This window comes from Schistocerca piceifrons, chromosome 5 (assembly GCF_021461385.2).
Source record: "Schistocerca piceifrons isolate TAMUIC-IGC-003096 chromosome 5, iqSchPice1.1, whole genome shotgun sequence".
Classification (NCBI taxonomy): Eukaryota; Metazoa; Arthropoda; class Insecta; order Orthoptera; family Acrididae; genus Schistocerca; species Schistocerca piceifrons.
Genome location: NC_060142.1, coordinates 251,521,654 through 252,051,734, shown reverse-complemented (window position 1 = coordinate 252,051,734; position 530,081 = coordinate 251,521,654). Strand labels below are relative to the sequence as shown.

The 530,081-nt window shown below is 42.1% G+C and overlaps 2 protein-coding genes, 1 non-coding gene and 1 pseudogene across 3 annotated transcripts; all 4 read left to right on the top strand.

Moving 5' to 3' along the window:
* The first annotated feature begins 56,869 nt into the window (after positions 1-56,869).
* Positions 56,870-73,285, top strand: LOC124799278. Its single transcript, XM_047262855.1, has 5 exons — positions 56,870-56,945; positions 68,647-68,753; positions 69,903-69,986; positions 70,578-70,661; positions 72,957-73,285. Exons 1-5 carry the CDS (start codon positions 56,940-56,942, stop codon positions 73,021-73,023), a joined length of 348 nt encoding a protein of 115 aa, XP_047118811.1. The 5' UTR covers positions 56,870-56,939; the 3' UTR covers positions 73,024-73,285.
* Positions 73,286-234,377: 161,092 nt separating this feature from the next.
* LOC124798546 (pickpocket protein 28-like) lies at positions 234,378-510,819 on the top strand. Its single transcript, XM_047261997.1, has 11 exons — positions 234,378-234,469; positions 285,799-285,912; positions 296,321-296,557; positions 303,601-303,697; positions 312,967-313,115; positions 335,568-335,772; positions 409,016-409,286; positions 422,661-422,720; positions 466,530-466,680; positions 483,680-483,771; positions 510,636-510,819. The coding sequence occupies exons 1-11, from the start codon at positions 234,390-234,392 to the stop codon at positions 510,737-510,739; spliced, it is 1,560 nt and encodes a 519-aa protein (XP_047117953.1). The 5' UTR covers positions 234,378-234,389; the 3' UTR covers positions 510,740-510,819.
* On the top strand, positions 236,059-236,176 carry LOC124799330 (annotated as a pseudogene).
* Positions 248,352-248,426, top strand: Trnas-cga. Its single transcript has one exon. It is a non-coding gene; the product is annotated as a tRNA-Ser (tRNA).
* Positions 510,820-530,081: the final 19,262 nt, after the last annotated feature.

The following is a 530,081-nucleotide window of genomic DNA, read 5'->3' as shown; positions in this document are numbered from 1 at the left end:
ATTCCATACACATCACAAAACTTTAAAATCTCAGTCACACTCATCTCAGCTAAAATAGAGGGCAGATCCCCACCAATAATTGCTTCCGGTCTTGCATCACGATATAAAATGCACTCTGTTAAAATACGGTGGATAGAGACGTGCACGCCACAAGTATCACAAAACGGGGGATCTTCTCACTGTAGTAAAAAGCTATGCATGAGAGGGCAGAGGCCAATTCTAAGATGCGTGAGGGTTACTTCACCCCACCTGAGCAACTGCCAGGAGGAATGCTACGGTCAGGTTGTCGACTTCACCATCTGCAGCTTATTGGCCTTCACCGCCAGCCATTCTTCATCCCACAACTGCACGTACTTCTTTTGAGCAGTGCAGAAACGACAGCCTGCGAGGGAATAGGACACTGTGCCACATCCTGTCATCTACAGGCCTTCTTGGCAGCCTGATCAGCCTGTTCATTTCCCCATATCCCTACATGACCTGGCACCCAGCAGAATGAGACCCGTTTACCCTGCTGTTGGAGCAAGTACAGTTGATCATGCATCAGGCGGACCAACTCCTCGTACGGGTACAGGCTCTGTAACAATTGTAAGGCACTAACGGAATTTGAGGAAATAAGAAACCATTTCCCCCAACAGGATGCTTATGCTCCAGTGCCTTCAGGATCATGTCGAGCTCTGCTGAGAAAATGGTATACTCATCAGGAAGGCGAATCCTGGTGAAATGGTGGGGGAACACAACAGAGCAGCCAAGGGAATTTCCTTGCTTGGAGGCATCAGTGTAGACTATGGTGAAACCATGATGCATATCTAAAATGTTAAAAAACAGAGACTGAAATGTAAAATCTGACATGTGATCTTTCTTAAAATTCGTCGAGTCTAAACTAGGTCAGGGCCTCTGGAGAAGCCAAGGTGGAAATCTGTTCCCACCATAATGTAAAACATGAAGACCGATCACACCCATTTCTAGAAGACATAGGGCCTCGTTGCCTATTGCCGAGTACAAATAAGCTTTTCCAGTGGAGGCCGAGCAACATTATGGTAGATGGGTGTGTATGGGGTCTACAGTGTTTTATATGCCTGGTGCATGGTAAGTAGCTGTCACCTGACGTGAAGAGGCAGTTCACCAGCCTCTGCACGGAGGCTTGGTATGGTGCTTGTTCTAAAAGCCCCAGTAGCCAACCAAATTCCTTTATGGTGCACCACATCCAACAGCTTTAAATAAGAGGGTCTCGCAGGCCCATACACCGTGCACCCATAATCCAGCCGAGATCACACAAAAGCCATGTAAAACCAGAGCAGACAAGTCCTGTCTGCTCTCCATGTACCATAGCTAAGACATTTTAAAATACTTTATTGTTTTATCCTTACTTGTTTTGCTTTGGCATGTATACATGCAAGTACAGGTGTTGGTGGTGGATGGTTGTACACTGGAAGACGTCTGCGTTGAGGCGTCAACTTACGAACAGGCTTCTGCACCATGGAAGCATACAAAGTGGTAAAGATGGGAGGTTTAGTCACTTTATAGTCCTTTGTGGCTTCAGCACAGGGGATCTGTTCGGTGACTTATTTCCCGAATTTTTCGTTCCTCTGCAAAAAAGGGCAGTCTCAGCTCCAGACTGGGTGGCTCCCAGAGCAGTTAACACAGACTGCTGGAGATTAACAGTCAATCCCACCTCCGTGGGCTGCCTTTCCACATTTCCCACATGTCACTTCACCCCTGCAACTCAAGAGTTATGTGACCAAAACACTGGCATTTGTAGTAATGCATAGGGTTAGGTACATAAGGCCTAACCCTGAGTCAGAGGAAACCTGGCATGATGTAGTCAAGCGACGGAGAATTAAAGACCACAATGAAGGTGGCAGTCTTCTCAATTTCTCCATTATTTCTACGCATCCTTTGCTCTACATCCATTACCCCCCGTAATGCCCATTCCTTTTTAAGCTCGGCTATGTCGATATCCATGTCATGACATGTGACCACACCCTTACTCAAGTTAAGGGAGTTATGCAGTTCAAGAGTTACATCATATTAATCCAATTTTTCGGTCTTCGTAAGTAGTTCCACCAGCTTTGCCCTCTTAGTCTCAACCAGGAGGGAACCATTCCACACCCGCTTAATAGACTTCAAGCTTCCACCAAGTCCTTCCAAGCTTTTATGGATATAGAAGAGTGACACTTTTTCAAATGCCTCTCCTTCCTCTTAATGACCAAAAACACATTTTGATTTACAACTCCTGCTATCATAATTCAGCTGATGCAGGATACCAAGAGGGCTAGCCTCCCTCATTCGTTTGGAGGACTGGGTGTGAATACTTCCAGGTGGTACACCCTTCTCACTGGGAGGAGGAGAAGATGATTTCGAGGGTTTCATCTCGGTCCCACGAGGAGCTAGGGAAACAAGGGTCCACTCAGACAGAGTCCAATGTGCCTGAATAAGCCTATACAACTAAGGTTCGGCAGATTCCCCAGAGGTTGCCCGCTAACAACTGTTCCACCTCAACAGTAATGGATCTCATCAGCACGCAGCACACCTCGCAATCTGGGTGGTCATGCCAAAATCCACATTCCCTGCGATACACGATGTTCCACTGCCGCACCATACACTGGTCATTGAAGCATGCCCAGAGCTTATGGTAATAGGAGATTAGCGGCACTTACCAATGCCCAGCTACAGAACCCTGGGGTCGCAAAGCATGTACTCAGTGAACCAATGCCCCTGAGGGCAAAAATTTATGAAACCAGCTGGTGCTTCTAAACATATTTTCATCTTTTGTCGTATGTATGTGGAATTAGCATGGGACATTTTGTACAACATTCAGTTTCAATGATAAATCACGATCCAAATTCCAATTTTAAATTGTTGGTCAATAGACTGGCCTCAAGAGAGGAAGGTTCAATGTTTACTTCAATAATGTTTATTGACGTGACAGTCACCACTGCAAACACTGATTATCTTTTACATTCCAGTCATCTTCAATAATACTGTTTAACCTAATATGTGCCATTAATTTGAGGACAGTGTATTGATCAGGTACAAATTTAAAATTCAGATATTTTGTTGATTATGCAAAAGAAAGAATAATATTTCTCATGATATTGATAGTACAAAACACCACACAAGGAGTCTTTATTTGGGCTAACTTTGCCTACTCCTCCTCAAACTCCTACTATTCTACTTCTTCTTCTGCAGAACACTGAGTGGCAATTCACAATCAGATGTTTCTCCCAGCAAATAAAATGTTTGACAATGTATGGGAATGAAGCTGGGTGACATCTCTGACCAATGCCAATATTTCTACAGGTGCACAATGTGTCATTTTCAAGGAACAAATGCAATGAGAGTGCTGTACAAGGAAATTCAAAAATCCGTATGTGGGACATATGCTGAAACAAACAAACACACGCACTCACGCACAGAGAGAGAGAGAGAGAGAGAGAGAGAGAGAGAGAGAGAGAGAGAGAGAGAGAGAGAGAGAGAGACCACCACCACCACCACCACCACCACCACCACCACCACCACCACCACCCCCCCCAAGAAGAGAATTGATATCAGAAGCTACCAATAGTGAACAGTGAGTGAATTTCACCAATGAGTGAAACAGCATCAACTCTGTCCACTTGCCTGACCAGGAAGAGGCAGATTTCAAGCAGAATATAAGCAAACATTTTCATCCCTGCCACACTTTGGTTTTTTGAGTCTTAAAAATGACACAGAGTGCACCTTTTGAAATAGGAGTCTAAGACACCACCAGGCTGCATTCATGTATGATGTGACTTGGTTACTGCTGTAAGTGTAAAAGAACCTTGAGCTGAACTGAAGAAAGATGTCAAATGTATTCAGAAGAATTAAAATACTGTTAGAATTTAAATTTTTTTGTAAAATGACTGTCTTATTGTGGAAATATTATCAAGAAAAGCAAGGGAATTTAGGTTTTCAGAACTCTATTGAACGTTATCTTTCTACATCTACATCTACATCCATACTCCGCAAGCCACCTGACAGTGTGTGGCGGAGGGTACCTTGAGTACCTCTATCGGTTCTCCCTTCTATTCCAGTCTCGTATTGTTCGTGGAAAGAAAGATTGTCGGTATGCTTCTGTGTGGGCTCTAATCTCTCTGATTTTATCCTCATGGTCTCTTCGCGAGATATACATAGGAGGGAGCAATATACTGCTTGACTCTTCGGTGAAGGTATGTTCTCGAAACTTTAACAAAAGCCCGTACCGAGCTACTGAGCATCTCTCCTGCAGAGTCTTCCACTGGAGTTTATCTATCATCTCTGTAACGCTTTCGCGATTACTAAATGAGCCTGTAACGAAGCGCGCTGCTCTCCGTTTGATCTTCTCTATCTCTTCTATCAACCCTATCTGGTACGGATCCCACACTGCTGAGCAGTATTCAAGCAGTGGTTGAACAAGTTTACTGTAACCTACTTCCTTTGTTTTCGGATTGCATTTCCTTAGGATTCTTCCAATGAATCTCAGTCTGGCTTCTGCTTTACCGACGATCAACTTTATGTGATCATTCCATTTTAAATCACTCCTAATGCGTACTCCCAGATAATTTATGGAATTAACTGCTTCCAGTTGCTGACCTGCTATTTTGTAGCTAAATGATAAGGGATCTATCTTTCTATGTATTCGCAGCACATTACACTTGTCTACATTGAGATTCAATTGCCATTCCCTGCACCATGCGTCATTTTGCTGCAGATCCTCCTGCATTTCAGTACAATTTTCCATTGTTACAACCTCTCGATACACCACAGCATCATCTGCAAAAAGCCTCAGTGAACTTCCGATGTCATCCACCAGGTCCTTTACGTATATTGTGAATAGTAACAGTCCTATGACACTCCCCTGCGGCACACCTGAAATCACTCTTACTTCGGAAGACTTCTCTCCATTGAGAATGACATGCTGCGTTCTGTTATCTAGGACCTGTTCAATCCAATCACACAATTGGTCTGATAGTCCATATGCTCTTACTTTGTTCATTAAACGACTGTGGGGAACTGTATCGAACGCCTTGCGGAAGTCAAGAAATACGGCATCTACCTGTGAACCCGTGTCTATGGCCCTCTGAGTCTCGTGGACGAATAGCGCGAGCTGGGTTTCACACGACCGTCTTTTTCGAAACCCATGCTGATTCCTAAAGAGTAGATTTCTAGTCTCCAGAAAAGTCATTATACTCGAACATAATACGTGTTCCAAAATTCTACAACTGATCGACATTAAGATATAGGTCTATAGTTCTGCCCATCTGTTCAACGTCCCTTCTTGAAAACGGGGATGACCTGTGCCCTTTTCCAATCCTTTGGAACGCTACGCTCTTCTAGAGACCTACGGTACACCGCTGCTAGAAGGGGGGCAAGTTCCTTCGCGTACTCTGTGTAAAATCAAACTGGTATCCCATCAGGTCCAGCGGCATTTCCTCTTTTGAGCGATTTTACTTGTTTCTCTATCCCCCTATCGTCTATTTCGATATTACCATTTTGTCATCTGTGCAACAATCTAGAGAAGGAACTACAGTGCAGTCTTCCTCTGTGAAACAGCTTTGGAAAAAGACATTTAGTATTTCGGCCTTTAGTCTGTCATCCTCTGTTTCAGTACCATTTTGGTCACAGAGTGTCTGGACATTTTGTTTTGATCCACCTACCGCTTTGACATAAGACCAAAATTTCTTAGGATTTTCTGCCAAGTCAGTACATAGAACATTACTTTCGAATTCATTGAACACCTCTCGCATAGCCCTCCTCACACTACATTTCGCTTCGCGTAATTTTTGTTTGTCTGCAAGGCTTTGGCTATGTTTATGTTTGCTGTGAAGTTCCCTTTGCTTCCGCAGCAGTTTTCTAATTCGGTTGTTGTACCACGGTGGCTCTTTTCCATCTCTTACGATCTTGCTTGGCACATACTCATCTAATGCATGTTGTACGATGGTTTTGAACTTTGTCCACTGATCCTCAACACTATCTTTACTTGAGACAAAACTTTTGTGTTGAGCCGTCAGGTACTCTGTAATCTGCTTTTTGTCAGTTTTGACAAACAGAAAAATCTTCCTACCTTTTCTAATATTTCTATTTACGGATGAAATCATCGATGCAGTAACCGCTTTATGATCGCTGATTCCCTGTTCTGCGTTAACTGTTTCAAATAGTTCGGGTCTGTTTGTCACCAGAAGGTCTAATATGTTATCGCCACGAGTCGGTTCTCTGTTTAACTGCTCAAGGTAGTTTTCAGATAAAGCACTTAAAAAAATTTCACTGGATTCTTTGTCCCTGCCACCAGTTATGAACGTTTGAGTCTCCCAGTCTATATCCGGCAAATTAAAATCTCCACCCAGAACTATAACATGGTGGGGAAATCTACTCGAAATATTTTCCAAATTATCCTTCAGGTGCTCAGCCACAACAGCTGCTGAGCCCGGGGGCCTAAAGAGACATCCAATTACCATGTCTGAGCCTGCTTTAACCGTGACCTTCACCCAAATCATTTCACATTTCGGATCTCCGACAATTTCCTTTGATACTATTGCACTTCTTATTGCTATAAACATGCCTCCCCCTTCACTGTCCAGCCTGTCTCTGCGGTATACAATCCAATCTGAGTTTAGGATTTCATTACTGTTTACGTCTGGTTTCAGCCAACTTTCTGTCCCTAGTACTATATGGGCGTCGTGACCGTTTATTAATGAGAGCAATTCTGGGACCTTTCTATAGACGCTCCTGCAGTTTACTATTAGCACATTAATATTGCTATTCCCTGTTGCATTTTGCCTACTAATACCTTGCCGCGTCTCAGGAGGCGTCTTGTCGGGCCTAGGGAGGGAATTCTCTAACCTAAAAAACCCCCTGTGCACTCCACACGTACTCCGCTACCCTCGTAGCCGCTTCCGGCGTGTAGTGCACGCTTGACCTATTCAGGGGGACCCTACATTTCTCCACCCAGTAGCGGAGGTCAAGAAATTTACACCCCAGATCTCCGCAGAATCGTCTGAGCCTCTGGTTTAAGCCTTCCACTCGGCTCCAAACCAGAGGACCGCGATCTGTTCTGGGAACTATACTACAATTAGTTTGCTCTGCTTCCACCCCCCGAGCGAGGCTTTCCGCCTTCACCAATTCCGCCAACTGCCTGTACGAACTGAGGATGACCTCTGAACCCAGACGACAGGAGTCATTGGTGCCGACATGAGCAACAATTTGCAGTCGGGTGCACCCAGTGTTCTCTATCGCCACCGGTAGGGCCTCCTCCACATCTCGGATGAGACGCCCCGGCAAGCAGACAGAGTGAACACTGGCCTTCTTCCCCGACCTTTCCGCTATTTCCCTAAGGGGCTCCATCACCCGCCTAACGTTGGAGCTCCCAATAACTAATAAACCCCTCCCCCCGTGTGCCTGCTCGGACCTTGCTGAAGGAGCAGCCACATGTCCACTCACAGGCAGAGTAGACGATGCCACACGGCCAGCCTCCACATTTACCCTCCGCCTCGTGCGCCGCGAATGCCGCTGAACCCACCACTCCCCTTGGGGAGAGGGTGGCCCAACCGCACCCGGTACCCGCGAAGATGTCTCGACAGCAGGGACAGTGCGTGAAAATTTTTTTTTTTTTTTTTTTTATGGGGTTTAAGGGCGCTCAACAACTGAGGTCATTAGCGCCCAGTCACAGTTGTTAGAGCACATGGAATCTAGTAAAACTCAAGGGGAGGGGGGACACCAGAAAGTCCTGACAAAGATGCAGATAAAATAAGTAAAAAGTTAGATGGCTTTGGACAAGCCAGTCAAAGTTATAAAACGCAGAACACGAGCAGCTGCTCGAGCGTCATCAGCTAAAATATCCAGTAAAGTAGATGGCAGGGACAGGACAACACGAGATTGACTAAAGCGGGGACACGACAATAAAACATGGCGCACTGTTAATGCTTGACCACAAGGGCACTGCGGGGCTGGGTCACCGGAGAGCAGGTAGCGGTGGCTAAACCGGCAATGCCCAATCCGCAACCTGGTCAGAAGGACCTCTTCTCGCCGAAACGGTCGGGAGGAGGTTGTCCAAGTAGTTGGGAGCGGTTTTACTGCCCAGAGCTTGTTTCCTTGGAGGGATGACCAAGCATCCCACCACAACGACACAAGCCTCTTACAAACAACCCCACAAACGTCAGATGACGGGACACAATGGGAGGCTGGCCGAGGCAGGAGGACTGCAGCCTTGGCTGCAGCATCAGCAGCCTCATTCCCAGGCACTCCTACATGTCTGGGAACCCACAGAAAGCTGACAGGAGAACCATTATCAGTGAAAGAATGGAGGGCCTGCTGGATCCGTTGCACCAAGGGATGGGCTGGATAGGGAGCTCCAAGGCTCTGAAGAGCACTGAGGGAATCAGAGCAGAGTACATACGATGAATGGCGGTGGCGGCGGGCATACTGAACGGCCTGATGGAGAGCAAAAAGCTCGGCCGTAAAGCTGGAACATGGGTCGAGGAGCCAGTATTTAAAGGTGGCGGCCCCAACGACAAAGGCACAGCCGACACCATCGTCAGTTTTGGAGCCATCGGTGTAAATAAAGGTGTGACCGGCAAGTCTAGCACGAAGTTCGACAAACCGTGAGCAATACACTGCAGCCGGAGTACCCTCCTTCGGGAGTGAGCTGAGGTCGAGATAAATGTGAACCGGAGCCTGGAGCCAAGGTAGTGTCAGGCTCTCACCCTCTCTGAAGGTGGTAGGGAGGGCAAAATCCAATTGTCGAAACAGGCGACGGAAGCGGACTCCAGGGGGCAGCAGGGCAGACACATACAACCCGTACTGACGGTCGAGAGAATCGGCGAAGAAGGACTGATAAGAGGGGTGGTCGGGCATTGACAACAGCCGGCAGGCATACCGACACAGCAGTACGTCGCGCCGGTAGGTCAATGGTAATTCGGCAGCTTCAGCATAAAGACTCTCGACGGGACTAGTGTAGAAGGCTCCGGTCGCAAGACGTAACCCCCCGATGGTGGATGGAGTTGAGACGGCGTAAGAGGGATGGCCGAGCAGACGAGTAGACGAAGCTCCCATAATCCAGCTTCGATCGAACTATGGACCGATACAAGCGAAGCAGGACAGTGCGATCCGCTACCAAAGATGAACCACTAAGAACTCTGAGGACATTAAGGGAACGTGTACAACGGGACGCCAAATAAGAGGCGTGCGGAGACCAACAAAGTTTGCTGTCCAATGTGAGCCCTAGAAACTTAGTTGTTTCCACGAATGGAGAACAACGGGACCGAGATGTAAGGATGGCGGAAGGAACGCTTTATATCGCCAAAAGTTGATACAAACCGTCTTCTCTTTAGAGAACCGGAAGCCATTTGCCACGCTCCATGAGTATAGGCTGTCTAGACAACACTGAAAGCAGCGCTCCAGGAGGCATGTTCGCTGGGCACTGCAGTAGATCGCGAAGTCATCGACAAAGAGAGAGCCTGAGACATTAGGTGGAATGCAATCCATAATTGGATTGATCGCGATGGCAAAAAGGGCTACGCTCAAGACAGAGCCCTGAGGCACTCCGTTCTCCTGGAGGAAGACGTCGGACAATACGGAACCCACACGTACCCTAAACTTTCGATCCGTTAAAAAGGAATCAATAAAGAGGGGCAGGCGACCGCGTAGGCCCCACCTGTGCATAGTGCGGAGGATACCTCCTCTCCAACAGGTATCATAAGCCTTCTCCATATCGAAGAACACGGCTACCATTTGGAGCTTTCGCAGAAAGTTGTTCATGATGAATGTCGACAAGGACACAAGGTGGTCAACAGCAGAGCGGCGGCGACGAAAGCCGCATTGGACATTGGTAAGTAGCCGTCGAGATTCAAGAATCCAGACTAACCGAGCATTAACCATGTGCTCCATCACCTTACAGACACAGCTTGTAAGAGAAAGGGGGCGGTAACTAGAAGGAAGGTGTCTATCCTTCCTGGGTTTGGGTATAGGAACAACGACAGCATCACGCCAACGCATGGGGACCTGACCTTCGGTCCAGACGCGATTGTAGGTACGAAGAAGGAAGCTTTTGCCCGCCGGAGAAAGGTGTGCCAGCATCTGAACGTGAATGGCATCTGGCCCCGGAGCAGAGGACCGGGACAGTGCAAGCGCACGTTCGAGTTCCCGCATAGTAAAGGGGGCATTATAAGTTTCCAGATTCATCGAGTGGAAGGAAGGTCGCCGAGCCTCTTCTGCCTCTTTCCTGGGAAGGAAGGCAGGGTGGTAATGGGCGGAGCTTGAAACCTCCGCGAAAAACCGGTCGAAGGTGTTGGAGACAGCCAGAGGATCAACAAGGACCTCATTACCTGAGGACAGGCCAGGTACTGAGGAGTGGGCCTTAATGCCCGACAGCCAGCGCAGGCCACCCCAAACGACAGAAGAGGGTGTAAAACTGTTAAAGGAGCTAGTGAAAGAGGCCCAACAAGCTTTTTTGCTGTCTGATGATTTGCGCTCGGAGTCGTTTGTATCCAATACAATTCGCCAACGTAGAATGGCGGCGAAAGGTGCGTAAAGCACGTCGTCGAGCACAGATAGCGTCTCTACAAGCCTCATTCCACCAGGGGACGGAAACGCGACGTGAAGAAGAGGTAGTATGAGGAATGGAACGTTCGGCAGCATTGACGATAACAGCCGTGAGGTATTCGACCTGACTGTCACAACTGGGAAAATCGTGGTCCGGAAAGGTCGCCAGGGAGGAGTAAAGTCCCCAGTCAGCTTTCGGTATGTTCCAGCTCGAAGGACGTGGGGATGGGGTGTGGTGCAGGAGACGAACGACACAGGGGAAGTGGTCGCTTGAATAGGTGTCACAAAGGACGTACGACTCGAACTGACAGGCAAGAGTGGTAGAACAGATCGAAAGGTCCAAGTGGGAGTAGGTATGAGTAGAGTCTGAGAGGAAAGTCGGGGCGCCAGTATTGGGGCAGACATGATTGAGATGGTTGAAGACATCCGCCAAGAGTGAGCCTCTTTGACAGGATGCAGGAGAGCCTCAAAGGGGATGATGGGCATTGAAGTCACCAAACAATAAAAACGGCGGAGGAAGCTGAACAATCAGGTGCATCATGTCAGCCCGACTAACTGCGGATGACGATGGAGTGTAGATGGTACAAACTGAAAAAGTAAAAGCAGAAAGAGTAATATGAACAGCTATTGCTTGGAGTGGGGTGGTCAATGGGATGGGATGGTAATAGACATCGTCCCGAACGAGCAACATGACCCCACCATGAGCTGGGATACTGTCCACAGGGGTGAGGTCATACCGCTCCGAGGTATAGTGGGTAAAGGCAATACGGTCAGTTGGGCGGAACTTGGTTTCCTGGAGACCAAGGACGAGCAGACAGTGCAGGCGGAGGAGCAGTTGTAATTCCTCCCGATTAGATCGAATACCTCTTATGTTCCAATGTAACAAGGCCATCGCTAGTCAAAAAAGAGGGAACGAGACGGGGGAAGAGCTGGTCACCTCGACGGCCGCGGAGGGCCAGGTTTCGAGGGAACAACGCTACAACTGGCGGGAGGCGGATCCTGTTCCAACGAGTCATCGCCAGCTGCGGCCACTGTCCCGGGTTGTGTAGGAGGGGCAGCATCATTTGCCGACGAGAGGCCTGCTGAGCGCCTGGCAGCAGAGCATCCCGGCAAAACTGAGGACGGCTGGGAGCAGTGACTCACGGATGGAGTGTCAGATGAAACGTGCCGGGGTGGAGAAGGGGATAGAGACTTCTTCTTGGGGGCCTTCTTGGAAGTCCGAGGAGGCACAGGGATGGTGGGCTGGACCCGAAGAAGGTCCTCACGCGCGGGGTCCGTTTTGGAATGTCGGACCTCGGAAGCTGGGGTCCGGAACGTTTCCCTGATGGCCGCCTGAGAAGAGGATCGCTTCTCAGGTGGCAGGGGGGGACGAGGACGAAGGGAGGCCCCTGGGGCAGAGGGGGCGGGGGGCGGGGGCCGCGGGGAGGAGGATTTGGAAGGGAGGGATTTTGGAGGCGGAGGCATAGACCCCTGATGGGGGGAGGAGGTGGAGGGGGGACAGGATAGGGGTGAGGATACTGTGAAAGGAGTGGACACGACTGAGGCAAACGAAGTGGTCAACGTCACGGGATGGAGGCGGTCATGCTTCTTCCTGGCCTCAGAAGAAGAGAGACGATCCATAGTTTTGAGTTCTTGAATCTTCTTCTCCTTCTGATATGCGGGGCAGTTTAAGGATCTAGGCGAATGGATGCCAGGACAATTAACGCACCGAGGTGGTGGGGTGCATGTATGTTCCTCACGAAGAGGGCGTCCACAATCGCCACAAAGGGGCTCAGCCTCACACCGTGACGACATGTGCCCAAAGCGCAAACACCGAAAACAGCGCATAGGAGGCGGGACGTAAGGTCACACCGGTAGCACATCACCTTTACCTTCTCCGTGAGAATGTCCTCCTCGAAGGCGAGGATAAAGGCTCCGGTGTCGATGCGACGGTCTTTGGGGCCGCGCTGGACTCGCCGGACAAAATGCATGCCTCGGCGCTCCAGGTTGGTCCTGAGCTCCTCATCAGATTGCAGCAGGAGGTCCCGATGAAAAATAACCCCCTGCGTCCTATTCAGTGCCAGATGCAGGACAATGGACACTGGGATGTCCCCTAGTCGGTCGCACGCCTGGAGCGCCGCCGACTGTGTGGCGGAGGTGGTCTTTATAAGAACGGACCCCGAACGCATTTTACTGAGAGCCTCGATTTCCCCGAAGATGTCCTTGATGTGCTGAACAAAAAACATGGGCTTGGAGGTGGCGAACGTCCCCCCATCGGTTCGAGAACAGACCAAATAGCGGGGGAAGTACTTCGCCCCAAGCCAGCGGGCCTGTCCTTCCTCCCAGGGAGTGGCCAAGGGGGAAAGGGCAGGAGAACCAGAACCAGACAGTACCTTTCTTTTTAAAAGACTCGGCCGCAGAGCGACCTGATACATGTTGACGCTTCATCTGCGAAACGTCCGCCCCGATACCACCCACTCCGACCAGGGGCTCTCCCCACGGGCGCCACCCAGCCTCAGCAAGGGCCACCTGGCAGGATGACCGTTGCCGGGAGTCCTGATGCCCCAAGGAGACGGGCATCTACTCCTTGGCCGACGTGGGGAGGGTGCAGCTCAGCTATCAGCAGTACGATCCCTGTGTTGTCAGGGGGCTACAACCTAGAGGGTACATGACGACCCCACCACAACGAGCTGGCTACCGTGCTGGATTTCGGGTGCCATGGAAAGTCCATCATGATCGTAGGTGCAGATGGGGACGCACTATGGGCGTAACTTGTACAACCCCTCAGGCGTTTAGGCCCAATTTGAGGAATAGTGGGTATGGTTACAACGCTGTTACAATGCTGAGTGCCAAGGTCTTAGTGCACTGAGGACCAGTGGTACACCACGTAAGGCGTCCTTCCCCAAAAGGCTCGTACTTCTGTAGAATTTTGAAAAATGGAGGTCAAACCCCAAGGGTGACCATCACATGGAAGGCCAAAACGGTTGAAACTCCTTTTAGTCGCCTATTACGACAGGCAGGAATACCTCGGGCCTATTCTTACCCCGGACCCGCAGGGGGGACAGTGTGTGAAGCATGTAACACCTGGACTGTACCTTGCGACGCACCAGACTCCCAACTGCCACTACAATCCGAGACAGCAGCCTGAAGACGGCTGACCGCGGCCATCAACACGTTCAGCTGTTTGCGAACAGTGGCCAGCTCCTCCTGTGTCCGTACACAGCAGTCACACATCTTATCCATCCTAAGGAATCAATTTACTGAAGAGAGTTAATCAACTTTGAACTAGACTGCTAATTCACTAAAGGCGGCTGATTATTGACTAAACTGTGAGTGCTAGCCACTTCTTGTAGAAAACAATGAAAATAGCACTACCTGTCTCTGGACTGTATTGAAAACAAACACTAGCACTACTGGCACTATGGTTGACTAAAAGGACTCTCTCTGACTGTATTCAAAACAAACACGAAATCTATGGAACACTATTAATAGCACTCGACAATTAAAGCTTCCTAAGAGCAAAAACACACGGAAGAAGAAGTGACAAGTAAGAAAAATACAGTTAATACTTAAATTAAGGTAGCTCGCTGCACAGACACAAAGAGGACACTGGAGATGTCTCGTAATGTGATGCCCCTGATTAACAACCTCCTTTTTTTTTTAACACAGTATTGCTCTTGATCACCTGATCACTGATTTGCAGAAATGTATCCAGCACTCAGAGATCACAATTTGCACCATTCTAACTTAGGATGGTTCAAGAACATTAAGACTGATGAATACAGATATTGGGGCATCCTTTGCACAAATGTGTGGGAGGAAAGTAATTCTTGACTGTGTGAACTTGCAATTATGCCAGTAACAATGGCTTACTTATTCTTCTGCACTTTCATTTGCTAATGAGTTCTGGAATCACTTTTTGAAGAAACTTTACCTGCAAGAGTAGCATTCTCTGAATACAGAAGTTAGTTGCATGCATTATATCTGACATCAGTTCTAACATCCTGGAGTGACCTCTTAAAAACCTTGACATATTGAAAAGTACTTCGCAATAGATAGATTTATCAATGACCTTTGAAAATCAACAGTATTCCTCGGACACAAAAAAACTAGTGTGGATTATGGTTTTAACAGTAGGACCAGAACAACCTAAACAGAGACAAAACATTTAACTCTATGACAGAAAGAATACTCAGAAACCTTCTTGGTGATATTAAATATCCTGTGGATAATGTAGAGGATTAAAGAAGTTTTTTGGCAAATGTCACCTACTCCACTGAATGACAACTTCACAGGTTCTCTTAAAATTAATGTATTATGTTAAGTAATTAATATTATCACTGTAATAATTCAATACTTCATAAAGTTTAGAGTTGTGGATCGACTCAACGAAATCACCGAAGGGTCGACAAAAACATAGTTGTCTTGCTGGGGAAATCTCGTTCTTCGAAGGTCACCAGGGAGGAGTAAAGCTGCCATTTAGGCATGCGTGCAGATCGGGTAGGAGTCAGCAAATGGATAGCATATGGGAAATGGTCGCTTGGTTAGGTGTCAGAACGGACACTCAAGACGATGGGCAAGCTGGGCAGTGCAGAAGGATAGGTCCGAATGGGAACAGGTGTGCGAGGAGTTGGAAAGGCTGGTTGGTTTAAAAGAGGGAGGGAAGGGACCAAACAGCTAGGTCATCGGTCCCTTGTTCTGAATATAAAAAAGGCCACAAGGTTGAGAATAAAACAAGCAAAACTCACAACACAAAACGGAGAGAAAGGAAAAATCACAAGAACGACAGAAGGGTAACAAACACTTAAATGGAAAAAGGGAAGAAGAAAACCACAGAAACACAAAAAACAGGTAGAAGAGATTAGAACGACAAAAGAGATTACCATGGCTGGCTGACCACGAGAACAAACAGGAGAAGCCAGTCACTCTGCAATACATTTATACCTCCACCATAAGAGGACTAGGGCAGAGGACACAGAGGGACAAAGGACATGCGCTAAAACTTAGATCAAATGCTAAAACACACCCTCACGAATAAAACGTGAAACTAAATCAGCCGATGAGGCATTGTCAGATAAAATTAGTGGCAACGAGTTCAGTAACTGAAGATTTTGTCGCAGGGTAGTCAAAGTGGGACAGTGCACCAGAATATGGGCCACTGTCAACTGGGCGCCGCATCACCACTGAGGCGGGTCTTCACGGCATAGGAGGTAGACATGGGTCACCCAAGCGTGGCCAACGCGGAGCCGGCAGAGAACCATAGAGTCCCTGTGAGAAGCCCACATGGAGGATGGCCACACATTCATAGTCTCCCTAATGTCACACAGTTTGTTGCACGTGCTGAGGTTACGCCATTCCGTCTCCCAAAGTTGAAAAACCTGGTGACGTAAAAACACACACACAGGTCAGTTATTGAAATGCCGATCTCCATAAGCAGTTTCCGTGTAGCCTGCTTGGACAGCCTGTCAGCAAGTACGTTGTCTGGGATTCACACTAGCACCACTGAACGACCGGACCATTCCAGGGCACAGATGGACTCCTGGATGGTCACTACCAAATGATGACGAGGGTAGCGCTGGTGGATATCTTGTAGGCTGCTCAAGGAGTCAGTACACAGAAGAAACGACTCCCCACGGCATTAACGGGTGTGCTCAAGAGCACAAGTTACAGCCACCAGCTCTGTAGTGAAAACACCGCACCCATCGGACAAGGAATGCTGTTCAATATGTCCTCCATGGTACATACGCAAAGCAGATGTGATCATCAGCCATCGAGCCGTCTGTGTAAATCACTTCACTTCATGTCAATAATAGAGGTGAAGTGATAGCGGGGAGCCGCGGCATTAACCGAGTCCTTTGGGTCATGTGAAAGGTCCAGGCGAAGCCACAGCCTAGGTGTATACCATGGAGGTGTAAGCGATTGTACCTCGAGTATAGGTGATAAAGGCAAGGACTCCAGTTCAGATAGAAGGGATCAGATGCGAAATGCAATTGTAAGCCCTGATCTGGGCCGCCAATGAAGGAGACGAACCGCCGTGGGTGGGAAAAGGAGACAGTAATTTGGTCGTGCAGGAGAACCACGAACCCTGAACGTGTGCAATGTAACTGGCCAGCAGTTGTGTTGTGCACACCGGATCTGCAATTGAGGAAGTCCAGCCTCCGCAAGGATACTGGTCACCTGACTCATCCTAAAAGCTCGCATCGCTAGTCTAACGCCACAGTGGTGCACTGGGTCTAGTAAATGCAACACTGAGGGCGCCGCCGAACCATAAACCACACTCCCATATCCAAGGCGGGATTAACAAGGGCTCTGTATTGCTGCAACAGCGTAGAGCGATCTGCACCCCACTTGGTGTTGCTCAGGCAGCAAAGGGCATTGAGGTGCCGCCAGCACTTCCGCTTAAGCTGACAAAGGTGAGGAAGCCACATCAATCGAGCATCGGAAACCAGTCCTAAAAATCGATATGTCTCCACTACAGTGAGGGGATTGTCAATAACGTAAAGTTCTGGTTCTGGATGAACAGTACAATGCCAACAGAAGTGCAGGACACACGACTTCACGGCTGAAAACTGGAAGCCGTGTTCTAGAGTCCATGACTGCACCTTGTGGATGGCTCCCTGTAGGTGCCCCTCAGCAACACGAGTACTGGTGGACCAGTACTAAATGCAGAAGTCATCTGCACACAGAGAGGGTGAGACGGACGGCCCTATAGCTCCTGCTAGACCGTTAATGGCCACTAAAAATAGAGATACACTCAATACAGAGACCTGTGGGACCCCATTCTCCTGGATATGCGAGGAACTATGGCAGGAACCAACTTTGATACGGAAAGTACAAAGCGACAGGAAATTCTGGATAAATATCGGGAGCAGGCCTCACATACCCCATTCATATAAAGTACTAAGTATATGTTGTCGTCAGGTGGTGTCACACGCTTTCCGTCAATACAAAATGATGGCAACAAGGTGTTGGCGTCTGGAAAAGGCTCGAGGGACAAGACTATCAGCGGTAGAGCGACCCAGGCAGAAGCCGCCGTGGCATGGAGCCAGAAGGCCACATGACTCCGGGACAGGACCCAACCCAACTGCCAACACACCATACATTCCAGTAGCTTACAAAGAACATTGGTGAGGCTGATGGGCCGATAGCTATCCACATCAAGCAAGTTTTTACCGGGTGGAGCACTGGTAGGATGGTGCTCTCTTGTCACTGCAACGGAAAGATGTCATTGCACCAGATCCAGCTGAAGATCACAAGGTGGTGTTACTTGTAATCAGACGAGAGATGTTTAATCATCTGACTGTGGATCTGATCTGGCCCAGGAGCTGGGTTGGTGCAATGTGCAAGGGCACTGAGAAACTCCTACTGTGAATGGGGTGTCATAGGCTTCACTGTGGTGTGTAGTGAACGAGAGGACCCCCTTCGAGCCGCCGTTTGAGAGTGCGAAAGGCTGGGTGGTAATTCTACGACGCAAAGTGCTCGGCAAAGAGCTCGGCAAAGAGCCTCGGCAAAGAGCCTCGGCAAAGAGCCTCGGCAAAGAGCTCGGCAAAGAGCTCGGCAAAGAGCTCGGCAAAGAGCTCGGCAAAGAGCTCGGCAAAGAGCTCGGCAAAGAGCTCGGCAAAGAGCTCGGCAAAGAGCTCGGCAAAGAGCTCGACAAAGAGCTCGACAAAGAGCTCGACAAAGAGCTCGACAAAGAGCTCGAAAAAAAGAGCTCGACAATCGCATTTGCATCAGTAGATAATACGCCATTTATGTTAACACCAGTAACAACTGTTGAGGTCTGGTACCCAAAAACTCGTTTGATCTTTGTCCAGACTTGGGAAGGTGACGTATGGCACCAAATTGTCAACACCTACCTCTCCCAACACTCCTGTTTCCGCCTTTTGATAAGCTGCGAACACGGGCACGGAGCCTTTTAAAGGTGATCAGGTGCTCCAAGTAAGGGTCCGCTTATGCAACTGTAGACCTTGCGGACGTTCCCTAATTGCCTCAGTGACTTCCGGCAACCACCACGGGACTGTCTTTCGCTGGGGGCACCCCAAAGAACGAGGGATCGTGTTTTCCACTGCAGAAACAATTGTTGTGGTTACCTGCTCAACACCACATTGATGTTACCGTGTGGGGGAGATTCAACGGTGATAGCAGAGGTGAAAGTTTCCCAGTCCACCTTGTTTAAAGCCCATCTGGGCAGTTGTCCGTGGGCCTGATGCTAGGGAAGTGACAGGAAGATGGGAAAGTGGTCACTACCACTCAGGTCGTCGAGTGCTCTCCAGTGGATAGACGGTAGAAGGCCAGGTCTGCAAACCCAGAGATCAATGGCCAAATATGTGCCATGTGCCACACTTAAATGTGCAGTGCCCCCAGTATTTAAGAGGTAGAGGTTAAGTTGTGACAGTAAATTTTCGACATCTCTGCCATGACCAGTAAGAACTGTGCCACCCCACAAGAGGTTACGTGTGTTAAAATCTCCCGAAAGTAGGATAGGTATAGGGAGTTGATCAATCAGTGCAGCTAATACATTCAGAGGTACTGCACCATCAGGAGGAAGATATACAGTACATACAGTTATTTCCTGTGTTGTCCTTATTCGGACAGCAACAGCTTCAAGAGGGGTTCGAAGGGGCACAGTTTCGCTACAGACTGAGTTTAGGACAGACACAAACTCCACCAGACAGTCTATTATAGTTGCTACAGTATCCGTAATATCCCTTATAGCCACAGAGGGCAGGGGTCTGCATTGCCGGGAACCAGGTTTCCTGGAGGGCAATGCAGAAAGCAGGTGTAAAGCTTTACAGTTGCCATAGCTCAGCCAGATAGTGGGAAAAACCGCCACAGTTCCACTGGAGGATGACATTATCGTGAGGCTGGGAAGGCAGGAAACACACAAGGATGCAGGTTACGCCTGACGGTCACCTGCTACCTCCGACTGAGTATTTGTAGCCATTTCTATGGTGGATGAGGCCTCAGTGAGATCCAGGTCCATAGGGGACGCAAAGATTTCCACTGCATCCTCAGATGCAGAATTGATAGGGAGTGGTGGTGTTGGGGCCGTCAGAGGGTCCTGTTTCTTAGCAGAGTACTACTTAGTTTGCTCGCTCTCTTGCTTCTCTTCAGGGGCTTGAATGGAAGATTTCTCTGAAGCAGCTTCAGGCACAGAGGATGACTGCGAAGCTCTTCATCCAGCAGCTTTTGGCTCCTTGAGCCACTGGCGAGTGCCCGCCGTGGCATTAGTGGAGACCTTGGAAGAGAGGGCCCCAAGCGACCCCTTCCACATGAGAGGAGCCAGAGGAGGCTGTTGCTTCTCTGGCAGGGGGGGAGGTGACTGATGTCCCCTGCATTGGGGGGGGGGGGGGGGGCGCTTGCTCCCGAAGTAGGTGATTTGGGAGCAATGGAGGAAGATTTCCCCCCTACCACCAAGGGGGCAGATGTATTCTGGTGGCCCACTGTTCGTGGCACAGAGTGAGGAGCCACTGGCACTTGGGATGGCGATGGTGACGTAGCTGCAGCATATGTCAACATCAACTGAATGGGGTTTAATCTTTCGAATTTACATTTAGCCTCTGTGTAAGTCAACTGGTCCAGGGTCTTTTACTCCTTAACTTTCTGCTTGCTTTGGAGTACTGGGCAATCAGTGAGCAGGGGAAGTGGTGCTCTCCATAGTTGATGCAAGTGGGAGGTGGCGCACATGGAGAATCTGGGTGCAGTGGACGTCTGCAGTCTCGACATGTGGTGCTGGAAGTGCAGCGGGAAGACATGCGCCCGAACTTACAGCACTCAAAGCACCACATAGGGGGAGGGACGAATGGTTTAATGTCACAGGAGTAAACCATCACTTTGACCTGTTCAGGCAAGGCCCTCAAAGGCCAAGATGAAGGCACTGGTAGCAACCCTGTTGTCTTTGGGTCCCCTGTAAACGTGCCCGATGAAATGAACACCCCGCCATTCTAAATTGGCACGGAGCTCTTCATCAGACTGCAAGGGGAGGTCACGATGAAAAATAATCCCCTGGACCATGCTGAGGCTTTTATGGGGAGTGGTGGAAACAAGAATATCGCCCAGCTTGTCACAGGCTAGTAACGCTCGGGACTGGGCTGGGAATACTGTCTGAATCAAGACTGCATCGTTTCGCATCTTTGACAGCACTGTCACTTCTCCAAACTTACCCTCAAGAGATGTTCAACAAAAAACTGGTTCTGCTACATACTAAAAACCGAGGCGAGCATGGCTCTCTCTGTTCTGTAGCTCTATGTTCCTCCCTGGTGTAGCGAGTGAGGGAAACGATTTAGGGTCATACCTGTCGGCATTATATTCTCTCTTGCCCTTCTTTGAGACTGCTGGTGCCATATGGTCACCAGCAAGAGATGACTTAGTCCGCTTCATTGCGGAGTAGTTGGTTATACAATGCCACCCACCTGCTCTGACCTGTGACGTAGTTGTGCTGTGCTGCAATACGTTGAGTGACGTCATCGAGCCACGATGTGTGTTTTAGAGTGGAAGTGAAATGTTGTAGAGAGCTTGATGTAAGAAGAGGTGGTATGCTCTAGCAGTTTAATTGGGTGGTGACGGTGCGTTTGTGTGGTATGTTACTGAGTCATTCAGTGTGCTACAGTTGTCACGGTGTGAAGTGTATGAAATTATGCAATGGCACAATATTGTCATATAAATGAATAAGTCGTACAATTGAAACTTTACTCTTATGTGCCTGTGCAACAACTGAGTAAATCTGCCAATATTTAATTAAAAAACATTAATCTACTCATAATATTTATCAATAACAATTTTCTCATGGGTTCTGCCAACCTGTCCTACGTGCCTCCTCATCTGTCATGTTCACTTCGCAACTGCAATATGCAACAGAAAAGCTGCTGACACCTTAAGTGCATGTTTACTCTAGGTTTAAGCTATAAAAGTGAACTGGGGATCACGATGTCTGTTTTTGTAGCTGCGCAGGTGTTTATTGGTATCCTGGTCAGGGGTTGTGCTATAGAGATGAATTGGAGATTGGGATGTTATGGTGTGTCTTGAGCGATTTTTTGAAATTTTATTTTTTGGCAATTTTGAGTTGTTTGTTTTTGTAGTGTGTTGCTTGTGAGTTTTCCACATGGTGATGTCATTGGTCAAAACCAGTGGTATCCCAGTCTCCAGTAATCCTGTCTGTCACCATAACTAAGATTGCAGGGGGATGGGTGTCCAAATATGCAACTTTAGCTGAGAAAGTAAATGAAACCCTCAAGGATGTCTACAAGTGAGCCGTATGCAATAAATTAACACTGAACATAAAGGAAACAAACAGCATGCATTTCAGCACAAAGAGGAAAAATATCTATTGCATTGAGGACATGTGATTAACCTACAGATTGTTTAACAAACACATAGCTTATAGGAGCTTATAGGAATGAATATTGTCAGTCAACATGGAATGAACACACAAAGAGCGGCTGGCAAAAAGAATGTCAGCAGTAAGTTACTCTCTTAGGGTCCTATCAATGTGTAACGAGCAATGTCTTGCAGTGATATACTGCCACTACTACTAATACTACTACAAACACTCAGAGTTTACATATAGAATGCTTTTCTAAGGATCAAAGACACAAAACATTAACAGTTTTCGAGCTGTAGGAAATAGCTATAAGAATAATAATGACACGTAGTAAACAACCTCATTATAAGTAATTATTCAGAAATTTAGTATCCTTACTGCATCTACCAAATACAGCTATCAATCTGTTGTACCAATCAGGCAAAACATTAGTAATTATTTAACTATTATTTCAATCGCATAATCCCAGAACAAGGGCTAGTTTGGACTCCACATTTACCAAGGAAAACGAACTCAAAACAGCATTTTCCATTAGGGAATAAAATTGCATACTGCCTTCCCCAAATATATAAAAGAGACCACAAAATTATATCAGTTCATAAATGCAGCCAAAACATACTTCATAAGTAATGCTTACTACAGAATTAAAAATTAGCTTACTCAGAGAACTCTGTGTAGGGGTTAATAATGAAAGACAGCTACTACAACAGCCTGCCACAATTTAATGTGTTTTACAAGAAAATCATGTGTCCAAGATCTATTGCACACAATATTGTCATTCTTCTCTGCTCCACATCTTACTCATATGGGTTGATACTGACTCATTTCCCCAGATGGACTGAAGGGAGTACAGGGAGACGAGCATGGGCATAGCAACACACTGACGGTTCCATAGTCAGGTTTCAGAACAGACTGAAGGGACTGCCACAGGCTTAGCAGCATGTTTACAGTGGTTGTCCATAGAGTGAATAGTTGTGGTATAGACTTAGGGTGATGCAAAGACATATGCAACATTTTTCCTTGTAATTACTACCTTGCAAAATCTAACATTGATATTTCCATAAATGCTCACAAAACTTACAGAGCAATACTTCCCTTAATAAGTGACAACATATTACTAAAGAAAAAAAATCAGATTTCCATTCATATGGGAAGAAATACAGACTGCCTGAGAAGACTACCACAGACAGAAGTGTGAACAAAGGTCGTATTTTCATGTGTTCATGTGGTAAAGTGCCTACTTAAGAGTCTATGGGTGAGGGAGGGTGGGGATGGGGGGTCTAGTGTAGCAGGGGATACAACCCGTCGGCTTTGGACAATGACATCACAAGTCGCCAGAGAGCAGTTTACCATTTTCGCTTTTGCTGTTATGTTTCAGTTTCGTTTTTTTACTGATTGCTTAATAAAGTGGATCTGTTTATTCTATCTCGTGAGATTTTTTTTTTTTTCAAAAGCCAAAAAACACTTATCAGCCACTGAAGGGAGCTACAACACTAAGAAGAATCGCTTCTCGATTGGCCACTTGTGACGTCATTGTCCAAAGCCGACGGGTTGTATCCCCTGCTACACTAGTCCCGGGATGGGGGTGGGAGGCACAGTATTATAACACATTTATTAACTTCATAAGGATTATTTAGTGCAAATAGAATTTGAGAGTGCAGGAAAGTTTGTTGGTAAATAATGAATATTTTATTACTTGTATATTTGTACTGTAGTCATGTGTGTAAAGCTTAAGAAAAAAAAAAGGTATATTACGATCCAAACAAAAGTACACAGAAATAGAAATTATTGTACGTATAATTTCCGTAAGTCTACTCTGTAAATCCAAAACACAAATCCCGGGGCAAATATACACAATGTTACCTACCAATTTGTTCAAAATTGTAATAATTTATATAGGCTAAATATTTTTCGACACTGCTTAAGTTGCTTTATGCTATATTGCAACAAAAAAAATCTTTTACACACTGCAGACACTCGAACCAAATACAAATTCATACGTAAACCAATGCCTTCACCCGACTGCCACAGCTCGCGCAAATGTTACTTCAAGTTGGTACCGTTACATTGTGGCATTTTAGGAGTATTTTATTAAAAACGAAAATATAACAATACGGTACAGCATAAGCTTTATTCTAATGCAAAGTGCGCTACAGCTTGTCAGTTATTCGGTGACATGTGAAGCAGGCCTATCTCCCACAAATATATCTCGCATTATCGGTAAGGCATCTTAAATGGAGGTAATAAGAGAATTTAACACATGTTATAGTTGTGAAACCGACCACAATTAGGCGCCAAATAAGAAATAAAGAACGAATGTTACCACTCCCCCATGTACGAATCCAATGCGAACACCCAGATTTGGATAACAGAGCGGCAATCAATCATTCTTCTACGTTCTGTCACTAATAGAACCCAAGCAAACTTTTAACGCACTATAGCCTACGTCAAGAAGTGTTGCCTGTCAAGTACTTCACAGCTACATGTGTAGATAAACTTTTTAAAAGGCTAGCTGTAGCTGAAGCAAGAAGGTACAGTATAACTGGGCTTGCTACATTCATCATGCAGTACTAACCTCACACTCTTGTCTTCAATACTATCGTATAAAGCATATGCCAAATAAATATTCCTGGTATCTTCCATTTCACGGTGCAGCCACTGACAATTATAACATATTTTGATCGCATTTCTGTCTCCATGTTTCCCACGCGAAATTTGAATAGCAATGCTGCCAACTGAGGAAACTACCTGCTGATGTTGACAAGCACGAGAAGCAACACTCATACCTGTCTCACCTGAAGATCGATTAACACTGGGCGCCACGGAGTGGACCGAAAAGACGACTAGGTAAATTAGGGGTCAAAATATCGAGCGCAAAATGGAATCGTTAATTCGGAGGCAAATCAGATACCGCATCAATAGGTTTCCCATTAAAAGTCGATTCACACTAGACGTCAACGGAACGCCACCCTCAGAGGGTGGACTCATTGCCATCTGGCATACTCCCAAAACAGGATTTCGTGAATACCTGCACCTGTTACTGGGAGGGGGGGGGGGGGGGGGTTTCTTTGGGGAAGGAGACCAGACAGCGAGGTCATCGGTCCCATCGGATTAGGGAAGGATGGGGAAGGAAGTTGGCCGTGCCTTTTCAGAGGAACCATCCCGGCATTTGCCTGGAGTGATTTAGGGAAATCACGGAAAACCTAAGTCAGGATGGCCGGACGCAAGATTGAACCGTCGTCCTCCCGAATGCGAGTCCAGTGTCTAACCACTGCACGACCTCGCTCGGTTTTCATGAACAGATATCCCTATACCGCTTTTGGATAGTCATGAACACACTTCAAAATCGATTCTGGAAATCCGCTTCTGGTTGCCGGTCTCCTAATTCCGCAATCGATTTCGCTCCCATATAAACGCAATCGGTTTTGAAACGTGCTTTGGCTGTCAGGTTTCGTCTTGTTTCTAAAAATTTTCGGCTAATATGGATGAAGTGGCTTCTTTTATAGTGAAGGATATATAGAAATATTAGACTGAAGCTGTTTACACCTCGTCTAATAGAAGAGAGATAGCGTTTGTACTGAATAATTTATAAACTGTATCAGCAATGACGTTGTTTCCTGTGGCAGAAAAACTCACGATTGATAAGGTAAACAGGCTCTATGCATTTCCCTATAAATAGGGTTTTTATTTATATGTTTTTGTTTGTATGGTATTCCTTCCTTTCTTCCTTTTCCTTTTTTTTACCTTATGTCAGATGTACAAACATTTCACAATACTTTTTTAATTTTTTTGTCTCTCTCACATTATTTAGTTATATGCCATGTCATCTGTTATTAGGAACGTTGAAGATGATAACAATAAAGTACTTCTTTGATTCTTTGCGACCATGGTTCCTTTGTAGTAATAGCACACAGAAGACATAAAATAAGTTTTCAGATTATTGTACCATAAGTTAGTGTTTTTATTTTCCTTGGTTAATAGCATTATTCCGAGAAAATGAAGATGGCACTGAGTGTAAATTGCGAGTACGTTAATTCCCAGAATAAGTACAACAGGAATAAAAAAAGAGTGCTAATGTGTAACAATTTGATGTGTATCGTGTTCATGTGTGTATTGCGTGTTTTATTATCAAAAAAGTTTCAGAGAGAAGAAGTCCATAAACTGTAAAAATGTGGATCGTTTTACATGTGTAAATGTAAATCCAAAACGAAAGTAATGGTGCTGCAAAAGGTGTAATGTGTATTGGCAAAACAATAACGAAAGACTGCAAAGACGAAATCATTACCTTGCCGTTAGAAGAGATTAATGCTTTGAAATATAAATATGGCAATCTCAAGAAACTAAACAGTAAATCTGATGATAAAAGATATAGTGAACTATTATTAGCTACCGTTACTAGGAATTCGGGAACAAAAGTAATGGCATGTGTAAAAACTGACGGAAAACCGTTAAAGGCGGTATTGTATGTCCGAAGTGTGAGTCCAAATTTAGCTTTTCATGTGCAAGGGTAGACTCTTTATTGAAAGGAAACGAGAGCTTTACAAAAACATGGCAGTCCAATATGCATACTGATGTACTAAAAGGCCGCTGATTTTCAAGAACGATTTCAAGCGTTGTATATCGAAGCCACGACTATCGCGGAGCAATATATCGATTTTGTTTAAAGCGATGTGAACTACTACTACAAAAGACGAACGATGTGGATGTCGATTAGCATTGTCAAGGCAAAAACAATACATGAAAATAATCCAATGACGACATTAAATGTAATTTCACTTACCTTACACGTCATCGATATCTTCGTCCAGGACAATTCCGCATGATATGTATGCTGCGAGTAGAATTCCTTTTTTTCTATAGCCAAGATGCACTCTTGCAACACCCCTTAAGAAAACTGACGAAGTCTCACAGGGAAATTTTATGCCACGTAAGCTCAAATCGTGGAAGCAGATGTATTGAAAAATATACAGTTCATCTGAGTCTCCCGTTCGTCCTTCTCTTATGGTGGATGATTTCACGGATTTCCATAATCGCTCGATATTCTGTGTGTGCACAGATGGATCGTGAGAAGACACGAATTCGAGAAAATGGTTTAAAAACTCTTGGTGAAATCCCTCTTCCTCCAAGGTGTTGTACGACTACCATGCGTCTGTAACGACTTTGGTGCTGGACAAGATACAGTTCTTAATAAGAGGCACTAACGTTTATTTAGTCCTGCAATAGATCTTCGCAATGAAACATTTTCTTGAGTGTCTTTCCATGCCTCCGAATACCCTGATCAGTTCAGTTTCGTTCTTGAGAAGTCGTCCTTTCTCGTATTTTCGAGTGGTTCTATGTGACTCTTCTATTTACACAATGTTGTTGACTCCTCCTACTGGACCACTGTCAATAGTCACAATTAGGTACCAAACTTCTCTACGGAAACGATAATAGTCACAAACAGTATTAATCGACAGTCCTGTTTCCGACGCTGTGTTTTCCAGTACATAATCCCTAATCCAGCAGGAAACCAAGATGCTGTATTATCAGTTTAATCAAACCATGTGTGTTTTCCTTGTGCTTATTCTTTTCTGACATTTGCTACAATACAACTGCAATGGGCACTCTCAATCGCTACCAAGTTTGACGCAGTTCTCTCCATTACAATTCACACAATTTCTAGTATTGTAATTTGGCAGCATATGGTACTCCCAACATAAGTCTAAACAATTTTCAACTGTACTCAACCTGGAAATCAAATTACGCCACGTAAGACTAACACTACTGGGAAACTGTAACTGCTTCGGTCATCTCTACGAGACTACTGAAAATAAATGTTCTTTATCACTTATTGTGTGTGAATTCTGTCGCTCGAAGCGAAATTTTTTGCCACAGACTATCTCTCATTGCTGTAAACAAAGTCGATATATTGCGACAATGGTTATTTTGTAGGTCACACTGAACATATCTTAATGCCAAGTGTTCCAGTAACATCTCTCGAGAACAATGCTGTTTCTACATACCGACATGAAGATATAGAAATTCTGCATGTTGATGTTCCTCTCCCTGAAAACGGTGCCAACATGAGTCAGATTGTAAGTACCTGAGAAAGCTTGTGATTCTTGCTGGTAGTCACGGGTGGGACATGGCTTCTTGGGTAATTGAAGTGGCAGAAACTATGAAGGCAACAGGATTTAGCAAAGCCTGGGGTGCCCCTGTCTCAACGACCAAAGTATGTTCATTTGGGGGAAATCGGTAAGTTATTATCAAAGGACTTTGTTGTACTGTTTGGTGGCTCAAACGACACATACTGGAATTAAACTTCAGTGCCCTGCCAAGAACTAAAGGAGTGCTTGAGTTATCTGGGACATACAAATGTTATATATTAAACATTCCACACTGGTATGATTTACTACCCTGATCCCGTGTGAACAAAGATATCAGCACTGTAAGTGAACAGCTCTCGAACTGATACAGTCAGTTACAAATATTATCTAGATTTCAACAATATTCGCTGAAGCTTCCATATCATGCATGGTCTTCATTAGAGTAGCCTTGGGAAAAAGTTTATAACTTAAAAAAATTGCCTAAACAGATACATGTAATTTTCTCATGTCAGATACAAGAGAAGTTACAAAAAATGTATCTTCCACAACAAAAAAGAGAAGCAGTGATGGTTTGCCACTTCAGCATATTCCTGTCGAAGTTAACACTCAAAGAAAGCCTTTTTCAGACTAGAGGATAGGGAAAGTTATAGAGTAGATGTTGTACTCTTTAATAATAATTTAGCTCATATAAAGCCTAGCATTAAGAAACCTGTCAGAAGTACAGCAGATTATCAGAATAGCTTAAAAATAGTTCACCAAAATACAAGGAGCTTTTTTATTTTAAAAAAGGAGAGGAACTACTGCTTTCTCTTCAACAAATACAGGGTGTCCAGAAAACGGCTCCCTGATTTCAAAATTAAATATCTCGAAACCAAATATCGATAGAGGAATCCAGTAAACGGTATGTTTATTGTGAAAGCTGCGAGAAGTTTATACAGCAGTTTGAAATAATAGTTACAAAATCTGCTAACAGATGGCGCTGTATGCTGTACAGCTCATATCAGCATACATAAGTGAAATAATCGTATGAAAACAATCGTTGCAAACAGTCACATCACAATGTTTTCAAAATGTTCACCATTGGCACTACATAGGTGGCGCAAACGAAGAATGAAATTCGCCATCACATTTCGTAGTGTCTCAACCGAAATGGATTCACATGCCACAGAGATCGCCGATTCAAGCTCGTCCAGCGTGATGGGATGCTTCGGGTAGACCTTGTCTTTCACTGTGCCCCACAAAAAAGAGTCACAGGGAGTCAAATCCGGCGAATATGGAAGCCAATCCATGCCTGCACCAGTAAATTTGGGATATTCCAAAGCAATGACTCGATTCCCGAAGTATTACTCAAGAAAGCGAAACACTTGTTCGGTCCGATGTGGTCGGGCTCCATCTTGCATAAACCATTCAGTACCTGGTCGATCCTCTAACGCTTGCTGTGTGGCGACAAATTGTTCCAAAATTGCAATGTAACGTGCACCAGTGACCGTTTCTCGCATGAAAAAAGGGCCAATAATGCCTCTGCTGCATACTGCAGCCCACACAGTGACACCAATATGGCTTTTTGGAACCCCAGAATCGCCAGTTCTGCTTATTCACGTATCCATTCAGGTGGAAGTGTGCTTCATCTGTAAACCAGATGCAACCAACATCAAATCCTTCACTATCAATCATTGTGAGCATCCGATTAGCAAAAGCAACCCTTTGTTGCACAGCTTGTACGGGTATTTCCTGGTGCGTTTGAATTTTGAATGGAAACATGTGTAGGCTCTTTCTCAGTATTTTCTGCGTGCTAGAACGCTTCAAACCAGTCTCAGATGCAATTCTACGGACGGATGACATTGGATTTCGCTGAATAATTCCAGAAACTGTGGCGATATTTTCAGGCGTAACTGCGGTTTGCTTGCGGCCAGCATGCCCCACTAGATCATCAGTTACGCTGCCTGTTCCTTGAAATTTTGCGAAGAGTGTACGAATGGTTTTCGCATCGGGTCCTTTTGAAACATTAAATCGTGCTTGAAAACATCGCCTTGTTGCCGTAGGAGAGGGCTTCACAACATACGTGCTCGCGGAGCAAGCTGTGAGCAGCAAGGCGCGAGCACGGAGCAGCCCGAGCACGTTACCCCCACTACCGGACCAGAGCGGAGAGGGGGGAGAGTCACGTGGGGCACACAACAGTTGCCGCCAGTCAATGTAAATCTACGGCCACCTGCAGGGATATCACTCACGAATTATTACTGCGACAAATGAAACAAATAAAGGAGAATGTACACGTGCCACATAATTTTATTAGCTTAGTGTATGCCTCTACATTGGTATTAATTTGTGAACTGTTACACAATAAAAGGTGTCACTGAAGTGTGGGATTCTCGGTTATCTTGTACTTCTTGCCCTTTACAATTGCATCTACGTTCGGAGTAATTGTTCTTTTGCATTGTAGGCGCAGCGTGCGGTTTAAATTTCGATCAGACAATGCGTTTCTCAGGCGCGTCTCGTTACATTTCATTGCAGAGAACAGTTGTTCACAAACATACGTGGAACCGAACATTGATATAATTGTAGCCGCCAGTTTGTGCAAACGAGGAAATCTATCCTGAGGGAAGTGTCTGTAGAATTCCAAAATGTTTTACTTGTTTTGAAATTTGTCTCTGTATTCTCTGTCACACTGCAGGTCAATAATTTCTAGTTGCAGCTCAGGACAAATCTCTTCAATATTCGCCGAATATGGCGAGGAGAACAGTTAAAAATCACTGTCTAGTGTTGTCAGATCTTGAAAGCGTTGATCAAATTCTTCCTTAAGGGCAACTAAACTATGTGAATAACGTTCACAGTCTTTGTGAACATCTTGCATGGATAATAATTTGGGAAAATGAGCTAGATTTCCGGTTTCCAGCTGACTCAACCAAAGTGTCAATTTCATTTTAAAAGCTCGTATTCGATCTATGAAATGAGTAATTAGCAGATATTTACCTTGTAGTGAAATGTTCAAAGCATTCAGATGGCTAGTTAAATCTGCTAAGAACGCGAGATCACATTCCCATGAATGCTCTTTCAGTTCAGGAACACACATGTTATTTATTTCCATGAACATATTTATCTTATCTAATAGGAAAAAAAATCGATTTAATAATTCGCCATGACTAAGCCAGCGGACCTCTCTGTATTAAGGCAGGCTACCATACTGGCTTTCTACATCCTCAAGAAAGCTCTTAAATTGCCTGTGTTGTAGCCCATGCTTCCTTATATAATTGGTTGTACGAACAACAACACTCATCACATTTTTTGAGCGATACTCTTTGCACATAATATTTCCTGGTGGATCACACAGTGAACGCCCCTTATTTCATTTGGGACAGACAGTTTTTGCATTTTCTCCTTCAACCGCGCAACGAAACCTGATTTTTTCCCTGTCATCGCTGGTGCACCGTCTGTAGACACTGAAACTAAAGAATTCCACGACAATCCTATATTTTCAACACTTCCTTCAACACTACTTAAAATACCACCTCCGGTTGTAGTGTTCTTCATGGCTACTACATCGAGGAGCTCCTCCCTCACCTGAAGATCTCTATTAACACCTCTAATAAATATGGCAAACTGTGCTGTTCCAGTGATATAACCACTTTCGTCCAGAGCTAGAGAATACGCCATAAAATCTTTACAGATATTTGGAAGCTGGCTCTGGACGTCGTCTGGCATGTCCTGTATGCGACACATAATGGTCATGTTAGATAATGGCACAATTCGAAACTGTTCAACTTGAGATGGACACAAATGTTCCGCTGCAACTACCAAACATTCTTTTATTAAATCGCCATCAGTGAAGGGGCGCAGGGCCTTTGCTAAAAGCAAAGCAATTTTGTAACTCACCCTGAGAGCTGCCTTGGTTGATTTTTCTTCGTCGTCCAAATCTTCTTCGGATAGCTTCCTTTTAAGTTTAACAACTTCCTGTGCACGATCTGGTCCATCACATTTTCCACTTCCGTGGTCTTTCGTATGGTACGACATATAATGTCGCTGCAAATTAAATTTCCTAAAACAATTCAGCGTTTTGTGACATACTAAACATTTTGCAACACCATCTTTTCCTGTAAACCGATACAATTCCTCCAAATGGGGGTTGAACTGCGAACTGGTTGGGGTTACACAACGGCGACTTGACATGATTCTTAACCAGCGAAGTGTCTGTTATCTGAGCTGATCGTAGTACTTTAAACATTACACAGTCGGCGCGAATTCAAAAGTAACGCTGTGGCCCTATTCAAGTGTGCGCGCGCATTTCCCCTCCCTCCCCTCCCTCCCTACTCCGCGACCTTGCACCTGCTCGCGAGCACGTGCCTGAGCAGACGCGAGTACTCGTGCTCAAAACCGGCCAGTTGTTAAGCCCTGCCGTAGGGCCTCTTCCAACCTGTGGTACTCTAGCACCAGAAAAACGCGTTGTTCAATGGAATACATCGTTTTAATCTCTTCCTTCGGTACGCTAACCTCCTTTCACGTTTCAATAGTGGAACTGATCGCTCTGGGCTTCGGATCGCTATTTATACTAGGCATTACGTATCGGGATTACAGCGCTATCTGTTAGCAGCTTTTGTAACTACTATTTCAAACTGCTGTATAAACTTCTTACAGCTTTCACAATAAACATACCGTTTACTGCATTCCTCTATCGATCTTTATTTTCGAGATATTTAATTTTGAAATCAGGGAGTCCTTTTCTGGACACCCTGTAGCTTATAAAGATGAAACTGTTGCTGATACGCTCTGCCTAACTGAACATCATCTGGAAGCTCCAGAAATCTATCAAATACATTTCCACTTATTGGCCCATCTCTTTGCTGTCAGTGTTATCAGAGGTGTTTGAGAGATAAGAGTATGACAGGATTATGGCCAGATTACACAAAATGGCTTACTGACAGCTATACAGTTTGGCTAGCCTAAAAGATGAAACTCTAGGTGAATTACATCTTAGAAGGTATACAATAGAATCGTTTGTGACCTTCCTAAAGCTTTTTACCACGTAGCTCATAATACATTGGTAAAAAGCAACCACACTATGGCATCAAAGGCAAACCTTTGATGTGGCTATCATCTTATCTACACACCAGAAAGTAAACAGTTCTTTTAGTGGTGTAGCAGTAAACTCACATTGGGGAAACATAAAATACAGAGTCACCAGCGCTCGATCCTTGGGTCACTGATTTTCCTGATATAAATTAATGAACTAACCAGTTACTACTAATGACAGAGCAAAGATAGTCATATTTGCAGATTATACAAGTATTCTGATCATGGGTCCCAACTCTGCAATGCAGAGTACAGCCCTGACAGTCACTAATCAAGTAAACAAATAGTTCACAGCAAATAGGCTAAACCAAAATTTTTCAAAAATTAATATTATTCCGTTTCAGACAGAAAATAAAAGACTCCAAGTTCCTGAAATGGAGATCAGAAACCAAACAATTTATGAAAGCTTGCATACAAATTCCTGGCATCTAGACAGACAGACAGCTAAGAATGATAGAGGAAATTGATCGACAGGTCAAGAAACTTAGCATAGTGTATTTTGCCCTAAGAGCTCTTTCTCGTCTTGTTGACAGAGAAATATTTCTTTCATCACATTTTGCGTATTTCCATTCTGTACTCTCTACAGGACTATCTACTGGGGAAATGGTACAGGACTGAAAAAAACCTTCACACTACAAAAACGAGCAGTAAGGTTAATATGTGGGTTCTCTAACAGTACATCCTGTTCTCTTTAAGATTCTCAGAATATTTAATGTTACAAATCAATATATATACTCACTGATGTTTATAGCCGGCAGCAAGGAATTATTCCAGAAAAACTGTGACATTCACAAGCATAACACAAGATAAAGGAAAAATTTCCATCAAGGCTCTGTAACTGTTCATAAGGAATAACTGAGTCAGAAAGAAAAATATGCAACAAGCTCCTCATCACTAGAAAAAAGGAAAACAGAAAAAAATCAGAGCAATGGAAAGCTGACTTGATAGATCCACTCCACAACAAAGGTAATAACAAGATGTAAATAACTACAGAGGAATCTCTTTACTGCCAGTAGTGTACAAAGTATTCTCCAAGATTTTATTAAGCGGAGTAGAACCAACACAAGACAGTAATTTAGGTGAATATCAATGTGATTCTAGGAAGGGAAGGTCATGCTCAGAACGAATTCTTAATCTCAAGTCAGCAATTCGCCATAAATTACTTAATTAAAAGAACATTGTAGTTATGTCTCCAGATTTCAAAAATGCTTTTGATTCTGTTGACAGACAAACTGTAGATCAAATAATTCGAGAATTTGGCGTAAAGTCTGAACTGGCAAACCTAGTCCTTGAAACATTTACTGATACAGTCCGTAAAGTAAAATTTATGGGAGAAATTTTGCAGTCTTTCAAAATAAAAACAGGTGTACAATGAGGTGACAGCCAATATCCAATTCTTTTTAATACTGAGTTACAGAAAACAATGAGAATTTGGAACAAAAAACTTATTGAATGCAACATTTCACAGATAAGGAAGAAAAAGAAAAAAGATCAAACTCAACTGTCTTGCATTTGGAGACGATTTTTCTTTCTTTCTGAAAATGTGGCGTCTGCTATAACAGAAATAAATCTCCCGGAAGAAATAGCCAGAGGAACTGGCTTAACAATTTATCCAGAAGAACAAAATTTTTGACAAACATTAAGCATAATCCAAAATTCCTGACAGACAAACTGTAGATAAAAATAGAGGGTAAAAAATTCAAAGATCTAGGGGAGATAATAAAAAATGCTTTGCAAAAATCTGCAATATAGTAAATGTTGCATGAAATAGGGAGAGACCTCTACAATAAAAAGTGCCTATCCTAAAATGGAAAAATATGGCATTACAACACAATAGAGATGTCAGAACACCTATATGCAAGCGATTGATTGGTATTAAACTAGAATTTAGATATTTTAAAAGCACTAGAAAGGAGAATTATGAGGAAAATATTAAGACCACAAAATACAGCAGAACTTTGGAAGCTACAAAGTAATGCTGAAATGTACCAAAATATAGAAAGTATTTCAAACTTAATGAGAAAAAGAAGACTCATGATTTTTTTAACATTTATTTTGAATGCAAGACAGTAGATTAACTACTAACATTTTCTAATGTTGGTTGGGTAAAAAGTGCATAACAAACTGGGTCAACGAAGCGAAACAGGATTTAGAAAGAAACAATATAAAAAAAGAAGATGTAAACAACAGAAAGGACGTCATGACAAAGCATTGAAAATGGAAGAATCGCATCTCAGGGAAGAATTACAATGCAGGGTAGCTAAAAACACTTGTTCAAAATGGTCTGAAGACAGAAAGAAGAAACATAGTGAAGAGATGAAGACATACTGGAAGAAAAGAAAAGAACAAAGAATGAAGAACTGAAATTGGAACATGGCCATCAGATCACCTATTTGTAGTAAAAAAATATGAGTATTCAAAAGAAAACTAAAAACATTGCTCAGAGAATAATTTTTTTATAAAATGAGTGAACTCCTAGAGCAATAAGACATTCTTTTGAGTAAAAATGGATAAAACCTTTTAGATAAAATACTATTAAAAAGAAATCTTTAGTTATATCATGAAGACTAACATAAATTATAACAATAAAATCTAAATTTATTTATATCACAGGTTAAAATATGTACTACCATTTATTCTACACTATTAAGTATTCACTTGAACTTATTTATATCATGACGATAACAATTTTGTATTTTAATTTAACTGATAAAATGTAAATTTATTTATTTATGGAACTGGGATAAAAGTGTGCTTCCAGTCATTCTGCTACTTTAAGGGTTCACTTTTGCTCACACCACTAAAATGCTGGTTGTAATATTGTCTGCATCCAGCCAGGCATAGAAATTAAGTATTAGTATGATAAATAAAATGCTGACACAATTTTGTATTACTTCACATGACTTTTCCTATATTACTGTAGACCCTTTGTGCCATATGCAATCAACAGAGCCAAATAAAAAATAAAATTAAATAAAATCAAATCAGTTGTGCACCTGAATTAAATATGTTTCTTCTCTTACAGTAATGTTAAATATGCCACTGCTTGTATATGTATTCTTGTAACTGCAGTTATCTGACAATGGACCAGATAACAAAAGTTGTCTTATTACCTTCAATGACAAACTAGAACTAACTATTCTGGTAACATCCCCATCTTCGAAAAGAGAGTGACAAAAGAATGCCTGTAGCATAATATGAATCATTCTCCATTTTTATCACAGGTGGTAAAATCACAGTGACTTAAAATTTAAACTCATTGTATAATCTGTTTAATATTTAGATATCAAAACCCAAAACATTACTTTCACTTGTTTTGTTTCGAATCGAAAAAGTTTTATTATGAAAAAATATATCTCGCGTCGTTTATGGGTGTACAAGTCGATCTGATCGTCCTTTCCTGGAGAGGTTTCGTTGTATGTCTAAAATACAGATTTTCGAAAAGAAAACAAATGAAGATATTTGCCTGCAGCAATACACTTCAAACCCAATCCACACTGGCTATCACAGCACTGTGAAGCCCTGGTGTATTCAGGTTCTAAGATGGCCGCCGAGTAAGTGACGCCAGAAACTATATCCAGAAAGTTAAGTGATTTAGACAGGAATATAATTTAGTTTAACGCCGACAACAAATTAAATACGTGCATTAGTGTATCGTTTAGTCTTGCCGTTAAAGGTTTAACTTTTCTTTGCGTATTTTTTCAGAAAACACGAAAAGATCGTAACTTCCCGAAGTCGCGCTTAGGCTTAAATTTTGTAAACGTGTTTGTTTCTTGTTTCACGGTAATTTAACTAGTTTCTCGGTAACCAATAAGTAAACTACCGTAAATAGCGAACAACTTCATTGTTTTAATACAGATTTCAGAAAAACAGTGCAACTTTATATCATAAACTTGCTTATATACATTTGTTTATAGGCCTAATTCTCGTAACGTTTTTGGAGAATCAAACTTAAAGTATCTCGTTTAATTGTCCTTTTTTTTATTCCATCGAGTGAAATATATAATAAATAGCGTATACCTTCATTGTTTTAATACAAATCTCAGAAAAACAGCGGAGTTTTAAATCAGAAACTTGCTTATATACATTTGTGAATAGGCTTAATTCTTGTAACGTCTTTTTTGATTTTCGGTAATTTAATTGATTTATTCTAGCTAAAGTATTATTTTTGCCATGAGTGAGAAGTGCCTGACTTGCCGTAGAATTGTTAGTTCCGGGGTTTGGTGTGATGGATGCAGTAGTTTTTTTCACTGGGGGGACTGCAGTGGTGTGGGTGTTGGGAAAGTGGATCAGGCTCATCAGTGGTTATGTAGGATTTGCAGCAGAGATAGTGGAACAGGAGGGGAAAATTGCTGCCCTTCAGGCTGAGCTAGATCAGGCTAGGGAAGATCTGGACAGGTTAATGAGGGAGAAGGGCAAAGAGAGGTGGGAAGTGGCAACTGGTAACAGAAGGAACAGGCCTAGAACTAAGTCTGACAGTTTTGTGGCGAATGTCAAAAATAAGTTTGACCTGTTGCTTCAGTTAGAAACTGATGAACCTCAAGCAGAGCTAGGTGTAGGCAGGACACAACAAACTTTCAATAGGAAATTGAAAAAGAATGTAGGAAAGTCATCGAAAAGGAAGAAAGTTTTGTTGTTAGGCAGTTCTCATGCCAGAGGTGTGGGCCAACTTCTGCAGGAGGAATTAGGACCAGAATACCAGGTCACAAATTTTTTCAAACCAAGTGCTAGTCTGGATCAGGTGACAGAGGATTTAGGTTCACTCTGTAAAGAATTTATCAGGGAAGACACTGTGGTTATTGTGGGAGGGCCAGGGAACAGCATCACCAGAGATCCTGGGTACAGTATAGAATGTAACCTAGTAAAGATTGCGTCGGCATCGAGACACACCAATGTTGAATTTGTATCTGTCTTGAGACGCCATGACCGGCCTCATTTGAGCTCTTCTGTTGGGAGAGTTAATTTGGAGTTGGAACTGCTGCTTGGGTTGGGTGCGGGGGCTCATATTGGTGTGGTTCCTGTAGATTCTCTCAGTAGGTGGGACTATACCAGGCATGGCCTACATCTCAACAGGAAAGGGGAAACTGGCTGGGGTAATAGCAGGAAATTTAAAGGGGGGAGGCACTGCTATGAATGACAAAATACCAGTGGTTACAGGTGTTGGAGCAGCACCTTTTTTAGGATAGGTAAGACAGAAAGATGTCAAATTCTATGAGAGGTCAGGATTGAATCAAATCTTCAGTTTAGGAAAGAAATTAAACAGCACAATTCTAGCACGTTGGATCACCAATCACAGCTGTCAATTATAAATTTTCACCAATCACCAGAAATTTTATCTTCACCAAGTTGTATCTCAGTCCTAGGTAATTGCATTGATGAATTAAAGTCACCCAACCCAGTTGACATAATCTGTCTCTCTGAACACCATGTGACCACTGGTATAGGAACTAGGCCTAAGCACAATGGGAAACTCAGACAGGAAAGTACTGCAAATGTTAGAATAAGGAAAGGTTCTCATAAAAGTATAATTAAAAATAATGTAAGTATATTTCATCAAAATATTGGGAGTTTAAAGAATAAAATAGATGAGCTTCTCGTTTGTTTAGAAGATTTAGAAGCTGAGGATGAAATAGATATACTATGTCTGTCTGAGCATCACATTGTTACTGATATGGATAAGGTAAATGTAAGTGGATATAAGCCCTCTGTACATGTAATGAGAGAAAATATGGAGAAAGGAGGAGTTGCCATATATGTCAAAAGTTACCATTGTGCAAAAAGTATAGAAACAAAAAAGTTTTGTGTAGAGAAACATATAGAAGCATGTGCCTGTGAGCTTAAATTAAATAAAGGCACATTTATAATTGTAACTGTATATAGGTCCCCATCAGTAAATTTTCATCTATTTCTGAAAAATTTGGCCTCCTTGTTGTGCTATCTGCCAGACAGGGGGAAGCAAATTATTATTTGTGGGGACTTCAATGTAGATTCTCTTAAAGAGGGTAATAGGAAAAATGACCTTGAAGTATTACACGGTTCTTTCAATTTGACACCCGTGATTGATTTTCGTACTCGGGTGGTAAAGGATAGCAGCTCACTGATAGATAACTTCTTTATAGACCAAGATAAGTTTGACCAGATAAATGCTCAGCCTGTTGAGAATGGTCTTTCTGATCATTGTGCACAGCTAGTTATAATATATGACATAGCTCCATTCACCAATACTAAACAGTCCACCAAAATAGTACATCAGTCAACGATTTAACAATTGCAAATTTCAGGGAAAGCCTACAGCAGTTAGGCTGGGATGAGGTGTACCGTGAACCTGATGGCAATTTAAAATATAATTTATTTCATGACATTTTTGTAAATGCATTTGAAAACTGCTTCCCCAAGAAAATAGTTAAATATACTCGTAAGAAACCTTGCAACAAACCATGGCTTACTAAGGGTATAAAAATATCTTGTAACTGGAAAAGGGAAATGTATCTGACAGCAAGAAAGAGTAGTGACCCAGAAACTATCAAACATTATAAAAACTACTGTGTTATATTAAGAAAAGTTAATAAAAAATCCAGAAATATGTATATCATGTCTGAAATCAGTAACTCTGATAATAAAATTAAAACAATTTGGAATATTATTAAAAGAGAAACAGGTCAACCAAGAGCACAGAAAGACAGTATTACCATCAAACTGAATGAAAACTTTATGAACAAGAAGTCAGAAGTTGAAAATATTTTTAATAATCATTTTCTAAATGTTGTGGATATAGTAGGATCCAGGTGTTCATTAGAAGATGCTAGGCTGTTAATGGAAGAGGCCATACCTATGCAATTTGATACAATTGAAATCTCACCCACTTCTCCCTCTGAAATTAGGAAAATAATAAACTTGCTTAAAAGCAAGAACTCACATGGAATTGATGGCATTTCCAGCAAAATACTAAAAGCTTGTTCTCAACAGATAAGTAAGATTCTCAGCCACCTGTGTAATAGCTCCCTGGAACAGGGCATTTTCCCTGATAGACTGAAATATGCTATTGTTATACCTTTGCATAAAAAGGGGGATAGATCTGATGTCAACAATTACCGTCCAATCTCCCTTCTAACAGCTTTATCCAAAATTTTTGAGAAAGTAATGTATTCAAGAGTAGCTTCACATATCTGTAAAAATGAATTACTAACAAAATGTCAGTTTGGTTTCCAGAAAGGTTTTTCAACAGAAAATGCCATATATGCTTTCACCAATCAAATTTTGAATGATCTGAATAACCGAACACCACCCATTGGGATTTTTTGTGATCTCTCAAATGCTTTTGACTGTGTAAATCATGAAATTCTGCTAGACAAGCTCAAGTATTGTGGCATGAGTGGGACAGTGCACAAATGGTTTAATTTGTACCTAACTGGAAGAATGCAGAAAGTTGAAATAAGCAGTTCTCATAATATGCAAAGATCAGCACATTCCTCAAACTGGGGAACTATCAAGAATGGGGTTCCACAAGGGTCAGTCTTGGGTCCTTTGTTGTTCTTAATATATATTAATGACTTGCCATTCTATATTTATGAAGAGACAAAGTTAGTTCTCTTTGCTGATGATACAAGTATAGTAATCACACCTGACAAACAAGAATTAACTGATGAAATTGTCAATACTGTCTTTCAGAAAATTACTAAATGGTTCCTTGTAAACAGACCCTCACTGAATTTTGATAAGACACAGTACATACAGTTCTGTACAGTGAATGGTATGACACCATTAATAAATATATACCTTAATCAGAAGAATATAGCTAAGGTAGAATATTCCAAATTTTTAGGTGTGTCCATTGATGAGAGATTAAATTGGAAGAAACACATTGATGATCTGCTGAAACGTCTGAGTTCAGCTACTTACGCAATAAGGGTCATTGCAAATTTTGGTGATAAACATGTTAGTAAATTAGCTTACTACACCTATTTTCACTCATTGCTTTCATATGGCACCATATTTTGGGGTAATTCATCACTGAGGAATAAAGTATTTATTGCACAATAGCGTGTAATCAGAATAATAGCTGGAGTCCACCCAAGTTCATCCTGCAGACATTTATTTAAGGATCTAGGGATATTCACAGTAGCTTCTCAGTATATATACTCTCTTATGAAATTTGTTACTAACAACCAAACCCAATTCAAAAGCAATAGCAGTGTGCATTACTACAATACTAGGAGAAAGGAAGATCTTCACTATTCAAGATTAAATCTAACTTTGGCACAGAAAGGGTTGAATTATACTGCCACTAAAGTCTTTGGTCACTTACCAAATAGTATCAAAAGTCTGACAGATAATCAAGAAGTATTTAAGAAGAAATTAAGAGAATTTCTGAATGACAACTCCTTCTACTCCACAGAGGAATTTTTTGATATAAATTAAGGAAAAAATTATAAAAAATAAAGAAATAAATAAATAAATAAAAAACACAAAAAAATAAAAAAGTTGTTATATTAACTTAAGTATGTTGTTAAATTAACTTAATTATGTAATGTATTGGAAAATCTGACTCGTTCCACATCATTACGAAATATCGTATTCATGATCCATGGAACTAGTATTAATCTAATCTACACCACACCATGGCATGTGAAGTCAGTTTAAGTCACATGATCTCAACTTGCATGGCTGTCCTCAACTGTTTTTTCGCAGGAACTGCGCTCTTTGCAAGATGATTTTCAACTGTTTTTACACATGATAAGCATAACTACACATACACAACACGGTAGCTTATGTATAAGGATGCTGGAGTCCATCTTTGTACAAAAATGACATTATTGGGCTCTAATGGTTTGCTGGTAGGAGTGGTAGCTTGTGTATTAGAGAAGCAAGACAGAAGTGCAAAACAATGCAAAAAAGAGCACAGGTCGGAAAAATATTATCATGTGGTACAGACAGGAGATTTCATACTCTGTATAAGGAGCTCAAGGAAGAGAAATCGGCATTTTATAAATATTTTATAAAGTCGAAGTTCCAGTTCTTTCATTTGTTACATCAGATTACACCCAGAGTTACTAAAAGGAACACAGTGTTACGAGCTGTTATCACATCCTGTCAAAAATTGGTTTGTTTAAGGTAAAGTAATTTTTGTGTGACAGTTATATCTCCCTCAATACCTTACCCTTCAAGACTTATAGATTTTTTTGCGTCTTGTATTTGGCTTTTAATAGTTCAAGTTCCTTATTTGTACTGGGATTAGCTGGTGTAATCACATAAATATTCACTGATTCTTTCAAAATCGTTTCACACACAATCCAAATAGCTACTAACAATAAATAGGCCTGCCACAAACACATATTTAAACAAACAACTCTAATACATTACATGATGTATACTTAAGAAAAAAAAACATTTTGCCACAGTCACAGTGTCTGAAGGTTTCATCCCATTTCTTCATGAAACATTACAAATGCCTGACAATATACAAATAAATTCCACTTACTAATCAATCTGTTTCTACCCACAGTACTTTTTTCACTTCAAGTTGCAGCCATATTGCAATCCATTTCACAATAAAATAACAAATACGGTACTGGTGTGTATAAAAATCCACTTTATAAATGTAGTAGATGGCATATACTTTACTATGCTCGTGTCATGCAATTCAGACTACTGCCTCACTGCTTGAATTAATCTTTCGGCATTTATTATAAAGTTATAAATTTTAACATTATAAATAATGAAACAAAACATTTTATAACAAATAAATATAATGAACAACAAATAACTGATACCAACCATGAAACCACAATGAAATGAAATACGAAGATGTTGTAATAGGATGACCGGAGTAGGTGATGTGGTCGGGGTTGCAGGGTGTGGCTGGGTAGAAGAAGGTGGCTGTTTTTAGCAATCTTCCTCTTTATTGCTGGTTCTTCCAACACATTTTCCGGTAGCTCAGCCCCACTGCTCGTGTCGTGGTGGAGACATGCTGATGCACGCTGCCCGGGGAATGCGACGCTGTGCTTGGTCAGCAGCTGCGCGGGCGGTAGGAGGTTAGCAGCACGAGTTCCGGCCTAGCTCACCTCCTGCAGACGCTGCAGCTCGTGACGACGCCGGGACTCGCCGGTGCAGCAGTGGGCAACGCCCTCCGTTGGCCAGTCCTTGGGGCAGCGTCACTGATGACGATCGAATAACAGCGAGAGAACGCCCAATCGGTCGAACCGAGGCCGACGCCCACCACTGATGCCCTTAAATAGTGCAGACCGCTGCTGAATCCGCCGGTTACGCGGCGCCTTGTTTATTGGAATGTTCTCGATGAGGTGGCTAACGCAACTACGCCACACGCGGCCCGCGCCTGCATAATTCTGTTACTGCTACGTTCTGGTTGTTGATGGCTGCCACGTACGTACACACATAACGACGCTCGTTGCAAAACTGTGTCACCTGCAGAACGCGCCCACCTGCCTTCGTCCGCCCTCTGCCGTGAGGCTGGCGCATCGCACACTGAAACACACTAAATCACAATTCCACACCATATTTCCTAAAAATAACCCCTTGTCCTCTACAACGTGCTCATGGCCGTGTATCAGGAGGAAATGACATTGGGATCACATGATCAAGAATGGATGGGTGATGTCAGCTCTCAACACTTTCTTCTCAAGAAACCTCGGCAGTGCTATGACGTGACATGACATGATGGGGATGACCAGTGTGGATGCTATGATTTGAAATGCATTGCAGAATGTTTTGGCGTAAGCTCTCCAGTGCAGCACCAATTAAACGTGTGGCGGTATTTCTCACTGTAGACACTCGCCTACAAGTGTATCGATAAGACGTGTGACAGAAGACGCTTAAGAATGCTGCCAACAAACAATGTTTCAACTGTTTGAAAACTTTACGAGAATCGCCTTATCTAGAATCCTGTAGCTTATCAAAATTTCCAACATCTTCCAGAATCTTTCATATGGTCTTTAAAGTGTAACCATAAAGAGTTACTGTGTGCAACAAAAATGACAAAAAAATGGTTCAAATGGCTCTGAGCACTATGGGACTTAAACTGCTGTGGTCATCAGTCCCCTAGAACTTAGAACTACTTAAACCTAACTAACCTAAGGACATTACACACATCCATGCCCGAGGCAGGATTCGAACCTGCGACTGTAGCGGTCTCGCGGATCCAGACTGTAGCGCCTAGAACCACTCAGCCACCCTGGCCGTCCAAAAATTATATTTCTTTCGAAGCCGATATGCCAGCACCTGCTCTGTTCTCGTAGAGAAGAATCTTACGGGGCCACATAGCTTCATAGTTGTTACTGACATAAAATATTTATCACCATAATGGATTACACGATTCCAGATCTTATAGCTGAATTTCGGGGACTCGTCACGTGCACAAATTAAAAGTCTTATTTTACTATAAGTTGCTGTGCATCACTTGAGAAGTCAACAGTGATTCTTTCATCACTTCTATGAATCGGTCATGGTGGGGATCATGCGGTATGGAAAGTGGGGAGAGGAATAAGCGACCAATTGATTTGACAGTTGACAGAAATCTATTGGTGAAATGCAAGGACCCTTAGATTTAACTCTTTAGTTAGCGCATTTTTCTGACAATGGGAAGTCCAACTTAATGTGACTAAATTGTACCTAATGGGTACAACGATCAATGAAGCATGTGCCATAGGACAGTAAGGTGATTGCCCCCATCCTGCAACACACTACACGACCTTTTATTCTTTTTTTTTTTTTTACCTGGTCTGTAACTTACGTAAAAACCATAAGAAATAGTCAAATCAGAATAAATTAATACCCATTTGATAATGAAATGTGAATCAGTACAACAGCTAAATGAGAAGCCACTGGGGAAGCAAGGAGGATTCTACGGAGAATGAGGGAAGCGCGGCAGGGCCATAAACAGCAGAGAGTCAGTCCCTGATTCCCACTCGCAGAACAGCTGCCCACCGCCAAGGAAAGGGATCCGCAGACAGGTATAGTGTTGGATCAGGTTGTATTCCGAAAGGAGGCCAACCTGGCGCCAACCGTCCAACTTCATCCAATGCAGATTACATCTCTAGGGTGTGCGGGTACAACAGAGGACGTTTTAGTGAGCTGTATGGTCACGGAATGCATGGCACTAAGCATCGGATTCCCAGAAGAACTGCCATTGTGAATAGAAACAGCAGGCAGTCAAAATTCGTGAAGAACGCAGGCTGTTAACGTAACATCTTAGCAAGTGCAATGGAAACAAAAAATTAGAGCGCCTTTGAAGATCATGGCACACCGACACAAAACCAAATAGTTCAAGAAGTGTAAAAATGCCTACCATCGGTTCACGTACATAATTTAGAAGTGGGAATAAGGAGGGCGACTGTGCTTACCGAGGTTCTTCCAGGTTGGCCAGTGCACGAAAGTAATCATAGAGGAAGTAATCAGGATACCTTTTGGAGCACGAGACTAAAAAGTTTTGTAACAGGCTACCCACCTAAACCGCGAGTAAGGGAGGGAGACGAGCGTCTTGTAATATAACTTCTTACTGGTCGGCATTCACAAGAATTATTACTCAGCCAATCGCAAATTACGCGAAGACGAAAAACGCAGAGCGTCGAGTTTTCCCCGTCGGAAGCGTTCTGCAGACAGCCACTTCTTCCGCTGGGGTCTTGATGGGCAGACTTCTCTGGCAGGCTTCTCCACGGGCAGACTTCGCTTCTAGACGATTCTCCAGGCTCCTCTGAGATGAGAAGCTCTCATCTGGCCGAGTTGAACGTAGTCGCACACGGAGAGGAGTTGCTGTCAGAGAGCCAATGGCTGGTTTTGCAGCCACGTCTGCCGCCACTTGCGGATTATGAGTGTGCTGCGACAGCAAAGCGAACTGTAGCGGAAGAAAAATCATTTATAACGACGTTCAGTAATTTCAAGCTTCATTCTGTTGGCATTTAGACGTTCAAAATTCTTTCAGCTCTGACAGTAGATGCAGGCGCATATCATTCTATAGCTTTTTCCACCTCTATCCCCTAATTTTCGGCATTCTCAGTACGACTCCCGCATATGTAAATGTTTTTTCCAGATACGTATTCACTTGAATCACATTTCAGATCCGCTATCCACATTTCCAAGGGATTAGTCTACTGATTTAATGTTCTTTTTCCATTCGTACATTCTGAATTTAACTATGTACAGTAATGCTCAAAAGTCTCCGAACGACCTGATTGCATTTCGCCTGATTCGCATGCAACCCGCATAACGCAGCTGTCTAGCAGGTCCTCTAATCGCTCCTCGGTACAGTCGTTTGACTATTGAACATGGTTCCAACAAGTCACCACTAGGACACACTGCTCTGTATCGTAATAACTCGAGATGTAAAGTAATAGCACGATACTACAAATATCAGGGAACACCTTATCACGTAAGACCGTCCTTAAGGCTTGTAAGCTCACACTTATTACAATAAATCACATACCTGGAATGTTACCACTCTCATTATTACGTCAGATAGGTAATGCACTAGTAAGTTCGTCATATCCACGATTTCCTCTTCAAAGTAACATACCGTACTTATTATTTAACACAAAATGACATTAGAAATTTCAGTTATTCACGAGCAGCTAGTTCAGAATATGTATGAACTTCAAGTGACACGACGAACCATCTCGTTCTGAATATGGATTCAAACCCAGGTCATGTAGACTAAGCAAAAATTTCATGAGTGATGGAAACTAACAGTCATTCCTGACTAGGCATGCAGAGAGTGATAGACCTCGGTTACATAACGTAAACATTTTTAACGGACGCCAATTCCTACCCAGCATCTATTGTCCCTGTTAACGAACTAAGAGAGATGTTAAATATTGCTTCTTCACAGGTAACTTACTTGATATGCCTTGAGGAATAGCTTTGTGTTGGACAGGGATTCGAACCCAGAACCAAATCTGATTGTTATCGAAGCACAATTAGCTGTGACATACTGGATTTTCTCGGCAGTAGCTAGATGTTTTGACTGAAATGACGAGAGGAAACATTAATTTCTTCCTTCCCAGGACTCCAACCCGGCACCTATCGCTGTTATATTCTAGAGAAAACGAACGTTAAATATGGGTTTGTTACACCAGCAGCGACATGTGAGCATGTTTGAAATAGAAATAGTATGACGAAGAGTTCAGTGCTGACTGGGAATCGAACCATACTCATATCGTTGTTGACTACACACAGAGAGATGTCAGCTACCTAATTTTTCTCCACCAGCAGCTTGGAATAACATCCTTGAACTTCCAGTGATCTCGCAAATAGTTCTGTGTCTCACTGGGAGTCAAAAACGTCAGACATCATTAGTGTTGACAACGAATGAAAATACATTAAAAATCAAAATTATTGTCAACCAGCAGATAGATGTTCTCATGAAAGAGCTTGATAATACACAATTCGAACCCAGTCACGTGCAATATGTGGAGATGTTGGGGAATCTGCAATTTTGAACAAACAACAAATTGTAGTGGAGGTGTATTGTCACAAAGGGATCAAATTCCGCGTTAAGGGCGGTCTAAGTTGGATTCCCAGTTCAGAACCAATTTTATCGACATACAGAAGCCCAAATAAATGATGGAATAAGTGTCCTGTGAGCCTACATAGTGTTTCTTTCGTCACTAGAAATAAATAACTAGTATAAGAAAGGTTACTGGTGACAGTTTCTTCATGTCGCCACCCCTGACTTTATTAACATCTACTTGGTAGAGAAAGAATATCATGTTTAATATGGATTTCAGACCACAATGCCATTATACCTTCTTCACTTGGCGTAGCCGGAAGAGAACAGAATCTGTCTCTCTCTATCAAAAATCATCGGCAGAAGTCAGAATCGAACCCACACCATAAGTATAGGAACGTATCATCAAACAAACAGTCCAAATCCTCTTTTCTGTGATTCATTTTTCCATCGTAAAGCCGTTGCACCACACAGGGTGAGAATTCTGACACACAGGCTCCCTGTAGTGGTTTGCAACATGTTCAGTACGTTCATTTACTTGGTTGACCAAATAGCCATGAACTAACTGCCTCGGCTACCCACTGCATTCAGTCGACTCTACTTTTGTAATCACCGAAATAAAATCACGTAACTGCCACCTACACAGAACTGCCAACAGCGTAGGATGCAGAAATTTAAATAGGAAGTGTTCCTTTCCACTTCAGCTACTCTATTGCTTTATCTGTTTGTAGGGAACTTCGTGCAAAGCAAAAGAAAAGCTGTAACTGTTGCTTCTCATAAGTCTAGATTCGGCCATATGCATTATCTCAAAGCACTGTGGAATGCGGAAGTTCTGGAGGAACTGTTGTTGACTTCTGTAGCTGCATGTCAGCTAGTCGCATGTGGAAAAAGGGTTAACCTCTGCGACATTTTGTTCTTTTCAGATTTAATGGACAGCCACACTGCAGATGCATCTCGAAACTTTTGTATTATGTATGGGGAGAGCGCATCGTGCAAAAATACGTCAGAAAAGTATTTTCTACACTAGCTGTCGTGCGGTAGTGGCGTTTTATTCTTCTTCAAACCTTGTTTGACAGCTTTAACTCAGAACAAGTTTTCTACATGCATGTACTCAATAAACTGCATGTGGATTGTCAGACTCCTGCAGATAACATAAGAGAATTCCCATATATCGTTAACAACACTAAAAGGAACCTTACGAAAATGGTGCACTGTATTGTAAGAAATGAAATAAAACTACCCACGATAACCGTACGATGAAAGTCAATTTTGTTAAAACAAGAGCATCTGTACTCAAGCGCGCCTCTATCGGCACGAATTAGTAAAATACTACTCACATGTCGATTGGGTCTGTTTTTAATTGGTATACTGTGTCATGCTCAAGAGGTATGCAAATGTGGCATTTCATAAATTAAGTTATGTATTCCTAGAAACCCAAAATTTGCTTGTCAGCAGCGGAAAAAGGCCTTACCTGTTGTGCAGCACTGCAAGTTTTCCACCATTGCACTATAAGCCGAAAGTATTTTCCTGCGATTTCCTTATCGATGTTTGACCTGACTGCTTTTAGCTCTTTCACACAAGGGATAAAAATGTTGCAGACAGTGAAACCGGAACTGCGAACGATAACAGACACTATTACAGGTCAACACGTTACCACACAGCTAACAGAGAGGCATGTGTCTTGCCTTCCTCTTACGAGGCCAATAGCGGCTATAACTCGTAAACCGCTATTTAAAGGCGAGATTAGTTGAGATTTCCATGCGCAACGACTTTCCTGGCCTGTCAACCATAAACTTACAATATTTTATTACATCTCAAGCGATAATAACTCAGATTATTCAACGGAATTAACAGGAAAAATCAAGTGAACTTTGAAGCTTAATTCCGTGCACACCAGGAAGTAGCTCGTGGATAACAGAGTTGCCAAACATACCTTGCCTTGTTACAAAATCTCAGTTACAGTACCAGCAGGTAGAAGACGAACTGATGTGTTCCTACAGCGGACTGGGAAGCGACCACAGCTGGCATCTCAAACACGTGGCTGCCACGGCCTGGAATACGTAATGCTTCTGATTCGTATTTCCTTAACTAGGTTTAGTGACTGGAGCGTAGTTACTCATAACACTCAGAACTGACTGCAAACTAAGCATCATAAACCAGTTTTCCTCATAGTTGTTTTTATATATGTTTTGTAAGTGTACTCAAAACTCTGAAACCCATTCATGGACGTTTTTGGTCCTGGCCGATAGTCGAGCACAACAAACAAATAAAAATAAAAAAGAATGTGTGTGTGTGTGTGTGTGTGTGTGTGTGTGTGAGAGAGAGAGAGAGAGAGAGAGAGAGAGAGAGAGAGAGAGGGAGGGAGAGAGGGAGGGAGGGAAATAAAATATAATGAGATGTAGAGAGTAAAAAATTGTTGTAAAGAAATTGAATCATGATATGTAAAGAAAACTTTCATTAAAAAGACGCGTTCCACATCATTACGAAATGTCTTATTCGTGATCTATGGAACAAGTATTTATCTAATTAGATCTAATCCAATCTAATTATATTCCTGACTAGAAATGAAGAGTCACGAATTAGCGAAATTATCGCTAATATAAGTAACCAAATCTAACCTTGAAAATAAAAGACGACAGTTTTTGTAATAAACTGGGACTCCTATCAAGACCCTTTCGTCCCTGTTACCTAACCTCGAAAGATGTCTTGGCTCTGAGCACTATGGGACTCAACTGCTGAGGTCATTAGTCCCTTAGAACTTAGAACTAGTTAAACCTAACTAACCTAAGGACTTCACAAACATCCATGCCCGAGGCAGGATTCGAACCTGCGACCGTAGCGGTCTTGCGGTTCCAGACTGCAGCGCCTTTAACCGCACGGCCACTTCGGCCGGCAAAGATGTCTGATATACCTTCATTCAGAAGTAACAAAGTGTGCATGCATTTAAAGATGAAGTGCATGAAGTGAAGTTCTGTGACGGAGGTACGAATCCAACGCGTAATCGGATCGTTAACTAAGTAAAATCAAATGTTACGTATCGGTTTTTCTAACCAGCTGCTAGATGTTTCAATCTAAAATAAGGATACAAATTTTTGTGCCTGAGCGACAATCGAACGGCACACCCCCGAATAAGTATCAATTGTTTACTCACCAACAGTAAGATGTTTGTGAGTTTGACCAGAAATAACGACACCTATTGCGACTGTTGGCAACACATGAACAGACATTAAAAATGCGTGTTAATTTTCACTAGCAGGCCGGTGTGCACGTGATAGGGCTAGAAACGAAATTATGAATATTTTTGTACTGGAGCAGGATTCGGACCCACATATTTACCTTTGGAGGAGACCTAGAGAAGATTGCAGTCTTGGGGAAAAGGAACAAAATGGTTGAACTACTCTCTTCAGAGAGATTCAGATCCTCGAAAGAGGAGATACGAATTCGAATCACAGTCCAGCACCAAATTTTTCAACGTCTTTTCTTCAATCAAGTACAAGTAAAATAAGAGCCCTGTTCCTTTAAATGGCTATCGGTTCATCAAATAAACTAAAATTTTCAAATATAAGTAAATTTACTGGCGACAGTATTTCTATTTACCACGACTTCCGCCTATCATTTCCCGACGTAAACCGGCTCTGCTCAGGTGGAAATGAAGGAACATGATGTTTAATGCGGGTTCTGAATTTTAACGTCTCTCTTGAGGTTACTAGAGGTAAAGTAAATCTGTTTGTGCCTCTTAAATGTAAATGCCTGTACCAACGTATTGCATCTGTGATAGTTCGTTACAACAGACCATTGTGGCCACATTTCCCTGTCCCAGGAGTGTGCTGTAACGGATGATGTTCTTAGCTTACAAAATCACTCACGGTGGAAAAAATGCTAGTCTATTAAATAGTTAAGTAGAAGCAAGCTTCTGACACGGAGATTATGCTATTCTCATGTCAGCAGGATGTAAAGACTCTTGTAGGTATCATAGCCTCGATGCGAAGCCATTTTGAAATTTTCACTAATTTAGCAAATTTCTTAGTTCGAGAAAATCCCCTGTGAAGTGTGAAGTTACCGCATAATTCAATTATTACCGTCATTATTACTACCATTTTCTTCATACCACTGCTGGAACACATGTGCTTGAAGGTCAATTAATGCCTTTTGGTCATTATAGAAATAGTTGCCCAAGAACAGGTTCTTTTCCTGTCTACGGAATGCTTTCCATGTTAATATCAAACATCAGCGATTACTCGTAAATTAAATTAAAACTAAAGTAATTGATGAAGACTTTACTTGATAACAAAAACGCGCTGCCTTTCTTCATTTGCTTGCCCTTAGAAATGGCTGTCGAATACTGCCAAACCAAAAGCCAAGGGATCTCACTGCCTTCCGATATACGTCGCTGTCAGTTCTTCCATATGATATGGTCGACGCGACCTGTTTCAAGTTGTGTATGACAGAGAATGTTTTAGAAAATCTGTTGTTTTCCTTTGCAATAAACAGTAACATTTTCGTGCTAAGCTACCCAAGTTCAAAATTTTCGCAATATTAGTTCAAATTTAGTATTCGCTTCTATAATGTAGGAAAGTATTTCCCAAATGCAAAACCCGTATCTGACTCATTGACTTTCCACTTAGTCGCTGACCATAAATCCTTACTCAGAGTGACACCAGTTTAAGTAACTTGATGTAGCGACGAATATTCACCACTGCTCTTTCTCACTGGAAAATAAGCAGTTCACTCAATGGACTCCATAAGTATACTGTAACAGTAATTACTGTGTGTATACCATGTATACTGATAGTAGAATTTAGTGGTTCTCCTTCTTCCACTTCTGTATAAAATATGCCTGACCTAAACGTGTCCTTTATCATTACAGGCTCGAGAGAGTGCAACATCATTGATGTGATTGATCGATTTTAACAGGTGAGCTAAACAGCTTAGGTCTGACCCGCCACTGCCCGCATCGAAACCAGGTTTATTGTGCGGTATCGCTCCCTGTATATCTAGTAAAGCAAACCAGTGGCTTTAAACAGTGCAGGGAGTTCCTCTACCAGTTTTTGTTAGACACAATTTCTTCAGGTCTAGTTGTCCCAAAGATTCTGTATCTTTTACTCTCCAATGCCATGCATTCGAAGATTAGGTGTGATGAAGATTCATTTCCCTCATCACAGATCCTACACTTAGGGTCCTCTTCCGTTATACCAATTGTGTGTAGGTGTTTTTTGAAATTCCCATGGCCGGTTATTAGTGCAGTCATGAGTTTGATCTCTTTGCTGTTCAATCCCAGGATTACAGAGCTTCTTTTAAAACATGGCTTGGGTATCATTACCTTGCCATGTTTTTGTTTATGGACCTTGGTCCAATATCCTAAGTGCTGTTTCCTAAGCCAATTCCGTAGTTCTTATTTGATCATAGCCTTGGTGATTATCAGGACAGGTTCCGGTACAATAAATGGAGTTGTTGCCCCCATCCTAGCCAATCTATCGGCTTGTTCATTGCCAGAGATCCCTGAGTGGCCAGGAACCCACACTAGGTTCACCCTATTGCTTCCCCCTAGCTCCACCATAGCCCTGTGACAATCTGCAACAATCTTATATCTTTTTGCAGGAGCTGCCAATGATTTCAGGGCTGTCTGGCTGCCTGAATAGATGTAGATGCTACGGTCATTGTAGCAACTATGCATATTCTCCTCCACACATGCCCTGATTGCAGTAATTTCAGCTTGGAATACAGAGGCCCGTTGCCCTAGAGAGATGATGCTCTCCAGTCTTGGATGAACTCCATACAAACCTGCCCCAACGCATTGGTCTGTTATGACCCATCGGTGAACCAAACGATGTCCCCCTTACCGTGTCAAACTGTTTTTTCTCATTGCTCCCTACTTCCAATTATCATTTTGTAAAGCTTGTCGAAGCAGTTGGGAATTATTATATAGTCGGCAGGCATTTCTTCAGTCATTCCTATATTTACTTCACTTACTATGTCAGTGTGTGATTCTGGATATTCGAATTAGACCCAGTTTTTGCCAGTTTTAAGTCTGTGTGACCCAGCTGCTGCCTCCATCTTGACCCAAAGGTGAAGTGGAGGCATATCCAGCATGGCTTCCATTCCAGCTGTTGGTGTGGTGCTGATTCCGCCCGTTATGGCTAAGCAGGCCAATCTCCGCCCTTAGCAAGCTCCTTAGCAGCAACCCGCTGTTCTACTTTCTTCCATCACACTACGGCCCCATAGGAAATCCTAGGTCTAACCACTGTAGTGTATATCCAGTGCATACCCCTGGGGCTTAGGCCCCAGTTTTTGCCAAAAGCCTTCCTAGTACTGACTAAAGTACTTCTTGCCTTAGAGCAGATGCTCTTAATATGAGGGGTCCAAGCAGCTTCTCATCCAAGGTTACCCCTAAATATTTCACTATCCCCTTCATAGATAGTTTCATCGAAAAGCTTTATATTCCAACTAACATGCTGAATATGTCTCTTCGTAAATAGCGAGCTACATCCTGGTGTGCACGAAATTAAGCCTCAGAGTTCACTAGGTTTTTCCTGTCATTTCCATTGAATAATCTGGGTTATTATCGCTTGGAGATTGTAAATTTGCGGTTTTCAGCCCAGGAAACTTCCGCATTCCACAGTGCTGTAAGATAATGCATATGAGTGGATCTAGACTTATGAGAAGCAACAGTTCAGCTTTTCTTTTGCTTTGCAAGAAGTTCTCAACAAACAGATAAAGCAATAGAGTAGCTGAAGTGGAAAGGAACACTTCCTATTTAAATTTCTGCATCCTACACTGTTGGCAGTTCTGATTTTTTATCGGTGATTACAAAAGTAGAGTCGACTGTATGCAGTGGGTAGCCGAGGCAGCTAGTTCATCGCGACTGGGTCAACAAAGTAAATAAACGTACTGAACATGCTGCAAACCACTACAGGGAGCCTGTGTGTCAGAATTCTCACCCAGTATGGCGCAACGGCGTTACGATAGGAAAATGAGTCACAGAGAAGAGGATTTGGTGGTCTGTTGGAGTGATGATAGGTTCCTATACGTATGGTGTGGGTTCGATTCCGACTTCTGATGATGGTTTTTGATAGGGAGAGACAGATTCTGTTCTCTTCTGGCTACGCCAGATGAAGACGGTATAATGGCACTGTGGTCTGAAATTCACATTAAACATAATATTCCATCTCTACCAAGTAGAGATTAGGTTGAACCACAATAAAGTCAGAAGTGGCGAAATGTAGAAACTCTTATCACCAATAACCATTTTTATACTGGATATTAATTTCTAGTGACCAAACAAACGCTATGTAGTCTCACAGGACACTTATTCCATCATTTATTTGGGCTTCTGTATGTCGATAAAACTGGTTCTGAACTGGGAATCCAACTCACACCGCCCTTAACGCGGAATTTGAACCCTTCGTGACAATACACCTCCACTATAATTTGTTGTTTGTTCAACACTGCAGATTCCTCAACATCTCCACATATTGCGCGTGAATGGGTTCGAATCCCGGCCCGGCACTAACGTTTTCATTATGTATTATCAACCTCTAGCATGATAACACCTATCTGCTGGTGGACAATAACTTTGATTTTAATGTATTTTCATTCGTTGTCAACACTAACGATATCTGACGTTTTTGACTCCCAGTGAGACAGAACTATTTGCGAGATCACTGTAAGTTCAAGCTGCTGGTGGAGAAAAATTAAGTAGCTGACATCTCTTTGTGTGCAGTCAACAAAGATATGAGTGGGGTTCGATTCCCAGTCAGCACTGAACTCTTCGTCATATTATTTCTAGTTCAAACATGCTCACATGTCGCTGCTGGTGTAACAAACCCATATTTAACGTTCGTTTTCGCTAGAATATAACAGCGATAGGTGCCGGATTGGAGTCCTGGGAAGGAAGAAATTAATGTATCGTCTCGTCATTTCAGTTACAACATCTAGATACTGCCGAGAAAATCCAATATGTCACAGTTGATTTGCTTCGATAATAATCAGATTTGGTTCTGGGTTCGAATCCCTGTCCAACACAAAGCTTTACCTCAAGGCATATCAAGTAAGTTACTTGTGAAGAAGCAATATTTAACATCTCTCGTAGTTCGTTAACAGGGACAATAGATGCTGGGTAGAAATTCGCGTCCGTTAAAAATGTTTACGTTATGTAATTTAAAGTTGATATTTCCTAACTGATATTGTCTAAAATCGAGGTATATCACTCTCTGCATGCCTAGTCAGGAATGACTATTAGTTTCCGTCACTCATGAAATTTTTGCTTAGTCTACATTACCTAGGTTTGAATCAATATTCAGAACGAGACGGTTTGTCGTGTCATTTGAAGTTCATACATATTCTGAACTAGCTGCTCGTGAATAACTGAAATTTTTAATGTCATTTTGTGTTAAATAATAAGTACGGTATGTTACTTTGAAGAGGAAATCATGGATATGACGAACTTACTAGTGCATTACCTATCTGACGTAATAATGAGAGTGGTAACATTCCAGGTATGTGATTTACTGTAATTAATGTGAGGTTACAAGCCTTAAGGACAGTCTTATTTGATAAGGTGTTCCTTGATGTTTGTAGTAACGTGCTATTACTTTACATCTTGAGTTATTACGATACAGAGCAGTGTGTCCTAGTGGTGACTTGTTGGAACCATGTTCAATAGTCAAACGACTGTACCGAGGAGCGATTAGAGGACCTGCTAGACAGCTGCGTTATGCGGGTTGCATGCGAATCAGGCGAAATGCAATTCAGGTCGTTCGAATAGTTTTGCGCATGACTGTACATTCAGTGGTATATATGGATGCTCTTTGATAAATGTGTTGCAAATAGCCGATACTAAAGACATAATAAATTAAAATGACTTACCTGATGCTGATTTGTAAGAAAAAAATTCTTTATGCAGACTGTAGTGCATGCAGGGCGAGGAAAATTTTTCGTGATAACGTTATGAGAGTGCGACCCTCAGGAGTCGCAGGTCGAAAGGTCGACTACACATCTAACACCTCAAGAGATTCGTTTAATGGATGTTAACCACTTTCGTAACTGTGGGCTGGTGCATAACGAAGAAGAAGGAGACGAATGTATGTGGAGTAATTGTGCGTGATTTTCAACTTTTGAGGCAGTATTGAAAGACAATGAGTGTTTTGCTTGAGACGTCGGACGAGTTTGCCTTGCAAGGACGATTTGCGTGTTGTAGTTAATATTTGATGCTAGTAGTGAGATGCACTGATCGCTGAACCAATGTGGATTGTTAGTGTAAAATACAGCGATAGTGTGAGGCACCAACCTGCTGTGTAATAACTTGCCACCTCAAGTGAAGTTACGTGAGATCAAGAAAGTGAAGATGCGAAACTTGTTTCACTATTTTGTATCTACTGTTCACAGGGGATGCAACTGTCATCCGGTGGAGGCCCACCTTTGTGATGTTAAATGAGTTTTACAGCAATACGAATACCACCCTTGGATGCAACGTTTGGCGAGGAACACTATAATGTGAAAAATGAAGGTAACTTGAGCTCACAAATACGGGTACGGTAACTACAAAAAAATGGTTCAATGGCTCTGGGTACTATGGGACTTAACTTCTAAGGCCATCAGTCCTCTAGAACTTAGAACTACTTAAACCTAACCAACCTAAGGACATCACACATATCCATGCCCGAGGCAGGATTCGAACCTGCGACCGTAGCGGTCGCGCGGTTCCAGACTGAAGCGCCTAGAACCGCTCAGCTACTCCAGCCGGCCGGTAACTACAATATGGAAATATTTTGCAGTTGTAATGAATATTATGATAAAGCCTTATGCATTTTTATAGTATCAACGTTCTGCACATGTACCATTGTGTGTTTGAGAAAACTGGTACGAGATGCCGATTTAAGAGAATACTTTTACTCTAAGACAATAAACAAAAGAAAGCATCAGGAGAGAGAGAGAGAGAGAGAGAGACGGAGAGACAGAAAGAGGAAGGGCTATCATGATAAACAGGTAGTATGTAAATGCAAAGTACTACCTCACTGCTTAGCTGCATGGCGCGCCAGTAATTTATATGTCTTAAATGCACAAAATACGTGCACAAAATTCCGTTTACCATCCGTGGCTACCTCAGAAAGCTACCCTAATTTGTCATCTTCCTTCCAGTGAGCCTCATCAGTAAGGGTTGTATTAGTTTAATTAATATAGAGCCAGTATTATATTTTGCTCGTTAATGTTTTCTTTCATTTTTTAAGAGGTCCAGAAGGCTAAGGCTAGATGTTTCAATTTTAAAGGCTCTGAATTCCAGACACGTTTGTAAAGTAATGGACACTTCATTTTTCTTATTTTTGAATATGAGGCCAAAGGGCCATATTTGGTAGTCGCATTAAACAAGATAATTCTATGTAATGGTTTTACATAAATTTTATTTGTCAAATGTTCTCAAGTACTGCTGCTTCAGGGTTTTACAAGTAATATGAGGCACATGACCTGCACGCAAACATGACACAGGAGCGTAATATGTAAGAAACTGTCTACGCAACCTGCCACTGATGGTGCCTTGCAGAAAATAAAGGCGAAACGCGTATGGCACTAAAATTGTGTTTTATTCAGTTGCTGTCAGACGGTCCATAAGTGAAAATCATCAACATGACACAGATGTTCTGAACAGAGAAACACACACACACACACACACACACACACACACACACACACACGCTCGAGACCAGTAAAGTGATGCGACCTTGACAGACTGACATACCATGGAGGCTGCATCCTTTCTCCGTTCTCACCTCAGCTGGCTGGAGAGAGCCACGTATATGCCAGCTCATACCTGCTGCTACTTGAGGTGGCAGCTCACCCCTTTATGACTGGTTCCTTGCCACGAGTGGTAGCTCACTCCACTCGACTTGAGACCCCATTGCACTGCAGATGCTTATGGCTTGCTCGACCCATTTACGACAGCCTCGTTCCAACCATCTGTCAGACAACGAGGTTATACTTCAGAGGTCGTCCAACCTATGACTGTGGTTATAACTGAGTGAATGATATGCTATTGCTATATGATGACTGTGAATGGAGTAATTAATTGTAGATGGATTTGAGTATCTGTGGATTGTGACAACAAGCCACCCATGTGTGTGAGGCCATCAACGCACTGCCTTCATTCATGAGTATTCGCAGAACGTTCAGATTCTGTGTAATATTGTGCGCCTGGTGGTCGTCTTCTTATTATATGTATCCTGAAATAAATTTACCGGTTCACCAATACATAAAAACGAATGTGAGGAGGCTTGTAGACAAGTGCACTTGTGTATTTTCTTGTTGTTTACTTTGGAGCCAGCTTTACCCATATAATCCAAGGCATGATATTCATCAGACGATGAGTACGTGAAACGAAAAGCAAAAATGGTACCCATGTCCCAGTTAAAATGTCCTTGACGAACTTGTGCTACAGGTGAAGCTCAGCACAATTTGTCCGCAGCTCATGGTGCAGTGGTTAGCGTTGCTGCCTCTGGATCACGAATCCTGTATTGGATTCCCAGCCGGGTTGGGGATTTTCTCTGTCTGGGGACTGAGTGTTTGTGTTTTGCTCATCATTCCATCGTCACCATCATCATTCGTGACAGTGGCTGGCTTGGATTGTGTAGAAATTGGACTGTGTAAAAATTGGGACTTTGTAAGGGCGCTGATGACCTAGCAGCTGAGCGCCCCACAAACCAAACATCAAAATCATCAACACAATTTCATCAGCATCCATTTTATTCACAATGAGAAGGTGATGTTACACAGCAGTTTATCCCTAAACTCTTACGTAGCGTTTAATGTCACATACACATCCTCATGGTCAATGTAGTTGTCCCTTTAATGCTGTCTAATACCTGCAGATGATAGTTAGTATAGCCAGTGATGGACAGCTAATTTAACTCTTCTCTCACATTCCTTTTATAACAGTTAAGGCAGTCATTTTCTGCAGTAATGTCGAGGTTTTTGTAGGTAGCTCACAATAAGGGAGATTATGTGAAGGATCAAGCAGAGTAATAAATTCGTTCAGTGCTGAAAACTACCCTTGAAAGCAAGTAAAGAATGCAGAATTCGCTTGGTCCCAACTCCCGTCGACGGGCGACTGAGGGGCGGCTATCTGCGTAAAAGACAGTCTTGGTTGAGGCACTGGGAGGATTCCTTTCAGGAAAGATTGAAACCTGAGACAGCTCCAGCTATCAGAGAAGATAGACTGTCAGTACAACCGTTTGTCTCAGCAAACGTGCAAAGCAGGAATGTTAGTTTAAAACACTTGTAACCAATTTTCTGACTGGACAGCACGTTCTTTCTTGTGTGTACCTATGTGTAAGTCAATCAATTCGTCGGCTTCAGAAACCTGTCAGGGACTGGGAGAAGTTTTCTATCTTCCTCCCAACACCTTGGAGTTATTGATTAATGATAATAAAATCCGCAGGAGTAAGAGTTCGTTTAACTTATGCACGAAACCGTAACTTAACGGAAAAGCGATTTTCTAGTTGCAGGTGGTTAAAATAGATAACACTTATTGCTAGCAGAACGAAGAATAAATACTTGTGGACAGGCGGCTGAGAAGAAAATACTTGCTGCCAGATAACACTTGCACCCATATGGATGTTTCCATTGCAGCTCCGAGTGCAGAGGCCAAGCCAGACTCAACTGTTATCACCACTGACTACTGCATTCAGTCTGTATGAGAGTCGTAAGAATGAGCTTTCAATAGAATCACCAAGTTGATTGTAGTTAACTTCCATGAGGGCCTGACGGCACAATTTTACAATTTTAGCATTCATACATACAGTTGCTTGTTTCACGCACTTCAATGATTCTGCTGCTGTTCGTTCTTATTTTCGAGGTTTCTTGCTTTTAACCACATCCCATTCTGGCACTATCCAGGGCTTATTCTCGTGATTATACATTTACTGTGCTCACTCACCTGACACAAAGATAGATTTCAAGAATACAATCCTTCGTTCTTTCATTAAATGTTCACTTGCTTATCTCAGTGAAACATATGTTGATGCTTCATGATAATAAACTTTCAGTCTAACAGTGACGGCTCTGTCCTTTACGGATAAAAGTCCCCCTCTCAGTAATATGCGCATGTGTAGTGTGGTACCTATAGAAGCACAACAGTATTTTTTATTTACTTTCTTGATTAAATGAAATTTATTTCTATTTGGAAAAGAAATAATATGAAATATGTTATCTGGCTTTAAAATGTAAAATCATAAAAATGATACCAGTTAAAATGTAGCGGAATAGAGTGAAAAACGACCATCTTTGTCAAAATAATATTCGTGGTTTTACCGACATCCTTCACTCGTCACTTTCTTCTTCATCTTTCCTCCGTATTGTAAATGTATTGGTGCAGATAATTGTCTATTTTACACCAGTAATGAGTTTATTTTTATCATTTGTTAACGTTAATCTGTCTGTTGCATTATTAACTATTTAACAAATGGAAAAGTGGGTGAGTGTTGTATAAACTTCAGGACATGCAGTTAAATTTTCATATGTTTCTGTGGTATTATCTAATGCACAACCCAGTTATATTATTTTATCCGTATTTTCAGAAAATAAGGATATTTATTTAGTGTGATTTTATTCATTTACTCTGAGGGGTAAGGGTTGGTTGGTGGTAGTATATATTTCGTTTATCCCTCAAAAGTATTTAATAACGTTACCCAAGGATACAAAGGAAATCTATGTCATATACACATATAACGATAAAGCTGTTCAAAATGGTTCAAATGGCTCTGAGCACAGTGGGATTCAACATCAGAGGTCATCAGTCCCCTAGAACTTAGAACTACTTAAACCTAACTAACCTAAGGACAACACACACATCCATGCCCGAGGCAGGATTCGAACCTGCGACCGTAGCGGTCGCGCGGTTCCAGACTGTAGCCCCTAGAACCGCTTGGACACAGGCCGGCGATAAAGCTGTCATCAATCTGAAAAGTGGTTCGAAATCCAGAGTAATTTTCTAGCCATGGTCCCGTTGCTTTCTGCGACTTCTCAACTCATTTATCCAGTCTGTTGTGAGCGGCCCTGCAGTTTTACAGGGAATACGAATCATAATTCGACTTCGCGTTACTAAAATTAACAAGTAACTGTCGAAAGTGAAAGAACAGTTACGCCGACGAAGGTCGTATTGGCAATTGGTTCCCCTTGTTCGTAGTCAAATGGGTTACTACAAAAAGCGGAAAACTGTCACAACACGACCAACCATTTGAAATGACTAATCTTTCCTAAAAGTATGTTTGTTACATCTCTCAGTTTCTGGCGATTGCTATTGCTATTGGTATTGGTTGCTATTGGTCGGCCAATACACAGTCGGTTAATCCTGGTTGTGGAATGAGGCTTGAATTGTCGCCCGATGATGTCCCATACTTCTCGACTGGAAACAGATCTGGCTGGCCAAAGCAACATGTGGACATTTTGTAGAGCACTTTGGGTTACAGCAGCGGTATGTGGCAGAGCGTTATCGTGTTGGATAACACAGGCCGGAATGCTGTCCACGACTGGCGTACAGTATTGCAGTCAAGGTTCATGGGATGACCACAAGAGTGCTCGTACTGTCATACGAAATCGCACCCCAGACCACAATATCGCAGAAGGAACATCCAGCTTTTCGTACCCCTACTACACTGTCTCATTCTTACTGCTTGTAGAGCTGATAAAGGTCTCTTGACTAACATCAACTCACCTCGTTTAATCTCAAAGGTAACTATCGCTCACGAAATGTTCAGTGTTTATTTAAAACAAACGTGATTTGCATTCTCATAGTGGCGCTACTGGCTTGTTCAACTTTTTTCCGTCAGTGTATGCGGAATAAAAGTACCTGTTTCTCATGTGATCCGTCTCAGTAACAAATCTTCCATTTTCATGACGGAGAGATTCAGCGAAAGATATAGGAAGTTAATACACCAGAAAATTTGTTTGTGGTATTACACAAACGGACATAGAAAAAGGGTGAATTAGTTTTTGAGCGTGTGAAAACATTTAAACATATTACGTGAATGTGGGATCGAGGACACGAGCGTGCGACGTCCTTTCTAAGCGATGCTACAATCTGAAAAGCTGCAACAGATATTTAACTTATTCAAAGTTTTATTTCAGTGGTCGTTTAACCATTTCTATCGTCGTTCCTACAAAATTTTGTGCTCTGTTGCCTCTATGTTGGTCATAGGGTACGCTAACAACAATGCTATGTCACCTAAACCGTCGAGGACCGTTGCCTAGCAATTACGTCCGTATTCTCTCGAGTACTAGAAGTGCCTATCCGATTTCGCTGTTTGAGTTATTGAGTGATTGAAGCTTCAGCTTTGATTCAAGTGTTGTAGAGTGAATTTTGTGTTTCGAGAACAAACATCGAAACATTTTAAAGTTCTTGGGGAGCTATAGAAGCTTTGAGCGAAGCGAACACCCAGCTTCAGAACCGAGGTGCTTTGTACCTGCAAGAGGTATGAGCTATTCGCGTATCTGTCAATTATTTATTCACCTTCCTGAATCATCTGTAGTTAGAATATCGTAGAAGCTTTCAATTGTCTGTGTACTTGTGGAGAAATACTAGCAGATTGAAGCATGTGGTAGAGTGTGATGTGATTACAGAACCTGATGTTACTAACAGTATATCACGTGAAACACCATTTTGTTTCAATTTTTCATGGAGGTTCAAATATTAAGTGCTTGCTTTTTCAGACAGATTTCTATACTTTCTATTTGGTGTAGTTCATGCACTTTCATTTTGTGTTCTCAAACGAATTTCTTAGTTCCTCAATGGCAAACGTGTCAAGCGCATTGGCCTATTCCACCCGTTTACATTGAACCATGACATCTTATGTGACGTCATGACTTTATGTTGAATTGGATGTAAGCGGACTGTTATCAAAAGTTAGCCTGTGGTAGTGTTACTTACCAGTGTAATCTGTGATGTCTGTAAACTATGCTGTTATTCCAAATATGTCGTGACGTACGAGGGTTTTGGTTTGGGTGGAAACTGAGACCACAGATTAAACTGCTGAGGAGAGACCAGTAACGATTATATTTTTATTCCGTTTTCTGACAAATATTTGTCTGTTTCTTTCTGCATATCGCACGATTTCCTAGAGTAAGGGTGGGTGGGACCTTCAGAGCATAAGATAAATTTTTGTGAGTGATTATCATTTGATTCTTATAGTTATTTAGCTGTCTTTTTAATGTGGGAAGTTCGTCGAGAGTGAGGTTAGCCCTAACGAAATTGCATTCCTGGTGGTAATGTTAATGATAACGTTTTAATTTACAAATATTTGGCCGTTTCTCGTATGTGACTCTTTGAGACGCTGCTCTTATGAAACCCACTGTTCCGAAGAGGCTCAATTTGTTTTTACCGCTCGCTCACTCTCGCCCTGCATAATTTTTTTTGTGGTTTGTAGTGTTTATTTAGCTGAATTGGATCGATGTTTTGGTATTTATTGGTGAATTATTTGTTTTCGATTTTTGAGCTGTTTATTTCCGTTTGTAGGGTGATTCCAGTTTTTTGTACTTGTTTCCTTTCGGTTTATTCCAAAGAAAATTGTATATATAATTTTTCGATTCAGTTAATGTTATGTTTGTGTTGTTTTGTATCTCTCTCCTCAGTTTAGGAATAGAGTTAACACGAAATATCATAACAACTGTCCATGTGTATGTCTTTTTTTCTTGTTCGCTTTATTCCGGAGAAATTCATGTGCGACATCCTTGCATAATGAGATTTGTGTGTGTGTGTGTGTGTGTGTGTGTGTGTGTGTGTGTGAGTGAGTGTTTGGGGGGGCGAGGGTCTTGTTTGTATATACTGCGATGCCATTTGTGTGTTTTTTTATATTTTTAGGTTTATCACAGAAAAGTTCCTATGCGATAATTTTCAATTATGTCGTTTTGTGGAGCTGTGTGTGATATCGCTGTCTTCCTTTGAGCTACAGGTCAAGCGAAGAATTCGATTCCCGTTCTGCCATTTTAGCAGTTTTTTTTAATTTTTATGTTAGAGACATTTGTAGGGAATCCGTTATCGCTGTCTGTTAAAGCTATATAGGTACGGCGTACGCTGCGATTAGGCTTGTTTTTTATGTTTTCGTTTGTATCATTCCGAAGAATGTGTGTGTGTGTGTGTGTGTGTGTGTGTGTGTGTGTGTGTGCGCGCGTGCGTGCGCGCGCGCTATTTTCCAGTTATGTTGTTTTGTGGAGGTGTCCAGTACCACTATCTTCATTTCATCTGTATTGGTCAAGCGATTTATTCGATCCAATTTTGTGTTTACTATATATTTTCGTTCGGTTTATTCTAGAGTTCTTAAATGTTCTTAGGTTTAGTAACCTTTTTAGTATGTCCCCATCCACAACTCTCCCATTCCTCGATTGTCCCGATAATTTCATTTGATATGGTGATTCAAATAGTTCCCATGCGTTTTTATTTGTTAAGAAGTGCGTTATACAATACACAACGGTATATTTTAACAGAAACGATCGATTCCGGTCTAGGACCAGACCATCATCGTGTCCAAAAACCATCTCAGCTATCCGTCTGAGTAAATGGAATACCTGTTCATATGTACATTGTTCCGTGATTGATACTAGCTGTACATTCATAACATTACGTCCATTTAACCTCGACAACGTTTTTTCCCAGTATACCGTATATATAGATAATATCAATGATGGAGCTTTGTACATCTGCTAACTGCTGTTCCAATTAAACAAACGCATAGGAGAGATGGTTTTTGGACCCGATGATTTTCTGGTTCTAGACCGAAATCGATCGTCTGTAATAAAATACGCCATTACAGCTGTGTGCTGCATATGGCAGTTCTTAACATTCATTAAAGCTGTATAGCACCGCCTACACAAAATGTTCTATGTTTGTTTTTGATGGTAATGGTCTATATTGCTGTCGCCGTCTTGAAGAATGTCATCGGGCTCTTATTAAATGGTATCTGTGGTTGTCGTAGTATCTCGTGTAAACTATCAACTTTACTCCAAATACGAGTCGTGGGTCAGAGCAGACGGATAGAATTGTAGCATGCTCTGTTCCTTGCAGTTGCTGGATTCACTATGACAACGATGTTAGCGATATTTCTCGCTTGTCGATTACACATACATCGTGTCTGTAGTCATAACAGGGTCATGCTGCTGGAATTTTCATTCTCCTGTGAAAACGAACACATTTTGGAAACCGATGCCAACTGTTTTGTGTCATACTGAGCTAACCTTCCACCGTAACAAAGGAGTATAACTCTCTTATTGGTTAAAAAACTGAATTAAGAGCTTGGAGTATTTTTAATTGGTAAATTCTTTGTGAATTTATTAGTTATTCGAGCGTTTTCATCCTTCAGACACTGCTGTACATCTTTCAATTGCAAGGCATTATTATTTCGTCTGACTTATATCTAAATTACTAAAAATTTTACTGCAATACTTGTTTACCTATTGACATCGACGTTCCTATAAAAGAATGTGCTTTGTATTTGCTGGGATTGCTATTAGTGAGGGTGATATTTAATGTTGATCACAGGGTTTGCTAACAACAACGCTATGTCACCTAAACCGTCGAGGACCGTTGCCTAGCAATTACTTCCGTATTATCTCGAGTACTAGAAATGCCTATACGAATTCGTTCTGTGAGTTATTCAGTGAAAGAAGCTTCAGCTTTGATTCAAGTGCTGTAGCGTCGGAGTTTGTGGATCAAGAACAACTAAGGAAACTTTTTAAAGTTCTTGCGGAGCTTTGGAAGCTTTGAAGTAAGCTAACGCCCAGCTTCAGAAGCGAGGTGCATTGTACCCGCAAGAGCTATGAGCCATTCACTTAAATGTAACATATTTATTTACCATACAAAGCCATCTGCAGTTAGAATATCGTACAAGTATTTAAACGACTGCGAATTTAGTGGAGAAGCACTGGCAAGTTGAAGTTTTACGACGGACCGTGTTATGATTCCGGAACACGTAATTCGTAGAGTGTAACATGTGAAAGATCACTTTGTCTTAATTTTTCATATTTGTTCATCACTTTCCTGAGTTTCTGACGAAGTTCACTTACGTTTGTCATACCTTCACAGATTAATCACTTGGTTTCACAATGATAAGTGTCACCAATCTCCATGCCTCTCAACTGTACATGCATGTTGGCTGTGATCATTGCACAGTCGTGCCGCTGGACATTTCTTCCGTCTGTGAAGAAGTCGCTTTGGAAACTGATGGCAGCTGTGTAGAGTAACATTTAGTCGAGCTGGCTCTGTGACAATAGAGTTTTCATCTCCTGTTGCTTCAGGAAATTGAATTAATATCTTGGAATGTAGTTAGCAGTTAAATCCATTGGGAGTTGATTATCTATTCAGGTTTTTTCATTAGATACTGCTGGATCCCTCAAAGTCGCAAAATACCATTGTTTTGTGGTACATACAGTGATTTATTTAAAATTTACCCATTCCTATGGACGTTGCTAAACAGTGTAGAGCTCTGCAGCTACTGGCGTTGCTGTTTAATGTTGTTCACAGGATATGCTAACACCGATGCTATGTTACCTAAACCGTAGAGAACCGTTCCCTAGCAATTACTTGCGTATTCACCCGAGCACTTGAAATAACGATAAGAATTCGTCGTGTGAATTATTGAATTAAAAAGGCTCCATTTTTGAATCATATATTGTATTGTTACACTTTGTGTTTCGAGTTCAAATAACGAAACATTTTAAAGTTGTTGAGGACTTCTAGAAGCTTTGAACGAAGCTAACGCCCAGCTTCAGAAGCGAGGTGCAGTGTATCCGGGAGAGGAACGAACTACTGACGTAAGTGTCTACTGTTTACTTACCGTATAGAATCAGATGCAGTTTCAATATCGCATAAGCTTATAAATGATAGGATGTGTAGCGGCGAAGTGCTGGAACACTGAAACGTTACGACGTAGTGTGATGTGATTTCGCGGTATGTAAAATGGAAAAAGAAACAGTTCCATTCACATTCCAGCACATTGTTTCAATACGTCACGCAGCTACGAAGGTTACGAGAGAGCGTGGCTTATAGGGACAGATCTCTTTGCTGAGGTTTTCACTATTTTAGTTGTTGGAATCGTCTATTCTTTAACTTAATATTTAATTTGAGAACGAGAGCGACGTCACCTATCACGTTCACCATATCTGTTATATTCTACCTTCTGTGAAAATGAAGGCAATACATAGACAAGGTCCAGCTGCGTGCAGTCATAATGAGTTGACATGGCACCATACCAAATGTATTTTCTCTTTCTGTTACTCAAAGAAATTAAATTAATACCCTTAAACATCGTTAAATGTTAATTCCGTTGGGAGTTTATAAGGTGTACTGGCGTTTACTTAATTCAAATGTCGCTGGTTAAATTTCAATGGTAAATATGGTTGTCACGTCGTATATGTTGTTGAATAGTTTACATGGCGCTGAAGAGTGATTCTAGCTTTAGTGTTGAACTTAGGTTGTTGATGACTCTGCCAAAAAGAAGGAAAGGCGCAGCTTGGTGAGAATACGCTGACTCAGACAACGGGAATTTGTAAAATTCGTAATCTCCTCAGACACTGCGGAGAGATTTGGGATTTAAACCACCACGCTGTTCCATTGATTATTTACTAGTAACTTTCATATCACCAACAAGATGTTCCCTTAAGTACTCAGCAATTAAATTACCGATCCTGCCTCATGGTACCATATTGAACGAACGGATGGTAGTAACCAAATCGCGTCCTAATGTCTGTCCAAATGCGAAGTTTAAATAACTGTACTTGGTGTATATCTGAAACTAGTGTAGCGATGCGCTGACTTGCTAATAGTACTGTCTGTCTGTCTAATAGTGATAGCCTTAAACAACTGCTATCGAAACAAAATTATTCACTTCAGAATAAATGTACTTTCTAATGAACACACCTTTGGCTGTCATCGAAGAACTAGTGTTATTTTAATTCATCCGTTAGGAATTAGTAAAAGTGAATTAAAATAATGAATTTCTCACCAGTCATAAATGAATAATATTTTTCAAGTAAATCATGATATTTAATCGATCTGGATGTTACAGATACTTTGTAACACTGACAGCTCTTATTATTACAGAAATTAAATTTAAAGACATGACATCACGGTCTCAAGTTTTTCCTTGCGATACACTTGTGAGATATCAAAATAACATTTACTCGTGGACACGGTATGGTCGTATCTAACGTGCTGCCCGTTATCGTTGCAGCGATGTTCCGACGAATCAAGGCGTTTTTCTCCCGGTGTGTGGGAGGGGAGAAAGACGAAGGTCTGCGACTGGACAAGACCTTGGTCGCTGCTCGAGGTTGCTTTGAGGTGAGCCACGTCACGTTGCATTACTGATATCATAATAAGCAAAGCACTAAAGTTTTAGAGCTACTTCATTGTCGATAGGTTGGTCGGAAGGTATTACAGACTCACGATTTACTGTAAATGAATCTGCGGTTCGCTATAGACATCTCATGTGACAATTCATTATGAATAATACGTCTAAGGCAGGAACCTCTATTACACTATTGACTGACGGCTGTGTGTTGGTGTCCGTGCAAGAAAGCAGTACGTTTATGGGAAGAGTGAGGTTCAATGTGCTAAAACAGTAAAAACTCAACAAAGAATTTAAATGTAAACAATGTCTACAAACCTTACTTACACACGCGCACATACACACACACACACACACACACACACACACACACACACACACACACACACACATAATTACAAAAATTATATTTAATACCATTTCGATACCTGATAATAAATGTGATTGCGTTTTACTAGTTTAGTATAATGATCTAAAGTACCAATTAAAAAGCTTATTACGTCAGGACGAGCCTCTGAAGCCCCAACGGAACTGACCGACCGCCAAGTCACAATCAATAGATAGGCTGCACTGGCTGCAGATATGGAGGGATCATTGTCAGTTTTCGTGACCGTACCTAAAATACAGCCACAGATGAGCGTTACTTGCGAATGGATGGATTTCTTTATCACTTCAACAGAGAATAAAAAGGTCAATGGCGACGCTGTACCTTGGGTAATTCCTCTGTAGCCCTCTGTCTTTGGAGGCCGGAGTGGCCGTGCGTTTCTAGGCGCTACAGTATAAAGCCGAGCGACCGCTCCGGTCTCAGGTTCGAATCCTGCCTCGGGCGTGGATGTGTGTTATGTCCTTAGGTTAGTTAGGTTTAATTAGTTCTAAGTTCTAGGCGACTGATGACCTCAGAAGGTAAGTTGCATAGTGCACAGAGCCATTTGAACCAGCCTCTGTCGTTCCAGCTTACCAGTTCGTCCATAGCATAATGGTAGCTACAGCCAAACAGTGTATACTCACTATCGCTATGTACAGGCCCATACATTCTTAATAAGTGCTACACTTCGTAACTCCTGTACATATTAAGAAGTATCGCTATATCTGAATTATAAAAGTATTCTATATGATAAAACTAATATGTTCTTTTCCAACAGGAGCGTCAGTTTACACTTGACGCGTTCTTTCTCGAGCTACTGCAGAAACGGCTGCAGGAAGAAGAAGAAATCCGTGTTGCTCCGGTGAGTGTAAATTAGTTCAGTATAGGGAATAATGACATTAGACTTAAACGTGTACTATTCGTTTTATGTTCAGATCAATACTCTTACGAAGGCGACAGTAGTTAGTGCCTTGCTTCGGGTGTTTTGCCGAGTTGTCAGGATTTGTGCAAAATGCTTCGCTGACCGTGACTGGAGTGCAGCGAGCTTTGCCGTTATGTGCACTCGATCCCAGGGCTCCATCTAGTCAGGGAATGTCATACAACCTGAAGGACACAACTCGGTCGGTCGTTGAAATATTCTGCATACAACAGGAACAACAACTCGGCATAACTCCCAGAAGTACTTCAATAATCAATCGCGCAAACAAAAAACTAGTACATCATGGGACATTAGTATTTGTGTAGTATTATTAGTTGGTCAGACATGGACTGAGTAGTGATAATACTTGAATATTAAAATCGATCATTGTATAAATATTATCAATAAATGTAGCTAGCAAAATTATTGATAAATGTAGCACTCCGTAAGAAGCGGCCATGTTAGAATCTAGTACCTGCTCCGTATTACTCCACATGTTGGATATCAGAAAAGTAATAAGTTCTTTTCCAACAGGAGCGTCAGTTTACGCTTGACGCGTTTTTTGAGGAGCTACTGCAGAGACGTCTGCAGTGAGAAGAGGAAAGCTACACTGCTACGGTGAGTGAAACTTCGAACTGCAGATTTTAGTTTCTAAATGTATTCCTGGTTTCATGGCCACATCGCAACTCCCTTCAGAGCGGTAACCTGCGTTTGAGTTATTTTTCCGACCCTACAATTGTACGTTTTTAATATCACTGAATGCTGTCAGAGACTAGCCTACAAAATGCAAAAGCCTATGGTCGAACCGTAAATTCTGTTGTACTGAGCTGTGGGTGGTTATCACGATGCTTGCAGTACTATTCGTCTATAACGGTTTTGAATTGTGAGGGAATACGCAGCCTTTTTAGGCAGTCTATTATTTCGCCCTACTATTGCTAGGTTCGACGTAATCTTAAGAATGAACGACACAATAGGCTTTTCTACCCTTTCACAGTATAGAGGGGGTTTCAGAAACCATTCTTATCTCCTCCCGTCCAAGAAAGAGTTATCAAGTTTTTCACGTACAACTCTCTCGCGGATTGTAAAATTGTTGCTCTTTGGGTTATTTATTCTCTTTGTCACAACACATTTACGAAAACAGTTACGTGAAATACTTTTAGCAATGCTGTGCTTTGCTTTTCTTTATCATCATCACCTTTTAGCGGAATAAAATGTATATATGGAAGTCTTATTGTTCTGTATCTGGCCTACAATTTACGGAACGATTTTTCGTAACTGCAACTCATGCTAAGAATCAATATATCTTCCCTACTTCATAGTGATTAAAAGTTGAAATTACTTTGTTATGAACACTGATGTTACAGTTCGTGTGATCGTTCAAAAACACAAGTTCGCAGTGGATTTTATTTCTCGTTAAAATGCTATTTCATACCACGACTAGCCCAAGAACATGAGACTCTCATTAAAAAATACGTTGTCACTATAAAGTTTGCCAGATCAGAACGGAGCACAGCAAGATTCCTATCAGATTCTGAAGGTACATTAAATTATTTGCACTGTAAATTATATCCTATCAGCAGCCCGCGTCAATCTGCAACACATCATAAAATCTGCTGATCTTCACTGCCAGTCTGGGAGCTAAAAGAAATAATATTATTTTACTATTATTTTACCGCTTCCTTGCGGTATGCTCGACTATATTGTAAGTCGTTTAAATACGCCGCGGCAGCGGCTCTTCGTTCTCCACGCAGCTCAGCACCACAGATAATATTTATATAACTGAAAAATGTCTCAACAGGATGGGATAATATGCAAGCAAGCTTAACAATAAATAATACAAGTTTTCATTTAAACAACTCTATTAAAACCTTTAAATATCTCAGTGATTACAGACCTTTGTGAATTCACACGTAATGGCGTACATTGCTTAGTCTCGACAAAAGAATGCTACATTGGCGTTCTCTACGACAACAACAGGAGATCTTACTCGCACAACTTCCAAATTAAGACGACAAAGACATTCATATTCAACACGTATTATATACTAGTTCCTTTTTTAATCTCTGTTTAACATTTATCTTCTGTGTTGGTTTTATTACTCGCCGACGCAGACGTTTTCAGAAATAAATAATAAAAAAAAAATACATAATTTTATACAATGACACAATATGATACATCTAATTCTCTAATTACTACATAATATATTGTTTTTGTTTCTCTAGACGTTACAAGTTCTCAGTATAGTTTGGCGTTGATCAACGTATGCTCGTCTTTTGGTTCTGTTCTATTATACTGCATCAAGGTTTACTTTTCTGTCATATAATTATCCATGACACCCTCGGAATTTCTATTCAACATTTTGGGAACTTGTTTTAAGAAACTCTACGTTTCTGGCATAAGTGCATATACCCATAGTCTCAGTTGCCTTGGTTTCTTTATGCGTAGAACGTAGTTTAATTTAATGGTCAACAGAAGGACAGAAATATTCTCATACTTGTGACAGCCACCTGCCATCATGATACAATGGTCAGAAGGAACTGAAGTACTCCCTGAACAGGATAGAGGCAAACAGTCATTGCTGGTAGTTCTCACATTTAAAATCTTATTTATAATACTTAGCAATCTTGAGTTGATGAGTAAGGGAGAGAGAAACATCCCTTCACTATACCTCTATCTGGGACGCAAAACAATTTATGAAATATAATGTCATTCCACTGTTTTACTACACTTGTGCCAATAGTTATAAACTAGTAACTGCATTTCGTGTATATTTTACAGTCTCAACAATACCGATACAGAAATCGACCCTATATTAGCCTCGGATCCTACAATAATTTTGCATTTTTCTTTACATATATCACCCCACCATAATGTGATCACGTTTTTAATTCTGAAATTTAAATCTGTCGACAGGTCACTCCAGTGGCCTCCCTGCCAACCCACGGAGGCTCAACACTCCGCACCATGCAACTCTTCATAACAACCAAGAGTTATGCTGCCTGTTGGGGGCGCCGCCGTCAACTCGGCGCCTGGAGAAGAGTCACTCCAGTGGCCTCACAGCCAACCCACGGAGGCTCAACACTCCACACCATGCAGCTCTTCATAGCCACCAACAGTTATGCTGCCTGCTGGCGGCGCCGCCGTCAACTCGGCGCGTGGAGAAGGCCGTCTGGGTGCTAAACTATTCGACCACGATACCGTGGCCAATACCAGCTGAATCCAAAGTTCCCGATTCAATAAAATTTCGGCTTAATGGGATAATATAGTCTCGTTATTTTTTTTAGTTCTAGTGAGGTGGCATTATGGTAACACACGGGCCTCGCATTATATTGACAATCGTACAAGTCAATAATTCGTCAATCAACATCTATGATTTTGATGGTTTCTTTAAGTAGACTGCCGGCCGGAGTGGCCGAGCGGTTCTAGGCGCTACAGTCTGAAGCCACGCGGCTGCTACGGTCACAGGTTCGAATCCTGCCTCGGGCATGGATGTGTGTGATGTCCTTAGGTTAGTTAGGTTTAAGTAGTTCTAAGTTCTAGGGGACTGATTACCTCGGAAGTTAAGTCCCATAGTGCTCAGAGCCATTTGAACCATTTTTTAAGTAGAATAAGGAAACTGCAAGGATGTTTCCCTCGTAATTCGACTCGTACGATTTTCTCCACAATACGAGCTCCGTTTGTTACTATCTCTTCTTCGACGGACGTTAGGTCGGAATAATTCCTACATCTTTTCTTTATTGAGTAAGAGAATCATTTGAGCTATATTTTTTTAATAAAAAAGCTATTGCAATATTGGTGCACCAATACAAGCATTTAGAACCCACTTTACTTGCCTTTCGAAATTTGCTAAGTAAGTTCATCAGCAAATTCATTCTAACTAATAACTCTTAAAAGAAAAATGTGACTAAAAGATCTCTGGATCTATGGATAACAAGTCAGTGCCTGTCATCCCGACGGTTACTTCTTAACTCAGTGCGCCACATGTAATATAACCCTAAACTATGCAGAAACTACACCATAATCAACGTCTGACGTCGTCAGTATACATTGTTATCGGAACTCGGATAGTTTGTTTTCATTAATGACCCCATACTCGTTCCTACAAAAGTATATGGGTGCGAAATAGAAGGTACGTTGACACACCAAGCAACTGGTCATAAAAGTAGCATTTGCAATTAGGAAACATAAGTTAAAGCACTCATAGTGTAATCTGATGCTGCATTTCATTGTACTCCATCATGCGAACAATAATTGTTATCATAGTGATGCAACTACAAACAAATAAACAAAGCATTTGTGCTACAAACGCATGGCTCGGCCGTAAGAACTATACACATTACACAATACACAGAGCGTGCGTGACCATTACCGCTTATAGCGCGGACGTCGCTTCTTATTACGTACCCTTTCCCCTGTGATTTCAAATACTTTGCCTTTCACTTTGAGCACTGTATTAGCGTCAGAGAAGGAACGGCTGTAGCAGGAGGCTCATTTTTACTTTTTCTTTCCATTTCCCCGAAAGTAATGAGTTGCTGCACGTCTCACAGAAAACTGCAAATATCAAATGAGGTGGGGAAATGATTATGCAATCGATCTGCGCAAGCTCAGTGAATAAGTGGATCAATGTTAATCACAAGGGAGTTGCACGTTCGATTTACTAACATTGACCCACGTACCTTTTCCCATATTCTAATTAAAAATATTGATCAAAATACTTCATTCCATGATCCAAAAGAAAAAGAGAAAAGAAACAAAAACATTGATCTACACAGTTCCTCCCATGGCTTAATTAAAAAACATTTATCCACTTACTGAGTGTGCTCACACAGATCGATTGCGTAGCAATAGGAAGCACAGAAATATTTAACTACATTTTCTTGTGTATCATGAGTTGTGTCGCTGTCCTTGGTTTGCAGATACTAGCACAGTTTCAATAGCTACCACTCAAATAAGGAGCAAATAAATTTATAATCCACTTTTGCGGCAATGTTTCGCCCTGTCTTACGAAAGTATTACTTCGAAACACGTTGTCTGCCTGCTGGTCTCCCATTGGCTGTGTAACATGAACAGCTGACACGCCTTCTTTTGCTCTCGTAGTACATCACGCCAAGCACTGGCAACATTCCTGTTTGAAACACATAAGTACGGCACTGGCCCTATTCTAAACTTTTCCTGAAACATCAGTCGACGTATATAACTCAACTGAAAAACTGGTTACCAGTACAAAGAGCGGAAAGTGATACCAATACAGAAAGCCAAAAATTGATGGCAATACATGTGGCCAAAAGTCAATGAAATTGACGGAACGCGGTAACAAGAAAAACATTTGGGATTACCACACATTCCGATTCCACACGTCTACGTTGATCTATGACGTTATATCGGGGATATAAAGCGTACTTTATTTATTATGAGAACCACAGATTTAATAGCAGACTTCTGGCGTACTTCAAGATTACTACCACAAGATAGACCATTATGGTCGCAAACGAACATAAGAAAGATGCGAAATATTTCAGTCACTTAATGAAATGAAACTAATGAGACAACCATGGGAATTAAGGAGTTCTAGGCGGGACTAACTAAAAATACTACAATAAGACTAACATCGCCCCAAGAGAGTCACATAATCGAAAAATAGCTCTCACGAATTCCTCCAGAATAAACCCAACAAAAAAGAATAAGAAACAAGCAATTGGAATAGAATGTATTTCTAGACCTATATAGCTCAAACGAAGACAGTGTAACACCCCCGCCCCTCCCACCCCCGCCCATGCCAAAGAAGGAAATCCATTATGATCAGTACACACACAAACAAACACAAACCATTCTACAAACAACAAATTATTTAAACACAATTCGAAGACAAAACTCCACACAAACACACAACTTTCACTCTAGAAAACCAAACTGTAAACTAAATGCAACAGTTCAAAATCCAGAAACAATTAGAGAACCAGTAACTACTAAAGAATCGTTCTCATTCAACTGCACCTTTACTATAAACCGAATCACAAACCTAAACGTCCACCACAAAGATTCAGCAACCGCCTACAACACGTCTCTTACAAAAATAATCTATTTCGAATGTGCCGCGTCTGCACGACGTCACATTCGAAAAAGAAAATCTTTAATAATCAAGATTATAAATACGATCACTACTTGTTTCTCTCGTAACAATCTAAGCTGTGTTCCTAGGTTCGTACCTAACATCTCCGTCAACAAACGTGCCAGATTAAAAAAAGAACTAATTATTTGTGGGAAGCATGGTAAAAAAAAACATCACAAACCGTTTCTCTCGCAACAATTGAAGCCCTGTCCTTCGTTTCCTGCCTAGCCTTACTTTCGGAACTCGTGCCACATACGGAAAGAAACTGCCAGACATTTGGGGATTGCCGCATGGTCTGATTCCACCAGTCTGCATTGATCCATGACTTCTTCTTTGGAATAAACAGCGTATACAGTTTACACCAGTCACTAAGGCCAAACCGCTCACATCCTTCGCATCCTAAACTCAAGACGTCACACAGAACGTCACTGGTCTAAGCAATGGACAAAACGCGGTATCGAAAACATGGCTTCACCAACACAGCGCAATTTAAAACAGCAAAATCAATTAGAGGGGAGTTGCACGTCCTAATCTGGACTTGGAAATGGCGAATTACTTTATTCTATCGCTCTTTACCGTCTTATCAGCTGTCCAACACAGATAAGTCTGGTAAACCCTTATAGATCACTTTCAGTTATTGATGTCGCGTGTTTTACACTTACGTTAAAATAGCCAATTATTATTTAGAATTAAATTTCTGCAGACATACGCATTTCGTAATCATCGAAGTATCACTTTTCCTTATTTGAGTGGTATTATGATTAATGTTCATTAAATAAATTGAGAAGAATAAATTTCGACAGGAAGAGGCCTTTACAAGTAATTCCAAGTACACATATGTTGTTAATCATTGCTTACTCTCGTTACTAACATAATAATAATAAGATCAAAGATAAAGTTTAAGCTCTGGCTGATTGGGAGTGTAAGCAGAGGCACAGTCGAACATATATATACAGTCGCGCCACTCCACTTCTTTTCTGTTGCCAACCGCGATTGCAGCGCGCAAACCGGCCAGGAAGTTACACTGTAGAGTTCGCCGAGATTTTGTAAAAGCGAAAGTTACTCTTAAGTTTTTATATTGGTCTATAGAATGGTTTTTACAAACAGAAGCGTCTGCACCGCAATAAATTGCAGCGATAAGAAGAAGAAAGCAGTATATTTGCCATTTTTTTAGGTTTCTTATCAATCCTAGTAGGTGTGAATCGCTATGTCACAGAACTGTTTATTTACGACTTTCTGCTAACCTAAAGACATTTACTTGAGAATGTCGTGTTCCTTAAGAACCGAAAAAGTGCTAGTAAACAGCAGCAGACCTGAACTTTTGCAGGAAGGCGTCGTATATTTGCTCAAAAACGTAAGTTTTTTTCGCTACACTTCCAGTCAAATCAGTGAATATGGAACGAAGGGAACCAGTATGGAATGCAATACCTATATTATTTTATGTAGCGGACAAGGTAACACAACTGTAACTGGAGAAAAAACCCACACGAATGTGTTAATAAAAGAAAAATTAGCAATAAAACTATTTCCCAAAACAGAAGAAACCAATTGCACAATTGTTGCTGCATCTGAGACAAATGGCAAGAATCATCAACACATCCGCTTTTGCGACTAAAGTAATTACATTTACAAAGATATTTATGTGTTAAAAAGTCGATGAAGTGTAAGAATGTGCAAAACATTAGATTCCATAAAATATTGTTACGTGTCAAGGAAAGTGTCTGGCATATTACGAACAGAGAAAAAAAAAATATTATTCTCATGCATGAAATGTGTGTTTGTATGGTCTTGTTTTCAGTGGAGTAAGCTACAATTATACACATATTCGTAAGTATTTCTTTATAATTATGTTGTAGCTTATGTCGCTGAATCAACGAGATTCGGTCGTTTTTACATGTATCTCATAATCATAATAATTTAATAGTTATCTAGCCAATTAACCATAAAAATGATGTTAAAACGAACTGTAATTTTACCGTCGCTTTATTCCCTTTTGGGGCCCTGGAGTTGCACAAACATTCAGATGGTAACCAATTTTCTCAGCAATCAGTGTCTTGACTGTATATGTTAGACTGTGTCAGAGTGAAGTGTAAACTCATCATTTTCTGTTAACTAAACTTGTGGATTCAATAACGTGCCCATAACCTCAGAATTTGCAACGCTCTCTATGAACCCAAATAAAACTACAAGCATGGCATAAGCCGACACTACTAGCACGCCTAAACAAAACAAACCCTCGCTCCGCACACGTATATCATACGCCACGCCAGTACATCACAGCTCAAACCCGACGGGCGATATCGAAGTCTCAAGCTGAGCCAGTTACTATGCTCAAATATTGCCTGCATTCTATCTTTTCTACGGCAAATCACTGGACTAGTCAAGCTAAAGCGAAAATTCTGTAGCTCAGCACCGCAATGACTTTGATGACTGCTGCGTGTCGACGGAAGGTTCTGTCCTGAAACAACCCCTATTCTTTGCAGTTCACTCACTTTTTCCTTTCAGACCGTTGTAGACAGATATCTCCCCTGATTTTGATTGTTTGAAAATAAAGGGAAGCATGTGATGAGAACGATGTGTCCCTGTGCAATTCATAGGGCGGGCCGTACAATTTTGCCATTCCCGTACTTATCGCTTCGATCTACACGTTGCGGAAAGGCTCTGTACGAATAATTTTGTTTCTGAATTCAACGTACAACGCTTAACTCCGAATTTTTGAGCCTGTTTTGCATCATGTTGCTGCCTCTCACACCATTTCTAGTGTTACCAACTTACCAACAAGTAAAGAATTCGAGAAGCAGTAAACCAATTTAACTTTTCTAGTCTTATATAATGGCTCTGTTTCAATACAAGCTTACCCACTGGATCAATTTCTTACAACCGTGCAGGGCGGTGAGAATTTACATATCGGAAGGAACCAAGGGATATCTTTACGGCATGCGAATTTTTAATACTTCTAGAAAAGAAATCACACACGGGAATACATTCAGTCGACAAATTAGGTACAGACGATAGTTCCTCTTCTAACAGCAGCCTATCGCAGGTCGCTGGAGCAATGAAAGGTACTATTCGACTGAAAAAAGGGCAGGTCAATCTGGTTTTCTAGAAAACAGACATAAGCGTAGGCCTATTATCACTGATTTTATTTCGTCGTAGAATTGTGGGACATGTTTTACGGACACGCGTTACGTCCATCTTGTTCATCAAGAACCCCTTCTACAGAAATCGATATGGATTCCGTTAACATAGATGCAGCGACATTCATCTTGCTATGATAGTACGTGAGATCCAAAGAGCCGAAGAAGGCGGTGCCCAGGATTTACTACCTTCCGCGGTGAATAACTTCGAAAGACGAAATTAAATATTTCAGCCTTTCCTCTGTTATCTTCCGTTTCGGTACCAGTGTAGTCATTGAATGAATGAATACATGATTCTACGTACAACCAAAACCTCTTAGTATTTTTAGTCAGATGGGTTGACGAAGTTTTACTTTTAAAGTCACTGAACGCTTCTCTAATTGCTCTCCTTACGCTGGTTTTTTGTTTCATTCAGCTTTTGTTTTTCGGCTAGGTTTTTACTTTCTTCGAATATGAGATGAATCTCTTTGTTTGCGTAGCATTTTTCTAACACGGCTACTAAATAATGGCGGGTCCGTCTCACCTCTTAGGACCTTACTCGAAGCATACTGTCTAGGGCATATTGTAGGATGCCTTTGCATTTTTTCCATTTGCTCTCCACATCTCCATATTTATGAGCGAGTATTTTACCCTGACTGTTCTGGTTCTCTGAAATTTGTATTCTGTCTTTCTTGCTGAGCAAAAATATCTTCCTACCATCCGCCGAAATGAGCGGAGGATGCCCTCACCCCAAGGACAGTTTTGATAGAGAGTTCATCGAACCTAAAGAAGCTCCATGTGTAGCCAGCACGTACTCTGCTGGCCTAGTAGACCATTCCTGCATGTGGTACACCCCTAACCTATTAAGGGGAAGCCTACAATTCTGCGCCCAATAGCGGTGGTCGAGAAATTCGCATCTGATTCCGTCGCAGAGGCATGTGAACATAGGGGTTAGACCTTCCACTCTTTCTAAACCAAAGGATCATGAACATCCCTGGGTAAGATGCTACAGATAGACAGCGTAACCTACAACCTGTGTGGGACGCCAGCTGCCGTCTCCAAAACAGCCATCCGACGAAAGGAGTCGAGGATGTGCTCAGAACCCAAGCGGCAGGCGTCATTCATGCCGACACGTGCCACTACATGCAGCCGGTTGCACCCAGTGCGCTCGAAAGCTGCCGGCAGGACCTCCTTTAGATCTCCGTCGTTGGTCTCCAGCAAACATAACGAGTTCGAACTGACGTTCTATCCGACATTGCTTGCTATTTACCTGAGGGGCTCCACCACCCGCCTAACACTGGAGCTCCAAATCACAAGCAGAATTACCCAACTGGCCCAACATGAGAAGCATCCCGTGATGGTTCAGAGTTGTCATCAACACTGGGTAGCACCTCGTACCCATTGCTGAGGCGTTGGGAGCCAGCCACGCGACCTGCTCTGTCCTTCGCCTTCCGTCTAGCTAACGAAAAACCGTCTGCCAACCGCCCTCGAATGAGGACGGACTGGTCAGATACTGCGCATCAGAAGGTGCAGCGACACCCAGGTCAACAGGAGATTCGGGCAGCACCAAAGGTCTCGCAGGTCTCATCACCAGCGCTCCGATGTCGCCGCAACTTTGAGCATCAGCCAGAAGCATGACGACGGTAGTCAACGCAGCTTGCAGCTGTTTACGGACAGGAGCCAATTTTCCTTGTGTCCGCTCACAACAAGCACATTTACCAACCATACTGCAGTGTGTAAAAAATAGCTATAAGATCTCAAATGACGCTACTGAGTGTGGAATACATGTAAATAATAAAGAGGAGAATAAAGAACACTAGAAACTGCTCTGAAGATTTCTCGCTGCATCCTGAAACGGCAAGCACTTGAACAGAAAAAAATTTCTCTACTGAAGTGGACGCACCTACAGCTACCTGTTACTAGAAACTCTGCTTACTGATAAAGCTATTGCACGAAATACGTATGCTAACTAGAAAGCAATGATCGAAACTATTTTCCCTGTACCAGCACGAGATTTGAACTTAGGGGCGTGAAGTGGAGCTGGTGGCGGTGGGAAAATTACAGTATTATTCCTCGTTACACAGGGATATGCATCAAGATTTACACAAAAACGGAAACTTAGGTTAATTTGGAAATCACTAGTCCACACAGTAAAATACACAGGTATGGATAACTGCATTGCAGAAGCACGTGAAAAAAGAATAAATAAACTAAACCAAATTACTGTGTGTCAGGCAAATGCTGCTGCTGCCATCGCTACTGGGGCGTCCACTCGGCTCGGCGTCTGTCGTCGCGAAGTACTTCCAGACGATTCTGGTTGCTTCTCGCTTCGCACAACCATTTTTGTCGCTTCGCAGTGTGTTATATGTGTATCATATTTCTCTGTATTCTGTTCCCGTAAATACATTTGCATCAAGTGATTTATCCTTGAAGCACTTTAGCTAATAGGTCCCATATAGTATTTCATTCATTAAATTACATATCTCATTTATGTAATTCTATGTACGAGATTTCAGTGTCTTATCTTCACTCTGTCTGCCACTGGAACTGCAAAGAGCAGGGTGCAATTCTCGACTGCTGTCGTTAGTTACATGTAACATGCTTACAACCTGTATACCATCGATATAGACGTGTAGTAGTTTTGTAATTGACCGTGGTGAGATAGGATGGAATTTATTGGAAGATTAAAGTAAGGTAAAAGTAATAGGAGGCATTTCTAATTCGTACGAGAGCGTGCTGAAAAGCAGTGCTTGAGGATTTCTCATGGGAATATTCTTATATATTTTTAAGTAAAACGTTATTAATATTTTACATCTTTGTTCTTCATGTCCATTTATTTCTCAAATAGTCACCCTCATGATGAACACATTGCTCCCAAAGGGAGATCAGTTTTTTGATAGCGTTACTGTAGAATGTTTTGTCTGTTCACCAAGTCACATCACCTCTGCTTGCACCTCTTCGTCACTACACAAGTTGGGGATGTCGAAGGTTTTCTTTAAGTTATGGGAACAGATGAAAATCGGATGGGACCAATTGGGGACTGTATGCAGTATGATCGATGACAGGGAACCCAAGGCGTCAAATTGATGCAGAAGTCACAGCGGTTGCGTTTGGTATGGCATTTCCATGCTGAAAGAGAGGTTGCTCTTGTTTCGACGAACTCTTGGAATTCGAAGTTTGATTACAGCAGGCTATTTCTCAGCACGTCCTTGTATTTAGAAACCAGTGCTTCAATTCTTGTTCACCAACTATTGGCATTTTCTGATGCGGTTTTTTACGTATATGGAGTCGTTTTAAGCGTGTTATTCAACCAAGCAATTGCGAGAACTAGTAGTGAAGGACACTGCTGGGGTGTTTTATACTCTCGGACTTCTGTAATTGTTTTGCTACGAACTGAGACTGTAAAAGTAGTACGGTGTCATGTGTCTAATTATGTATCATTGAAATTAGTTAACTAACCAATACCGAGAATATACTAAGTTAATATAATTATTCTTATATATGTGACTTTTATCACCTGATTATTCACTCTACTTTTTATATTTTATACTACAGTTGAAGTATGGAAGATAATTTTGGACATCGCCAGGTAACATTCGTTAAACAAAACTACGTGCCAGTGGCGTTCTGAGCCCACGTCATCTGACCATTTGTCTGCTCTTTGGGTAACGTGGGAAATTCAAAGAAACTTGAACGAACCATGTACCGCTGTAAAAGTAGTACGGTGTCATGTGTCTAATTATGTATCATTGAAATTAGTTAACTAACCAATACCGAGAATATACTAAGTTAATATAATTATTCTTATATATGTGACTTTTATCACCTGATTATTCACTCTACTTTTTATATTTTATACTACAGTTGAAGTATGGAAGATAATTTTGGACATCGCCAGGTAACATTCGTTAAACAAAACTACGTGCCAGTGGCGTTCTGAGCCCACGTCATCTGACCATTTGTCTGCTCTTTGGGTAACGTGGGAAATTCAAAGAAACTTGAACGAACCATGTACCGCTACATCTATACTCTGTAAGCCACTTAATCGCGTGTGGCGGATGTTACTTTGTTCCATTCTCGAATGGTGCATGGGAAGAACGCCTTTCGGCAAACCTAATTACTCTAAATTTTTCGTATTTTTGTGACGCTTCTACCTAAAAAAATATATGGCGCACGACTATTCTTTGAATGTACGCTCTCAGAATTTCAACAGAAAACCTCTCTGTGACACACAACGACTCTTTTATAATGTCTGTCACTTCAGTTTGCTAAGTATTTCAGTTAGATCTCGCGCTTGCAAACAAAACACGCTGCTCTTCACTGCATCTTCTTTCTCTTTTCTAGCAACTGGTAGTGACTGAACATTGTTGGCCGGCCGCTGTAGTCGAGAGGTTCTAGGCGCTTCAGTCCGGAACCACGCGGCTGCGACGGTCGCAGGTTCGAATCCAGCATCGGGCATAGATGTCTGTGATGTCCGTAGGTTAGTTAGGTTTAAGTAGTTCTAAGTCTAGGAGACTGTTGACCTAAGATGTCAAGTCCCATAGTGCTTAGAGCCATTTCGAATACTGATGAGCGTCAAACAGGAAATGATCATTATAATGTTTTGAAAGCCACTTCTTTCACTGATGAGCTAACGTTCTCTTCAGGTTGCTCCAAAGACCTCAGCTTGTCATCTGCTCGCTGTTCTCAGGTGTTTTATTATTCCTTTATCCAGTAATTTACCGCCAGTTCTGCAATAGAAAAGTAATAGATATCTGGAATTACGCATTACATTTCTGTGTGATCAGAGTCAGTTACACCAATCTTCAATCCTTGGCTACGGTCGCAGGTTCGAATCCTGCCTCGGGCATGGGTGTGTGTGATGTCCTTAGGTTAGTTAGGTTTAAGTAGTTCTAAGTTCTAGGGGACTGATGACCACAGATGTTAAGTCCCATAGTGCTCAGAGCCATTTGAACCATTTTTTTTTCAATCCTTGGCAGGTCTTCCTGCATTAATCAAATTTTCCTGGTGTTGCAGCCTTTCCGTAGACAACCAGTGTCGTCTGCAAACAGACTCGTAGAACTTTCGTCATTTTCGATTACACCATTTATACGCAGGGTGTAACAGGTGTAAGTCCAGATAATTTTATACACTACTGACAATTAAAATTGCTACACCACGAAGATGACATGCAACAGACGCGAAATTTAACCGACAGGAAGAAGATGCTGTGATATGCAAATAATTAGCTTTTCAGAGCATTCACACAAGGTTGGCGACGGTGGCGACACGTACAACGTGCTGACATGAGGAAAGTTTCCAACTGATTTGTCATACACAAACAGCAGTTGACCGGCGTTGCCTAGTGAAACGTTGTTGTGATGCCTGGTATAAGGAGGAGAAATGCGTACCATTACGTTTCCGACTTTGATAAAGGTCGCATTGTAGCCTGTGGCGATTGCGGTTTATCGTATCGCGACATTGCTGCTCGCTTTGGTCGAGATCCAATGACTGTTAGCAGAATAAAGAATCGCTGGGTTCAGGAGAGTAATACGGAACGCCGTGCTGGATCCCAACGGCCTCGTATCGCTAGCAGTCGAGATGACAGGAATCTTATCCACATGGCTGTAACGGATCGTGCAGCCACGTCTCGGTCCCTGAGTCAACAGATGGGGACATTTGCAAGACAACAACCATCTGCACGAACAGTTGGACGACGTTTGCAGCAGCATGGACTATAAGCTCGGAGACCATGGCTGCGGTTACCCTTGACGCTGCATCACAGACAGGAGCGCCTGCGATGGTGTACTCAACGACGAACCTGGGTGCACGAATGGCAAAACGTCATTTTTTCGGATGAATCCAGGTTCTATTTACAGCATCAAGATGGTCGCATCCGTGTTTGACGACATCGCGGTGAACGCACATTGGAAGCGTGTATTCGTCATCGCCATACTGGCGCATCAACGGGCGTGATGGTATGGGGTGCCATTGGTTACACGTCACGGTCACCTTATAATGGATTATACTGTAAATGATGAAAGTATGTGAATGCAGCTTGCCGCTAACTTGGTGTAATGTCTCTCACACATAAACCTGTACAGTAAAGTAAGTGCCTCCTGTTTTATCTTTAGGCTGATCCGTGATAAGACAGGCAAACAATTATACTAATGGAGGATTCTGCGTATTTTCTCTAATTTCATTCGCTCTCTCTCTCTCTGTCCTTTATCTATATACAGTTTTAAATATAATATTTCATTACGTGAACTCAGCCCAATAGAATCTCTGGTGGAGCCCTTCGTCTTAATATTCAGCGGCTGGCTTGCTGTAAAAGATCTTTATATCTATTATTATTGTTAAGCGCTGCATTCAGTTGGGAAAATCGATCGTTTGAACAATTCGTTCATTTTACGACAGATTTAGAATTTCAGATGTGTCCGAAGCCTTTTTGGACGATTTTATAAAATCTCGGTGATTGCAGGCTCTCTTTGTCACAACTGAAACTTCCCCACTAATTACAGGTCCAAGACAATCATCAATGATTCAGACAGAGAACTCATTCGTCATTCACTCTAGAATAAAAGGGTCACAAACCTTATTTCTGAGGAAAATTGTATATTCAATCCATCTCCATTACATGTTCCGTTTTCTGTTGATTTCCAGTCTTACTTAATTTGCGTTTACAATTTTTCTCTCTCTTCAAATAACCCGCTAGTGGCACAAACGTTAATAGCTCGCTTTAGCGAGAAGAAGAGCAAATATGTCTCTTTTAGCAACCCGACAATCTTCCAACAGATACTCCCGAAGCTGTCCTAGTTATCCCCCTATAATAACCATGGAGAATACATATATGTATCTCTGTTATTCCAAAGAATAAACGTACTAGAAAAATACCTTGGCGTCGACGAGCTGTCGGCGCATATATTACTAGAAAATCCGATCAGATACTTTTCAAAAGTGAATAAATGTGGATGATTTGATTGACCATTATTAATTATTGCGTGGTAGAGGGTAATTTTCCGTGGGGAGATTACAATGCCCCTCGCAGCGAGCGAAGTTCGTGAGCTCAATTTTGATTTACCGAACATGCTTCGCGAGCTATCTATTAGTGTGGATAACCCGGAAGTGATGATTGTCAGTCCTCCGACTGAAAAAGAATATTATGTTTAAGACAGACGAAGAAAAGAAATGTTGAAAACAGAAGAAATGAAGAGACAGTTACCGCGGCTGTATTGCTTTTACGTGCATCTAGGTGTTATGTTTGCTGTGCACAACCAAGGAAGATGAACTTTCATGAAACTGTTATCAGGGTCTACCCATTCGGGAACTTCCTTAAGCAGGGAAACCTTGGAAAACCTCTTAAGCCTAGACCCCCAGCCTACGGTACATAGAAGATAGGAAAGCCTATAGAAGAAAAAAAAAAATTTGAAATAGATCTCTAAAGGAAAGACAGGGATCAATTTATATCACGATTTGGAGAAGAGTGATTTGTGCCTCTAGCAAAAAAAAACATTTTACAATAAATAACGTGAATTTTCGTTTAACAATCTTGTTCCTAGGACAATATCTTGAGGTGCTAAAACTCCCCCGGGTCTTGCATGTCCCCGACGTCCACATTTGTAGTCGGTCTTCTACGCGGCCCACTTTGTAGTCGGTCTTCTACGCGGTCCACAATGGGAAGAGTAGAAGGGACAGGGATACTCGAATTCACATGCAACATTTATTCCAAAAGAATTAGCAATGACCAAAAGGGAAACTCTTCCTGTAAGAGAACTGGTTAGGTTGCACCGTCCAAGATTCTCCTTTTTGAAAGCAAAATCCTTATGGCTTCATGGATCCTTTTTGTTACGACGTACGTCAAGGAATTTAGCCATTAACTAATGATGTTGCCAAAAGCATCATCATATTTACTCTCGTTTGAATACTCTTTTTCACTTTGCATCCCCACTTGTGCTTATAAGTCCAAAAGTTCTGACACATTTTCTATCACAGATTTGTTCTTCGTAATTTAAAGGATTCATGCAACTTACAATAGATTTTGGATTCAAATAATCGAATAATGGAAAGTGTAGTTCATTTTATACAAAGACATAATCCATCATTTCCTTGAAAGTCATATAATTTATCTATACTCAAAACTTTTTATCCTAAATACACATATTTCTCCAACTGATTGTTGTAATGTAAAAGTTATTAGCATTGAGGAATGCGGATTCACTTCTTTCATTTATTCTCTGATTCATACGGCGTTCACACAAGCACATATATGGAAATGGATTTTTTTTTTCAAACAAAAATTCCAAACGAACACGACCCATTAAATAACTATTAATTCTATGAATATTACTTTCTTTAAACATTCAATAATAAATTAAAAACTCTTAACTTCTAATTATAACACCTTTTCTTTTTAAAGTTTAACATGAATCAGTTTACCCTCGCGTTTGCTCAACGCCACCTAGGTTTGTTCCTAGGTGGCGTTGGTTTGCTGCGAGTCTCTTACAAAGCATATCTGTGTCGTCTATATCGATTCTACCTCTCGCGCCGACGTCAACTGTTTTGCGCGGGAAATTATCTTTGCGGCGTTAACCGTCACTCATGATTCACTGCCTCAACACATCCCTTCACACGTTTACACATCTAAGCGTGCACTTGAAATTATATATGAACCTTCACTCGGAACCTCTTTTGATTATTCAGCGTCATTTACGGGAAACATTTCATTGTTCTTGAAGGTCAGTTAGATCCTTTATACATCTTGATGACATTAGCAATGCTAAAGTTCCATGTTCACCCAAACATAGGTGAAGCCTATCTCCACTATCTTCTTTGCAACACTCGATAGTAATAGTTAGTCACTATTTCTACTGTCTATGTCACTGATTAATTATTTCAATTTAAAGTTTTCTAACACTACACACACAGTTTATCTCTGCCACTCGCAACACCATTCCTCCCTATCTTCTAATCTTCATTAAATTTCTTCAAGTCGTTATGGGAAAATAACCCTTTTATTTTGTTCCATCCCGGGTATGCTAATAAATAAGTCCCAGGATTCGGAATTTGTAGGATAATGTATGGGCCAGTATATAGTAACTCCCATTTCTTTATACTTTTCTTTATTAAGGATGATTTGGTATGTCTTTTGACTAATACCTTTTCTCCGACCCGGTATGTCTGTACCCTCTTGATTAATTTGTCAAATTGTTGTTTTCTCTGATCAGCTTTTCTCGTCATATTTATGATGGCTTGTCTTATTTTTTCTTCCCAAGGCATCTCAGTTTCCTGAGTTTTGGACATATGGTCAGTCCAGAAGTTTTCCTCTTTTGCTTCGAACATCAATTCACGAGGTGTATATCCAGTTGAGGAGTGGGGCATGTTATTGTATATCTCCTCAAACTCTGCCACATAATTTGCCCATGCAGTCTGCTTATTATGGCAATACGTCCTCATAAATCGATTGAAATCTCTAAAAATTCTCTCAACCAAATTGCCTTGTGGGTGGTAAAATGATGTTAGTATGTGTTTCACACCGACTTGAGACAAAGTCTGTTTCCATCGGAGTCCCGTGAATATTTTAGCATTGTCTGTTATGATCGCCTTAGGTATACCAACATGTGGAAGATAATCCCTTATCAATCTTAATACAATTACTTTGGCTGTAGCCGCCTTTATCGGGTATAGCTTTACGTATTTCGTACACACATCGAGAAATGCCAACACATATTTAACACCACCTCTTGAAATAGGTAACGGTCCACACAGATCGCACGAAATTAATTCTTTTGGTTCTTGGACTAATATAGAGCATAATGGGTGCTTAGTCCCTTTTGAATACGGCTTTGTTTTTTGACAGATTATGCATCTCTTTAAGACCTCATGCACTCTGCGCTTTATGTTGGGAAAATAACAGTACCCACTTATCTTGTCTGCACATTTTGTCGCACCGAAATGTCCCCAGGTTAAATGAGTGAACCATACAAGTTTCTCTATTTGCGCCTCAGGTATACAAACACACCAACGGACTTTGTTTTGCCTTCCACAGCGGAAAAATAATACGCCATTTACCAGTTTGTAATAATTTGCCATCTGATCCGAAGGTTGGTGTTGTAACCTTTGAATGACACTTCCCCATTGAGCATCTCTTTTCTGTAACTGTGCCATATGCGCACACAAATTGACGTAGTACGTCTTAAATGGATTTTCCTGCAGCAGCAATACAGGGAATTCAGAGTTATTATTTACTTCAATCTCTATAGTCAAACCCTGCGCTGACCTTGATAGAGCGTCAGCAATATTATTTTGCTGTCCTGAGACATGCACGATCTTAAATTGGTATTGTTGCAGAGCGAGAGTCCATCTAGCCAGTCTGGGGTTTAACAGTTTACACGTTTGTAAAAACGTTAATGATTGATGATCGCAATATACGATAGTCTTTGACCCATATAGATAAAATGAAATTTTTTTAAAACCCCAGACGACTGCAAGACCTCTAATTCTGTCGTCGTGTAAGTTCGTTCACAGTTGGACAAAACACGACTGGCAAACGCAATAGGACAGAAGGTGAGTTGTCCATTTATCTTGCGTACTTGGAAAAGGCACGCTCCAAGACCCACATTCGACGAATTTGTTGACAAGTAAAATTCTTCTTGCATGTCCGGATGGTACAAAAGCGGTGCATTTACTAATTGCTTCTTTATCTCCTCGAATGCTTCTTGACACTCTAATGTCCAGAGCCAGGGCACATCCTTCTTCAGCAAACTACACTCCTGGAAATTGAAATAAGAACACCGTGAATTCATTGTCCCAGGAAGGGGAAACTTTATTGACACATTCCTGGGGTCAGATACATCACATGATCACACTGACAGAACCACAGGCACATAGACACAGGCAACAGAGCATGCACAATGTCGGCACTAGTACAGTGTATATCCACCTTTCGCAGCAATGCGGGCTGCTATTCTCCCATGGAGACGATCGTAGAGATGCTGGATGTAGTCCTGTGGAACGGCTTGCCATGCCATTTCCACCTGGCGCCTCAGTTGGACCAGCGTTCGTGCTGGACGTGCAGACCGCGTGAGACGACGCTTCATCCAGTCACAAACATGCTCAATGGGGGACAGATCCGGAGATCTTGCTGGCCAGGGTAGTTGACTTACACCTTCTAGAGCACGTTGGGTGGCACGGGATACATGCGGACGTGAATTGTCCTGTTGGAACAGCAAGTTCCCTTGCCGGTCTAGGAATGGTAGAACGATGGGTTCGAAGACGGTTTGGATGTACCGTGCACTATTCAGTGTCCCCTCGACGATCACCAGTGGTGTACAGCCAGTGTAGGAGATCGCTCCCCACACCATGATGCCGGGTGTTGGCCCTGTGTGCCTCGGTCGTATGCAGTCCTGATTGTGGCGCTCACCTGGACGGCGCCAAACACGCATACGACCATCATTGGCACCAAGGCAGAAGCGACTCTCATCGCTGAAGACGACACGTCTCCATTCGTCCCTCCATTCACGCCTGTCGCGACACCACTGGAGGCGGGCTGCACGATGTTGGGGCGTGAGCGGAAGACGGCCTAACGGTGTGCGGGCCCGTAGCCCAGCTTCATGGAGACGGTTGCGAATGGTCCTCGCCGATACCCCAGGAGCAACAGTGTCCCTAATTTGCTGGGAAGTGGCGGTGCGGTCCCCTACGGCACTGCGTAGGATCCTACGGTCTTGGCGTGCATCCGCGCGTCGCTGCGGTCCGGTCCCAGGTCGACGGGCACGTGCACCTTCCGCCGACCACTGGCGACAACATCGATGTACCGTGGAGACCTCACGCCCCACGTATTGAGCAATTCGGCGGTACGTCCACCCGGCCTCCCGCATGCCCACTATACGCCTTCGCTCAAAGTCCGTCAACTGCACATATGGTTCACGTCCACGCTGTCGCGGCATGCTACCAGTGTTAAAGACTGCGATGGAGCTCCGTATGCCACGGCAAACTGGCTGACACTGACGGCGGCGGTGCACAAATGCTGCGCAGCTAGCGCCATTCGACGGCCAACACCGCGGTTCCTGGTGTGTCCGCTGTGCCGTGCGTGTGATCATTGCTTGTACAGCCCTCTCGCAGTGTCCGGAGCAAGTATGGTGGGTCTGACACACCGGTGTCAATGTGTTCTTTTTTCCATTTCCAGGAGTGTATTTAGAGCTGCTGCATTCATGGCCTGATTTGTTATAAATCTTCTAAAAAATGAGGCAAGACCCATAAACCCTTTTAATTGCCTCTTATTTCTGGGTGTTGGAAACTTACTAATCGCAATTAGCTTCTCCTTGGTTGGTAAAATTCCCTTTGCGTCAATTATATCCCCCAGGAACTTGATTCTGTTTACTGCAAAATGGGATTTCTGTAGGTTAGCAGTTATTCCCATGGTTTTGAACACGTCCAATACCCGTCTCAGTAAGGTAATATGGTCCTCCCAAGTCTTCGATGCAATAAGCAAATCATCAACAAACACTGTTATCCTGGTTCTTAGTTCTGGGCCTAGTGCATAATCTAGAGCTGCTATAAAGATTCCAGCACTAATGTTGAGTCCGAAAGGAACTACAGTAAATTGGTAACTTCTTCCGGAATAAATGAAAGCCGTATATTTCCTTGATGACTCATCCAGCTTGACTTGCCAATAAGAACTCCGCAAATCAATGCTTGTCAAATATTGGACATCCTGGAACCGTTGTATAAGTTCGTCTATGTTTTCCGGATGTGTTCTCACTGGAATTATGATTTTATTTATTTCTCTGGCGTCGAGTACCAGTCTCACAGTCCCATTTGCTTTTGGCACGACCAACAATGGGGAGCAGTATGGGCTTGTAGAGGGTTCGATCAAACCCCATTTCAACATGCGATCTATTTCTTTCTGAACTTGAGCCTTTAACCTCCAGGAAACAGGATAGAAAGTTCTACAATACGTTTCGTGCGGCTTAACGTAGAGATGGCATATGTATCCCTTAATAACTCCTTGCCTTTCATCAAACACGTTTTTATACGCTAATAATAATTCTTTGAGCTGCTTTTTCTGATCTTCGATAATGCAGTCGGATTCATTTAACTTTTCATACACTAATTGACCGAAATCTCCTTTGACTTGGAACTCACTAATTACATGCTGTTTAGAATTTTGTGCCGTCCTAATTACTTGCACACTGATCCCACTATTATATTTTCTGGTAAGGCTTTCTTTTTTCAACAAGTCCAACTCAATTTCTTGTTTATTTACATTTAACCAAATTTTTCCTGTTTTAAAATCTATTCTGCATCCGTATTGACTTAGGCTGTCGACTCCGATAATGCAGTCTACCACCAAATTTTTCACAACAAGGAATGTGCTTAATATTGCTACATTTCCGACTTCTACACTAAGTAGTGACTGCACTTTTACATTAGCCGATCTAGCCCCAACGGCGTCTATTATTCTGCAATTTTGAACTGGAAAAATTGGTACTCGTCTTATATTTCTGATCTTGTTGAATAGTGCCTCCGAAATAACATTTGTGGTTGCAGCTGTGTCTAAAACCGCCACTATAGGTACAGTCTCCAAAATGACTTGCACTTCGGCTACTGCCACCTGTTCCTTATCCCCATCCTGTGGTTCTAAGTCCTCGGTCAGTTCATCTGCCAGTAATCGTCCATCATTATACGTTAGCATGGGTACACATATCCTGTTGCCCCTCAACCAATTGTTGACCGCTCCTCCGGGGCACGAGTGGGTCCTTACAAGTTTGTTGGATTTTGACTTGCCTGCTGGTTGACATCATCCGTCACTTCGGTAATTACCGGTTGATTCGTAGATGTCCGTCCCCACTGATGTTGATTATTTGAATTCATTCCCCCCGGTTGATTCCACTTTCTATTACTGTTATTATTCCAGGCTTGGGGTCTGAAATTCCTTTCGTTCCCCCACACGGGATTGTATCTTTTCCCATTCCTGTTGTTCCTTGGATAGCCCCTCGCAAGACTATTGCCGGTATTACTATTGAGATTTTGAGGGGTTTCTCCGCTATTTAACGATCTCTGTCCATTCCCTTGCCTACCGTTGGGCGGAGGTTCTATCTCCCTATATTGGAATCTGTTATTACGGGCTTTCTGGTTGTTCTCTTCAATAATATCTATACGGTCTAACGTCGTGAGGAACGACTCCAAGTCTTTATCATTGCCGTAAATCAATTGATTCCGGATGCTAATTGGTAGTCTTGCCTTAAGTATGTTTATTATGTCTGGCAAGGGCATAGGTCTGTCCCAGTATCTAGTTTTATTTATATATTTTTCAAAATACTTCCTAAGGCTTCCTTTTGAAAAGGAGAAAGGCTCTGGGTAGAGCACCTCCTGCCTTAGGCGCTCCTGTAACCCTTCTGACCAGAACTTTGCTAAAAACGCCTTCTCAAAATCGTCATATGTCGAGCAAACAGAAGTCATGTCCGAGGCCCAAATCACCCCCGAACCTTGTATATATCCTGTAACGAAACTGATCTTCTGCCACTCCGACCAATTTCTGGGTAGCACTCCTCTGAAACTTCGAATAAAAACAATTGGATGGACCCCCCTTTTGTCAGTGTTAAAAATCTGGAATTGCCGATGCTTCATCATTTTTTCTTCGGCATGGCAAAGGCTTTCGTAATCTCCGTTAGATAAAAATTCACGCGAACAACTAGCTCGTGGCAATTTAATGCTTGAGTTACTTACACCAGTCGGTATCGTGTGCGAATGTGCAGTAACTGGCTCTATAGTCGCTGCCAACTTCTGCTGCTGGTCTGTATTCATTTGTTCTGAGCCTTGTTGTGAAACGCGTATCGACTCTTCTATCGTTTGTTTCCAATGCTCCAAATCAGCACCTAACTGCTGTCGCACTTCCTCAAGTCCTTTCGCAAACAAATTCTCTTCCTGTTTGCCAAATAGACTCTGGAATGCTGCCTTAACATTTTGCTCAACGTTTTCACACATTAGCCTTTTGTTTTCTAATGTGATTTCGGATAATTTACCCGTTAATACATTAATTTGGTGGTCTATAACATCTTGACGCTCTGTCAGATGTTCAACACTTTCCTTTAGGTTAGTCTGCGTACGTGCCAATTCAGGAAGTTGCGCAATTGCACATGACATGGCATCTTGCTTTTGTACTAATTGCGGAACCATTTCCACCTGTTCCCGTACGGTATCTATCTTAATAGCCACATACTCCTTCATTTCTACACGTACGCGGTGAGTAGATTCCTCACATTGAGCTTTCACCAATTCTATTTGTGCAGTTAATTTTCGTTCCGTCTCTTCGGCCTGATCTTTGAGTTCCTTGGTCTTCGTCTCTATCCGCTGCTCTAATTCGGAAAAACTGTCTTGTAACTGCTGCTTAATCTCAGTTTTCAAATTTTCCTGCCCTTCGGTAACTGAGGCTAATTTAGTATTCATATTATTCATGCTCTCGGTTATCATCTGCATCTGTCTCATTATAATGACCAATGGATCTAACCCATGTTGCGTACTTGCCGTTTCATCTCCAGCCGTGTCTACAGGGCGTTCTCTTGCGCTATGTGTAGCGATCAGTTCTACAACTCTTCTTACTACATCATTATTATCAGTGCTAACAGCTGAAGGCTGTTGCGTGCTGCTCTGCTCTGCTTGACTCATCTTAAACATTGCCCTAGTTAAAACCATATAAATGTTCTACCGTCAATATATATATCTCTCCCTTCTACTGTCACTATACGTAACTCCGTTCACACAAGAGTACTTCTGTGGCTAGTTTCTTACTGTACTTATACAAATAAATGCAACTGGGGCAAGTCAATCAAACTACATCTAGCATGAACACAATTAATAAATGTTCAAATATCCAATAATACTAAATAGAAAAGCGTATACTTCATCTATACTAGCAAGCTTTAATAATAAAATTATAGATCTGGCCTTTTCTCTGCGCCCAGCGTGTTGTTTTATGTTCTTATTCGTAGATCCACTTAATGTGACTGCGGGTATTTCTTCTCTTTTCCAAGCGTCAGTTAAGTTGGCTCGTCATAGTTCACATGAAACAGAGAACAAAATTATTTTAACAACGTCCAAAAACGTGTCCTGTCACGGTCGCCATTATAATGGATTATACTGTAAATGATGAAAGTATGTGAATGCAGCTTGCCGCTAACTTGGTGTAATGTCTCTCACACATAAACCTGTACAGTAAAGTAAGGGCCTCCTGTTTTATCTTTAGGCTGATCCGTGATAAGACAGGCAAACAATTATACTAATGGAGGATTCTGCGTATTTTCTCTAATTTCATTCGCTCTCTCTCTCTCTCTGTCCTTTATCTATATACAGTTTTAAATATAATATTTCATTACGTGAACTCAGCCCAATAGAATCTCTGGTGGAGCCCTTCGTCTTAATATTCAGCGGCTGGCTTGCTGTAAAAGATCTTTATATCTATTATTATTGTTAAGCGCTGCATTCAGTTGGGAAAATCGATCGTTTGAACAATTCGTTCATTTTACGACAGATTTAGAATTTCAGATGTGTCCGAAGCCTTTTTGGACGATTTTATAAAATCTCGGTGATTGCAGGCTCTCTTTGTCACAACTGAAACTTCCCCACTAATTACAGGTCCAAGACAATCATCAATGATTCAGACAGAGAACTCATTCGTCATTCACTCTAGAATAAAAGGGTCACAAACCTTATTTCTGAGGAAAATTGTATATTCAATCCATCTCCATTACATGTTCCGTTTTCTGTTGATTTCCAGTCTTACTTAATTTGCGTTTACAATTTTTCTCTCTCTTCAAATAACCCGCTAGTGGCACAAACGTTAATAGCTCGCTTTAGCGAGAAGAAGAGCAAATATGTCTCTTTTAGCAACCCGACAATCTTCCAACAGATACTCCCGAAGCTGTCCTAGTTATCCGCCTATAATAACCATGGAGAATACATATATGTATCTCTGTTATTCCAAAGAATAAACGTACTAGAAAAATACTTTGGCGTCGACGAGCTGTCGGCGCATATATTACTAGAAAATCCGATCAGATACTTTTCAAAAGTGAATAAATGTGGATGATTTGATTGACCATTATTAATTATTGCGTGGTAGAGGGTAATTTTTCGTGGGGAGATTACAACCTCTTGTTCGCATTGACGGCGCTTTGAACAGTGGACGTTACATTTCAGATGTGTCACGACCCGTGGCTCTACCCTTTATTCGATCCCTGCGAAACCCTACATTTCAGCAGGATAATTCACGACTGCATGTTGCAGGTCCTGTACGGGCCTTTCTGGATACAGAAAATGTTCGACTCCTGCCCTGGCCAGCACATTCTCCAGATCTCTCACCAATTGAAAACGTCTCAATGGTGGCCGAGCAACTGGCTCGTCACAATACGCCAGTCACTACTCTTGATGAACTGTGGTATCGTGTTGAAGCTGCATGGGCAGCTGTACCTGTGCACGCCATCCAAGCTCTGTTTGACTCAATGCCCAGGCGTATCAAGACCGTTTTTACGGCCAGAGGTCGTTGTTCTGGGTACTGATTTCTCAGGACCTATGCGCCCAAATTGCGTGAAAATGTAATCACATGTCAGTTCTAATATAATATATTTGTCCAATGAATACCTGTTTATCATCTGCATTTCTTCTTGGTGTTGCAATTTTAATGGCCAATAGTGTACATGATACCTTAATATGTCCACACATATTAAATTATTTGCACTGTAAATTATATCCTATCAGCAGCCCGCGTCAATCTGCAACACATCATAAAATCTGCTGATCTTCACTGCCAGTCTGGGAGCTAAAAGAAATAATATTATTTTACTGTTATTTTACCGCTTCCTTGCGGTATGCTCGACTATATTGTAAGTCGTTTAAATACGCCGCGGCAGCGGCTCTTCGTTCTCCACGCAGCTCAGCACCACAGATAATATTTATATAACTGAAAAATGTCTCAACAGGATGGGATAATATGCAAGCAAGCTTAACAATAAATAATACAAGTTTTCATTTAAACAACTCTATTAAAACCTTTAAATATCTCAGTGATTACAGACCTTTGTGAATTCACACGTAATGGCGTACATTGCTTAGTCTCGACAAAAGAATGCTACATTGGCGTTCTCTACGACAACAACAGGAGATCTTACTCGCACAACTTCCAAATTAAGACGACAAAGACATTCATATTCAACACGTATTATATACTAGTTCCTTTTTTAATCTCTGTTTAACATTTATCTTCTGTGTTGGTTTTATTACTCGCCGACGCAGACGTTTTCAGAAATAAATAATAAAAAAAAAATACATAATTTTATACAATGACACAATATGATACATCTAATTCTCTAATTACTACATAATATATTGTTTTTGTTTCTCTAGACGTTACAAGTTCTCAGTATAGTTTGGCGTTGATCAACGTATGCTCGTCTTTTGGTTCTGTTCTATTATACTGCATCAAGGTTTACTTTTCTGTCATATAATTATCCATGACACCCTCGGAATTTCTATTCAACATTTTGGGAACTTGTTTTAAGAAACTCTACGTTTCTGGCATAAGTGCATATACCCATAGTCTCAGTTGCCTTGGTTTCTTTATGCGTAGAACGTAGTTTAATTTAATGGTCAACAGAAGGACAGAAATATTCTCATACTTGTGACAGCCACCTGCCATCATGATACAATGGTCAGAAGGAACTGAAGTACTCCCTGAACAGGATAGAGGCAAACAGTCATTGCTGGTAGTTCTCACATTTAAAATCTTATTTATAATACTTAGCAATCTTGAGTTGATGAGTAAGGGAGAGAGAAACATCCCTTCACTATACCTCTATCTGGGACGCAAAACAATTTATGAAATATAATGTCATTCCACTGTTTTACTACACTTGTGCCAATAGTTATAAACTAGTAACTGCATTTCGTGTATATTTTACAGTCTCAACAATACCGATACAGAAATCGACCCTATATTAGCCTCGGATCCTACAATAATTTTGCATTTTTCTTTACATATATCACCCCACCATAATGTGATCACGTTTTTAATTCTGAAATTTAAATCTGTCGACAGGTCACTCCAGTGGCCTCCCTGCCAACCCACGGAGGCTCAACACTCCGCACCATGCAACTCTTCATAACAACCAAGAGTTATGCTGCCTGTTGGGGGCGCCGCCGTCAACTCGGCGCCTGGAGAAGAGTCACTCCAGTGGCCTCACAGCCAACCCACGGAGGCTCAACACTCCACACCATGCAGCTCTTCATAGCCACCAACAGTTATGCTGCCTGCTGGCGGCGCCGCCGTCAACTCGGCGCGTGGAGAAGGCCGTCTGGGTGCTAAACTATTCGACCACGATACCGTGGCCAATACCAGCTGAATCCAAAGTTCCCGATTCAATAAAATTTCGGCTTAATGGGATAATATAGTCTCGTTATTTTTTTTAGTTCTAGTGAGGTGGCATTATGGTAACACACGGGCCTCGCATTATATTGACAATCGTACAAGTCAATAATTCGTCAATCAACATCTATGATTTTGATGGTTTCTTTAAGTAGACTGCCGGCCGGAGTGGCCGAGCGGTTCTAGGCGCTACAGTCTGAAGCCACGCGGCTGCTACGGTCACAGGTTCGAATCCTGCCTCGGGCATGGATGTGTGTGATGTCCTTAGGTTAGTTAGGTTTAAGTAGTTCTAAGTTCTAGGGGACTGATTACCTCGGAAGTTAAGTCCCATAGTGCTCAGAGCCATTTGAACCATTTTTTAAGTAGAATAAGGAAACTGCAAGGATGTTTCCCTCGTAATTCGACTCGTACGATTTTCTCCACAATACGAGCTCCGTTTGTTACTATCTCTTCTTCGACGGACGTTAGGTCGGAATAATTCCTACATCTTTTCTTTATTGAGTAAGAGAATCATTTGAGCTATATTTTTTTAATAAAAAAGCTATTGCAATATTGGTGCACCAATACAAGCATTTAGAACCCACTTTACTTGCCTTTCGAAATTTGCTAAGTAAGTTCATCAGCAAATTCATTCTAACTAATAACTCTTAAAAGAAAAATGTGACTAAAAGATCTCTGGATCTATGGATAACAAGTCAGTGCCTGTCATCCCGACGGTTACTTCTTAACTCAGTGCGCCACATGTAATATAACCCTAAACTATGCAGAAACTACACCATAATCAACATCTGACGTCGTCAGTATACATTGTTATCGGAACTCGGTTAGTTTGTTTTCATTAATGACCCCATACTCGTTCCTACAAAAGTATATGGGTGCGAAATAGAAGGTACGTTGACACACCAAGCAACTGGTCATAAAAGTAGCATTTGCAATTAGGAAACATAAGTTAAAGCACTCATAGTGTAATCTGATGCTGCATTTCATTGTACTCCATCATGCGAACAATAATTGTTATCATAGTGATGCAACTACAAACAAATAAACAAAGCATTTGTGCTACAAACGCATGGCTCGGCCGTAAGAACTATACACATTACACAATACACAGAGCGTGCGTGACCATTACCGCTTATAGCGCGGACGTCGCTTCTTATTACGTACCCTTTCCCCTGTGATTTCAAATACTTTGCCTTTCACTTTGAGCACTGTATTAGCGTCAGAGAAGGAACGGCTGTAGCAGGAGGCTCATTTTTACTTTTTCTTTCCATTTCCCCGAAAGTAATGAGTTGCTGCACGTCTCACAGAAAACTGCAAATATCAAATGAGGTGGGGAAATGATTATGCAATCGATCTGCGCAAGCTCAGTGAATAAGTGGATCAATGTTAATCACAAGGGAGTTGCACGTTCGATTTACTAACATTGACCCACGTACCTTTTCCCATATTCTAATTAAAAATATTGATCAAAATACTTCATTCCATGATCCAAAAGAAAAAGAGAAAAGAAACAAAAACATTGATCTACACAGTTCCTCCCATGGCTTAATTAAAAAACATTTATCCACTTACTGAGTGTGCTCACACAGATCGATTGCGTAGCAATAGGAAGCACAGAAATATTTAACTACATTTTCTTGTGTATCATGAGTTGTGTCGCTGTCCTTGGTTTGCAGATACTAGCACAGTTTCAATAGCTACCACTCAAATAAGGAGCAAATAAATTTATAATCCACTTTTGCGGCAATGTTTCGCCCTGTCTTACGAAAGTATTACTTCGAAACACGTTGTCTGCCTGCTGGTCTCCCATTGGCTGTGTAACATGAACAGCTGACACGCCTTCTTTTGCTCTCGTAGTACATCACGCCAAGCACTGGCAACATTCCTGTTTGAAACACATAAGTACGGCACTGGCCCTATTCTAAACTTTTCCTGAAACATCAGTCGACGTATATAACTCAACTGAAAAACTGGTTACCAGTACAAAGAGCGGAAAGTGATACCAATACAGAAAGCCAAAAATTGATGGCAATACATGTGGCCAAAAGTCAATGAAATTGACGGAACGCGGTAACAAGAAAAACATTTGGGATTACCACACATTCCGATTCCACACGTCTACGTTGATCTATGACGTTATATCGGGGATATAAAGCGTACTTTATTTATTATGAGAACCACAGATTTAATAGCAGACTTCTGGCGTACTTCAAGATTACTACCACAAGATAGACCATTATGGTCGCAAACGAACATAAGAAAGATGCGAAATATTTCAGTCACTTAATGAAATGAAACTAATGAGACAACCATGGGAATTAAGGAGTTCTAGGCGGGACTAACTAAAAATACTACAATAAGACTAACATCGCCCCAAGAGAGTCACATAATCGAAAAATAGCTCTCACGAATTCCTCCAGAATAAACCCAACAAAAAAGAATAAGAAACAAGCAATTGGAATAGAATGTATTTCTAGACCTATATAGCTCAAACGAAGACAGTGTAACACCCCCGCCCCTCCCACCCCCGCCCATGCCAAAGAAGGAAATCCATTATGATCAGTACACACACAAACAAACACAAACCATTCTACAAACAACAAATTATTTAAACACAATTCGAAGACAAAACTCCACACAAACACACAACTTTCACTCTAGAAAACCAAACTGTAAACTAAATGCAACAGTTCAAAATCCAGAAACAATTAGAGAACCAGTAACTACTAAAGAATCGTTCTCATTCAACTGCACCTTTACTATAAACCGAATCACAAACCTAAACGTCCACCACAAAGATTCAGCAACCGCCTACAACACGTCTCTTACAAAAATAATCTATTTCGAATGTGCCGCGTCTGCACGACGTCACATTCGAAAAAGAAAATCTTTAATAATCAAGATTATAAATACGATCACTACTTGTTTCTCTCGTAACAATCTAAGCTGTGTTCCTAGGTTCGTACCTAACATCTCCGTCAACAAACGTGCCAGATTAAAAAAAGAACTAATTATTTGTGGGAAGCATGGTAAAAAAAAACATCACAAACCGTTTCTCTCGCAACAATTGAAGCCCTGTCCTTCGTTTCCTGCCTAGCCTTACTTTCGGAACTCGTGCCACATACGGAAAGAAACTGCCAGACATTTGGGGATTGCCGCATGGTCTGATTCCACCAGTCTGCATTGATCCATGACTTCTTCTTTGGAATAAACAGCGTATACAGTTTACACCAGTCACTAAGGCCAAACCGCTCACATCCTTCGCATCCTAAACTCAAGACGTCACACAGAACGTCACTGGTCTAAGCAATGGACAAAACGCGGTATCGAAAACATGGCTTCACCAACACAGCGCAATTTAAAACAGCAAAATCAATTAGAGGGGAGTTGCACGTCCTAATCTGGACTTGGAAATGGCGAATTACTTTATTCTATCGCTCTTTACCGTCTTATCAGCTGTCCAACACAGATAAGTCTGGTAAACCCTTATAGATCACTTTCAGTTATTGATGTCGCGTGTTTTACACTTACGTTAAAATAGCCAATTATTATTTAGAATTAAATTTCTGCAGACATACGCATTTCGTAATCATCGAAGTATCACTTTTCCTTATTTGAGTGGTATTATGATTAATGTTCATTAAATAAATTGAGAAGAATAAATTTCGACAGGAAGAGGCCTTTACAAGTAATTCCAAGTACACATATGTTGTTAATCATTGCTTACTCTCGTTACTAACATAATAATAATAAGATCAAAGATAAAGTTTAAGCTCTGGCTGATTGGGAGTGTAAGCAGAGGCACAGTCGAACATATATATACAGTCGCGCCACTCCACTTCTTTTCTGTTGCCAACCGCGATTGCAGCGCGCAAACCGGCCAGGAAGTTACACTGTAGAGTTCGCCGAGATTTTGTAAAAGCGAAAGTTACTCTTAAGTTTTTATATTGGTCTATAGAATGGTTTTTACAAACAGAAGCGTCTGCACCGCAATAAATTGCAGCGATAAGAAGAAGAAAGCAGTATATTTGCCATTTTTTTAGGTTTCTTATCAATCCTAGTAGGTGTGAATCGCTATGTCACAGAACTGTTTATTTACGACTTTCTGCTAACCTAAAGACATTTACTTGAGAATGTCGTGTTCCTTAAGAACCGAAAAAGTGCTAGTAAACAGCAGCAGACCTGAACTTTTGCAGGAAGGCGTCGTATATTTGCTCAAAAACGTAAGTTTTTTTCGCTACACTTCCAGTCAAATCAGTGAATATGGAACGAAGGGAACCAGTATGGAATGCAATACCTATATTATTTTATGTAGCGGACAAGGTAACACAACTGTAACTGGAGAAAAAACCCACACGAATGTGTTAATAAAAGAAAAATTAGCAATAAAACTATTTCCCAAAACAGAAGAAACCAATTGCACAATTGTTGCTGCATCTGAGACAAATGGCAAGAATCATCAACACATCCGCTTTTGCGACTAAAGTAATTACATTTACAAAGATATTTATGTGTTAAAAAGTCGATGAAGTGTAAGAATGTGCAAAACATTAGATTCCATAAAATATTGTTACGTGTCAAGGAAAGTGTCTGGCATATTACGAACAGAGAAAAAAAAATATTATTCTCATGCATGAAATGTGTGTTTGTATGGTCTTGTTTTCAGTGGAGTAAGCTACAATTATACACATATTCGTAAGTATTTCTTTATAATTATGTTGTAGCTTATGTCGCTGAATCAACGAGATTCGGTCGTTTTTACACGTTTCTCATAATCATAATAATTTAATAGTTATCTAGCCAATTAACCATAAAAATGATGTTAAAACGAACTGTAATTTTACCGTCGCTTTATTCCCTTTTGGGGCCCTGGAGTTGCACAAACATTCAGATGGTAACCAATTTTCTCAGCAATCAGTGTCTTGACTGTATATGTTAGACTGTGTCAGAGTGAAGTGTAAACTCATCATTTTCTGTTAACTAAACTTGTGGATTCAATAACGTGCCCATAACCTCAGAATTTGCAACGCTCTCTATGAACCCAAATAAAACTACAAGCATGGCATAAGCCGACACTACTAGCACGCCTAAACAAAACAAACCCTCGCTCCGCACACGTATATCATACGCCACGCCAGTACATCACAGCTCAAACCCGACGGGCGATATCGAAGTCTCAAGCTGAGCCAGTTACTATGCTCAAATATTGCCTGCATTCTATCTTTTCTACGGCAAATCACTGGACTAGTCAAGCTAAAGCGAAAATTCTGTAGCTCAGCACCGCAATGACTTTGATGACTGCTGCGTGTCGACGGAAGGTTCTGTCCTGAAACAACCCCTATTCTTTGCAGTTCACTCACTTTTTCCTTTCAGACCGTTGTAGACAGATATCTCCCCTGATTTTGATTGTTTGAAAATAAAGGGAAGCATGTGATGAGAACGATGTGTCCCTGTGCAATTCATAGGGCGGGCCGTACAATTTTGCCATTCCCGTACTTATCGCTTCGATCTACACGTTGCGGAAAGGCTCTGTACGAATAATTTTGTTTCTGAATTCAACGTACAACGCTTAACTCCGAATTTTTGAGCCTGTTTTGCATCATGTTGCTGCCTCTCACACCATTTCTAGTATTACCAACTTACCAACAAGTAAAGAATTCGAGAAGCAGTAAACCAATTTAACTTTTCTAGTCTTATATAATGGCTCTGTTTCAATACAAGCTTCCCCATTGGATCAATTTCTTACAACCGTGCAGGGCGGTGAGAATTTACATATCGGAAGGAACCAAGGGATATCTTTACGGCATGCGAATTTTTAATACTTCTAGAAAAGAAATCACACACGGGAATACATTCAGTCGACAAATTAGGTACAGACGATAGTTCCTCTTCTAACAGCAGCCTATCGCAGGTCGCTGGAGCAATGAAAGGTACTATTCGACTGAAAAAAGGGCAGGTCAATCTGGTTTTCTAGAAAACAGACATAAGCGTAGGCCTATTATCACTGATTTTATTTCGTCGTAGAATTGTGGGACATGTTTTACGGACACGCGTTACGTCCATCTTGTTCATCAAGAACCCCTTCTACAGAAATCGATATGGATTCCGTTAACATAGATGCAGCGACATTCATCTTGCTATGATAGTACGTGAGATCCAAAGAGCCGAAGAAGGCGGTGCCCAGGATTTACTACCTTCCGCGGTGAATAACTTCGAAAGACGAAATTAAATATTTCAGCCTTTCCTCTGTTATCTTCCGTTTCGGTACCAGTGTAGTCATTGAATGAATGAATACATGATTCTACGTACAACCAAAACCTCTTAGTATTTTTAGTCAGATGGGTTGACGAAGTTTTACTTTTAAAGTCACTGAACGCTTCTCTAATTGCTCTCCTTACGCTGGTTTTTTGTTTCATTCAGCTTTTGTTTTTCGGCTAGGTTTTTACTTTCTTCGAATATGAGATGAATCTCTTTGTTTGCGTAGCATTTTTCTAACACGGCTACTAAATAATGGCGGGTCCGTCTCACCTCTTAGGACCTTACTCGAAGCATACTGTCTAGGGCATATTGTAGGATGCCTTTGCATTTTTTCCATTTGCTCTCCACATCTCCATATTTATGAGCGAGTAATTTACCCTGACTGTTCTGGTTCTCTGAAATTTGTATTCTGTCTTTCTTGCTGAGCAAAAATATCTTCCTACCATCCGCCGAAATGAGCGGAGGATGCCCTCACCCCAAGGACAGTTTTGATAGAGAGTTCATCGAACCTAAAGAAGCTCCATGTGTAGCCAGCACGTACTCTGCTGGCCTAGTAGACCATTCCTGCATGTGGTACACCCCTAACCTATTAAGGGGAAGCCTACAATTCTGCGCCCAATAGCGGTGGTCGAGAAATTCGCATCTGATTCCGTCGCAGAGGCATGTGAACATAGGGGTTAGACCTTCCACTCTTTCTAAACCAAAGGATCATGAACATCCCTGGGTAAGATGCTACAGATAGACAGCGTAACCTACAACCTGTGTGGGACGCCAGCTGCCGTCTCCAAAACAGCCATCCGACGAAAGGAGTCGAGGATGTGCTCAGAACCCAAGCGGCAGGCGTCATTCATGCCGACACGTGCCACTACATGCAGCCGGTTGCACCCAGTGCGCTCGAAAGCTGCCGGCAGGACCTCCTTTAGATCTCCGTCGTTGGTCTCCAGCAAACATAACGAGTTCGAACTGACGTTCTATCCGACATTGCTTGCTATTTACCTGAGGGGCTCCACCACCCGCCTAACACTGGAGCTCCAAATCACAAGCAGAATTACCCAACTGGCCCAACATGAGAAGCATCCCGTGATGGTTCAGAGTTGTCATCAACACTGGGTAGCACCTCGTACCCATTGCTGAGGCGTTGGGAGCCAGCCACGCGACCTGCTCTGTCCTTCGCCTTCCGTCTAGCTAACGAAAAACCGTCTGCCAACCGCCCTCGAATGAGGACGGACTGGTCAGATACTGCGCATCAGAAGGTGCAGCGACACCCAGGTCAACAGGAGATTCGGGCAGCACCAAAGGTCTCGCAGGTCTCATCACCAGCGCTCCGATGTCGCCGCAACTTTGAGCATCAGCCAGAAGCATGACGACGGTAGTCAACGCAGCTTGCAGCTGTTTACGGACAGGAGCCAATTTTCCTTGTGTCCGCTCACAACAAGCACATTTACCAACCATACTGCAGTGTGTAAAAAATAGCTATAAGATCTCAAATGACGCTACTGAGTGTGGAATACATGTAAATAATAAAGAGGAGAATAAAGAACACTAGAAACTGCTCTGAAGATTTCTCGCTGCATCCTGAAACGGCAAGCACTTGAACAGAAAAAAATTTCTCTACTGAAGTGGACGCACCTACAGCTACCTGTTACTAGAAACTCTGCTTACTGATAAAGCTATTGCACGAAATACGTATGCTAACTAGAAAGCAATGATCGAAACTATTTTCCCTGTACCAGCACGAGATTTGAACTTAGGGGCGTGAAGTGGAGCTGGTGGCGGTGGGAAAATTACAGTATTATTCCTCGTTACACAGGGATATGCACCAAGATTTACACAAAAACAGAAACTTAGGTTAATTTGGAAATCACTAGTCCACACAGTAAAATACACAGGTATGGATAACTGCATTGCAGAAGCACGTGAAAAAAGAATAAATAAACTAAACCAAATTACTGTGTGTCAGGCAAATGCTGCTGCTGCCATCGCTACTGGGGCGTCCACTCGGCTCGGCGTCTGTCGTCGCGAAGTACTTCCAGACGATTCTGGTTGCTTCTCGCTTCGCACAACCATTTTTGTCGCTTCGGAGTGTGTTATATGTGTATCATATTTCTCTGTATTCTGTTCCCGTAAATACATTTGCATCAAGTGATTTATCCTTGAAGCACTTTAGCTAATAGGTCCCATATAGTATTTCATTCATTAAATTACATATCTCATTTATGTAATTCTATGTACGAGATTTCAGTGTCTTATCTTCACTCTGTCTGCCACTGGAACTGCAAAGAGCAGGGTGCAATTCTCGACTGCTGTCGTTAGTTACATGTAACATGCTTACAACCTGTATACCATCGATATAGACGTGTAGTAGTTTTGTAATTGACCGTGGTGAGATAGGATGGAATTTATTGGAAGATTAAAGTAAGGTAAAAGTAATAGGAGGCATTTCTAATTCGTACGAGAGCGTGCTGAAAAGCAGTGCTTGAGGATTTCTCATGGGAATATTCTTATATATTTTTAAGTAAAACGTTATTAATATTTTACATCTTTGTTCTTCATGTCCATTTATTTCTCAAATAGTCACCCTCATGATGAACACATTGCTCCCAAAGGGAGATCAGTTTTTTGATAGCGTTACTGTAGAATGTTTTGTCTGTTCACCAAGTCACATCACCTCTGCTTGCACCTCTTCGTCACTACACAAGTTGGGGATGTCGAAGGTTTTCTTTAAGTTATGGGAACAGATGAAAATCGGATGGGACCAATTGGGGACTGTATGCAGTATGATCGATGACAGGGAACCCAAGGCGTCAAATTGATGCAGAAGTCACAGCGGTTGCGTTTGGTATGGCATTTCCATGCTGAAAGAGAGGTTGCTCTTGTTTCGACGAACTCTTGGAATTCGAAGTTTGATTACAGCAGGCTATTTCTCAGCACGTCCTTGTATTTAGAAACCAGTGCTTCAATTCTTGTTCACCAACTATTGGCATTTTCTGATGCGGTTTTTTACGTATATGGAGTCGTTTTAAGCGTGTTATTCAACCAAGCAATTGCGAGAACTAGTAGTGAAGGACACTGCTGGGGTGTTTTATACTCTCGGACTTCTGTAATTGTTTTGCTACGAACTGAGACTGTAAAAGTAGTACGGTGTCATGTGTCTAATTATGTATCATTGAAATTAGTTAACTAACCAATACCGAGAATATACTAAGTTAATATAATTATTCTTATATATGTGACTTTTATCACCTGATTATTCACTCTACTTTTTATATTTTATACTACAGTTGAAGTATGGAAGATAATTTTGGACATCGCCAGGTAACATTCGTTAAACAAAACTACGTGCCAGTGGCGTTCTGAGCCCACGTCATCTGACCATTTGTCTGCTCTTTGGGTAACGTGGGAAATTCAAAGAAACTTGAACGAACCATGTACCGCTGTAAAAGTAGTACGGTGTCATGTGTCTAATTATGTATCATTGAAATTAGTTAACTAACCAATACCGAGAATATACTAAGTTAATATAATTATTCTTATATATGTGACTTTTATCACCTGATTATTCACTCTACTTTTTATATTTTATACTACAGTTGAAGTATGGAAGATAATTTTGGACATCGCCAGGTAACATTCGTTAAACAAAACTACGTGCCAGTGGCGTTCTGAGCCCACGTCATCTGACCATTTGTCTGCTCTTTGGGTAACGTGGGAAATTCAAAGAAACTTGAACGAACCATGTACCGCTACATCTATACTCTGTAAGCCACTTAATCGCGTGTGGCGGATGTTACTTTGTTCCATTCTCGAATGGTGCATGGGAAGAACGCCTTTCGGCAAACCTAATTACTCTAAATTTTTCGTATTTTTGTGACGCTTCTACCTAAAAAAATATATGGCGCACGACTATTCTTTGAATGTACGCTCTCAGAATTTCAACAGAAAACCTCTCTGTGACACACAACGACTCTTTTATAATGTCTGTCACTTCAGTTTGCTAAGTATTTCAGTTAGATCTCGCGCTTGCAAACAAAACACGCTGCTCTTCACTGCATCTTCTTTCTCTTTTCTAGCAACTGGTAGTGACTGAACATTGTTGGCCGGCCGCTGTAGTCGAGAGGTTCTAGGCGCTTCAGTCCGGAACCACGCGGCTGCGACGGTCGCAGGTTCGAATCCAGCATCGGGCATAGATGTCTGTGATGTCCGTAGGTTAGTTAGGTTTAAGTAGTTCTAAGTCTAGGAGACTGTTGACCTAAGATGTCAAGTCCCATAGTGCTTAGAGCCATTTCGAATACTGATGAGCGTCAAACAGGAAATGATCATTATAATGTTTTGAAAGCCACTTCTTTCACTGATGAGCTAACGTTCTCTTCAGGTTGCTCCAAAGACCTCAGCTTGTCATCTGCTCGCTGTTCTCAGGTGTTTTATTATTCCTTTATCCAGTAATTTACCGCCAGTTCTGCAATAGAAAAGTAATAGATATCTGGAATTACGCATTACATTTCTGTGTGATCAGAGTCAGTTACACCAATCTTCAATCCTTGGCTACGGTCGCAGGTTCGAATCCTGCCTCGGGCATGGGTGTGTGTGATGTCCTTAGGTTAGTTAGGTTTAAGTAGTTCTAAGTTCTAGGGGACTGATGACCACAGATGTTAAGTCCCATAGTGCTCAGAGCCATTTGAACCATTTTTTTTCAATCCTTGGCAGGTCTTCCTGCATTAATCAAATTTTCCTGGTGTTGCAGCCTTTCCGTAGACAACCAGTGTCGTCTGCAAACAGACTCGTAGAACTTTCGTCATTTTCGATTACACCATTTATACGCAGGGTGTAACAGGTGTAAGTCCAGATAATTTTATACACTACTGACAATTAAAATTGCTACACCACGAAGATGACATGCAACAGACGCGAAATTTAACCGACAGGAAGAAGATGCTGTGATATGCAAATAATTAGCTTTTCAGAGCATTCACACAAGGTTGGCGACGGTGGCGACACGTACAACGTGCTGACATGAGGAAAGTTTCCAACTGATTTGTCATACACAAACAGCAGTTGACCGGCGTTGCCTAGTGAAACGTTGTTGTGATGCCTGGTATAAGGAGGAGAAATGCGTACCATTACGTTTCCGACTTTGATAAAGGTCGCATTGTAGCCTGTGGCGATTGCGGTTTATCGTATCACGACATTGCTGCTCGCTTTGGTCGAGATCCAATGACTGTTAGCAGAATAAAGAATCGCTGGGTTCAGGAGAGTAATACGGAACGCCGTGCTGGATCCCAACGGCCTCGTATCGCTAGCAGTCGAGATGACAGGAATCTTATCCACATGGCTGTAACGGATCGTGCAGCCACGTCTCGGTCCCTGAGTCAACAGATGGGGACATTTGCAAGACAACAACCATCTGCACGAACAGTTGGACGACGTTTGCAGCAGCATGGACTATAAGCTCGGAGACCATGGCTGCGGTTACCCTTGACGCTGCATCACAGACAGGAGCGCCTGCGATGGTGTACTCAACGACGAACCTGGGTGCACGAATGGCAAAACGTCATTTTTTCGGATGAATCCAGGTTCTATTTACAGCATCAAGATGGTCGCATCCGTGTTTGACGACATCGCGGTGAACGCACATTGGAAGCGTGTATTCGTCATCGCCATACTGGCGCATCAACGGGCGTGATGGTATGGGGTGCCATTGGTTACACGTCACGGTCACCTTATAATGGATTATACTGTAAATGATGAAAGTATGTGAATGCAGCTTGCCGCTAACTTGGTGTAATGTCTCTCACACATAAACCTGTACAGTAAAGTAAGTGCCTCCTGTTTTATCTTTAGGCTGATCCGTGATAAGACAGGCAAACAATTATACTAATGGAGGATTCTGCGTATTTTCTCTAATTTCATTCGCTCTCTCTCTCTCTGTCCTTTATCTATATACAGTTTTAAATATAATATTTCATTACGTGAACTCAGCCCAATAGAATCTCTGGTGGAGCCCTTCGTCTTAATATTCAGCGGCTGGCTTGCTGTAAAAGATCTTTATATCTATTATTATTGTTAAGCGCTGCATTCAGTTGGGAAAATCGATCGTTTGAACAATTCGTTCATTTTACGACAGATTTAGAATTTCAGATGTGTCCGAAGCCTTTTTGGACGATTTTATAAAATCTCGGTGATTGCAGGCTCTCTTTGTCACAACTGAAACTTCCCCACTAATTACAGGTCCAAGACAATCATCAATGATTCAGACAGAGAACTCATTCGTCATTCACTCTAGAATAAAAGGGTCACAAACCTTATTTCTGAGGAAAATTGTATATTCAATCCATCTCCATTACATGTTCCGTTTTCTGTTGATTTCCAGTCTTACTTAATTTGCGTTTACAATTTTTCTCTCTCTTCAAATAACCCGCTAGTGGCACAAACGTTAATAGCTCGCTTTAGCGAGAAGAAGAGCAAATATGTCTCTTTTAGCAACCCGACAATCTTCCAACAGATACTCCCGAAGCTGTCCTAGTTATCCCCCTATAATAACCATGGAGAATACATATATGTATCTCTGTTATTCCAAAGAATAAACGTACTAGAAAAATACCTTGGCGTCGACGAGCTGTCGGCGCATATATTACTAGAAAATCCGATCAGATACTTTTCAAAAGTGAATAAATGTGGATGATTTGATTGACCATTATTAATTATTGCGTGGTAGAGGGTAATTTTCCGTGGGGAGATTACAATGCCCCTCGCAGCGAGCGAAGTTCGTGAGCTCAATTTTGATTTACCGAACATGCTTCGCGAGCTATCTATTAGTGTGGATAACCCGGAAGTGATGATTGTCAGTCCTCCGACTGAAAAAGAATATTATGTTTAAGACAGACGAAGAAAAGAAATGTTGAAAACAGAAGAAATGAAGAGACAGTTACCGCGGCTGTATTGCTTTTACGTGCATCTAGGTGTTATGTTTGCTGTGCACAACCAAGGAAGATGAACTTTCATGAAACTGTTATCAGGGTCTACCCATTCGGGAACTTCCTTAAGCAGGGAAACCTTGGAAAACCTCTTAAGCCTAGACCCCCAGCCTACGGTACATAGAAGATAGGAAAGCCTATAGAAGAAAAAAAAAATTTTGAAATAGATTTCTAAAGGAAAGACAGGGATCAATTTATATCACGATTTGGAGAAGAGTGATTTGTGCCTCTAGCAAAAAAAACATTTTACAATAAATAACGTGAATTTTCGTTTAACAATCTTGTTCCTAGGACAATATCTTGAGGTGCTAAAACTCCCCCGGGTCTTGCATGTCCCCGACGTCCACATTTGTAGTCGGTCTTCTACGCGGCCCACTTTGTAGTCGGTCTTCTACGCGGTCCACAATGGGAAGAGTAGAAGGGACAGGGATACTCGAATTCACATGCAACATTCATTCCAAAAGAATTAGCAATGACCAAAAGGGAAACTCTTCCTGTAAGAGAACTGGTTAGGTTGCACCGTCCAAGATTCTCCTTTTTGAAAGCAAAATCCTTATGGCTTCATGGATCCTTTTTGTTACGACGTACGTCAAGGAATTTAGCCATTAACTAATGATGTTGCCAAAAGCATCATCATATTTACTCTCGTTTGAATACTCTTTTTCACTTTGCATCCCCACTTGTGCTTATAAGTCCAAAAGTTCTGACACATTTTCTATCACAGATTTGTTCTTCGTAATTTAAAGGATTCATGCAACTTACAATAGATTTTGGATTCAAATAATCGAATAATGGAAAGTGTAGTTCATTTTATACAAAGACATAATCCATCATTTCCTTGAAAGTCATATAATTTATCTATACTCAAAACTTTTTATCCTAAATACACATATTTCTCCAACTGATTGTTGTAATGTAAAAGTTATTAGCATTGAGGAATGCGGATTCACTTCTTTCATTTATTCTCTGATTCATACGGCGTTCACACAAGCACATATATGGAAATGGATTTTTTTTTTCAAACAAAAATTCCAAACGAACACGACCCATTAAATAACTATTAATTCTATGAATATTACTTTCTTTAAACATTCAATAATAAATTAAAAACTCTTAACTTCTAATTATAACACCTTTTCTTTTTAAAGTTTAACATGAATCAGTTTACCCTCGCGTTTGCTCAACGCCACCTAGGTTTGTTCCTAGGTGGCGTTGGTTTGCTGCGAGTCTCTTACAAAGCATATCTGTGTCGTCTATATCGATTCTACCTCTCGCGCCGACGTCAACTGTTTTGCGCGGGAAATTATCTTTGCGGCGTTAACCGTCACTCATGATTCACTGCCTCAACACATCCCTTCACACGTTTACACATCTAAGCGTGCACTTGAAATTATATATGAACCTTCACTCGGAACCTCTTTTGATTATTCAGCGTCATTTACGGGAAACATTTCATTGTTCTTGAAGGTCAGTTAGATCCTTTATACATCTTGATGACATTAGCAATGCTAAAGTTCCATGTTCACCCAAACACAGGTGAAGCCTATCTCCACTATCTTCTTTGCAACACTCGATAGTAATAGTTAGTCACTATTTCTACTGTCTATGTCACTGATTAATTATTTCAATTTAAAGTTTTCTAACACTACACACACAGTTTATCTCTGCCACTCGCAACACCATTCCTCCCTATCTTCTAATCTTCATTAAATTTCTTCAAGTCGTTATGGGAAAATAACCCTTTTATTTTGTTCCATCCCGGGTATGCTAATAAATAAGTCCCAGGATTCGGAATTTGTAGGATAATGTATGGGCCAGTATATAGTAACTCCCATTTCTTTATACTTTTCTTTATTAAGGATGATTTGGTATGTCTTTTGACTAATACCTTTTCTCCGACCCGGTATGTCTGTATCCTCTTGATTAATTTGTCAAATTGTTGTTTTCTCTGATCAGCTTTTCTCGTCATATTTATGATGGCTTGTCTTATTTTTTCTTCCCAAGGCATCTCAGTTTCCTGAGTTTTGGACATATGGTCAGTCCAGAAGTTTTCCTCTTTTGCTTCGAACATCAATTCACGAGGTGTATATCCAGTTGAGGAGTGGGGCATGTTATTGTATATCTCCTCAAACTCTGCCACATAATTTGCCCATGCAGTCTGCTTATTATGGCAATACGTCCTCATAAATCGATTGAAATCTCTAAAAATTCTCTCAACCAAATTGCCTTGTGGGTGGTAAAATGATGTTAGTATGTGTTTCACACCGACTTGAGACAAAGTCTGTTTCCATCGGAGTCCCGTGAATATTTTAGCATTGTCTGTTATGATCGCCTTAGGTATACCAACATGTGGAAGATAATCCCTTATCAATCTTAATACAATTACTTTGGCTGTAGCCGCCTTTATCGGGTATAGCTTTACGTATTTCGTACACACATCGAGAAATGCCAACACATATTTAACACCACCTCTTGAAATAGGTAACGGTCCACACAGATCGCACGAAATTAATTCTTTTGGTTCTTGGACTAATATAGAGCATAATGGGTGCTTAGTCCCTTTTGAATACGGCTTTGTTTTTTGACAGATTATGCATCTCTTTAAGACCTCATGCACTCTGCGCTTTATGTTGGGAAAATAACAGTACCCACTTATCTTGTCTGCACATTTTGTCGCACCGAAATGTCCCCAGGTTAAATGAGTGAACCATACAAGTTTCTCTATTTGCGCCTCAGGTATACAAACACACCAACGGACTTTGTTTTGCCTTCCACAGCGGAAAAATAATACGCCATTTACCAGTTTGTAATAATTTGCCATCTGATCCGAAGGTTGGTGTTGTAACCTTTGAATGACACTTCCCCATTGAGCATCTCTTTTCTGTAACTGTGCCATATGCGCACACAAATTGACGTAGTACGTCTTAAATGGATTTTCCTGCAGCAGCAATACAGGGAATTCAGAGTTATTATTTACTTCAATCTCTATAGTCAAACCCTGCGCTGACCTTGATAGAGCGTCAGCAATATTATTTTGCTGTCCTGAGACATGCACGATCTTAAATTGGTATTGTTGCAGAGCGAGAGTCCATCTAGCCAGTCTGGGGTTTAACAGTTTACACGTTTGTAAAAACGTTAATGATTGATGATCGCAATATACGATAGTCTTTGACCCATATAGATAAAATGAAATTTTTTTAAAACCCCAGACGACTGCAAGACCTCTAATTCTGTCGTCGTGTAAGTTCGTTCACAGTTGGACAAAACACGACTGGCAAACGCAATAGGACAGAAGGTGAGTTGTCCATTTATCTTGCGTACTTGGAAAAGGCACGCTCCAAGACCCACATTCGACGAATTTGTTGACAAGTAAAATTCTTCTTGCATGTCCGGATGGTACAAAAGCGGTGCATTTACTAATTGCTTCTTTATCTCCTCGAATGCTTCTTGACACTCTAATGTCCAGAGCCAGGGCACATCCTTCTTCAGCAAACTACACTCCTGGAAATTGAAATAAGAACACCGTGAATTCATTGTCCCAGGAAGGGGAAACTTTATTGACACATTCCTGGGGTCAGATACATCACATGATCACACTGACAGAACCACAGGCACATAGACACAGGCAACAGAGCATGCACAATGTCGGCACTAGTACAGTGTATATCCACCTTTCGCAGCAATGCGGGCTGCTATTCTCCCATGGAGACGATCGTAGAGATGCTGGATGTAGTCCTGTGGAACGGCTTGCCATGCCATTTCCACCTGGCGCCTCAGTTGGACCAGCGTTCGTGCTGGACGTGCAGACCGCGTGAGACGACGCTTCATCCAGTCACAAACATGCTCAATGGGGGACAGATCCGGAGATCTTGCTGGCCAGGGTAGTTGACTTACACCTTCTAGAGCACGTTGGGTGGCACGGGATACATGCGGACGTGAATTGTCCTGTTGGAACAGCAAGTTCCCTTGCCGGTCTAGGAATGGTAGAACGATGGGTTCGAAGACGGTTTGGATGTACCGTGCACTATTCAGTGTCCCCTCGACGATCACCAGTGGTGTACAGCCAGTGTAGGAGATCGCTCCCCACACCATGATGCCGGGGTGTTGGCCCTGTGTGCCTCGGTCGTATGCAGTCCTGATTGTGGCGCTCACCTGGACGGCGCCAAACACGCATACGACCATCATTGGCACCAAGGCAGAAGCGACTCTCATCGCTGAAGACGACACGTCTCCATTCGTCCCTCCATTCACGCCTGTCGCGACACCACTGGAGGCGGGCTGCACGATGTTGGGGCGTGAGCGGAAGACGGCCTAACGGTGTGCGGGACCGTAGCCCAGCTTCATGGAGACGGTTGCGAATGGTCCTCGCCGATACCCCAGGAGCAACAGTGTCCCTAATTTGCTGGGAAGTGGCGGTGCGGTCCCCTACGGCACTGCGTAGGATCCTACGGTCTTGGCGTGCATCCGCGCGTCGCTGCGGTCCGGTCCCAGGTCGACGGGCACGTGCACCTTCCGCCGACCACTGGCGACAACATCGATGTACTGTGGAGACCTCACGCCCCACGTATTGAGCAATTCGGCGGTACGTCCACCCGGCCTCCCGCATGCCCACTATACGCCTTCGCTCAAAGTCCGTCAACTGCACATATGGTTCACGTCCACGCTGTCGCGGCATGCTACCAGTGTTAAAGACTGCGATGGAGCTCCGTATGCCACGGCAAACTGGCTGACACTGACGGCGGCGGTGCACAAATGCTGCGCAGCTAGCGCCATTCGACGGCCAACACCGCGGTTCCTGGTGTGTCCGCTGTGCCGTGCGTGTGATCATTGCTTGTACAGCCCTCTCGCAGTGTCCGGAGCAAGTATGGTGGGTCTGACACACCGGTGTCAATGTGTTCTTTTTTCCATTTCCAGGAGTGTATTTAGAGCTGCTGCATTCATGGCCTGATTTGTTATAAATCTTCTAAAAAATGAGGCAAGACCCATAAACCCTTTTAATTGCCTCTTATTTCTGGGTGTTGGAAACTTACTAATCGCAATTAGCTTCTCCTTGGTTGGTAAAATTCCCTTTGCGTCAATTATATCCCCCAGGAACTTGATTCTGTTTACTGCAAAATGGGATTTCTGTAGGTTAGCAGTTATTCCCATGGTTTTGAACACGTCCAATACCCGTCTCAGTAAGGTAATATGGTCCTCCCAAGTCTTCGATGCAATAAGCAAATCATCAACAAACACTGTTATCCTGGTTCTTAGTTCTGGGCCTAGTGCATAATCTAGAGCTGCTATAAAGATTCCAGCACTAATGTTGAGTCCGAAAGGAACTACAGTAAATTGGTAACTTCTTCCGGAATAAATGAAAGCCGTATATTTCCTTGATGACTCATCCAGCTTGACTTGCCAATAAGAACTCCGCAAATCAATGCTTGTCAAATATTGGACATCCTGGAACCGTTGTATAAGTTCGTCTATGTTTTCCGGATGTGTTCTCACTGGAATTATGATTTTATTTATTTCTCTGGCGTCGAGTACCAGTCTCACAGTCCCATTTGCTTTTGGCACGACCAACAATGGGGAGCAGTATGGGCTTGTAGAGGGTTCGATCAAACCCCATTTCAACATGCGATCTATTTCTTTCTGAACTTGAGCCTTTAACCTCCAGGAAACAGGATAGAAAGTTCTACAATACGTTTCGTGCGGCTTAACGTAGAGATGGCATATGTATCCCTTAATAACTCCTTGCCTTTCATCAAACACGTTTTTATACGCTAATAATAATTCTTTGAGCTGCTTTTTCTGATCTTCGATAATGCAGTCGGATTCATTTAACTTTTCATACACTAATTGACCGAAATCTCCTTTGACTTGGAACTCACTAATTACATGCTGTTTAGAATTTTGTGCCGTCCTAATTACTTGCACACTGATCCCACTATTATATTTTCTGGTAAGGCTTTCTTTTTTCAACAAGTCCAACTCAATTTCTTGTTTATTTACATTTAACCAAATTTTTCCTGTTTTAAAATCTATTCTGCATCCGTATTGACTTAGGCTGTCGACTCCGATAATGCAGTCTACCACCAAATTTTTCACAACAAGGAATGTGCTTAATATTGCTACATTTCCGACTTCTACACTAAGTAGTGACTGCACTTTTACATTAGCCGATCTAGCCCCAACGGCGTCTATTATTCTGCAATTTTGAACTGGAAAAATTGGTACTCGTCTTATATTTCTGATCTTGTTGAATAGTGCCTCCGAAATAACATTTGTGGTTGCAGCTGTGTCTAAAACCGCCACTATAGGTACAGTCTCCAAAATGACTTGCACTTCGGCTACTGCCACCTGTTCCTTATCCCCATCCTGTGGTTCTAAGTCCTCGGTCAGTTCATCTGCCAGTAATCGTCCATCATTATACGTTAGCATGGGTACACATATCCTGTTGCCCCTCAACCAATTGTTGACCGCTCCTCCGGGGCACGAGTGGGTCCTTACAAGTTTGTTGGATTTTGACTTGCCTGCTGGTTGACATCATCCGTCACTTCGGTAATTACCGGTTGATTCGTAGATGTCCGTCCCCACTGATGTTGATTATTTGAATTCATTCCCCCCGGTTGATTCCACTTTCTATTACTGTTATTATTCCAGGCTTGGGGTCTGAAATTCCTTTCGTTCCCCCACACGGGATTGTATCTTTTCCCATTCCTGTTGTTCCTTGGATAGCCCCTCGCAAGACTATTGCCGGTATTACTATTGAGATTTTGAGGGGTTTCTCCGCTATTTAACGATCTCTGTCCATTCCCTTGCCTACCGTTGGGCGGAGGTTCTATCTCCCTATATTGGAATCTGTTATTACGGGCTTTCTGGTTGTTCTCTTCAATAATATCTATACGGTCTAACGTCGTGAGGAACGACTCCAAGTCTTTATCATTGCCGTAAATCAATTGATTCCGGATGCTAATTGGTAGTCTTGCCTTAAGTATGTTTATTATGTCTGGCAAGGGCATAGGTCTGTCCCAGTATCTAGTTTTATTTATATATTTTTCAAAATACTTCCTAAGGCTTCCTTTTGAAAAGGAGAAAGGCTCTGGGTAGAGCACCTCCTGCCTTAGGCGTTCCTGTACCCCTTCTGACCAGAACTTTGCTAAAAACGCCTTCTCAAAATCGTCATATGTCGAGCAAACAGAAGTCATGTCCGAGGCCCAAATCACCCCCGAACCTTGTATATATCCTGTAACGAAACTGATCTTCTGCCACTCCGACCAATTTCTGGGTAGCACTCCTCTGAAACTTCGAATAAAAACAATTGGATGGACCCCCCTTTTGTCAGTGTTAAAAATCTGGAATTGCCGATGCTTCATCATTTTTTCTTCGGCATGGCAAAGGCTTTCGTAATCTCCGTTAGATAAAAATTCACGCGAACAACTAGCTCGTGGCAATTTAATGCTTGAGTTACTTACACCAGTCGGTATCGTGTGCGAATGTGCAGTAACTGGCTCTATAGTCGCTGCCAACTTCTGCTGCTGGTCTGTATTCATTTGTTCTGAGCCTTGTTGTGAAACGCGTATCGACTCTTCTATCGTTTGTTTCCAATGCTCCAAATCAGCACCTAACTGCTGTCGCACTTCCTCAAGTCCTTTCGCAAACAAATTCTCTTCCTGTTTGCCAAATAGACTCTGGAATGCTGCCTTAACATTTTGCTCAACGTTTTCACACATTAGCCTTTTGTTTTCTAATGTGATTTCGGATAATTTACCCGTTAATACATTAATTTGGTGGTCTATAACATCTTGACGCTCTGTCAGATGTTCAACACTTTCCTTTAGGTTAGTCTGCGTACGTGCCAATTCAGGAAGTTGCGCAATTGCACATGACATGGCATCTTGCTTTTGTACTAATTGCGGAACCATTTCCACCTGTTCCCGTACGGTATCTATCTTAATAGCCACATACTCCTTCATTTCTACACGTACGCGGTGAGTAGATTCCTCACATTGAGCTTTCACCAATTCTATTTGTGCAGTTAATTTTCGTTCCGTCTCTTCGGCCTGATCTTTGAGTTCCTTGGTCTTCGTCTCTATCCGCTGCTCTAATTCGGAAAAACTGTCTTGTACCTGCTGCTTAATCTCAGTTTTCAAATTTTCCTGCCCTTCGGTAACTGAGGCTAATTTAGTATTCATATTATTCATGCTCTCGGTTATCATCTGCATCTGTCTCATGATAATGACCAATGGATCTAACCCATGTTGCGTACTTGCCGTTTCATCTCCAGCCGTGTCTACAGGGCGTTCTCTTGCGCTATGTGTAGCGATCAGTTCTACAACTCTTCTTACTACATCATTATTATCAGTGCTAACAGCTGAAGGCTGTTGCGTGCTGCTCTGCTCTGCTTGACTCATCTTAAACATTGCCCTAGTTAAAACCATATAAATGTCCTACCGTCAATATATATATCTCTCCCTTCTACTGTCACTATACGTAACTCCGTTCACACAAGAGTACTTCTGTGGCTAGTTTCTTACTGTACTTATACAAATAAATGCAACTGGGGCAAGTCAATCAAACTACATCTAGCATGAACACAATTAATAAATGTTCAAATATCCAATAATACTAAATAGAAAAGCGTATACTTCATCTATACTAGCAAGCTTTAATAATAAAATTATAGATCTGGCCTTTTCTCTGCGCCCAGCGTGTTGTTTTATGTTCTTATTCGTAGATCCACTTAATGTGACTGCGGGTATTTCTTCTCTTTTCCAAGCGTCAGTTAAGTTGGCTCGTCATAGTTCACATGAAACAGAGAACAAAATTATTTTAACAACGTCCAAAAACGTGTCCTGTCACGGTCGCCATTATAATGGATTATACTGTAAATGATGAAAGTATGTGAATGCAGCTTGCCGCTAACTTGGTGTAATGTCTCTCACACATAAACCTGTACAGTAAAGTAAGGGCCTCCTGTTTTATCTTTAGGCTGATCCGTGATAAGACAGGCAAACAATTATACTAATGGAGGATTCTGCGTATTTTCTCTAATTTCATTCGCTCTCTCTCTCTCTCTGTCCTTTATCTATATACAGTTTTAAATATAATATTTCATTACGTGAACTCAGCCCAATAGAATCTCTGGTGGAGCCCTTCGTCTTAATATTCAGCGGCTGGCTTGCTGTAAAAGATCTTTATATCTATTATTATTGTTAAGCGCTGCATTCAGTTGGGAAAATCGATCGTTTGAACAATTCGTTCATTTTACGACAGATTTAGAATTTCAGATATGTCCGAAGCCTTTTTGGACGATTTTATAAAATCTCGGTGATTGCAGGCTCTCTTTGTCACAACTGAAACTTCCCCACTAATTACAGGTCCAAGACAATCATCAATGATTCAGACAGAGAACTCATTCGTCATTCACTCTAGAATAAAAGGGTCACAAACCTTATTTCTGAGGAAAATTGTATATTCAATCCATCTCCATTACATGTTCCGTTTTCTGTTGATTTCCAGTCTTACTTAATTTGCGTTTACAATTTTTCTCTCTCTTCAAATAACCCGCTAGTGGCACAAACGTTAATAGCTCGCTTTAGCGAGAAGAAGAGCAAATATGTCTCTTTTAGCAACCCGACAATCTTCCAACAGATACTCCCGAAGCTGTCCTAGTTATCCCCCTATAATAACCATGGAGAATACATATATGTATCTCTGTTATTCCAAAGAATAAACGTACTAGAAAAATACTTTGGCGTCGACGAGCTGTCGGCGCATATATTACTAGAAAATCCGATCAGATACTTTTCAAAAGTGAATAAATGTGGATGATTTGATTGACCATTATTAATTATTGCGTGGTAGAGGGTAATTTTTCGTGGGGAGATTACAACCTCTTGTTCGCATTGACGGCGCTTTGAACAGTGGACGTTACATTTCAGATGTGTCACGACCCGTGGCTCTACCCTTTATTCGATCCCTGCGAAACCCTACATTTCAGCAGGATAATTCACGACTGCATGTTGCAGGTCCTGTACGGGCCTTTCTGGATACAGAAAATGTTCGACTCCTGCCCTGGCCAGCACATTCTCCAGATCTCTCACCAATTGAAAACGTCTCAATGGTGGCCGAGCAACTGGCTCGTCACAATACGCCAGTCACTACTCTTGATGAACTGTGGTATCGTGTTGAAGCTGCATGGGCAGCTGTACCTGTGCACGCCATCCAAGCTCTGTTTGACTCAATGCCCAGGCGTATCAAGACCGTTTTTACGGCCAGAGGTCGTTGTTCTGGGTACTGATTTCTCAGGACCTATGCGCCCAAATTGCGTGAAAATGTAATCACATGTCAGTTCTAATATAATATATTTGTCCAATGAATACCTGTTTATCATCTGCATTTCTTCTTGGTGTTGCAATTTTAATGGCCAATAGTGTACATGATACCTTAATATGTCCACACATCAACTTGTGAGTTGTTTCCGGATCGAATGCAAGGAGATTCACCTGTGTTTCTCTCATAACGGTCAAGCAATTCTGCACAGATGGTCTTCATTGATCTTTATGGTTTTCTGTTTGGCAGTGAGGCAATTGGTGGCGCCACACCTTCGAGTATCCCAACTGGTGGATCAGAGTTTCTCTGCATCACACAGTCTTTCCACAAAGACGTAAAAAACTTTACAACCTGACGTTTTCTGCTTGCAGTAACTGCACCACCAAACGGACATCGCCAGCCGCATAGATAACTCGATTTGCGTCCATACGTCCACACTTTAACACCCGACCTGCTGCCCAGGGGGAAATAGACATTAATGGCTCGGTCTTGCCACCTATATTTGGCGGTACTAAGGAGCCTCGAAACAAACAACTTGTAATATCAACGAGGAGCGTTCAGCAAGCAATGCAACACCTTTTTTACAGCCGGTTTCCTTTGAAAAAAAATGCAGAATTTATTGTTGAACATTGTGGAATATTACCACTCCCGCCCCTATAGTTTAGTGTACTTCCTATAGGTCGCAGAGGTATAAGCAGCCATCAAAATAGTGGGCATAAAGTAGGTGCATTTCAAGCAGTAAACTGTCAGTGGGTTTCTTTTATTGGATGTCAGGGCATTGCTTACAGATGTCTATGGAGACCTGCCAGTGAACAAAAGCGTGGTGAGTCGTTGGGCGTGTCGGCTGTCATCATCGCAAAAATGCCCGATCTCCCACTAGCCGGCTAGAAGCACACAGCCGGGAGTCTTGCATTGCTGGCATGGGTGGACACTCTCATTCGAGGAGATTGACAGAGCACAATCAAAGATCTCGCTACACAACTGGACGCCTCAGATGGTAGTGCTGAAACTCTGATCCACCAGTTGGGATACTCGAAGGTGTGGCGCCACCAATTGCCTCACTGCCAAACAGAAAACCATTAAGATCAATGAAGACCATCTGTGCAGAATTGCTTGACCGTTATGAGAGAAACACAGGTGAATCTCCTTGCATTCGATCCGGAAACAAACCAGGAATCCATTGGGGGGGGGGGGGGGGGAGGGGGGGGGTTGGGGGTTGGGAGGGAGAGCGGTACATCACCTCTTCTCAGAAGAAAAAGTTCAAAGCAGCACCCGCAGTGGGTAAGGTCATGGCATCGGTCTTCTGGCACTCTGAAGCGGTTGTTCTGTTTGATGTTCTTCTTCATTTTGCAACGTTCAACTCTGAATTGTATTGTGCTACCATCAGGAAATTGAAGAAACAACATCAGAATGTTCATCGCCACTAAAATGCAAACGATATTCTCCTTCTCCGTAACAATACAAGGACTCAAAATGGCCGCCAATCAAGTAGAATTCACAACACCTTCATTGTTTCTCCTCATCGACCTCCAGCGCAGATCTTGTACCTTCCAAATTGCATCTGTTTGGCTCAATGTAGGATGCACTCTGGCACTCTGCGTGAAGCAGTATGTGGATGATGGGGGGTTACCGATGCAGGAAGACGTTGGCTGTGGTACCACGCCTGTATATAGGCCCTTCCAATGAGGCGGCGTGAGGCCACCATACTGAAAGAAATTATGTTGGACACTATGATTTTTGTAGCCAAAAGAGGGAAGAATAATATGGTGTGTTGAGATCAAGGATAGAAAATTTGTTTTCAGATAGAAAGTATTGCATTACTTATTAAATGTCCCTTCGATAGTTATTATATAATTGACGCATGTTTTTGGGGAGATCTGATTTTGTAATTTATAATATTGGAAGCTAGGATCGTTTGATTTAAAATAATTTATTTCAAGACCAGTTTTTGACAGCATCCATCCGTCATCCTCCGACCCTCAGATGTCCCAGAAACATAATTACAAATCGTGTCATCGATATACTGCGAAATTTCTCCAAGTCATCCTCCGATCCTCAGATGTCCCAGAAACATAATTACAAATCGTGTCATCGATATACTGCGACATTTCTCTAAATATAATAATAAAGCTATATATCAGTTTGTTTTATGTATTATACAAACAAATGCGGAACTGTTATTGTAATTGACCGTGTTCTCAGAACGTCGACTGAATCATGTATAATTACATTTCTGGGAGATCTGAGAATCTCAGGATGACAGCTACTTATTGTAGAGTCTGGTGATGAAATAAACTATTTCACATCGAGCGATCTTGCCTTTTACTATTATAAACTATAATTACTAGTCTGTAAATGATGTATGTACTGATGTAATGCCTTTCAGCACACCGTCCACAGTTACCAATAGAAATGTCTGGACTTCCACAACCATTACACCTAGTGTACAGCAAACAGTAACGGCCCTGTAGAGCTCCCTTGGACTTTAAGCTATGCGTTTGGAGCTTCATCTGCTAGCACTTGCTGCAACCAGACATCTGGTCCGCTACTCGACAAGCTCTACTTTCTTCACTAAAGTACAGCGCTGGGCTGTACCGAAGGCGAGGGACACGGCGTTCACCTGGGCACCGTCTTCTTCAGCGCTCTGCATCTCACGGACTATCATAGCGACATAAATGTCGCTGCATCTATGTTCGCGGAATCCATATTGGTTTCTATAGAACGGGTCCCTGATGCACAAGATGGATGTAACGCGTGACCGTAAAACGTGCCCCACAATTCTACGACGAAATAACGTCAGTGATAATAGGCCTACAGTTATGTCTGTTTTCTTGGAAACCAGATTAACCTGCCCTTTTTTCAGTCGAATAGTACCTTTCATTGTTCCAGTGACCTGGGATAGACTGCTGTTAGAAGAAGAACTATCGTCTGTACCTAACTTGTCGATTGAATGTGTTCCATATATATATATATATATATATATATATATATATATATATATATATATATATATATATCTGTGTGTGTGTGTGTGTGTGTGTGTGTGTGTAAATATGATTATTTATATTATTTTGGTTTCTTTTCTTTTATAATTTTTGTTGAACTGAATTGAGATGGATGGAAATATTTAAAAATCAGTGAATATATTTAAACCATGATAAGGTGGCATCAGACATATGCTTTGAGAATTTCGTCGCCGTAAGAAGGAGGTTCGTGGACCACGTTATTTCTGAGCTAAAATGAGATAAATACTGCAAACACAGTTTACATATAATGTTGAAATTTTGGTATCATGGATTAAACAAATAATGAAATCACAATAGCGTTAATCATAACTATAATTACTGAAGTGCACTATGCTACTTACATTGGGAATACAATATTAATCACTAGTGATATGTTGATTATCCGAACGTCGGTACCTCGTCCGTGCGCAGTGGAAATTTCCTTATATAATTACTAGTATGCGCGAGTATGCGCCCTGCAGTACGCAATGACTTTTTATAAAATTAAAGAGTTTAAATTAGAGCGGCCAGTCTAACGCGCGAGGCTCTCCCTCAACTCTATTCCAGAACAGATAACAGAAGAAGTAATTAACAAAAGACTAGACATCCTTTCTGTGTCTCACCAGCGATCACACGCGACCGCGCCCAAGATAACTTGCATTGGCTTTCATGCTTTATTAAACAGGGTTCTCTGATTAAGAAAAAATAGATTTACATGCTATGGCTAAAAATGTGCCTTTAAACCGCCCCCAGAGTTGCGAGGCAAAAGATCACATCTTTAAACAAGCAACTTTCCCAAGTGGGATGGCAAAAATAAAAAAAATAATAAATACTCATACAATTTCTTAAACATAACAACATATACAGATACATTATGATTGCATTTATTTACCTTTTGACAAATCAAGTTCTTAGCCGGTCTTTAAGTTGCCGGATTATGTACCTTTGTTGACCATAGTCTGTTATTGTAGTCCGCGCGCATGCGCTTCACTGTAGGTTGCTACCGCGCCGCCATCGTTGCTAGATACTCAGTCTCGCATAGTTGCCGGTTTGAGTCTCTGTTGCCGCGCGTACATTCTCGGATGTACCTCGTCGTGATAACGTTCATATGACTGCATACCAAAGTTCCTTGCAGGTAAGTACTTCATCACTTTGAAAAGAAAATATTTTCCATTGGTTTTCAATGTTCATTGTACTGGTATAGTTTATAATTTATTCATTTCTTGCATCCGTTAGGTTCTCGTGCCGTCAATTGACGTCAGCGGTCAAAGTCAATTTGTCGGTGTTATTGCAGATGTGATACATGTTTGTATTGTCCATTAACACAGTGCACCTTTTCCTCGCTTTTAACGAAGGAAAGGGTTCATTTTTGTCGTTTGATTGACTATTTTGTCGTTGTTCACAGATCCGGTCGTACGTAAGAATTGAAGTACGTAACTTCAGGTGTGCCACAAGTGTTTAGTCCCGGCGAAGGCATGGAAATCACTTCCGACGTTACAGTTTACTGATTTGGTTATCCAATGTTCCAAGGTTAGTGTTCGTCATACGTTGAATTATTAGCATTTTGAAGTGTTCCGTAAGTTCCTCCTCCGGTCGCTTGCATGGCATTACATAGTTAGTTTCTCATGTTGTTAGTGAGTGCGGGCGCACTCTGACGATAATTGTTCGCGACAGCTTGCGTTCGTCGTCAAACATAATTGGCATAATGTCTTTGTTCAGAGTCGTTTGGACTGCAAATTCACCGTATCTCGTCGTTGTCATTCTTCGCATTCACACACAAGACCTAACAACGCACTTCTTCATACACGCGAATAACTTCACACGTAAACACACTGATCACATTGTGTTTGACAAATGTTTCAATTTGTGGACATTTATATATTCCGGTCCTTTTCTACACTCTTGTCCTTATTTACAGGTATAGATCAATACTTTGACATGGAAACAAAATTAAGAATACAATTACAACTATATTTCTCACTCATTCATGTGAGGGTTTCATGTTAGACATGTACAATATTATTCACATTTCTCCTTCTGCTGTGATCTAGTTTTTACAACTAAATAACATAATGAAATAAGTATCCTTTGTCAGCAAGGTATGGAAAGAATTGTTTGCAAATCAAAAATTCAACAAATATATACAAGGTTAAATTCATCTAAAAGTAGAGAATATAAGACAAAGTACATCATAACTAGAGCACTGGGCCCTGAGGCGCTTATTAAACACAAATGTTACCGCGTGACGAAAAGGAAATTTATTCAGTAAATCATAACCTAAGGTAACCATGCAATTAATTGGCCACTGTGTTCGCGTCACTCAGTGTCGCGTGTTTTTGTCTCAAATCGCTGTGCTCAAGAATTTCTATTTGTTCCGCAGGCGTGCGTGTGAATCGGTGTCACAATCTACACATCATACTGCAAACTTCTTTAATAGATGTGCCTTACACAATCATATATACTTAATAACAAATAATATCACCTACCTTCTATCTTAATGACTGCAATATTCAGCATCAGCATTCTGCAATCATGTCTTATTTCTTCAGTCAGGTACATAAATATTACTTAATTAATATTAGTATCCTCTGCTTGTCATTATTCAGTGTATTCACTTAAAACTACTATTTACATGTAGCTATTCTGTGTTGTACTTTTTAATGTCTTTATGCGGATATAATCCTATAATTTTGTCATCTCTCCTGTTCTTTAGTAAGTACGCTCCTGGATGCGGTATCCCGTGGATTATGTATGGACCGTCGTAGACAAGTCTCCACTTAGCATTCCTATGCATCAGAGCTGAGGATTTCTGGTGAGTACGCAAAAGTACAAGTTCACCTTGCTTGTAGTTTAGTCTTTTCTTAGTTTGTTTACCATAGTGGCCTTTCCTTATCTTACTTTCCCTTTCCAATGTAATGTAGACTTCTCTTAGCTTGTCTTCTAGTGGGATTGCTTCGTGTTTCAACTTCGGTATTGGATTACTCCATTCTTTTCTTTCTGCTATGTTAAACATGATTTCCATAGGTGTATAGGTAGTGTCATATATGTTTAGATTATTGTGCACCTCCTCAAATGAGTTCAGTAGGCTTACCCATTTGGTTTGCTTATTTGGTATGTAAGTCCTGATAAACCGATTGAGTTCCCTTAATACTCTTTCTGCTGGGTTACCTTCTGGTGCAAATTTACTAATGTATATGGGTTGTATGTTGTTGTCGGATAAAAATTTCCTCCAATGAAATCCTGTATAGTATGTGGCATTGTCTGATAGGACTTTAACAGGTTTTCCTACATGTGGTATGTAATCGATCTTAAATCACCTGAAAATGGCATTTGCTGTTGCAGATTTCAGTGCAGATAAACCGATTGAGTTCCCTTAATACTCTTTCTGCTGGGTTACCTTCTGGTGCAAATTTACTAATGTATATGGGTTGTATGTTGTTGTCGGATAAAAATTTCCTCCAATGAAATCCTGTATAGTATGTGGCATTGTCTGATAGGACTTTAACAGGTTTTCCTACATGTGGTATGTAATCGATCTTAAATCGCCTGAAAATGGCATTTGCTGTTGCAGATTTCAGTGCAGATATTTTTACATGTTTGCTAAAAACATCATAAAATAAAAGTATATATTTTGATCCTCCAGAGCTTGTAGGATGAGATCCAGATATGTCAGTACTAATTATTTCCAATGGTTTGATAGGCAGTACTGAATGTAGTTCTGTTCTGTCTGACTGGTTACTTGCTTTTGCTTTCTGACATATGGTACAATTTTTATGTGTGTTATGCACTTTTCTTCTCATGTTCGTGAAGTAACAGTATGAGCTTAATTTAGAGAAACATTTCTTAGATCCATAATGACTAAAGAGAAAATGTGCATGCCAAATACTATATCCTTCATATACCAGTTTTTACTCAAAATGTGTCTTCTGTAAAATAATACTCCTCTATCTAGTTTATACCTACTACACAGTGTGTGCTGAGGCTGATCTGTGATAACTTTCCTAATTTTTGACCAGTGAGGGTCTGCCATCTGTAGTGTTTCCATGTTTGTACACAAGTCTTTGTAACACTGACTATAATTGTTATTCTGCATTACCAAAATTCTGTAATCATGGAGGTTCTCTGGTTCTGTTGTATCCGTACTTAATCCTTGTAGAAGTCGTGATAGTGTGTCTGCTATGATATTATCTGTACCTTTAACGTGAATTATTTCAGATGGGTATCCTTGAAGTGAAATCGCCCACCTGGCTAATCTGGGGTGTAATAATTTACATGATAGAAGAAATGTCAACGCATGGTGATCTGTATATACCCTTGTGTGGTTGCCAAATATATAATAGTTAAATTTCTTGAAGCCCCAGACTATGGCTAATGTTTCTGGTTCTGTAGTTGTGTAAGATCTTTCACATTCGGTCAAAGTTCTGCTAGCAAATCCTATAATTCTAACTTCTTCCTTACCATTTTTATTTACAACTTGGAAAAGACATGCTCCTAAACCATAGTTGGAAGCATCACAAGCAAAACAGAATTCTGAGCTAAAATCGGGGTGGCATAATATGTATGCATTCATTAGTGCATGTTGAATTTTCTCAAAGCCTTCCTGTCACTCTGGCACTCCTTACTCAAATGCCAAGTCTGGATTTTCTTAAGTAGTTTGAGTAGATGTGGGTTGTTTAGAAGTGGGTGAGGTAAAAATTTTCTAAAAATGAGAAGAACCCAATTAGTGACCTTAGTTGTTTCTTTGTTCTGGGTGCTGGGAGATTCTTCAGTGCATCCAGCTTCATGGGATCCGGCCTTATGCCTTGTGCATCTATTATATGCCCTAGAAATTTTATTTGTTCACAAGCAAACTTAGACTTAGATAGATTCACTGTAACATCACATTCCGTAAATCTGTTTAATAGCTTGTTAAGAATGTATGAATGTTCTTCCCATGTGTGGGTGGCTTTCTTCCCATGTGTGGGTGGCTATCAAAAGATCATCCACATAGTGTGTGACAGAATGTTTTAACTCTTCATTCAGTACCGCCTCTAAGGCTGAAATGAAAACACCAGAGCTGATATTCAAGCCAAAAGGCTGTACACAAAATTGATAACTCTTTCCATTAAACGAAAAAGTTGTGTATTTTCTACACTTGACCAAATCTAAGGAACTAAAATATCTTGCATCTAGACAGGTCCTCAGGCTTAGTTCTAACAGGTAGTATAATCTGGTTTATTGCCCTAGCATCTAACACAAGTGTAATGCTACCATTAGCTTTCCTTACAACTAATAGTGGGCTGCAATATGAAGATGTGCTGGGCCCAATAATATTCCACTCCAGCATCTGTTTTAACTCTTTACAAACTGCTGCTTTCTGTGAGTGTGGTGCACTATATGATTTGTGGTAGAATACTGTATGAGGCTTCACTTCAATGTTATAAGAATATGTGTTAATTACTCCTGGTCTATTTGAGAAAACACTGGCATATCTATGAAAGAGTTCTGCTAGTTCACCTCGTTCATCCTCAGATAAGGCCGATGATTGCTGTACCTTACTCTGTATAATTGTATCTGTCTCAAACATGTCTTGCTTAGGTACTGGTGTGCATGTCTCTGTATCATCATGTTCATGTATTATCTGTAACTTGTATCCTGGACAGTGTTTACCATGGGTTACTTCTCTAGTTTCTAAGTGTATGCTGTACTGATTTGTCAAAATCCTTAAAACTACATGTTTGTGCTGAAAAGTCAGTTATAGCGTCCTTTTCACACAAGAGGGTTGGGGTTGGGTTGTTTGGGGGAAGAGACCAAACAGCGAGGTCATCGGTCTCATCGGATTAGGGAAGGAAGTCGGCCGTGCCCTTTCAAAGGAACCATCCCGGCATTTGCCTGGAGCGATTTAGGGAAATCACGGAAAACCTAAATCAGGATGGCCGGACGCGGGTTTGAACCGTCGTCCTCCCGAATGCGAGTCCAGTGTGCTAACCACTGCGCCACCTCGCTCGGTTTCACACAAGAAATCCAGTCCCAGTATAGCATGACATATTAAATTACGTACAACTAAGAATGCCCAATTGATCGATCCATTCTCTACTTGAACTGGTATATAAACTTGCTTCTTAATACTAATAGGCTTGTTACCTACAGCAATCAGTATGTTGCATCCTTGCACTGGAAACACATCCACTTGTCCATGTTCTTGCATTAAATTGTAAAAATTCTCAGATAATACGCTTACAGCTGCACCAGTATCTAATGTGAGACTTGTAGTTATACCTCCTACTTTTGCTTTAGTGGAAGCAAGTACTACTATTTTGTGTGATGAACGGCAAATATTGTCATCATTTTCAGTGAGTTCATTTGATAAATTTTGACCATAATTATAACTTAAGAATAACACAGGTTTATGTTTGTAAATACTTCTTACTTTTTCTTGTTCAGTACTTACTGTGTCAGTCTTAAATAATTCTTGTAAATCAAAGTCGCCCCCATGGTATTCCTCAGCCACAACTTGGGGTCTAGTAATGGCTGTCATTAGTTTAAATGTCTGTCTTGTGTTCCGTCAGTCTGTCTTGGTGTAGGTGGGTTATTGTCTACCTCTATTATGTTTACATTCGGGTACTGTCTATTCCAGTCACCCGCATTCCTTCCTCGCTGCTGTGTAAAAGTTGCATTAGGTGTCTGTTGTGTTGTGTTCTGTACTGCATTGCTGTAATTCCTTTGCGGCGGTGGCTGTGATTGAGTTCAATGTTTCCATGCGCCGTTGTTTACATTCTGAGGCTGCGGATATGATGGATGTTGCATTCCGTAGTTTGGATTATTACTGTACCAAACCTGCCCCTGTTGGTTTTGGTTACCGTTGTAATTAAAATTTTGTCGGTTATTTTGCCAGTTTGGCCTTTTTCATAATTGCTGTTTTGTTTATTGTTCCGCCTGCGCTTGTAGCCATTGTCGCTAGGCGGCAATGTGGGGTTAGTGTTCAAGATGGGTGGTTGCATATTAGGTACACTGTTGCCAGCATAATTTGCATTCGCTGCAGGGCCAAATTGCGGCGCAACATATGCTACGGTAGGTGGTGTGTATTGATGAGGTTGGCTATACTGCTTGTTTTGGTTGGAATTACGACTGTCATATTGTTTGTTGTAATGTCGGCTGCTACGCTGATCTTCAAATAACAGATCAACAGTATCTAGAGACTGGAGAAAATATTCTATGTCGTAATCCGGGATATGTAAGAATTTCTCTTTGATATAGAACGGTAAGCGTGCTTTTAACGCACGGAGCAGATCTCTAGACGCGACAGGTTCTGACAAGAAATGCATCATATTTATACACTTCACAAAGTAACGTCTAAGATTTCCATACTTTGGATTAAATGGTTCGGGTTCTACGATCTGTCTCCTTATTCTTTCCTGCACGGTATGTGACCAGAATTTTGACAGGAAAGCATTTTCGAATTGCTGAAAAGTTTGGCATCTGTCTAACTCATTATAAGCCCAAATAGCTGCGTTTCCTTGTATATAAGATACTGCAAAATTAATTTTCCTCCGATCACTCCACGTGCGAGGAAATGTGTCTCTGAAAACTTTCATGAAAATTACAGGGTGAATGGTTTTCTTGTCTGAAGCAAAAGGTTGGAAGGTTCGGTGTTTTATAAAACTTTCTTGCTGTCTGTCAGATTGATCTATGTTTCCTCTTCTCGTCCTTCGTCTCTGATACATTTCAGGACAAGAAGACTGTGGGTCAGAATCATTTCCGAAATTTCGGGTTTGTTCCACTTTTCTGTATTTACATCTGTCTGAGTAGTCTGAATAAGTTTCTCTTTTATGTCTGTTACGTCTCGACATTTTATGTCGGTTGTGTGTTTGAATGTAACTATCACTGTAATCTGAATTGTCTGCACTGTCAACATCGTATACACGTTTGTTTGCACATATTCTTGTGTGTGCGGCATCAGGTACTTTGCTCGCTTTCGTTACAACATATTCATCTACAGTCTGTTTGACTACTGCCGGTAGGTTTGTCCTAATGGATTCGTCAAGATGTTTGTCTTTTCTGTCGATCCACTCGTGAGATTCTTCATTAATTTTAGAAAAACGTCTGTCTGTCTCTAATTTGGTTGTCTGATCAGTTGTCTTTGTCATGGTTTCTAAATCTGCCTCTACTTGTGTGACACGCTTCGTGATGTCATCATGAGCAGTGACGCACTTTTCTACTTTTGTCGTCACGGTGTCACACGTGCTACTTAACTGTTTGACATTGGTTTCAAGAACATTGATTTTGGTTTCATTATGTTTTGCTAAAACTGTTAGTTTTGAAAACTTCGTGACCATTTCATCGCTCCTTTTGTTTAAGTCAGTACCAATTTTGGTTAATTTAGCGTCATTACCGTCAAGTTTTTTGTTTATTTCCTGAAATTTTTCCGTAAACTGTTTGTCATTGTTCTGTAAACTTGTATTCATCTGCTGAAATTGTTGCATGACTGCATTGATAAATTACTTTGAACATTATCTGACCCCAGTAAATCGTGAGAATTTACTGCTTGTGATTCAGTTTCCATATCTTGCGACTATGTTACTGTCTGTTGCTACGGCTAGATTTCATTTACTGTTTCGCTTGTTTGAGCATTAGTGTTTTGAGCAAGCGTAATTTGATTTTGTGCTTCTTCATTGGATGCGGAACTTGCAGTAGGCAAACTGTTTATGTTATCCATTCAATATGCCATACTACGAGTCGTGACCATATCAATAGCAAAAATGTAATAAAACTTTTTGAAAATTCAGTAAAATAAATGTGTGAAATATTTTTAAACTCGTCTCTACAGCAAATGAGTATCTACAATGTTTAGCTTGTATGTAACTGTTATTCAAACTATGCATAGAGTTGATCTATTATTGACGGTGTATCTACACGCTATGTTGTCTCTACTAACCTGTGTATCGGCCATATTGCAATAATTATGGCGTACTTTGAAAATCTGAATAAAATTTTGAAAAAAAACTCACACTCAGTAGCAAAAATCACTTTTTTTTTAACTTTTGCAAAACTTCACCATATATATAGCGACTTAATGAAAGATTGCGCCAGAGTCAAATGCGACAGATACGATAAGTCTGTCCTACATTCTCTGTTGTGGTGATTGTTGTCACAGCCTGATCAGATTTTCCATTATGCTTTCAGGATTTAATATTCTTTCTATTCCTTCTTGGTGATTGCTCAGAGTAATGTTTGCGATGAAACATAAAACAAAAAAAAATTATTAGCTCACAAATAACGTCCTGGCCAACGTGTCTATATATATATATATATATATATATATATATATATATATATATATATATATATATATATATATATAGGGATGTAAATATTATTATTTATATTATTTTGGTTTCTTTTCTTTTATAATTTTTGTTGAACTGAATTGAGATGGATGGAAATATTTAAAGATCAGTGAATATATTTAAACCATGATAAGGTGGCATCAGACATATGCTTTGAGAATTTCGTCGCCGTAAGGAGGAGGTTCGTGGGCCACGTTATTTCTGAGCTAAAATGAGATAAATACTGCAAATACAGTTTACATATAATGTTGAAATTTTAGTATCATGGATTAAACAAATAAAGAAATCACAATAGTGGTAATCATAACTATAATTACTGAAGTGCACTATGCTACTTACATTGGGAATACAATATTAATCACTAGTGTTATGTTGATTATCCGCACGTCGGTATCTCGTCCGTGCGCAGTGGAAATTTCCTTATATTATTACTAGTATGCGCGAGTATGCGCCCTGCAGTACGCAGTGACTTTTTATAAAATTAAAGAGATTAAATTAGAGTGGCCAGTGTGACGCACGAGGATCCCCCAGATAACAGAAGAAGCAACTAACAAAAGACTAGACATCCTTTCTGTGTCTCACCAGCGATCACATGCGACCGCGCACAAGATAACTTGCATTGGCTTTCATGCCTTATTAAACAGGGTTCTCTGATTAAGAAAAAATAGATTTACATGCTATGGATAAAAATTTACATGCAGTCAACATATCCCTTGGTTCCTTCCGATATGTAAGTTCTCACCGCTCTGCGCCGTTGTAAGAAATTCATCCAGTGGGGAAGCTTATATTGAAACAGAGCGATTATATAAGACTAGAAAAGTTAAATTGGTTTACTACTTCTCGAATTCTTTACTTGTTGGTAAGTTGGTAACACTAGAAATGGTGTGAGAGGCAGCAACATGATGCAAAACAGGCTCAAAAATTCGGAGTTAAGCGTTGTACGTTGAATTCAGAAACAAAATTATTCGTACAGAGCCCTTCCGCAACATGTAGATCGAAGCGATAAGTACGGGAATGGCAAAATTGTACGCCCCGCCCTATGAATTTCACCGGGACACATTGTTCTCATCACATGATTCCCTTTATCTTCGCCGGCCGGAGTGGCAGAGCGGTTCTAGGCGCTACAGTCTGGAACCGCGCGACCGCTACGGTCGCAGGTTCGAATCATGCCTCGGGCATGGATGTGTGTGTTGTCCTTAGGTTAGTTAGGTTTACGTAGTTCTAAGTTCTAGGGGACTTATGATCTCAGACGTTAAGTCCCATAGTGCTCAGAGCCATTTTTAACCTTTATCTTCAATCAATCAAAAGCAAGGGAGATATCTGCCTACAACGGTCTGAAAGAAAAAAATGCGTGAACTGCAAAGAATAGGGTTGTTTCAGGACAGAACCTTCCGTCGACACGCAGCAGTCATCAAAGTCATTGCGGTGCTGAGCTACAGAATTTTCGCTTTAGCTTGACTAGTCCAATGATTTGCCGTAGAAAAGATAGAATGCAGGCAATATTTGAGCATAGTAACTAGCTCAGCTTGAGGCTTCGATATCGCCCGTCGGGTTTGAGCTGTGATGTACTGGCGTGGCGTATGATATGCGTGTGCGGAGCGAGGGTTTGTTTTGTTTAGGCGTGCTAGTAGTGTCGGCTTATGCCATGCTTGTAGTTGTATTTGGGTTCATAGAGAGCGTTGCAAGTTCTGAGGTTATGGGCACGTTATTGAATCCACAAGTTTAGTTAACAGAAGATGATGAGTTTACGCTTCACTCTGACGCAGTCTAACATATACAGTCACGACACTGATTGCTGAGAAAATTGGTTACCATCTGAATGTTTGTGCAACTCCAGGGCCCCAAGAGGAAATAAAGCAACGATAAAATTACAGTTCGTTTTAACATCATTTTTATGGTTAATTGGCTAGATAATTATTAAATTATTATGATTATGAGATACGTGTAAAAACGACCGAATCTCGTTGATTCAGTGACATAAGCTACAACAAAATTATAAAGAAATACTTACGAATATGTGTATAATTGTAGCTTACGCCACTGAAAACAAGACCATACAAACACACATTTCATGCATGAGAATAATATTTTTTTTTCTCTTTTCGTAATATGCCAGACACTTTCCTTGACACGTAACAATATTTTATGGAACCTAATGTTTTGCACAGTCTTACACTTCATCGACTTTTTAACACATAAATATCTTTGTAAATGTAATTACTTTAGTCGCAAAAGCGGATGTGTTGATGATTCTTGCCATTTGTCTCAGATGCAGCAACAATTGTGCAATTGGTTTCTTCCGTTTTGGGAAATAGTTTTATTGCTAATTTTTCTTTTATTAACACTTCCGTGTGGGTTTTTTCTCCAGTTACAGTTGTGTTAGCTTGTCCGCTACATAAAATAATATAGGTATATTCACTGATTCGACTGGAAGTGTGTCGGCAGCTCGTGTTCGTGCGGTAGCGTTCTCGCTTCCCACGCCCGGGTTCCCGGGTTTGATTCCCGGCGGAGTCGGGGATTTTATCTGCCTCCTGATGACTGGGTGTTGTGTGATGTCCTTTGGTTAGTCAGGTTTACGTAGTTCTAAGTTATAGGGGACTGATGACCATAGATGTTAAGTCCCATAATGCTCAGAGCCATTTGAACCATTTTGACTGGAAGTGTAGCGTAAAAAACTTACGTTTTTGAGCAAATATACGACGCCTTCCTGCAAAAGTTCAGGTCTGCTTCTGTTTACTAGCACTTTTTCGGTTCTTAAGGAACACCACATTCTCAAGTAAATACCTTTAGGCTGGCAGAAAGTCGTAAATAAACAGTTCTGTGACATAGCGATTCACACCTACTAGGGTTGTGTGGCAAATATACTGCTTTCTTCTTCTTATCGCTGCAATTTATTGCGGTGCAGACTCTTCTGTTTGTAAAAACCATTCTACAGACCAATATAAAAAGTTAAGATTAACTTCGCTTTTACAAAATCTCGGCGAACTCTACAGTGTAACTTCCTGGCCGGTTTGCGCGCTGCAATCGCGGTTGGCAACAGAAAAGAAGTGGAGTGGCGCGACTGTATATATATGTTCGACTGTGCCTCTGCTTACACTCCCAATCAGCCAGAGCTTAAACTTTATCTTTGATCTTATTATTATTATGTTAGTAACGAGAGTAAGCAATGATTAACAACATATGTGTACTTGGAATTACTTGTAAAGGCCTCTTCCTGTCGAAATTTATTCTTCTCAATTTATTTAATGAACATTAATCATAATACGACTCAAATAAGGAAAAGTGATACTTCGATGATTACGAAATGCGTTTGTCTGCAGAAATTTATTTCTAAATAATAATTGGCTATTTTAACGTAAGTGTAAAACACGTGACATCAATAACTGAAAGTGACCTATAAGGGTTTACCAGACTTATCTGTGTTGGACAGCTGATAAGACGGTAAAGAGCGATAGAATAAAGTAATTCGCCATTTCCAAGTCCAGATTAGGACGTGCAACTCCCCTCTAATTGATTTTGCTGTTTTAAATTGCGCTGTGTTGGTGAAGCCATGTTTTCGATACCGCGTTTTGTCCATTGCTTAGACCAGTGACGTTCTGTGTGACGTCTTGAGTTTAGGATGCGAAGGATGTGAGCGGTTTGGCCTTAGTGACTGGCGTAAACAGTATACGCTGTTTATCCCAAAGAAGAAGTCATGGATCAATGCAGACTGGTGGAATCAGACCATGCGGCAATCCCCAAATGTCTGGCAGTTTCTTTCCGTATGTGGCACGAGTTCCGAAAGTAAGGCTAGGCAGGAAACGAAGGACAGGGCTTAAATTGTTGCGAGAGAAACGATTTGTGATGTTTTTTTACCATGCTTCCCACAAATAATTAGTTCTTTTTTTAATCTGGCACGTTTGTTGACGGAGATGTTAGGTACGAACCTAGGAACACAGCTTAGATTGTCACGAGAGAAACAAGTAGTGATCGTATTTATAATCTTGATTATTAAAGATTTTCTTTTTCGAATGTGACGTCGTGCAGACGCGGCACATTCGAAATAGATTATTTTTGTAAGAGACGTGTTGTAGGCGGTTGCTGAATCTTTGTGGTGGACGTTTAGGTTTGTGATTCGGTTTATAGTATAGGTGCAGTTGAATGAGAACGATTCTTTAGTAGTTACTGGTTCTCTAATTGTTTCTGGATTTTAAACTGTTGCATTTAGTTTACAGTTTGGTTTTCTAGAGTGAAAGTTGTGTGTTTGTGTGGAGTTTTGCCTTCGAATTGTGTTTAAATAATTTGTTGTTTGTAGTATGGTTTGTGTTTGTTTGTGTGTGTACTGATCATAATGGATTTCCTTCTTTGGCGTGGGCGGTGGTGGGAGGGGCGGGGGTGTTACACTGTCTTCGTTTGAGCTATATAGGTCTAGAAATACGTTCTATTCCAATTGCTTGTTTCTTATTATTTTTTATTGGGTTTATTCTGGAGGAATTCGTGAGAGCTATTTTTCGATTATGTGACTCTCTTGGGGCGATGTTAGTCTTATTGTAGTATTTTTAGTTAGTCCCGCCTAGAACTCCTTAATTCCCATGGTTGTCTCATTAGTTTCATTTCATTAAGTGACTGAAATATTTCGCATCTTATGTTCGTTTGCAACCATAATGGTCTATCTTGTGGTAGTAATCTTGAAGTTCGCCAGAAGTCTGCTATTAAATCTGTGGTTGTCATAATAAATAAAGTACACTTTATAACCCCGATGTAACGTCATAGATTAACGTAGACGTGTGGTATCGGACTGTGTGGTAATCCCAAATGTTTTCTTGTTACCGCGTTCCGTCAATTTCATTGACTTTTGGCCACATGTATTGCCATCAATTTTTGGCTTTCTCTATTGGTATCACTTTCTGCTCTTTGTACTGGTAACCAGTTTTTCAGTTGAGTTATATACGTCGACTGATGTTTCAGGAAAAGTTTAGAATAGGGCCAGTGCCGTACTTATGTGTTTCAAACAGGAATGTTGCCAGTGCTTGGCGTGATGTACTATGAGAGCAAAAGAAGGCGTGTCAGCTGTTCATGTTACACAGCCAATGGGAGACCAGCAGGCAGACAACGTGTTTCGAAGTAATACTTTCGTAAGACAGGGCGAAACATTGCCGCAAAAGTGGATTATAAATTTATTTGCTCCTTATTTGGGTGGTAGCTATTGAAACTGTGCTAGTATCTGCAAACCAAGGACAGCGTCACAACTCATAATACACAAGAAAATGTAGTTAAATATTTCTGTGCTTCCTATTGCTACGCAATCGATCTGTGTGAGCACACTCAGTAAGTGGATAAATGTTTTTTAATTAAGTCATGGGAGGAACTGTGTAGATCAATGTTTTTGTTTCTTTTCTCTTTTTCTTTTGGATCATGGAATGAAATATTTTGATCAATATTTTTAATTAGAATATGGGGAAAGGTACGTGAGTCAATGTTAATAAATCGAACGTGCAACTCCCTTGTGATTAACATTGATCCACTTATTCACTGAGCTTGCGCAGATCGATTACATATTCATTTCCCCACCTCGTTTGATATTTGCAGTTTTCTGTGAGACGTGCACCAACTCATTACATTCGGGGAAATGGAAAGAAAAAGTAAAAATGAGTCTCCTGTTACAGACGTTCCTTCTCTGACGCTAATACAGTGCTCAAAGTGAAAGGCAAAGTATTTGAAATCACAGGGGAAAGGGTACGTAATAAGAAGCGACGTCTGCGCTATAAGCGGTAATGGTCACGCACGCTCTGTGTATTGTGTATTGTGTATAGGTCTTATGGCCGAGCCATGCGTTTGTAGCACAAATGCTTTGTTTATTTGTTTGTAGTTGCATCACTATGATAACAATTATTGTTCGCACGATTGAGTACAATGAAATGCAGCATCAGTTAGATTACACTAAGAGTGCTTTAACTTATGTTTCCTAGTTGCAAATGCTACTTTTATGACCAGTTGCTTGGTGTGTCAACGTACCTTCTATTTCGCACCCATATAGTTTTGTAGGAACGAGTATGGGGTCATTAATGAAAACAAACTAACCGAGTTCCGATAACAATGTATACTGACGACGTCAGATGTTGATTATGGTGTAGTTTCTGCATAGTTTAGGGTTATATTACATGTGGCGCACTGAGTTAATAAGTAATCGTCGGGATGACAGACACTGACTTGTTATCCATAGATCCAGAGATCTTTTAGTCACATTTTTCTTTTAAGAGTTATTAGTTAGAATGAATTTGCTGATGAACTTTCTTAGCAAATTTTGAAAGGCAAGTACAGTGGGTTCTAAATGCTTGTATTGGTGCATCAGTATTACAATAGCTTTTTCTAAAAAAAATATAGCTCAAATGATTCTCTTACTCAATAAAGAAAAGATATAGGAATTATTCCGACCTAACGTCCGTCGAAGAAGAGGTAATAACAAACGGAGCTCGTATTGTGGAGAAAATCGTACGAGTCGAATTACGAGGGAAACATCCTTGCGGTTTCCTTAATCTACATAAAAAATGGTTCAAATGGCTCTGAGCACTATGGGACTTAACTTCCGAGGTAATCAGTCCCCTAGAACTTTGAGCTACTTAAACCTACCTAACCTAAGGACATCACACACATCCATGCCCGAGGCAGGATTCGAACCTGCGACCGTAGCAGCCGCGTGGCTTCAGACTGTAGCGCCTAGAACCGCTCGGCCACTCCGGCCGGCAGTCTACTTAAAGAAACCACCAAAATCATAGATGTTGATTGACGAATTATTGATCTGTACCATTGTCAATATAATGCGAGGCCCGTGTGTTACCATAATGCCACCTCACTAGAACTAAAATAAATAACGAGACTATATTATCCCATTAAGCCGAAATTTTATTGAATCGGGAACTTTGGATTCAGCTGGTATTGGCCACGGTATCGTGGTCGAATAGTTTAGCACCCAGACGGCCTTTTCCACGCGCCGAGTTGACGGCGGCGCCGCCAGCAGGCAGCATAACTGTTGGTGGCTATGAAGAGCTGCATGGTGTGGAGTGTTGAGCCTCCGTGGGTTGGCTGTGAGGCCACTGGAGTGACTCTTCTCCAGGCGCCGAGTTGACGGCGGCGCCCCCAACAGGCAGCATAACTCTTGGTGGTTATGAAGAGTTGCATGGTGCGGAGTGTTGAGCCTCCGTGGGTTGGCAGGGAGGCCACTGGAGTGACCTGTCTACAGATTTAAATTTCAGAATTAAAAACGTGATCACATTATGGTGGGGTGATATATGTAAAGAAAACTGCAAAATTATTGTAGGATCCGAGGCTAATATAAGGTCGATTTCTGTATCGCTATTGTTGAGACTGTAAAATATACACGAAATGCAGTTACTAGTTTATAACTATTGGCACAAGTGTAGTAAAACAGTGGAATGACATTATATTTCATAAATTGTTTTGCGTCCCAGATAGAGGTATAGTGAAGGGATGTTTCTCTCTCCCTTACTCATCAACTCAAGATTGCTAAGTATTATAAATAAGAATTTAAATGTGAGAACTACCAGCAATGACTGTTTGCCTCTATCCTGTTCAGGGAGTACTACAGTTCCTTCTGATCATTGTATCATGATGGCAGGTGGCTGTCACAAGTATGAGAATATTTCTGTCCTTCTGTTGACCATTAAATTGAACTACGTTCTACGCATAAAGCAACCAGGGCAACTGAGACTGTGGGTGTATGCACTTATGCCAGAAACGTAGAGTTTCTTTAAACAAGTTCCCAAAATGTTGAATAGAAATTCCGAGCGTGTCATGGATAATTATATGACAGAAAAGTAAATCTTGATGCAGCATAATAGAACAGAACGAAAATACGTGAAACTATACTGAAAACGTGATAACTCTTTCATGGTCGGGAGGAGATAAGAATGGTTTCTGAAACTCCCTCCATAATGTGAAAGGGTAGGAAAGCCTATTGTGCCGTTCATTCTTAAGATTACGTAGAACCTAGCAATAGTAGGGCGAAATAATAGCCTGTCGAAAAAGGCTGCGTATCCGCGTACAATTCAAAACCGTTATAGGAGAATAGTATTGCAAGCATCGTGATACCAACCACAGCTCAGTACAACAGAATTTACGATTCGACCATAGACTTTTGCAGTTTGTAGGCTCGTCCCTGTACCTAAGCTAACAGCATTTCAGTGATATTAAAAACGTACAATTGTAGAGTCGGAAAAATAACTCAAACGCAGGTTACCGCTCTGAAGGGAGTTACAATGTGGCCATGAAACCAGGAATACACTTAGAAACTAAAATCTGCAGATCGAAGTTTCACTCACCGTAGCAGTGAGGCTTTCCTCTTCTCACTGCAGACGTCTCTGCAGTAGCTCCTCAAAAAACGCGTCAAGCGTAAACTGACGCCCCTGTTAGAAAAGAACTTATTACTTTTCTGATATCCAACATGTGGAGTAATACAGAACATGTGCTAGATTCTAACATGGCCGCTTTTTACGAAGTGCTACATTTATCAATAATTTTGCTAGCTACATTTATTGATAATATTTATACAATGATCGATTTTAATATAATAACACTACACAAATACTAATGTCCCATGATGTACAAGTTTTTGTTTGCGCGATTGGTTATTGAAGTACCTCTGGGAGTTATGCCGAGTTGTTGTTCCTGTTGTATGCAGAATATTTCAACGACCGATCGAGCTGTGTCCTTCAGGTCGTATGACATTCCCTGACTAGATGGAGTCCAGGGATCGAGTGCACATAACGGCAAAGCTCGCTGCACTCCAGTCACGGTCAGCGAAGAATTTTGCACAAATCCTAACAACTCGGCAAAACACCCGAAGCAAGGCACTAACTACTGTCACCTTCGTAAGAGAGTATTGATCTGAACATAAAACGAATAGTACACGTTGAAACCTAATGTCATTATTCCCTATACTGAACTAATTTACACTCACCGGAGCAACATGGATTTCTTCTTCCTGCAGCCGTTTCTGCAGCAGCTCGAGAAAGAACGCGTCAAGTGTAAACTGACGCTCCTGTTGGAAAAGAACATGTTAGTTTTATCATATAGAATACTTTTATAATTCAGCTATAGCGATACTTCTTAATATGTACGGGAGTTACGAAGCGTAGCACTTATTAAGAATGTATGGGCCTGTAGATAGCGATAATGAGTATACATTGTTTGGCTGTAATAGCTACCATTACGCTATGGACGAACTGTTAAGCTGGAACGACAGAGGCTGGTTCAAATGGCTCTGAGCACTATGCGACTTAACTTCTGAGGTCATCAGTCGCCTAGAACTTAGAACTAATTAAACCTAACTAACCTAAGGACATCACACACATCCATGCTCGAGGCAGGATTCGAACCTGCGACTGTAGCGCCTAGAACCGCACGGCCACTCCGGCCGGCAACCACAGAGGGCTACAGAGGAATTACTCAAGGTACAGCGTCACCATTGACCTTTTTATTCTCTGTTGAAGTGATAAAGAAATCCATCCATTCGCCAGTAACGTTCATCTGTGTTTGTATTTTAGATACGGTCACAAAAACTGACAATGATCCCTCCACATCTGCAGCGAGTGCTGTTGAGTGTGACTGGGCGGTCTGTCATCACTTTTATTATCAGGTATCGAAATGGTATTAAATATAATTTTTGCAATTGTGTGTGTGTGTGTGTGTGTGTGTGTGTGTGTGTGTGTGTGTGTGTGTAGTCGGGCGTGCTTGTGTGTGTGTGTGTGTGTGTGTGTGTGTGTGTGTGTGTGTGTGTGTGTGTGGGCGCGCGTGTGTAAGTAAGGTTTGTAAACATTTTTTTACATTTTAATTCTTTGTTGAGTTTTTACTGTTTTAGCACATTGAACCTCACTCTTCCCATAAACGTACTGCTTTCTTGCACGGACACCAACACACAGCCGTCAGTCAATAGTGTAATAGAGGTTCCCGCCTTAGACGTATTATTCATAATGAATTGTCACATGAGATGTTTATAGCGAACCGCAGATTCATTTACAGGAAATCGTGAGTCTGTAATACCTTTCGACCAACCTATCGACAATGAAGTAGCTCTAAAACTTTAGTGCTTTGATTATTATGATATCAGTAATGCAACGTGACGTGGCTCACCTCAAAGCTACCTCGAGCAGCGACCAAGGTCTTGTCCAGTCGCAGACCTTCGTCTTTCTCCCCTCCCACACACCGGGAGAAAAACGCCTTGATTCGTCGGAACATCGCTGCAACGATAACGGGCAGCACGTTAGATACGACCATACCGTGTCCACGAGTAAATCTTATTTTGATGTCCCACAAGTTTATCGCAAGGAAAAACTTGAGACCGTGATGTCATGTCTTTAAATGTAACTTCTGTAATAATAAGAGCTATCAGTGTTACAAAATATCTGTAACATCTAGATCGATTAAATATCAATGATTTACTTGAAAAATATTATCCATTTATGACTGGTGAGGAATTCATTATTTTAATTCCCTTTTACTAATTCCTAACGGATGAATTAAAATAACACTAGTTCTTCGATGACAGCCAAAGGTGTGATCATTAAGAGGTACATTTATTCTGCAATGAATAATTTTGTTTCGATAGCAGTTATTTAAGGCTATCACTATTAGACAGACAGACAGTACTATTAGCAAGTCAGCGCATCGCTACACTAGTTTCAGATATACACCAAGTACAGTTATTTAAACTTCGCATTTGGACAGACATTAGGACGCGATTTGGTTACTACCATCCGTTCGTTCAATATGGCACCGTGAGGCAGGATCGGTAATTTAATTAGTGAGTACTTAAGGGAACATCTTGTTGATGATATGAAGTTACTAGTAAATAATCTATGCAACAGTGTGGTGGTTTAAATCCCAAATCTCTCCGCAGTATCGGAGGAGATTACGATTTTTACAAATACCCCTTGTCTGAGTCAGTGTATTCTCACCAAGCTGCGCCTTTCCTTCATTTTGGCAGAGTCATCAACAACTTAAGTTCAACACTAAACCTAGAATCACTCTTCAGTGCCATGTAAACTATTCAACAATACGTACGACGTAACAACCATATTTACGATTGAAATTTAACCAGCGACATTTGAGTTAAGAAAACGCCAGTACACCTTATAAACTCCCAACGGAATTAACATTTAACGATGTTTAAGGGTATTAATTTAATTTCTTTGAGTAACAGAAAGAGAAAGTACATTTGATATGGTGCCATGTCAACACATTATGACTGCACGCAGCTGGAACTTGTTTACGTATTGCCTTCTTTTTCACAGAAGGTAGAATATAACAGATATGGTGACAGTGATAGGTGACGTCGCTCTCGTTCTCAAATTAAATAATCAGTAAAAGAATAGACGATTCCAGCAACTAAAATTGTGAAAACCTTAGCAAAGAGATCTGTTCCTATAAGCCACGCTCTCTCGTAACCTTCGTAGCTGCATGGCGTGTTGAAACAATGTGTTGAAATGTGAATGGAACCGTTTCTTTTTCCATTTTACATACCGCGAAATCGCATCACACTACGTCGTAACGTTTCAGTGTTCCAGTACTTCGCCGATACACACCCTGTCATTTATAAGCTTATGCGATATTGAAACTGCATCTGATTCTATATGGTAAGTAAACAGAAGACGCTTACGTCAGTAGTTCGTTCCTCTCCCGGATACACTGCACCTCGCTTCTGAAGCTGGGCGTTAGCTTCGTTCAAAGCTTCTAGAAGTCCTCAACAACTTTAAAATGTTTCGTTATTTGAACTCGAAACACAAAGTGTAACAGTACAATATATGATTCAAAAATGGAGCCTTTTTAATTCAATAATTCACACGACGAATTCTTATCGTTATTTCAAGTGCTCGGGTGAATACGCAAGTAATTGCTAGGGAACGGTTCTCTACGGTTTAGGTAACATAGCATCGGTGTTAGCATATCCTGTGAACATCATTAAACAGCAACGCCAGTAGCTGCAGAGCTCTGCACTGTTTAGCAACGTCCATAGGAATGGGTAAATTTTAAATAAATCATTGTATGTACCACAAAACAATGGTATTTTGATACTTTGAGGTATCCAGCGGTATCTAATGAAAAACCTGAATAGATAATCAACTCCCAATGGATTTAACTTCTAACTACATTCCAAGATATTAATTCAATTTCCTGAAGCAACAGGAGACGAAAACTCTATTGTCACAGAGCCAGCTCGACTAAATGTTACTCTACACAGCTGCCATCAGTTTCCAAAGCGTCTTCTTCTTCATCACAGACGGAAGAAATTTCCAGCGGCACGACTGTGCAATGATCACAGCCAACATGCATGTACAATTGAGAAGCACGGAGGTTGGTGACACTTATCATTGTGAAACTAAGTGACTAATCTGTGAAGGTATGACAAACGTAAGTGAACTTCGTCAGAAACTCAGTAAAGTGATGAACCTGTCCGAAAAATTAAGACAAAGTGATCTTTCACATGTTACACTGTACTAATTACGTGTTCCGGAATCATAACACGGTCCGTCGTAAAACTCCAACTTGTCAGTGCTTCTCCACTAAATTCGCAGTCGTTTAAATACTTGTACGATATCCTAACTGCAGATGTCTTTGTATGGTAAATAAATATGTTACATTTAAGTGAATGGCTCACACCTCTTGCAGGTACAATGCACTTCGCCTCTGAAGCTGGGCGTTAGCTTACTTCAAAGCTTCCAAAGCTCCGCAAGAACTTTAAAAAGTTACCTTAGTTGTTCCTGAAACACAAAGTTCGACGCTACAGCACTTGAATCAAATCTGAAGCTTCTTTCACTGAATAACTCACAGAACGAATTCGTATAGGCACTTTTAGTACTCAAGAGAATACGGAAGTAATTGCTAGGCAACGGTCCTCGACGGTTTAGGTGACATAGCATGTTGTTAGCATTCCCTGTGATCAACATTAAATATCACTCTCACTAATAGCAATCCCAGCAAATACAGAGCACATTCTTTTATAGGAACGTCGATATCAATAGGTAAACAAGCACTGCAGTAAAATGTTTAGTAATTTAGATATATGTCAGACGAAATAATAATGCCTTGCCATTGAAAGATATACAGCATTGTCTAAAGGATGAAAACGCCCGAATAACTAATAAATTCACAAAGAATTTACCAATAAAAAATACTCCAAGCTCTTAATTCAATTCTTTTAACCAAGAAGAGAGTTATACTCCTTTGTTACGGTGGAAGGTTAGCTCAGTATGACACCAAACAGTTGGCATCAGTTTCCAAAATGTGTTCGTTTTCACAGACGCAAGAAAATTCCAGACTACAGACACTATGTATGTGTAATCGACAAGCGAGAAATATCGCTAACATCGTTGTCGTAGTGAATCTCAGCAACTGCATGGAACAGAGCATGCTACAATTTTATGCGTTTGCTCTGACCCACAACTCATATTTGGAGTAAAGTTGATAGTTTACACGAGATACGAACAGCAGCAGAATCATTGAAGTGCGTGAAACAAGCAACTGTATGTATGAAGGTTAAAATTGTAAAATTGTGCAGTTAGGCCCTCATGGAAGTTAACTACAATCAACTTTTTGATTGTATTGAAAGCTCATTCTTACCACTCTCATACAGCCTGAATGCAGTAGTCAGCGGTGATAACAGTTGAGTCTGGCTTGACCTCTGCACTCGGAGCTACAATGGAAACATCCATTTGGGTGCAAGTGTCATCTGGCAGCAAGTATTTTCTTCTCAGCCGCCTGTCCACAAGTATTTATTCTTCGTTCTGCTGGCAATAAGTGTTATCTATTTTAACCTCCTGCAACTTGCCTGTTTGTACAAGTGTAGGAAAATCGCTGTTTTGTTAAGTTATGGTTTTGTAAATAAGTTAAGCGAACTCTTACTCCTGCGGATTTTATTATCATTAATCAATAATTCCAAGGTGTCGGGAGGAAGATAGAAAACTTCTCCCAGTCCCTGACAGGATTCTGAAGCTGACGAATTGATAGACTTACACCTAGGTACACACAAGAAAGAACGTGCTGTCCAGTCAGAAAATTGGTTACAAGTGTTTTAAACTAACATTCCTGCTTTGCACGTCTGCTGAGACAAACGGTTGTACTGACGGTCTATCTTCTCTGATAGCTGGAGCTGTCTCAGGTTTCAATCTTTCCTGAAAGGAATCCTCCCAGTGCCTCAACCAAGACTGTCTTTTACGCAGTTAAATTAGCTGTGCAGTCACTGGCTATACTAAATATCATCTGTAGTTATTAGGCAGCATTAAAGGGTCGACCACATTGACCTTGAGGATGTGCATATGACATTAAACGCTACGTAATAGTTTAGGGATAAACTGCTGTGTAACATCACCTTCTCATTGTGAATAAAATGGATGCTGATGAAATTGTGCTGATGATTTTGATGTTTGGTTTGTGGGGCGCTCAGCTGCTCGGTCATCAGCGCCCTTACAAAGTCCCAATTTTTACACAGTCCAATTTCTACACAATCCAAGCCAGCCACTGTCACGAATGATGATGGTGACGATGGAATGATGAGCAAAACACAAACACTCAGTCCCCAGACAGAGAAAACCCCCAATCTGAGTGGGAATCCAATCCGGGATTCGTGATCCAGAGGCAGCAACGCTAACCACTGCACCATGAGCTGCGGAGAAATTGTGCTGAGCTTCACCTGTAGCACAAGTTCGTCAAGGACATTTTAACTGGGACATGGGTACCATTTTTGCTTTTCGTTTCACGTACTCATCGTCTGATGAATATCATGCCTTGGATTATAAGGGTAAAGCTGGCTCCAAAGTAAACTACAAGAAAATACACAAGTACACTTGTCTACAAGCCTCCTCACATTCGTTTTTATGTATTGGTGAACCGGTAAATTTATTTCAGGATACATATAATAAGAAGAAGACCACCAGGCGCACAATATTACACAGAATCTGAACGTTCTGAGAATACTCACGAATGAAGGCAGTGCGTTGATGGTCTCACACACATGGGTGGCTTGTTGTCACAATCCACAGATACTCAAATCCATCTACAATTAATTACTCCATTCACAGTAATCATATAGGAACAGCAAATCATTCACTCAGTTATAATTACAGCCATATGTTGAACGACCACTGCAGCATAACCTCGTTGTCTGACAGATGGCTGGGATGAGGCTGTCGTAAATGGGTGGAGCAAGCTATATGCATTTGCGGTCCAATGGGGTCTCAAGTCGAGTGGAGTGAGCTGCCACTCGTGGCAAGGAACCAATCACAAAGGGGTGAGCTGCTACCTCAAGTAGCAGCAGGCAGAAGCCGACAGATACGTGGCTCTCTCCAGGCAGCGTAGGTGACAACGGCTGTGTTTACTGGACACTAGTCGCTCTGCAGGGTGCAGCCTCCATGGTATGTCAGTCTGTCAAGGTTGCATCACTTTACTGGTCTCGAGCGTGTGTGTGTGTGTGTGTGTGTGTGTGTTTCTCTGTTCAGAACATCTGTGTCACGAAACTTCCTGGCAGATTAAAACTGTGTGCCCGACCGAGACTCGAACTCGGGACCTTTGCCTTTCGCGGGCAAGTGCTCTACCATCTGAGCTACCGAAGCACGACTCACGCCCGGTACTCACAGCTTTACTTCTGCCAGTATCTCGTCTCCTACCTTCCAAGGTCCCGAGTTCGAGTCTCGGTCGGGCACACAGTTTTAATCTGCCAGGAAGTTTCATATCAGCGCACACTCCGCTGCAGAGTGAAAATCTCATTCTGGAAACATCCCCCAGGCTGTGGCTAAGCCATGTCTCCGCAATATCTTTTCTTTCAGGAGTGCTAGTTCTGCAAGGTTCGCAGGAGAGCTTCTGTAAAGTTTGGAAGGTAGGAGACGAGATACTGGCAGAAGTAAAGCTGTGAGTACCGGGCGTGAGTCGTGCTTCGGTAGCTCAGATGGTAGAGCACTTGCCCGCGAAAGGCAAAGGTCCCGAGTTCGAGTCTCGGTCGGGCACACAGTTTTAATCTGTCAGGAAGTTTCATATCAGCGCACACTCCGCTGCAGAGTGAAAATCTCATTCTGGAAACATCCCCCAGGCTGTGGCTAAGCCATGTCTCCGCAATATCCTTTCTTTCAGGAGTGCTAGTTCTGCAAGGTTCGCAGGAGAGCTTCTGTAAAGTTTGGAAGGTAGGAGACGAGATACTGGCAGAAGTAAAGCTGTGAGTACCGGGCGTGAGTCGTGCATCGGTAGCTCAGATGGTAGAGCACTTGCCCGCGAAAGGCAAAGGTCCCGAGTTCGAGTCTCGGTCGGGCACACAGTTTTAATCTGCCAGGAAGTTTCGTATCAGCGCACACTCCGCTGCAGAGTGAAAATCTCATTCTGGAAACATCTGTGTCATGTTTGCGAGCAGATCATGTGCCTCATATTACTTGTAAAACCCTGAAGCAGCAGTACTTGAGAACATTTGACAAATAAAATTTATGTAAAACCATTACATAGAATTATCTTGTTTAATGCGACTACCAAAAATGGCCCTTTGGCCTCATACTCAAAAATGAGAAAAATGAAGTGTCTGTTACTTTGCATACGTGACTGGAATTCAGGGCCTTTAAAATTGAAACGTCCAGCCTTAGCCTTCAGGACATCTTAAAAAATGAAAGAAAACATTTAACGAGCAAAATATAATACTGCCTTTATATTAATTAAACTGTTATAATTCTTCCCGATGAGGTCCATTGGAAGAAAGATGTCAAATTGGGTGAGCTTTCTGAGGCATCCACGAATGCTAAATGGAATGTCGTGCACGTGTTTTGTGCATTCAAGATATATAAGTTACTGGTGCGCCATACAGCTAAGCACTGAGATAGTAATTTGCATGTACATACTACCTGTTTTGATGGGCCTTCCTCTTTTACCTCTCCCTCTCCTACTCTCTTTCTCTCTCTCTCTTCTGATGTTTTCTTTTGTTTATTGTCTTTGAGTAAAAGCATTCTCTTAAATCGGCATCTCGTAACAGTTATCTGAAACACGCAAGGGTAAATTTGCAGAATGTTAATACTATAAAAATTCATAATGCTATTTTTCAAATTATAGTGTTCCTCGCCAAACCATTGCACCCAAGGTTGGTATTCGTATTGCTGTATAACTCTTTTAACATGACAAAGGTGGGCTGCCACCGGATGACTGTTGCATCCCCTGTGAACAGTAGATACAAAATAGTGAAACAAGTTTTGCGTCTTCAGTTTCTAGATCCCACATACCTTTACCTGAGGTGGCAAGTTATTACACAGCAGCTTGGTGCCTCACACTATCGCTGTATTTTACACTAACAATCCACATTGGTTCAGCGCTCAGTGCATCTCACTACTAGCATCAAATATTAACTACAACACGCAAATCGTCCTTGCAAGGCAAACTCACCGTCACAACCAATTCACTCATTGTCTTTTAATACTGCCTCAAAAGTAGAAAATCACGCACAAGTACTCCACATACATTCGTCTCCTTCTTCTTCGTTCTGCACCAGCCCAGTGTAACGAAAGTGGTTAACATCCATTAAATGAATCTCTTGAGGTGTTAGATGTGTAGTCGATCTTTCGATCTGCGACTCCTGAGGGTCGCACTCTCATAACGTTATTATGAAAAATTTTCCTCGCTCTGCATGCACTACAGTCCACATAAAGAATTTTTATCTTACAAACCAGCATCAGGTACGTCATTTTAATTTATTATGTCTTTATTATCGGCTATTTGCAACACATTTATCAAAGAGTATCCATATACACAGACACACACCACTAAACGTACAGTCGTGCGCAAAACTATTCGAACGACCTGAATTGCGTTTCGCCTGATTCGCATGCAACCCGCATAACGCAGCTTTCTAGCAGGTCCTCTAATCGCTCCTCGGTACAGTCGTTTGACTATTGAAAATGGTTCCAACAAGTCACCACTAGGAAACACTGCTCTGTATCATAATGACTCAAGATAAAAGTAATAGCACGATACTACAAACATCGGGGAACACCTTATCAAATAAGACTGTCCTTAAGGCTTGCAAACTCACATTTATTACAATAAATCACATACCTGGAATGTTACCACTCTCATTATTACGTCACATAGGTAATGCACTACTAAGTTCGTCATATCTATGACTTCCTCTTCAAAGTAACATACCGTACTTATTATTTAACACAAAATGACATTAGAAATTTAAGTTATTCACGAGCAGCTATTTCAGAATATGTATGAACTTCAAATGACACGACGAACTGTCTCGTTCTGAATATGGATTCAAACCCAGGTCATGTAGAATAAGCAAAAATTTCATGTGTGACGGAAGCTAGCAGTCATCCCTGACTAGGCATGCAGAGAGTGATATACCTCGATTTTAGACAGTAGCAGTTAGCAAATATCAACTTTAAGTTACATAACGTATACATTTTTAACGGACGCGAATTCCTACCCAGCATCTATTGTCCCTGTTAACGAACTACGAGAGATGTTAAATATTGCTTCTTCACAAGTGACTTACTTGATATGCCTTGAGGTAAAGCTTTGTGTTGGACAGGGATTCGAACCCAGAACCAAATCTGATTGTTATCGAAGCACAATCAACTGTGACATATTGGATTTTCTCGGCAGTATCTAGATGTTGTAACTGAAATGACGAGACGATACATTAATTTCTTCCTTCTCAGGACTCCAACCCGGCACCTATCGCTGTTTCTAGAGAAAACGAACGTTAAATATGGATTTGTTACAGCAGCAGCGACATGTGAGCATGTTTGAACTAGAAATAGTTTGACGAAGAGTTCAGTGCTGACTGGGAATCGAACCCCACTCATATCGTTGTTGACTGCACACAAAGAGACGTCAGCTACCTAATTTTTCTCCACCAGCAGCTTGGAATAACATCCTTGAACTTACAGCGATGTCGCAATTAGTTCTGTCTCACTGGGAGTCAAAAACACAGGTATCGTTAGTGTTGACAACGAATGAAAATACATTAAAATCAAAGTTATTGACCACCAGCAGATAGGTGTTATCACGCTAGAGCTTGATAATACATAATGAAAACTTTAGTGCCGGGCCAGGATTCGAACCCATTCACTCGCAATATGTGGAGATGTTGAGGAATCTGCAGTTTTGAACAAACAACAAATTGTAGTGGAGGTGTATTGTCACGAAGGGATCAAATTCCGCGTTAAGGGCGGTCTGAGTTACATTGCCAGTCCAGAACCAATTTTATCGACATGCAGAAGCCCAAATAAATGATGGAAAAAGTGTCCTGTGACACTACATAGCGTTTGTTTGGTCACTGGAAATTAATATCTAGTATAAGAATGGTTATTGGTGATAAGAGTTTCTACATTTCGCCACTTCTGACTTTATTGTGGTTCAACCTAATCTCTACTTGGTAGACATGGAATATTATGTTTAATGTGAATTTCAGACCACAGTGCCATTATACAGCCTTCATCTGGCGTAGCAAGAAGAGAACAGAATCTGTCTCTCCCTATCAAAAACCATTAGCGGAAGTCGGAGTCGAACCCACACCATAAGTATAGGAACCTATCATCACTCCAACAGATCACCAAATCCTCTTCTCTGTGACTCATTTTCCTATCGTTACGGCGTTGCGTCACACTGGGTGAGAATTCTGACACACAGGCTCCCTGTAGTGATTTGCAGCATGTTCAGTACATTTATTTACTTTGTTGACCGAGTCGCGATGAACTAGCTGCCTCGGCTACCCACTGCATACAGTCGACTCTACTTTTATAATCACCGATATAAAATCAGAACTGCCAACAGTGTAGGATGCAGAAATTTAAATAGGAAGTGTTCCTTTCCATTTCAGCTACTCTATTGCTTTATCTGTTTGTAGGGAACTTCGTGCAAAGCAAAAGAAAAGCTGTAACAGTTGCTTCTCATAAGTCTAGATCGAGCCATATGCATTATCTCACAGCACTGTGGAATGCGGAAGTTCTGGAGGAACTGTTGTTGACTTCCGTAGCCGTGTATCAGCTAGTCGCATGTGGAAAAAGGGTTAACTTCGGCGACATTTTGTTCTTTTCAGATTTAATGGACAGCCACACCACAGATGCATCTCGAAACTTTTGTATTATGTATGGGGAGAGCGCATCGTGCCAAAATACGTCAGGAAAGTAGATTATACATTAGCTGTCGTGCGGTAGTGGTATTGTATTCTTCTTCGAACCTTGTTTGACAGCTTTAACTCAGAACAAGTTTTCTACATGCATGTACTCAATAAACTGCATGTGCATTGTCACACTCCTGCAGATAACATAAGAGAATTCCCATATATCATTGACGATTAATTTCTCTCTCATGTTTTAACAACACTAAAAGAAACCTTTCGAGAATGGTGTACTGTATTGTAAGAAATTAAATAAAACTGAGTATCTGTACACAAGCGTGCCTCTATAGGCACGAATTAGTAAAATACTACTCACATTTCGATTGGGTCTGTTGTTAATTGGTATGCTGTGTCATGCTCAAGAGGTATGGAAATGTGGCATTTCATAAATAAAGTCATGTATTCCTAGAAACCCAAAATTTGCTTGTCAGCAGCGAAAAAAGGCTTTACCTGTTGTGCAGCACTGTAAGTTTTCCATCATTGCACAATTTTCTTGCGGTTTCCTTATGGATGTTTGACCTGACTGCTTTTAGCTCTTTCACAGAAGGGATAAAAATGTTGCAGTCAGCGAGACAGGAACCGCAAACCAGAACAGGCTCTTTTTACAGGTCAGCACGTTACCTCAGGGCTAGAAAAGTGATATGCATTTTGGGTTCCTCTTACGAGGCCAATAGTGGTTAGAACTCGTAAAGCGCTATTTAAAGGACGAGATTAGTTGCAGTTTCCACTTGCAACTACTTTCCTGGGCTGAAAACCGTACATTTACAATCTTTTGTTACACTCCAAGCGATAATAACTCAGATTATTCAATGGAAATGACAGGAAAAACCAAGTGAACTCTGAGGCTTAATTTCGTGCACACCAGGAAGTAGCTCGCCATTTACGAAGAGACATATTCAGCATGCAAGTTGGAATATAAAGCTTTTCGATGAAACTATCTATGAAGGGGCTAGTGAAATATCTAGGGATAACCTTGGATGAGAAGCTAACTTGGACCCCTCATATTAAGAGCATCTGCTCTAAGGCAAGAAGTACTTTAGTCAGTACTAGGAAGGCTTTTGGCAAAAACTGGGGCCTAAGCCCCAGGGGTATGCACTGGATATACACTACAGTGGTTAGACCTAGGATTTCCTATGGGGCCGTAGTGTGATGGAAGTAGGTAGAACAGCGGGTTGCTGCTAAGGAGCTTACTAAGGGCGGAGATTGGCCTGCTTAGCCATAACGGGTGGAATCAGCACCACACGAACAGCTGGAATGGAAGCCATGCTGGATATGCCTCCACTTCACCTTTGGGTCAAGATGGAGGCAACTGCTGGGGCACACATACTTAAAACTGGCAAAAACTAGGTCTGATTCGGATATTCAGAATCACACACTAAGTGAAGTAAATATAGGAATGACTGAAGAAATGCCTGCCGACTATCTAATAATTCCCAATTGCTTCGACAAGCTTTACGACATAATAATTGGAAGGGTAGAAATCGTAGAGGGAGACCAAGAGATCAATACACTAAGCAGATTCAGAAAGATGTAGGTTGCAGTAGGTACTGGGAGATGAAGAAGCTTGCACAGGATAGAGTAGCATGGAGAGCTGCATCAAACCAGTCTCAGGACTGAAGACCACAACAACGACAACAACAATTGGAAGTAGGGAGCAATGGGAAAAAACAGTTGACACGGTACGGGGGACATCGTTTGGTTCACCGATGGGTCATAACAGACCAATGCGTTGGGGCAGGGTTGTATGGAGTTCAGCCAAGACTGGAGAGCATCATCTCTCTAGGGCAACGGGCCTCTGTATTCCAAACTGAAATTACTGCAATCAGGTCATGTGTGGAGGAGAATATGCATAGTTGCTACAATGACCGTAGCATCTACATCTATTCAGGCAGCCAGACAGCCCTGAAATCATTGGCAGCTCCTGCAACAAGATCTAAGATTGTTGCAGATTGCCAAAGGACTATGGTGGAGCTAGGGGGAAGCAATAGGGTGAACCTAGTGTGGGTTCCTGGCCACTCAGGGATCTCTGGCAATGAACAAGCCGATAGATTGGCTAGGATGGGGGCAACAACTCCATTTATTGGACCGTAACCTGTCCTGTTAATCACGAAGGCTATGATCAAATAAGAACTACGGAACTTGCTTAGGAAACAGCACTTAGGATATTGGACCAAGGTCCATAAACAAAAACATGGCAAGGTAAAGATACCAGGATATTGGACCAAGGTCCATAAACAAAAACATGGCAAGGTAATGATACCCAAGCCATGTTTTAAAAGAAGCTCTGTAATCCTGGGATTGAATGGCAAAGAGATCAAACTCATGACTGGACTAACGACCGGCCATGGGAATTTCAAAAAACACCTACACACAATGGGTATAACTGAAGAGGACCATAAATGTAGGATCTGTGATGAGGGTGAAGAAACTTCATCACACCTAATCTTCGAATGCATGGCATTGGAGAGTAAAAGATACAGAATCTTTGGGACAACTAGACCTGAAGAACTTGTGTCTAACAAAAACTGGTAGAGGAACTCCTTGCTCTATTTAAAGCCACTGGTTTGCTTTACTAGATATACAGGAAGCGATACCACACAATAAACCTGGTTTCGGTGCGGGCGGTGGCGGGTCAGACCTAAGCTGTTTTAGCTCCCCTGTTAAAATCAATCAATCAAATCAATGATGTTGCACTGCCTCGCGCCTGTAATGGTAAGGGGCACGTTTAGGTATGGCATATTTTATACAAAAGTGGAAGAAAGATAACCACTGAATTCTACAATCAGTATACATGGTATACACACAGTAATTACTGTTACAGTATACTTATGGAGTCCAATGAGTGAACTGCTTATTTTTCGGTGAGAAAGAGCAGTGGCGAATAGTCGTCGCTACATCACGTTACTTAAACTGGTGTCACTCCGGGTAAGGATTTATGGTCAGCGACTAAGTGGAAAGTCAATGAGTCAGATACGGGTTTTGCAACTGGGAAATACTTTCCTACATTATAGAAGCGAATATTAAATTTGAACTAATATTGCGAAAACTTTGAACTTGGATAGCTTAGTATGAAAATGTTACTGTTTATTGCAAAGGAAAACAACAGATTTTCTAAAACATTCTCTGTCATACACAACTTGAAACAGGTCACGTCGACCAAATCATATGGAAGAACTGACAGCGACGTATATCGGAAGGCAGTAACATCCCTTGGCTTTTGGTTTGCCAGTATTCGACAGCCATTTCTAAGCGCAAGTAAATGAAGAAAGGCAGCGCGTTTTTGTTATCAAGTAAAGTCTTCATCAATTACTTTAGTTTTGAAGTAATCTACGAGTTATTGCTGATGTTTGATATTAACATGGAAAGCATTCCGTAGACAGGAAAAGAACCTGTTCTTGGGCAACTATTTCTATAATGACCAAAAGGCATTAACTGACCTTCAAGCACATGTGTTCCGGCAGTGGTATAAAGAAAATGATAGTAATAATGACGGTAATAATTGAATTATGCGGTAACTTCACACTTCACAGGGGATTTTCTCGAACTAAGAAATTTGCTAAATTAGTGAAAATTTCAAAATGGCTTCGCATCGAGGCTGTGATACCTAGAAGTGTCTTTACATCCTGCTGACATGAGAATGGCATAATCTCCGTGTCAGAAGCTTGCTTCTATTTAACTATTTAATAGACTAGCATTTTTTCCACCGTGACTGATTTTGTAAGCTAAGCACATCATCTGTTACAGCACACTCCTGCGACTGGGAAATGTGGCTACAATGGTCTGTTGGAGCGAACTATCACAATTGCATTTATCACAATACATTTAAGAGGCACAAACAGATTTACTTTACTTCTAGTATCCTCAAGAGAGACGTTAAAATTCAGAACCCGACATTAAACATCATGTTCCTTCATTTCCACCTGAGCAGAGCTGGTTTACGTTGGGAAATGATATAGGCGGAAGTCGTGGTAAATAGAAATACTGTCGCCAGTAAACTTACTTATATTAGAAAATTTCAGTTTATTCGATGAACCGATAGCCATTTAAAGGAACAGGGCTCTTATTTTACTTGTAGTTGATTGAAGAAAAGACGTTGAAAAATTTGGTGCTGGACTGTGATTCGAATTCGTATCTCCTCTTTCGAGGATCTGCATCTCTCAGAACAGTGTAGTTCAATCATTTTGTTCCTTTCCCCAAGACTGCAATCTTCTCCAGGGCTCCTCCAAAGGTAAGTATGTGGGTCCGAAACCTGCTCCAGTACAAAAATATTCATAATTTCATTTATAGACCTATCACGTGCACACCGGCCTGGTAGTGAAAATTAACATGCATTTTTAATGTCTGTTCATGTTGCCAACAATCGCAATAGGTGTCGTTATTTCTGGTCAAACTCACAAACATCTTACTGTTGGTAAGTAACCAATTGACACTTATTCGTGGATGATAAAGAAGGACTGTAGGTGTGCCATTCGATTGCCGCTCAGGCACAAAATTTTGAATCCTTATTTTAGATTCAAACATCTAGCGGTTGGTTAGAAAACCCGATACGTAACATTTGATTTTACTTAGTTAACAATCCGATTACGTGTTGGATTCGTACCTCCATCACAGAACTTCACTTCATCTTTAAATGCATGCACACTTTGTTACTTCTGAATGGAGTTGATAGGAGTACCAGTTTATTACAAAAACTGTCGTCTTCTATTTTCAAGTTTAGATTTGGTTACTTATATTGGCGATAATTTCGGCCACACACCGTCAGGTGGCTTGCGGAGTATGGATGTAGATGTAGATGTAGAATTCATGACTCTTCATGGCTAGTCAGGAACACACACACACACACACGTTCTTTTTTTATTTTTATTTGTTTGTTGTGCTCGACTATCGGCCAGGCACAAAAACGTCCGTGAATGAGTTTCAGAGTTTTGAGTACACTTACAAAATAGATATAAAAACAACTGGTTTACTGGTTTATGATGCTTAGTTTGCAGTCAGTTCTGAGTATTTTTAGTAACTACGCTCCAGTCACTAGACCTAGTTACAGAAATGCGAATCAGACGCATTACGTATTACAGGCCGTGGCAGCCACGTGTTTGAGACGCCAGCTACGGACACTTCCCAGTCCGCTGTAGGAACACATCAGTTCGTCTTCTTCCTGCTGGTACTGTAACTGAGATTTGGCAACAAGGCAAGGTATGTTTGGCAACTCTGTGATCCACGAGCTACTTCCTAATGTGCACAGAATTAAGCGTCAAAGTTCACTTGATTTTTCCTGTTATTTCCGTTGAATAATCTGAGTTATTATCGCTTGAGGTGTAATAAAAGATTGTAAGTTTATGGTTGACAGCCCAGGAAAGTCGTTGCGCATGGAAATCTCAACTAATCTCGTCCTTTAAATAGCGGTTTACGAGTTCTCGCCGCTATTGGCCTCGTAAGAAGAAGGCAAGACACATACCTCTCTGTTAGCTCTGTGGTAACTTGTTGACCTGTAATAGTGTCTGTTATCGTTCGCAGTTCCGGTTTCACTGTCTGCAACATTTTTATCCCTTGTGTGCAAGAGCTAAAAGCAGTTAGGTCAAACATCGATACGGAAATCGCAGGAAAATACTTTCGGCTCATAGTGCAATGGTGGAAAACTTACAGTGCTGCACAACAGGTAAAGCCTTTTTTCGCTGCTGACAAGCAAATTTTGGGTTTCTAGCAATACATAACTTTATTTATGAAATGCCACATTTGCATACCTCTTGAGCATGACACAGCATACCAACTAAAAACAGACCCAATCGAAATGTGAGTAGTATTTTACTAATTCGTGCCGATAGAGGTGCGGTTGAGTACAGATACTCAGTTTTATTTAATTTCTTACAATACAGTACACCATTTTCGAAAGGTTTCTTTCTCTGTTGCGACTGTGCAGGTGCACAATCACCATCGGAGAGTCTTGCGGACAATATAGCAAGTCCATAAACCACCACTTGTGCACTCACAAAGTTTTTGGAATTGTCCTTAGAAGCAGCAACGCTGTTAACCAGTCCCTTGCTGAATTATCAACACACGTGTAAACACTAACGGTTCCAACTTCCCACATATTGTCCATATACCATGACAAACAGAAACGTGCGCAGTGAAATGTGACTTACAAGTTAATAATATGATGAACTAGTGTCAATTACAATTTTATAACATAAGAATACAATTACAAAGGTACAAAATACATCATTAAAGAACATAACAATACAGATAACATTTGTAGTACAGGCTTTACAAAAGAATCGAAATAACATATACATCAGTGTTACAGGAATTATGACATGAGTACATACTTAAAAGATCAGAATAACTTTCGAAACATCAACTTCACACATGAGCATTAAAACAAAACAGAACAAATAATGTTTAAACATCTTTATAAAGTAAATAACATAGTATTAGAAAAATTCTACAACATAACAACATCAGCTAAACACATAAAGACAGGACAAACACAAATACACAAGGGAACACAAACACATAGTGGGATAACACAAGGAAAGGACAGGGTTTCTTTTACTGCAGTATTTTGCAAACAAAACTTTCTTTACTTCTCGGAGATCTCCCTTCGCTCTTCATTATTTCCAAAAAGTCCTATCTATACCTGCTTTCTGTACTTTTTTTGTATGACTTCTCAATGCATTTCTTCCAATTCATCGCAACTCATTCTCTTATATAGTCTACCCCCTCTTAAGCTAACTTAAATCTACTGAGCTCAGATGCTAAACTAAGGGACGAGGCAATGCAGCAGCACAGAACAATCAATACAAACAGCAATGACAAAAAAAAAAAATGGAAATTGGCAAAGCAAGCAGCAGCGAATGCAATAACTTATATCTAAACATGACAAAGCTCAAGCAGAAAAAATATTACAGTAAAAATGGCCATGTTTAATACCTATGTCACATCTTAACACTAGAGTGATGCATCATGAGAACTTACACTAGCAGATAAGTTACCAAATCGTAAAAAAATTATTTATGCAATTCCTGTGAAGGGAAATGTCTATTTATGTGCCCTCGTTTTCTTGGAAGTAGATCATAAATTTCTTATTGACTGGATCTGTAGGCATAAAATAACTATATTAGTACATCTATTAAATTTTATTTTAACCAATGCTGCAGCGCAGCTAGAAACTAGATATTAAACAAAATGAGTAAATAAATACATAAAGCAAGCCATATGGCATTTCTCTCAACTAGCAAGACAATAGCTGTGAAATGTTTCTCATCATTTCATTAGGCATTTTAGTAAATATCATAAATTAAGAGCTCCACAGTGTAATCATGTGTTCAAGTTTGAGCGTGTCGTATCTGCGATGCTTTCTACAAAGAAATGTCAATAGCGAGGATAATGGCCTCTTTTTTTTTCTCCACCTGTGCCTCTGAAAGGCACACACTAATGGCTTTTTTCCAGGCGACTGTTGCGCAGCTGGGTGCTTACAGTGACCTACCGAAATATTTACGACGTCAGTTTCCGCTACCGTGACAGTTGGATACAAATAAAATTCACAGGTCGAAATATTTGCGTTACAAATCTGTAGAAACAAAATCTTGTAAATATAACAGTGTCCAAAACATTTTCGTCGGCATTGTGGTACGTTCACGCATTTACACACATTTCATAACTCTTGAAGTACGATTCTTGGTTTCCAACATCCTTTTTCACAAACCAGAGTCCCTAACCACTGCTCATTATTCCTTACCTTATTACACATATACATATTCGTCAACACTTCAATATTTCATCATAATAAATACATAGCATAATCAAATTCCTCATATATCATCAGCTTATTGATCATAAACATACCTCAACAGCATAATACACATCGTCATCGTGAAAATAACATCATAACACCTCAGTCAAATCTTAAAAATGTCGTAGCTTTCTGCAATAATGTCAAAACCTAAAAAAAATTCTCTGCTCATTTCAATAGTGTCATCTACCTCAAACGTACTTTAAAATCATGCTCCCTTACCAAATACATAATTCAAAGCTCTCATAGTATCACAATGGTTCCGAAAAAATATGAACAGTTCACAAAGTACAGAAAAAATACAATTTCATAAGTGTGAAGTTACCCAACTGTGTAATTGCGTAAACATGTGTCACTGATGTAGTAAAAAAATGTTTATCTCTCAGTTAAATGATCATATAGCTGTGTAACTTGTGTGTTAGAGAAATATGGTACCGATGTGTAAAGTTGTATAAGCCAATACCATATCAGCTAGGGCTCCTTGTGCTTGCCAAACACATGGTACACAAAGTAAGCGTGTACCCCCCTGAGGATTAATGTAATTATACCCTCAGGTGTTACAGATTACAGCAATGGAATGAAATGTATCATGGAAAACCTTTGTATCATTGTACTTCAAGTATCTTTAAAAATAAATGATTTAAGCACAAAATTAATCACTCAAATACGTGTCCTGCAGCGCTAAATGTGCGTCTTGCTTTAAGATAATCTCTGTGGAAGTGTCGTATTATTGTCCTCCGAAAGCTAAGTTCTGCAGAAGTGAAATGCTTTGCGTATAGATATCTTAGTTATTACGCTTATTGCCGTGATGAAGAAAGTACTGTGCTGTGACGCATTGTTGTGCTACGGAAAAGGCAGTCTCGTTGTAGCTATACCACAAAAGTTACTACTAAAACATGTTTTACTTTCCAGAATAATTCAGAAAAACTGTGCAGATATGAAACAGAAACACCGCAAAAGCAACATTGTAAATTGTCACTCATTAGTAGCGTCGTGATACAATCGTGTAGCTGTCACATAAACTAACCACTGTGTCATCTGGTATCTCACAGAAAGTACTTTAAATCCAGAATGTATTTTCAAGTAAACCAAAAGGTTGAATTAAAATCTCATTATCAGTACCAGTATATGTTCGAAGTGTGTAAGCCTTATAGTCGTTACGTAATCGTGCAACTAACAAGCAAGAATGTACACACACAATAACACTGTGACGTCTGTTCACTATAACAACGCATTCGTAATTTCTGTTTAAATAAGTTGTCTTGGTTCTTCATTGGATATTTAACTTCAAGCATTGTTGCATGGTAACAGTTTCTAAGTCTGACAATGCATACTAGAAATGTGAAATGAAAAGTTTTATGGCAAAGACAAAGTTAAAAAGTAGATTATCTTTCAATAAACGGTTTTACATGTGAAATGTGGTGTAAACCTTTACTCTTCCTAGTACGCAGAGTTTCAACTTCAACGCAATTATCATGTGGTATACGTCGGATTCTGTAAGGTCCACTGTAAATTAGAAAGAAATTGTGACTCAAGTGTTTCTTCTTATGCGACAATGAATGAGCTTTAATGAGAACTTTCTGACCAATATATAATTTCTTTGCATTTGCTTTACCATGTAGTTTTCTCATTTTGTCTGCTGCAGGTTTTATATTTTTAAGAGCCAAATCAATTATGTCTTTGTGTCGAAGTTTACGTGTATTCGGGAAAGGTACAAGCGCTCTGATTCTGTTCGGTGGTTCTTGATTCTTCAGTACAAGAATAGGTGGTAAAGCAGTGGAATCATGAGGCATTTCATTCAGCACATTTTGAAATAAGTTTAATTATCTGTCCCAATGCTGATGCTTTCTGTGACAATAAAGCCTGCAAAGCTTATTGATTTCTTTCATAATCCGTTCAGACTGGTTACAATGTGGTGAGTACAATGAAATAAAAACAGGTTTGATTTTATGATTCCGAAGCATGCGTGACCAAACAGCGGATATGAATTGCGGTCCGTTATCTGAAATGACTTTACTAACATGTCCAACTTCACGTAAGAAATTTTTAACAAAGGCGTTGGACACAGACCGTCCAGTGGCTTTATGTAACGGTGTGAAAGAAACAAATTTTGAAGTAAGTTTAACAGCGACTAGAACGTACGAAAGTCCATTAGATGTTCTGACAAACGGTCCCAAGAGATCAACAGCAGCAAATTCTTTTAATTTAGAAGGAAAAATAGGAAACAATGCAGCACGATGTGAGGTAGTAGATGGTATCGCCTTTTGAAAAAGTTTACAAATAGACAAGACTCTTCGAATTCTCTTTTCCATATTGTTAAAATAACAAGTCGTTCGAAGAATATGATAACATTTTCGTGGACCAAAATGTGCGTAGCTGAAATGAATGTACCAAATGAGCTTATTAAAAAAATCGTCTGGAATGCAAAGTACCCATAGCTTGTCATCAACTGTGCAGCGTTTGAAGAGTATGTTGTTTCTAACCAGGTAATAATGCCGAATCTGAGTGTGTGTCTTTTCATGCCATTTACTTTTGATGTCTTTCCAAATCGGATCTTTATCTTGTTCATGAGCAATGTCCTTTAAAGATGTGGAGATGAAGTTTTCAAAGGCGACTTTCTGAATGTAAAGAATACTGAAATCTTGTTCATGAGCAATGTCCTTTAAAGATGTGGAGATGAAGTTTTCAAAGGCGACTTTCTGAATGTAAAGAATACTGAAATTTTTGTCGAGGTTGCCTTCTGTGTTACTTTTCTGAAGCCCAGCCGGTGCGCGTGACAGTGCGTCCGCAACAATGTTTTCCTTTCCGGGAATGTAGACTATTGTGAAGTGGAATTCTTGCAGAAATAATGCCCAACGTTTTAACCTGTCATGATTTAATTTTGAAGACATAAGGAATTGTAATGCACGATGATCACTGTATACTTTTACGTGCTTACCAGTAAGAAAGAAACGGAATTTGTTAAATGCCCAAACGATAGCTAAAGCTTCTAATTCAGTAACGGAATAATTTTTTTCAGATTTTGTTAGCACTCGGCTAGCATAAGCAATGGTTTTCTGAACGGGAGTGTCACTTTCTATGGCTTCTTGAAATAAATGGGCACCAAGACCGACTGTAGGAGAATCCGTACTAAGGCAGAAATCTTGTGACAGATCTGGATGAGCTAGTATTGGCGCGTTAAGTAGCGATTCTTTCAAAGAATTGAATTCCAACTGTACTTGTTCGTCCCAGTTCCAAATAGTATTTTTTCCAGTGAGAGAACAAAGTTTTAGTGTAACAAGAATTTGCATATTCAGAAAACGACGGTAAAAATTTACGAGACCTAGAAAACTGCGGACTTGTTTTTTTGTGGATGGAACTCGAATGGCTCTGATTGCTTTTAACTTTTCAGGGTCCGGCTGAATGCATTCAGAAGAAATAATATGTCCCAAAAACTTCAGCTTTGTCCTACCGAACTCAGATTTTTCGAAGTTAACTGTAATTCCAGATTCTGCAAAAATATGTAACACACTGTTGAGGATGCAATTATGTTGTTCCCATGAGGCTCTGCTATCATAATATCGTCCACATATAAGGTGATGTGACGTTTTAAGAACTCAGGTAATATGGAATTTAGCCCGCGAATGAATGCTGCCGAAGAAATGTTCAAACCAAAAGGAAGTTTCCGAAACTGATAACAAACGCCGAAACAAAGGAAAGCTGTGTATTTTCTACATTCTGGATGAAGTTCGATCTGATAAAAGCTGGATCTGAGATCAATAGAAGACAACACTTTTACGTCATTAAAATTTTGAACAAGTTCTTCCATCGTTTGCGGCCTGTCTGTTTCAGGAATGACGATAGTATTGATTTGTCTCGAATCTAAGACAAGTCTGATCGATCCATTTTTCTTCTCAACAACATGTAATGGATCGTTGTATGAGCTTACTGCAGGCTCAATAATGCCTTCGTCAAGCATAGATTGTATTTCTGTTCTAACACGGTCCCTATAATGTGCTGGAATTACGTATGGTCTAACACAAAATTTAGTATGGTCATGAACACGAAATTGGTATTGAAATCCCTTGATTGTTCCTGTTTTGTGAGTAAAAACTGTGGAATGTGCTTGTAAAATCTCAAAAAGGTCCTGCCTATCAATGTCATTACAGTTCTCAATTGTTTGAATTTTATTCTGAATTAACTCATCAGTATCAAATACGCCGTCGATATTATCCCTGTCAGTACTTGCAGAGTGATTGTTAGTGTCAAGTTTCGTCGAAAATTCCGAACTGTTGTCTAGCAGAAGGTAAAGCCGATTAATTTCCACGTCATGGTTTGAGAGCCAATCTTCAAATTTCAAACCAATTGACTTACCTTCTTTCTCTAAACTTATTTCAGCATCGTGAAAGTTTAAGATTGCTTTGTATTCATTCAAAAAGTCTACTCCCAATATAATTTCCGTCGACGATAATGGAACAATAAGAAAGTTCATAGAGAAGCTGTGGCTTTGATAAAAGAATTCTAAGTTGGTTTGTTGGCGTACATCTACACTTTTTCCAAAGATTGCACCTTGTAATGTAATCTTACGTAACGGAAGTGTGGGACAATCGTTCAATTTGTTGCATTTGCTAAAGGCTGTTTCACTAATTACTGCAATGGGACCGCCAGAGTCAAGTACTGCCGTAAATTTTACGTAATTTACTGAAATGTTATGTTTTACTGTACTGTTATGTTTTACGTCGTGCTCCTGGAGTAATATGTCCCTAATGTCTTCCATTTTTACGTAATTACTAGCTACGGCAGCTGCGTCGTCAGTTTCATAAGTACGTTTTGTGGCTGCCAGCGGTATGAGTCATTGCCTATTGTGTCTTTGTTGGCGCGCGTCGTTATTGGGATTTGGAGACCTAACTTCTACAAATTCACCTTGTCGAGAGGGCCCTGCTCTGTTTCAATCCCGCCAGTTCTGATGCAATTCAGCTCTGTCGTTACGATCATATCGTCTGTCGTCATGTCAGTAGATTCCATAGTTTCTTTCTTGTTGGTCACGTGGTGGAGAATTTCTTCCTGGACCGTTGGACCGTTGTGTCTAAAGTTATTGTGTCGCCCTTGATAATAATTATTTTGGTTCCCAAATTGTCTGTTTCCCTGATTGTCTCTGTGATAGTCACTACCGCGGAGAGGTGATCTTTCCCTGTAATTATTACTACTCTGCCAACGGTTGTCATACGGGTGGTGTCTGTTTTGGTCACGATTTGTGTTGTGAGAATAGCCTTGTCGTGTCCAGTTATTATTTCTTTCATCGCGGAATTGCGACGGATGTGACTTCTAATTGTTGTGTTCCTGTTTTCGCGTTCCGCGATTGTCAGTGTCAATTTCTAATTCCTGTAAGAGTCCCTGAAAAGCTTCAATGTCGTCTTTGCAACGTCCTGCCAAAATAATATGTCGCAAATGTTCAGGTAATTTGATTAAGCAAATGCGGATGAGGCCTGAGGGGCTGTATGGGTTTGACAGGTACTGATTCTTGTGCAACATGTCTTTAAAATATTTCACAAGACTGGAAAATTCAGATTGTTCGAAATGTTTCATCATTACGATGCTATGTTTTACTCGGTCTTGTGTAGCTTGAGACCAATATGCTGAGAGGAAGGCATGGTAAAATTCTCCTTCACTGTGACAATCGTGAATGACCGATCGCATTCTTACAGCTGGTTCATTCTCTAAATAGCCACACATAAATTCTAATCTGTGCTCTAATGACCAGTTGGGAGGAAAACAATGAGAGAATTGATGGAGCCACGCTTGTGGATGAATGTCGTTGCCAGAATTCTTAAATGTATTAAATTTACGTGTAGTAATGAACAGCTTATAGTCAAAATCATCATGTCGGCGAGTCACATATCGGTCATTGTTACGTTGTTTCGGCGGTTCCATTTCAAAATTCGGTACACCTTGCAATTTCTTTCATAATTTCCGAAATGCGCAGTGTTATTATTTTGTGGCTGTTCCGTATTTCTATGTCCCTCTTCCCGTATTGGGGCGCGAGTGTCCTCTGAAATACGTAATTCTTGTATTACCTGTGTCAGCTGATCTTGTACTTCCCGGATTTCTCTTTGGTGTTGCGTATTAATTTGATTCTGATTTTGTTTGAATTTCCTAATTTGTTCGCACTCTTCTGTGTCATTAAAGACTACCGGTTTTGTGTCATTCAGATTATCATCTACCTTCGTAGATACATTATTTAGCTGATCCGAAAGTTTAACTACTTTCTCTGATAATGAACTAATTTCCGCGATGTGTCTTTCTGAACCAATTTTCAGAGCATCTACTGTGTCCTTTTAAGTTTTTCTGAGTTTTTGCAAGTTGCGTAACCGAATCGGTAGATGAAACTGAGTCAATTTTAGCTTGCAAGGTCTCATGATTTTCATGAACAATAGTTTGTAGTTCTTTTATGGCTGCTCCGTGATTCTGTAATGCATTTTCATGACGCGAGAAAAAGGTTGGAAATGCTCACAAATTTGTGTTTTTACGTCATTACAGACTTTTTGACATTTCGATTCGATTTTATGTAACTCAGTAGTTAAATCTTCACGCGTTTCTTCAAGTGTGGTGTGAAGATTTTGTTCCATTGCGTCTAACTGTTGCTGTGTTTGTCTCTGGTGTTGTTCCATTGTGTCTAACGTTTGAAGATTTTGTCCCATTTGTTTCTGATTTTGTTCAAGCATTGTGTCTAACTTTCGTAGCCTTTGTCCCATTTGTTGCATTAACTGTAATAACAATGCACTGGTGTCTGAAACATGTTTCTCAGTGCTTTTCGGTAGTGAAGTTGCACCAGCAACATTCACATTTTGACAACCAGAAAATGTGTCTTGACTTATTTGATAAAACGGTGAGGACCCAAAACCTGAATCTACAGTATTTGCAAGATTGTGTCCTGTCATTTCGGATTCCTGAGGCGAACTGTTGCTGACCGATCGATTGATAATGCTTCCCTGTTCACTAATCGTTTCACTGTCTACACCATTATTTGCCGCCCGCTCCATTTCCCTATGCACAATTACCAAATTACTACTTTGAACATTAGTTAATTCATTACTCGGTGGCGCTAACACACTGCTTTTGTCTTCACTGTCACTTCTCAGTTTACTTTGGAGCCTAGTATTACGTTTTTCACACGCCATTATTGTCACAATAACACAGAAAAACACAATTGGAAGAGTAAAATAAGAAAACACATTAACATAGCACTGAAAATAATATCTAGTTAATTGCAAGCGCAGGTGCGAAATACTTGGTGCAAATCTACATACATGCCACAATAACAATGAAAGACTACAACTACAAAGGAGATTCTCTCTACAATTACGCGCTAGCAATAAACAATAGCTTCACTAATTACACAAACTACAAGAAAAAAAATCAGAAGATTCCAGTGAGGTATCCTCGGCTAAGGGTCGACATATGAAACGTCCCCTTAGAAAAATTATACATGACTGTGCTTAAACTGACATACAATATTTTTAGCGCAACGCAGTCTGACTTTCAAAAATCCCTACAAAAGAATGGCCCTGACTAACATTGACCTATATGTTTCACAAATCACTTACCTCACAAAAATCTTGGTTACTCGAACTACTGCAATACAGCGAGCGCCACTACTGCCAGCTAAATTAAAGATTCAAACTACGGAAGGCACTAACTACTGATAGGCATAGTTAGCAAATGAAAGATTTTAATAGAGAACAAACAATGTATTTACCTTAATAGTGTTGAAAAATCATAATATACATAGCAGTTCATGACATCCAGTCTTACAAATTTCAAAACTCCGCCATTTCTCTCCCCACATCCACCACTGCTGGCGGCTCACCTCCAACTGCGCAACGCTACGCGCTGTTCACATCCAGCTGCCCAACACTACAATGGCAGACAACAATGCAAACTAGCCACAGACTGCATACAGCACAGCCAGTGACTTTCATACAGAGCGCTACGTAACGTTGCCAATAAGAAAACATAAACAGCCTACTTACAACGGAAACGGTAGCAGGGACAGGTGACCCGTTGGCGAGAGTGTCCATACAATGGTTTGTTAGGGGGGGGGGGGGGGGAGGTGGCAACCTCCGAGAGGAGGGGGATGAAGTATTCTTAATAATCTGGAAGCCGAATGGCGGCTTGTAAGTAGCCGTAAAAAACTTTCGGTTCCGATCCTGTTCAAAACCTGCGTAATTCCGGCCTTTAAATAATTTTCTTGAAAGAAGACACACCCAGCTACACTATATACCGGGAGATCAAAAAGTCAGTATAAATTTGAAGACTGACTAAATCACGGAATAATGTAGATAGAGAGGTACAAATTGACACACATGCCTGGAATGACATGGGGTTTTATTAGAACCAAAGAAATACAAAAGTTCAAAAAAGTTCGTCACCAAACGACGCGCGCAAGAGATCTTTCACGCGTCTAGCAGTACGGGGTGGTTCTAATAAAACCCCATGTCATTCCAAGCATGTGTGTCAATTTTTACCTCTCTATCTACATTATGCCATGGTTTATTAAGTTTTCAAATTTATACTGACTTTTTGATCACTGGGTATGTTTTCCTTTCCCTGAGAGCCAGGTTGTGGTGGGGGTGAGGGAGGGGGGACGAGGCCCCCCCCCCCCTTTCCACCCGGGTATGGGCTCACTTGCCCGACGTCCATATCCTATTGGACCACTGGTTGCCACGACAGCGCCAAATGTCGTCTGGACCAAGTGGAAGTACAGATGTGGAGTATTGCGCTTATTCATTCATCGTGTTCTTTACGTTCGACCAAGAAAGAGAATGTTGTCGCGTCCCAGACTTACGTGTTGCTTGGGATCGTACGACAGGATTAGCTTTTTCTGTTGCATCCCAAAAGTGAGTGTTGCCTGAGACTGGGCGAAAGGATTCGGGAAGAAGGAAGATAGTGGTCTGGCCTGAGTGAGAGGGAGCCTTGACCTGACTACATTGGTAAAGTTCCCGTACTACAAAAGGTAAGGCTTGGAATAAGTTCTAAAATGACAAACACCATTAGATTTGGATACGCCTGCGCTTCAGCAACGATGCATGCAAGAGGTTCAGTGGATTAGTTGTAACAGCCACGCAGTTGCAAAACAGACGTTAATTAAACCTTGACCACGGTTTCGAAGGTTTTAAAACCGCCTTCTTCAGAATATACTGTACGTAAAATCACGTTATCTGTAGCCAGTGTGGGAGCCGTTGACTCTGTCTAGTACACATCATCCACATAATCACCGTTTAAAATACATTATATAAACGTAGTAGCCATCAACTGTTGGGGTTTGTCTTAAAACTTTTCTATAAAACTAAGTTTCCATTTGTTATTTTTCCAACTAACAAGACTTGGCCATTTCCCGTGGGTACTACAACGTTCAGGAATGTGGGATAAGCTTAGTAATTACAGTGGTCCAACAAATCAATCAGTCACAACTGAATATGAGTACAGAGTTCGTCATCAGTGTTTGTGCGATTCCCATCTTTGTGTTATTACAGGTGGCACGTAAGTGTCTCCATTTGTTCGAGTAGCAGCACTTGTAAGGAGCCTAGATTTGCCTTGCTGCATCGAAGCAGATCACAGAACTTCTGAAATGCCCACAAATCTGGCGTCTTCAAGTGACATCGTCTCAGCACATAAGGGCAGCATGTATACCTTGTGGCCACTGCTTTTAGTGTGAAGCCTTACTGCAACTACCAGGAAGCAGGCTACTGTTCTCTCTTACTGAAAAAACGAAATCAATAGTTTAAAGGGATGCCAGTTACTTTTTATTTGCTTTTTGTCTTCAGATAAAACAGCAAACTGAACAATAATGCTGTATGGTTATACGTACACCTATAGGAATCATTCTAATCACTCTTATTATTCAAACTGCAATTATTCTTCACTTTCCAACAGAAGAGCAAATATTATTAACATTTTACAAGCTAAATTACATTTTCCTAAATTCAGCTGCATTTTGCAGTGCTCACAGATGAGTTATCTTAGATGCGCGCTGCACTCTATCCAGCTTAACTGTTTGGCCCCGCAACCAACACTGAACTGTGAATTTATAATGAATGATGTTTTGATTATGCAGTGATAGCTCAGTACTAAGAGGTTCTCTGATACGCTGAAGCGCCAGAGAAACTGGTATAAGCAGATGCATTCAAATACAGAGATATGTAAACAGGCAGGATTCGGCGCTGCCGTTGGCAACGCCTATATAAGACAACAAGTGTCTGGCGCAGTTGTTAGATCGGTTACTGCTACTACAATGGCGGGCTATCAAGATTTAAGGGAGTTTGAACGTCCCGCACACGAGCGATGGGACACAGCGTCTCCCAGGTGGCGGTGAAGTGGGGATTTTCCAGTACGACCATTTCACGAGTGTACCGTGAATATCAGGAATCCGGTAAAACATCAAATCTCCCACATCGCTGCGGCCAGAAAAGATCCTGCAAGGATGGGACCAACGACGATTGAAGAAAATCGTTCAACGTGACAGAAGTGCAGCGCTTCAGCAAACAGCAGCAGATTTCAATTCTGGGCCATCAACAAGTGCAGTGAGCGAACCATTCAACGAAACATCATCGATATGGACTTTTGGAGCCGAAGGCCCACTAGTGTACTCTTGATGACTGCGTGACACAAAGCTTTACACATCGCCTGGGCCCGTCTACACTGACACTGGACTGTTGATGACTGGAAACACGTAGCCTGGTCGGACGAGTCTCGTTTCAGATTGTATCGAGCGGATTTATGGACAGCCCTGCTGCATTCGTTGTGTCAGTTCCCTCCAGCTTTGCTTCAGACCTTATGTGAGTCCAGGTCACGTCGTGTTGTGACACTTCTGCGTGCTCGTGGGGACCTTACACGACATTAGGCAGGCGTATCAGTTTCTTTGGCTCTTCAGTGTATTATTATGAACAAAATCTGAATTTTAATTTAGCAGTGATTAATAAACGAAAATATGAGTTTTGACGCGCAGGCCAAACGGTAATCCTTCCATCTTTTATTACAACAGCCAATCAGAAAACAAGATGATTCAATTGGCGCAATTTCCCGCGATAAGTCGAGCTGTGTAGCAGCATTTATCGTTCCTACCTCCCTCCATCCTACGACGTCATACGTCAACTTCTGTTTCTTCGCTCATTCAAGGTGTCATGTGAGGAAATAAAGCTTATAACTTCACAATCTGGCAGTGTCACAGTATACAAAAGACAATATGAATATACATTCAATGAAAAAAGTATGCTTACAGACCCAAAGATGAGACACTAGATGAGAATGATGAGGCATGTGTTGAGGGAGGTGTTGTATGTGCCTGAGACGATAACACTAGGAAGATATCGTGTACAATAATTAGAAGAAGAAAAAGAAAAATAGTGAGGAAATACTGAGCTCTAAAAGAGGCGACGAGAGATGAATGTGAGAACCCAGGGAAGGACTGTACTGGAGCGTGAGGATAATATCAGGAGACATAAGAGAAGGATTCTGGGTACATGTGGTTGGAATGAAGGAGCAGAATGACTAAATGAGTTCGGGAAACAAGAGGTGAACAAGAAAAAAGACAGGAACCAAGTGGGCTGTTGAATTCAGGAAGGACTGGTCCGAGCTGGGATCAAAGTGGAACTGAAAGAAAATCGGAGAAGCACGTAGTGTATGAGGATTCTGTACTGAACAAAACCTTTGTACTCCAGATTCCAGGAATGTGGGGCAAGTGCCCCCTCTTTCCCCACTTGTGGACGCCTACGGTCACCAGAAGAGCAGACAAGGGAAAATGATATAAAAGATCTCTGGGAAAGAGCGGGAGAAAGAAAAAGACACGATGAAGAGGATCTGGGAGGAGAAGAAGAAAATGCAGCTTCTGATACGATACCCATGGTTCTACAGAGATCGTAACGCAGAAGAAGAAGAAGAAGAAAAAGAAATAAGAGACAAGCAAGTCATAGAAACTCAATCTGCCTACCGTCTTAACAACAGACTGTCACTACACCGTAACACCATTCGTGCCCACACCTGTTAAAGACAACGTGGTAGATCACAACGATAACCGCTACTTAAAAAAGAAAACCCAAGCTGTTGCTTCCTCAATTATATTAAATAAAACATAACTAAAGTAGTAGCAGAAAAGTTATACACTGACGCGTCAAAGAAACTGGTATAGGCATGCGTATACAAATACAGAGATATGAAAACAGGCAGAATACGGCCAGGCAGAATACGGCGCTGCGGTCGGCAACGCTTGTATAAGACAACACGTGTCTGGCGCAGTTGTTAGATCAGTTACTGCTGCTAAAATGGCTGCTTATCAGGATTTAAGTAAGTTTGAATATGGTGGTATAGTCGGCGCACGAACGATGGACACAGCATCTCTGAGGTAACGATGAAGTGGGGATTTTCCGGTACGACCATTTCACGAGTTTACCGTGAATATCAGGAATCCGGAAAAACATCATATCTCCAACATCTCTGCGGCTGGAAAAAGATCCTACAAGAACGGGACCAACGACGACTGAAGAGAATCGTTCAACATAGCAGAAGTGCAATCCTTCCGCAAATTGCTACAGATTTCAGTGCTGGGCCGTCAACAAGTGTCAGCGTGCGAACCAGTCAACGAAACATTATCGATATGAGCTTTCGGAGCGGAAGGCCCACTTGTGTACCATTGATGACTGCGCGACACAAAGCTTTATTACGCCTCGCCTGGGACCGTCAACACCGACATTGGACTGTTGATGACTGGAAACATGTTGCCTGGTCGGACGAGTCTCGTTTCAAATTGTATCGAACGGATGGACGTGCACGGATATGGAGACAATCTCATGTCAGCAGGGGACTGTTCAAGCTTGTGGAGGCTCTGCAATGGTGTGGAGCGTGTGCAGTTGGAGTGATATGTGACCCCTGACACGTCTAGATACGACTCTGACAGGTGATACGTACGTAAGCATCCTGTCTGATCACCTGCATCCATTCATGTCCATTGTGCATTCCGAAGGACTCGCGCAATACCAGCAGGACAATGCGACATCCCACACGTCCAGAATTGCTACAGAGTGTCTCCAGGAACACTGTTCTGAGATTGGTTGGTTGGTTTTGAGGAAGGAGACCAGACAGCGCAGTCATCGGTCTCATCGGATTAGGGAAGGATTGGGAAAGAAGTCGGCCGTGCCCTTTCAGAGGAACCATCTTGGCATTTGCCTGGAGTGATTTAGGGAAATCACGGAAAACCTAAATCAGGATGGCCGGACGCGGGATTGAACCGTCGTCCTCCCGAATGCGAGTCCAGTGTCTAACCACTGCGCCACCCCGCTCGGTACTGTTCTGAGATCAAATACTCCCGCTGACCACCAAACTCCCCAGACATGAACATTATTGAGCATATCTGGGATGTCTTTGAATGTGCTTTTCAGACGAGATCTCTATCCCCTCGTACTCTTACGGATTTATGGACAGCCCTGCAGGATTCATAGTGTCAGTTCCCTCCAGCATTACTTCAGACATTAGTCGAGTCCATACCACGTCGTGTTGTGGCGCTTCTGCGTGCTCGCGGGAGCCCTATGCGATATCAAGCTCGTGTACCAGTTTCTCTGGCTCTTCAGTGTAACTGCTAATGTGCACGCCAAGGTTGTCAACGGTAAGTTTTTCAGTGGCTGAGTGTAAAACAAGTACAGATAGTGTAGTCTGACGTGAGGAAAGGAAGACTTGATGTTTATTCTAACGCTGCCATGTGCCAACGCCGCAATGGGAACACCAATGTCTTCGTTTTCTTCTGCCTTTCTTTCTTTTCATTCTTTATTTTTCTTTCATCAAATTATAATAAGTTGTATTTAGACCGAGTCATAGGAATATTTTTATTTTGTTAATTTTTCTAGTGATGTTTTAGTTAAGTAGTTTCTGTAACTGTAATTTTCCTATTGTAATTAAATTGGAGATAATTCATCAGTTGTAATAAATTTCATTTTAACTATAAATGAGGTACGTTATTGGACACTACGAGTTGGGCCTCATGATGTAAGGCAGTAAGTAAATGAATGAAACAATACATTCGACCGTCAGCTGTAAGCGGCAAGAATGGCTGGCAGGCAATGTAAACATCGAGTTTAAAAGAAGGATCTCTTGGGAATCCCATGCGCGTGGGCGTACTAATCATGTTAATGTGATAATAATCTGCTTCGTGTTAGACGCTAGCGGCTTATCAAACCTGTGTCATTCGCAGGACAACGAACAAATGGCATCTTTGAAACATAGCAACTCACTAAATTAATGTATGGCGTGATGATTCCGTCATCGACAAGATCGTATTATGCAATTCTGTGCGGCCATAGCGAGAAATATTCTCAGCGAAAATACTTTCCTTCGAGGATCTTGATTATTACGCGTCTACAGTAGACGTACACGACAATAATACTCAGAAATACTCATATTCAATGGACAGATGTAATAACTTCATCTTAGTAGCATTGGAACAGTGTTTACCCACTGGAAAATGAAACAATCTGAGAAACATCAGGTATGGAGATACATTCAGAAATTGACATTCACTTTTGAAGGGTCGGGTGTTCTGATAGGTGTAGAAGTCTATTTTGGATGCTCAGGAAACTTTCCACCTACAAAATCGCCTAGTCGTTACTGTGGAAATGCCTGCTGTGCGATGATTTCGTCATCGTAGAAAAAAGGAAGAAGTCACTGGGTGGCACATCAGGAGAATATTGTGGTGGGGTGGGGTGGGGGGGGGGAGGGGGGGCGTAGTTGAGTCAAAATCTGTTAGCCCAAAGCAGCAGAGTGTGGGAGTGTGACCTTCTTCAGAATGAGCTGGCACGTTTTCGTGGAGCAAAAACATCCCTTTGAAGAGATTCCCACAACGCTTAGTTTGTAATAGGCTATGGTAGCATGTGCCTGGGACAGTCTGCCTCTTACAAGAATAATTCCTTAACAACACACTATGGCAGTCCCAAAAACTCCCTTCCCCATGATGATTCAATTTCCAGCTTTTTCGGTTTTAGAGAACCCACGAGATTCTATTGCTTGACTTCATCCTTTGTGTTGGGATCGTAGTGATACGTGCAGCAGTCGTCTAAAGTGATTAGGCGACTAAAAAGGCCAACTGGGTTGGCTCGACAAAGCTGCAACATTTCTACTGTTGCCTCGGTTCGGAGGGCATTTTGAATCAGGGTGAATAGTCGTGAAACCAGTAGTGCGGCGACCTCTGCCATGTTCAAAATGTCGTGCAAGATGTTGAAATCTGATCTGTGGCTGATTTTCGAAATTTCCTACGTTCGCTTCAGTTGAGATAAGCTTGGCCTTCCATTCAACGCTGAGATGCCGTACCGTGCGGGCCATTGCAAAGAAGCAAATGGCGTGGCGATTCGCCGTCCAGTTGAGCCTGCTCTGCCGACAGTCCCATCCGGCCTCCTACCGACGACGGATCAGCAGGAAGACTCGGACCACAAGACAGCTACAGATATGCGATCGCAAAGTTGTTATGCAGACAGTTCTTTAGCAGCGGAAGCGAGTAGTGTGACGGATCACTGTTCAGCAGAGCTCTATACCAACAACAGACCGGCTCATGGATCTAGACAACATGAAGGGCGCCAGTAAGGGTTCAAGATGTCGTTATGCAGTAACAGACTTGGCTGTGGAAACAAGTGGTTCAGCAGATAGCTGTCTAGCAGGGTTATCCCTACTGGCGTTCCTACCCCTACTGGGGTAGCCTTTGGTCAACCGTAGTAACAAAACGGTGTACAAAATCAGCTGGATTTTTTATAAACTGTCCAAACATTAGTGAGAAAAAAGTTTGCTTTCGGTCATCATTCAACAAATTGGGCACCCATGTTCCGATACCATGTGTTATCTCTTCACACAAATTTTGCCATACTTTTTCTTCCGAAAAGCCTGTGCCGTCAGCTATTTTGTACATTTTTAATCACAGATGAACACAGGCTAACCTGGAAGCAGTAAATATGGACACTGGTCAGCCTAGTGCAGGTACTTGGAACATAGCCTTGGATGACTGTTATTTGTGTATCTATAGCCTAGAATAGCGACACACAAGATTCCGTAGCATGTTACCGGATGATGAGCCGGAAAGAAGAGGCCAGATCTGGTAAAGTGTGCTATGAGCGAGTCGTGTATATAAAGCTTCACATCATCTCCAAGCAAAGTTTTGTACACAATTCTACATGCATGGATCAGTACGTGATTTTCTGACCTGAATGTATAAGATGTAAAACTCTAATTACGTATGTGGAGCCTATCTTTGGCCAATTTCATGTTACCTGGGATAAGCCTTCTCTCCATACCCTAGGAATGTAATACAGTAGCCGGCCGCGGTGGTCTCGCGGTTCTAGGCGCGCAGTCCGGAACCGCGCGACTGCTACGGTCGCTGGTTCGAATCCTGCCTCGGGCATGGATGTGTGTGATGTCCTTAGGTTAGTTAGGTTTAAGTAGTTCTAAGTTCTAGGGGACTGATGACCACAGCTGTTAAGTCCCATAGTGCTCACAGCTATTTGAACCATTTTTTTGTAATACAGTGTTGTAAATTGATAAAGATAAAATACTATTTTGAAACAGGAAGTCAGTGTTCGAAATTAATTAGTGATTACTATTCACGAGATATTTTAATTCGGATGTCATCAAAGATCAGAAATTTAAGTTTCCCTAGTTAATCCTTCCAAGTTAGTATTACAATTTAAAATTCAAATATAATCAAAAGTTAAATCATCTTTTGTCAAGAATCTTCCGGTATTCAGCACGAAGCCGAACTCCGCCGAAAAAAAATCGGAGGTTGTTCAGGGTTATTTTCTGAGTGTTTTGGTGTAAGGGACCCCCGTGGTCTCCGGTGTCTTGTTATATAGTAATTGTATTTCTAGAATCTTTTAGCACGCTGGAGATGAAAAATAGGACCACAACTTGTTTTATACTTGAAATAAATGGTTGTAGCTTTGTCATAAGTTGCATTGAGAAATATCTTTGTTTATTTATTAATGGTGACTAGTTTCTGACACCTGTGTCCATTTTCAAACCATCCGTAAGTGTGACAAATACAAGAGATAGCCCATGTAAAAAAACGCCTCAGCAGTGATCCCAGCGGCATTATGACCGACGCAACAACTGTAAAACACACCACATGGGACGGACATCAGAGAACCTAATGTCCGTCCTATACTTTCCAATGTAACTTATGATGGAGCTACAACCATTTAATTCAATTTAATTGCATTTCGTTTGATTTATTACTCACTTTTATCTTTTTACAGGTTGTTGTTGTTGTGGTCTTCAGTCATGAGACTGGTTTGATGCAGCTCTCCATGCTACTCTATCCTGTGCAAGCTTCTTCATCTCCCAGTACCTACTGCAACCTACATCCTTCTAAATCTGCTTAGTGTATTCATCTCTTGGTCTCCCTCTACGATTTTTACCCTCCACGCTGTCCTCCAATGCTAAATTTGTGATCCCTTGATGCCTCAGAAGATGTCATACCAACCGATCCCTTCTAGTCAAGTTGTGCCACAAACTCCTCTTCTCTCCAATTCTATTCAATACCTCCTCATTAGTTATGTGATCTACCCGTCTAATCTTCAGCATTCTTCTGTAGCACCACATTTCGAAAGCTTCTATTCTCTTCTTGTCCAAACTATTTATCGTTCATGTTTCACTTCCATACATGGCTACACTCCATCGGTACGATAGTGAAAATATCTGAACAACAGTGCAAATGTTGGCAGACTGCTCTGTGTATCTTGTTTGGAAACAAACCTGTTCCATTCACTCACGGTGCTTGCTGTTGACAACAGTAACACCGACTTTATTCTTTGACTCAAGCTCTCATTTCGTTCTCCTCCGTTCTGCCTCAGATTGGTTTTTATGGCAGTGATAGTTTACATTAACAATGATAAACGCTATGCTTAGCTATTTCCACAGCGACGGCAACCACATGATGGAACTTTTGCAGGTGTAACTTTTGCAAGTTTTTACCAATAAACCGATCCACACTACAGTCTATTCTGGAACTGTATTTAAATAAATGTATTTTGTTTTATGTTAGTGCTCAGGTGTGTAGGTGCCTGCGTCGTGGCCGCGTTGTTCTAGCTCTGTTGCGAGTTATAAATTCAAAGTACTGTTAGGTACAGTATTGCCATGTTTTTAACGTTCTTTCAAGCAGTACTTGGAGCTATGACAATTTGGCTGAGTACATTTTCAGTATTAGTTCAAAACGGTCTGTTGGTCGTAAATCAGTAATGCGGACATTGTTTATATAATTCTGAAGGCTTCCACGGCCAAAGTATGTCAACGAAAAAGTTTTCTGCGCGCGGTACCGCGTAAAAATGTAGAAAACTATATTGGAGAAACCAAATTTTCGGCCATGGTTGCAGTGGCCTTTTTGTGGATCTAGATTGTGCTTCCTGTCTACATTGTTCTTTCTGTATAATCAAGTTTATTGGTAATAGTAAGCAGTCATTAGATTCACAATGAACTGGTGTAGTACTGAAGTAATGCTAGATCGTACATGCCACTTTTAACCATACTGTACGCTTAGTTCATCGTATTTATAACTGTACTGTACCACACAAGTTTTCACTAGGCAGTCACAAGTGAGGGAAACGTAATGTGACTTACTCTTTTCTCTCTCAAATAAAAAGAAGTTCGATTCCTTATTAGGTTTTTAGGTAGAGTTTTCGTGGTCAAATATGTGAATTAGTAATGAAACTGGAAAGGTAAAGGTCAATTTACTCACAGCCCTCGTCGCAGGATATGTTATAAAAGCACAGCACATGTCCCTCCGAAGCTTGGCTGATGACAGTTGTGATCCATTAACCTTGATCAACTAACATTCGTTAGCTCAATAATGAAGATTTATTGTATTTCAAAATTTAGTATCGCGCACAACTTTGTCTATGTTGTTGTTTTTGTGGTGGTCTTCAGTCTGAAAACTGATTTGACGCAGTTCTTCATAACAGTCTGTCCTGTGCATGCCTTTTCATCCCTGCATGACTATCGAAACTCACACCCATGTGAACCTGTTTATTATAGTTAAGTCTTCGTCTCGTTTTCTGGAACACTCAGGTCGGACATATCAAAACTCGCTCTTTCTGACTAAGTTCATCCACTAGCATTAACGCATGACTCTTCCCTTCATTAGAAATTAGCATTACCTCTCCCATTCTAATTTGTACGTTCTTCACCAAAGCCTCCCATTTCACCGGGTAGGGATGGATTGTAAAACATTCGTATAGTGCTTTGGTACTCACTACTGAAAATTGGACCAGCATAAAGCCAGACATAGTCTGCGTCAATTCCTACGATTGTGACAAGATAAAATACCGATAAGATTGTTTCGTCTGGTGCTGCAATGAGCTCCAAAGCAGCTGTCAGTTCTTTCTGCGCCTTTCGTAGACCAACCTGAAATTGTTTAGGAGGTAACAGCGTAGGGCTCAGCTGACCATGGGCTCCTGCAGCTCGGCTACTCGGGCAGCCACTATATTATGAACTATTGATGGCAAGAGTCTCGCTACAGCTGTCCTGGTGTCCAGCAAATCTCCCCATATCTGTACAATTTTTAGATCCCGATTCACGACACTGGTGACCATTTCATGTAACCTGTCAGTTCTGCAAATAGCTTTCGTAGTGTACCGTAACGGCCAAGGATACAAATGACCGCTACTGGTTCGTGGGAGTCATCTTGGTGTGTGTCAAGATAGACTCGACTGCCACCTGAAGCATCCTGGGTTCTTTTGACGGCTTGAGAGACGGATGTAACGTTGTGGGAAGCTGCAAACGAACAATTGGTGAACGTAAACAGTTCTTTATTAATCCATTAAACTTGACTAGTAATTCAGGTGCCCCTTCATCTCCTGTACGATTTGTGTCATCGTGTAATATTCTCGGTCGGTGCGGCATACACACACAATGCCCCCGAAGCGGCGCTCTGACTTGGTACAGCTGACGCGCCGAGTGCTGAGCAGAGACGGCACTCACCGCCCGACTTGATGCTGTGATGACTCCAACAGGCAGGGATGCTCCTTACATTGTGGCTCAGGATCGCAGTGATGAGAGAGTAGGCAGGGCCACCCAGGAACCCTGAGCTACTGCCTACGTTACTGTGTCAAGCGGCGGTGCTGGCCATCATCGGCACGTGTCGGTGTGTTACCCGTCCGTGTCCAGGCCATAAGATTGTGGCAGACACATTGGTGAGTGATCATGCAGAATTTTGGATCATGGCCCGGTGATAGCAGAGGCGGCGGCGGCATAATTATGACATTAACTCCAAGGTGTTCTTAGTACAACTCATGGCGACTTTGTCACATGGCAGGTGCTGTGCGTGCTATTGCCTTGTCAATCATTTACTCATCTTGGCCATGTGTTTAAATGAAGCTGTCCTGGACAGTTTTCTGAAGAAATTGCATTAATGTGTGACCACGGAAACGTCTGGAACAGATTCTGTTGACTGAGGTCCGTTTGTTTACAACGCACGGGGTTATAATGTTTATAAAACATCCTTACTTATTTCGTGCTTTCCAACTTTGGCTCTGTTTAAGTGCGAGAATAATGCCCCTAGTACCGTTTGCATCAATTTTGAATAATAATTTATGTTAATAAAAACTCTTATTCTCAATAAGTGGTTTACTACTTACGGAAATGATAATAAATTTAATTATGATATGCAATCAAATCTCAAATTTATTAATTAAAAACAGAATGAGCAATGTAACTAACCTAAGACATTACAGCACCAATAAAATTAGCTTCTTAAACTAACTACCCTATCACTGGCACAATGGAAACTATTCCTGATCGCGCCACTTTCCATAACTTACTCTCGTGGTCGTGCGGTAGCGTTCTCGCTTCCCACGCCCGGGTTCCCGGGTTCGATTCCCGGCGGGGTCAGGGATTTTCTCTGCCTCGTGATGGCTGGGTGTTGTGTGATGTCCTTAGGTTAGTTAGGTTTAAGTAGTTCTAAGTTCTAGGGGACTGATGACCATAGATGTTAAGTCCCATAGTGCTCAGAGCCATTTGAACCATTTTGAACCATAACTTACGTTGGTTGATACTGGTCGTGCAAGTCATTGTTCTTCTGAAGCTCCACCTAGACGGACACAGAATCAGAGAGCTCAAGCAAAGAGCTAGTGGAACACTTACTCATTTACAATTACAATGCCCTAGTTTGCCAGTTGTTTGCGCTAATTCAGTGTGGAGATCACGACAGTCGTCCCAGGCATCGGTGTGATGTCGTCTTTCCCCTAAGAAATCTTGACTTTATCTAAAAACGACTACGTGATTTCCGTCCTAAAACTCCTGACCGTAAGTTGTTCATTTACGGAGTCCGTCACGAGCCGATATCTAATCTACTTGCACAAATGCCAGGAGTAGTTGGTAGACTCAAGTGCGCAGCAAAGGAACACTGAATGTTGCTTTCGAACGCCACAAATTTGTTTTCTCTTCTCAGAGCAAGAGGTGATTCTGCTTTTGTGGAGATGTATGCACTAACTCTGAAAAATTGGACAGGGATCACTGATCGCAATGACAGCAATATCTCCAAACCTAACTATGTCTAGGCCTCCACTCGCAGACGAGACACCTCCGTGTCTGACCACCACTACACCAGACACCAGAGTCCTCCCCTTTTGTTGCCGCCAAACTTCCCAGTTCCTCTCACTTGTATCCCTTCGCGTTTTCGGTCAATCAGGAATCTGAAATTTCACGCGGTTCTTCCACATTTCATGGGCGCGCCGTATTTGTGTCCCGTTCCAACCGTTGTGTAGCCGCAGCGGCGAGAAGCAGTCTCTCTCTGTCTCGCATATACGCTCTCTCTCTCTCTCTCTCTCTCCTTCCATCTGTGTGGTCTCAGACTCGCCCGGTGCCCCTTGCGGCCACTGGTGACACTGTGCCAACAAAGAAGCCGCCGTGTGACGCTCGGGTCACCTCAATTGTTCTACAGCTCAAAGCAGCTCTTTCCTGTGTCCGTCTAAACCACCTTCCCAATGACAACATGCAAAGTTCTCAAAAATCTTAGTACCAGTATGAACCATGATTTTGCTGTTAGCATTATTCTGCCTAATGGCTGCACCTATCCGCTTTGTATTGGTCATTTACTTTCTGAATGAGTCTCATGTAAGGTACTAAAATCTGCCACCTTACATGTTGTCACTCAGTCATATCCATGATTCCGAATAATGCTTCCAACAGTCTATCTTCTGACTCCAACCACCCTCTCTTACTATGTCACAATGTACGCAGTGCCAAATCCAATGCTTAGCACAATTGTTCCCGCATGTTTGTAGGAGAGACTTAATGCATGATATTCTCCCTCCCCTCTTTGGAAGAATCGTTGTCTGTGATCCACACTGTCACTTATGAACAGTACTCTAGTTATGTTACCTGATACCATTTGCTGCCGTAACACTAGCAATACACTTAAAAAAACACGCCTTATTGTATTGCCCTAGATCCACAGTCTTAATGTGTATGGAATTTAACGATAGGTTTGAGTGAGTGCTTCCAATACCCTCTTCCTTCTACACTACTGGCCATTAAAATTGCTACACCAAGAAGAAATGCAGATGATAAACAGGTATTCATTAGACAAATATTTTATACCAGAACTGACATGTGATTAGATGCTGAGAAATCAGTATCCAGAACAACCACCTCTGGCCGTAATAACGGCCTTGATACGCCTGGGCATTGAGTCAAACGGAGCTTGGATGGCGTGTACAGGTACAGCTGCCCATGCAGCTTCAACGCGATACCACAGTTCATCAAGAGTAGTGACTGGCGTATTGTGACGAGCTAGTTGCTCGGCCACCATTGAGACGTTTTCAATTGGTGAGAGATCTGGAGAATGTTCTGTATCCAGAAAGGCCCGTACAGGACCTGCAACATGCAGTCGTGCATTATCCTGCTGAAATGTAGGGTTTCGCAGGGATCAAATAAAGGGTAGAGCCACGGGTCGTGACACATCTGAAATGTAACGTCCACTGTTCAAAGCGCCGTCATTGCGAACAAGAGGTGACCGAGACGTGTAACCAAGGGCACCCCATACCATCACGCCTGGTGATGCGCCAGTATGGCGAAGACGAATACACGCTTCCAATGTGCGTTCACCGCGATGTCGCCAAACACAGATGCGACCATCATGATGCTGTAAACAGAACCTAGATTCATCCGAAAAAATGACGTTTTGCCATTCGTGCACCCAGGTTCGTCGTTGAGTACGCAATCGCAAGCGCTCCTGTCTGTGATGCAGCGTCAAGGGTAACCGCAGCCATGGTCTCCGAGCTGATAGTCCATGCTGCTGCAAACGTCGCCGAACTGTTCGTGCAGATGACTGTTGTCCTGCAAACGTCCCCATCTGTTGACTCAGGGATCGAGACGTGGCTGCATGATCCGTTACAGCCATGCGGATAAGATGCCTGTCATCTCGACTGCTAGTGATACGAGGCGGTTGGGATCCAGCACGGCGTTCCGTATTACCCTCCCGAACCCACCGATTCCATATTCTGCTAACAGTCATTGGATCTTGACCAACGCGAGCAGCAATGTCGCGATACGATAAACCGCAATCGCGATAGGCTACAATCCGACCTTTATCAAAGTCGGAAACGTGATGGTACGCATTTCTCCTCCTTACACGAGGCATCACAACAACGTTTCACCAGGCAACGCCGGTCAACTGCTGTTTGTGTATGAGAAATCGGTTGGAAACTTTCCTAATGTCAGCACGTCGTAGGTGTCGCCACTGGCTCCAGCCTTGTGTGAATGCTCTGAAAAGCTAATCATTTGCATATCACAGCATCTTTTTCCTGTCGGTTAAATTTCGCATCTGTAGCACGTCATCTTCGTGGTGTAGCAATTTTAATGGCCAGTAGTGTACTTAGGGAGTGGTGTCATTACCTGTGGCAACAAATCCAGCACGCTTTTAAATGGACAAAGGTGCCTCATGTGCACAATAATATTAGGCATAGGTAACCATAACTGGACATACACCAGCCACGTAATTTCGACAACTTGGTGTGGACCATGGTACCAAGCGGCGAACTTTTTTCTCTTACCCTTCCAGGTGTACAAGCTCGACAATATCAGCCATTGACCTCTATGATATTCTGGTAATTTACTATTACTTTGTACTGTTCTTTCCTGCATTCAAGGGCTTTGGTGTTACATTTTTGCGCTCGCTTCTACACAATTTCGCCTTAGAGAAATTGCCCAAAGTTTGCCCACTTTCCCCAATTTCAGCTTGTTTATCTCAAACGACGAAGGCATTTTCCTTCCATAGACCACATTGTATGGCGTCATACCCATGCTATCATGAATTTTCCACACACAGTAAGTAACTATCAGAGTCATTATTATGGATGGCAATGTAATAGCTCAACATCCTACTAGCTATCCAATGAGAATTTTTCGTCATTCTCTGAATGGGCTCGTTCTCAGCTTGCAAATCTATAATATAAGACATAACTGCTTCATCAGGTCTGACAAGTGATTATTGTCTCTGGGACATCGAACGTCTGTAGCCAATTATTTATCATCCCATGTACTGCCATCTCCATATTTTAATTCGAAATAGCGATGACTCCCACAAAGAGGAAGAAAAGGTGCGTAGTAGTCAGAATTTAGCAGTTTCCCACTGGAGTCAGGCAAAAAGGTATTAACATATCCATCTTAAATATATGAAAAGTATTGTTGCTTCTGGCAACCTCTGTAAAAGCACCTGTTGATGACTTAAATCTTGCACTATGCACATAACACACAGTTTTTACATATTGATCTATGTCTTACTTCAAATTTTTTCACCAATAAGGCTCACTTACTCTCCGATTTGTGGTTCTATGACCTCTGTACCAAGATAATACACAGTTATGCACTTTCTTTAATACTTCCTCCCATAAAGCTGTAGGCACCGTTACTAGTGGACCAGATATTGTTGTTCTATGTAAAACACTATTGTGAATGACAAACTGCAACTGTATTGTGAATAACTTGCAGTCTGTAAAATCAACTTGTGTCCTTTGCCGTTCCTTGAGGCTATGACCCAGTGCCTGTGTTACACCAGTCTTTCTGCTAGGCCCATCTACATTGCCATGCTTCCTACTGGGTCGTGAAACACTTCAAACTCAATCTCACCTATGTTTAACGCTCATTGTGTAAGCCTACTTGATGGATCCTACAAACCTAACAACCACTTCCTTGCTGAATGATCTGTCAGTATCTTCAATTTTTTTTCCATAGTGATGCTATTGGAAGTATATGACAACTTACATAAAGATTAAAATTTCATTCTCAATGGTAAAGTGATCTCCTCAGCCTTATTCAGTTGATGTGAAGCATAATCACTGGGTGCTCATTGCCCTGCTCTTCTGGTCTGAGAACACAACTTATTGTATGGTTGCTAGCATCACAAGCTAGAGTAAATTCCTTCTCATAATCCGACTTCCAGTGGCTGCAGTGGTGTGGTAGGTAGGTACCAACATGATGCTCATTGTCCAGCAGTTTCACATAAAGGACAGTCAAATGAAAACGAGACTGGTGGAAGAAATGTAAGTAAATTGTTTATCATCTTAAAAGTAATCGCCGACACTGTTAACACATTTATCCCACTGTGAAACAAGATGGTCAATGTCTTCGTGGAAAAATGTTTACGGTTGCCTACAGGCTCATGATTGTTCCCAGGCCTTCTTTAGGCCTCCAAAAACATGGAAATCGCATGGGGAGAGGGTGGGGTTGTATGGAGGATGTCAAGGCCTTCCCAGCGGTACGTCTCCAGTGTACTTGAAACAGCATTGGCAACATGGCAGCAATTAGAAATATTTGGGAATTTTTCACAATAAATTTCCTATGCAGCTCACTGAAACTTTAACTACTGATGAACAATTTGTCCCCTTCAAAGGCATTTGCAAGTTTATTCAGTGTATTCCTAGCAAACGAGAGAAATATGGCATCAAAATATTTTTGCTTTATGGTTTTTTGACTTTATACGGCAGAGATTGTTTAGTTCATACAAGAAACGACCCTAATCAGACCAAATAGAGCAGTGTTACATTTACTACAGTAAAGATACTGACATCGACACTGGTAGAAACGTCAACAAATATTAAAATATATAAATTTTTCACGAGTGCACCGTTATTTGCTGAACTATTGCAGGAAAAGATTCCAGCATGGGAACTTTATGAGAAAGCCAAAAGGAAATTTCACAAGAAATGAAGGCTTCCAAGTTCAGAGAAGATTCATCCTCATCATTTAGTTTCAAAGACAATTTCACAGTTGTAAGTTAAGTGGCCAAAAAGGACAAAAGTGTCGTACTGTTACATTCTCTTGGACCAAAGTGCCACATAGATAAAGGAAATAATAAGAAGCCAGAGACAGTTTTATTCTCTAATCTACTAGACGGAGGGGGTCCGACAGCCGATCAGTTCCAGCCATTCCACCAGGAAGGAGGTACACGGCTCTTGTTGTCTGTAGTTCAACCATGCCTAGGCGGTCAATACCGCAGTTCGATCGCTTCCGCATTGTTACTTTGTGCCAGGAAGGGCTCTCAACAAGGGAAGTGTCCATGCGTCTTGCAGCGAACCAAAGTAAAGCACTTGCCCGCGAAAGGCAAAGGTCCCGAGTTCGGTCTCGGTCGGGCACACAGTTTTAATCTACCAGGAAGTTTCATATCAGCGCACACTCTGCTGCAGAGTGAAAATCTCATTCTGGAAACATCCCCCAGGCTGTGGCTAAGCCATGTCTCCGCAATATCCTTTCTTTCAGGAGTGCTAGTTCTGCAAGGTTCGCAGGAGAGCTTCTGTAAAGTTTGGAAGGTAGGAGACGAGGTACTGGCAGAAGTAAAGCTGTGAGTACCGGGCGTGAGTCGTGCTTCGGTAGCTCAGATGGTAGAGCACTTGCCCGCGAAAGGCAAAGGTCCCGAGTTGGAGTCTCGGTCGGGCACACAGTTTTAATCTGCCAGAAAGTTTCATATCAGCGCACACTTCGCTGCAGAGTGAAAATCTCATTCTCAAAGCGATGTTGTTCGGAAACGGGGGAGATACAGAGAGACAGGAACTGTCGATGACATGCCTCGCTCAGGCCGCCCAAGAGCTACTACTGCAGTGGATGACCGCTATCCAAGGATTATGGCTCGGAGGAACCTTGACAGCAAAGCCACCATGTTGAAAAATGCATTTCGAGCAGCCACAGGACGTCGTGTTACGACTCAGTGCGCAATAAGCTGCATGATGCGCAACTTCACTCCCGGCGTCCATGGCGAGATCCATCTTTGCAACCACGAGCCGGCCTGTGGTGTGGCCAAGCGGTTCTAGGCGCTTCAGTTTGGAACCGTGCGACCTCTACGGTCGCAGGTTCGAAGCCTGCCTCGGGCATGGATGTGTGAGATGTCCATAGGTTAGTTAGGTTTAAGTAGATCTAAGTTCTAGGGGACTGATGACCTCAGATGTTAAGTCCCATAGTGCTCAGAGCCATTTTTTTGCAACCACGACACCCTGCAGCGCGGTACAGATGGGCCCAACAACATGCCAAATGGACTGTTCTGTTCACCGATGAGTGTAGCATATGCCTTCAATCAGACAATCGTTGGAGACGTTTTTGGAGGCAAGCCGGTCAGCCACCTGTATAGAGGATGTGTAAGAGGATGTCTAAGGGCTTCCCAGCGAAACGTCTGCAGCGTTGTTGAAACAACCTTGACAACGCGTGGGCCCGCCCGGTCGTTTCTGGAGTAGCATCCCTTACCTCATGTAGATACATTTATCCTTCTCCACCATTCCTGGAAGTCTGTAACATCATCACGGAACCACCCTGTATTTCTAGATTCCTCGCTTAATATTGTTTCTTTAAAATTTGTAAGTACACTTTCTCGGAGCCGGCCGATATGGCCGAGCGCTTCAGTCTGGAACCGCGCTGCTGCTCTGGTCGCAGGTTCGAACCCCACCTCGGGCATGGATGTGTGTGATGTCCTTAGGTTAGTTAGGTTTAAGTAGTTCTAAGTCTAGGGGACTGATGACCTCAGATGTAAGTCTCAAAGTGCTTAAAGCCATTTCAATAATTTTGAACTTTCTCAGAATAGCCAACGTCAACCTTCAAGCGCCTGCCAATGCATGTTCTCAGCATCTCCGTTGGTCAAAAGAACCTGTGACCGTCATTCGTGCTGTCATTTTTTCTCTGTGTTCAATATCTGCTATGAGTCCTAGTGGTTAGGGATCCCACCCACACACTTTAGCAAGGTTCTAGGGATTGGTCGCCCAAGTGTTTTGTAAGCAATCTCTTTCACAAACTGACTACATTTTCTCAGCTTTCTGCCAAGGACATGAAATATGATGCTTGCTTCATCTGTGGCTGAGCCTATGTAATCATTCGATCTCATAGTCCCACAAAATGCTACAGTCAGATATTTGAATGAATTGTTTGATACTAAAAGTGACTCATAAATATCGTAGACATGGGATATTAGGTTGCTGCATTTTGTGAAATGCGTAGCTTTAGATTACTGGGAATATTCGTACCGCTTTCAAATCCTGTCAAAATCTGCCTGAATATGTGTAGGGTCTAGCTTTTCTTCATATCGTACTTTATTATACTGGGTACTCTAAAACGAACTTGTAGGACCTTTAGAGGGGACTGAATAGACAATATTTTGAATATCTGGAAACATACCGTTACGTGCTATAGCTGTTTAAAAACATGTTTGCTAGGTAGATATGCAGTAGGGTAGTCATGGTGGAAGTGTGCTCACGTGGGATCGGTTGAGGTCATTTAACTTCTGTCCCATCTCTCTGATCTGGTTCGAGCCTCATTAACGTGTCTGTGAGTGTTAGAGCAACATGGTTGAGAACACGTTTGCAGAATACACTGACATAAACTTCTGTATGGCGAGTCTCACGGTAATGGAAAAGAACTCGTAGCTTTTATTAAGATCGTTGTCCACAACGTCCGACTCCCTCGCATTTCCTCTTCGCCACAATTACTCAGTGGCTTCGAGAAAGGGCTACCTTCACTTTCATCAGACGCACACCCGCTATGGAAGAGGCCGCACTGGATCACGTTGAAGACAACGCGTCAACGAGTACACGAGCAACTACGCTTGCAATGAATGCGGCTCCCAGCACCGTTTGGTACGTTCCGCATGATCAACAACTATATCAACAACATCTCCAAATGACACAGTCACTAATGCTAGCCGATTTTGCACCATGCGGTTGAGTTCCGTAAGCGTGTCCTGCGCCGCTGGATCAACGAGTCTTTAGTATTCCACGGCGCATTCTCTTCACAGAAGAATATAAATTTACTAGGGACTCTCAATTCTCGAAACAGCCATGAATGGGCAGAGGAAAACCTACCTGCCACGCATGTCCAGGAATTCCAACACAGATTTAGTATCAATGTATGGGAAGGTATTCTGGATGGTTATGTGATTGTACTGTACATGCTTCCACCAATGCTCACAGGTCCCATATACTTGACGTTCCTACAGATATTGGGCGCATTGTTGGATACTGTGCCACTGAACGCCCCTCAATACATGTGATTTCAGCACGACGGAGCATACACTCACTTTTTACGTCATGTTCAGAAACAACGATTCAAATATAGATGGATAGGTCCATGTGGTCCAATCTCATGACTTCCACGATCACCGCTTATGATTGCATTGGGCTTATTGGTTCAAATGGCTCTGAGCACTATGGGACTCAACATCTTAGGTCATAAGTCCCCTAGAACTTAGAACGACTTAGACCTAACTAACCTAAGGACATAACACACCCATGCCCGAGGCAGGATTCGAACCTGCGACCGTAGCAGCCTCGCGGTTCCGGACTGCAGCGCCAGGCCCGCACGGCCACCGCGGCCGGCATTGGGCTTATTCCTCTGGGGTCGAATGAAGAGTTTGGGTTATGAGACTCCTGTGGAAACAGAAGAAGATTTGATGACACTAGTTGTGGTAGCTGCAGGACAGATTGCAAAGATACCAGGTGCGACAGAGCGTGTGTGCCACAGCAGCATTCGTATGTACAACGTGTGCAGCGAACTTGGTGGTCGCCACATCGAACCTTGCTTATAATTGATCAGAACGCTAACCCTACTTTGAAAAGGACAAAAACGGTTTAACTGTAAACAACAATTTTCGTGGAAATTGATTTCCTTCTTGGTTCTTTGGTTATTGATAGGTGGAGTTGTAAATTAAGTGACGTTTTGGGTCGTGCCTAATAAATTACTTTTAAAAGTGGCTATGCTACCGGCATGTTTTCAAATGGTTGTAGCAGAGAAACGGTGCGTTTCCAGACATGGGTTCCAATTCGAAATATTATCTCCTCAGTCCATCTACAAGGTCCTAGAAGTTTTTAAGAGGAATTATGGAGCTCCCTCTAGATAAATGCACCACGAGAGAAAAAAACAGAGGTTACTATTAACATTATCTGCCACATCATTGACATGTAACACCAACAGCAAGGGTGCCCATGCGCTTTCCTGAGGCTCCCCTGAATTTATTTCTACACCTCTCGATGACGCTCCAGCCGAGATGAAACTTTGTGTCTTGCCTACCAAGAAATCCTCATTCTAGTCACAAATATCACTGGTGTGGTACAGAGTAAAACGCTTTTCGGAGGATTTGCGAACATTAGAGGAAAGTCGTTTCCTTTCGTGGAAATTAACAGACAAGCAAAGAGACGCCTACTGCTGAAGTGCCGACTATGCGCAGTGGAAACGATCACAAAACGAGTTTCTCGCATGTATCCGTGCATTGCACCGTTGGTCATTGTGTCGTGACACGCACTCCACGGCACGCGAGAATTTTTTACTCGGGACGACACTTCACCCGTTCCGCAGCCTCCCTTAGCCGCAGTTCTCTCTTTTTTCTGTTGCACGGCGAAACTTTATAATTGTCACGAGAGTTCAGTAGTTGCTAGGAGTGTTGCCCCCAGCAGGTTCTAGCTTGGCAATGGAATTGTTATGAAAGACGAAATTCTTTATATTTATTAAACAGTTACGTCGACATTTCCCTGACATGCCGCTTGCTATAGCGTTTGCCTTTCGGCCAACTCTCTATTTGCTTTTAAGAGGTCATCACTGTATGACCGAGTGTGGTATGTTAAGTTTGGTAAAATCGTAGCAAATAACAATTTTTTTAGGGAATGAAAATTTATTTGCCTGCACAAACTATGCTGATTACAATACATTTCGTCCGATTAACATCACCTGTGTCCATCGAGATTATAATAGCCCCATTTTTTATATAACTCATTCTTTGATATTGAAAACATGTGATTCCCCAACAGCTAATATTGCCACGAAGTATATAAAACATATTGTATCTCAAACCATAAATAGGTATTCGTATAAAATTACCTTGATACTGTTGTGACTTGGCAAGACAGCCAAGCCACTAGGAGGTAGCCGAAAGGCACGCGTTTAAGCTCACGCAGGCTGGCGTGAGGTCTGGAACAATTAAAGGAGCTGAGTCTAGTAAAAAAAGTACGGAGCTTCTGGAATACTTAACTTTAATCCATAATTGGTGAACATCGGTCTGACGGTACATGCATCACAAGATAAATAGCAAATGATAATGGCGGCTTGCTAGGTCGTAGCAAATGACGTAGCTGAAGGCTATGCTAACTATCGTCTCGGCAAATGAGAGCGTAATTTGTCAGTGAACCATCGCTAGCAAAGTCGGCTGTACAACTGGAGCGAGTGCTAGGACGTCTCTCTAGACCTGCCGTGTGGCGGCGCTCGGTCTGCAATCACTGACAGTGGCGACACGCGGGTGCGACGTATACTAACGGACCGCGGCCGATTTAAAGGCTACCACCTAGCAAGTGTGGTGTCTGGCGGTGACACCACAGATACCGTAACGTAAACTATATTTCCGTAACATATGCAAAGTACCGTACAACTTCCTCTATTATTAATGTCAATATGGATGCTAGGTTTTTAATTCTACAATATAAAATTGTATTCCTGTATAATGAATCCATGGTATTCAACAAGTTATGAAAAATAGCTAAAATGTTATCCACATTTAAATAAATTTAGGTTGGCACTAAAAATTAACAATCTTAAATATAAAAAAGTCAGAATGTCTTAAAAAATCCTATTGGGTATCATAAAAAATAATCAAAAACTGCAACAATAATGTTCCTCGAAGTAGAGAAACAGAGAATATACTTTGAAAAAATACTTAGTCAACTTCGAAGAAATCTAAAACAGTTTGTTTTTAACTTCACATCCGGACGTGTTAAAGTCGAGCTTCGAAAGCTAGGTTAAATTATACCCCAGAACCTGTGTACTAGGAGATGAACGCTAAAAACCTCTCAAAACCACTCTCAAATAAGAGGATGGAATCCAGTGAGTGTCTTCTGGCTGCCAGCTGGGATCCCCAGTGCCACTGTGACGTCACGCAGTGGACGCGGTGCCAAGTCGGCAGTCACACACTGTACTCTGAATCTTTTAGTTGCCTTGAGTGCTATTACAAACGAATTTGGAGGCGTACTGTACTTTCATAAGGCAGTCTTTAGTTCGGGTTTATTTGCTAGTAGTGAACGCGGCAACGCTTTGCAATTGCTTTAAGTATGCATGCGAATTTGGTATACATCCTAAACTCCGTCTCCTCACCTCTCTTTCTCCATCCATCTGCTCCTTCCTCTTCTCTTCCTCCATCTCCTTTTCCATCTCCTTTTCTGGCCGTGCGGTTCTAGACGCTACAGTCTGGAGACGAGCGACGGCTACCGTCGCAGGTTCGAATCCTGCCTCGGGCATGGATGTGTGTGATGTCCTTAGGTTAGTTAGGTTTAATTAGTTCTAAGTTCTAGGCGACTGATGACCTCAGAAGTTAAGTCGCATAGTGCTCAGAGCCATTTGAACCATCTCCTTTTCCCCCTCTCTCTACCCATTTCCTCTTTCCCCTTTTTATGTTCATATCCTCCTCCCCCATCTGTAACTCCCCTCTTCCCCCTCTCTCTTATTGTTTATTGTTATTGAAGGTTCATATTCCCTAATAGTGTTCTAATCATAAGCTTATAGGGCATAAATAAACCTTCTGGACTCTATGAAACCGACAATGAGAAAGAAAATAAAACAGCACAGGGTTATGTATACAACTTTTATTTGAAAAACATGTATAATGGGAAAGAACATACACGAGAGAAACAATTTGTATAATGGTTTAAATGCCCTGGTATCATAGTTAAAACTAACTCTGAGAAAGAAAGAAAGCCGGCCGGGGTGGCCGAGCGGTTCTAGGCGCTACAGTCTGGAACCGCGCGACCGCAACGGTCGCAGGTTCGAATCCTGCTTCGGGCATGGATGTGTCTGATGTCCTTAGGTTAGTTAGGTTTAAGTAGTTCTAAGTTCTAGGGGACTGATGACCTCAGAAGTTAAGTCCCATAGTGCTCAGAGCCATTTTTTAAAGAAAGCAAAACGGTACATTTTCAGAGCAGAGCACAGAACAGCATTTTCTTTCTCTCTGTAGCGTATTGATCACTTTCGGTCAAAAAGTACACCAGAGCGGAAGTGTGATGCAACAGAGCCAGCCAGCCACCACAGAAGTGTTTAGAGTATGTGCCTTAAGCTCTAAATGAACATAGTCCTGGCGCGTATAAGTACTCAGCCATTTGTGTATTAAACTATTTCTCCTCAGTATCACAGCCAACACAATAAGGTTGTGACACCCGGAGTGACATCAAAGAACGCAGTACAGGATCCAATGTTCGACCAAGTGATGGGGCAGCCTGCTCTGAGTCATGAGAACAACCGCCACCATAGCAGACAGCAGCCCGCTTGCTGGAGGGATGTCATGGCCACCTCTGCGGTATCGTCAGCTGCACTGACACGCTGTCATCATGGTTGCGGCTGGAGACGTTGTTGACAGTGGCCTCTGAGTGACGCCACCCTCAGCCTCACTCTTTGCACTGTCATCAATGCAATGCAGTTGTTTGCATGAGAGCACATGGACACCTCCACCAAGCTGTTCCGGATGTGCTACGGCTGAGGGCCAGAATAAAGAACATAATTAAACAAATCCGCTCTCGTCTTGACACCTCATTTCACTCTCCTCAGGTGACAATCCACGGGTCATCTAACAATGGTGTCAGGTCACTGATGTCGCCTTCTTTTAGGAGCGTGTGAACCTACAGCCTATGGTATGGTAGGTTCAAAAAATTTGATTGTATTTTAGTCATGGAGAAAAATCTGATGGTCGTGTATTTTGTAAAGTACACTCATGCTCATAAATTAAGGATAATTGCAGAATGTGGTGCCACACAACGTGGCACAACACAAAACTGGCGGTAATAGCATAGGCACATAGGGAACACACACGACACAGATCTGTAAGTCCACGGTATTGTTGATAAGTTGAGAAAACCGTCCGCAAAACACATGTGTTACAAAACGCCACTGTTTCCTGCGTGTGTACCCCGACATCAATATGGGATATGATCACTGTGGTGTCGCCGCCAGACACCACACTTGCTAGGTGGTAGCCTTTAAATCGGCCGCGGTCCATTAGTATACGCCGGACCCGCGTCTCGCCACTGTCAGTGATTGCAGACCGAGCGCCGCCACACGGCAGGTCTAGAGAGACGTCCTAGCATTCGCCCCAGTTGTACAGACGACTTTGTTAGCGATGCTACACTGACAAATACGCTCTCATTTGCCGAGACGATAGTTAGCATAGCCTTCAGCTACGTCATTTGCTACGACCTAGCAAGGCGCCATTACCAGTTATATTGAGATTGTAATTATGTACCGTCAAGAGCGATGTACACCAATTATGGATTAAAGTTAAGTATTCAATCAACTACGTTCTCTTCTTCATAGGATAATTACTTTACCTTGTTCCAGACCTCACGCCAGTCTGCGTGAGTTTAAACGCGTGCATTTCGGCCTCCTCTAGCAACACGGTGTTGGCTCTTCTGCCAACACAACAATCACCATGCACAACGGGTTGGCATACTCTGGATCAGGTGATCGAGCAGCTGCTGGGGTATAGCCTCCCATTCTTGCACCAGTGCCTGTCGGAGCTCCTGAAGTGTCGCAGGGTTTGAAGACGTGCAGCGATACGTCGACCGAGAGCATCCCAGACGTGCTCGATGGGATTTAGGTCTGGAGAACAGGCAGGTCCCTCCAACCTGATATCTTCTGTTTCAAGGTACTCTTCCACGATGGCAGCTCGGTGGTGCGGTGCGTTATCATCCATCAGGAGGAAGGGGGGACCCACTGCACCCCTGAAAAGGCGGACATACTGGTGCAAAATGACGTCCTGATACACCTGACCTGTTACAGTTCCTCTGTCAAAGACATGCAAGGGTGTACGTGCACCAATCATAATCCCACCCCACACCATCAAACCACGACCTCCATACAGGTCCCTTTTAAGGACATTAAGGGGTTGATATCTGGTTCCTGGTTCACGCCAGATGAAAATCCGGCGAGAATCACTGTTCAGAAATACCTGGACTCGTCCATGAACATTATCTAGGACCACTGTGCAATGACGTTGTACTGTGTTCTTGACACCAGGCTTTACGGGCTCTCCTGTGACCAGGGGTAAGTGGAATGTACCTTGTAGGTCTCTGGGCGAATAAACCATGGTAGGTAGACTGTGTGTCTGCAGACAACTGTTCCAGTGGCTGCGATAAGGTCCTGACCAAGGCAACCAGCAGCACTCCGTGGCCGTCTGCGGGCACTGATGGTGAGATATCGGCCTTCTTGTGGTGTTTTACACTGTGGACGTCCCATACTGCAGCGCCTGGACACTTTTAATGTCTGCTGGAATAGTTGCCATAATCCTGAGATCACACTTTGTGGCACAGGGAGGGCCCGTGTTACGACCTGCTGTGTTTGACCAGCCTCCAGTCGCCCTAGTATTCTACCCCTCATAACTTCATCAATATGTTTTCTTTGAGCCATTTTCAACATGCAGTCACCATTAGGACGTCTGAAAACGTCTGCACACTTACTCGCTGCACCGTACTCTCACATGCACCAACACACCTCTGTGTGTGTCGACTGCTGCCAGCGTCACCGTGCGACGACCGGAGGCCAGACGCACCGCATGTTTATACCCCGTCGCGGTTTAAACCCGCAAACCGCCCACCAGAGCGTTGTTTCACCATGCATCAGCATTATCCTTAATTTATGAGCATGAGTGTAGATTTTATTGGGATTAGAGAACCTGTGGATTTGTCTAGTTTTGGATGTAATGAGAATCATAAATGATTAGTGCCTGTTAGATGTAGGCAGTGTAACCTTGAGAGTCACTCAGCGCCATGTACGAAATAGTTCCAGTAATATTTTATACGTGTATTCATTGGGGGCATATGGCTTGGCAATGCCGCCGGCCGGAGTGGCCGAGCGGTTCTAGGCGCTACAGTCTGGAACCGCGCGCTTGCTACGGTCGCAGGTTCGAATCCTGCCTCGGGCGTGGATGTGTCTGATGTCCTTAGGTTAGTTAGGTTTAAGTAGTTCTAAGTTCTAGGGGACTGATGACCTCAGAAGTTAAGTCCCATAGTGCTCAGAGCCATTTAAACCATTTTTAGGCAATGCCAGGAGTCAAGATGGCTCATGATTAGATGCTAGAATTAAGTTAATGTATTTTGTTTTCTTGTTTTGTAAATGTTGCTTCTCAAAATGAGTGTTGCCAAGGACAAGGCTTCGACAGAACGAGAGATGCAAGGTGTGTTAGAGCCGGAAGCAGTACTCACATTTTTAGAAAATGTAGCACAGTTAACAGCAAATAATAACAGAACTGCGTGATTGGTAGAATGTCGATCGTTTCAACGGGCTGTAGATTTGTCAGTTGCAAGTTTACCTGCACCTTTTTCTTGTAAGGCAACCGAAGATGTGCAGGCCTTTGTGGGGCATGTTGGAAATCTGGCTCAGGTGGAAGATTGGTCTGGTAAGGGGTTATTGAGTGTTGCAAAACTGAGACTATCGGGGGAAGTTAAAACTTATGTAGGGTATACGGAAGTTCTTAGGGGAGCCACAACATTCGAAGAATTCGCAGAAATGTTAATTCAGTGGTATATGAAACGAAACAGTCCCAGACACTGTAGGGAACAATTAGGTACAATAACTAAGAGAAGCTATGGTCGCAGGTTCGAATCCTGCCTCGGGCATGGGTGTGTGTGATGTCCTTAGGTCAGTTAGGTTTAAGTAGTTCTAAGTTCTAGGGGACTGATGACCGCAGATGTTAAGTCCCATAGCGCTCAGAGCCATTTAACTAAGACAGTGTAAGTACCTATGAATTAGGACAAGATGCTGCAGTCAATGAAATTATTTTATTTTATTTTTATACCAAATTACGAAGTGTATGGAGGGGATAAACCAGTTAAACACTGGCCGTCAAGTAAGATCACACTACAACATAAGAGGGAGAGCGCAGACCGATGGAGACGGCGAAATGGTGCCTCATATTTGCAACCATCTCTACTTTAATAAACATACGACACTAAATTTCGTCCATAGGTAGATGTTTTGGATATTCATTACGAGAGATTAATAGTATACTTCAGCAACCTGAGAGATCAATAGTATACGTCAGCAGCCTATAGAATTTAGCAGCGGCCGCCTATTAGAACACGCCAAGACATATACTACACCACAGACATGCGTTAAAAATCTGTATTGTCGCATCAGACACAAGTAGATAGAAATTGCAGTGATATAAATTGGTAGCAGGACGTAGAAAACATCGAATAATTCACTCAGATGTCGGTTATTTGCTGCAATGTCTGTGGCAAAATCTCATGCTCAAAAATCAGCAACACGTGGGCTTCACTTGAAAGCTCTGCATGATTTTTAGCATGGTGTGCCCTGCCATCCCAGGATCCAGACTGCGTTGCTCAAATAAATCTGCAAGGAGTGGTACGCCAGCGTCCTTTCTATTAAATTCATACATCAACTGCTGCACACGCTCACATTCCATATCCACTGTAGATTTACTCGGTACGCAGAATGTAGTATGATGTATGTGTGAACAAAATTTAAGGAGAACTAACCAAACAAATTAAGGTAACACATTTGCTACATTTTCTCAATTCAGTATGAGAAAGAAGGCAAAAACAATTATTTTTTAACATTTCAGTATTTTTTAATGGAGTTTCGTCCACACATGACTCGTACGACACATATCAATTACAGTATCCCGGGGATAAAATTTTTGACATCTTCAATACGTCTACGGAAACAGCTGCTATCACGTGCCATCTGTTTCCAATATATGCAGCACGATAGGCAAAAAATTTACGTTATTATTTTATGAACAACCTCACATTTTTCTACAAACCTCATTTTCTTAATTGATGAAACAAAGTGTGTGGGATATAGGAGAGATACTATTGGGGTTTACCTATTTTGAATAAATCTCTGCCAGTACGTTTCCTTGAGTCAGTTACCTTGAGCTGTAACAGCCACGTCTCCCATTAAAACCAGATACAATTGGGCGTGAACAGACTCTCTCACAAAACTGTGAGAACTCTTTTTAGATCGAAACAATTTCTGTTTATTTAATCAATTCAGAAATAAAAGTACATTTTCAAAGGAATATATGTCATTTATTTTCTTGTGCGCATTGCAAAAAACTACACTCCTGGAAATTGAAATAAGAACACCGTGAATTCATTGTCCCAGGAAGGGGAAACTTTATTGACACATTCCTGGGGTCAGATACATCACATGATCACACTGACAGAACCACAGGCACATAGACACAGGCAACAGAGCATGCACAATGTCGGCACTAGTACAGTGTATATCCACCTTTCGCAGCAATGCAGGCTGCTATTCTCCCATGGAGACGATCGTAGTGATGCTGGATGTAGTCCTGTGGAACGGCTTGCCATGCCATTTCCACCTGGCGCCTCAGTTGGACCAGCGTTCGTGCTGGACGTGCAGACCGCGTGAGACGACGCTTCATCCAGTCCCAAACATGCTCAATGGGGGACAGATCCGGAGATCTTGCTGGCCAGGGTAGTTGACTTACACCTTCTAGAGCACGTTGGGTGGCACGGGATACATGCGGACGTGCATTATCCTGTTGGAACAGCAAGTTCCCTTGCCGGTCTAGGAATGGTAGAACGATGGGTTCGATGACGGTTTGGATGTACCGTGCACTATTCAGTGTCCCCTCGACGATCACCAGTGGTGTACGGCCAGTGTAGGGGATCGCTCCCCACACCATGATGTCGGGTGTTGGCCCTGTGTGCCTCGGTCGTATGCAGTCCTCATTGTGGCGCTCACCTGCACGGCGCCAAACACGCATACGATCATCATTGGCACCAAGGCAGAAGCGACTCTCATCGCTGAAGACGACACGTCTCCATTCGTCCCTCCATTCACGCCTGTCGCGACACCACTAGAGGCGGGCTGCACGATGTTGGGGCGTGAGCGGAAGACGGCCTAACGGTGCGCGGGACCGTAGCCCAGCTTCATGGAGACGGTTGCGAATGGTCCTCGCCGATACCCCAGGAGCAACAGTGTCCCTAATTTGCTGGGAAGTGGCGGTTCGGTCCCCTACGGCACTGCGTAGGATCCTACGGTCTTGGCGTGTATCCGTGCGTCGCTGCGGTCCGGTCCCAGGTCGACGGGCACGTGCACCTTCCGCCGACCACTGGCGACAACATCGATGTACTGTGGAGACCTCACGCCCCACGTGTTGAGCAATTCGGCAGTACGTCCACCCGGACTCCCGCATGCCCACTATACGCCCTCGCTCAAAGTCCGTCAACTGCACATACGGTTCACGTCCACGCTGTCGCGGCATGCTACCAGTGTTAAAGACTGCGATGGAGCTCCGTATGCCACGGCAAACTGGCTGACACTGACGGCGGCGGTGCACAAATGCTGCGCAGCTAGCGCCATTCGACGGCCAACACCGCGGTTCCTGGTGTGTCCGCTGTGCCGTGCGTGTGATCATTGCTTGTACAGCCCTCTCGCAGTGTCCGGAGCAAGTATGGTGGGTCTGACACACCGGTGTCAGTGTGTTCTTTTTTCCATTTCCAGGAGTGTATTTTGTCTACAGACTTTTATTATAATTAGTCTACTGATGGACAATCTTACTCCTCAATATCGCAGACATTAGCTTCATGAAATAGTTGCCACAAGGCCAATTGACTTTCCGTAGTCCGTTGATAATTAAATCACATTCATCGCACACCCTTGTCACGACACTTCACATTGCTTAAAAGTCCATCCCCAATAGTTTTGATTCAAATTTACAATAATTATATGTTAATATTAAGGACCATTTCTTGTTTGAACTGTGTGCAGAGCTGAGATTGGAATTATTGATGAGATGATTGGGTTGAACTAGACTTCATCTAAATTTAGCACTGTCAATGCAATTTCTTTGATAAAGAAGACATTATATTCTAAATAATTACTATTAAAAACAGTCTTGATCACGATTTATTTTATAAGGTGACCGGTTTCGACCACTACTGTGGTCATCTTCAGACCATTGAGTGGAAACCCCTCCAACAGAAAGGGGTTTCCACTCAATGGTCTGAAGATGACCACAGTAGTGGTCGAAACCGGTCACCTTATAAAATAAATCGTGATCAAGACTGTTTTTAATAGTAATTATTTACAAGACATTGATCACTGCTGTTCCCATAATGCATTCAAAAGTAATTACATTATATTCTGTTTACATCTAAAAGGATGTTCATATATCTAGATTTCACGCTTAAATGCGTTCCAAAATCATTTAAGCACGTTTTTGTTATCTTCTCTCTGCAGGGGATATACGATCTTCCTGTAAATAAAACTGAGCAACATTAATTAACTGTATTATTGGTTCTTAGCAGAATTTTTATTGAATAATCGGAAGCTGTAAGTTCTGCCTATAAAGATAATTTCAATAATGATGCTTGCAAGACTAGTTGACAAGATGGTGTTATTACATGCAGCTACAAAACAAAAAAAAAGGTCACAGTGTGCAAACTGAAATAAACTTGTAGTTGCTTGGCAGCGGAGTCAGATCCAGGATTTTGGTATAGAGGGAGGGGGGGGGGGGGGGCGAGGCGGTTGAGCTCATAATAATTGTGTATCACTGTGTCATTTCCAAATTCTCTAGAGTGCACAAAGAGTTTTTTTAATCTATTATAATACCAACTACAATAGCAAGAAAATGTTCGAGACTGTAGAGGTTGAAAGCTATGCTGCAAAGATTTATTTTATTTTGCTTATTTTTTATTTTGTTTAGTTATTAATTTTTTAAATTAAGATGAAACAGGTGTAGTTCTGGGAGGGAGGGTGGGTGAGGGGAAGATGGGTTGGAGCTGAGCTGGATTACCTCCCATCCTCTACACTCACCCCTGCTTAGTAATTACATCTTTTGATACTAGAAACTGGTTTCTGTTTAAAAAAATAAACAAATTTAATATATTATGTGTTTTTATTTTAACATAGTAAAATTATCATCAACTTTTCAGGTGGTAATCACCCCAACTGAAGGTATTCACTTTGCCTGCAGAACATTCATGTGTTCATGAAATCTGCTGTTTCTAATCGTCCTAAATTCTCTAGGACAATTTTTTCCCAATGATCTGACAGTGCTGTGATCAGGCCCAGTGGAACGATTGAAAGATGTAAAAAACTATGGTCTCTACATTTTCGATACTGCCTATCTGAAGCCTTCACGATGGACCTGCTGTATGTTCGATTGGTGCCATGCTTGCCTTTGTACACTTGCACAGTAACATGGGAGACATTTCTGTCTATGTTTTTGTAGTTTCTTGCATATTCATTAATGTATAGCGAAACTGAAAGGATCACTTTCTTGTTATACTGGTGATTCTCAATTACTGGAACAGATTTGTACTGACATCCTGAATACATGCCAATGAGAAGACATTTTATATCACCACTTTTTAGATGCTGTGATATAGTAAACAGAAATACATCTTGCCAGCTGGTTTGCCATGAGCAGTATAGCACAACAACAGTTGATCAGAGGTTCCTGACCTGTACATTACATGTGCTGGTGCACATGACAGGGACAGGAGGAACTGAAAGTCTTTTGTGCAAGAGGATAATGCCTGCACCTGCACTCAAATGGAAATTATCTACATATAAATAACAAAAGAAGACACAAAACACCAACTGAGCCATTTTAACTTAGGACATGTGCCCTATTTCCACTATGTTGAATTTTTTAAGTCGTGCAAGAGGGCTATATCCGCCAAAATACGACACGACTGCATGAGGTGAAGACAAAGGGAATGGAGAGGAGGAGGAGGAGGAAATGGTGACTTCGAAGGGGGAAGGGTAGGAGGGAGAGGAGGAGGAGGGTGTGACCTTGAGATGGAGGGCGAGGGGATGGCTTTTGTCTGCCTTGGTCATTGCAATAACTCACTACAAAGGAGTTCTTCAGATGATGCCACGAAGGTTTTAATCTCGATTTTGAAATGGATTTCTTGTGCTATTTGTACTGGAGTACTCATCTCGCACTCAGTTATAATTTGTTTCATAAAGGGCCTGATCATATGATATATATATGTATGTATGTATGTATCAACTCAGTACAAAAATGTTTTGAGACGGGATTATTGAAAAATAGAGAAAAGTTAAGGTAACGGTTTTAATGCTTCTGCCGTTCTGCACGGTACCCCTAACTTTAGTAGGTATAATGAATTGTTGTTCAACTCGCACGCCACATTGGTTGAATGTCGGTCATGTCGCCAAAGCACTGACCCTCCTTGTGAATTTCTGCCTTTTTTGTTTTGTGGTAATTCATATTGATAACTCTTAAGTCCCGTCACCCTGAAGATTTTTCCCAGAAAAGAAGTTACAGTCAAGTCGCGAAAGGCGTCCACGATTGTTCACTCTTTCAACACACTTTTTTCTTCTTCAAAGCGTTCTAGAGAATGTCTTGAGCCCTTGATTTACAGATGTTGCTACATTGTGTTTTTGACACAACACCAGTGACACACTACGGCCGCATACCCACTGCTTAACACTGTCTGCTCACAACTGACAGGTCGACTGTACATCTGCGTTTACAGTTGCTAGTTTAACTTGTCACTGTATTATTGCGCTGACGTCGCTTATACGCCGGGTGTAAAATAGAGCCTTTTGGATGGACGGTTTGTATACGATGCGTTTTTCTAAGCAAAACAATGAAGAACACGTATCGGAAATAAAAACGAAAATAATGTCCGACTTCCGCTAGGTTTCATCTCACACCTCTCACTATAATCACAAGAAGTGAGAGAGTGCGTCATTATCAGTCGTTTCTCAGTACCTTCCGAGAGGCTGAGGCTTGACCAGCCTTAAACCTCTCCCATCCTATCATTTCTATAATTAAAGGAGTATGTGGGATAAAGTGACCGGGTCGAGAAAAGTGGTCATTCCTTTTTTTTGCTCTGAATAGTGCTGCTGCGTGCCGAGAAGTGGTTAAACTAGTTATAATGCACACCAAAAAATGCTTCAAATGGCTCTGAGCACTATGGGACTTAACTGCTGAGGTCATCAGTCCCCTAGAACTTAGAACTACTTAAACCTAACTAACCTAAGAACATCACACACATCCATTCCCGAGGCAGGATTCGAACCTGCGACCGTAGCGGTCGCGCGGCTCCAGACTCTAGCGCCTAGAACCGCTCGGCCACTCGGGCCTGCAATGCACACCATCAATACAGTCAGTGGGTTTAACAGAGGAAGCATGTTCCCTTATCTTTTAGTAAAATCTTTTTTGGTTTTCAGTTCTCTGTTGTAAGTAATTTATATTATTCTTCTTACCTCATTATACGCAGAGTTATACTTATTTTACGACATAAATGTTTAAGCGACATATTTTGGCCCATAAAGGTAACTCCTTGCAGTTTATTATTGTTTGGTTTTTTAATTTTTAGGGTTCCATACCACAGTCGGTAAAATCGTAACTTTTGTAGGATCACTATAGTGTACGTATTTTTTTTCATTCGTTATCCAACGGTCTGTCTCTCTGTCCGACTGCTAAAACCCTTTTTCTCATCATGGGCTGGACGTATCAAATTAAAACTAATGTCACGGTGCCATTTACGTCACGTATTTTGACACTCGCAAACTCACTCACCAAAACCTATCTACAATCGTGAAATTTAACAAGAAGCAAGGTTTCGCAATACAGGTAAAGGAGAAAAACCAGTAAATCGTTAATTTGTAATTATACCACATGATAAAATATTTCTTTTGTCATTTGTTATAAGACTTCAAACTTAAAATTAAAAATTCTCGGAAGAGTTGTAATCCCTGGGACCGATATCTTGCGAGTATCAATGACGATAACAGACAAAAAATCGTCGAAATTCTCGTCTCCCGGTTTGGATGAACTGTCTATATAAAAAATTAAGTCTGTAGGGAACCGGCAGTGTATGAGTCCCACTGGCACCTGGCCAATTTTCGAGCTATCGCGTCCAGTCGGGAAAAGTGGCCACACTATTTGTTGCGAAAAGTGGCCGAAGTGTTTAGCCCAGTACGAGTTACTCATCATCATCATCTTCCTCACTTCAAACAAAGGCCTTTTTCTTGCTTTGCGTGTTACGATACCCATCGGTCCCTTGGTCTTCCTTGACTTCTTTTTCCAACTAGCTTAAATCTTCTTATCTGGAGAGATAATCTTTCTCCACTTATTCTTTCCAGATAGTCACTCCAGTTTCTCCTATTTTTTCATATTTACTGAGGATGTTAAATATATTCTGCTCTTCCCTGATTTCTTAACTTCGAAATCTGTCAGCTCTTGCGCATCCCTTTACTCCTCTTAGAAACCGTATCGCTGTAGTTTTTGCGCGACTTTCATGACGTTTACTTACTGTATAACCCACGGTTCACTTCCGTAAACGTGCCTTGGAACTGCCATTGTGTTACAAAGTTTCAGTCTTGTTTCTTTCCTCGTTTTATCTTTTGGACATCTGTTTATTGGTCCACATAAATTCGCAGACTTCGTCTCTATGTCTTCCTCATATTCATATGTGACGTCGCAATCTAGACTGTTAAAATGTTGCACCTGTTCTACTGTTCTGTTGTGAATGACAATTTATGTCCGTAAAGGATGTTTTCCTTTAAAAGTCACTGATTTTGTCTCGCTTCATGAAGTCTTCAAATAGTACTCTTCACATATCTTAGGTAAAAAAACGTACTCTCCTTTGTAGGTCATTTTCATTATCCGCCAGCGATGTGGTGTCGTCTGCATACGAAAGGCAATTCGAACGAGAATTTCCTTCTGTCTTAACTAGCCCGTTAATAATCTCCTTCCATTTCCGAATTGCGGCAGCAACATAAATGTTAAAAAGTATCGGTGAAATGCTGCGTTCTTGTCTTACTATTTTGTTGCACCTAAAGCATCATTTATATCTATAATTACAATCGTGTGTTTCTACAGATATTTTAAAATGTTTATTAGGTGTTGTGGATATGCTGTTTAGTACATAGTTCTCCACAGTTTCTTTCGGTTGGCATTCTCGAATATCTTAATAAAATCAATGGCTCTGAGCACTATGGGACTTAACATCTATGGTCATCAGTCCCCTAGAACTTAGAACTACTTAAACTTAACTAACCTAAGGACATCACACAACACCCAGCCATCACGAGGCAGAGAAAATCCCTGACCCCGCCGGGAATCGAACCCGGGAATAAAATCAATGAATGCTGTTATACTTTATCTGTTTCTCGATTATTTCTTTAATTATAAATACTGCAGCTATTGTTGACCTGTCCATCTCTTCGTCGTCCAATAATTTCTCAGCTATAATCTTTAACCTCTTGTTCATTATTCTCGCATAAACTTGATATGCGGTGTCCAGTAGGCTGATTCCTTTATAGTTCTCGCATTTATGGCAGTCTCCCTTTTTGAACAGTTATATTACCTTTGCTTGTGACCATGCATTTGGAATAGTATAATTTCTCTAGCGCATCTCTACACATAAAAAAGAATATCTCAACTAATTGACTCTCTCATTGACTCATCATCGGTTGGCCCAAACCAATGAAAATAGAAACTTGAAATTTGCAGAGGTTGTTGATCCTATTGTGTAGGCATCGTTTACGAAGGGATTTTTCGAAATTCCACGTAAGGAGGAGATATAAGGGATGAAAGGTTATTTGAAAATCTGTCGCTATTAAGGCAATTTTAAACTAGATCTATGAGGGTGAAATGGTGGGCGAATTTTGTTTTTAATAAATCATTATTAAAGAACTAATCAAGTATTATTAAAATTGCCTTAACGTCTAATTATTTTCGAAAATTGCATACGACTTCTGGGTTACAAATAATAAAAAGACTATGGGTTGCAGGGGTTTTGAAAATTGAAGCCCTAAGAGGATGAAACAGGGGATGAAATGTTCTATGAAAACATTTCATTATGAAAGCATTTTTGAAGCTAAACCGATGAAAATTTGTATTTAGTTTCTCTGTTAGAAATAAAAAATTGGCATTACACTGTTTATCGAAAATCTGCCACTAAGGGGCTAACAGTGCGGGCAGTGCTTTATGAAAAATTTCATTTGAAACCTGACATTTGGCTTCTCAGTTAGAAAATAAAACATGTGTGCATGCGTGTTCCCCTTTTTTTGGAAACACAGTTTATAAGGGGTTGAAATAGGTTAAGACTGTTACACTGACTCATCATCGACCAGCCCAAACCACCAAGGATAGAAACTTGAAATTTGGAGAGGGCTTGGGTCTGTTACTGAAGGCGTAGTTTATGAAGTGATCGTCCGAAATTCAATTCCTAAGGCGACGAAGTGGGGGATTAAACGCGTTTCGAAAATAATTAGATGCTAAAGCAATTTTGAAGCTAGAACTACGAAAATTGGTATTTCATTTTTCGGTCAGAAATAAGAAAATCTGTGTTTCAGCATTGGTCGCTATTCAACCACTAGGGAGGTAAAACAGATGGTAAAATGGGTTTTTAAAAAGTAAATCAATATTAGTATACTGCTAAAACATTTTTTAATATCTATGAAATCTGATATTTGATTTCTCAGTTAGAAATAAAAAAGTACATGTTTCAATGGTTTTTTGGAAATGCAACTCCTAAGGGTGTGAATTAGCAAATGAAAAATTTTGTGTTAGGGGATGAAAGTTTCTATGGTAATATCACCACAAGAACTCAAAATTCAGCATTAACAAAGACCTCCAACTCCAGCTAATAGATCTGCTTTTTTGTCAGAAGTACATTCGGAAAGGAAATGAGCAGGATCTATGGCCTTAATTAGTGTGAAACGTTTAGATGATGTTCCAGTTAGTGAACAACGTAAAACATCGATTCCAAAAATACAAAACAGACCATGCAGTCTACACAAGCAAAGCAAGTGGCACTAATATATCCTCAGTCCTTAGTGACTGACTAATCATCATCGACCACCATCCCAGGCTGCTATAAGCGTAGTGAGACGCCCGCTAAACCCACTGGGAAGAACAGGTAATAGGATTGTGGGAAGGGCCAAGGGTTGAGGTCAATTTCTGCTTCTAATTGTCATTTATTGTAATTTAATAACCCTTACAACCAAAACGGCACATAGCCGAATCTTTACTCAATGCAACTCTTTCACGGCTGAAGGCCTCCAACAAGAAATCTTAACAAGATAAAAATCCAATTAAGATAGCAATAAAATAACTCAAAAAACCAACATACGCAAAGTGCAATATAAATGGCTGAGCGCCACAATGAAATTCCAAAATTTTAGAATATATTACCATAGACCTTTAAGGGCAGAAGGCCAACAAGAAATCTTAAAAATCCAAAATTCAGTTAAGATAGCAATAAAATAATTTAAAACTCAAAAGGCAACATATGCAAGGTGCAACACAAATGGCTGAGGGCCACAATTAAATATCGAAACTTCGGAATATATTACCATAGACCTTTAAAGACAGAAGACCAGCATGTTTAACAACAAGAAATCTTAAAAATCAACAAGATAAAAATCCAATTAAGATGGCCATAAAATAATTTAAACAAGCAACATATGCAAGGTGCAATACCAATGGATGAGGGCCACAATTAAGTTTCAAAATTTTAAAATATATTACCATAATCTTTAAAGGCAGAAGGCCACAGTGTTTAAGCTTGAAAGATAAATTTAAAATTAATTTTGCAAAATTTTAAGAAAACAACCAATAACCATAAGCCTAAAATTTAAAATAGCTGACAACAGATAATTAAACACCGGTGGCACTCAGAAGCCTCCAGGGAGGTCGGTCTGCTCTTGTTCAGTTAGGCGAGACAGGTGGTGAACCCAAACATACTTGATCTGTCGGAACCCAACCAGGGGACAGCCATGGACCGACTGACACAACGACTTGCTTCCCGTCAATCAGTACATGAGAAGTCAAACTGGAAATGGTTCAAACGTGATAATCCACAATGGAGTATGTATTAGCTGTCAAAATTACACACCATGTTGGACAGCAACAACAGGTGAGGAAAGGACGTTGCCTGAAATTACGTTAGTGGCCGGAGCAGGTAACCAGAACACTAACAGCCACAAGACAAGAAAATTCCACTGCTGCAGTCAAATTTTAGTCGACCAAAATACTTAATTGCATCGCATGGCGGCTAAATTTCAGCAGTAGAAACACTCGGTGTTGCTCACAGGAAAACCTCCCCAACAGCAGACCACCAAAACGAACCACCACAACATGAATCGATGTGGCTTGGGTAGTTGAAACCACTATTCAACTTTGACGAAGTTCGTAGTGATCGGACAGCTCCACACACGCTCTGACACTGTGCAGGGGCTGCCAGGGCCCCAGCCGACTGCACCACGCGGAGAATACTTCCCTCGTCCGCAACAACCGACCGACTGCCTGTTGGTCCGTCTGCGACTCCTGCTCCGTCGCGACTACACTGCGGGTGCGTCTCCCACTCACTTCCATACACACTACGGCGGAAATAGTGGCTCGGACCCAACCATGCAGAGGAAACACGCCCACTGGCTAAACAACATTCCTGCACCAGGAAAGGACCGGCCCAAGTCCACAAGATGGTAACTGAAGGGGGCCCAGAAGCGTTCAGAGAACCAACTGCACGTCGCCCGAAGAGACGACCGACCTCTTAGAGCCAGCTTGCCGACAACATTTAAAATAACTTCTCAAATGAAATCACGCCAACTACACACACAACCTGACAAACTTGTCATTCTGGAAACATCCGCCAGGCTGTGGCTAAGCCATGTCTCCACAATATCCTTTCTTCCAGGAGTGCTAGTTCTGCAAGGTATGCAGGAGACTTTCTGCGAAGTTTGGAAGGTAGGAGACGAGGTACTGGCGGAATTAAAGCTGTGAGGACGGACCGTGAGTCGTGCTTGGGTAGCTCAGTTGGTAGAGCACTTGCCTGCAAAAGGCAAAGGTCCTGAGTTCGAGTCTCGGTCCGGCACACAGTTTTAATCTGCCAAGAAGTTTCATATCAGCGCATACTCTGTTGCAGAGTGAAAATTTCATTCTTCAACAAAATATATGTTCCAGTGTTTGGAAATTCTACTCATATGTGGGTGAAATAGGAAATATTTGGTTATGGAAACATTTTTAAAGCTAAATCAATGAAAATTTATATTTGGCTTCTCTGTTAGAAATTAAAAAAAAAAAAAAAAGCATTTCATTCGGTTTGGAAATTCAGCCCCTAAGTGGATGAAATAGGGATAGTCTGATTCACTGACTCACCATTGCCCAACCCAAACTGTTAAGGATAGAAACTTGAAATTTGGAGAGTGTGTAGGTATCGTTTAAGAAAGGATTCTTCGAAATTCATTTCCAAAGGGGGTGAAATAAGGTATGAAAGGCTTTTTGAAAATATGGCGCTGTTAAGGCAATGTTGAAGAATAGGTTTCTCAGTCAGAAATGAAAAATATGTGCTACTGCATTTCTGGACATTCAACCATTAAGCGAGTAAAATATTGGGTTGAATCTTTTTAAAAATGAATGATTATTAAAGAACTAGCACACCATTTTTGAGGCAAAAAATGGTTCAAATTGCGCTGAGCACTATGGGACTTAACTTCTGAGGTCATCAGTCCCCTAGAACTTAGAACTGCTTAAACCTAACTAACCTACGGACATCACACACATCCACGCCCAAGGCAGGATTCGAACCTGCGACCGTAGCGGTCGCGCGGTTCTAGACTGTAGCGTCTAGAACCGCTCGGCCACTGCAGCCGGCTTTTTGAAGCAACTTCCTTAAAAACTATCATTTGACCCTTATTATAAATAAAAAATACATGTTTCAGTGTTTCTGATAATTCAACCCCTGATGAGATGAAACAGTATTGAAATGTTTTATGAAGTATTTCATTAGGAATACATTTTTAAAGCTAAATCAACAGAAATCTGAATTTGGCTTCTTGTTAGAAATAAAAAATATGAGGTTCATCGCTTTTGCAAATTCAACCCCTGTGGCAGTCAAATAGGAGATGAAAGCGTTTTTGGAAATATTTCATTAGGCAAGAAATTTTAGAGCTAAATCTATGAAATTTTGTATTTGGCTTTTCTGTTAGAAATAAAATTCCTGTTTTTGGAAAATCAAACCCTAAGAGATGAAATAGGCCATGAAATGTTTTATGAAAATGCTTCAGTTTGAAAACATTTTTCAAGCTAAATGTTTGAAAATTGGTATTTGTCTTCTTGGTCGGAAATGAAAACAATATTTAAAAATTTTTGTGGTCATATTTCATTAGATTAATTTTTTTTTAAATCTAGATCTACGAATATTGGTATTTCACTTCTCAGTTAGATATAAAGAATAAGGGATGGAAGTTAGTATGGAAATATCACTGCAAGAACACAAAAGGCATGATTATCAAAAATCTTGGACTTCAGCTACCAGAACCGCTTTTTGACCAGAAGTACATTCGAAAAAGACAATACTTTTATGGCCTTAATTAGACTAACAATGGTAGAAGGTGTTGCAGTTTTTGAACACAATAAAAATTAAATTAATGAAAACCAAAAATAAATCTGTGCAGACTGTACAGTCTATGTGAGCGAAGAAGCGGTCGCTAGGACAGTATTAAATAAATGTAGTAATCTCTTTTGTTGAAGAGAGCCTCCATACTTTAGCAATTCAGTGTTTATATCATTCATAGCAGTAATTTTTCTATTCTTTGCAGAGTTGAGAGCTTCTCTTAATTTATCAATACATTATTCGTCTTCACAACATATTTCAGTTTCATCCTCTCTATACGCTGTGGAGCATGTTTCGTCATACCACAAATTCTTGTAATGTTCTATCCACTTTGCTTGGCGGGAGTTATTTATTTGCGCAACTTCTTTTTCTGTTTTTCATTGTTTTATAATCTGCGATTTGCTTTCCATGAATATCATTTCTGTTGTGCTCATAAACGTATCTCAAGATTCTTGATGATTCGTTTGTAGATTTGGTGATTGGTTCATTGAGATACTTAAGGTAAGCGTCTTGATTTTACTTTATAATTTTATCCAACCCCGATGTCAAATTTTTAACCCTTTCTTCCTTCTAATCCTTTTCTCTTTTCCTAAGGCTTCTTTAGCTGCCTTTTTAACTGCAGTATCTATATTTTTGCCTTCCTTCTTTTTTACCGCTTCTTCTTTTTGCTCTAGTTCTTGGTTAAGTCTCCTCTGGTGCATATCGCGTGTACTACGTTGATATAGTAGATACACTTTGTAGGTTTCTTGCTTCACCTTTTCTATCGACTTTATTTTCTTTCTCCATTTTCAGTATATTTCTATTTCAGGCATCACAAAGAAATAATCAGAACTTCTATAATATCCACTGTTCACTCTTGCGTCTCTTACTTCGCATTTAAATTTTTGATCAGTGATAATGTAGTCAATATCAGGCTTAAATCCTCGAGCTGACGATGTGTTTTTATGGATATCTTCTTTGCAGAAAAAGGTATTTATTTTCTTCAGTTTTTTTACAAGAAACAATATCTCTAAGCAATCTTCCATCGTTATTTATGATGTTTTCACCCATCGTTCCCATAATCACTGAGAAAGATTTATTCCCTAGCCTTGCATTTAAATCTCATGTTAATGTTACTACATGCTTATTGTTACAATTGTCCAAAACTGTTTTCATTTTGTCATAGCAACCACAGACTCCTCTTTTTTTCCTCCTTAAGGTGAGTAAAGGGCAATGATAGCCAAGTTTTGTCTCTCCTGTTGCTACCTTAATTGTTAGCAATCCATTTAGTAGTAACTTTTCTAATCGCCGAGATCGTTATCGGTATACCTAATCTCGATCCGAGGCTGTTTTGGGTGCTAGTAGTAAGTGGGGAACTTCGGCTGGCCGTCTTGCGAGTGCAGCGCAGGTATAGTTGAACAGAAGGACTGCCATTTTGCGACTTTCCAACCTATCGTATTTTATTTTAAGGATTTACTTCCCTAGGGAGGCTGGCTTCAGTACACCTTAGAGCCCTCCCTACCTCTTACTTACCACTGGAGATGAAAAACGGATGTGGAAATGACAGGCCTAGAATAAAAGACCAATAGGCTGGTGTGGGACAAACTTCGTCTGGCTCCTTCCCTTCGACCTGTGCGACTTAGGAGACCCTTCTGGCAGCCAAGCTATCGCCAGAGTGAGTAGTCCACAGGATCCAGAACACGCAAACCTCCTCGCCCGCACGAACGGAGCTACGTCAAGGCGGTGTTCCCTGAGCGGGATAAGAGTTAGGTGCTTCCAAGTATCACGCATTATAAAGGGTGTCCATAAATTATCTTTACAGCCCAAGATCTTAATATCTTCAGAAATATACTAAATATCAACAAACAGCAAGATGGCTCACGAAGTTCTGTTTCCTATTTCATACACATCAGTTTGTGCGCCTTTGGTGAAGCGAATAATGTCTAGTTGGAAGTCCATTTTTCTCCACATACGATTCAAAATCTACTCGGTGACATGCTCAGATGCACTGTGAATGCGTACCTTCAAGTCCTGCAGGTCTCTAACCTTGGTTCAGTACACCAGATGCTTTACAAAACCCCACAAGAAGAAGTCTAGTGACGTGAGGTCAAGGAATCGTGGCGGTCATCGAATTGGACCATCTCGTGCAAGCCACCTACCCGGTAACTTTTCATCTAAAAATTAAGAGACATTTAGGAACAATTGGGATGTTGCCCCATCATGCTGAAATATGTCATCAGGTTGGAGGTGTTCCACTTTTGGCATAGTGAAGTCTTGTAACATGTCCAGTTAAACACCACTGTTGACGGCAGACTCGATGAAAAATAACTGAATCAGTCCATACCAAACACTGACCTTGGGACTGTGTCTTTCCATTTGATGTGTACCATGAAGATGCTGTGAATCCCATATATGAAAGTTATGACGATTCACTTTTCCCGGTACATGACACGTTGCTTCATCAGAAAAACAAATCTTTGCCACAAGTCACTGTTTGCGTCAATCTTGCCTAGCATATCCACTGCAAATTGTTTGGGCTGAGGTTTGCCCATAGACTTTTATGCCTGAAGTAGCTGTACCTTATAGGGATACAGCCGTAATCTTTTATGTAAGACGTTGTGCACTGTTGATCGTCTCATTGCTCTAGTTCTTGATTAAGTCTCCTGTGGTGCAGATCACTTATGGTATGTTGATTTAGTAGATAAACTTTTGTGGATTTCTTGCTTCATCTCTTCTTCTGTTGCCACTTTTCTTTCTCCATTTCCTGTTCAAATGGCTCTGAGCACTATGGGACTTAACTTCTGAGGTCATCAGTCCCGTAGAACTTAGAACTACTTAAACCTAACTAACCTAAGGACATCACACACATCCACGCCCGAGGCAGGATTCGAACCTGCGACCGTAGCGGTCGCGAGGTTCCAGACTGTAGCGCCTAGAACCGCTCGGCCACCGTGGCCGGCTCCATTTCCTGTACACTTATATTTCAGGTACCACAGAGAAATAGTAAGAACCTATGTAATATCCACTGTACACTCTTATGTCTCTTACTTTGCCTTTACAACTCAACCTATTTTGTAGAACTCCTTGCAGACGCCTACCGTACCCTGTCCAACTTGGTGTCTGGAACAGATGGAAGACCCGCCCCCTTTTTGTGGAGAACACTATTTCCTTAAACGGAGTATGACAAACCCCAACAGTTTGTTGGAATGGTGGTTGCCTTCCATACCGTGTTCGAAAGTTTCTTTGCACTTGAATATAGGACATCGTGTGTATGAACCAGGCCACGCACTGCGCTTTCTTCTGTGGCGTCCACACAGAATCATGTTTTCACATTCCATTTTGCGTCAAAATTGCTTCACCCGGAAGGTAAAAAAAACTTTTTGAGTTATCTTATCAAGCGCTGAAAATCATTTGTTAATATTTGGTCTATTTTTAAAGTTATTAAAGTCTTAAGTTGTAAAGATAATTTATGGACACCCTATACTTCTGATCAGATTTACTTCTAAACCCTTTTATGTATAGAGCTATCATCCATCACTCATTCCTTTCCGGACGATTTTGAATTAATTAATTTAACTATTTAAAACCACCTATATTCTGCCATCTGTGTTCTGTTATATTGGGCCTAATTCAAAAATTAACTCTGGCAATTTCACAGATGTGTTGCAGGCAAAGGGCGAATTACTGCTGGTCTCTAACTGAGAAAAGACTGTCCTGAACTGTCATCGAAGTGGCTAACGTTAATGTTGCTATCAAAGTGCCTGACACTGAAGCTGCTATCCGAGTGGCTGACGCTGACGCCGCTATCCAAGTGGAACGCTACCAGTCGGGCGCGGCGTTGAAAACTGCCTGCTGTAGCCGCTTGGTATTGTTTCAAACACAAGGGCATCAAGATGTTCAGAAAATATGTCGGGAAATCAGAGCAATAAACATGGGATCCTGATGCGGTAGCACTGGACACATTACCACCTTAGCTATGTAAGCCTTCATAAAAATGCATGTAGTTCTTGTACATAATTTTCTCTTTCACTCGAAAATAATTGATGTGATACCTTATAACACGTAGATTCAAAAGGTGTAGGCGGCAAGCTTCTATCAAAAGGTTTGGTGAAAAATTCAGTTTTGCTTACAGTGGCCACTTTACCTTACCTTCCCCTACATAAGAACATGTATTTAACAATACACTGCATTACACTTGTATGACCATCCACATGACGTGGATACACACAACATATTAGAAAGAGGAAATAAATACATCAGGTCTCTGGATCAGTCCCACCTCATTGGATCATAATCTGCTAATTGTAAGTATACAGTACAATGGGGTCAAATTATAGGAAAGACAATACACTGCATGCAGAGAGTCAGTACGTTTGAAAAATTTGATGAAAATCGTTAGATCCAGTAAAGGGAGTCAATTTTGGCAAATTGTACTGCACTTAAGAGGAGTTTTCAAACATCAGCTACTGTGTACAGTTTTCTTTTAAGCTATTGGCTAACAGTGTGTATGGGTATCAAGACAGTGTAAAAGTACGTATGCTGTTTATGAATCTTTCTCTGGTCTCGTGGGCTACACTTTTGTATGCTAGTAACTGCTTCTCTTTATAGAAAACTCTTTTGCTTCCTGCAGTCGTTGGTACAAAGTCTTTGTTGCATCTCATTTCTCTCTCTTTTACTTCTGAGACAGAAAAATTCGTCAGCCTCTTCAGGTTTCTCTTGTCAATACACAGCCCTGATTCATGCCCACATGTTACGCAAACCATTACTTCATTTTGTTTTTATTTAGGGTTGTTTTACAGCCATCAGCTTACAAGCGTTCCGTTTCATTAAGCATCCGACTCAGTTTTTGTTCACTCTCTTCACTCTCGATGATTACTGTCATCGGCAAACCGTATCATGATGATTTTCTGTCCGTGATAAATGACTCAAACCGAGACAGTCTTTTATTTTCCTCTCTGTCTTTTCAGTGTAGAGATTAAATATCAATAGTGAAAAAAAGCAACCCCACCTTCTTGTGTCAATCCGTCAGCGCAAAAGCATAATAAATAAATAATATGTCAGGCTCATATTTGTTTGACACTTGTTCTTTATTAAGTTCAATAAGTTTGTGCGAACAAAAATATCATGCAGTTGAATAACGAAGTTAGAAGCTTTTACCACACGTACATACCAGTAAGATATGAACAGTTCAGTCTGTCAAGCTCTATCATAGTTGTCAAGCATGTGTTGATGCTACCATTTCTTTTATTATGATAAGTATTATATCAAACTGAGTTCATTCAAAAGGTTCCCAACCATACCTGCTTAAAATCAAAGCATATCGCTTGTTACTTTTTTGACAAGTTCTCGGGATCGTAAGGTAGTTTCTTTTTTTCGTTTGAAAATGTTATGCGCTTCAACGGAGCCACAATAATGCAACAATGTTTGTCTTAAACTACACTCCTGGAAATGGAAAAAAGAACACATTGACACCGGTGTGTCAGACCCACCATACTTGCTCCGGACACTGCGAGAGGGCTGTACAAGCAATGATCACACGCACGGCACAGCGGACACACCAGGAACCGCGGTGTTGGCCGTCGAATGGCGCTAGCTGCGCAGCATTTGTGCACCGCCGCCGTCAGTGTCAGCCAGTTTGCCGTGGCATACGGAGCTCCATCGCAGTCTTTAACACTGGTAGCATGCCGCGACAGCGTGGACGTGAACCGTATGTGCAGTTGACGGACTTTGAGCGAGGGCGTATAGTGGGCATGCGGGAAGCTGGGTGGACGTACAGCCGAATTGCTCAACACGTGGGGCGTGAGGTCTCCACAGTACATCGATGTTGTCGCCAGTGGTCGGCGGAAGGTGCACGTGCCCGTCGACCTGGGACCGGACCGCAGCGACGCACGGATGCACGCCAAGACCGTAGGATCCTACGCAGTGCCGTAGGGGACCGAACCGCCACTTCCCAGCAAATTAGGGACACTGTTGCTCCTGGGGTATCGGCGAGGACCATTCGCAACCGTCTCCATGAAGCTGGGCTACGGTCCCGCACACCGTTAGGCCGTCTTCCGCTCACGCCCCAACATCGTGCAGCCCGCCTCCAGTGGTGTCGCGACAGGCGTGAATGGAGGGACGAATGGAGACGTGTCGTCTTCAGCGATGAGAGTCGCTTCTGCCTTGGTGCCAATGATGGTCGTATGCGTGTTTGGCACCGTGCAGGTGAGCGCTACAATCAGGACTGCATACGACCGAGGCACACAGAGCCAACATCCGGCATCATGGTGTGGGGAGCGATCTCCTACACTGGCCGTACACCACTGGTGATCGTCGAGGGGACACTGAATAGTGCACGGTACATCCAAACCGTCATCGAACCCATCGTTCTACCATTCCTAGACCGGCAAGGGAACTTGCTGTTCCAACAGGACAATGCACGTCCACATTTATCCCGTGCCACCCAACGTGCTCTAGAAGGTGTAAGTCAACTACCCTGGCCAGCAAGATCTCCGGATCTGTTCCCCATTGAGCATGTTTGGGACTGGATGAAGCGTCGTCTCACGCGGTCTGCACGTCCAGCACGAACGCTGGTCCAACTGAGGCGCCAGGTGGAAATGGCATGGCAAGCCGTTCCACAGGACTACATCCAGCATCTCTACGATCGTCTCCATGGGAGAATAGCAGCCTGCATTGCTGCGAAAGGTGGATATACACTGTACTAGTGCCGACATTGTGCATGCTTTGTTGCCTGTGTCTATGTGCCTGTGGTTCTGTCAGTGTGATCATGTGATGTAGCTGACCCCAGGAATGTGTCAATAAAGTTTCCCCTTCCTGGGACAATGAATTCACGGTGTTCTTATTTCAATTTCCAGGAGTGTATAATATTATTATTTGTTGTCCTGTCGTCCTCACGTGCATACAATATTACATTGATAATTATTAATTTAGATCCATCACAACTGAATAAAACATTGTTTTTCTTGCCATGCACATTTCGCCTTTTTTATTTTCAAGACATCTTCAACGGCCTCTAATGTATACATATTTGTGTTTAAAATATTTTGTTTACACATCCAGAATGCAGGAAAACTCATGCGCCACAAATACACACAACACACATATACAGTGGCAATATCACACAGAAACAAAGTACATCGTACGTCATGACTAGCACACATACACTACTGGCCATTAAAATTGCTACACCGAGAAGAAATGCAGATGATAAACGGGTATTCCTTGGACAGTTATATTATACTAGAAATGACATGTGACTACATTTTCACGCAATTTGGGTGAATAGATCATGAGAAATCAGTACCCAGAACAACCACCTTTGGCCGTACTAACGGCCTTGATACTCCTGGGCATAGAGTCAAACAGAGGTTGGATGGCGTGTACAGGTACAGCTGCCCATGCAGCTTCAACACCATACCACAGTTCATCAAGAGTAATGACTGGCGTATAGTCAGTTGCCCGGCCACCATTGACCAGCCGTTTTCAATTGATGAGAGATCTGGAGAATGTGCCGGCCAGGCCAGCAGTCGAACATTTTCTGTATCCAGAAGGGCCCGTACAGGACCTGTATCATGAGGTCGTGCAGTATCCTGCTGAAATGTAGGGTCTCGCATGGATCGAATGAAGGGTAGAGCCACGAGTCGTAACACATCTGAAATGTAACGTCCACTGTTCAAAGTGCCGTCATTGCGAACAAGAGGTGACGGAGACGTGTAACCAATGGCACCGCATACCATCAGTCATTGGATCTCGACCAACGCGAGCAGCAATGTCGCGATACGATAAACCGCAATCGCGATAGGTGACCCTTATCAAAGTCGGAAACGTGATGGTACGCATTTCTCCTCCTTACACGAGGCATCACAACAACGTTTCACCAAGCAACGCCGGTCAACTGCTGTTTGTGTATGAGAAATCGGTTGGAAACTTTCCTCATGTCAGCACGTTGTAGGTGTCGCCACCGGCGCCAACCTTGTGTGAATGCTCTGAAAAGCTAATAATTTGCATATCACAGCATCTTCTTCCTGTCGGTTAAATTTCGCGTCTGTAGAACGTCATCTTCGTTGTTAGAAATTTTAATGGCCAATAGTGTAAATTAACGCACAGTGTGGTAACCATATTGAAGAAACAGGACCTTCATATGGCATATAAAACTGTGTGAAGTCTCCAGATAGATTTAAACCACCCAACAATCTACATGGACAAATTCCAGGGATTAGGAATATACAAACTTGAATGTTGAAGTTGTGATTCAGTTTGCATAGGTGTCATATGCAGGAATTTTAACACACGGTACAAAGAATGTGTCAGGTATTGGAAATATGGTAACTCATGCCACATTTGCAGAAACACTATAACCATCGTTCTACAGTTACAGAACGTACAAATGCAGAAACACTATCACAACCAGAAAGCCATAAGAGAGAACGACGTGTGATAAAGAAACAAACACACATCAGATCAAACTCTCTGCTAAACTTAATAAAAGAAATGTAAAAGTAATTAAAAATCCTTTCATACATACAGCCATGTTAAAACAATATATACAGTGATGTTACAACAAGTATACACACACACACACACACACACACACACACACAGGGTACACCACTGATATCGCAAACCCACATTCAACAGTTGTGAATAACATTCAACAATTGGCAACACTAACCAAAACGCAACTTTAAGTAAACAAATGTTCGTTTCCTAATACTGTGAAAACTAAATTCATATGGCAGAAAGCAGAAAAAGAACATCTGTCAAACAGGAAAAAGAACACATTTAGTCCGGCATCTACTATATTTGTAAGCAGAAATTTATACTATCAGTAAATCATAGATTAGCAGAATATTCCAGAACTGTTTATAACCTCAATATAAAACGGTCAAAATGTAAAACAAAATAGTTTAAAACACAAATATGTATATATTCCAGACCATTGAAAATGCTTTGCAAAAAATAATGGAAAACATGTGTGACAAGAAAAAATTGTTTATTTATTTATGATAGACGGATATGAAGCAATAATTATAAACATAATATTTAATTTTTGGCTGGGAGATAATCTGCTGGCTTGCAGCTTATCGCAGTTGTTTAAGTTCTAATTACGGTAAAGACCCAGGGCGTGGCTTGTGTCACGTTATGTGACATTGATCCTCTTCTGCGAACGACTCATTCACGATGTGGAGCGACTGCAACTCGCAAGAGAGCCGTACTGCGCGCTCAGCTCTCATTATGCCAGTGACGGAAAATAGGCAATGAAACTGGAGGAAGCTACGTACAGTTTTAAAATCATTGCAAAACAACAAGCGCTGTTTTCTTACGCTCAAAATTTTCCACAAGTTTTTATCCACTTATTTTTTCTCCGCTGATTTTTATGTTATGAATTAATATATCAGTACCATTCACAAATTATTTAGACTAGCCGCATAAATGAAGACCAGTGTAGCGAAGAAAACTAACCTAGTTTTTCTGCAGTCTTATGCAACTCTGCTGTCGTCGCTGAAGATTCATTTGTTCCACTGGAACCGCCAATGTCTTCCACCGCCAATCGTGAACATTCTTTAACTGAATATCTTTCGTCCTGTATGGCCCACAATTCCGTCGAAGTATGCATACCCTAATAGGACTAAATCAGGTAAGTTCCTTATTGTATTGTTTAATTCACTCCTTTTTTAACAGTCAGACTGACATCGTCTGGACAGTACCGTACGTACAACAAAGTATTTGTAGCGTATTGAATGGGGTAGTGCAAAGAATTACATATTTTTAAAATACGTTTTTTTTGTGGCAGTTGACTCTGACGTTTCATTACTTCCTGCTCTTGTAGGTTTGCCTTTCTTTTTCCGATTTCCTTTTAATTTATTACCGAACTTTTATTACTTTCGAAAGGCACTTACAGTATATTACACATTGTTGGGCTACATCTACATCAGTACTCCACAAGCCTCCTTACAGCAGGTGGCGGAGGGTACTTCTGGAACCACTTCCCTGTTCCATCTGTGAACGGGCCGTAGGCAGAACAACCGCCGATAAACGACCATATGGATTCTAATTTCCGCTGTGGTCATTTAGCGAGACATACGTTGCCAGACCCTTCTCGGATTTCCAACGGTAATTTTCTCTGTGGAGCACAATGCTTCTCCTTTAGCGTCTGCGACTGAAGTTCCTTGAGCATCTGCGTAACCCGAGGAGTAGCTACAGTCTTGAGAGACTTGGTACAGGTACCTAAATTATGACTGCTTACCCATTTCCAGATCACCGAAATGTCGCCCAGACTTCGTCTCTCATAGCCAGGAGCTGCCCCACCCCTCCCTCCCTTCCCATACATCACCCAGGCACTCTCACAAAGTAGAACATCAACATGGGCGCTCTCCTTCAACTTGGGTCTAAAACTAAAACAAAGATGAAAGGCATTTCCCAATGACTCTTTATTTTGTGCTACAGTAAACTGAAACACAATCTTAACAAAGTTTTCCCTAATTTTTCAATACTTTATAAACTGGCTATTCCTTAAACAAGTACTGTACACTACTCGAAGCAATTGCGTACTACTTGTACTAGCTTGTAAAAAGAACGTTCAGCCCTATCAACAGTCACAGTTATTGATTGGTTTTCTGCGAATGGGCTTGCTATGAACTTCGAAAAAACACAGTACATCCAATTTTCTACTGCAACGAGTACAGTTCCTTCAATAAATATAACAGATCAACAGCAGTCAGTAGCCAGGGTAGAGCATCCTAAGTTTTTGGATGTATGTATAGATGAGAATCTTAATTGGAAAATTCATATTTTGGATCTCCTAAAGCGACTAGCTTCAGCAACTTTTGCAATCAGGGTAACTGCTAATTTTAAGGCTACAGAAATTATTAGGCTAACATACTTTGCATACTTTCACTCTCTGATGTCATAAAAGCACTCCGTCTTCAGGCCACAAGTGGTCCACCGGGACCATCCGACTGCCGTGTCATCCTCAGCTGAGGATGCGGATAGGAGGGGCGTGTGGTCAGCACACCTCTCTCCCGGTCGTTATGATGGTTTTCTGACCGGAGCCGCTACTATTCGGTCGAGTTGCTCCTCAAGAGGCTGAGTGCACCCCGTAAAATGGCAACAGCACATTGCGGCGCCGATGGTCACCCATCCAAGTGCCGGCCACACCCGACAACGCTTAGCTTCAGTGATCTGACAGGAACCGCTGTGGCAAGGCCGTTCCCTCTGATGTCATACGGAATAAAATTTTTGGGTAACTCAACACTTAGACCAGAAGTATTAACCGCTCAAAAGAATATGTGGGGCTCATAGTCGCACATCTTGTAGGCACCTGTTTAAAAGGTTAGGAATTCTTACTACAGCTACACAGTACATTTATTCAGTAATGGAATCTGTTCTCAATAACATGGACCATTTTAAAAGCTACAGTGACATTCATGATTACAATCGCAAAAGAAAGAAAGACTTACACTATCCTCTACTTAATCTACCTTTGGCACAGAAAGGGGTAAAATATGCTGCTCTAAAACTTTTCGATAAACTACCAGATGAAATGAACTGTCTGATAGACAGCAGTAATAGTTTCAAAAATAAACTTAAATCATATCTTCTTTACAACTACTTCTATATCATAGATGAATTCTTCAATAGGAATAACTAAATCTACAGGTATAATAAGTGCATTTTGTGCCATTTAAGGGAATGGGGTAGGTAACACAAATTTTAAGCTTTTTTTTTTTAAAAAAAAGAAAATCTTGATTCATGTGAGCATTTGTTATGCACTTGGCACGTTCCGCATCATAACGGATTCCGTGAGATTGGTCAATGGAACAAGTAACTAACATCAGGACGCCTAGGTAGCTTGATAACAGTGAGCTATCTTTTACTAATAAACAGCTCTGCTAAGAGACGTACTGCAACCAATGTCGATATTTACGCTTTATTTTACGCTCTTATCAGCGGAACGTGTTATAATGAAACTATGTGCCTCATTTGTAAGGTCTTCTTTGCAAGTAGCAGATATAAACGAAAGTTGTATTCCTCTTTACACGTCTATAATTTCCATGACACTGCCTTATACGTTGTGAATGAAAAAATGTCGCTCCAAATCTAGGTAGTTGTTCCATCAGCTTCTAGTCCTATACCATTCCAAGTGCTTCATTACTGTTTTCATTTATTCTTTAGGGAATTTATACTCAGTGCCCCACTTCACAGCTGTTGAAAACTTCGGTAAGAGATTTTGGTATGATTATTTAATGTAGCTATTTCAGATAGTGCCTTTCCTAACAGGTTCAATGCAGCTATTAAGTCCATTTCCTTAACTCTCTTAAACTGCAAGAGTTTAGATGCTAGGGTGACATTTCTTTAAGACGTTGCAAGGGATTACTAAAGGCTTTACTAAAGCGTGGGATTCAGTTGTCTTTTTAGGAATTTCTGCAATTATTTCACTACAGTTCTTAATCTCGAAAAATATTAGCGGCAGGTAAATGAAAATTGAACACCCGCCACAACGGGACCATGGAATGGTTCCATTCAAAAGTAATGACCACATGCGTTGAGACATTTGTCCCATAGGGAGACGAGGTGATCAATTCCTTTCTCGTAGAGCGTGGTCGGCCGCTGACAGCTCCGCAACAATACCCACTATTGCACTGCCTCGTGTGACTGAAACCGGCGTCTACGCATATCTTTCTCCAGGTCGCCAATGATGTGAATATCACACGGCGAAAGGTCCACTACACAGAGGATGTTTCAGTGTTTGCCAACCAAATCGTTGGAGCGTAGCCTTCGTCCGATTGGGAGTCTGGGGGCGGGCATTATCGTTAAACAGGACGATTCCGTCCGATAACTTTCCTGGGCGTTTTGACTTTGTGGCGTGTCGCAGTTTTTGCAGTGTCTTCATAGCGCTGCGCCCTGACTTGTTTCACGCCTGGCGAACTGGAAGAGCAGAGCTCCCCTGCAGTCGGAGAAGAAGGTCATCATGACCTTACCGGAACTAGTGTCAACAGCTTTTAATTTCTTTGTGGGAGAGATGTGTGATGTTTCCGCTGTTGACTTTGCCGTTTGTCCCCATGCTGTCGGAAAGCTGTTGGATGGAATCATTCCGTACACGATAAGGTCCGAACCCACGCTGCCAATAGGACGAATACCACGCTTCAGCGATTTGTTTGACAAACACTGCAACATCCTCTGTGCAGTGGCCCTTTCGCCGTGTGATTATCACATATTTGGCAACCTGACCAAAGACATGTATGGACGTCGGTTTCAGTCGGACGAGGAAGCGCAAGAGCGGGTGCGGTTGTGGAACCGTTAGCAGTCGATCGCTTTCTGCGAAAAAGGAGTTGATCGACTCGTCTCGAAATTTAATGTGGTTTAATGCTTTACTCGGCAACATTTTCGGGAGAAGTTGGGGGATTTCGAGTTTTCAGAAGCCCACCACCCTGCCCCCACCCTTATCCTGCCGGTCAGGATTTTTAGTATGTTGTTTGTAGCGCTTCCTCCTACCACGGTACAAAACTTCTCGACTGCACTAATTTTTCCGCTGCTTGACCTCTTATGGCTTTTTGTTGATGGGCTTCCATCGAATATTGCCTTTATGTTCCTCGATTCGTTCTTTCACCGTTCTTTTCTTAACTTGTGTGTTCGGTACGGGTAAAGGACGCTCGCCAATCGATAGAAGCAGCTTATTGTAAATGAAATACTTTTCAACACAGCAGGTGTAAGGTATTATTTTTGCGCCAAGGGGGCCCTTGTCCTCATGGGTCCGAGGAAACTGCCTAAGATGCCCCAGCCTACGTACACCCCAACCAGTAACGCTCTCGCGCTGACTAACCAATCCCGCGACGAAGCGCGTCGCTCTACGTTGGATGTACATACATACACACACACCCACACACACACACACACACACACACACACACACACACATACGGCACAGTGGTTAGAACATTGGACTCGCATTCGGTAGGACGACGGTTCAAACCCGCGTCCGACCATCCTCATTTGGATTTCCTAAATCGTTTCAGGCAAATGCTGGGACGGTTGCTTTGAAAGGGAACAGCCGACTTCCTTCCCCACCCTTCCCTAATTCAATGGGACCGATGACCTCACTGTTTGGTCCCCTCCGCAAAATCAACCAACCACCCTCTCTCTCTCTCTCTTCTGTTAATCCAACATTGTAGGGGTCCCACATTGATGAGCAATACTCAACGATCAGTCGAACCAGGGTTTTATAGGCCACTTTTTCGCACATGAATAACATTTCCTTAACATTCTTTCATTAAATCTCAGCCTGACATCAGCTATAATTGTTTTCTGTGGTAACTGCACTTTAGATAGAGTCAAATCCGGTATCTGCACCAAACATTGGTTCTCCGCACGTCCTATGTTTTGCTCCAGTCTTCTGGCGTTGCAGGTTACCTACAGACAACAGGCTAAATTTACAAATGGCTCTGAGTACTATGGGACTTAACATCTGTGGTCATCAGTCCCCTAGAACTTAGAACTACTTAAACAAGGACATCACACACATCCATGCCCGAGGCAGGATTCGAACCTGCGACCGTAGCAGTCGCGCGGTTCCGGGCTGAACGCCTAGAACCGCTCGGCCAGCGCGGCCGGCGCTAAATTTAGAGCAACTTGTCGTGACAGAGTAAATAACAGACCAAATAATGTAGTCGATTTAACATTTTCCACGTTACCCACCTCTCTTTGCACTTCTCAAGTTGTCCCAGGGAATATTCACAAAATTAATATGATCGTACATAACGGCGTCTGCCCTCGTTTTAAATATGGAGTATTTCAGATAATGACATAGGTTGCTTTCTTCTTCGTCTTCAACGACAAATGAAACTCATGCGGTAGCCAAGATATTGGTAGTTAAGCGAGTTGCTAATCGAACACGAAACAGACAAAAAGCAACACAAACCGTACGCTGAATGGCGTAACTAAACTAATTAATTTAGTCTTCAAAGAGGAAATGTGCAATATGATGATATTCAATGTTGGAATGATGAATGGTTGGTAATATAATGAAAATCTTCGTGTACATTATGGAGGTGATGCTGATAATTGTTCAAATGGTGGCCTCGAGGAAGTACAAGACTCAATGTCGGTGATTGAGGCTGGGTGAAGTAATTAGAGATGGTGAAATATCGGTATTGGTGTAAGTGAGAAGAGGATGAATGTAAAAATGGCGTGAGGGTTGAAAGAAAAAAATTCATGAGTTTGGGATCGCATCACGTATAGGTTTGGACGACGAGGATTTTGCTACGAGCTAATGAAACCAGTACCGAAAGAGGAAATTTATTACAATGGCACCATCATGGGTTTACTAAGGACATGGAGATCGGTAATGTGTTTAACTTTTTGTGTTGATGATGGTGCCGAACGGAATTTGAAACCTTTGACGTGTTGCGATTAATGATCTGGATGTCTGAAGATTTTCGTTTTTGATGAGCAAAACTAGAGAAATATTTAACAAGCGATCTGTGCATTTCCTCTACAAATTACTACCTAGGTTTCTGCACCATACAAGAGAACACTACAGACCCGGAGCGGCTCGTCGTTTCCGGACCGGGGAAGACTGGGACATCTCCATTTACTTTAATAACCAACTAAGTAATAACATTAAACATGATTTCCAAGATAAGATCTATAATTATCATATTTAGCCGCCGACCTCACATTTCCCGACACATTATCACAACGAACCGTGCTAAAAATGACGCGTTTTGGAGAGTTACTCAATGCGGTGTTTCACGGACTCTTTGCATGCTCAATGTTTTTCGTGTTTTCATTCTGAACTTAAAGTTTTTCGTGTGTGTTCAATCCGCGGTGTTTATGAGGTTGCGTGACGGAATAATGAGGTTCCGTGCAGTCACGGGCCCTGTGCTGTGAGTAGCTGACAGAAGCAGAGCGAACAGCCCCGATATTCATTTAAGTGTTTGCTAAGCTAACATGCCATGATTGTTGGTTTTCGTATTTGTACATGCGAATTACGAAAACATGCAGTTTGAGTTATATACCGCGTTAAAGATCTCTCCGAAACGCATCATTTCTCGTGCGGAAGCAGGCATAGGCAACCTTTGACGACCTGCGGACATGATTCATATACTTAAGCTCGCGGGGCGGTTCGTCACGTAACGTGACAGCAGAGCTCCTAAAGTCAAAACTGTAGCGCCCATGACGGTAATGTTTGTGGGGTAACGCACCGATACGAATGACACCCATTTCCCGGCACGCAACGACAACAAATCGGGCCTCAAGACACGTGTTTTTGAGACAACAATCATTCTATTTTCATCCTGTCTTCAGATACATTTATTGACGCGTTTTGGACATCGTTTCTTTTATTATGATGTTTTACAATAGCTGTTTTAAACACATTTGTTGCAAAACTCTGCAACACCGTTAGTGAAAAAACAATGTTAATGACGCGTAAATAAATGTAAACATCGTAAACAAATGCAAACACTTGAAGATGGGATGCCAGGCATCATGAAATGTCATTTTGAATTACTTTCAGTCTCAACAGTTACGGTACTCTAATACGTCCACAATCAAGGGGAGTCCATGCGATTGTTTGTGTGGGGGGAGGGAGGGCCTAGACGTGGGGGTATGAAGTATTAGACGAATGACGACTTATAAGTAGCCGTAAAAAAGTTCCAGTTCCGACCTAGTTAAAAACCTGTATGATACCGACTTTTACATCATTTTCTTGAAAGATAACGCCTGACTACATAATATTTTTCTTTGCCCTGAGTGCTAGGGGGAGGGGTTCGGCCCCCACTCCTGACCCGCGTATGGGCGCCCATGGTTCACAATGAACAAGAATTATTTACTAATGCTAATACGAGAAAGAATAGAAATAGAAAATAGAGCAATGAGACTGGCAGTTCCAGTCCCCATGCAACTAGGAGTAATGTGGCGATTTTTTTTCCACAGGCAGGTCATTAGGACGTTTGAAATTTAGTGTGTTAATATTCACAAACACTATTAGCAAACAGTTTTTAAAAGTATTTGTCCAAAATGACTTATCTCATAGGCAGGGGTTGTCCCTGTAACACTAAATATATGAAACCATAATTTCTTTCTTCATTTTAAAGTTTAAAAGTCTAAATCGCTTGAACTTAGCGTACTTTGGCTGTATTACACAGAAGCTATATTAGAATAATGCAAACAACAGAATGGCAAACATCCGGAAATGCGTCATGGGGGAAATACAATGCGAGCGCCTCTCACTCTCCCCAACGAATTTTTTCTGCAGGTCTGTTTGAAGCCGATCGCGGGCGGAATCCGGACCGGGGGGCGTCGATTGTCTACCTCTGTACTTGAGTGTCAGGAAATATGATGTCCATGACTAAACATACTGCTATACAGGTATGTTGCTCCACTGAAATTATAATTCACTCTTGATTAGATTTGTACTGTTTTTGTTCTTAATTGATGCTTAGTTTGGGTCTGGGTGCACCAGATTCCTTCACTTACACCTAAAGCACAAGTTCCAAATTTTTTATTAATAAATTGCTGACTGAATTCATATTGTGATGTTTTCAGACTCGCGGTATGCTACGTTTATTCATAAGAAAATAAAACACACAAGAAGTCAGGCACAATACACTCACAAAAGCCGGCCGAAGTGGCCGAGCGGTTCTAGGCGCTTCAGTCTGGAACCGCGCGACCGCTACTGTCGCAGGTTCGAATCCAGCCTCGGGCATGGATGTGTGTGATGTCCTTAGGTTAGTTAGGATTAAGTAGTTCTAAGTTCTAGGGGACTGATGACCTCAGATGTTAAGTTCCATAGTGCTCAGAGCCATTTGAACCATTTTGAACACTCACAAAAACATATTCGCTAATAACGCTCTTTATCCCGCAAACGCCGTCAGCAAGCACGAATATTTGTAGAAACTAAACGTAACAGGACATGTTTCGCGCGCTTATTTGTTCTAATCATGCGTGAAACCCTCGTTACGTGGTGCCACTTATGTTAGCGCATTGTAGTGCACTCCACCGATACATTTACAAACTTAGCATGCCTTTCCTGTAGCGGATAGAAGAGCCAATGTTAGAAATAAAAAAAAAATCTAATGTAGTATTGTCAAAATATCAATATTAAACGTCGATTAATGACACATCAATGCATAAGCATCATTCCATGTCAACTCACTAGGCTTCAAAGCCCGACCCTCACGGGTTTCGATGAAATTTTCTCTGAAAATTCGCCCATGTACCCAATGAACACTGGTGAATTTTGTCAGTCGAACAATACTGGACGAGCTATAGTCACTTGTCTGACTCCATGCGCGACTTTGCGCAGAGCGAGCGTGAATTTGTAGCGACTTTGAGCTGTTATATCTCGGGCAATATTTTGTTGGAAGAAATGAAATTTGACCATCTTGTACAATTGTATGCGTTCTCTTATAAATAATAATGAAAAGAATTTTACGAGCTATATTCAACCAGAAAATTTTGGACGAAACCTTGAGATGTTTGCTGTCTGCTTACAAGTCCGTTTGCTAAGTACCGCGTCTCCGATTCTCAAATCTGTAAGAGTATCTCGCATAGGGGCCAAGCGAAAAAAAATTTTGATTTTGATTTTCAACTTTTCAACATTGCAACATTATTGAGATATCAACGGAACAATGCTGTTATTATCAGACAGGTATCACTATAAGGTTTTGGAACTTAAATTAAGAAATAAAATTACAGACTTTGGAACATGGATGGAGAACACCACTGCACAGCTATCGGATGTGACCCTTATGGGAATAGGGTTGCCGGTTCTTGTAGCGGTAGTGCCAACGTCACCATACGCCATTGCAATTTAATGAGGTATTACATGTCACTTTTAAAAATACAAACCACGAACCACATGTAATGAAACATGGACAACGGGTTGCTGTAATGTAGTCTGTTGCCATCGTCCTTTCCCTCAATTCCATCAATTTCGGGTATTGTTAGCACACACTAGAAAATCGAACGTGATCTTCTGATTGTTTGAAAATATGCCCTTTCCAACTGCGATTAGTTTGAAGTCAGTTATGGGTAACAAATTTTGTAAAAGCAATTGAATGTGATATATTTTTGTAATTTTTACGAAAGAGGCAGAGTCTGAACAGATTTCGTAGAAATTAAGAAAGCAGTACGTTAATGATATTTTGTATTTAAAACCCACCTGTTGCTAAGTTGTGGTTTACCAAGTTTCATGTTCATCATGCCTTTAATCAACCAACCACTATTGAGGGGAGTGGGGCTTATAACACTTTGCTTCGAATGAGAGTTGTTTATGAAGCTTTAATAGAAAACGGCATTTGTAAAAGAAGTGACAAATATGGTCTACTTTCACCTTTTCACAAAAATCGTCATTTTTATTGAAAAGTAGTAGGTGACTGAATTTTGTATTCCACATCCTTTTGCTACCGAGTTATTTCACATTTGCATGTTCAGCAAGCGGTTACTTTAAGAGATATAAGAACTCGTAATTTACATATTTTTCGTTCTGCGATTTTCGCGCCCAACTTTGAATCAAATTATCTAGCATTGTTAGCCCGGGATGGATGATCAAATACATTTTAACGGCTAAAATCATGGTCTTTCTAATGAGTCCCGTTTGCAAAGTTTTATAGAACACAGCTTTTTTTTTTTTTTTTTTTTTTTTTTTTTTTTTTTTTTTTTTTTTTTTTTTTTTTTTTTTTTTTGCAAAATCAGCTCGACAGTACCCGCAAATATGCAAGTATGATCATTTTACAAAAATCAAAAATCCAAGTTTTGCACTCCATTTATTAAATATTGGAAATGTATTCAGTATTCATTATTCAGCATTGGGGATGAAACTTTGTATCTGTTTACTTTGTTTTGTTAGGTTACTACATGCCATCTTTTTCACGCCCATATGCATTTAATTTTTGGATGAATTCGTCCAAAATTTTGTGGTTGAAAATGGCTTGTAAATTTCTTTTCATTATTATTATTATTAAGATATTGCATAAAGTAGTACAAGATAGCCCAATTTCAAAAAATATTGCCCCAGATATAACAACTAAAATTCGCCAGGAATTCACGCTAGCTCCGCGCGAAGTCGCGTATGGAGTCAAAGTGACTGTATCTCGGCCAGTATTGTTTCATTGGGAACATGGGCGGACGTTCACATAAAATTCCGTCGAAATCCGTGATGGTCGAGCAGTAAAATATTCTGAAATCAGACGATTTGACGTGGAATGACCGATAATATATACAGAGACAAGGATTCGATAGTGCAGTTCAGGCAATCCGTTGTTTCCCTCTCGTTGTAAGCAACAAAACGTGAAAATTGATGGTAGGCTGAACGAATCGTTGTTTCGGGAGGCCCGTAAATGCTGCACTCGGCAGAAGCCACGGCGCCAAACATCTGCTATACGTAGAGCCAACCAGCATTTCAAGATGCAGGCTATGACTACATCTACAAGTTAGCTAGCTACTACACACTCGACAAAAATCACTCGATGTCCACTGTTCCAAAATAGTTATTTGTTGTTATTAAATTCATCTGTGGACTGTTCAAAATGCGTCCTGATAATTTAAATTCTGTAATTCATTATTAAGAAATATTTTTTAATATGTATTTTTGAGGCGGCTTCACTTCAGGACTTTTGACTATGAGCTGTACCTGCTCCAGACAAATCATTTTTATCAATCGTTTCTTGCAGAGAGATTAATAATGCCGGAAAATATCCTCCTGCTCTCTACATATCCTAGTTTTTGCAGAATACTGAAGTAACTAGACAAGAAGAATGAGCTCTTATATGATGATTCAAAAGATGGAATAGACACCGTCATTCCTCATTCTAGTTTATATTAAACAATATATTACTAATAATAATAACTTATAATTACTACAGCCGTACTGCGGGAGACGTCATTTTTTAATCGCGCATCCGGGGCCACCATTTACGACACGCAGCTGACAACGGCCTCTTGAGGGAGCTGTGTGGCCGTGTGGGGTTAGCCGCCCACGCGCAGTAGCAACGCCAATGCCATCTGGCGGCTGGCGTAGTACTGCCGCCGGCAGAGGCGGTGGAGAAGCAGAAGGCTTCGGATGGACGCTCGCAGTAATGGCCTGGGCCCGATGGAGCCTGTCTACGCCGCCGTCGATAGGGACCCAACCGCCACAGATCGGTGAGTCAGAGAACATTTTCCGCACTACACAGTGCTTTCAAACTGTAAAAAAGAAATTGCTCCAGTAAGCTAAATTCATATGACGAGTAGATATCTTATAAATTTACAAACAAAAGTTATGTTTAGGTAAATTGATGTAGGAGTCAGGCTTGTTATTCTACAACGGGAAACACGGATAGATTTCGCATATGCACATTACAGTGCCTTAGATGTGAGTGGAATAAACTGAATATAACGATTTTGTTAACTAAGCGCAGTTACCTTCCACTACTTGCGAATTCCCATGCTTTATTTTATTGTTTATGCAGTGTTTCAACGTTAAACTGTTGAGTTACGTGCTTCACCAGATCCCTATTTTTCAGCCAAACCTGTTAATATGTTCCTTAAATATCGCTATTATATATCACGTGTGCTAGATAAAAATACCGATCACGTTCTGTAATAATAGTTCTAATTGGTTAGTAACAGCAACTTATCGCAATAATCGCGTTTTATGACCGATTTTAGAAGATAATCTGTTGTCGTCGGACGGAAAGGTACTTCTCATGGGCTGTTGCTTACCCTGTCACAAGGGATATGTTTGAAATGAATTAAATGCACTAAAATGAAAAGAGCTTACCCTATCACATGCGGTATGGATGAAATGAATTAAATGCACTGAAATGAATAGAATGAATCAGTGGGGGATGAAATGAATGAAGATGCAATGACATGAAATGGTGCCGGTGTAAACCATTCAGATGTGCTGAATTTGTAGTGCAATGAATACATTGTGACACTCTTTCACATACAGCGAGACTCGCGTAAAGTATAACACCTTTTCACTTTGTGAACGGTTCATGGTATCAAAAAGAGATCTTTCGCGAATATCACAGGGGGACACACAATTTTGTTGCTTGTTTAATCCACTAAACTCTCGTATGGGCTGATATACTGATGGGCGTACTTTTTTTTAAGCCGAAAGATGTAGTTTTGGAGGCCATTCAAAAACTCTTGTACAGACAAGTACATTTAACATTGATGTTAAAAATTTTAGCTAAAATATTCTAGAAATACGTTAAAACTGAAAGTCAGAGTGTCCGGAATTCGCTGTTGTGGTGTATCCACCGCCAAGTGGGATTATCGTGTCAGCCTCAGTCGCTGCATCAAGCCTTTGGACTTTTTCTTGTTTCCACAGACATTTAAACATGAGTACATACACAAAGCGGTTCGTGCACGACAGTGCACAGCACCAGTATGTTGCAAAACGCCGCGTGCGAAAATACGGAGGAATCAAGTGTTTTGCATAGCCCCTGGCTTAGCGATCAGAACAACGGGCACATAGCACCTATCCTACAGTATAGAGTCAAAATTTAAACATTAACATTCCTCAAGCCCAGCGAAATTGAGTAAATCCGTTGGTTCTTTTGCATGAGGTGGATAGACCTTAGGCGGCTTCTAAAAGCACCATTGGTTCACGGGAGGTTCCTGAGAAAATCCAGAAAAACCATGATTTCTGTGTACCAAAAATACCAGTTATGTGGACAGCCACTTCTGTAATTGCTATTCACGGCAGATTGTCAAAATTCTTTCCGTATGTTCTTAAGATGGCCAACGGCCTTGCCGCAGAGGTAACACCGGTCCCCGTCAGATCACCGAAGTTAAGCTCTGTCGCGCTGGGCTAGCACTTGGATGGGTGACCATCCGGTCTGCCGAGCGCTGTTGACAAGCGGGGTGCACTCAGCCCTTGTGAAGCAAACCGAGGAGCTACTTGATTGAGAAGTAGCGGCTCCGGTCTCGGAAACTGACATACGGCCGGAAGAGCGGTTTGTTGACCACATGCCTCTCCATATGAACATCCGCTGACGCCTCTGGACTGAGGATAACACGGTGGCCTGTTGGTACCGTTGGGCCTTCATGGGCTGGTCGGGGGGGGGGGGGGAGTTTAGTTTTTTATGTTCTTAAGACGGTATTCTCCGGGAACCTTAAAACTGTTTTCAGTATCTCTGCTCGTTACCGAGATCCGGCGGTTCGAAGTCACTATACTTAAGCACATAAAATACACTGGTGTCCAAAATTAAAGCAAGAAAAGGAAATTTTGAAAGGTTGTGTTTATTTTGCACAAAACAGTATAAACAGATGACAGTAAAGTAGAAACAATGTAAAGAATACACAACGTAAATATTTGCAATATGCATAACGGCAGACAAAAATATCCTTCGTTTTCTCCAACTGAACGGATTTGCACACGTATTCCGACAACTGGTTAATGTGCTCAATATGGGGTGTGACCACCTCCGGCAGCAATACAGGCCTGACAACGACGGGGCATGCTGTGAATATCATCAATCTCATGGTGAGGCAATTACGCCTATTCTTCCTGGAGAGGTGCTCGCAAGTCTTGGAGAGTGGCAGGTGGATGCTGAAGTGATGCAGTCCGCCTTCTAGTGTAGACCAGACATTCTCTATGGGATTCAAATCGAGAAAGCGAGCAGGCCACGCCATACGTGCTATATCTCCCGTTTCCAAGAAAACATCAATCGCTCTTGCTCTATGTCGTCGATCATTATCGTCCATCAATACGAAGTCTTGTCCTCATCACCTAGCAACAGCCGCACATGAGTTCCCAAGATCTCGTCACTATACCTGACAGCAGTTAAACCTTGCCGATTTACCCATACAGTTTCATGAAGAGGTGTTCATGTGGTCAACATAATACCCGACCACAGCATTCGGAATCCTCCTCGATATAGGCCTCTTTCCATAATGTTTGGGTCCCGAAATCATGTTCCACGTTTCTTCCTGATGCGAATGCGCCGACAACCACTTTCCAGACATATGGACTCATCTGTGAAAAGAACATTTGCTCACTGTTCAACTGACCAGGTGGCATGTTAACGACTCCCCTTTAGACGTTCCATTTTGTGAAGACGCGTCAAAGGTACACATACAGCAAGTCTCCAACAACAAAGGCTACTCTGCCGAAGCTTTCTGGACAACGCTTATCTCGATACGACAAGTCCAGTGGATGCTGCGAGGTCAGATGCCAGTTGCCGTGCAGTGATAAGACGATACCATCGTGCTCTTACATCCAAATAACGATCCTCTCTTTCTGATATCACACGTCAAACGTGGTCGGCCTTGCCCTGGTCTTTGGGGTACTGTTTCGGTCTATATAAATTGTTGCCACAACCGAGAAACAACAGAACGATTCACATTAAACCATCGGCCCTCATCAGTTTGCGACTGTCCTGCTTCCATTCTTCTTATGGTCCTCCACTGCAGAGAGTCTGGTAGACGTCTTCTTCGTGCCATGCTGCACCGTCGGTGATTGTGTACACAGCGAGTGTGATTGTGGGACTACCCGCAAACACTACCCCGTCTGATAGGTGCTGGGTTGGGTTGTTTGGGGAAGGAGACCAGACAGCGAGGTCATCGGTTTCAACGGATTAGGGAAGAACGGGGAAGGAAATCGGCCGTGCCCTTTAAAAGGAACCATCCCGGCATTTGCCTGGAGCGATTTAGGGAAATCGCTTGATAGGTGCCCCGACGTCAGGTTGACATGGTTGTCCGTTGACTGGAATGCCACTTTCCGTGCAGAAGACGATTGTACGGACATTTGTTGACAGTTCGTATGATTACACAGTGAATTAGACACAACACGGGGAAATAGCGGTTCGTTGCTGTAGCTTTGGACGCCGGTGTAAGTATGTAGTCTCCAGTCTGAGGCGTAAATGTAGTTTTAACTGACGCAGTGAACTCATGGAAAGGGTTTTAGGATAATCGCAAAGGTTCTGAGATTTTCAAACTATGTTTTTAGTTAGCCTTTTTTTACCAATAAAACTATGTGCCATGCTGCCTCTGTATAATGGGCACTTCACGTCTATACAAATATGCCCGAAGTGGTACTGTAGTGACAAAAGTGGGCTAGAACAGGTCAACATGCGTGGAAAGAACTCAAAATGACTACCAAAAATTATTTGAAACTGGGAAGACGGCAGATTCGGTACAATATTTCTAATAAGATTTTTACTCTGTGAAGATCGCGGGCGTTTCCGATCCATTGCGATCGAAGAACGAAATATCCACCAAATTTTAAAGCAAAAGATTATACGTTAACCTATATTGTGCATACTTATTTGTTTTCATACGTGTCAAAGTACATAAATGTGTCGAAAAATATAAATAAACTGTCAAAACTTTGTCTTGCACAGTTAGGTCAAGCAACACATCCAGCTGTGGCAGGGAAAAGAAGGGAAACGATCACATAATCCTTGACACTAATGCCGCCTTGCAGAGTAACCACGAGGATCATGGAATACCACTCTATGACTGCCCAGATCATCACCAAACCCCTGGCATGTTTCACTCTTGCTACGTAAACTCAGTTATAAGTTGCAAACAAACAAGACTCCGTCCAAATGACATTTTTCCATTGCTCTATAGTCTGGGATTTACGGCTGGAGCTCCATTCGTTTTGTTTTGGTGCTCACAGGGCTCGCGAGTGCGACATTCAGTTCTGCAGTGACTTTTGCAGCTGCTTCTCATTTATCGGCCGAACCTTCTTCAATGATAGCTCAACATACATTTTCGTGCACATTGTGACGTAGCAGATGATGTTTTTCAGCTTCCCCTGTATGCTGTAATTTCCATGCGGTACCTCTTGAAACACCAAACACTTCATGTTTCTTCGTTACGGAAGCACCCACCACAAGAGCACCAGCAATTTGGCCAAGGTCGAATTCACTCATCTCGACATAATGCACTCACGACTACATAGAACACTGTTCTGACCACGACTGACACCAGCAACGTGTTGAGGACACTGCAGAGATCAGATAGAACAGTGCTACCTGCACGGTTGACTAGCATCTGCATTTATATACAAGCATGCATTTCTCGCGGTGTTCCATATTTTTGCCCAACCCCTGCATCCGGAATGAAGTGGGGTGCGCAGCTCCACGTACACAAATCACTCGATCGTAATTACGGAAGTTGCGCGTCCTATACGTAGTAGAGATCAGAAATGAGCTCGCTTTAAACTCGCCAGCGAGCCCTATGACGTCATCTTCGAACTCACCGTCTCCGTGTACTCGTAAACTTGACTTCGTGTGCTTCCGCCGCTGCCCACTCGTCACCTCATTTGGTTATCGGGTACAACTGCACTCGACTCGCTTTAAAAGAAGATCGGGTACACGAATTCACAAGTATAACTGCAGATTCGTGGCATTCTCGCTACATACGCAGCAGTTTTTAAAGAAATTTCCGCCATTATACTGTAAATTACTGTTATTTATTTGACACAATCACGATTTCGGCTCTATAGTCGTTCTCAAGTGCAAATTGAAATGACACAAAACTCCATACTTTTTAAGTGACAGAAGCAAGTTACACATGAATATAACGATCTACCGATTAGCAGTGAATGCTGTTGTGCTTATGGGCTTACATACATTTATATACGAGGGCATTTCGAAAAGTTAAGATACAATGGCTCGCAGTCCTTAAATAGAACATTTATTTAGAAAACGTCAGTTACATCTTATTAACTGGATTATTTGTTATTTTACGACATAATCACCCCCGTTATCCAAACATTTGTTAAGTCGGTGCACAAGCTTTTGTATCCCACAGTCATAGAAGGTTGCCGCCTGTTGTTGGACCCACATTTCAACTTCATCTATGATCTCTTTATCATCGTGGAATGATTTTCCACCAAGATGTGACTTCAGGTAACGGAAAACATGGAAGACGATGGGCGCAAGATCCGGGCAGTATGGCGGATGGTCCAATACGTCCCATTTGAATTGTTTGAGTACTGCTTTGGTTACGAGCGCTGTGTGAGGCAGAGCGTTGTCATGAAGCAAGCGGACTCCACTTGTCAGCATTCCCCTGCGTTTGTTTTGAATTGCTCTTTGAAGACGTTTCAAAGTCTCGCAATATGCAGCAGCATTAACTGTAGTTCCAGGAGGCATAAATTCTAACAGAAGGATGTCTTGTCTGTCCCAAAAAAACGGAAGCCATAATTTTCTACGCTGAAATCGACGTTTTGCATTTCTTGGCTTTTGGTGAATTCGAATGGTGCCATTGCATTGATTGTTGCTTGGATTCAGGTGTATAGTGATAAACCCACGTCTCGTCACCTGTCAAAATGTGATCAAGAAACTCATCACCTGCTTCAGCATAGCGTGTGAGGAAGTCGAGTGCAAAGCCCATCCTTTTCTTTTTGTGTTCTTCCGTTAACAGTTTTGGAACCCAGCGCGCGCACAATTTCCTGTACCCTAACTTGACAATCACAACATTGTAGAATTGTCCAGTATGATCTGATGCAATTCATTCAATGTGTCTATTCGCACGAATTGCTTCCTCCGTTCTCCGAAGAAGGGTATCAGAGATCTCAGATGGCCGACCTGTTCTTTGTTCGTCATGAACATCACTCCTACCTTCAGAGAAATGACGACACCATTTCGTTACATTTTGTCGATTCTTAATGTTCCTATAAACAGAAACAATTTCTTTGTGAATATCCGCTGGTCGTTGACCGTTTGCATGAGGGAAACGTATGACGGAGCGCACTTCGCATTTGGCGGGATTCTGAATCGGCGCAGACATTTTAAGCATGATCTGCTCCAACCAGAAGCAACGTTCAACTGCCGAACGACCTCGAGGAGAAAGATAACGGTTCAAGGTTAACACCAGTGTTGCCAACTTGCTCGCCAAAACTCGTCTGTTCCTCTGGTGTACGGTGTATCTTTACTTTCCGAAATTCCGTCGTAGATAACACGTTTTGAGAGACTACTGTAAATTTATTTTAATAATTATTATCCATTCAGAGAGTGTCTAACAATGACGTTGACATATACACATTTTCAAGCCATTACCAATTCTCAAAACATAAAATGAGGATGAAGTGCAGTCTCTAAATGGTGAGTAATTATAAAAATAAACTGTAAAATGAAGGGTAGGCCGAATGTAGGAAGTGAGAAGGAGCAGGAAAAGGTGAAATGCTTCTGTACTGCGTTTAAATTTAAATCACCTTTACTGTAGGAATAATTAGGGTTACATTAGGCTTACATAATTTGGCTAAGATGAGCACGTAGGAGCCAAGCTGCACATCAATCAAACATCGGCTAGAAGGTACACAGGCAAAAATCTGTAGTGGCTCGCCCACTATGAAATAGAAACGATGTTGCTTGCTCATCTACTCGGAATCAAATGGGTAGAATCTGGAGCGGCGTTTGTAGAGCTGCACAACCCCAGCTAGAGGGCGCTGTTCTGTGTCGGTGTCGTGGTGCCAACCTAGCAGAGCGCACCTATGTTGTGGCATCGTAGCTATCGATACCACATAAACGTAAGTTGCCATGACCAAATGAATACAGAAACCGCGCGTCTTTCTGTCACAGGGATGTAACAGTGACGTTGCCTAGTTCTCAGTTTTTCTTCTCATTGTGGATGCGGAATGAACAAGAATCCAACCATTTTACTTGCACTGGACGAAATTTGTGTTTTACTTCTGAAGCGTGAACTGTATCGTAAAACTTATTTCAGATATCACTCCTCCTCTAACCACATTTAGGATAGTATCTTTAGACTAATTAATTTTCATATTATAGCGGCCACAGTTTCTCAAAACATAGCGTCGTTAAAGAACATCCTGATCCCGTCAACGCTAATTTCGCCTTGTCAGTGCTACTTTAAGCAGCAAGCTCGTGTATTCATCTCCGTACTAACAATAAGTCGCAACCAGCCCAACAAAAATGGTTCAAATGGCTCTGAGCACTATGGGACTTAACATCTGAGGTCATCAGTCCCCTAGAACTTAGAACTACTTATACTTAACTAATCTAAGGACATCACACACATCCATGCCCGAGGCAGGATTCGAACCTGCGACCGTAGCGGTCGCGCGGTTCCCGACTGAGGCGCCTAGAACCGCTTGGTCACAACAGCCGTCAGCCCAACAACACTCTCCATGCTTCAGTAAGAAGGAACGACTGCAGCGCCACAGTTCTCAGACTCGTCATAATCGTCGATACTACAGCGGGAACTAGGGAAGCGCTTTAGCATTGATGGAACAGCGGCGATTTCATGCCTGAAGTGCGCATCCCGCAACATTAGACTAGTACTGGTTTCGTTTCTGATCTCCTATAGCGCTCCAAAGGTGGACCAACACGCTACTAAGTAGGTGGTCATAGTGATTTATCTCATCAGTGCAGTCCTCCTAGGGCATCTTTGACACACTAGAAATTAGTACATATTTCATTTTACAACAATCACAGCTGACGATGCATTTATATTTTACAAGGGCCAAGAGGAAATGTTTTTTGCCTTAGTGGCAAAGGCCTATCTTCTTGCTACCTATAGCTATGGAGTCTAGCACTAGAGTCCCACTTACCAGTGTTTGCACTGGAGTGACCAAATTATGCAGCCATACCTCTCAATTTTTGGAAAGCTTTTTGTTGCAAAATGTTTAAGAGCTGGCATTAACAAGCGTTATATCAGAGCATTCATTTTTTCAGAACTTTTGAATGTCGTCGGATATTATGGTATATTGATAATTTTTACTTTTTGGACTGTCTAACTACAACTGAATGAAACACAATTTTCGTGCCACACGTGTTTCGCCTTTATTTTTTGCAAGGCATATTCAGTGACAGGTTGCGTGGACGATTTTCTACATATTACGTTTCTGTTCCATTTATAGTGACGTTCCTCTTCTTATGATGGCCACTTGGGGATTTTTCCGCATTTCACAGCACTAGGAACTGGACACTTGTTTTGATGCAATTCCTAGTGCTGTGAAATGTGGAAGAAACCCTAAGTGGCAATTATAAGTACAGGAACGCCACCAAAAATGGAACAGAAACGTAATATGTAGAAAATCGGAATATGTAGAAAATCGTCCGTGCAACCTGGCACTAAAGATGACTTGCAAAAAATAAAGGCGAAACGTGTATGGCACGAAAATTGTGTTTCATTCAATTGTAGTCGGACGGTCCAAAAAGTAAAAATTATCAATATAGCGTATTATTGTATGCAACTGAGGAAGACAGGAATACAAAAGTTGAAGATGCCATCAGATGTGTATACTATTTAAAATTAAAAAAACCATAGTTGTTTCAATACATCGGTTGATAAAATATATAAGAGTATCAACCATAGAAGAAAATTACGTACCCCTCTACCTGCTATCGTTTTCCGGAAACTTCGGTTCGATATCATGAAGTGTTCACTAAATATAAGTGATATTACGTTGTACGCCACTCACCTTGTACATTAAATGATCAGAAGTACTCGGATACCGTAAGTAATAGGCAGTTGGCCACTAGATGCCAAGAAAAGCGGACACACCCGTATAAAAGGAGGCGGGGAGTACTGTGTGGAAGTAGCGAGAGCAGTGTGGCTCGGTCAGCACAGGTGAGTGACTTCGAACGTGGACTAGCCATTGCATGTCACTTGAGTAACAAATCCATCCGCGACATTTCAACTTCCTGCAGCTAAATTCGACTGCCGGTGACGAGAGTGTGACGTGAAAATGCGAAGCAACGACCACAGTTAAACCGAGACTAGCCAGTCTTTACATACTGATGGACAGGGACTGGCAATTTTTGCGAAGGATGGTTGTAAAAAAATCACATGAAATCAATGGAAGGAATCACTCATCGGTTCTAAAGTGCGACTAGCAGTCCAGCAGGCAAAATAACTGTGTGAGTTTAAACGAATGAGGTACCATAGTCGACAACTCATACCACACATAATGTCTGTGATCAGTACTAATAGATGCTAGAGACGCTGTTAATAGTAACGCCACTGGACAGTGAATGACTAGAAATGAGTGATCTGCAGTGATGAATGACGCTTTACCCTGTGGTAATCTGATGGAAGTGTTTGGGTTTGACGAACACCTGGGGAGCGTTAGCTGCCATCATGGGTAGTGCCAATAGTGAAGTACGCAGGAGGTGGTGTTACCGTATGGCGTGTTTTTCGTGTTTGCGGTGTGGTCCCCGTATTGTGCCTCGGGAAAGGCTAAATGCGGAAGAATATGAAACACATCTTAGAGCATAGTTTGTTGTGTACAGTGTAAGAACAATTCGGAAACTTTTGATCAGATTTTATACATTGTGGCAGGGCAAGGTACGATCTTCACACACACCATGTGGGAGAACCTATGATGCCAGTGTTCGGAAATCGTAGGTGGAATCATCAATGACATTGGCAGTTTGAACTACACATAGAGGCGTGACTAGTCTAATACTTAAGGCTATAAGTCGGGAATCCAGGTGCAGGTTCTGCTCTGGCACAGACTTACAATTTTATTACTCATTCTTTACATTACAGGCTAAGTGTATCTGTAAAGTTCGCACAGATATCATGTCATCGTTATAGTCCGTTCTTTTCATTTCAGTAGATTTTATTTCTTTTGTAGTCATCTATCAGCGTACAAAAGGCACAAACAAATTCAAAAGTCGCTCAGTTTTCCATCAGGTGCTCTACAGCGCGAATGTGCAGATACTGTCGGCGTCTACCATTGCCGTTCCGTGCTTAAAGGTCATTGTGATGCGTGATAAACCTACTTGAAGTTTCGCGTAAAATAAATGCAGCCAGTCACGAAACTAAAATTACTTTTATGAAGCCATTGAGTTGCTTCAAACATTGGAAGATTGCTAAACGGAAAGGTCACATACCAGTCACATTTTACTTCGGTACCTGAGGAGAAATTGTTCCATGCTTGCACATTTACCCCACGTGATTGTACAAAGTTCGTTCACAACTTCACTTGCGACTGAAATTAAATTATCTTAGCCATCGGCCGTTCTTTAGATTGTCGACTTAAGTGAGGAGGTGAGTATATTTTAGTATTACTTTACTGGTGCGTCATTTCTGTGAAAGTTTAACATCTTTCATTGTTTTCATTTTTAGTAAGCTACTAAAATAAAAAGCTGACAGTTCCAAATGTTTAAATGTGTGCGAAATCTTATGAGACTTACCTGCTAAGGTCATCAGTCCCTAAGCTTACACACTACTTAACCTAAATTATCCTAAGGACAAACACACACACCCATGCCCGAGGGACGACTCGAACCTTCGCCGGGACCAGCCGCACAGTCCATGACTGCAGCGCCTAAGACCGCTCGGCTAATCCCGCGCGGCAAAAAGTTGAGAGTGGTTAAATTAATAAAATGATGCGAAAAAGGGATAAGCGGTAAGAAATATGTATGCAATGAATCAGTACTGAAGCGAAATGATATGAGCGTCGGCACGCACTGGCGCGCAATGCAAGCACACACACACACACACACACACACACACACACACACACACAAAGACACACACACACACGCACACTCAATTCAATAAGATAATCACTATGCATCTGTAACCAAGTACTGTAAAACCAAAAAATTACAGTTAAGAGAGCGCAGATCATATTGCTGCGCTATAGATGTGCAGAAGTTGCACACTTCGTAGCACTCACACATATGATATTGTTAATAATATAGATACTGGTTCTAACAAACTCGTTTGCGCAGTAGGAGTTGACAACGAAAAAATTCTTAAGTTGCATCTTGAACAGCACTTAATTAGAAATTGAATTTTTGGAGATTTCCGGCAAGTTTTCGAAAGCGTATGTTCCTAGATAATGGACACCGTTCGCGACTGTAGTGAGTGACTTACACGGAAATGACAAAAGTCATGGAATGACGATGATGTCAAAAAAAAAAAAGTGTGTGAATTCTAATGGGACTTAACTGCTAAGGTCATCAGTCCCTAAGCTTAAACACTACTTAGCCTAAATTATCTTAAGGACAAACACACACACCCATGCCCGAGGGAGGACTCGAACCTCCGCCGGGACCAGCCACACAGTCCATGACTGCAGCGCCTAAGACCGCTCGGCTAATCCCGCGCGGCGGCGATGTTCTCACATACACATGGCGGTAGTATTGCGTACACAAGGTATAAAAGGGCAGTGCATTGGTGGAGCTGTCATTTGTACTCAGGTGATTCATGTGAAAAGGTTTCCGATGTGACTGTAGCCGCACGACGGGAGTAAGACTTTGAAAGCGGAGTGCTAGTTGGAGCTAGACGCATTCCATTTCGGCAATTGTTAGGAAATTCAATATTCCGAGATCCTCATTGTCAAGAGTGTGCCGAGAATAACGAATTTCAGGCATTGCCTCTCACCGCGGACAACGCAGTGACCGACCGCCTTCACTTAACGACACACACCATCTGGGTTTGTGTTGCTTTGTCAATGTTAACAGACAAGAAAGACCGCCTGAAATAACCACAGAAATCGCTGTGTAACGTGTGACTAATGTGTCCGGTAGGACAGTGCGGAAAAATTTGTCATTAATGGGCTGTGGCAGCAAAGGACCGCCACGAGTGACTTTGCTAACGGCAAGGCATTGCTTGCAGTGCTGGGTTCAAATGGCTCTGAGCACTATGGGACTTAACATCTTAGGTCATCAGTCCCCTAAACCTAACTAACCTAAGGACACCACACACATCCATGCCCGAGGCAGGATTCGAACCTGCGACCGTAGCAGTCCTGCGGTTCCGGACTGAAGCGCCTAGAACCGCACGGCCACCGCGGACGGCCTCTTGCAATGCTCTCCTGGGCACCAGACCATATCGGTTGGACTCTAGACGAAAGAAAACCGTGGCCTGGTCAGATGAGTCCCGATTTCACTTGGTAAGAGCTGATGATAGGGTGTGGGTGTAGCGCAGACCCCACGAAACCATGGACCCAACTTGTCAACAAGGCACTGTGCAAACTGGTGGTTGCTCCATAATGGTTTGGGCTGTGTTTACAAGGAATTGACTGGATCCTCTGGTCCAACTGAACTGATTGTTGGTTGGAAATGGTTATATTCGGATACTTGGAGACCATTTGCAGACATTCAAGGACTTCATGTTCCCAAACAACGAAGGAATGACAATGCGCCATGTCTCCGGGTGACAACTGTTCGCGATTGATTTGAAGAACATTCTGGAGAATTCGAGCGAGTGATTCGGCCACCCAGATCGCCCGGCATGAATCCCGTCGAATATTTATGGGAAATAACAGAGAGTTCGTTCCGTGCACAAAATCCTGCACCGGCAATACTTTCGTAGTTGTGGACGGCGGTATAGGCAGTACAGCTCAATATTTTTGCAAGGGACTTCCAACGACTTGTTGAGTCCATGCCACGTCAAGCTGCTGCACCACGCCAAGCAAAAGGAGGCATCCCATGATTTTGTCAGCTTAATGTAAAGTTAAGTGGTTTTGTAGATTGTTCTTATTCTTACAACTGACCCCGTAAACTTAGTTGTTGTTAACTTCCTGGCAGATCAAAACTGTGTGCCTGACCGAGAATTGAACTCGGGACCTTCGCCTTTCGCGGGCAAGTGCTCTACCAACTGAGCTACCCAAGCACGACTCACACCCCGTCCTCACAGCTTTACGTCTGCCAGTACCTCGTCTCCTATCTTCCAAACTTTACAGAAGCTCTTCCGCGAACCTTGCAGAACTAGCACTCTTGGAAGAAAGGATATTGCGGAGACATGGCTTAGCCACAGCCTGGGGGATGTTTCCAGAATGAGAGTTTCACTCTGCAGCGGCGTGTGTGCTGATATGAATCTTCCTGGCAGATCAAAACAGTGTGTGGGACCGAGACTCGAACTCGGGACCTTTGCCTTTCGCGGGCAAGTGCTCTACCAACTGAGCTACCCAAGCACGACTCACACCCCGTCCTCACAGCTTTACGTCTGCCAGTACCTCGTCTCCTATCTTCCAAACTTTACAGAAGCTCTTCTGCGAACCTTGCAGAACTAGCACTCCTGAAAGAAAGGATATTGCGGAGACAGAGCGTAGCCACAGCCTGGGGGATGTTTCCAGAATGAGACGGGGATTGAGTCGTGCTTGGGTAGCTCAGTTGGTAGAGCACTTGCCCCCGAAAGGCAAAGGTCCCGAGTTCGAGTCTCGGTCCGGCACACAGTTTTGATCTGCCAGGAAGTTTCATATCAGCGCACACGCCACTGCAGAGTGAAAATCTCATTCTGGAAACACACCCCCGGTTGTGGCTAAGCCATGTAAAGAAATCGCGTTAGTATTTTGCTGCTGTGACTTATTAAACTGATAGTTCGGTAATTTTCACATCTGTCAACACCTGCTTTCTTTGGGATTGGAATTACCACATTCTTCTTGAAGTCTGAGGGTATTCGCCTGTCTCATACATCCTGCTCACCAGATGGTAGAGTTTTGTTAGGCCTGGCTCTCCCAAGGCTGTCAGTAGTTCTAAAGGAATGTTGTCTACTCTCGGGGCCTTGTTTCGACTTAGGTCTTTCAGAGCTCTGTCAAACTCTTCACGCAGTATCGTATCTCCCATTTCATCTTCATCTACATCCTCTTCCATTTCCATAATACTGTCCTCAAGTAAATTGCCCTTGTATAGACCCTCTATATACTCCTTCCACCTTTCTGCTTTCCCTTCTTTCCTTAGAACTGGGTTTCCATCTGAGCTCTTGATATTCATACAAGTGGCTCTCTTTTCTCCAAAGGTCTCTTTAATTTTCCTGTAGGCAGTATCTATCTTACCCCTCTTTAGATAAGCCTCTACATCCTTACATTTGCCCTCTAGCCATCCCTGCTTAGCCATTTTGCACTTCCTGTTGATCTCATGTTTGAGTCGTTTGTATTCCTTTTTGCATGTTTCACTTACTGCATTTTTGTATTTTCTCCTTCAATCAAGTAAATTCAGTATCTCTTCTGTTACCGAAGGATTTCTACTAGCCCTCGTCTTTTTACCTACTTGATCCTCTGCTGCCTTCACTATTTCATTCCTCAAAGCTACCCATTCTTCTTCTACTGTATTTCTTTCCCCCATTCCTGTCAATTCTTACCTTATGCTCTCCCTGAAACTCTATACAACCTCTGGTTCTTTCAGTTTATCCAGGTCCCATCTCCTTAAATTCCCACCTTTTTGCAGTTTCTTTAGTTTTAATCTACAGTCCATAACCAATAGATTGTGGTCAGAGTCCACATCTGCCCCTGGAAATGTCTTACAATTTAAAATCTGGTTCCTAAATCTCTGTCTTACCATTATATAATCTATCTGAAACCTTTTAGAATCTCCAGGGTTCTTCCACGTATAAAACCTTCTTTCATGATTCTTGAACCAAGTGTTAGCAATGATTAAGTTATGCTCTGTACAAAATTCTACCAGACGGCTTCCTCTTTCGTTTCTCACCCCCAATCCATATTCACCCACTATATTTCCTTCTCGCCATTTTCCTACTCTCGAATTCCAGTCACCCATGACTATTAAATTTTCGTCTCCCTTCACTACCTGAATAATTTCTTTTATCTCATCATACATTTTCTCAATTTCTTCATCATCTGCAGAGCTAGTTGGCATATAAACTTGTACTACTGTAGTAGGCGTGGGCTTCGTGTCTATCTTGGCCACAATAATGCGTTCAGTATGCTGTTTGAAGTAGCTTTCCCGCACTCGCCAGAAGACTGAAAACTAAAAATATGGAATCAATTTTACATCCCCTGTCGATAGTATTCATTACTTCATGAGTATAAAGAGCTAGTTGTGTTTCACAAGAACGATATTTTCTGAATCCGTGCTGACTATATGTCAATAAATCTTTTTGTTCGAGGTACTTCATAATGTTCGAATACAGTATATGTTCCAAAACCATACTGCAAATCAACGTTAGTGATATTGGCCTGTAATTCAACGGATTACTCCTATTTCCCTTTTTGGCTGTTGGTGTGACTTGAGCAATTTTCCAGTCTTTAGGTACGGATCTTTCTATAAGCGAGGGGTAGTATATAATTGCTAAATATGGAGCTATTGTATCAGCATACTCCGAAATGGACCTGACTGGTATACAGTTTGGACCGGACGCCTTGCCTTTATTAAGTGATTTAAGCTTCTTTGCTACACCGAGGATATCTACTTCTACGTTTCTCGGCAGCTGTTCTGGACTGGAATTCAGGAACCTTATTTTCCCAATATCCCTCGTACCTCTTTTTATTAGGAGTCAATTTTTCTTATTCAACAGTTAAGAACGGGATGCTTCATAGCGAACATGGCTGTACTTCTCTGGAGATGATTCACGTGCAATGATGCCCCAAAACTCTGAACACGAATGAGAACATTGCAAAAGTGCGCAATTAGTATTCTCTCTAGGGTCGATCGTTGACGCAGTCCCACAGAAGTGGGTGACTACGTCAGGAACATATTCTGGTAACAACTTTGTACGCTGGTGGGTTCAGCGCCAGAAGACTGTCGGGTCGCCGTCGACGTCAGAATCTCGGCGATGCAGCTTTCCGCGAGGATTGCGTCCGCTAGTGCCCGTCGCAGTAAGAGAACGTAATGCGGACCTTTTCTTTCAATGAGAGAGGTGACATTTTTGTAGCAGTTGTTGTCGATGTTACGGAGCAGTGTTTTTCCAGAACTAACGTGTTGCCACCAGGGCATTATCTGAAAGGGCTCGCTTCTAATAAGCGAAAATAGTGAAACAAATCAAATAATAGGCAACCTTCGCAGATTTATTAATTTCAGCGGTCACTGTGTACCCCGTGTGCGTTTGCTAAAAACAGTTTTTTTGTTGTTCCTCTTTTTTGCGAAGCGGCAAGTTTTACATTTACGATATTTATTTCTTTATTCCCAGTTCATTGACGCAGACAGAAAACATACAATACCATCCAAAATTACTGTGTGGCGTGACTGTTGATCCCTTGGATCTCTTACAGGTACAGATGTCAGCAGTTTGCCACGGCCTTCTAAAGCTGTAACCGAATAGCACCATCTGTTTGCGAAATACTTAACATACCCTAAAACATAACACATCGATCACACCTTAACGGATGAAGTAGATGAGGCGTAACTTATGGATTGCCTCGGTAGTTGACAAGGAGAAAGTGTAAGACGAGCTGCAACACACAAGCAGGTTAGCTGACAGGTCGATATCAGAGAACTCGAGCCAACCAGTTTTGGGCCTCTCCGACGCTGGCAACACTGCTGGCACGTGTCATATATATACTTTCTGATACAGGTTTCCACAAAGCAAGAAACGATCACACAATAACCAGCCCATCTTTCTCATCTTTCACAATACCAATTTTCGTAACTTCTATCCTATTCCAGGTATGACCCAACGATCTGTCCTCTCTCTCCTTTCCTTGTATATCATATGCTCTCGAGCCGCCTAAAGCATGCCCTCCTATTCGCTTACCGCTTTCCTAAAACCTGTACCCTACACTTCATAAGTTCAAGTATCCCCTCAACTTCCTTTAAACAATTTATGTCCTGATGTCACCACTGACTCCTCAAGATACACCTTCACAAAAAAACGCAGTCATCTTTGACCATCCTATCCCATAAACTTAACACATTAGTATACCTCGGACTTAGCTTACATTGTAAACTACACAAAAAAAATCGCAACTCGAAATAGGAGTTGTGCACCTAAACTAAAGATGATAGACATGTTTCTACGTCTGAAAGATGATGCCCCTTCCAATTTCGTGCCAGTCGAATAAAAGAGCCGCTAATAGTGCCACTATGAGGATGCAAATAAGATTTGCTTTAAATTTACGCTTTAACGGTCGTGGGCTTTAGTTACCTTTGAGTTCGGACGTGGTGAGTTGATGGTAGTCAAAAATGCCTTTAAGGCGACAAAGACGCCATTATCAGCATCCCACTGAGTTTGAACAAGGCCGTGTAATAGGGCTACGAGACGCTGTAAGTTCCTTCTGCGATATTGGAGAAGGGCCTAGCAGGAATGTAGCCACTGTACATGACGCCTGGCAACAGTGGTCAGGGAATGTACAGTCGCAAGAAGACTGGTCTCCGGACGACCACATGGCACTACCACGATGGATGCCCGTCGTGTTTGGCACATGATTCTGGCTCATCATTTTGCATCTGCAGCAGCAATTTTCGCAGCCCCTGGAACCACAGTGACACAACGACCTGTTACAAACCGGTTGCTTCAAGGAGGTTACTTCAAGCTCCGACCCAGAGGTCCTGTAGCGTGCGTACCACTGACCACAAACCAAAGCCATTTGCGACTTCAGTGGTGCCAAGCGGAGCTCAGTGGAGAGCAGGGTGGAGATTCGTTGTGTTTTCTGATGAAAGCTGGTTCTGCCTCGGTGCTAGTGATGTCCTTGTGTTGGTTAGGAGGAGACCAGTTTAGGCTCTGCAACCCTCCTGTCTGTGACCTAGAGATACTGGGCCTACACCTGGTGCTGTGGTCTGGGGTGCGATTTCGTATGACAACAGCCGGCCGGTGTGGCCGTGCGGTTCTAAGCGCGTCAGTTTGGAACCGCGTGACCGCTACGGTCGCAGGTTCGAATCCTGCCTCGGGCATGGATGTGTGTGATGTCCTTAGGTTAGTTAGGTCTAAGTAGTTCTAAGTTATAGGGGACTGATGACCTCAGTAGTTAAGTTCCATAGTGCTCAGAGCCATTTGAACCATTTTTCGTATGACAACAGGAGAACCCTGACTGCAAATTTGTGCGTCAATCTGGTAATTCGATCTGTTGAGTTACCATTGATTCCAGGAGATGTTTTCCAATAGGATAACGCTCGCCCACATACGGCTGCTGTAACCCAACATGCTGTTACAGCCCCCCGAGCTCAGGGATTGTACACTACTGGCATTTAAATTGCTACACCACGAAGATGACGTTCTACAGACGCGAAATTTAACCGACAGGAAGAAGATGCTGTGATATGCAAATTATTAGCTTTTCAGAGCATTCACACAAGGTTGGCGCCAGTGCCGACACCTTCAACGTGCTGACATGAGGAAAGTTTCCAACCGATTTCTCATACACAAACAGCAGTTGACCAGCGTTGCCTGGATGAAACGATATTGTGATGCCTCGTGTAAGGAGGAGAAATGCGCACCATCACGTTTCCGACTTTGATGCAGATCTGATTGTAACCTATCGCGATTGCGGTTTATCGTATCGCGACACTACTGCTGGCGTTGGTCGAGATCCAATGACTGTTAGCAGAATATGGAATCGGTGAGTTCAGGAGGGTAATACGGAACGCCGTGCTGGATCCCAACGGCCTCGTATCACTAGCAGTCGAGATGACAGGCATCATATCCGCATGGCTGTAACGGATCGTGCAGCCACGTCTCGATCCCTGAGTCAACAGATGGGGACGTTTGCAAGACAACAATCATCTGCACGAACTGTTCGACGTTTGCAGCAGCATGGACTATCAGCTCGGAGACCATGGTTGCGGTTACCCTTGACGCTCCATCACAACACGAGCGCCTGCGATGGCGTACTAAACGACGAACCTGGGTGCACGAATGGCAAAACATCATTTTTTCGGATGAATCCAAGTTCTGCTTACAGCATCATGATGGTCGCATCCGTGTTTGGCGACATCGCGGTGAACGCACATTTGAAGCGTTTATTCGTCATCGCCATACTGGCGTATCACCCGGCGTGATGGTATGAGGTGCGATTGATTACACGTCTCGGTCACCTCATGCTCGCATTGACGTCACTTTGAACAGTAGACGTTACACTTTAGATGTGTTACGACCCGTGTCTCTACCGTTCATTCGATCCCTGCGAAACCCTACATTTCAGCTGGATAATGCACGACCGCACGTTGCAGGTCCTGTACGGGCCTTTCTGGATACAGAAAATGTTCGACTGCTGCCCTGGCCAGCACATTCTCCAGATCTCTCACCAACTGAAAACGTCTCAACTGGCTCGTCACAATACGCCAGTCACTACTCTTGATGAACTGTGGTATCGTGTAGAAGCTGCATGGGCAGCTGTACCTGTACACGCCATCCAAGCTCTGTTTGAGTCAATGCCGAGGCGTATCAAGCCGGTTATTTCAGCCAGAGGTGGTTGTTCTGGGTACTGATTTCTCAGGATCTATGCACCCAAATTACGTGAAAATGTAATCGCATGTCAGTTCTAGTATAATATATTCCTCCAATGAATACCCGTTTATCATCTGCATTTTTCTTGGTGTAGCATTTTTAATGGCCAGTAGTGTAATATGTCAGAACGATAGAGAGGTATGGGTTGGGAGAGAGGGGTGACTCACGCGAAGCGTACAGAGAAACACCGGCAAGTGTGTCAGTGACTTTATTGTATCGAAGGTACATGGCGGGGCTTCCGCTGGTCCCGGCGATGGCCTAGTGTGGCGTGCGTGAGCCAGCGCCAATTCCAGTGCCGGGATCTGCTGCTTTGGCGTCCGGCCGCCCAGCCTTGCAGTCGTAGCGCTCCTGATCACGCCATAGTTAAGCGGTCGCCCTGCGTCTTGGCTGCGCTGGTAGACAACACGGCTGGGCCGTGCCTGATTAGCCGAGCGGTCTAAGGCGCTGCAGTCAGGGACTGTGCGGCTGGTCCCGGCGGAGGTTCGAGTCCTCCCTCGGGCATGGGTGTGTGTGTTTGTCCTTAGGATAATTTAGGTTAAGTAGTGTGTAAGCTTAGGGACTGATGACTTTAGCAGTTAAGTCCCATAAGATTTCACACACATTTTTAACACGGCTGGCTGCTCCCTCAAGCACAACACGTGGACCCCACGCAGAGCGCCGAAGGGAAACAGCCAACCACCATTGTTGCAGTGAGCCTTAGCAGCTCCAGCCGGCCGCCCAGGGCAGCTCGTTCAGTGACCACAGGCAGCTCTGCACCCAGGAGGTCGCGAGTTAGCGGCCCGGTCCCACCCTTGCAGGCGGCAGCTTGCAGTCCGCGAACGATGTCGCCCAGAGAACGGAGGCTAACAGCCCTCTCGCTCCTCACTGCCGCTGCATCTCAAAGGTGTTCCGCTACTCCGCAGCTATGGCGCGTTCGGGCACCGGAGGTTGGTGGTAGGTTCAGCTGGCCGTTTAACCGCCGACGCGTGTCACCAGGAGGACGTCGTAGTTCAACTTAAACAATCGTCATTCTCTCCTGTCCTAGACGCGGACAGAATATCAACACGACTGCCACCATTTGAGCCTCTGAATTCGCTTATTTATACGTCTTGTCCGTATGTCTTTGATGTAGATCCTCTGGAGCAGACAGTGGAATGCTCTTTAATAATTATCACGTCAACTTTCCTCAGCCAGCTTCGGCCCCAGCAAGCAGGTCACTAGGAGCTGTTGTAACTGCAATGTATGGGTTATTCTCAGCACGTCAGTGCCCTGTGCTGCCCCGATTATTTCACACTTGTGTACAGTGCGCGTCAGGCTGTGGCTTCTCGCCTGTGAGTGATGTTGTACACCTGCCTCGCAGAATCATTTGCTAAATACACTCCTGGAAATTGAAATAAGAACACCGTGAATTCATTGTCCCAGGAAGGGGAAACTTTATTGACACATTCCTGGGGTCAGATACATCACATGATCACACTGACAGAACCACAGGCACATAGACACAGGCAACAGAGCATGCACAATGTCGGCACTAGTACAGTGTATATCCACCTTTCGCAGCAATGCAAACTGCTATTCTCCCATGGAGACGATCGTAGAGATGCTGGATGTAGTCCTGTGGAACGGCTTGCCATGCCATTTCCACCTGGCGCCTCAGTTGGACCAGCGTTCGTGCTGGACGTGCAGACCGCGTGAGATGACGCTTCATCCAGTGCCAAACATGCTCAATGGGGGACAGATCCGGAGATCTTGCTGGCCAGGGTAGTTGACTTACACCTTCTACAGCACGTTGGGTGGCACGGGATACATGCGGACGTGCATTGTCCTGTTGGAACAGCAAGTTCCCTTGCCGGTCTAGGAATGGTAGAACGATGGGTTCGATGACGGTTTGGATGTACCGTGCACTATTCAGTGTCCCCTCGACGATCACCAGTGGTGTACGGCCAGTGTAGGAGATCGCTCCCCACACCATGATGCCGGGTGTTGGCCCTGTGTGCCTCGGTCGTATGCAGTCCTGATTGTGGCGCTCACCTGCACGGCGCCAAACACGCATACGACCATCATTGGCACCAAGGCAGAAGCGACTCTCATCGCTGAAGACGACACGTCTCCATTCGTCCCTCCATTCACGCCTGTCGCGACACCACTGGAGGCGGGCTGCACGATGTTGGGGCGTGAGCGGAAGACGGCCTAACGGTGTGCGGGACCGTAGCCCAGCTTCATGGAGACGGTTGCGAATGGTCCTCGCCGATACCCCAGGAGCAACAGTGTCCCTAATTTGCTGGGAAGTGGCGGTGCGATCCCCTACGGCACTGCGTAGGATCCTACGGTCTTGGCGTGCATCCGTGCGTCGCTGCGGTCCGGTCCCAGGTCGACGGGCACGTGCACCTTCCGCCGACCACTGGCGACAACATCGATGTACTGTGGAGACCTCACGCCCCACGTGTTGAGCAATTCGGCGGTACGTCCACCCGGCCTCCCGCATGCCCACTATACGCCCTCGCTCAAAGTCCGTCAACTGCACATACGGTTCACGTCCACGCTGTCGCGGCATGCTACCAGTGTTAAAGACTGCGATGGAGCTCCGTATGCCACGGCAAACTGGCTGACACTGACGGCGGCGGTGCACAAATGCTGCGCAGCTAGCGCCATTCGACGGCCAACACCGCGGTTCCTGGTGTGTCCGCTGTGCCGTGCATGTGATCATTGCTTGTACAGCCCTCTCGCAGTGTCCGGAGCAAGTATGGTGGGTCTGACACACCGGTGTCAATGTGTTCTTTTTTCCATTTCCAAGAGTGTATCAACATTACCCACGCCGGCCATCCGATGCGACACTCGGTCCCTTAGCTACTACCTTGGAGCCATAGTTGCACGAAATTTGCAAGAATACCCCAAATCCACCCCTGTACTTATTCGTGGTGCAGTAATGCTCTAAAGAGTGTCGACATGTTGCTTCGGCCAGCTCGATCACCAGATCTGTCTCCAATCGAGCACATATGGGACATCATTGGACTACAACTCCAGAGTCATCCACAAACAGCATTAACCGTCCCTGTATTGACTGAATGCTTGCATTCAACATTGTGGCGGTTACACCGTTTATAAATGCACCAGCATTTCACATTTGCAATGGCTTATCTCGTGCTTATTTTAACCTGTGATCTTTCAGTGATAACTACTTAAATATGTTAGCCTGAGAAATGTATTCCAGAAATTTTATTACTCTACGTTAATTATTTTGTGGTGTTGCGATTTTTTCCGTCGCTGTATTACAGAAATCCCATACACTAATCATCAGACAGTAAAGTCACAATAGACTCAAACTACTAACTGGCCGAACATGGAACTTGCATCCCTCCACCACTCTCCACGCCGACAAAGCCTTGATTGCACTCATCGTTTTCTATGGCAGTGTCACCTGGATATCCGCTCCACCCAGCTTCTATCAGTACCTCGAAATCCTCGAATGGCGTGCAAAAGGTTTTGCTTACCACATTAACATAATCTTCCCTTCAAGAATTTTTCCTCTTCAGCTACGTTTTACTTTACAACTACACAATAAAAAAATTAAAGCTAACAATATACGGTTTCCCCCTTCTTAGCAATTATGGCATGCTGCCGAGCCTGTACTTATACATCCCATCGATCCCAAAATGACATACCCATCATCTCCTATTTAAACACGGATTCTACAGCCTCCCCCTTCCAGACTACAAAAACCGATCTCACATTTATCCATCCTATCAGATCAAACCCATTCTTCCCTATCCTTACCCTCCTATTTTCAGCACTATTTTCCCACTCTATTCTCTTTTCCCTCTCTGTATCTTATGGCCTGGCCTGCACACTACTGTTTTCTGCTACCCACTCTCCCATACTATATATTCACACATACCAACTAGATTACCCCACCGCACAGTCCTGAAAGCATCGCATAACCCTCGTACTCGTAACTCACCTTTTCTCAGTTCTGGTCATAAAGTTCAGTGCAGTTGAATGAAGTGGATAGATTTTACTGTCTTCCTATAAATCACGAACACCTTTTTATCATCGTCAATGTATAATTGTCGTTATTAATAATTAAATACATGTAAATAATTTATTATTTTAATACTTTATATTAATATTAGTATACCACAAGAATTTAAAAAAATTAGTTATCATCTTCGCACTTTCAAGTATAAGCTGGAGAGCTTCCTCATGACTCGTTCCACACCAATAGAGCAGACATGCTCCTCAATTTGGTCCTACGAAACTAGAAGTGAAAAAAATTACAAATATTGATAAATAAAATAAATATGGAATAACGATAAAGAAAAAAATGCAACTCAAACTATTTCTCGTCGAATGTGAAGAATCTTACGCGAATACTCTTCTGCAGCATTGCTTCCCGTATGGGATCCTTATCAGTTTGACGGCAGACATCGAACTAATTCAAAGAAGAGCAACTTGTTTTCCGTTATCGCGAGATATGGGACAGGGGATCACGGATATGATACACGAATCAAAATAAAGACGTTTATCGTTGTAGTGAGATCTTTTCATAAAAATTCAATCACCAACTTCCCCCTCTGAATGCCAAAATATTTTGTTGAATCCAATCTACATAGGGATAACTGACGTTTGTAATGAAATAAGAGAAATCACAGGTCGGAGAGGAAGAATGACGTATTCATTTCTCCTATGGGCTATTCCAGAGCGGTACGGTCGAGAAATGGTCCGAAAGTGGTTCTGTGAAACCTCTGTCAAACATTTTAGTGCGAATTACGAAGTATTCATTTAGATGAAGTGGAGCAACGTGACACAGCATATCATTTATGAAAACACAGTTTCTGGCAAAGAATTTAAGTATTAATTTACATCATGTCTCAATGAACAAAATGCATGTTGGTTTGATGGAAATGAGATGCTATTTATTAGATGTGGAAGTATTTTTGCCGGCCGCGGTGGCCGAGCGGTTTTAGGCGCTTCAGTCCGGAACCGCGCTGCTGCTACGGCCGCAGGTTCGAATACTGCCTCGGGCATGGATGTGTGTGATGTCGGTTGGGTAGTTAGGTTTAAGTAGTTCTAAGTCTAGGGGAGTGAAGAACTCAGATCTTAAGTCCCATAGTGGTTAGAGCCATTTAAACCATTTTTTGAAGTATTTTTGAGTGATTTGGTGATGTAACTTCTTTCAGTTCACAATTATTATTGTGTTGGTAATTAGCACTTTGGCTTCGTCCAGTTGCAACGGAGTGGAACAAGTTTCTCGTGCTGTACGGGTTTCGCCTTTACTATTTGAAAGGGACCATCAGTGGCCTAAAATCTATACATATCTGTGTTTACACAGTTTGTTTTACTTAGCGGACATTGTAGACTGAGGTTATAAACAGTTCTGTTCAGTGTGTGATTTTTTATGACATAATAGTAGTGATAATTTTTACGTACAAATTTCGTGTTAAACGAACCCAAAACGAAAATTTTTAACATAATATTCTACACAACTAAGGACGACAGATAGCGAAAGTTAAAGACATTATAATTTCTATTTTTCACGAAGATGAAGTTGACCGTTTTTTATTTTAGTTCTTTTATTATAAATGGAGGACGACACCATGAGAAGAGCGATACATTTTCTGGGCGGTAGTTGGCAGTTAAGACTACCCAGGTAATGGCATTCCGATAGATCTGGGGAGTTTCCTCAGTACTCACTTGCAGAAGGGGGTCTAGGTATGCGTAGCTGTAGGATCTAGTGCTCTTTTCTTGCTGGGACCAAATCTTTATGTAGGGCCTTGTCGGATCATCCTGCTTCATTTTCATCAGTTTCTTGGAGAAGCAGAAAGAAACATATGCATCTGGTAGCGAGCGTCTAACACAACGGATCTTGTGTTGGGCGCAATGTTTGTTTAAATCTTGTCCTCAGAGATCACATACATATAGGATTAGTAGGAGCCTCTAATATAAATCGTGACGTTTACCGTCGCTGAATTATGAATAATTAGAGCGATTTGCAGCTGAAGCTTCTGTCCGCAGAGTGCAGCTAGATTTGTTCTTGCTGCCGTCCACGCCCTGCGGCCTACCGGGTCGCTTCTCACTGCCCGCAATAATTCTCTCTCTCTCTCTCTCGCTCGTCTCATTGTCATACGTTCTTTGCACATATCAGAAGATACTCGTTTTATAACCTTGTCTAGAACGGTGTCTTTAGCTGGAGATACCCAGTGATCACTTCTAGCATACTTTTTCCTCTTAGCTCACTGCAAAACATTTGTCAGTTGTGCTAAAGTAAAAGCACATTTCCGATGCACAATGAATTTCACGTGTCGAGTCAAATTTGGGCTCTTCCTGTTATTATGATTGTGATACTGCTCTTCTTGTTTATTCATATCTTCATGACTAACCGTGATTAATCAATATAAAGATTCGCTACTTGGTTCACCATTCCAAGTAGTATCGAGTACGATACTTTCGAGAGTACGCGGAACGGAATCATTTGTTAAATAAACCGGTGGGTAGGGTAGATGTGATACCAGAGTAAGTAACACGACAATTATACGGCAGATAATGCCTCCTATTTCTTTATGTTAAATTGATAGCTTGAACCATAGTATGTTGGTATAATACTAACTGAAGACCTCAGCCGTAATCTGTATTAGTTGATAGTTCCACAATAAAACGAGAAATGGCAGTTCTCACTAACGGTAACTTTGCCAGGATGCGTAAACTAAATACTGGTAAGTGGCAAAACGCAGTTGCCGGGATTAGTAACGCGTGCGCTGTTCGAGACAAGAAAATTTTTGTCAGCGGTGATTTCTACGAATCTAAAGATGACGATAACTACGACTCAGATAAAGATCCTGAATAAATTCCTGAACGTAAATGTGCTTCAAAAGCTGTTGCTAATCGGATAAATATGAATATTTAGTTGAGCAAGTAAACAATATCAAGTTGTTTTTCTTGCTATAGTTTGCGTGAACTTATATGACAGAGAGATGCTAGAAATCTTAAGGGCCGTTATTAACGTTGTTTACGTGCTGTATGAAGATGCTTGTTAAAATTAATTCTATATGTGCTTAATCATAGATTGATTTTTGATATTGTTGTACTTTATTATTGGAAAAATTGTCACTACAGATCTTAATTACAAAACTGAAACAATTCAGAACTTTCAAATTTGTGTTTTTGAGAGCTTTCGCGCCGCATGGGATTAGCCGAGCGGTCTAGGGCGCTGCAGTCATGGACTGTGCGGCTGGCCCCGGGCGGAGTTTTGAGTCCTCCCTCGGGCATGGGTGTGTGTGTTTGTCCTTAGGATAATTTAGGTTAAGTAGTGTGTAAGCTTAGGGACTGATGACCTTTGCAGTTAAGTCCTATAAGATTTCACACACATTTGAACACATTTTTGAAGAGCTTTCGCGGTAGTGTTTCGTTCAAGTGACCAGTAAGTAAACAGTGATAAGTCTGTGCTAACCCGTTTTAAGAGCACTTAATTTGCAAATAAAAAAACAATTTTAGAAACCCATTGTCGAATTTTCAAAAATAAAATTTTGTATAGAATTTACTTTTTTTAAAATATGTCCTTGCGGTGAATATACACTGCCGGAAAAATAATTAGTACACATGAAAAGGCGACGTCGATTTTTATCCGATGACGGCATATGCCGCCTAACGCTATTAGATGTATTGATAATGGTTTCAACGTTGTTCGCCAACAGATAGCGCAGTGGGAATACTTATAGCCAAAAAGCTCAGTGTGGTGCAAACGTGTGAAGCAAGTAGTCAACTATTCCACGGAGCCACACTCGTGCTTCCTACAGCCAGATGAACGAATTTGAAAGGGGTCAAATTGTGGCTTTCCGAGTTCAAAAATGGTTTAAATGGCTCTGAGCTATGGGACTTAACATCTGAGGTCTTAGAACTACTTAAACCTAACTAACCTAAGGACATCACACACATCCATGCCCGAGGCAGGATTCGAACCTGCTACCGTAGCGGTCGCGCGGTTCCAGACTTTTTCCGAGTGGCGGAACGGTGCTTTCAGATAATTGCCACACAAGTTGGACGTGCTGCGTCAACTGTGCAACGATGCTTGTATCAGTGATCACGTGAACATTCTCACACCCTTAGACGATGTTCTGGACCTCCACGCAACACAGACGCGCGACAGGATCGTCTTACTGTAAGGGTAACTGTGGCAGGTGTTACAGCTATCACAGCACAGATAAGAGGGCTTGCGATCCCAGACTTGTCAACACGAATGTTGTGAACAGGTTATTAGCAGTAGGACTACAGACACACACACACCTCTAGCCCCTCTTCCACTCACTCCATAGCATCGACGTACACGGCTCGACTGATGCTGTCGGAAGTTCACTTGGAAGGCGGAAAGGCGCACCGTAGTCTTCAACGATGAAAGCTGGTTCTGTCCGCACGCAAGTGAGGGTCGTTTTCGCATACGATGTAGATCTGATGAGCGCTGTCTGTAGAGTGTATTCGTCCAAGACACACTGTCCGCATCCCTGGTCTTATGGTCTGGCGTGTGCACTGTGCCGGAATTGCTGCCTACGAGTGTTCACGTATTTAGCCTTGATAAAATGTTCAGACGTCACCCCAACCCAGTACAAGGGAAATGAGAAAAAACTTAAATACAGATGCAATAAATTGCTAATAATTTTTGGAGAAGTACGATAGATCTCAATCTAACAGATTCTTGAAAACACTGTATGAGCAATTAAGAAAATAATTAGCATTCCTGTACCTGCTCGAATTGGTAAGTAAGCTTTCCAACATAATGAGCCCACGGATCTTTTTTGATTTAAGCTCATAAATAATTATAGAGAGTATCAACACAAAACCAACGTGAGTACCGTCCAAATTACTATTAATGAAAATTATACGGGACAGTCGTAGTCTGCCACGTAGCATTGATACCGCTTAAATTGTTACTCAGATAATAACAACGTTGTACTTGGCATTAAATAATTTATTTAATTAATCCTACTTCTTAATTACAACACTTATGCATTCCAAAATGTATAAAGGCTTCTGCAGTTATTTATTTTATAGGACACTTGTCGTCTCAGGCCAAAGATATATTGTTTACTATGGAAACAAAAGTTATTAACATCCTCTAATTGTCGATACCTCTGCTAATAAAGTTTAAATATAATCTTTTGTATTAAATCAGAATTCTCTCGTAAGTAAATCTTTGCCTATTTGTTTATAATTGGGAATATTTTTTAACTGTAACTCCAATGTTATGTCTCGAGACTTTACGTAAATAGTAAACACTGCGTCGTTAAACTCTGATAAAATACTTCTCTACTTTCTTTACAAAGACTCCTCATTCACTTATTTATATTATATCGCTGACTTGAGCGTGTTTCCTGTACTTGTTATACATCAGATCACTAAACTTTCAACCTTTGTTCTTTTCAAAGTTCAAAATTAGATTTCATTTTATTTAGAATAGTGGGTAAAATGATAATTAGGGGACTTAGTTTTAATTTTAACTAATCAGAGTTTATTTAAAATGTATCAGATATTTCCATCGGCAAACACTGATGTGTGCGAATGACCACAAATCTAATCATCACATCGAACTAGACTGAAACAAAAAAATAAACATAAAACCTACACGCCACCATCACTTTCAAGCTCAACTTAAAATCAAATTTTCAGAACTCAACCACTTCAAGTGTCGGCTGCTCGCGTACCTACTAGAAATTTAATTGAATGTCACTCGTCTTACTACTCGAATAATGATAGTATTTGGATTTTCCGTCTTCAAATGGTTCATCTATGGCAAGGGAATATCTACAATTGCGTCACTAACAATCGGTACCGGCTAAATGCTCTGGTGATCAGAATTCACTTTCGGTCTGTTTGTTCCTGTACTTGATCCTACGATCCAGAAAAACTCGAGAATGACGCTCGATTATTAAATGATCCACAGTATACAACTAGTTACTACTTCGTAGTACACAATCTACACAAATAGTTAACACTCAGCTACCTTGGAGTGTGCTTATCCCAAAATCTTCAAACTATACGCGAGTGCAACAAACTGTTACAACCAACAAAACCGGACTTCGTCAGACACAATGGCTGACATAAAAACTTTTATTTACGGCCGTACGCACGACCACAGATCAAGTGAAATACAAAATTATGAGGAGCTACATTCCAGTATGATTCATAATGCAGTTCCACTGATTGCGCCCTAGTATCGTTGTATTGTATTATATGGAACTGGGGACCTAGAAGCTACGGAGAGGCTTCGTCCCCGCCGCAGCCCTCAGTGGTATACAATCCCACAACAGGCTACAGCAGTCCACTCACCCCACCGCCGCCCCACACCGAACCCAGGGTTATTGAGCGGTTCGGCCCAAGTGGACCCCTCCGGCAATGTCTAATACCAGACGAGTGTAATCCCAATGTTTGCGTGGTAGAGTAATGATGGTGTATGCGTATGTGGAGAAAGTGTTTGCGCAGCAATCGCCGACATAGTGTAAGTGAGGCGGAATAAGGGGAACCACTCCGCATTCGCCGAGGCAGATAGAAAACCGCCTTAAAAACGATCCACAGAGTGGCCGGCACACCGGACCTCGACACTAAACCGACGGGCGGATTCGTGCCGGGGACCAGCATGTTTTCCCGCACGGAAAGCAGTGCGTTAGACCGCACGGCTAACCGGGCGGGCCGTCCTAGTATCGCTATTGCATTATCTAATCTTGCATTCAAAAATCTAAATCCATTCATTACAAGCTTCCGAAACCTTTCCAGCGAAATTCACGGAAAATCCCCAACTGTCTTGATAATCGACAACGAACTCTCACAGCAAAGTATCGATAGTGACACACGTAAACGTGTCTCGAATCACATGCTGTAACACAACAGTCGTCTTACTGCTCAAGCTCACATACTCTTCGGCTCCTCGATAGTGACTAACTGCTTCTTTTTACACAATCATAGCTCAACCATAAATCTAGACAAAACGTACGGCGCTACCATTATTCTTTAACAATTAATATATAATTTCTTGTGGCTGTCGTTTCGTTGTATAGCGGCCAGCTCGCCCAGGATGTTCTCTGGCGGGCGTTTTTGCCGTCACGCATAGATGGTCTTTGCCGCTTCTGAATGAAAATTTCTACAGCTGGTTACAATACTGGTTTTTCTAGAACACACACACACACACACACACACACACACACACACACACACACACACACAGATAGAGAGAGAGAGACTTTAAAGCATTTTTACACCCTTTATCTGCTTTACTGCTGCTGACATAGTAGATTGAAACGACCAAGTTATTTACGTAACGACACGAAACTGTTCAAAATTAATTTTGACACGTTACACGTGCGATAAACTATAACTCTCGCACACCTTTGGTTTTCAGAATGAGATTTTCTCTCTGCAGCGGAGTGTGCGCTGATATGAAACTTCCTGGCAGATTTCGCGAGTCGTGCTTGGATAGCTCAGATGGTAGAGCACTTGCCCGCGAAAGGCAAAGGTCCCGAGTTCGAGTCTCGGCCCGGCACACAGTTTTAATCTGCCAGGAAGTTTCATATCAGCGCACACTCCGCTGCAGAGTGAAAATCTCATTCTGGAAACATCCCTCAGGCTGTGGCTAAGCCATGTGTCCGCAATATCCTTTCTTCCAGGAGTGCTAGTTCTGCAGGGTTCGCCCGTCGGTGTGGCCATGCGGTTCTAGGCGTTTCAGTCTGGAACTGCGTGCCCGCTACGGTCGCAGGTTCGAATCCTGCCTCGGGCATGGATGTGTGTGATGTTCTTAGGTTAGTTAGGTTTAAGTAGTTCTACGTTCTAAGGGACTGATGACCACAGATGTTAAGTCCCATAGTGCTCAGCGCCATTTGAACCATTTTTTGAATCTGCAAGGTTCGCAGCAGAGCTTCTGTGAAGTTTGGAAAATAGGAGACGAGTTCCGGCAGAATTTAAGCTGTGAGGACGGGTCGTGAGTCGTACTTGGGTAGCTCAGTTGGTAGAGCACTTGACCGCGAAAGGCAAAGGTCCCGAATTCGAGTCTCGGCCCGGCACACAGTTTTAAGCTGCCAGGAAGTTTCACCTTTGGTTTTTCTAGAGGGGATTCTAACTAGCGTTCGGTAGGTGCAGAAAATTGTTAGGCGCGTTCTTTTGCCGTCATTACAATTGAAAAGTGATGTGTTGTTCCAACAGAATAATGCTCACCCACACGCTGCCCTTGAAACTTCCCTGGCCGGCACGACCTCCGGACTTGTCTCCGATCGAGCAGGCGTGTGGGATATGATGAGACGGTAAGTGACTCGTGCCACTCGTCAACCAACAACTCTTACAGAACTACGTGAACAGGACGAGCAGGAGTGGAATAACATATACGAGGACAGTATTCGCCATTTGTACGATCGATTGGATGCCAGGGTTAGCGCCTGCTTTGCCGCCAGTGGAGGCTACACCACGTACTAACACGGGTGTTTCAGCACGGGTCGATACGCGGTACCTCAGATCCGTTTGTACTATTGATCTGTACTCCGTATGCACTGTTGCAATAATAAATATTGAGTGAATGGAAACCTCAAAAAGAGTGTGCTAATTTTTTTTACCGACGGTGTATTTGAAAACAGTACCCCTTAGACAAGACGTTACGCAATCTTAGTCATCGAAACCTCTGTGTGGGATCGGTTCCGCAGATGCTTACACAACACCAGAAACTCATCGAACTGAAAGTCGCCTCGGTCTCCTGGACCAATATGAGGCTCAAGGCGACACTTTTCTGAAAAATCGTTATCTCCGCATATGAGGCGTGGTTCATCAAAATGAACCGTAATCCAAATGACAGTCCCAGTTCTCAAGAAATAATTTCAGGGCACAGCCATCTGCACAATCTTCTGGACTACACGGGATGTGGTTCTTTGGCATGACATGGTATCTAAACCAACTGCCAGTCTTCAACGCAACAAGACTACACCGACTTAGTTGAATTCCCGAATTTTCAAAGTCAGCGAAAGATGAAAAGTAAACTTGCGCTAGCGCCACGATAACGAGAGGTCTCACAGCAGTTTTGCGGCCACGTAAATCGTTCTCAAATTTAGCTAACTGTCCTACCACATACACCGTACGGTCGTCAGTTAGCTTGAAGAGGCTTCCACTTGTCTTCACCTGTGAAAAGGGGCACCGAGTCAGGTGACACAGGTGGCAATCCAGATTTGAGTTTCCAGTGATTTCCCTAAATCGCTGAAGGCAAATGCCGGGATAGTTCCTGTGAAATGAAGCAGCCAGTTTCCTTCCCCATGCTTGAAACATTTCAAGCTTGTGCTCCGTCTCTGATGAACTCCATGTTGACGGGGCGTTAAGTCCTAACCACCTTTCTTCCTCCAAAGATGGACTACGTGACCAACATTTTCCAGACTCAGATGCTGTCGCCAAGCTGTAAGACAGAGACCAACCGACAGGGACCAACCTCAGCTTGTTCAGTAATTTACGGCTTCGGCGTGTAGTCTTCGTTTGGTCACTGGAAAAAGTACCGGGTGGTTATAATTAAAGCGCAATTCAAGTTCGGGCTGTAATTACTGTATGGCAGCGAAATTTTGTAGATATTCTAATGCGTTCAAGTGGAACAGGTATACGCTGGAAAAAAATTAGTTCCAATTTTAGCAACCAGGTACAAATCTGGAGCTGTTAATGGAAAAAAGACGTACTGAAATATTTTCACATGCAGTGGATTAAAAATGGTAAGTGGGCAGAAAAGGCCAAACAAATGAGAGAGGCATAATGTTGATTTTATTATTAACCGCCGCTTACACAATTTGTTCAATATGAGCACCACAGACATCGACGAGATGCTGTACAGCGCCAGATTTGTAACTGGTGGCTAAATTGGACCTGAATTTTTTCCAACGTAAATTGGATCCACATTAACGCATTCGCACATGTACACCTCCGTGAGTAACTGCACTTTAATTATAACACATACATAACGAATAGTGGTGACTGTGCAGAAAGGACAGTGCGTAGCTGAAATCTTGCTCTATATAAGTGTGTTATTGTGCTTTCTGTTCCGTTAAAATATATGGCAGCCATTGTTTTCGGAATGATTGTCGTACATACATGATAGCCACTAACAAATATATGATACATACACTGATATTTTCTGAAAATTAATAGTGTTTCGAAACAGGGAGCACAGATACTAGCCCACTCACCGGCGGTCTCGACATTCCTATGTATGTCAACAAACATCTCTGCATTCAGCGCTGAGCAGTAAAGACTCGTCTGACACGTTATACGGGATCCTTCTTTATTTGTTGCAGCTGGCCTGCTGAGTCAAAGGGCAAACAGCTTCGAACGAATGTTATATGTGGCACCATCCCATCCACATGCCAAGGCGATGTAGTCATTTGTTCCACCCAGTGATCTATCTAGGCTCTTTAGAGGTAGAACTGTTCTCTCTCTCTTTTTTTCAAATCTCATTTTGTTCTATATTGTTCGTGGCGGACGTTCTATGACACTCGTTCAGGTTTTTCGTTGATACGTTCACTCAGTTTTTTTTTTTTTTTTATTATTACGGAGGGTAGCTAAACCCTCTGACCGAACACGCTGAGCTACCCTGCCGGCAAAGTACATGAGCAGGATTCGAACACGGTACCTCCAACGCACTAGGCGTTAGCCTTTACCACTGCGCTACGCCGACTTGCTCGTTCTCTGGGTACAGCGCCAGCGCATGCATATTCCAGCCCTCTGCGTCGAACGCCATATTGTAGTTATGGATAAAATTTCGACCGATGTTACGCTATTAACGATTACTTACCCATTTCAGATTACACTGAGGTGGCAAAAGTCATGGGGTACTTCGAAATATTGTGTCGGATGTCCTGTTGCCCGGCGCAGTGCAGTATCTCCACGTGGCATTGTTGGAAGTCCCCGAAGAAATACTGAGCCATGCTGCCTCTATAGTCATTCATACTTGCGAAAGTGTTGCCGGTGCAGGATTTTGTGCACGAACTAGCCTCTCGATTATGTCCCATAAATCTTCGATGGAATTCATATCGGGCGATCTGAGACGCAAAATCATTCTCTCAAATTGCCCAGAATTTTCTTCAAACCAATCGCGAACAGCTGTGGCGCAGTGACATGGTGCGTTGCCATCTACAAATATTCCATCGTTATTTGGGAATATCGAGTCCATGAATGGCTACAAATGGTCTCCAAGCAGCCGAGCATAACCATTTCCAGTCAGTGATCGGTTCAATTGGACCAGATAATCTATTCCGTTCTATGTAAAGCCCACACCATTATGGAGCCACCATAAGCTTGCACAGTGTCTTATTGACAACTTGGGTCCATGGCTTCGTGAGGTCTGCACCACACTCGAACTCTGCCATCAGCTCTTACCAACTGAAATCTGGTCTTATCTGACTACGCCACAGTTTTCCAGTCGTCGAGGGTCCAACTGATACGGTCACGAGACAAGGAGAGGTGCTGCAGGCGATGTCGTGCTGTTAGGAAAGGCACCGACGTCGGCCATTTGCTGACATAGCACATTAATGCCACATTTTGCCGTACTGTCCTAACGGATATGTTCGTCGTACGTACCACATTGATTCCTGCGGTTATTTGACACAGTGTTGCTTCTTTGTTAGCATTGACAACTGTTTGCAAACGCCGCTATTTCGGTCGTTAAATGAAGGCCGTCGGCCTCTGCGTTGTCCGTGGTGAGAGGTAAGGCCTGAAATTTGGTATTCTTGACAGACCCTTGACACAGTGTGTCTAGGAATGCCGAATTCCCTAACGATTTCCAAAATGGAATGTCTCATGCTTCTAGCTCCAACTACCACTCCACGTTCAAAGTCTGCTAATCCCAGTTGTGCGGCTATAATCACGTCGGCAACCTTATCTCATAATCACCTGAGTACAAATGACAGCTCCGCCAATGTACTGCCCTTTCATACCTTGTGTACGCGGTACTACCGCCGTCTGTATTTATGCATGTCTCTATCCCATGACTTGTCACCTCAGTGTGTAATCCTTACTCCGTCCGCCCGAAAAGTTCCGAGACTGATTTTATTCCTGGCGGTTAAGTCTTGACTGTGCAGTAACTACTGCGTCACCTTGAACTAACTACTGCAAGCAACAATGTACATTCCCTCAGTCAGTTGCGAGCAGTCAGTGTTAAGTAGTGGATTGGAGTCGTAGTGTGTCAGAGTTGATGTGTCACAAATCCCAATGGAACAACATCGCTAAATGAAGTGCACAGGACATTCCGCAGACTATTTTGAAAAACAGTAAAGTGTGCGCAATGTTTGTCCCACACACCTCGACGCCCACACTTTAGATATCAAGTATCGAAAAATTTATTTCGTTTTAGATCGAGATGTAGGTGGCTGCGATCCATCCAGATTCAAAACAAAAGTTTTATACCAAAACAGATAGGGAACATTTTGAAAAACGAGGAGCTTTCAACACTGTCACATCATGGAGAGCATGAGAATGTATATAGAGGAACGTGTATACTCCTCACTACCGTACCAGCCGTCGACGTTCACTGAGTAGACTGCTGGGACATCAAACTCTCGTTCACCATGGAGCTATGTTTCTCATCCTTGTAAGATAATTTTTTACTTTTTTAAGACGTCCGTTCCCTACTTCTCGTCGTTTATAAGTAGGACATCGTTTTATCAGATGACAATAGCCTATCACATAACAGTGGGATCCATTAAACTGCCAAAGCCGGCCGGTGTGGCCGAGCGGTTCTAGGCGCTTCAGTCTGGAACCGCGCGACCGCTACGGTCGCAGGTTCGAATCCTGCCTCGGGCATTGATGTGTATGATGTCCTTAGGTTAGTTAGGTTTAAGTAGTTTTAAGTTCTAGGGGACTGATGACCTCAGATGTTTAGTCCCATAGTGCTCAGAGCCATTTTTTTTTTTGAGCCGTTAAACTGCATGCATGTATCAATAAACCGCGCAGTGCAAATCCTTGAGTGGTCCCAACACGTTCATGGAAGGCGGCTTCCCAATGGAGTACACAAACGACGAATATGTCGATATGCTTTTGGTGCTGGGTGCATGCAGTAACTAAGCCGCCGCCGCCGCTGCTGCTCGTGCATTTGCTGCAAGGTAACCTCAAAGGCACTATCCCGATAAGAACGTTTTTCGTCGCCTGGAGCAACGCCTACGCAAAACTGGTAACCTTCGTCCACGACTAATGGGCAGAGATCGTCCAATGACTAGACGTACTCCTCAGAAGACGCAGTTCTTGAAAATGTTCACCAATCGCCACAGAAAACTACCCGTGATATTGCACGGCAGTTTCAAATATCTCAAACTGGTTGTTTAAGTACCGGGTGGTCAAACTCAATAAACCATGGAATTATGTAGATAGAGAGCTAAAAATTGACACACATGCTTGGAATGACATGGGGTTTTATTACAACAAAAAGAAGTAAAGTTCAAAAAATGTCCGACGGATGGCGCTGGACAGCAAAACGTCAGTGACTGCGCATGAAAATCGTGTATAAAAGGAGCTGCAATGAGAGAGAGAATCAGATGCGCCAGCAGTCGCAGCATGTTGACGTTACCTGAAAAGGCGATTTTAGTGAAGCTGTATTATCAGAATGGGGAACGTGTTGGTTCAGCGTTACGATCCTGTCGCCATAGGAAGGGGATTCGAACGGGTAAAAGTCCGTTGACAAATGCAGCTGTGGCGAGAATGCTTTCGAAGTTCGAAGCCACTGGTTGTTTAGACGATAGACCCCGTAGTGGCCGACCAGGCACAAGGCGTAATGCTGATGAGACAGTTCAGGAAGAAATGGAGACTGTAGCGGGTTCGTCTATGCACGGGGAAGTCAGCGCTCGTGCAGTCGCACGTCGCACCGGCATTCCATACACTACTGTTGGGTTGGCACTTAAGCGTAACCCCCGGTGCTATCCGTACAAAATCCAACGGCATCATGAACTGTTACCTGGCGATTTAGTGAAGCGGAGGACATTTGCGGTGTGGGCGTTTCAAAAGATGGCGGGAGATGACGATTGGTTGAGTAACGTGTTGTGGACCGATGAAGCTCATTTCACGCTCCGAGGGTCTGTCAACGCCCACAACTGGAGAATTTGGATTACCGAAAATCCTAGAACTGTCGTGGAAACTCCATTGCACGACGATAAAGTCACAGTATGGGTTGGATTTACCACATCTACCGTTATCGGGCTTTTTTTCTTCGAGGAAATGCGTGATTCTGGTTTTGTAACTGCTACCGTGACAGGAGAGAGGTACGCCGATATGTTACAGAATCGCATCATCTCCAGCCTGGCTGATAAACACCTGCTGGAACGTACGAAGTTTATGCAGGATGGCGCTCCACCCCATATTGCTAGACACGTGAAAGATTTCTTGCGCGCGTCGTTTGGTGATGATCGTGTGCTCAGCCGTCACTTTCGTCATGCTTGGCCTCCCAGGTCCTCAGACCTCAGTCCGTGCGATTATTGGCGTAGGGGTTACCTGAAGTCGCAAGTGTATCGTGATCGACCGACATCTCTAGGGATGCTGAAAGACAATATCCGACGCCAATGCCTCACCATAACTCCGGACATGCTTTAAAGTGCTGTTCGCAACATTATTCCTCTACTACAGCTATTTTTGAGGAATGATGGTGGACTTATTGAGCATTTCCTGTAAATAACATCATCTTTGTTTTGTCTTACTTTGTTATGCTAATTATTGCTATTCTGATCAGATGAAGTGCCATCTGTCGGACTTTTTTGAACTTTTGTATCTTTTTGGTTCTAATACAACCCCATCTCATTCCAAGCATGTGTGTCAATTTGTACCTCTCTATCTACATCATTCCTTGATTTATTCAGTTTTCAAATTTATACTGACTTTTAGATCACCCGGTATTACGCGATGAAGAACTGCATCCATATCGCTACACGGTAAACCAACACCAGTTGCCAGAAGACCGCATTCGACGAAAACTGTTTTTTGAATGGCTTGCCGGCCGCTGGTGGCCGAGCGGTTCTAGGCGCTTCAGTCTGGAATCGCGTGACCGCTACGGTCGCAGGTTCGAATCCTGCCTCGGGCATGGACGTGTGTGCTGTCCTTAGGTTAGTTAGATTTAAGTACTAAATTCTAGGGGACTGATAACCTGAGATGTTAAGTCCCATAGTGCTCAGAGCCATTTTTGAGTGGTTTTTTGAAAGATAACGAATATTTTATAAATAACATGATATGGGCCGACGAATCTAGCTTCATTCTTTGTTTTCAACCTCCACGACAGCCATTATTGGTCGGAACACAACCCACTTGTCATCTGTAAACATTACTTTCAGGCACACTTGGGCATAAATCTGCGGGCTGGAATTGTGAGAGCAGTGCTTTTGGGGCCTTACATATTACCGGACAAGGCGCTCCTTATCGTATATCGTGCATTTCTTTGCCTGTCGCATTACAAAATGTTCCACTTGGTGTTCAGCGAAAGCTATGGTTTCAGTATGATGGCACACCGCCACATTTTGGAGCGTATGTGCGTAACTACTTAAATGAAACGTTTCTGGGGAAATGGATCGGTCGCGGAGGTCCAATGTTCTGACCCCCACTTTCCCCGGACCTTAATCCACTAGATCTTTACATGTGGGGACACTTAAAGGAACAAGTTTACAGTACACCACTCATGAATGTAAACTACCTAAAAGCCCACTTGTGTACTGGAAATGGTGGATGCATGTGTGTTGCGTAGGGTCGAGGAACGTATGATTCAGCGAGTGGCGAAGTGTTTGCATATGCAAAGTGGTCGGTTTGAACATCTCTAAAGTCAGGGTTGCTCATACATGTATGTACCAGCTCTGTGAAGATAAACCTGGACATCGAACATACAGAACGGAATTGCTGTGCACAGTATAATGTGCAATATAGTGACGCCTACCTGTTGTGTTTTTTGTACATCATTGGATACAGACGATGTTACTGCATCTGCTGGTTTTATTTGTGTCATGGGCGAAACGAAGTGGTCGTTCACATCTGTAAGAAGTTCGTGTTATGTCTTAAAATAAAGATAACAGTAACAGAAAGAAATACCGCATTATGGTGGGAGAATTGGATACAATATGATGCTTTAATTGAAAAAGAAAAAAAAGTTCGGCACGGCAAGTCTGTGTATCCGTCCCCAAAGCATTGGCTCGTCTGACTCAGCTAATGGGACAGCTCCGTCACAGTGCAGAATTCATAAAATCTGTTCATGACCACGCTGCACGCAGATAAGCGTTGCCACAGCCTCGTTTTTTAAATCCCATTTCTGTTGCACCTATTGGCGGGACTAGGTTTTGAGAGATATACTTCTGTCTTGACCTGGGATGAAGAATGGCATGCCGACTGCCAAGTGTGTCATTTTCTCTTCACCCTGTATATTAGAGCCCGCCCGGATAGCCACACTTGGTACAGCGCCGCTTCCGGGATTCGTGGAGGTGCGCCGGCCCCGGATCAGATCCGGTTGGGCAACTGGCGACGAGAGTCGGTGTGCTGGCCAACCTGTATGTGGCTTTTAGGCGTTTTTCCATTTCCGACTAGGTGAAAACCAGGCTGGTACCCACATCCCACCTCAGTTACACGATTCGCAAGCTTTTAGAAACATTCGCAACAGTTTCACATGAGTGATACCACACACAAAGAGTTGGGCCTCATACATTCCGTCTCGAGGAGTAGAGGAGTAGCGACAGGAAGGGCATCTAGCCACTCTCTAACATTAACAACGCCAAATCCGATAATAACCATGCCAAGCCTGGATAGGTATGGTATACAGTAGAAGCTAAAGAAAAATAAGGTCTTTTATTTTTCCTTTGTCTTTGTGCCGCATTAACGCAGGCTCGCCATGGTTGTTAGCGGATTTGGCGTTGTTAATGTTAGAGAGTGACCGGATGCCCTTGTAGTATCAATCATGTGAAAGTGTGCGAACGCTTTATAAATGTTTATGAATCGTTAACTGAAGTAGGTCTTTGGTACCAACTTGGTATTGACCTGATGGGGTACGAGAAAGTGCCTAAAAGCCACATGGAGGGTGGACGGCACACAGACCACCGTCGCTAATCCACTAGATGCATTCCATCCATGGCCGGCACACTTCCCCATCCTGGAAGCAGCGCTTAAACATGCACTGTTATCCAGGCGGGTGCAAGAGAAAAAGAACATCTGTAGTATTTATCGCTGTTGGCATATCTGGACAAAAGATGTCAAATTCATTCCAGATGCATTGTCACTGTTTACAACATCTGATTTTACGAATGACACGTATTGAAATGTTTGAGTGATGTAGTAAATACTTTTCTGCTGCAACTCATGTAGTTCCTTTGCACGACAACGCAGTGTATAAGTAAAGCATAAGTGAAATAATGCAGTTCAGTTTTGTAATCAATCTGTCAATATATAGAGCACACGAAATTTTTAAAATGATACCCCAAAATTATTATCGGTTATTCCACTAGTCTTGAAACAGTTCATCTCATTCTTCGCCTGCATTCTAGCGATACTTCATGACCGGCATGCTGCAGTTAAGCATGAAACGAAGCTGAGGATCGTTTGCCAGGATTATTAAGCAGCTGGAGTTCGACTTCCAGTTTATATAGAGTTCACTGTTTCCAATCAATAATCTCCATATTAGCGTGAAAGCCTGCCATCTTTTAATTTCTGTAACCTGAAAGGCCATAAGTTGCTATGAGTCAGGTTTTGTGCGCTAAAGTATGACCCCGTTATGTCAGACATGAACCACACATCAGTAAGCGCAATTTGACTGAGGTGATTTAATTTTCGGGGTGATAAGGACTTTCGCAAAGAGGGTTAACCAGAGTTGACCAAGACAAACTGATATTACAATGCTCACTTTAGACCTTATGCATCAATTAATTACATTTATCAATAAACTGTATCTTACAGATAATTTGTGCAATGCAAATGTTATTGACATATGTGCCCTAGATTACCTAATAAACTCAACAACTCTGAACTAGTGGGGCAACAGAAATTATTTCGATGCCTCCATGTATGCTTCAAAGTTCAACAGCGACGCACGCCTAGCCGCCCAACAGAAATCCCGTTTTAATATTTTTGCAGTCATTTTTTATTGCAGGTTGCTTCACTTCGACTTAGAAGATAATTAAAATGAATGGTGTACGTTTCGAGAATATGTTTCTTGAGTGAACACATGTGGTCGTATGGAACGCATGGAAGGAGGCATTAAACAAAAACGACGAAGAAGGATAATAAATTCGTAAGATTACAACTACAGTGAAAAGTAATATAATTGTCAGTATTCATGTACAAGATAGCATACTTGATACGTAAATATATTTCCATGGACAACAAGCCTTTACATTCCCATCAGATACAACAGTCAACAGAAAATCAGAGCATATTTTTAAATGCGAACATTTCAGGTTACGCTTTACCATGACTGTTGTTGACATATTATTGTTAATTCCCGGAACATTGTATTACGCATGAAAGAGCATTGAGATAAGACACCTATAACCTTGGATGAGTGGATAAAAAACAGGTATTGATTCTTACATGTTCTAAAGTTAAGATGAAAGCGCAAACACCTAACATTCCCCACGCCAAATGCGACAGCTAAATAGATCGCTGACAGAAATCTGATTCTCCGTGATCTGAAAGGCCACGTACTGTACAATCACGCAAACGCATCGAAAATGTGAAAATCCATCAACAGTCTCGCCAAATACAGAAAGAAGTTAGATGAATGTGCCTATTCCATCATCACAAGACAAAACGTCTGTGCTACGAGCAGTCATCACGGGAGCATGAAGGAAGAACAGCTTTGTGTGCGGGCCTCGAGACCTCCCAAAACAAATTCTACAACTTAGCGTTCCTATTGGTTGGCTCCAGTCATGCGACCATCAAGACATTTAGCTAGATGACTACAGCCCTTTGAAGCTGACAAGTGACTATCGTAGCGCGCTCGAGTGCAGGACATGAAAGGCGCCTTTCAAGATCAATGCAGAACTCTGGTCTCTGAAAACAGAACACCAGCGTGTCTAAGGACCCCTGTCACCTGCGTCGTCCACCTTGTTGTAGTTAGGCAAAAAGTTTCGATTGGTCAGCACGAGATTAAGAATTATTTACTTAATTCTCGTTACAGAACTTACGTCAATGACTGTAACAGTGTCAGAGGCAGGAAACTATTAGCAAAAGACTGTAATACTCCATTAGAATTGCCAACTTAATTAGAATAATTCCATAAGCAGTGAATTTTACTATCCCTCTTCGGCACTACGGTCGCGGGTTCGAATCCTGCTTCGGGCATGGATGTGTGTGATGTCCTTAGGTTAGTTAGGTTTAAGTAGTTCTAAGTTCTAGGGGACTGATGACCTCAGAAGTTAAGTCCTCAGAGCCATTTGAACCATATCCCTCTTGGGCTTTTATTCGTCCAAATGGTAACGGGAAATTAGAGGCCTCAGGAGTCGGGATATATAATACTTAGTATTTTATATCCTGATGCGAGAAATATAGTCACATTACAATGTATGTCTCTATGTTATGGAGAGAAAATATAACGTAACTGCTGATAGGCAATGAAACACTTCATAAACCAAGCGTGTAGAAATTTAATATGTTAAATTAAAAGGAAGGTCAGTGTTGGTCGTAATATTGATGTTTTATTGATAGCAGAATCGATTTTCGATCACATAATGATCATCTTCGGTGCTGTACACATTAAACTCAGACACTGGTATCAAGTTATCAATAACCAAAATTGAGAAGCGATAGTACCATGGTCTAGGGGTAGCGTTTTTGATTCATAATCATATCGTTTTCGGTCCCGGGTTCGATCCCTGCCCCTACCTAAATTTTGATAAATAATCAGCATTGGCGGCCGAAGACTTCCGGCATAAGAAGTCAGCCTCATTCTGCCAACGGCCTTGTCAAAGAGGGCGGAGGAGCGGATAGAGGTTCAGGGCACTCTCTTGTCCTAGGGGTGGGAAATTGCCCCTAAAGGCGGAAGAATCAGCAATGATCAACGACATGAGGATGCAGAAGGCAATGGAAACCACTGCATTAAAGACACGTAACGTGTATCCACAGGGCATGTGGCCTGTAATTGAAGAAGTGTCATGATGATCTCTCCATTGGCAAAAGATTCCGGAATAGTCCCCCATTCGGATCTCCGGGAGGGGACTGCCAAGGGGGAGGTTACCATGAGAAAAAGATTGAATAATCAACGAAAGGATAACGTTCCACGAGTCGGGGCGTGGAATGTCAGAAGCTTGAACGTGGTAGGGAAACTAGAAAATCTGAAAAGGGGAATGCAAAGGCTCAATCTAGATATAGTAGGGGTCAGTGAAGTGAAGTGGAAGGAAGACAAGGATTTCTGGTCAGATGAGTATCGGGAAATATCAACAGCAGCAGAAAATGGTATAACAGGTGTAGGATTCGTTATGAATAGGAAGGTAGGGCAGAGGATGTGTTACTGTGAACAGTTCAGTGACCGGGTTGTTCTAATCAGAATCGACAGCAGACCAACACCGACAACGATAGTTAAGGTATACATGCCGACGTCGCAAGCTGAAGATGAACAGATAGAGAAAGTGTATGAGGATATTGAAAGGGTAATGCAGTATGTAAAGGGGGACGAAAATCTAATAGTCATGGGCGACTGGAATGCAGTTGTAGGGGAAGGAGTAGAAGAAAAGGTTACAGGAGAATATGGGCTTGGGACAAGGAATGAAAGAGGAGAAAGACTAATTGAGTTCTGTAACAAGTTTCAGCTAGTAATATTGAATACCCTGTTCAAGAATCACAAGAGGAGGAGGTATACTTGGAAAAGGCCGGGAGATACGGGAAGATTTCAATTAGATTACATCATGGTCAGACAGAGATTCCGAAATCAGATACTGGACTGTAAGGCGTACCCAGGAGCAGATATAGACTCAGATCACAACATAGTAGTGATGAAGGGTAGGCTGAAGTTCAAGACATTAGTCAGGAAGAATCAATACACAAAGAAGTGGGATACGGAAGTACTAAGGAATGACGAGATACGTTTGAAGTTCTCTAACGCTATAGATACAGCAATAAGAAATAGCGCAGTAGGCAGTACAGTTGAAGAAGAATGGACATATCTAAAAAGGGCCATCACAGAAGTTGGGAAGGAAAACATAGGTACAAAGAAGGTAGCTGCGAAGAAACCATGGGTAACAGAAGAAATACTTCAGTTGATTGATGAAAGGAGGAAGTACAAACATGTTCCGGTAAAATCAGGAATACAGAACTACAAGTCGCTGAGGAATGAAATAAATAGGAAGTGCAGGGAAGCGAAGACGAAATGGCTGCAGGAAAAATGTGAAGACATCGAAAAAGATATGATTGTCGGAAGGACAGACTCAGCATACAGGAAAGTCAAAACAACCTTTGGTGACATGCAGAGGAGAGAGCAGATAGGTGGAAAGAATACATTGAAAGCCTCTATGAAAGTGAAGATTTGTCTGATGTGATAGAAGAAGAAACAGGAATCGATTTAGAAGAGATAGGGGATCCAGTATTAGAATCGGAATTTAAAAGAGCTTTGGAGGACTTACGGTCAAATAAGGCAGAAGGGATAGATAACATTCCACCAGAATTTCTAAAATCATTGGGGGAAGTGGCAACAAAACGACTATTCACTTTGGTGTGTAGAATATATGAGTCTGCCGACATACCATCTGACTTTCGGAAAAGCATCATCCACACAATTCCGAAGACGTCAAGAGCTGACAAGTGCGAGAATTATCGCACAATCAGCTTAACAGCTCATGCATCGAAGCTGCTTACAAGAATAATATACAGAAGAATGGAAAAGAAAATTGAGAATGCCCTAGGTGACTATCAGTTTGGCTTTAGGAAAAGTAAAGGGACGAGAGAGGCAATTCTGAAGTTACGGCTAATAATGGAAGCAAGGCTAAAGAAAAATCAAGACACTTTCATAGGATTTGTCGACCTGAAAAAGCGTTCGACAATATAAAATGGTGCAAGCTGTTCGAGATTCTGAAAAAAGTAGGGGTAAGCTATAGGGAGAGACGGGTCATATACAATATGTACAACAACCAAGAGTGGACGATCAAGAAGGAAGTGCTCGTATTAAGAAGGGTGTAAGACAAGGCTGTAGCCTTTCGCCCCTACTCTTCAATCTGTACATCGAGGAAGCAATGATGGAAATAAAAGAAAGGTTCAGGAGTGGAATTAAAATACAAGGTGAAAGGATATCAATGATACGATTCGCTGATGTCATTGCTATCCTGAGTGAAAGTGAAGAAGAATTAAATGATCTGCTGAACGGAATGAACAGTCTAATGAGTACACAGTATGGTTTGAGAGTAAATCGAAGAAAGACGAAGGTAATGAGAAGTAGTAGAAATGAGAACAGCGAGAAACTTAACATCAGGATTGAAGGTCACGAAGTCAATGAAGTTAAGGAATTCTGCTACCTAGGCCGTAAAATAACCAATGACGGACGGAGCAAGGAGGACATCAAAAGCAGACTCGCTATGGCAAAAAAGGCATTTCTGGCCAAGAGAAGTCTACTAATATCAAATACCGGCCTTAATTTGAGGAAGAAATTTCTGAGGATGTACGTCTGGAGTACAGCATTGTATGGTAGTGAAACATGACTGTGGGAAAACCGGAACAGAAGAGAATCGAAGCATTTGAGATGTGGTGCTATAGACGAATGTTGAAAATTAGGTGGACTGATAAGGTAAGGAATGAGGAGATTCTACGCAGAATCGGAGAGAAAAGGAATATGTGGAAAACACTGACAAGGAGAAGGGAGAGGATGATAGGACATCTGCTAAGACATGAGGGAATGACTTCCATGGTCCTAGAGGGAGCTGTAGAGGGCAACAACTGTAGAGGAAGACAGAGATTGGAATACGTCAAGCAAATAATTGAGGACGTAGGTTGCAAGTGCTACTCCGAGATGAAGAGGTTAGCACAGGAAAGGAATTCGTGGCGGGCCGCGTCAAACCAGTCAGTAGACTGATGACCAAAACAAAAAACGTGATACCAGTGTCTGAGTTTAATGTGTACAGCACCGAAGATGATCACTATGTGATCGAAAATCGATTCTGCTATCAATAAAACATCAATATTACGACCAACGCTGACCTTCCTTTTAATTTAACATATATGGTCGTTGTGCACACAGCACTCCATGGAGTCGCCAATCAATAAGATTTAACATGGCTAGATTGCAGGTGCCCTTGCGCTTGTTGAATTGTTATTCGTATTTTTTATCGTCGGTATCGGCATATCTGAGAAAATAATGTCAACTTCGTTCAAGAGGCGTCTGCAGTGCTTACGACATTTGATTTTCTAATTTTTTTGTACTTAAAGGTTTAGCTAATGCAGTGCTTAACCTGTCCATATCTTTTCCATCGTATGGTGTTATTTTGCAGGATAACAGAAAGCATAAGTAAAATAAAATAGGACCAGTTTCTCGACCAGGATGTCAATGTCCGGAACACACTCGCGTTTTGAAATGATCCAGAGAACTGTTGCTATTTATTGCAGCAGTTCTTTAGTAGTTCATTTGATTTTTTCAAAAAAATCTGGAACATCCCATGTAATAGACTCTAGTGCCTCGCATTCGTAAGGTATTTGCTTTCCGTTCCAGTGACATTTCGTGCCCCTTGTTTTGTAATTAGGCAAGATAAGAAGTAATCGAATGTTTCGCTGGCACGCTCAGACAGCTATAGTTCAACATCCAGATTAAGAAGTTAGGTAGAGATCACTTATCCTAACGAATCTTCGTGGTATTAATGAACTTGTTAACGGCAGCAATCATCTATATTTTTTTTCTTCCCTCGTCGATGAATGGTTCTTATAATCACAAAATCATTTCCGTTTCGCCACTGCGTCATTTATTGTTGAACGTGATATCTGAAATATGCGAAAAGTCTGATAGGTGGAAGGACCGAATCGGTAGGCAGCGATAATCGTAACGCTTTCACTCGTATTTATTTTTTGTCATGCGTCAGTTGTGCATTTGTAGCCAGTAAACATTTTGGCTAGTATGCACAGCCTTAAACAGGACGCCACATTTCTTCGCGTCATTATAGAGCTGTCTACCTGAGACAAGTAATTCATTGTGGTACTATGCGGTCTGAATAAGTCGGGAAATGCTCCAAGTAGAGACGGAAAAAAATTAGTTACGATAATTAGAGTATAAAGTTCTACGCTGCGTTACCTATACGTTATTCCACGAACGTGTTCGAAAACACCAGGATAGTTCTGATTTTCTTGAACAAGGCAGGCAATTCCAGTCACAAAGGAAGGAAGCTAAGCTATGGTGCAATGTCTTGTCGTCGTCATAGTCATTAACACATTGGCTACCGGACATAAATCACCCAAGGTTATGTACCAGGCCGAGAGCTTTTTCAGATGTGTCTAGTTGTTAGGCATATGGCCTGTGAAGTTAATTTCTTCACTACTATTCCTGCTAGGTCCTGTGCATAGGAATTATGCTCAACCTTTGATAACCAGTCACGACTCTTTTCAGTATTTCGGACGAATAACAGTTATTTTTCGAAAGAACAGAGCGAAAATAATGTAAATGTTGAATATGTAATACCTCAACAGGTTGGTTTACAAATTCACAGCAGATGTAACAACATACTTGTATTAATTAATAGACCATAGATTACATAAATAAAATCTCCGCGGAAATACGACTTCAATCATACGTAACCTCTAGCAGCGCTGTCGCGCGAGTTACCACTAGTGTAACAAAGGTCGTAAACACAAGGAAACAGTTCACTGCAGGGCAGACTAAAAGAGTCGACTGTCACACCATCCGTCAACGAATTTCGGAACCAAAAGTGCACAGATTCTCCAGGAGATCAGGGAAAATCTACATCCATTTCAGCTAAGTGTATCTGTGTACATGAACTATACACACGGCCTAGAACATACGTCTCAATTTTATGCACATGGCCTGCAAGGGAAGTCACCTTGTGTATTAGTTTGTTGCACGAGGCAGACAGTGTGTTAAAGACGAGACACTATTTTAGCTGGAACTGGACGGAAATCGTCCATTTCCTGCTAACGGTAATCACCGTGCCATCTGAATGACGTTATCTAGGGAAACCATATGAAACCCACCGTTGCATGACAGGACGAGGATTTAAATTACATTTTTTCATAATTCGAATTCAACATTACAGCCACTGTGTCACCTCCTTTAAATCAAGGTCTACTGATCTACAGGAGTGCTACAGAGAAGTTGTTTCACGCAGTCTCAAAACAATAGCACTTATGGATTTAGACACGGGGAGCTCAGCGTCCAGGGGATCTACTTTTGCGTTTCCCAACTTAAGCGTTTTCAAATGTCGTGTGTCAAGTACTGGCCTTCAAATCCTTTACAGGCGCGGGACATCTTCGACTGATGTATCGATGAAGGTAAAGTTTTACTCAACCTCAAGATCGACATGAACAGCGCATTACTTTCTTAGGCATGTTCATGTTGGAGGCGGTATTCCTTTGCTCTTCTCCGACCCCAATTTATCATTTTTCACATAAACAAAACATTGCCAGAGGTAAGAGAAGCCACAAGTGACGCCAAAATTCAGGAGCTGACTACTGGCCATTCTACTTTCCAACTGGTATCTATTCATTATTGATTGGAATTAGGTGGCTAAAGTACGCCTGTGCGGTGGTTCTCAGTGAAAATCTAGCGTGGAGCAAACTTTTCGCCGGGAGAGTCTAGCGAACAAGAGAAAGTGAGGCTGTGACTTTAATTTCCTAGTCACCCGACTTAACGCCAAAGCCATCAGTTGAGCTGTGAAGATCTCCGAAGTGTCTTACGGACTCAAGACTTATGACACAGGCGTTACGCCAGTCGACTCAGTTTGTGCTATGCGACTAGAAACGACTTGGCGTCGGCATCGACCATCGCAGCAACAGCAACATCGAAAAGGTGCTAAATTCGGAACTCGCTCATCATGGTCACCGTCGCTACACAGTTACTCATTTTTCAAGCGAGACACACACGTCGGCGAATGATTTTGAATTGAACTGTATTTCCGCGCTTGCATCCATCATTCACTATGATAAGACACTTAGTACAGCGCAGAACATGGTGAGATGAAAGTATTGATAGGAAACATTTTTGAAATTTCTACTGTCTGATGGACAGCCCACTGTGCGCTACTGACCATTCAAATTCCAACACCATGGTGCATGACCGTCATTAACGTTAGATTGATTTGGAAAGAACTACGAGTACATTCTTCAATCGCGCGAAGTAGGTAGAAGTAATGCCTTCCTATATTCTGTATATAAGGAAAGATTGCACAGCCGTTTTCTCATTCAGAAATCTCATTTTAATAATGGTTATTTGATAGAAGATAGTCACTTACGAAGTGTAAGAAGGAGAAACTTCTACCAGTACGTGTTGATATTAGAAGGTAGGAGGATCATATCCTAAGAGCCCACAATAAATCGTTCCGCGATGTTGCTGCTCGCGTTGGTAGGGATTCCACGACTGCCGTGCGAATATGAAATGGCTAAATCGAGGCCGACCGGTGTGGCCGAGCGGTTCTAGGCGTTTCAGTCTGGAACCGCGCGACCGCTACAGTCGCAGGTTCGAATCCTGCCTCGGGCATGGATGTGTGTGATGTCCTTAGGTTGGTTAGGTTTAAGTAGTTCTAAGTTCTAGGAGACTGATGACCTGAGATGTTAAGTCCCATAGTGCTCAGAGCCATTTGAACCATTTGAGCTAAATCGAGGGCAACTCACAACGTCATGGAGGATATCGAAGCCCCAGTCAACTAGCGCCCGAGAGGACGCGCAGGATCGTAGAGAAACATCTCGTATCTTGGTACGGAATGTCGTTGGGTACATAGCATGATCACCTCCGGTTGGCACAGCCGGTAATTTGAACAGCTCGCGCTACATTTATGACGCGTTAAAGCCAGTAGCTCCATCTTCGAGATGTTCGTGAAGTTGCCTTTGAACAAGATAACAAAAGACCACATGTTACCCGTTTTGTCCTGTCCTACCTCAACATTGAGTGTGTCCAGCTGTTGACCTGCTCAACACGTTCCCCAAATCTGTCACGCACTGAAAACTTATAATCAATGGAGGCCGAGAAAGTGGCACACCACCACTCAGCAGCCTCCATGGTGAAGTCTCATGCAGGTGTGAAGCTGCATAGAATAACGTAGGCGTGTCTTATACTTAAGCTCATATCGATTTGATGGAAAGCTGGGTTAGAGTTGTGTTGTTTCCAGAGATGTACTACGTTTCACACACTGTGCACCCGAAAATTTAATCATATATACTTCCTAGTATACTGCATGTACACGCTATGTAAAATTTCGTTATTTGCTATCCCTCTTGGTATTGACCAACAGTGTATGTAACATTAAAAATAGAGACTAAGTATTAGCACTTTTCACCTGACATGTTTAATTGTAAGAAACAATCTGTTATGCCTACAGGAAGCGCACAACGTTGTTGCAGAAAACGTGGACATACTTCAAAGAATACTGTGTCAACACAAGTTTGCACGGCCTCAAGTACGTCGGCGAAGACCAATGCCCCCTGGCGCAAAGGTATATCTTAGCATTCATTTACAGTGTTCATCTTTCATTTCTGTTACCCTCCTTATTCCTGGCTTCGTAGTATAAGTACTGTACTGGTAAAAAGCTGCTTTGTTCGTTATTACGTTACTGCCGATGAGATGCATCTATTAAGCATCACTGCTACACGTAGGACGTATTAGTTGAGGAAATGCTCACTATCATACTATGTGGTAAAAAAGCAACTGTGTAGTAAAAATTTGTAATTTAATACATGAAGAAATGCTTACGATAGGGCGAAGATCTCTGCAGGAGATCTGAAAATGGCGTCATGGAGACAGACCAGTGCATAGTTGTCTATGTTGATAAAATTTCTCGGGGTTTATCTGGGTTGGGTGAGCGATAATCTGGGAATGACTGTGGGAAGTTCCTCCATTGTATGGAGATTGTTTTTGTATCCCACCCTTCCAGTGAACCCAACATGCACAAACGCGAAAGCATTTTGTCTGGGAATCTAGCATGCTAGAGTCGTGGAAACATGTTGTGATCAGCAAAGACATTTGGAATGAGGTACACTCCATTCCGTCATGTTGTAACTAGCTCACTAAAAATTCAGGTTCACTGAGTCAGGCATAGAATATCAGCCCAATAACGGTCTGCACTGACGGTACGTGGAACTACTAACATGCTGCATGGTACGACACTTCAGAGCCCAGTCTTCGGGGCGTGTATGGACTTCATTATACATTTTTAATGTTGTCAGTACGCTCCAGGCACAAGTATTCTGGCTGCCGACGTGTCGGAATAGATAAAACCACACGCCTCATCAGTCACGAACGTTACATCAGAGATGTCCTCAGCAACAAAAAAATGTTTGAAAGCCAATGCAGTAGTCAGCGCAGGTCCTATAATAGAGTTCCTTGAGCTGTTGCAATACAGACACTTCGTATCAGAAGAACTTCTAGTTACGTTGTAGAATGTTTATGGCTTTACTCGTTGAGCATTTGCGTGTCCAAGAACAGGCTTCACTCGCAGTACCACGCACGAAGATTTAATACATATAAACTGTCATGTCATTCTTGATAACCAGTGCTATAATGTAGAGCACTTCGGACGGAACTACACGGAGAACATATTATTTCTTGAACGGCAGTTGCTAAAGCGTTTGATGGAATGATTTATGATGAGCGCACCTCATATCTCAACCATTAACAGGTAATCACTGTTTTTATCCCGTCGGCAGTTTATGACTCAATGGACTTCAGTAAAATCTCATTTGTCAAGACAAAACAAAAATCATCTTTCTTCCAAAAAGTGAGCAACAGACGTCATATCTCAAACTCTCAACGGTGGCTTGGGAACTATAGTTTTCAACATAACCCTACCATTCGGTCTTACACGTGGCTCCATATTTTCCACTGTCGTTGAAATGAAATATTAGCCATGCCAATGTCAGTACGCCAATTGCATGCGAAATTTGCTTAAGGTTCTGTCATGCGCAGTCGTGTCAAGTGCACTGTGAACATATCATTTACCTTAATAGGAGACTCGACCCTTGCAGACACATTTACGACAAATTGAATAAAGGACTGATCGAGAATGAAAGCCCTTTCTTTGTAGAGAGCTGCCCTGAGGGTTCGTATCGACGTGCATCTTGAAGACCTACATGAAAGCCAGCACTCCAGAATGTCGCGTGAATATTGTATGGGTTAAAATCAGATTGCTGAATAGCCAGTCAATAAATAGCACTTATCTCATCGTGAAATCATTTGCGGGAAAATCGTGCAATATGAGCGAATGCTCCTTTGGTGAGAAATATAGCTGTTTTTCAACAGCAAGTAGGTACAGTGAATATTTTTGTAAGTCTCTATTATTGTCGTTACTACATTCGTTTTCATACGTAAGACCCACTTTAGTGAGTGGTCGGTATTGTAGCTTGATTGATCCTACTATGGGTTTTTCTGTGGTTTCAAATTTCTTCCCCTATACAAGTGACCTATAGCTAAATGGAATGGACAAAAATGTGGAAGCACCAGAAACACAACTCATTATTATACCTAATGCGGTGTAGGAAAGCCGTTGGCATTCAAAACAGATTCCACTCGTCTCGGAATGGACAAATGGAGGTTCTGTATGGTATCATACGGTATTTTACACCTTTCTCCCTGCAAAATAGTGGGAAGTTCAGTTAACGAAAATGGAGGTGTATAGCGACCACACACTCTTCTCTCCAAAGTAAACCATAAAGGCTCAATAGCTGGTGACTGTGGTGGCCGGGGGACATATGACGCCGCGCGGAGTGGCCGCACGGTTTGAGGCGTCATGTCACGGACTGCGCTGCCACTCCCGCCGGAGGTTCCAGTCCTCCCTCGGGAGTCTAGGGACCGATGACGTAAGCAGTTTGGTCCCTTAGGAATTCACACACATTTGCACATTTGGAGATACGACAGTTCATCCTCGTGCTCATAAAACTAGTGCTGGACGATGCGAGCTGTGTGAAAGGAAGCGTCTCGTCTTGGAACTTAGCATCACCATTGGAGACCAAACATTGTACCATGGGATGGATCCGATCAGGCAAAATGGTCACAAATTCCTTGGCAATAAAGCGACCTTGCAGAGCAGTCATGGGGACCCTGGAATCTTATGATGTGATTTCTCAAATTACCACCGAACACCCTCCATATTTCAATCTTGAGACGGAAAGACTACCAGAAATTGGAAAAAACGATGTGCAACAAGACTAGTCCGACCAAATGACATTCTTCCGTTGCTCCCTAGGCAGGTTTCATGGCTTCACCATCCTGTTTTCCAGTTACGGGTATTTTCATAATTTATGTGTAGTTTTGAAATTCCGGTTCACCGTGAAATACCCGCATTATGGAGATCCCTTCCTGTTGTTTTGTTGCTGACAGGGCTCGTGAATGCGACATTCAGTTCTGCAGTGCCTTTAGCAGCTGTCGTCTTCTCATTTCGCGTTACGGTCCTCTTGAATGACCATCTATCAAGATTACTCAACAAACACTTTCGTTTGCATTGTGACTTAGCGGATGATGTTTTTCTGCTTTCCCTGTATGTGGTATAAATAGTCGATATGTTGCGTCTTAAAACAACGAACACTTCGGTTACTTTGGTTATGCAAGCCCCTACCATACCAGCATCAACAATTTGCCCTCTTCCAGAACCAATTAGCTCCAACATAATGTGCTCACAAGTGCAAAGAACTGACCGGAAACGACACTTGCAACCTGCTGAGGGCACTGCTTACGTGACGTTCTTCAAATACAACAGTGGAACCAGCAGGCTTGTCTAGCATCTGCGCTCATGTTCAAGCATGCATTTCTCGCTGTGTTTCCATATTTTTGTCCAGTCCCCATATCTAAACTGCATAAACCGGTCTCCGGGATCGCAGGTACAACAGAAGAAACCCATCGTAGGATTGGTCAAGCGATCATTAACATACCTCATTAAATTGATCGCTTTGGAAAAATATAAATGTTTAAGTGAATATAAGTGATCTTTTTTACACTTAACTTGCCAAACATTCTGTATAAACTGCGAACGTAACTCTTGCCCAAATTACACCTGTGAAAACGCGAAGCCTTCTACACGCATTGCCTGTGATAAACGTTGAGTTTAACCTAGTGTGATCACATCAGAAACTGAGCAATAGTGTGAGATACAGGAAACAATCCGCTATTGCAGGAAAACATTAATTTACTGACGGCGATATTTCTAGTAGGCCATTTAAGTAGGATGGCTGAACAATGACTTCCCCCTGTGGTTCTCTTATGACAGTGCTTTACGTATTGGAAGGTCCAGAAAAAAAACAAAGAGAAATCAAGATCGAACAAATTGGACAAGCAAATGCTTGACGACGGGCATTTGACGGTGTAAGCAAATCGCCTGGGATCGGAAGACACGTCAGACTATCTCACAAATTGTCAGAAGCCTGTTGGTTCCTAAAGCGATGACCTGGCTCCTCGGTCAATCCGACCCTCTCCAATCCCAGATAACAATAAAAAATGAATAATAACTACAAACTAGGATCACTCAAATAATGATATGAAGAATTTGGCAACGACATACAATGCCTGATCTTTGGCACATCCATACACAATAGCTCTTTCTGCAATTCTGTCAGGTCTTAACATCAACCCGTTTTGCAACCGACTGGTACACACATTCCACTTAAGTGCTATGACTTACGTCGGTGCTAGCAGGTCACATGGCCTGCTTTAGAATATATATATATTCCTGTCATGGTCAGTCTGGGGACGAGATGCAAAGTATGGTAACTGAAGAAAACTGAAAACTTCACAAGCCAATATCGCTAAAAAAAGCTTTTTATTGGGTGATCGGTTTCGACAGAGCTATACTGTCACCGTCAGGTCTTATACTTTTGAATTTATATCCATCACTATTAAAAGTCGCTTCACGTTGCATATGTGGTACTTCAGTGTATACATGCAAACATGTAAATGATCAATACATTGAGATACATATGACAATTCTTAGGCTGTTGTAGCCACATCATCAAATATAGATTCAGTTTACGAAACATATTTACAATGCCCCCGATGAACCATGGACCTTGCCGTTGGTGGGGAGGCTTGCGTGCCTCAGCGATACAGATAGCCGTACTGGAGGTGTAACCTCAACGGTGGGGTATCTGTTGAGAGGCCAGACAAACGTGTGGTTCCTGAAGAGGGGCAGCAGCCTTTTCAGTAGTTGCAGGGGCAACAGTCTGGATGATTGACTGATCTGGCCTTGTAACACTAACCAAAACGGGCTTGCTGTGCTGGTACTGCAAACGGCTGAAATCAAGGGGAAACTACAGCCGTAATTTTTACCGAGGGCATACAGCTTTACTGTATGGTTAAATGATGATGGCGTCCTCTTGGGTAAAATATTCAGGAGGTAAAATAGTCCCCCATTCGGATCTCCGGGCGGGGACTACTCAAGAGGACGTCGTTATCAGGAGAAAGAAAACTGGCGTTCTACGGATCGGAGCGTGGAATGTCAGATCCCTTAATCGAGCAGGTATGTTAGAAAATTTAAAAAGGGATATGGAAACCTATAGTGGGAATTAGTGAAGTTCGGTGGCAGGAGAAACAAGACTTTTGGTCAGGTGAATACAAGGTTATAAATACAAAATCAAATAGGGGTAATCCAGGAGTAGGTTTAATAATGAATAAAAAATAGGAGTGCGGGTAAGCTACTACAAACAGCATAATGAACGCATTATTGAGGCCAAGATAGACACGAAGACCACGCCTACACACCGAGCGGGGTGGCGCAGTGGTTAGACACTGGACTCGCATTCGGGAGGACGACGGTTCAATCCCGCGTCCGGCCATCCTGATTTAGGTTTTCCGTGATTTCCCTAAATCACTCCAGGCAAATGCCGGGATGGTTCCTCTGAAAGGACACGGCCGACTTCCTTCCCAATCCTTTCCTAATCCGATGAGACCGATGACCACGCTGTCTGGTCTCCTTCCCCAAAACCAACCAACCAACCACGCCTACTACAGTAGTACAAGTTTATATGCCAACTAGCTCTGCAGATGATGAAGAAATTGATGAAATGTATGATGAGATAAAAGAAATTATTCAGATAGTGAAGGGAGACGAAAATTTAATTGTCATGGGTGACTGGAATTCGATAGTAGGAGAAGCAAGAGAAGAAAACGTAGAAGGTGAATGTGTATTGGGAGGAAGAAACGAAAGAGGAAGCCCCCTAGTAGAATTTTGCACAGAGCATAATTTAATCATAGCTAACACTTGGTTCAAGAATCATGAAAGAAGGTTGTATACGTGGAAGAACGCTGGAGATACTAGAAGGTATCAGATGGATTATATAATGGTAAGACAGAGATTTAGGACCCAGGTTATAAATTCTAAAACTTTTCCAGGGGCAGATGTGGACTCTGACCACAATCTATTGGTTATGAACTGTAGATTAAAACTAAAGAATCTGCAAAACGGTGGGAATTTAAGGAGATGGGACCTGGATAAAGTGACTAAACCAGAGGTTGTACAGAGTTTCAGGGAGAGCATAAGGGAACAATTGCCAGGAATGGGGGAAAGAAATACAGTAGAAGAAGGATGGGTAGCTTTGAGGGATGAAGTAGTGAAGGCAGCAGAGGATGAAGTAGGTAAAAAGACGAGGGCTAGTAGAAATCCTTGGCTAACAGAAGAAATATTGAATTTAATTGATGAAAGGAGAAAATATAAAAATGCAGTAAATGAAGCAGGCAAAAAGGAATACAAACGTCTCAGAAATGAGATCGACAGGAAGTGCAAAATGGCTAAGCAGGGACGGCTAGAGGACAAATGTAAGGATGTAGAGGCTTATCTCACTAGCGGTAAGATAGATACTGCCTACAGGAAAATTAAAGAGACCTTTGGAGAAAAGAGAGCCACTTGTATGAATATCAAGAGCTCAGATGGAAACCCAGTTCTAAGCAAAGAAGGGAAAGCAGAAAGGTGGAAGGAGTATATAGAGGGTCTATACAAGGGCAATTTACTTGAGGACAGTATTATGGAAATGGAAGAGGATGTAGATGAAGATGAAATGGGAGATACGATACTGCGTGAAGAGTTTGACAGAGCACTGAAAGACCTGAGTCGAAACAAGGCCCCGGGAGTAGACAACATTCCATTAGAACTACTGATAGCCTTGGGAGAGCCAGTCCTGACAAAACTCTACCACCTGCCGAGCAAGATGTATGAGACAGGTGAAATACCCTCAGACCTCAAGACGAATATAATAATTCCAATCCCAAAGAAAGCAGGTGTTGACAGATGTAAAAATTACCGAACTATCAGTTTAATAAGTCACAGCTGCAAAATACTAACGCGAATTCTTTACAGACGAATGGAAAAACTGGTAGAAGCCGACCTCGGCGAAGATCAGTTTGGATTCCGCAGAAATGTTGGAACACGTGAGGCAATACTGACTCTACGACTTATCTTAGAAAATGGATTAAGGAAAGGCAAACCTTTTCACAATGTTGAATGGAATACTCTCTTTCAAATTCTAAAGGTGGCAGCGGTAAAATACAGGGAGCGAAAGGCTATTTACAATTTGTACAGAAACCAGATGGCAGTTATAAGAGTCGAGGGGCATGAAAGGGAAGCAGCGGTTGGGAAGGGAGTGAGACAGGGTTGTAGCCTGTCCCCGATGTTATTCTGTCTGTATATTGAGCAAGCAGTGAAGGAAACAAAAGAAAAATTCGGAGTAGGTATTAATGTCCATGGAGAAGAAATAAAAACTTTAAGGTTCACCGATGACATTATAATTCTGTCAGAGACAACAAAGGACTTGGAAGAGCAGTTGAACGGAATGGACAGTGTCTTGAAAGGAGGATATAAGATGAACATCAACAAAAGCAAAACGAGGGTAATGGAATGTAGTCGAATTAAGTCGGATGATGTTGAGGGAATTAGATTAGGAAATGAGACACTTAAAGTAGTAAAGGAGTTTCGCTATTTGGGGAGCAAAATAACTGATGATGGTCGAAGTAGAGAGGATATAAAATATGGACTGGCAATGGCAAGGAAAGCGTTTCCGAAGAAGAGAAATTTGTTAACATCGAATATAGATTTAAGTGTCAGGATGTCGTTTCTGAAAGTATTTGTATGGAGTGTAGCCATGTATGGAAGTGAAACATGGACGATGAATAGTTTGGACAAGAAGAGAATAGAAGCTTTCGAAATGTGGTGCTACAGAAGAATGCTGAAGATTAGATGGGTGGATCACATAACTAATGAGGAGGTATTGAATAGAATTGAGGAGAAGAGGAGTTTGTGGTACAACTTGACAAGAAAAAGGGACCGGTTGGTAGGACATGTTCTGAGGCATCAAGGGGTCACAAATTTAGCATTGGAGGGCAGCGTGGAGGGTAAAAATCGTAGAGGGAGACCAAGAGATGAATACACTAAGACGATTCAGAAGGATGTAGGTTGCGGTAAGTACTGGGAGATGAAGAAGCTTGCACAGGATAGAGTAGCATGGAGAGCTGCATAAAACCAGTCTCGGGACGAAGACAACAACAACAACAAAAGTAACATATACTCATCTGTTGAGTCCACTAAGAAATTCACCAGTGGAATAGTAGGCGCTGGCCACCAATGAATGCTTTAGGCTCTTCTTAAACCGGACTTTATTAGTAATTAAACTTTTTGTTGCCGCTGCAAGGTCAACTGAAAATGTGTGTTCCTGAATAATGGACACCTGTCTGGACCAAAATACGTGGCTTGAAAACTTTGTGAAGATTATTCTTATTTCTGGTACTGACTGAATGAGTTCAGCCGTTGATTTGAGAAAGAGATATATAATTTCATTGAGGAATACATATATTGGGAGGCAGTGATTAATATCCAAAGTTCCCTACACAGGCCTCTGATGGATGCTCTTGAGTTCACGTCACAATTTATTCTTATCAACCGTTTTTGGACTCTCAAGAAGTTAGCTTGGAGTGATGAGGTACCACAAAAAATAATCTCGCGTTACATTGTGGAATGAAAGTAAGACAAGTATGCTAGATTTTTATTTTTACAGCACCTGTGTCTGACAACATCTGCATTGCAGATAGAGACTTGTTTAGGCGCTTCACGATTTCTGTGATATACTCCTCCCCTCTGAATTTATTAACAAGCTATAATCCCAAGAATTTAACACCCTCAACTTCTAAATGCTTGCTGTCATATTTTAGGCGTACACTGCCAGGAAACCATTTAAAAGTTTTAGACTGCATCTAGTATTTCACCTCCTGGCACCAGGTTACACCAGCTGCAGCGCTCCAAAGCGACCCTTCTGCTCCTTTAAGGGGGTGATCAATATTTTGTCCATTGAGCTTACTTGCGAGTCATCTTTTGCCCCATCTCTCTCTCTCTTCCTCTCTCTTTCTCTTACATACGTGTTTCTAAAATAATTTAAGTGCAATAACAACAACAGTTGTAGATCGACGTTTTGATTGCTATGCAGGGTGTTTCTTATTAAAGTATAAAAAATCATGAGGCGACGCAGATGACGCTGAGACAACACACGGGGTTGTAAATGTCGGGAAATACCTCAAAAATGGATGAGAAATGTTGAACGTCGGACGTCACCAGATGACGTACCTGGCCCCAAGTGCAGCTGTTGGGCATGGGAGAGAAGGGACGACTGAGCGATGTAATGCTTGCATTCGAGCAAACGCTGCAAATTTCCAACACCTTTTGAAATATGATCTGTTGTAACCGTAGGAGTTACAAAATTATAGTCCTCTTTGGAACCAAGTAAAATCTGTTCTTATTTTGTGTTTCTTTTCTTTTGACCCTTTTTTTATTGTTTACAGACATTATTCAGTAAAGGAAACGAATGAAACGTAGGTCATTTACTGGTAACGCCGCAGTTCGGGATCTTATAGCCATGTACTTGTGACGCAATAGGGTAGGTTTTTGTTGTACTGTACTTTGCCATAAACCACGAGATCGGTAAATAAAATAACGAATCTTACCTCAATGTAAACACGTAACTGTCCAACGCGATGAAAAAAATACTGCCTGCCAGACGCGAGACTCGCACCCCGAGCTCCACGCGCAAAAGTCGCTCACGTGGGCCCAGAGCTGCGACGACATTAATACTTGACTTCGGATGATCAGGTGCGACATACAACTAGGTTCAACTGCTTCGTCATCCATTTTTGGGGTATTCCCAACATTTGCGACCCCTTGTGTATTGCATCAAATTACTGTCTGAGCGTCTTCTATGTCGCTTCGGAGGTTTTTAAACGTTAGTAAGAATCACCCTGTACACTGCAAGTTATAGAGGGATTTTACTCTGTAGTGACTTTTTTTTAATTATCATTCTTCTTACTGGTCTGATACAGAGCGCCACGAATTCTTCTCCTGTGCCAACCCCTTCATCTCATAGAAGCATTTGCAACCTACTTCTTCAATTATTTGTTGGATATATTGCAATCACTGTCTTCCTTTACAGTTTTTACCCCCTACAGCTCCCTCTAGTACCATAGACGTTATTCCGTGATGTCTTAAAACATATTCTACCATCCTGTCCCTTCTTCTTGTCAGTGTTTTCCACATATTCCTTGCCTCTCCGATTCTGCGCAGAACCTCCTCATTCCTTACCTTATCAGTCCATCAAATTTTCAACATTCTTCTGTAGCACCACATCTCGATTCTCTAGTAGAGTCAAATCTCTGAATGAATGATAAACTCCAGTAACATGGATAGCCAGACAGGAATTTGAACATCTCTCCTACCAAACATGACTCCACGGTCTCAGTCACGGAGCATCGGTCCCCTACAAGTGTCGGTCACTGGCACAGTGGAAGAAACCGAGATCCAGAATTGCTTTCCGTAGTCCGTAAGCACTTACTTTATCTATGCAGTATGAAAGGAGCTTCCTACGCGAGGAGACGTGGCTTGTTCGCAGGTTGTTCTGGCTGCTGACATTCCTGGTGAGCCTCATCGTGTGCTGCGTGTTCATATGGAACGCCAAGCTCAAGTGGGACACGACGCCCGTCATCGTCACCCTGGCGGACTCCTCCTACCACGTGGGCAAAGTGCCCTTCCCTGCCGTCACCATCTGCAGCGAGACCAAGCTGCAGCGTTCCTTCTTCGACTTCACGCAGGCGTACCAAACGAGCACAGAGAACAGGACTGAAGAACAGTAAGGATGCTTCACCTCCTAAGTGTTACGCTCACATTTACGAGCCAAAACATTATGGCCACTGCCCAACACTTGACTAAACGCCCACTGGCTGCAGACACGTGACGTGATAAGGAAAGTACGTAAGCGGAGCACATACGAATGGGGAAAATTCTGGCAAAGGTACTGTTCGTAAATAGGGAAATACATTGACGTAAGTGACTTTGACAATGCACACATTGTTGTGGCCCTGCCCTGGGAACGAGCATTTCGAAAATGGCGAAGCTGGTCAGCTGCTCGCATGCTACTGTCGTGTGCGTCTGTGGACATTGGTTGCAGAGCGCTGAAACCACGAGTAGGCGACAAGACGCTGGACGTCCACGCCTCATCAGAGAACCTTAAAAAAATGGCTCTGAGCACTAAGGGACTTAACATCTGAGGTCATCAGTCCCCTAGAACTTTGAACTACTTAAACCTAACTAACATAAGGACATCACACACATCTATGCCCGAGGCAGGCTTCGAACCTGCGACCGTAGCGGTCGCTCGGTTCCAGACTGAGGCGCCTAGAACCGCTCGGCCACACCGGCCGGCCGGCCGAAGTGGCCGTGCGGTTAAAGGCGCTGCAGTCTGGAACCGCAAGACCGCTACGGTCGCAGGTTCGAATCCTGCCTCAGGCATGGATGTTTCTGATGTCCATAGGTTAGTTAGGTTTGACTAGTTCTAAGTTCTAGGGGACTAATGACCTCAGCAGTTGAGTCCCATAGCGCTCAGAGCCATTTGAACCATTTGTGAACACCGGCCGGCGATAAAGCTGTCCCACCAGAGAACCTTAAGATTGGAGGCTTGCGCACTCTGTAAAGTAGGACAGGCGATGATCTATGGCAGATATGACGACAAAGTATAACGCTGGAGCAGGCACAGGCGTCTCGCAGCACACTGTTCAGCGCTCCATAGTAGACAAGCTATACGTGTTCCCATGTTGACCCAAAGACTACGTCAGTTACGATTGCAGTGGTCACAGGGTCATTGAGAGTGGCCTGTAGATAAATCGGAACTCGTCGCCTGATCAAATATATCGCTTTTCTTCTTACGTTAGGTCCATGGTCGTGGCTGGATACGCTCTCACTGAGATGAACGGCTGTTCGAAACAGCATGAATACAGGTCAGTGGGGGCAGTATTATGTTAGGGGGGACATTTACCTTGGATTCCATGAGACGTGTGATCGTGATTGAAGGCATCATGATAGCTGTAGACTGTATGAACATTATTAAGAAACATCTGCAACCCTTCATGCTTTATGTGATATTGCAGTGCCTGTGTCGTTCAGAATTACGATGCAATGTTCCTTCAGTCATACATGCATGTCCAAAGGAAAATACATTCCTGTGACTACCGCCGTCATGAAACACATGAAATGTAGTCCCATTTGTGAATAGGGATAACCATCAGCTGTCTAATGGAATGACGGCATTGAAAATTTGTCCTGTATTGGGACTTGAATCCGGATTACCCACTTATCGCGAGCGAGCGCCTTCCCACAGGGCTATAGGAGTACGCTCCGCAGCCAGACCCAAACTTCCGTATATTGTGGACTACGAGGTGCGACAATAAAGTAACGAGACTGATGTGAAAAAAATGTTGCTTACCGTTTTAGTAAAGTTTAGTGTTGTCTTCTTCAAACGAGATCCCTTCTGATTGCACACACTTCTCCAGCGCTTCTGCCATTGATGCTAACATTTCGGGAACTCATCTTCTGTAATATCCTCCAAGACCCTCGTCACAGCTTTTTGAACATCTTGTGTTGTTTGAAAACGGTGTCCCTTGACCACCGTTTTGACTCCTGGAAATAGAAAAAAGTCGCACGGAGCGATAGCCGGTGAATATGGTGTCTATGGTACTACTGAAATTTGTTTTGAGGTTAAAAATCGCTGTACTGACAGAGCAGTATGAGACGGCGCATTATCGTGATGCCGAATCCAATTATCAGCAATGTTGGCACGGACACGAAGAACTCTTTTACGAAGCCTTTCTAAAATTTCTTTGTAGTAATATTGGTTAACTGTTTGTCCAGGAGGCATCCACTCTTTATCAACAATCCCCTTGGAATCAAACAAACACACAAGCATGCATTTCACTTTTGACTTCGACAAGCGAGCTTTTTTTGGTCTGGGTGATCCCTTTGAGCACCATTGCGAACTTTGGGGTTTTGTCTCTGGATTGTACTGATCAAACCTACTTTCATCACCAGTAATAACACAGCTCAACAATTCTTGAATGATTTCCGTTTGCTTTAACAGATTGGCTGCCACATTTTCCCGTGTTTCTCGCTGTTGTCGTGTGAGACTTTTGGGGACCATTTTTCACAAATATTTCTCATACCAAGATCTTCAGTTATTATTAGACGGACCGTTTCTCAATTGATGTTCAGTTCTTCTGCAATAATTTTCATGGATAATCTTCAATGAGATCGTACTAGTTCACGCATCCTGGCCAAGTTGACATCCGTCCATGAGGTTGGTGGTCGTCCACTGCGGCCTTCATCTTCAACATTCGTTTTGCCTTCACTAAACATTTTATGCCAACGAAAAACTTGAGCTCTTGACATAACCTCCTCTCCAAAAGCCTTCTGAAGCTTACCGTAAGTTGTCGTCGCCTTTTCACCCAATTTAACGCAAAAAGAAATGGCATACCGTTGCGCAATATTATGCAGTTCCATTTGCGTGACGAGGGACACAAACATGTGTTAACTTATTACAGCAAAACTCACAACTGAGCAGTTTCATCGATGTGCTGCTTGGAGTAGAAGCAGCTTATAGACCAAGGCCAAAAATATTGTGCCTACGCAAGCCTGCAGGGTTGTCACATCTTGCAAAGAAAATCAGTCTCATTACTTTATTGTCGCACCTCGTATGTGCATGATGTCTGAAGGAACACTGCATCGTAATTCTGAATAACACAGGCACTGTAATATCGTATTGATTCTCTGCCACTGGGGAAGTGGCTTCCAATTACAATGTCTTCCCTGTAGGGGAATATACATAATGAATTTACGAGTGCAGGCTGTAGACACAAGGCTGATGATATCTGGAACTTTTGAGTATTGCCCTGGACTGTATTCGGATAGCTTAATGGTAAGGCGACCGCTTGCGATAAGCAGAAAAATCCAGTTTTGAACCCCAGTTCATTATACAGCTGATTCGCAACTGTGAATACATTTCATATACTTCGTGCTTTACGTCTTCTCCAATAGTGATGGAATTTTCTAGCAGGGTAGCTGTCCATACCACAAGCCAAGACTATTGCTACAGTGGTGGAGCATCTAAACTCGCCCTGATGTCTTGGCGAACAAATTCGCCTGATCTGAACCTGATGGAATATATCTGGAACTTTATTGAGCGCCGCTCCACATCTACAAACCACTGGTTTGTGACTCAGGGTAACTGCGCGACCTGTGCATAGACAAATGGACCCACATACCTGCGGAAACCTACCAAGAACTTGTTGAATGCATGCAACGCATAATCACTGCTGAATTGCATTCTACAGGAGGACTAATGTGCTGTTAAGGAGGTGGTCATAATGTTTCGGTTCACCTGTATATTCGTGTTCCTTTGCTTTGTTATATTGTCTATGTTTATTGGTATCCCCTATCCACTCATTCTAAATGTTGAAATTTGTGGCCAGCTGACATTGTCATTAATTTTCACAAGTGTATGTGTTGTGTATGACTTGTAAACAGTAAGAGAGATGGGCTATGGAGTGGTGCAGCAACTGTCTTGTAAGAAATCTGGACAGAAGCAGAAATGATTAGCGAACAATTTACACACCAAACAGAAGATTTACTTACCTTATATTTCTCGAAGCGTACAAAGATTCACTGCTAATAATGCAACTAGAAATAGAGTCCAGCTCAAACAATAGCCAGAAGCGTGAGGCTTCCTGAGCTACAGCACAAAAGAAGACCTCGGATCAGCGAATATCGTTGAGTGGGCGTAAGCTGATCCCTGACAGTTGCATTGGGCTCAGTTCGATATATTCGTAGACCCACCTCCACCAATAACGTAACGCGAGTTTGTAATCGTCTCTATGTCAACGCTCCAGTTTTTCAGAGCTCTGTAGACGGTTACTGTTTTCGCCTGCAGCCGTTAGTGCTTCGCAGTTGAAAGCAGGAAACAGTGCTGCGAGGTGCCAGAGATCAACTTACGCCGACTGAACTATAGGCCGCGTGTGAGTAGAGTTACATAACAAAGTGGCTTCAAGTGCGGGTGAGCTGTGCGGCCACCGCAGGCCATCCTATATTCTGGAAGCAGAGGGCGCTCATGGTGTGATGCCGCTGGAGGCGTGGTTCTGCAGGCGTAAACCACTTGGGCCGCCAAATCCCACGCGATAGCTGTCAGCATCTGACGGAAACTTGCAATTCTGTTGCCAACTTTGAGATGGCAGTAGGGTGGTATCGGAACGTGATATCCAGGTATATACAGGGTGGTCCATTGATAGTGACCGGGCCAAATATCTCACGAAACAAGCATCAAAAGAAAAAACTACAAAGAACGAAACTCGTCTAGCTTGAAGCGGGAAACCAGATGGCGCTACGGTTGGTCCACTAGATGGCGCTGCCACAGGTCAAACGGATATCAACTGCGTTTTTTTAAATAGGAACCCCCACTTTTTTTACATATCTGTGTAGTACGTAAAGAAATATGAATGTTTTAATTGGACCACTTTTTTTGCTTTGTGATAGATGGTGCTGTAATAGTCACAAACGTATAAGTACGTGGTGTCACGTAACAATCCGCCAGTGCGGACGGTATTTGCTCCGTGTTACATTACCCGTGTTAAAATGGACCGTTTACCAATTGCGGAAAAGGTCTATATCGTGTTGATGTATGGCTATTGTGATCAAAATGCCCAACGGGCGTGTGCTATGTATGCTGCTCGGTATCTACGGTTACATTTACATAATCTGGACGACATCATCCTAGTGTCCTGACCGTTCGCCGGATAGTTACGTTATTTAAGGAAACAGGAAGTGCTCAGCCACATGTGAAACGTCAACCACGACCGCACGACCAAGTACTGACACGACGACGACTGGCAGGGTCGCCACCCTCTCTCTCGGTGACCAGCGTAACTTCCAGCACGTCTTGATGCTGCCCCGACTCTCCTTCGAATCGTTCTGCGCGCGCCCAAATGGGTGATCGCGACCAGTTGCACCGCGGTAAAGCCGACACACCAACTGGTCCAGAGATAAGTTAGGGCTCAATTATGTTTGTTTACATAAAACTTCTGAAAACGCTAATTATTAAAATTATGTAAACAGATCTGTCGGTTCTCTTTTAATATTCTATATTGGTTTTATGCTTTTTGATACTACGTAAGATAAGAGGTTAGCATTAATTATTTTCTTTACGTAGGTGAGACCGTTAGAAGCAGAGTAACGCATAGGTGGCCAAAATAAATGTTTGTTTTCAATTTAAGAGTGCCAGGCTCCCTACAACATTATCATAACTGTTTTTTAATCTACATATAGTCAAGGCCAAAGTTCACAGATCTACGACAAATGGTATCTCTGAAAGTATTTGAACTCTCACAATATTAACTAATGGAGCTATTCAGATTTAAACTAAACAATGTTTTAAAATGATTATGGGGCAACGGCCTTGCCGCAGTGCTACACCGGTTTCCGTAAGATCACCGAGGATCACCGAAGTTAAGTGCTGTCGGGCGTGGTCGGCACTTGGATGGATGACCATCCAGGCCGCTATGCGCTGCTGCCATTTTTCGGGGTGCACTCAGCCTCGTGATGCCAATTGACGAGCTACTCGACCGAATAGTAGCGACTTCGGTCAAGAGTACCATCATAACGACCAGGAGAGCGGTGTGCTGACCCCACGCCCCTCCTATCCGCATCCTCCACTGAGGATGACGCGGCGGTCGGATGGTCCCGGTAGGCCACTCGTGGCCTGAAGACGGAGTGCTTTTAAAATGATTACATCACTTCTACTCTTGTTGAAAGCTGTAAGAAAAGTATTAAGTCCGCCGCGTAATGGCGGCCGGTTGTTGCCAGTCAGCGACCACTGCTTTCGTCCTCTCGATAGCTGAAAAATACTAATTATTCTCTCTTTTCCATTAAAACATTGCGATTAGTGGCTGGCATGCTATTGAAATAATACAATGAACTCATTTTTACACATATATTTCCATCAATAAACCGATACACACATTTTTATCGTCTAGTCGAAACAACAAAAAGAACATCTGGTAGCGTTCAACGCTACACACAATATCTATCTAACAATAGTAACATGAGAATCAGAAACAGCAGAAAAGCGAGTAATAACTTATCTTTTCCATCTTCTATAGTTATACAAAGATATAAATGTTTTACTTCGCCCTTTTCTTTACTGCGATATTGTTTATCATCGTTATTGTCTTTCCCTACCTTAGTATCGCCGTTATATTTTTTGTAAATAATTTTATTATTTTTTCACAATTGACTTTCAGTCTGGTCTGTTTGGTCTTATTCAATATTTTCATACACACTTCACACGCATTATTCTTAAACATCGCAAAAGGTACACTACACAGAGTGGCTCGCTTGTTATCGAGTTTCAAAGCTTAAATCTTCTCTCAGTCAACAGCAATTGGAATGACCAACATCGTATTTGAAACAAGGTACAGAGGTGTCCAGCCGGCCGGTGTGGCCGAGCGGTTCTAGGCGCTTCAGTCTGGAACCGCGCGACCGCTACGGTCGCAAGTTCGAATCCTTGATGTCCTTAGGTTAGTTAGGTTTAAATAATTCTAAATTCTAGGGGACTGATGACCTCAGATGTTAAGTCCCATAGTGCTCAGAGCCATTTGAATCAGAGGTGTCCAGCGCAATACAATCACAAAGCTAACTGGCGTGACAACGTGAAAGAATAATACTGTTGAGAACCACTTGAGGCCCAGTCAGAACCACTTGAGACCTAGACTTCTATACATCAAAAAAGCATAGCATCCTGATGAATCAATGAAAGTTTGGCAGTAAGTAATTTTGTTTCCTCGAAATTTCTTACAGGACGCAGTACCTGGGATATGCTAGTCTCATCTGCGACGGAAACAAAATGGTTGGGGCCAATACAACGGATGAAGATGCAATAGAGTTTTTATTAAAGGTATAATTCTCAGCAATACTTACTTTTGAGATAGATTAATGTAATATTCTACTAACATCATTGTCGACAAATTTTAAATCTTCTCATGTAGTTTTTCCCTCACTATGACTTATTCTAGCATTAGCGTGATGCAGTTATTAACTGAAGAACAATATATTAATTTTGTGAAGTACCATGAAGTGCAATGGTTTTCATAAATTAGAGAAAAAACACTACAAAAACTGTAGCTCCAGAAAACGTGACAATTTATATCGAATTTTGCTATGATGTGACCACAGTAGCACTACATAATACAACATTATGCGAAATTATGGACCTGCAATCCACTTTTGTACATAATAGAAAACTGCATGGCTGAGTAGAACGAAAGACAATGAAGGAACGAAAGAAAATCAAGGTTAGGGTCTGTCATCCCATCGACAAAGGAATGATAAGGAGTGCCAAGATGGAAAAGGACGGGGTAATAGACGTGGCAGATTAGAAGGAATTATTCCGCAGAGAGAGAAACTGCAGCTATAGATAATTTCATCGAAAAGTTACTGAGGGGATATCAGCGAACTGGAAGTAGGTTGAGATTGCCAGATGGTTAAATCTGTGGATATAATTTCTAAAGTTTCTGTATTCATAACACCGACAACGATAATTTAGGTATACACGCGGACGTCGCACGCTGAAGATGAAGAGATAGAGAAAGTATATGAGGATATTGAAACGGTAATATAGAACGAAAAGGGAGATGAAGATCTAATAGTCATGGGGCAACTGGAATGCAGGAGAAAGACTAATTGAGTTCTGTAGGAAATTTCAGCTAGTAATAGCGAATATTACAAGAGGAGGAGGTGTACTTGGAAAAGGTCGGGTGATATGGGAAGACTTCAGTTAGATTACATCATGTCAGACGGAGAGTCCAAAATCAGATACTGGATTGTGAGACGTGCACAGGGGCAGATACAGCCTCAGATCACAATTTAGTAGTGATGAAGAGTAGGCTGAAGTTTAAAAGGTTCGTCAGGAAGAATCAATGCGCAAAGAAATGGGATACTGAAGTACTAAGGAATGACGAGATACCCTAGAAGTTCTCTAAGGCTATAGATACAGCAATAAAGAACAGCCCAGTAGGCAGTACAATCGGAAAGGAATGGACGTCCCTTAAAACGGCAGTCGCAGAAGTTGGACAGAGAAACATTGGTAACTGCGAAGGAACCATGGGTAACAGAAGAAACACTTCATTGATCGATGAAAGAAGGAAGTAAAACAAATTTACAGGGAAACTGAGGAAAACAGAAGTACAAGTCACCGAGGAATGAAATAAATAGTATGTGCAGGGAAGCTGAGACGAAATGGCTGCATGAAAAAGTGAAGAAGTCAAAAAAGAAATGATTGTCAGAAGGACTGACTCAGCATAAAGGAAAGTCAAGATAACCTTCGGTGAAATTAAAAGCAAGAAAAAGAAACAGGGGTCGATTAAGAGGAAATTGGGGGTCCAGTGTTAGAATAAGAATTTGAGAGCTTTGGAGGACTTAAGATCGAATAAGGCAGAAGGGGTAGATAACATTCCAGCAGAATTTCTAAAATCATTTGGGGAAGTGGCAAAAAAAACAACTATTCACGTTGGTGTATTGAATGTACGAGTCTGGCGACATACCGTCTGGCTTGCGGAAAAATATCATCCACACAATTCCGAAGACTGCAAGAACTGACAATTGCGAGAAGTATTGCACAAGGAGCTTAACAGCTCATACATCCCAGATGCTGACAAGAGTATTATACAGAAGAATAGAAAAGAAAATTGAAGATGTGTTAGATGACGGTCAGTTAGGCTTAGGAAAGCTAAAGGCACCAGAGATGCAATTCTGACGATGCAGTTGATAATGGATGCAAGCCTAAAGAAAAATCAAGACATGTCTAGTGGATTTGTCGACCTAGAAAAAGCGTTCGATAATGAAAAATGGTGCAAAATGTTCGAAATTCTGGGAAAAATAGGGGTACGCTGTAGGGAGAGACGGGTAACATATAATATGTACAAACGCCAAGAGGAAATAATAAGAATGGACGACCAAGAACGAAAAAAGGGTTTAAGACAGGGCTTTTGTCTTTCGCCCCTAATGCTCAATCTGTACCTCGAAGAACCAGTGATGGAAATAAAAGAAAGGTTCAGGAGTGGAATTAAAATTCAGGGTGAAAGGATATCAATGATACGATTCGCTGATAACATTGCTATCCTGAATGAAAGTGAAGAAGTATTACACGATCTGCTGAATGGAATGAACAGTTTAATGAGTACAGAAGATGTATTGAGAATAAATCGAAGAAAGACGAAAGTAATAAGAAGCAGTAGAAATAAGAATAGCGAGAAACTTAACATGAGGGTTGAAGGTGACGAACTAGATGACGTTAAAGAATTCTGCAACCCAGATAGCAAATGACGGACGGAGCAAGGAGGACATCAGAAGCAGACAAGTAGTGGCAAAAAGGGCATTCCTGGCAAAGTGAAGTCTACTAGTATCAAACAAAGGCCTTAATTTGAGGAAGAAATTTCTGAGAGCACAGCATTGTATGGGGTAGTGAAACATGCACTACGAGAAAATCGGAACAGAAGAGAATCAAAACATTTGAGATGTTGTGTTACAGACGAATGTTGAAAATTAGGTGGGCTGATAAGGTAAGGAATGAGGTTTTGGCCAGAATTGGAGAGGAAAGGAATATGTGGAAAACGCTGACAAGGAGAAGGGACAGGATGATAGGACATCTGTTAAGCTATCAGGCAATGACTTCCATGTTACTATAAGGTACTGTGGAGGGCAAAAACTGTAGAGGAAAACAGAGATTGGTGTACATTAGCAAATAACTGAGGGCGTATGTGGCAAGTGCTACTCTTAGACGAAGAGGTTGGCACAGGAGAAGAATTCGTGATGGGGCTGCATCAAACCAGTCGGAAGACTAAAAAAAAAAATCTACGGGTTAGTGGGGAGGGGTTGGGAGTCGCGGTTGGCGGTATGGAACGAGTAAGAAGGAAAAAAGTTAGGTAGTAATGTTATATGTTTGCAGGTATACGTTTTCCGCCTGATACACATTATAATCCAAGCGCAACAGTACCGAAGTGAAGATGAACAAGGGTATTTTATTTTAGCTCCTCCTAGCAGCGTAACACATTACTGTGGAGCAGATATTTCAATATTTAAGCAGACTGAAAACATGAACCTGGAAATAATCAGAAAGTAATAATTAGTTAACTAATTTCTCTAAAAAGTGGACTGTAGGTCCTTCACAAACGCTATCTGCGTATGCTGCAGGGTAGTATCAGGTAACATCGGGAGCATACAACAGTTGGATAAATGAAGGTCCCATCTATGTGAAGCGAGCAGCCACGTATGCACTGCACATTGAAAGTTAAAAAGGCAGCATTTGCTGCCTACATTGGATTGCACCTCAACGAAGTCTCAACGAAGTGATAGACCTGTCTTGGATCGAATAGCCGAGAGGGGGTTGTCTTCGAAACAAGCAGTGTCTTTTTGTGTGACGGTTTATTTCTATATGAGACTGAACTCCATCTCTTTCCAAATGAAACCGTTACTTCGCATACCTGTAGACGTTATTATGCTGATGATGTACCTGATGGTTTCTTCTTATAAGACGGCAACCCTCAGCAGCAAAAGGCTGCTCTTCTGGGCAAATATATTCGATGACAAATAATGTAATACATGGACTGTTCACCTCAGTCTACCAACCTGAATCCCATACATACTACACTCCTGGAAATGGAAAAAAGAACACATTGACACCGGTGTGTCAGACCCACCATACTTGCTCCGGACACTGCGAGAGGGCTGTACAAGCAATGATCACACGCACGGCACAGCGGACACACCAGGAACCGCGGTGTTGGCCGTCGAATGGCGCTAGCTGCGCAGCATTTGTGCACTGCCGCCGTCAGTGTCAGCCAGTTTGCCGTGGCATACGGAGCTCCATCGCAGTCTTTAACACTGGTTGCATGCCGCGACAGCGTGGACGTGAACCGCATGTGCAGTTGACGGACTTTGAGCGAGGGCGTATAGTGGGCATGCGGGAGGCCGGATGGACGTACCGCCGAATTGCTCAACACGTGGGGCGTGAGGTCTCCACAGTACATCGATGTTGTCGCCAGTGGTCGGCGGAAGGTGCACGTGCCCGTCGACCTGGGACCGGACCGCAGCGACGCACGGATGCACGCCAAGACCGTAGGATCCTACGCAGTGACGTAGGGGACCGCACCGCCACTTCCCAGCAAATTAGGGACACTGTTGCTCCTGGGGTATCGGCGAGGACCATTCGCAACCGTCTCCATGAAGCTGGGCTACGGTCCCGCACACCGTTAGGCCGTCTTCCGCTCACGCCCCAACATCGTGCAGCCCGCCTCCAGTGGTGTCGCGACAGGCGTGAATGGAGGGACGAATGGAGACGTGTCGTCTTCAGCGATGAGAGTCGCTTCTGCCTTGGTGCCAGTAATGGTCGTATGCGTGTTTGGCACCGTGCAGGTGAGCGCCACAATCAGGACTGCATACGACCGAGGCACACAGGGCCAACACCCGGCATCATGGTGTGGGGAGCGATCTCCTACACTGGCCGTACACCACTGGTGATCGTCGAGGGGACACTGAATAGTGCACGGTACATCCAAACCGTCATCGAACCCATCGTTCTACCATTCCTAGACCGGCAAGGGAACTTGCTGTTCCAACAGGACAATGGACGTCCGCATGTATCCCGTGCCACCCAACGTGCTCTAGAAGGTGTAAGTCAACTACCCTGGCCAGCAAGATCTCCGGATCTGTCCCCTATTGAGCACGTTTGGGACTGGATGAAGCGTCGTCTCACGCGGTCTGCACGTCCAGCACGAACGCTGGTCCAACTGAGGCGCCAGGTGGAAATGGCATGGCAAGCCGTTCCACAGGACTACATCCAGCATCTCTACGATCGTCTCCATGGGAGAATAGCAGCCTGCATTGCTGCGAAAGGTGGATATACACTGTACTAGTGCCGACATTGTGCATGCTCTGTTGCCTGTGTCTATGTGCCTGTGGTTCTGTCAGTTTGATCATGTGATGTATCTGACCCCAGGAATGTGTCAATAAAGTTTCCCCTTCCTGGGACAATGAATTCACGGTGTTCTTATTTCAATTTCCTGGAGTGTATTTGGAGGCCGAAAACAGCTTCGAGAAATAGATGGGATCAACTGTCAGTGAAGTCTATACGCACCACCATCAACAACAAGACGTCACTACATTGCTGCTTGTAGTGATCACGCCCCTTATACCGCCCTCCTTGCGTTAATGGAACGGGAAATAACCCTCGTAGTGGTACAATGGGAACTACCCTTCGCCATAGACCCGACAGTAGTTTGCAGAACATGCATGTCACTTGAGCTACACCTAACTGACACAAAACTGTTAGTAAATTTTATAAATGGTCTAAGTTTGAAAATAAACCCATAATAATATTAATACCTGAACATGAAAATTGAAGTACCGATTTTCAATAGTAACTGTACAAGGAGGCCAATGATGCTTATATAATTCGAAAGGTACTTTGCCATAAATGAACACAAAGAAACAATAATTTGTTTACCTTCTGTTAAGAGTATAAAACGGAAGTAGAAGTTTTCACATTCATGACACGGATGTTACATTCTCTATCACGCGTTAAAATCTCCCATACCTAAACATTGAAAACTGAAGAGCTACCAACCTCTGCCCTGCACAACGATCAGGTGCTATGGTAGAAATGACACATGCAAATAACAATATTTCGTGAAATCACATTCTATGGGCTATTATGTTTCCATGATTCACTTGCAGCTACAATACAACAAATGCTAGGTCGATGATGTTATCAGCAGTGATTTGGTTGGTTGATTTGTGCCGGCCGAAGTGGCCGTGCGGTACTGGCGCTTCAGTCTGGAACAGCGAGACCGCTACGGTCGAAGGTTCGAATCCTGCCTCGGGCATGGATGTGTGTGATGTCCTTAGGTTAGTTAGGTTTAAGTAGTTCTAAGTTCTAGGGGACTAATGACCTCACAAGTTGAGTCCCATAGTGCTCAGAGCCATTTGAACCATTTTTGGTTGATTTGTGGGAGGGGACCAAACAGCAATGTCATCAGTCCCATCGGATCAGAGAAGGATATAGGCCGTGCCCTTTGGGAAGTATCCCGGCATTTGCCTGAAGCGATTTAGGGAAATCACGGAAAACCTAAATCACAATTTGTCAGCAGTGAAAATCAACTCATCGTAGTAACAAAGTCTGTAAATAACGTTGCATGGTGGCGTCGTTATTTCGCTTACTTTTCTACACTGAAGCGCCAAAGAAACTGGTGTAGCTGTGCGTATTCAACTACAGAGATATGTAAACAGAGAGAATACGGCGCTGCGCTTGGCAATACCTGTATAAGACAACAAGTGTCTGGCCGCAGTTGTTAGATTGGTTACTTGCAGGTTATCAAGATTTAAGTGAGTTTGAACGTAGTGTTGTAGTCGGCGCATGAGCGATGGGACACTTCTCCGAGTAAGCCATGAAGTGGAGATTTTCCCGTACGACCATTTCATGAGTGTACCGTGAATATCAGGAATTCGGTAAAACATCAAATCTCCGACATCACCGCGGCCGGAAAAAGATCCTGCAAGAATGAGACCAACGACGACTGAAGAGAATCGTTCAGTGTGATAGAAGTCCAAACCTTCCTCAGATTACCGCAGATTTCAATGCTGGGCCATCAACAAGTATCAGCGTGCGAAATATTCAACGAAACATCATCGACATGGACTTTCGGATCCGAAGGTCCATTCGTGTATCCTTGATGACTGCACGACACAAAGCTTTACGCCTTGCCTGGGCCTGTCAACACAGTATTGGACTGTTGATGGCTGGAAACATGTTCCCTGGTCGGATGAGTCTCGTTTAAAATCGTATCGAGCGGATTCACGCGACGGGTATGCAGGCAACCTCATGAATCCATGGACCCTACATGTCAGCAGGGGATTGTTGAAGCTGGTGGAGGCTCAGTAATGGTGTGGAGCGTGTGGAGTTGGAGTGATATATGACACCTGATACGTCTACATACAACTCTGACAGGTGACACGTACGTAAGTGTCCTGTTTGATCACCTGCGTCCATTGATGTCCACTGTGCATTCCACGGACTTGGGCAATTACAACAGGACGATGCGACCTCCCACACGTCCAGAATTGCTTCAGAGTGGCTCCAGAAACACTCTTATGAGTTTAAACACTTCCGCTGGCCTCCAAAACGCCCACACATATACATTATTGAGCATATTTGGGATGCCTTGCAACTTGCTATTCAGAAGAGATGTCCACCCTCTCGTACTCTTACGGATTGATGGACAGCGCTGCAGGATTCATTGTGTCAGTTCCCTCCAGCACTACTTCAGACATCATTCGAGTCCATGCCACGTCGTGTTGCGGCACTTCTGCGTGCTCGCGAGGGCCCTACACGATATTAGGCCGGTGTACCAGTTTCGTTGGCTCCTCAGTGTGTAAGAATAACTGTAAGGAGAGTTGTTGCCATTACCATAAAATCTGAAGTAAGTTCCTAACTATTAATTTCCTGATTTTGAATAACGACGACTTCCGACACCTTTATTATGCGGAAACTTTTTTTTATGCCTAGAAGGAGAATGCCAACGGGTCAGAATGAAAGACGCAGAGTTAGACGGACACAATTTTTGCGCAAAGAAAATAATAGCAATGGGGACATTCATAACGATAATACGCCTGTTTTATTTAACGATCGTTATATTCATACGTGAGCGTCGAAAATTGAAGCACCCAGTTTTTAAATTAATTATAGCCTACAAAGAGGCGAATGAAACATACATAATCCGAAGATGTAGATGTACACAAGGGAAAAAGTCGTATGTATACATAGCCATTAGGACACGGAAAAGCAAGTAGACACACACACATGAAAAGTTTTCCTTTGTCTCTGATATTACTAACAACGTCTACCATGCGTGATATTCAGGTGATATGGTAGAAACGACGCACGAAAGTAACAACTTTTCATGAAGTTGCATTCTACGGACATTCATATTTAAATCTTACAGATAGTTCATTTGCAGTAACACACGTATACCGGACAGCTACAGTGCTGCGACTGCCACGTCGTTGACGATGTCGATGGTGGAAAACGAAACATTGTAACGAACCTGTCAGGGATAACAAACATTGTTTATTACAGTAGTTTCTTCCCTTGCTTTGCTCTAAGAGTAAACGGAACAAACTCTGTGTTCCTTTGCCGTCTTCACCTCGAAATTTAGAGTGTTCCTAATTTTCAGTATCTTCATTTTGAGTAGCTACAACACCCTTATTATAAGAAAACTATATTTGTTTTAGGCTGTGCCTCAAAGAACAACATTAACGGGTCAGTCTGAAAGACGAAGAGCTACAGAGACACATTTTTTGTAGAGAAAGTTATAGGAATAATGTAGAGATTTATAATGTTAATTCTATTACCGTTCGAAAGACACATAATTCCAAATAATTTTGAGAACTGTAATTGCAGTTTGATGAATTTACGGTGTAGATTTTGTAATCTTTACATTAGGATAAAGTTAATTTGCCGCCATTTACACAAACTTTATTTTTCAACGTAGCGTATCAAAGACTTCTTTCAAATGATCGAACAGTTAAAGATAAATCAAAGAATTAGCTCAATAATACACGTAGTTACAATGGAGCATTTGCCACTGATCTGTTCTGCGGCTAAAATTTCAGATACTTTAAAGTACATGACATTCGCCATCACAGATCAGGTCCACTGACGCAATTGGTCGAATTTCGACCTTAGGCGATACCAGTACATATGATTCTGCTTCTATGTTATATTTATGTGGTAGCATGTGTTCTACGCGTTGACGAAGTGTCATTGCATTTTCCACATAAGATTTTTTTTTCTTTCTAATTGTTTCTGTAATTTTTAGTTGTTTATGAAAACCAAGAATGTTTTCTCTCACCCTCCCCCCCCCCCTCTCTCTCTCTCCAACAACCACACCCACACACACACACACACACACACACACACACACACACACACAGAGAGAGAGAGAGAGAGAGAGAGAGAGAGAGAGAGGGAGAGAGAAATAACACTTTCTTCCCACCTAAAGAAAACTTGTTTTCTGTAAATAGAAAGAGAAAACTGAAAGAGTACAATGTAGAGTGAATACTTCAGTCAGTTGATGGAATGATAAAAACTTCATATAGTTGCCTTACTTTCAGGCTGCCCCAAAACTCGCACAAACACTCCTCAACTGCTCGTGGCATTCGGAAGACAACTGCTCGTGCCTTTTCGACACAGTTCTTACAGATGAAGGAATCTGCTTCACTTTCAACAGTATTGCCTACGACGACTTCTTCACGGACAAAGCGTAAGTCGGTTATCTAGTTCTCAATGTGAAAAAGGTGTTAATAATTCTCTTGGCCTTCTTGAATATATTGTCTAGCTTTAAAATATGTTGGTGGGCTTAAAGCAGCCTAAATAAAAGTAATGCAATTTGCAGAACACAAAGTTGAAATGTGCTACCTAACAGAATGCTGTTATGCATTTCGGAACAATGTTACTGTGGAGGCCTTTCAGACAAGAAATGTCCCCGGTTTAGTTACAAAGTTTCACATATAATTTACACAACCTTTCTAATGGCACCAACGATACAGATTAAAATAAAGAAAAATTATTTAATTCAAATTTATTTATATGTCCACCAAATAATATCATACATTCTTGTATAAAAAGGGAGTTTAAAGGTATTAAGTTAACGGAATTGTGAAAGCCACTATTCTGTGCTGCACGTTTCCGTTATATTCGAAAGAAACTCACGGAGTGAGGAGATGTTGTATTTAAGACACAAGGCGCTCGGAATGAGTAGGGTGCAAATCACAGTCTGTCCATTCCGATTTGGATTACCAGCGGTTTTCCTAAATCTTGGCCCTGCCTACACTTTCTCGTACCTTTTTCCAAGTTTGTCCACGAACACTCATAAGACTGTAACACAAATTCGTCTTCGAGTTAATTTTTCCAGCGACTCCGTTCAGTCATACATTTAATGCTCTCACGCTGTCTATTAAGAGAGCGGCTGTATTTCCGATCGTGCCATTGTGGCTGTATTTCTGCTTGGAGAGTCGGTCGTGCTTGTCCAGTATGTCATCGGCTCTGATTTTATGTTGATGTTGCGATATTTCAAAACATATTAGTTCTACGTTCTTTAAACCGATATATTTCCTTGTTCGATTCATTTGTGCTTACATAAAGGCAAGGATTTCTGGTCAGACGGATACAGAGTAATACTAAGATGTGCAGAGTATGCTGTAACGGGAATAGGATTCGTTATGAATAAGAAGGGAAGTCAGAGAGTGAATTCAGTGGTACGTTTGTTCTCAGCATAATCGACAGCAAACTAGCACCGACAACGATAGTTCTGCTATAAACGCCAACGGCGCAAGCAGAACATGAGGAGGTAGAGCAAGTGTATAAAGATATTGAAAGGAAAAATTCAGTACGTAAAGGAAGATGCAAATTGTCATGGATGATTGGAATCGGTTGTAGGGGAAGGAGTAGCCGAAATGGTTACGGAAAAATTTGGGCTTGGTACTAGGAATGAGAGAGGAGAAAGACTAATTGACTTCTGCAATAAATTTCAGCTTACAAGCGAATACTCTGTTAAAAAATCAGAAGAGGAGGAGGTACACTTGGAAAAGGCCAGGAGACACAGGAAGATTCCAATTACATTACATCATGGTCAGGCAGAGAGTCCGAAATCAGGTATTTGTATGTAAGGCGTACCCAGGAGCAGATATGCACACGCATCTCAATTTAGTAATGATGGAGAGCAGGCTGAAGCTTAAGGGAATGCTGATTATGGAAAAATCAGTATGCAAAGAAGTAAGATACGGAAGTACCAAGGAATGAAGAGATACGCAGGAAGTTTTCTGAGGCTATAGATATTGCGCTGATGAATAGCTCAGTAGGCAGTTCAGTTGAAAAACAATGGACATTTCTATAAAGGGGAATCACAGAAACTGGAAGGAAAAAGGAAGGTACAAGAAGGTAACTACGAAGAAACCATGGGTAATAGAAGAAATACTTCAGTTATCGACGAAAGATGGAATAAAAAGCAGTTCGTGGAGATTCAGTAATAGAGAAACACAAGTCACTTACACATGAAATAAATAGGAAGTGCAGGTAAGCTAAAGCGAAATAGCTACATGAAAAATGTGAAGAAATCAAAAAAGAAATGATTTTCCGAAAGACTGACTCAGCATATAGAAAAAGCAACTTTCAGTGAAATTAAAGGCAAGGATATGAACATTAAGAATCCAACGGGAATTCCACTGTTAAACGCAGAGGAGAGAGTGGATAGGTGGAAACAGTGCCTTGAAGGCCTCTATGAGGCTGGGAGATTTGTCTCATAACGTGATAGAAGGAGAAACGGGAGTCGATTTAGAAGATATAGGGGATCCAATACTGGAATCAGAATTTAAAAGAGCTTTGGGAGGCTTAAAATCGATTATGCCGATAGGAGGAGATAACATTCCGTCTGAATTTCTAATATCATTTAGGGAAAATCACAACAAAGCGACTATTCACTTTGGTGCGTAGAGTGTGTGACTTCCGGAAAAACATCACCCACACAATTCCGAGGACAGCAGGCGCCGACAAGTGCGAGAATTGTCGCACAATCTGCTTAACAGCTCATGCATCCAAGTTGATGGCAAGAATAGTATACAGAAGACCGGAAAAGAAAGTTGAAGATCAGTTAGATCTACAGCTACATCTACTTAGATACTCTGTAAATCACATTTAAGTGCCTGGCACAGGGTTCATCGAACTACCTTCACTATAATTCTATATTATTCCAATATTGTACACCTATATCTTTTCGTGCGAGCTATAGTTTCCCTTATTTTATTATGATGATCGTTTCTCCCCATGCAGGTCATCGTCAACAAAATATTTTCGCATTCGGAGGAGAAAGTTGGTGATTGAAATTTCGTGGGAAGATTCCGCCGCAACGGAAAACGCCTTTGTTTTAATTATGCCCACCCAAGATCCTGCATCGTTTCAGTGACATCTCTCCCCTATTTCGCGATAATGCAAAACGTCCCGCCCTTCTTTGAACTTTCTCGATGTACTCCGCCAATCCTATCTGATAAGGATCCCACACGACGCAGCAGTATTCTAAAAGAGGACGGACAAGCGTAGTGTAGGCAGTCTCTTTAGTGGATCTTTTACATTTTCTAAGTGTTCTGCCAATGAAACGCAGTCTTTGGTTGGCCTTTCCCATATTTTCTGTGTGTTCCTTCCAATTTAAGTTGTTCCTAATTGTGATTTCTAGGTATTCAGTTGAATTTACGGCCTTTAGATTTGACTGATTTATCGTGTAACCGAAGTTTAACGGATTCCTTTCAGCATTCATGTGGATGACCTCACACTTTTCGTTATTTAGGGTCAATTGCCAATATTTGCACCATACAGATATCTTTTTTTTTTTAAATCGTTTTGCAATTTCTTTGATCTTATGATGACTTTACTAGTAGATAAATGACAGCATCATCTGCAAACAACCCAAGACGGCTACCCAGATGATCTCAATCGTTTATATAGAAAAGGAACAGCAAATCGCCTATGACACTACCTTGGGGAACGCCAGAAATCATTTCTGTATTGCTCGATGACTTTTCGTCAATTACTACGAACTGTGATCCCCCTGACAGGAAATCACGAATCCCGTAACATACACTATGTGGTAAAAGTATCCGGCCACCTAGGTGAAAATGAGATACAAGTTCGCGGCGCCCTCCATCGGTAATGCTGGAATTCAGTATGGTGTTGGCCCAACCTTAGCCTTCATAACAGCTTCCATTCTCGCAGGCATACGGTCAATCAGGTGCTGGAAGGTTTCTTGGGGAATGGTAGCCCATTCTTCACGGAGTGCTACACTGAGAAGAGGTATCGATGTTGATCGGTGAGACCTGCCATGAAGTCGGCGATCCAAAACCTCTCACAGGTGTTCTATAGGATTCAGGTCAGGACTCTGTGCAGGCCAGTCCATTACAGGGATGTTATTGTCCTGTAACCACTCCGCCACAGGCCGTGCATTAGGAACAGGTGCTCGATCGTGCTGAAAGATGCAATCGCCATCCCCGAATTTCTCTTCAACAGTGGAAAGCAAGAAGGTGCTTAAAACATCATTGTAGGCCTGTGCTGTGATAGTCCCACGCAAAACAACAAGGGGTGTAACCCCCCACCATGAAATACACGACCACACCATAACACCACCGCCTCCGAATTTCACTGTTGGCTCTACACACGCAGGCACATGACATTCACCGGGCATTCGCCATACCCACACCCTGCCATCGGATCGCCACATTATGTACCGTGATTCGTCACTCCACACGTTTTCCACTGTTTAGTCGTCCAATGTTTACGCTGCTTACACCAAGTGAGGCGTAGTTTTGCATTTACCGGCATGATGTGTGGCTTATGAGCAGCAGCTTGACCTCCCACGTAACCGTCATAGTATTTGCAGTGGCCCCTGATGCAGTCTGGAATCCTTGTGTGATGGTCTGGATAGATGTCTGCTATTACACATTACGACCCTCTTCAACCGTCAGCAGTGTCTGTCAGTCAACAGACGAGGTCGGCCCGTACGCTTTTGTGCTGTACGTGTCCTTCACGTTTCCACTTCACTATCACATCCGAAACAGTGGACCTAGGGATGTTTAGGAGTGTGGAAATCTTGCATACCCAATGACCTGTCCACGTTCGAAGCCCGTGAGTTCCGCGGAGGGCCCCATTCTGCTCTCTCGCGATGTCTAATGACTACTGAGGTTGCTGATATGGAGTGCCTGGCAGTAGGTGGCTGCACAATGTACCTAATATGAAAAACGTATGTTTTTATGGGTGTCAGGATACTTTTGATTACATAGTGTAACTGAGACGATATTCCATAAACATGCAATTTCACTACAAGCTGCTTATGTGGTACAGTGTCAAAAGCTTCCTGGAAATCTAAAAATACGGAATCAATTTAAAATCCCTTGTCAACAGCACTCAACGCTTCGTGTGTGTACAGGGCTAGTTGTGCTTCACAAGAACGGTGTTTTCTAAATCCTTGTTGGCTGTGTCGATAGACCGTTCTCTTCTAGGTAACTTATAATGTTCGAACAAAATATATGTTCCAGAATCCTGTTGCATATCCTCGTTAATGATATGGACCTGTAATTTAGCGGATTACTTCTACTACGTTTCTTGAATATTTGTGTAACCTGTGCAACTTTCCAGTGTTTGGGTACGGATCTTTCGTCGAGCGAACGGTGGTATATGATTGTTAAGTATAGAGCTATTGCATCAGCATACTCTCAGAGGAACCTAATTGGTACACAGTCTGGACCAGAGGACTTGCTTTTATTAAATAATTTAAGTTGCTTCACTACTCCGAGGTTATCTACTTCTCAGTTACTCATGTTGGCAGCTGTTCTTTGTTCGAGTTCTGGAATATATACTTCGTCTTCTTTGTTGAGAGAATTTCGAAAGGCTGTGTTTAATAACTCTGCTATCGCTGCATTGTCGTCGATAGTATTTCCGTTGCTGTCGCGCAGAGAAGGCATTGACTGTGTCTTGCCGCTAGTATACTTCACATAAGATCGGAATCTCTTTGGATTTTCTGCCAGGTTTCGAGACAAAGTTTCGTTGTGGAAACTATTATAAGCATCTCGCATTGAAGTCCATGCTAAATTTCGAGCTTCTGTAAAAGATCGCCAATCTTGGGTATTTTGCGCCCGTTTAAATTTTGTTTGTTTTTTTTGTTTTTTTTTGTTTTTGTTTTTTTTGTTTTTTGTTTTTGCAATAGTTTTCTGGTCCGTTTTGTGTACCAATGAGGATCAGTTCCGTCGTTTGTTAATTTATTTAGTATAACTTTCTCAATTGCTGCTGATACTATGTCTTCCAATTGAAGCACATCTGGTCTACACTTATTCTGTTAATTTGGAAGGAGTGGAGTTTGTCTCTCAGGAAAGTGTCAAGTGAGTTTTCATCTGCTTTTTTGAATAGGCATATTTTTCGTTTATTACTGGAGGATCAGTTTGGCCTAAGGACTGGTAAAGCCAGCAGAGAGGCGCCTCTGGCGTTGCGGTTGACAATACAAGCAAGATCGAAGAAAAATCAAGAGACGTTAGTAGGATTTGTTGACCTGGAAAAGCGATAGAGAATGTAAAATGGTGCAAGATGTTCGAAATTTTGAGAGAAATAGGGGTAAAATATAGGGAAAGTCCCGGAATATAGCGGATGATTCAAAAAGAAAGAACAGATTTCAGTTGTTTAACACACACTATAAAAGACAGAAACGCTTCGCGCATGGCACTGGATAGCGGGAGGTTCAAAGTTTTAGACACATCTGCACTGTTGCTTGTGGCAGCGTGGTGATTACACCACACGAGAAGTCATGTTGTGTTTTGCAATTTGTGGGGAGTCAGTTCATTGTTCAAGTGCAACGTGCATTCCGCCGCCCTTCCAGCAAGAAGCGCCTCTTCACAAGTAGATTTATGACTGACATACAAAATTCTAGGAAGTTCGTTGCAAAGGGAAGAGCACTGGTCTGCCACGCACTTCTGATGAGAATGACGAGCGTATCCGAGAAGCGTTCACACGTAGCCCTCGCAAGTCCATAAGAAGCGCAGCCCAGACACTTCAACTTCCTCAAACAACTATGTGGCGTGTTCTGACACGACGTCTGTGTATGAAGCGTTACAAGTTGCAGTTACTGCAGAAAGGCGTCCCAGGGACCATACCACTGCATGCCGGAAGGCACTTTTTTCCGAACGACTCATGTTTTCGGACGGATCGAGGCTTCATCTATCGGGTCAGCTAAACCGCCGTAATGTAAGAATGGTTGGGGGGTGGGGGGGGGGGGAAGGGGGGGGGGGGATCACAAAATCCAGGCGCCGTCGTCCAGTATGAAAGAGATTCACTGCAATTGAAAGCGCTTTGTGCCGTTTCTGTTGACAAAATTAATGGACCCTCCTTTTTTTGAGAAAGTAAGTGTGAGAGGAATATCATATCTGGTCTTGCTGCAAAACTTGTTGTTTCCTCAACGTCAAGAAAATTCCAAGGATTTCATTCTTATGCATGACGGCGTCCCGCCTCACTTTCAGCTCGAGGTGTGGCGTTATATTAACGACATCCCCCCCCCCCCCCCCACAACGTTGGATTAGAACAGGTGGACAACAAGATCTTGCTCAATGGTTTGTGCCTCCGACGTCACCAACCTTCACACCTTACTATTTTTTTCTGTGGGGGTTGCAAAAAACAGTTTTTATCCCACCTACGGCAGCCACTCTTCAAGAGCTGCGAAATCGAATTGTTGAAGATGTTGATTCAATAAACAAGGGCCCGATGATACATGTGTGGAATGAAATGGACTATCGTTTTGATGTTTCTCATGCAAAGCATGGTGTTCATGTGAATATATTGTCTGTACAATTATAAAACTTTGAACCTTCCTCTGTCCTCTATCCACAATGTCTTTTTATTTTTCACAGTTTGTCTGTAATGAACAACTGAAATTTGTTCTTTCATTTTGAATCACGCTGAACAATGTGTACAAGAACCAAGAGGAAACAATAAGGCTGGAAGTCCAAGAACAAAGTGTTTCGATTAAAAAGGATGTAAGACAACGATGTAGTCTTTCGCCCCTACCATTCAATCTATTCATCGAAGAAACAATGACAGAAATAAAAGAACGGTTCAAGAGCTAGATTAAAATTTGTTGTAGTTAATGCAGATTAACGCAGCTAAATGACAGGTAACAACTATTTAGGGGACAAAATAAACTTATGCTTTAATCGCACAACACATATTAATACATTTGACTACCAAACCATATTACGTTGCCCCATCAACAAACACGGAACATGTATACTCCACAGAGTCTAATGCACTCTGCACGTCATATCTTGTGCGCCACTATGCACGCTGGAAAATGTTTGTTCACGTATCCCCAACACTCCCCCGTGAACAAATATTTTTCAGATACTCTACACTATACATCCGAGGTTAGACCATAATGTTTCACCAGCTTCTAAAATTTGTCCTTACTGAGAGGCTTGGTTAGGAGATCAGATAACATTGCTTCTGTGCATATATAACTGAGGATTATGTTTACCTGGTCCACATGATGTCTTATAAAGCGATGCCTTATGTCAATATGTTTGGATCTTACATTGGTGACATTATTTTTTTGCGAGTTTAATAGCTCCCATATTGTCACAAAATACGACTGTTGGCTATAATGTTGGAGGAGATTCTACTTCACTCATCAATGTACAGGTCCCAAGAGCGTCTTGGGTAGTGGAAGACACGGCCATATATTCAACTTCTACAGTACTCAAAGCAACTGTTCTTTGTCTCTTACATGACCATGATATGAATCCTCCCATTAGTCTAAAACAACTTCCAGTGATGGAGTGTCTGCTTTCCAGCTCATTGCCCCAGTCTGCATCACTGTACCCTTCCAAGTTTACATTTCCAGTTTTAGAATATTTTAACTTACAATCAGCAGTTCCATTTAAATATCTGAATACTCTCTTGACTGCCATCCAATGCTTTTCTCTCGGATCACTGCAAAACTTGCTTACTGTATTTGAGGCAAATGCAATGTCTGGTCTGGAAGTCTGTGCTAAGCACCGTAGACTTCCTACAGCTTCCAAATAGGGTACACTTTCCTTACATTTCTCGTCATCAGTTATTAGCAGTTATGCATTGTTTTCCATAGGAGTGGAAATAGGTTTACAATTTTCCATATTGAACTTTTCTAAGATCTTCCTTGTGCACAGAGATTAATCAAGCCATAATTCTTCTCTGTTGGCACTTCTTAGAATCTTCATGCCTAAGTATTGATTAATTTCCCCTAAATCATGCATATTAAATTCTGACCGCAACTGTTCCTTAAAAAAGTCCATCTGGCTTTCACTATGGGTAAAATAAAAAAAATATCTATCCATATGGCCATGAATGCAATTTCTTCATTGCTCCTTTTCTGATATATACTGGGGTCTGCCTCTGACTGTAAAATGCCTAGTTTTATCAAACTTTTATGCAAACATTTATTCCAGCAATGGCCACTTTGCTTTAATCTATATATGCATTTCTTCAAACGCCAAATTCTCATTTTCCCTTGATAAGGTCGCTTAACTTCATAAGGTGCAATCACATATATTTCTTCTTCCAGTCTTTCATTCAGGTAGGCTGTTTTCACACCCGTTTGATGAATTAATAAGTCTTCCTTTACTGCAAGAGCTAAAAGGTATCTTAATGATGAATACTTCACTACTGGTGAGAACGTTTCATTGTAATCTATTCCTTCTTTCTGGGAATATCCTTTAACTACCAATCTGGCCTTGAATTTTGGTGTTGAGCTCTCAGGATTTTTAATACTAAACACCCATATTGTTCTTGGTGGCTTTTTATTTTCAGGCATGCCAACCCATGCATATGTATCATTATCCACAAAAGATTGCAGCTCCTTTTCAATAGCCTATTTCCGAGCATTTGAACTTGCTAAAGCTTCATCAACTGTGATTGGTTCATTGTTGATTGTTTGGGCAGCATACATTTCATAATCTGGATATTCTTTTGGTTTTGCTATACGTGAATACAGCCTTAAACTGACTTCCTCTGTTGAATCTTCTTCTTCAATTTGAGTCTCAGGTAGCACATCAGCTTCCTCTTTATCCTCGTCTTCCTCTGTTTCAGCACTATCACACATTATGCTTGGTTGCATTACTGTATCATTTTGACTACTTTCCTTCATTTTATACTACATCTCTAATACTTACTATCTTCTTAGAGTCACAGGATTATAAAAGCTGTAGCCTTTTGAATCCTCACAGTAGCCAATAAAAATATATTTTTGAGCTTTTGCATCCCACTTTCCCCTTAATGGTTTTGGAATCTGAACCATGGCTTCACGTCCAAAGACTTTTAAGTGCTTTAGATCCAGTTTCTTTCCAGTCCGTACTTCATAAAGTGTCTTATGTCTCACAGTTTTGGTAGGCGATCTGTTAATTAAATACACTGCTGTTGACACAGCCTCTGCCCAAAAACACTTAGGTAGCTCAGCATCGCTTAACGTACTTCTTGCCTTTTCTACAATGGCTCTGTTGGCTCGTTCTGCAACTCCATTCTGAGAAGGATTGTAGCGAATGGTTGTCTGATGCCTAATACCTATTCCATTCAGCTGTTCCTTAAACTGTCTGTTTATATATTCTAATCCATTGTCTGATATAATAATTTTAATTTTCTTCCCAGTCTGTCTGTCAGCCATTTTGCAATAAACAACAAATACATCATTCACTTGATCCTTGCTACTTATAAAATAAACATGCATGTATCTAGAAAAATTATCTATGAATGTCAGTAAATAGAAGCTACCTCCTAAGGATTTATTCTCCATAGATCCACAGATATCTGAGTGTATGAGTTGCAAGACTTCCGTAGATCTGCTCTGACTCGATTTAAATGGCAATATAGCCTGCTTCCCTTGCAAACAACCTCACATTGAACATTATTCCTTCCATAATTTTCCATCCCAGTTGCCATATTCTTCAGTAAACTCACACTTTTCCTATTGAAATGACCAAGTCTCCTATGCCACAAGAAACCTTTTGCACCATAAACAGAGTGATTTGCTGTTTCAGTAGTATTTTGAACTGTATTTACTTTGTAAATACCTCTTACATTACTTGCAGTAACTACAATATTACCACAAGAGTCTATCACTTTGGCTCCCTCTATATCGAAGATAACTTTATTACCCTTCTTTACTATTTCGCTTACTGACAACAAGTTAGTTGCAATATTCGTTACATAATGTACATCATGAGCAGTAACAATTTCCTTTTCCCCATTCACAAGCAAATTAAGATCCACTTTTCCTGCGAGTTCATACCTTAACTTAAATCCGTCAACTGTGGAAATTCCAATGTCAGTCCTTGACTGAACATCAAACAAACCTGATGGAGCTTTGGTAATGTGCACACATGCTCCTGAATCTAGGAACCATTCTGCATGATCGTCACTCGCTTCATTAAAAGAGTAAAAAACAGAAAATGCCTTACCTTTATCAGTAGTCTTTCTCTCGGGGCTACTAGATTTAACATGCTTCTTTTCTTTTATACTTTTCGTTACACTTTTAAGCAATATATCCAGTTTTCTAGCATCTGAAACATCTTATTGTCTTCTTCGTCTTGTACTAGAGTATAAAGCCGAAAATGTTTCTTTTTCTGAAGCATTAGAAGCTCGTTCATTCTTCACGTCCTGTAGAATCTTTAACACTATCCGCTGTAATGGGTATTCCCGAACTTTCCAAACCCATAATCATTGGCGAATATTTCTCTGATAGTCCAGCTAACAATAAAGTTCCAATTCATTCATCAACAATTTCAAAACCAATATTCCTCAGACTATTGGAGATTGAAATTACTTTAGTCACATATTCATCCACGCTTTTACACTTATTCAAACTTAATTGCGTAGGCTTCCGCGGCCAGAGTCAGTCAACATAAAAGTTTTCTGGGTTTGGTACCGCGTCATAATGTAAAAACTACTGCTGCTATAGAAAAGCCAACGTTTCGGCCACGATTGCAGCGGCCTTCTTCTGGGTCTAATGGTGACCATTAGATCCAGAAGAAGGCCGCTGCAATCGTGGCCGTAACGTTGGCTTTTCTATAGCAGCAGTAGTTTTTACATTATGACGCGGTACCAAACCCAGAAAACTTTTATGTTGACTTATTCAATCTTGTGGTTATCAGCTCACGAAGTAATCCTACTTTTTCTGGTGAAACCACCATCTCCAAATGCGTTTTTCAGTTTGTCCCATACATCCTTTGCTGATGTAGCTTTTTCTATGTGAACATAATTCACTGGATGAATCAAAACGATTAGGTTTGATTTCGCCTTCCCATCGTTAGTGGAAAAACTTGATTCCGTAGGTGCCAATTTACCGTTTACGACGTCCCATAAGTCATCCAAGTGCAAATATGCCTCGACGACAAATTACCAGGTCGCGTAATTTTCGCGCCCTACAAGCCGCTCTATTTGCGGTATCTGTGTTGTACTCATTTTACAGTTATTTTCTTCTTCAGATAGCGTACTCAATCCAACTTTATGCGAACTTCCGCGCACCTTAAAGTTTATTATTTCGGTTTAACCCAGTAGCTGGGCCCATAACCTGCTGTAATTTATACAGATTAACGCAGCTAAATGACAGGTAACAACTATAAATTTATGCTTAAAAATAAACTTATGCTTTATTTGCACAACACATATTAATACATTTGACTACCAAGTTATATTGCGCTGCCCCATCAATAAACGCGAAGCTTGTATATTCCACAGAGTCTAATGCACTCTGCACATCGTACCCAATTCGGTCGCTGTGGCCGAGCGGTTGTAGGCGCTTCAGTCCGGAACCGCGCTGCTGCTACGATCGTAGGTTCGAATGCTGCTTCGGACATGGATGCGTGTGATATCTTTAGGTTAGTTAGGTTTAAGTAGTTCTAAGTCTAGGGGACTGATGACCTCATATGTTAAGTCCCATAGTGCTTAGAGCCATTTGAACCATTTGAACATCATATCTTGGGTGCCACTATGCACGCTGGAACACGTTTGTTCACATATCCCCAACAAAATTGAAGGTAAAAGGATATCAATTATAAGCTTCACCGATGACATTGTTAATCCTCAGTGGAAGTAAGGAAGAATTACAGGATCTTCTGAATGGAATGAACTGATTAGACTAATGAGTACAGAATGTGGCCTGAGAGTAAATGGAGGAAAGAGGACAACAATGAGAAGCAGCAGAAATGAGAACATTGGGAAACTTAGGTTATTACGAAGTAGACGAAGTTAAGGAATTCTGCTACCTTGGCAGCAAAGCACCCTGTGATGGACGATGCAAGGAGGACAAAAAACGCAGAGTAGCACTGCAAAAAGAACATTCCTGGCCTGGAGAAGTCTACTAGTAATAAAAACAGGCCTTAAATTATGGAATAAATATTGTTGGTAGTGAAACATGACTATCTACATCTACATCTATACTCCGCGAGCCACCTTACGGTGTGTGGCGGAGGGTACTTATTGTTCCACTATCTGATCCCCCCTTCCCTGTTCCATTCACGAATTGTGCGTGGGAAGAACGACTGCTTGTAAGTCTCCGTATTTGCTCTAATTTCTCGGATCTTTTCGTTGTGATCATTACGCGAGATATATGTGGGCGGTAGTAATATGTTGCCCATCTCTTCCCGGAATGTGCTCTCTCGTAATTTCGATAATAAACCTCTCCGTATTGCGTAACGCCTTTCTTGAAGTGTCCGCCACTGGAGCTTGTTCAGCATCTCCGTAACGCTCTCGCGCTGACTAAATGTCCCCATGACGAATCGCGCTGCTTTTCGCTGGATCATGTCTATCTCTTCTATTAATCCAACCTGGTAAGGGTCCCATACTGATGAGCAATACTCAAGAATCGGACGAACAAGCGTTTTGTAAGCTACTTCTTTCGTCGATGAGTCACATTTTCTTAGAATTCTTCCTATGAATCTCAACCTGGCGCCTGCTTTTCCCACTATTTGTTTTATGTGATCATTCCACTTCAGATCTCTCCGGATAGTAACTCCTAAGTATTTTACGGTCGTTACCGCTTCCAATGATTTACCACCTATGGCATAATCGTACTGGAATGGATTTCTGCCCCTATGTATGCGCATTATATTACATTTATCTACGTTTAGGGAAAGCTGCCAGCTGTCGCACCACGCATTAATCCTCTGCAGGTCTTCCTGGAGTACGTACGAGTCTTCTGATGTTGCTACTTTCTTGTAGACAACCGTGTCATCTGCAAATAGCCTCACGGAGCTACCGATGTTGTCAACTAAGTCATTTATGTATATTGTAAACAATAAAGGTCCTATCACGCTTCCTTGCGGCACTCCCGAAATTACCTCTACATCTGCAGATTTTGAACCGTTAAGAATGACATGTTGTGTTCTTTCTTCTAGGAAATCCTGAATCCAATCACAAACCTGGTCCGATATTCCGTAAGCTCGTATTTTTTTCACTAAACGTAAGTGCGGAACCGTATCAAATGCCTTCCTGAAGTCCAGGAATACGGCATCAATCTGCTCGCCAGTGTCTACGGCACTGTGAATTTCTTGGGCAAATAGGGCGAGCTGAGTTTCACATGATCTCTGTTTGCGGAATCCATGTTGGTTATGATGAAGGAGATTTGTATTATCTAAGAACGTCATAATACGAGAACACAAAACATGTTCCATTATTCTACAACAGATTGACGTAAGCGAAATAGGCCTATAATTATTCGCATCTGATTTATGACCCTTCTTGAAAATGGGAACGACCTGCGCTTTCTTCCAGTCGCTAGGTACTTTACGTTCTTCCAGCGATCTACGATAAATTGCTGATAGAAAGGGGGCAAGTTCTTTAGCATAATCACTGTAGAATCTTAAGGGTATCTCGTCTGGTCCGGATGCTTTTCCGCTACTAAGTGATAGCAGTTGTTTTTCAATTCCGATATCGTTTATTTCAATATTTTCCATTTTGGCGTCCGTGCGACGGCTGAAGTCAGGGACCGTGTTACGATTTTCCGCAGTGAAACAGTTTCGGAACACTGAATTCAGTATTTCTGCCTTTCTTCGGTCGTCCTCTGTTTCGGTGCCATCGTGGTCAACGAGTGACTGAATAGGGGATTTAGATCCGCTTACCGATTTTACATATGACCAAAACTTTTTAGGGTTCTTGTTTAGATTGTTTGCCAATGTTTTATGTTCGAATTCGTTGAATGCTTCTCTCATTGCTCTCTTTACGCTCTTTTTCGCTTCGTTCAGCTTTTCCTTATCAGCTATGATTCGACTACTCTTAAACCTATGATGAAGCTTTCTTTGTTTCCGTAGTACCTTTCGTACATGATTGTTATACCACGGTGGATCTTTCCCCTCGCTTTGGACCTTAGTCGGTACGAACTTATCTAAGGCGTACTGGACGATGTTTCTGAATTTTTTCCATTTTTGTTCCACATCCTCTTCCTCAGAAATGAACGTTTGATGGTGGTCACTCAGATATTCTGCGATTCGTGCCCTATCACTCTTGTTAAGCAAATATATTTTCCTTCCTTTCTTGGCATTTCTTATTACACTTGTAGTCATTGATGCAACCACTGACTTATGATCACTGATACCCTCTTCTACATTCACGGAGTCGAAAAGTTCCGGTCTATTTGTTGCTATGAGGTCTAAAACGTTAGCTTCACGAGTTGGTTCTCTAACTATCTGCTCGAAGTAATTCTCGGACAAGGCAGTCAGGATAATGTCACAAGAGTCTCTGTCCCTGGCTCCAGTTCTGATTGTGTGACTATCCCATTCTATACCTGGTAGATTGAAGTCTCCCCCTATTACAATAGTATGATCACGAAACTTCTTCACGACGTTCTGCAGGTTCTCTCTGAGGCGCTCAACTACTACGGTTGCTGATGCAGGTGGTCTATAGAAGCATCCGACTATCATATCTGACCCACCTTTGATACTTAACTTAACCCAGATTATTTCACATTCGCATTCGCTAATAACTTCACTGGATATTATTGAATTCTTTACTGCTATAAATACTCCTCCACCATCGGCGTTTATCCTATCCTTGCGGTATATATTCCATTCTGTGTCTAGGATTTCGTTACTGTTCACTTCCGGTTTTAACCAACTTTCCGTTCCTAATACTATATGCGCACTATTTCCTTCAATAAGAGATACTAATTCGGGAACCTTGCCCTGGATACTCCTGCAGTTTACCAATATTACGTTGACTTTTCCTGTTTTTGGTCTCTGAGGACGGACGTTCTTTATCAACGATGATAATGTCCTCTCTGGTAAGCCGTCAGGTATTTTATCGTTTCGCCCAAGGGGGGGTCCCTCTAACCTAAAACCTGGGAAAACCTGAACAGAAAAGAATCTAAGCATTTGAGATATTGTGCTACAGATGAATTTTCAAAAAATATTCAAATGTGTGTGAATTCCTAAGGTTGACCAAAGTTCTTAGGTCATCGGTCCCTATTCTTACACACTACTTAAACTAACTTATGCTAAGAACAACACACACACCCATGCCCGAGGGAGGACTCGAACCTCCGGCGGGAGGAGCCGCGCTGTCCGTGACATGGCGCCTCTAACGGCGCGGCCACTCCGCGTGGCAAATTTTCAAAAGTAAGCTGACCGATAAAGTAAGAAATGAGGAGATTCTGCGCAGAATCAAAGGGGAAAGGAATAATTAAAAACACTGACAAGAACAAGGGACAAAATGATAGGACATCTGTTAAGACATCAGAGAAATGACCTCTATCGTACTAGAGAGAGCTGTAGAGGATGAAAACTGTAGAGGAAAAGAGAAGTTGGAATACATCCAACAAATAATTGAGGAATGGTCTGCAAATGCTACTCTGAGATGAAAAGGCTGGCACAGAAGAGTAATTCCCAGTCGACCGCATCAAACCAATCAGAAGACTGATGACTAAAAAAAAAAGCTTATATTCATTATTTCCGATGATCAAATGTTGAAGGTAAAAAACAAAATAGAAATAAATCGAGAAACCTAGATTTAAGGAACTACATCTGACGGCTGCTGGAATACACTGTAGGGACCACGTGGTGTGTGCCGCTGTTATCACAGCTGACCTTCGATTGCTCATTAGGCAGCCACTGCAATTACCTACTGTGTTGTAATTGCATTCTGGAGTGAATATAGCTTTGTTTATGTGAATATGAGTGATTTAAGATTAAGTGAACTGGGCGGGAGGGGGGGGGGGGGGAGGAGGTGTGAGAATCGTGGCAAGGCGCCTCAAATTGCACTGCTATCCCACGCGGCATAAGTTTGAAATTGTTTTCACTGAAAAATAATACTTTGTTTTGCGATCGCGAGTTGTCCTAGCCATGGCAGACAACAGAAAAAGGAACTAAGTTCCTAATAACAATGAAACTAAACAAAAATGGATAAATTGTACGACTGTACTGGCCACTACATATTGAAGTTTGAATAGTTTGGCTCGAGCCCCCACGTGCTAAGGCACGAAAAATTATATATATATTTGTTACACTCAGCTTAATTGAGCGGCCCAGAGATGTCACTGGTCTGTTTGGCTTCGTTTTTCGTCATAGGGTGCCAGCTCATACCTGTCGTGAACTCAATTTTTAAGCTGAAATTAAATATAACAGAACAATGCAGGCAAGTATTGGGGTGTAATTTACAATATTGAGTCACTCACGTTGACTTATAATTTGAACAAGTAGTTTTATTTTTCTTCAATACATTCACTGAATACTTAAAATGCAGTCTGAGGGGCTCTTACGTAAGGGCAGCCGTTAATAACTGATGCTATAAGACTTCACTATAAAATTCGTATGTAGCGATCATGGCACTTGACAATCTGTTCACAACTCACAAAATACACTCTTGTCTGCTGTCCCAAACCACTATACTGCGCTCAACTTGATCGTTTTCGAACGTCGCTACATACATACTTGTCTCCGAACGTGGCTACCAACCCACTACCACCGCCAGATGCACGGCACGTCCGGCTGTTAGCGTCGCTCAAAACCAACTGTCCTCAAAGATGGTCGCCCTATGCACACTCGAAACGGCTGTCTAACTCAAAACAAAGTTTGACAAAAAAATTACGAATATTTTGAAACTAAACACAAAAACACATATGATACATTGAAAAATATGGAAATTTTCCGGGAAATAACAATCTAAAGTCCAATTTTTTGTATCGCTACTGTTTTTTCATAAATGATGTTTATGTGGCGTGATTTTGCTTTTTCCGGATTTTTATACTAAACATAAATAAACAGATAAAAATACATACTTAATTACTCTTCTACCTCTTTAAACTTTAGAATGCTGCCGCTAGTTTCGTCTCTTTAAATTTATTTATTACCAAAAACACAGTTTCTCTCAGTCAAATCCAATATTTCGACCTTTCATTCAAAAATGGTGCACACTGTGCGAAATTGCTCGATGCAGCTCTACTAGCCGCATCTGTAAACACTTTGTTCGTATTAATCGGCCAAAGCATTTCCGAGATATTAGCTTTTGAACTTTCATAAATTTACAATTTTTAACACGACAATAACTTTTAAACTATTATGTATTTTTTGTGGCACGTCTAGATAATTTAGCTTTATATATTTTTCTGTCCATGAGTGCCAACTTGTTTTTATCAGTTTTTCTCTGGAATTCCTCCAAGCGCGAAAACATGGCCATACGCGCCCGTGGCAAGGGCTAGGGTTTTTCCAAGGTCACGTAACCGCTAGCGGCTCGCCACGGCCACGCAGCAACCGCCAGCCACGTGCTCTGCGGAGGGAAACTGCCGCTCTGAACTCCCGCCACAGCTTGTACGCTCACAATGCTTGTAAACGTGCCGATCCGTTTTCAGTTCCTATTGGTTGTGTGTGCCCAGTAGATTTTGCTGATTCGGATTATGGGGTGGGGGATTTCAGATGTGAAATGCTGACTCTTTTCCCGAAACTCATGTTGAAGCATGGTGCTGCTCCGACTCTGTATCTCCCGCGTTCCAAAGATTACTTAGAGGGTACTAACGCGCCTAATGATGGGAAATATTGAGAGGAAAAGTTTTTGTGAGATTAAAGGAAATTATAAATGCAAAATATGCAGGACTAGAAGAATGTACTGTAATCTTGTATTACAACAAGAAATCGAAAACCAAATTATATAGATTCTGTCAGTAGCAGCCGGCCGGAGTGGGCGAGCGGTTCTAGGCGCTTCAGTCTGGAACCGCGCGACCGCTACGGTCGCAGGTTCGAGTTCTGCCTCGGGCATGGATGTGTGTGATGTCCTTAGGTTAGTTAGGTTGAAGTAGTTCTAAGTTGTAGGGGACTGATGATCTCAGGTGTTAAGTCCCGTAGTGCTCAGAGCCATTTCAACCATTTGTCAGTAGCAGCAGCAATTTGTAATTACATTTTGCTAGGATATCAATGAATGATTCTGGCAACTTCGATGATCATGGTGTCTGTGATAGCGCAGTAACAACGACAAATCTAATGCAGTGAGTCTTCTAGCTTTTATAACAAACCATCATGCTGATTCGGCAGGTTCTGATAGGAAAAATGTTATTGGTAAACATTAGTCTGCAAGACGAATTTGAAATTCCGACCTTAGTATCAATAGAACATTGAAATAAATTCAATGGTGACAAGTGAAAATTTTTGTACCCTGGGACCTGTGCCCAGATTTCCAACGTTACGCGAGCAGTTGCTTCAGCTTCACTCTCTTCACGTTTCGCCCAAATTCCCAACTTGTCATAGACTACTGATGTAGCGTCCCCTGTCCATTATCCTCATTGGTTGCAACCTCACGCTGATTCCCGGGAGAGGCCGGACGAAGAGTGCATCAACGCTGAATAATCTTTCATTCAACGTCAAGGTGCATATATTTATATGTGTTATGTCCGTTCTTTTGGACATGTCTGGGTTGTCGGTGAAATATCATCAGATAGCTGAAGTTGTTAATATGACCCAGTGAAAAGCCTCAACATAAATGTTGGCGTACGCTCCATGAGTCACGTAGGCCACACAAGAATGTGCCGTTGTTCGTTCCTCGGTAATTTTTAGTGCATTCATCCCGCTGTTGTGCCAAGAAAATTAGCGAACGCTCCCTGTCCTCCGACACAGCAGAGCAACAATTCGTCGCAACACTCAACTAAACTTATGTTTTCACGCAGTAAAGTGGATAGACACAGAGTAGAAACTGTTGATCAGGACTCCAGAATCAATCAAAGAGATACAGATACAATTCACATCTTTCAAGAGTTAAGTATGTCAATCAAAGAGCAAGATGAAAATCTTGTAGCTTTTGACGATGAAGAAATAATTGTTCGATTACACTAACGAAACGTAATGGGCATCGTATTCAGGCAGAACTTTGAGTCTGAAGAGAAGAAGAAGAAGAAGAAGAAAGTCATGAGCCGGCCGGTGTGGCCAAGCGGTTCTAGGCGCTTCAGTCTGGAACCGCGTGACCGTTACTGTCGCAGGTTCGAGTCCTGCCTCGGGCATGGATGTGTGTGATGTCCTCAGGTTAGTTAGGTTTAAGTGGCTCTAACTTCTAGGGGACTGATGACCTCAAAAGTTAAGTCCCATAGTGCTCAGAGCCATTTGAACCATTTTAAAGTCATGAGTTACATACTGAATGTGAGAAAACGAATTATTGTAGACGACAAGGCTAATAATTTCGAGTATCGTAAGTGTAAACAATTTGGTCCACAATTTTTCACTCAGCGACTCCACATCGGTTGTGATACGAAATGAAAACACCTACTGTCATGTGGGAGTTACCTGCACATTGAAGAAAGACTTCTTGCTGGAAGAGGAGTGGTAAAAGTTTCGGACATTGATTTAAATAACAGCTGCGCACTTCACTTGTTATCGAAAATTCAGTTTCGTTTGAATAAGCAAATTATTGATCACGTATACAATCCGGGATTTGTAACATTAATGAATGGATATGGACTTTTTACGCTAAATGACGCAATCGCGTCGCAGAATGTTCGTTGAGGAACGAAAAATAAACTTAATGAATTGTTTTCTGGTGATGGACGTTCCGGTATCTGCATGTCACTTACAAGGGAACCTCCCCATCGCACCCCCCTCAGATTTAGTTAGAAGTTGGCACAGTGGATAGGCCTTGAAAAACTGAACACAGATCGATTGAGAAAACAGGAAGAAGTTGTGTGGAACTATGAAAAAATAAGCAAAATATACAAACTGAGTAGTCCATGCGCAAGATGGGCAACATCAAGGAGAATGTGAGCTCAGGAGTGCCGTGGTCCTGTGGTTAGCGTGAGCAGCTGCGGAACACGAGGTCCTTGGTTCAAGTCTTCCCTTGAGTGAAAAGTTTACATTCTTTAATTTCGCAAAGTTATGATCTGTCCGTTCGTTCATTGACGTCTTTGTTCACTATAATAAGTTTAGTGTCTGTGTATTGCGACTGCACCGCAAAACGGTGCGATTAGTAGACGAAAGGACGTGCCTCTCCAATGGGAACCGAATACATTTGATCGCAAGGTCATAGGTCAACCGATTCCTCCACAGGAAAACACGTCTGATATATTCTATACGACACTGGTGACGGCATGTGCCTCATATGACAGGAATATGTTTGTGGACCCACCTAACTTGTACACTTGGCGAATTGGTAAAAAGATTCTTCTGCCTTGCCCGATTTAGGTTTTCTTGTGGATGTGATAATCATTCCCAAAAGTGATGAAAGCATAAGAGTTTGTCACATAAACTGCAACAAATGAATGCAACAGTTTCACAGTCGCACAGTTTTCCCTGTGCTCTGTCAAAACATATGTTTTTAACGTTTTCAAATTTTTCCGTGTGTAGACTGTCAAATCCTGCACATGTCCAAGAAAATCTGAACATGTCCTGGAATTTTGGAGAGCGAAGTTGATTATGTGTGAGTGCCTGAACTTTGATAATTGACACACGATCACGTAAACAATACTGCTCTGTGTACCTGTGCAGCTTCGCAAAATCATAGAATCTTTTCACAAAGTGTTTCACTTGCCGAAAACCAAACACATCTAACGGTTGCACAAGAGGTGTACAACCTGGAGGAATGGTAATCACGTCCACTCCCACACTAAAATTGTACAATGCCTGATCCTTCTGTCCTGTATAGCTGTCAAGGAGTAAGGCAAAATCTTTGTCCGCGTAAGGAGCAGTCACACGTTCATGAAGTCTTTCACTAGTCTTCTCTTCATTTTTCCTGACGCACTGCAATTCACAATGACAGTCGGCGTTTGCGTTTGTCTGAAAATAAAAAATTAAAATTTTCACTCGAGGGAAGACTTTAACCAACGACCTCTCGTTCCGCAGCTGTTCACGCTAACTACAGGACTACGGCGCTCCGGAGCTCTCTTTACCCTTGATGTTGCCTATCTTGTGCATGGACTACTCAGTTCGTATATTTTGCTTATTTTTTTCATAGTTCCACACAACGTCTTCCTGTTTTCTCTATTGATCTGTGTTCAGCCTTTCAAGGCCTATCCATTGTGACAACTTATAACTAAATCTGAGGGGCGTGCGATGGGGAGGTCCCCTTGTTAGTATGACACTTGGGTTCACGGAGGACTACAGTAAGATTATTTCAAATGCTCGCCATGACCCTGTACTGATCTGTAGCAGAGAATACACTAAATGTATTGGCTCAGATAATGGAGACACAAAGTCGTAAACTACGATTGAAAAAAATTTACTAGGAAATGTCAGAAACACGAGTGTCCGTGAAAGAGCAATTAATTATTGTTGTGAAACATCTTAAGATATGATCTAAGTTTAACTCTAGCCGTACTCTAGCATTAATTTGAATTTAATTGAATGCGCTGAACCAGAAATGAGTTAACTTAAATTCAACAAAGCACTCGAAACAGCAATATATTCATGGATTTGAATAAAGTGATAATATACGACATACACATATACAAATGGCAGTAGTTCGCGTACGCAAAGAATAAAAGGGCACTGCACTGGCGCAGCTTTCACTCTCAGGTGATTCGTGTGAGAAGGTTTCCGACGTGATTACGATCACACGACGGGAATTAACAGACTCTGAACGCGGAATGGTAGATGAAGTTAGACGCATGGGACATTCTGTTTCCTAAATCGTTAGGGAATTCAGTATCCGAGATCCACATTGCCAAAAGTGTGTCGAGAATACCAAGTTTCACCGGGTGTTGCAGGCACCAGAACAACACGCTGCGCCACAGCCGGGTGAACCAGGTGCGCGGCTGGAGCCTGGACGAGGGCTACACCGGCCGCGCCTCGGAGGCCGTCTACCCGCGGCGCACCGTGTCCGCTGGCGCCGCCGCGGGGCTCACCATCGTCACGTCCACCGACGACCAGAACATCGACGCCAACTGCCGCTGGCCCGTCCAAGGTTTCAAAGTGAGAGCCGCAACTATCGCGACATCAACAGTCAATACATCACACTAATTGCTCTATTACCAACACTCCTCTTCAGTAGAGTTAAAGTACGAATCACACTTGACGGAACGGAATGAAACGGAGCGTCAAAATATTCTACGATGTATTTCAAATAGCATGATTTCCACAGGCTATCAACGGAACGGAACAGGCCGTCATTGTCAAGGCTTCTTGGGAAGGTGGTTTAAACTATGTTATTACAAGGACAGTGGTGTTGTCTGTTAACATCATTAGCTAACCCTCTCTTGCCGCTGTCACTCATTTTATGATAGCGTATTTCGTGCATTTCTGTTACCTAGTCTTTACGTTGATGCTTGATTTGCTTTCGTGGCACACTAGAAAGATTACACGAAGACCTGAATATTTGTGCAGTAAACGCAAGAGATTCCAGGTATCTGAGAGCGAAAAATTATTTGGGTTTTACAACACCTACAAGGCGTTTCACTAAATGTGTTTGAAAAAGTGGTTCAAATGGTTCTGAGCACTATGGGACTTAACTGCTGTGGTCATCAGTCCCCTATAACTTAGAACTACTTAAACCTAACTAACCTCAAGACATCACACACATCCAAGCCCGAGGCAGGATTCGAACCCTGGACCGTAGCCGTCGCGCGGTTCCATACTTAGCGCCTAGAACCGCTCGGTCACCCCGTCCGGCAATTGTGTTTACCTCTGTAAGTTACGAAGTAATAGGCGACGGAAATATTTATTGCGGTAGGTCACCATAAGCAACGTTACACTGTCCGCGGAGCTATGAACGTAGTTTATTGTGTTATTATCCAAAGAGTTACAGCAAAAAGATACAATTTTTTGAATAGAAAAGTAGTTGTTTCTATCATGCACTGGAATCAGTAACACCAGCTGTGTATACATCAATTTAAATTACATTCCTATCATGTTTAGTTTGCGAGTTACAACCCTTCAAAGTTTCAGGGGCAGATACCACACACGCTGCGCATAACGCAATGCTTCTTCTAAATGTGGTGCGGCCGAGTTGTAACGTCGCCGGTGTCACGGAGCGAGAAAATCCCTCGATGCGTTGTTAAAGACTGCCGACTGTCGCCGAACACGGCCGTATACCCGACAGTTCGAGCCACACAAACAAACGGGGCTCAATATACCACAGTTACTGACATCGGATGAAGATGGCATACACGAACAACGCGTACGTTGACATGTTGCTGATGCTCGGCGAGTGCTGACACGATGCCACTGAAGCAGCCATGGCGTACGCCGTGAAATATCCTAGGTGAAGAGCTCCGGCAGCCATTACGTTCTTACGTGCCGAACAACGACTTCGGGAAACAGGCAGCTTGGTAATGCGCCGTAGTAACAGACGAAAAACTGCAAGAAGTGAGGAGACGGAGATGTTTGTTTTAGCTGCAGTACACCACGATCCTCATGTCAGCTTACGAGCCTTTGCTGCAGCCGCTGGTGTGAGTCTCATATCTGTGTGGCCACAGGTTTCACCCGTACCGCCTGTCACTGACCCAGGAGCTGCATGGGAACGATTGCTGTGCGAGAGTTACATTCTGTGAATGAGCCATGCGTAATTTCACGCTGTAGCCTTTACAAGATGTTGCGTTCTCTGATGAGTCCACGTTCACAAATTATGGTGCAGCGAATCGCCATAATGTGCACTACTGGGCCGCAGACAATCCTCGGTGGGTATGACCTGTCGACGTAGGTGGTCTATTAACGTATGATGTGCAGTCCTTGGGGATGAAATCATCGGTCCACACTACTTCCCAGGTACACTGACAGGTGTGTTATATCGCGCGTTTATAGTCGACTGTTTGGGTGGTCTCCTTGGACATGTGTTTACAAGAAGGTGGTTCGGGCGCCATGGTCCTCATTCATGGCCCACAAGGTTGCCAGATTTAACATCATTAGATTTCTATTTGTGGGGATATCTAAAGGATAGTGTTTATGTCACTGAGCCCATATACCCAGATGATCTAAAACGGCGCATCGAACACGCATGTTGCTCCGTAACACCGGCGATGTTACATCTCGTCCGCAGATCCTTTAGAACGCGCGTTGCATTGTGCAGTCAGGAGCATGGACACACATTTGAACATTCATTTAAATCAGCTTTCCACCGCCAGAAGATCCATCACCCACCACACAGCCATGTATTATGTACAGCGTGTGGTATCTGCCCATGAAACTTTGAAGGGTTGTAGCTCCCAAACTATAAGAGATAGGAATGTAATTTAAATTGATGTATACGCTGCTGGTGTTACCGATTCCAGTGCATGATAGAAACAACTATCTTTTCATTTTAAAAAATTATTTTTTTGCTGTAACTCTTTGGATAATAACACAATGAACTATGTTCATAGCTCCGCAGACAGTGTAGCGTTTCTTATGGTGACCTACCGCAATTAATATTTCCGTCGCCTATTACTTCGTAACTTACAGAGTCAAACACATTTAGTGAAACACCCTGTATATTGTGGATAAATAACAACTAAACTTCATGAAAACGTTTTGAATAAATAACCTTTTGTTTAGAGTTAAGACGTCAGCTGTATTCAAGGAGAAAGTGCAGGTACTTTGACGATGTTTAGTGCTCAGGAAAAATAAAACAAGTAGTGGACAAGGAAAAAAGGCTCTCTGTATTGCCATCCAACCTTGTCTGGTACGTTTTTATGTGTGTTTTCCTTATCGAATAGATATCAGTGTTTTGAGATGTCTGGACGTAGCTTTTCTTATTGCTTCACTTCTCACAAGAGGAGGTCACGACGTTCGGATCAGGGATTTACTTAAAACTTTATACACTATTAATAGTCCATTAGGACGGCGTAACGTGCAAGTAGTAAAGGGTATTACTTAGGTGATATCGAGAAAATCGCAAGAGAAGTTTTTCGCGTCACTGCTGTACCGGTGCGTGCGACTGAGCACGAGGTGACGGCGGTCATGCGGTTAGCGTTCAAGCTCCGTCATCGGTAGATCGCTGGATAGCGTCCTGCTCATGTTTTTATTTTCAACACTAGTCATATTATTTCGTTTGTATTACATTCGAAAGGTAATGTGATGAAAAGACACGTGTATTTGCACGAACGTTTATTGGTTTTCCAATGTTATTTGTCTGTTTACTAATTTTTCAAATGGTTCAAATGGCTTTGAGCACTATGGGACTTAACATCGGAGGTCATCAGTCGCTGGAACTTAGAACTACTTAAACCTAACTAACCTAAGGACATCACACACATCCATGCCCGAGGCACGATTCGAACCTGCGACCGTAGCGGTCGCGCGGTTCCAAACTGAAGCGCCTAGAACCGCTCGGCCACTCCGGCCGGCTACTACTTTTTTTTTTTTTTTTACAATTAATATTATGTGATTTTATTTCTGCAGGAAAGTTAAAAACTATATCAAGCGTCTTCAAACTTGTTCATATTTGATTGACAACGAATGAGAAATCGCTTATCCTGAAGAAGCCGTTTAAATGCATTCAATCATACATTCATGAAAATGTTGCGTTGCGCATGGAATGCATCCAGATTGTCGGAAGAAAGAGAAATGTTCCAAAATGTCAACTAGCTTTGTTTTTCCTGAGGAACTCTGATGATTCTTTGTGCATGCAGGAAAACTCTATTCAAATCAAAAATGTTCAAATGTGTGTGAAATCTTATGGGACTTAACTGCTAAGGTCATCAGTCCCTAAGATTACACACTACATAACCTAAATTATCCTAAGGACAAACACACACACCCATGCCCGAGGGAGGACTCGAACCTCCGCCGGGACCAGCCGTACAAAGTCTATTCACTCGATGTAATAGATGTCGTTTTAGCTTATGATTTCCGTGTGTTTGAAAAATATCATCCTGCAACTTGTAATGTCGAAAGCACATTCGACGATTAATCGTACATTGCCCTCTTATTCTGGCATATTGCAACTCATTCTGTTATTGAATAAAATTATTTACACCTTCATTTATTGATGTTTGACTCGGGCTTTCCAAGCCTGTCCCTCGTCCTTGAAACCTGCGTCTGCAGATTGAAGAGTCCAGGTGCAAAGCAGTTCTCGGTACCTTAACCGATTGCGGGTATAAGGGATTTCGGAAATCACGACAGTCATACATTTTCAGAAAAACTTTATGCGTTTGTTCGTTTACTTGCCGATAGTTATAAATATAATATTTGCTGTGAAAGTAAAAACTAGCAAGCAACGAAATAACTTTGGAAATTCAATAAAAGTTCATGCAAATACACGTGTCTTTTCCTAGCATTTTCAGACGCATTATGTATGACATGATTAGTGTTGGAAAAATATAAATAAAAAAAAAAAAACATGAGCAGTACTGACCCCTAGCCGTATGACCACCGCTCACGCTAAGGGTCGCAACACACCGGTACGTCGCTGACGCGTAAATCTTCTCTTGCGATTTCCGCGAAATTACCTAAGTAGTATGTCTTACTACTTGCGCATTTGTTGTCCTAATGGATTATTAAAATGTACAAAGTCTGAAGGAAGTCAGTGAGGGGAACATCATGGCCTTCCCCAGTCAGTGGTTTGTCATTCATACTCAGTCCGTTTGGCCGTTAATAAACTTTGTCATTGATATTTTCTTAATTCCGATACCATATTCTGACTTTTTGTATCGTGGATGGTATTTCACAACCACACTTTCACCGTTCACTTTTATTCTGTAGGGTTCTAGCAGGCGGTTTCTTGTACCTAATTACATAAACGTTAGAGTAGCTAGTGTAACATCACATTTATGGGGCAAAACATTTACCATGGAAGTAAGAAGAAACTCACCACATGACAAGGCGCTAATGATATACAAAAGTAGATTCAGATTTTTGCATTACAATGTCTAGTTCATAATTAAATGTAAATAACGACAGGTTTATAAAGACCCTTACATGTCAGCCTTGGACAACATGCATCATCCTTACAACAGAACAAAATATTATTTACAATCATGCTTGACCTGTAACATACATGGATATATGGTTACAATGTTTATGGTACCGTACGTCAGCCTCATTTGCAACACTGATGTGGTAACAGTACCGAATTTGAAGGTTTATGTTTGTGCTGGTCATGGATATCGTACATGTATAACTAACGAATTTGTGTGTTGGGTGAGTAAGGAAGTTCCGTGTAAAATCTGGACAACCTGTAGTTTGATGATTTGTGTAGACATTGCATGCACCCGTATTGGGCAAGCATACAGCGTGACTGGTTGTATTATCGACTTGTAAAGTTTACTAACGAACATAATGTGACTAACACGTTGTGTGCTCTAGTCGCTACGTCTGTCACACATTTGTTGAAGCTAAAGAATTGGTCCAAGTGAATTCCAAGACGTTGTGCTTTCACTGCATAACGGCAGTGGGGTTTGCAAATTCTGCCTTTTCTTGTATAAAGGGTTGTTTGACTTTTGCCCACATTTATTTTGACCTGACACTCCCTAAACCTTTTCTCAAGCGGTACTAGAACCCGTTGGATTTAAACCGTTTGGTACTGCGCGGATCAAATTAATGTTGACATTGCTTCTAGTGTGAGCTCACCACCATTTGGCTGTGACGCCCAATTCCATTCCGCTGTGTTCCGTTGACATCCAGTGTTAATCAGCCTTAAACCAAATTTCTGATTTCAGATGAGTTGACGATGCCTTTTCACTCTCTGTGTTTGGATGACTGTTCTAGATGTCTTCTGCAAGTGCCCCCTCACCTATGCTCGTTGTTACCGAGGTGGCGCAGTGATAAGACACCGGACTCGTCAGCGATACGATGGCAGTTCATATCCTCATCTAGCCAACTAGAAATAGTAGTCTCATTAAATCAGTTCAGGCAATGCTGAAATTGTTCCTGTCCCAACGCGAGTCTGTGGTCCGTCTCTAATGACCTCTCACCGGCAGAGCTTTGAACCCTAATCTTGTTTAATCTTTTTGAACTACAACCACACTGTGCATTGGTTACATGTCCAAATACATGCCTCAAAACACACTCCGAGATAACCTCAGAAATTACATAACAGGAAACCTGTTGTAATCCGTTCACCTTTTACTGTTAACATGGCTTGTTAGTAACCAGATAACCCGTGACTGCTTAGTGACAGAGCTGTTGCATTGTCACTGCGCCGACACCATTTACTTCTACATATTAGCTTCTGAGAAGCAGTACTTCTTTCCACCAGGAGCTTTCCATAAGAGGGTGACAAAAACAAATGACCTTCAAAATGGGAACCCAATCAGTTCAAAATTATGATTAACAGTAAGAATAATAGGAAAAGTTTCGGAGTAAGCGAAATGAAACTTCACAGGTTAGGAGGTTTGGGATGTTATTTCAATTATTACAACATCGAGCCGAATTTACTATGAACTTGACAGTATGAACCCACATATACACTCTGAATCGGTGGTCATCAAACGTAATTCCAATAATCGGGATACAGGAGGTTGTAACTGCTTGCAGTCTCGCTTGCAGTCCCATCTCATAGTAAATCTGTCGTCCAGGTTGAATCAGTCGGTTACAGTTCGGAATCTGGCCGTGTGTATTGTAGAGTGTTTCATGAGCGACACGAGTGCTCCGTCTGGCGTTGGTACGTTTAGCTAAGGAAGATGTAAAATTTTCTGGTGGACACCTGTTAGGGCAGCTTATAAAATCGACTGATATGTTTATTCATTCCTGTTCTAATAACTTTACACATATATATAACTTTACACATATATTTTTATTCTGCAGTTGCATATCCTTCATATTACAAGCTCTATTTTGATAAATAATTGAGACACCGTAGAATATGGAAATACTGTAAGTTACAACAGTATTCTCAGTATCCTTAGGTATTTTTGATGTATAATTTAGTTAGCAGAGGCATGGAAATAACAGTGTGACGTTTGAGAGTTCCACAAGCCAACTCTGTGGGGTGCATACTAATTGGCCGCTTGGTTTTTTATTTATACAGAGAGAACAGTAATAGAACCGAAAAACTGCAGGGTCGGATTCCTGACTGGAAACGGAAGTAAAAAATGTCCTACGTACATATGTCCGGAAATGCATAGATGCCACAGTAGATGGCGCTGACAAATGGAAGTTCCTCAGATCACTTGTGTTCATTGTGTGTTGCAGGCTGTCTGATTGACGGATCGTACCGTAAGCAGCAGAATGGTTCCGTATTCATGTCGGCAACAAGCCGAGATGGTGTTCGCGTACAGTCAAGCAGGTGGAAACGGTCGAGAGGCAGCACGGCTGTACCAGAACAAGTACCCTCACAGACACAAACAACATTACACTACATTTCGAGCCCTTTTTGGGCGTCTGTGTAATCATGGATCCTTTAAGACAGACGAACGTGCAGCGAGGCGGTGGACTGTGCGTACACAAGATTTGGAGGACCGGTTTATAAGGGATATTGACACGAATCCTTGCATAAGCTCCAGGCAAGTGGCGTCTGTCCTGTATGACAAGTGTGTGCGAACGCTTGCATTGCATCCCATGGAGGCCACTTTGAACATCTGTTGTGACTTGGATGCAATGCAGCTCTGTACTTTTTTCTGGATAGATTTATTGTTGTATGCACACCGTCCATTTCTGGACAAATCTTCGTAGGACCTTTGTTCCTCCATTTCTCTCCATTTTCAGTCCGGGATCCGTCCCTGCAGTTTGTCAGTTTTATTAATGTCCACCCTATATACTGATAAAAAAATGGTTCAAATGGCTCTGAGCACTATGGGACTTAACAGCTGTGGTCATCAGTCCCCTAGAACTTAGAACTACTTAAACCTAACTAACCTAAGGACATCACACACATCCATGCCCGAGGCAGGATTCGAACCTGCGACCGTAGCATTCGCGCGGTTCCGGACTGCGCGCCTAGAACCGCGAGACCACCGCGGCCGGCAATATATACTGATCACCCAGTATGTAACTAATAGTCAGTATGTCCACTTTTGGCACGGATAACAGAGACGAAGCGCCGTAGCATGGAAGCAATGAAGTCTTGGTAGGTTGCTGGACGGAATTGGGATCAAATCCGCACGCACAAGTCACCTAATTCCCTTAAATTCCGGGAAGGGGGACGATGAGCTGTGACGCCAGGTTCAGTAACATCCCACATGTATTCGACTGGGTTCAGATCTGGAGAGTTGGGGGCAAGCATATCAATTGGAACTAGCCACTGTGTTCCTCAAACCACTCCATCACACTCCTGGCATTGACACACGGCGCGTTATTTTGTTGAAAAATGCCACTGCCGTCGGGAAACATGATCATCAGTAAGGGGTGTACGTGGTCTGCGACCAGTGTACGACGCTTCTTGGCCGTCATAGTGCCTTGCACGAGCTCCCATGGATGCCCACATAATAATGGAGCCGCCGCCAGCTTGCTGGCGTCAAGGATCTGTTCCGGTGGAAGACGACGGACTCGCGCCCTCCCATCGGCATGGTTGGTTGGTTTATTTGGGGGAAGAGACCAAACCCATCGTCATGATTAAGGAGGTATCGCTGTTCATCTGATCATTTAACGCTCTCTGCCACTGCGCCAACTTCTAGTGCGATGGTCACGTGCCCAATTCAGTCGTAGTTGCCGATGTCGTGGTGTTAACCTTGGCACACGCACGGATCGTCGGCTGCGGAGGTCCATCTTTAGGAGTATTCGGTGCACTGTGTTCAGACACACTTATAGTCTGTCCAGCATTAAAGTCTGATGTTCGTTCTGCCACAGTTCGTCCCTTCTCCTGTCTTACCAGTTTGTTCAGTCTGCGACGAACGACATCTGTATTGAGGGTTGGCCGCCCAACTCCACGACGTCTGGACGTGGTTTCACTTTGATTTCGCCACTTATTGAAGACACTCACCATCACTCCTCGAACATCCGACCAGTCGTGCAGTTTTCGAAATGCTCGTGCCGATCCTTCGGGCCATCACAATCTGCCTTCGCGATCAAACTCAGATAGATCATGCGCCTTACCCATTCTACACACGACAGCGCGCTCACAGAAACTACATGCACCGTGAGTGGCTGCTTAGCAGTCATTCCTCCCCAGGTGCTGCTGCTATCGCCAGAAAGGCTTTATTTCGATTTATATATACAGGGTGAGTCACCTAACATTACTGCTGGATATATTTCGTGAACCACATCAAATACTGACGAATCGATTCCACAGACCGAACGTGAGGAGAGGGGCTAGTGTAATTGGTTAATACAAACCATAAAAAAATGCACGGAAGTATGTTTTTTAACACAAACCTACGTTTTTTTTAAATGGAACCCCGTTAGTTTTGTTAGCACATCTGACCATATAAACAAATACGTAATCAGTGCCATTTGTTGCATTGTAAAATGTTAATTACATCCGGAGATATTGTAACCTAACATGAGGCTTCAATTCGAACACAAGAGGTGCTTACGTCGAACTGAGCCTCGCGGATAATAAGGAAACGCACGTGGTGCAGCAGAAAATGGGCTACTATGTCCGTGGGGATGGAATAAAAATTGGACAATAAATTAAATAAACTTCAACACAACCATTCTACAAAGCACACGACACATTTACACATGATACACAAAACTAGCTAAAGCTGTACATCACCTGGCGGCACCGATCGTCCACGCAAAGTTGCATTTGCACAAAAGTTCCACCGAATAAACTGAATACTAATGAAACTAATACCGTCCCCTGATTGAAATGGTTGGTGCGGCATGATTGTCAATGCCATACAACCAGAGTGACTACCGGAAACTCAAACAAAGCTAACTCTTACACATTTCAACTTAGCAACCAGAGCTACTGTTCAGAGCATCGTTACTCAACGGTGTCATAGAGAAGAGTGAAACTAACCTGCCCCATCAGTGGGGTCTACCCAACCCGGAAGGGTCCAGAGAGCGTAAGCTGTTTCTATCTGTACCAACATCGCAATGGATGCTGACCATTGGCCACTAATGCCTCTCTGACCCAACGTAGCCATATTCAGAGCTCTACATAAGGTTAGTAAACTGCTCTTAATATTCAAGAAAACCTCCTGGTAACTAAGGAAACTTAAAGTGCCAGCTACAGACAAACAACACATTCATACTAGCACACGACAGTGGGGCAGGAAAGATATGACACGAATACATAACAATTTATTACCCTGATAAATACAGAACATAGTTACGAATTTGGAACTGAAAAAGTCATTCTCCTATGACGCTGAAATGCCACTGTAACATCACACACTTGCGTCCATCTTTCTGTCCAGGAATCGTTATACCGACAGTTTGAGTCATTAAGAATTGTAGCAAAGCCGAAGGTTGCTTTCCAAGATCAATGGAACGACTCATGTGGAGACGTTTCAAAGTGATGTAAAAACTTTCATGGCAGCAAAATTATGTGAGGAGCTGCTATTGTTGCTCAGTGTAAAAAGAAAACCTACGTGCTACGGTACACATTTGCGGTCTACAAACTTTTTATGTAGAGGAGAACGTTGTACCTTCGTACATTTTTCATATTTTCATCTCTAGCCCACACAGTAACAAAAGATTGATATATTTTCGTACTCCATTTTTAGATGACCGCATTCACTTTTTATGCGCCGCAGTCTTTTTCTAAAATTACAAAACTTACTCCATAAAATTAAAGTTTTTCCAAATGTGAAAACATGTTGCAAGGTGACATACCTAGGAACAAACATTCGACTGAAATTTAAAAGCATTGCAATCGAGAAAATCTTGTCAATATTGTGCCTAATAGCCTACCTGTTACATTATTACTCCATTGTACACCGAGACTCAGTAAGTGAAATAAAATTAAGCCCAATTATTATCAAAACTAGCTGCAAGTTAAATACGTTTTGAAACAGAAGCTTCTCAAGACAGGTAAAATTATTAAGACATTAAAGAACCTTACTTCATTTGGAAGTATCACGTTTTGTTTCTGTTTCATTTAACAAGATGGTGCACATGTTATATAAATGTTTCTAAAAATAGGCCTATATAGTACTTTATTCTCTACAAAATTCTGTGCCCGACGAATGAACATTATATTCAAAATAACTTTAATATATTGTACAGCACTTAAATGTGTAGAACGCGAAATATTAGCAAATGCAGCGCAAAATACAACATCATGTCCAAGACAACAAAAACTGTATAAAATGGCGGAAACTGCTCATGGAGGTCTCTGCTGCACGGTTCTTCATGTGACTAAAATCACTCACTACACCGAAGTTTTCAAATGGTGAGAGATCTGGAGAATGTGCTGGCCAGGGCAGCAGTCGAACATTTTCTGTATCCAGAAAGGCCCCTACAGGACCTGCAACATGCGGTCGTGCATTATCCTGCTGAAATGTAGGGTTTCGCAGGGATCGAATGAAGGATAGTGCCACAGGTCGTAACACATCTGAAATGTAACATCAACTGTTCAAAGTGCCGTCAATGCGAACAAGAGGTGACCGAGACGTGTAACCAACGGCACCCCATTCCATCATGCCGGGTGATACGCCAGTACGGCGATGACGAATACACGTTTCCAATGTGCGTTCTCCGCGATGTCGCCAAACACGGATGCGACCATCATGATTCTGTAAACAGAACCTGGATTCATCCGAGAACATGACGTTTTGCCATTCGTGCACCCAGGTTCGTCGTTGAGTACACCATCGCAGGCGCTCCTGTCTGTGATACAGCGTCAGGGGTAACCGCAGCCATGGTCTCCGAGCTGAGTCCATGCTGCTGCAAACGTCGTCGAACTGTTCGTGCAGATGGTTGTTGTCTTGCAAACGTCCCCATCTGTTGACTCAGGGATCGAGACGTGGCTGCACGATCCGTTACAGCCATGCGGATAAGATGCCTGTCATCTCGACTGCTACTGATACGAGGCCGTTGGGATCCAGCACGGCGTTCCGTATTACCCTCCTGAACGCACCGATTCCATATTCTGCTAACAGTCATTGGATCTCGACCAATGCGAGCAGCAATGTCGCTATACGATAAACCACGATCGCAGTAGGCTACAATTCGATCTTTATCAAAGTCGGAAACATACGCATTTCTCCTCCTTACACGAGGCATCACAACAACGTTCCACCAGGCAACGCCGGTCAACTGCTGTTTGTGTATGAGAAATCGGTTGGAAACTTTCCTCATGTCAGCAAGTTGTAGGGGTCGCCACCGGCGCCAACCTTGTGTGAATGCTCTGAAAAGATAATCATTTCCATATCACAGCATCTTCTTCCTGTTGGTTAAATTTCGCGTCTGTAGCACGCCATCTTCGTGGTGTAGCAATTTTAATGGCCAGTAGTGTATTATTAGTGGTCTGCAACTTGACACAGCCACGGAACACTGCGAAGCAATATGAAATAATACCAGCACATAAGATCGGTTGTAGACAAGGCGAATGGTCGATTTAGACTTATTGGGAGAGTTCCAGGGAAGTGTAGCTCGTCTCCTGTGTAAAGGAGATAGCGTGCAGAACATTTATGCGCCCGTTCTTGAGAGTACTTCTCAAGAATTTAGAATTCCCACGAGGTCAGATAACAGAAAACAATTAAGGGTCGTGCTGCTAGATTTGTTACCGGTCCGTTTGAACAACGTGTGGGTATAACGGAAATGTTTCGTGAACTCAGATGAGAATTCCTGGACAGAAGACGACTTTCTTTGCTCGAAACACTGTTGGGAAAGTTTAGAGAACTGGCATTTGAGACTGACTGCAAAATGATTGTACTGCCACCATCGTAAGGACCTTGATGATAATGTAAGAGAAATTAGGACTCATAGACAGTCGTTTTTGCTCGCTCTATTTGCGAGTGGAACAGAAAAGGGAATTTCTGAAAACATTTTGGGAAAAACAGCGATCGATTTTCACAATTGTGCATAGAAAAACAGTGTAGATCGCGCAGTTGAGCGCACCTGGAAGCTTCTGCAGTTCCTGCTCCGTGTGTCCGTTTCCACACATCGACTCTGGAGTACGGACTGATGATGGTCCACCTTTGGACTGAAGCCAGTCACCAACAAATATGATTTGTGCGATCTGGACTGACTTTCTAAGTACTTTTAGGAAAGCGTAACTAGCAGTGATACGTATAAGGCACCCTCCGCCATGCACCGTGTGGTGAGTTGCAGAGCATGCTTGTAGATGTAGATATGTATCACTTTATCAGACAGAAGAATCTCTGATCTGCACTCATAGTTCACACCTTTCTGCAACACCACTTTAAGCACACAAGTTTTTTGTGGGTATTTAAGTTCTCTACAGAATAGCAGAAAAAACATCGTACCTGGAACCGTGCTAGAAGACGTAGTGGTTAATAAGTTAGAACGGTCCTGAGAAACAGAAGAGTTCAAATCTCCGTCTGACTGCCTAGATTTTAGTTTGTAAGATTTCCCTAAATCTCTACAAACCTGTTCCGAGTCGTTTCTTTCAACAATGCTACGGACGATTTCCTCCCTACCTCTCTAAACCTGTCACAATGCTTCGTCTACATTTGATGGGATGTTAAACTCCACCTTTCTACCTTCGAAAATGGTGCTGTTAAGTAATTATATTGCATTGCTTCAGGTGACTAAACATGAATCTACTAGTGGCAAATCAAGATGAAAAATACAGGAGGGTGCCGCTCTCGTGAGCACAAAGTTCCATACTGCCAGCTTTAAAGAAAAATACGTGTTGGACAGTGGTTACTTCCTTTGAAAAATGATCAGCCTTGAAAGAAGTGCTATTCAACGTTGTAGAGACTGTGTTAGTGGATAAGTGCCTTGTAGTACACTGTAACAGATTCCCATCCCAAGCTAATGTCTCTTCCTTTCCTCTCTTCCAGAGCCACAATTAATTACTTAGGGTGGTCGATAACAATTCATTAATTTGCCCCTTCGCGCCTACAGCCACGTGTTTCATAACGGAAACAGAACCATATCGAGCGCAAAGCTAACATTTGTTAAGCTAAACACAACGGCAGTATAAGATGTCCATGGCCGTTATGAAGAAATTCTCCAAGTATTGACAGTGTCCAAAATAATAATACAAGTTTTCATAGTGCATATTGCAGTGGACGGATTAAAAACACGACTGTAACGGATTTCTTTATCATTTTCAGCCAATGCTATAACTCAACTATCTGAGAACGCCTCCGGGGCGCACCAACAGATTATGTTTAGTAGTTTTTGAATTCACCAGCCCTGAAGTCCAGACTGGTATAAATAAACTTAAGATTTGCTTCAATACAGCATTTTCCGGCCAACCCGTACTGGTGGAGTGTTTGAGAAGAGTGAAAACAAGATTGCCAAGAAATTACGCAATTATTGTTCGAATTTTCATACCCAAGCGAGGAGTTGGAAAAGGACAAATGAGGAATCAAATTGACCAGCGGGAAGTCTAGTTTTGAAAAAAAAAAAAATTAACTGTCTGGAAGTAATCAGGATAATTAAGAAAAATTTAATTTCTGATTTGAGGGAGAAATTTTGACCCAAAATTCATAGACAAACGGGGTATTAAATTGAGCAGTGAAAAGTGTAGTTTGCAAGAAAAGATTTAATTGCTTGAAAGTAATCAGGGTAGTTAAGAAAACTTTTACTAGCGAGTTGAATGCAAAATGAAATATTACGGGAACAGCTATTGCTAGCTAGTAAATGAAGTGTCCAAAAGTTCATCTCTTCAGGGCCCGATAATTTTTCGAATAAAAAGTTACAGTTGTCCAGAAAGTGTCAATTCTTTCTTTCATATTGAAAGAAATAAAATAAAAATCAAATTACGGCATAAAATGAAATTTTTCTGCTTTCTCTTTATCTACGTTGTTGTTGTTTTCAGTCCTGAGACTGGTTTGATGCAGCTCTCAATGCTATTCTATCCTGTGCAAGCTTCTTAATCTCCCAGTACTTACTGGAACCTACATCCTTCTGAATCTGCTTAGTATATTCATCTCTTGGTCTCCCTCTACGATTTTTTCCCTCCACGCTGCCCTCCAATGCTAAATTTGTGATCCCTTGATGCCTCAGAACATGTCCTACCAACCGATCCCTTCTTCTTGTCAAGTTGTGCCACAAACTCCTCTTCTCCCCAATTCTATTCAATACCTCCTCATTAGTTATGTGAACTACCCATCTAATCTTCAGCATTCTTCTGTAGCACCACATTTCGGAAGCTTCTACTCTCTTGTCCTAACTATTTATCGTCCATGTTTCACCCCTATTCATGGCTACACTCCATACAAATACTTTCAGAAACGACTTCCTGACACTTAAATCAATACTCAATGTTAACAAATTTCTCTTCTTCAGAAACGCTTTCCTTGCCATTGCCAATCTACATTTTATATCCTCTCTACTTCGACCATCATCAGTTATTTTGCTCCCCAAATAGCAAAACTCCTTTACTACTTTAATCGTCTCATTTCCTAATCTAATTCCCTCAGCATCACCCGACTTAATTCGACTACATTCCATTATCCTCGTTTTGCTTTTGTTGATGTTCATCTTATATCCTCCTTTCAAGACGCTTTCCATTCCGTTCAACTGCTCTTCCAAGTCCTTTGCTGTCTCTGACGGAATTACAATGTCATCGGCGAACCTCAAAGTTTTTATTTCTTCTCCATGGATTTTAATACGTCCTCCGAATTTTTCTTTACTGCTTGCTCAATATACAGATTGAACAACATCGGGGTGACGCTACAACCCTGTCTCACTCCCTTCCCAACCACTGCTTCCCTTTCATGCCCCTCGACTCTTATAACTGCCATCTGGTTTCTGTACAAATTGTAAATAGCCTTTCGCTCCCTGTATTTTACACCTGCCACCTTCAGACTTTGAAAGAGAGTATTCCAGTCAACATTGTCAAAAGCTTTCTCTAAGTCTACAAATGCTAGAAACGTAGGTTTGCCTTTCCTTAATCTATTTTCTAAGATATGTCGTAGAAACAGTATTGCCTCACGTGTTCCAACACTTCTACGGAATCCAAACTGATCTTCCCCGACGTCGGCTTCTACCAGTTTTTCCATTCGTCTGTAAAGAATTCGCGTTAGTATTTTGCAGATGTGACTTATTAAACTGATAGTTCGGTAATTTTCACATCTGTCAACACCTGCTTTCTTTGGGGTTGGAATTATTATATTCTTCTTGAAGTCTGAGAGTATTTCGCCGGTGTCATACATCTTGCTCACCAGAAGGTAGAGTTTTGTCAGGTCTGGCTCTCCCAAGGTCGTCAGTAGTTCCAATGCAATGTTGGTTACTCCCGGGGCCTTGTTTCGACTCAGGTCTTTCAGTGCTTTGTCAAACTCTTCACGCAGTACCGTATCTCCCATTTCATCTTCATCTACATCCTCTTCCATTTCCATAATATTGTCCTCAAGTACATCGCCCTTGTATAGACCCTCTATATACTCCTTCCACCTTTCTGCTTTCCCTTCTTTGCTTAGAACTGGGTTTCCATCTGAGCTCTTGATATTCATACAAGTGGTTCTCTTTTCTCCAAAGGTCTCTTTAATTTTCCTGTAGGCAGTATCTATCTTACCCCTAGTGAGATAAGCCTCTACATCCTTACATTTGTTCTCTAGCCATCCCTGCTTAGCCATTTTGCACTTCCTGTCGATCTCATTTTTGAGACATTTGTATTCCTTTTTGCCTGCTTCATTTACTGCGTTTTTATATTTTCTCCTTTCGTCAATTAAATTCAATATTTCTTCTGTTACGCAAGGATTTCTACTAGCCCTCGTCTTTTTACCTACTTGATCTTCTGCTGCCTTCACTTCTTCATCCCTCAGAGCTACCCATTCTTCTTCTACTCTATTTCTTTCCCCCATTCCTGTCAATTGTTCTCTTGTGCTCTCCCTGAAACTCTGTACAACCTCTGGTTTAGCCAGTTGATCCAGGTCCCATTTCCTTAAATTCCCACCTTTTTGCAGTTTCTTTAATTTTAATCAACAGTTCATAACCAATAGATTGTGATCAGAGTCCACATTTGCCCCTGGAAATGTCTTACAATTTACAACCTGGTTCCTAAATCTCTGTCTTACCCATATGTAATCTATCTGATACCTTCTAGTATCTCCAGGATTCTTCCATGTATACAACCTTCTTTTATGATTCTTGAACCAAGTGTTAGCTATGATTAAGTTATGCTCTGTGCAAAAGTCTACCAGACGGCTTCCTCTTTCATTTCTCACCCCCAATCCATATTCACCCACTATGTTTCCTTCTCTCCCTCTTCCTACTCTCGAATTCCAGTCTCCCTTCACTACCTGAATAATTTCTTTTATCTCATCATACATTTCGTCAATTTCTTCACCATCTGCAGAGCTAGTTGGCATATAAACTTGTACTACTGTAGCAGGCATGGGCTTCGTGTCTATCTTGGCCACAGTAACGCGTTCAATATGCTGTTTGTAATAGCTTACCCGCACTCCTATTGTTTTATTGATTTTTAAACCTACTCCTGCATACCTACATACTCTTAATAATAATGTAATACCGATCGATATTTTACTATATTATATTTTATGCTTTCTCAACAAAACTGAGAATAGTGATAAAATACAGCCAAATGTTTCGTGAAATTACGTGTTTAGAAGTTAAGAAATAAACTATATTACACATTTGACGCACCTCATTTGTTCTATATGATTTCGGGCGCCGAAAGTTTCTCTGTTCTGTTTGATTTCCTAACTCCTAAACAAATCATTTCACAAAAGATTTGACCATTTTTCATGTCCTTTGTCGCACTATACGTATACAAATACTCTATAACCTACTGCAAATGGCGCAGAAAGGATGCTTTACATCAAGGTTTGTCCCTCCTCGCGAACAGAGTGCTGGAAAAAGTGAATGACTTCATGCCACTGAAAACGTCATAATCACAAGCATCTTGTTCCTATTGTTCTTTCGCGAGATAACTCACCCTATATACACATGACTTTGCAGTGAACACAAAAAAAAATCAGAAGTAGCACAGCAACAGAATTTAGACTGCACCAAACGACTGTTTGGGTTAGCATTTAGCATTAGTGAATTATTCTCCCTCCCATATGAAAATGTGAAACTTCCTTGAGACTAAGTTATATATGCACTCGGGAGTGCATAGAAACATAGCCCTGAGGCAACCGTATTAAATTCACTTTATTACGTTTTATATATCAAGTGAACAGCTGTGACCAAAAAACATTGTTAATTACAAATACTGTTATAAACCGGCACAACGCGCTCCCAGGTCCCACAGTATGCAAACAGCGGCCGTCTGCCGTATCACGAACCTTAATTGCAAGTGGTACACGAAACTTCTAAGACAAGAAACGAATATACCTATAATAACAGACACAATGATTTCGCAAGCCCACAACCCGCTCCGAGCTCGGGATTGTAACATAATGCCAACAACTATAATTAATCAAACTAATAAGGAACTTTAAAAAAAACTTTAAATGAAATATGCACGGCGTCAATTAATTAAGTCGCAAAATTATCAGGAGCTACTTTACTTGAAAAGGCGATATACAGTCTAGCAATAACCGCCCAATAGCAAACAACTAGTTAATGGTCGTCGTGATAAACTATTGGGCCAATGACTGCTAATTCGAGGTTATTAAATAACAGTATATTTCTCGATAACTCAGTCTGCCTAAGATAACTCAATAAAATGGAATTAACACTAAAGCTTTAAGAGGAACTTTACACACATAAACCTTTTCCTAAATGTGCCTATTCACTGCCATGCTTAGTGGATATATTTTGTCACTCAGATTAACTCCTTTACCTTATATTTGGGTTTTTATACGAATCGTGCATTACGAGTAGTTTTTATTTGACTATTTACTAATATTGCGCAAATTATCTCGTTTTTCGACTCAGTCCTGCCGCCTGGCGGCAGCCCCTGTCAGCAGTTTTTTGCAAAACTGTTTTATCCTATTTACTGTACGCACTGTTGTATGCATTGTTGTCTTATCATGATTTTAGGTGTTCATATAGTTTTTCTTTTATTATTTATATTTTTAATATAAGGTTTTCAGCTATTTCTATGATCAGAATACAGCACCGCCGCCCTATAAATGCACGCCACCTGGAGGCAAGTCATTAAGTTTTGTAACCGTCCTGCTATCAGTTAAATTATGGTACTAATGGGTAATTAACACGAAGACTTTGCTCTTATTTTTGGTGTGTCTACTCCAATAGTTCATGTAATACCTTTTGTAAAATTTATTCTAAGTTACATGTTTTGTGGTTATGACTTAGCATTCTTTGTTGACAGATATTTATGATGTCGGGCAGAGCACGAAACGCGTCAATAATGGCTTCTGAACAGCTAACTGACTTATTATTTTTAGCGGATTAATATCCAGTGGATAAAGATTCAGTGCTCATCAGTTGCTCGGTATGCATTCTCTACAAGAAGTAGAAGAATCCTTTTGCTGCGTGCTACTTCCCCTCATGAACTGCTAATTATACCTCTTCAGAAAATTCAAAGGTCACTGCTGTGAAGCACGTAAGCACTGACGCTTCCGGGCAATTATCTTGAGATCTAAATCTGTTCACACTGTAAATTTCTTACCTATCTCGGACCCCAGTTACCAGCCTTACTGTCAGGCAACAATTGCTGTAAGGGTAGGAACCACCAACCTATTACAGTTCAGGAGATATGACGTCATGAACAATGAGATGCGTGAAAAACTGCCGCATCATGCAAGACGTTTAAATTAATTACTTCTGTGATATCTACTCTATCCGCATTAAATTTCGCAGACAGTATCCACACATGCCGATAATTGCACCTACAGATTATATCACAGTACCAAACACAGTTCAGGAGATATGACACCATAAACGCCGAAGTGCGTGAAAAACTGTCGCGTATGCATGATATTTAAATGTATTACTTATTCGTTATTAACTCCATTCACAACACATTTTGCAGACAGTATCCACATATGCCATTTAATATACTTACACAAATATATCATTGCACGACACTTAGTTCAGGACATACGACGTCATACACATTGAGATGCGTGAAAAAATGTCGCATCATGCACGAAGTTTTAATACATTTATTCTTCAAAAAAACTACTGCAGTCGAGTAAACTTCAGTCTGACACTTGGCAGCACTTTTGACAAGCTTCACCTGCGAAGTGCAAAAGGCTTCAAGCTTACAAACGTTAGCCTTCTATAGAGCTATGAAGAAGCGTTGTCATAGAGAAGTTTACAAAAGCGCGTTGTAGAGACTCCAAGCAGATGCGCTCAGAGTAGTGTACAGATACTATATGGTATCTTTGCGCGACAGTTTTCATAATACAAAAGTATTTTCACGAACACATGGAAATGAAGTTTCTTCGATATTACACTACAAACATAGCTCATTTTCTTGTTTTCATTTCTAATAGAAAATTGCCAAAATGAAAACCTGGGCAGTGCCCGGTCTGTCAGCAAGTTCTAATATAAAATACATAATGGAAAGAGAGACAGATTAAACTTTATTTTTGGGTGCACAGTTGCGAAATCTACATAAGATCTACTCACACGGACAGATACCATTACAAATTTCCAATCACCCCTTCAAGTAGGAAAGCGGAAGATAAATTAGGACATTCGTGAACCCAGATAAAAAAAAGTTTGAGCCACACTACTTGTAGGAAGAGCTCGAGCTATTGCTTTCAGGAGAAATAGGTAATATGACAGAAAGGTAAATGAGACACTACATCCAAAAATATCTAGAGCTACTTTCAGAAAAGGATCAGCTAAGAAGAAAGGTCTTCTGCCACGTGAAAAAACAGTCACTGGGCGCATCAGAAGAGTGCTGACAAGATAGGACATTCACACAGTGATTAAAATGACAAAAGAGATGTGTGGATATTAGAATACTTTAAGCGATATACGCCCGCCACTTGCCACGCCAGAAGTACAATACCGACTGCACATGCGGCCAAGAGCACATGTTGGTTAGTTGGTTGGTTGACTTAGCGGTGGGGATTAAACAGCGAGGTCATCGATACCATCGGATTAGGGAAGGATGGGGAAGGAAATTGGCCGTGGCCTTTCATAGGAACCATCCCGGCATTTGCCTGAAATGACTTAGGTAAATTATGGAAAACCTAAATCAGGATGGCCGGACGCGGGTTTGAACCGTCGTCCTCCCGAATGCAGGTCCATTATCTTACCTCTGCGCCACCTCGCTCAGTGGTACTGTTTATAGACTAGTTTGATGCAACCCTCCACTCTATTCCCTGCAACCCTCTTCGTCTCTGCACATTGCTGGAACCTATACCCATTCACTGTGAACTGTAGTCACGCCGCCGGCCGCTGTGGCAGAGTGGTTCTAGGTGCTTCAGTCCGGAACCGCGCTGCTGCTACGGTCGCAGGTTCGAATCCTGCCTCGGGCATGGATGTGTGTGCTGTTCTTAGGTTAGTTAGGTTTAGTTAGTTCTAAGTCTAGGGGACTAATGACCTCAGATATCAAGTCCCATAGTGCTTAGAGCCATTTGAATTATTTTTTGCAATCATGCCTCCGTAATTCTGTATGATTTCTGCAATTTTTACCGGATTGACGACTCCTGGAAATCCTCAGGATGTGCCCCATCAACCGATTCTTTCTTTTAGTCCAGTTTTACCGTAAATAATTTCAGTCATCCTCATTGGATTCAGTACCTCTTAGTTACCAGATATACCCACATAATCTTTGGCATTCTTCTGTAGCACCACATATCTAAAGCTCCTATTCTTATCTTGTCTGAAATGTTTATCGTCTACGTTCCACTTCAGTATGCGGCATTTTCACAAATGCTTTCTTGATATTGCCACTCTGCAGCTATTTTTCTATCAAAGCAGCAATTCTCATCTGCTGCTTTTAGTGGCTGGTTTCTTAATTTAATTCCTTCACCATCGTCTGGTCTTAATCCAGTGCATTGCGTCTAACAAATCCTTAGAGTCTCTGACAGAATTACCATTTCATCGGAAAATCTCAATGTTTTTATTTCTTCCCACTAAACTTTAATTCCCTTTCCAAGTTTCTTCTTAGTTTCCTTTACTATTTGCTCGATGTACAGGTTGAATAATACGCGAGGAGACGCTTCAAACATGAATAGCTCCCTTCTCAACTGGGGCTCTTTCAGGCCCTTAGACTCTTATAAATGCAGTCAGGCTTCTGTTCAAACTGTAGACAGCATTGTAGCTTCTCACATTTTGCCCTTATACCTTCAAAATTTCAAAGAATGTATTAATGTCAAAACTGTCAAAAGCTTTCTCTAAATCTACTAAAGTTATATATGTAGGCTTGCCTTTCTGCATTCTATCTTCTAAGATAAGTCGTACGGATCAATATTACCAACTGTGTTCCTTTTTCTCCGCAAGCCAAATAGATTTTCCTTGTGGTCGAGTAATTAATTCATATCAGTATTTCGCAACCACAACTTAATCTCAACAATGGTTGAAACAGGAAACAGAAGGTTGTCCTTCAGTGTCAACAGGGAAGGGATTTGGATATAAAATGGTTCAAATGGCTCTGAGCACTATGGAACTTAACATCTGTGTTCATCAGTCCCCTAGAACTTAGAACTACTTACACCTAACTAACCTAAGGACATCACACACATCCATGCCCGAGGCAGGATTCGAACCTGCGACCGTAGCGGTCACGTGGTTCCAAACTGAAACTCCTAGAACCGCACGGCCACACCGGCCGGCCGATTTGGATATAATGGGGTCCTGTAATGTGGGCGGTGCCACAGAGTTCTGTTCTCGGTCCATTGATTTTCTTGATATATACCAAAGAACTGCTACTAAGCATTACAGGTGGCTCAAAATATTTGTTCTGTTTGCAGATGACAAGTGTTATTGTGAAAGACGTGGAACGTAACACAGGGAGGGGTAGAGAAGTATCTCTGACTTTTAAGGTTAATATAAAAAAGTTGTAGAACAAAATTATATTTTGGCATCAATAAGGTACAAATGTAATTGAGTATTATGAGGTTTTCAACGACAGGTCTTGCAAGTGATGTCCATAATTGATAATGCACTACCGCAGCGGTTTCTGAAGTTCTAATAACTTAGTGAAGCATCTGTTGTGGAATGTGGCCTTGTCAAGGTGCCGCATGGTTGTTATGCCTCTGGGTCGACGTTTATACACTTCACATAGCCTCATAAAAAGTAGTCGCATGGCGAGCGTAGGAGCCATGGAATGTCACCGTACTGGGAGATCAAGCGCCCAGGGTAGATTTTCCTCGAAACAGTAATCGAATTTCTATCAGTACAGGCCGTGATACTATCTTGCTGAAACCACACTAGCCCCAGATCCAATTACTAAAATAAGTCCCAAAGTCCCAATTATGCCCTCACTACTGACTACATATCAAAGTGACACTTTTTCGCTTGTAGAGGACTCTCGTGATTTGCCGTAGGGGTCCCAACACTCCAACAATAAGTGTTCTGCTTGTTATCACATCCAGAAATGTAGAAGTACCTCCCGTCATTAAACCAAGCAAGTTCAACTTGAGGCAATTTTCGTGTGGGCAATTCGGTTACATCGACAGTAGCAGATCATATACTTGGACCAGAGAACTAGCACATGCGTTGATCTGTAACGATAGTTTCATTAAGTTTCATTAAGATCCAATCATCAATATACCAAGATGCATAGAGAAACAACTTAAATAGAAAAGAAGAATGACTAATGAGACAAACTGTTTGCTTCAGTGGTAAATAAATTAAACAGCGCGAATTATTCTGCAGTATAAGCTTAGTAACATGCCACTGTGCGATTCCACTATCTTTGTCAATAGTCTGTTATTACGACCAAAAAGTTGCACGTTTACGTATAAACACAGATCGAATTTCCAAGCTTGTGCGAAAATCATGAGGGGCTTCAAAAAGTAAGCTACACATTATTATGGCAGATCAAGTATTTTTTATTGAATCTTGCTTGCACTGCTCTTCAAGGTGTCACACATACTTGACTATTTTTAAACACGGTCATCAAGTCTCTCTAAACAAACGTCGGAACGTTCTGTCAATCGTTCAATTCCAGTATAATACAAATCCGCTCCTTGGTCACAGAGCCATTGAGAACCGCTGTGTGAACGCGAGGAATTGAACGTCCTCGTCGTTGGAATATCTCTTTCCCCCGGATGTTCTTCCTCGATTATCCGTACGTTATTGTCTGTGATTGATTCGATGGCCTTCCTTTCCTATCACATCAGCATCACCCAAGTCTCTGGGGCTTGGTAACATTGTTGGCACCAATTCATTACAACTAGACCCGAATTGCATTTGGTTCATATACCGTCAGAATTTCAAGGTGAATATGTGTCCAATTTAGACGTTTTGCCCACAATAATCGTACTGCCCCGCGTGTCTCAACTTTGGAGCACTTTTACAGTTGCCGCGCCATTTCATTGACGCCCTTTGATGGAACTGTTTATCCGTATCGCAGCAGAACTGTGCCTACGGAGATATGCTCTCTCTTCTGATAATGCGCCATTCTTGTTGCGCAATGGTAGGCATGTGTAATTTATTTTCTGAAGTTTCTACGTAATTAACTACGTCTTTATAGACTCTGAGGATGTCTCCAGCATCTTGAGGCGAAACGTTAGGCACAGATACATACCTTATACCACGAACTAATGCCCATAAAAGAAAAACTGCCAAGAATGCACTATTAGTTTTTTGTTGACATAAACAATTTACATCTTGAAACTTCTTCGCAGACTAAAACTGCGTGTCAGACCGGGACTTGAGTCTGGGACATCTGCCTTTCGTGGTCAACTGAGCTATCAAACCCGGCTTAGGACGTGGCCTCACATATCTACTTCCGCCAGTGCGTATAAAGTGAGAACAACCACTCTCAATGTGTGCATTACAAAAGCGCACGAAATTTTTCTACATACTCAGAATTAACATAGTGGTGTGTTGTACAATGGCAATACCAGTTAAATTAGGAAAATACCAACCAATAACTCTTCCGTAACATAGGCATTTTATATGTCAATAACTTCATGTAACATCATACGAATAAGTCCATGGGGGTGGCAACCGGCAATCTTACTCTCCTTGTGACAGGATCATCGCTTGGAATGCAAGTCGGACGCACAGAAACGCATCCTCTGGCGTACAGCAAGAGGTACCGTCTCCGGCATCTACGGAAGCACGTTTCGAATAAACACCAGGTGACGCAGAACCAAGAATTTTAGTTGTGTGGTGTGAACGAGGTTGAGCTGAGTACCATTTACTGAAACTTTCATTTGCGGCAGGATCAATAATCTTGAAGGCTTCAGTGGAGAGTCCGTCGTCGGTGTGAGATCACCAGCTAGGAAGGCGATGTCGAGCACCACCGATCCCCCAGCAGTGGCTACTGTAACTGAGATTCGGTATAACAACCACGGCCCAGTTATAACGTCACCATCCCTTAAATACCACAGGCAACACAAGGTTTGAGATGAATACATCAAATATATTCTGAAGGGATTTTGCGGTTAAAATTTCATGATTAAACAAAATTGTATGGGCTTTAAACAATCTGTAAAAACCACAGATTTTCATTTAATAAAAAATTTCAAAACTGACTCCAAATACTATCATTAATCAAAGATTAAATTTTTTTCGTGTGGTAATAAGCACTTAAATTTTCATTATCGTCAATGTTTAACTTTCGCTTTAACAAGCTTGCTCCAAATATAATCATAGGCAAGTGAATTCATCATTTGTTTAGGTTGTCCTCGTTGATGAGAATATCTCCACAATAACAAGTTATGCCACACGTAATAACTAATGAACCCTGGTCACCAGTCACCATCGGACACAACGCACATCGCACGCAACTACGAGTGCCCAGTGAACCAGCTTAATTGTACGGTGTCAAGCGCTACGCTCTCTCCACGCCAAAGCATCAGCAGTCGAAGCAGTTGATTTCTCGCACAGTAGAATTTAAATAACTTAGCACGCATTAACATCCATTTAAAGCACAGCCCTAGATTTCCATAGGTATCACTTATGCAAGGTAACTAATAAGTATAGTAGCCTAAGGAACCATGGTGTACCACATCTCGGTTTAGAATAAAAGGGCAACCCTACAGGGAGCCAATAGAAATTCTTATACGAGTGCTTGTAATTAAATTAAATACAACACTGGCACCAACACAGAAAGGCCGCGCAGACTGGATTTTGTCACACTTCAGTTTTTTGCTCACTGTTAATGTGGCCGAACGTAAACACACTTCCTGGTATTTTTCACCAGAATTCATACAGCGTATAATACTTCCACAGGCTACAGCCACAGGGAAAACCCTACGCTTTATTCGCGAGTACGGTGCTTAGAAGATGAATCTCAACAAGATTTCAAAATACACTAAAATCTTGTACAACCAGCGCACATGCGTAAAATCTTTAGTCACGTTCCCACATAAGGATGTAAAACGTCACTATAGAACGTTCTCCTACTCATGAGCACAGAGAAAGAGAGAGAGAATGAACAACCTACGACTTGACTACACACTCAAGCAAAACAGAAAGGATACTAAAAAAAAAAAAAAAAAAAAGAAAAGAAAAGCACCCCGTCGTCAGGCCACGAGTGGCTTACCGTGACCATCCGACCACCGTGTCATCCTCAGTGGAGGATGCGGATAGGAGGAGCATGGGGTCAACACACCGCTCTCCTGGTCGTTATGATGGTACTCTTGACCGAAGCCGCTACTGTTCGGTCGAGTAGCTCCTCAATTGGCATCACGAGGCTGAGTGCACCCCGAAAAATGACAACAGCGCATGGTGGCCTGGATGGTCACCCATTCTAGTGCCGACCACGCCCGACAGCGCTTAACGTCGGTGATCTCGCGGGAACCTGAGTATCCACTGCGGCAGGGCCGTTACCTACAGACAGGATACTAGCAATACCAAACTGATAACTCAGTCATGTAGACTTCACAGTCGCGGAAGCTGCAGATCAATTATGTGACTACGGACCCCAACCATTATATATATATATTTTTTTAAATCATCAGTCTACTGACTGGTTTGATGCGGCTCGCCACGAATTCCTCTCCTGTACCAAACTCTTCCTCTCACAGTAGCACTAGCAACCTACGTCCTGAATTATAAGCTGTATATATTCCAATCTCTGTCTTCCTCTACAGTTTTTGCACTCTACGGCTCCGTCTAGTATCGTGGCAGTCATTCCCTGATGTCTTAGCAGATATGCTATCATCCTGTCCCTTCTCCTTGTCAGTGTATTCCACATATTCCATTCCTCTTCGATTCTGCGCAGAACCTCCTCATTCCATATAGTCCACCTAATTTTCAACATTTTTCTGTAGCGCCACATCCAAATTCTTCGATTCTCTTGTGTTCCGATTTTTGCACAGTCCATGTTTCACTGCCATACAATGCTGTGCTCCAAACGTACATTCTCAGAAACTTCCTCCTCAAATCAAATCCTATGTTTGATGCTAGTAGACTTGTCTCGGTCAGTGATGGCCTTTTTGCCAGTGCTAGTCTGCTTTTGATGTCCTACTTGCTCCGTCCGTCATTAGTTATTTTGCTGCCTAGGTTGCTGCATTCCTTAACTTCATCTACTTCGTGACCACCAGTCCTGATGTTAAGTTTCTCGCTGTTCTCATTTCGATTACTTCTCAATACTTTCGTCTTCTTTCGATTTTCTCTCAGTCCATTACCTGTACTCATTAGACTGTTCATTCCATTCAGCAGATCATGTAATTCTTCTTCAGTTTCACTGAGGATAGTAACGTCATCCTTTCACCTTGAATTTTAATCCCACTTTTGAACTTTTCTTTTATTACCGTCATTGCTTCTTCGATATACAGATTGAAGAGTACGGGCGATTAGAATCTTACATCCTTTGTAATCCGAGCACTTCGTTATTGGTCTTTCACTCTTATTATTCCATTTCAGCCCGCATCTCGTGGTCGTGCGGTAGCGTTCTCGCTTCCCACGCCCGGGTTCCCGGGTTCGATTCCCGGCGGGGTCAGGAATTTTCTCTGCCTCGTGATGGCTGGGTGTTGTGTGCTGTCCTTAGGTTAGTTAGGTTTAAGTAGTTCTAAGTTCTAGGGGACTTATGACCACAGCAGTTGAGTCCCATAGTGCTCAGAGCCATTATTCCATTTCATCTTAGTGCATAATGCATATTAACTGTCTCTCACTATACGTAACCACTTACCCCTATTTTTCTCAGAATTTCGAACATCTTGTACCATTTTACATCGTCGAACGCATTTTCCAGGTCAACGAATTCTATGAAGGTGTCTTGATTTTTCTTCAGTCTTGCCTCCAATATCAGTCGCAACGTCAGATTGCTTCCCTGGCGCCTTTACCTTTCCTAAAGCCAAACTGATCGTCATCTAACACATCCTCAATTTTCTTTTCCATTCTTCTGTATATTATTCTTGTCAGCAACTTGGATGCATGAGCTGTTAAGCTCATTGTGCGGCAATTCTCCCACTTGTCTGCTCTTGTAGTCTCCGGAATTGTGTGGCTGATATTTTTCCGGAAGTCAGACGGTATGTCACCAGACTCATACATTCTACACACTGTGAGCGTGTGGGTGCTATTCTGTCATTCTGCGCAACGGATTAATCTGAGATGTACCCTTTACCCTGTGGCTCCTGCAAGATGCAATTTCCACCCCTACACTACTACAGAAGCCAGACAGACGCTCCTAACGTTCTAAAGAGAAATTCCTGAAAAACTTGTAGCAATAAATATCTTCTGGAGTCGTCCACTTTAAGAAAATGACACAAAATTCACAAAATTTCTTACATAACTAGTGGGATACTTGGGTACTGTAGTAGAGCTAGTTAGTGTAAGAAAAACATGAAACTAACTAAAATTATTATTTTTTTGCAAAATTTCTGAGAAATCACAATGGCACTTTTAGTTAGGAACTGAACAAGTTATTTCCGGGTTCTTTTTGGAATGTGAAGTACCTCTTAAGGATAGGATTCGCTAATGAAATTTCTATACAAAGTTTAAGATTGTTATTGACTTGGCAGAATGGCTGAGAGCCACACCTACTCAACTTGAATAATTATCCGTTAGAATGTTGCTAGGTATGGTCGAGGCTGTCGCGTGTGAAATGCACTGAAGTGTACTGTTGTGGAGGAAATGTGGGGCTCGCAAGAGCTGTAGCTCACAATACCGTAGGCTGCGATGACTGCTGTCTGTGCCGCTCGCTGCTGACAAATAAGATAACTCTCGTTCTATCTGGATTGACCTTCGCCAACCAAGCTCTCCCTACGCCTTGATGAAGTCAAGGACTCCTATTTGAGCCTAGTCTAACTATTGGCGTGGTACACCGGTCAGATAACCAATCTACTGCGATGCCACTCAAATATTCGCTCACACCGCACAATAAGTGTGGCGGCCATCACAGTGAACAACGCTTAATCGCAAGGACTCAATATAGAGTCGCACTGCGATTCGCTCTTGACAGAGGTGCTCTCACAGTGAAGTACTGAGGAGAGACTTGTTCCTCGCTCTTTGAGTACAGGTACAAGCGCACACACTTTCGTTACGTGTTCTCGCTCCAAGAGTGACAACGGAACAGCCCCTCTCCACGCTAGACATGAAGGGGTATATCTTTCGGTATCTTCCATTACTCCTTCAGCTCAAGGCGTCAGGAATATCGTCTGCCAATCAGCATTGCTCTTCTAAAACGGGAGAATGACGTTTCGTTTAAGGCGACTAATCCGGAAGTCTGTAGCATCAGCGTCTGGAGTTTGCTGTCTCCCTGTGAAAACCTCTGAAACTGTGTGCTATGTTTGTAAAGAATGTGTAGGCTGGGCGCTCCCACACAATGTAGCGGAATTTGCTTTTAAGCCGAAAACGGGGTCGTTCTCCCTTTCACTCGGGCAAATGCTGTCTGCACTATGGGCGGTCGCCGGCCGATGTAGATAGGTTGACTCGTCCTCTGAAGGGACCGGCCTCCTGGCGTGCGGTTTGCCTCTCCCGAACTAAAAGCTTTTGTGACCATTGTGTCTTGAATGTGTGTGTGTACACCAGCCTCGAGTAGTTCAACCCCTGTGCGCACTTGGCGATTTACTTGTTATTTGCAGATCGTTTACATGAATTCATACAACATTGACTTTATCTTTTCGAGTTTGGTTTCGAATGAAGTGTATCTATGTGCGTAATATGATTGTGAGGGCGGAATATGTAAGCAATGAATGTCAGGAGAACACGACGCCTTACAACACCAACGTGAATAGTCGTTTTGTTGCCTCTACCCCCGATGATTTTAGAAATTCTAACGGAATGATTTCTATCCCCTCTGTCTTATTTGATCTTAAGTATTCCAAAGCTCTCTTAAATTCTGTTTCTAATACTGGATCCCCTGTCTTTTCTAAATCAACTCCTGTTTCTTCTCATCCCACATCACACAAATCTTCCCCCTCATAGATACCTTCAGTATACTCTTTCCTCCTGTTCGCTCTCTCCTCTGCATTTAAAAGTACAATTTCTGTTACGCTCTTAATGTTACCACTCTTGCTGTTAATGTCACCGAAGGTTGTTTGACTTACCTATATGCTGAGTCAGTCCTTCCGACAATCGTTTCTTTTTCGATTTCTTCACATTTTTCATCCATCCCTTTCGTCATAGCTTCCCTGCACTTCCTATTTATTTCATTCCTCGGCCACATGTATCTATATTCCCGAAATTCCCTGAACATTCTTGTGCTTCCTTCTTTCATCGATCAACTGAAGTATTTCTTCTGTTACCTATGGTTTCTTTTCTTTACCTATGTTTTTCTTTCCAGCTTCTATGATTGCCCTTTTTAGAGATGTCCATTCGTCTTCAACTCTACTGCCTACTGGACTATTTTTATTGTTGTATCTGCAGCCTTAGAGAACTTCTAGAGTATCTTGTCAGTTCTTAGTACTTCCGTATCCCACTTCTTTGCATATTGTTCTTTCCTTACAATCCAGTATCTGATTTCGGAACCTCTGCGTGACCATGATGTAATTTAACTAAAATCTTGGCGTATCAACCGGCCTTTTCCAAGTATCACTACTCATCTTGTGATTCTTGAACAGAGTATTCGCTGTTACTAGCCGAAATTTATTACAGAAGTCAATTAGTCTTTCTCCTTCTCATTCCTTTCCAAGCCCATATTCTCCTATAACCTTTTCTTCTACTCCTTCCTCTACAACCGCATTTCAGTCCCCCATGACTATTAGATTTTCATCTCCCTTCACGTACTATATTACCCTTTCATTATCAACACACTTTCTCTATCTCTTCATCTCCAGCTTGCGACGTCGGCATGTAAACATGAACTATCATTGTCGGTGTTGGTTTTCGATCAGTTCTGATAAGAACAACGCAATCACTAAACTGTTCACGGTAATACACTGTCTGCTCTATGTTCCTATTCATAACAAATCCTACTCCAGTTATACCATTTTCTGCTGCTGTTGATATTACCCTATACTTCACTGACGCCTACCATATCTAGAATGAACCTTTGCATTTCCTTTTTCAGATTTTATAGCTTCCCTACCACATTCAAGCTTCTAACATTCTTTCGTTAGCCTGTAACTGAACCATCAAACTTTGTCCATTTATGCCCGAGCCGCACAACGCTACTTCGGCGATCAAACCAGAAGGTCTGAATGGCACCAAGTCACAGAGCCGGCACACTGATGCTCCTCGCCGCCGCCGTACACCGCGTGTCGACCACAGAGGGCGCTCACATGACAGCTAGAGGCTATTTCCGGATCAGCGCCCGCAAGTCCGGCGCCCGCAAAGCAGACGCACGAATTCAAGTCGCCGGACGGTAGATATCCAGCACAACGAATAACACTCAGAGTGAGCAGTAGCTAATGTAGTCCTGTTAACTGGTCTTGCCGGATTCCTGCCAACAAGATTTTCGAGATATGTTTCTTTTGAACTGAAATGAGAATGGGGTATGGATTTTGATCACTCCAAATATGTCTACTGCGGCAGTGGAGAAACCCGCCACGATTGAAAATGGCCTCAGCAGTGAACAATACAAACGGTAGTGACCTTGGCGCTACGGTATTGCGCTGATTAATCCACTGACAGAAGTGTACCCTGTACTCAGAATCATTTAGCACAATTTCTTGGGAACATGTATTTTATGATGGAGGTTGTAACTGCACCTTCGCATATTCTCTCCGTGCCCTATTCTTTGGAAAGTGGATTTCACGGACAAGTTGATAGAGTTCTTATACACAATCCTGTCAAAATATCCGGACCCCTATTTAATGTGGAACTAACCACTAGATGTCACGAGAACCTGACCCGCCAGTATAAAAGGAGGCGAGTGGTATTGTGACAGCATAACTGATCGGTCACAAGAGCTCTGCGACTTCGATGTCACCTGAGTAAAAATAAAATTCATCATGGACATTTCAACCCTTCTAAGGCTGTCCATGTCGACTGTTGGTGTGGTGATTGTGAGGTGGAAACACGAAGGAGCAACCGCAGCTTAACCAAGTCCAGATAGATCTCAAGCATCGTGGAGGCTGGTTGTAAAATAAATTGCATGGTTTCAGTGGAAGGAATCCGTCGAGGGTTCCAATGGTCTACCAGCATTCCAGCCAGCACAGTGACTGTGCGTAGGGAGTTAAAAATAACGGGGTGCAATGGTTGACCGTCTCCTCATAAACCGCACATTTCTGTGGTCAACGCAAAGTGGCCATTGAAGTGCTATAAAGAGCGACGCAGCTGCACAGCGGATGACTGGAAACGAGTGATTTGGAGTGATAACTCAGGCTATACCCTGTGGCAATCCGATGGGACGGTTAGGGTTTGCCATCACGTGTAGTGCCAACAGTGATGTGCGGAAGAGGTGGTGGTACGGTACGGCGGTGTTCGTTTCTTTAGGCTGTAATCCTCGAATTGGCTTAAGAAAACACTAAATGTGGAAGGATATGAATACGTTTCACAGCACTGTGCACTGCTTGGAGTAGAGGAACAATTCGCGGACTATGATTCTTTGTATCAGCGTGACCATCAAGCCAGTCACAAAGCAGCATTTGTGAAGCAATGTGTTTGGATAATATCTTTGACGAAATTGACTGGATTTCCCAGAGTCCCCACCTGAACCCACTGGAACACATTACGCACCAGTTAAAATGTCGACATATCTCGAGACTCCAGCGTCGACCACAACTACCTTCTCTGCTTTCGGCTCTTAAGGAAGGACGGGCTACCATTCCACCACATACCTCATTGAAAGTGTCCACAGCAGATTTCAAGGCGTCATAAAGGCAAAGGGTGGACACATCCTCTATTAATTTCCATTAATAGACGTTCAGACACTTTTGATCAGATAGTGTAGATGAATCTGCTCCCTCAAGATCCAGGAACATCTCAAACTGTACCGTGGGGGGATTTCTTTGCCGCGAGCCTTGAGTTTATCTCTTTCTGTAGCTTGAGTAACCAAGTTTCTCTAAATTTTCCATCCATGATGAAAAAATCTTTGCGAAAATTTTCTCTGGACGTTAGTCTGGATTTCTGCTCGCTACATACTGTCGCGTATTTTGCCTTTGCAAGCAGTCATGAAGTGTTTAAATGAATTAATGCCGCCAGCAGCTGTCATTTTTCTTTTATTCTTTGTACGATTACACAGCTTCAGCCTTAGAATATTATTAAGCATCCTATGAAACAGATGCTCCACACATCCAGTGTATTAGCCGTCATTTTAAAAAAAATACACTACTGGCCACTAAAATTGCTACACCAACAAGAAATGCAGATGATAAACTGGTATTCATTGGCCAAATATATTATACTAGAACTGATATGTGATTACATTTTCACGCAATTTGGGCGCATAGCTTCTCAGAAATCAGTACCAAGAACAACCACCTGTGGCCGTAATAACGGCCTTCATACGCTTGGGCCTTGAGTCAAACAGAGCTTGGATGGCGTGTACAGGTACAGCCGCCCATGCAGCTTCAACACGATACCACAGTTCATCAAGAGTAGTGACTGGCGTGTTCTGACGAGCCAGTTCCTCGGCCACCATTGACCAGACGTTTTCAATTGGTGAGAGATCTGGAGAATGTGCTGGCCAGGGCAGCAGTCGAACATTTTCTGTATCCAGAAAGGCCCGTACAGGACCTGCAACATGCGGTCATGCATTATCCTGATGAAATGTAGGGATCGCATGAAGGGTAGAGCCACGGGTCGTAACGCATCTGAAATGTAGCGTCCACTGTTCAAAATGTCGTCAATGCGAACAAGAGGTGACCGAGGCGCGTAACCAATGGCACCCCATACCATCACGCCGGGTCATATGCCAGTATGGCGATGACGAATACGCGCTTCCAATGCGCGTTCACCGCGATGTCGCCAAACACGGATGCGACCATCATGATGCTGTAAACAGAACCTGGATTCATCCGAAAAAATGACGTTTTGCCATTCGTGCACCCAGGATCGTCTTTGAGTACACCATCGCAGGCGCTCCTGTCTGTGATGCAGCGTCAAGGGTAACCGCAGCCATGGTCTCCGAGCTTATAGTCCATGCTGCTGCAAACGTCGTCCAACTATTCGTGCAGATGGTTGTTGTCTTGCAAATGTCCCCATCTGTTGACTCAGGGACCGAGACGTGGCTGCACGATCCGTTACAACCTGTAATGACACATTCCTATGCAGAGACATACAATATCTTAAAAGCTGCGCCAAAGATAAATTGAGAGGCATGTATATTATAATCTTTGTAAAGTTCACATTGGATTCTCTTTTGTTTGATACTCCAAGGAGCTAAGGGACACTTTCGATTGTTGCCTTGTGGAGGATGGACGTGATTTTTGGACTGTGCGAAAAGGCAGCCATATGGTTGGTAATTATGGTTTGTGCGACGAGCACAGCAACTCTTATTGTGTTGTGAATAAAAAAATAGTGAAAAGTATCGAAGTGTTAGGAAAATTATTTAAAGCAACGTAGCATTGTATTCCTTGGTTTCCACCGTCTTCGTGAAGTGAACCGATGCCGACTCATGATGGTACACACGGTCAACAAAGAGAAGAATATCGATGGCGACTAATGAATTAATATTGTGGCAGAAGGACTAATTCTACGTCTAAGGTGAGAACTCTGATTAAATCAACAATGACGTGGAATTTAAAATGTAAAATGTTTTTTATTTATTTCGCCACACTGGCGACCGCTGACAGGGACAGTGCTGGTGGAACAAAGAGTAAGTACTTCATTGTTGTGCTACAAATGTACTTGTACTAATTACTGTTTCTCTGTTACATGACGCACATGGAAAATGACGAATAAAGTGAAACAGTATTAACTGTATAAACGGATGGCACAATAACCAGAAGGAACAAGGACAAGGATTTACAAAACTAACGTAATCGTGAGTGATGCAGTTCAGTCGGAATTAAGGTAGGAAAGCGCAAACGCATGCAGTGGCTGCACCTTGGCTTAGCTCCACTTAAAGCAGAACCTTTTCCTGTCCATATTAAAATCCTGGTAGTGTTTGTGGCAACACACAATTACACTTTGATAATTACTTTTTATGTTCAACAATCGCAGAATTAGAAGACGTAGTGCGCCATCTTGTAAATTTCCGACGCGCAACAAATAACAATCGCGAGATATTTTTATTAATTCAACTGCGAGAGAATTTAAAGATTTAGATTAACAGTAAAGTACAGATAAAAATAATATCTTCACAATGGAATCGGAGAACTTTAATTTAACAAATGTTCATGGACACGTCACCGATTCTGACAATAGTGACGTAAATGATGACGCAATTAGTTTTTCAGCACAACATAATGTAGAAGTAAATACGATTCAATTGCACTCCACAGGGATTAACAATAATGAACCACTTGCAAATGAAACCTTGTGCCCAGTCGATGAAGCATCGATTACCAGATCAGATGAAAATATTTTGCGTGAAATCAGTGAACCTAGCCCGGTTTCGATTCAATCAGACCGTGGCAGAGAAACAATGGCAACAAATAATGGCATAAATACAAACACACAAGCTTCGTCAGTTACGCTTGAGGCATTATATAGTCTGATGTCAAACGTGAGCGAGCAATTATCTGATTTAAAGATGAGTCACAACACAACGAACACAAAACTGGCGAATCTAGAAGTCAGCCACAACACAACGAACACAAAACTGGCGAACATGCACAGACATTTCGATCAACGCTTAAATAAACTCACCAATGAAATCGATCAAAAGATCGAAGACAAAGTCATCAAAACCGTCAATAGTGTATACAATGTATTGGCAAATGATTTAGAAAAGAAATTGTCAGATCTTACAAACAAACAGGAACAGGAACTGTCAGAAATAGTAGAAACACACAATCAAACACAAAATGTACAAAAAGAAATACATGAAAACGTACAGGCTATTCAATTAAATTTAACAAGAGTACAGTCCGCATGTGAAGAAATACCTGACCAAGTTAATAAAGTTAACGAAGAAGTCGGTTTTCTGAAACAGGAGACTCGACGTATCAACGCCGACATTATCAAAATAAATGAAACTTTAGAAAACGGTAATGTAAATGAATCAATAACTGACCGGGAAACAAAACTTTTTGAAAAATTAGGTAATGAAATCAAAGTAGCCGAGGACAGAATACGTAAGGAAATTGCTGGTAGACTAAACGTTTCAAATGACTTGCCTACGTCAAGCAACAAGCAGCGCGACACTTATTCGCCCGTGCCAGATTACGATGTCAATAACGCAGAACATCACGCGCCCTGTCCGGCGTATGTGCACGCACCGGCACAGGCAAACAATGGCTATTCGCCAAACGCGGTGCTGCAACAGGCAGTAGGCGTGTCGCCTTGCATCTCGACGATTCTAGTCGATGAGAGCCTGTTGAAACATAGACAGTTTCCAGTTTTCTCCACAGAATCCAGAAAAACTCATCCAGTCGTATTTGTAAGAGCATTTAAAAATGTCTTACCAAGAAACTGGACTGAGGCACAGAAGATTAGATATGTAGTAGGCTTCACACAAGGCGACGCACTTTTGTGGGCCACAGACATGGCTGAACAGTGCGTCACCTACGAACAATTTGAACGGGCTTTCTTGGAGAAATATTGGTCTGCTGGGGTCCAAGAAAGACTGCGACGTGAGGTATTCAACCCACAACCGTTCAACCTCAAAAACGGCGGGTTGAGAAAGTATTTCGAAAAGTACTTGAATAAGACGCGCTATTGGAACAATCCAATACCGCACGTAGACGTTCTCAAAATTCTGAAAAACAGACTACCCGCGAATTTACGCGAAAAATTGGTAACCATACCGGAAAACGACCTTGACTACTTTCTTTCCGTGCTTGACTCAATTGATCTAATAAACGAAGAAGAGCCGAGCACAAGTAATCGGAATGAATACTCCGTAACCAATCAAAACAACGGTAACGGGAATCATTTTAATGGCAATGGACAAAACCAACACAGTTGGCATCCGTATGCGACAAGGCCAAATAATGGAACCTGGAATTACGGAAATCGGAGGAATTCGGCGCCACAGAGACGTGAAGACCGAAGGTACAGTACAGATTACGGTCCACGCCGGTATGGAAATGATAGAAATCACGTGAATGATTGGTCAGGCCCGCGTGATGAAAGGCGGCACACAAATGAAAATTACAATAGTTACAGTAATAGGAATGATAGACCAAGGAGGAATAGCGACGGCCGGTCGCAAGAAAATGTTGCACGCAGCGGCCCGGAAACTAATTGGCGACAGAATAACCACTCAGTACACTTTGTAGAGGTAACGGACAGTACTGAAGCAACGCCTTTGTCTCCCCCGGTAAACAACAATCGGTCGTAATGAGCCCCCACCGGCCGACTGATTTGACAACAGGGGGCACAAACAAGCACACATTACATCTTAGACAATTATTTTTAAGATATGATCAGGATGCGACCGTAGAAGATGACCTATGTGAAGAAGAGATGAAAGCACCGGACAAGGTAAGTGACCTCGTGCAGGCTGTAATAACAACAAAAAGATAGGAAACGTTACAGAATTTAACATTGGACAGGAAGTACTATTACGTACCCACCCAAAATCCTCTAAAATTAAGGCATTAAACAAAAAGTGGCAGTTGTTGTATGATGGCCCTTTCATTATAATAGACAAACCTCACCCAGGATGTTATCTGTTAGGTAACACACGAACGGGCAAGGTGAAAGGGTTATACCCCCACAAGGACATCAAGGAATTTTTTCATTAAAGGTTATATGTTATTTTAGCAAAATTGAAATTGTACAACCTTGGATCACATAGTAAAATTGCTGTCATTAACCTAAGAAACTTGCGAACAACTGGGGGCATATGCCAGCTAAAAACGCATATTTAACCAAACCTAATGAAACATGTGTTACTGTGAGTCTTAACACTATAAAATAAACCATACGGTACTTTTGTAGTCTAACTCAGTTATTTAAGAGAGGGGAACAAAGACAAATTAGAGCGAAGGTCAGAGTTTGTTCGCTTGAGACGAGCAACAAACCACACGTCGAAGTTGCAATCCAACGCTCAGCTCATGAGCACGCGATAGCTGCATGTCAAGACGAGGTCATTGGCCGCGCTGTAGACAGCGAGCCGGGGAGAAATCTTCCCCCCTTCCATGTCCGATCAGCTGAGCGTATACAAAGCGCGAAGGCGCATGCGCGGTCGAGTCCAGGCGTCACGTGACTATTACACGATGGTGGCTATCACGAATAATGTTCGCCAACAATGCAGAGTTTTCCCCGCAACTACAGTCCAGTCGTGGTACGTAAGCGCGCATGCGCGGAAAGTTTAAAAGTTTTGAGACCACTCTTACTATGAGACACAGAGACGAAAGTCATTCAAAAACAAGAAAGGAAAGAGTACACAAGTCTTGTAAATAGTAACTTAGAAAATTTAATTATAAGCTGGTATTACGTAATAAAAGTGAACATACAAGTACATACTGGTCATGGACGGTATTGTAATATTATATTATACTGAGTAAAATCTTAGCTTGTACGGAAGGAGAAAGAAAATAGAAAAATAAATAAATAAATAAATAATGCAGATATATAACCGGAAGAAAGGCTATGTACACGAGAACAGCACACATTTACATATAGGGAAAAAGCAGCAAAGAGGAAATCAAAGAGATAACGCATACATTTACATTACACAGTAGCTAGCGATTTTCAGAATGAACAACAAGGTAAACGCGGGAATTTTTGTGACTAAGGAAAAGAGTGACACAAGCTTTAAAATAGGGTAATAATAAACAGACCTATGCAGCGTGAGTAATGAACTGAATCGCTCTCAAAACAAATACTTAGGGTTTATATAGAGAGAGACACACATTAACGTTAGGAAACACCTGATGCACTCAGCAATCAACTTTGTAGAATATATAAGCTATACACGAGGGTACATGTACGAAAGCTAAAGTGTAAAGGAGGAAAATAGGGAATGTTGCGCATTAATGGACTGTAAGGCAGTTATGTATGTAAGAAGAAATATTTAGTTGTAAGTATTATTAGTATAAGGGACGATGCTCAGCACACCCTGAATTATTTTGGAATATTGAAGGAATGGTGCAGGGTACCGAAAAAGGGCCCCACCAGCAAAGTGTATATTATAGTGGTAGATATTTTTTTGTGTATAAACGTATGTATGAATGTGTGAAAGGCGAAAGAAGCCCTGTACATGTACTGAACTTAAACAACGTGGAAGTGTATAAGGAAAATTAAACTCTAAGACAACCTCTTATAAACATGTATATCTAACATCAAGAAACAACTTAATTAAAACCGTAAGACTCAACGAGTTTACGAGAAAATACGAAAAACCTGATACAAAGTGCAACATTAGCGATGCTTCACTCATGTATGCAGAAGGAAGGTATGAATTACTTTACCCACTTGAAACATGAAAGGATAAATCATGTTAAAATTATATCTTTCACACATATAACAATTTACAGTCACAAAGAATGAAAATGATGTCGCCGCTATACGAGAAACAGGTAAGTAGTGTGATCGACGACCTGTAAGCAAGGGAATCGTCTATAAAATAAACTATGAAAAAAAAAAGTCACACAGAATTTCATGCTGCACTGAAGCTATGAAAGTGTGATTATTCGTGTACATAGATTTTCATGACAACCGATGCATTAAAATGTCTATTTTTTTCTCCCATGACGCCTATAAGCGCACTTTAATTGAAAATGATACACGCACACAAGGGCGTGCCGCTATTATGAAACACTGTACATATTAATAGTAGCTAGACCCTGAACTTCAAGATTGGATGTTTATATGTCTATGTTAATGTAGGAAATTTTATTAGAGGTAATGATTTACAAGCACACCAGAACGTGCTTAAGCACAAAACACTGTACATATTAGGGTTATGCTGCATATTAATGATTATTTCGTGCATTTTCAGATTTTATACGCAAAAAAAAAAACCGTAGCATACACGTAGTCGTTGCCACTACCCTAAGTAGAAGGTAGAAAATTCCCTTCCCAAGCTTCAGTGGAGCGGCTACAGGTGTATTCTCTGCATGCTGATGCATGTCGTTGCGTATGAAGAATACGTAACGGAGGTAAACCTTAACTTATACTCGAGTTCAAGAAGGAAAACAAAGAACTTGTTCCTTCTAACAGATTAATGGGAAAAGGCGAGTGTGTGTGTCAGTAAAATCCAAGACGAAGAAGCCACTATGAGTGGTCAAAAATTTTTTCAATTTTAGTCGATAGTTTTTTCCTACAGTTAATGTAAACAATGTATTGTATGTATTATATGTTATTCCATTGTATGTGATGTATTTTGTATTTCATGCCAAGTCCCGTGACTTACAAATTATGTACATTGACCAGAAGTATTGAGGGGAATGAATCTCAGTACAATAGGTAAAAGGGGTTAATGCGAAGAAAAAAAAAGTGTAGTGAAAGGGAAGTTTCGATCGCAATACTCGCGGTTAAAGTGGTGTGTGTAGAAATTAAAATTGTGCAAAGTAGTGCTACGTTGCAAGTGTCAGCGAGCCTAAACAAGTGACATCGAAAATTGAAGCTTGTATCGTCAAACGACCCATGGCGTCACAGTAGGAAAGGACAATGCCAAACAAGTTTGACATGGTACGCTTCTTACCAGGAGCTGAATCGACGGGATCGTCCTCCGCCTCGCACATAGTGTGGTGTGTTCTTCGGGGCACATATTCCAATGTACCTCGTCGTATCCAGTCTAAGTACTGGAAGGAACTACAAAAAGCACACGCATACTGAGGTTCGGAAGTCTCGACGGTACCCGCACGTCGGTGTATATTCAGTGCACTGGCGCGCGTATTCAACCAACGTCCGCTAACGGACGACCAAACAATCAGGCGCGCGTATCACCCGCCCATATTCAACACGGGCTAGCGAACAAAGCTCGTCGCCCCAGAATAAATACAGAAGGCAATACAAGGACTTAATTTTCACCTCTGATGAGGAAGGAAACATCTGTATGTAATGTTGTATTCAGTGTATATTTTATTGTACAAACTTTACTACATGATGTCATTTTCTCAGTATTAACCAGAACTTTGTATATTAGGATTAAGGTTTGTAAATATTAGCATAAGGATACCAAAAAACTGACACACACTCAGAAATACCAAAGAATTCACAGTGCCATGAAAATGAGACAATAAAAATGAAGTGTGTAAATAAAAGACCCCCAAACCTATCAATTGCAGGGTCGACTACTGTATCCTGTCAATCAAATAAAATTTTCTAGTGACAGTATACAGTAGGGGGGCAGTTGTAATGACACATTCCTATGCAGAGACATACAATATCTTAAAAGCTGCGCCAAAGATAAATTGAGAGGCATGTATATTATAATCTTTGTAAAGTTCACATTGGATTCTCTTTTGTTTGATACTCCAAGGAGCTAAGGGACACTTTCGATTGTTGCCTTGTGGAGGATGGACGTGATTTTTGGACTGTGCGAAAAGGCAGCCATATGGTTGGTAATTATGGTTTGTGCGACGAGCACAGCAACTCTTATTGTGTTGTGAATAAAAAAATAGTGAAAAGTATCGAAGTGTTAGGAAAATTATTTAAAGCAACGTAGCATTGTATTCCTTGGTTTCCACCGTCTTCGTGAAGTGAACCGATGCCGACTCATGATGGTACACACGGTCAACAAAGAGAAGAATATCGATGGCGACTAATGAATTAATATTGTGGCAGAAGGACTAATTCTACGTCTAAGGTGAGAACTCTGATTAAATCAACAATGACGTGGAATTTAAAATGTAAAATGTTTTTTATTTATTTCGCCACAAACCATGTGGATAAGATTCCTGTCATCTCGACTGCTAGTGATACGAGGCCGTTGGAATCCAGCACGGCGTTCCGTATTACCCTCCTGAACCCACTGATTCCATATTCACCTAACAGTCATTGGATCTCGACCAACGCGAGCAGCAGTGTCGCAATTCGATAAACCGCAATTGCGATAGGCTACAATTCGACCTTTATCAAAGTCGGAAACGTGATGGTACGCATTTCTCCTCCTTCCAGGAGGCATCACAACAACGTTTCACGAGGCAACACCGGTCAACTGCTGTTTGTGTATGAGAAATCGGTTGGAAACTTTCCTCATGTCAGCATGTTGTAGGTGTCACCACCAGCGCCAACTTTATGTGAATGCTCTGAAAAGCTAATCACATGCATATCACATCCTTTTTATGTCGGTTAAATTTCACGTCTGTAGTACGTTATCTTCGTGGTGTAGCAATTTTAATGGCCAATAGTTTAATTACAACTGAGATTTTAAGAGGTTATCACTTTTGAGTCGACGTGAAGGAAAGCACCCAGGTACATCATCTATCTACGTTGAGTACATCGTCCTTGTATGTATGTACATAATTTAACATAAATCTTTGCAACAGTCGTCCACGTCTCATGCCCACATTAATCGTGAGACCTTAACGCATATGTTGACTGTTATGGTATGTGGAGCGTGTGTAATTTTAAAAACTGTAACGTTTATCCGTACTTACCATGCTAGTGATTTCAATTTTATGGCAACTACGAAACACGGATTCGAAAGCATAATAACGCTCACCCCTACTTAAATTTATTTAGGTGCAGAGACTTGTATGACAATGTGCCTCGATGAATTTTTCGTATAATAAGTCGAATTAATCTTAGCACTTTTAAGGTCTGTCTTGTTACTATTTTTAACTCTTAACTGGTTACTAAAACTATGAATGCATGGGCGCTTCCGTTGTAAAGGATACTTGATAATGGTCTAATTGTAAAAGCGAAGTTGTACAATCGTACAATCAGTATAGAGAAATACAGCTGCAGGCGGCAAAAATCATTTAAACGATTCACGGTAGCTCGTACCCAGTCTCAATGAGCATCATTCGTCGAGTACTGTGTGATATTATGTATTTTTTAACGGCACACAACCGGACTTCGACCGTGAAGCGAACTAAGTACTTCTCTGCATTATTAATTGAAATAAACAACATGGTCGCCAGGATATAGGTGGACAACACACCTGTATCCGAATTGAACGAGCTGTCTCTCGTAATAAAATTCCACCTGAAGAAAAATAATAATTCAGAATCCGCGTGAAGCATGGAATAGTCACATGGAGGAACAAAATCGGGCGCATATTTTTTAAGAGATAGGTTTGCCAAGTTACCAGTGTGGTGGCTTAATAGGGGACAATGTTTTTTTTTCTTTTTTACCACAAAACTTCACAATGGACATTAAGTTCAAGCTGTATCTTTGACACGATACATCGTGAGGCAACCCAATTCACTAATATTCAGATTTCAGGAAAGCGTGCGGATGTTCGGATTCAACAGAAAATACCCAACAGGCATACCCTTGTTCATAATTGTGATCAGACTTTTACATCACCAATGGCACGAAAGAAAACACAGTTCCTAAAAACCTTGCAATTTGAAAATAATTATAATCATATAAGTGCAATTAGATTCTACATCTACATCTACATTTATAGTCCGCAAGCCACCCAACGGTGTGTGGCGGAGGGCACTTTACGTGCCACTGTCATTACCTCCCTTTCCTGTTCCACTCGCGTATGGTTCGCGGGAAGAACAACTGCCGGAAAGCCTCCGTGCGCGCTCGAATCTCTCTAATTTTACCTCGGGAGGTATAAGTAGGGGGAAGCAATATATTCGATACCTCATCCAGAAACGCACCCTCTCGAAACCTGGACAGCAAGCTACACCGCGATGCAGAGCGCCTCTCTTGCAGAGTCTGCCACTTGAGTTTGCTAAACATCTCCGTAACGCTATCAAGCTTACCAAATAACCCTGTGGCGAAACGCGCCACTCTTCTTTGGATCTTCTCTTCTCTGTCAACCCGACCTGGTACGGATCCCACACTAATGAGCAATACTCAAGTATAGGTCGAACGAGTGTTTTGTAAGCCACCTCCTTAGTTGATGGACTACATTTTCTAAGGACTCTCCCAATGAATCTCAACCTGACACCCACCTTACCAACAATTAATTTTATATGAACATTCCACTTCAAATTGTTCCGCACGCATACTCCCAGATATTTTACAGAAGTAACTGCTACCAGTGTTTGTTCCGCTTTCATATAATCATACAATAAAGGATCCTTCTTTCTATGTATTAGCAATACACAGGCAGTGAAATTCGCACTTTGAACCAAAATATTATAACTAGCCACATAGTAGCGTGTTAGTACACCTTTGCAACGCAGTATAGCAACAATTGGTACGACAGTACCTTAATAGGACTCCGGAAGTATGTGGCACCAAACTTCTACGCACAGGTCACGCGGTTAATTACAGACCAGTGGCTTATAAACGTGGGACTGGTGCCCGATTGTGTACCACATGTATCCTATCGAATTCAGGTCAGACGAGTTTGGTGGCCAAGACATCAACATGTACAGAATTGTTAGGACTTCCGTGGCCACTTCTTGACAAACCGACTGTTGGCTTCTGTCTCGGGTCCTTCGGCCGACGTTTGTTTGATAATTTTATTATCATGTTTGTGTATTTCTACAGCTTCTCTGAACAAGCGGCTGTGATAGCTTTTCTCTACAGCAAGAACTTCCTTGACGGCGAGTTTTACTATGTGGTAGGGAATCAACAGCTACCCTTTCTAGATGTGCTGGTCACGAGGGATGGTGAAAAGCTGGGACGCAACGTGTATCGAAAACCGACACACACGAACCGATATCTGCACAAACTGTCAAATCACCACCCGAGCCATGAAAGAGGCATGATTAGTACGCTCCTAACGCGAGCAAGACGAATTTGTGACCTGCAGCACGTGGAAAGCGTTCTGAGGAGCAACGGGTACTCCACCAGTTGGTTAAGAAGTGTCATTGATCAAACACATGCCTCAGTGACACATAGGAAAAAGAAATGTCGGGTACAGCCTACCTGCCACACATTCCCAGAATGACGGACAGAATCAGCCGTATATTGCGCAAAGACTATTTATAAACCGACAAAAAAGATCAAAGAGAGTCTCAGATGCCAAAGGAGAAAAGGGAGCCAATTGCAATGTCGGGAATATACAGCATACCACGCAGATGCACAAAAGTCTCTGTTGTAATGACGGGACGATTAGTCAACACCAGGATCTCCGAACCTAACGGCACTGTTTGTGGGGGCAGGTGGAGAAATCGGCCGTGGCGGAGCATGCGCTGTTTGAGACCGACCACGTAATAAAATTCGCTGACACAGGACGCACAGCACCTTGTCGTCTACTCGTGGTTTCAGTGTCCTTCAATCAGTTTTCACAACTGTTGATTACAGTAGCAAGCAAACAGCCTACTAGCTTTGCCGTTTCCGTGATGCTGGTAGTGGCGTGCCGTTGTAAAAATAGCTTATGTCAGTGCATTTCTCCATCTGCGGCCCGTATCATCTCCAGAACGAATCGCCATTCGCTTTGCTCTTTTTAAATACTCTCCCTGCTGCTTAACGTGTCCGCAACGGCAGCTACTGGCATTCATTCTCGAGGCGGGCAGTGGTCGTAATGTTTCGCCCCATCGCAGTATCCGTATATGTTTCCACATTCACTTCACAACCATAGATGTATTTCCCATATTTCTCGGTCATCAATGTCTATTTGCTTCTGAAGACTAATAATACTATTACGAGAAATACTTTCAGCCATACCAGAGAAACGTCTATACATAATCCCTGAAAAAATATTTTTTTAGACAGTGAAAACAGGATGACTGAAAAGGGCAAACCCTTGAATAATATTACGTTGTTTTGTGGAACAGAATTGCAATTAAAAAATAATTCAAAACTGTTGCTTCTTAGTTAATGACAAAATACTCACGAAAACTAAACTAAACTCCGCCTGAACAGGCCATGAAGGCTCAACGGCACCGACCGACCGCCGTATCATCCTCAGACCACAGGATGCGGATATGGAGGGGAATTTGGTCAGCACTGTGAAACTTCCTGACAGATCAAAACTGTGTGCCGGACCTTTGCCTTTCGTGGGCAAGTGCTCTACCGATTGAGCTACCCAAGCACGACTCATGCTCCGTCCTCACAGCTTTAATTCCGCCAGTACCTCGTCTCCTACCTTCCAAACTTTACAGAAGCTCTCCTGCGAACCTTGCAGAACTAGCACTTGCGCGCGAAAGGCAAAGGTCCCGAGTTCGAGTCTCGGTCCGGCACACAGTTTTGATCTGCCAGGAAGTTTCATAGCAGCGCACACTCCGCTGTAGAATGAAAATTTCATTCTAGAAACATCCCCCAGGATGTGGCTAAGCCATGTTTCCGCAATATCCTTTCTTCCAGGAGTGCTAGTTCTGCAAGGTTCGCAGGAGAGCTTCTGTGAAGTTTGGAAGGTAGGAGACGAGGTACTGGCGGAATCAAAGCTGTGAGGACGGGCCGTGACTCGTGCTTGGGTAGCTTAGTCGGTAGAGCACTTGCCCGCGAAAGGCAAAGATCCCGAGTTCGGGTCTCGGTCCGGCACTCAATTTTGATCTGCCAGGAAGTTTCATAGCAGCGCACACTCCGCTGTAGAGTGAAAATTTCATTCTAGAGACTTCCTCCAGGCTTTGGCTAAGCCATGTCTGCGCAATATCCTTTCTTCCAGGAGTGCTAGTCCTGGAAGGTTCGCAGGAGAGCTTCTGTGAAGTTTGGAAGGTAGGAGACGAGGTACTGGCGGAATTAAAGCTGTGAGGACGGAGCATGAGTCGTGCTTGAGTAGCTCAGTCGGTAGAGCACTTGCCCACGAAAGGCAAAGGTCCCGAGTTCGAGTCTCGGTCCGGCACACAGTTTTGATCTGCCAGGAAGTTTCATAGCAGCAAACACTCCGCTGTAGAGTGAAAATTTCATTCTAGTAACTTGGTCAGCACTGTGCTCTCCCGGCTGTATGTCAGTTTACGAGAGCGGAGCCGCTACTTCTCAATCAATTAGATCCTCAGTTTGCTTCACAAGGGCTGAGTGCACCACGTTTGCCAACAGGTCTCGGTAGACTGGATGAACTCCCGTCCAAGTTCTAACCCAGCCCGACATCGCTTAACTTCGGTGATCTGACGGGAACCGGTGTTACCATTGCGGCAGGCCCGTTGGCAAACTACTCATAAACTTCCCAATTAATTACAGATTTTACACAAAATTCAATACGGGCAAACTTGTCTATTGCACACATTACCTGTTCAGGTTTATGTAAAGAGAGGTCGAATTTAACGTCCACAACCCTTACGTACATTCATCAGAGACAAAATTAAAATATTCACATCACAGTAGGTATAAGACATTATGGATTTAGATTTCTCACATGCCGCATCGTTGAAGTGACTCTGAATGTTAATCTCAGCGAATTCAGGATTTTCTTGTTAGACCGGGGAGTGGTGGCGGAGTTCTGTATAAGTTTTAAAAGGATGCAGTTTTCCCTATTTAATTTCGGCCCAAAAATTATCGATATTAAGCAAACAGTCAAACGCAGAATAGTTGCTAAGAATTACATGTAGCAAGTACACTGACGGAAAAAATCGCAGCACCAACAAATAATTAATGTATAGTAATGAAATTTCGCGAATGCATTTGTCTATATAATATATGTAAGTGATTAACATTGCAAGTTCAAAGGTTAATGTATTATTGATGTCTTTGTTGCAAGGAAGGTAAGGCGACGTTTCTTTTGTCAGCAGCTCGTGGTCTTGTGGTTAACATCTCCGCTACGAGAAACAAGCGACAAAGTGAGGGCAGTCTGGATTTAAGAAATTCCAAAACCTTCATAGCAGACGCTAATCAACTCTTACCTGTAACTGACGTTTCAAATGTAGCTAACCCCCCTGTAGCAACTGCTTCTGGGCTCACTCCTAACCAACATGCTGCAACTAACACCCATCCTGTGGGACCTGCACCTACTCCGAGGTCTCTCAACTTTAACAAACGTACAGATAGCGGATCATTCGTAGTTTACATGGAATGTTTGGACAAAAACTTAGGCCGCTTGCACCCTATGGCACTAGGGAAATTATTGCATATTTCCTTACCAGAAGTGAAGAATTCAATACTTAACATCTCTTCAGCAGGAAAAACAAAAGTTAAGGTGGAACTGAAAACCCCAGACAAGGCTAATTTCCTGGTTACCAGTGAGGTATTAAAGTCAAAAAATATAGAAGCTTACATTCCTTCCTTTGTTGTCCATAAGCTGGGAGTAATCAGGAAAGTAGACACCAACCTTGAAGAAGCGGAGATTTTGGAAGTCGTACAATCTCCCTTCCCTGTTGTTGGTGTTCGGAGGTTTACGAAGAGATATGGTAAAGACCAAATCGTTCAATTGCAGACCTGTTTGTTAACCTTCGTCTCTCAAACCTTACCGGAAGCCGTGTCTATTCACGGAACAAGATGTCCCGTCGACCTTTATGTACTAACTGTCAGGCAGTGCTTTAATTGTCTTCGTTACGGGCGCATCAGCAAACAATGTCGATCTCATATGAGATGCATTAAATGTAGTGGTCCACATAATGTTGAATCCTGTGTCTCACCTATCACTATTCGCGCTCATTGCGGGGGACAACACGCATCCACGGACCGTTCCTGCCCGGAATACCATATACGGCGACGAGCTCAAGAATTAGCTACGTTCAACAACATTGACTTCAGGGAAGCGCTGTCTATTGCTCGTATGCCAACCTATGCATCCGTCACCGGGGTTCAACAACATTATTTGCCGGCTCCGATCATTCCTGCTCCAACAAATTTGAGCTCTCCGGACTTTCAAAAACCACAACTCTTCCCGCCGCTGCCCGCCGCAAGCATGCAGAGTCAACAACGCGGATGTGGGGACGCAACTCAGTATGCAACTGTGCCCCAGCAGACACACGTCGCTTACCGGCCTCCCCGGCGCAGGCGCAAGTGAACAACCCAAGTAACGTTCGTGAGTGGTCTCAGTACCGCAGCCTGTTATATCCCATGCAACATTCATTCACTCCTATCAGCCAAAATCCATACCAGCCTGCTGCTCACAGATTAGCAACCCCACAAGCGCCGAATCAACGACAGCCTCAAGGTCATGCTGAACTTATAGATAAGATAATAAATGTGATTGATATTGTCATGCAAAACATGAGACAAAATAGTGCTATGAACAATTCCGATATCCGGCATCTCGTTACGGGCATATTTCAATCTCTCTCTCCCTAAATTAAGGCGGCTTTAAAAGTGTTGCAGTGGAATGTGAGATCGGCTAATTCTAATAGAGAAAGCTTGCAACGAGAACTGTTCGTAAGTCAGCCTGATATCGTTCTGTTATGTGAAACTTGGTTCAAATTCGAACGAACTGTTCGCTTTCAAAATTTTTCTATAGTAAGGGAAGACTGTCTCGAAGGGTGGGGCGGCGTAGCTATACTGGTGAAAACTTCGCTACCGCATCGACCGCACCCGTTACACGTACCTGTCACCAACCTTGAATTAGTTGCTGTGGAGATACGAACTGCCCACAAAACCTTTACAGTTGTTTCGTTGTATAACGCTCCCCACCACAGTATCGTGGAAGATGACTGGAGACAATTAATAAGTCAGCTTCGTCCTCCCTTTATCGTAGCATGCCCACCATGTAGCGTGGGGAGGAGACGTGACAGACAGGAACGGCAGGACCTTGATAAGCGTTATCGAAGATAATAACCTAGTGATACTCGACGATGGCCCTCCTACTATGATAACTTCACCTCTCCGTAGACCCTCCGCAGTTGATGTAACTCTTTGCACCCCCCTGCTTTACTGAAATACCTAATTGGTGCGTTAAAAAGGATTCAATGGGATCCGATCATCTCCCAACAGAGTTTCACATTAATATCAGCGTCGATACTACGCACATCTGTTACTCTAATTGTACGTGGAAAATCAAGGAAGCCAATTGGGCCTCTTATAAGGAAACGGTTCGGCGGGCACTCGCAAATAAGAGACGTGACTTACGGGACGAAGATGCCTACCCAGTTTTACTCAATGCTATGAACGTCGCAGCCGGCATCAGCATCCCTAAGAAAAAAGAGTTTACAGTAATGAAGCACCGTTCTCCTCCTTGGTGGAATTCTGAATGCTCTCGGGAAGTTGCGAAGCGACGACTCGCCTTGAAAACCTATCGTCAGAATCCTTCATTGGACAACTTCTTGGCTGTGCAAAAAGTGAATGCGCGAGTTAACAAATTCCTGAAGAAAACCAAGAAGGACAGTTGGAAACAATTTTGCCTGTCCCTAAATAATGAAACCAGTATGGCAAGCATCTGGCATAAAATAAAAGCTTTTAGAACAAGAAGCTTCCTCCCCTCCTGCTACCACGGCCTGGTTAAAGGAATTCGTAGATACAATCGCTCCTCCCACGGTGCCATTTTTAAACCATCGGTTCCCTGCTGAAGAATACCGCCATCATGTTCTCCTTCGTCCTTTCTCTAAAGAAGAACTCAACGAAGCTATTAAAGTATCGAGCGACAGTTGCCCTGGCATTGATCATATACACTACTCTATGCTTGCACACCTGCCTATAGAAGCGAAAGACTTTCTCTTGAACATTTTTAATCAGTACTGGATGAAGACAGACCACATATCAACATGGAAGACGCAAGTAATAATTCCAATTCTCAAAAGTGGTAAAGATCCAAATGTCGGTACTAATTATAGACCTATTGCCTTGTCGTCGTGTGTTGCAAAAACACTGGAACAAATGGTAAAAAGGAGACTAGAATGGTGGCTTGAAAAAAGTAATTTGTTGCCTCGGAGTCAATACGGCTTCAGAAAAGGCAAAGGGACCTGGATAACCTGTTTTTCTAAATATGGATATCACGTCAGCCTTTCAAACGAAAGAGACAGTAGTGGCAGCTTTTCTTGACGTTAAGGGTGCATATGATCACGTACAAATACCGATACTCTTGGACAAGCTGGCAGGATTCGGAATTCCTTCACGGATGATCTACGGTATCAATACCCTGATTACTCAAAGAACGATCTACGTCCGTTTCAAAGGTACCATGATCGGACCTTTTTATGTCTCCTAGGGCTCGCCGCAAGGTGCAATTTTAAGTCCTCTCCTGTATACTCTATATACGCACGACCTAGAACGCATAATAACTCCCCCCACAAAAATCCTACAGTATGCTGATGATATATGTGTTTATTCTACTGCTGCTTCATATCTTCATGCCAAAACGGCATTAACCACAACCATCACACACATCGATGAGTGGCTCTCTATCAATGGGCTGGAGATCTCGGCTGAGAAATCAGCAGTCGTTTCCTTCTCCAAGTCGACGACAGCTCGCACTGAAGATCACATTACCTGTGGCAAGTACACCTTCCAAATAAAATCTCACGTTCGATTTCTGGGGATGATTTTTGACTCTCGGTTAAGCTGGGCGCCCCACATCCGATCCACCGTTACCAAGTGTGAAGAAGGTTTAAATGTAATCAGATCACTCACTCTTGTCTGGTGGGGAGCGCACCAGAGTGTTTTACTCACCATGTACCGAGGGATAATTCGATCTCGATTAGACTATGGCTGTCAATTCTACCACACTGCGTCAAAGATTCATCTCTCAAAATTAGATACTCTTCAACATAGAGCCATTCGTACCTGTCTTGGAGCCATGCGATCGACGCCCACCAACGCCCTTTTAATAGAATCAGGGGAGATGCCCTTGAGCATTAGGCGCCAAATGTTATCGGACAAATTCTACATTCAAGGCATGGCCATTATGGACAGTTCCGTCTAACAAAGTAGAGACTGCATTTATCGACTGTGCATTGCATCCCACAGAAGGAATAAAGTGCCAGCCGTTTGTGCCAGCTTTGACACTTGGTCACCTATGTTCAGATGTGTGTGAAATCTTATGTGGCTTAACTGCTAAGGTCATCAGTCCCTAAGCTTACACACTACTTAACCTAAATTATCCTAAGGACAAACACACTCACCCATGCCCGAGGGAGGACTCGAACCTCCGCCAGGACCAGCCGCACAGTCTATGACTACAGCTCCTAAGACCGCTCGGCTAATCCCGCGTGGCCACAAATAAGTAGGTTACGAATTAAGTTTCATAGATTTCCTAAAAACAGTGAGGTGAAACAACGGAGATGGATAAATGCTTGTGAACGTGTAGATTTGTTTTCAGTTGAAAATCCTCGTGTCTGCTCAGTACATTTTACTGATTCTGATTATGAAATGGATTTTAAAACTGACCTATTGAATATTCCTTCGAAACGCAAGCTGAAGACTGGCGCTGATCCAACTCCACTTTTCATCCCCGAGTGCTGCTTTAGGACGTAGTAATTAACCTAATAATGAGAGAAATATTCGGCCATAAAGAAGTAGAAGATATTAACAGTTAAATATGATAGCAACTAATGAAGAAATTAGTACTAGACATAACGTTAGTCATGAAAAAAACATTGTTGTGAATGCGACAAGGCGTGCTTACGCCAACAATTAGAAATTACGGAAACAGAAATGAAAGACCTTACGCAAAAGAATGCGGATTTACATGATCATTCTCTCGATGTAGCGTTGAGTTACTAAAATTAAAACATGTTCAAAAAGTGATTCAAGACTTTTTCTGACTGTCAACAACAAGTGGTTATGAAATGACAGTGTGCAAACTGGTCATCTGAAGATGTTGCAGAGGCAAGGAATTTGCGTCGCCGATCTTACAAAGCGTCATCTTTTGTTGTGACTTTGCTGTATAGTACTTCGTAATGACACACACTTGCGTCATAATGAAAGCTACAAAAAAGGGAAAAAATTGCGGAGGTAAGCAAACTGAATGATCAAAGACAGAAACTGAAGAAAATGAAAAAAGTTGTAACATGACTTTCCAGAATAGGAAAAGGAAACTTGTTAATAAAGTTTAAAATGACATTTTAATGGGTTTTTCCATATTACACATCTACATGCTCTAAGCCTGTGTGAGCCTCTTCCCCAGAAAAGAAACAGCGTCCATCGAAATGATGAAAGATGTTGTCATTCGGAGGCTTTACGCTATAATTTCACCGACCTTAGAAAAAATAGTATAACATAAAACTTAATAACAAGAATACATTAAAACAAGGGAAATCTCTATTACATTCATACGTGCGTATGAATTAAAACGGTTATATGTGATTGCTAATTGTGGAGTTATTGTATCAGCATTCTCTGAAACGAACATGACTGGGATACACTCTGTACCGGAGGTTTTGAGTGATGTAAGCTGCTTCTCAACACGCAGTATAGCTACTACTAAGTTAACTATGTTGGCAGTAGTTCTTTGTTTTCCGAAATACTTTCGGCAAAGAAAACTAAGTAAATATTACACTATTCAAATCATGTTTGGTAACTCAGCTTTAGTGGTACTTTATCAGTAACATCACCACTGTTATAGTGCAGTGAAGGTATTGATTGCGTCTTGTCGCTGTTGTATTTTACATACGACCAGAATCTCTTTGCATTCTGCCAGAATTGAGGACAGTTTCGTTGTGGAAACTATTAAAAGCCTCTCACACTGAAGTTCTCGCTAAGTTTCCTGCTTTTGTAAAACTTTCGTTGCCAGTGTTAGGAGTTTACGTTCTTTTACATTTCGCTTGTGTTTTTCGTAGCTTCTGTAATAGTGTTCTGACCTGTTTTGGGTACCATGCTGGATCTCTTATTAATTTATTTGGTATATATCTCTCAACTGCCGTCGATTCTGTTTATTTGAACCCAAACGAATTCTGGTCTAGGCTTACATAGTCAGATAGGAAATAATTGAGGCTGTCTCTTAGAAAGGCGACAAGTGCGTTTTATTCTGGTTTTATTTTATTTTATTTTTATTTTACCTTTATTTTTTGTGTTTGGATCTTACGATATTTAGACTCGCTACAAAAAGCGTGTGAACACTAACCCATGTATCCGATGTATCCGTCATGGCACTCCCTATTTGCTCAGGATATTTGTTGCTAAGAGGCCAACTCTACTTTCGCAACAATTTACGCTTAAAGTGGGGCCCTGAACTAATAATTATTGTTGAAAATACATCTCTCGGAAATCTTTCGGTACGATATCGGATGACGTATTATGCCCACATTCGACTTTAGACATGCATTATCGTCAACACATGACGGGATTGAATTATCACCACCAGTAATTGTATGAGTGGGGTACCTATTTGAAACGACTAAGTTCGTCTTTGACCTGTTCAGCAACTCATTCAGATGGTAGGTAAAACGAACCAGTTAGTAATCGTTCCAGTTGTCAAATATAATCTATCCATACTATCCATACAAGAACTACCTGCATAAATTTCACTACAAGGTAAATTACTATCGACAGCAGTAAACATTCCGCCACCAACTGTATTTAATCTGTCCTTTATGAACACGGTTCAGTCCTCACTAAAAGTTCCAGCTGAATTTATTGATGGCTATAGCCAGCTTTCCATACCTATAACGATTTGAACTTCGCTGCTTTCTATTAGCGATTAGGTGTACGCCGCGTGCCTATAAGTGTCAACGCAGCGCGGCATGGTGAGTGGCCCACGGCAACGTCACAACCGACAGCCCGCCTGCGCGTTACCCCTACCGTGTATTCTAGCATCCCTGAACACTCCTCCGGGCTGCTACCACGACATTTGTCTCGATATTTCGTTGTGTACACAGACCTCGGTAATGTTGTTATTGCTTCATCTTCTGCCAATTCTGAGGCTTCTTTAAACAGGTTTTTCAGTTCTTTGTCTCCGCCCTGTGCAGTTTCTTCTAAAACGTACTGTAACGCTAGCGACAAAAAGGTCACAGTACTCGAGTTGAGGCGTTTTGTAAAGAGATACGGCCAAGGAGAAGGTTTTTACCAGTAGTACAAGAGAACGAACTGACTCAGTGACTGCACATAACAATTAGTATGAACAGAATTCTAGCTGTTGTAGAGAATGCACTATGACTAAAAACATTTATATAAATTGCAGAAATGTCTCGTGTTTGTACATCCACCGAGTCCCCCCCACCCCCCTCCCCACCTGCCGTAAGTATCGTGTCCGGCCGCCGTCCTTAAATCGTCGACGTTGTTACGTTTAGCGGAAGTCCTAAAGAAGCTTCCGGCAGATTGTACTGTTGCTGTTGTGGTCTTCAGTCCTGAAACTGGTTTGATGCAGTTCTACATTCTACTCTATCCTGTGCAAGCTGCTTCATCTCTCAGTACGTACTGCAGCCTACATCCTTCTGAATCTGCTTAGTGTATTCACCTCTTGGTCTCCCTCTACGATTTTGACCCTCCACACTGCCCTCCAATACTAAATTGGTGATCCCTTGATGCCTCAGAACATGTCCTACCAACCGATCCCTTCTTCTAGTCAAGTTGTGCCACAAACTCCTCTTCTCCCCAATTCTATTCAATACCTCCTCATTAGTTATGTGATCTACTCATCTAATCTTCAGCTTTCTTCTGTAGCACCACATCTCGAAATCTTCTATTCTCTTCTTGTCCAAACTATTTATCGTCCATGTTTCACTTCCATACATGGCTACACTCCATACAAATACTTTCAGAAACGACTTCCTGATACTTAAATCTATACTCGATGTTAACAAATTTCTCTTCTTCAGAAACGCTTTCCTCGCCATTGCCAGTCTACATTTTATATCCTCTCTACTTCGTCCATCATCAGTTATTTTGCTCTCCAAATAACAAAACTCCTTTACTACTTTAAGTGTCTCGTTTCCTAATCTAATTCCCTCAGCATCACCTGATTTAATTCAACTACATTCCATTATACTCGTTTTGCTTTTGTTGACGTTCATCTTATATCCTCCTTTCTTGACACTGTCCATTCCCTTCAACTGCTCTTCCAAGTCCTTTGCGGTCTCTGACAGAATTACAATGTCATCGGCGAACCTCAAATGTGTTCAAAAGTATGTGGAATTTTATGGGACTTAACTGCTAAGGTCATCAGTCTCTAAGCTTACACACTACTTAACCTAAATTATCCTAAGGACAAACACACATACCCATGCCCGAGGGAGGACTCGAACTTCCGCTGGGACCAGCCGCACAGTCTATGACTGCAGCGCCCAGACCGCTCGGCTAATCCCGCGCGGCTGGCGAACCTCAAAGTTTTTACTTCTTCTACGTGGATTTTAATACCTACTCCGAATTTTTCTTTTGTTTCCTTTACTGCTTGCTCAATATATAGATTCAATAACATCGGGGAGAGGCTACAACCCTGTCTCACTCCCTTCCCAATCACTGCTTCCCTTTCATGTCCCTCGACTCTTGAAACTGCCATCTGGTTTCTGTACAAATTGTAAATAGCCTTTCGCTCCCTGTATTTTACCCCTGCCACCTTCAGAATTTGAAAGAGAGTATTCCATTCAACATTGTCAAAAGCCTCCTCTAAGCCTACAAATGCTAGAAACGTAAGTTTGCCTTTTCTTAATCTAGCTTCTAAGATAATTCGTAGGGTCAGTATTGCCTCACGTGTTCCAGCATTTCTACGGAATCCAAACTGATCTTCCCCGCGGTCGGCTTCCAGCAGTTTTTCCATTCGTCTGTAAAGAATTCGCGTTAGTATTTTGCAGACGTGACTTATTAAACTGATAGTTCGGTAAATTTCACATCTGTCAACACCTGCTTTCTTTGGGATTTGAATTATTGTACTCTTCTTGAAGTGTGAGGGTATTTCGCCTGTCTCATACATCTTGCTCACCAGATGGTAGAGCTTTGTCAGGACTGGCTCTCCCAAGGCCGTCAGTAGTTCTAATGGAATGTTGTCTACTCCTGGGGCCTTGTTTCGACTCAGGTATTTCAGTGCCCTGTCAAACTCTTCACGCAGTATCATATCTCCCATTTCATCTTCATCTACATCCTCTTCCATTTCCACAATATTGTCCTCAAGTACATCGCCCTTGTATAGAGCCTCTATATAATCCTTCCACCTTTTTGCTTTCCCTTCTTTGCTTAGAACTGGGTTTCCATCTGAGCTCTTGAAATTCATGCAACTGGTTCCCTTTTCTCCAAAGGTCTCTTTAATTTTTCTGTAGGCAGTATCTATCTTTCCCCTAGTGAGATAAGCCTCTACATCCTTACATTTGTCCTCTAGCCATCCCTGCTTAGCCATTTTGCACTTCCTGTCGATCTCATTTTTGAGACGTTGAGATTGAGATTGTACTATCCGTATGCAATTCCTGATAGCTTGCACGGCAAATGAATCAGCTGAGGCTATGTTTACATAGTGGGCATTGCAATGTACATAAACAGGCAGTGGGTATCATTTTCTAATGACAGCTTGTGTGGCGTGTAAATGACCGCTCATGGCCGTTGCTGCGTCGTAGCCCTGACTCGTCAAAAATTTACAATTAATACCTATTAGTTTCAAACGGTGTAATATTAAGTTCGCCAGCCCATCCCTCATTAAGTCTGCAGCAATTATAAACATGATGCAGTCTTCGAACACAAACATAGTTGCTCTGTTCTTGGTTGGTTGGTTGATTTGGGGGAGGGAACGAAATAGCGAAGTCATCGGTCCCCTCTGATTAGGGAAGGATGGGGGAGATAGTCGGCCGTGCCCTTTCAAAGGAACTATCCCGCCATTTGTCTGAAGCTACTTAGGGAAATCACGGAGAACCTAAATCATGATGGCCGGACGCGGGTTTCAACCGTCGTCCTCCTCACTGCACCACCTCGCTCGGTGCAAAGTCTGGCGTTTCGTCAGCGAGAATGGAGCAGCGTTTAAAATTGTTCTCTTATAATATCACCATATGTTTGTATATCTGGTTTCGAATACTAGCGCTGATGTAGTGCGCTTTCTTACGACCATATTGAAGTTGCCTTTGCAAAACAACATCGCCAGCTTCAGCTCGGAACCTCAGAAGATAACTCAGATTCCAACCATTTAATTTCCAGAGTCGCGTTCTCCGCGAAGAGCCAGGTCTTACCGGCGACACAGGTTCACAGAGTTCACAATTGACAAAATCGTTTTCCTACAATTAACATCTTGATGCGCTTTCGCTGTTCAGTTGATGCACAACAAATTTTCCTTTTCTTCTGCTATGTTCAAAAAACTACGAGCGAATTCCAACACATTTTAGATGACGTATTGTCTTTACATGATCTGAAAAATTTTCTAGAAATTCCTTCCTGTAAGTGTAGGGCCGTGTTACCAAAAGAGGCGAAGTATTGATGTCTACCTTTCCCGAGACTGACTTACTTAAAAGGAAGGCAACATATTCAAAACGCTCTTTGCACGTCTTCAGATATGCCAACCAGGAGTACCTGAGAAGCCATCATTTCTGGAAAGTGCCGGGAATGCACAGTCTTCAGGTGGCATCCACAGGGATTAACTAGTCACGGACGAGCGTGTGAATCACATTCTGTTATTGTGCAGTAAGTCACTTACCTGAAATGAAATTCTTAGCGTAAAGTAATCGTTTTAAAGTTTCCAGATACAAAATTTTTTCTTCTATCCTTAAGAGAAGTAAATATGGTTTCTTTAATCTACGAGTGTTTGCTTTTCAAAAAATTCAAAATTTGGGAAGCAATTAAATGAAATTCAGAGCTTGAGATTGGTCTGCAAAAAGCCCGTTGTCACTGGTCAGCTCCTTCTCGTCAGGTAGTCAACGGCACCACGCCTTTTTGTATCAGGAACACGATAGGAGCAGTGCCAAATACGCTAAGTGTAAGACCGCAAAATGAAATGATCGTATGGCGTTATCGGTCGGGGGACACAATCTGGAGTTTCTCTGTCGCCCGGTACAAGCCTATCTCACGCCACCTCGGCAACTTCGCTTGTCTTCGAGATGAGATTATATGAAATGATAAGGGACCAAGGGATTCAAAGGACCGACCCGCACACAGGACAAGCCCTATACCTGCAGAGATATTGACTCCAATTCTTAGTAATACCGTTTGGAAGTAGTGACGGAGGAGTAGGAGGGGGGGGGGGGGGGGTTGAGCACCCAAAACCCTTATGTCCATGATGATACGTCTCTGATTGGCGCATCGTTTCATTCCACTTCAGTTACATCCAAAGTATTTGCAAAGAGTTCGACGTCTCACAGTTAGATGGCATTGGTATTCTTTTTCACAATGGTGGCCAACTGACGGTGAGTTTAAATGAATAACTAATAAACGGACATTAATTTCCTGTTGCTAAATTCTACCTAGCGTAAATAATCGAATTTTCCAAAATCCTCTTCAAAAAGAGATCAGAAAAAAGTGTTACCTTACAATTGTAAACCGTATTTTAACTCACCACAGACACATCACAGACGACACTGTATTGCCGGCCGGTGTAGCCGAGCAGTTCTAGGCGCTTCAGTCTGGAACCGCGCAACGCTACGGTGGCAGGTTCGAATCCTGCCTTGGACATGGATGTGTGTGATGTCCTTAGGTTAGTTAGGTTCAAGTAGTTCTAAGTTCTAGGGGACTGATAACCTCAGATGTTAAGTCCCATAGTGCTCCGAACCATTTGAACCTTTTTTTGACACTGTATTGTTTTTAAAGATAGCACCACCAACGACGATTCAGTATGCAGTCGCTTCTTATGCAACGTAAACAAACATGTGATTCACACGCTTTGCTCATTCGAAGCCTCGTACAGCCTGCAGTATAAATTTCCAACTATTGGTTCCTCAGTTTAGGATTTCAAAGATGTGGACAATTTTGATCCTGAATGAGATTTTCACTCTGCAGCGGAGTGTGCGCTGATGTGAAACTTCCTGGCAGATCAAAACTGTGCCGGAGCGAGACTCGAACTCGACACCTTAGCCTTTCGCAGGCAAGTGCTCTACCATCTGAGCTACCCAAGCACGACTCACGCCCTGGCCTCACAGCTTTACTTCTGCCAGTACCTCGCCGCCTACCTTCCAGATTTTAAAGAAGCTCTCCGGCGAAACTTGCAGAACTAGCACTCCTGAAAGAAAAGATATTGCGGAGACATGGCTTAGGCACAGCCTGGGGGATGTTTCCAGAATGAGATTTTCCCTCTGCAGGGGACAGGTTCTGTAAAGTCTGGGAGGTAAGAGACAAGGTACTGGCAGTTGTAAAGCTGTGAGGAGAGGGCGTGAGTCGTGCTTGGGTAGCTCAGATGGTAGAGCACTTGCCCGCGAAAGGCAAAGATCCCGAGTTCGAGTCTCGGCCCGGCACACAGTTTTGATCTGCCAGGAAGTTTCAATTTTGACCCTAATCGTTTGGAAAACTCTGCACCGCGCAGTACTGTGGTAGCCACTAGCCAATGCTGTATTTCATTTTATTTAATTGTGCTGATATCAAATTTTTTGCACTGCTGTGAATGATGACGCTGTTCCTGTTCCTACTGGGAATCTCATACGGCTCTATCTCGGCAAAAAAGTTCACAACGCACATCGAGGACAAAAAAGCATAGAGCGGCAGCACAGTATGAAGAGTGGTGGACTTTCCTTCTCTACGCTGCTGATCATGTATTGGTAGGGGCTTGCCTTCTTTCCTGCATCGCCTCTAAGAGTAGGTCCAGGAAAAGTTCGCTATGGCTGTGAATCTTTGTGTGCCTCAATCTGATCTTAATGTTTTTGTAACTTTTTATCCACTTCTGTCGTCACATGGGTGCAATCACTAGTGACGATCATTAATTTCTAAGAGCTATGTCATATTGTTGCAAACACTTCTCTGTTTTATGTTGTTCTTTTCATGTCTTGAAACTTTTAGATTTTGTTACTTCCGATTTCCTTTTAGGAGTGACAAAATAAATACCCTACACAGTTTCGTTTTTCTTTTCTGAATGGTTGCTTTGAAGTTTCTTCGGTCAACGGTTTCTTCCAAAACATGTGCATTGAATTTTTCTTTTTGCGTAGTTGGTCCGTTTTAGCCTCCGCCAAATCCAAATTTCTGTCACCTCTACACACTCTCTATAAGTCGTCATCTGTGTCCAGCTTTCTCGGGCATACGGGACACTGGATTAAAGTGTACAGGAACATCTCGTCAAATTGTTTTTTTTTCCCAAGACTAAACATTTTTTTCAAAAAATTTTCAATATTAACTGTACATACTAACTGTAAATCTGACAACTGCAATTTTGGCACTAAGGTCTCTTCTTCCACTGAAAGCGCGTTGTGCTATTGCACTTCTTTTTCAGACGCTACATGTTCCAAATAAAGAGTCTGACAGAAAAAGTGAAACTGTCAGAAGGACAGAAAGAAACGAAATGAATATTCACAGGCGATGGCTAAATGTACCAGTTACGAATCTTGCCGCTCTTCTTTGGACCCTCTCAATCTCTTGAATCAGACCCTACTGGTAAGGGTCCCATACAGACGAACAGTACTCTAAGACTGGACGAACTAATGTATTGTAAGCAATTTCATTTGCTGAAGGACTGCATAGCTTCAGGATTCTACCGATAAGCCGCAATCTAGAGTTCGCATTGTCCGTTACTTCTGTAATCTGATCATTCCATTTGAAATCATTTCGAATAGTCACACCCAGATACTTGACGGATGTTACCGCTTCCAAAGACTGGGTATTTATTTTGTACTCGTACAGCAACGGGTATTTTCGCCGTGTTATACGCAGTAGGTTACACTCACTGATATTGAGAGATAACTGCCAGTCATTGCACCACGCATTTATTTTCTGCAAATCCTCATTGATTTGTTCACAACTTTCGTGTGATACTACTTTCCTGTAGACTACAGCATCACCTGCAAACAGTCTAATGCCGCTGTTAATACCATCAACCTGATCGTTTATGTAAATCGTAAAAAGCAGCGGACCTATTACGCTGCCCTGGGGCACACCTGAAGTTACGCTTGTTTCTGTTGAAGTCACCCTATTCAAGACGACATACTGCTCTCTGTCTGTTAGAAAACTTTCTACCCAACCGCATATATCATCTGATAGACCGTAAGCGTGCACTTTTTGGATCAAGCGACAGTGCGGAACTGAGTCGAACGCCTTTCGAATGTCGATAATATGGCATCAACCTGGGAGCCGGTATCTAAAGCCTGTTATATATCATGCACAAAGAGGGCCAGCTGTGTCTCGCATGACCGCTGTTTCCTGAAACCGTGCTGGTTTCTGGAGATGAGTTTCTCTGAGTCTAGAAAGGTCATTATGTCTGAACACAAAATATGTTCCATGGTTCTACAACAAATCGACGTCAGTGAAACTCACCGGTAATTATGTGCATCCGATCTTCTACCCTTTTTATAGATTGCTATGACCTGGGCGTTCTTCCAGTCCCGTGGAACTCTCCGCTGTTCCAGTCATCTCTGATAGACGATGGATAAGAATGGTGCTATATTTGTAGCATAGTCAACATATAATCTTACGGGGAAACCGTCTGGGCCAGAGGCCTTCCTGGCGACTAAGAATCTTCTGGCTAATTCACTTTTTTTGCCAGGTAGTATAAAAGCCATCATCAACAAGACTGAATAAATTTGAACGTAGGAACGTTTCGAATTAGAGTCAAGTGCCCTGTTCTCCAGGTAACTTACGTTACCTTCTACATTATTTTCTTTGTGGTACTGTTTAACGTCCTTCACACCTCGGGATTGTTAAAGTACTGAAGATGAGCTAATTCTGTAGGTGCCAAGCACATGAAGTTAAGTCTGCGGCGGTGGTCATACTAAAACTTTTTTACAGCTTTAGTCTGCAAAGATCGAAATAGCCACGAGATGCGTGACAGAGTGACTGGACGAGGATGCTAATTAGTGTGTCTGTCGCCGCGCGAGGTCGAGGGCAACGACTGCCCCGTAATCTCACGTACATGGCTGCAAGTCGCACGCTATGCGTGCGCATGAGCAAGCATGCATCTAAGGAAGGTCAGGAACAGATTTACATCGGACGTTAATGATGGCATCTCTAACCTTATGACCTACCACGAAAGAGCGGTCTAGGTTTATATGGGTAAAAGAAAGCAGTAGACTTTTCTTCAGACTGTCTTTGCTTCTTTCTTCCGTTTCCTTCGCGCTTATAGTAGCAATCCGCTATCCTCTAATTCTTTGATATCCAAATACCGCTACTCTTATCACCTCTCGCTTATTAAACGAAGACGTATCCCGATTAACGGACATTTTCGAAGTTAGGTATTGAGCCGCCTTTAACGGCGAGTTTTCCCTCTTGTAGGATTTGCTCTGGCCCTCTAGTGTCGGTGCGACACATTTCAGAGACGGTGAATACTTTTAACGAAAAAAAAAACAACGGGGACGCCGCTTGGTAGACTTCTGCACAGAGCATATTTGACCATAACTTTCGTTATAGGCTTAATATTGCAGCTTTTTTGTCTTTTTACTACACTACTGGCCATTAAAATTGCTGCGCAAAAAGAAGAAATGCAGATGATAAACAGGTATTCATTGGACAAATATACTATACTAGAACTGACATGTGATTACATTTTCACGCAATTTGGGTGCGTAGTTCCTGAGAAATCAGTACCCAGAACAACCACCTCTGGCCATAATAACGGCCATGATTCGCCTGGGCATTGAGTCAACCAGAGCTTGGATGGCGTGTGCAGGTACAGCTGCCCATGCAGCTTCAACACGATACCACAGTTCATCAAGAGTAGTGACTGGAGTATTGTGATGAGCCAGTTGCTCGGCCACCATTGACCAAACGTTATCAATTGGTGAGAGATCTGGTGAATGTGCTGGCCACGGCAGCAGTCGAACATTTTCTGTATCCAGAAAGGCCCGTACAGGACCTGCAACATGCGCTCGCGCATTATCCTGCTGAAATGTAGGGTTTCGCAGGGATCGAATGAAGGGTAGAGCCACGGGTCGTAACACATCTGAAATGTAACGTCCACTGTTCAAAGTGCCGTCAATGCGAACAAGAGGTGACCGAGACGTGTAACCAATGGCACCACATACCATCACGCTGGGTGATACGCCAGTATGGCGATGACGAATACACGCTTTCAATGTGCGTTCACCACGATGCCGCCAAGCACGGATGCGACCATCATGATGCTGTAAACAGAACCTGGATTCATCCGAAAAAATGGCGTTTTGCCATTCGTGCACCCAGGTTCGTCGTTGAGTACACCATCGCAGGTGCTCCTGTCTGTGATGCTGCGTCAAGGGTAACCGCAGCCGCGGTCTCCGAGCTGATAGTCCATGCTGCTGCAAACGTCGTCCAACTGTTCGTGCAGATGCTTGTTGACTTGCAAACGTCTCCATCTGTTGACTTAGGGATCGAGACGTGGCTGCACGATTCGTTACAGCCATGCGGATAAGATGCCTGTCATCTCGACTGCTAGTGATACGAGTCCGTTGGGATCCAGCACGGCGTTCCGTATTACCCTCCTGAACCAACCGAATCCATATTCTGCTAACAGTCATTGGATCTCAACCAACGGGAGCAGCAATGTCGCGATACGATAAACCGCAATCGCGGTAGGCTACAATCCGACCTTTATCAAAGTCGGTAACGGTATGGTAACACATTTCTCGTCCTTAAACGAGGCATCACAACAAAATTTCACCAGGCAACGCCGGTAAACTGCTGTTTGTGTATGAGAAATCGGTTGGAAACTTTCCTCATGTCAGCACGTTGTAGGTGTCGCCACCAGCGCCAACTTTGTGTGAATGCTTTGAAAAGCGCAGCATCTTCTCCCTGTCGGTTAAATTTCGCGTCTATAGCACGTCATCTTCGTGGTGTAGCAATTTTAATGGCCAGTAGTGTATTTTTACGGGTATGTGCCACCTGCCAATTTCAGATACTTCGTCGTTTCGTAAATTTTGTTATTACAGTGGCATCGAAAGTCAACTGAGATGCTCCTCCCTCTGTCCGTTCTGGCCGAATGTGGCTGTGCGTTTCCATTTATCCGTGGCCGGCGAAATGCTGTCCAACTGCGTTCTATTCTGGGAAAGGGGAAAGTAGTTCTGTGGCAGCTAATACAACTGCTAGGAAAATAGAGCGAACTGTTTGAAGGTCTCGAGGCGGGCTGACCGCTGTGGCCGAGCGGTTCTGGGCGCTTCAGTCCGGAACCGCGCTGCTGCTACGGTCGCAGGTTCGAATCCTGTCTCGGGCATGGCTGTGTGTGATGTCCTTAGGTTGGTTAGGTTTACATGGTTCTAAGTCTAGGGGACTGATAACCTCAGATGTTAAGTCCGATAGTGCTCAGAGCCATTTGAACCATTTCTCGTGGCGGGAACATGAATAGTTTCCAGTTCATGAGCTTCATCTGTGTGGTGATACTGGTGTACACAGCAGATAGTATCTTGATAGTAACTTAAAAGATGAAGATCACATAAACTAAAACAAGTACGACGGGGGGAGGGTGATTAAGTGACACTGAGTGCATTAGAAAAGAAAATGGCATTGTGAAAGTAATAGACTAATTTACTATTTGGGGAACAACCTAACTGATGACGAGTGCAGATAAACGGAAACTGACAATACCGAGAAAAGCTTTCCTAAAAAAGAGAAATAAGTTAGCATAAAATGTAAATTTCAGTTTCAGCAAGACTTTTCATAGTATTCGAGTGGAGTGTAGACTTCTCCGCAAGTGACGCATGGACAGTGAACACTACGGTGAAGAAGAGAGTAGAAGCTTTAGAAAAATGCTGTAGATGAGATAGGTAGGTTAATGAAGTTGGTTTTTTTTTTTTTTTTTTTTTTTTTTTTTTTTTGTCATCAGTCTTCTGAATGGTCTGATGCGGCCCGCCACGAATTCCTCTCCTGTGCCAATCTCTTCATCTCAGAGAGGCACTTGCAACCTACGTCCTCAATTATTTGCTGAATGTATTTCTATCTCTGTCTTCCTCTACAGTGGCTGAGTTTACCGTTTCCAGATATGATTCATTGCAGAGCTCGATTATCGGCAAAGCCCTGACGAGCTGGGAGTGGGACATAGGATATTTCCAGTTCCAGCCTTAACCTTACACAACTAACGGAACCTTCCCAAACATCCTGTCTGGGATCGATGAACTGGAGCTATTTTTTCCTCTACCCCAAACAGTAGAGCGGACTGTGAGATGCTCTGCCCATTGGAAAGCTCGGTTCTTTTCAACCAAATACCAGGAGAACTGGTAGTGCGGGAGTAGTGTGTTGCAGCTCTCCCCGCTAATTTATCCTGTGCAAACCTCTTCCTCTCTGCAAACTACCGCAACCTACGTCCGTTTTAGCCTGCTTACTGTATTCAATGCTTTGTCTCTCTCTACAGTTTTCATACCCCACACTTCCATTGCGAATCTGACGATTCCTTCGTGTCTCAGGATGTGTCCTATCAACCGATCTCTTTTTTCCACAATTCTATTCAATAATTCCTCTAATTTGTTCGATCCACCCAGCTACCTCTTCTTGTATGGACTGTTTATCGTCAGCGTTTCGCTTCCGTACAAGCTCAACTTCTAACACTTAAATTTGTATGGTATGTCAGCAAATATCTCTTTTTCATAAACACTTGTTTTTACTATCGCCAGTCTGCGTTTTATATCCTGTCCGCTTCAGCCATCATCACTTATTTTGCTCCCGAAATAGTAAATCTTATAGAATAACCTTAGCGCATCATTCCGTAATATAACTCCATCGGCATCACTTTATTTAATTTGGCTATGTTCCATTACTATTATTTTACGTTTGTTGTCATTCATCTTATAAACTCTTTACAAGACACAAACCATTCCCACTACAGCCGACATGTTCGTAGCGAGGGAATTCAGTAATTGTATTGATATTTAAATAAAAATTATATATTGTTTATTTTTCAGTCACAGTTCCACAACGGTTGTATTGTGATCTGTATTCCCCATACAGTCACGACGGACTACTGGTCTACATCTACATCCATACTCCGCAAGCCACCTGGCGGTGTGTGGCGGAGGGTACCTTGAGTACCTCTATCGGTTCTCCCTTCTATTCCAGTCTCGTATTGTTCGTGGAAAGAAGGATTGTCGGTATGCTTCTGTGTGGGCTCTAATCTCTCTGATTTTATCCTCATGGTCTCTTCGCGAGATATACGTAGGAGGGAGCAATATACTGCTTGACTCTTCGGTGAAGGTATGTTCTCGAAACTTCAACAAAAGCCCGTACCGAGCTACTGAGCGTCTCTCCTGCAGAGTATTCCACTGGAGTTTACCTATCATCTCCGTAACCCTTTCGCGAATACTAAATGATCCTGTAACGAAGCGCGCTGCTCTCTTTTGGATCTTCTCTATCTCATATATCAACCCTATCTGGTACGGATCCCATACTGCTGAGCAGTTTTCAAGCAGTGGGCGAACAAGCGTACTGTAACCTACTTCCTTTGTTTTCGGATTACATTTCCTTAGGATTCTTCCAATGAATCTCAGTCTGGCATCTGCTTTACCAACGATCAACTTAAATGATCATTCCATTTTAAATCACTCCTAATGCGTACTCCCAGATAATTTATGGAATTAACTGCTTCCAGTTGCTGACCTGCTATTTTGTAGCTAAATGATAGGGATCTATCTTTCTATGTATTCGCAGCACATTACACTTGTCTACATTGAGATTCAATTGCCATTCCCTGCACCATGCGTCAATTCGTTGCAGATCCTCCTGCATTTCAGTAAAATTTTCCATTGTTACAACCTCTCGATATACCACAGCATCATCCGAAAAAAACCTCAGTGAACTTCCGATGTCATCCACAAGGTCATTTATGTATATTGTGAATAGCAACGGTCCTACGACACTCCCCTGCGGCACACCTGAAATCACTCTTACTTCGGAAGACTTCTCTCCATTGAGAATGACATGCTGCGTTCTGTTATCTAGGAACTCTTCAATCCAATCACACAATTGGTCTGATAGTCCATATGCTCTTACTTTGTTCATTAAACGACTGTGGGGAACTGTATCGAACGCCTTGCGGAAGTCAAGAAACACGGCATCTACCTGTGAACCCGTGTCTATGGCCCTCTGAGTCTCGTGGACGAATAGCGCGAGCTGGGTTTCACACGATCGTCTTTTTCGAAACCCATGCTGATTCCTACAGAGTAGATTTCTAGTCTCCAGAAAAGTCATTATACTCGAACATAATACGTGTTCCAAAATTCTACAACTGATCGACGTTAGAGATATAGGTCTATAGTTCTGCACATCTGTTCGACGTCCCTTCTTGAAAACGGGGATGACCTGTGCCCTTTTCCAATCCTTTGGAACGCTACGCTATTCTAGAGACCTACGGTACACCGCTGCAAGAAGGGGGGCAAGTTCCTTCGCGTACTCTGCGTAAAATCGAACTGGTATCCCATCAGGTCCAGCAGCCTTTCCTCTTTTGAGCGATTTTATCCCTCTGTCGTCTATTTCGATATCTACCATTTTGTCATCTGTGCGACAATCTAGAGAAGGAACTACAGTGCAGTCTTCCTCTGTGAAACAGCTTTGGAAAAAGACATTTAGTATTTCAACTACTGATGCAACTACATAAGTCTGAAGATGATCCAGGGAAACCAAAAGCAGCCATGGTGTAAGAAATTGGGCAACTGGGACTGAAAAACAAATTACTCAGTTTTTTAAAAACTATTCATTCTGTTCCATTCCTCTGCCATGTCCGTTGCCTCTTCTGACACAATCACAATGTCATCGGCAAAACGGATATACAGGGTGTTCGAAACCCGTCACAAACTTCTAGGTTTTGTTGAGGGGAATGAATAGATAATATTCTGAACTGGAACCCATGTCCGGAAACGTACCATTTCCGTGCTGCAATCATTTCGCGACCACTTATGCAAATAACTGATTAGGCGTGACCCAGTACCTCATCTGTTCTACAATTCCAGTCATTAATAGCTAAAGATATTGCTCGTGTAATATTTGATGGGTTCTCTTCAACGTGATGCAATACAATCACTTACAACTCGGGTGTGCGGAGTCTTCTAGCAACACGGCAGTCGGACCTGCTGACAGTGAAGGTACCCTTTCTCGAAGCCATTGCGTAATTGTAGGGAAAACGCTAGATGATGGAGTCGGACTCTGTCGAGAACTATCTTGACAAAGACGCCGAGCAACTCTTCCTGTAGCGTGAGCTTCGCCATTCAGAAGGATAAATAAATGTCGCGTGCTTAGGGCCTCCCGTCGGGTAAACCGTTCGCCGGGTGCAAGTCTTGTGATTTGACGCCACTTCGGTGACTTGCGCGTCGATGGGGATGAAATGATGATGATCATGACAACACAACACCCAGTTCCTGAGCGGAGAAAATCTCCGACCCAGCCGGGAATCGAACCTGAGTCCTTAGGATTGACATTCTGACGCGCTGACCACTCAGCTACCGGGGGTGGACATTCAGGATGAAGTTGGTGTATTCTGCAAACGTGTACTCAAACATGTTGCTCTATCACTCAGACACGTGAATGAGACTCGAACCAGGTAAGGGACGCAGGATAGACGTCAAATGCCATCAGCCGACTCAACGTAACCGCCCCTCCCCTCGCCGACCCACCCCCGTCTCGCACTCTGTGACAGCCATTCACATACCTACATAGCAAACATTTTCAAATGCTGTAGTACGGAAGCGGTAAACTTTCGGACATGGGTTCCTATTCAAAATATTATGTACTCACCCCCCTCTACAAGTCCAGAAGTTTGTAACGGGAATTTCTGAACACCCTGTATTTCAGCCAAATACCAGATGAACGTCTAGGCCGGCCGGAGTGACCGAGCGATTCTAGGCGCTACAGTCTGGAGCCGCGCGACCGCTGCGGTCGCAGGTTCGAATCCTGCCTCGGGCATGGATGTGTGTGATGTCCTTAGGTTAGTTAGGTTTAAGTAGTTCTAAGTTCTAGGGGACTAGATGACCTCAGAAGTTAAGTCCCATAGTACTCAGAGCCATTTGAACGATTAGTGGGGCAGGGATGGTCTCATCCAGATATATTTGAGAGGGAATTTAAAGTTCTGGCGTTTGTATTACAAAGAAGGAAGCCCTCGAGAAAGCATTAGTTGGAATCGCGGAATTGGAGGCATTAGTTGGAATCGCGGAATTGGAGCGTTTGCTTTATTTCTGAGTATTTAGTGCAATTGTTCTTTTACGCTGTTTTGTATTAAAACCTGCCCTTATTTTCTGCACTGAACGTTCCTATCAGGAACACTTATTTTGTTTAAATAATGACAATGAACAGAGAGTACAACACACATAATCACATATGCTACGTACATGAAACTAATTGAAGCTGCTTGTAATCGCTTTTAAATAGTGGAAGCAAGACTAAAGACAAATCGTGATACGTTCATAGGATTTATCAACGTGGAAAAAAGGGTACGAGCCGGCCGCGGTGGTCTCGCGGTTCTAGGCGCGCAGTCCGGAACCGTGTGACTGCTACGGTCGCAGGTTCGAATCCTGCCTCGGGCATGGATGTGTGTGATGTCCTTAGGTTAGTTAGGTTTAAGTAGTTCTAAGTTCTAGGGGACTGATGACCACAGCAGTTGAGTCCCATAGTGCTCAGAGCCATTTGAACCATTTTTGAAAAAGGGTACGACAACGTAAAATGGTGCAAGATCTTCGAAATTCTGAGAAAAATAGGGGTAAGCTATAGGGAGAGATGGGCAATATAGAATATGTACAAGAGCCGAGGGGGAATGACAATGGACGACCCAGAATGAAGTCCTCGGATTAAAAAGTATGTAAGACAGACATGTAGTCCCTCGCCCCTACTGTTCGATCTCTACATCGAAGAAGCAATGATGGAAATAAAAGGAAGGTTTAGAGTGAGATTACAATTCGAGGTGAAAGCATGTCAATAATACGATTCACTGGTGACATTCCTATCCTCAGTGAAACTGAAGAAGAATTCCATGATCTGCTGAATGGAATGAACAGTCTAATGAGTAAAAATAATGGACTGAGAATAAATCAAAGAAAGACAGAAGTATGGGAAGCAGCAGAAATGAGAACAGCGAGAAACTTAACATCAGGACTGATGGCCACAAGTAGATGAAGTTAAGGATTTCTGCTACCTATGCAGCAAAATAATCAATGACGGACGGAGCAAGAAGGACGTCAAAAGCAGACTAGCACTGGCGAAAAGGGCATTCCCGGTCAATATGATTCTACTAGTATCAAACATAGTCCTTAATTTAAGAAATAAATTTCTGAGAATGTACGTCTGGAGCGCAGCATTATATGGTAGTAAACCATGGACCGTGGGGAAAACCGGAGCAGAAGAGAATTGAAGCATATAAGATGTTGCACTACGGAAGAATATTGAAAATTAGGTGGACTCATAACGTGAAGAATGAGGAGGTTCTACGCAGAATCGGAGAGGAAAGAACATGTGTAAAACACTGACAAGGAGAAGGAACAGGATGATAGGACATCTGTTAAGACGTCAGGGAATGACTTCCATGGTGCTAGAGGGAGCTGTAGGGGGCAAAACCTGTAGAGGAAGACGGAGATTGGAATATATCCAGCAAATAATTGAGGATGTAGGTTGCAAGTGCTTCTCTGAGGCCGGCCGCGGTGGTCTCGCGGTTAAGGCGCTCAGTCCGGAACCGCGCGACTGCTACGGTCGCAGGTTCGAATCCTGCCTCGGGCATGGATGTGTGTGATGTCCTTAGGTTAGCTAGGTTTAAGTAGTTCTAAGTTCTAGGGGACTGATGACCACAGAAGTTAAGTCCCATAGTGCTCAGAGCCATTTTTGCTTCTCTGAGATCAAGAGGTTGGCATAGGAGAGGAACTCGTAGCGGGCCGTGTGACGTATAATTTTATGTATATATAAATTTTCGGTGCCTACAGTGTCACGTCTTTCAGTGTCACACAAATGTTTATTTTTAAAGGGGATCACTTAAGACTATTTCCGTGGGTTCGCCCCTCAAATTTCTCCCTCATATCACAAAATTGTCGTCGGATGTAGTACAAGCTGAAAAAATAAATTCCTTTTAAAGCACAGTTTCGTATATAATTTATAATCAAAACCTTACACCTGTGTCACAGAACAAATTCTACATCGAGAATACTTTACACAAGTTTAAGGGAAGAAATGCTTCCGATAATTATTACAGTATTTAAAGAATATCAAAATATGAACAGACTGAGATGAACAAACAGTACATGAGACTATGTTAATCAATTCAACTGTAAAAAGCTAAGGAGCAAATTATTAGCAAAATGAGAAGTATGCAAAAGTGAAATACCAAAATGAGCACTTCTCAATTGGGAGTTAATCAAAACAATCAGAATGGCTGAAAGAGAGCGCAATAACATGAGCCATAAACTAATAAGATCTAAGCAACTAAGCAAATAAGAGAATAGGCAAAAATGAGATGCCAACCAAATGAGAGCTGGCCGAACTCCGTCTGCACTTGTATACGGTTGCGCTCGTGGCGGCACCTCGCGGCCCGTACGCAACACGCGCGCCTGCGATCGCAATGCACTCTTAGCACTCGCGGCGGAGTCTAGCGGCCCGTACGCAAGTTGTACGATTGCTGTCGCAGGTCGACCCTTAATCTATGAGGTTACAGCCGCAACATCCCAGTCAGAAGACTGATGACTCAAAAAAAGAAGTGTGGTTTCCTTTACTGCTTGCTCTACGTACAAACTGAACAACATGGAGGGATGGGTTGCAACACTGTCCCACTCACCTGACTGATGCCTCCCCTTCATGTTATTCAACTCTTATGTAGTTCTTGCTGTTTCCAACTTCAGTGCATAGACTCGTTTGATCTAGCTCTCTACGCTACTCTTTCCCTATGACATCCTCCCTAGCAGATCACTCCCGAAGATCCGAATGGAGGACTATTTAACTTCCAAAATATTTTAGACAGGGGAACACCATCAGCATTATCCATGCAGTAGGGTGCATGCCTTCAGGAAATATGTTACTAACAGCCAATCGTACTAAAGATAAAAGTTGGAGAAATAGTGAGTGTAACAAGAAATAAGGGACTGGTGCTGTTATCCGACAGATGCTGCTGCATAGCCCGGGGGACTTCCCCAACATGAAGACGCAGTTCTTCCGCATCCCGGTCGACCGCGACGTGGTGGTCAGCGTGCAGCCGCGTGTCATGATGACGTCAGAGGCGCTGCACAGCTACTCACCCGACGGCCGGCGCTGCTACTTCTCGTCGGAGCGCAGCCTCTACTTCTTCCGCTACTACAGCGAGGAGAACTGCATGACTGAGTGCCTGGCCAACTTCACTGTCCAGCGGTGCGGCTGCGCTGCCTACTACATGCCCAGTGAGTACCAGGCGCCCCAAACAATCCGAGTTCATACGTTCTTCCAGATGTTCTCTCTAAACATTAATAGATCAGGCGTGTACCTAACTGCTCGACTGTTAATATCATATCCTAAACATGTCGTGATTAGGCTAAAGAACATGGCTAAAGATTTTAATCTAGTGATGGGGCTTTTAATGGCATCAAAATCTCAGAAATAAAATAGTTATAAATAATGAAATCATAGAATAACTACGTCATTTCAGTAACCTAGGGTATAAAGTACCTGTGGTGTCACCGCCAGACACCACACTTGCTAGGTGGTAACTTAAATCGGCCGTGGTCCATTTAGTACATGTCGGACCCGCGTGTCGCCACTGTGTGATCGCAGACCGAGCGCCACCACAAGGCAGGTCTCGAGATACGGACGAGCACTCGCCCCAGTTGTACGAAGACATTGCTAGCGACAATACGGACGAAGCCTTCCTCTCATTTGCCGAGAGACAGTTCGAATAGCCTTCTGCTAAGTCCATGGCTACGACCTAGCAAGGCGGCATTAGCCTTACCTACTTTGAGAGTTATAGTATAAATGTTTCAAGAAGAACGCTGTCTTCATCCAAGAATAAAAGTTAAGTATAAAGCAGCTACGTACTTTTCTTGCTACCATTCAATAGTTATCCTGTTCCAGACTTGACGCCAGTCGGTGTGTGTGTACGCGTGCCTTTCTTTCGGCTCACTTCGCAATGTGGCGTAACTAGCTTGTTACGCCACAACAGTACCTTACTGCGAGTTTACCAATAACATAAGCAATTTCAAGAAATGTGTCGTATAATTACAGGATGTGAAGAGGTGAAACCCAGATATCAACACACAGAAAATTCTGTGAGATGATGGCAGCATAGTTAACATACGATAGCGAGAACCAGATAATAGATAGATCAGACAAGAGGAAACTCGACGTTTCAGAGATGAGATTTATAAGATTTGTGGCGGATTATATACCCTCAGGTTGAAAACGAGATGGAAATCATTTGCATATATAAAAATGAATCTTTCTCTCTCTCTCTCTGTCTCTCTCTCTCTCTCTGTGTGTGTGTGTGTGTGTGTGTGTGTGTGTGTGTGTGTTTGTGTCATAGATCACTTGACTGATGTCAACTAAATTTCCTATACAGACCACTTATTTTCTGGGAAGAAGTACTGCGAACCACCTGTCTCCCACAGGGGTGGTATTGTGGGTGAAAAGGATTGATACTGCTGTGACATCTAGGTTGCCCTGAACGACAGGTGTGTCATGTGGGTAATGTCGTGTGGATGGGCACATCTGAGAAGAGATGTATGGGAGGTGAAGATGAATAGCGAGAGGAAGGAGGATGAATTGGACAAAGAGAAGTGGGAGTAGGAGATGGACAGAGAGACATGAGAGGAGGAACTAGACAGACAGAGAGGAGGATGAGGATATGTACATATAGAGGTGGAAGACTGAGACAAACATAGAGGGGAGGGTTGCTGGAAAAACAGAGGAGGGTAGAGGAGATGAACAGAGAGAGGTTGGAGGAGGGGATGAAGAGAGAGATGGCAAGGAGGAGATGGAAAGAGATAGGGGAAGGGTGAGATAGACAGAGAGAAGGAGGACAAGAAGAGGGCAGATAGAAAGGGGGATGGGTTGATGGACAGTGAGAGAGGAGGGAGGAGAACATGGACAGAGAGAGGAAGAAAGAGGGGATGGCTAGAGAGATGGGTGAGATGCTCAGAGAGGGAGGAGGAGGGGCAATGGTAAGAGGTAGGTAGAAGCTGGAGAGTGCTAGTGGACAGGTGGAAAAGGAAGAGGGGAGAGGAGAAGGCGGTCAGAGAGGAGGGATGATGAGACAGTCAGAGCGAGGAATGTAGGAGATGGTCTGAAAGAGGGGGAGGGGAAGATATAGGACATAAATGGAGAGGACCAGTGGGCAGATGGTAAGTGAAGAGGGGCAGGAGGAGACGGACTGAGGGGAGGAGGAGATAAACAGGGAGAGTCGAGAGAAGGAGATGGACAAGAAGAGGTTGAGAAGGATATGGACAAAGAGATGTGTGAGAAAGAGATGGATAGAGAGAGTTTTGAGGAAAAGACAGACAAGGAAAAGGGGGAGAAGGAGATGGAAACAGACAGGGGAGGGGGGAAGAAAATGGACAGAGAGATGGACAAAGAAATAGATAGGAAGAGAAAGGGAGGAGGAGGAGGAAATGGATAGAAAAGAGGGCAGAGGAGGAGATGTGTGCATTATATGTGCTGTCTGCACCTGTGGGCGTAGCCGCCGGTAAAAGAATAGAGTACAGGGCAATAAATTGGAACGGAAAGCACATGCAGGGTGGTCAAAAACAGTGTGGAAAGCTTGTAAGGGGGTTACAGGATAGGTTATGCTGAGAAATAATCGTTAAGAAAAAAATTCGATACGTTGCACCGTTTCCAAGTGACGAAGCTATTCTGAAAAGCAATGCCTCCGAATTTTTATGTGAAAATTCTTATAGCCTTTTAAATAGAAGCAGCGTTTAATGTTCTACATCTTTGTTGTTTATGGTTACATGTTCGCAGTCCACTGTCACGAGAGGGCTTCAAATTGTATCGCATAAGATGGTAGTGTGCAAAGTAACTATATTGGTGCGTGAGAAACAGCGTGTTGTAATCGATTTTCGAGTTATCCCACCTTGATGCTCTACCATCTCATCAAATTCCCACCACGCATCATCCACATCGAACATCTCCATATCTCTTGTACTATTCACAAACTAGATTCCAATTACACCATTCTCTCTTCTCTGATCAACAACACTGGTGTGCTGCTGCGCCTTCACAAATATATCCCTCAATCCCTACACCTAACACACTCCATACCCTATCCCAATGCATCCTCAACCAGCTACCGCTGCCAGACAATGAGATCCGCCCTGATACTTATCCCTCCTACAAACTTTAGCTCTCCCTCCTCTATCCCACTCCACATCAGTGCTCTTCTCTTCCTTCCCTTCTCCATCTATTCCCGTTCCTTTCCTCGCGTAACAGCTGCCCTACATACTACTCCTCACCCTCTGCCTTTCCCACAGACTGTATTTCCCACTAATTGCTTCAACACTTACCTATCATCCCCATTACAGAGCGAGATGATGCAATGGTTAGCACACTGTACTCACATTCGGAAGGACAATGGTTCAAACCCACGTCTGGCCATCCTGATTTAGGTTTTCCGTGATTTCCTTAGATCGCTTCAGACAAATGTAGGAATGGTTCCTGTGAAATGGCACGGCCGACTTCCTTTCCCATTCTTCCCCAACCTATGGGGACCGATGACCTCGCTGTTTGGTCCCCTCCCCCAGATCAACCAATCAGCCCATCATCCCCATCGTTTTTCCTACCTAACAGATCCCTATCTTTCACCCACACCTCTCAACCCTATGGAACATACTCTCTCCTCCAACAATACTTCTCACTGTAGTGCAGGTCCTCAAGATTTTAAGTGAAAGTGCAGCGATTCCTATATTTTGGTTTTGCAGCAGTCCATCTTTGATTTTATTTAAAATAAAAAACAGCCCCAAATTTTCTTTCGATTTCTCATTATACATTCTTTTAATCTGCATGGCCGAAGAGCGGAGAACTTTACCGCTGACAGCCCCCCCCCCCCCCCCGCACCCGCCCTAGGCCCCACCCAGCATGTGTGGCGAGGGGGACAAAACACAATTTTTTAAAAAGTTTCACTTCAGACTTCCAATTGCCCATGTTCCGATTTGTAGAGCATTAACCTTTTTTCGTTCTCTTCGTGACAACTCTCTCCTGGATTTGTTAATGTTGTTGCTGCTGCTGCTATTATTGTTGTGGACTTCCGTCTAAAGACCGGTTAGATGTGGTAACATTACAGTTGAACTATGCAAATTAATCGAATTAATTACGCAAATTAGCCATTCCCTACACTTACACTCCCACTTCCCCTCTTCCCTCCCCCTCCCCCATACTGTGATACTGCATAGACGGGAATTTCGAATTTTCGTGGGAATTTTGAATTTTAGGGATAGTTTCGAATTTTGGCGGAAACATCAAGAAAATGGCGGGAATATTTTGTCCCATGCCTCTGCTGACATCCAATCCCCACTCCCACCCCCCACCCAGGAATTGGCGGGGAATTCATAATGACAGATGCCATTTCTGGTACTCGAACCCCGGTCCTTCTGGGTGGAAAGGCCTAGTACATCCCTCTACGCAGAGAAACAGTCATTCCCTATCTGGCTGCAGGAGAGGACACTTAGGTTAACGTACTTTATTTATTTTGGGTGGTAAACTGAAATAAAGATCGGTCCTAAATACGAAATTAATCATAAAGATCGCTCCTAATTACACATCTATATGCACAGCACTACACGAGGAGTGTCTGAAATCGCAGTATACCTCAAAAATTGATGATGTCATACAACTGGTGCTATCCCCCTGAAAAAAGATTACAATATCACCTGAAACTGGTAGCAGACATACTCAAAATAAATTGTAACTCTACATAGGATGATCCCTTTACCTACAAGTCGAAATAAAACTCTCATCTCTACTTGCAAATAATAGGGAAAAAGGCTGGAGTCGAAGGTACTATATTTATTTTTGGGGGAAATGTGTTCAACTGACGAGATGTTGGTGTTGGACAGAGAGGAGTTTAATAAGTGTATTACCTGTAAGAATACAGCTGAGGTCTGTGTCTACAGCCTCCTGTAAGAGGAATGGAAGGAGGTGATAATGGATGGCCGGCCGGAGTGGCCGAGCGGTTCTAGGCGTTACAATCTGGAGCCGCGCGACCGCTACGGTCGCAGGTTCGAATCCTGCCTCTGGCACGTATGTGTGTGTTGTCCTTAGGTTAGTTAGGTTCAAGTAGTTCTAAGTTCTATGGGACTGATAACCTCAGCAGTTAAGTCCCATAGAGCTCAGAGCCATTTGAACCATTTTTTGATAATGGATGACTGTAGGGAGAATGCTTTTCAGTAAACAATGGTAATGCAGCGGGACGGACTGAAGATGCATTTCGCAACTCATAGAGACTGTTGCCTGTGCTAGAGCTGTTTGTATTTCTGGAATGACTGGTCAGTCCACAGTGCAGAGGACGACACTGTGCGTCCACCACTATCGCTTTTTACTGACCGCGTGTGTGTCTCGCTGTTTGACATCAGAGTTCGCCACAAACACCTCCCGCTGCATTCTTGCATGCTCTACTCAACATATATCTTGCAGCACAGTACTCGAAATTAAATAAACGGTGCTGTCTTTATTTCTCAACAACTTCGCCCTATTGCACTGCCCCCAAGAGCTGCATTCACCCCTCCCGCTGCATTAATGCATGCTCTACTCAACATATATGCTGCAGCACAGTACTCGAAATTAAATAAACGGTGCTGTCTTTATTTCTCAACAACTTCGCCCTATTGCACTGCCCCCAAGAGCTCACCTTGGTGTAGCTGAAGAGTAACATTTATACTGATACATAGTAAGAAGGGATGGGGCAGCAAACCCTCACTGAGTTGTAGGAAGGCCACAATACAAGCTATCACAACTGATGGTTCAAATGGCTCTGAGCACTATGGGATTTAACATTTGTGGTCATCAGTCCCCTAGAACTTAGAACTACTTAAACCTAACTAACCTAAGTACATCACACACATCCATGCCCGAAGTAGGATTCGAACCTGCGACCGTAGCGGTCACGCGGTTCCAGACTGAAGCGCCTAGAACCGCACGGCCACACCGGCCAGCCCACAACTGATGGATAATGCTTCACTGCTCTCGGAAAAAAATTATATAATATAGCAATTAAACACTACTCGAAATCAAATAGCACTGATACTTCAAATACACACACACACACACACACACACACACACACACACACATACAGAGGCGAGCACACACACTGATCATGGTAAATGCTTCACTGCTGTCATAAAAACAATCATAGAATCCAAAAATTAAGTCCACTCGGAAAACGATCAGCCATGATGATTCAAAAAAAACACACACACACGCACACACACACACACACACACACACACACACACACACACACACACACACACAAAGGCACACACAAGCAGGTCATGGTAAATATTTCACTACTCTCATAAGAGAAATACATCGATAGTAACATGAAAAACCCACCACACGCCCTCCCCCACAACGAAACAAAATGCATTATTCATCAGAAATTAACTAAAACTCCGACGCCACCATAATGACATGTTATACTCGGCTTGTGTTAACAGACTAAGAACTCCAGAATCACTACCTCAGTCCTCCTATCCCTCCTCCATCTCTCCCCTCTCTCAAGCCTCGCAGAAGTAGAAATAATTCCCTGGTCTGTTCTTAGAATCTGTAGCCTCTGATGCACAAATAGTTCCATCAGCGTGTCGGCCGAGCATGTGGTCGGCCGGCCGACAAAAGCTACACATATACAGGGTGGTCCATTGATTGTGACCGGGCCAAATGTTTCACGAAATAAGCGTCAAACGAAAAAACTACAAAGACGAAACTTGTCTACCTTGAAGGGGGAAACCAGATGGCGCTATGGTTGGCCCGCTAGATGGTTCAAATGGCTCTGAGCACTATGGGACTCAACTGCTGAGGTCATTAGTCCCCTAGAACTTAGAACTAGTTAAACCTAACTAACCGAAGGACATCACAAACATCCATGCCCGAGGCAGGATTCGAACCTGCGACCGTAGCGGTCTTGCGGTTCCAGGCTGCAGCGCCTTTAACCGCACGGCCACTTCGGCCGGCCGGCCCGCTAGATGGCGCTGCCATACGTCAAAGGGATATCAAATGCGTTTTTTAAAATAGGAACCTCCATTTTTATTACATATTCGTGTAGTACGTAAAGAAATATGAATGTTTTAGTTGGACCACTTTTTTCGCCTTTTGATAGATGGCGCTGTAATAGTCACAAACATATGGCTCAATTTTAGACGAACAGTTGGTAACAGGTAGGTTTTTTAAATTAAAATACAGAACGTAGGTACGTTTGAACATTTTATTTCGGTTGTTCCAATGTGATACATGTACCTTTGTGAACTTATCATTTCTGAGAACTCATGCAGTTACAGCGTGATTACCTGTAAATACCACATTAATGCAATAAATGCTCAAAATGATGTCAATCAACATAAATGCATTTGGCAATACGTGTAACGACATTCCTCTCAACAGCGAGTAGTTCGCCTTCCATAATGCTCGCACATGCATTGACAATGCCTGACGCATGTTGCCAGGCGTTGTCGGTGGATCACGATAGCAAATATCCTTCAACTTTCCCAACAGAAAGAAATCCTGGGACGTCAGATCCGGTGAACGTGCGGGCCATGGTACGGTGCTTCGACGACCAATCCATCTGTCATGAAATATGCTATTCAATATCGCTTCAACCGCACGCGAGCTGTGTGCCGGACATCCATCATGTTGGGGGTACATCGCCATTCTGTCATGCAGTGAAACATCTTGTAGTAACATCGGCAGAGCATTAGGTAGGAAATCAGCATACATTGAACCATTTAGATTGCCATCGATAAAATGGGGGCCAATTATCCTTGCTCCCATAATGCCGCACCATACATTAACCCGCCAAGATCGCTGATGTTCCACTTGTCGCAGCCATCGTGGATTTTCCGTTGCCCAATAGTGCATATTATGCCAGTTTACGTTACCGCTGTTGGTGAATGACGCTTCGTCGCTAAATAGAACGTCCCGTAATTTCTCTTTTGCCCAGTGGCATAACTGTACACGACGTTCAGAGTCATCGCCATGCAATTCCTGGTGCATAGAAATATGTTACGGGTGCAATCGATGTTGATGTAGCATTCTCAACACCGACGTTTTTGAGATTCCCGATTCTCGCGCAATTTGTCTGCTACTGATGTGCGGATTAGCCGCGACAGCAGCTAAAATACCTACTTGGGCATCATCATTTGTTGCAGGTCGTGGTTAACGTTTCACATGTGGCTGAACACTTCCTGTTTCCTTAAATAACGTAACTATCCGGCGAACGGTCCGGACACTTGGATGATGTCGTCCGGGATACCGAGAAGCATACATAGCACACGCCCGTTGGGCATTTTGATCACAATAGCCATACATCAACACGATATGGACCTTTTGCGCAATTGGTAAACGGTCCGTTTTAACGCGGGTAATGTATCACGAAGCAAATACCGTCCGCATTGGCGGAATGTTACGTGATACCACGTACTTATACGTTTGTGACTATTACAGCGCCATCTATCACAAAGCGAAAAAAGTGGTCCAACTAAAACATTCATATTTCTTTACGTACTACACGAATATGTAATAAAAGATGGCGGTTCCTATTTAAAAAACACAGTTGATATACGTTTGACCTACGGCAGCGCCATCTAGCGGGCCAACCATGGCGCCATCTGGTTTCCCCCTTCAAGCTATACGAGTTTCGTTCTTTGTAGTTTTTTCGTTTGGTGCTTATTTCGTGAGATATTTGGCCCGGTCACTATCAATGGACCACCCTGTATAATAGGCCATGACTTCAGCGGGCAAAAGAACAAAGCAAGATAAATGACGGCTATTCTGAACAAAGACGACCGCATGTTGTTTGTCTAAAAGTGCAACTGCGGTTGCCAATGGGACACGCCCAACGTCGCCTGAAGTGGCCTCAGCAAGTGCTCGCAGTTCTGAAAGAGAGGAAACATTTCAGTGTAAGAGTTGTATTTAATCTCAGTGCACCTCATACAAGCGAGCATATATATATATATATATATATATATATATATATATATATATAAGCACACAACCCCGACAATAATAAAAGCCTTGTTTCTCTCTTAGGAAATGAAACACTTAAAGTAGTAAAAGAGTTCTGCTATTTCGGAAGCAAAATAACTGATTATTGTCGACGTAGAGTGGATATAAAATGAAGACTGGCAATGGCAAGGAAAGCGCTTCTGAAGAAGAGAAACCTGTTAACATCGAGTATAGATTTAAGTGTCAGGAAGTCTTTTCTGAAAGTATTTGTATGGAGTGTAGCCATGTCTGGAAGTGAAACATGGACAATAACTGGTTGAGACAAGAAGAGAATAGAAGCTTTCGAAATGTCGTGCTACGGAAGAATGCTGAAGATTAGATGGGTAGAGCACGTAACTAATGAGGAGGTACTGAATAGAATTGGGGAGAAGAGGAATCTGTGGCACATCTTGGCTAGACGAAGGGATCGGCTGAAAGGACCCGTTCAGAGACATCAAGAGATCACCAATTTAGTATTGGAGGGAAGCGTGGATGGTAATATGGTAGAGGGAGACCAAGAGATGAATACTCTAGGCAGATTCGGAAGGATGTAGGCTGCAGCAGTTATTCAGAGATGAAGGGGCTTGCACACCTTAGAGTAGCATGGAGAGCTGCATCAAACCAGTCTCTGGACTGGAGACCACAACAACAACAACGACAACGGGTATGTTACGATATTACAACGCCCTTTCGTTAATTTTCGATATATGATGTATTGTGCTTCATTGTATATATGGGTGGGTAGTGTTTTTTCTCGCATTAATTTTAATGTTTTTATTTGCGAGAGCAGTGAAACGTTTACCATGTGTGTGTGTGTGTGTGTGTGTGTGTGTGTGTTTGAATTAGACTGTTTGGTTTCGAGTGCTCTTTAATTACTGGATTGTATGATTTTTTCTGAGAACAGTGAAGCATTTTCCATCCGTATGGCAGCGTGTATTGGCCTCTCTACAACTCAGTGATGATTCGCTGCCCTATCCCTTCTTACTCTATACAGTGTACTTGGTACTCATCAGCTACACCTAGGTGATCTCTCAGTGGCAGTGGAATAGGACGAAGTTGTCGAGAAATAAGGAGAGCACCGTCTACTTAATTTCGAGTACCAGTGCTGCAGGATGTATGTTGAAAAGGGCACGCATAAACGCAGTGGGAGATGTTTGTAGCGAACTCTGATGTCAAGCAACGAGACACACACGCGGTCGGTAAAAAGCGAGAGCGGTGGATGCACAATGTCGTCTACTGCACTATCAAATGACCAGCCATTCCAGAAACACGAACAGCTCCAGCACAGTCAATAGTCTCTATGAGTTGTAAAATGAATCTTCACTTCATCCCGCTGCATCACCATTATTTGGTGAAAAGTGTTCCCCCTTCACTCATCCATTATCAGCTTCTTCCATTTCTCTTCCATTCCTCATGTAGGAGGTTATAGACACAGACCTCAGCTGTGTGCTGACTTATTAAACTCCTCTCTGTCCAACGCCAACATTTCCTCTGTTGAACATATTTCCTGCCAAAAATAAAGATAGTACCTTCCACCCCAGTCTTCTACCGTTAATTCACAAATGAAGCAGAGAGATTTATTTCGACTTGTAGGTAAAGGGATCATCCTATGTAGAGTCACAATTTATTTTGAGTGTGTCTGCTACTAGTTTCGAGTAGTATTGTGAATTTCTTTCCAGCAGGATAACATCAGTTTTATGACATTGTCAGTATGATTTGTTTGCAGCTTTAGGTCCTTGTGTTGCGTTGTGCATATGGAAGTGTAATTAGGACAGATCTTTATGATTAATTACGGAATTAGTATAGATCTTCAGTATAACACCCAAAATAAATAAAGTACACTAATCTAACCTTCCTCTCATGCAGGTGAATAGAGACTGATTGTTTCCCGCCAAAATCCGCAATTCACGCCAATACTTCAGGTTTGGAAAAGGAAGGGGCGGGAATGGCTATTTTTCATAGTTACATTGATTAATTTGCATAATAAAATTTTGATGTTGCCACTGTACCAGCCTGGGTGGAGGGGGAAGAAATTTGGCAACAGTGTAAAATGTTCTTGTATCGCCTCTGCCCTCCTACTTACGTCCACTTGAACCTGGTTTCTGAAAACAAGTCTAGGTCTTCCTCTACAATTTTTATGCCTTGCATTTCCCTCCATTGCCAAATTGACATCTCCATGAAGACTCAAGTTGCGTCCTGTTAACTGAACCCCTCTTTTAGTCAGGCTGTGCCACAAATTTAGTTTCTCCCCCATTCCATTCATTACCTGCACATTCGTTGTTTGATCCTGTCTTCAGCATCCTTTTGTAGCACCACATTTCAAAAGCTCTATTTTCTTCTTGTCTGAACTGCCTATCCTTCACGTTTCACTTACGTACAAGGCTACAATCCAGATAAAAATCTTGAGAAAAGTCTTCCTAATATTTACACTTAATTATAATGCTAACGCATTTCTCTTTTTTTCGCAGGCTTTTTTTGTTTCTGCCAGTCTCCATTTTAATTTTCTCTCCTGGATATTAAGGTCTATTACACATTCATGCCCAAGCTCCGAATACGAACTAGTTCACCTCCAGAATTTTTTTCAAACGGGGCTGTCATCATGAGAATATTTCATAAGACAGATTGTCCTTTGAATACACTTTTTACGTCTTCTGTGCAGTGAGTTCCGTTGTCAACTACGCGCTTATGGCACTGACAGTGCCAATCTCTTCGCCTAGAGAATGTAGTTATGCACTCACAAAAGCAGGACAGTTTTCTAGATTACTATACACTCCACGATCCTCTTGATAATTGTTGCCTGCCCCCTCTACACACCATCTCAACTCTTCTGCAATGTCTTTTGAAAGTACTATGTTCGATAATAGGACAATGAGCAGAGGGTGGTTACATCAGAATCCACACGAGGCTAACTAAAATGACTGCTTCTAAGAAGCCAACGTTCGTCTTGAGTCACTATCATTGTCAGATAGAGGGTTATTTCGAATGAATCTGTTCTCGCCAATAAGAAAGTAAGATATATGAATTTAAACTTAACTAGCCGGTCCATCTGAGTAGTGGTGAATGTGTCGTAGCCCAGGCTCATGCATTATTACTGGCAGTGTCGGCCATCATTAGCCAATCAACCATCGCATTAAGGTTCATTTCATTTATATCACAACTGTCCTCGCTATCGTAATCGTGTAAACAATTCTACATTTAAAACTTTCAGTACCACTCACTACATTTAAAACTGGATGTGTCACGTAGCTCATGGCAAAGGCGTGTAAACTTCGGCTCACTCGTGATGTTGAAGCTTTCCACAAATTAACCGGAATTCGATACTCGTAAACTTTCTACATAGTTGCTATTTCGAATGTACGATGGTTGACTGAAAAGTAATGCCTCCACCTTCATAACTCTTCAACAGTTGGCAGCATTGGTATGTGGCAGGTTCTGGCTTGTTCCGTAGCCTTTTCTCTACAGCTCCAGTTGGCGGGAAGCACATAATTTCAAAACTTTACAAATTTTCCTCGTTGACATCTCACACAAAACGATGAAAGGAAAAATTTTATCACTTTCTCATTTTCACTGTTCATGCAATCGAGCTTCTGCATTAGGGAAGACGTTTTAATTGATTACTTCTTCACTACTGACACTATTTGCAAAATACCGTTCAGATAGTATGCACATACATCACTTAATGTACCTGCAAAATTATATTATTGTATGACAAATAGATCAGGAGATATGGGGTCATAAACTTTGAGACAGTAACCTAGCTTCTGCTTAGGAGCGCAAATCACCCAGACAACATTCGTACAGTGTTTCATCATGAGAGTTCAGCGACTTCCAACAAACTTTGAGCATAATTTCAAACCGTTCCTAAACTTTTTCTCTCTTACATGCTTAAAGTGAAATATTTAACACATGAACTCAGTTGTAAAGTGGTCTGCCTGCTTAGTTGGGTGGTAATGTGCTTGCTTCCCAATGCAAGCGGGCCCGAGTTCGGTTCCCAGCGGGGTTGGGGATTTTCTCCGCTCGGGGAGTGGGTGTTGTGCTCTCCTCATCATCATTTCATCCTCATCACCGGCGCGCAAGTCGCCCAATGTGGCGTCGAATGAAAAAAGACTTGCACTTGGCGGCCGATCTTCCCCGAATAGGGGCCTCCCGGCCAACGATGCCATACTTTTATTTCATTTTGCTTGTAAAGTAACCACACGTCTGAAGCCGTTTTATACATCATAATTCGGTTCTTTACAGAATCGAGGGTTGACTGGTTTTATAATTAATTTGCAATTTGTGCAGTATATATATATTAAGTTTTTTAATTACGCATGGCTTATTTACTGCACTTTCACTAATGTATTACATGTGTTAAAACGTAGTTTATAAACCATACTATGTAATTTCACTTGTAAACTGTATATATAAAGTTTTTTAATTACGCATGGCTTATTTAATGCACTATGTACTTTCACTAATGTATTACTGTGTTAAAACGTAGTTTATAAACCATACTATGTAATTTCACTTGTAAACTGTAGCATTATATGTGAATTCGCTTATAACGTATATGTTGTAAGTCAAGTTGACGACATGACTTGAATTATTTACAGGAAAGAAGAATGTTCCGATCTGTGGGGGTGCTAGAATGCGTTGCATAAAAATTGGAGAAGGTACGTAGACAATTAAAGAACAATGCATGCTGAATATATCTGGTGTTTCTATTATATAACGTGTGGATGTACAACGGTATGACGTTATGAACTTCCAGCTTCTTCTGTTGACATCCACTGAATAGTTATTTAATTTCATGGAATTTTTGTTTGCATGCCTAACACACCTCTCGACGACTGCTACGGAACAATGCCGTTCCACACCCGTCGCATCGCTACATTGGTGTCTCAGAAGGGGAAGGACGCAGAAAACCATTTTGTACTAACCCCCTGGATCGTGCCAGCCAAATGGCGGATGTCTCATGGAAGTAGGCCAGCCTTGGAAGGGCATAGATTTGGAGGATCCTGTCACCTCCAGCTGCGGGCCAGTTTGCACTGATACAACCGTAAACTCTGGACATGAGGCGGTGACCCCTATGAGAATGACTTTTTTCTCCTCTTTTTAAGTCCTCAGTCTTCTGATTGGTTTGATGCTGTCCGCCACGAATTCCTCTCTTGTGCCAACCTCTCCACTTCAGGACAGCACTTGCATCCCACGTCCCCAATTATTTGTTGATGTATCCCAACTCTGTCTTTTCCTTACACTCTACAGCTCCCTTTAACACCATGGAGGCTATTCCCTCCAACATTTTCCAAATGTTCCTTTCTTTTCATCCTCATTCCTTACCAGTCCAATTGATTTTCAACATCCTTCGGTAGCACCATATTTCAAATGTATCGAATCTATTCTACTTCGGTTCCTACGGTCTGTGATTTACTACCAAACAATGTTGCGCTCCAAACGAACATCCTCATAAATTTCTTACTCATTCCTTACCAGCCCACTTGATTTTCAACATCCTTCAGTAGCATCACATCTCAAACGTTTCGATTCTCTTATGTTCCGTGTTCCCCACAGTCCATGATTTACTACCAAAGAATATTGTGCTCCAAATGTACATACTCAGAATTGTCTATGTTTGATACCAGTAGACTTCTCTTGACCAGGAATGCCTTCTTTGCCTTCGCTAGACTGCTTTTTATGTCCCCCTTGCTTCGTCCGTCATGGGCTATTTTGCTTAGAAGGTAGCAAAATTACTTAACTTCGTCTACTTCATGATCATAAATTTTGACGTTACGTTTCTCGCTATTCTCATTTCTGCTACTTCTCATTACAATTGTCTTTTTCCCGTTTACTGTCAGTCCACAATCTGTACTCTTTAGTGTTCACTCGATTTAACAAATTCTGTAATTCTTTTTCATTTCAGCAGTGTCATCAGCGAATCTTATCACTGATACCCTTACACCCTGAATTTTAATCCCACGCTTGAACCTTTCTTTTATTTCCGTCACTGCTTCTTCGATGTACAGATTGAACAGCAGGGGCGAAATATTGCATCCCTGTCTCACAGCCGGCCGGGGTGGCCGAGCGGTTCTAGGCGCTACAGTCTGGAACCGCACGACCGCTACGGTCGCAGGTTCGAATCCTGCCTCGGGCATGGATGTGTGTGATGTCCTTAGGTTAGTTAGGTTTAAGTAGTTCTAAGTTCTATGGGACTGATGACCTCAAAAGTTGAGTCCCATAGTGCTCAGAGCCAAGCCTGTCCCACACCTAGCCAGTTTTAATCCAAGCACTTTATTCTTGGTCTTCCAATCTTATTGTTCCCTCTTGGATTTTGTACATATTGTTATCGGCCATCTTTCTCTGTAGCTTACTCCCATTTTTCTCAGAATTTCGAACATCTTGCAAGATTTTACACAGTCAAATGCTTTTTCTAGGTTCACGAATCCTATGACCGTGTCTTGATTTTTCTTCATTCTTTCTTCCATTATGAAGCACAACGTCAGAACTGCCTTTCTGGTCCTGTACTTTTCCTAAAGCCAAACTTATCTCATCTAACACATCATCTATTTTCTTTTCCATTCTTGTGTACACTGAGGTGACAAAATTCATGGGATACCTCCTAATATCGTGTCGGACCTCCATTTGCCTGGCATAGTGCAGCAACTCGAAGTGGCATCGACCCAACAAGTTGGTGGAAGTCCCCTACAGAAATGTTGAGCAATGCTGCCTCAATAGCCGTCAATAATTGCGAAAGTGTTGTTGGTGCAGGATTTCGTGCACGAACTGACCTCTCGATTATGTCCCACAAGTGTTTGATGGGATTCATGTCGGGCGATCTGGTTGGCCAAACCATTAGCTTGAACTGTCTAGAAACTTCTTCATACCAATCATGAACTGTTGACTGGTGACATAGCACATTGTCATTCATAAAAATTCCATCATTATTTGGAAGCATGAAGACCATGAATGGGTGCAGATCGTCTCCAGGTAGCCGAACATAACCATTTCCAGTCAATAATTGGTTCAATTGGACCAGTGCACACAGTCCGTTCCATATAAAGACAGCCAACACCATTACACAGCCACCACCAGCTTTCCCAGTGCCTTGTTGACAAGTTAAGTACACGGTTTCGTGGAGCCTGCGCCACACTCGAACCCTACTATCAACTGAAATTGGGATTCATCTGACCACACACAGTTTGCCAGTCGTCACGGGCCAAGGAGAGGCACTGCGAGCGATATCGTGCTTTTAGCAAAGGCACTCTCGTGGGTCATCTCCCGCCATAGCTCATTAGCGCCAAATTTCGTCGCACTATCCTAACGGATAGCTTGAACGGCGATGTACTTGAGGACAATATTATGGAAATGGAAGAGGATGTAGATGAAGATGAAATGGGAGATATGATACTGCGTGAAGAGTTTGACAGAGCATTGAAAGACCTGAGTCGAAACAAGGCCCCCGGAGTAGACAATATTCCATTGGAACTACTGACGGCCGTGGGAGAGCCAGTCCTGACAAAACTCTACCATCTGGTGAGCAAGATGTATGAAACAGGCGAAATACCCTCAGACTTCAAGAAGAATATAATAATTCCAATCCCAAAGAAAGCAGGTGTTGACAGATGTGAAAATTACCGAACTATCAGCTTAATAAGTCACAGCTGCAAAATACTAACACTAATTCTTTACAGACGAATGGAAAAACTAGTAGCAGCCAACCTCGGGGAAGATCAGTTTGGATTCCGTAGAAACACTGGAACACGTGAGGCAATACTGACCTTACGACTTATCTTAGAAGAAAGATTAAGGAAAGGCAAACCTACGTTTCTAGCATTTGTAGACTTAGAGAAAGCGTTTGACAATGTTGACTGGAATACTCTCTTTCAAATTCTAAAGGTGGCAGGGGTAAAATACAGGGAGCGAAAAGCTATTTACAATTTGTACAGAAACCAGATGGCAGTTATAAGAGTCGAGGGACATGAAAGGGAAGCAGTGGTTGGGAAGGGAGTAAGACAGGGTTGTAGCCTCTCCCCGATGTTGTTCAATCTGTATATTGAGCAAGCAGTAAAGGAAACAAAAGAAAAATTCGGAGTAGGTATTAAAATTCATGGAGAAGAAATAAAAACTTTGAGGTTCGCCGATGACATTGTAATTATGTCAGAGACAGCAAAGGACTTGGAAGAGCAGTTGAATGGAATGGACAGTGTCTTGAAAGGAGGATATAAGATGAACATCAACAAAAGCAAAACAAGGATAATGGAATGTAGTCTAATTAAGTCGGGTGATGCTGAGGGAATTAGATTAGAAAATGAGGCACTTAAAGTAGTAAAGGAGTTTTGCTATTTGGGGAGCAAAATAACTGATGATGGTCGAAGTAGAGAGGATATAAAATGTAGGCTGGCAATGGCAAGGAAAGCGTTTCTGAAGAAGAGAAATTTGTTAACATCCAGTATTGATTTAAGCGTCAGGAAGTCATTTCTGAAAGTATTTGTATGGAGTGTAGCCATGTATGGAAGTGAAACATGGACGACAAATAGTTTGGACAAGAAGAGAATAGAAGCTTTCGAAATGTGGTGCTACAGAAGAATGCTGAAGATTAGATGGGTAGATCACATAACTAATGAGGAAGTATTGAATAGGATTGGGGAGAAGAGAAGTTTGTGGCACAACTTGACCAGAAGAAGGGATCGGTTGGTAGGACATGTTCTGAGGCATCAAGGGATCACCAATTTAGTATTGGAGGGCAGCGTGGAGGGTAAAAATCGTAGGGGGAGACCAAGAGATGAATACACTAAGCAGATTCAGAAGGATGTAGGTTGCAGTAGGTACTGGGAGATGAAAAAGCTTGCACAGGATAGAGTAGCATGGAGAGCTGCATCAAACCAGTCTCTGGACTGAAGACCACAACAACAACAACATCCTAACGGAGTAGGCTGTCGTACTCCTCGCATTGATTTCTGCGGTTGTTTCATGCAGTGTTGCTTTTCTGTCTACACAAACGCAGCTGCACTGGGTCGTAAAGTGAAGGCTGTCGGCCGCTGTGTACTCCGTGATGAGAGGTAACGCTTGAAATTCGGTATTCACGGCACACTCTCAACACTGTAGATCTCGGACTGTTAAATTCCCTATGTCCAAAATGAATTGTCCCATTTATCTAGCTCTAACTACCATTCCTCGTTCAGTGTCTGTTAATTCCCGTCGCGTGGCCATAATCACGTCTGAAACCATTGCACATGGATCACCAAAATACAAATGACAGCTCTAACAATACATCCTTTTATAATTTGTGAACGCGATACCACCCCCATGTGTGTATGTGCATATCGCTACCCCATGATTTTTGTCACCTTAGTGTATATTACTCTTGTTAATGGTTGGGATGGATGACTTTTAAAGGTGATTGTACGATAGTTTTCTCATTTATCTGTCCTTTCTATTTCCGGAATTGTGTGGATGATATTTTTCCGAAAGCCTAATGGACGTCGCAGCCTCACAGATTCTACACACCAACTTGAATAGATTCTTAGATGCTGCTCCCCCCAATGATTTCAGAAATTCCGAAGAGATTTCATCTATCCCTTCTGTCTTAATTTGAACGCAAGTCTTCCAAAGCTTTGTTAAACTCTGGCTCTTATATTGGAATCCCTCTGTCTTCCATATCGACTCCCATATATTCCTCTATGAGGGGGAGGACTCAAGTGTACTCTTCATACCTACCTGCTCTTTCCTCTGCGTTCAACAGTGGAATTTCCATTGCACTCTTAATTTTATCGCTCATTCTTTTAATTTCACGGAAGGTTTTTTTGATTCTTACATATGCTGAGACAGTCCTTCCGACATCCATTTCTTTTTCAATTTTTTCAAGTTTTTCCTGCGGCCATTTCGCCTTACGTGCCCTGCACTTCCTATTTGTTTAATTCTTAAGGGGTTTATAATGCTGTGTTCCTGTTTTCCTTGAACCGTTTTGTACTACCTTCTTCCATCAATCAATTGAAGTATTTTTTCTGCTACGCAATGTTTCTTTGGAGATACCTCCCTTGTTCCTATGTCTGCCTGTACAGCATCTGTGATTGCCCTTTTTAGAGACGTCCACTCCTCTGCAATTGGACTGACTACTGTGGTATTCCTTATTGCAATATTCACATCCCTAGCGATCTTTTAACGCAGCTCATCATTCTCATTACTTCAGAATACCGGTTCCTTCCACACTGATTCCACCGGAAGATTCTCTTAAACTCCAGACTATTCTTCATCATTACTAAATTGTGAAGTGAGTCTATATCTGTTCATGATATCGTCTTACAATCCAATATCTGATTTCGGAGTCTCCGTCTGACTATGATGTAATGCAGCTGCCGTCTCCCCGTGCCTCTGAGTCTATTTTAAGTATACCTTCTCCTCTTGTGATTCTTGAACGGTGTGTTCACTATTATCATATGAAATTTGCTGCATAACTCAAACGTATTGTATCCTCTCTCGTTCCTATATCCTGACCACATCTTCCCGTAACCTTTTCTTGTGTACCTTCCTCTACAGACATGTCCCAATTCCCCATGATTATTAGATTATCATCTCCTTGTCCATACTAATTAACCTTTCAATATCCTCACATACTTTCTCTGTCTCTTCATCTTCTGCTTGTTATCGTTATAGACGTTTATTTACTTTCGAATCTGATAACAAACCTATCACTGATCTGTTCACAATTGCTCCTTCTCTGCCTTATTTTCCAATTCTTAACCGATCCTACTCCCATTATATCATTTTGTGCTGATTTGATATTTCACTATATTCGTCTGACTAGAAGTCCTTGATTTCTTTCCATTTTACTTCACAGACCCCCACTAAACTCTAGACTAAGCCTTTGCATTTCAATTTTCAGATTTTCTAGCTGTCCTACTACGTTGAAACTTCTGATATTCCAACTCCGACACACACAATGTTATTCCATCGTTGGTCATGCCATTTTTCTCTCACAGTCACTTTCCTCTTGGCAGTCCCCTCCCTGAGATCCGAATGGGAGACTAATTCGGACTCTTTTGCCAATGGAGAAATCATGACACGTTTTTATTTACAGGCCACATATCCCGTGGGTGCATATTACGTCTCTTTAATGCAGTGCTTTCCTTTGCCTTCTGCACTTTCGTGCCGTCATTGTTGATCCTTCCTCCTTGGGGCAGTTGCCACCCAAAGGGCAAGAGAGTGCCCTGAACCTCTGTCCGCCACTCCGCGCTCTTTCACAACCATAAAATACTTCCATTGTACACATAGACACCACAAAATATCTCATCTACCTGACGATCTCAAGAAGCTGGAAGAAGCAACATTAATTTTGGCCAAAATGGTGACGTCCGTTAGATAGGGTTCTTGTACGAAGGAGGATGCCGTTAGTGCAAGGATACATCTGGTTGGGATCACTCAGGCAATGGCAATCTAAAATATCTATAGAGTTCCCCAGAACTCCATTATGAAAGTGGAGTGCAATGCTTCGAAGGGTTCACAGGACGGAGTGTCCATTTTGGTGTCCCACTAGTTAGTGTAGTTGATAGACAGGTTAGATGTACAGGCACAGTAATAGGTAAGCCACATTCTACGAAGGAATAGATAAATTTGTATTTAAATCAGGGTAGGGAGAAGCGTTTATTTTTTGGTAAGCTTACAGTTTGTTGCAGACAAGCATACAGAATTATGAGATTTTTTATGCCTCTACTCATTGCCTTCTCCCAGCCACAAAGAGAAATACGGGGTGAGGGGGAACAGGGGCAAAAATATGAAAATACCAGAAGTACAACATAAGGGGCGATCAAAAAGTTTCTGTTCGAAGTCCAAACAGTCCAGAATCGGTATGCTGATTGGGGAAATCTCGTGGGCAATCAGGCAATCATCCCACCGGCGCACTAGGCTGAAGATACCCATTTGGTAAAACACCGTGTCTTGCTGCGTGAAGAGGTCCGTAACTGCCTGCTGCACATCCTCGTCAGACAGGAACAGTAGACCCTTCAAGGCCTTTATTTAAGGGACCGAAGGAGTGACAGTCGCATGGGATCAGGACCATAGGGCGGTTGCTCGAATGTTCCCCACTTGAGTTGGCAGGCATAACTTCTGCGTTACGATACGGGAATGGTCCAGATTGTACACTCCTGGAAATGGAAAAAAGAACACATTGACACCGGTGTGTCAGACCCACCATACTTGCTCCGGACACTGCGAGAGGGCTGTACAAGCAATGATCACACGCACGGCACAGCGGACACACCAGGAACCGCGGTGTTGGCCGTCGAATGGCGCTAGCTGCGCAGCATTTGTGCACCGCCGCCGTCAGTGTCAGCCAGTTTGCCGTGGCATACGGAGCTCCATCGCAGTCTTTAACACTGGTAGCATGCCGCGACAGCGTGGACGTGAACCGTATGTGCAGTTGACGGACTTTGAGCGAGGGCGTATAGTGGGCATGCGGGAGGCCGGGTGGACGTACCGCCGAATTGCTCAACACGTGGGGCGTGAGGTCTCCACAGTACATCGATGTTGTCACCAGTGGTCGGCGGAAGGTGCACGTGCCCGTCGACCTGGGACCGGACCGCAGCGACGCACGGATGCACGCCAAGACCGTAGGATCCTACGCAGTGCCGTAGGGGACCGCACCGCCACTTCCCAGCAAATTAGGGACACTGTTGCTCCTGGGGTATCATCGAGGACCATTCGCAACCGTCTCCATGAAGCTGGGCTACGGTCCCGCACACCGTTAGACCGTCTTCCGCTCACGCCCCAACATCGTGCAGCCCGCCTCCAGTGGTGTCGCGACAGGCGTGAATGGAGGGACGAATGGAGACGTGTCGTCTTCAGCGATGAGAGTCGCTTCTGCCTTGGTGCCAATGATGGTCGTATGCGTGTTTGGCGCCGTGCAGGTGAGCGCCACAATCAGGACTGCATACGACCGAGGCACACAGGGCCAACACCCGGCATCATGGTGTGGGGAGCGATCTCCTACACTGGCCGTACACCACTGGTGATCGTCGAGGGGACACTGAATAGTGCACGGTACATCCATACCGTCATCGAACCCATCGTTCTACCATTCCTAGACCGGCAAGGGAACTTGCTGTTCCAACAGGACAATGCACGTCCGCATGTATCCCGTGCCACCCAACGTGCTCTAGAAGGTGTAAGTCAACTACCCTGGCCAGCAAGATCTCCGGATCTGTCCCCCATTGAGCATGTTTGGGACTGGATGAAGCGTCGTCTCACGCGGTCTGCACGTCCAGCACGAACGCTGGTCCAACTGAGGCGCCAGGTGGAAATGGCATGGCAAGCCGTTCCACAGGACTACATCCAGCATCTCTACGATCGTCTCCATGGGAGAATAGCAGCCTGCATTGCTGCGAAAGGTGGATATACACTGTACTAGTGCCGACATTGTGCATGCTCTGTTGCCTGTGTCTATGTGCCTGTGGTTCTGTCAGTGTGATCATGTGATGTATCTGACCCCAGGAATGTGTCAATAAAGTTTCCCCTTCCTGGGACAATGAATTCACGGTGTTCTTATTTCAATTTCCAGGAGTGTATATCAGTTAGGTTTCTTTCTGAGAATGCTGATACAACAGCTCCATGCTTAACAATCGTATACAACCGCTCGCTCGATGAGAGATCCGTGCCCAAAGACTGGAAAGTTGCACAGGTCACACCAATATTCAAGAAAGGCTGTAGGAGTAATCCACTAAATTAAAGACCCATATCATTAACGTCATTGTGCTGCAGGATTGTGGAAAATATATTGTGTTCGAACATCGTGCATTACCTCGACGAGAATGGTGTATTGACACACAATCAACACAGATTTAGAAAACGTCGTTCTTGTGAAATACAAGTAGCTCTTTACTCACACGAAGTGTTGAGTGCTATCGACAAGGGATTTCAAATTGATTCCGTATTTCTAGATTTCCAGAAGGCTTTTGACACCGTTCTTCACAAGCGGCTTCTAATCAAATTGCGTACTTATGGAATATCGTCTCAGTTATGCGACTGGATTCGTATTTCCTGTCAGAGAAGTGACAGTTCATAGTAATTGACGGAAAGTCGTCCAGTAAAACAGAAGTGACCTCTGGCATTCCACAAGGTAGTGTTACGGCCTCTGCTGTTCCTTATATATATAAGCGATTTGGGAGACAATATGAGCAGCCGTCTTAGGCTGTTTGCATATGATGCTGTCGTTTTATCATCTAAAAAATCGTCAGAAGGTCAAAACAAATGCAGACAGATTTAGAAAAGGTATGTGTATGGTGCGAAAATTAGCAATTGATCCTAAATAATGAAAAGTGTGAGCTCATCGGCATGAGTGCTAAAAGGAATCCGTTAAACTTCGGTTATACAATAAATCAATCAAATATAGAGGCCTTAAATTCAACCAAATACCTAGGAATTACAATTACGAACAACTTAAATCGGAAAGAACACGTAAAAAATGTTGTGGGGAAAACGACTAAAGACTGCGTTTTATTGGCAGAAAATGTTGTGGGGAAGGCGAACGAAATACTGTGTGTTTTTTTTTTGGCAGGACAGTTAGAATTTGCAACAGATCTACTAAAGAGACTGCCTACGTTACGCTTGTCCGTCCTCTTTTGGAGTACTGCTGCGCATTGTGGGAACGTTACCAGGTAGGATTAACCGAGTACATCAAGAAAGTTCAAAGAAGGGCAGCACGTTTTGTATATTATCGAAAAATAGGGGAGAGATTGTCACGGACATGATACAAGTTTTGGGATGGACATCATTAAAACAAAGGCATTTCTCGTTGCAGCGGGATCTTCTCACGAAATTTCAATCACCAGCTTTCTCCTTCGAATGCGAAAATAATTTATTGACGCCGACCTGCATAAGGAGAAACGATCATCGTGATAAAATAAGGGAAATCAGAGCTCGGAAGGAAAGATACAGGTGTTTTTCTCCACGCGCGAGAGTGAAATAACAGAGAAATAGTGTGAAGGTCGTTCGATGAACCCTCTGCCAGGCACGTAATGGTGATTTGCAGAGTAGCCACGTAGATGTGGATGTAGATGTAGATGTTATCATGTAGCAGCAGCACACCTTGGCGCACCATTCCACAACGCTGGTTTTCGACAGACATGCTGGCTGATAAACATTCTTCATTCTCTGATAGATGTCTACCGGTGCTTATCCTTCAGCAGCCAAGGAAAGAATAACAGCATGGTGGTACTGTTTAGATGCATTTCGTAATAACGTCGCCATAGTTCATGTCTCCGCATTTATTGCACCCAAGTCTTAACGACCCGAATGCCACACGAATCCCTCGCTTAATATCTGTGCTTATATACCTGCATTGGACACGCACAACGTTGCGTATCGTATACACTGCAGCAACGCCGTCAAATGGATATTTTTGGTCGCCCCTTATGCATCAGTCAGTGCAGAGGCAGATGTCGAGCTGGTGGGACGCGCCACTAGTGGTAGCAGCAATAGTAGTTGCCTGATACTCAGTAATTTAGTTTAGTTTCTTGTTTTTTTACGTACTTCTGCGAAGAAGTGAACGTTACCAGTGTATTTTATAGAGGTTATCCAATTACTCTCACTTTTTGTTTTTGCGTAAATGTTAGTGCATATCCTTGAGTGAGGCGGCTTCTTTGTGTAATTTTCCGCCGCCAGAAATGCCACGTCACGTGACAGCCTTTCGATAGCATATAGTTTAGATCAGTGCATTAGAGTTTTCATATTTATTTCCTGCAGTAGCTTTGTGTAAGAAGAGGTTCTAATTAAAAGTACTTGCTGGTGCACCCATTTTCGGTAGAGAAATGTGTTTCTGTTTTAAGAGCTTGCGGATTTTGCGGTCTCAGGTTGTAGTGAGAAATCTGCAGATCAGATTTTAGTGTTTGTTTATTGTCCTCGTTTTATTTTGCTTGCATTCCAGCCTCAGCAGTACCACAGTCGGGCATTTTTTTTTTCTTTTGTGGCGGGCTATTAGTACTTTCTAATGCAATCATGACTGCTTCGTTTTTACTTTTTGAGATCTTACATTAATTTTTTTCACGCTACAGTATGACTGCCGACTGGGCTTGTTGTGAGCGGACCACATTATCGGACTGCAGGTGTGCTTTGTTGTTGTCAGGTCTTGGAAGGAAGCACTCGAATAACGATACTGATGGCTCCAGTGGGCTATTATCGATACATCTGATTGTTTACGCATGAAGTGCTCGTGGATTCACTGTATCCAGATACTGATGACTCCAGTATGCTAATATCTATACATCTGTTTGGCTACACATGAGTACATATAGGGCCTGAAGATGAGATATTGAAATACCGAAACTGGTCATCAAAATAAAATAAAATAACTTCTCATAACTTGCGGCTATTTGGAGATTTTTCTTGGTAAACAATGAGAATTGGCTACTGTACATAAACAGTTGGAAGCTGCGTTGGCCACGGTCGATAGCCTCCTGGCTGCTGCTCAAAGATGCGGCAACATCGGGACGCCAGTGATGAGACCTGCAACATCTTCGACGTTGGAACCCCTGGTGACCTGGTTCTCACTGCGTCTTCCGATACACATCTGACCGCATCATCCTCACTCGAGACTGAGTGGCGCACAGTGGTGGGTTGACGAACTATTGGGCAGAAGATGAAAGAGGGAATGGGCTGCATGTATGATTCCTTACGCCTTAGCAACAGATACTAAGTGCTACCCAGTCTTAATAAAACCTGTGAGCCAGTAAGGGATCCCTCTCCTGTTGAGCCAGTGGCCAATTTTCCTGCCTAGACCGGACAAGTGCAAAGGGTAGGCATGCTGGTCACTTGTATCTCCAACGTTAGGTTGGTAATGGAGACCCTTATGGAAATAGCTAGCAGGCAGGGAAATGATGTCATTGTCTTCTTGATATGTTTGGCGAGGGGTTTCTCTGACGTGGTGGACGCATTGGGTGCAACCAGCTGCAAATAATGCCACATGTCGGATCGAATGACGCCTGAGACTTGTGCTCTAAGGCCTTACCTGGCCACATTCGGCGAATGACTGATTTGCGGAAAGCAGCTAGCAGCACACGGAGCGTGCAGGCTAAGATGGCTATTTGTAGCATCGTACCGAGAGTCAAGCGTGGTCATCTGGTTTGGAGCAGAGTGGAAGGTCTAAAATAGAGGCTCAGACGACTCTGCGATGGGATCGGAAGTAAATTTCTCGACCTACACTGTTTGGTGGAGAATTGTGGGGTTCCCCTTAATAGGACATGGGTGCCTACACGCAGAAAGCGGCTACTAGGGTAGCGTAGTGCATGTGGCGTTAGTATATGAGGGTATTTTAGGATAGAGAACCTCCCCCTTGCCCCATGGGGATCTGAGACAAAACGCTTGCCAAACTCGAAGTTACGACAGCCACAATAAATGTAGAACAGGTTAATATTATGTTAATAAAACGCAGGAACATCCAAGAAAAGATCCCAGATTTACGCTAAAGCCCCAAAGAAGCTGGTATACGCATGCGTATTCAAATACAGAGATACATAAACAGGCAGGATACGGTGCTGCGGTCGGCAACGACTATATAAGACAACAAGTGTCTGGCACAGTTGCTACGTCGGTTACCACTGCTACAATGGCAGGTTATCAAGATTTAAGTGGGTTTGAACGTGGTGTTATAGTCGGCGCACGAGCGATGGGACACAGCTCCTCCAAGGCAGCAATGAAGTGGGGATTTTCCCGTACGACCATTTCACGAGTGTACTGTGAATTTCAGGAATCCGGTAAAACACCAAATCTCCGACATCGCTGCGGCCGGAAAAAGATCCTGCAAGAAAGGGACCAACGACAACCAAAGAGAATCGTTCAAAGTGACAGAAGTGCATCCCTTCCGCAAATAGCTGCAGATTTCAATGCTGGGCCACAACAAGTGTCAGCATATGGACCATTCAATGAAACATCATCAATATGGCTTCCAGAGTCAAAGCCCCACCCGTGTACCCTTTATGACTGCACGACACAAAGCTTTACACCTTGCCTGGACCCGTCAATACCGACATTGGACTGTTGATCACTGGAAGCGTGTTGCCTGGTCGGACGAATCACGTTTCAAACTGTATGGAGCGGATGGATGTGTGCGGTTAAGGGACACCCTCATGGACCCTGCATGTCAGCAGAGGACCGTCCAAGCTAGTGAAGGCTCTGTAATGGTGTGCGGCGTGTGCAGTTGGTGTGATACCGCACCCCAGATACGTTTAGATACGATTCTGACAGGTGACACGTTCGTAAGCATCCTGCCTGATCACCTACATCCATTCGTATCCATTGAGCATTCCGAAAGACTTGAGCAATTCCAGCAGGACAATTCGGCACTCCACACGTCCAGAATTGCTACAGAGTGGCTCCAGGAACACTCTGAGTTTAAGCACTTCCGCTGTCCATCAAATCCCCCAGACATGAACATTATTGAGCTTATCTGGGATGCCTTGCAACGTGCTGTTCAGAAGAGATCTCTACTTCTTCGTACTTATTTATAGACAGCCCTGTAGGATTCATGGTGTCAGTTCCCTCCAGCACTACTTTAGACATTAGTCGAGTGCATGTCACGTCGTGCTGCGGCACTTCTGCGTGCTCGCGGGGACCCTATACGATATTACGTAAGTGTGCCAGTTTCTTTGGCTCTTCAGTGTAGTATCGCTTATTGAAAGTTATAATGACCAGATAGTAATAGGAATAGAAAGCTGATTAAAACCGGAAGTGAATAGCAACGAAATCCTAAGTCCAGATTGGATTACTTGTTACCAGAATAGGTTAGTCGCCAATGGTGGCAGCGTATTTACTGCAGTAAAGAACCCAGTAGTCCGCAGCTCGTGGTCGTGCGGTAGCGTACTCGCTTCCCGCGCCCGGGTTCTCGGGTTCGATTCCCGGCGGGGTCAGGGATTTTGTCTGCCTCGTGATGACTGGGTGTTGTGTGCTGTCCTTAGGTTAGTTAGGTTTAAGTAGTTCTAAGTTCTAGGGGACTGATGACCATAGATGTTAAGTCCCATAGTGCTCGGAGCCATTTGAACCATTTTTGAACTCAGTAACCTCTAGTGAGGTTATCACAGATTCTGGATGTGAAATAATATGGGCGATATTAAGCAGCAAAGGTCCGTCAAAAAAGGCAATCGGATGCTTTTATAGACAGCCTGGGTCAGGAGCTGCAATGGTAGCTTGCTTCAGAGAGAACTTATAGAATTTCGTGAATAACTGTCCTGATAACGCTGTTGTAGCTGTTGTAGTAGGGGGTGAGTTCAACTTGCCAGGTATAGATTGCGAGAGTCATGCTGTCAAAACTGCTGCCAGAGACAGGGATTCTTGTGACGTTATTCCGACTGTCTTGTTCGAAAATTACTCCGAGGTGGTAGTTAGTATACCATCTCGTGAAGGTAGCGTCTTAGGCGTCCTAGTAACAAATAGACCTGGACTTACCAAAGCAGTTAACGTAGAGGAAGGTGTCAGTATTCACCAGGCTGCGATAGCAACTACGACTATAGGTTTTGCAAAGAATATTAAGAAAGGTAGGAACAAATTTTTGCTTAACAAGAGTGACAGTATACAAATTGTAGAATATCTAAGAAGTCAGCGTCAAATATTCAGGGGTGAGGACGAAGATGTGGAGTGCAAATGAAAAAAATTCAAAAGCATCATTCAATATGCCTTAGGCATGTATGTTACGAGCGAGGTGGATGGGAAAGACCCAACGTGGTTTAATAGCCCTGTTGGGAAACTACTACGTAAACAGAGAGTGCTTCATCACAGATTCAAGAGAAGTCAAAACCTAGCTGACAAACAAAAGCTGAACGAAGTGGAAATGAGCGTAAGGAGACCAATGAGCGAAGCGTTCAATGACTTTGAAAGTAAAATTTTGTGGAACCGATCTGAGTAAAAACACTAAGAGGCTTTGGTCTTATAGTAAATCAGTAAGCGATTCGAAATCCTCTATTCATTCACTCAGTGACCACACTGGCACCAAAACAAAAGATAGCAGACAGATAGCCGAAATACTGACTTCGGTCTTTCGAAACTGTTTCATCGCGGAAGATCGTAACGCGGCTCCTCCTTTCAATCACCGTACGAACGTCGAAATGGCATATATAAAGATAACCGATCGCTGAACAGAAAAGCAACTACAATGGCTTAATAATAGAAAGGCGTTAGGACCAGGTGAGATGCCAATAACATTCTACAAAGAGTGGGCGAAAGAACTTGCTCCCCTTCTAGCAGCAATTAATCGTAGGTTGCTGGGGCAACGAAGGGTACTCTGCGACTGGAAAAAGGCGCAGATCACTCCCGTTTTCAAGAAGGGCCCTAGGATAGATGCACATTATTACAGGCCCATACTGTTGATGTCAATCTCTTGTAGAACTATGGAACATGTATTACACTCAAGAATTACGACGTTTTTGGAGAAAGAAAATCTCCACTATAAACACATGGATTCCGCAAATAACTCAGCTCGCTGTGTTCCGTCATGAGCTGGAGACAACGACGCTCAGGTTGATGAGTGTTCCTTGACTACAGGAAGGAGTTTAACACCTTCCCGCACAGGCGCTTAGTTGAGAAACGACGAGCTTATTGGGTATCGGACCAGAGTTGCGACTGAATTCAGTTCCTTTTTGCAGATAGAACTCAACAAGTTGCTCTTAACAAAACAAAATCGACAGATGTAAAGTTAATTTTCAGAGCATCCAGAGGAAATGTGGTAGGACCGTTACTGTTTACAATGTATATAAATGATCTAGTAGAAAACGTCCTATGCACTTTAAAGTGTTCGCAGATGACACGGTTGTCTATAACAAGGTAGCTACGTCAGAAGACTTTACCGATTTGCAGGATGATCTGCAGAGGATTGATGAATGGTGCAGGCCCTGGCAGTTGACCCTGAACGTAACCAAATGTAACATATTGTGCACACATAGGAAAAGGAATCCACTACAGTACAACTACACTATTGATGACAGATTGCTGGGAACAATATCTACCGTAAATATCTAGGAGTAATTATGCAGAGCGATCTTAAATGGACTGACCACATAAAGAAAATAGTAGGAAATGCAAACGCCAGACTGAGATTCATAGGAAGTCTTAAAGAAATCTAACTGTTCTACGAATGGAGGATTTTCTAAGGCGCTTGTTTGGAAGAGCCACTTGAGACAGCGAGAGGGAGAGAGACAGAGAGGGAGAGAGTGAGGCAGGAAGTGAGTTTGGTATCAAATTTCAAAGGGATGCTGCTGCCTGGTGCTTTGTTTGTGGAGGATTAGTGGGATCTAGCAGCTGTGGCGGTTCTCGACTGGTGGCGTGCGTGATGCAGCGCAATTCGTCCGGCAGTCAGCGAAGTGATCGAGAGTTTTTTTCTTGCCAGATATGTTTAGCATGACAGTGTAATTACGTGTGGTGTTTCATGATGGAATTCCTTGCACAATCGGAATATTCCATACTGCCTTGTCACCTACAAATTGTTTAAAGAAACTGTATTCTACACACTGCAGTCTATTTCCCTGCAAATCCTTTAAATAAATAAAAAATATTCCATACACTGCCTTGTCTCCCACATATTGTTTAAATAAACAATATTCCACACATTGCCTTCTCAGCCAGAAATTGTTTAAACAATATTCCATACACTGCAATCGATTTCCTGCCAAATTCTTTACTTAAATAAACAAACCATATTCCATACACTGCCTTGTATCCCATGAATTGTTCAAATAAACAATATTCCACACATTGTCTTGTCTACCAGAAATTGTTTAAACAACTTTCCATACCCTGCAATCGATTTCCTGTCAAATAGCTGGGTCAGTCAATATTTACAGAAGAGAGCAGCATCCACCAAGGAAAACTGCCCCACACAAAAGGATATCGATTTAATTAATTAGTCAATCAAATTGATAAAGTGAGAGGGGGTTCAAAATGGTTCAAATGGCTCTGAGCACAATGGGACTTAACATCTGAGGTCATGTCCCCTAGAACTTAAAACTACTTAAACCTAACTAACCTAAGGACATCACACACATCCATGCCCCAAGCAGGATTCGAACCTGCGACCGTAGCGGTCGCGCGGTTCCAAACTGACGTGCCTAGAACTGCCCGGCCGGCTGTGGGAGGGGGCTAATCGAATAACTCAGGTCTGAAAATGTGCTTGTGTCGGCGAGGGGGGAGGGTTGGAGGTTTCCCAGAGTTGTGGGGGTGGAGAGGGAGAGGGAGGGGTGGAGGAGTTTCTCAGAAAGACAGATTTTCCCCCGAGGGTCATTAATCAACCCCTGGGGAGTCATAAATCAATTAGCATAACAATAGGTTTGCCCCTGAATGTATGCTTGCCCTTGAACGTATGAAACCCACAATGTGGGGCGATACCCCCCTTGCCCCACTACTGATATATTGCAGCATGGGCTTATGTCTCAATTAGAGCAACACAGTGGAGATTTCATTTTGCAACAAGATGGTGCTCCACCACAAGTCCTTTCAGATGTTTGTGATTACCTCAATGCTGAACTGCCTCAGTGCAGGGCTGGACATGATTCCCATCATGAGTCCGCACTTCTTCAGTGGCTACCATGGTCACCTGACGTATCTTCATGTGATTTCTTCTTACAGAGTTATGTCAAAGATTGTATGTTCCTGCCTGCACTACCATTTAATGTAGAAGAGTTACAAGAAAGGATAATAATTAATACAATCGCTGATATCGACCTTGATGTGTTGGGACGTGTATCACAAGAGTTTGGCTACTGTATTGACGTTTGCCACGTCATAAATGGTGCCCATTTTCATTACCTGCAATGTTAGTTAAAAACTTGGGGAGATGCCGTATCTACTGACATGAGTCTCTTTTTTGAATGTCATGTAGTTTTCACACAGTAGTCTTCTAATACTCTAGAGATACTTGTAAATAACTCTGTATATTGTTTTCGTAGGAGGAACTTCAGAATTCAATATAGTTTTAAAGAGAGACAGAGCTCCTTGCTCCGATGGGATATGTCCAGAGTCGCTGCAGAAACCGCAGAGGGCCATTTATGACAGCACTTTTGAATGAGTCGCTAGTGCAGAGAAGGGGTCTTGACAGATGGAAGCCCGCTGATGCAGTGCTACTCAAAAACGACTAAGACAGAGATCCTACCAATTGATATACATTATGAATACTCTGGATGATACCCAAGAAGGATTTTCTGCACACAATTGCTTACACGTAGAGAGCTGATACGAATGAATCGTAACCAATATGACTTGTGGAAGGTGAGGATGTAACATTAAGATCAGCTAGTTTGGCTCCCGCAGGGCGGCGCTGTGGGCCAGCGAGCATGTTTCTTGGGGCGACCAGTCGTCAGATGGACTGTAACAGGCGAGCTGAGCTCAGGTAAAGGCGGCTAACAAGCCACGAGGTCCAAAGTCATTGGGGGATTTCCCAAGAGGAAAGAGGGGTGTGTTCCGGCGACATGGTTGCGGAATGAGCTAAGATGGAGAGGCCTGTGACTTGGAATAACGTCACTAAATAATTTTAATGAAAATACTTAAAATGCTTTAGATTAGAGGCATACTAGAAAGAAACCAATTACAGCTTTGGGACAGCATCAACGGAAGAAACTCACTGAATATAAATGCATGTTTGAAGCTTTAATTGTTAAATAGTTATTAACATAATAACTATAACTGTTTGTTATAAACTGTAATAACTGAACCCATCACGAAAGTCACTTAATGGGACACCAAATGAAAGAGGATAATGCAGAAAATGAAATGAACAGATTACTTTTCTAATTAAACAAACATACAATAATTCTGTAAACAATTTAGTTTATTTACTTAAATAGTGCCGCAACTATGGAATCTTCCACAGAGACACAAATGATCATATTAGCATGAGTTTCCTTCTTTAAGATTCCGATAACTTTCTATGTATATCTGATTATACTTTTGATTTATAAAATAGGTCAAGCGAATGTTTTGACTCCAGTGCTGGATGTGGATTTCTATGTCCGAGGCTTGTGTAAAATTGTTGAAATAATGCGTAAATAATTTCATTACGACGTCGCAAACTGACCGCAAAGAGTTTCTGTATGTTTATCATAAGTATTTATACGGAATTATTGTGAAAATTATATGGGTGGTGGTCAGGATGAAAATATCTCCACTGAATCAAGAAGTGGTCATGTGACCGAACATTTAAATTAGCGCGCAGGACTGAGCTCCACGTCCTTGGTCTGTCGCCTTACGTCTGGAGTTCTTGGTGAAGGGTTTGGTCATGGTTTCGTCCGGAGGCGGTAAAGTCACAGGCCGTACGTATTCCGTGAATGTTACTTTCATGTTGCGGTACTTAGAATAATTTTAGGCGTGTGTGGTAATTTGTAAATCTCGGACTCTTATTTCAGTCTTTAGAGGCATTTCAGTTAGTGACGAGACTTCGCATGAGTGATTTTAGTTCTTTGAGAGATAGATCAGATTTTCCAAAGTTTATTGCACTGAGATACTTTATTATTTAGCATGTGCTGCCGGGTGCAAATGCTATGTCTACAGAAAGTAATTCCAAAATTTTTGCACTGCCGATGGGTACTGAAGTTATTCACGAGTTATTTGTATGTGGTCGCGTTTGGATTCGTTGTGCACTTCTGAAAAATAGAAGAAATTTGTCTCAAAGTTAAAATCAATCTATATTGAGCAATGTTATTATCCTTCAGGATTTCAGCCAACAGATCCAACCCCAGTTCATCTTTTGTCAAATTATTCGCTAATGTGTCTCACTGTTAGTATAAATAGCCGTATGTTGCGCGGTCTCCTGCGAAGCTTACTACAGCTTCGTTATCGTTTGCATTGAAAGAGATACACTACGTGAGGAGTAGGAGCTAGAACCCCGCAAGAAACGCCGTAAGAATGCAATAAATCGAGCACTAGAACTACTCACAAATGTGGCATCTCGCTACGTTGTGCAAGTGAAGACCGACATCCAAGGAGATTTTAATAAATTGTTGAGGCTCTCCCTTTTCGCTTGACTAAAGAAATTAAGAAATCCCAGATATCCTTATATATTTGAGTCTACACAGTTACAGCAAAAGCCGCAAGTTACAATAGACTACCAGGATAGTACTACGAAGAAACATACCAAGAGGTGAGCCCACAGAGGTCCAATTTTGGGCTTACTTTTTGAGACATAAGGATACAAGCTGCTCTTGAACTACTGAAAGCAAGTCAGGAAGATAACTGGAGTTGTGACATATGCAGATGAGCTGCTGGATATTGTTTCAGGGTATCCCAGAGCACAGATGAAAAAAAAAACAGGTACTGGAGAATTAATCTTGCTGTGGAGCTGGTGCTTGTGCAACAAGCTGCAAGTGGCAGTAGGCAAACCAACTCACCTTCTCCTGAAAGGTAAATCGTCTAAACAACAGAACCTGACCGTCAGACTAGATAACATGCCAATCAAACAATAAGAAGTCTGCTGGTATTTCAGTCTTCTTCTAGAGGAGGGACTGACTTTTAAAGATCATATAAAGGTACTCTCCAAACGAGCCTCAAAATCTGTGTATAAGACGTGCTGAAGTTCAATACAGGTTACCACCTGACATAGTAAGACAGTATTGTGAGGCAATACTGACGGCTATAGTTTCATTACGAGCCAGTGTCTGGTCACAAACTCAGGCAGAGAGAGCTGGTAAAGAGCCTGAGAAGAGTGCAGGGGGCAATACTTTAACACCTCATAGATACATATAAAATGACGCCAACAGACTCCTTACTACTAATCTTGGGATTGTACATCACGGACCAGCAGATTCGAAAACCATTTACTTTCTACACAGAGAAAATGTAGCGAACGTGTGGGCAATAGTTGGAGAAACACTAGATAGTGAGATGAGATAAAGAGACGGATGGACAAGGAATGGCAATGTTTGTGGGGAAATAGATACTGTACATAGTGTGCGCTTGTTTCTGACAAATGTTAAAGAGCGAAGGAGGTAAAGCACTTAGGTTCCACAAGAGGTCTTGTTCACGTCATCTCTAGATAGGAGCCCTATCTATCACAGCCCCACTGACTTAAGTGGAAAGAAGATGAGAACCTTGTGTGTGGTAAAACCGGAAATATGGAAAATGTCATTCTCCTTTGTACGATATCTGTTGCAGGGAGGGCGAGGAAACAAGTAATATTAAGATGAAGGACCATCACACTAATGACGTTGCGGTCAGGATTTCAACAAATGTCATGATATTAGTAGTAGGGCAAGGCCAGCGTCACCCCACTATGCGCTGTTGCAAAATTTATTCAAGATGGTGGATCCAAGATGGTGGCGATAAATGTGACAATGCTGCAATGACGACATGGCGGGAAGTTCAAATTTTGTTGGGAAAATAGGTCAATTGGGCTACCTCAAATAACATACCCCCCTCCCCATCCCCCTCCCCACTCTCGCCAAGAAAATGGCGGGAAAATTTTGGAGGAAAAATTGGTCACTTGGACTACCTCCCCTAAGCTAAGTCATCCGACCACCACATGTTCCTTGGAATTGACAGGAAAATGACTCAGTCTGTGCTGGGCTGCTGGATAGGACAGACATAAGTCTTTATTTTGCATGGATATTTTTTTTTAACAATTTGAGTTGTCATAGGTAGTAGCTCCATCCAGTGTGTTCATCATGAGTTCCGGAGTCCAACTGATCTAGTACACAGTACCGCCACGAGAGAAAAAAAAGTTGTTATATTAACTTAATTATGTTGTTAAATTAACTTAATTATGTCATGTATTAGAAAATTTGACTCGTTCCACATCATTACGAAATATGGTATTCATGATCCATGGAACTAGTATTAATCTAATCTAATCTAATCTAATCTGTCACTCCCATGACTCCCATGACATAATCTGAAATGGTGGTCTGGGGAAAAAATGGTAGGAAAAGGACTCAATCTGTGTCCATCTGCTGGAGAGGAAGGAGTGTACTTTATTTATTTCCAGTGGGAAGTTGGAACAGTTTATTTAGGGATAGATTTCACATAGTTTATTTATTAAGCTGATACAAAACATTTGCCCTGACGTGCTTGTGGTCACAATACATGACGTACAGACCTGCAAACACATCGTAAATTACTGAAATAAAACAATACACTAATTTACAGTCACGCAAACAACTCGTAAACTATCAAAATAATGCCTGTAAAACGCTCTGCAAAGACGCTCACTAATTATAAACTGTGAGATGTTTGCCTAGCGACTCACTCTCGCAGGCATAGCTAAAAAGTTGTCAGTATTATACTGCAGTCAGATGTCTGTCTTCCTCAGAACATGCTGTAGAAATCTGTTGCAATGCTTTCAGAAACTGTTTACGAACGTATCCTGGAATAACGCGGGATGCATCCTTCCTAGCGAACCTAATGGTGCAGCACGTCCGCCACGTGTTAACCTTTCCAGAAATCGTAACGTCCTGCTTTCAACACACGTCTCAGAAACGATAATCGTTCGCCCTTGTTCTCACCGCTAAAAGCGTTCATTTTGACTGTGCACGCTTGGAAAAACACAGTTAATCACAAAAGCATTCTTGTTGTTTGGAAAGAGAGCACTGTCTAGCACAGACGAGTAAATCACAACAATTACACAAACAGAATTCGCAGAACTGTCCTACAGAAGAGAAAAATGGCTGGAATTTTCGGTGTCCTACAGCTGCTGGACTGGAGACGTCCTAATGCCACAATGGCGGATGAGGGACAGCATCTGATTCAACTTGTCTTTGAACACTTGAAGCCGGCCGCTGTGGCCGAGTGGTTCTAGGCGCTTCAGTCTGGAACCGCGCTGCTGCTATGGACACAGGTTCGAATCGTGCCTCAGGCATGCATGTATGTGATGTCCTTAGTTAGGTTTAAGTAGTTCTAAGCCTAGGGGACTGATGACCCCAGATTTTAAGTCCCATAGTGGTTAGAGCCATTTGAATTTGAGTACTTGAACAAAGAAGATATCACGCTACTCTTAGAACTTTCCATAGATACCTTGCCACCATCTTGTTCGAACCAGTCTGTAGAGGCTCCTATGTCCCAGCACAAAAGATGTCTTGTGAATGAATGGAGCATTCTGATTGGCTCTTAGTGAATCTATCTGCCAAAGTCCTGCTGCTGCCAATGTTGAGCACTGTCCGCCATTTTTTTTCTGCAGACGAGGCTTTCAGCGGCAAAACTATTTTTTACAAATCACTATATCGCACTGACATTTAAATCCTGCAAAAGTGGTCTACAGATCGTCAAATACAGAAAGACACTTCCTTAATGACACTGCTCTGCTACTGTTGAGCTAAGTTTCGATGTTTCGGTGTGAAACCCGCCAAACTACTGCTGCTGGTTTGGGAGCACTGTCAGCCATTTTCTACAGACGAGACTTTCAGCAGAAAAACTATTTTGCACAGATCAGCATATGACACTGACAGTTAAACCTTGCAAAATTGGTCTACAGACCATGTAATATGAAAAGACACTCCCTCAATCACATTACTCTGCTACTGTCGAGGAAAGCTTGAATAGTTCAGCATGAACCTGGCTATATCATCACATACCATATCGAAGTGGTAAACACACAATTCGTATCCTGCCCCATACAAAATCACCAATTCTACATTCTGCATATAGCTATTGACCACTAGAGACTCGTACAGACAGATAGCATAAGCACATGCATCATATATACTCCTCGCAGCACTAAATGTTTCCTGCGAGCTCGGTAGGTCATCCACCTCAGCCGCTGGTCACAAGTGATCTGACCCCCACACAAACACTAACGAGACGCCTGACCAGAATGCCCTCAGTGGGCCAAAGTCACACTCCGAACTGTTGTACATTGGCTGGGTCGGTTACCCTCAACACAAAGGCGTTACTGTTTCTGACCCGACTTGCTGGCTTGCTTGCTTTCTACACCTCTCTCCAGATTCTGGGATTGCAAGAACATATGTATTTTCACATGGTTTGCTAGAATATAATACCATTTCCGAGATACTTCTCGATATCAACCACATAGCAATATCGCTTGCACAGAAGTATCGCTTGCACAGTATAATTCTATAGATATAGACTTGAAATTATTTCTCTAGAAACCCAAAACTTTAGCGAGGTGCAGCGAGGTGGAGCATGCTGTAAACCACTGAGTAGCTAGAATCTTATCTTGTCTGCGAAGACCTTTAAGTGAAAACTAAAAAAAAATAGAGGAAACTGATACTTCCACTCATGAATACAAATGTCGGTGATATAACAGATTCCAAATCATCCTTATAATTTACAAAGTCAACTTAGGTGTTTCTCATCTCTATAGAACCAGAAAATGTATCTTCCACAGTCTTTCACCTACTAGATGCATACAACACACACCACAATCGATGTTATTTCTACCAAATAAAGACGGGAATTGTGCAGAAGCAGTCAACCGGACAATTTACATGCGAGAGAATAATGGTCTATGGCAAAAACACACGACTTCTCAAATGTCCACACGTGATGACGAAGGATGCCTAACACATACTGAGTATTATTTCGCTATTCAGCCGTCTAGAGGGCGACACGGTTCAGTCAGCTATATTCCTGTACCCTAGCTGGCCTTTCCATTTGGACAGCTCCTGCCATTAGCCAGAAACATGAATCATTCCCCCCACAGGCCACAACTACTGCCGCGAGCCACGCACCCCCAGTCAGAATCGTCCTAGGAAACCGGCAACATATATATTTGATCACTGTACTTAGAATTAAATATTACGATTGCAGCTTCAATTGGACGACGTTCAACAATGAACTAAGTGTCGGAAATACCCCCTCCTGACGACTGTGGCTCTGGAAATAGAAATATCTGCACCATTCTTACTTCTTGACATAATTCTCGAAGTAAAAAAAAAAAAATTTAAAGATGGTGGTGCCTTCTGGGCAGGCCACTGCTGTAGTAATATGGGTCAGGCACCTCCCCTTTCATTTTGTTTCGGTGATTATCATACAATTTCATTCGGCCTTGGTGTATCTATATTCTCCCTGGCTGATATTAATCTGATGGACTATTAGGGTTAGCGTAAACCACTGATTGATCTCACAGTACTTGCACAACTTAAGTAGCAGTAGTAGAATTAAACTCGGCTATGGAGACAGATTTTTGGACGCTGGAGGTGACCATTGCATTAGGGGCAGCTTCAGAACTTTCCCTGAGCAGCAAGCGAATTCGAGGATTCCATCATATTCGCCAAAATGGGCCGTGGGCACGGCAGGGCAGGTCAGTGGTTTATGGGCCGTCAATCTGGTGGTCAGCCTTGTTCCGCTGTAAGAGAGTGGGAACGCCGTGGCTGAATGCAAAATGATACTTCTTTAGAAACTGGCGGCGCCGGGCATCCTGGTGCTGGCCCAACTGCTTTGTTAGTGACTGGATGTGGTGTGGGAGCCTGGTCTCCGAATCCAATGTGCGGGTCCTGGTAAAGCGGCGTCGAGCCTGCACCCGGCAAATGTGTTTATTATAAGAACAGCATACCCTGTGAGACGAGACAACAAATTTCTCCGCATGTCGCATTTCTTAGATGCCGCCGCGCCCTGCCAAAACGGCCCCCACTAAATTGTTTTATTGACGAGGTGGAGCTTGTTTTCACTAGGAAGCTTCCCTCATTTTGTGAAATACGCTGGGGGTTTGGGCTGCAGCACCAACAGGCACTCGCCGGTAGGCATGGGGACAACAGTGAAACTTTCACATGTCTACTCAGCGAGCTGGAATTGATGTATGAGAGGCAAAATGAAAGAGATAAAAGCAGAAACAATGACATAAACAACCAGCAGCTGCATAAGAACAAGTATTGGCACATTGAGCGCAGCAGTCGACATGGAGGGACAGAGGAAAGAACACCTCAACCTGGCCGCAGACATTACGGGTACCGGAGTCGAGCAGGGGATGATGTGCGGCATTACGGTCGTAGCTGGCGGGAATGGAAACAGAACCAGCAAGCTTCTGGTGGTTGGGGCGGTCCAGACAGGACTCAGCGGGTAGGAGAGGCGGTTGAGATTCGTCCACCCAATCCTTCTCACAACACACGTATCTGTAGCCCTCCACAAAATTGACGCCAGGGGGCACGAAAGAGGTTTGCAATCTCCGAGTGTGCAGAATCACCCACGGGAACGACCTGGGATTGGAATCATTGAAGACGTAAAGGTCGATCGGCCTTCACCACATTTGTCGCGTGGAGCACTTCATAGGTAGGGTTTTCGTAGTGTATCACACATCTATTTAGTAGTAGAAGTTTTAGGTATTGTTTTTTATGTTTTCTAAATGTAAGTCCGTAAACATTAGGTGTTATATAGGGTTTATTTTGGGTTATATGGGTTCTGTGAAAACAACGTTGTAATGGGCATTTGTGTCTGACTACTGCATTTTATCTTTGTCATTTTTCAACATCACATCCATTTTAAAGTTTTTTTGTTATTTGATTTTTGTTCCGTGACTGCTTTTCTCATGGAGCACTGATCTGGAATGTGAGCGCCATAATTATAAGTGGTACTTATCGGTATTTGGGTGAGTGCATTATCTTTCTGGGGTCACCACTGGTACAAGGGTGATTTCGGCCTTTGCGTCTTTGATGGGGGATTCGTCATCTGGCATGTGTGAAATCTGGGCCAGTCTTGTGTCTCTGGTAGTGTTTTGGGGTGCTTACCACTCTTATGAATGGCTATGACAGTGGGTGGAGCACGCACTCGTTGCATTGCACCTATCTCCTGATCAGTTTCGAGTGCGCAAGGGCACGCCCCGTTGCGTTGCACCTATCTCATGATAAGTTTCAGGTGCTTATGGGCACGCCCTTTAGCGTTGCACCAGTTCTTTGCGGCGTTATTTCGAGTGTGCTTAGCCACCCCTGAGTTGTGTGTGCTGTATCGGATTCGTGAAATGCTAAGGAGGAGCCCGCCCCCACCGCTGTGCGTTGGGTCATACTTTCGTGTTGTGAGAGGTTTGAGTCACCTCCACGTTTAAATACATGTGTGTGTGTGAAGGTGTGTGTGTATGTGCCATCGTGGAGAAAAGATAGGGGGGATCCTGATTCGCACTCCAACAACAAAACCGAGACACAGGACTGGACTGCGTATTTCTCATGCATATCAGTTACGTCTCATTGTAGCGATAAGTCAGTTTTATTGCTTATATTTCTTGGTTGTTGGTATATCCGCACACATCTGGACGTTTGTCCGGCTTTCCTTGAGGAGTTTCAGAGTCTGCTACGCATTTCGTCCTTGAGTTTACAGGAATACCTAATCATAAACATAGAAACCTGGAGAATCGAAGAAGAACTTCCATCGAAACATCAATATCTCAGAGAGACAGGGGAGACAACATATCATGACTCGGTTGTCGCAGGTCGGGCCAGATGGACACATAAGTATCGAAATTTTATTTTCCTCCATGCAGGTTGTACTGCCAGTATTCACTCCTCTTTTTTGTGTTGCCTCTTAGTTTTGTTACTATGGACCCCTGTGGTTGTCTTAAAATGTTCACAGATCTCCCAGACGCCGCCACCACATACGAAGACTACGTTTTTAGACTTACTGCTGCATGTTGGGCTTGATCATTTAGTTTTGCATGTTAGATTTGGTCTCCGTTTGTGTTTACCACTGTGAATGCCTGAATGTTTAGGATATAAAAGTTGTTGGAGGGTAGTTTTTAAGTACAATTACGGTCTAAGGCATGCGAGTAATTAGTAAGGGGTACTCCTATCTGCTGTTAGATATTAAAGTTTTTTTAAAAATTTTCGTGTCTATTGCTAAGGGCCCATTTTTGTATTTTGTTTTATCTATATATACACGGTAGTAGTCCGGTAATAAATACTTTAATCTTTTTTTGTGTTTTGAGTATCAGCTACATTGTAAATATTTCAGTTTTTTTTGTGAGTCAGAATCCGATGCGCTACTGTAACCATGTACAATATTTTGTAAAAGGTGTGGATAGTGTACAAGTTGGGTTTCGGTGAGGACTGTACAGGCACTGTTCATGGAGGTACGAGGAGATTCGAGGAGGACGGAGGAGAAACTGGCCTGGCAGCCGGCACGGTAGACAACACTGCGACAGGCAGATGACCAGGGTTATCCCTTCCAGGAGAAGCGAACAATGGCCGCCATGCGCCACGATTGCCTCCGCCGACAGATGACGCGAGAGCAGTGACCTTGTGGGATCCCCGAGCGCAGACTCCAGACGGCAGACGCGCACTTTCACTTTCTGTGAGACGAGCAGACGCCAGCCGGTGGTCCGGCCTGACTACCTGCATAAGCTGGAAGGAAGAGAGCCCGGGACGCGCTACTAGCCGTGAACAATGCCGATTGAGGGGCCTCTCTATTGGCTGCGGGACATCCTGGAGCGCCTCGTAGGTGCTGCCAGACAGTTGGTCCACATGTGGGCGTGGTCCGTGTGAGCGCCCACAGTCTGTTCAGGCCACCGGCACCTCGCAGCTCTTTGAGACATGCCACCTGATCCTCTCTTCGGCGCGCCAGCCGCAGGGAGACATCAGGTGTAACACAGTATGACAAACGGTGACTGTCACATGTGCAGTTGGTTCCCATGTGGGCATGGTCTGCATGACAGCCCGCACCCCACATGGCCAGCAGCATCGCTGGGGCGCGACGTGAGTCTAGTGTGTAGCATCTTGCATCAGGGCCAGCAACGCCTAAACCCACTGACTCATGCGAGGGCCTTGTCTGTAAGACTGCCCGCAGCTCTCACCAAGCCTACTGTGCAGTCAGCCCGTGTTATGTAGTGTCTTGTGTAAAACAAATCTGTCAAGATCTACACAAGATTGGTCGAGCCCAAGAAAGCTACCATCCACAACCTAAATGTATTTCATTGTTGTTGTACGCTATGCACAAATGTTCAGTGTCAGTTTTGTGTCATCATCTATTTCACTGATGAACATTACACACAACAATTGTATGTTTGCTTCCTTGCCATAGATTTAAGCAGGTCTCATTTTTGTTTTGGTAGCCACTAAACCACTACTTGCCACTGTCGGTCATGCTATAAACACTCTTGGTTTTGTGTTTTCACGTAACATTACTATCAGATTTCATTTGCTTTTTTTCTTTTATGTACCCTGGATAAATTATTTTGGTAAATATCCTCACCGCCGGCCGGTGTGGCCGAGCGGTTCTAGGCGCTACAGTCTGGAACCGCGTGACCGCTATGGTCGCAGGTTCGAATCCTGCCTCGGGCATGGATGTGTGTGATGTCCTTATGTTAGTTAGGTTTAAATAGGTCTAAGTTCTTGGGGACTGATGATCTTAGAAGTTAAGTCCCATAGTGCTCAGAGCCATTTGAACCATATCCTCACCAGTTTTTCACTTTCTGTTGTATTGAGATACAACCAATTTTTATCTATAAATTGTGACACACGTTTTGTAAATCCAGCAACACAAGTGTGTCCACCATGTATTAATGAAAGGTGAATGCAAGATGCGTATTCGTCATGTTTCATGAATGAATCAGTCTGAAAGGACATTAGGTCTCATCACTATGACTGTCTCTTTTCTTTGCTCAGTGATACTGAATGTATGTGGACACTTTTCACATAGGGTGGAATATCCTTTGTAAGGACTTCCCCTTTCCTTCTTCTAGTGAATATGTATGTTTGTGCAGGGCACTGTTGAACTATGCATTGTTAACGAATTAAGTCTGGATGTTTGCCAGACGATGTGGTCCATGGAACTGACAATGGCAACACCCAGCAGTGCTCGACTTTCTTGTAACTGGAAGAGAGGATGTGTGTGCATGTGAGTATCCCTGTGAATGAATGAGCGTCACTTGAGGAATGAGAGTAAAATTGGCTGAGAGGTTGGCAATATTCGCCTCTGTGGTCTCTGCCCTTTCTTGCTTCAGCACGACTAGTGGCTGTTATAATGTTTTAATTGAGACATTTTCCTTGTGTTGTGTCACACTATCCCTTGCCTTTAACGAGCCGCAAATGGCGAAAAATGATCTACTCTGAGTGGGGGGTAATGAAAGATGGCGGTGCCTTCCAGGCGGGCCACTGCCGTGGTAATACCTGTCAGGCACCTCCCCTTTCATTTTGTTTCGGCGATTGTCATACAATTTCATTCGCCCTTGGTGTATCTATATTCTCCCTGATTGATACTAATCTGATGGATTATTAGGGTTAGGGTAAACCACTGATTGATCTCACAGTACTTGCATGACTTGAGTAGCAGTAGTAGAATTAAACTCAGCTATGGAGACAAATTTTTGGAAGCTAGAGGTGACCACTGCATTAGGGGCAGCTTTAGAACTTTCGCTGAGCAGCAAGCGAATTCGGGGATTCCTTTGTTGTCACCTGAGTGGGCCGTGGGCACGGCAGGGCAATTGGGAACGCCGTGGCTGAATGCAAAATGACTCTTCTTTAGAAACTGGCGACGCCGGGCATCCTGGTGCTGGCCTAACTGCTTTGTTAATGACTGGATGTGGTGTGGGAGCCTGGTCTCCGAATCCCATGTGCGGGTCCTGGTAAAGCGGCGTCGAGCCTGCGCCCGGCTAATGAGTTTATTATAAGAACAGCGTACCCTGTGAGACGGGACAATGAATTTCTCCACAGGTCGCGTTTCTTAGAAGCCGCCGCGCCGAGCCAAAACGGCGCCCACTAAATCATTTCATTGACGAGACGGAGCGTGTTTTCACATCTTGTGAAATGCGCTGGTGGTTTGGGCTGCAGGACCTACAGGCATTGTGTGCTGTTTTTTAAGAGAACAGAATGTGTACTGCACTGCAGTGATTGGTTGAGGAAGATTGGGTCTCCTTGCTAGGAAACATGATTGGCACAGTAACTACTGCTGGGTCATGATAGGTTTTTTTTTTTTTTTTTTTGAGAACATTGGGGGAACGGGTTTTTCGGAAGGTTTTGAGCAAAAGGGAGAGATGAGGACTTGCTTCCCGACCGTCGTGGAGTACAGTCAATAGAGCTCTCCCGTTTCTACAGAGAGAGCAGTTAGTTGTAAAGATGTCCAGACACTCGGGCGAAACTATTTTCGTGGATGTGAGACAATCACCGGCGAACGTGGGGTCATCTTCCGCAGTACAACGTTTCAGCAGCGCTCACACCCCGATAGCATCTCGTCTTTCACTTGCTACATCGGTAACGTTGTGCAGCTACGGCAAATTCAGAAGCCTATCAATCGTTTTCACGACCATTTTTTTCATGGCAGCCTTGTACTAGCAGTAGTTTCTCCCAGTGTCCATTGCATGCTGAATTATATTTTGACGTGAGAGATCAATCAGTGGAACGATACTGCACAGTGTGCTTGCCGAGATTGGCATCCTTCCACTCACAATAACCAGTCTCATCTACACGTAAATTCCAGTTAGGTTCCACAAGTCTATTGCCAACCATCCCGAGTTTGTGTTAATGAAATGTTACACACCTGAAGTTTCTGTTTATGTGTTTGTTCTCTCTTGACCATGATATTAGATAATAAATCTCTTTGTGATTACATAGGCCCTTGTTATTAATTTTTCAATAACACCCATTCTCATTCCCTACGACGACATCTATTTTGTTGTGGGTTTGAAGGAATTAAATTAATTTTATGACAAGTTAGCCAACTCAGGGGTGATCCACACTGGGGCCACTAGTCAGATTTCCTTGCGCTATTGATAACCGTGGCACCTCACGGGTGTGGTGGTTACGACTTTTTAGTCGTTTGGTAGACGGCGAACTGCCGCCGACATGGGCTAGCTTGCAAAATCTTTCATTCCCTTTGCAGCTATTGCAGTTTTCCACATCAAATTCATACCGTCTCTTACGACAGGACATATCCATTTTCTTTGCACATGTTGAAACACACACACGCACATAATTTTGAGCCTGATGCTCAAGGCGTACCTATCACACATCCCCTACTACTAAGTATAATAATTCACGAATAACTGAATGCTGGCGATACGAAACAATTCTGAGCGAATATCAGTGATGGATGGACATGTCTCATAAGTTTTTCTTGCGAGTGGTACCATTGTGTCTTAGAAAGAGAAATGTAGCCGTTTTACAAGCCGCCAGATGTTAAAAACACGATCGCAACGACCATGTTACAATCACAAGCGGTCTTGGTTCTACAGAAAAGTAGCGCATTTGCGCTAAGTGTTAGCAGCTGTAGTACATTTACAAGCACTCTCAGGACACGGAACGAGAAGTGATGTCATGATCGCATGGATAGAAGTGACATAAAACCGATATAATTACGAAAAATGACGGAAAATACGTATAAATTGATGGGAAGTACACCGAAATGCGGGGAAATTTTGGAAGTTCTTGCGTGCCTTCTGGTTGGCCCAGAACAATTCTTGCACATGGGAACGAGTATGTGACAGCAAGAGGTAAACGAGAAAACGTTGACATGGAAGCACCGGGAACCAGGGAAACAGTCATTTTTTTCGTCGAGGCAGCGTTTTACTGTATGTCTATTGAGGTAAGCTGTCTACATCTATATCTACATACATACTCCGCAACCCACCATACGGTGCGTGGCGGAGGGTACCTCGTACCACAACTAGCATCTTCTTTCCCTGTTCCACTCCCAAACAGAACGAGGAAAAAATGACTGCCTATATGCCTCTGTACGAGCCCTAATCTCTTTTATCTTATCTTTGTGGTCTTTCCGCGAAATATAAGTTGGCGGCAGTAAAATTGTACTGCAGTCGGCTTCAAATGCTGGTTCTCTAAATTTCCTCAGTATCGATTCACGAAAAGAACGTCTCCTTTCCTCCAGAGACTCCCACCCGAGCTCCTGAAGCATTCCCGTAACGCTCGCGTGATGATCAAACCTACCAGTAACAAATCTAGCAGCCCGCCTCTGAATTGCTTCTATGTCGTCCCTCAATCCGACCTGATAGGGATCCCAAACGCTCGAGCAGTACTCAAGAATAGGTCGTATTAGTGTTTTATAAGTGGTCTCCTTTACAGATGAACCACATCTTCCCAAAATTCTACCAATGAATCGAAGACGACTATCCGCCTTCCCCACAACTGCCATTACATGCTTGTCCCACTTCATATCGCTCTGCAATGTTACGCCCAAATATTTAATCGACGTGACTGTGTCAAACGCTACACTACTAATGGAGTATTCAAACATTACGGGATTCTTTTTTCCTATTCATCTGCATTAATTTACATTTATCTATATTTAGAGTTAGCTGCCATTATTTACACCAATCACAAATCCTGTCCAAGTCATCTTGTATCCTCCTACAGTCACTCAACGACGACACCTTCCCGTACACCACAGCATTATCAGCAAACAGCCGCACATTGCTATCCACCCTATACAAAAGATCACTTATGTAGATAGAAAACAACAGCGGACCTACCACACTTCCCTGGGGCACTCCAGATGATACCCTCACCTCCGATGAACATTCACCATCGAGGACAACGTACTGGGTTCTGTTACTTAAGAGGTCTTCGAGCCACTCACATATTTGGGAACCAATCCCATATGCTCGTAACTTAGTTAGGAGTCTGCAGTGGGACACCGAGTCAAACGCTTTCTGGAAGTCAAGGAATATGGCAGCTGTCTGATACCCTTCATCCATGGTTCGGAAGATAACATGTGAAAAAAGGGCGAGTTGCGTTTCGCAGGAGCGATGCTTTCTAAAGCCGTGCTGATGCATGGACAGCAACTTCTCTGTCTCAAGGAAATTCATTATATTCGAACTGAGAATATGTTCGAGAATTCTGCAACAAGCCGATGTTAAGGATATTGGTCTGTAATTTTGAGGATCCATCCTTCTACCCTCCTTATATACAGGCGTCACCTGCGCTTTCTTCCAGTTGCTCGGGACTTTACGTTGGGCAAGAGATTCGCGATAAATGCAAGCTAAGTAAGGAGCCAATGCAGTAGAGTACTCTCTGTAAAAACGAATTGGAATCCCATCAGGAGCTGGCGATTTATTTATTTTCAACCCATTCAGCCGCTTCACAACCCTATGTCCTCCATACGGGAATCTGTACGAGACTCAAACGGCGGTATGTTTGTGCGATCCTGCTGCGTGAAAGATTTCTCAAATGCTAAATTTCAGATTTCTGTTGTCTTTGATGCTTTCCTGTAAAAACAGAGAACCACCTGCCTCTAAACTTACTTGCATCTGAATTAAAGTATGAGAGAGAGTGGATGGAGTGATCGGTTGCGATGGAGTTGTAACGAGATACGATTTAATGGTAGAATGATGATGCGTTCTAGAGAGAGATATGTTGTTGCATATCATTTGACCATTTTTTTCCATTGTTCTGTCAGGATACATCAGTTGTGTGACATAGCCTCCGTTCGACTCGTATACAACGGCATGTTCTGTGTGTGACATAGAGTACTATCTACTTGCGATTGTTAACAGCAAACCTCTCGGTCATAAGAGGACTTCCGTGGTCATGTGTGATGGAACTTGACCATCCTGTTTCGATACATTCCTCTAAAAGAACGAAGATTAAAGCGGCTTTCTCCATTCCCCTGTCGCACCTTGGGTATAAAATCAAGACTTCAGTTTCATTACTAAGGTGATTCTAAGTTAGCTACATGTGTTTGTGAGGCACTACAATGCCCATGTACACATCTGCTTGACAGATGTCCTGTTTACAGAGTTAATGGCGGCATGTCTTATAATTTCACTTGTCAAACGTCGCTGCTATGATTTTATCTGTTTCCTTGTAAGGGGTTTTCTCCTTTACTAACGATCATTTTATAGAAGTGATGCGAGCATAGTACAATTTCTTAACCGTGATCGGATGTGAACAGTGGACGCTATACATCTCTGGAAAGCTATATTCTGCATGTATCAAACAGAATCTATATTTTAAGGAAGAAGTTTTTTATTTTACAGTTTCTCACAATAGAGTATCGTAGAGAAACCTGCACGAAAGATATATGTCTTGCACTGGAAATATACTTCTTATATTGGAATATAACAGCATTGCATTCCACACAACTGATAGGTCGGAAACTGCAAATATCTAACATTATGGCCTGTTTTAAGTGCAGAACCGTGTAGCCTTAGGAATGCATGTGTTTATATTCTCTCTTAATAATAACTTTTTGGTACTGTTCCTGGACAGCAGAATAATACTTTACAACTGGTAGCGTAATTGATTTACGTAAAATGCTTCGAACTCCGTCTGTATGAATGTCCATTCTCCATAAAAACCATCCATTTCTTATTCTTTTTAACCGTCTACTACTACGTCACAACACTTTCATATCTACTACTACACACCGATAAGGGGTGGTAACATCCTCGACATGCGCGCATCTGGAGACATCTTGTGCACTTGGGTGGGTGGAGAACAGCAGTTATGGATTCGGCGCTCTCCATTCTTTCACGAGACGCAGAATGTAGTGGTCTACTTCTGGTCAGTTGCAGATGAAATCGGTGACAGTGCTGCAGGGCGGATTGGTCAGAGACAATGCAAGGAGATCTTTCAAACTCTAACTTTATCCTAAGAACGCGAGAATGCCCTGTGACTCTGATCTGGATAAAGAAAGATCGTAAATTACACACTACACTTGAAGTGCTCGTAATATGTAGATCACTGTCTGGTATACTTCGATGCGTATGTTAGAGGATTAGCAGCGAATGGACGTACTGCACAGTCATCTATTTACATTCGCAATGTTACTCGCAAAGTAGAGGAGGGTCGGTTTAGTGACAATACAGAATCTGGGAAGCATGGTGCCGCGTCATTGGTTCGTGTTGAAATTATGGTAAAATTGCTAAAACTGTTTGCGCTATCGACTATGATGCTTATTATTACAGTACATCGCCGGTAACTTTTCCGTCCCATCCAACCACTGGTACACTGTTGATTACCACATAATGATTGTCTGACATCCCTTGCTTGAGATGGAGGAAAAGTCTTGGTGGAGGGCCAACACCTTCTGGGGATGGCTTGAACCGAAACAGTTATCGCATACATGACTGCAATCAGAGGGATCAGTCGAAATGCAACACAGAGCCATCAGTCATCCCGTTACTGTGGCATATGAGTTTAAATGTAGAGGCTGTCAATCACCTTCCGACAGCAATTTGGAAACTCTCCACAGTGTCGCAAAATTGTTCCAGTTTCCATATGTTGTGACTGTCTTTTATTTCAATCATCCATGTGTGTGTGTGTGTGTGTGTGTGTGTGTGTGTGTGTGTGTGTGTGTGTGTGTGTGAGAGTGAGTGTGTGTTGTGGTAGCAGCAGCAACAACATGATTTATACTGTGTGACGTCTAGTTTTCTGTGAGAAGCAATGGATCAGAATGTGTTAATGTCAGTTTAGAACCTGACTCATACCTCGAAGTCGTGGTGGAAAAAAACAAAATGTATAGTAGTGTACAAAAAGCGTGTTGCAGCAGAAAAAAACAATGTTTCAAACAACGACACAGGGTCACAGCTAGCCTCTCTTGCGACTGATAGTCTGTGGGATACGGTCCTCCCACAGTATGAGTGTTGACACTTAACATTAGTCTGTGCAATGGATTACTAGCTGCATGCTTAATAGGATCACTGCATATGCTCGATGCTGGCACGCATATGGTATTTGTTTTCGATATATCGGAAGAGAGAGATGCAGTAAAAATCTTATCGGGTTCTCTATCGATTGAAGTTAGTGGAGCTTTTATAGTTCGTAAGTTTTCTCTGTTGAATGGTACAGAACAACGATGATAGAATGTAGGGTGTTAGACATGACTGGGCCCTGAGGGGCGCGGATCTGCTTCGGACTGCAGTACCTGTATGATGTTGAGTCTTCCTAATTTTCCCGATAAGAATTATCACCATAACGGTTCATACTGTCTTTTACACTACCTCGTGTTGCAGGAGTAGGCTTCAATTGGCACTGACCTTACACGTTGTACACAGTTGGTGGAGCTATGACAATATGTTCCCATTTCCACTGAATAGTCAAAACACGGTTCTGTCACAGTAACTCAGGACAACCTGTTTCTGCACGGGGTGCTGAAGGTGGTACATACAGCTCTCTCTGACATCAGCTCAGTACCGACTGAGCGACCACAGGCGCAAAGCTGCAGGGATGGCAGTGCAGGGTCTGAGGAGCGGTTCCAAGGTGCATAGGGACTATCTAAAACCACCCTGGAATATTACTGTAGCAGATAGGTTTGGAAAAGATGACTGATTTTGAGATATGAGACTGTCATGAATACTTTTCACCGGTGACTGTAATCATTAAAAGACTTCTCCATAGGATCCAATGCAGGTATGTGGCTGAAAGACTTGATTCCAAATCGTAGACAGCATTTCTACCAGAATGCATAACAGTATATATCTGAAAAGCCTGTGCACATTTCTTATGATCTCAATCAGCACACCATCTACTGTATGCGATCATTCTCAATCACCTATAACCCAGTGGATATATCGCAGAACCTCTGACGTGGCATCTTGACAGAATGTGTTACAAATATTGGAGAAATATCTAGTGGCAGTATGAGGGTGTTGCAAATACCGGCTTCATACCATGTTCCTTACCGAATCACATTCTAAATTCAGTGACTTCATTACGAGTTTACACCGTCGGCAATGTGTAACCGCGCGTTGGTCTGTTAATATACATTCTGGCAGTCGCCGTCTGTATTTAGTGTCGCGGTATTTGTCTGGAAAAACCACTTCATTCAGAGGCAATGCAATACCTCGATTTATAAGGCATGTGTAGTTTTTAACATGGATACCATTAGTGATACTTCTGAGCACCCATAGAACCAAGACCGCTTATAATAGTAACTTGGTCGTTGCAATCGTGTTTTTAACATCTGGCAGCTTGTAAGATGGTTACATTCCTCTTTCTAAGACACAATGGTAGCATTTGCAAGAAAAACTTATGAGACATCTCCACCCATCATTGATTTTCGCTCGGTACTGTTTCGAATCGCCAGAATTCAGTTATTGGTGAATTATTATACTTAGTAGTAGAGGATGCATGATACAGTCGCCTTGAACGTCAGGCTTACAAAGTGTGTGTCTTTGTGTGTGTGTGTGTGTGTGTGTGTGTGTTCCGACATGTGCAAAGAAAATGGATATGTCCTTTCGTAAGAGAAGGTATGGATTTGACGTGGAAAACAGCAAGAGCCGCAAAGGGAATGAAAGATTTTTTTCACTTGGAAAATTATGTCAAGTCATAAGAATGGTAGATATTTCTCCTTCCAGAGTCACAGTCGTCAGGAGGGGGTATTTCTGATACTTCGTTCATTGTTGAATATATATGTAGCCGGTTTCCTAGGATGATTCTGTCTGGGGGTGTGTGGCTTGTGGCAGCGGTGGCCTGTGGGGGGAATGATTCACATTTCCAGCTAATGGCAGGAGCCGTCCAAATGGAAGGGTCGGCTGGGGTACAGGAATGTAGCTGACTTAACCGTGTCACGCTCTAGACGGCTGAACATTGAAATAATACTCAGTATGTGTTGGACAGCCTTCGTGGTCGCATGTGTTCTCAGTGGAATTTCGAGAAGAATCGGTATGGACATGTGTTTGCTCAGGACCATTGTTCCTTCCCATGTAAATTGTCTGGTTGACTATTTCTACACATTTCCTGTCTTTATTTGGTTGAATAACATCGATTGTGGTGTGTGTTGTGTGCACCTAGCAGGTGAAAGACGAGTGGAAGATACGTTTGCTGGTTCTCTAGAGATGAGAAACATCTTAGTTGACTCTGTAAATTATAAGGATTATTTGGAATCTCTTAAATCACCGACATCTGTATTCGCAAGTGGAAACATGAGTTTCCTCTATTTTTTCGAGTTTTCACTTAAAGGTCTTCGCAGACAAGATAAGTTTGTAAGTTACTCAGTGGTTTACAGCATGATCCACCTCGCTGCACCTCGCTAAAGTTTCAGGTTTCTAGAGAAATAATTTCCAGTTTATATCTTCAGAATTATACTGTGCAAGTGATACAACTATGCAAGCGATATTGCTATTCGCTTGATATCGAGAAGTATCGCGAAAATGGCATGAAATCCTAGCAAACCATGTGAAAATACAGATGTTCGTGTAATCCCAGGGTCTATAGACAGGTGTAGAAAGCAAGCAAGCAGGCAGGTCAGGGTCAGAAACAGAAACGCCTTTGTGCCAAAGGGAAATGACCCAGTCTTTGTACAACAGTTCAGAGAGTAACCTCAGTCTGCTGAGGGCGCTCTTGCCATGCATTGGACGAGTGTGTGCGGGGGGCAGGGAGGGGTGGGGGGGAACAGATGACTTGTGATCATTGGCTGCCATGGAAGGCCTACCGAGCTCACAGTAAATATCTAGTGCTGCATGTGCTTATGCTATCTGACTTCATGGTAATTGTATAAATCTCTGGTGGTCGATAACTACACGCAGAATGCAGAAGTGGTGATCTTGTATGGTACAGGATACGAATTGTGAGTTTGGCTCAAATGGTTCAAATGACTCTGAGCACTATGGGACTTAGCATCCGAGGTCATCAGTCCCCTAGAACTTAGAACTAATTAAACCTAACTAACCTAAGGACATCACACACATCCATGCCCGAGGCACGATTCAAACCTGCGACCATAGCAGTCACACGGTTCCAGACTAAAGCGCCTAGAACCGCATGGCCTTTGCAGCCGGCAATTGTGAGTTTACTACATCCATATGGCATGTGGTGATATAGTCGGGTTGGAGATCAGCTTCATGCTGAAATATTCAAGCTTTCCTCGACAATAGCAGAGCAGTGTTATTGAGTGGGAGTTTTTCCATATTTTATGGTCTGTAGACCACCTTGGCAAGGTTTAACTGTCAGTACAATATGCCGATATGTGCAAAATAGTTTTTCCACTTAAAGTCTCGTCTGCAGAAAATGATCGACAGTGCTCCCAAACCAGCAGCAGCAGTTTGGCGGGCTTCGCCGAAAAATTCAAGCTTTGGTCAACGATAGCAGAGCAGTGTAATTAAGGAAGTGCCTTTCCATATTTGACGATCTGTAGAAGACTTTTGCATGGTTTAACTGCCAGTGTGTTGACGCAATCTGTACAAATCAGTTTTGCCGCTAAAAGTCTCATCTGCAGAAAAAAAAGACAGACAGTGTTCCCACAGAGGTGGCAACAGCAGTTTGGCAGATAAATTCAGTGAGAGCCAAGCAGAACGCTCCATTCATTCACAAGACATCTTTTGTGCTGGGACTTAGGAGCCTCTACAGACTGGTTTGAACAAGATGGGGGAAAGGTATCTGTGGAAAGTTCTGAGAGTAATGTGATGTCCTCTTTGTTCAAGTGTTCAAAGACAAGTTGAAGCAGATTGTCCATCTCTGGTGTGATGCTGTCCCTCATCCGCCATTGTGGCATTAGGACATCTCTAGACCAGCAGCTGTAGGACACCGAAAATTCCAGCAATTTTTCTCTTCTGTAGGACAATTCTTGCAATTCTGTTTGCATAATTGAACTGATTTTCCCGTCAGTGCTTAGACAGTTCTCTCTTTCCAAACAACAAGAACGCTTTTATAATTAATGGTGTTTTTGCAAGCATGCACAAACAAGATGAAGGCTTTTAGCCCCGAGAACAAGGGCGAACTATTACCGTTTCTGGGACATGTGTTGAGAGCAGGACGTTACGGTTTTGTGGGAAGGTTAACACATGACGGACAGGCCGTCCCATTAGGTCCACTAGGAAGAATGCATCCCACGTTTTTCTGGGATATTTTCGTAAACAGCTTCTGAGAGCATTGCAAAAGATTTCTACAGCATGTCCAGAGGGAAACTTGGATGTTGTTTACACAGACATGTTACTTCAGTATAACACTGACAATCTTTTAGCTGTGCCTGTGAGAGTGAGTTGCTAGGTGAACATCTCGCTGGATCTGCAGGTACAAAAGCTATGCGTCAGCCACGGTGGTTAGGTAAACATGTTCGCAGCTGGAGGCATCTTGCATGTGGGGCAGGCTGGACCGGCATGTGTGCCTGACACATGCGATCATCATTCCAGTTTGTACATCTGTAGGGAACAGTTCACTGATATGTTGTGCTCGAACTTCTCAATGACAGTCCGAAAGCATTTATAAGTATGCGTCAGCCACGGTGGTTAGGTAAAAACATGTTCGCAGCTGGAGGCATCTTGCATGTGGGGCAGGCTGGACCGGCGTGTGTGCCTAACACATCCGATCATCATTCCAGTTTGTACATCTGTAGGGAACAGTTCACTGATATGTTGTGCTCGAACTTCTCAATGATAGTCCGAAAGCATTTATACATGCAATGAATGTTTGTGCACTGCTTTATTTCGACTGTTTAAGTGTTGTGTGCGTGTTTGCAGAGCGTCAGACATGCATTATTTTGTCAATTTTACGCGAAGTGAACGTGTCTGTTCATCAGTGTACCGCATTATTTTGTGGACACGTCTGTAGGCTGTGCAACACATCATTTCGACAGTTTACAATTACTGAGCGTGTTTGCAAAGCATTTTACATGCATTATTTTGACAATTTACATGTTGTTTGCATGTCTGTACATCAGTGTGCTGCATTATTTCGGTAATTTGCGAGTAGTTTGCAGGTCTTTAGGCTGTGAAATGCATTATTTCGACAGTTTACAATTAGTGGGCGTGTTTGCAGAGCGTTTTACATGCTCCTTTTGAGTATTTACGAGTTGTTTGCGTGTTTGTACATCAGTGTACTGCATTATTTCAGTAATTTACGAGCAGTTTGCAGGTCTATAGGCAATGTATTGTGACTACATCACATCAGGTCATGTGTTTTGTATCACCGTAATAAACAAAACTATGCGAAATCCATCCCTAAATAAACTGTTCCAACTTCCCACTGGAAAAAAATAAAGTGCACTCCTTCCTCTCCAGCAGATGGACACAGAATGAGTCGGCGCAGAAAATCAAACTTCTGAATGGAAAGTGCATGATAACAATGCCCCAATTCATATATTGCCTCTGATGCTAATTTTGTTTGTCATGCAACTTCCCACTTCCCAAATGTATCTCCTAACATGTGACTGTTTCCAAAATTAAAGACGCCACTGACAAGATCCCATTCCGAGAGTAGAGAAAGTACAATATGAAATGCGATGGCGGGGGGGCTGCAGGCCTCTCCAAAAGATGTATTCCAACGCGACATCAAACAGTGAAAGGAATGTCGATTTCCTTGAGACATATGAGTCTCAACTTTATCTTTGATAATGAGGGAAGCTGAAGAAATGAATCAAAAATTGTGCCACAGCTGGGACTTCAACTGGGTCCCCTGCTTATTATGCAGATTTGCTAGTCATCTGCCTAATAAGCAGGATACCAGTGTTCAAGTCTTAACTGTCACACAAATTTTGATTCATTTCTTCTGCTTCTATTGTTACCGGGAAAAAAAGCAGTGGAAGGTAAGATGAAATAATGTGTGAAGGAGTGGGAAGACTGCTTTGAAAAGGAATGGGGCCCACACCCAGTCAGACATGCAATATTCATTATATTTTAGCTTGAATATTTTTTAGACAGACATCATATGTTAAGGGGGTTGTTTGTATATTTATTGCAGACATCTTCCTTCCTGGGCATCCAAATTTCTCTGCTTAATAGTTTCTTTTTAATTATTAACTCTAATAATGCAGTTACAAAGATATTAATTTATACAGTGTAACTTTAGAATAACTATGTATAAGAATCATAATTAACTAAAAAGAACACGAAATGAAAATAAATAATAAACCAAAAATGATAAGTTTCTTCTAATGGGTATTTCTCCTGCTGCTGTTCGGTTTGCAGTTACCTCGCTATTTCTTCAAGTTTTGCCTTGTCTGAGTGGGAGAATGACCTACATTTATAGGCTCCTGTGCATATCATGAAAATATTATCCCTAGATGGACTACTTGTATTCTATAGTATGAGTAACCCTCTGTTAAGTGTGAGGTCCAGGAATCCTCGAACCAGCACAACTCCATGTGGGGTTCATACATAATTTACTTGATTCTACTTTCATAACATTAAATATTAAATATTGTTACTATAGTAAATTATCCAGTAATGAAGCAAAACACAACACTCATTCTGTCACCGTCAGCATTACTGACGGCTGTTCACGCCTTCCCATTATTGAGGGTTTGCAGATAAGTCACTGTCATCAACAGCACTATGATATAACGGTTTTACAACAAGAGTAACCAGTTCAATCACATGTAAAAGACAGGCCACTATAAACTCACATCTCACACCATTATAAATTCACGTCTCACAAATAATGTTGCAAACAAACAGAACAAGAAGTAGGTGTGTCCACTGGAAGATAATAAGGAATTGTATATTTCAAAATTTCACCACTGCCAACGACAATCACATTTCATATCTGTAGCATCTACTGGCGACTATCCAGTTCTTCAGGTTAAACTGCCAAGTCTCATTTGTTCAACAGTAATACTTCCAGCATTTGGCTATAAAATAAACTGTAGTTTATGCATCCCTTCTCTGAGAGCTAAGCTATCTTCATTTAAAACGTTTATTTCCTTTCTAATCGTCAAAACATAGCTCTGTATTTTCTATGTCAGTATGCATGGTACTGGATGTTTTGTTTCAGATGACTTCTACGGTTCTGAGAGAAACCTGGCAGACTGCCACTGCTTGCCAGGATGTATGGAAATAAAGTACACTGCTGAGATATCCCATTCTCAGATATTGTGGCACAAATATTTCGAACAAAAACCAGAAGAAGCAGCTAAATTTGAAAAGTTAGTTAGTTCATTATTGTGGTATATTTTCTTTAGTTACTGATTGTTCATTACTTAGTTATGTAGTTTTGCAAAAAAATTAGTTAATTAATTCCTTGCTCCATATATCATTTAAACGATTTTTGTCAGAGTGATATGGAACATGTCAGCTTACAAGCTATCATTTGTTTGTGTGTGTGTGGATACATTTGCATGACAATAGCCTAAATTTAATAACAGAAGTTAACATTTTTCTTCTATTTTACATATGCTACTAGTTCTTCTATAGAAAAATACACCTGCAGAACAGGTGTAAATGTCCAGAGCAACCAGCAGTGTCTAGGAGAAAGTCTAAAAGAATGTCGTAGGGACATAGTATTCGTTACATACAATGCTCCATCTTACCTCGTTAATAAAAAAAAAGAAAGGAGTTGATCACAGCATTGCTAAGGAACCAATGAAGCACTCACCTGAATGTCTTACACAAAAGCAGCAAACCTTATCAGGATAGACAGATGAGGATTTTAATCGTCCTGAATGGCTTTTCACAAGGCACTTTAGATGTGATATAATTAATTTTTCCTTGAGACATTTGAGTCTCATTCAACTTTATCTTATGCTAATGACAGAAGCTGAAGAAATGAATTAAAATTTATGCCATGGCCAAGACGTGAACCTGAGTGTTGCTTATTAAACAGGTATGCTAGCCATTACACCACAGCTGCAGTGTAGATAACACAACTGCATGGACTATATTAGTCCAATGACCTCCCTAACACAAACTTCAGTTCACATCTTCAGTTTATTTTCACCTTCTTAAATGGTCACTGTTGTCGAGGCTCTCCAGAATTAAATTATCTTAGATCTATAGATCACCTACATCTGGTATACAGCAGGATATGCCCAATATGTCCCATGCTTAGGTACTATTCCAATACTAGAGAGCCTCGGCAATAGTGATGATTTAAGAAGGGGAAAATAACCTGAAGACGTGAATTGGAGTTTGTGTTGGGGAGGTCAGTGGACTAGGGTAGTCCATGCAGCTGTGTAACATATACTGTTGCAGTGGTACAATGGCTAGCACACCTGCCTACAATACAAGGAGACCTTGGTTCAAGTCCTCAGTGTGACACAAATTTTAATTCATTTCCTCATCTTCTGTCATTGTTATAGACAAGTCACTTTGTCAAGGGTGTACTGTGAATATCTCGAATCTGGAAATCCCACTTGTCAATGCCATAGCAGCTGGCATGTGAGAAAACGAAAGAGGTCGTTGTTGACTATTGCGTATTATAACAGCTTATAGACTGGCCATAGACCAGCAATTTTTTCACCAAATCAGTGCTGGACAGCAACCACAACTGATCAGCTATATCATTCATAATGACTGCTTCACTATGCCATCGACCCATTCTTGCAGTTCTGCTTACTGCTCATCACAGAGCAGAAACTAACATGGTTGTAGGAACAGCAGCATTTTATGCAGTAAGTATAGAAAAATGTCACAAGGAATTATGTTTCATGGTACATGTTTGTACACTACAATGGATTAGGTACCAGGATATCAAAAATCAGATGCATCCCATGTGCCAACAGGCTACAGTCGAACATCGACTTCTAGACCCACACACTACCTGATGTAAAAGTACCTGGACACGTCAATGTAATGTGGAACTGACTGCTAAATTTCACAAGATGTGGACCACTGATGTAAAGAGAGGCAGGGAGTATTGTGTTCTCAGTAAATAAAGAGACAACAGCAGAACAGGTCAGTTAGAAGAGCCCAGGGACTTCGAATGTGGACTAGTCACCAATGCAGCTAAGAGCATTTGACCCCAGACTGCACTGTTGCCACATTTCCCCTCCCCCTCATGTAACATTACCAGACTTCCCTCTACCCTTCCCCACCCCTCTGACACAGACCAATCAAGCCATGTATAAGATGGCAGAAAATTCAAAATTGGCAGTAAATTCAAAGCAGCTCAATTTTCCTATGTATAAAATGGGTTGAAATTCAAAAACTGGTGTGAAATTCAAAAAATTGCAATTGTGCTAATTGTAAAATGACAGGAAATTCAAAAATCCAACTGGGTCATTTTCCTATTGTGTATTAAACTGGGGACCTATAAACGACGAAGAAGCTTCATTCCGCCGTAGCCCTCAGTGGTTCACAACCCCACAACAGGCCACAGTAGTCCACCCACCTCACCACAGCCCCACACTGAACCCAGGGTTATTGTGCTGTTTGGCCACTGGTGGATCCCCCCTCCCCAAGGAATGTCTCATATCAGGTGAGTGTAACCCCAAATGTTTGTGTGGTAGAGCAATTATGGTGTATGCGTACGTGGAGACAGTGTTTGTGCAGCAATTACCGACGTAGTGTAACTGAGGCAGAATAAGGGAAACCGCCCCGCATTCGCTGAGGCAGATGGAAAACTGCCTTAGAGACCATCCACAGGCTGACCAGAACACTGGGCCTCGAGACTAATCTACCGGGCAGATTCGTGCCAGGGACTGGCACACCTTCCCACTTGGGAAGCAGAGCGTTAGACTACGCGGCTAATCAGGCAGGCCATTGTCAGATTAGTGCAATGAAGGACCCAAGAATACAGGCCAAGCCTGCATAGCTGTCAGATTTCCTCACTCCTGTGATGTAAGAATCTAAGATTGTGGACCCTCAGATATGAGTCCAGGCTGCATGGCTGGCAGATTTCACAGGCCAGACTCCAATATTATAGACTCGAGGATATGAGCCCAGCGTGCATGTTTGGCAGATTTCAACGGCTGTATGATGCAAGACTCCAGTATGACAGACTCGAGGATATGGGCCCAGCACGCATGGTTGTCAGATTGCATGTGTGTTCTAAGTTTAAAATCCTGTCTGGGCAGCAAATTCAAAAATGTGCAAGACCCAATTAAAAATGGTAGTAAATAAAAATAATTCACTTGTTCTAAGTTTAAATTTACAAGAAATTCAAAAATCCGTTTACCTTAAGTTCAAAATTGTGAATAGCCCACTGGTTGACAGAACTAGAGCACCTACTTTAGTTTTAAAGGCATACAGTTGACTGTTGCAGCCTGTATGATTGACAACCACTCAGCACTATTGTATGTATGGTAGGCTAGGAACAAGAGAGGTATGCAGTTGAATTTTTATTTAAACAGATTGGCTCCCATGTTACACCATGTCATGCCGCATAGAGCTGACAGCCACATGTGAGCCTTCAACACGTTGTGACATGTCTTGCCAGAGAGAGCCAGTGCGCGTGACTGCTGGCCCCTTGGCATCACTACTGCTGCTGCAAGATGCATCTGTTCACGACAACTGCACTATTCAGTTCAAAGCCAACACTGCTTGGCTCCTCACTATGCACTGCTTGACATCACACAGATCTGTGTACTTAGGCAACAGGTCAGAGCCTGCTTTTGCTGATGTGTCGATACGTGCAGTTTGGAATTCAAGTAGACATCTGCTGTATGTTACAGGTAGTACAGCCTTGCCACAGCCAGTTACATGATTTCTCACTTAGCCATGCTCTAATTTTAGGACTGTAAGGTGTCTTATTGTGCTGCATGACGTTATGAGCCACATGTTGGATCTCTACAGCTACCGCACACTTTTACTATCGCGACTGCAGCATGTGGTCCATGCTTCTGTCTCCATCCGTATTCACTAAGTAAAATACCTTCGTGATTTATATCTCTGGCATGTTGGGGCATGGAGGACATTCCTACGTAGGACACCATTTAATAGGAGTTTACAAAGATGCATTCCTACAGCCTTAATCACTCATCGATTTTGGACGCTGGACAGCAGCTTACTATTTCGGTAGACATCCAAGCTGAGCACTAAGACACAAGCCAATATCACTGTACTTGCTGTGCCAGACACAGCATTGTGCATAGAAGGTATAGTAATACTCCCTAAAGGAATGCATGAAACTACTTTTAAGTCTTAACTCTCCTCTTTGTTAAGAACAACCAGTTATTTGCTAGAAACTCTCCAGTCCAGTCACAAATATAGTTTAACTTTTTGTATTTTGCTCATATGGCGACAACGTGGAACCTTTCCGAATATGGTAACAACCTAGACATATACCTATTGCCTGCTAGGTCTCGTTGATGAACAGAAAAAGCTCATTTCTACATGATCATCATTTATGGAATGCGTGATTATATTCTGTTTCCAGAAAGGTCGTAATTTATGTTCCAAAATTGTATATCCAACTGACGTTAGCAATGTAGACTTCCAGCTGTTTCTATTTCCAGGAAGGTCATAAGACATGTTCTTAAACTGCACAGTCAACTGACATTTGCGGTATAGATCATTATTAGCTGTGTGTATCAAATTGAAGACAGTTCTTGTAGCTTGTAATAAGTCATAATAACTCTTTAATAGCATATTAGTATTCTGCATAAATAAAGTGGGGATTCTGTGTGACAATCCTTTCCTAAGTTTTCAGGAGTTATATAGGATCAAGTGTTTACAATATTTCTGTCATATTCTGGTTTGGTACTTGTGATTTTTTTTTTTTAAGTCATTCAGATAAGCTGCATAGTAATATTGAAAATTCAAATAATTGCTCAGCAGTGAAATTTGTTTCTTGGAAAGAAAACAGATAGCAGAACAGGAGGAACTGAAGTGCACTAATATGACAGCTCTGCAGTGAAAGTTCTTAGAAGGAACTTGGAAGAAGTTGTCACTTACATGTAAATTAGAAAGGAGCCACACAAATCTATTCAATGGCATTCTTTGGGCAAAGTATTCATCCCGCAATGCTGGGAAAGATGAACAGTAATCCATAAAACTAGGTTGTGCTTTTACATCCATAAGTAAATTAATACGTAAAAACACTTTCATCTCATCTGTATTTGTAGGGTGGGGGTTGATGCCACCACTCCTTTGCATAGCATACTGCTTACTGCTCTGTGATGAGCAGTAAGCAGAACTGCAAGAATGGGTCGATGGCATAGTGAAGCATATAAATTCATCTGATACACTATTTCAGCCAATGTCTGATTTGTAAAAAGTTCAAGGAAAAAGTCAGCTGGGGAAGAAAGATTATCGAAATTGGGCGAAGGCCCAGTTTCCTCCACAAAATTTACATGATCATAATCACCGATCTCACGTGTTTGGTTCTGTAAAGTCTTGGCTGGAAGAAAGAAGTTCACTGATATCAGCTGGAGCTTTAAAAACTTCTTTCTCAGCTCCTAAAGAAGGTAGGAGCGTGGGGGCTTCCTGACGAAGGGCCTGAGTAATGCCCTCCTCTTCAGATTCTGACAGTTCTGACAAATCGCTTGGAATATCCTCAAAAAGTAGGTTTTAGACAGTATCCTCATCTAATTCCACCAAGGAGTATCTTTTATCCACCTAAATAGAGGTAAATTTAATAGAAGGAAACATTCCACATGGGAAAAATTATATATAAAAACAAAACAAAGATGAGGTGACTTACCGAACGAAAGCGCTGGTAGGTCGATAGACACACAAACAAACACAAACATACATACAAAATTCAAGCTTTCGCAACAAACTGTTGCCTCATCAGGAAAGAGGGAAGGAGGGGGGAAGACGAAAGGAAGTGGGTTTTAAGGCAGAGGGTAAGGAGTCATTCCAATCCCGGGAGCGGAAAGACTTACCTTAGGGTATGTCTGCTTGTGTCTGTATGCGTGGATGGATATGTGCATGTGTGCGAGTGTATACCTGTCCTTTTTTCCCCCTAAGGTAAGTCTTTCCGCTCCCGGGATTGGAATGACTCCTTACCCTCTCCCTTAAAACCCACTTCCTTTCGTCTTCCCCCCTCCTTCCCTCTTTCTTGATGAGGCAACAGTTTGTTGCAAAAGCTTGAATTTTGTGTGTATGTTTGTGTTTGTTTGTGTGTCTATCGACCTGCCAGCGCTTTCGTTCGGTAAGTCACCTCATCTTTGTTTTTATATATAAATAGAGGTAAAAGTTAAATAACTTACTGTATATGAGAACAGAAGTTTTGTATGGTAAAGATATCATATTAGCATAGTGGTTTCACAGCGAAACCACCAACATTTGTGCTTCTCATTGTTTCAATTAATGTGCTATATTCAAACATTAGACATATTTTCAATCTAGAACATATGTCGTAGCATATATAAAAATTTTACTTGCTTTGAATGAAGTACAGCATCTGAATAACACAAAACAACGTGTATAAATCTCAATATGTCGCACTTGCATGGAAAACACATGCTGGATGCCAGTTCCAGATCGCTGCGTTGCTCTCTCAAGATTTGTTGAGTTAGTTCATCAAAAATTCGCTAGAGTGCACCACAAACAAGGCTGAGACAGTGGTTTCACAGTGAGTCACCTAAGCCGCAAAGGGATACAATGCAGCAAAAAGTGGTTTTGCAGTGAAACCACTATGACACAAAGGGTTAAAGAGAATTGGAGCATTGTAAAAGACAGTTCAGGTGTAGCAGATATTTTTAATAACTACTTTTTAAAAACAGGCAGGAAAACTGGTGCAAATAGTTCTCAGGAGAAAACAAAATGGGCATACTACAGAAGAATAGAGTTAAAAATTTACCTAAAATCTCTATCTGAAATAAAGGAGATTATCATAAATCTAAAAAATAGAAGTTCACATGGAGTGAATAACATTTCCAACAAGACACTAAAAGTTGTGGCACCTATAATAAGTAATGTTCTTAATAACTTATGAAATGCAACATCAACTCAGGGTGTTTTCCCAGAAATACATCTTTTTCTAAAGTTTTGAGGAGGTAATGTACTCTAGGGTTTGTTGCCCACCAGTGTAGTAATGGCATACTTAGCCAATCACAGCTTTGGAAAAAATCTTTAAATGATAAATCTCACCAACTAGGATCTTCTGTGACTTACTGAAGGGATTTGACTGTGTCAATCACAATATTCTAATAGAGAAATTAAGTTTCTATGGAATATATAGTTCAGGAAATGCCTGGTTTAGTTCTAATTTAAGAAACAGAATGCCAAAAGTTACCTTAAGCTATCCAATACTACAAAGAGGAATGCCATGTCATCTGCATGGGGAGTAATTACAGCGGGAGTCCCACAGGGTTTGAACATTTGCCCACTACTATTCTAGCTTCACGTTAATGATCTGCCATTTTATTTGAATCAGGAGGCAGAATTAGTCTGCATCCAGACGATACAACCATTGTTGTGAAGCCAAGCAAAGAGGCATCAACGGAGAAAATAGTAAATGTTTTTGTGAAAGTTACTGAAAGGTTTTGCAGAAATGGACTTGCTTCAAACTTTAAAAAATGTAGCTCATTCAGTTTTGTACAGTCAGAAATATCCCAACTCCTATTAACGTAGTATACCATCCCACCTCTTATTAACGTAGTACACCAATAAACACTAATAAACTGGTCAAATACTGTAAGTGCTTAGATGCACATGTTGATGAAAACTTAAATTGGAAAAACCATATAGTAGACTAGCTAAAGCATTTAGGTTCAGCTGCTTTTGCCTCACAATAAGTGCCAACTTTGGGAATACAGAAGTCAGTAAATTAATATATGTTGCACATTTTGATTCATTGATGTCTTATAATTATGAGGTAATATTCTGGGGTAACTTGTGATGTGGAAAAAAGTATTCATTACACAAAATAAAGTAATTAGACTTATGTGTGGATTTCACATACATACATCTTGCAGGCATCTCTTTAAGCAGCTGGGAATATCAATCACAGCCTCACAGTACACTGATTCACTTATGAAATTTCTGATCCACAATGCATCTTGGTTTGAGAGTGACAAAGTTATTCATGAGAATAATACTAGAAGGGAGAATGAACTGCATTACCCTTCAATGAATCTAACTTTGGTAAAGAAACAAGTAAAATATGCAGCTATAAAACCCTTTGACAATCTACCAATGGGAACAAAATAGCAATGAAAATAATCAAAGATTAGATTTTATTATCTATCTGTGGAATAAAAGTCTTCCAGATGGCAGAAGTGTTTTCAAGTGTAGATGTTTCTCCTCAAAATTCCCTTCTATCCATAGATAAATTCTTGAGTAGAGATAATTAGTCATTAAAAAAAATCTGTTGGCTGTTTGATTCAGGGGAGTGGACCAAACTAAAAAAAGAAATCTATAAATGCTCACAATGTAGCAATAAAAATATAATTTTTTTGTTGCATGTAAGTGTCTTATGTTTGTTCTGTTGGCACGTTCCACATCATGATGTTTATCATGAATTCAATGTATGGAACAACTTACTAACAACATAAACTTGTCAGAGGTGTGTGTGTCTGTGAGCCATCCAAACTCCCTTATCAATGCCACCTTACCTTGCTACACAATGAAATTACACCAGTAGTTTGATGCTGCAGCAGTCTACAATCAAAAGAGGAGTTTGAGGCCTAGAAAACCTGCTCTACTAAATCAAGATTTTTATGGTTTTGCAACAAAAAGGGGAAAACCATGACTTAGGTAAGTCAATCAGAAATGACACTCAGCAAAAGATCTACATCTACATCTACATTGATACTCCGCAAGCCACCCAACGGTGTGTGGCGGAGGGCACTTTACGTGCCACTGTCATTACCTCCCTTTCCTGTTCCAGTCGCGTATGGTTCGCGGGAAGAACGACTGTCTGAAAGCCTCCGTGCGCGCTCTAATCTCTCTAATTTTACATTCGTGATCTCCTCGGGAGGTATAAGTAGGGGGAAGCAATATATTCGATACCTCATCCAGAAACGCACCCTCTCGAAACCTGGCGAGCAAGCTGCACCGCGATGCAGAGCGCCTCTCTTGCAGAGTCTGCCACTTGAGTTTATTAAACATCTCGGTAACGCTATCACGGTTACCAAATAACCCTGTGACGAAACGCGCCGCTCTTCTTTGGATCTTCTCTATCTCCTCCGTCAGACCGATCTGGTATGGATCCCACACTGATGAGCAATACTCAAGTATAGGTCGAACGAGTGTTTTGTAAGCCACCTCCTTTGTTGATGGACTACATTTTCTAAGCACTCTCCCAATGAATCTCAACCTGGTACCCGCCTTACCAACAATTAATTTTATATGATCATTCCACTTCAAATTGTTCCGCACGCATACTCCCAGATATTTTACAGAAGTAACTGCTACCAGTGTTTGTTCCGCTATCATATAATCATACAATAAAGGATCCTTCTTTCTATGTATTCGCAATACATTACATTTGTCTATGTTAAGGGTCAGTTGCCACTCCCTGCACCAAGTGCCTATCCGCTGCAGATCTTCCTGCATTTCGCTACAATTTTCTAATGCTGCAACTTCTCTGTATACTACAGCATCATCCGCAAAAAGCCGCATGGAACTTCCGACACTATCTACTAGGTCATTTATATATATTGTGAAAAGCAATGGTCCCATAACATTCCCCTGTGGCACGCCAGAGGTTACTTTAACGTCTGTAGACGTCTCTCCATTGATAACAACATGCTGTGTTCTGTTTGCTAAAAACTCTTCAATCCAGCCACACAGCTGGTCTGATATTCCGTAGGCTCTTACTTTGTTTATCAGGCGACAGTGCGGAACTGTATCGAACGCCTTCCGGAAGTCAAGAAAAATAGCATCTACCTGGGAGCCTGTATCTAATATTTTCTGGGTCTCATGAACAAATAAAGTGAGTTGGGTCTCACACGATCGCTGTTGCTGGAATCCATGTTGATTCCTACATAGTAGATTCTGGGTTTCCAGAAATGACATGATACGTGAGCAAAATACATGTTCTAAAATTCTACAAGAGATTGACATCAGAGATATAGGTCTATAGTTTTGCGCATCTGCTCGACGACCCTTCTTGAAGACTGGGAGTACCTGTGCTATTATTATCTAATGAGCGTGTGCAAAAACTCACCCATCTTGAAACCTAGCAACTCACTTCCTCAAAAAGTCAATACTAAATGTGACAAACTGTGTATTATCCATCAAAATATAAGGGGGCTAAGAAGTAAACTAGAACTGTTGACAATGAATATTAGTGACAGTAATACTATTGATAATGCCGATATCCATTGTTTTACCGAACACCATGTAAAGGAGGGTATCAATATGCTGAATCTAGATGGCTATTATATTGCCTCTCACTTTTGTAGAAACAGTGTGCAGAAGGGTGGTGTAATTATATACGTAAAAAAGAATATAATGTATAGATCTCTAGAGCTCACAAAATACTGCTTTGATCAGCATTTTGAAGCTTGTGGTATAGAAATTAGCACCAAGACCCTGTCACTCATTGTAGTAATAGTGTATAGGGCCCCATCAGGGAAGCAATGTATGTTCTTTAAGCAACTCGAATCTCTTCTATCCCATATATATTCTAAAAATAAAAATACTGCAGTCTTAGGAGACTTTAACATTAACTTTCATGATTATGATAGTAATAGAGCTGACCTGCTACATATAATGAACACATACAACCTCACACCCATGGTAGACTTCCCCACAAGGATTACGAACTACTGTTTAAGTCTTATAGATAATATTTTCATTGATGAGAATAGAAACACCAATGCAACAGTAAAACAAGTTCTAAATGGTCTTTCAGACCATGATGGCCAATTGTTAACTATCAATTATATATGCCTACACAAGAAGGACAAAGTCTGTAAACGGTCATTTAGGGTAATTAATAATGAAAATCTCATGATCTTCAACATTTATCTTCAACTCATTGACTGGAGTCCAATTTATAGAGCACTGAAAGTCAATGAAAAATTTAACCTATTTATAAATGAATTTATGTGCTACTTTGAAGCTGTCTTCCCTCTAAGAACTGCAAAGAACAAGTATCAGAGCTATACCAGCAAAAAGTGGCTCACAAAAGGAATAAAAACATCATGTAGGACTAAAAGACTGCTTTATGTTTCTCTCAGAAATAGTAATGATCCTGAAATAAGAGCTAATTATAAAAGGTACTGCAAGATCTTAAATGAAGTTCTGATAAAGACAAAAAGTATGTTCATCAAATCAGAAATAGATAATTCTGGCAACAAAATAAAAACCATCTGGGGTATTAATAAAAGGGAAACTGGTAGTAACTCAAACAATGCAGAAAATATTGAAGTTAGACAAAATGGGAATATTGATAACGGTGAAAATGTTGCAAAAATTTTCAACAAGCATTTTTTGACTGTAGTGGACAAAATAGGGTGTAATGGTTCCATAAATGAGGCTCTGAATCTTTTACAAAGAAGTGGACTTAGTGCAACACCCCAGATTAGCATGCATCCTGTCACTGTTGAGGAAATTAAGAAGATAATAAGGACCATGAAAAACAAAAACTCAACTGGTATTGATGATATTTCCATCAAAGTGTTGAAACACACACACATTTTTATTTGTGAAGTCCTGTGCCACATCTTAATGAATCACTGAGACTAGGAATTGTCCCTGATAAGACTTAAATCTGCAGTGGTGAAACCATTGTACAAGAAGGGTGACAGAAATGAAGTAACCAATTATTGTCCTATTTCACTCTTAACTTGTTTCTCCAAGATTCTCGAGAAACTTGTACACAGACGGATTCTTGAACATCTTAGTAAATACAATATTCTCAATAAAAGTCAGTTTGGTTTCCAGAAAAACATCTCAACAGAAGATGCAATATATTCTTTCACCAATGCAATTCTTGAATCAGTCAATAATAAAATGTCTCCAACTGGAATTTTTTGTGACCTTTCTAAGGCGTTTGATTGGGTGAACCATGAGATTTTTCTGAGAAAGGCAGAATTTTATGGGTTAACTGGAGAAACAGGTATGTGGCTTGCCTCCTATTTAAAGGAACAGAATCAGAAAGTCATGGTAAACGACACTAATGGGGAACCAGTGTCCTCTTCTTGGGGCACAATAAACTGTGGAGTCCCACAGGGATCTATTCTGGGTCATCTACTTTTCCTTATTTTCATAAATGACCTTCCAATGTGTACAAGGGCTACGATAAAATTTACTTTGTTTGCCGATGATACGACAATTCTGGTAGACAATTCAACAAATACTAATCTTGAAATCACTGTAAATGAAATTTTTCAGGAGACCTTTAACTGGTTTACCTCTAATGGATTATCACAAAATTTTGAAAAAACTAAATTTATTCAATTCCATACAAGCCAATATATCAAAGGTGAGGTTAATGTTAAATACAATGATGGGAATTTAGCAAGAGTGGAGTCAACAAAGTTCCTGGGTCTACTTGTTAATAGCAATCTAAACTGGGCCTTACACATTCCTTACCCATATAAAAAACTAAGCTCAGAAATTTACGCTATTCATGCGATTGCTTCCTTCAGTGACGTAAATACTTTGAAAGTTGCCTATTTTGGTTATTTTCATACCCTGATGGCCTATGGAATTATATTCTGGGGAAACCAGCCAAAGGCAAACAAAATCCTCATAGCCCAGAAAAGAGTCATTAGGATTCTGTGTGGTGTCAATTACAGACATTCCTGCAGGAAACTCTTCCAAGAGCTGAGAATACTCACAACAGTATCTCAGTACATTTTCTCTCTCATGTGTTTCTTGTGTAAAAACCATTCCCTTTTTGAAATGAACAGCATGTATCATAACTATGACACTAGGGTAAAAAATGATCTACATCTTGAGCAAAAGAATCTAAGTATGGTGCAAAAAGGAGTACACTACTTTTGCATAAAAATATTTAATGGTCTCCCTCAGGCAATACAAATGTCAGTTACTGATCCATCTACTTTTAAAGATCAACTTAAACGATATCTTCTAAGTAAAACTATTTACTCACTGGACGAATTTATGTATGAGAATATGTGAATTGATTTTGATCTATTGTAAGTCTGTTCAATGTAATTTGTAACTTTTTACAAAAAACAATTCTTGTAAACATTGTTTCTATGTATTATATTATTCATTGTACAACCTATTATTATAAACAAATGTCTCAAATCTATGTAAATAACACGTTCTACACCCAAGCGATTTATCGCTAATGAGTCTACAGAACACGAATGAAATAAATAAAATAATAAAATAAATCCATCAGTGGGCAAAGAAGACCAGATTCAGCTTTACACAGATTAGTTATTGCAGTAGACCCTGAAGAACATGACCATTCTGTAGAGATGGTGTGTGCACCTACACATAATCTGTAGAGTGAAATACATCAGTTTAAAAAATAAATAAACCCATTTTGTGCAGTGGAAGAAAGGGGGAAAATAAGTGTGAGATTTCAAGGTCAAAAAATGTCCTCTCCAGGAACTGGCACCTTCACTGTCTCTACGGAGTGCAACACAGTGTTACATGTAGTCACATAACTAAGAATTCTGGGTTCTAGTTGACACAGATGCATAATAACGTGACAGACTTATGAGACAGGGACTGCCTTTGTTCTGCCCTAGACTTAACGAAAGTTAACTCTTCTGACCAATCTGAGGGTGGCTGTAGGTGGTTTCCAATTTGTTACGTACTGGCTCTGCGTTACAATTTACCTAACCAACTCAAAAAATGTATCTTGCAGAATACATTTTGTTCAGTTTGGTTATGCCAGCCAATATTAAAAGAAGTGGATTTCTGTTATAAAAATGTTATAGATGGCTTCGACATTGAATAAGCCTTTTTTTAAAGTTTAATCTATATCCATACCCAGCAAACAACTGTGAAGTACATGGCTGAGGGACTTCACATTGGACCATCACTTTTTCCCATTCCATTTGCATCAGGGGCATGTGAAGAGTGATTGTTTAAATGCCTCTTTGCACTCTGTAATTAGTCTCATGGTTCCTATTGGAGTGAGATGCAGGAGCTTGTAGCACATTCCTTGATTCACCATTTAAAACTGGTTCTTGAAACTTTCCTGTACCTTCACTTCAAGAAGTATTAGTTTGGCATGTTTGTTGATATCTAACAAGATGTTCTGCATAATTATGACTTTTTTCTGCTTCGTGTATTTAATTTTCAATTTTAACCTAACATTATTGGAATATAATTAATTTTTTCTGAATATTTTCTAGCTTTATGATATAATTCATTGGATCCTCTGGATTTAATCACATATGGCTGTCAATTTTGATTGTTGTATGATAAAGGTAGCATCTATATTCATATTAATAACATGTACCTTACATGTCCTATTGAAATAGGCTTACTGTCTAGATATCAAACTAATCTACCTTAAAATGCAATATGTGACTATGAGTCATTTGAGTTACACTATGTTTAATGTACCTCTTGCCAAATTTAATACTTGGGGCACAACACATACTTAAACTCACAGAGTCAGTTATATCACACCTGGCAATTTTACAGTTTTCCCTCTTTTGGAAAAATATTTGCAGACATCCTGGGTGGAGTATTGACATGTTACACCATTTTGTAGTTGAATATTAGTGAAGAAGTTAAGAGTACTGTAGCTGTCATTAGTGCCAGTGTCATTGGTGCAGAAATAGCTCAATCACTCTTATTTGTACAAATAAATCAAACATGGAATAATGAAAAAAAATAAAAAATAAACACAACCTTTATAAGTGGTTGGCAGTGCTCAGAAATAGACCTATATCAGACAGAAGCCTTCTGAGTTGTATGGATTGAGGACAGGACAGTACTTTCACAAAACTATGCCTGCACAGTACTGAATTATATGATGCATGCACTTTTCTCTGAGACCATATTGCCTTGCTTCTCAGTTGGTAGCAATTTGATAGTTTTAAGGAAACAGCTTCTTTTGTCATCTGTAATCAACTTTTTACTGAACAGCACTTTAGCACATAATAGCAGTCACAGTTCTGTTGTTCAACTTTTCTGTTTTTAATTTAAGCTGTCATATGTAAATTAATATTTATGGCATAGCAGCACATTTCATTATGCATATCTTTACTTTGTAAAGTCAATTCACCTTCAGTTTTTAACCTATTCCATTTGTATAGCAATTTATTAAAATAAAATGATTGAGATTCATCAGCAGACATTCAGTGACATGCACTGCTCTGTACTGCATGTGACAAAATAGAAAGATGAGGTAAATGATTATAATGTAGCAAAAACGCACTATCTGGAAAGTTACTTAGAGTGTCTCCTCAGTGTAGTCTTATCAAAGGTTATTTTAGTTAGCTGCTCAGTGTCTGCTTGTTTGATTATCACTTTACAAGCAGAGATGCAGGTTTTTCGAAGTCAGGCATTAAATTTTTAATGAAACACTGTGGAGGTTTTTTATCTCATTATTTATTTCTTCAATTAGAATAGCACAGCAAAGCTGACAAATAAAAGGTTACATTTTTTTTAGCTAAATATCTGCCTTAACAGACTTTGGCAGTCACCAAGCATTTCAAACACAGAACAGTACATCTAAAGTACTTCTAAAACACAGATTCATTAACACACATCAAAAAATCAGAAAAAAGATGACCAGCAATGAAAATCTCACAGCACATGATACTGATTTACATATAAAGAGAAAGTAATGTGTGGTCCCTGCTGTCCAATTGCCAGTGCTGCCAACATTATGTCCGGACACCACAAGTCCCCAACTCGTGGTACCTAGAGAAGAGTCTGATATCAGTGAGATCCTTGCCTTGTGGGGTGCTGGGATCATCCACCTGCTCTTCTAGATGGGGCGGGAAGTGGACATGTTCGTGCTCGTGCAGCTTCTGTCCCTACTCACCAGTTCACATGGACTGGGAAACTGTTTGCATCACCTACAGCCAATAGCAGGCAGCCCCTGGCTGGCAAGTGCTTCCTATATAACAACTATATAACAGCTGACAGTCTTGTGTGTGTTCTCTAAACAATTAACAATGGACTCATTGGATATGGAGCAAAAGTGTGATTGAGGAAGGATGGGAAGAAAAAGTGCTCCTTTTCTTTTAAAAAGAAAAAATTCTGGAATTTGACTTAAGCGAATTAGGAAAATCACAGAAAACTTAAATCTGAATGAAGGGATGATAATTTAAACTGCTGTCCTATCAAGCGTAAGTCCAGCATTTTACTGCTGCACTACCTTGTTCCTTAGTGGAACTAAATGAGAGACATATTATTAACTCATTCTACAATTCATTGTGAGACAATAATTATGATCCATGAATAGGCCGATAATCGTACTAAACTCAACTGCTCCATTCACAGTTCATCTCTCTGGGATGGAGCTCCCTTCTTTCATTTCCAATACCTTCCATTACAATCAGCCAAGCAAAAAAAATGGTTCAAATGGCTCTGAGCACTATGGGACTTAACATCTGAGGTCATCAGTCCCCTAGAACTTAGAACTACTTAAACCTAACTAACCTAAGGACATCACACACATCCATGCCCGAGGCAGGATTCGAACCTGAGACCCTAGCAGTCGCGCGGTTCCGGACTCAAGCGCCTAGAAACGCTCGACCACTGTGGCTGGCGTCCAAGCTAAAGAGTGAACACTATATAGTATGCTGTTTACAACTTTATTAATAATATCTATGTTCATTGAAGGCTATTCTGGAGACAAAAGCTGTTTTGTAGCAGCTTATATGCCTTCTTTCATAAACAAATCTGCCACAAGAAACTGCAGGGAACAAAAGGAAAAGGAGGAAATATAACAGTGGAGTGGGAGACAATAATCAACATTTTACAATAGAATATTAAAATTTTTACACTCACTTGGATGTAATCCAGTTTCTCTCATGTTTAATAAAAAATTCTAAATAATAGATGATGATTTCATTATTAGAGAGAACTGATGACAGCAAATTTTAAAGTTTTTCCTTTTCCTCATAATATAACATTTATTGCCACAATAACTTGATAAAATAAAAAAGGGGTACCATAGATAGTTGAAGAATAGCATGATTGCAAACACTATAGTTACTGCACCACAAACTTCAAAATGTGCCTAGTACATTCATGTTATCATCAGGACACAATTCTAGTAATGCTATCATTTTCGTAGTGGATAAAACATCTTCCTAACTGTAAGCTGGATATTTTTAATTGTGATTGCAGACACAAGTTTCTGTGTACATACTGCAGATAGTTAGAATAACGTTGTTGCCAAATTATGTGTTGCAGCAAAACACACGGAAAGACTGTAATCTACTTCAAAAATAGCCACTTCATTCCCAGCCATCGGAGTGAACTCTATGGATTTACAACTTTCATGGGTAAGACTACATCTTTTGTGAGACTGCATCTTTCATCCCAGAATGCAATTTCTTGTTTTAATCTTAAGACTACACTTTCATGGAATCTTATATTCAAAATATTATTTTACTTCAAGTTTGTATGTCCTGATAGAGAATAATTTATGTTAAGTAGTTACAAGGCACATTTAAAAAGAAACAGTTGATTGATTATTAAAAGTGAATATAAATGAACCTCAGATGGTCCATCCATATTTCATATGGTCTACAACATTTTTATCTTACCTTGTGCAATAATCAGCTTTGAACAATGTGAAAGAAAAACAAAAGTCTCTCCAGTTTGAAAGCCTGCTTAATACTTGCATGAAATTCTTGCTGAACACTTGAGAATGGAAGAAAGGTCAAAACTGATCTTACTGACAAATGCATAATGCTACAATGTAAGTATTAGTATCAGAAGTGATACTGTACATAAAATAATAAGACTACTATGTTATAACCTAAAGGAAGATGGTTATGAATAATTATAATGAGAGGAATATCATCACAGAATGTAATGGAGACGTTTTAGAATAAGTGACTTAGTTCTCTCTTCACAAACTTCAAAGGCAATGAATCAAAACAGGCAAGACAAGTTATTGTAAACTACATGGTCTATTTTACCAGTTCTCTTGGTGTAGCCAGCTCTTCAGCTGAAACTTCACTGCAGTCCTGTAAACATGAAGCATTGGAGCATACTCTCAGTTCTGTTGCCGTGCATGAGAAGCGTTTTGTTATTCAAATTTTGCATGATATAGGCCAGAAAGCAGCTGAAATTAGCCAGGGTAAGTCTAGTATATGGACATGACTGTATGAGCAAGAATGTGGTGTGATACTGGAGTAAGAAATTCAGAGGAGGTTAAACAGACATACCTGATGAAGGTCATCAAGGATGGATATCAGTATTGATTGAACACCTCTTACCACAAGTGAGTCATGCTATAAGAGACAAGCATTGGCTTACAGTTTCTGAAATCACAATTTCCTTTGAAATTCTCAGGTCAGCATACCAAAGTCTGCACTCTTTATTGGGCATTGGTAATTTGGATTGGAACTGGTTTCAGCATCTACAGCAATGTTGCAACAACCGTTGAATTCCATAATATGTGAATGATGAGTACCCAAAATCTTGACACAACCATGACTCTCAGTGAATCGATTCAGTATTAACATTTATGTTATATTACAAGGAGGAAGATGAGAATAACTGGATCAAAATTGTGACAGATAATGAAAACAACAGTCTTCTATTTCTTCAAGAACTAACCAGCATTTTCATCAATGGCTGCCTACTCACACTTCCCATGCAAGCAACAGACAGTTCAAGCAAACAAAATGTTAATGGCTACAGTATTTTGGGGCAAGAAATGTATTTTATGTTATGTCCTAGCCAGTAATGCCACCTGAGCCCGCTGCCAAAAGGTTGGCAGCATCAAAGTTCGGACGCCGTCCGCATAAGCAGCGCCAGCGAGAGAGGAAATCGCCGCAAGTCTGCGCGCGCCGCCGCTGGCTTCTGGCTTCTTAAGCGCTGGAGTCGCGAGCGCTAGGAGAGTTCTGTATTAGCCGCTCAGTTGTATACTCGCCACCAAATTGTGTACTTGCTAGTCAGTTGTGTGTTCATCGCAGCAGAGTTGTTGTTTGTCGTCAGCCGACGCTGACCTAGCCGCTCCGACTTGAACTAGACAGATTTCTGTAGACACCGAGTTCACTACTGTGTTTCTGTATCTTCATCAATAAAGATAAGTACCGACTTTTATTTAATCAGAGTGTTTGGCTTTTCATCTTTCTGTTTACTGTTCCAGCGGACCGGTCGGCCCGCTATTAAAAGTGTGGCGGTGACTTCGTAAGCCATTTCTACAGCCAAGTGTTTGTCGCTACGAACACCGCCACAAAATTTTACATGCTGACATAGTGCTGCTAGGGACAATAGTGACCGGTGTGATTGCATATTGAGAATCACTGAGATACATTCAAAACACAAAGACACATGTTTTGGGCAGGTGTCATTTCTGTTGCACAATAATGCCCAACTGCTTGCTGCTACATCAACTCAACCATTTCCTTAAGGATTCACAGGGGTCTACAAGTAATTTATTATTTTACTTGTCAGTTATTATTTATTCTTTTCATTTGAGCAGTATCATGATCAGAAAGTCACTTTGTCCTAGAGTCTAAACTGAAACACCATTTTCTCACTACTGGCATCACTATTGTGTAGCTTGGTGCTTAAGTGGATGTAAAAAGGTACAAGACTTGTTAAATCTACATCTACATTTATATGACTATTCTGCTTCCAGAGAAAAGCCTACAAACATAAAGGCCTGAGTCTCAAACCCCAATTAGTCTAAGGATTGTTTTGTCAGTTATTGCTTCTTTCACTTTTGATAACACTTTGTTAGTATAGAAAGCAATGTTACCCTATGGTTCAGAGCTCACATAAAATGATAGGTCCCCTTGCAGCTGGGTGAGTAGGGAAGATGGCAAGAGAAAACATACCACCATGAATATGGCATACTCTGTTAAGCACTTGGATGTTCAAACCAACCATCAAGTTGCTGACAGTGTTACTTATCAACATTAGTCTTGCATCATAAAATCCCAACAACTTGAAGAGTAACCATGAACTTCTTAAAAAATTGAAACTAACTGATTTAATTGAGTACCTCAGCTTCTGCATTGTCCTATGGACTTTCTGACAGATGATACCTACCCATTTTATTTACTGAAGCCATCATATAACAGTAAAGATGATGATGTAGTAATTTTATTTCAGAACAAATTATTGTGTCTGTACTATTCTGTAACCTTTCCCCCAAATAATCTAAAAGAAATGTACTTGTAACCACATATGATGATTTGCAATTAAGGTCTGTTATCAGCTAGTGTGTGGTCTTTATGCCTTATGCAGCATTTTTAATAATCCAATGTATCAGCTATATAACAAGATGCTGAATGCATGTTTTTTATTAAAATCATTAAACTTTTGTAAACCTGAGACATTTCCTCGATGTTCCATAAATGCTTGGAGAGGTCCTAGTAGCCATTCCATCTAGCTCTTACAAAAAAAAAAAAAAAAAAAAAAGAATATCAAATTAGTCACTTAATATTAAATCACAGATTCATACAGGAAAATAAAATACAAATCCAACACCTACAATCACAGCCGATTGAGTACATATTTATTAATAAGTTAGGAAAATTGATATGCATAGTTCCACTATATTATAAATTTTTCTCAGTATTCTAGACACATTAAGAAAACCCCAAGATGGCATGAATTGTTAAAATAAAGGTGCTATTTATTTCGATTTGGTTTTGCAACCATGCTGCCATGGAGCAATAACTTTTATTAACAGTCACATCTGAGCGGAATCACTTCAGAATGGCCCACCTAAGAGCCAGGGGGTCACCCCCAGGCAACTACCAAAAAAGCTACAGGAGAGGTCAGTGCAACCTCTCCAGTATAGCAGGCTACAGGGACTACTTTTTTACTGGTGGACACACTCCACTGAGGTGATAAAACCAATGAGGACATCCTCTCCAGACAAACTCTGATTCAGGTTCTCATTGGTGCAACTTGGTTTTTAGCTCACTCATGAGAATTATTGCATAAGTTGCAGTTCTTATCTTAGCATTTAATGGCCTCCATTATCAGTCATGTTTAGAGCCATACTGGTAAGAATCTGGTTGTGCCACGGGAGGATGTACATGGCCACCACAAATGTCAAAATTACGAGTGTGTCCAGTCTGCTCTGTGATGCGACAGCACAGCACAGCCCGGTGCTACTTGGATAAGAGCTGCCACATATGATTTGATTTCATTTGATTTCCTTTGCTTTCAAATCTCATTTTTCTCATGATCAACAATACCTCCCAACTTTGTCTCAAGGCAGTTCCCCACATTGTTAGTATTTAGGACTCCTCAGGGACTGGATGAACATTTTATTCTTCTTTGATATATTTCTCTTACAAATTCTTACCCATGTGAACTGGTGATATTACATAAAATACGGTATTGTGGACTGGTATCATCCCATTCTGTAAATATTACCTTGGATTCTATTGCATTTAATGCTTCAGAACACGTAAATTCAAGTGACTTTCTCCTTTTCTGTTACTTGTTTGTGGTCTTCCCTCCCAGCTCTTATTCCACAATATTATCTGGCTGAAAACATCTGCTACACTGTGGCTGTTACATGTTTGATCTCCAATGCTGCCACAGTCATGGAGACAGAAGATCTTCAGGCAAGCTATCAATTACCTAAAAACAGGGGAAGAAGCTAGGACACCAGGTCCAATAATCACAATTTAATTGAGTTATCTTGGTGAGACTCATTATTCTTCATTAAATACTTATTTGTATATGTAATATAACAACAAATGTTCAACAGCTACAAACATGATCCTAGAACATAAGGGCTACAAACTCACTGTTACTGTGACAGCAATTTATAACCTTGTAGTGACCCCAGTCAGAGAGAGTTACACTTTTATTCCATACAGACTGATATCCATCATCAATGTCAATATGAGATCTGATCCTCTCCCCCTGGCATGAATACATTCTTGCATTCTTAGCAGCATGGAAGCAAAAAGCCCACAAACTTCACCTTGCAAAATTCCTTGCCTGAAGTACTTCCTGCATCAGTTGATGAGGACTGCTAGCAGCGGCTGGTCTTCCCATTGCATCCCAAGAGTGCTATACGGTTGGCAAACAGACTGGCCGAGCCAGTCAAGGATCCATATTGTATTTTCTCCCATCTGGTTTTTGGTGTGACTGTCCCAGAATTTAAACTACTGTCCAGGTTCCTGGATAACAGGACTCCGGACACACTTTTATCCTGCCTTGTGCTGAATTTGTGAATCATGTGAACACAGAGAAAGAATGATGCATGACATCCCTGCTACAATCACTATATATTATTCAAAATACATATTTCCATGTTAAATTAGGGATTATTGGGTAGTTAAGTTTTCAGTGAATTTCACGTCCAGGTTCAACATTTTAGAATTACTCATAGAAAAAACTGGCATTTGGAAAAGATGTTTCATCCATCTTCTAATGATGAACACAGTTCATCAAGTTCATCAGTTCCGAGGAACAAAGCTAAATGATATAGGGCTTTCGAAAAGACTGGTTAGAAAACAGAGATTTTCTCACAAGGCTGATAAAAGAAAAGATGTCACACTAAAGAGTGTGATTTGCTCTGCCATGCTTTCTATAAAATTCAAAGTAAGAAAAGCTGTGGTGGATCATCAGCAGGTGCAGAAACATATTCTGGCACAGCAGAAATGTCATAAAAATAAAACAATTACACCTTTATTTGTGAAGAAACAAACTGAAGAAGATGCCATGATTATGCTAATGTTGCAAATGTTATCACAGTGTAAAACATGGCCTTAGCTACAGTCATAGATTGCCAAATGAAATCAGATCATCCCTTGTTACCAGACATTAGTATTGCATCTAAAATTTTGTATGGAAGAATTAAGGCAATGGCCTATGCAGCCATTATGTAGTCATGGACAAGCTTCATAAAGCTTTCTATTTTCTTGCATCATCAGATGCTTCAAACTGAGGAAATATAAAAACTTATGCAATTCAATACTTTGCTGTTAACAATGGCATATGCCACATGTCACGTTCACCTGCTTTATTTCTTTGTTAATAGTCCTCGTTGTCGACATACTGCATTGTTATAATGGCTGAAAAATAGGGAATGGAAGTTCAACACTGACTACTATAAATGATGTAGCCGACAGATCACAATTCTGTTTCACAGTTCTTTACTTTCTCTGTTCACAACCCGCCAAATATTACACAATTATATTGCTAGTTCACTACTGGTAAATGTTGATAAGTCTCATTAATAGGTTGCAGGCAACATCAGCATACAGCTACAATAGTTTGCTGTTGAACATCTATGAACAGTAAAAACCTAGCCACACAGTTCACAGTTCTTCCAGAATAATATGCTACGTGCGACACTATTTTTCAAATAAATTAAACAGACATTGTCATTCACTGTTCTAACACACAGCCTATTTTTGTTACACTTATTCCACAGTTAAGTTGATGCATTGTTGTTAATCTAACCAATACATGTTTCATGTATGAAAATCGGATATGGACTGACTGTCTCAGGACCAAAAATCGGTCCTTTATATATCCTCACAATAATAGCCACTGAAACTATTCATTGTTTGATGTTTAAGTTACAGAAATTACAGTTAAAACATAACTCATTCAATTAACTGAATATATCATGAAACTCCTTCCTTTTCAGTTCCTTCTACCACAAAGGTTAGGCTGAATTAATTGTTTAAATAATGAAATTAACAGATATAGTTATACAAACAATACTTTTGACAAACCTGGTAATTATTGTGGAATTAATTACAGGCTGGCTTTGCTAATATGCTTTCGAATAGAGCCAAATAAATACTTTAAGAATCCTAGTAACTCTTCTTCCAAATGTTTATAATTAGTACAGAATTTATATTTCTTTATAAGTCAACAATAGAATCTAAGTCACTAAACAATTACTAATTTCACGCTTTAATGATCTGTAGCAAAAGATATTAACTAGGAATGGCCAAAATTAATTACATACCCAAAACTAAGCACAAAATTAGACCTGGTGCTATATTCCCTGAGACTGAGGGCCAACCTTTCTCTTTTATGGAAATGAAGATTATACTCATGCATGTTAATGGTACTTAGGCAAAAATGGAAATAAAATGAATTTAAGGAGGCATATGGCAAAACAAGAGAGGAAGTGAAAAGATCCCAGCTTGCTTCGCCACATTACCTCCTCATTGGATTGATCAGATAGACATTGCAAATAGCTAACTGGGCAATTCAGTGGCCACAAGTGACCCCAGAAAGTAGGTTTATCATTCTACACATGAAAGAATATTACAGAAGAAATCATCTTATCAAAAACTATAGTACATATGTTTTCAAATTTCTACTTATATGAAATGGCCATACAAAATACAAAATATTTGTATATAATGTATATATATAAAAAAAACAAAGATTCTGTGACTTACCAAACAAGAAAGCACTGGTAGATAGACACAATAAAAAACATACAAACACACACACAAATTTAAAGCTTTTGCAACCCAAGGTTGCTTCATCAGGAAAGATGGAAGGGGAGGGAAAGACGAAAGGATGTGGGTTTTAAGGGAGAGGGTAAGGAGTCATTCCAATCCCGGGAGTGGAAAGACTTACCTTAGGGGGAAAAAAGGACAGGTATACACTCGCGCACACACACACATATCCATCCGCACATCCGCAGACACAGGCAGATATATGTAAAGGCAAAGAGGTTGGGCAGAGATGTCAGTCGACGCGGAAGTACAGAGGCAAAGATGTTGTTGAATGACAAGTGATGTGCAAGGGGCGACAACTTGAAATTAGCAGAGGTTGAGGCCTGTTGTGTAATGGGAAGAGAGAATATATTGAAGGGCAAGTTCCCCTCTCTGGAGTTCTGATAGGTTGGTGTCAGTGGGAAGTATCCAGATAACCCGGACGGTGTAACACTGTGCCAAGATGTGCTGGCCGTGCACCAAGGCATGTTTAGCCACAGGGTGATCCTCATTACCAACAAACACTGTCTGCCTGTGTCCGTTCATGCAAATGGACAGTTTGTTGCTGGTCATTCCCAAATAGAATGCTTCACAGTGTAGGCATGTCAGTTGGTAAATCACGTGGGTGCTTTCACACGTGGCTCTGCCTTTGATCGGTACACCTTCCGGGTTACAGGACTGGAGTAGGTGGTGGTGGGAGGGTGCATGGGACATATAGTGTGTTGTACATTGGCAAAAAATATCCACAAATAATATTTTTAATAAGAATAGGCACCTTCATCATAAGTGATGTCCCTTTTGGATAAACAAAGATTAAATTCTAAGATGCATATCACTTTCTAAAAGTCCTGTCTTGCTTCAAAGAATAAATGATCATGGGTTGCAAAAAGTTAAATTGCACTGCAACTTGTAGTTCATTTTCAGACAGAAAATTCCACTTTTTCAATGTTTAGTATTTTGCACAAGCACTTTCACTCTTTTAATGAGCTTTACAACATTTTCTCATGAAGATGTCCACACCTTCAACAGGTGCTAGTGGTGGTTAGTAAGAAAACGCACTGCTATCAGTTCCCTTGGAGGTGGTTCTCCTCCGCCACAGTACATGAAAAAATTAGACAAAATACTATACTTTAGTACACTCACTTTTACTTCTAACTAAGTATAAGGAAAAAATGTTTCACACTAATGGCAAATAATAGTCATTACTACATAAATAAAGACATTACACAGTTTTCATAACATCACAATAATTAGCACAAAAATTGACTATAATACTAAAGGTGGGATCTAGTAAAAATTTAAAATCAAGTGCACATTACACTACAAAACATTATTCTAGGTCATAACTCTGTCTCAAACTGGTTGAACTTGAAAGATTTGGGTTTCTTTTCCATTTGCAAAATCACTAAAATGCCAAGTCCTGGTTAGAAATTCACACCATTTGTGGACTCATATCACTTTTATGTCCAAAATATGTACCTTACCTCTAGCTAAAACGCAAGGTGTGCAGTAGCATAGATTTACTAAACATTACATTATGAAAAAAGAATAGAGTCACCATCACATAACTGAATTACTATTCAAATCAAAATTATGGGGATGGAAGTTGTACCACATCATTGCCATACTTTTCCACTCAACTCTTGAGTACTACTCTCATTCAACCAGAAAATTAAATCCTCACAAAATCACAAAATGTTACCAAATAGTTGACTTGTCAGAATATTCACATCACTATAGCACCACAGTTATCAGTTAATCAGCAAAATTACTTTTCTTAGTTCCAGTATTACCACTTTGAGCTCATAATTCTTCAGAACACAAGTAGAATTTTTCAGGTAACCTATAGATCTGATAATGCAGCATTATATGACTTGTACCTCTTATTTCCTTAATGTTAGAAGAGGCTGTACCATGACACACTTCTATAGGAGATAGTTGTCTCCATATACTGATTGCACAGAACACAAACACTTCTGTTACCCCACAATTAATATTAATACCTAGTATTCAAGATGATTTTTACTGCATATTGCCTCTACTGCTGCACCAAATTACACTAATTTCACACATGAGCTGATTACTTTATATGTTAATTATAGTTTTCAGATAATCTGCACCTTCTCCTCCACATATTCTGACACCTTTCATTTTCTGTTGACTGTCCCTCTTTGTTTGACAGAAATTCTTTAACCATAACACCGATTTACTTTCATCTTATTTTATAAAACCAGAATAAAGACAGTATCACATAGATTTTTACCAAATACCACTGCTGTTTTTTTATTGCCTTTTCTCCCATCCTTGTATGGTTCCATTACTTATCACCATCACAACATAATATATATAGATAACACTGGAGAAGCCGGCCGCGGTGGTCTAGCGGCTCTAGGCGCTCAGTCCGGAACCGCGCAACCGCTACGGTCGCAGGTTCGAATCCTGCCTTAGGCATGGATGTGTGTGATGTCCTTACGTTAGTTAGGTTTAAGTAGTTCTAAGTTCTAGGGGACTGATGACCACAGATGTTAAGTCCCATAGTGCTCAGAGCCATTTGAACCATTTTTGAACACTGGAGAAACCTTTTCTAAAATATTCCTATACTAAAGTACCCTGCTGTAAAAATCACATAAAAGTCAAAGATAGAATGTTTCTGATTCACTTATAAACTGCAGATAGCACAGGAGAAGAGTTTGACTACCTCAGGAACATGAAAAATGAGACAGAAGCTGGGCTAAGCATTATCGTCACATAATCGAATCCAACACAGAATGTTGTACCCGCTTTTTGCTTGTAAGTCTTACTCCTGGTCCAATACACACTCCATTCTCCTAATGAAATCAATGCTACCCATGCTCAGAAACATTTTAAACTCTCATGGATCAATATTTAAATATCTAATTGGTGATAAATAGGGTTTCAGGTTAAGAATATTCTTCAATCCAAAAATCCTGTTAGTCTTTGTGTAAACCAATTCATAAGAGCTGTTGTGGGCAATGCGTACCACTCTGTAAGGACCATGATACGCATGCAAAAACTTCTTTATCTCATCATTTACTTTGTTAGATTTTTCTTTGGTTTTGATGAGGACAAGATCACCTATTCTGAAACTAGTCAGATTCACTCCTTTGTCATGCCTTCTCTTCCTTCCTGCTGATTTCTTTTTCATCATCTCTTTAGCCAATCTGATCTTTTTGACCTGTGCTACTTCACTTCCCAGAGTGAAATCCACTTCTTCTCTGATGATGTTGCTGGGCCTCTCGTCGAACATAAGCTCACATGGGGCATATCCTGTTGATTTGTTCCATAAGTTGTTGATAATATTTTCAAAATGTCGAATATGACCAGCCCAAGCAATGTGTTTCTTACTACAGTAAGTCCTGCACAGTCTATTAATCTCCTTCGTAACCCTTTCACTCATGTTACCTTGTGGAAAATAGGTAGAAGTCTTTATGTGTTTTACGCTGTGCATTGCCATACAGTGTTCAAACCTCTCAGAAACAAATTGCAGACCATTGTCAAACAAAAGTGATTCTGGTACCCCTACATTGTAAAAGTAATCAGATGTCAACTTCTCAATTACAGTATTAGTATTTGCCTTCTTAATTGGATACAGTTTTACATATTTTGAGAATGTGTCTAAAACAACAAAAATATATTTACAACCTCCTGTAGATGCAAACACAACATTCCTAGAAGGTCAACTGCTATAAGCTCTTTAGGTTCACTAGGAAGAACAGAATGCACTAAGCCTTTTGATGGCACACCAGTTGTCTTTACTCTCTGACATTTATCACACCTTTCTAGTCTCTGCTTAACCCTTCTCACAAGTTGTTAAATATTACTGTCTCTTGTATCTTAGTTACTATTTTCTGGTCCCATAATGTCCATAACTCTCATGCAAGTAGTCAATAAATTTAACAGCATGCTGGTCAGGAAAGCACAATTTCCAGTCCTGATCATTCAAAATTTTCCTCCTAAACAATAATCCTTTATGTATAGTACAGTAGCGTTTCACCTTTGGCATGTTGTCTGAATTGTAATACTCCTTAACCAACCTTAAATTTTGGTCCTCATTCTACTCCCTTCTCATCTGCTTGCAAATTGTCCTAATAAGCTTTTCATCTTTCACTCCCTGCAAATAAAACAACCTACTTGTTCTTCATGGTTCTCACTACTGTCAGTGTGCTTCTTTCCTGCTGACATCCTAGATAATTCATCAGCCACAATATTGTCTTCACCTTTTACATACCTTACCTCCAAATCAAATTGTTGCAAATACACCTAGTTAACATTGTGTGTTTCAGCCTGCACTTCTGAAGGTAACGCAAAACCTTATGATCAGTATTCATATGGTATTATGTCCAAGCAAATAGTACTCAAACTTTTGAAAACCAAAAATAATTGCCAAAGCCTCTAATTCAGAAATGTAATAGTTATTTTCATGTGATTGTATTGTTCTGCTAGCAAAAGCAATAGTTTTGTGTTCAACCCCAATCTCAGTAGGTACTAATTGGAAAATTTCTACCCCCAAACCACAAAAACTTGTATCAGTACTCATACAGAAGGGCAGTGATAAATTTAGATGTCCTAAAATCTTACTATTTACTAATTCATTTTCCAAACTCTGAAATGCCTCTTCACACTCCTCTGTCTAATGCCAAACCACATTCTTTTTCAACAAATTACCAAGGCAAGGACAGTTAAAATGACTGATCTGATACAAACTTTTGGTAGAAGCCAAGCAAGTCAAACATACACTATGTGATCAAAAGTATCCAGACACCCCTAAAAACATATGTTTTTCATATTATGTGCATTGTGCTGCCACCTACTGCCAGGTACTCCATATCAGTGACATCAACAGTCATTAGACATCGCGAGAGAACAAAATGGGGTGTTCCATGGAACTCACGGACTTCGAACGTGGTCAGGTGATTGGGTGTCACTTGTGTCATACACCTGTACACAAGATTTCCACACTCCTAAACATCCCTAGGTCCACTGTTTCTGATGTGATAGTGAAGTGGAAATATGAAGGGACACATACAGCATAAAAGCATACAGGTCGACCTCGTCTGTTGACTGAGAGATTGCTGACAGTTGAAGAGGGTCGTAATCTGTAATAGGCAGTCATCTATCCAGACCATCACACAGAAATTCCAAATAGCATCAGGATCCACTGCAAGTACAATGACAGTTAGGCAGGAGGTGAGAAAACTTGGATTTCATGGTCGAGCGGCAGCTCATAAGGCACACATATGCCGGTAAATGCCAAACGATGCCTCGCTTGGTGTAAGGAGCGTAAACATTGAATGATTGAACAGTGGAAAAACATTGTGTGGAGTGACAAATCACAGTATACAATGTGGCAATCTGATGGCAGGGTGTGGGCATGGCAAATCCCCAGTGAATATCATCTGCCAGCATGTGTAGTGCCAACAGTAAAATTTGTAGGCGGTGATGTTACGGTGTGGTCATGTTTTTTATGGAGGGGACTTGCACCCCTTGTTGTTGTTTTGTGTGGCACTATCACAACACAGGTCTACATTGATATTTTAAGCACCTTCTTGATTCCCACTGTTAAAGAGCTATTCGGGGATGGTGATTGCATCTTTCAACATGATCGAGCACCTGTTTGTAATGCACGGCCTGTGGCAGAGTCATTACACAACAATAACATCCTTGTAATGGACTGGCCTGCACAGAGTCCTGACCTGAATCCTTTAGAACACCTTTGGGATGTTTTGTAACGCCGACTACATGCCAAACCTCACTGACTGACACTGATACCTCTCCTCAGTGCAGCACTCCATGAAGAATGGGCTGCCATTCCCCAAGAAACCTGATTGAACATACACCTGCAAGAGTGGAAGCTGTCATCAAGGCTAAGGGTGGGCCAATATCATATTGAATTCCAGCATTACCAACGGAGGGCACCACGAACTTGTAAGTCATTTTTAGCCAGGTGTCCGGACACTTTTGATCACATAGTGTAGCTTTAAGATCCTTCTTGTTCTTGGGGGTGATAAATCTGCAATAGCAGCAAGCTTTTCTGCATCAGGCTGTATACCTTCCTCATTAATCCTGTGACCCAAAAATGAGATTTCCTTCTTTACAAATTCAGATTTACTTAATTTTAGTTTCATACCTCCCCTATAAACAGCTCTCAGTACTTCATTCAAATCTTACAGTGCTTAAACCATTCTGCACTCGCTACTAGGATATCATCTACATATACTGTGATTTCTTTGGTTCATATCTCACCTAGCGCCTTGTCAACAGTGTTGATAAAAACACACATACACAGACAGACAAATTCAGATCAAATGGCAGTGCACAGTATTGATAACACCTTCGTGTAAAAGTACTGTACATGGCCTAGATTCTTTGGCCAAACTGATATTCCAGTAGCCACAAGCCTCATCAAACGAAATCAGAAACTTACATCCATGGAACTTTTGCAAAATTTCACCTATGTTAGCTGGTCTGTCACTCTCCCCTTCTATGATTTCATTTAACTTCCTGGCATTCAGAACCAACCTGACACAACCGTGTTTTTCTTCACAACCACAAGTGAGTTATTATACCTGCTGGTTGACTTTTCAATAATCCCCCATGAGACCCTCTTTTGAATTTCTTTTCTCACAGCTTCCTTTTTTGAAAATGGAATAATATAAGACTTCTTGAAAAATGGTTCATGATCCTTAAACTTTTATTTGCACTCAAAATCTTTTACCAAACCTGGCCTGTCTGAAAATGCCTTGCAGTTACTCAGGAGAATACCTTTTAATTCCTCCCTTTGATTATTTGTAATACCTCTAATATCCTCAACTCTCTCTATTATTTCCAACCTTACTCTCTCCTCCTCTTCTTCTTCCTCAGTAACCTGCACAATGATCAAAACTCTTATTGGCAAATCTAATTCAGTTTGCACACACTTGTCCATACCTTCCAAAAATGATACTTCGTACCTACTTCTGTTGCACTTGAAACGAAACTTACCACTAGCAATATCAATATTTACACACCATTTGCACAAGAAATTAATCCCAAATATTACATCAATGCTGAGTTTTGAATCACCAAGAAATTCCACTCCAACAGCTGTCCTGCCAATTCCACAGTTAATAGTACCTCTCATTTCTCTCTCTTTGGTAGCTTACCAGTAGCTCCAATAATTTTTATTCCACAAACATGCACCCATCACTAGTATGCCCTCTGTGTTCTTAATAGATTCAAAAAATGCCTGTGAAATGCCAGTCAAATCACCATCATTATCCTGTAGATACTTAATATGTATACCTTGTACACTTGCTGTTATTACAGGGCACCACATTTCCTTTTTACTTATCATGTGATCTTCTTCATACAACAAATCCTCATTAATACTCTCCCTGGAAAAACTATAATCCTGCTTACCAAAACAATTATCAGACACAGTCAAATGACAGAAAGGATGGTCCTCTTCTTCATTACTGTTATAACGTCAAGTTGAACACCTATATTTCAAACGACACAACACATATAAGTCACAGAGCAAGTTGACAAGCAAGACATGTGAACACAGTAACATTCGAATGAGCACTGAGTCCAAGTCTAGCGGCCACTGGCTGGCTGGCCGGTTAGGTGGTGCGGCTGCTGCATGGCTGGCACACAACGCCGCATGTAGAGGACGCGCGTAATTGCGCGGCGGCACTTTGAATGATCGGCGAGTCACAACACTTTTCCACCCTTTTAAATTTTTTCACTGGTCTTGACGGAGGTGGCCTGTAGATTGATAATGTCCATAGGCGTTGTTTGACTGGCCATAAAGTCTCGAGGAGGAGGCTTCCCGTACGGACGGAAGTGTCCCCGATGATAACGGGTCAAGATGACAGGAGACGTAGGGGTCAAATCTGCTAGGGCCCCTTGCACCAATCTGCCTGTTGCGGCAAGTCCAGTTGATATAACAGGAGACATGGGCGATGTGTCGGCGTCCGTAGGAGAGGGAGGCAAGTAGATTGGCTCTGCCAGATGATGGTCATCCAGTTCCTGCATGGGCACGTCTCCTGGTGGCGTCCGTTCTTGTACTGGCACCGAGATGACGGTGAGAGGGCTGCGATGTGATTAATGAGATATGCCAAGAGCCCGAGCATTAGGTAGAGCTGAAGGTGGTGAGGCAGCATTCGGATCAGGCGTTGCCAGCACACGAGGCCGAAGCTGGTCCAAATGACACACTGCCACACCCGTGTCCATCTGGATTTCATACAGGCGTCGACGGTAAGATGCGGCCCGGACTCCATTTTGGCCGCCTGCCATATCCCCATACCCAGACAAGGTCGTCGGCAGTAAACCGGCCACGCGAAGGCACCCACGGCCGTGAGGTGGAAGGCCGCTGACGATGAAGTAGCGTGTGGGGCTGTTGGCCATGTAAGAGCTCAGCCGAGCTGTGGTCACCCATGGGGGTGAAACGGTAAGAAGCCAGAAACTGGAGAAGCGCATCATCAGCAGCAGAAGAAGTCAGGAGTTTCTGCATCTGAGCCTTAAATGTGCGGACCAGTCATCCAGCCTCACCGTTTGATTGTGGATGGAATGGAGGAGCCGTGACATGCATAACACCGTGACAAGCACAAAAATCCGCAAAATCGGAAGAGGCAAATTGCAGATCATTATCAGTAACAGGAGTAGAGGGAATGGCTTCCAAAGAAAAAATGCGGGCGAGAGCACTTGTGGTTGACGCAGTGGTAGGTGACATGCAATGGACAATGAAAGGAAAGTTAGAGTAGGCGTCAATTACGAGGAGCCAATAAGTACCTAAAAAAGGTCCTGCGAAGTCAGCATGAATGCACTCCCAGATCATCTCAGGTGAAAGCCACGGTGACAAAGATGACTTCGGGGCGGCGGCCTGTGATGCACAAGGGCCGCAGGCAGCGACCATGTGTGCTATTTCAGAGTCGATGCCAGGCCAGTACACATGACAGCGCACCAGAGATTTTGTGCGAAACACACCCCAGTGCCCTTGGTGAAGGAGGCACAAGACTGAAGCACGCAAAGACGCAGGTACCACAACACGCGGTGAAGCATTGTTGGTGGAAAGGAGGATAACACCATCCCTAGCCATGAGGCGGTAGCGCAAAGCGTAGTAGTTCCGCAATGGGTCAGAAGTCTTAATGGATGGACAATCTGGCCAACCCTTCTGAATGCAGCGTAAAACCCAGGAGAGGGTAGGATCAGAACCCGTAGCCGCCGCCAGCCAGTCGCCTGTGATGGGGAATCCGTCCACAACCCGCTGCTCGGCAACATCCACGTGGAAACACAAAAGTTCATCCCTGTCGAATGCCAGATCAGGACCCATGGGAAGGCGAGACAGTGCATCAGCATTCGCATGTTAAGCCGTCGGTCGGAAATGAATCTCATAATTGAAACAAGACAAGTAAAGAGCGCAACGCTGGAGGCGGTGTGCAGCCTTGTCGGGAAGTGACAATGATGGATAAAACAAGGAAACAAGCAGTTTGTGATCCGTAACAAGGTGAAATTTAGATCCATAGAGAAAAACACCAAACTTATGAAGAGCATAAATAATGGCCAAAGCTTCTTTTTCAATTTGAGAATACTTTTGTTGGGCATCTGTGAGTGTTTTGGAGGCATAAGCAATGGGTTGTTCAGAGCCGTCTGAAAAACAGTGCGAAAGGACTGCACCGACCCCGTATAGAGAAGCGTCCGTGGCAAGAACAAGATGTTGGCCAGGTCGATATGTAACCAGGCACGGGGCCTGTTTCAGCATAGTCTTCAATTTCTGGAAAGCTGCATCACATGACGCGGACCAGTGAAAAGGTATGTTTTTATGCAACAGGTGATGCAACGGCTGAGCCACCAAAGCAGCAGACGGTAAGAACTTGTGATAGTATGCTATTTTCCCAAGGAAGGCCTGCAGTTCCTTAACAGATGTAGGGCGAGGAAGGGCATTGATCACAGCGACAGTTTGCTGAAGCGGACGAATACCATCCCAAGAGAGTTGAAACCTCAAGTACGTGATAGATGCCTGAAAAAATTGTGATTTCTGAATATTACACTTAAGACCGGCAGTCTGTAAGACATGAAAAAGTGTGCAGAGATTTTGAAGACGTTCTTCAGTGGTGGAGCCAGTGACAACAATGTCGTCCATGTAATTGATACACCCAGGGACAGGGAGCAATAATTGTTCCAAGAATCACTGAAAGAGAGCAGGGTCGCCAGTAACCCCGAATGGCAAGCGTTGGTATTGATAGAGGCCGAAAGGTGTGTTAAGGACCAGAAACTGCCAGGAAGCAGCGTCGAGAGGAAGTTGATGATAAGCTTCTGACAGGTCAGTTTTAGAAAAATACTGGCCTCCAGCAAGTTTAGTGAACAGTTCTTCAGGTCGGGCCATAGGGTAAGTGTCGATGAGGCATTGAGCATTTACAGTGGCCTTGAAATCGCCACAGAGGCGAATATCACCATTGAGCTTAGCAACGACAACGACAGGAGAGGACCACTCACTGGAAGTGACAGGAAGCAAGACCCCTGAAGTAGTGAGATGATCCAGCTCCCATTTTACCTAACCACAAAGGGCCACAGGAATGGGCCAAGCCCGAAAAAACTTAGGCCGAGCAGTGGGTTTGAGCGTGATATGAGCTTCAAAGTCGTTTGCACGGCCTAAGGGACGAAAATGTCGTTGACAAGTAATCCAATTGAGCATAAGGAATAGGATCAGAGACGATATTGACAGAGTCATCTATGGAGAACGCAAAAATGTGAAAGGCATCGAAACCAAAATGATTCTCTGCATTGCTCTGGTTGACCACAAATATGGGAACAGTGCGAACGACGGATTTGTAAGAGACCTCAGCATTAAATTGTCTTAAGAGAGAAATCTTCTGTTTATTGTACGTCCGTAATTGCCGAGTGACAGGTGATAGGAGTGGAGAACCCAACGGAAGATACGTCTGAGAATTAATTATAGTGGCAGCAGAACCGGTATCCACCTGCATGTGAACATCCCGACCAAGGATTTGGACAGTGAGGAATAACTTCCCTGAAAGGGAAGAAGTGCAATTGACAGACAACACAGATCCAGAATCAGCATCATGTTCATGAACATCATGTATGCGGTCGGATTTGCAAACGGAAGACACATGACCTTTCCTTTTGCAATTGTGACACACAGCCCAACGTTGGGGACAATCCTCGTGTGAATGTTTTGTAAAACACTGCAGACATGAAAGAAGTTGCCGGGGGTTTTGCTGCAGTTTCTTAGTGGGTTGTTTACGGTTAGGCCAAGGCTGCGCCTGGGAGGGCACTGCGGCCACATCAGCCAGCGGGGACGTGCCGCACACGTCGTCAACAGCGCACAGAGATTGTATTTCCCCGACGTCACACCACGCCTCTATTTGCGCCCCAGCAATAGGACTTCATCTAGAGTCGTATTTGCCAACTGAAGGGCATGTTGTTGAACTTCTTTGTTGGCCATGGAAGCAGCAAGGATTCTTTGTGAACGTCAGTAACAAATTGACACCGTGAAGTTCAGCAGCCCAAGCGCGATAGGATTGATGCGGTTGTTTTTGATAACGATAAAAGGCAACACGAGAGGCTACCACATGCATTTTCTTTTGAAAATAGACAGACAGAAGGGAGCATATTTCAGCAAAGGACAAAGATGCAGGATCTTTCAAAAGAGCCAATTGCGACAACAACTGATACATTTGAGGTGAAATCCAGGAAAGGAACAGAGACTTACATGTTTGTTCATCTGTGACATGAAATGCCAAGAAGTGCTGTCGAAGACGTTTTTCATAATCAGACCAGTCTTCCACCGTCTCGTCGTAAGGAGGAAAAGGAGGTATAGCCAACGACGAGAAACGCCAGGCATTTGACGCCACGACGAAATCGCGAATCACCGATGTTAGAAGCGTTTGTTGTTCAATGAGACCTTGTAACAGTTGCTCGACAGTAGCCATGGAAACCTGTGGGTCAACGATGAAAAGGAAAAATCCACTACCTCATCACCAATTGTTATAACGTCAAGTTGAACACCTATATTTCAAACGGCACAACACATATAAGTCACAGAGCAAGTTGACAAGCAAGACATATGAACACGGTAACATTCGAATGAGCACTGAGTCCAAGTCTAGCGGCCACTGGATGGCTGGCCATTTAGGTGGCACGGCTGCAGCATGGCTGGCACACAGCGCCGCATGTAGAGGATGCGCGTAATTGCGCAGCGGCACTTTCAATGATCGGCGAGTCACAACAATTACCACACTCTAACTCTCCACTAGGCCTAATATTATCCTCCTGTATTCTTTCTGTACTTAACACACTGCCATCACTATCAATGATAAATTGAAGTACCTTGTCCATAGCACTACTGGATTCATCATTGCTATCATCATTACAACTACTGTCAGAATCAGACCCACTGTCACCATAATTGCCCTCAAATACATGGCTCATTAGTTGATTCTTGTTTCCAGCATTAGATCACAAAGCAAAACACCTGAATTCTTTATGTCCTCTTAAAAACTTATCATCCATTTTGACACTTTGGACATCCTGAGCAACAGCAACAGCATCACTTAATTTTATTGTAGTAACTTCCTCCTCTCTTTTTACAGGATAAACATTGCTACACACCATCATTCAACATCTCACTAGAATTAGAATTTACACTCATCTTACTACTATCATTTACATTACCCTTACCTGTGATTACAGCACATTTATATGCATGTGGCTCTTCATCACTGCCTGCTCTAGTGTGAGCCAGAACTGGAGCATTTTCTAGTTTAAATGGTTTACCGTCTTCTCCTCCAGTTCTGTTCCTTGACTTTCTCCTACCATTTCTGTGCACATTCTGGCTATCCTCCACCCAATCATTTCTTGAATTTCTACAACAATTAGTTCTGTTCATCCTATTTACCCGAAACTCTCTCCCTGGTTGATTATTATCACCAAAATTCCTCCTATGGTCTTCCACTGAGAGCCTCACCCTCTCCACTTTATCAACATAATTAAAAAAATCACTAATATTACCCCTAGGGACAGGTACAAGCAAATCTCTAACTTTCTGAGGCAACTTAGTTTCCAAGTCCATAATTATTGATTCACTACCTAGCTCTTTGTCCAAATATTTCAGTTTGCTTATCCAAAACTGACAGAAACCTTTCACAGTACCCTTCCTAGAGCCAAATCTCTCCCATCCCCAAAATTCACTCAAAATTCCCATCTGCTTCTCTTTCATTGAAAAAGGCTTTCTTAAAGCTATTCCACAAAGTACAACTATCAGCTACCTGAGCTGCGCTTCCATAAACACCCCCTTTCAAAAAACCTCCTGCAAACGGCATTTTCTCTTTGTCATTCCATGTTTCAGGCAAATCATTAAATTTCCTAATTAAATACAGTTGCTGCACTTCCCCATATGGTTCAAAATCATTAAATTTTTTACAACTAACAAATGAAGGACTGTTTGGCATACTAAACACTCTATGCTTTAGATTTTGTACCTCTTCCATCTTTTACCCCTTTCAGCCAATCTTGAATCTACATTTTTATTTACTTTTACCAGTTTTTCCTCTACCACTACCACACACTTGGTTTCTATCTCCGTTTACAAATCATTTTTAATCTGATTGATTTGATTCTCAAGTTTTAACCCTATTTTCAGCACAACATTTCCTGGCTGCTTTGTCTTCATCTTTACACTGTTCCTCAGAAGCCTCCACCCTCCTACTTTAGTCATCACAAAGTTTCTTTCTCTCTTCTACACATATACTACTCATTAATGTTAGTTTCTCATTAGTATTCTGTACTACTTTCTTTGTCTTTTCATCATGATCTTTCACTACTGACTCAACCTTCTTATTTAATTCTGAAAGATTAGAACTGGCCACCTTAATTTCCTTTTTAATTTTTTTTAAGCTAGCCATGTCAGTTTTAATGCTATCAGTTTTATTTTCCACCCTACTAATGTCTGATTTCATACTCATACCACTCAAACTACTCGTAATTTACCTTAACATTGCTTCCAATTTTCCATCTGCCATAAACTTTTGCCTTTGCTGTCTTTTGCTACTAGATTCTTCCTCCTCAGCCTTAACAATTTCACACGCTTCAGTACTGTTTTCGTCCATTTTGCTCACATCATCACAAAATGCAGATGACACTTTTATCATCTCATCTACAATATGACTTTTGACCCTATCATTCAGAGTTACATTCATTTATGATTTATAACCACTATCAGCTATCGAATCAGTCCCCATTAAGTCTATCTGATAATTTAAAAACTTAAACTCTACTACTTTGTTACCAATCACATCACTCCCATATTGTCTTGTTCATTAAGGTCACTCATTATGTAGCACTTAATATAAAATGGCTTTTGCTATGAATTACCTTATTTCTATTCACTCATCTCCTGCTGCTGCTGCTGCTGTGGTTACTCCCACTCATCCAAAACCCTCTTGTTTACATCAGGTGGGTTGACTCCAGCTGGTATGCTGACTGGCTGCTGCAGCTGTTCTTCATAATGGCTGCTCCGACAAGCTTGATTCCAGGATGGCTGCTGTGTCTAACATTTGTAATGGTTGCCTCCATAACCTTGGCCAACGATCTTTTGTTGCTATGCCGTGTTGTTTATGCTTCCTATCGCATTACTTGTTGACGCGCAATCAAACTTCCAGAATACTGTAATTACTTTTCACTGTCAATTAGTCTGTTCACTGTTCTCAATAACACTGGTGCCACAATTACTTTAAATTCAGTCACTCCATTCAATCTGCACTGTTCACTGTTCAAAGTTTGCAAATCCTTGTTTATTGTGTCCAAATACAATATTCCTCACCTGAAAGGGCACCATATGTGATGTTCACCTGACTTACTTCTTCGTTGATAGTCCTTGGTGTCGACGTACTGCATTGTTATACTGGCTGAAAAATAGGGATTGACTGTTGTAAATGATGTAGCCAACAGTGCACAATTGTGTTTCACAGTTCTTTACTTTCACTGTTCACAACCCCCCAATATTATACAATTATATTGCCAGTTCACTATTGGTAAATGTCGATATGCCTCATTAATAGGTTGCAGACAACATCAGCATACTGCTACAATAGTTTGCTGTTGAATATCTGTTGTTGTTATGGTCTTCAGTCCAGAGACTGGTTTGATGCAGCCCTCCATGCTACTCTACCCTGCGCAGGCTTCTTCATCTCCAAGTACCTATTGCAACCTACATCCTTCTGAATCTCCTTAGTGTATTCATCTCTTTGTCTCCCTCTAAAATTTTTACCCTCCACGCTGCCCTCCAATACTAAACTGGTGAACCCCTTATGCCTCAGAAAATGTCCTATCAACCGAACCCTTCTTCTAGTCAAGTTGTGCCTCAAATTTCTCTTCTCCTCAATTCTATTCAGTACCTCCTCATTAGTTACGTGGTCTACCCATCTGATCTTCAGCATTCTTCTGTAACACCACATTTCAAAAGCTTTTATTCCCTTCTTGTCTAAACTATTTATCATCCATGTTTTAGTTCCATATAAATACTCTCAGAAAAGACTTCCTGGCCCTTAAGTAGCTATGAGCAGTAAAAACCTAACCACACAGTTCACAGTTCTTGCAGAATGATACAGTACATGTGACACTATTTTTCAAATAAATTAAACATACATTGTTACTAATTGTTCTAACACAAGGCCTATTTGTGTTATACTTATTCCACTGTTAACTTGATGCGTTATTGTTAATCTAACCAGTACATGTTTCATGTATGAAAATTGGCAGTGGACTGACTGTCTCGGGACCAAAAATTGGTCCTTTATACATCCTCACAATATTAGGCACTGAAAGTAATACACTGTTTGATGTTTAAGTTACAGAAATTACAGTTAAAACATAACTCATTCAATTAACTGAATACATTAAGAAACTCCTTCCTTTTAACAGTTCCTTCTACCACAAAGGTTAGGCTGAACTAATTGTTTAAATAATGAAACTAACAGATATAGTTATTCAAACTATACTTTTGACAAACCTGGTAATTATTTTGGATGTAATAACAGGATGGCTTTGCTAATATGTTTTCGAATAGAGCTAAATAAATACGTTAAGAATCCTAGTAGTTCTTTTTCCAAATGTTTATAATTAGTACAAAATTTACATATGTTTATAAGTCAACAATATAATCTAAGTCACAAAACAATTACTGATTTCACCCTATAGTGATTTGTAGCAAAAGATATTAACTAGGAATAGCCAAATAAATTAGGAAATAAATTACATACACAAAACTAAGCACAAAATTAGGCCTTGTGCTATATTCCTTAAGCTTGAGGGCCAAACTTTCTCTTCTATGAAAATGCAGATTATTCTCATGCAGGTTAATGGTAATTAGGCAAAAATTAATTTAAGGAGGCAGATGGCAAAACAAGAGGGGAAGTAAAGAAATCCCAGCTTGCTTCGCCACACAGGGACTGTTACTTTTTTATGAAGACTCCAAAGAAACCCACAAAGATATTTTCCATGCAATAAAGAACGTTACAGAATCTAGTAGCTTTTATCTGAATCAAGTAAGTGCATACAGTGCTGACAATTCTCCAGTGAACTATGGCGAGAAGATTTTTTTTTTTTATCTTACTGAAAAATGAAAATCCATCCGTTTTGATAGCTAATTATAACTGCCATGTCATAAATAGTACTTTAAAACATGGTGTTAAAACATTGCATTGTGATGCAGAGGCATTAGTTCTCAAAACCTACAGTGAATTTGGTTCTGCTGCATCAAATGCTCAGAGTTTATGGAGATCGAGTTGAAGGAAATATTGTGACTCTGTACAAGATGGCTCTCACTACTTCCTGCAGTTGACAGAAATGTATGCTGATGGCTTGAAATCAATTCTTATTTTATTTCAAAGAATGAAGAATACTTTTCAAGACTGATTTGGCAGTTTGTGATGTCAAATGGGGAGCATGATTCTGAAGGAACTTTACATTCACTTCCTGCATGTTATCTATGTTTTCTGAAGCATATTTTGGCCCTGTTTGAAACTGTTGTTAGAAAACTGAAAAATACCTGTTACTTCTGTTGAGCTGGACAGAATAATACGGGACCTTAAAGCAAGCCAGAAGGCAGGAGACAAGACAGATTCTTAGGGAGCAAAGCTCATGAAATTGTGGAAGGAACACTAAAATCACAGAGATCGAGTTTTGAAAATGTTGCTCACTCTTTTTAGTCACATTGCGTTTGTTATTTGTCCTATAACTATGACTTTTCTGAGAACAATGTGTTCAACCTGTTTACAAGTTTTTCACTTACAGAAGAAGAAGATATTCATCTCCAATGGTGCTGTATTTTAATGGTTACCTGCAAACTGAATCTCAACCTGGGTGAAGATCAGTTATACAATCAATTCTGTGATTTCTAGACTACATATGGGGGAACTGATAAAAGTATAACAAAGACCAAATTTGGGGATATTATAAGCAGCAGACACAACTTACAATCCCCAATTGCTTTAGGTTTTACATATTTTCAGTTACTATGAGTAACTCATTTGCTGGAAGAATCATCTGTATGATGAAGAACCAGTGATCAAAAGAAAGAAAGAAAGCATATGTCCATAGCCTTAGTAAGAGGAGAGCTTGAAGCTTCAATCTTCAAATAAAGGTGAACTTTCCTGAAAGTTGTGGTGGATTTTTGAATTTTCTTAAAGAGCAGGGGGCAGGAGAAAGGGTGGGGGGAGGGGGGGGGAGGGGAGAGACAGTGCAAATCTACTGAAAGCAGCAAAGACCAACACAAAATATGCATTAAAAACTACAAAACAGTAATCATGTTACTTTTGGGCCTTTTCTTCAAAATTTGTCTCTCTCTTTTTTATCTGATCTTTGAACTGAACTTATTCTATTGCCTGTAAATGTTTATTTAAAAATTCATTTTACGTTTAAACAACAAATCCATACATTACAAAGAAGAATGGAATGGAGAAGATTTTCTTTTTATTTGTGTGTTAACACAATATTAAAATTAAATTTTGATATGTTAAGAAACTATAGGTACCATACAACAAATTGGTTATATTACTTATATTTGTAGTAAACTGTTAGCATTTTATTTATTCTGTGCAACTGAGAAGTTGTCCAGCCCAGGGTTTCTGGAAAAGTGGCATCCCTAACTCCATATAACTGTCAAGGCATTTGTGGTCTGAACCACAGTATGGGGTCTTACAATATCCTGCTGAAGTATGCCATTTTGTGCCCTGGTCATAAATGGTATGGTATGACAGCAGGTTGGCTTTGGCATTATTGTCACACACTGGCAAGTATATCAGACATGCTGTCACATGCAATAGCTCCCCACACCATGATTCCATGAGTTGGAGACGTATGGATATTGAAAATCATCACTTTCTGTGACCTTTCAACAAGTCATCAACAAACAGGTTGCCAGCAGTCTGCTGACCACAAGCAGAAGCAAGCCTTATTGCTTAATACCTCAGAATGCCACTGAATATCACAGCTGACTCTTTTTCTACTCCATAAAAGTGTGGTATAGCATCAGCAGTAAAAGACACCAGGTAATTTGAGTTCTCAACCCAGTTTCCAGTAATCTGTTCCTGATCGTTAGGGGTGACACAGTGCCTATACCACTGCCCAGATTTAAGCTGTTGTCATCCGTCCATTCCTCAGAGCTAGCTGAATAGTCCTATGATCTTCTCATGGTGTAGTCCTATTGTAAGGCCTGAACCTACTCTTCTTGGCAATATTGTTGCCCTGAGTCCATCTCGTCAATGTTAATGATTCAACAATCCTCAAAGTTCAAAAGATGGTGATAAGCTTCATGTGTACATCACCTGGACATGCTGTGTTGGAATCTCCAGCTGAAAGTTTGCTGTGACATTAGAAACAGCTAACAGCAATCACATGCACCATTCATCATCAGTTGGAACGCCCTTTTTTCTGTACCAAAAACGCAGTTTGCAACCACAGTAAATACTGGGAGAGCACTTTGTGCTTGTGTGAGATTGAATGTGACCTCATTAAATTGGTGCCAGAGGAGAAAAGCAACAGAGCTGCATGCTTCCCCTTCTACACTGTGTCTGCCTGCAATGAAATCCCCACCAGTACCATTGTCCCTCCCCTGCTCAGGCATAAGCCAATTGTTCACACTCCAAGCAAATATTTATTTGAAAGAACTAATATATTTTTCATCCATTCCTTTAGTGCTTCTTATAAATGTTTGGTCCTTACTTTTTAAACGTGTGAGATAAGAAAGGAAGATTCATATTAATGTTAACAATGGAAAATCCAGGATGGAATTTAACAACATTATGAAAAGGATAGTTGCTACTCATCATATAGTGGATGCTGAGACACAGATAGGCATAACAGAAAGACTGTCAGAGAGTGAACTTTCGGCCAACTAGGCCTTCATCAAAGACAGATACCATACATGCACATACTCACGCAACATTTGTATGAGTTTGTGTGTGTATGTTGTCTGTCTCTGATGAAGGCCCTGTTGGCTGAAAGCTCACTATCTGACAGTCTCTTTGTTGTCCCTATCTGCGACTCAGCATCCCCACTATATGGTGAGTGGCAACTATCCTTTTCACAATATTGTCTATTAAGTCACAATGATGCATGCTCACAAATTGGAAATAAAGTGTTAACTTACTAACAACATTATATATGAAGACATAATATAATTGCATTGAATATAAAATGTTTCAGTGACATTTCATTTCTTTCAATAGCGAATTGTGGTGGCCTGCTGGGACTGTTCCTGGGATTCAGTGTCCTCAGCCTCATCGAATTTATATACTTCCTCACAGCACGAGCATTGTGTTACTTTTCATAATGTTCATAAAGAAACCTGCTTCAAAGAAATACTGCAGTAAAATATCTGTCAGAAATGTATTCAAAATTTGATATTAAAGAGCAAACATTTTTTCAAGGAAAATAATGCCACAGAATTACTCATGCCCCCTCTCACTCCTGCATCATTACACATTGTTTTCCTCTGGCTCCACAAACAATTTTCCTTCCAAGATTTCTATATCTAAACTGTCACCTTTTCATTAGCAACTTACAAGACTGGAAAACAACTACAAAAGTTTGCCTTCTAGCTCAAATACTCTGCTCAAGAATTGCAGGAGGAGGAGGAGGTCTACTTGGAAAAGGTTGGGAGATAAAAGTAGATTTCAGTTAGAGTACATCATACTCAGGCAGAGATTCCAAAATCAGCTATTGGATTGTAAGGCCCAGGAGCAGATGTAGACTCAGATCGCTATTTAGTAGTGATGGAGAGTAGACTGAAGTTTAAGAAAGTAAGTAGGAAGAAACAATACACAAAGAAGTAGGGTATGGAAGTACTAAGGGATGAAGAGATATGCTTGAAGTTCTCTAAGGCTATAGATACTGTGATAAGGAATAGCTCAGTAGGCAGTTTGGTTGAAGAGGAATGGATATCCCTAAAAACAGCAGTCGCAAAAGTTGGAGAGAAAAATGAAGGAAGAAGGAAGGTAATTGCTGCAACTGCAACTTCAGTTGATCGATGAAAGAAGATATTATAAAAATGTTTTGGAAAATTTGGGAATACAAAAATACAAGTCACTTAGGAATGAAATGAGTAGAAAGTGTAGGAAACCTAAGGATAAATGGCTGCAGGAAAAATGTGAAGAAATCAAAAAAGAAATGATTGTCAGAAGGACTGACTCAGCACATAGGAGGGTCAAATCAATTTTCAGTGAAATTTAAAGCAAGGGTGGTAACATTAAGAGTGCTATATGAATTCTATTTTAAAATGCAGAGGAGAGAACAGATGGGTGGAAAGAATAGATTAAAGGCCTCTATGAGTGGGAAGACTTGTCTGATGACGTAACAGAAGAAGAAAGAGGAGTCGATGTAGAAAAAATAGGGGATGCGGTATTAGAATCAGAATTGAAAAGAGCTTTGGAGGACTTAAGATCAAATAAGGCAGAAGGGATGGATAACATTCCATCAAAATTTCTAAAATAATTGGGGAAGTGGCAACAAATCGGCTATTCATGCAGGTGTGTAAAATGTATAAGTCTGGCGAAATACCATCCGAATTTTGGAAAAATATCATCCACACAATACCGAAGATTGCAAGAGCTGACAAATGCAAGAATTATTGTGCAATCAGCTGAGCAGCTCATGAATCCAAGTTGCTGACAAGAACAATATATAGAAGAATGGAAAACAAAATTGAGGATGTGCTAGATGATGATCACTCTGGCTTTAGGAAAGGTAAAGACACGAGAGAGGCAATTCTGACGCTGCAGTTGATAATGGAAGAAAGACTAAGAAAAAATCAAGACATGTTCATAGGTTTTCTCAACCTGGAGAAAGCTTTCAACAATGTCAAATGGTGCATGGTGCAAGATGTTTGAAATCTCGAGGAAAACAGGGATAAACTGTAGGGAGAGATGGGTAATATAAACATGTGGAAGAGCCAAGAGGGAAAAATAAGAGTGGAAGGCCAAGAACAAAGTGCTTTGATTAAAAAGGGTGTAAGACAGGAATGCAGTCTTTTGCCCCTACTGTACAATCTATACATCAAAGAAGCAATGATGGAAATAAAAGAAAGGTTCAAGTATGGAATTAAAATTCAAGGTGAAAGGATATCAATGATAAGAGATTCACTTACGACATTGCTATCATCAGTGAAAGTGAAGATGAATTTAATGATCTGTTGAATGGAATGAACAGTTAATGAGTACAGAATATGGACTGAGAGTAAACTGAAGAAAGAAGAAATTAATGAAAAGTAGCACAAATGAGAGCAATGAAAAACTTAACATCAGGATTGATGGGCACAAAGTAGATGAAGTTAAGGAATTCTGTTACCTAGGCAGCAAAATAACCAATGATGGACAGAGTCAGTGGGACTCAAAAGCAGACTATCACAGACAAAAAGGGAATTCCTGCCAAGGGAAGACTGCTAGAATCAAACATATGTCTTTATTTTGGGGAAGACATTTCTGAGAATGTACATTTGGAGCACCGCAGTGTATGGCAGTGAAACATGGACTGTGGAAAAACCAGAACAGAATAGAACTGAAGCATTTGAAATGTTGTGCTACAGACAAATGTTGAAAATTAAGTAGAATGATAAGGTAAGGAATTAGGAGGTTCTCACCAGAATCAGAGAGGAAAGGGTTAAGACATCAGGGAATAACTTCCATGGACTAGAGGGTGCTGTACAGGGTAAAAACTGTAGAGGAAGACTGAGACTGGAATACATTTAGGATGTAGGTTGCAACGGCTACTCTGAGATGAAGAGGCTGACACAGCAGATAAATTTGTGTCGGGCCACATCAAACAAGTCAGAAGACTGATGACTCAGGAAAAGGGGGAGGGGGGATGAGGGAGAATCAGAAAGCTTAAATTATATCAGGGAATTACAGAACCACTGCAAGAAGATATTCCCACTTGGCAATGGTTGAGGTCCTTGGAAAACTTGGTGCAGTCATCTGAAGAGCTTACCATTACTCAAAAGAAGGCGAGACAAAAACTGTGGCAGAAGGAAACACTTTAAAACCTCTCGTCGTGAAAGTATTTGTTATTAGTAATTTTTTTTAGAACTATAAACTGTTAGGAAGTTGCATCTCCAAGGCAGGATGACAACAGCAGTTCTGTTATGCTTTCCGGTACTTGCTGGCTGGGCAATTATTCCATGCTAAGAAATTCCACCTTGGAGAAGCAGGCTGTGTCACAGAGAAAAAAGACATGCCACGACAGTCTTGCTTATGTCAGAAAAGAAAGAAAAGCTTAATTCTGTCATGTATATTGTACAGAACTGTCATTCATGAACATTATGCAGGATTTATCAGATAGATGTATGCTCATGAATTGTAAATGCTTTGTAATTGCTTATGATATTGTACATGAAGATTTCACATAATTGTGTTGAGTAGAAGAGCTTTTGTTTTCTTTGGTAGAGAGAGTTGGAAATTACCCACCCTGACAGCAGTGCATATTAAAGCGTCACTTCCAGGACAGGGAGGAGTGCCAGCCCCTGATCAATTATACTCAGCAGATTAACGATGAGGATCAGTGTGTCGGCCAGCCTGGATGTAATTTTTAGGTCGTTTTCCACATCCCACTGAGTGAATATTGGGCTGGTACCTCAGTTACATGATTCACAAATATTTAGAAAACTTTTGGTCACTTTCACAAGAAAAACATGACACACTCACAGTTTGGGGTACAAATATCCTGTCCCAGAGGAGGGCAGGGGGTGGAGGGAATTAATGGGTTCTGATTGGAATGGTATCCATCCATCACTTAAACTAACCATGTCAAATATGTTAATAAACATAGTGACCCTAAACAAATGTGGGAAAAGGTACAAGAAAAAGAAAAGGCATAGAGAGAGTAGAGAATTGATTAGAGCTTCCAGATTCCAGCCCAGGAAAATTGGAATGGTGAAGAAGTCCACATCAAGAATAATGACAAGGTTTGTCTGATTAGTATTTCAAGAAGCAGCAGTTAAGTGTAATAGCACTGGTGACCTGAATATACACGTTGCTTCAGATATAAGGAAACATTTTAAGGCTAATGCACAATTAAAGCTGGCTGACATCACATTTGCTAGGGAAGATATGACCAGGGGTCTGACAGTTGACGGACAACATGGGGAAATGGGCCATCAGTACAGATGTTGTTAACTGTAAACGTAGACAAGAATAAACCAGCTACCACTGCTTTCATGCCCTCTGTTTCTTGTACAGCCTCATGCAGGTCATAGAAAGTACTGCAGGAGTTACAAATTTCTGGAAACATGTAATCTGAAGACACAAGTTACATCTTACATCTTTTATTTCCACCTGTAAATGTGTCTGCATTAAGGAAACCATATCTAAGTCACAAAGTAGGATTTTGCTTAGTGAGTAATAATCACTGTGAGTATGAAATACACTATCTGTTCAAAAGTATCTGGACACCTATTAGTGGACCCTTTGTCCTTACAATAGCTTCATCTCAGCGGAGAACACTTTCAATGAGTTACATGAAATGTATTCACACCTGCAATTATGGACAGCTGTCAGCTGTATAATGGAACGACAACAATGAAAATTTGTGCTTCACCGAGACTCAAACCCAGATTTCCCACATATTGCAAGCAGTCTCCTTACCATCTGGCTATCCAAGCACAACTCAAAGCCAGACCCAAACGTCCATATGTTGTCAATCATGTGTCTACAACCTCTACTCATACATCCATTGTTATATTCCTGTACAGAGGAGACATTTTACTTAAAAGTTGCTTGCCCAGTGTCAGCAGATAAATATGATGTTGCAGTGACTGTGTTATTCTGAATTACAATGCACTATTCCTTTGGAGGTGCATGCATATATGAAGGAATAGGTACTGCCGTGACTACAGTCATTATGAAATACATGAAATGTATTCACAGTTGTGAATATGAACAACCATCAGCTGTATAATGGAATGATGACAATGAAAATTTGTGCCGGACCAGGACTCAAATCCAAATTTCCTGCTTATCGTGAGCAGTCACCTTACCATTTGGCTATCTGAGCACATCTCAGAGCCAGACCCAAACTTCCATATGTCATCAACCATGCATCTACAACCTGTACTCATACACCCATTATGTATATTCCCGTACAGGGGAGACATTTTACTTGAAAGTTGCTTGCTCGGTGTCAGCAGATAAATGCAATATTGCAGTGCTTGTGTTATTCTGTATTATGATGCAATGTTCCTTCATAATTCAGAATAACACAGGTGCAGCAATATTATATTTATCCGTTGACATCAGGCAGGTGACTTTCAAGTAAAATCTCTCCCCTGTACGGGAATATACATAATGGATGTACGAGTACATGATGTAGACACGCAGTTGATGACATATGGAAGTCTGGGTATGGTTGTGAGTCATGCTTGGATAGCCAACTGGTAAGCTGACAGCTCGCAATAAGCAGCAAATCAAGTTTGAGTCCTGGTCTGGCACAAATTTTCATTGCCATGATTCCATTATACAACTGACAGTTGTCCATATTCACAACTGTGAATACATTTCATGTATTTCTTTATGGCTGTAGTCACCACAATGCCTTTTCCTTCAGACATACATGCATGTCCAAAGGAAAATTGCATCATACTCCAGAATAACACAGGCACTGCAAGTTGTCTGAATGTCTGTCGAGGAATGGTAGCTCATTCTTCCTCAAGAGCCAAAATTAGAGAAACTAGTGATGTTAGATGTTGGGGTCAGCACAAAGCTGACATTCTAACTCAACTGACAGATGTTCCATTGCATTCCGGTCAGGACTCGGGACAGGCCAGCCCATTTCAGAGATGCATTGTCATCCTGATACAAACAGTTATCATCTCAAAACTGTTCCTCTACTGCACTCAGTACAAAATGCTGTATTTAGCATTTTCTTAAGCATAATAAGGGGACCATACCCTAACCATGAAAAACAAACCCATACTGTAACATCTCCTCCTCTGTACTTCACTGTCGGAACTATACATGATGGTAATGTTCTCCAGGCATTCGCCAAACCCAAATCCTTCCATTGGACTGCCACGAGTTATAGCATCATTCAACACTACAAACCACTCATCTATGCACATTCATTGTGCTAGTTGGACTGATGGTAGCACTTTGTAACTCAGCAGTAATTCCTGCCACTGATTTCAAGTGATTTTTTTTTTACAACCACACAGGTTAATTTTCAATTATCTCAGTCTGTCAGTACATGAGGTCTGCCTGTCGTGGTTTAGCTGTAATTGTTCCTTCATGTTTCCACCTTCATAATCATATCACCAACAATCAACTTGGGCAGCTTTAGAAGGGTTGAAATGTCCCTGATGGATCTGGTGACTCAGGTGGCAGCCAATGATTAGTCCAAACTTGAAGTCACTGAGTTTTCCTGATCAATCGATTTTGTTGTTACTGCTTCTCTACTGACAACACAACACTCCCACCTCCTTTTATACTGGTGAGTCCACCTCTCATGACATTTAGTGGTCAATTCTGCATTACATACAGATGTTCAGATACTTTTGATTGGATAGCATATATGAAGCTCTCTCTGTTTGAGGAATCCTGGAGCTACTGCGGATGCTGTGAGCATTCATATCATTTGTGGGGCCTGTAAACTACTGTTAAAATTAAATTTGCCATAATTCAATATAATATGTCTTACAATTTTTTTAAAAATCAGTTTTAGAGCTAGAAGAAGAATTTCAGTTTCCTATTAAGGATTCTTTTTTATTTTGCTGATTCATTTATCCGTTGTAAATTTGTATACTTGCTAGCTAAAATAAACAACCCTCTAAAAGCACTGTATTAGATAGTGGAGAGATACAAAGCTTTGGTAAACACTTGTGTTAAAAATTCATAATGAACAAAGTAACAGTGCATGGCAATTCATTTGCCAACCGCTTCTCATACCAATGACACATACTTCACCTATGCTGTATTCCCAGCAGTCAGATGACTGCAGTGTCATGAGATCTTAGGCTAGCTTGTAATAACAGATGGCTGCAGGGCACAATAAAAAGTAAGGTCAAAGATATCAGATATTTTTATTTTATATTATATTCCCATCATAGGTACTGTGATAGTTCCTGGTCACATACGTACATCTTTCTATGCCATTGTGATTTGATTTTGTATTATTTCATTGGCATTACATTCAGCACATTTTTTGCCATTAAATAATACTATATGTACTGGGCATCTTGGATGATATTGTTCTAGAGTAAAGTGAGGTAAGTGAAAAGGCTTTTTCCCCATTGTCACTTCAGATGTTGTGGTATTTTCTCACGTGTGGTATAGGCTACTTCCAAGCCCACTCACCAAGGAGGGCATGAAAAACGTTCTCTATATGTTTGGAGCAAGTAGAATAGTATGCATAGCCCAAGGGAATACAACATCATATTTTGGCTAAAGGCGTGTCTCTAGTTTTAATTAACCATGACAGAGTGGCAATTATGGCCAAAATTAGCACGTAGATCTTAGCCAATTCTGTTATAGAAACTTAATATATGAGGTAACAACCAGGACATTCATGATACACTGTATGGGATACTGCTATGTTGTCAGATGGCTGACTAGAAAGGCTGAGTTAGCTTTTAGATGAATTTGATAGATGAAGTGTGAGCCATGTTTTAATATGGTTTGGTGGATAGAAGCTCATTCAATTACTTTTAGGCATGGCTAAGAAAAGATCTTTAACATTAAAGGCTGTGTTGTGAAAAATGTTGATATTTATTTTTTTTAAATGGGTAGCTAGTGGTAAAACTAGAGTAGGGAAGTCAGGAGCATACCCTGGGCACCATTTCCATAGACATCAGTGGTGTGCAGTAACCATTCAGACACCCCAAGTACTGAATATTTTAATTATATAATTGATTATACTATTATTATTTATTAATTATAATTAGATTATTTATTAATTAATTATATTAATATCATAGTTTTAAGCAAACAATAGTAAATCAATGGACAGGCCCATCTCAATAATGCTCACAACTGGTAACAGTTTAAATTGAAAGAATAGATGCTGAAATAATTAGACCTAGTATCAATTTACATCACTATAAGCAAACTTTTATAGAAAATTAGTTTCTGGCTTTAATCTCTTGATGGAGAATTTCTGCAACATCAAAGGAACTTAAATTCCACTCTCCTCTCTTCGAAAGCAAATTTAGAAACCACCTCCTCAAAGGAATGTTCCTTCTTTCTTAGTGGTCGTAGTAGGTGAGCTACAAATGAGAGATGAGACAGTGTCTCTTCCCTAGTAAAATTTTGAATCTCTTCACAGCTGAAAGTGATCTTTTTGCTGAAGACATACTCACAGGAATTGTATACAGTAATGGCACTAACATCTTAAACTGCTGTAAACTTTTGTTTGGAACTGAAATAATGCTCAGCAGTTTTGCAAATCTACTCGTTGTTTTATTTATAAACTCTTCAGTACTGCACACTACAGTCACCTTATTTTTGTCAAATGGTGTCAAACAACTTTTGATATGCATCTAAACAACTTTGAAAGCTGCTTTCAGGGAACTAGTTAGAGTATTGTCCTTAGTTTTCATGTGATAGTAAAATTACAAATTTCAGTTCAGAATTATTTTGAAATCGTGAATCAAAGTGAGCATCAGTGTTATCAATCACTTTGCAACAGGTGCATTTATATGCTCCAAGGGGTAAACAAGTAACAATGATGCAACATGCAGAAATTAACTGAGTGGGACAGAAACTGGTAGATGTGATGTACATGACGAGACAAACAAATGATTACAATTTCAGAAGAAGTTAATGATTTATTCAAGAGAAAGGGCTTCACAAACTGAGCAAGTCAGCAATGCATTTTTCAACCTCTGGCCCTTCTGCTAGCAACTATTTGGCTTGGCACTGATTGACAGAGTTGCTGGATATTCTCCTGAGGGATACCATGCCAAATTTTGTCAAATTGATGCATTAGATCATCAAAGTTCCATACTGGTTGGAAGGCCCTGCCCATAATGCTCCAAATGTTTTCAATTGGAGAGAGAGCTGGCAATCTTGCTGGGCAAGGTGTAGTTGTCAAGCATGGAGACAAGCCGTAGAAAATCTAGCCATGTGCAGGCAGGTATTACCTCGCTGAAATTTAAGGCAAGGATGGCTTGACAGGGAGGGCAACAAAATGAGCCGTAGAATATTATTGATGTACAACTGTGGTGCAAGGGTACCACAGATCACAACCAAAGGCGTCCTGCTATGAAATGAAGTGGCACCCCACTTACGGTTGTCATGCTGTATGGCGGGCGATAGTCAAATTGGCATCCCACCAGTGTCCGGGGCATCTCCAGTCACATCCTTGTTGGTCATCAGAGCTCAATTTGAAGCAGGACTCATCACTGAAGACAATTCTACTCCTTTCAATGACATTCCAGGCTGAATGTCCCGGACACCACTGCAGATGGGCTTGCTGGTTTTTTTTTTTCTTTTTTTTTTGTGGTTTTAGGGCGCACAACTTCAATGGTCATTAGCGCCCAGACTACGTTAGGAATGCACCGCGAGTCACAAGTTTAAAACAGCAATGAAATGGAAAACACGATAAAAGACAGACTGACAGGCATAGGATTAAAAAAACAGCATAAGCAAATGTCCTTAGAGAGGGTTGTCAAGTTGATAAAATGAAGAACGCGAGCAGCTGCTCGTGGGTCATCCGCTAAAATGGCATCTACAGTACATGGCAGGCCAAGATCAAGATGCAGTGTGTTAAAATCCGGACAGGACGTTAAAATGTGGCGGACCATCAGCAATTGTCCACATGGGCAGAACGGCGCCGGCGCAGCCGTCAGCAGATGGCGATGGCTGAACCGGCAGTGTCCAATTCGTAACCAGGCCAAAACTACCTCCTCCCGCCGAGAAGTGCATGAGGAGGACGTCCAAGCCGCGGGAAGAGGTTTCAAGGCCCGAAGCTTTTTGTCTGTAAGTGCAGCCCATTCAGCATGCCACAGCGATAAAATGCGCCAACAAATGACCCTGCTACAATCTGACGAAGGGCCACAACAAGAAGCTGTCCGAGGCTGGAGGACCACAGCCTTGGCCGTGACATCTGCAGTTTCATTCCCAGGGATACCGACATGGCCAGGAACCCACATAAAGCTAATCGGAGAACCGACGTCCACCAGCTGCTGAAGAGAGCGTTGGATCCGGTGCACGAAAGGGTGAACCGGGTACAGATCACTGAGGCTCTGGATGGCGCTCAGGGAATCGAAGCAGATGACATAAGCAGAATGTCGGTGGCGGCAGATGTAAAGAACAGCCTGGTAGAGGGCAAAGAGCTCAGCTGTGAAGACCGAACAATGGCCATGGAGCCGGTATTTGAAACTTTGTGCCCCGACAATAAAAGAACACCCGACCCCGTCATTGGTCTTAGAGCCATCTGTGTAAATGAAGGTCATATTAATGAACTTCGAACGAAGTTCGACAAAACGGGAGTGGTAGACCAATCCGGGGGTAACCTCCTTTGGGAGCGAGCTGAGGTCAAGGTGAACGCGAACCTGAGCCTGGAGCCAAGGTGGCGTGTGGCTCTCGCCCACTCGAAAGGTTGCAGGGAGTGAAAAATTAAGGTGTTGAAGGAGGCGACGAAAGCGAACTCCAGGGGGTAGCAGGGCAGAGACATACAACCCGTATTGACGGTCGAGAGAGTCGTCAAAAAAGGAATGATAAGACGGGTGGTCGGGCATTGCCAGTAGCCGACAGGCATACCGACAAAGCAGTATATCGCGCCGGTAGGTGAGTGGCAATTCACCAGTGTCAGCATGAAGACCCTCAACGGGACTAGTATAAAACACTCTGATCACAAGTTGTAAACCCCGATGTTGTATGGAGTTGAGGCGGCGTAAGATGGATGGCTGTGCAGAGGAGTATACAAAGCTCCCATAATCCAGCTTGGAGCGGACGATTGACCGATATAGGCGAAGTAGGACGGTTCGATCCGCTCCCCACGACATACCACAGAGAACACGGAGGACATTTAGAGAACGGGTACAACGGGCAGCCAAATATGACACATGTGGAGACCAGCTAAGTTTCCTGTCAAATGTAAGACCTAAAAATTTTGTTGTCTCCACGAATGGGAGAGCAACGGGACCGAGTCGTAAGGACGGTGGGAGAAACTCTTTGTAGCGCCAGAAGTTAATACAGACCGTCTTCTCGGCAGAAAAACGGAAGCCATTGGCGACACTGCAGGAGTAAAGACGGTCAAGAGAACGCTGAAGACAGCACTCCAGGAAACATGTACGCTGCGCGCTGCAATAGGTGGTAAAATCGTCCACGAAAAGGGAGCCTGATACATCAGCTGGGAGGCAATCCATTATTGGATTGATCGCTATGGCGAAGAGAGCGACGCTCAAAACTGAGCCCTGTGGCACCCCATTCTTCTGGCGAAAGGTGTCTGACAGGACAGAACCCACACGTACCCTGAACTGTCGATCTATTAAAAAGGAACGAATAAAAAGAGGGAGGCGACCGCGAAGGCCCCATGTATGCATGGTGCGGAGAATGCCCGCCCTCCAACTGGTGTCGTAAGCCTTCTCCAAATCAAAGAACACAGCCGCAGTCGGGCGCTTCCGCAAGAAGTTATTCATAATGAAGGTCGACAAGGTAACCAGATGGTCAACAGCAGAGCGGCGCCTACGAAATCCACATTGTTTGCAGCAAAGAGAGCTCATAACTCAAAAATAGTGCACTCTGCTGAAAACAAAAATAAGGCAGTATGGAAGATTGTGAAGCAGGAAACTGGTACCAGGAAAATGAATCTGTCAAACTTGAAAATCAAAGAGGAAGGGACTCTAATAAAAGACCCAATATATTTGGCAAACTATATAAATGATTATTTTAGTAGCATAGGAATAAAATTACAGGAAAATTTTCTAACAGCCCCTCAGGTCAAAAAGCCAAATAATGGTGTATCACACTCAATGGTGTTATTCCCTACAACAGAGGAAGAAGTCTATAAAGCAGTCAGCAAACTGAAAAACAAAAACTCAGCTGGTCTGGATGAAGTCCCCATTTTTATAATTAAAGACTGTATCAAGAGCCTACTTCCACATTTAGTTGATATTATAAATCAATCTTTCAAGCAGGGCTACTTTCCAGACTATTTAAGATATGCAAAATTACTACCTCTCTTCAAAAAAGGTGATGCAGGAATAATTGAAAATTATAGGCCAGTTTCTCTACTATCATGCTTTGCAAAAATATTAGAAACTATTATGAAAGATAGGCTAATCAATTATTTAAATAAATACAACTTACTGTCTGTTGACCAGTTTGGATTTCGATCAGGGAAAAGCACACAATCAGCAACAGCACACCTCACAAAACACATTCTAGAAGCATTAGATAAAGGGAACTACACAACAGGTATATTTCTTGATCTAACTAAAGCGTTTGATACAGTAGACCACAACATATTGTTAAATAAGTTAGATGAACTTGGAATTAGGGGACTTGTGAAAAAGTGGTTCCAGTCATATCTAAAAAATAGAAGACAGATAACTGAAATCTCACATATTTCAAGTTGCTCAAACTATATTGTAAAGTATACTCCAGACCCAAATTATGTAAATATAGGTGTCCCACAGGGTAGTGTCCTTGGCCCAGTACTATTCCTCATTTACATAAACGACTTCCCACAGAGCATCAAGCATGGACAAACAATATTGTTTGCAGATGACTCAAATGTTCTAATCAGTGACAAATCACCAGATGCACTAAAAGAAAAAGCCGAACAAACACTAAACAGTGTACGTGAGTGGGCATCCAATAATAAACTAACACTAAATCTTAAAAAAACAAATGCTGTTAACTTCTATGTCTGCAAAAAACCACACTTTAACAACTTTAAGTTAAACAATGAAACTATAGAATGTGTAGACTACACAAAATTTCGTGGTATGCATGTTGACAGTCAGTTAAAGTGGGAAGAACATATTAAAATACTTAGTAACAGAATCGCTACAGCATGCTATGCTCTGAGAATTCTGACTGCAGTTTGTGATACTACATGTGTCAGATCTGTATATTTTTCTTATATCCACTCTGTTATTACCTATGGAATAATATTTTGGGGAGTCAACAGTAAAAATATTCAAATAGTTTTCAAATTACAAAAAAGAGCAATTCGTATAATAACCAAGAGTGGCAGTAGGGCTCACTGCCTTGAACATTTCCAAAAGCTGGAAATCCTAACTGTCCCCTGTGAATACATTTTTCAAAGTGTTATGTATGTAAAAAAAAATATTGACTGCTATATGAAAAATTCATTAGTACACAGCTATGAAACTAGAAACCAATTCAATCTGCATCTAGAGAGGAAAAATAAAGTTAAAACTCAGCAGAGCTTGTTCTACAATGCTGTTAAATTATATAATAAATTACCCCAAAAAATAAAAGATATTGACACAATCGGACAGTTCAAAACAAAACTAAAATTTTTTTTACTAAATAAAAGTTATTACACAGTAACGGGCTATCTGAATTAAAACATGTAGTGTAATTAAAGTAGCCTGCATTGTAATACATGAGGAAATAATTATGATATGTAATCAAAAATTGTACAGTACTATAAGAAAATTACAAATTACACAAGGATATAAAACTAATTTAAGATACCTCAAAAATGTGTGTAAATACTAATTTTATGTGTATAATTGTAAGTATATTGTATTGTATATGATTTTGCTGACGAAATCCACACAATGTAAATTGTTACGTGGATTAATAAAGAAATCAATCAATCAATCAATTGTACAATGGTAAGTAGGCATCGAGACTCGAGCAGCCAAACCAAATGAGAGTTAACCATTCACTCCATCACTTTACAGACACAGCTGGTAAGCGAGATGGGTCGATAACTGGAAGGCAAGTGCTTGTCCTTCCCCGGCTTAGGGATCGGGACAACAACAGACTCACGCCAGCATGCGGGAACATGGACCTCAATCCAGATGCGATTGTAAGTATGAAGAAGAAAACCTTTACCCGCAGGAGAAAGGTTCTTCAGCATCTGAATATGAATAGAATCAGGCCCTGGAGCGGAGGACTGTGACCGGCCAAGTGCGTTTTCGAGTTCCCGCATGGTGAATGGGGCATTATAACTTTCACGGTTCGAGGAGCGGAAGTTAGGTGGCCTAGCCTCCTCTGCCTGTTTGCGGGGGAGGAAGGCAGGGTGGTAATGAGCGGAGCTCGAAACCTCTGCGAAAAAGCGGCCGAAGGCATTGGAGACATCCTCAGGGGCCACAAGGACGTCATTCGTGACCGTCAAGCCAGAAACTGGTGAGTGGACCTTAGTGCCAGATAGCCGGCACAGGCTACCCAAGACAACAGTAGAAGGAGTAAAACTGTTGAAGGTGCTTGTGAAAGCAACCCAGCTGGCTTTCTTGCTTTCTTTAATAATACGACGACACTGTGCACGTAATCGTTTATAATTGATACAATTCGCCACTCTAGGGTGGCATTTAAAGGTGCGTAAAGCACGTCGACGAGCACGTAAAGCATCTCTACATGCTGCGGTCCACCAGGGGACCGGTACGCAACGTGGAGAAGAAGTAGGGTGAGGGATGGAATATTCAGCAGCAGTGAGAATGACTTCCGTGAGGTGTGCGACCTGACGATCGCAGCTTGTGAAGGTTTGATCCTGAAAGGTCACCCTGGAAGAGAAGAGCCCCCAGTCTGCTTTGGAGATGGTCCAACTAGATGAGCACGGAGAGGGGGTATGCTGCAGGAGATGGATAACACACGGGAAGTGGTCGCTCGAATATGTATCAGAAAGTGCATACCACTCAAACCGGCGTACAAGTTGGGTAGTACATATAGAGAGGTCTAAATGGGAATAGGTGTGAGATGTGTCCGAAAGAAAAGTAGGGTCGCCAGTATTGAGGCAGACAAGATTGAGCTGGTTGAAAAGGTCTGCTAACAGGGAGCCCCTCGGGCAGGATGCTGGAGAGCCCCAAAGGGGATGGTGGGCATTGAAGTCTCCAGTTAACAAAAATGGTGCAGGTAGCTGAGCAATAATTTGCATCATGTCTGCCCTGGTAACAGCAGACGACGATGGAGTGTAAACGGTACAAATGTAAAATGTAAAAGTGGGGAGAGTAATTCGGATTGCAACTGCCTGCAGGCCGGTGTGCAACGTAATGGGATCGTAGTAAATATCATCCCGGACCAGCAACATAACCCCTCCATGAGCCGGGATACCTACCACAGAGGGTAGGTCAAAACGCACAGAGGTGTAGTGTGCCAAGGCAATTTGATCACATGGGTGTAGCTTCGTTTCCTGGAGGGCTATGACGAGCGGACGGTGCAAGCGGAGCAGCAACTTCAAGTCCTTTCGGTTGGAGCGAATGCTGCGAATATTCCAGTGAATAAGTGCCATCGTAAGAAGAAAAGGAAGATGAAAGAAGGGGTCACCTTGAAGGCCGCTGAGGGCCTGACTTCGAGCGAGCACTGCCGCCGCTATCAGTAGGCGGACAGTCATCGTCCATTGGTTCTATAGGTTCATCGGCCATCTTGGTAAGATGGCCGGGAGGGGGAGCTTCCTCCGTCGGTGAACGGCCAGATGTTCGGCTACCAGCGGTGCGGCCAGGTGAAACAGATGACGGCCTGGGGCGGCAACCGCTGGGTGGCGCAGGAGAAGAAAGGTGCCGTGGCGGAGAAGGAGAACTGTGCTTCCTATGAGCCTTCTTGGAAGGTCGTTTGGTGGAAGTACCGGTCGATGGCTGGGAGGTCGAGGTACGTAGGAAGTCTGCATGGGACAGTTCCTTCTTGAAGGCCCGTGCATCTGACTTCTGGGTCTTCGTCTTAGCAGAAGCTGATGAAGGGGCTGGTGTCTGTGGGGTGATGGGAGGAAGAGGAGACGTCGACCGCGCGATCTTAGCACTTGCCGAACAGACGACCGTGGTGCTGAAGGTCAGATCGCATGTCTGGGTTGCCACCTCCCTGGTAGTCCGAGGAGAGGCGAGGACAGTACTGTATTTCCCCGCTGGGAGCAGCATGGGCTTCCTACTAGCCAATAGCTTGCGAGCAGCGGAGGTGGACACTTTCTCTTTGACCCGAATTTCTTGGATACAGTGTTCTTCCTTATAGATGGGACAGTCGCGGGAGGATGCTGCATGGTCACCCTGACAGTTCACACAACGAGGAGATGGAGGTGGACAGTCACCCTCATGGGCATCCCTGCCACAAGTGACACATTTAGCCGCATTGGAACAAGACTGTCGAGTGTGATTGAAACGCTGACACTGGTAGCAGCGCGTAGGTGTCGGGACATAGGGGCGAACAGAAATAACCTCGTAGCCCGCTTTGATGCGCGATGGCAGCTTAACACTATCAAAGGTCAAGAAAAGTGTCTGGGTCGGTACAAAGTCATTGTTGACCTTTTTCATGACCCTATGGACAGCCGTCACACCCTGCTCAGCGAGGAAAGACTGAATCTCCTCATCAGTCAATCCGTCGAGGGATCTAGTATAGACCACACCACGAGACGAATTCAAAGTTCGGTGAGCCTCCACCCGGACAGGGAATGTGTACAGGAGTGTGGCTCGAAGCAGTTTCTGTGCCTGAAAGGCGCTCTCAGTTTCGAGTAACAAGGTACCATTACGCAACCTCGTACAAGACTTAACAGTACCGGCTATGGCATCTACGCCCTTCTGGATAACTAAAGGGTTGACAGAGGAAAAATCCTTTCCATCCTCAGATCGAGAAATGACGAGGAACTGTGGGGTAGGCGATAGTACTTTTGTCACTGGGGGCTGGTCATGTTTCCGTTTGTGGGCAGAAGTCGAGAGAGAAGAAGAGAAATCCATTGCGGAGGAATCCCCCATGATTGCCAGCGTCTCCGATGGCGCGCTCCTTCCTTATGGGGACCCTCTCAGAGGGCACTCCCGCCTTAGGTGAATGTTTACACCTCAGGTCACACCTCCCGAGAAACAGACGGAGGGACCAATCGGCATGGTCAGAAGGTATCAGCTCAGGCAATCACGCCTCCCTGGGCTTGGCCTTTACCAGGGGGTACGTGCGTGCCTTACTTGTCTACCCAGGGCGGGGAATTACGCGTTACCCCGTCACCGGCTACGCGTGCGAACGCTTGGGTCGGCCTTCAGGCATGCACAGGGAGGGAGGAAGAAGAGGAAAAGGAAGAGAGAGAGGACAGACTGACTCAAACGCCGAAGCGGAGACCAGAGAAGGCAAGGAGAAGAAGGCAAGGAGAAGAAGGCAAGGGAAAGAAGGCAAGGGAAAGAGTAAGGAAGACAGTGAGACGGAGAAGAACAAAGAAAGGAACCAACCAAAGAAGGAAGAAACGAGAAGTAAAAAACCAAAAAGACCACAAATATAGGTCGTGGGACCGTCCGTCTCCAGACGCAGGCGCTAACTACCCCCTTGAGGGGGATGGACTCCTTTTAGTCGCCCCTTACGATATGCAGAAGGTGCCATGAGCTCTGCCGCCTTTCTGTGAGCCACCTGTTAATGGTCCTTGCAGTCACTGAAGAACCTGTTGCACATCAGATTGATGATAATGATGAATCTGGGGCTCTGAGTGCCTCTCTGATGATTGTTCAGTCCTCACATTCAGTTGTTTCTCTTGGCTGATTGCTTCATTTTTGAGATTGTACTCGGCCCTGTGTAATCTCCCCACGGAAAATTGCCCTCTACCACGCAATAATTAATGATGGTCAATCAAATCATCCACATTTATTTACGTTTGAAAAGTATCTGATCAGATTTTCTAGTAATATATGCGCCGACAGCTCGTCGACGCCAAGGTATTTTTCTAGTACGTTTATTCTTTGGAACAACAGAGGTACAGATATGTATGCTCCATGGTTATTATAGAGAGAGAGAGGAACAGCTTCGGAAGTATCGGTTGGAAGATTGTCGGATTGCTAAAGGACATTTATTTACTCTTCTTCGCGCTAAAGCGAGCTAGCAAAGTTTGTGCCGCTAGCGTGATAGATAAAGAGAAAGAAAAACCTGTAAAAGAAAATTACATGAGACTTGGAACCAACAGAAAACGGAACATGTACGAAAATGGATTCAATATACAATTTTCCTCAGAAATAAGGTTTGTGACCATTTTATTCTAGAGTGAATGATGAATGAGTTCTCTGTCTGAATCACTGATGATTGTCTGGGCCCTGTAATTAATTGGGAAGTTTCAGCTGTGACGAAGAGAGCCTGCAATCTCTGAGTTTTTATAAATCGTCCAAAAAGGATTCGTCCACATCTGAAATTTTAGATCTGTCGTAAACTGAACGAATTGTTCAAACGATCGATTTTCCCAACTGAATGCAGCGCTTAATAATAATAACAAATGTAAAGATCTTTTCCAGCAAGCCAGCCGCTGAACATTAAGACGAAGGGCTCCACCAGAGATTCTACTAGGCTGATTTCACGTAAATAATATAGTTAAACTGTACACAGATAAAGGACAGAGAGAGAGAGAGAGAGAGAGAGAGAGAGAGAGAGAGAGAGAGAGAGAGAGAGAGAGAGAGCGAATGAAATTCGAGAAATTACTCAGAATCCTCCATTAGCATAATTGTTTGTCTGTCTTTTCACGGATCAGCCTAATAAGAAAACACGAAGCCCTGACTTTATTGTACCGATTTATGTGTGAGGGTGAAAGAGCGATAAAGGCGACAGATACACTTCTGTACAGACAAAACATTACACCAAGTTAGCGGCAAGCTGCATTCATATAGACTTTCATCATTTACAGAGTAGAATTCATTATACCTGGTTCAACCATTCTTGTCGAAACCATGGAGAAGTGACATTGCTCCTAATCAGATGTCAAGTGATTGATCGACTACTCCAATTGGCTTCTTTGAGCCCAACTACATGTCATCTTTCAAATGCTAGTTACTGTTCAACTGAATACAGAATGAAATTCACAAAGATGTATGCCCTGGTATCGACATGTCCCCTGTTTATTACCCTTGCCAGCTGCATTGCGAAGTTGCGCTGCAGCATCGCACGTTCATCCATCAGCCTTCATAGTTTACAGTTTCGCATTTTGCGTCTGTACCTGTAAGAATATCAATTTGTGGCCACTTTTCTTAAAAAAGGACTAGTTGATATGCGATGATTTTCTTGAATTTTTTTGTTTATGGTAAAAAAATCACATCATTGGGGGTATTTTTTTCAAATTTATTCAAGAGGAAAATAATACATTTAAAGGGTCTTGAAAAGAAACTGCAAGTGCTTCACGCAAAATAATAAATATTTTAGACTCTAGTATTCGGCTGGTGCTTTGAGACAAAACAAGCTGTAGTACATCGGCATATGAGTGAAAAAATATTTATCTATTTATTTTTTTTATGTTTTTATATACTTGTTCCATAGATCTGTACATGTGAGCAAGTCACTCAGATGTGGAACGTGTCAATATACATAATAAAATACATAGAATAAAGGCATTGTTATAGTATTAATAACAGTGCACAAAAGTCATACTTAGTAGCTTAAAAACTAGTCAACATAAATGTGAAGATAGCAGTTTCACATTTAGGGCATTATTGCATTTATTTTAACCTTGAACAGTAATCCAAACTTCCCACTTTGGGTTTAAAAGTGACCCAAAAATGGAAATGAGAAAAACAGGAATTTTTACATTAGGGCATTATTACATTAGTTTAACAG

Bases quoted from the DNA above. Each gene is read 5' to 3' on its own strand.
- LOC124799278 (XM_047262855.1), top strand. The intron at 68,754-69,902 runs GTGAGCCACGTC...CTTTTCCAACAG, and splicing joins CTGCTCGAGGTTGCTTTGAG to GAGCGTCAGTTTACACTTGA. The intron at 69,987-70,577 runs GTGAGTGTAAAT...CTTTTCCAACAG, and splicing joins AAGAAATCCGTGTTGCTCCG to GAGCGTCAGTTTACGCTTGA.
- LOC124798546 (XM_047261997.1), top strand. From the start codon at position 234,390: ATGGACGCTCGCAGTAATGGCCTGGGCCCGATGGAGCCTGTCTACGCC. The intron at 234,470-285,798 runs GTGAGTCAGAGA...TTATGCCTACAG, and splicing joins GACCCAACCGCCACAGATCG to GAAGCGCACAACGTTGTTGC. The intron at 466,681-483,679 runs GTTAGTTAGTTC...TATGTGTTGCAG, and splicing joins GAAGCAGCTAAATTTGAAAA to CAAAACACACGGAAAGACTG.